This window comes from Lissotriton vulgaris, chromosome 1_1, assembly GCF_964263255.1.
Source record: "Lissotriton vulgaris chromosome 1_1, aLisVul1.2, whole genome shotgun sequence".
Classification (NCBI taxonomy): Eukaryota; Metazoa; Chordata; class Amphibia; order Caudata; family Salamandridae; genus Lissotriton; species Lissotriton vulgaris.
The window spans coordinates 1,351,785,601-1,352,362,316 of NC_141685.1; the positions used below are offsets into that span (position 1 = coordinate 1,351,785,601).

Sequence of the window (576,716 nt, forward strand, 5' to 3'; positions counted from 1 at the left end):
ATAATGTATCAATTTTATTTTACTTCAGTGTGCTGGATGAAACAGCCATCTTCCTAAACTTGGCTAAAGTGGGAGGGGGAAACTCGAGGAGTGAGTCCACTCTGTCAGAAGCAAGACAGAATGTGCCGTGCACACCAGATGACATGAGAAGGGTGAAGGCCAGAATGATGAACGACTGCCAAATGATGTCCAAGCCGTGAGAGCAGAGACACATTCTGCGGATGATGCAAACCATTAATAGAAAATGATAACATTTGTATTGCATGAAAGGGACGTGAGAACGAACTAAGACCCAAACCCTGAGAACTAATATAAACAATTAATTTATTGAATTAAAGGTGAAGTCACAGTCGTGTGACAACGCCACCTCCCAAGCCCACCAATCCCTTTGCGAGTTTGATGGCAGTTTGCAACAATTGTGGGATGGACATGTCAATTTTAGGGTATAATTGGGGTGCCTTTAGGGGTGTGGTTAGAGCTTAGGCTGGCAGGGGAGAAAGAGGGTTGATGCGTTGCTGTCTGTCGGTTTGCAGAGAGGCCAAGCTGTTCCTTGTCCTGTCCTGTTCCTGGATTCTATTTCAGAGAACCCCCACCATTTCCTAATGCAAATGCGGTTGCAAAAAAAAAATAATTAGCTTTTACCACCAACTTCAAAATGGTGGTAAGCCAGTCAACGAGGCGGGGTCCCCAGGAGACCGTTTCCCCTCTGTGATTGGCAACGAAAATATTTTTGGAGAGCAGGTAGTGGTCTCACTGACCACTGCCTGCTCTTAAAATATGAATTTGAAATGTTTCAAAAATGAAACTGAAACGTTTCATTTTTTTTTTTATGCTTCACATTTTCCTTGAAGAACAGGAGGCAGCTCCCTTGCGACCCATTTGGGAATCGCACACAGTGTCTCAGACACTTTTGTACATCAGTGTTTACAACTCACAATTTGTGAGTGGGAAAAATGCAAAATGCAAGTCGCAAACACCGTGAGTCGTACACTTGGGGCCAGATGTAGGTAACTTAGATTTACAGATTCATAAATACCGAATTTTACCGATTCGGTATTCATGAATCGGTAAATCTAATGTAGGTAATTATTCGGTAACAAAAACCGAATCGGTGGGATTCGGTATTTGCCATTGATTCCTATGGGCCTTGAAGCCCATAGGAATCAATGGCAAATACTGATTCGGTAATTACTGAATTGGTAAAAATACTGAATTGTCAAGGGGGATAGGGTGTCCCTTTGACACCCTGTTGCACCCCTGTTTCTGGCTAGTGTGCCATGTGACACACATACTTGCCCTTAGGGCATGTATGTGTGCCACATGGCACAGGTGTACATGCACAATGTGCATGTACACAGGAATTCATTACTTACCATGCAATAACGAATTCTTAGGGGGCTGTGGCACTGTTTGCAGTGCCACCTACATCTGGATTCTGTAAAATAAAGGCCCCCTACATTTCAATACCCAAATACCGGTCAGTTCCGCTATTTGGTCTCCTACATCTGGCCCTTGGTCCCTAATCTCTGTTTGTATCAGAAAACGTATACTGCAACATACACTACGTTAACCATACATCTAGCAACAAAGGTCACTTCATTACGGTGCCGGTCGGCATCCATCATTGGATTCTATGTGAAAAGTTCTTCACTGAACGTTCTATAACTAAAAAGCTATCCATCAATACACTTGTCCTTCATTAGAACTGCAGTTCAGCCTTCAAGATCTGAAGGCTAAGTTTCTCTGAGGTGGTCATGTAACCGTGGAAAGTCAGCCAACCCATTACCTGCACAACTGAGAAGTTTTACCTCGAAGTAAATCTAAAACATCACAATACACATTTATTTGCTGCTCGTTACCATACCTTCGCAATGGTGTGCTAAGTGAAATGTCCATTAGGAAGCCTATTCAAACTAACAACAAAATCTAGAAAGGTTGTCCCAAGGTGAAACCTGAATAAAATGTCCCTTAATTAAATTTGAATAAAAATGCTGCCTGCGATAGGAGCCTAAGGTTCCTTGGTAATACGGAATAATTGTCCATTTGTTAAACATTTAATAAAACGCCTCTAAAATCAATAAATCGTGAATAAAACAACACCTTGCAAATAGAACCCCTTGTTTCTCTAATCCAGAATAAAACTGCCTTTCGAAAAACCTGGATAAAATATTCGTTGATTAATTTCTCTTTAAACTAAAACATGACTGACCGACTAAAAACGTGAAATTTTGTTCAGAAGTACTAAGAGCCGGTAAGGAATACCCGACAGTTAACCAGGCTTGTATGTCACGCAACGAACACTGGTAAATGTCTTTATTAAATGGGTGTAAAACAAATCGTCAGCTAAAACCTGAATAAAACGCCTTACAGATAGTAGCCAACCGTGCCGCTAGCATACCGAAACACAGCACACCGAAACACAGCACTGGCATCGTGATAGAAATAGAAAAGAAAAAAATGCGCATGCGCATCAAAGTCGTCACTCGTTTAGACAATGAGATGTGTAGCCGAAAGTAGGGGTTGAGCAAGGTTACGACTTCTGGGTCTGACAGAGCTATCTAGGGTTGGGCACGCACTATATAGTTGTCCTGTTTATTTTAAATGTATAGATTGTCTTAACCTCGACTCAAGGACATCGAGGCAGTAGAAAATACTTACGAACTGCTTAACGTTAAAGCACTACCCCCCTCCGAATTTGCGGAGCTTCTTTCATCACTTGCATGTTGGTACATGTAGTTTTTCTGCACCAGTTAAAATGCTTATTTGAACGTGATTGAGTAACCAATTAGACTACAGTTCCCGTCAACCTGCCCGAAAGAATCATTACGCCCCCTTAAATTGACATACCTCCCTCGCATAGTACGCCGGGGGATGTAGTTTTTTATTGTCTAGAGTATCATGAGTACGAACGACCATGGGCTGCATACTTAACTACAACTCCCGGTAAGCCCGTGAACACACGTTTCCTTGCGTTGCATCAGCTGTCACTGCATGTTTCTTTTCGGAACCGGTCACCGGTGTAGTTAGGAAGGGAGATAGAGTTGATCATGAAGCTAACGGTGTGCTCCGCGGGATCCCCGCACTGCCTGAAAGTGCTGGCCGCTGCTGAGCGGGGCCGGACCACGGTGGAAGTACACTGGGCGGGCTCTGAAGGTAAGAGGGGGCTCATGTCTGTTGGCTTACTTTCGTTTGGAGGGGCACCACTTACTGCAATAGATCGATCTATCCGGCTGTGTTGTTTCTTACTTACACCCGCCCACTGCCAGTTGACTATTAAGGAGACTCTCGCAAATTGTTACTGGGGCGAACACCCTGAATCAAATGTATGACAAGAAGTGCACCCCCAAAATGTCTGTAGATTATGGATCCCATGAACACCTGTATACATTGAATAATCTTACAATTAGCTGTATTTTAGGGACACCCACGCTCACCTTTGTATGTTTAAGGATGTATTGGATCGATGTATCAGTTTTTTGTGGGTGATCAGCGGAAGGCCAACGTTGGAAAATTCACTAAACCAAATATTTCAGTGGGCTCGTACTCACTTATTCGAATGTTCATTCAAACTACTGTTACGTTGGTTCTTGAGAAAAAAAATGAATTAATAGTACTGTGAACAAAAAATTGGAATATATAAGAATATTAACATGGATAAAAACAATATGTATAATTTACTGCCACCTGAGCCATTTTTTAAAGGGGATGGTACAACAACTGCAAAATGGGAAGAGTGGAAGGAATATTTTCGCAATTCTATATCCATATTTGACGAGGAGGAAGAACCATTAAAACCAGAGGAAAAGGTAAAAATATTGTTACACAGTTTAGGAGCTGGTGGTCAAAAAGTGTACAATAACATTGAAAAGAAAGTCCATGAGGGAGCAGACAGGAATATATTTGAGGATGTTATGGAAGATTTAGATGATCATTATAAGCAAGTAGTGTGTGTTGATGTACAAAGGAAAAACAATTACAGGGAAGATGGAGATAACAATAAGGAAGTGAACATTAGTAAAGTAAAACCAGAGTGTGCCATCAACATAGGTGGAGTAGTAGAAATTGATTTAATCGCCGATTCGGGGTCATGTTGTACTGTGGTTAGCAAAAGTATATGGAAGAGTAAATTAGCAGAAACTTGGGAATGAATTAAAAGAAGCCGACATATCCCTGAAAACATACACTGGTGAAAACATTAACTTAATTGGATGCAGAGAGATGGAATTGAGTTACAAGAAGAGAAATACAAGAAGTAAGATGTATATCTCAGAAGAAGGACCCTCTCTACTAGGGTGGAAAGAGCAAGAAAAATTAAGAGTAACACAAAATCCCAATGTTACGGAACCTATGAGTTGGCTGGCACAAAACAACAGTACACAAAATGCCAGGTTTGAGTTATTAAGTGAGAGAACACCACCATCTAAAGTCAATGTTGGATGGATAAGAGCTGCGTGGAGAAATGAATGGAAAGGAGAAGCTGAAATGGACAAATTCAAACAAAAACAAGATTCTCACATGGGAAAGAATGATGGAAATAATAAAAGTAAAGAATTCGAGGACAAAAACAGTGAGGAGGAAATTGTGGAAAAAAGTGTATTTGTCAATAAGGGAATATGTATGGTCATAGAAACCATAGGTACAGAGGAGGACTTTTGTAATTCTACCTGCCTCAAACATGGGAGAGTGTGGCACGCAAATGCACTGGTTGAGTCCAAGCCAAAGACAAGGGAGAAATATGTTGATGACAGCGACCAGGAAGGGGAAGATGGTCTGAGTCGGGTCGAGTCAAAGTGCGACAACAAAGGAGAGTACTATGACTGGTTATATAATGAAGAGTCAGAGAAAGAGTGTAAGGAGGCACACAAACACTTACAATGCCCACACCCCAAGGTCGTGTTAGGGAAGAACAGGATGCTTATGGAATACAGGAGAGGATACGAGTTCAGCGGCACAGAAGACTCAGCCGCATCCTACTGCGGAATTCACTTGATGAAATTGGAGGAAGGACAGGTCTTTGATGAGGCACGTAATGAACAAGTGGGATTTGTCGAAAATAAAATTACCAGTGGCCCTGGTACAGAGTACAGCATGAGAACTGATGTTAGACCAAACACTGATGATGACGATGAGAAGGAAACCAGTTGTATGAGTAGACGTAGACGCAGTGTGGTCTGGTCCAGGAAATATCCCAAGAAAAAGGATCCTAAAGCTGTTGTCACTCACCGGGATAGAGAAGATGGTATGAGTAAGAAAAGACTAGAGCACAATAGCAAAATGGATTGCTGTGGCTGGTTGAACTATGAGGAGTCAGAGGAAGAGAGTAAGAAGGCACACAAACACGTTCAATGCCCACACCCTGAAGCAAACTTAGGAGCCGATTGGAAGCATATTGGATTAGCTGGGGAGCACGAGTTCAGTGGATCAGATGACTCAGCCGAATCCTCAGGTTAAGTTCATTCGTCCACGTTGGAGGATGGACAGGACTTAGTGTTGGCCTACCTCGTTGACAGCAACACCACCGGTGAATTTGGAACTGGAGACAACCAGAGGTCCGAAGTGGAACTAAACACAGATGATGACAACGAGAAAGTAACCATATACCCGTGTCTACATGGTCGCTTTGTGAACTGACTCATGTAGTACCAGAATCTAGTGTGATTACAGTTACATGTTCCCCTTTTCTCTTTTGTTCCCTTCTTTCCCATAGGAAGGAGATGTGTTACGTTGGTACTTGTTCCCGTTCGCTTTTGTCCCCTGCATGCCCCCCGCATTTGCATGCATGATGTCAGATGGCTGTTGTCCTTTGCCATCTGACAGTTAGTTACAGTTGATGAGGGCAGTTGCAGCTGTCCATGATTTTGAGCTGGTGACCGGAGCGCTTCCTTACTGGTGTGTCGTAATTGACAGGAAATAAAGAAACACCTTCAAGTATACCGTGTGTTTTTCTTACAACTACTCACTTATCCGAATGTTCATTCAAACTCCCTGGCCAATCAGCTGGGGGCTCACGTTTTATATTTGACTTAAGTTCTGATTAGTTAATTCCCTATAACCACAATATTTGATTAAATGAATATTTCAATACCTAACTAGTCGTCACAAATCAACACTCTTTACTCTGGTCGATGGACCTTTAGTTGAGTTAGTTGATGGTGATATTATCAACTATTTAACTAATCCACAGATCTCAGTGAAATAACCACAGACTCTGGGTAAGATTCTAAAGCTTTATCCAAGATTTCAGTCATAAATGTAATGCTCATTTACAGATTCACAGTGCAAGCCCCATCATTCTTAACATGGGAGAGAAAAATTCAGTTAGCAAGGACACACATTAATACCGTACAGAATTCATTCAACAAAATCAAATGCAAAAAGAGTGGATAGCTGTAGAGACAAAGACTATTGGACAGGATCGGGACATATACTTACTAGACTTCTCTATAAATCCGACGCACCAGGGCGCATCCCTCTCTTACACTCTCTCCCTCCTCGATGTTCTTCCGAAATCTTTAAATCTAATCAGACTGTTATTTGGAACGAAATCTTCCCAGTCTGCTCTCTCTTCTTTTCTTATAGCAGCTCTCGCCTCTCTGTCTCTCTCTCGCTCAGCATCGATGTCTACTTAAGTCACTCTAGTTATAGTCTTTATTTCTACATGTCCCACCCTCAAAAGTTGCAAATATTGATGAAATACTGAATATGATTGGACGGGGCCAGGGGAGTTTTCATCACACCATGCTGACATATTCATTTTTATTAATATTGTTATTATCTTGCAAACCCTTCCCCTTTAGCTCATTCCCCACTTTAATTCTCATATATGTATTGTTACAATATTTATTCATATTTAATACAGGCTCCATGGACGACGGATGCACATCTCCTCTTTCCCTCGACTTCTGTCCTTGTTCTTTGGCAGCCATTCAACTTGGTGGTAATTAGGTCACATTGCGAATCCACTGAACATGCGCGGCTCCCATTTCATCCAGTGCCATTTTCTTTTGTTCATGCACGATAGCAGCCCCAAATGAGCACTATCAATAAAGGAATCATATTAATTTCTCAAATATATAGTTCTCACTGTTCACCGCCCACTTCTACTGTATCCCATATTACTATTATTTTCTTGAGCAAAAGCATTAATAATAGTAGCTTTCTTTTTAGTTCAAGCAAGCAGATTTCGGGTATGTGGTACCTCACAACCACATTTTAGTCCTTCTTGCACATGCATGAGAGTTTTTCCCTCTCAAAGCGGGTTAGTTACGTTACTTGGACGTAATTCAGGTTTGCACATGCGCAAAGCATTTTTCTAAGTTAAAGCAGGTTTTAGTTGTGTTGCATTTATTTCATGTTAATTAAACATGCGTAAAGCTTTTCTCCCATGTGTCTGTGACTGGTGTATATTAGTTTTGTCTCATTCTACAGCTTTTAACTGTCAATAAAAGTTAATGAGGGATTTCTCCGAGCAAGTTTCGTTTTCTTGAATCCTTGCTCCATCAGGAGAAAGGCCCAATCGATTTGCTGTCAATATGCATGAGCATTATATGTTTCAAATGTTGTTTTTCTTTAGCAAGGTGCAGTAGTTTGAGTAGCAGCAAACCCCTTTCAATTTGTCATGCTCGCTGTGTGGACCGCGCACACTCAATGTAGCACCACACTTGTTCTTTTATGCCCCTATTCCCTATTTCAGTTCTACAGAAATGTTGATGGCAATACACTTGTGTGTGTTGAGATTTTATTTCCTGCTTCCAACTTTATTTCCTGCTTCCAACTTTAAAGCGTAGCGTAGCATAGGCTGAGCTTGTGATTAAACCCGCACAGACAGTGTTATCTTACGGGATACAGTCATGTAACAAAGATCTGTGAACTTTATTTGCATCGCACGTTAACTACTGTGGTGGCACATAGAGGGCCACTTATTCTCGGCCACTTATACTGGAAGGCATGACAAGGTAGAAGCCTTGAGAGCTACTGCCAAGAGTGCATCTAATTGTTCTCAGAAGAAAATTGCAAAAAACACAGTTGATGGACAGAATGTAGAACAATGTCATACATTCACCCCAGTACAAGGATCTGGGCCTAAATCCATCGTTGTTTTGCACTCCACACCACCCTGGGTTAGACACTGGCTATATGCAAATCAGCTCTGACCCTGTGCCTCATGGGAACAGTCCAGTCCGAACTACCAAGCCATGTCTTTCCCAGACCGGAATCAAGCATCCAAGGACCGGTTTCTGGCTATCAGCCTTGATCGCTTGACTCCAGTGGTGTTGCATATAGCCAGTGTCTAACCCAGGATGGTGTGGAGTGCAAAAAAACGATGGATTTAGGCCCAGATCCTTGTACTGGGGTGAATGTATGACATTGTTCTATATTCTGTCCATCAACTGTGTTTTTTGCAATTTTCACCCCGAGTGTGCTGGGTATACTCAGACGTGAGTTCCAGGCTCTCCACACCACTGGAGTCAAGCTATCCAGGCTGAAGAAGGCTGATAGCCAGAAACCGGTCCTTGGATTCTTGATTCCGGTCTGGGAAAGACATGGCTTGGTAGTTCGGACTGGACTGTTCCCATGAGGCACAAGGTCAGAGCTGATTTGCATATAGCCAGTGTCTAACCCAGGATGGTGTGGAGTGCAAAAAAACGATGGATTTAGGCCCAGATCCTTGTACTGGGGTGAATGTATGACATTGTTCTACATTCTGTCCAACTGTGTTTTTTTCTAATTGTTCTCAGAGCATCTAATATTGTTCAATGAAGATCACTTAGCCCTTCTCATAGAAATGCTGTACATAATCACAAAGGCCTTACCCAGTAACAGGTGACCAATTGTGGTATCTAGGTTGCATGTATCTAGGCAACAAGATAGACCACATGAGTTCTGGAATGGCAGTAAGCTATGAAGGGTGGCAGCTGGAACGGTTGCTGTGAAGGAGGAAGCTGTGTGTGCCTGCTCTCGATAAATCTACTACTACCACTACCCCTCTTGTGGTTTACTTCTACACAAATCGGGTGGGTAACTTAAAGCTGTGATAGTGATTAGAAGTATGGTGCCTCACGCAAGGATGGATATAAGGTAAACAGATACAAATGTAAGCATGTTTATGAAAATGTACATGCTTACCCTTTAGAGCTTGGTCATTGACGAGCCTGGAGGTGCACTTTGAATTCTCATTTAAACCCAGGGGAGTAGGCAATGACTCTGTGCTGAAGTCAGAGGGTTTGGGTCGTCAAAGAAGAAGATATTTGAAGGATTTAAATATAAGGGAATATAAGAGTCTGAGTACAATAGGGAAGGCAATATTGGCTGAACGTGGGTGGAAGAAGTTTTTTGTGTCCCGTTGGGAGAGGTTATTTGGAGCTGGACCAGAAATATTTTTTTAACACAAGGTTGAATAATTCTGGATTTTCCTGATGTTTAGCAATGTCGCAACAACCCTTCCCAAAACACATAACACCAGCACCTTGCAACAGGGCTCATTAAGGCAGATCTCTGAGTGACACTGAACACTGCCCATGTATGCAATGAGCTGGCTATTAAAGAATTCAGCAGCACTTTTTACTAATTACTACACATACTTTTGATGGGTAATAGGCACCTGGGCCAAAGGAGGAACTATCTACGCAATTTGATTGAGTTCACCAATCTCACCCACCAAAAAAACTGTAACTCATTAAAACTAACATACACACCATAGTGGCTACGCAAACGAAACCTTTGTACAGTAATACCCCTACTTCTCAAATGTGCTTCAATGTCATGCTAAGGGCATATTATGTGCTGTACTAGTACTAATTAACAATAACCTAAGTAGTGTTAAGCAATAGGGTGCCAGTTTGGTTAAAGAAGGGCGCAACGTGGAGCACCAGGGGTTGGGCTTCATTTGCTTGAGGAGTATTTATGAAAGTGGAGCAGCCCAGCAGTAAATGGGAGCTGTTGGGCCCTCCGAAAATGTAAAAATAAGTATTTTAAGGACCGCAAGGTTAAGAAGAGCAACAACGGTGTATGTAAAGATGAAAAGAGGTACAAAATGATGTGGGAATAATGATATTTATTCCAAGTGTTCTGTTACAGCCCACTGGTGAGGAATAACTGAGTGCGTCCTTTCACCACCAGCTACGCACTGTTACTTCCCCATAACATTGTACATTCCAATAAAACATCATAACATGAGTGAAACATCATCATGATATACCTACAATTTCATATCTATCTATATCTATCTCTCTCTCTCTCTCTCTATATATATATATATATATATATATATATATATATATATATATATATATAATATATTTTATGTCACAAAAGGAGCGGCACAACCAAATTCTTATTGAAGCCTTTTAATCAGAGCTTCACCCCACCAACGCGTTTCAGCCTCACAGGGCTTTGTTCACGGTCCAACAGGGTGAACAAAGCCCTGTGAGGCTGAAACGCGTTGGTGGTGTGAAGCTCTGATTAAAAGGCTTCAATAAGAATTTGGTTGTGCCGCTCCTTTTGTGACATAAACTCTAAACTGGGTCAGGATCCGACCCCTGAGCTGAGCACACGCTGGTGAGCGCACTCGCTATCTGCAGGATCACTTTGTGGCAAAAAAAAAAAAATAAAAAAAATAATATATATATATATATATATATATATATATATATATATATATATATATATAATCTCCATCCAAACAGGAACCCCATTAAGTGAAAGCCGCAGGAAATTGAATCAGCTCACTCTTTATTTCATCGACAGCTTGCTGGCAGGCCCCCTCGCCCAGGAAGCACTTCACAAAATTCAAGCGCCAAACGCGTTTCGGGAATGTAAGATCCCTTCATCAGCGGTAAAAGTCATAAGAAATGTCAGCACAGTTCATTGCGTACTTTATCTTATTCATACCTGCCTCAGTGGACGTGTCCAGTACTCTGGCTTTATGCTCCATGTAGTTCCAAATTAAATCCCAAGTAGGTGCGCACATTTTTTAAACATTAAAACACATTAAATCCCCAGTGGGTTGAAGCAAAGTCTGAGCGGGCACATGCCTTGCTTTTCAGATGCCGATTTGAGCGTCAAGCAGGTCGCTCCCTGCAAAGCACCAGCTTGCATTCCTTCCAAAGTTCCAAAACTCGAGTGGTCTCAGAACAGACCTGCTACAGCAGTGGGCTTTCTCTCCTGATCGGGCAGGCCGCATAAATCCATCCAAACAAGAAGCCCATTAAGTGAAAGCCACAGGAAATTGAATCAGCTCACTCTTTATTTCATCGACAGCTTGCTGGCAGGCCCCCCTCGCCCAGAAAGCACTTCACAAGATTCAAGCGCCAAACGCGTTTCGGGAATGTACGATCTCTTAATCAGGAACTACATGAACCATAAGGCCAGAGTACTGGACACGCCTACTGAGGCAGGTATGAATAAGATAAAGTGTGTAATGAACTGTGCTGACATTTCTTATGATGACTTTCGCCGCTGATATATATATATATATATATATATATATATATATATATATATATAGAACAGCTGACCGCAAACAAAATTAATTATTGCCAGAAATAAAATAATAGCCATCGTATATCAATTTTTTCCTTAGTAATGCAAGAAATAAAACCATAACAAAACAAATATTTCATCCTTCTTATTACAAGAAATAAAATAACAACAAAACCACTCCTTTACTTTTTACTCTAAAATATAATCTTCTAACTTCAGCAGTTTGACCACCTCTTTTGTCTGAGAAAGCATCGCATCACAGAAAAAGACGCCTCAGGAACAGACACATTTGTGGTCAGCTTTTCCTGTTCAGAAGAGGAAACATTTTCTTGGTGGTCCACATTGTAACTGTACAACCCTGGAAGTGGCACTTCCATGTTAGATTTTTCCTGCTTAACCCCCATTTCACCATTTAACTTGCCCTTCTCATAGACATCATCCAAAAATGAATTGTCCACATCCAACTCTTTGGAAAAAATGATTTCACGGGTTTAAGAACCACCACTGAACTCTTGCTCCACCAACGCCTTTTGTGGAGTAACACTGCACTAATTTCCTGTCACCTTATCAACTTGAACAGGTGCAGAGAAGTTTGATGTGCCCTTGCTCTGGTAAATGGGTTTAGCAATACGCACCCAAACACCTGCACAATAAGTTTAGGTTTGGCTCTATGAACTTCATCATGATGCTGCTTGCCCTCAACTTGTACATCACTGAAGTTATTTCTTTTTCCACAACCTTCTCATAACTCTTGTTAACTCTGGGGCTATCAAAATTTGGGGATAGAAAAGGTACAACATTCTCTCCCCCTCATCTTAAAATAAGGAGGCTCTCCAGTTGCTGAATATGATGAGATATGGTAATTCCACAACGTTTCTTTCAAGAAGTTAAAAACATCCCTTTTATTATCCAGAGCATCCTATATACCATCTTTAATAAATCTGTTTACCCTTTCCACCTGACCATTAGCTTTGGGGCAATATAAACCTCCTCTCTCAGTGCAGATACCACACTTATTAAGGAACTGCACCATTTTAGATGACACAGATTGTACCTTATTATTGGACATTAGCACTTTAGGAAAACCTTCAGTCTGAAAGAACCTTAAAAAAAACTTGATTACTTTATCTGTATTAGGGTTCTCAACGAAAGCATGGTAAATCCACTGCGGAAAGTTGTTTATCAATACTATCAAGAGCCTTTTGTGTCTTCCCAGTACACCATAAGGAACAGAAAAAACGATAAGACACCTTCTCCAAAGGTTTTTATGGACCGTTTTATAAATAAACTGGTTCACAGACCACTTTCCAATGTTTATCAGATTGCACACAAACCATGCAAGCATCTACATACCTTTCAACATTCGCATCCAAGCCGGCCCACCAATTATGCTGTTTCAGCAATTTTGTTTTATACCAGACACACCAGGATGTCTACAATGAGCCAAATCAATGAGTTTGTTTCTGAGGCCCAATGGTGGAACAAACAGATCATACCTAACAAGAATGTCATTTTCTATAATCAACTCACTGGCATCTGAGCATTACTCTGTAGTCCTGGATCAAGATTACTGCTGGGTGGCCACCCATTTACAACATATTGTTTAACTTTTTCCAGCTGTTCATCTTCTTTAGACAATTTATTCTAATCAGACTCTGAAATGGTGTCATTGCTTTTGTTCAGTTCATCTACCACAGCAACTACACACTCGTGCTGATTTAGGACTGTTTCCCCCTCTCATCCTTAAGTGGACACCTTGACAGTCAGCTGTGATATTTTTCCCATAAGAAATATGTTGTATCTGAAAATTAAATTTCTGTAATCTAGCAATAAGTCTTAGTAGTCTAGAAGAGCTTTACCTCACCTCACCCCATCCATCATATACAAAAACGGCTTATGATCAGTGACCAAACCAAGAGGCTTCCTCCACAAAAAGTTCTTAAATTTCTCCACTGCCCAAACACAATTCAATGCCTTTTTCTGTATTGCGCTGTAGTGCTGTTCTGCTCCTCGCACTGCTCTAGATATAAAAGAGATTACCCTTTCCCTACCATCCACCATCTGACTAAACACTGTGCCTAACCCAATAGAACTGATATCGGCATTCACATACAATTTACCATTGTGATCGAAGTTGAGAGCTGGAGCTTTGCACGATTAGTCTTTTCACCTTTTCAAAGGTCTCATCATGTGTTTTGGTCCATTTAAAGTGTACACCTTTCCTCAAAACTTGTCCCAACGGCTCCACAACAACAGCATAGCCTTGTACAAATCTCTCATAATATTCTCAATGTCCTAAAAAAGACCTTGGAGAATCGTGGTCGTATGGTTTGACTGCATTCTTCAACACACTGGCTAAGAGTTCCTTTGGACAAATACCATCACTTGAAATTTTATGCCCTAAATAATCAATTTTGTTTACTAAAAATTTTCACTTTTCCTTACTGACAGTCATGCCTCTGGTTTCCAACCTACCAAGAACAGAATCCAATAACTTGTCATGTTCCTTGCAGGTCTTGGCAAAGATGAGTATGTTATTTTGAAAAGCCTGCACCCCCTTTTAGTCCTGAAAGAACACATCAGCTTCTGAAAAATACTGGCTGCCGAGGCCTGACTGAACGGCATCTTTAAAAACCTGAACCTCACCGTGGATCAATGTAACATCTCCTAAAACAATAGGACAGTTGGTACCTGGACATAACATTACACCCAGTTTTCCTAAATCATACAATCCCACAATATCGGTTCCACTGACCACAGCATAAATTCTTAAATATTTTACACCCTTGAAATTCTAAATTCTCTTCAAAGTAGTCCAACATGCCAATTTCAAAATTTCCAAAGGCTTTTGAATTAACATCTGTTAAGTGAATCTGTCTTTTTCAAATCCCCACGCCCTCACTTCTTTTTAAAGCTAACTTCAGACACAATTGTAATCGTGGATCATGCCACTGCAATAACTTCCTACATAACCACCCAAATGTATACCTCTTCCACAGCAACTGTATTCACGTCAAAACATACATGAGGATCATACAAAGTATGAATCAAACTCTCCATATCATCACTTAGTGAGTTCATACTTATCCCAGTCTTCATACGTCTGTCCACACTCTGGAAGTGCCAAGTTGTATTGCATTTGTTGCATCTTCTTTTCGTTGCAGGACAATCAGCACTCTTAGCGAGATGCATTTTGAATCCACACCTATAACAACTGGGTCTAACCATCTTGACACACTAGACTTAACAGTTCTTTTCCCTATTTAAACTACACACACACACAAGTATTAGTGTTAACCTCCTCTGAAGTTAACACTTAGGTGACTGGATAGATCTCTCTATTCCCTTGGCTATGTCCTGTACCCCAGTCAATGTGGGGTTCTGACACACCAACAACGTTTCCTGGATTTCTTTAGAAACAATTAAAAACGAATTGATCCATTGTGCAAGTATCTACATTTGGACCAAACTCACAATTGGCTGCAAGTACTCTCAGTTCTATTACATATTCTTCCATCAATTCTGCCCCAAATGGCTTCCTTTTATAAAAACTATGCTGCTCGATTACAGATTACATTTGGTTCATAAACAACCTGTTTCTCAAGTCTTGCAACAGCCTCTTTAAATACATCCCAACTGTCCCCTTGACTTAAAGGTGCTGGTATAGGTACAATTAAAAAAAAATCTCAATTGCCGTTGTACCCAGAAAAATGAACAACAAAGCCCCCTTTCTTTCAGAAGAAAACCCTTTGCCATCAATATCAATTACATGTAGGAATAAAGGTGTTTATTCCAAGTGTCCTATTACATCCCACTGGTGAGGAATAAAGGAGCATGCCCTTTCACCACCAGCTGCGCCCTGTTAATGCCCCACGGCATTCTACATTCCAACAATACATCTTAACATGAGTGAGTCATCATCATGACATGCCTGCAATTCCATACAACAGTGTAGTTTGGGAGAAACAGCAGGATGAAGGCTCTGGGAGCTATGGATGATGAATAAAGTACATATGGCGTGACAAAACAGAGCACAGTGTTTACTTGTGGGTAAAGTAGCACACGAGGGAGAGGGCTGAAAAACATGCACTCTAACTAAGTACTTTAAAAAAGGAAAATATGATTGCTTAAATGTAAGTAGTGGAAGGGCTCGGGTCACCTAATCACCAAGCGCCGAGACACCTTTGGGTATTTGCGCGCTTTATAAGTTGTTATAACATAACATTAAAATGATGGTAAAAAGGATATGCCGCAGAGGAGGGACAAACATTAGAAGAAGAGAAGTCATCAAATATGAAACCAGCAAACGATAGTGACATAAAGCCAACCAATGGTAAGCGGTGGGTAGTCTCTAAGTCCACTGTAAGTTTTTGGTATGGTTCACAAGAGGCTTTCGCATACAGACTGCCAAAATAGCTGTATAATAGGTGAGACCTAAAAATCAAAAGCTTTCTCCTTGCTACTAAGAGAGGCAAAGTTTAGGAGCTTAGTAGATTCTTCAGATGCAGAAAGAGGTGGAGGACATTAAGAATAGGGGAGCGGTTTTTGTTTGCAGAGATGAGGAAGTAAGACGTGCTCAAGCTGTTTCCAGGAGTGGAGTATGCAAAAGCCCACTTGCAGTGTAATAAGTAGCTTTAAACAAGATGGTGCATACATTTATTGAACGTAAGTTGTTTAAAAATTCCGGAGTGAAAAAGACTTAAACGCACTATGTGGTTGAGGGGATCAGCAGTTTTTTCTTTAGAACAGAGAGGGCCAAAGTATATTTGTAAAACTAGGAGTAAGTTCTAGAGATGAAGTGACTAAACAGCATAGGATGGCAACTCCAGTTTAAAGAATATTGAGCTAGATATTAAAGGTGGAGAGAAGGGGTCAGAGGGAGTTACTTGGTCATTAGCTGAGTTGAGTATGAGGATGAATTCTGCATGAAATCTTGCAGTGAGGCTTGGTCCAGGTTGTGTGCTCGATGGGATAGCTGGATAGAAGGGTAGTAGTGGGAGTACCAATTAATTAAAAATTGAAGTGTATCCAGTTGCACAGGTTACAGGTACCGCCACTCTTTCACAAGTTTTATTTTAAGAATCAAGTAGTTATGACTTTGGCTGAGGTAAGTGGGTAGTGGACTTTGGAGAAGACGTTGCGCCTGAATCCACAATGCATTAAACGTGCTACATCCTGATGCTCCGCTGGGCCTCAGCTGTGTAGGTGGTCAAGGGTTTTAGTGGTGGCTTTAAGGCTCCAAGTCAAGATGTCTGGCCTCCTGGGCAAATCATTTAAATATGGCTGGTTACACGGTGGAGGACACCAACTCATCACTTCATGTAGTACGCTATTAATCCTTACAGTAGTTTGGTCACATAATTCGCTTTGTGTACCCAATTAATAATTTGAATTCAGGTATTATTTTTCTTATTTGGGATTTGAGAATTCAAAACTAGAGAGGCCAAATTATTCATGGTGTCTTCGGGGAAGGTGGAAGTTCTGGAGGATAGCGAGTGGAGGTAGGCCTTAATGGTGCCGCAGGGTTTAGCAATATCCTCAAGACTCTGGCTGATCCAGCAGAAATTCTAACATTCTCCTTGTATAACACAGCTATGGCTTGCGGAGAGCACAAAAGTGCTCTTCCCCCTGCTTGCTTCTGGTTTGCTGATGAGAGCGCAGGCTTTTTGGAAATGTCCTGAGATTGTGAAGTATTGGACTGCAATCTCGGCTCCTGTTGGGGTATTTTGGAAAGACCCATTGAGCCATAACCACGTATTGCTATTTTAGGACTCCTGGAGGCGCTTGAGGATGAGAGAAGGCGAGCGGGAGCTGTGGGGGAGTGGTCCCTGCTGTAGCTGGGCACCCTGATCGGCAAAAGGGACATTGCTTGGGCTTGGAACACTGCTAACCCACCCTCACTGATGGCACGGCGAGGGGCGAGGGACTGGTGTGCAAAAACGGAGGAGCCCATTTATGTGGACTGAGCCTGCCCCCTAAGCCACAAGGAATTCTGGGACAAGTGTGGGACTATTACGGGCTGGAATGATCATGATGTCATGCAATGTCGGCTTATCAATTGTACTGCACTTGACTGCTTGCACTGTAATATTCGTTGTTCTAACTTATAAAATGAATAAACACTAGTTTATGAAAAAAGTCATTGAAAACTAGCATAAAACATAAACTTCAACTATTGCTATACACAAGGGATTACCTAGAAGTTCTTAAAAAGGTTTCAACAGAGCCTGGGAAGGCTGAAATCCTACTCTGCAGTTTTCAGAGCTCTCTTGCCCTAACAGTCTCAAAACGAGCCCCCCCCCCCAACCCCGGTCATTAACAGTATAACTGTACCTCATATACTCTGATGTGGTCATCTATGGTTACTGGGTAATAAGGCTGAACAAGCTGTTAGTTGTATGATTTATTAGCTCTCTATAAATGAGCTTAAGTGAAGGCATTTCTTATTTCATTCTTTCAGCGTATAATTTGGTTAAGCTGTTGTGTTGGGTGTCTCTATTGTCCACTCCCCAGGATGGTTGACTTTCGTAAAGATGCCTGAATTTCTGAATGTAAATGTTAACCCCTATCTTTTTTTGTCTGTTTTTATCCAACAGAACGTGCAGTGCCTTTTCTGACACAGCCAAGGTTTCCTGCCCTTCAGCTGGAGAGTGGGACAGTTCTCTTTTCTGCAAATGCAATATGCCAGTGAGTTCTGGTGGTGTAGTAAAAAAAAGTGGGCTATGTCTGCTCTCGAGGATAACTGAAAAAACACTACTTCTGGCAAACCAGTTTTCTTGTATTAGAAGGCTAGAAATCCACAATGTCCCATCAGTATCTGCTAGAATAGATTGTTTTTACAAAATCGTGTTTTAACCATCTTTTGATTGCATTGGTGTGTGCTATTGTTTGTTTTTAATTTGTTTTCAGTGAGCCTTGTGAATTGTAGGGTTTTTGTGTAACTGACTTTGTATTACTGCATCGTTGAGTAGAATATAGTCAGAAATCAGAAACGGCAAACATCACAGAAAGGCTAAAATAACAATTGTTGTGTTTTCTATGTTCGCCCTAAGTGGCCAAGGGTATGCCCAGACGTGGGTCCCTTGCTCACTGTGCCACTGGAATTCAGCTAGCCTGGCTAATATGTGGTGATACCCGGAAACTAGTCCTAGGATGCTTGTTTCCGGTCCAGGGAGGATCTGGTCTGGCAGTGTGGGCTGGACTGTTCTCATGAGGAGCAGGGTCAAGACTGATTTGCATATGGCTGGGTCCAACGTGGGGTGGCATGGTGAGCAAATGAACAATGGATTAAACCCAGATGGGTGACTAGGGGTGAGTGGTTGAAAGGTTTCAGCAATCCGTCCATCATCTTGGTGTGTTTGCTATGTTTACCCTTAGTGGCCAAGGAAAGCCCAGACGTGGTGGGTCCCTTGATTGCTGTGCCACTGGATTCAAGCTAGCCTGGCTGATGAGGGGTGATACCCCGAAACCGGCAGTAGGATGCTTGTTACCAGTCCACGGAGGACCTGGCCTGGCACTTTGGGCTGGACTGGTCCCGTGAGGCACAGGGTCAAGACTGATTTGCATGTGGCCGGATCCAAACTGGGGTGGCATGGTGAGCAAAAGAACGATGGGTTCAACCCAGATCTGTGACTGGGGGTGAGTGGTTGAGAAGTTGCAGCACTCAGTCCATCATTTTGTTGTGTAAAATACCAATTCTTCCTTTTTTTCGCAGATTCTTTTTCACATCCCTTGGGGGTGACCTCAACGATTCCAGCAGCCAGTGGCTTGAATGGGAGGCAAGGGAGCTGCAGGTGAGTAGGCAGCTATTTATATTTTTTACCCTCTGTTTATAGTGTTTTTTTCTGCTTCCAATATGGCACTGCTGTTGAGTTCTCTCTGCAGTTGTAAATCGTTGGTGTGAAGTCAAGATAACATTCAACCTTTGAACTCCAGTGTCTACAAAATGATGATCTTGAATTAGGTAGTAGTGGCTCTTATAATTTACAGGGATGGAAAACATAAACAATGTTGTAATTATCAATATGAGTAAAATCAAGTTATCTGATTTGAGGCACGGGGTGTCCAATGCTTTGGCTCATATTGAAATGTCAGGCTTTGCTCTGCATAACAGTATGTGGTGAATGAAACTCTTCACCAGCTGGCAGCCCGCTGTGAAAGCAAGGGTAACCACCACTGCCCACTTTCCATAAAGTTTGCCCATGCTGCCAGAGTTTTTTTTAAATCTAAACGAGAATAGGCTGGAGAGGTTGGCATGAGCCTCCTTTCTCATTTTTTTCATCAAAAGAAACCAAGTTCCCAGAAGGTTAGAATGAGAGATAATTTACGCAAAATAGGATCTCTGCTATGTTGTTCAAGTATACGTAGCTTCATCACAATAACATGCAATATTAATCTTCTGATGACACTATTAATATCCTGCTGTATTGCTTGCTTTCTGACTAAGCCAGAAAGTGAATTGCACCAACACCATTACCAAAGAAGTGTTATTGGTGACTGGACTATTAAATTACCTTTTATAACTGTCTTATCACGGAGGGCAGAACATTTTCGATAAGCTCCATGAAATTCCACCTCCTGAAGAGGAATCTGGTGATGCTGCTGGGTGGAATGTGTTTGTTGAAGCTGACAAAATTGGCTTTACCTTTTTCTGAGGAACCGAGCATTGTTTGGGAAAGATTTAACTTTTACTCACGGAAACAAGCAGCTGGCGAAAGTATTGATCAGTATGTGCTGCTCTTAGGATTTTAAAAAAACCCATTATATTTGATTTAACATAGATCTGCAGTACATTTCTTATAAAGGAGAGATTATTTTGACAAAATCTCATCAAACAATACCATATATAGTGATGTACTGGTTACACAGCTTTGCTCTGAGCCATGGTCTATGACAGGAGGGGTACATATATGGCCTCTATATACATTCCATTTGCGCCACACCTTCCCCCATTTCTTGGGGCATCCTCTATAAATATATGTACCTTTTTCGGCCACCATGATCATGTCCATGCCCCTAAACCACTCTGTTAGGGTTAGGGCTTGCATTGCTCCCCATTTCTGAGCAATATTCTACTTATCATCATCCCCCCCATTGTGGCCCACTGTCTATCTGCGTGGTTGAGGATCGTTGGCTCCCATATGTTTAATAGGTAGCACCTGGGAGCAAGTGGAACTATGTTCTTGCTAACCTCTATGGTAGTATCCATTACTGCTGTCCAGTATGATGTGATCACGGGACACTCCCACTGAGTATGGTAAAAGGTGCCTAATTTCATTGGTGCATACAGTGAGTGTCTGAGGCTCTACCTATCTTGTGCATTGTAACTCTTGTACAGTAGGTCCTATGCAGTATTTTTAGTTCATTGAGACGCATCTTTGAGGAGACCGCTACCTCTCTAGACGATGCAACCGCGCCCTGCCAGTCTGTGTCATCCAAGTCTCCTACCTCTGCCTACCGGATATCCCAGAGTCGTGTTAGGGGGTCCGTCTGATTATTAATAATTTTTCGGTACGTAAGGGAGATCGCCTTCTTGTGTAAGCTGCTCTTAGGATTTTGGCTAGCAGCTGTAAATTTGGGAATGCTAAAGATCAATATCTTGGAGACCAAATTGTTATGAACTGTTATTCTAAGAAGGTTCAGGAAAAACTTTGTGTTGTACTAATCCAACCCTTGATGATACAGTAAAGATTTCTATAGGCATCGAGGGATCTGTAGAATCTTTAAAAGTCTTGTCTGGTGCTTCTGGGTGACTGGAAAACAGGAGTGTAAATGCATAAAAAAATTTACATGATAATCACAAATCTACATTTTACAGACTGCTGTGTGTTATAAGTGCAGTTCTGATAGTCCTATGGCAAATAATCCTAGTTGCCCAGCTATTGGAATAAAATGTAGTACATACAAAAAGGTGGGTCATTTCATGAAGGTATGCAAGAATGGTGCAACTGTTAAAGTCAATTGTGTTCCAAAGGTAGAACAACATTATACGCAGATAGAAGATAAAATGAATACCATGACCATTTTAACTGTATGTACCAATCTGAAAGATGGAAACAAATGGCTGGGTGGATGTGTACCTGGAAATTATGATGTTGCTTTAGTTGCTAGGAAGAATGATCCATATTGCAATATTAAAATAGGAAATGTTGAAATACGAGTTATGGTGAACTCCGTTTTACCTGTTATTATTATGTTATACGATGGTTCTTTCAAGCTACATTAGTGCAATCCCTTACTGATACAAGCATTTTCAATGCAATAGGTCTTGCCAATTGCGAGATTTTAAGCTATTGGCATCGTAAATGATAATGCCTTTTATTTATGTGTTTTTAAAGCAACACATATAAAAAGCTTTGTCATTTATAATGCTCAAACCTTAAGCTCTCACAAATGCAAGAGACTAATTTAATGGTGTCCGCTCCCCTTTCTTTAGAAGCTGCTCGCTGTATTCCAGTTATAGTGAGCAGCGTCTAAAGAAAGGGGCGCAGCCACCATTAAAGTGAGAGCATGTATTGGGCACTTTTGTGTAGTTTCTGCCTATTAGTTGTATTGTATGGTGAAGGATCATGAACAGAATTAGGGAATCTCAGTAATCGGAATTGGGGTACAACTCTTTATAACTGCTCGCTGAATTACCTCTTGAAGGGGTAGTATTTTTGGAATCTCTCGATCAGTAGTAGAATGGTGTAAGTCTCTCAATCAGTAGTACTGGACATAGAGGAGGCGCTTGATCACTTGTTGGGGAGGAGGGGAATCGGCGTTACTGGAACAGGCTATCCTTCACCATTATGGGAAAGCACTTTTGATCAGTAGTATTGCAAGATACTATTTCAGAAAGGATGGGTTGACAAACACCACTGTAGTACAATACAATATGAGTGATATTCCAGTGGAGTCATTAATCGGCTATTAAGAGGTCGGAGCTAGATCTGTTGTATAGCACAGAGTTTCTCCATCGGCAGTACTGAGGAAATGTTCCAGATTACCAGTATTGGAGGGTACTGGATCAGTGGTACTTAAGCACATTTTCACTGAGGTTTGTTTGGAAGCACATGATCAGCAGAACTGGCAAAAGGTTTTAATCTGTGGCATTACTCTTGTTCAGTGGTACTAGAGGCGCTCTCAAATCAGCAACACTGTTGGGTTCACTATATTCAATGGGTTTGAGAATAGCCCCAATGAGACATTTTTGGGTGACTAAATAAGCGGCATTGGGTAGGAGGTTCTCCAACAGCCATATTGAGAGGGTACTTGATCACATGTATTTAGGGGCAATTCACAATGGTTGGTATGGCGAGAGGCTCACCATATTAGGATAATGCTCTTGAACATCCATTCTGATAAGGTCTCTCTAGTAGGTGTAGTGTGAAGAAGCTACCCATCAGCGATACTGCAGAGACTTCTGATCAGTGGTATTGGTAAGCCATTGATCAACAGCAAGGGAGAAAAGGCTTGTCAGCAGTGCTATTGGGTGAGGCGTTTAATCAGTGGTACAGAAAAGAGGCTCTCCATCAATGGTACCGCTGTGAGGTTCTCGGCAAGTGGTAATTGGACAGTGGTTCATGAACCGTAATACTGGAAACATACTCTCAAACAATGGTATTGGTGCGGGTGTTCAATTCGCTGCAGTGGGGGTGTGGAGGTTTACTTTTAGGGGTATTGAGGCACACCTTTCTATGAGCACTAGGGGGCCTCTGAAAACTGTTAGTGTGGGGAGGATTTCCTGATTAAGGGCATTTGGTCAGGCCCTCTGTTAGGACAATTGAGGGTCTTGAAATCAACAGTGCTGAAATGAAAGTAGACTTGTAAAAGCATGTGGAGAGTCTCCATCAGTTATTAGACAAAGCACCCGTTCACTGATAAGCACAGTAGGCACTTGTGGTTTAATGCACAGTAGGCACTTGTGGTTTAATGCACAGTAGGCACTTGTGGTTTAATGCACAGTAGGCACTTGTGGTTTAATGCAGCAGGGCGCTCGGGCAGCATATTGGAACTGGCCGTCCGATAAACATATTAAAGAAGGTCAATGATCTTTGGTATAGGAAAAAAAATATTATTGACCAGCACTATGAGGCTCTCCATCAGGAGTACTGAGAAGGTTTTCAGCAGCGGTATTGGTGAAGTCTCTTGATAAGAGTTATTATGAAACATTTCCAGTCAGTGAGGCTATCCCACAGCTGTAATGAAGAGAAGCTCGTAATGATCAATATGGGGAAGATGATCAATGATCAGTAATAGCTGACTCTCTGTCAGCAGATTTCCTTTTGAGGAGAGTCTTTTAATCAATGGAAGTAGGGAAGGAAGCCTCTCATGCACCGGTTTATAAAGGAGACAAGAAGCAGTGCTGAAAGCTATAAGAAATAGTGGAAGGGTTTCAAGAAGCGTCACCGTTATGGTATGGCAACTGACAATGGTACGGGGACGCCCTTGATCAGTAGTATTGTGATAGGCTCTTGATCAGAGGCTTGAATCCATTTTCAATCACAATAGATGGCCCACGAACCGGAGTCCAAATGGTCACTGTGAATCACGAGTACAGAGATGACTCTTAATTAGAGGGTTGGGAGACCGCTTCTAATTAGCATTTTCTAGCCCAAACTGCCACGATTCCTGCCTGAGCCATGCATGACCAGCTACTGCAGTCACAAGTATTCTGATGTTCTGGCACTTGTAGTCGTAGTTTTCTAACGTGATAAATAAGACTACACGTTCCAGAATGCAAAGGAAAAGAAGCACTGGAGCAGCTAATCAGGTGAAAGCCTGGGAAACTTGGAAAGACTGGCTAGAACAGTTACAAGTAACCTTAAGTGCTTTCAATAAGCACTAGGCGTGGCTAAACACAATTTACCTAACAAACTGTCAACTACTTTACTTGTCCTTTCGAAATCTAAAGTTAGCACAGGTTCAGACAGAAGTGCAATGCCAGAGTCTTGAGCCTCTGTAACAGAGTTGATGGCTAATATGGGTGCTCACTCAGTGGTATGAATGAGTGCAGTAGACAGACCGCTGGCGTGCGCCAAATGTGATGTAGAACAAAGCACAGGTCCTCGGAGCCTAACCAGGCTGACAACTATCTCTGAGCACTTATCCCCGCCGTGTGGAACTCGGGGGTGAAGACGAAGCGCACACTGAAAACCAGATATGCTAAAGTGAAGGTAACTTCAAGGATCTCCACCTCTGCGGTCCCACGAGTCACCAAATCTCAGGCCAGTAGGGCCAACCGCCCTCGACCCTGGGATTTGTAGTCTCCGATGTGGAACCTAAGCACAGACCAGGTGTACATGCATATACCTAAAATTGTAAACGCAGCAGCCATCTTCCCAATGGTTCATAAACAACACAGTGTTCATGAATTAAGACAAAAAGTATAGTTTTTTTATGAACAAATTATTTGCTGTTCACCGTAGGGAAATATTTCCAGTTTCTCTTTTGTGAGTAAAACAATATTGTGTACTATGCTGTGCAGTGGTCGAAATGCTTTAAACGAGGGCCCATGTAACCTTCGGGTCGAGTTCGTTCTATATTAATCTACAAAACACCCGACCTGCAATAGCCAGATGGGAGGAGGTAAGAGAGGCCATCACATGCCGCTGTATTGTGTGATGGCCAACAAAAATGTTCTGAGTGAAATTGTAGGAAAGAGAGCTAAATACACAAAGGAGGGACTTTTACAGAAATGCACCAATAAGAAGCCAGCATTTCTGAATGCCACAGATGGTAACCAATGGCAATTGGTGGCTTTGCCAAACCCCACAGAAGAGCTCGACCTATGAAGCAGACATAAGGGCTATTGCTCATGGAGAGCCTTAGATTGAAGTAATTGGGTTTTTTGAGGATGTCTTGCTATTTTGTGGCAGGGAGTTATTTACCATAATATACGTGGCTGTAAATGGCAGGGACATCATAGGCTGGATTGATCAAGAGAGACTCGGTATTGTTTTACGACCAGGCACAAGCGTTCCAGTCATGTCACTTGAGTACAAGGAATAATGCATTGAGAAAAGTATTTCTAAATATCCCACATTTTTTTCGGATTACCTTGGGATAGTTCAGGGGTTTTCGCACAAAATAATTCTGAAACTTGATGCTATACCTGTAAAGGATAACATGAGGGAAATGTTATTGGAATTTAGGGTCCATTAGAAGTTTGTCTAATATATTAGAACACACAGCTGAGAATGTAAGTTCATGGGAAGGTAGAGAGCTATTTTATTTTGCGTCTCTTTTACAAACTTTAAAAACTAAAGTTCGAAAGCCACAATCAAGAAAGCCAATTCCTAAAATCCCTCCTGACCTTCGTTACCTAAATAAAGAAATAAATAAATTAGGCAGGGCTCAATATCTTTCCTTTATTCCTGAACGTAGGCAGAGAATTTCTCTTCTGAGAAGAAGAAGAAATAGGTTAAAGGTTAGATTAAAACGGGAGAAAGAAGATGCTCTCTGGGTTAAGCTTCATGAGGCATCTAAGAATGGGCAGGTAAAGTCTTTCTGGTCATTAATTGGAGAAGGATGTGGGGTGCGATCCAGACCCTCTCCTATATCCATTAACGAGCAGACATGGGTTGATTTTATACAACAACTATATAATAGCAATGATGAGAAGTTCTGTCCTGATAAACTGCAGGAGGATTCAACCCCATATGACCCTCCTTCTGAATTAGAAATAGTTGCAGCAATCAAAGCTTTACGCTCATCTGGTGCACTAGGCCCAGATGAAATCCCAATTTCCGTGCTAAAATCCTATAGCACGTTATGGGGAAAAATCTTATACCCAGTCTTTAAACTTTGCTTTATTAATGGCACGGTTCCACATTCTTGGAAGGGGAGTTTACTAATCCCGCTCCATAAAAAGGGGGCTAGAGACTTACCTCAAAATTATAGACAAATAGCCCTCTTAGATGCCATAGGCAAAGTTTTTTCTAAATGTTTATTGAATAGTTTAAATGATTGGGTAACGAAATCTGCAATACTCCCGTTGGAACAGACTGGATTTAGGAAACAGCATGGTACTTTGGATAATCTTACTGCTCTTCAAATCCTGGTGGAAAAATATGTTTCAGTTCGTAGAGGGGGTGTATTTGGGGCTTTCATTGACTTCTCTACGGCTTTTGATAAAGTGGATAGGCCCCTGCTGTGGAGTAAGTTAACCAAATTAGAGATACCATCTAGTTTATTAAAATTAGTTATCGCACTACATACAGATACTTGGTGCAGAGTTTTAATGGGTGGCGAGCGAGGACTGTCTAGGGTTATACCCACAGATAATGGTCTGAAACAGGGCTGTCTATTGGCTCCCCTGTTATTCTCCCTATATATCGCCGACCTCCCCAAAGCTATTTTATCAACCAGTAATGGTATTGCTCCACTTTTGGGGAGAGCTCCAATAGCGTGCTTAATGTACGCAGATGACATCTTAATCTTGGACCTCACCCCAAAAGGTTTGAATAACCGCTTACAAGCCCTGTCCTCCTACGCTAAGGCTCACTTTTTAAAAATCAATATCTCAAAGAGTAAAATAATGTGCTTTCAGAGAAAGAGAAATTCCAAATATGAAAATTACTACTGGTCCATTGGGGGTGAAAGATTGGAAGTAGTGAAATCTTATCCCTTCCTTGGTAAGATTGTCATGAACAATCTTAGTGAAAAAGCCCACACGGAGAATAACAACAGAAAAGCCCTTGTTCAAGGGAAGAGTCTTATTTCCCTCTACAAAGCGACTGGCAGAAGGCATTTTTCCATATTGCTCGAGGTTTTCCGAGCAAAAATCCCTGCATCCCTAATCTATGGATTAGAAATAGTGGACATGGCATGCTGGAATTTTTTAGATTCTACTGAAGGAAAAATATTACGCAATTTAACCTCTGTCAGTACCGCAAATTCTACCTCCTCTTTAAGACGAGAATTTGGATTGCGCAGCTCTCGGGCTCAGGCATCTGCAAGTGTGGTGCGTTGGGTCTATAACATTGCAAGAGGAATGCCTGGCACATTGAGATACCTAATAAAAAATGAGTTGTTGGGTTCCTTTAACGCTCATTCCTCCATTGTGAGGAATTTCCGACAGGCTGTTGCGCTACTACAGCTAGACGAACAAAGTCTTTTCACATTATCTGACACCCAACTGAAGTTATCTTTAAAATCTGCCTCTTGGGAGCTGAGCTTTAGAGTTGATAGTGGGACCAGTAAAGCGGTGAGTGGAATGTTCCCTATTGGTAAATTTTGTAAAATAAAAACTCCCCAGCCATACATATGCTGGAATCTTCCTCATGGAATTAGGCGATTTATGCTGCTGTTAAGGTATAATTTGCTCCCGTTAAATTGCCTTCTGTCCAAATGGTATGGTAGTTCAGATATCTGTAATCATTGTAACCTTAATACCCAGGATATGTACCATGTTGTTTTCGTTTGTCCGGCCCTTATGGCATTTAGACGTAAATGGCTAAGACCTATGTGCCTCCAACTGGGCATTCGTACTGCTTATGATTTCATTGAAGCAATGCTTAATCCCCCCCGATGAAATGTTTTGTTTTAAATTATTTTATTTCTTTAAATGCTTTTTAACATTATATTGATTACTTAATACTATGTATATTTTCTTTGCATTTTTTATGGAATTTTGTTGTATGACTTTATGAATTCTTATGTGGATCTCTTTTGAGTTCCGTTATCATAATAAATAAATTTGAAATTTGATAACATGAGGGATGTTTCCTTATCAGTAAAGGCTTATTTAAGGAAACATCTTGATCAGTTGTGCAACGATAAGATCATTAAATCTGTCAATACTACTGAGTGGATTATTGTGATCGTTCTAGCAAAAAAAAAGAATGAGCAGATACATCTGTGTGCTGGTCTACGTTCTCTAAATATGAATATCCTGGTGAATTGCCACCCATTGCCAACAATTAATGATCTGCTATCCACTTTAGAGGAGTCAAATTTTTCAGTAACATTGACCTCAAGGCAGTCTACCACCAGGTACCCCTTACAGCAGAGCAGCAGACCCGTACTTCATTTATTACACCATTCGGGGCCTACAAATATTTACGCTAGCCGTTTGTTTTAACACTAGCAGTAAGCGTGTTCCAAAAGCTAATGTTTACTCTCTTCAAGGACGTACCTGGTGTATTAGCTTTCCAGGATGATATTCTTTCTTTGCCAAAATGGTCCGTGAACATAATTGTATTTTAAACAAAGTACTTCACATTTTAAGCAAACATTATATGACTGTGTCTAAAGACAAATGCAAATATGTCAACAACAGCGTTGAGTATCTTGGCCACTACATAACTGCTGATGGAGTTAAACCCAAGGAAGACCTGGTGAAGGTGGTGAGGGTTGTATCTCCTCTTATTGGTAAAGAGGAGCTAATATCATTTTTAGGATTAAGTGATTATTAGTCTATGCTCGTTAGGGGTTATGCCACACTTATTGGGCCGCTTAAAAGGATGCTTAGAGATCATGTGGGGATCTGTAGAACAAAAAGCATTTAAAGAGATCAAAGAAATATTCACCGGGGTTCCTGCAGTGAAATCATATATAAGCGGTCAGCAGTGCGTACTAACACTTGATGCAAGTGCGGTGGGCTCGGGTACTGTTTTATGCCAGTGTGTTGACAATATGGAAGAAACTATTGCCTTTGCCTCTAGAGTTTTGTGTGAAGTAGAGAGACAATATAGTACCATTAAAAGAGAGGCACTTGCCTGTGCAAGGGCAATTGAGAAATTTAGAACCTGTGTGTGGGGTACACCATTTACACTATGCACAGATCATTGACCCTTAATGTATCTGTTAGGAGATAGAGGTACATTTTCAGCATCTTGAAAGCTGATTAGGTTTTTGTCTATGCTGCAGGAGTATAATTTCCTGGTTAGATACATTCCTTGGAGTACTAATGCTAGAGCGGACTGTTTATCTTGTCCTCCGGTTCAGGAGAATGATGGGTCACTTTGGTGAAAGCTGTTCGGTAAGGAATGTGTGGTGGCTAGCTTAGATGTTGTAGATAGCTGTCTGGGCATAATTTCAGAACCAGAGTGGACCACTACATGTCAGGAAGATTAAATATTAAATAAAGTTAAGCAATTTGTGCAACAAGGATGGGCCCATGTTAAGCATTTAAAAGGAGATTTATATTGCTTTAGTCAGCCATCTGACCAATTTATGGTGGAGACAGACATATTACTACACACTGGATATTTTTTGGTACCTTAATGTTTGGGATTAAGTTATTTATTTAGCGCATAGAGGACACTTGGGATCTACAGCAACGAAGAAAACTCTGAGGTCTTGTTTTTGGTGGCCATACATGATCAAAGATGTGGACAGTTTTGTGGACACATGTGAAGAGTGTATTATGTCAGATAAGCATTGAAAATTAAAAGATAGCCCGCTCATTCCCACCCCTTTGTCTCAAACCTCATGGTCTAAATTAGCACTTGATTTCACTGGACATATCTAAAAGTGTTAAAGTGTTCATAGACAGTGACCTAACAATGGCCACCACAGCTCCTGCGGTGTGGGGGGGCCGAGCGGTGGGGGCTCCCTCCGGCGCAGGGGGGGCCGAGCGGTGGGGGCTCCCTCCGGCACAGAAAGACCCCTGGCATGAGAGCTTCAGACTGAATTGGGAGTGTGGGGGGTGCCCTGCATGTATTTTGCAGGGGGGGCCTTCAGGTTTGGTTACGTCACTACTCATAGACTAATTTTCAGAGTGGATTTACTATGATTTTGTGGCTGAAACTACTACTTTTGTTGTTCAATTCTTGGAAAAGATTTTCACTTTAGACGGTTATCCTGGGGAACTTGCTACAAATAACAGGGTCCAATTGATTTCAGAAAAGATGGAATTATTCTTTAAAAGAAGTGGCATTAAACATTTCAATATTGCATTGTTCTCATCACAAGCTAATGGTGCTGTTGAGAGGGCCAACCGCTTGCTCAAGGAGGGTGTCCAGACTCCACTATATTGTGGTAAAAATGTAGTGGAGTTTGTTCAAAGAAAAGTCTGGAAAATTTGCAGTAAGAGACAATGGAGTAAAGTGGGATGGATAGGAGGAGAGACCTTTCGTCCGAGTTAAGCTGCTTCAGTAACCAAAAGTGTCAGCATAGAGTAAGATAATATGTTACTAGGCGTCCTGTGGTGTGGGTGAAGTCAAATCATTTTTCTTTTGGTATGGCAAATAGTGTTCTCTCTAGTTGCAGCCAAGAGGTCTGTTTCTGTGGTTGCATTCACTTAATCAGTAGACTGATTTGGGCAGCTCAAATATCGCACAGTATATTGGGTAATCCTAGACCTCCTTTTCTTTGGCTCTTATACAGAATAGTCCTCGCCAATGAGGGGGACTTGGTCCTGCAAATAAAATGTAAAAGCAGAGTTTGCAAATCTGTGAAGAAATGTTTTTAGATGTCTAGCAAAAGTGTATACCCACATGTGGAAGGAAGTTAATTTTTATGCTAATAATCATAGCACTCCAGGATAGATCCAGTTTCACCAACCTATGTAGATCTTTGTAAAGTATATCTAACTAAGGGAGCAAGTTGCAGTCATAGAAGGTGGTACTTTGAGGTTTAACCATATTTGCAGATAGTGTAGAGGTCCTGTTTGTTTGAGGACAGCTTGCTGGTTGGAGACATAGTCTCACCTCTTATGTTGGGCTGGCTACTCCCATCCAAGCTGATTTATTATAATTTATAGAAAAGCTCAGTATTGTGGCAAAGGTCTTGAGTACTAGTTTGAGTGCAGCAATGGATTCATCTGGTTTGGTGAGAAAGCACAGGATGTTATTGGTAAAAAGCATGACTTGGAAACTCTGGACCCCCCACTCCAACACCATGGATAAGCGGGTTGTCGAATACCAGTGGGGACAGGGGACAGCCATCTTGTCACTCATGTCAGTTTAAAGTACTGCAAATGTTCCCCTTTGAACTTTTCCAGGCTTTTGGAATAACCTATTTAGCCATGATACGGGAGGTCATGGTGGGTTCAATGGAGATGTTGAAAGAACTTTATGTAACTCGATTCCATTCTATCATATGCCGTCTCCACATTTAGTGAGAGAAGGACCATTAGGGTTTTTTGTTTAATAGCCAGGTTGATTAGGGCTACCAGTAGCTGTCTGATATTGTGGGCGTGCCTGCCAGAGATAAACCCAGTTTGGGAGTGAGGGATTCAGATTGGCCATATCATGTTTATTTAGAGACCTAAGGCTTTTGTAAAGATTTTAATGTTGTTATTTAAGAGAACTTTTGGACAGTGGGATCTGCAACTAAGGTGGTCGTTCCGAGGTTTCAAGAAGACTGTTATTATGGCATCTAACATGGTGTTGGTGATCTGTCAGGTTTCATCTATATAGTTGAACAGATTGGCTAGCGATCCAACCAGGTGAGTTTGGATTGCCTTGTATAATGGCATGGAAAAACCATTGTGTCTCGGAGCTTTAGTTGGTGGCATACTCTTGATTGCAAGGCCTCTTCTTTCGGTGTTAAAAGAACCTCAAATTCTTGAATGAGCTTGGGATCTAACACCGGGGGGAGGGGGCAAAAAGACAAGAAATAATGGTCTTGCTCGTCTAAAAATCTGAAAACTGCTGTTTGATTTCAGAGGTTTTGGTTGCTATCATCTGGGTTGTCTGGAGCTTTTGGATAAAATTACTGGATTGTTGAGCCTGCAGTTTAAAAGCCCGAATGCAATCTGCCTTGTCTCCTTTTTCATAGTATCTTGACCTATGAATTCATTTTTGGGTGGTCTTCTTTCAACGAGTTGCACTAGTTCATCTCTTGCTTTTATAAGAGATCTAAGAGTGCGAGCAGAGCAGTCAGTTTTAGGCTGCAGTTCCATTGTTACAGTTGATTTAGGTTTTTTGGGGGAGATTTTTTAAAAGTAAGTCTTGGCTGGCCTCTGAAAAGTTGTTGTATGTGAAATAGGTTCCCATCTCAAGGCTGCTGTACACATGTCCCTAAGTATGGAAAGGAATACATCTCCTGTATCATTCTCTTGGAAATAATGAAATGTATGACTAATCATTGTTAGGATGTGTTAGACCTGGCACCATTGGCGTGGGTCTCCTTTCCATGTTTTGCTGTTGTCTTCTCTGTTTTTGCTGGTATTAGATGCTCTGGGCGCTGTGCCACTGCTATTCAGTGCCACCGCGTGAATGCTCCCTGTGTAAATATGACTGTGAATTGGTATATCCCTGATTGGCTTATTTGGTTTACCTGTTAGTCCCTAGTAGTGTGGCCTGTGTGTGCCCAGGGCTGGTAACCCAAATGCTGCTGGTGGGCCTGCAGCGCTGGTTAGTGCCACCCACAGAAGCAGCTTGGAAAGTGTACCTCAGACCTGCCACTGCAGTGTCTGTGTGCAGTCCAGAACTGCCATCTTGGCTGTGAAGTACCCACACTTCCCAGCCCCTGAACCTTCCCTTGGCATTATATCAGTCACCCTTATGGTAGGCTGCATTGTATGTGTAAGATAGGACATGGCTTGGTATGTGTAGCATATCATGGTAGTGAATTACACCCCATTTCGTTTTTCACTACTGCAAGGCTACCTGTTCTCCATAGGCTAGAATGGGCAGTTTGAATATTTCATCTTATAGTCCTAACTGACTCCGGGAACATGGTAGAAATTCGAGTTTAGTATGCCTGAACTCAGAATGATAAAATACATATTTTAGCGAAGTTGGTTTTAATATTCTGTGTTTGAAAACACCACTTTTAGAAAGTAGGTATTTTCTTGCCTAAGCCTTCCAGTGTGCTCTGCTGTTATGTGTATTGGTCGTCTGGGTTTAGAGGGGCAAGGCAGGCTGAGTCAGACCTGGGTTGAATAGAGAGATCTGCATTGAGTACTGGGGAGGGGTAGCTCCTTGACCTGAATAGGGCTGTGCCTGGCAAGGTGAATGCTGGCTCAACCTCCTACTGTGCGTCTGATGGCAGACCCCCTCTTTCTGAAAGGAAGGATGCAGCCTGGTAAACAAAGTGCTACAGGCCTGAGCAGAACTGGTTTTGGCTGGGTTCCGTGACCAGTGACTTTTTAGAACAAAGATGTTTTGGGTATAAATATCTGTGCCCAGACCCCTGATATTTGTATTGCTCCTGATGTCAAGAAGAACCTCTGTCTGTTTCACTGAAGGAATCTGCAGGAGAGGACTGTCCTTGTGCTTGTGTGCTATTTCTTGTATTGGCCTGCAGTAGTTCCCCCTGGACTTGGAAGAAGAAAGGAAAAGGACTTTGAGAGAACTTTTATTTTGCTAAAGCAATCACCCAAGGGCTAGAATAGAGCTAGCCTCCTGCTGGAGACATCACCGGCACATCCAACTCCCCCCACCAACCTCCTAATTCCTCCCAGCGAAGATTTCTATCTGAAGGTGAGGCCCCGGTAAGTTCCAGGGCCTCTAGTTCTACTCCAGGGAAGAGAGTACTGAAATCGTTGCTAACGCCCGTTTGCGAGCTGCCGCAGCTGAAGAGCGTAAGAAAAATCACTGCGCTGCTGCCGCCGAACGCTCGCAAACCAAGAATCATCGCATTGCACGCTTGCGAGCCCCAAAGTGCTTGCTAACACCCAAAGGTCATCACATCGTACGTTTGCGGGCTGTCGAGTGCTCGCTAACCCCGGATCATCGCATTGAGATCGTTGCATCATGACATCGCAGTGCGGGCGCCGTGCGTCTGCCATTTTCATCACATCGCACCCGGATCGTCGCTCCCTCGTGGGGTACCATTTCTGCACATCGCAACAGGGTCGCACATGCTACAGGTCCAGCGCATTATCCCCCCTTGTGGCAAGGATTCAACACATTGCTGGCCTAGCGTGAAGAAGTTTGTCACTGTGTCCCGCACGCATCCGCAGACCGGCGCATCATCCTCCCTTGCGGCAAGGATTCAACACATCGCCGGCCTGGCGTGAGGAAAATCATCCCTACAGCGCGTTTGCAACATTTTGTTGGTTTTGCTACAAAATCCAGGTACTTTGTAAGTAAGAGGGTCGCAGAGACCACTGCCTTGAACTGAACTCCTATTTGCACACACTGAACTATTTTTACAGCATTTCAAGAATAACCCTATTTTAACGTTATTGGTCTTGTGTTAAGCCTATATATATATATATATATATATATATATATATATATATATATATATATATATATATATATATATATATATATATATATATATATATATATATATATATACTTATTTTTTATAACTACTTGTGTGGTGTCCCTTTGTAGTGTTCCTTATGTGTGACTGTGTATGATCATAAATGCTTTACACACTGCCTCTGAGATAAGCCTAGCTGCTCGTTCTACGTTACCACAGGGTTGAGGGGGGTGGGGTTATCAAAGGGTGTAGCCCTCTTTCACTGACTTAGGAAGAAGGGTCCCTACTTGAACAGTGGCCAGCCATTGCCAACTAGAGACCTCTATTTCTTATAGGATGGATATATTTGAAAAGGTTATTTCATTTAAGCCCTAGGTATGAGTGGCCAAAGGCCCAGGTAGCAAAAGACCCATTTACTTGGAGACTGGTGCATGTCTGTGTTCATGAGCCTATAGTGGTGGCCAGTGTCTGTTCTTATGCTAGTCTATTTAAGAAAAAAGCCAATTTGGGATTGGATTTTGTGCATAGTTTCTTTTAGGGTGTTGGAGGTGCCAGCCATCGAGGAGGCCCAGCAATTTCCCACCCTTTAGAAGTATACGTGGGGAGCCCTGGGTGTGGTATCTAGGGGTTGATCTGTTCAATTGTTGATCAAGCATCGCATTAAAATAGCCCCTACCAGTGGCCAACAACCCCTATATGAAGACTTCAATGCAGAGAAACTTGGATTGGAAGAAAGTGTTTCTGTTTTGAAGTTGTGAAAAGAGTATCCTCACAATTCTGTAATCACAATGGTGCCTTGTAAGGGCGTCTAGTTGAAAATCTAGATCCTGTCTCAGTAAAATGGACACATCTTCAGATTTATTAAGCGCATGGAATGATATTGTGACGGAACCAGTAAGATCTCACTCACTTTCCTTAGGAGATGCATGTCCTGTAGCAATACAATATTAAAATCTTTGTCGCATAGCCATTTCGTCCATTGTTTAAATGGGGAATTCAAACCTTGGACTTTTAAAATTATCATGTTTAGTCATTCGGATAGTACCTCTACTGGGAGTCAGTAGACTGATTATTTTGTGCCCAGTGGACTGGATTGAATGTTTTTTCCCGTCGTATGTGGAGGCCAACCATATTCATGCATGTACTGAAGTATAGGGACCACCCAACAGCGCCCAACATTGCAATCCCACCGCCACCTCCTAAACTTCACTTCCTCCACAGAATGTCAGAGCAAACCTGTTGATATTAAACAAGAATAAGTATCTCAAAAAACAATTAAAAAAAGCATATCAGAACCAACAGAAAACATGGCTAACAGGCTCTACAGGGTGTCAGCCTATTTCCCTAGTACTGGGTCGCATCCGGGACCCAAAGCCTTAGTTGCCTAAGTTGGGGGTCTATCAGGAGGCCACCTAATACTGTAAGCTAGGCATAACCTTCATCCCTGGGTGGAGGGGGTTATTTAGAGAAAGGCAAAGAGTGGAAAAGAGGGTCTGGTTATCTTTCCTTTGGCCATCACAGGGGAATGTTGTCGGTGACCGCTGTTGTCCCCAAGTGACTGCTCTGTAACATTTAAACAGAACAAAGATTCTGAGAACAAAAGCCCTTGTAAAGTAGTGCAATAATCGTCTTATGAGACTACTTGCTGTTGCCTTCCATCCCGATTTAGTCTCCTTCTGCTCGCAGTTCTATTGGCTTTGGGTATGAGAGGCATCTCCCATGCCGATGCTCCGGAGTGTTGAGTAGCATTGCGTCCTTTCCATTGTCAATGGTAGGATCTGCATTCCCAATATCTTGCGGGCCTCATCTGGATTGCATGCAAAATAGGCATGTCTCTACAGAGTAAAAAAATAGTCTAAAATGACATCCCCATTTACAGGAAACAGACTTTGGCCTGAGGGGCAGATATAACATTGTTGAATGTCTTGCGTTTCAGTAGAGTTGCTGGCGACGAGTTGGTCGATTAGTGCAATTTTAACATTTTTAAACGTTAACAGGCCCTGTTTCACTGGTTCTGTCATTACACGTTCTTTCAGTTTATTTTCTGGTGTTTGAAAAAGGCTAACCTCTTTTAGGCCATCCGTTGGGTCCTGTCACAGAACACAAGGGGATTTCCGAGAGGACACGTGTTGCTTTCTCCTCTCACTGACCGGGCCTCCCTAATAACTAGTTTTAGGATTTATGCGCTAGCGAGACGTTATTATGCTCTTCTGCTCCCAAAAGGTAACTTAAAAAAATATATATATGTTACTAATATTATATTTAATTTACTTCACATGTAATATTTTGACCTATTACAATAAATTACTTATCTAATATAATATCATTTTAAATACCCTTCCCTGAATCCTAAAACACCCTCACTGTCACTCAATGCTACCATTGTCTGAACTCTACAAACTCTTTGCTACCCCTTAACACTACTTTTCTCTGAAGCCTAAGAAGGTCTTACTACTGTTAAATGCTCCCCCTCCGTGAAACCAAAAAACACCCACTACCCTTTAACACTTGCTACCCTTCCCTGAACCCTAAAGCACCTTACTACTTTTTAACTGAGCCTGGGGTTCATCCTGGACTCAGCACTCAATGACCCAGCATGCCAACGCCGTCTCCTCCTGCTTCAACACCCTTAGCAAGATCTACAGATTGATCCCCACTGAAACCAGAAGGAAAGTCACCCAGGCCCTCGTCAGCAGCAGACTGGATACGGCAATGCCCTCTATGCAGGAACCACTGCCATACTCCAGAAAAGACTACCACGCATACAGACGCCTCCGTACCACTCGTCCTCGACATCCCCCGCCGCACCCACATCACAGCTCACCTGTGAGACCTACACTGGCTCCACAAGAGGATCACCTTCACGCTCCTCATCCACGCTCACAAAGAACTCCACGACACCGGACTAGCATACCTTAACAAACGACTCACCTTCAACACCCCGAACAGCCAGCTTCGCTCCACTGACCGTGCCCTCGCCAGCGTTCCACGCTTCCACAGGACGACCACCAGCAGCAGATCATTCTCCTACCTCGCCACCAAGACATGGCACACCCTCCCCACCCATCTGAGACAGACTCTGGACCTTCTGAACTTCAGGAGACGACTCAAGACCTGGCTGTTCTAGCAGTAGCTGCCCCCCCCCCTCCCCTCAGCGCTGTGAGACCCTCACAGGTGATTAGTGCGCTCTACAAGTTTTTGATTGATTTACTCTACCCTTACCTGAATCCTTGCAACCCCCTTAATGTCCCTTTCTGCTATCCATCCCTGAACTCTACAAACTCCTTTGTACCCCTTAATGCTACCCTTCCATTAATCTTTCAGACTCTTTTCCACGCCTTAATGCTATCCATCCCTGAAGCCTGAAACCTTTTGCTACCACTTAACTCTAGTATTACCCTAATACTTCCCCACCTCTTAACCCTATGTTCCCTGAACCCTAAAAAACAGTACTACCCATTTCTACAGCCCTTCCCAGAACCCTACAAACCTTTTACCACTCTTTACCACTACCCTTATCCGAACACAACAAACCAACACCCTTCACATTACGCTCCCTAAAACGCTATAAAATCCATATTATTCCTTAATGCTACCATTCCGTGAACACTACAAACCCCTTTCTGTCCCATTCTGTTTCCCTCCCCTAAACAGTACAAACCCCTTAACGCTCCTCATTTCTTATTCCCAAAAACCCCTTATTACTCCCTAACGGTACCCATCTATGAACCCTAAAGCCCTTACTACTCCATAATGATACCTTTCTCTTAATTCTAAAATCCTCTAACTAGCCCTAATGCTACTTTTCCGTGACCCCAAAAATTCTTTACTACCACTTATTATCGCTGACCTTCCCTGAACCCAAACACCCGATAACACTAGCCTTCCCTGAACCCTACATTGTTTACTACCCTGTAATGCTACACATCCATGAACCATAAAGATTCTTGATACCCCTTAATGCTACCCTTCCCCGAACCCTAGAAACACATTTCTACTTCTTAATGCTACCATTGCCTGAACCCTTAAAACCCCTCACAGCCCCATAACGCCACCCATCCTTGAACCCTAAAACCTCCTTACTACCCATTAATGTTGCTCTTCCTACATCTTACAAACTCCTTACTAACCCTTAATACTCACTCAAGGACTCTGCTTGTTGAAAGTAGTGGGAGCCTAAGGGTGAAATGCTGGGAAGAACTGGGAATCAAATTACTGATTCCCCAGTTAGTTCCTCTTATCTAAGACAATCCTCAAAGCCCCACTTTTGATCCCTGTTATTTCTTTCACCACCTCCCTTCCTGCATTATTCCATGCACCCAGTATTAGGAACTCTGTGAAGAGTTACTGGGCTATACCAGAGACCTTGTCCTAAGCCTCTTAGATGTGTTGAGCAAGATGGAAAAGCTTACTTCCTTATCAGTTAGTTGAACTTTTGTTGTGGTTTATGCACAGTGGATTGCCAAGTGGAAGAAATGAGCGCTGCCCCACTAAGGCAGTCATCTACTGAATGTTGAATGTTTTACTGTTTACCCCAATTCGGTAATACCTTTTTCACAAGTTATCATGACATGACTGCAAATTTAGAGATGTGTTAGCATTGTTTCTGTCTCTTTTTTTCCACAAGTGGTGTACAATTAGCACCCGCTTTTTTGCTTCTTCTTTTTTGGTACTAATTGGCCAGAAATGCAATACTATTCTATTAATGCAAAAATAGTAAAGTGCACTGGAAGCCACTTTCCAAACATTTCACTGGATTTTTCTTTACAGCTTCCCACATATTCTAAATCTAAATGGTGTCCAAAGTAGAACATTTGTAAAAAATACAATACACCGCTAATTGGCATATTACTATTCCAATTCTTTTTTATAGTTATGGCTTGTCTAGCTAGGGTAAACCTCCCTTTTTAGGTCTGGCTTGAGTGTGCTGTTGTCTGCTTGACATATTAGCAATTCTTTAAAATATGTATAGTGTGGCCTTTGGTTTGGCTCCACTCTAAGAAGTATTTCTCTCACACCTCATGTGATCAGCTGAAAATGTATCATTCCACCTTTCAGGAAGTGCTTGCATTAAAATACACAAGGCGTTATTCTAAATCTGAAAAATAAACTCGATTATGAGGTTTTTCACATTTGTTTCTATTTCCACTATATGTATTCTTCTCAGAAACCAATATTTTTTTGCAACTTTTTCCCAGCATTAGCAAACCAACAAGACGGGCTTTAATGTGTTAAGCACATTTGTGCATTAAATGCTTGCAAACAGCATTTATTAATGCTGGTGTTTACATTTCTCAGTACATTAAAGCCAGACATGTTGGCTTTGCCAGTGCTTGTTATTTAATTTCTCAGTCTTGAATTATACAGTCACATTTTGAAAGAATGTTCAAAAGCAGAATGATTGCTTCCATTTGCGGCTGCCTAGGGTAGCACAGTTCTGAGAGATAATGTTAACATTAATTTCGGAGCCAGATGATTTTTCAGAAGACCAGACAAACTGAAAGGAAGCCCCACATTTATTTGGACTCCATCAGAAAGTACACACTGTCAGTAACTCCTTTTTTTAACAAAGAAACGGCATGCTCAAGAATTCTATTATTGCTTCTTCCCTTTCACTATGGAAACAACTAAAATAGCATAACACACATTTTTTTACCTGCTAGATAGCAACATTAAAGTATTGCAAAATGTAAATTTCATTGGAATGCATCATTCTTGCTACATTAACCCAGGCCCCAGACATTCTACCGCCTGCACTGCACTGCCTACAACCATACCACAGCAGTAGCAGGTGGCCGAAAGTTAAGAGGTTTTGGTGTAAAGAACAAAGAATAAAGGAGAAAAAACTATCAGAGGCACATTGGAGAAACCCCCTTATCAAAAGGAAAGTAAGACTCGCTGCAGAAGGCCATCTTCATAGCAGAATCATGGGGCACCGACAAAATTAAAAACAATAAGGGGAACATGGGGCGTTGCAAAAAAAACACAGGGAAACTTGGAAAGGAAGTATTCAGAATAAAAGTGTTGGAGATACTGCTGTGGGACAAACGCCGGCATATAGAGTGCATATGTGCGAGTCCTGCAGTGAAATGTTTACAAATCACATCTTTTAACATTTCAAAAATGCTATGAGTGTAACTGTCCAAATGTGTATGTTGTGTTTAAAATTGTTAGCAATTGACACAATTCATATTTTTTTAGATAATGGAACTGAGGCATAAGGAGATAAAATAATGTACCCACCCTCATTCATTTTGATAACGTGGGGAAACGGAGAATAGTGCCCCAGTCTGCTGGATTAAGTCATGGCTCATGTTGTAAAGGACTCCTGTTGGACTTGGCCCTTTTTCCTGAAATTTTTCGCTTTTCGCTCCCCTAATTCTGGATGTCCCCCCCTCGTAAAAAAGTTGGATAGGCCCTGTGTAGTTGAGCTGCCCTGTGTAATGTTAAAATCAATGCTAAGGTGCAGGTGCTCTCTTCCCCTAACATGGCTGCCACTGACCCCTGCTACTGCAGCGCAGTCTTTGTAGACTCACTCTAGTAGCCAGGAGCTGGCTGGAACCCTTAAACAATGTTGCGATACCAGCCTGCCCATAGCTAGAATGAGGGAAGCTCCTGGAACCTTCTAGAACAGGGGAGGTGACACCAACTGCCACTGCCAACTGTCGCTATATAAGGAAAGGGAGGGAAACTTTCCAGTCAGTTGGGGCATCACTGACCTGGGGGACCCACGCAGGAGACTTAGGCGGTAGGGCCTAGTCAGGGGCCTATGCCACTGGGAGTCACAGGGCTTAGGTGCTGCCTTCCAAGTTGAGTGAGGAACCCTGAACTAGCCCACTGATCTGGCCCGGCGGGAGGGGAACCCAGGGACCATCTACAGTGACCTGCTGAGGATTCCTGTCAGCAGCCCTCAACTCAACCCCCCTTCAAGAAACAAGGAACTATCTACCAAGGGCGCAGGAACCGTCTAGCGCCAAGAAGAAACCTCACTGCTACAGGACTGCTGGGGATCAGCCAGGTACTGGCGCTGTATCCACGTGATCCCTGCTAGACTGTGCCCCCTTGTGCTGCCCTGTCTCATCTCCTTGTTGGCCTGCATAAACTGCTGTTGCCCCCGAGGTGCTGTGTTACCAGCGCTGCTGTCTGAACTGCTGTCTGTGTAATCGCTTGCCCTTCCTAGCGCTGGGGCTTCAAGAACTGCTGTCGCGCATACTAGCTCTGTGCCCCGTAACTATTGTGGACCCTGAGAAGCACTGCACCCGTCAGAGACTACTGTATCCCCCAAGCGCTGTCATTTGAGGATCTGCCGTGCCTGAAGTGCTGATCGGCGAGGGGACTCACCGCCGCTGTCCCGGGTCATCTGTGTGCCCCAGAGTGCTGCGTGGCTAGGCGCTGTGTGGGAGAAGCGCTAGCAGGCCCACTCACTGCTGCAGCCCTTGCCCGTCTTTTCAGGGCACCGAATTGCCGATCGTGGCAGCGGCGCGGCCGAGGCGCGCCCGAGGCCGTCTGACTCCGCCTCGGCCCGGCGCTCCCTCGGAGGTGTTGGCGCCGTCCTCAGTACCCCCCTCGGCGGCCCTCGGAGCCAGGAGAGGGCCGCCGCGAATTCCTGTCAGGCCGCACTAGGCCTGAGGCCGCGATCTCCTTCATCACGTGACGGGGGCGTGTCTTGCCCCGCCCCCGCCAGGGCCGCACTCCCATTGGGCCTGGAGGCCACGCCCCGTAGGCCGTGCTGCCATTGGCGGATGCGGGCGCGCCCTTGCCTCGGCCCAATCTGATTGATCCCCGGCCCCAGGAGCCGTCAGGAGGTCCAGGGACCGTTCCTCGTCGGAGCGGGGCCTCCGCTGCTGCAACGGAGGCCCCGGGCTACCCCCTGCTACCGCCGGACCCGGCCTGAAGACCTGCACTACCGGGAGGGGGCTCCGAGGAGAGCCCGAGCCCCCCCCCCCCCATCTGCCTAGCCTCAATCCGAAGGCCGTGGGAGGCCTACTTGAGGGCCAGAGCCCTCCCCAGCAGCCCAGAACCAAAGCAAGGGCTCCCGGCAGAGCCGAAGAACCCAGGTAAACCCCCCGGGGAGGAGGGCGGAAGGTCACAGGAGGCCCGAGTCCGCCCCTCCCCTGGGGAACACTGTTGTTGGGCCCGTTGGCCCCAATTAGCCATACAGGAACCGGAACTGGGACAGAACAGTAACTAGAAGCTGAGTTATTACAATTGATAGGCCCTGCTGCTTCAGTGATCTTGCCCAGGGCCAGGTGATGATGCGCCACAGAGGCACTTAGGATAACTGCCTTGGGACCGGTGCAACGCAATGTTTTACCTCTGTTGATGCTAGGCCCCTCTCATGAAATGTTTATGCTGGATCAATAGGGGTAATGCCCTGCTTATTCGTGCATAGTTTTGCCTAATGAAAGGTTGTATTCGGGCTTAATGAGATGTTTACTCACTGGCAATGAAATGTTTTACCTATGCCTAATGGGATTGATGAAATGCTTATTCTGGCCACATAAGAGGTTGCCTGATTTTCCCTAAAGTGTTAGGACCCTGAACCTGGGGCTAGTTAAGTTAACCCCTGCCTGGGGTAAGGTTCCAGGCTCATTTAGGCCTACCCATGTCTAACCTGGCTAATGAAATGTTTCACTTCAACTAATTGAATGTTCAACCTTTAATGAAATGTGTAGGCTCCTGTTTAGTGCTGCATCCCCTGAATGCCTACAGGTGAATATTGATGGCTCTACATGAAATGTACTTGAATGACTCTTTAATGAATTCCTTGCAGGGGCGGGCTTCATGAAATGTTTATGGTTTTTTGCTTCAGGGAATGGGTTACCCCCGCCTAATGAAGTGGCTCCTGAATGCCTCTAGATACTCAATTGAGGCATTTAACCCTCTAATGAAATGGAGATGTTTTCTCCTGTTTACTGAGTCTGCATAATGGCCTGGGTTAGCCCTGCCTAGTGTGATGTTCACCCTTGCTTGATGCTTTGATTAGTGCCCAATTAAATGCGCAGGGCTGAGCTATGAAATGTTTGTTCTCACCTGCGAACAGGATTATTCCTAATGTAATGTTCCTCCTTGATTAAGGAGATGTTAACCCTTGTATTGAGCTGTTTTAGAAGTCCCAAGGCCCTCAGTTTATAGACCTCCATTCATAGAAAGTCAACCCCTGATTAGGGGCTGTTATGAAATGCCTACAGTTCTATAACGAAGAGGATGCTTACATGATGGCATGGATATCTCTATTCCCTGAAATATTAGCCTTGTTTAAGTACTAAAACGCCATTCCTAGTTAAATGCACTGGTTATTCAGGCCTAATGAAATGGGGGATTTGCCTGATCATTAATAGAAAGCTCATTCCTGTGCAAGGAAATGGGTATTCCTGCTAAGGAACTGTGTTACTGAGGCATTGCTATCTTTATTATTTATTGCCCTGAGACGGGGCCAGAGCCCCGAGGGACACCTCTGGGGCCGGAGTTTAGTAGAGTTGAATATCAGGTAATGGTAGGCCCTGATGATACACCTTGTTAGCTGATGCAATGTGGGTTTGCCCCATGAAAGGCTTATTGTTGCGAAATGAACTGTTTCTTCCTGTCGGATGGCCAGTTTATTTCTGCTAAGGAGTTTTATGTAATGTTCACCCTTGCTTGGTGAGAAGTTAATTGATTTGCCTACTGAACAGGTTACTTACCTGATGACATGTGGACTCTTGCTACATGAAATGCTCATCCTTGCCTGATGAGCTGGTTGTCCATGCTAATCCTTCAATGAAATGTTTATTGCGACGTGTTAAATTGGATATTGAACTGCTCCCTTTACTCCCCTCTGATGAATTGCTTTGATGAGTAAGTGATACTGTGATTTTTGATTACCCTGAACCTTGATCTTCTATAAAAGCATATTGTTTTAAATCAAACTCACGGGTGTGGTCTGTCATTGCGTGTGCGTTTATTGTCTCAGTGGATGCGTGTGCTGTGTAGTCACTTAACACCTAAGCTTTCGGGTGCCTACCTGCTCGTGCCAGGCTACCCCCGGGGAACTGGTGACCCCAGTTTTTACAACTCCCATTTCCTTTTGTTTTTCAGCCTACTGTGCTTTTGGCTTTACACAGCCATGTGGTTCAGGGGAAGAAGCTACAAGACGTTCTTGGGACCACACGGAAGGTGCTTGCTTATATTGACCATGCTTTGAGCAGAGGGGGTACGGAGTATATTACTGGGGTAAGTTTCTAATAAATGTATCAAACTTAAAAGCAACAGTCATGAGCAGTAATGATTTGTGTAGGGTCCCAACTCGTGGCCATTGGACCAAGCAGGCGGTTACATTTACTCAGTACACTAAAAAACTGAAGCACACTGGGTTCAGTGTTGTGTCCAGTTATTCGAAATTGGCAATAAATAACTTATTGGATGCATGTATTTGGATGGTTGGGCAGGAAATGTTTGTTTTGTTTTTGTTGTCCATGTCTAATTCACTTGAAAGATGTCTTCAGAGCATTGAAACTTCAAATGAAAGGTACGTCATACCCTCTGTCCATTTACAATGTTAGACACTATTATTGATTTATATGTGGTTTGGAATTTCAAAAAGTTTGTTTCCTACACACCTTATCCTTAGACATGTTTTGGGGTAGTTGGGGATTTCACATTCAACTCTGCTTCAACTCTTGAATCAACTACAACATCTATCCCTAGGTGCAACACTGGATTCTTATTTTGAACAGCTATTGATCCTACGTGCCAGAGGTTGGCACCATCATCTCCGTGATGGCCCTGTACTGCTCTGTAAGTGACGGTGTGGAGCTGCAGATAGGCGCCAATCACCTCTCAGCACTTACCTTAGCTCCTTTCTTTCTGGGTTCTTCGGCGCAGATCTAGATCACTGCTCCCTACCTTTTCAGTGGCTCCAAGTTCCATAATTAAACAGTGTGTCATTGAAAATATTGCACCACGATCCCCAATACAGCAAAGATTTTAACCCCTTAAGTGCTGCCTCGATGCATTGGCCGACGGCAGCACTACCTCCCCAGTGCTGCGCACGACCATTGGACGTCCATTCAGCACTAGTTCCAATGGACAGCGCAGCACTGGGGAGGAATGTTTAATAGCATCTATGAGGTTACACCATGCAATGACACTGGAGGAGACAGATGTCGGTTACTGATGTGCATGATGTTTGCCTGTGGTGCCTAGATTATGGTTATTTGTAGGTCATGTGACAATTGCTCCCTGATACACCCAAAGGAGATTAGGGAGTCTGAAGCAAAACTCTACATTCCATAACACAAGAAATGTATGCGCTTGAAGCTGCTATCACCCTACAAGTCGTAGCACACTTACGTTCCAGGTTGTGGAGCTGCTCCCACACCAAGTACCAATGTTGCTCCAAGTCCTCGGGTATGTTCACCAGTGCTATCAAGCGGCATCACTGGATGTGTGCCACAGGTTTCTCCAGCTATGCAAAGGCATCACTAATGGAAATGCCTTTTGATTGCTCCATTCTCTTTGGAGACCAGGCTAGCTTGACTGTAGAGCGTTTTAAGAACAGTTGTGCCACAACCTGCTCTTTAGGGTTACTTTCACTGGCCCTTCAGTTCCGCAAACAATATAGGATATTTAGACTGTAATCTCATGGCCGAGGGCTTCGCTGACTAAAGCAAATGTAGCAGTTGTTGCAGACTACTCAGAGCTCCAGAGAATGTGGGTGGTGGCCAAGGTTGCGGACATCACTAGGTACAACAAGCTTTAACCTCCTCTTCAATCCCAACACTGCTTCCAAGATGCCTTTATTCTAGAAGTTCATAACTTTTCTTCCCTAAATGCCATTCTCATACATTTCTCAGGCACAATCCTGGGTCTCTAATGACGGTTCAGAGGTGTATTGGGTTGCTAGGCCCATGCATCCGCCTGCTTTCTCGAGCCCACTGGCACATGCAGGTCTAGCAATAAAACCTATTTTTCTAATGGGAGCGGCACCTGGGAGCGGTCTGTAAGACATCATCTGATTCTCAAAGGAGACAGCCCAGGAACTTTAGTGGGGGCAGGTAGACACCAACTTGTCACGTGACATGACGTTCTTCCTACCCCAACCAGAGCTCACTGTAGTTACAGATGCATAGTCTCTGGGTTGGGGTTGTCACATGAAAGAGAAGGAGATCATGGGTGTCTAGTCCCAGTCAAACAAAAGCTCCACATCCGTCTTCTGAAGCTTCATGCCATTTACCTGGATCTGTAGCTTTTCTCCAGTCTTTCAGGAAGAGGCCAGTACAGGCCCTGACAGAAAGCACAACAGACATGCAGTACTGTAACAAGCAGGATGGTGTGATGTCTTGGATCTTGTGCAGGAGCCCCTGTGCCTCTGAAGATGGCTCAATTAACATCAGATCTCCCTAGTGGCCAGTCATCTAGCTAGGTCACTCCATGCCAGGACAGAAGAGATCAGCAGATGTCAACTGGCACACTACAAACCGCATCTTCACCAAGAGGATCATTCGGGACATCTTTGCCTAGTGGGTCGTGCCTTGGCTGGATCTTTGTGCCACTGCAGAGTCGCAATTGCTGTGCACTAGAGTGCCTACAAGCAGGATCCCTAGGAGACTCATTTTGTCTGCAGTGGATCGCATGGCTCCTGTTAGAATAATTTGTTTTTCCTTCACCGCATCTTCTTCTGACGAAGGTTCTGACGAAGATTGGGAAAGACTGGGATCAAGTCATTTTGATAGCTTCAGGTTGGGCCAGGAGAGTGTGCTACCACACTGTACATCTTGAGCATTTGCCCTCTGATAATTTTGGCCTCTTTGGAAGGACCTCCTGTCTCACCAACAGGGTAGTGTACTGCTCTTAAATCTCTACTTCTCCATGCATAGAGATTAAGCTGCGATAAGTGAGCAATGTTGACTTTTGTGCTGAAGTAGTGGATATTACTCGCGGCAAGACACCCTTCGGCTAAGTCGATCTGTTTGAAGTGCTGGGTGAAATTTGTGCCTGGTGTGGTAACAACAATTTGATCCTTTGTGGCCCAAGTTATCTAACGTTTTGTCATTGGTTCAGTTTTTGGCCAGCAAGGCTATGTGGTGGGCACTGTTAAAGGTTATATGTCAGCTCTCCCAGCCTTCTTACATGTACAGCTATCTTTGTTCAAATCACCATTCTGATGAGATTCCTACGCTTATATTATTAGACCTTTCCGCAGCTTCTATTATGGTCTTTCGTGCGGTTTTGATTGAGAGGCTTTTCAATATTTTGGCTCACTCGCAGACCTTGGCCTGGCTGATGGACATTCTACACAGCTCTCAAGTGGCATTTACCACCCTTTTTAAATCAAGTGTTTGCAACACGTTTGGGTGCCACAGGGAACTTCTCAGGGTCTCACCTTCTTTAATATTTATGTGGATGTGGCCCCATTGGCAAAGGTTGTTGGGTCTTTCGGTCCGAAGATTCTGTTATATGACGATGACACCTAATTGGTGGTTTTAATCATAGAAAACCAGAAAGCAACAAGTGTCCGGTTCTGTGACTGCCTGCGTGCTGTGACATCTTGGATGAAGCAGAACTGTCTTCAACTTAATGGGGGAAAACTGAAATTGTATTATCAGGCAAAGCCCCCCAGATCTGGTTGGATTATTTATGGCCATGGAACTAGGCAATCTTCCTTGTCCCAAAAAAGTTTTGAAGAATCTTGGTATTCTGCTGGATGTCAAGCGTAATATGGCAAGTCACATTACTGCAATCTGTGGTACATTTATTTTTTAATCTTGTGTGCTCTGAAATGTGTGGTGTTTGGAAACCAACCGAAATTCTGGACCCCATTTCTCCTTAATAATAAATAGCTCTACATAGTAAATCGTGTATTTGGGTGTTAGAGGTAAGAACCTGTTTATTTTTTCTTCATGTATTACATACCTGAAGGTGTGCATGTGTTATACTTTTCTTGTGTATAGTCAAATACTATTTCACTGAATCTGTTGCATTCAAGTATACTGTTTAAGTGTACCATATCACTAAACAATGTGCATTTATTACATCTGTAGTTGTTTTATACAGAGTACGGTCATGTTTTCTGTTGCTGAATAATTTGCACAGTTCAAGAATAGAGTTGATTGATAAACTGATTCACCATCTGTGTTGCAGGACAGGGAGTCGGTTGCTGATATTGTTCTCTGGGGCTCTCTGTACCATCTCCTGAGTGATGCCTCGTCAGTGCCTGGTAAGTTTGACCTTTTTGTTTTAAGCACTGTTGTGAGCAATTGTGTGTGTCTGAGTTGCACCTACTTGCAAAGTTGTTAGTTTACATCGGCAATCTTGCACTTTCATCAGTACGATGCTTTGCTGCTGCATAAGAGAACACAAGCTGGTCAGGCACTGGGTTTATCTGCAGAAGGTGGTCTACGATCACCTTAGCTAGAAAGAGGTGAGAGGCTGGCATCTGTTAGTTTGTGGTTGCTGTAAAAGTAGTGTGCCACTCAGGAACACAGACTTTTTAATATGAAGTACTTTATTGTTGTTTTCTGAACATACGTACTGCTTCAAAACCTCCCTTTTGCCTCTGTAAAACAAGGTCTATTACAATGAATTAATACATTGAGATTTGTGCTTTGCTTTTCCAGGTTAGAGGGTGTGTTATGTAAAATTCCTCCCGAGGCCCTTTTTATGTCATCCACTCACCCTATGTTTTCCAGTGATTTTTGTAGATATTTCTAGGACCCCTATATCGGTTCTCTAGGATGCTACATCTGTCTTGGTCTAATTCCCACCTTGTCTGGCTCAGTGCCTTGCTCGTTCTGTATTGTTGTGCCATATTCCATTATGAAATTGCAAAACTTCTGCATTGTCAACAAGGTGTTAGTTTTTCACATAATTGATGGCTAGTTCCATTTTTCAATTGTGCTATATGGTAACTGTCTCACTGCACAGCACTACTGATAGATTGCAGCCCAATAAACAAGCACAGTGTGTTGGGACAAGAAACCTCTCCCCTGAATGCCCTATTGCATGTTACCTGGTATTCTGACTTTTATTTTGTCCTTGATTTCATGATATCCTAGTGTGTGTGCACATACCAAGACCTGTCCATGTAATGCAATGTCCAGAACCTACTCCATGACTTGGGGGGGCACACAGAGCTTAGTGGGTATTGGACTACTTTCAATGCCAGTGGTGGCAGCGGACCAAGTTTTGTGAATTTAATGTGGCCAGACCCCATTATTGGTATCAGTGAGAGCCCAGACTGCTGACCCGCTTGTGTAAAGTTCCACTGTTATCTGAAATCTAGAAACTTGCTTTAACATCGCACGTGTGCGTATTGAGCATATATGTGTGCAATGAGTGTAGACATGTATCGTATTAACACTGTGTGTTGTTTGTGTATTGGAGACAGTGGAATTCATTTTAGATGCCCCTAGTTGAGCATAGAATCGAGAAAACTGAGTAAACTCTTTAACCCTGTCGAGACCGGGGTAGAGTATGCAAGCAAAAAACAATATCTCAACCGGTAATCCTTTTAGAGGGCAGATACAAAGCGAGCATTAATCCATCGGACAGGAGAAGAAAGGGAGACCACAAGAAGTTTGTAGGAAGAAAGTAAATTCTTATTTGTAAGAAGTTCTATCAGCACTACAATACAATACAATGTATGTATAAGTAACCAAAAAGTGACTGTGCACTTTTCGTACTCGTGACAGTGAACAGTGCAGTGACACAATGAAGTAGAAAACAGCGTGGACGGCGCAAAGGAATATACAATAGAATAGGTAGTCCTCAATACAATGAAGTATATATGCACATATGACCACAGTAATACCTGAAGTTATGTTGAGTGGTCGACGGCGCTTTCGACCTGTTTGATTCCACGTCATCATCAGGACCAGGTTACTTAAATCAATATAGTGCTGTTGTGGTAGTTAAAGATCCAACCAGAAGAAAAATGAAGTGAGAGGGGTCCAAAATTGTCTCCCTGCAGGGGAAAAAGGGAGAGAACAACATCGGGACACGTGGGTCCTTGTTGATTGAATCGTGTTGAGCGCGGTAGCAGAGTCCCGAGGTCGAGTTGTGACGGACCTCGACAGTTGATAATTGTCCGAGGCCAAGAGTTGAAGAGGCGGTCCTCGTGGTAGAAGGAAATTAATTACAGCAGAGGCCAGAACTGGCGAGTGAAGCGCCCGTGTGAGCAGCCAGCAAGTGGTTGAGCATGGCACTAGATGGAGGAGGACATCCAGACAATGGAAGGATATAGTCTGCATATCTGTGGCTGGAGGCTTGAGGCCCAGACATTCAAGTGAAAGAGGATGGAAACTGTGATTCCTGGAAGAATTTCTAATGGGAGTTGTTAGCAAAGAGCTGCTGTTTAGTTTTCTTGAGAATTGCCACTTGGCATATGGTACAGATAAGGGATGCTATTTGGGTTTGTATTCAAGCTGAGAACATTTTTAGGCCGGATGCACCATTTTGTCTGTCTCTGACTGTTGCAAGGCTGATGACAGACATGTGCAGCAATTTCAGCCCCATTGCTGGCTGCTGTAAGAACCATGTCTTTGCACAAAAGCCTTGTCTGAGAAGAAGCCTGCAAATTACATTTGAAAGAGAACAATCTCAAACCAGTTCTGAAGTCTTAAACAGCAGATCCACAGCCCCGGTCTGGAAAATGCATATTAAAGTGGGATCCAATTCACCCTACTGTCAGAACCCCTTTCAGAAGACCACTAGGCAAGCAGGGCCCAGCCATACCAACAAGTACCCCTTCATCGCTTGACGCTCAGTAGCAGTTGAAGGCTTCTTGGGGCAATAAATGCTGGGGGTTGAACACAGGCTCACAACTCCAAACAAACTCAGCAGCAGTAATATATGATTGTCAGGTCTAATGCATGCTTTTATGAGGAAAAAAGAGAATATCTATACTCTAATACAAAGTGAAATATAGTATACACAAGCAATACCAACAGTTCCGTGAGGTAAAAGTTCTTGTGCTCGATAGGCAGGTCCCTGTTTTTCCCGCTCACTAGCAGAAATGGTTATTCCCCATTTACAATAGATGATATTCAAGTAAGCCTTCCACTAGTAGTTAGTCTCAAGAGTCCCACTCTGACTCTTAAAAGTCAAAAGCAGTCCAAAGCCTAAAGTGCTATTTGGCAGAACAAGTTCTCCGGGCCTCCTGGCCCTACGACTACTTTCCCCCCCTTCTACAGTCCAGAATCTCCGGGAGCGCTTAACTTGCAGATGTCGCAGAGCGCTACAGCAGCTACTGTTGGGAGTAGCACTAATGGCTCTGCAGGGGCAACGGCTGGGTGTCAACAGAGCTTCCTCCAGTGAGACGGTAGGTTCCTCTGATCCTTATCACAGTTTGAGGGGATGATTTCAAAGGCTACTGCTCCGGTTCTGATCCTCAGTCTGGGGCTCAAGCTCACACGGGTTACAATGGCAGCCTATGCTTTTGACAGCAGCATCTGAAAGAAACACAAAGTGATAGATTCCTTACCTTAAAATTAGCGTTAGACTGGATCTGGAATGTTTTCGTCAGTAGTACCCCTGCGTGTCAGATGGTGGCGTTGTGAGGCACCGCGTCCGTCGTTGGCGTCGTGGTCACAGAGATGACGTTGCGACAGCTACTTAGAAGCAGCCCTCGTGCGCTTATGTCAGTTCTTTCTTTTTCCGTGCCAGCAAGCGCAGGTCCAGAGAGAGTAGTACCCCAAATAATTTTTTTGACTGTGTTTTTGGGGCTTTTTGTCTCGGTTTTTTCGAGTCGATACACTCCTTGTGTCGTAGGGATGCCCGGTTTCAAGTCTTGCGGGGACCGTCATCGGATGATGTCGGTGACGGAGTCGCACCATGTGTGTCTCTACTGCCTGGGGCGCGATCACGACCCCAAGTCATTCCCTGACTGCCGGGCCATGGCACCAAAGACTTAGCGGGAGCGGTTCCGGGCCATGGCACCAAAGACTTAGCGGGAGCGGTTCCGAAAGTTGTTGGAGGTCAGGCAGTCGATTCCATGCCGCTCAAGGTCCCGGTCCAGTGGTAGATCGAGGGACCGGTCGAGTAGCCATCACCATCGTTCTTATGGATCAAAGTGTTTGCACTCGGGGTCAGGTAAGACGAAGCACAAGAAGTTGAAGAAGCATCATCGCTTAATGTTTTTCCCTCGCCTGTCGCGGCTGAGTGTGTGGGTGGTGCCTCCCCTGGGGCTCCGGCGAGCCTACCGGCCTACCAGCCATTCCCGGGTCTGTCGGCGACTCCGGGCCAGCTGCAGAACTTTCTGTCAGCCATGGTCTGCCTCTTTGGGCCATCGGGCACCGCCGGCGCGCCTTCGGGCCCGCGAGCCCGACTTTGGGTCATCAGCCTTTACTGTCGGCGTCCCCGGGCCGCAGAGCCCCCAAGGAGCCAGGCCTGGATCCCGGACGACGCTGGTTGACCTCGTTACACCTCCTCCGATGTCGACCTCACCCCCCCTCCTTCTGGCACAACCTCCGACGTCGCCCGTGGCACCTGACGACGCCACCCCTGGTCTCAGCCCTGACAAGGACATGGAGCCGGAAAGTCATCGCTCAACGCACATGGGACCTTTTTTACCCCTTTGTCAGTCTCCTTATTTTCAGCCTGGTCATCAGCCTGAGGAGGAAGGGGAGGACTGGGAGGGGTCTGAGGACCCTCTGTCAGCTCAGCGTGAGTATGACCCAGACTGGGCAGAGGAACTGAGGGATGCCAGTGATCTAGACACCTCCCCTGACCTTGGCATGCTCACTCCTACCATGGCTACGGAGGAGGGTGTAAGTTATGCAGTGGTGTTGTGTAGGGCGGCGGAGGCTCGCAACCTCCAACTCCCTACCGTGGACTAACCTCCTGACAGAAGACCTTTAGCCGGCGGCTACCTCTGCGGAGCCACTGCTGCCTTTCAATGAGGCACTTTCTGACGTTCTGACGTTCTTTTGGGCACCTGGTCGAGGCCCAACACAGGGGCTCCTGTGGATAGGAACTTGGCCCGACGCATTCACCCGGCCCCGGGCGACCCCATTTTCCTCTCCCAACATCCCACCCCTGAGAGCTTGGTTGTCCATGCCTCAAAGTCCCAGAGCGCATTCCCTACAGCACCCCCGGACAGGGAATCCAAGAGACTGAAACAATTTGGGACGATGATTTTTTCTTTCGCCAGTTCAGGGCTGCGTTCTGTGAACACTGCATGCCTATTGAGCCGTTACTCCCACTCTGTGTGGGATACAGTGGCGCAAGTGCTGCCACAATGTCCAGAGGAGTCACGGACAGTGATCTCGAAGGCTATTGCTGAGGGGAGAGATCCAGCCAAGTTCACACTACGATGTGGCCTTGACACCGCCGACTCGAGGGCAGAGTGATTTCCACGACGGTGGCGATCCACTGCCACGCCTGGCTGAGGACTACTGGCTTCTTAGGGGATGTCCAGAACACCCTGATGGACATGCCCTTTGATGGCATTCGCCTTTTTGGTAACAAGGCAGATAGTGCGGTTAAGCGTTTTAAAGATTCACGGGCTACGGCCAAGTCCTTTGGCCTGTCGGCCACTCGCTCTCCTCCGCCTTCTGCTTTTTGCTCCTTTCGTGGCAACGGAAGGGGCCCCCAGCACATTCGCTTCAGAGCCACAGGCCGCAGCAGCAGCAGTCTCAGCTCGGACGTGGAAACCACAGAGGCTGTTCAGGGGGCCAGCGGGTGAGTCAGTCTACATCCACTCCAGCCACAAAACCTTCCTCGTCCGATCTTTCAGGCCCATCAAACGCGAGTGGGCGGCAGTATTCGCCATCACCTCCCCCACTGGCGCACCATCACTACGGACAGGTGGGTTTTAGACATAGTCCGGAGGGGCTACTCCCTCCCCTTTGAGACTACCCCTCCAGCCATGCCACTTCAGTACCACCGCATGTCGGCGGATCACGTGGCACTTCTTCAACATGAAGTCGCGCCCCGCTTGGCCAAGGGGGCCATCTAGCACGTTCCTGCATAAGAAGTACGATGTGGTTGTTATTCCCACTACTTTCTGGTGCCCAAGAAGGACAAGGGCTTGCGTCCTATCTTGGACCTTAGGGACATCAATCGCTTCCTCCGGAAGGAGAAGTTCAAGATGCAGACTCCGGCTCAGGTCTTGTCTGCTCTCGACCCTGGAGACTGGATGGTAGTGTTTGACTTGCAGGACACATGTTTCCACATTCCCGTCCTGCCTGCCCACCGGCGTCCGTGCGCGAGGGCGGCGTCTAAGTAGCTGCTGCGACGTCAACTCGACAACCACGATGCCAACAACAGACACGGAGCCACACCACGCCACCTTCTGATACGCAGGGTACTGCTGACGAAAACTTTCTGTATCCAGTCTGACGCCTGGGGGTAATTCTAAGGTAAGGAATCTATCACTACTTATGTTTTCTACAGATATATTGTTACCAAAGGTAAGTAACTTGTTCTTTAGTCAGGCAGCGGTACTTGTGGTTTCTGATGAACATCTCTAGCGGCCATATGTAGCATCATCACCATTTGCGATTTCTAAATAGCGATTTTTAAGGAATCACTATTTAGAAATCGCAAAATGGTATGTATGTAGAAAATCGCTATTTTTTAGCGATTTCCAATTATTCCTTATTTGCAAATTCGCAATTTACGAATTTGCAAATAAGGAATAATTTCCCATTCATTTCTATGGGCCAGGCGGCCCATAGAAATGACTGTGAAATAATCCTCAATTTGCGAATTCGCTATTTGCTAATCGCAATTTGAGAATTTATTTCAAGGGTGCAGGGGTGTCTCAAGGAAAATTACATGTGTGTGCATATGGCGCACATACATGCCCAATGGGCATGTAGGTGCGTCATATGCCACCCTCACAAATGCACAATTGGGCATATTTACAAGAAATCGCAAATTACCACCAACTACAAGTTGGTGGTAATTTGCGATTTCTAAACCTGAATTCGCAATTTTGAAAAGCTTCATACATAGCATTTACCTTAAATGCTTAAGCAAAATAAGGAATCGCAATTTTTTGCGATTCCTTATTTTGCTAATTTTTCATACATTTCAAAATCGGAAAAAAGGCCTTTTGCGATTCGCTAATTCGGCCTTAACGAATCGCAAAAGGCTTGATACATATGGCCCTAGCATATTAGATCACCAGCCTTATGATGTACATGGAGATGGCCCGATCATCTTAGCAATAACTTCCTCTTCACAGTGGCCCTCTTCTGGTAAACGGGGTCGTGACTTCACTCCACACAGGGGCTACGGCTCGATTGGCACTGTAGGTGCTATGGTTGACAACTTAATTCATGACGGCCCCCTCTAGCAAACGGGGTCGCCGAACTGAACCGGCACACATGCGATGACCCGATCGGTGCAGAAGCCGTCTTCTTACAATTCGCTACCGGGATTCACTCTCACACTGGACCTCACTCCCTCAAGCGCTCTCCTCTCCCTCACAGGGCACACTGGTGTTGACAAGCAGGAACTGGTGCGCCTGGGGCTGATACTTTTGGAGTTACCTGGGTGATGTCCACTAACCCAGCTGGGAGACTGGCCAGCTTTAGCCCCCAGCCCTGGTCATAGGAAGAAGTTTTGTAGAGCTTCTACTCGCTCGCACAGCCCAACCAACTGCTTGGCAGTTGACCATTTTGGAGGCCTCGAGCTCCTCTTATGGTCCTTTTCCAGACACCTAGGGCCGTATTATGGAATGATTTTCGCCCGGCACCTACAAATGTGCGCTGTGTCATCTAAGCTGCGCCACTTTGAATGTTTATTTATGCGCCGTATTATGTTGCTGCAGCGCAAAACATATCTATAATAGGAAAACGTTTGTGCGCCCCACGCAGTGGAATGTTGCAGCAAAAAATGCAGTTACACCAGCTCTAGTGCAATATGTGCACCGACGTAAACGCACATAAACACAGAGCGCAAAGTCTGCGCCAACATCGCTGCGCATTACAGACTGATCTTCCAAATGCAACAACTAGCACTGGTACAGACATGTGTAATAATGCCCCAAATGTGATTTAGGGTCTGAGTCTTTGAAGTTGTGTTTGGGGTCAGCTTCCATTTGAAGTGCCTACTCCCCTGCCCTGCCCTTCCCAAAGAAAGCAGTTTGACACAGCAGTGGCGACTTTAAATCTGATAGCCCCACAGCACAGGCCATGGAAGTGACTAGAGGTTCACACCTGGATGTTATGGACTGTGATATGTGGATAAAAAAGTTACCCTAGGGCTTCAGTCCTACTTTATATGATTCTTTTCAGCCCGATCTCCTTCCTCAGATGTGCCCTGGCCCCTTTCTAGTGATTGCTTCCTGAATCAAAGAGCACCCTTTCAAGTGCACTGAAGAGCCTGGCTCTTCATCCTTCAGTATGTGTCCCACTCCAGCAATCCACAAATAGGCCTAGGGATTTCTCTACCTTCACAGGCTCCTCCAGTCAGCCCTGGGTCTCCTAAAATGGAACCCACAGTCCTCCATTTATTGCACCATTCACACAAACACATCACATTCATGCAACCGCATGCACAACATACTAATTTGATGTAGGCCAAGGGTGAGTTCTGCCTACAGCAGGGTAACTTTATGTGAGTGAGCCTGTAGGCCTCACTCCAGTGACGGGTAAAAAGACCTGTTGACTCCTACTGATCTCCACATGGTATGTCCCCACCACCACGCTTGTGCTACTTCTCCCCTGGAAAGGGCGTTGGCCTCTTACCATTCTGAGGTTAGCAATTCGAGTGCCCTTCCCGGTGACGACAAGACCACAATCTGTGAGACAGGCCTATGTCATGGTGCACATGCATTATCTGTGTTTGTCCATAACAACAAAAATCAGCCTCCGGGATACAGGTAACATTGCAGCTGGGCCACTCCGGGCCGGGTGCACGTCAGTCCAACATCTACTTTGCTCATGAACAAAGAAGGTCAAGTCCTTGACCAAGGACGGTAGTGTTCCACAAAGTGCCCAAAGAGTTACTGTGCAACCAGGCCTGATCTCTTCCTGATAGCCAGTTTCTCAAAGGTAAGTAAACATCAACTAAAGTCTTCACTTTCTGCAGAAGGAGCTGAAGATCTTCCTGAAGTATCCTGGCTGTTTGGAGACTCCATCGGCCGGGACGGGTATTACTATGGAGTCCTGCATCTAAGATGTAACAAAGCGTTTCTGCATTTATGACCTACTACGTCTACTAACTGAAGAATACACCTGACATCTTCAATATCACTTCATCAGATGTGGGCTGCAATACTTGTTCTTTATTAAATATATTTAAGAAGAGAGGGTAGCCTTGTCCTGATGAATGCTACTCTCAGCTCATTAAGGGGTTGAATAGTCCGAAACACGTCGACCTCCGCTAGTGAGTACATGTAACAAAATAGTTTTTGCCCATGTAATCTTTCGCTTTTTGATAACCTGGTTTTTGGGCTTTACACTATGGTGGGCCTCACAAATGGTGTCTCACCCACAGTAATCACACAGTAAATGGACTGTACATGTTTAACACCAGTGTCCACCTGTTTAGGCTGCTCCGATGCAGTAAGAGGCGCATGGTGGTTATACTTTCACATGGGGGGCGTGGCTTGGGCGCCGATGGCGATGGTCGCCTGAGAGCTCGGCTCCGGGACTGAGCCCGTGATTATCCTGTAAATCGGAGGCTGCGGGGCACCCCAGCCCCCGCATTCTGCTGATCGGCCCGACGGAGTCCTGCCGGAGCCCCTGGCACGATCTGAACGAGCGGTGACCCGGCGAAAAATCGAAGTTTGTGGAATTGCGGAGTGCGACCCAACATGGCGCCCGGACTTCATTGTCCCCTTGGCCGGATCCATTAGACTGGAGGAACATCACCAGCAGTGGCGCAACCCCTGCTCTGCCGTCTCCCAGTGGTGTGTGGATCTGGACATCGGTCAGATCGGACTCTTTCAACGAGTATTGCACTCGGATAGGCGGATGCCCACGCTATAGTGGATCCCGCACGCGGACGTCTGGAGGTCCCGGCAGTGGCCCCACTCCCTACACCGCACTTGGCTACTCTTTCCTGGCCGACCCACTTCCATGGGAGGCGCAACCCTTTGGCGCCGCAAATCGTCCGGTGGAGTTGGTGACCCTCGCCCCGGGACTTTATCGGCAGTGCGGGCCTCCCCGACCTGGCGACGATTGTCTCCGCCTCCTCCTCGGTGCCCTCAGACGACGTGGTGGTGGCGCGAGCCGAAGCTGAGAAGGTCCAACAGGCCCTGGAGACGGGGATCTCCGGCACTCGACCTGAGGCCCAGCAACCGGGAGAGTCATAGCCGGCGCCTGCACTCGGAGACGCCTGCTCCTGGGCCCGCTCAGAGTGCTCCCGGCGACATGGGGAAACCTAGAGGAGCCAAGGGGGCTACCCCAGCCGCCTCAGACTCGGAGACCCAGGACAAAGAGGAACGTGGGGACCCGGAGAGTTCTGGTGGTGCATCAATGCAACAGCAATTTGACCGCGTCTTAGAGGCGATAGCGACCACGCGCTCGGCCCTCCAGCAGGACATTGCCCAGGTAGCGACGAGCCTAGGTCTCCTTAGAGCGGACCACGGCAAACTTTCGGACCGGGTCAAGGAAGTGGAGAGCTCGGTGAAGACCTTAGAGCCGGCGCAGCGAACCTTGGCTGCGACTATGAAGGATGCCCTATCCCGGATTGCGGCCCTGGAGCAAAGAGCGGAGGATGCGGAAGGCCGTAACAGGAGGAACAACATTCGTGTGGTGGGCCTGCCGGAAAAGATTGAGGATGGCGACATGGTGGCATACTTGGAGGCCTGGCTCCGAGACACGGTGGCCCCGGAGGGCCTATCCTCCTTCTACACCCTGGAGCGTGCCCATAGAGTCCCAGCGAGGCCACCGCAGCAGGGACGTGCCCCGAGACCGGTGGTGGCACGGTTATTGCACTTTAGGGACAGAGACTTCATCCTCAATGCCGCCAGACACAATGGTCCATTCAAAGTGGCGAACAGCCAGGTGAACATCTTCCCGGATTACACCTATGAAACTCAACGCAGACGGTTTTCCTTCCTGGCGGTCAAGCGCGAGCTCAGGAGCGAGGGCATCCAGTACTCGCTCCTATATCCTGCGAGGCTCCGCATAATTGTCGATGACAAAACTCAATTCTTTGATACCCCAGAGGATGTCTGTAACTGGCTTGAACTCTACAGAGCAGGGAAAGATGGCTTCGGCTCCTCATCTCAGCAGGCGGCGGAGCCAGAGCAGAAACGGCGGTCCAAGAGGATTCGGAGTCGCCATGGCCGCTCGGGGGGACCCTCAACTGCAGAGACATCGACGGAGCGGAAGGGAGTGCTGGAGGTGTTATCTGCGCTGTCTGGCTCACGGGACGATGCCATTGAGGAGGAGGCGGACCCTGGTGACGAGGGGGCACCAACGGACTCCGAGGAATCGGTGACTGATAGCGTCCATACGCCGGTGATCACACCGAAATCGGTGGAAGACCTTTTGGATGGACAGGGGTAACGGGGTGAGCTACTTCATTTTGGGAGGGGGCCCGGCGGGGGGGTGGCGGGTGCCGACAATTGATGCTGACTCCCGGGGTGGGGAGGGTGGGGTGCCCTGTTTTTTGCCCCGAGGGTTTTTGGCACCGTTTTGGGCTTGCTTTAGTCCTGGTGGCCTGAGCGTCGAGGGCCCATTGCCTCCGCCCGGCCCGCACCTGGCCCTTAAGGCCTTCCTACGGTGGCGACCGCAGGATTAGTAGGGGATAGTGGGTTGTTGAAGGGTATGGTTTGGATGGGAACTAGATGGTGCTATTTGGGTCCTGTTCTGGGGAGGGAGGATGGGGATTTGGTTCATACTTGGGTTGTTAAGTTTTGGTTGGGGAAAATGGCCGCCATCAGTGCTGGGATGATTGATGTCCTTTCTTTGTTGGGACCCAGATGTGGAGACTTTGCGAGTACGACATGGGACAATGGCTGATGTTGCTAATCTGAAATGTGTTACTTGGAACGTGCGGGGGCTTCATACTATGTCCAGGCGTCACAAAGTCCACGCTTATTTAGTGCGTAGGGGGGTACAAATGGCGCTGCTGCAGGAGACTCATCTGAACAAGGCGGAAGGGGCGGCGCTACAGCGTAGATGGAGGGGGCAGGTCTTTAGCACTTCGTACTCCGCGTATGCCAGAGGGGCGCTGATATGGGTTAGAGCTGGGGTTCCCTTCCAGGTCACGAAAACAGTGATAGATCGAGAGGGGCGTTATGTCGCCATTTCGGGCACTTTGGGAGGGAGAGACCTGAACGTTTGCTGTGTGTACGCTCCTAATGTTGACCAGACTGCCTTCCTTTCCAGGTTATCGGGCTCGTTGGCCCACTTCTTCTCCGGGCCCCTCCTGCTCGGTGGAGATTTCAACTCAGTAGTGGATGTAGACACTGACCGCTCGCATCCACCCCTTCCCGATTCTCCGGTTCGTCGCATGGCTAAGGGTCGTAGGGATTGGCAGACTCACTGGGGTCTAACGGATATCTGGAGGGCGCAACACCCCACAACTAGGGACTATTCCTACTTCTCGAGCCTCCATGAGTTGCACGTTAGACTGGACGGATTTCTTGGCTCGTCCGAACTGGTTTCAGCAGCGGTCCGGTCTGAATATTTGACCAGGACCATGTCAGACCATAACCCCCTCCTGCTGGACCTTCGTTGGTTTCCCGGGGTGCCTGCGGTGCCCACCTGGAAATTACGGCCCGAGATCCTTGAGGACAGTGTTTTCAGGGCGGACCTGGGTGATAAGATCTCAGAGTACTTTGCGTCCAACGGCGGAACCGCGAGCTCGAGAGCGTTAGAGTGGGACGCTTTTAAGGTGGTGGTGAGGGGATACTGTATTTCTAAAAAGGTCGGCATGAGGCGAATTATCCTCGCCGACCTAGATGCAGCGGACCGGAAACTCCGCGAGCTGGAACTACGCCGCCCGGGCACCCTGAATTACAGACATGCGCGGCGGAGGCGGTGGCGGCGGAGGTCGAACGGCTTCGCTGCTTTGACTACAAGGCGTATACGGTTCGGTCCATCGCAGAGGGGGACAGGTCGAGCGCGTTGCTGGCATGGCTAGCCAACCCTACGCGTCAGTCCTCATTGACGACGTCCATGCGCAAGGCAGACGGAACCGAGGTGTACACTCAGCCTGAGATCCTGAGCTGCTACCGGCAATATTACGAACGTTTGTACCGCAGTCGCTCTGCCCGTGACCCTGACCTGCTTGATAACTATCTACGGCCTCTGGAGCTCCGGACAGTGGAGCAGGACGTGGCGAAAGCCCTGGGGTCCGACATAGATCTGGGAGAGATCCGTAGCGCCATTAAAAGGATGGCGAGGAATAAGACCCCGGGCCTAGACGGCCTTCCTGTGGAGTTCTATGCAGCTTATGCTGACCTCCTAGCCCCTAGGTTATTGATAGTATACAGAGAGGCGAAGAGGCTTGGGCGACTCCCGGGCTCGATGTGCGAGGCATTGGTGGTCCCGCTCCTCGAGCCCGGAAGGGACTCATCCGATCCGGGGTCTTACCGTCCCTTATCAATGCTGACGGTTGACTATAAAATACTGAGCAGCATCTTGGCCTCGAGGCTACTGGGGCACATGAGTTCCTTGGTGCATGAGGACCAAGCTGGCTTTATCCCCAGGCGTAACACGACCATGAACATTCGCAGGTTGTTCCGCTTGCTAGGGGAACCGCTTGTGGACGCCCCGTGCCCGGTTGTCTTATCGGTGGACCTAGAGAAGGCTTTTGATAGCCTAGAGTGGGACTACCTTTGCACTGTGCTACGGAGGTTCGGCCTCGGTGAGGGCTTCATCAGATGGACCACGGTTCTGTATGCCTCTGCATCGGCCAGGGTTCGGGCGGGACCGCTGATTTCCTCACCATATCCGGTGGAACGGGGCACGAGGCAGGGATGTTCGTTATCCCCACTTCTCTTTGCGCTGGCGGTGGAGCCACTAGCGCTGCATCTCCGGTCGGGAGCCCATTATACGGGCCTGTGGACTCCTTCGGGCCCGCACTACATTTCGCTATATGCAGACAACCTGCTGCTCTTCCTAGAGGACCCGCTCGCTGCCCTGCATGGAGCTGCGACGGCGCTCACGGAGTTTGGGGAGGTCTCGGGCCTCCGGGTGAATTGGACTAAGACCTGTCTTTTCCCGGTTCGCAGGGGCACCCCTACCCCTGCTCTAAGTAGGGAGATCAGATGAGAACCCGACTGCTTTAAGTACCTGGGGGTGTACGTATATCATGAACCATCTGACCTCCTGGATGGGAACATTGCCCGCGGCACTCGAGCACTTCGAGGCAGTATGGACTTCTGGGCCACGCTACCGCTCTCGGTGGCAGGGCGGATCGCTTTGCTTAAAATGGTGGCGCTTCCCCGGTTGTTATATTATTTCCGGACGCTACCGATCTGGGTCCCACCGGCCACGTTTCGACTATTACGATCAATGATAGTCGGATTCCTTTGGGGCTCGGGCCGCCGGCGGGTGGCCCTCAAGACCCTGATGAGGCCGAAGGATGAGGGTGGGCTGGCGGTGCCGGACTTTGAAAAGTATTATTTAGCGGCGCAGCTCCAGACCCTCACCCAGGAGATCGCCCGGGAATTCCGGGGCCCGGAAGATAGGAGGGGAACGGGTATGGCCAGGCATGTTCTCTCCTTCATAGCGCTGCGACAACGTTTGGCCTTACAGGACTTGTCGCTGGAGGAGCGGACCGTTCGCCTGTGTTGGAACCGAGCTCACGCCCGGGGCCACCTGAGAACACCGTATGCGCCCGAAATACCTTTGGGGATGCTGACGGCTTTGCCCCATGGCGGCGATTGGTCGCGGTTGGCGAACTGGGAGGACGCCGGCTTACAGCTAATAGGTGACCTATACGAGGACGGGGCGCTCTTGCCCTTTCAGGAGCTCATTGATCGCTTCGAGATCCCCCGTGGCGACTTTCTGCTGCACTCGGCCCTTGTCCGAGCGATCCAGGCGCACTGGAAACGCGGGCAGGAGGAACCCCCTTTATCTCCGGTGTGCCAATACGTGATGATGTCTGCGGGCACGGTGAAGGCGGTCACTTGCCTTTACGGCAGACTGATCAATGAGGGGCTGGCTCCCCTCACTACTCTGAGAAACCGTTGGGAGGAGGACATTGGCAAGGAGATCCCGGAGACGACCTGGTCCCAGCTAGTGCGGCGAGCCTGGAAGGGCACACGCCACGCCCGCTTTCAACTGGTCCACTACTACGTGCTCCATAGAGCATATCTGACCCCGGTGAAAATCAGGCGATATTTTGCTACGAATTCGGCGGACTGCCCCAGGTGCCCGGCCCAGGAGGCGGACCTTATCCACATGCTGTGGGCCTGCCCGGGATTGTCATCCTATTGGGTAGAAGTGGGGAAGACCCTGGAGAAGGTGACGGGGAGATCCTTATCATTTGACGCGGCGGTGGGACTCCTGCACTGGTTCCCTCATACCCCCAAGAATAAAATATCTAGCAAGTTCATCGATTTAGGGCTGCTCCTTGCTAAACGAGAGGTGACCAGGAACTGGAAGGCACGAGTTGGTCCGACGGGAAGCCGGTGGCACAGCGAACTGTTGAAGTGGGCGGCGGGGGAGAGCACGCTGAGATACCAGCTAGCTTGGAGGCAGCGTAATGAGAAGGCTCAGGAGGCAGCGCTGGAGTGGGAGACGTTAGTGCAGGCCCTTAGGGATTATTGCGCCCCCAGCGACTCTGACAGTGAGGAAGCAGCTCGCCCCCAGTCCCGATAGATGATTGCACTTTTCAGATATGTTGCTTTCCCCATGGGTCCTTTAGCAGATCCTGTTGCGGTTGTTACCGTGCGCTGATGGCCGGGGTTGGGTGGGGTTTTCTTTGGTTCGTAGTGTTCTTGAGGGTGGGGTTTTTCTTTCTGGGTTTATAGGCTTGTTTGGAAAAGCAGATGACGGACAGTGGATCATCCGGACCAGCTTCGACATCCTTCTGAGCCCCCATTGAATTTCGCCGCCCGACCCTAGGGTTGTGGGCTGAATGGCTGTGTAAGAGACTTACGGCGGGGGGACGTAGGGTTGTGTCTCATTGATTTTGCTTGTGCTATAACGCTGGTCGATTATGTAACGATTTACTGATTCCTGCAATAAAAATATATTAAAAATAAATAAATAAAAAAAAAAAAAAAAAATGGTGGTTATACTTTCACATGTGTGTGCACATTTATGAAGGCTGCACTGGTAAGACTAAAGTAACTGCGCACAGGTAGCCTGGCACAGAGGGGAGTATTCTGGGTTAGATACTGACTTACGTAGACCGTATAATATTAGTGGACACTCATAGGGAAAGTCAGTGTGGTTTACTGTTTTGCCTGCAGCAACACTCTATTATAGACATGGGGGAAATTTGCCTTAGAGTGCAGTTACTCTTGCTTTTGGCTTACTAAGTCCAGCGAGGTATTCAATTGGGGCAACTGTCATATTTCTCCAGCTCAGCTCAGGATCAGAGCCCAGGCCTTTTGTCGCCCTGCTAGTCCAAGTTAATCAAATTGCTTTCCAGCAGCAGGAACTAAGGCCTCCCCGCGCAAAGGGAGCAATTAACAGTGCTTTACTCTCTTCCTAAGTAGGAGGGGGTGTGATAGAAAATCTGTATCCATTAATTTGCTGTCACACCTTACAGTTGGGACAGCACATGCCCAGACCTCTGTAGCCAAAACAGGAGGGGACTCCTCTTTGAAGTTTTGCTGGGATAGACCTTGGCAGTGATGTCAGCGAGGGGTGGAGGTGAGGCCCCGAGATTAAATGTGACCAGTGACTCCAGGAAGGTGCCACCTTGAATTGTCCCAGCATGCTGGCCAGGAGGTTGGCACAGGGGTGGAGAGGTGATATGGCACCCTAGGACTGGCCAGGATGCCTGGTTTCTACAACTTTTCACGCCTATTTAAAAATTCTTGCACTAGGCAAAGAGCGTGCTTTTTGTTTGAGCTGAATACTGGAACTGGGTAACTGCAGCCATAGGCAACTGGAAGGAGGAACCCCCTCATGCCAACCTGGGCTAAGGACTATGCCTACAGTTGACTCCAGGACCAGTAGGTCTCTCTCCAGGGCCTGGGAAGGGGGTCCCCTTTTGCCTCCTAAGGACAAGTCGGGGGAAGAACAGGACTTCTGCACCCAGTAGTAGAGAAGCACCAGACGACAGAAAAAATAGAAAGGCTGATGCAGGGAGCCAGTGGAAACAGCTTTGTGTAAAGTGAGCTATCTCAGGGGCCAAGAAGCCTGAGGAGAGGGCTCCATGTGGATACGGCTCCCCACCAGGAGCAAAGTGAGCCCAAAATCGTGCGTATTGGCTAATGGGGCCCAAGATATGAAAAAAAAAGGATTTGACCTTTGACACCCTCAGCGACAAAATGAAACCCATGGAGCTCCACTGCCAAACTGGTAAAACCCCTGGGGTGGCCGGGGCCTAGGGGTCAACACAAGGTGTCTTTTAAATTAACAGACTCTGGAAGGGGGCGTGTTGGGGGCAAAGAGTGCTGCCAGCAAAGGAGACTGCTGTCGAGGCAGGGGACCCGGAGGTGGGCTCCCTCTGCTGCCCCCAACGAAAGGAGGCATTTGGGCTGTTCGGGAGGGACCGGGAACCCTCACCAAAAGCAATAAACGACAAAACCACGTTGGGCGAGCCTGCGAAACAGCATTTAAAGAATGCGGTCGCTGCCACTAATTAAATGTTCATGCCCCAGAAAGGGATTGTCCCATCAAGCCCAATGTTTTCCACAATGTTATGGTTCCAGGACAGCAGGGGCACTGTCAAGGGTGAGAAAAGAATGTGGCGGGCTGCAGAAGTGTAGCACACATTCTCCCCCCCCCCCCCCCCCCCCCCCCCCCCCCCCCCCCCCCCAAAAAAGAATTTTGATGAAAACACTGACCCCAAGTTAAGAGAGTCAAAGAAATCACCATCACCCTAAGCTGTACCTGCATTTTAAAGCTTCCACAGGCTGGTGATTTAACTGTACAGCTGGGAGTGCAGTGCCCCTTTCGGGTTTGTTTGCAGTTTATGTACCTAAGGTTATTTGAATAAAGACACAGACTCATAGGTTATGTTTAAACAATGTTTTATTTAAAGGTGTTATTGATAATTTTTCATTTAAAGCTGTTATTTCTGACAGTAATAATTATTCCTGTTAGGCTGCATTGCCGTATTAATTATAACGTGCACATGTTTGCAATGCTCCATTACTTATAATGATTGCAGATGGATTATGAAAGTCGGTGATGGAATGAGGTAATTTGACATGTGATTCAGGTTTTTAAGTGTAGCAACACTGACCTGATGTAAAGTGACACCCCCTATATGGTTTTGTTCTATATTGTGTGGGGTGGGGCGGGGGGGGGAGTACTAGGATTTGTGGGGTCATGACACTTTAAGGGCTAAATGTAATGTTGCCAAAGGCATTTCCACCAGCCTTATGTATATTTGTAAATTACTGAGTAGTAAATACTGTGTATGTGTAATAAATGTAATATTCCTTTTCTAAAGAAAAAGCACAGACTGGGCATCGTTTTATTGAGTATTATTATTGCGTACCAGTGGATGGGGTTTACAGGCGCACATAAGCTCCCCTAGTTCGGCCTTGGACTGCTCGGCTTCGCTACCATCAGTGAGTTAAAATGTACAATGGGGTGTTTGGTTCCCAGTAAAGGGGTGAATGTGGACCCATTACTTGTGCAGGCCACACAACTAATGCCATGTTTTCTCATGGTAGAATCATTCCCCACTTTTTTAACCTACCACTAATAACATTCTATAGTGGCATAGCCATTAAATCCCTAAAATATATACCCTCATAAGCTCCCCAATAATTCGGTGGAGAGTAGCTTGCACCTGGATACACTTGATCTATGCCGGGAAGGGCCAGAGTATGAAGCATGCCACCTTTCAGGTTGGTGAGAGCCTTCATCCTGAAGCAGTGAGGCATCTTTACCTGCTGTACCTCTCTCTACAAACGACAAGTAGTCGATTCTATTGTGTTTTTATGATTTAATTAGTAGGTTTTACTGACTTCCTTTTTTTTAACCTTCTGACTCTGACATGTGTGATCATCTTTCTGAAGTGCCAAAACCCTGCCTGCCTACCTGTGGAAAAAGGGAAGCAGTGATGCCTGGTCTTACATAAGGGGGCCTGTCCAGGAGGAGATGCCCAATGTGTTCCCTGTATGAGGAATACCCAGAGAAAGCAGATTATCTTAGATGATCACAGGACAGACCTGTGCCTTTGTGGGGATCCCTTTTGTGTCTTTGTGCTGTTACCATTTGAGCTGCAGTAATCCTTTACCTGCACGAGTACCCCTATACTGTTTGGCAATGTGCTGCAGGGCGAGATACTGGTGCTGCTGTTGCTGCTGAAGAAGAAAGTAGAAGCTATATCACTGCAGCATTTGGAAAGCCCTGAATAGCCCAGAGGCCGCAGCTGCCAGTGAGACACCAGTGTGAGGAATGCGGTCTGGAGACTGCAACTGCTGATTCTGGGTATGTGCCTGCAGCTGGCTGGGAAAGCTGCAGCTGCTGAAGACTGTTGATGCCACATAGATCTGCCTCCCAGATTTCATCCCTGTGAATGTTGTCCTGGGGGAGACTGGACAACAGCCCTCGAAGAGCTGATGTTGCGAGGAGAGTGTGAACTGCATCCTCTGCACAGCCCAAACTACATCAAATACCCAGCAGGTAATGTGGGCCTAAATCAGCAGTTGAAGACGGGGACTGAAATGCACAGGCTAGTCTGCAGCATGCACTTGAGACTTTTTCTGTGGTAGACTTAAAAAGACAATGTACTAAGTTGCTCACTTTGGCCAGTGAGAGTATTAGAGTCCTCAGAACTGGTGCCTAATCCTTACCTAAGCTTGTAGTGTGTTGAGGACTATAGATCTGTGATGATGACCCTAGAAGGAGGGAGAAAGGGATCGGGAAGAACAGGGTAGCACTTCCCCGTTCAAATGCAACCTAAATTGCAACCCTGTATGATGTTCACTTGAGAATATGTAGTATTTATTTCTGCTGTGAAATTAAAGGTTTTTTTTCTTTTTAAATAAAAGATGTGCATTTGGCTGGACATTACATTATTGTTTGTGTTGGTTGAGATTTGAGCTCTTGCCACCTATAATGCCTCCATGTGAAGCCTTTGACTGCTCACTTTTTACCCTGAGAGTTAAGTGTGGAAATGATGGTACTTGGCCCAGTGTATGGAGGCTTAGAATGATGAACCATAAGACACCAGTGGCCAACCATCTCAACCACTAATGTTGGGGCCCTGTAGTCCTCTGTGTCCTTTGGCTGTTCTGAATGGGGTCTTACTTTGAGATACACCCAAGGTTGACAAACAAAGGTAAAAAACAATAGGATGTTGCGGTCTTTCAGAACCTTTAGTATCATCATCCCTTTCTAATTTCGACTGGAAGAGGGTTTCAAAATTTGTTTTGCACCTCAAGCTTTACGCACTCAAAACTGAATTCCTCCTTATAGCTCCACTCTCCCAAAATTCCCCTCCTCAAGGATTGGTTCAAACACCTCACGGCATTCAACGTGCAACCAACAATCATTGACTCAGCTAAATCTGTGGGTATAACCCTTGATGGCAACCTCAACATGCATAAACACATTGCCAACGCAACAAAAGGAGCAAATTTCCAGATTAATATTCTAAGGAAACTTAAACCCTTCCTACCAGAAAACGACTTCAAGACGGCAGTTCAAGCTCTAGTTATTCCCAGGATCGAATAGGGAAGTGTCTCTCTTTGTGGTCTCCCCAAAGCTACAACAGCACCACTAAGAGCCACCATCAACGCGGCAGCCAGGCTCATCACGGGCTCAAAAAAAATGTCCCACATATCCCCTGACCTAAAAGCATTGAACTGGCTACTATGGGAAGCCAGAATTCACCTAAAAATAGCATGCTTGACCCACAAAGCCATTCACCGTAAAGCACCCAGCTATCTCTCTCGGAAAGTGTCTATCTCTGGAGGCAAGAGATCCACAAGAAGTGCAGAAAGCCTATTACTGAAACCACACAGATCTAATAAGGCGAAAACCTACAAACGCTCCTTCTCAGGGATGGCTGGTAGGATTTGGAACGCACTACCCCCAGAAACCAGACTTACCACATCTACTGCACTGTTCAAAAAGGAAGTAAAGGTGATTCTCATGGAAAAATTCACATGAGCTTCACTGAAGGCCGTGACTTATATAGATGCAAACAGACAATCTACATGACACTTAGGCTCTCCCGGCCCGCACCTTTCTCTGTCTCCTATTATGCACAACGTAGGATTCAGTTTTGATCTACCTCTCTCGTTTGTTGTATTTATGCATACCATGTACACACATATTTATATTTTTTATTATGTTGTATAACTCTGTGCTTGATATATATTGGTATTTTGTATTGTGTTGTATAATTTTCACTGCTTGTAAAGCGCTCCGATATCCGCAAGGGTCTGGTTCGCACTCTATAAAACTTTCAAAATCAATAAATAAATAAATTGTAACCATCTGGCCACTAGTAACTTAAGAATAGTTGCAGGAAACAAGGTGAGCACCTCCTTATCTGAGGACTAGAGAGTGCTGTAACTTGCACTTTTAATGGAGAATGTATGCAAAGCAGACTGTTCTACTGTGCCACTTGAAATCTTCCAGTTCCCATCTTTGCTTCGGTTCTGCTTTTAACTTGTAGTCCGTCAATATCGGAAATATGATAGGTTTTTTATTGGTTTTTTTTTGGAGTGGCATTGATTATGCTTTTAACTCTTGTGGCATGTCAGTTCTGGAGCACATTTACACAGTCATCAGTTCTGCAAATAGTTCCAACAGCACTGACCATTCACTAGTGCTTTTCACCTCAAAGATATTTTCGATAATGTCAACCAAGCAGCGACGGTTCCTTTATTAGGGCGTTGGGGGCGTTGCCCCCCATATGTGCCCCCTACTGTCCCCGGATGTAATATAAATGAACGTAGAGTTCTCCAGTTGCAGGCGTGCGTTTGTATTTTGTTTAATCTGCCACGAGTCGGGTGCTTACAGATTAGTGGGCGGGGCTTAGAAATGCAACAAGTTACAAGCTGAACTCCTGGGCGTCACAGACACTTGCATTTAAAAGTCCGCATGTCAGGTTGGCGAACTGCCTTTCTGCGACCAGCCTGACATGTGCATTCAAAGCCCATCACATTCTTTGTATAGAGAGAAGAGGGGGCGTGGGCAGACGCAGCTCCCTGCAATCAGAATGAGCGCTGGGTTCACCTGCTCGATCCAATCCTGGGGCTGCTGTCCAGCGCCAGCAGCGCCAGGATTGGCCAGGACTTGCGGCACTAACGGCAGCTGCACGTATACTCTAATTTTAACATTTTAATCGACCCGCCCTCCCCTATTATTTGGTCAGACCACTTCCTAGTTTACTTTTCTTGGGACATTAATAACATTCATATGCCTAAACCCAAGCCTGAGGAACACCCAAGAAGAATTAATATTCCAAATTTGGTGGAGGCCCTCATGCACACAGCCCCAGAGAAAGCACAAAATCTGGATGAAGTGGTGGATAATTTCTCATCCTGGATAGACTCCTCCATTAGGTCACTTCCAGAGGATAAAGGGAAAAATATCCGTAGGGCCACTCCCACATCCCCCTGGTATACTGAACAACTAAAGATTTTAAAATTAGGATGTAAGGAGCGAGAGCGAGCATGGAGAAGAAATTATTGCCCCATTGCAAAATCAGAACTCCGAGCAGCGCAACATAACTATTATGCGGCGATTAAGAAAGCCAAGGGGGAATTCTATGCCGCTAGAATTCTTAGAGCTAAGAATAATAGCCGAGAAATTTTCTCCATTGTCAAGAGCTTCACAGCCCCGGTGGCCGAGAAGATGTCAGCCCCGATCTCCACTGATTGGTGTGAGCAACTATCCACCTATTTCATTGATAAAATACGAAAAATTCAAGTCCGTCTTAAACCCTTTGATCAGCCACTACCCCTGCAAGCAGATCAACCTCCACTCGACCGATTACCTCCACTTTCACTATGCCAAACATCAGAGGTTAAAGTCGAGATGCTTAAATTTACCCATGTTGAGGAGTTGGATGTGATGGCCATATTAAAAGCTCTGAAGTCGGGGTCCCCAGCAGATCCATGTCCTGCGAGGGTTCTGAGTGGAGTGGCCGAAGTAATAGCCCCTATGGTTACTGCTCTGGTCAATGAGTCGCTAGCTTTAGGAATGGTTCCCTCCCAGTGGAAACAAGCCAAACTCCTCCCTCTGATTAAAAAACCCACTGCAGATCCATTGGTTACATCTAACTACCGGCCCATATCCCTTCTCCCAGCCCTGGCCAAAGTATGTGAGAAGGCGGCATTTCGGCAGCTGGAGAGGTTCGTGGAATCCTCTGGGGCACTCCATCCGGCCCAGTCGGGGTTCCGTACCTCTTTTAGCACCGAGACTGCACTTGTTGAGGTGTCAGAGGCCATCAGGGAGTGCCTGGACGGAGGCGGCAGAGCGGCTCTAATTTTATTGGACCTCTCTGCCGCGTTCGATACGGTGCCTCACCTCCAGCTCCTGACTAGGCTGGAGGAGATAGGCATCTCGGGCACGGTCCTTGAGTGGATCAGGTCTTTCCTGTCTGACCGGTCGCAGCAAATCTGGGTACCCCCCTTTTATTCTTCCAGTCGCAGGGTAGAGACTGGAGTACCACAAGGGTCGACCTTAAGTCCCCTTCTATTTAATGTCTACCTAACTCCTTTGATTCGGCTGGCAGAGAACTTGGGTGCGAAGATAATGGCATACGCCGACGACACCCAACTTCTCTTTACCTGGTACAAGGATAATACTTGTACTTCAGGAGTTCGCCAATGCCTATCCTCTGTATTTGCTTGGCTAGCCAGAGCTTGCCTCAAGTGCAATGAGGATAAATCAGAAATCTTGCTTTACGGCCAATTTCCAACTGATTTTAAAGAGTCCATCTGGCCCAGAGGATCACCCTGCCCTAAGGGAGAGGGTGGGACAGTTAAGAACCTGGGAGTTAAGTTTGGTGCCGATCTGTATTTCCGCGACCAGATCTCTAGATTGGCTGGGATCTGTTTCGGAACTCTGACCACCCTTCGAAGATTTTTCCCCCTTCTCCCCCAAGCGGCCAAAGAACCGGTGGCCAGAGCATTGGTGCTCTCCCGTCTGGACTACTCGAATGCCTTGTACATTGGGACTCCTGACTTCCTGATTAGAAAGCTACAGGTAGTCCAGAATGCGACAGTGAGACTCCTATATAACATCCAGAGGAGGCTCAGTGTTCGTAAGCAATTGAGGGAGCTCCACTGGCTTCCAGTGGCCCAGAGAGTGCGTTTTAAGGCTCTAGTACTCGTATATAAAGCCCTGCATGGACCATGCCCACCCTACCTGGCAAAAAGATTTGCTTTTTACTTACCGACCCGTCAGCTGCGATCTGCCTCCCGAAAGCAGGTGGTCGTTCCCAGATTTAAGAGAATTCGCCTGGGGGGGCAATCTCTGACGGTAAGGGGAGCTCAGTTGTGGAACGCCCTTCCCGATGCTCTAAGACACTCCCCCAACTTGACAAATTTTAAACAACTCTTAAAAACTCACCTTTTTATACATCTTGAATAACATAGTTATTTTCTTCCTGATGACTCTGATTCAGTCTCCTCACCGCGCCAGGACAGTCTCGACTAACAGTGCGCGTTATAAATCGACATATAACATAACATAACATAACGCCATCGTTTCTCCCTCCAGTTTGTTTCTAACTACCCCCACGCCCGTAGCCAGTGCAGGAAAAAGATAGTTGGGCTGGGGTAGAGACAGGCTGTGGGGATTAAAGAAGGGCCAGTAGGCAGACCGAGAGGGCATGCTTTAGACAATTGCGGCCGTTCGCACTTCAAAAAGTATGCAGGGGAAAGATGGAGTCCCGCACTCACTTGTTCTAACTCTATACTCCACTTTGGGCTCCAGCAGCCTCAGATTTAGTTTAAAATGTTAGGGCCAGCACTCTAATAATGGCGTTGGAACTGCTATGATATTTAATCACGCTCCTTTCCTGTGCTGTGTACACAGAAAGGACCTGCAGCGCCCGTAAAGTAGGAGGCAGGAAGAGCAGATGTTGTTAACATATGTGTGAAAGAAAATATGCAATATAAAAGCCTTTGAGTGTCATCTGTAGAGGGCAGCCTTCGGTGTAAAAGGATTTTATTTCAGATCATGTGACAGTCAGGGACATGTAATGTGACAGAATTACACTGTCCGATTTTAACATCTGAACTGTACATTGTGATAGCCTGTTAAGTGGTGTAGAGTGGGCATTTTGTTCTTGTTGCACTCTGTTGAAAGGGTCACATAACTGAAAAAAATGTCACTTTTTTTGTGGAACAACATCTTCTCTGGCCTTTTTAACGAGCTTCCTTGCATTTAAATATAACCCTTGTTAGCATTTTAACAACAACAGAAGTGTGGCAGGAGAAGAACGAGTCAATATCATTGCAATAAATTGGTGCCCGTTTTGTTTTCATTTGCAGAGCTTATATAAATGAGACTCCTAGCTCCAACATTCCCCATGTTTATGATTAATTAAAGGAAATCCTAATTTTCACTGCAGTTTAAGTATGTTTGAAATAACGAGCATATTTATTTGATGAATTTAAAAAATAGAGAAGGTACTTCATTAAGGTTGACAGTTCACTTTTCAGTTGCATACTACTTGGGTATGTGGGTACTAGTGCTAATAAGTTAAAACCTTTTTTATGACAGTGCGACTCGCTCCCTGTGCTTGGTGGCCATAGGTCACTCATTACAACCTTTCACGTCCTACCACTTTCAAATGTCACCAGCCGCCACTGCAACCAAGGCTTTTAATCTCCCAGATCAGAGGAAGAAAGCTGACTGGCTGTGGTAGGATGTTGTGTAGGCCTAGACGAGTCTGTAATTAGTCTGTCATGACCTTGTGTAGAACATGGGCAGCCGGCGATAGGTCACAAGGTGCTCGGTTTCTTCAAACACAGGTTTTCTTTAAGTACTGCTGTAAGTACCTTTTTGTCAATGATGTTGGCATTATGCTGTACGTAATGAAGAAATTAATGATTGCTTGAATGGAGATTGTAAATTGTACAATACTCAACATGAGGCAATATCCTATGTACTATGGGAAGGATAGAATCTGCCGCGTAATGACTGTGTGTCATGGAGCAAGACTGGGGCAAATAAAAAGATGGGCTAGACCAGGTAAATGGCTGGTATACTTCTCAGGATGTAGAAAAATGTATTGGGGGGACATTTGAAACCATTATCATAGCTGCATCAGTGATGCTACTTATTAAAAAAGTTATTATTCTTAATGTATCAGACCTGCAAGAGTGGAGTGGGGTATATCTATGCAGAAGGGGTGGTCCCAGTCTGTCCTTTGTGAATGGGGTTTGAGCCTTGTCTTTATTAAAAGCTATCTTTTGTTTTGTCTTCACTATGACCATGAAGAGGAGTTTGGATCCTTAAAGCAGTGGCTGCAGAAGATGAACCAGCTGGAGCACTGCAGGAACGCAGCAGAATCCCTGCTAAAAAGCCATGGAGTGGCTGGGCTCAAGGCCTACCTGCAGAAGCAGCCGATGCCCATTGTGACCCCTGAGATGGTCACCTCCAATGAGCCAAAGGTAACATGAAAGCCCTGTTCCAAAGCTAGCAGTCCCTACATATTTCATTCCTCAATGGGTGCCCCATCTCAAAAGCCATATATTGCCTAGTTCCAGCATGTGAGGCTATGCAGGCCCCCATGTCAGCAAATGCAGCCTTTCTACTGATATGTTCGATATGTTTCTTTCCAGTGAAGAAAAGCACTCATGACCTTTAAGGTGGAATGTTAAACTTTGATCACTTTTTAAACAGTTCTTCTCACTTATCCCTGCCACAGGGATTTCTCCTCTATGCTGTGATCCTCTCTATTGATTCCTAAAAAACATTTTCTGATCTATTTGTTTTGTTTATTATACTACAAAACGAACACTGAGGAGCAGCAAAGTACTTTCCATAGAACACTTCCATTGTAACACAAGGCACTTAGTATAGGATAGTATAGATATGTAACGACACCTTTCGTTTATATTGTTTTTAGAGGTGTCAGGATTTAAAGGGATTCACATGATTTCGACCAAATGTTGAAACCACGATTGACACCAGGGTCTACTGGTTCAAACTCGCAATCTTACCGACAAGATCACGCCTCTGAAACATAATTTTCACCACGGAAATACAGAGCGCAAAAGTGTATTTAAGCACAGGGTAGATATGATGGAAGCACTAAGTCAGGTCAGTAGGTTGTACTATCACTGAAGAGAGGGGCGTTTGCTTACAGGAAGACTCACCGCCGTGACAGAAACGGCTTAGCCCAGCACCCGGCTGCCATCTCAGCTCCAGCCTGCCGTGAGGTGAACGGCCAGTGAAAAACAACAATTTCCAGGTGCCCCAGTGGCAGAGGCGCACCTGGGACGTCACACACAGCGCCCGGAGACGCCAACAAAGAGCGGAGCGCCGAGCGCTCTGTGGGGGCGTTTGCTAACAGGAAGACTCACTGCCATGACTGGAACGGCTTAGCCCAGCACCCGGCTGCCATCTCAGCTCCAGCCCGCCGTGAGGTGAACGGCCACCGAAAAACCACAATTCCCAGGTGCCCCAGTGGCAGAGGCGCACCTGGGACGTCACACACAGCGCCCGGAGGCGCCAACAAAGAGCGGAGTGCCGAGCGCTCTGTGGGGGCGTTTGCTAACAGGAAGACTCACCGCCGTGATGGGAACGGCTTAGCCTAGCACCCGGCTGCCATCTCCGCTCCAGCCCACCGTGAGGTGAACGGCCAGCGAAAAACCACAATTCCCAGGTGCCCCAGTGGCAGAGGCGCACCTGGGACATCACACACAGCGCCCGGAGGCGCCAACAAAGAGCGTCACCATCGCCCCTCCACTACCTAAGGTACTGTGTCTCTACGATCAATTATAATGGGGAAGAGGAAATCTATGGAGGGTGTTATAGATGTGCCAAGCACCCGGGTAAAAAGGAGAAAATCTAAGGAAGCTACAAAAGTACCCAAACATGCGGGAGAAAACTGTGTCATGTCACGCATCGAAGAACTTATTGAAGATTGTAGCCTCATTCTCACATCCAAGCCACCGTTAGAGAACATTTTGATAGATATGGATGGGGATGATGTAATTGACTCAACGCAGAAGAAAGGCAAACTGGGTGTGACTGTTTCTCCTGGGATGTTTTTGAAGAAAAGGTCTAATCACAATATTGATGAGCATATAGGGGATACCCCAAACGATGGGCCAACCATAATAGATACTGAGGTAGAAAATGTATCCCCCTGCCCGCTTAATCCACTTGTATTGTGCTCAAACAGGTATCTACCTCTTACAGACATTGACTGCTCTGATAAGGAGAATGGGGTTACTTCGACTCAGCAAATACCATCAGACGCTCACCAAGGACAGAGATTGGAAGCTAACCAGTACATACCCATTTCTGAAACTGGGAACGACATTTCTGAACTCTGTAGCCTAGTGAACCGTCTATGTAGCTTTATACATTGCATACAAGATAAAGTTGACATTTTAACTTCTAAAGTCCACAAGGTAATCACTAATGCGAACATTTGCCCCACTTGTAATCCTGTTACAAAGCAGTTGAACACTGGTACTGTGGAGAAGCAAAAAGCAACACCTCAGTGTCCAGTATTGCAGCAACCTAGGGGTAGTAGCCAGACCAAAGCACACATTTTGCTTAGCAAACAAGGTAAAGTTACAGAGGTGTCAGCAAAGCCCCTACCTGTGAATATATCTAAATCTCCTGACAGAGCTAAAAATAATGGGCATGCAAAGCTCGCTGATAGGCCTGCCAATACCCCATTACCACTAGGTACACCCCAAAAATTTATCCCGGCAGATGTCCTTCCCTGCCTCGACCTATACCTCCTGATTTATCCAAAGTATATATGGCGAACGTCCCAAAAATAAGTGTAGGCAAGAACCTGGAAACCAAAGATTCACTGACAAACAAGGCTATCCATTGGATTAGGCACACCAGAGGATGCCGATCAGTGATAAGGGAAGACATCATTAGGGCTTCTAGGCTTTCGCACCCAGGACACGGGGCTGACTGCATAGAACTCACATTTAAAAATGTAAACATTGCACAAAATCTAATAATGCTGGAGTTCAGGTCTTGCTCCCCCGATCATTCAACCATTCAAATTAGATCTTCACCCCACCCAACAGTGGCTGAAAGAAATGGGAACTCAATCACAGGGGGTAGGAGTGGGTGGGTCATCCCTGGAATCAAACGATTGACTAACCCCAGATGATATTAACGTTAAACATTGTGACGATCCATCACTATCCATCCTAACTGCACCACAGAGAACCCACACAGGAACACCCTGTGCTTTACAAGAAATAGGAGTGCATATTAGGGAAGATATCCCATCAAACCCGAACCCTGATGTATCTGTACTCCAGGACATCCACACGAGAAAATCTTGTTTTTTATTAGACACAGGGGTGTTTAACGGGGGAGTTAGTGCACCAAACCTGAACCCTGATGCAAGCTTATTGACACATTTCGATACATTTGGCTCGATTTTGTCAGGGAATATCGCGGGATTGAGTACCAAGGTGCAAAGCCTTGAATGGGCCTTGTTTGTCAGCCAGTTCACTATCTGTATATTCCAAGAAATGTGGCTCCTTGACCCACTGTATCTCCCAGGGTTTTTTAATTTTAGTGTTGCCGCTGTAAAAAGAGACAAGGGACGACCCTCGGGGGGGGGGACTAACTATTTGGGTCAAACAAGATTCTGGGATCATCGTAAAGGAGCTCACCTCCAATCATAAGGATATACAGATTCTCTCCCTTGTACTTAATCAAGCCAAACCTTTATACATTTATAATGTGTATGCCAGGAGCACAGGGGGACGGAAGTCTGACACCCTTGTTGTCCTCGAAGGCCTCATTGAAAAATGTTCCCAACACTCACGGCTGATTATTGCTGGAGATTTTAATGTAAACTTTGAACCATTATCTGGTGGCGATTCTTATTTTGTAGACGATCAAGATAGCCATTGGGGGGTTCCCAAATTAGAACTGGACCCAGTGAAAAGATGGACCGACTTGGTGATCCAAATTAATTCAATGTGTCTGAACCAAGGACTAAGGGCAGCCAATGGTAGGACCCGAAAGACCGGATGGGTGCTGTCACTTTCAAGAGCGGCAACCGAGAAAGTAGAATTGACTATAAATTAGTCCACCTTGAGGTATGGCACCACTTGGTGGATATGATGGTTGTTGACCGCCTTGAGAGTGACCACAACCCCCTATGCATGATCTTTTCCTACTGGGAAGTCCCAGTGACAACAGAGGACCCAAGCAACGGAAGCTCTCAACTCGTTGTATTGGCTAATGACATGCGCCTCTTGAAGTGGGCCAAAGTTGCCCAAAATCAGTCAAACATTGACTTTATTTAAAAAAATTTACAGAAAGCATCTATGGAACTGAGCGCTTGTTCCAATGCCAAACCTTTTACCCCTGAGAGAGAAAGCGCAAGCTAGCTCCATGAACCCCTTTTTTTGCAAATAAAAGGTTTATTTGTTAAATCAAATAATTCTAACAAAAACATGACAGATAAATCTCCAAGATGGTATAATAGAAAATGTTGAAAGGCACGGCTGGAACTAGGTCAAGCCATTAAAAATGGGCCCAGTGCTAGTGTTCGCACTGCCAGGAGCGCGTACAAAACTATTTTCCAAAAATCTAAGCGCGCCTGGGATGTAAAAAGATGGGAGGAGCTTAAGGAGGCAAGTTCTCGCAAAAATTGTAAGCAATTCTGGGTCCTTTTGAGGCTGTGAAGGAAGGCCCGAAAAACTCCAAAATTGGGTAGCCCAGGATGATTGGGTAACTCATTTTAGGCCCCAATACGCTAAAGGGACGGAACTACCTGTAGAACAGAGAGAAGGGATTGTATGTACCCCCTGTACGGAAGATGCGTTTACTATCATGGACATCCAACGCGCATTAGATTCTATCACTTCCGGAAGGGCGCCAGGTATAGATGGTGTCCCAGCTGACATCTTCCTGAACAATAGAGAACTCTGGGGGAAGTACATACTACTACTGGCAAACATGTTAGCCAGCGGTTCCCCAATACCCGAATCCTGGAACGAGGCGGAAATTATCCCCGTCTTCAAAAAGGGCGATAAATCGCTCCCAGGTAATTCTCGCCCGATCAGTCTAATTGATACCATCCAGAAGATCTATGGTAGACTGGTATTAAATAAGGTCCAAGAGTGGGAGCGGGAGATGAACATCCTGTCCCACCTCCAAGGAGGATTTAGAGCCTCCATAAGTACAGTCGATCAAGCCTTACATTTCGCAATGCTCTATTGGAAGGTCGTTCAACTTGGGGGAGGTAGCTTGTATGCTGCCTTCATTGACTTGAGGGCAGCTTTCGACCTTGTACCACGGTCCAACCTTTGGTTTGTCTTGAATGACATGGGCATGCCCCCCACTCTTCTTTCCATGATTATTAAATTACATGAGCATAATTATGCCCAGATAAGATGGGGCTCCCCAGGGCATGTTACTAATCAGTTCCCGGTAGAGAGAAGAGTGCGCCAAGGCTGCGTGTTTAAGTCCTACCCTCTTCTCCCTCTACTTTAACAACGTCTCAAAGACCCTGTTGGAGGCAAATGTTGATGCTCCAATTTTAGCAGGCGCTAAAATACCAATCTTAATGTTTGCCGACGACTGTCTTATTATTTCTAAGACCCCAAGTGGTCTGCAAAAAGCACTTGGGATCTTTGAAACATACTGCACTGACCATGGCCTGGAAATTAACGTCTCAAAATCCAAATTTATGTCTTTTAATCAACACAAGTCATTCAGAGGAAAAGTCCTGATGAATAACCTACCCCTGGAGCAAGTAAAATCGTTTTCATATCTAGGTGTTACCATCCAGCATGACCTACGATGGAACGAACAGGTTGACCTGGCCACCCTTAAGCATAGGCAAATCGCAGGGGCATTGACCCGCGAACATGCAAAGTCCCTGACAAAACCGATGGCACCTGCAGTTAAGGTCTATAATGCAAAGGCCATGAGTGCAGCACTTTATGGGGTTGAGATGTGGGGACACGGGAACCTAAGTAAGCTAACGGCTACTGAAAATAAGTTCCTACGAAATCTTGTTATACTCCCACACAGTACCCCCATGGGCCCGGTTTTACAGGACCTAGGCATAAAACCAATTGAGATTATTGCAAATTTCCGTCCTGTATTGTACTGGAGACGAATATGGGTAACGCCGGAGTTGAAAATATTCGCTATGGGACTCCTGGACATTATTAAAAGTGATGTCTTTCACCGGATAAAATGTCTCTCTGGAATTAGAGCGGTTCTCAGAGAGCTGGGTCTGGCGGAGACATGGGAAGACCCAACCAATGATGTGTTTCCATCAAAAAAGGTCATCAAGGGCTTGTACTGGGAGATATCTTCGAAACTTTTTGGGACCATTCCCCCACTCTCACTAGAAGGGGTGTTTATGGATTCAAGGATGAAACTCGTTTCGAGACATTCTGGGAAGACATAACGAAGCCACTGGACAGAAAACTTTACTTTCAATTGAGAATTGGTAGTATACCTATCAGATCTTTCACATCCAGATGGTCTAATGGTGGAAGTAGCTCTTGTCCATTTTGCCTAGATCTTAAAGAAACAGTTAGCCACTTACTCTTTGTGTGCCCGGCCTACTCTGCCCCGCACAGAGTCTGGCTGCGACCCATGGCTAAGTTATTAGGCACTCAGAGTGGAACCGTGGCTACCAGAATCATCTGTACAAACCCAAGCCCTGTAATGTATATAGCTGTGGCGAAATATTTAGGATGGGCCTGGATTATTAGAAGCAAAAAATGTAAAGGGGTAGGTCTTTGAAAATGCACTTTATACCTGAATACTTGATGTGTCTTAACCTGATTATTTTTATTACTATAATGAATTCCTTGTTTTAAACTTTTGTATAAATTTTAACTCTATTTTTATATAACAAATTCATATATGTAATGCTTTTATGACTATGTCGAATAAAGCTTGTTTGACTGATTGACTGACACTGAAGAGATTTATGTCTAACCTCAAGGTAGAATGTACGAACCTTTCAGTTCTTACCTGCTTTTTTAGGTCTCGGCTAAAAGACGCGCGTAAGCGCGTCTCCGCCGAGATCTTATGTCAGCGAGTAGCAGTCCCAGGAGACAGTCCTGGCCACGCGCATCCTTCCAGGCGATTTGTAACTGGAACGCGCGCTGTGGCCAGGCGCTGTCTCCTGGGAAGCGCAAGCACCACACACGCATGCGCATACACACACACACGCGCCCATGCACGCACGCACATACATACATACAGAGACACCACCCCTGACTCATACACACACGCGCGCACACACACACAAGTGCACCGAGGCCCCCCCCTCCCCCTGCACCGAGCCCCCCCCTCCCCCTGCACCGAGCCCCCCCCTCCCCCGCCGTCACCGTCGCACACATACATACACACACACACACACACACACACACACACACACACACACGAGCACACACACACAAGCATACACACACGTGCACCTACCTTACCTCAGCACGCGGCGCCCAACCTCCTGCTGGCGCGGCCCCGGGGCTCTACACCGCTCACAGGAGCCCCGGGCCGCGAGACGCTACGACTCCGCCTGCCTCCTCTTCCGGTGTGAACGTGGCCCCGCCCCCGTCACAGGCGACCGTGCCTGACTTCCGGGGCGGCCGCGCAAGAAAACTGCAAACAGGTTGGGCTTAAGCAGGGCTTTCACTTATCTGCCCCCACACCAAAAAATTTTTTAAAAATTGCAGCCACAATAATTTATTTTAGACATTTACTAACTATATTAATTCATGGAAAACGTATGGCCTATTGGGAATTTCTCTTTAAAAACTTATCGGGATTTTTTTTCTTTAAAACTCTTGAGCATTTTGCGTCACATTAAAATGCGTTAAGGTATTTCTCCAGCACATTTAATGCTTTTGTCCATGTGAAACAAGGGCTTCTGTGTTTTCCCACGTTCTGCACCACGTGTGCCAGTTACTTTAGGGGTGAATTTAAAACGGCGTTGAGCGTGGGAAAGGCATGGCGAATATTCACATAGCCGTGGTGTTTTCCCACGTTCTGCACCACGTGTGCCAGTTACTTTAGGGGTGAATTTACAACGGCGTTGAGCGTGGGAAAGGCATGGCGAATATTCACATAGCCGTGACCCTTTGTGGCGTGTCCAACACAAGCCCAGGAGAGCGGGATGCAGGCTGCATTTTAACGCTGTCCACTTAAGGCACATACAACCAACCTGTTGTGCGAGTGGCCTTTTATGTTTAAAGTTTGGATTAGATCCGCCCCCGGGCCTGCTGTGCTCGACACCCCACCCATAGTGCCTCAGGACCTCTGCACACTTCAATTTATACTTATTTTAGCGTTTTGCAATCATGCTGAAGTCGAACTCATAGCTACAATGGAAGCATTTGGCCCGACGAAAAAGTACGTCTGCTCTGTGCAGTTTGTATGCAACATGCGCAGTTAATTGAGGGGGTGGGTGGGGGGCGAGGGGAACGGTGGATAAGTGGTGAGTGCAGAGTGGTGAGTGCAGAGTGGTGAGTGCAGAGTGGTGAGTGCAGAGTGGTGAGTGCAGAGTGGTGAGTGCAGAGTGGTGAGTGCAGAGTGGTGAGTGCAGAGTGGTGAGTGCATGAGTGCAGAGTGGTGAGTGCATGAGTGCAGAGTGGTGAGTGCAGAGTGGTGAGTGCAGAGTGGTGAGTGCAGAGTGGTGAGTGCAGAGTGGTGAGTGCAGAGTGCAGAGTGGTGAGTGCAGAGTGCAGAGTGCAGAGTGGTGAGTGCAGAGTGCAGAGTGCAGAGTGGTGAGTGCAGAGTGCAGAGTGGTGAGTGCAGAGTGGTGAGTGCAGAGTGCAGAATGGTGAGTGCAGAATGGTGAGTGCAGAGTGGTGAGTGGTGAGTGCAGAGTGGTGAGTGCAGAGTGGTGAGTGCAGAGTGGTGAGTGCAGAGTGGTGAGTGCAGAGTGGTGAGTGCAGAGTGGTGAGTGCAGAGTGGTGAGTGCAGAGTGGTGAGTGCAGAGTGGTGAGGGCAGAGTGGTGAGGGCAGAGTGGTGAGGGCAGAGTGGTGAGGGCAGAGTGGTGAGGGCAGAGTGGTGAGGGTGTAGAGTAGTGAGTGTGCAGAGCATTGTGTGCTGTTGAGTGCAGAGTGCTGTGTATTGGCAATGTTAATGACAATGCCCATTTATTTTTGATTTAAAGAAAAAAAATGTCATGAGCAATGCCAATAGCTCTACCTTTAATGATGCCGAGACCATTGCATTGCAAATGCTTGTATTTTTCAGAGGTCAAGAGCGTGACCACCATTTAGGCTGGCAATGTCACATGTTATTTAAGTTCCAAGATGAATTGGCATTCTTGATGTCTTTTTTAGAGCTTGTCAATATCACAGCCTCACAAATAAATCGTTGTCGCTCACTTTTGTTGTGTGTCTGAGCAAGAACAGGCTAACTTTCAGGCATCAGTCTTGATAGACACATCATACTTGCAGTACAGGAACCGCTCCTTGGTTCATGTATCCTGAAAGAGATGATGTTGATTGTGGTTGAATATTCTAGTTTTGTTGAGATGGCCAAATTTGTTTTTGGGCATGTACTTTGTACATCACACCACTGTATCTTCACGTTGTTTTGCGCAATGCATGTTTTGAGGCACTTTCACATCCTTATACTTGTGTTATTATTAGTTATGGGATATGTGACTTATGACAATTCCTTTTATTAAGGTAGGATCAAATTTAGAAAAAGGAGAGCCTTTTGTGAAGGATTGTCATACTTGTAATTGAAGTTTTTTAATACCTGATTTTTAATTCTGAATTGCAGCAAAGTCAGTTATGCAACATAGAAACACCTCACTTAACTTGTAACTACAGATTGCCTGGTCTGGTAGCTTTTATCGATTCATATACTCAAATATTCCCTATCAAAGAGCTAGGACTCATCACATTTTACAAATGCAAAACGTGAAAGGCTTTAAATTATTTACTAGCACAATTGCCTCATTGGAAAAATCCAGCCTATCGTGTGAGTGCACTGAACTCCACTCCCAACCATGGGCAACATACATTCGATATTAAGCATGTGTGTGAATTGATCCAGATGAGGTTATAAACCTCCGTGGTAAGGGGAGTGGCCTAGTCTTGTGTTGGCACTAAAGGGCTGTCATCAACCATTTGTAAGACGCACAGGATCTGGCAGTCTCTGTATCCAACTTAACGTTCTGTAAGTATTGTTCACCTAGCGGCTAAAGAGAACTTGTCCTTCGACAGGGCTTACTGTGGGAGCCTCTTTCAAAATGACATCCAGAACTAGATATCAGGTACACCATCTAGTGGTGAGGCTCTCTTTAGCCGCTATGTGAACAATACTTACAGAACGTTAAGTTGGATACAGCGACTGCCAGATCCTGTGTGTTTTACAAATGGTTGACAACAGCCCTTTAGTGTCAACACAAGACTAGTCCACTCCCCTTACTACAGAGGTTTATAACCTCATCTGGATCAGCCACATCAACTGCAGTGGTCATACTGCCACTGCTCACTGCATCTGCTCAGAAGTTGTTAACCGCTACAGATGCTCTCCTCCTGCAGTTATCCCTGACGTTGGCCTCTTTGAGACCTATCTGAATACAATATACAGGAGATTTCCTTCCTGCATAGAACAGGATACATTTTTTGGGGAGGGATTGAGATGGAGTGTATTGATGTCCATTGATGATCTCTGGTGGGGAAGTGCCTCAGTGCCCCGACTCCAACTGCTTTAACTCTGAAGGTCCTTCACGAGTTCAATGAACATGCACAGAGATCCGTCATCTTTATGATCCCAGCCAAGGCCCGTCAGATCTGGTTTGTGGAGCACCTGAATTTCCATCAGCGGAAGGAATCCTGCTCCCTCGCAGGCAACACTTTTTGTTCCCTCCCTAGACTGTCTTTGCTTGAGTGCAAAGTGCTTGAGTTGTTGATCTTTGCTCATCTTAGTCTCTCAGAAAATCCAGTTTTCTCTTGGTTTCCTGGAAATTAATTTCTTGCTCCTAATAAAGAACTAAGCTGTTTCTGTCATTCAACATTAACTAATAGAGTAATGCCCCTTGTTTGTGTGGTGACTAAAATATTTCTTCGGGTACCTCACAATTCTATATTCAAATTGAAAATGCAAGACCTGTTTGACAGCGATATGCTGGGGAGACTTTCTTCACCCTCTAATAAGGTCATCAAACGACATCCGATTGGCTTGTGGTCAGATGATCTTCAAACCTTTTTCTTTATTTTCTTAAACACAAGTCATTTGAATCTTTGATTTTCTGTTACCTAAAACTACTGTCTTGGAAGACGCCGTTTCTAGTTGATACTAATCTTAAATTTATTAGCAAGCTGCGTGCTCTTTGTACTTCTGACCCATTCACCATTTGTCATCAGAGTAATTCCTTCTCTGATCTCATCATTTCTTATCACAAATAGGTAAGTGTACTTCATTTGACTCTCTTCCTGCACTCACATGTTTTTGTAGCCAAAATGTTTTCTGTAATATAGAAGTTTTTTTGTGCCCTTTTTTCTCTGACCAGTTCTTTGTCGTATTTGTCTTGTTGCTACAGGCAGTGTGACCGTCCCTGTATCCAACATTAATTTCCACACTTGTCTGTGCTCATGGCTAAAGGCTTGGTGGCTCCAAAGTTGTTTTCCCGATTATGTGCATATCTAATATCTGTAGGTCGACAAAGTAGTCTGCTTTAGTTGCATCATGCAGGAAATATGCTCTTCATTTTCCTAGAAGCAAACCATAATTCATATAATCAGTCTTTTAAAGTGTGTTTTCTTAGATGTTGGCTTTTAAAAAACTGCCTCACCTCTGGCTTCATTTTCTGTTGTTTCTCTTGCTGTGAAATCTTCCCATTATTAGGGCTAGTAGTCAGATAGGACACAGGAGCAGGTTAATGTTATGTGCAGCTCAGCCATACTACTTTGTAGTATGGCTGAGCTGCCCTTTTAGCAACACCCACACGTGCTTCTGCCATCAGTCTGATCCTTCCATTGAGTTGAAAACTGGTAAACTGGTAAACTGCGAGTCCTTTTGGAGATAGAAGTGGGCTGTTGATGTTTACTTCATGTGTACAATACAAGTGTGTTTGTAGAACTCTTATAAATCGCTTTGAGAAGCAGTTTCTGGTCCCACCAAGAGGTGGCAGGCTACCCTTGGTGGGGAAAGGGGTGAGCTTTTGGGGTTTTTAGTGACTGGCGCCTTTATACCAACAGACGTTATCCTTGTCCTGACAATGTCCTTGAGGCATAGGTTTAGCTGAAAATCTCACAATATCTTTGAAGGCCAATTCACCTATGGTTGATCCCACTCAGAAAATAAAAATTGCAGGAGCAACACGTTTTCATTTGCACTCTCCATTTTATGAGAGAAACTGCCTTTAACACATGAGCTTCATCAAAATTCCCAAACATCTGTTGGGAATGCAGTTAAGCTCTAGCTTTGAACTTGTGGCCCCAGTTACATTCAGTACCTAGGTACATGTATAGAGTTATACATTTATCTGACACAACTAATAATAACCTGATTTATAATGTTTGCACTTGGCGCAGTGCTTCTGCTTTTCCAAAGCTCTACAAATAACATGTGTTAGTACCAACCTCAGAAGGAGGAAAGTTAGTTTCAGCTCATATGTAAATAAGCCCAGATTATTTTGCTACCTATTCAATGTCCTGTATTGTTTTTGTGTTAAAAAGAAATCTACTGACAATCTTTTTCCTCTCTCGGTCTAAACAGGAAGAAGAGCCTTCTGCTCAGTGCGTCCTATCTGATGAGGAGATTGCTAAAGCGACAGAAGTCTGGACGAAGGGCTTGTCTGCATGTCCAAGAATCCGCCAGCGGCACCACCCGATGTAAGTGGCATTGAAGCAAAACCGTAGCCCCGGGGATTGCAAGGCTGGGACACAGGCGAAATAGTGACTTATCTGGGGCTTTGATCATATGGCATTTTAAATGGAAACCCCAATGAGCCTTCTCAGTTTTCTGGCAATAGATCTCTGAAGAAAATTGCCCATTTGACAAAGTAAAAATCCAGTCTGTGTCACTTGGTCCTCTGCTCCACCTTTTAAAGAGGTTTCCCTGAGGAAGGTTGTAGTTATGGGCTGGAGAGCCAACTGTGTTCTTCAAACATCTGGCATATTTATTCTGTGTTCAGTTCAATCTGTCTTGGTTTTAAAACGTGTGCCTTCTATTTTGTTTTTGCCAGAGCCTGTTTGCTTTATGAAATGTTGATTATGTTGTGGAATAAAGTGTGCATATTATATATTGCTCTTATCCTAGTTTTTAGCTACATTTAAGGCAGTTTGCTTGGACATTTTAAAAGGTAATCCAAGACTCCTTTTTTTGTTTTCCTCGAAGGGCATTCTCCTTCTATGCCATAGCACCACACTTACGGCCAGTTGGTCAAGGATCTGAATCGCACCGCATTTCTATCTTCATTTGCATCATTTTGAGTGAGGGCTCTGCTTCCCCTGTGGGTCTCACTCTAGTGTTCAATGAACTGTCCCCTTCAGAACCTATTTTGTGACTGCCAATGAGGGGGTTGGGATTAGTTTGCGTCTATCACGGTCTCATTCTAAATGTAGGCTATTCGTTCTTTCCAAGACCCTTTCTCCTCCTACTTGCAATACCTTGCACCTACCTGTTATGTATTTGTACCACATGTAACCCTCTTTTATGCGTTATTGTGCTGCGGGCTGCCTAATTTGTTAATACCTTTGTATTTGGCCTCGATTTAAGCTAAATCGATCCTTATTTGGATTTTCCTCTAAGGCCCTTCTCCTTACCAGCCATAGCACAATGCTTACTGCCAGTATGTTGAGGGGTCCATTTTCCCAAAACACCATCTGAGTGAGAGGTCTGCTCTACATGTGAGTTTTGCTCTAGTGTTTATTGTACCACACTTTTGAGACCCTATTCAGTAATGGCTGCTGCACGGTCATGCCAAAAGCCAGCATGTTCAGGCCCATTCACTAATAGATGTGATTCCACCCTCTCTGCACTAGGTGGTAAGTATTTTCATTCTTTCATGCATGACCCCCATGAGCTCATTCCTCTTTTATCCCCATTTTCTATACATGCTGATGCTGTTATTATACACTCAAGAACAATAACTTGTACCGCAATGCTCCGCTGCAACAGGTATTCTCTTACTGGTCGCTACCCCTCAATTATGACACAAACATTAAAACCATTGTATTACCTGGAAGTACGCACAGTTTGTTAGCTACCTTTCCAAAAAGCTTAGTAGACCTTTTACAATGCCCCCCCTCTACTTTAATAACATCTACACAGGGATAGTTTCAGAACTGTACTCTAAGCCGAAGAAGAAATAATTACAAGACGTGTAGTCTAGGAAGAGCCAGAAGGCTTACAAAGAAGATAAATGGGCTGATTTGACATCCTTCGAAGACCGAGGCCTGCTGGAGGCGCCTCTAAAGTTCAGTAATGTCAAAATACTGCATGACCGGCACTGGTCTCTGCTTAAACTGCAACAGGCCCATATTACCCCTCATTCCAACTGCTGCCGTTGTAGCCAACTGGTAGTGGATATCCTCCTCATCCTCTGGGCCTTTCCAAGCGTCCCCAGTTAATGGAAGGTATTAAACTACGCCCAGTCATTTATACTCTCTACAGTAGGCATTTCTGCATGGCACAGACTCCCTCAACAGTTTCACTTCCCCTGACTATTGAGATTCATCTGGCTACCTTTATTAAGCCTGGGTTATTAAACCTTTAACCCCCACACATTATCCCTAGTGTGACCAAGTTGTGCAATCCCTCTTTGAAGAAAGAAGCTGTTCTGGAGCAATGGAAACCATGATTATGCCACTTTTTAAAAAAGCCAAATATTTCACCTTCAGTTTCCACTCCTTTCTGGCATCTTTCTCTGCTACCTATTTGCCCCATGTTCTAGAGAAACTGGTCTTTAATCATCTACAATAATTCTTAGAGGCCTGCAATCTTCTCTCTGTCTATTACAACAGGCTTTAGACCTTGCCACAGCACAGAACTAGTGGTGACCATAGTTCTAGGTGAGCAATTATTAGCTGTTGCCAGTGGAGGTATTGGCCTGCTCATCTTACTAGACTTGTCAGCAGCATTTATTTCCTTCAAAGATGCCATACTCAGGTCAAAAATCCAAGAGTTAGGGTGCGACCAACAGTCCTTGAAACAGACTCAATCTTTCCTAATCAGCGCAATCCTATTGGCACTCCTATTTAACATCTGTTGTACTCTTTTGGGATTACTTCTCCAATCAAAAGTAGTCATTTTCTTTTTAGGTCAAGTTTACTCGAACCTATTACTGCTAAACCAGAAAATTCCTAACAGGCGGATTTCAAACAGTTCACAAGAATAGAATCACGTGACAAGCTCCTCATGCACGAGCTTGCCCGAGCCTTCCGCCTGCCAGCAGCATTTCTCCTGCACTCGGCCCACCCCCCCTCCCTCTCCATATGGTGCGCTCTGCCTCAGGCCAGCATCTCTCCTACCCAAATTATTCACTGCATGGCCGGCCGGCACATCAAAGGCTGCTGCTCCCCATGCGTCTCGTTTCACTTTCGCGGCAAACAGCTTGTTTGATTTCGCAGCCACTGCTTGTTGTCATTGTCATAGTTGTTTTTGTGTTTTTTTTAAGTCCAGCAGGATGCCCTTCCTGTAAATTGCGGTTTTAGACTGACTTTGAGATGTTCTTATTATGGAACTTAACTCTTCTGTAAAACTGATCTTTAGCTGTTGAACACTGATTTACAAATTAACACTGCCAATAACGTTGGCCTTTGTAGGACTGCTAGAAGCAACACCCTGTTTCCTTTCTTTACTGACAAATACAAAAATCGTGGCATCAGATCAATATTTTGTCATCCTGCGCAAAAATAACGTAATCTCTCCGTAACTACTTTACTTTCAATAGTTTCTGGTCCATGATGATGTTGAGTCTATTTTACTTAAGGAAGCAGTGTTGGGTAGAGTATTTTCTTACACTTTCTTAAAAAACTAACTGTGAAAGCGCAAAAAAAACAACTTTCGCACAACATTTTTATCTCTGGTACAAATTTGCCAGATTGTTGTGTATACATCTCCCATATGTGCAACTGCATCAAAGCCACATTTGCATCTCCTACCTATGATAACGATCTTTATTTACAAGGAGACAATTTTCTCTGTATTGTGCGATGGCAGACTCGCATTCAAACACATTTAGTAACTATTGCAACGTTTCACACCACTCCAGACTTGGTGGCGGCTACACTTTATCCTGTTTTACAAGCAAGGTGTTAATGCATTTCTGGTGCTGCAGGTACGTCTCACTTAGCTCGTGCTTTGAAAACGTATGCTTTTGCCAGCTAACTCGTTAGCAGCTTTCCTATAGCTGCTTTTAAAATCCCTGTACTTTTTTTCTAGCTCCTCTTGCGGCTTCATTTTGCTCGCCCCATGTCTGCTCCTTCACTTACTGCCACCCTTAACTCCCCCCCCCCCCCCAACAGCCCAACCATGTTTTTCCAGCCGTTGACAGGACTCACAATTGGTCTGAGGGCAGCAGTGCGAACACAGGACACACACTGCCAATACACTAACTTTATTGCTGGCAGGGCTGGCTCTCTAAAGTATTTGCTCGCAGCTTGTGGAATGCCCGGCACCAAAGCCCTTACATACATCTGCGCACACCTCTTTGGCGCTACAAAAACTAACCTGCTGCTGTTTGCGATCGCGTGCATTAGCCCAGCTGTTCCAAATCATCCCTGCACGTATTACTCTGCTCGTTTATATGATACAAAACACTGTCAATACATTAACACTAATGCTAGCAGGGCTGGCTCTTTAAAGTGTTTGCTCGCAGCTTGTTTTTGTTTAAATGTAAATCATTCCATATCAAGCCGTGTGCTTCCAGCCTGCAGGCGGCTGCACCGCTCTGCGACCAGACGTTTGAAGCCCATGTTTTGGGCCAAGCAGTACCCCGTCGCATATAAACACAGCCACGTGTATTGGAAATAGATAAAACAACAGAATGCGTCTTGTGACCCTAGAACTGGATGTACAGACGATTCAAGGGCTTCCAAGGGGTTTATAATCCTGCAGTGCCGGTCTAAATCTAGCTGCTATGAAGTGCAGGTGCATCATTCATGCTGAAGTAACCAGGGCCTTCCACACATTGGACACTGCGCTGCCTCACACACACTGCACTGCCTCACACACACTGCACTGCCTCACACACACTGCACTGCCTCACACACACTGCGCTGCCTCAACACACTGCGCTGCTTTAACACACTGCGCTGCCTCAACACACTGCGCTGCCTCAACACACTGCGCTGCCTCAACACACTGCGCTGCCTCAACACACTGCGCTGCCTCACACACACTGCACTGCCTCACACACACTGCGCTGCCTCACATACACACTGCCCTCCCTCACACACACTGCCCTCCCTCACACACACTGCGCTGCCTCACACACACACTGCGCTGCCTCACACACACACTGCGCTGCCTCACACACACACTGCGCTGCCTCACACACACACTGCGCTGCCTCACACACACACTGCGCTGCCTCACACACACACTGCGCTGCCTCACACACACACTGCGCTGCCTCTCACACACACTGCGCTGCCTCTCACACACACTGCGCTGCCTCTCACACACACTGCGCTGCCTCGCACACACACTGCGCTGCCTCGCACACACACTGCGCTGCCTCACACACACACACACTGCGCTGCCTCACAAACACAGTACGTTGTCACACACTGCTGTGTGTCACTCACACTGTCCTATCACACACACTGCGCTGTTACACACACACTGCCTTGTGACACACACACTGCCTTGTGACACACACACTGCTCTGCCTCACACACACACTGCCCTGCTACACACTGCCCTGCTACACACTGCGCTGCCTCAACACACTGCCCTGCTACACACTGCGCTGCCTCAACACACTGTGCTGCCTCAACACACTGCGCTGCCTCAACACACTGCGCTGCCTCAACACACTGCGCTGCCTCAACACACTGCGCTGCCTCAACACACTGCGCTGCCTCAACACACTGCGCTGCCTCAACACACTGCGCTGCCTCAACCCACTGCGCTGCCTCACACACACACTGCGCTGCCTCACACACACACTGCGCTGCCTCACACACACACTGCGCTGCCTCACACACACACTGCGCTGCCTCTCACACAAACTGTGCTGCCTCTCACACACACTGCGCTGCCTCTCTCACACACTGCGCTGCCTCTCTCACACACTGCGCTGCCTCTCACACACACTGCGCTGCCTCTCACACACACACACTGCGCTGCCTCTCACACACACACTGCGCTGCCTCTGACACACACTGCGCTGCCTCTGACACACACTGCGCTGCCTCTCACACACACTGCGCTGCCTCTCACACACACTGCGCTGCCTCTCTCACACACTGCGCTGCCTCTCACACACTGCGCTGCCTCTCACACACACTGCGCTGCCGCACACAGCGCTGCCTCGCACACACACTGCGCTGCCTCACACACACACACACACACACACACAGCTCTCAATGCAACATACACTCCAAATACCACTCAGTGCCACATAATTATATGCCACATAATTACACTGCACTCACTGCAACATACACTCCAAATACCACTCAGTGCCACATAATTACACGCCGCATAATTACACTGCACTCAATGCAACATACACTCCAAACAATACGACTCAGTGCCACAAAATTACACACCACATATTTACACTGCACTCCATGCAACATACACTCCAAATACTACTGAGTGCCACATAATTACATACCACATAATTACACTGCACTCAATGCAACATTCATTCCAAATCCCACTCAGTGCCACATAAGTACACTCTACTGAATGCAACGCACACTCCACACAATACCACTCAGTGCCACATAATATGCTACATAACTACACTGCACTCAATGCAACATACACTCCAAATACCACTCAGTGCCACATAATTACTCTACTGAATACAACATACACTCCCCATATTACCACTCAGTGCCACATAATTACACCCCATATAATTACTCTTCTCAATGCAACGTAAATACACTCCACATAATACCACTCAGTGCCTATAATTACACACCTCATACTTACACTACTCAATGCAACATAAATACACTCTATCTATCACACTCACTCTATCGCCATCACTCTATCTATCTATCGCCCTCACTCTATCTGTCTATCGCTTCGCCACAGCATCACTCAGCACCACCACAGCATCACTCATGGGAAATACAACTCACTAGGCGCTACCACAGCATCAATGAACGCCACAGCATCACTCGTCGCCACCATAACATCACTCAGCACCACCACAGCATCAATCTGTGCAACCATTCAACAACTGGTTCAAATATGTTCTCTCAATGTTTCAAGCTTTATTACAAATGTCACAAAAAGATGTTAATATTTCACTTCTGTTCTTGGATTTTCGTCACAATAAAATACAATTAACATATTCTTCACAATTTTTTTTTACAAAAGTTTAAGCTACTGCTATTATAAATTACAATAACTTTTATTTCAGTATTAATTATTAAAAACTGTAAAAGCCATTGTTATTTGAAATATCAATACATCTAAGTCACGTAAATACAACACATATTGCATTACAAATGCTATAGGTGTCACATTTGCAACAGTTAAAACTATTGGCATTGTAAATGACAAAGCAATTAAGTTTGCTATTTTCAAAACCAACACATAAATACAAAATGTGTCATTTACAATACCAATAGCTCAAACTTTTCTAATGCGAGACCTATTGCATTGCAAATGCTTGTTTTATACTGACGATACACAAATCAGATTTGGATCTTTCTGGCAACCTACAGACTATATATAACAGGAAATCCTCCCAGCATTACTCGTACTGTGGTGTGCCTCTGGATGGCTGGAGGAACCTGGCTCTTTATATAGTGGTCTTAAAAGAGGTACAGTGTGTAAAGAGTCGAGACAAATCCCAGTTGGTTTACAGAGGCACAAATGACACCCCAAATGCTCTCTCTTGTTGTAGTGTGGGCGAGCAGTTATGCATATTGGAGGGTATTACTAAGCATTTATTGCACACACAAAGACAGTAAATGAGACACTCACACAATGAAGAAATATGACACCAATTTATAAAAATAACACATGCGTATGAATTTAGAAACCATGATCATCGGAATCAGGTAAGTACTTTTCAAAATAGAAATTTGAACTGTTTTCAAAAGTTGACACAGTCCAATTTTTGGGAGTCAATGTTATTTTATGAAGGAAAAACATGTACAGCATTACGGCACTTAACAATGACATACGGAACTGTTCTCCAGGACTTAAATCGCGGGGCAAGGTCCAAGGCAGCAACAACAGCTCACTTCAGGAGGCACTGGGGTGGCGGGGTGCAGAGGTGCCTTACAGCGTTGGGTGCCCTATTCACTTAAGTGGAGATCGGTCAGGTTAGAAAAAGGCTGCAAGTAGGGACTGGGGTGGGAGGGGTGTTCCAGTTGAACCCACGAGGGACTCGAACCTTGAGATGCTTGGGCACATAGGGGCACCGTTGGTTCACTGCTTGGGCTGTGGGACTTGGGTGCAGTGATGTCTTTTGGCTTCGGTTTGCATGCTTGAGACACATATTTGGAGGGGGCCTGCAGAAAGAGCCGGCAGGCAGCAACTGAAGGCAAGTCTAGGCAAACACAAGGGTGGGCTCAGCCTTTGAGGGTCTCAATACCCCTTTGGCACTATCACCACTCTCGGACTCAGGCTGTGGGGTGAGGTGCGGAGGTACTTTGAGGTATCGGGTGGCAGCAGGTGGAGGCTTTTTCTTTGTCTTGTTTTTGCAGAACAGGGGCAAAAAGGACAGCTGGGTCATTCTCGATGGGGGTCTCACTGTCTCTGACATGCAGGTCTGTCTTCCCCAGCGTTGGTGTACGGACTGGACACAACAAACCTTGGTTGCTGCAAGGGGTTCGGTACCCAGGGTATTGGTGCTGTGCCGCTCCGGTTAGTCCTGGAGTCCCACACTTGGCGGGTGGATGAATCTGACCCGTAGGAGCATGGTGACCTCTTCATGGGCAGCTGCAGGGTAGTCCCGGTTAGCGGCAGGACAGTGATCCGGACCTTGCTTCTTTGGTGCCTGCGGCTGCAGGGGAATAGCTCCTCTACTCCAAGGGAGTTTCTCTGGCGATTGACAAAGCACTGCCACCCCTCCAGGTTTTTCAAAGTCTGCTCAGTGGCAGGACGGGTCAGTTTTTTCCTTGATTGTCGGGGAAAGCAGGCAGACTGGCAGGTTTAGCATCAAGTCAGTCGTTGTTCCTCTGTTCACATAACAGCACACTTCTGTGTCCACTTCTTTTCATTGTCTGTCGAAATTTGAAGTCCTGGTATCAGGGGGGCCCCTAAATAATCAATTTAGGGGGTTAAGGGCAGCGAGGGGGTAGTGGCTAATAGGCTACTTACCCAGGGTGTCAGTACACCCCCTGGTTGACCACTTACTTTAGGGAGTGAGCCTCACCCTTTCCCAGAATACCTAATTCCACCACACACAAGATGGTGCAATTCCTAACTGTGTGTTCTCTGCAGGCTGCTCATCCTAGAGGTGTGTCCAGCTTGGCAGTGCAACACGCCTCCTGCATATCCAATTTTTCTTCCTGTCCTGGTGCCAAATGGCCCCAGGGCAGAGGGTGCCGTCTCCCCTGTCTGGGTAAGCCTTGGGTTGCATCTTAAAGGCGACAGATGCCTTTGAAACCTCCTGCCTTGATATACTGAATTACTACCCTTCCTGTAGAAGGAGAAGTAAATACCTCTCTCCAGAGCAGGCATTGTTTCTGGCCTCTGATACCTGAGCTTTCACCTCCCAGGTGTCAGAAACTCGTCTGTGGTGGCAGGCTGGACTGGACAAGTCAGCAGTGTTGGAACTGGGGTAGCCTGGCCTAGGGCAAGACTAACAATTCAGAGGCACAGTGTAAAGGTTGCAGACCACCCAAAAGTAATTCCACGCAATAGCACTCAAAAGGAAAACACCACCAAAAATGTGGGAAAATACGTACTGTTTTATAAAAATAATATCTTTGCTCTGTTCGCCTTTTTTTAATTCACAATTAAATTACACTTCAGTTTGTGTGGAATAAAGCAGGAATACTTTTCAACGCTAGATCATATTAACAATTGGCATTTATACTATAGTCAATTCACATGGACTACTAGCAGACAATTCTTATTCTTTCATAGCTCAATTAGGTAATGACTGTACTCAGCTTACTTTAGAATTTGGCAAGATCAACTCCTAAATCAGACCAGAGCAACACTCTCATTTACATGGAAAACATTTAGATTTTCTACTACTTATTTGAATACAATTGGGTTAGACTCACTTAAATCAGCATTTAATTAAGCCCCAAAAGTAGTTGAATGGGATTATTATATAGTACACTATACTTATAGTACACAGTCACTGAGGGTTTCCTCAAGTTCCTCCCCACTGTAGGCTGCACAACTGTGGAAAAATGACCATTGAATAAGTTATCCTCAAGTTAATCGCCAGCGTCACTCTCCCCCTTTCAGAACTCCTCCTTACTTGTTTATACCAGGCGGTGGTATTCTCGCTGTACCAGAGGATGAGGAAGGGACAGTGGTTAGGACAAAAGAGAGCCACGTGCTGGCGAGTTATACTAGCCTGAGGGGCCCTCAGCTCTCCTCAGTGTGACACCAGCAACTACCGAGGCGGATTTCCCCCAAGCTCTCCAGCCGCTTTTGGGCTTCTCAGATCTCCCTCCCCGCTCGCGCCCGCCTCACTGTATGGCGCTCGGGCAGGGGGAAGAGAAACTCTTGTGTGCAGCTACCGCCGGGGGACTCCCGGCGCTCCTCCTCGCTCTGGCAGGGGACGCGCTGATCCTCTGGTCATGCGCGAGGCGCTCCTACTCGCTCTCACAGGGGACGCGCTGATCTTCTGGTCATGCGCGAGGCGCTCCTACTCGCTCTCACCTTCCGCCTCCTCGGATCCGGCTCCGCCTCACGGAGCCCGGCGGCTCAACGGGGCATGCGCGGAGAGCTAGTGTCTCTCTCACAGAGACCGCGCTGGTCGCGCTGCGCTGCCCTTCTTCTCCGCTCCTCACCTCAGGGCTGGCAGTTGCAGATCTACAGCGACGCCGCTCCCCACGCTGGATTGGGGGGTGGAAGGGCGGAACAGCCCGTTTTCTCCTGGCTCCTCCAGTGCCTTGCTGCTCTCCTCAGTGGCGCTCCACCACAGCAGGTGAGAGATGACGCTCCAGGGGATTATGAAGTAGGGGACAGTCTAGAGCAGAGGTCTTCAAACTTTTTGATGCCGAGACCCCCTTGTAAAACCTTTTTAGGGGTAAGGACCCCCTTCTGACAAAAGTTTCTAGAAACTGGTACTCCTCATGATCTTTTGACAACCATAAATGCGCCTGTTAAACTCATCACATCCATCCATCATTCATCCAACCACACATCCATCCATCCTTTCATCCTTCCATCCATCCATCCTTCATCCATCCACCCTTTCATCTTTCCATCCATACATCCATCCTTTACCCATCCACCCTTCCATCCATCCACCCATCATTCATCCACCCACCTTTTCACACATCCATCCATCCATCCATGCAACCTTTTATCCATCCATACATCCATCCATCCTTTCATCCTCCCATTCATACATCTATCCATCATCCATCCACCCTTTCATCCATCCTCCCATCATTTATCCCCCCACCTTTTCACACATCCATCCATGTATCATTCATCCATGCAATCTTTTATCCATCCATACATCCATTCTTCATCCACCCACCCTTTCATCCATCCATCCACCCATCATTCATCCCCCCACCTTTTCACACATCCATCCATGCATCATTCATCCATGCAACCTTTTATCCATCCATTCGTCCTTTTATCCATCCATCCATCCATCCATCATCCGTCCACCCTTTCATCCTTCCTTCCATCCATCCACCCTTTCATCCATCCATCCACCCTTTCATCCTTACATCCATACATCTATCCTTCACCCATCCAACCTTTCATCCTTACATCCATACATCCATCCTTCATCCATCCACCCTTTCATCCTTCCATCCTTTACCCATCTACCCTTCCATCCATCCACCCATCATTCATCCACCCACCTTTTCACACATCCATCCATCATTCATCCATGCAACCTTTTATCCATACATACATCCATCCATCCACCCATTCATCCTCCCATCCATACATAGATCCATCATCCTTCCACCCTTTCATCTATCCACCCACCCACCCTTTCATCCATCCTCCCATCATTCATCCCCCCACCTTTTCACACATCCATCCATGCATCATTCATCCATGCAATCTTTTATCCATCAATACATCCATCGTTCATCCATCCACCCTTTCAACCATCCATTCACCCATCATTCATCCACCCATCTTTTCACACATCCATCCATCCATCATTCATCCATGCAACCTTTTATCCATCCATACATCCTTCATCCAGCTACCCTTTCATCCTTCCTTCCATCCACCCTTTCATCCATCCACCCTTTCATCATTCATCCACCCACCTTTTCACACATCCATCCATCCTTCCTCTATCCATCCACCCATCATTCATTCACCCACCTTTTCTGTGCCTTTCTCATGGGGGAGGGGGGTCAGTATCTCTGCGTGTTTTTCCTTCTTTCCCGATCATGGGAGGGCATCTCTGTGCCTCCCTGCTGGTGGCGGGGGATGTGTCACGGGACCCACAGCTCCAGGCGCCGCAATATCCATTGACCTCAAAGGGCAGGCTACACTACAGCCTGCTCCCCCAGCCCCCCTCCCCGACTTCCCCCAGCTCGAAACGGCTTCAGGGACACACACAGCCACACCCGAGTACTTGACAAGTCTTTTACTTGTTAATGAGGCTTCGATGTTTTTCACACCTCGGTGTGAATTAGGCCTCGCCATGAGCACCCTCATCAGCCCAAGCCAGGGACAGAATCTGCGACCCCCTTCAAAGGACTCCACGACCCCCCTGGGGGTCGCGCCCCACAGATTGAAGACCTCTGGTCTAGAGCAATTACCAGTCTCTGGACCGAGGCTGAGGATACGGGTACACTTTTTACCAGTCTCTCCAACTGGGCAGAGGACCGCACTCCGCAGGCTGCAGTCTCCTTCTCCTTAATTCTTCCCCTCCCTGATTTAGAAAAGGGGCAAGCTAGGCGCCCAGGGTCTCCAGTAACTTCCCACAGCGGGCCAAGACAAGTAACTAAAAGGGGAGTAGTGGGTTGGACCAAATAGGCAGCTTCCCAGTCCAGGAGGTCAACCCTAAGTCTAACCTTTTCCCACCCTTAGCTACAACCTGTCCTCCAGCTGACTTCCACAGGTAGACAAAATGGCTGCCTCGCATTCCGCCTTATATAGGCTGCCCTTCAGTGGTCCAGAATGGACCAGAAGGTTCTAGAATGCCCTATGCTAGGCTATGGCCAAGTTCTGGGTGTGACAGTTGGGGCAGTTGGTGGCCACCATTTTAGGTGGTGCCAACTTTCCTGTCAGAACAGGCCTCTGGGCCTGTGGTAAAAGATTATGAGGGGGAGAAAGAACACCTATCCCCCTGGTCAACACCTACAAAAAGTCAGTAGACAAAAAATTATCAAGGGTATGAGGGGCAAAAAGGGGACAAAATAAATAATAATTAGGAGGGACTTCGCCAAAAAGCCAGACAGGTCTAACACGCGTCCCCCCCAGCTGAAAGTGGGGAGAACTACCCAACCCCTTGGGAGTCCTCATCACTAAGGCGGAAATACCTGGAGAGACCGTCTGCATTGGCGTGGTCCACTCCAGGCCGATGTTCCACCCGGAAGTCCATTCCCTGTAGGGAGATGGACCACCTCAACAACTTGGGATTTTCCCCCTTCATTTGCATCAGCCAACGAAGGGGTCGGTGGTCAGTCTGAACCAGGAAGTGCGAGCCAAAGAGGTATGGCCGCAGCTTCTTCAGAGCCCACACCACCGCAAAAGCTTCCCTCTCAATGGCACTCCACTTCTGTTCCCGGGGAAGCAGTCTCCTGGATAAGAAGACTACAGGTTGATCCAGGCCCTCTTCATTGAGTTGCGATAACACTGCCCCAATGCCATGTTCTGATGCATCTGTTTGGACAATGAACTCCTTGGAGAAGTCTGGGGCCTTCAGGACCGGTGCTGCACACATTGCCTGTTTCAACTTCTCGAAAGCTTGCTGACAAGCTCCCGTCCAAACTACCCGTCGAGGTTGTTTCTTGGAGGTGAGCTCTGTGAGGGGCGCTACAATAGTGCCATACCCCTTCACAAAGCGACGGTAGTAACCTGTGAGGCCCAGGAAAGCTCGGACCTCAGTCTGTGTCTTGGGGGGTTCCCAGGCCATGATTGCCTCAATCTTCGCCTGCAGGGGCTGCACAGTCCCCCTACCCACCAAGTGTCCAAGGTACACAACCGCCCCCTGCCCAATCTGGCCTTTGCTGGCTTTGATGGTCAATCCAGCTTGTCTCAGGGCCTGGAGAACGGCCTGCAAATGCTGCAGATGGTCCTCCCAACTGCTACTGAAGACAGCAATGTCATCCAAGTAAGCAGCAGAGAAACTCTCCATTCCAGAGAGGACCTGGTTCACCAGCCGCTGAAATGTGGCAGGGGCGTTCTTGAGCCCAAAGGGCATCACACAGAACTGGTAGTGTCCCTCAGGCGTGGAGAAGGCTGACCTTTCCCTTGCTCCATCTGTCAAGGAGATCTGCCAGTACCCTGAAGTGAGGTCAAAGGTACTCAGATATTGGGCAGCTCCTAGCCGGTCAATCAATTCATCCGCCCTAGGGATCGGATGAGCATCAGTCTTAGTTACTGAGTTCAGTCCTCGGTAATCCACACAGAACCTCAGTTCAGGTGTGGTGCCTGGTGGTGCATCTTTTGGCACGAGCACCACCGGACTGGACCAAGGGCTGTTGGAAGGTTCAATTACTCCCAGCTCTAGCATCTTGGCAACTTCTCCATGGATGCTAGCCTTCACCTTGTCAGACAGCCGGTAGGTCTTTGACTTCACTGGTGGGCTGTCTCCTGTGTCCACGTCATGGGTACACAGGTGGGTCCTTCCCGGGACAAGGGAGAACAACGAAGAGTACTGCTCCAGGATCTGGCGGCAGTCCTCCCGTTGCTCAGGAGTTAGAGTAGGAGAGAGAATCACTCCCTCCACTGACCCATCCTTCTTTTGGGACGAAAAGAGATCTGGGAGAGGTTCGCTTTCCGCTTCCTCTTCCCCGTCAGTCACCATCATCAACATGACTTCGGGCCTCTCATGGTGGGGCTTGAGTCGGTTGGCATGCAGCACCCGTAGGGGCTGTCGAGGGGTCTTAAGGTCCACCAGGTATGTGGCCTTACCCTTCTTCTCCAACACCTCAAAGGGGCCTGTCCAGCGATCCTGGAGGGCGCTAAGCTCTCCAGGCTCCATCACCCACACTTTCTGTCCAGGCTCCAATTCCACCTGGTGAGCATTGTGGTCATACCACTCCTTCATGACTGCCTGGCTGGCCTCCAAGTTGTCAGAAGCTTGCTTCCACAACTTTGCCATTTGGCTCCTGAAGGCCAGCATGTAGCTCACCACATCCTGGGGGGGTTTCCTGGGAGACTTCTCCCAACCATCCTTCACCAGGCTGAGAGGACCGCGTACAGGGTGCCCATACAGAAGCTCAAAGGGGCTGAAGCCCACTCCCTTCTGGGGCACTTCCCTGTAGGAAAAGAGTAAACAGGGTAGGAGGACATCCCATTTCCTCCGCAGGCTCTCGGGCAGACTTCTGATCATGCCCTTCAAGGTCTTATTAAACCTCTCAACCAGTCCATTCGACTGGGGGTGATAAGGAGTGGTGAACCGGTAGGTCACTCCACACTCCTTCCACATTGCCCGCATGTAAGCTGACATGAAGTTGGTCCCCCTGTCGGACACAACTTCCTTGGGAAATCCCACTCGGGTAAAGATTCCCATTAGGGCTCTTGCCACTACAGGTGCAGTGACTGTCCTCAGAGGAATTGCCTCTGGGTACCGTGTGGCATGATCCACCAGAACCAGGATAAACCTGTGACCAGCTGTTGTTGGTGGATCCAAAGGCCCTACAATGTCGATGCCTACCCTCTCAAAGGGTGTGCTAACGACTGGAAGTGGTTCCAGGGGAGCTTTTAGCTTCACCCCTGTTTTCCCACTGGCCTGGCAGGTTACACATGTCCTACAGTAAGTGTTGGGACGCCACTTTCATCTGAGGCCAGTAAAAGTGGAGGACAAGCCGTGCAAAGGTCTTGTCCTGACCTAAGTGTCCTGCCAGGGGTTTGGCATGAGCCAATTCCAAAAGAAAGGCTCGGTACTGTTGCGGGACTACCAAGGCCCTTGATGAACCAGGCAAGGGTACCTTGGGTTCACTGTAGAGGAGTCCATCCTCCCAGTAAATGTGGTAATGTCCCGTAACATCACCTGCTGCTTGGGCTTCAGCCTGTCTCCTCAGTCCCTCAAGGGTGGGGCACTCTCTCTGCCCCTTACAGAATTCCTCTCTGGTAGGACCTCCCTCCACATGCCACTCCGCAGGGATGAGCAAATCCTCCAGAGAGTATACTTCCCCCTCCACGGACTCCTGGTCCACCACCGCAGGTGGCCGATCTGTCTCATGGGGTGTGGAAGCCGGAGCAGGCTGTCTCTGTCTCCGGGTCTGTCCCTTCTTAGCAGCGGGTTGGGCCATTGTTCCAGGCTCCAACCCAGGCGAACTCCCTCTCCGGGCAGTCGCAGACCGTGTGCTGACACAGGCCCAGTCAGGTGTACCCAGCATCGCAGAATGCGTCCGGTATTCCACCTCTCTCCAAGTGTTGTGTTCCATGTCATTCCCCAACAGACAATCGACTGGCACGGCAGGGCTTACGGCAACTCGAAGTGAACCTGCAACCCCCTCCCACTCAAAGGGAACCTCAGCCACGGGATAGTGGCCCATTCTGCCGTCAGCCATCGCGGCGGGGTGGAGTACATTAGGAACAACCTGCTCTGGAGACACCAGCTGACTTCTCACCATAGTCATGCTGGCTCCTGTATCTCTCAGAGCCTCCCCTCTTTGGCCATTGATGGTAACCCATTGCCCATACTTTGTAGTATTTGGGGGCACCTGGATCTTTGGCACCATCTCCCGCTCTCCCAGGGACACTAAGGTGACACCCGCCCACTCACCCCCCTTATCTAAGGGCAACTCCTCCCCGAGCGCTACACTAGCTACTCCCGGTGACTTTCCTCCGGTGGGAGGGGGTGGTCTCTTTGGGCATCAGACATCTCCCTTATAATGTCCAACGCCACCGCATTCAAAACAGTGAAGAACCCTGGGCTGCTGGCTTTGGCCAGGATTAGGGTTTCTGGGCGGGTTTGCCCTAGGGGTGAAACCTGCTCCCTTCCCTTGGAAGTTATTTTGGGGACCTTTAGAGAACTCTTTCTTTTTCTCTCCCCCCTCCTTCTTCTGGGGGGCGCCCTGTCCGGCTTTTTGAGATTCCCCTCCAGTCCCCTTGGAGGACACCCGGGTACTTGTCCAGATGTCCGCCTCCTCTGCAAGCTTCCGGGGATTGGTCAGCTTGCTGTCCACCAGGTGTTGGCGCAGCTCGGGAAAACATTTCTCGAGGAGGTGTTCTCTCAAAAATAGATCGTACAGCCCCTCATAATCTTTTACCTCACTGCCCTTGACCCAACCCTCTAAGGCCTTTCTGGCGTAGTCAAGGAAGTCCACCCAGTTCTGAGTACCTAATTTGTGGCTCCCCCTAAACTTCTGTCGGTACCTTTCTGGGGTAAGCCCGAACTTCCTTAACAACGCCAGCTTCATGGTGGGGTAGTTAGTTTGTTCCTCTGGTTCCAGGGCCAGTAAGGTGTCCCGACCAGCAGGAGGCATGTACCTGTACAAACCACCCCCCCAGTGCTTCTCCTGCACCCCATGAACCCTCAGAGAAACCTCATAAGCAGCCAGCCACTTTGCTATATCGTCCCCCTGACTGAAGCTCGCTATCAGGTCTTTTGGTAAATGGGGTTTGGTCTCCCTGGCTGACTCCTTTGGTTCGCTGCCACCATTCCTACTAGGAGAGGACCCCCGTCGCAGACTTTGGAGCTCCAGTTCCTTCAGTCTAAACTCGTGGTCCATCCTCCTCTCCTCTTTCTCCTGCTCCAACTTAGCCAACTCCCACCTTAACTGTCTTTTCTCCCTCCTATCGGTGAGCTCGGCTTCCGTTAGGCTTCCCCCAGAGATGCTACTGCCCCTTCTGGAGTAGGACACTGGTCCTGTGAGTAAGTTTTCCCCTTCAGTGTGGAATAACTCTTCTACCTCCCCCACCTTGTCCTGGTCGGCCTCTTCATCCTCCTCCTTCTTTCCTTGGTTTGCCTCCACCCAAGCCCTAAGACTGGTCTGGAGCTCCCCCTTCCTGGCACCATGTTTGAAAAATACCCCCATTTGTTGGCAGAACATTTTCAATTGTGACACGGAATAGACCTCTAGGTTTTCCACAGCGAACTCCATTGTGAGTCAGGCAAACCTAGATACACACCAGAAATTTCAGAGTTGCAAGGGCAACCTAAAGCCAACTCCACCCACCACCAGGAATAAATTTGGAAAAATCAAAAAGACTAATTGGGAGGGCCGCAAGGAGAAAACTCCTGGTGTAGGTTTGGTGTATTACGTCAAATTACTAGTGAGTAGCTGCAACCAAGTCAGTATCCCACCGCTAGGCACCAATATGTTGGAACTGGGGTAGCCTGGCCTAGGGCAAGACTAACAATTCAGAGGCACAGTGTAAAGGTTGCAGACCACCCAAAAGTAATTCCACGCAATAGCACTCAAAAGGAAAACACCACCAAAAATGTGGGAAAATACATACTGTTTTATAAAAATAATATCTTTGCTCTGTTCGCCTTTTTTTAATTCACAATTAAATTACACTTCAGTTTGTGTGGAATAAAGCAGGAATACTTTTCAACGCTAGATCATATTAACAATTGGCATTTATACTACAGTCAATTCACATGGACTACTAGCAGACAATTCTTATTCTTTCATAGCTCAATTAGGTAATGACTGTACTCAGCTTACTTTAGAATTTGGCAAGATCAACTCCTAAATCAGACCAGAGCAACACTCTCATTTACATGGAAAACATTTAGATTTTCTACTACTTATTTGAATACAATTGGGTTAGACTCACTTAAATCAGCATTTAATTAAGCCCCAAAAGTAGTTGAATGGGATTATTATATAGTACACTATACTTATAGTACACAGTCACTGAGGGTTTCCTCAAGTTCCTCCCCACTGTAGGCTGCACAACTGTGGAAAAATGACCATTGAATAAGTTATCCTCAAGTTAATCGCCTGCGTCACTCTCCCCCTTTCAGAACTCCTCCTTACTTGTTTATACCAGGCGGTGGTATTCTCGCTGTACCAGAGGATGAGGAAGGGACAGTGGTTAGGACAAAAGAGAGCCACGTGCTGGCGAGTTATACTAGCCTGAGGGGCCCTCAGCTCTCCTCAGTGTGACACCAGCAACTACCGAGGCGGATTTCCCCCAAGCTCTCCAGCCGCTTTTGGGCTTCTCAGATCTCCCTCCCCGCTCGCGCCCGCCTCACTGTATGGCGCTCGGGCAGGGGGAAGAGAAACTCTTGTGTGCAGCTACCGCCGGGGGACTCCCGGCGCTCCTCCTCGCTCTGGCAGGGGACGCGCTGATCCTCTGGTCATGCGCGAGGCGCTCCTACTCGCTCTCACAGGGGACGCGCTGATCTTCTGGTCATGCGCGAGGCGCTCCTACTCACTCTCACCTTCCGCCTCCTCGGATCCGGCTCCGCCTCACGGAGCCCGGCGGCTCAACGGGGCATGCGCGGAGAGCTAGTGTCTCTCTCACAGAGACCGCGCTGGTCGCGCTGCGCTGCCCTTCTTCTCCGCTCCTCACCTCAGGGCTGGCAGTTGCAGATCTACAGCGACGCCGCTCCCCACGCTGGATTGGGGGGTGGAAGGGCGGAACAGCCCGTTTTCTCCTGGCTCCTCCAGTGCCTGCTGCTCTCCTCAGTGGCGCTCCACCACAGCAGGTGAGAGATGACGCTCCAGGGGATTATGAAGTAGGGGACAGTCTAGAGCAATTACCAGTCTCTGGACCGAGGCTGAGGATAAGGGTACACTTTTTACCAGTCTCTCCAACTGGGCAGAGGACCGCACTCCGCAGGCTGCAGTCTCCTTCTCCTTAATTCTTCCCCTCCCTGATTTAGAAAAGGGGCAAGCTAGGCGCCCAGGGTCTCCAGTAACTTCCCACAGCGGGGCCAAGACAAGTAACTAAAAGGGGAGTAGTGGGTTGGACCAAATAGGCAGCTTCCCAGTCCAGGAGGTCAACCCTAAGTCTAACCTTTTCCCACCCTTAGCTACAACCTGTCCTCCAGCTGACTTCCACAGGTAGACAAAATGGCTGCCTCGCATTCCGCCTTATATAGGCTGCCCTTCAGTGGTCCAGAATGGACCAGAAGGTTCTAGAATGCCCTATGCTAGGCTATGGCCAAGTTCTGGGTGTGACAGTTGGGGCAGTTGGTGGCCACCATTTTAGGTGGTGCCAACTTTCCTGTCAGAACAGGCCTCTGGGCCTGTGGTAAAAGATTATGAGGGGGAGAAAGAACACCTATCCCCCTGGTCAACACCTACAAAAAGTCAGTAGACAAAAAATTATCAAGGGTATGAGGGGCAAAAAGGGGACAAAATAAATAATAATTAGGAGGGACTTCGCCAAAAAGCCAGACAGGTCTAACAAGCAGGTACACTAGTAGGGTTCAAGGAGAACCTCGAAGGTTCATGTATTAGTAAATCCATCACTGAAATCAGTGTGGGTTTAGTAATATGAGGTGTTTGATACCAAACACCATCGGTTTTAGTAAAACCATTATGTAGCTGGGAAACTCGTTTTGACCAGTGCCAAGTACATACCTTAAGATGGCTTCCCTGCTCACTTGTAATATCGAGCATGCAGGTATGTCCTCACATGTGCTACTTTGCACCCTGCCTTAGGGCTCCAAGGCCTGCTGTAGGGGTAACTAACATATAGTCCACACAGTGTCTTTGGCAGACACACAGGAGTGTGCTATGTCGTGTTTTCAAACATGGTTTACACCATGTCACACAGTCTGAAATGGCAGTCTGTGTGGAATTTGTGTGTGGGTACCTGAAGGGTGGCATATGCTATGCTGCATACCACAGCTCTTTAGTACACCTGCCCTAGGTACCATTTACTAAGGACTTATAGGGGTGCATAGCGCATAGTGGAAAACTTAGACATAACCTTGTTTTAAGGGTGGAGCACTAGCACTGAGATCTGGTTAGCACACCTCAGTGCACTGTCAATTCAGTTGAATAGCAGCATCTAGTAGCTAAAAAAGAGGCTAAAAGTGTGGGTGACAGCTGCAGCAAAAGTCCAGTTTCCTAAACTGGCCACCAACTTTCGAATTCCCACCCCTACAAAAACTGAGCTACTTCTAACAAAAGTGTTATCAACAAATGGTGTCCTTCCAGCTGGCAGACATATTGGGACCCTCCCTTCTAATTCTTTGCAGAGTTGTACGAAACTTTGATATCTACATGAACCCCCAAACTATCATTTGAGCACTCGGGCCCGATGTATATAGACTTCTGTTTGGATTTGATAATAGCACATTTGTGCAATTCACTATTCGGAAACCACTAACGACTAAGTACAACATTGTGCTTTACACTGTTAGCGATTCTCAGTAGGTCGCTATTGATCCACCTCATTAATATTCATGAGGTAGGTTGCAATTTGTGACTTATTAGGAATCGCTAAAAACACAAGGATGGTGGTTCGTTAGGGCCAGCAGACCACCATGTTTGTTTTTGCTTCTGAACAAAGCATTTTTTTTTAAATGCAGCCCTTTTTCATTAAAGGAAAACAAGATGAGGTAAAAGCAAAAATAAAAAGTTTTCTTTTAAATTTTTTAACAGTAGGCAGCTATCTACCACCTAAGTTTGTGAATGTCATCCTCTGCCAGGCACGTCTCTATAAAGTTCAGTTATGCCAGGTGCTGGGACAGATTTGTGGCTTGGTGTGAAGTCCATAATATAGACCCTTACAAGCCAAATTGTTGGGTGTTTTACTGATTGTTTTCTCTTTGGCCTAGCAAAGTCTTGCAGTGGTCACCATTAAAAGGATATTTATTGGCCGTTGTGGCTTTTTTGTGTTTACCTTACCAATCGTCCTTGTTTAATTCTCTAAACTGTTTGTGATGCCACTGAAAATCTTAATTTGGTCCTCTTGAGGCCAATTCACACTTCAGCTACTTGTGGTGTCTCCTACACTTAAAACTGTCATCTCATCGTGAGCTCCAAGCTCTCTTGGTGCAGCTGCCCTAACCACTTTTTTTCCACGAAAAGCTAGTGTTGAAGACCAGGTTGGCCTTGTTGACAAAAGTCTGTGAACCCTTTTCATGTTGGGTCTCCATAACCCTCCCAACATTCTTTGCTACTCCTTTTCCCTCGAAAGAGGAGGAAAGAGTCCATCGGCTATACCCCAAAAGAGCCTTTCGCTTTTACATTGATCACATCAAATACCATCTGGTGGACGAGCAACTTTTTGTGGATTCTCCGGCGCAAAGAAAGGCAGGGCAGTGCTGAAAAGGACTTTGTCAAGGTGGATAGTCCTCTGCGTTAAGATCTGCCACGCATCTGCTAAGAGGAGCCTCCACAAGGAATGAGGACTTACTCCAACAAGTCCAGAGATGCTACCACAGTGTTGGCATGTGGAGTGTTTTTGTTTTTGACACCTGCAAGGCCAGGATGTGGGCGTTACACACTTTCAAAAAGCACTACTGCCTTCACAGGGTTTGACAGGAAGGGTATTTCGCCTCTTCAGTCCTTAAGAATTTTTTGGTCTGAGCCCACTCACTAGAGCTTCCACCTTGGGAGGTACTGCTTTGGTGTCTATTGTAAAGATGATAAATCTGTAGTTTTGAGTGTCCAGTAGAAGAATAAGTTACTTACCTTCGGTAAGATTCTTTCTGGTAGAGACAATCCAACTACAGGTTCCTCACTGACCCCGCCACTCCCACTTACCTGTGCAGTGGAGTGCTCTCTTTTTACTGTCTAAAAAAATTCTGAATAAGAAATCTGCCCTTTTAGTACCAAGAATTGCTTTGTTGTCCACACTAAGGGTGCATAGAATCAAGCAAGAGAAGCGTATGGGTGGTGGTTATATGATGGTCTGCTCCGTCACTTATGAGGTGGAACAAGGTCAGTGCAGAACCACACAGCTCCACAGTGCATTGTATGGGAGCACTGCTGTGAAAACTTCCTGATCCAGTCAGGCACCTGGGGGGATATTCCAAAGGCAAGGAATAGGTATAGTATTCACCAGAAACCGCGTTACCAAAAGTAAGTGACTTGCTCATCATGGTCCGGGGAAAGTCAGGAAGACACGGTTGTGTTGAGACTGCACTGTGAATCCCCAACATCTTTAAGAGGGAGAAAGAGTTCAGTTCTTTTTTCAACAGGAAATGTTTTTCTGGATAAAAATACATACGGCTCAAACAGGGACAGTATAAGTTTGTTTGTTTACTTAAAATGCTATCTGAAAACATGGTATATATGCCCTGCCCCTTCAAATGGCTATACGTTACATTAGTGAGTAGTTGGCCCCTAAAAGATATTGTTTATAAATGTATTCTTAACCTGTTGTTTCTTCTATAAGAAAGACTGGCTCAGTGACAGCTGAGCTATTGATTGTATGTTTTGCACCTGCCCCTTCTTTATGTGGATTCCTCCTGATTTTCTGTTAAATTTTGGTCCTCCCTAGCCTCCCACTGGAGAATGAGAAGAATATCCTTATTACCAGTGCCCTGCCCTATGTGAACAATGTGCCCCATCTCGGCAATATTATTGGCTGTGTCTTAAGCGCTGATGTCTTTGCAAGGTAGGTCTAACCTGACATGCTACTGGCCGCAACTGCACAAGAGCCTGCCTGCCTGCTGGCACAGAATGCTCATTGTGACTGACGGTGGGCACTCATTAATTTGACAAAAGTGTAATTTTTCATGCGTCACCTCTCTTGTGTTCCATTTGACCAGGTACTGCCGCCTGCGCAACTGGAACACCCTATTTGTGTGTGGCACAGATGAGTATGGCACAGCAACAGAGACAAAGGCGATGGAGGAGGGGGTCACACCAAAGGAAATATGCGACAAGTATGCTGCCATCCACACCCAAATCTACAAGTGGTTTGACATTTCCTTTGACTACTTTGGTAGGACCACCACCGCTCAGCAGACAACGTGGGTACCACTAGAATGGTGTGCTCTGTAGCGGGTTAAGGATGTGTAACCACTCCACTGTTGGCATGTGTGCTGGGCAGCTGGTTTGGATCATGAGGATATCACCAGAAATAAGTGTCAGCACAGGCCCACCTGCTTGTAGTTGCAAATCAGTAGGTGTGAGCACAGGCATAACCGAAAATGTTAAGATGTCGAACGTTCATGTAGGTGTCCTCAGAATGTAGTGTGAGAAGAAACCTACTGATGTGTTTAAAGCAAATCATGAGGGTTATGCAAGTATCAAAATGGAGTGAACACAGAATGAGATGTGTTTGAAGACGACAGTGATGAGTCGGGCATACGATTGGTATTCTAAATGAAGCGAAAGCTCATGCAGTAGTAATGTGACCTTAACAAATCATACCAAAATGGTCGAAATACCTAGAAGAGTAAATTAATCAAAAGAACCGATCTAAAGATGTATTTATGAGATTCTGTTCCTTCCCCATCCTTTCTAAAAACACTAGAGGGCAGATATACGAGAAACTCACGCATCTGTACAGATGCATCAATTTGTCAGCGCCTCTATACGAAACCCTTAAGCCACCATGGTTGCACCGTATTTACAATATGGCGCAACCATGGCGCAAGGATTGACAGATGTCAGAAATTCTGACATATCTGTTGACCCAAAAGTGACGCATTGCTGGAGTTGCTCATGAAAGTGATGCAACTACAGTAATGCGCCAAAACAGATACGTGAGTCCCATTTAAAAAGCCTTGCATCATTCCTTGTGCCTGGTTTGAGCAGGCATTAGGTTTTGACGCAGTGAAGGCGGAGAGTGACGCTGTGAAATGTAAATTTCACTGCGTCAGTTCTACATGGCTTTTTATGTGGAAATGCCCACCCTGCATACATTATACCTGATGCATGTATAATGTGACGTAGGGATTTACAACGTGACACATCTCCCTAGATGCGTCACTTTGTGAATTAGCCGCAATGTGGCGCATTGTTTACTCTGCCGCTGCGTCACAAAGTGATGCAACGACGGTGTAAAAGTGTTGCAAGGGGCTTGTAAATCTGCCCCTTGATGCGTGAGGTGGAATGCACCGTGCTGCTTTCTGCTTGCTTTTATATCTTTTTTTTCCTGCACATGCAGCATTGCCCAAGACATTTTCAATCGCCTACTGGAGAGGGGATTCTTGCTGAAGGACACAGTGGAGCAGCTTCGCTGCGAGAAGTGCCAGAAGTTCCTTGCAGACCGTTTTGTGGAGGGGACGTGCCCCTTCTGCAACTATGAGGAGGCCCGGGGGGATCAATGCGACAAGTGCGGGAAGCTGATCAATGCTGTGGAGCTCAAGGTAACATCCTAGAAGCAAGCTAATAGTCAAAATTGCAAATGCCAATGCTCAGGTGCTTTGTAGCTATTCATTGACGATCTGGCAACAAAAGCACTCCACATTGATTTCTCAGTGTTCAGCGTTTTTTAAAATCATTATACAAATTAATCCTGACCTTTATGAAAAGAATCTTTACGCGTTTTTAAAGTTGTGCACGTTCTAAAGAAGCCATTTTATGACGTTTTAAGAATTTGTTTATAGAATTTTTGTAAAAGAAATAATGTACACTTTAAAAAGTGTTCCACAAATTATTAGTTTTTCAAAAGTCTGCATTGTTGAAACGTTTGACACAAGATTCCTGTGGTTTACTTATTGTTGTTTGAGTAAGCATGATGTCATTGGAGATGCATCTGTGCCATGATGGATATTACATAAAGTAAAGCTAGTACGTCGTTATTTGTGCTATAGTTCAGGTGGTTTTCTTAAGGTTGGAAGACAGGGTAGGTTGTGAACAGCAACTTGGAGTCTGAATATCATAGATTTAAATAGTTAAACACTTAACATAAGTGTATATCATACAGTGGATAAATTATAAAATAGATTTTTGACATTGTTCGAAGATAGGAATAATTTTCCAACCGGTTGGATACTATTAAGAGTTCTCTCATTACAAATAAAAATGTTATTGGGGTGTATGTAACAGTTTGTCGTGTGATGCATTTCTTACTACAGAAGCCTCTGTGCAAGGTGTGCAAAGGGTCTCCAGTCATCAGATCGACCAAGCACCTGTTCCTGGACCTGCCAAAGGTACCAAATATTAGTAATTATTTTGTGACTTTGTCTTGTGAAAAATAGTATGTTACCTTAAGGAATTTTGGAAGTGTTATCATTTCTTGAGGATTGAAGAAGTATTCTTACTCCAGCGCTTGGACGCCCCTGGGCAGCAACCGCGCTCAATAAATCTATTTCCATTCCATTCCATTCCATTCCATTCCATATTTGTTTTTAATTTTTGTTTGTTTTATCTGTTTATAAAGGTTTTGTACATAAAGTAAGAAAAAAGACAATATACCATCATAGAACTTATCAGTCAACTCCAGTAAATAAGTAGTCAGGACCAACTTACAAATCAGCAGCTCAGTGGCATGGTTACAGCAGTAGCATTAGGTGTAATGTATAACAACAGGTGGCATACCCCAGCAATCGAAGCCTCCTCCCTCCATCAGAAATACCAGTTAATCTTGTCGCGGTACTATATAACTCAACTATGCAATCACATTTCAAGTACATATGTACTACTTATGGCTTCACTCCACCATGTCACATCAGTCTATTTATATAATCAAACAATCTTATCAAAACGTCGAACATAAGAACACTATCGGAAAGGGAGAATAGGAAGGGAAACAGAAGCCACATAAAGGTAAGCAAAGAGTCACAAATCCCAAACGTTATGAGACAGAACCCTGTTGACTATCATGGGATGCACGCCCTGACTTATGAAAAGAATAACAGTACAGTGTGGGGTGTAAAGGACTCTGTCTGCAAATCACAGCTCAAATCATAGGTCTTACAGGTGCATTACACACTATTAGTCTGGAGTAGGAACATCCATGGGGTCGTCCGGATTCGACAGCCCCTGCAGTGTACACAGCATTGCATTCCATGCAGCGGAAATGGGGAATCTATGCAGTCCCAATGTATCTTCACGTACTAAGGAAACCGCCTCTGCCTTCCCCCAATTCAGCATGAATAGAAACCAAGCAGTCATCGGCGGGGCTCTTCAGCCTTCCACCTGCGCGTAGTTAAGTGTTTAGCCACAATGAAGCCCAGATCCAGAAACCTAGTGGATACTTTGCGCTTCTTGAAAACTCTCCGATGTTGCAAACCTCCCAAGTCTGCGGCACCTCCCTGCCTATGCTAGTAGCCAGTGCCCCAGGTACCTCCTCCCAGTATGTACGCAGACCGGGGCAGGACCAGAGCATATGCAATATGTCGGTATCTGCCAACCTGCAGCACGGATCCTGCCTATGAAAATATCTATTGATTTTTTCGGGGGAGAGATGGGCCCTATGGACAATGTAGAATTGAATCAATCTGGTTTGGGACTCGCCAATACCCCAGACCACTCCTTCTCCGAATAGGGTCTTCCCCGATCTGTCTCCCATTTAACTCGCAACAGTGTTAAGTCCACCAGAGTATGTTCCCTGATCGATTCCGCAAAACACTTCACCAGGTGGCGTCCCGTGCCCATAGACTGCACATATTGCATTAGGAGGTGTGTTGGAGGTTCCTATGCAATGTTCCCCCACCAGCACCACATCGCAGCCATCCAGTAGGCATGATTCAGAAATTGGCTTAGGGGAACCCCGTCTTCATCCGCGATAGTGAGGAACGACTGTAATGCAACCTCTCCATACAAATACCCTAGAGTATTAATACCAACCAGTTCATAAGATCCGAGCCCTGAACCTGTCCCTGCACTGTTGGCATACCCAATAGGGGGCACCACGGGTACGTACAGTGCAACGTGTTTAGTAAGACGCAGCGCCCTGCAAAAACATTTCTGCGCAATCTGAACTAGCAAAGTAAGAGGTTTGTGCGATTTGTTCCAAGGGTGAAATATGGAGAGGATCCTGTCCTGAGAGTACGGGGGTCCCGCTCCGCCGTGTCAGATAGATGCAAGCCCTCCACCCATTTTGCCACCCACAGAATTTGTGACGCCAAGAAATAATGTTCTAAGTTAGGTAGAGCCAGCCCACCCCTCGATCGTGGCAGATAGAACTTTGCCAATGCCCCTCTACACCTTGAATTAGTCCAAATGAAGTCCCTAGCAATCCTCTCCAGGGAGTGAAAAAAGGACACCGGTAGGTAAAGTGGTAGATTAAAGAAGTAATAAAGGAGACGCAACAACATGGCCATTTTAATTAACTCCACTCTACCTATAACCGTAAGGCTAAGCGTCTTCCAAAACTCAATCTGAGACTGAGTGCAGTAACTGCCCTAGTAATGTTACCATCCAGAAGATCCTGATTGTTATGGTAGATGCAGATGCCTAAATATCTGAACGCCACCGGTTGCCATTGCACTACCGTCCCGTCCACCTCTCAATTCGGATCTTCCATACTAGGATGAAAGGGGTATAAGCAAGACTTATCCCAGTTAACACCGAGCCCCGACAGAGACGCAAAGGACCGCCACATGTCTGGGAGGATTGAAGAATTATCATGACGAAGTTTGTTTCATGTGTTACAAGTCATCTTACTAATGGACAACTCTGACTCGCCTTACACATGCAGCATGTGAACCGAGAGCCTCCATAACAATATTTCCAATTCCTATCTTGCTAATAGACATGACCACCTTCTTTTAAAGGGAAAAAGAAGCAACCTATATTTAAATTAGGTATCATGGAACTCCACAGCTGTGTTTTTTTTCACCAGTTTCTTTCAGTGACACTTGGTCAGACTGACTTTGGAACAGAGGCGTTCTGATCCTGCAGTAGGAACCCTGAAAACTAGGTTAGGAATACCCTTTCTCTCCACACACATGCACCTACCAAAATCCACAGCCTTGCCAAATGTCTAGTTGCTTCAGACCAGATACTCTTTGTATTTTGGGACTTCTAGTCTTATTTATTTCATTATTAAACCGCGACTACATATTGCAGAACTCAAAGAAGACGAAAAATATGAACTGGAGCGGCACTTCACACATGACCTTAGAAACATGGCAGCCATGAAACTACATTGCAGAGACACAAGGTAACCCGTAACTAGGTAACCCATAACTATGGAACACCTCTATTCAATCAAACATAGGTGTTAGAGAAGGGTTTCAAGACCTAGTCCATACCAACCATATTATACACAGAACTGCTAGTGAAGCCGTTTACCTGTAATTGGCCTCCTCTGTGGAAACCATTCATGTTAACCAAGTCTTCAGGCACAAAGATATTTTGACACCAGCACTAGGCCCCTCCATGAGGCAAGACATGATCTTTGATCATGCAGCATACCATTTTCACTTAAATATTATGGGGACCAATAGAGCCAGTCCACCTTCCAGCTACCACCTATATAAAAACAGCCAATGAGCAACTGTTAGATAAGGCAGCCTTTCTGATAGTCACTCTCTCTTTGGAAATTAATAATTTCGGAGCACAAAGTACCAGGTTCATCTCACATGGATAGAAGCTCACAAACTCTCCCCAGTTTCCATCAGCAGACGAATCTTGTAACCAAGATGGCCAGGAACATAAGTGGACAACTCTACCTGGAAAATACATAACTTCCATCCTTATAGAGAAATTGTCATCCAGCAGGGCTCACATTGCTATTCCTAGACAACATGTGCCAATAGGCTGTATAAAAGCTTGCATGGCACTACATAGGAACCAATTCATGAACAAACATATTTTACAGTGCACAATTTTTCTTCTGACGGGACACTACTCAGGAAAAATGCAACCATTCCTCATCTCATTTTTTTTAAAGGGCTAGGAATTAATGAAAAATACCAGTGTTATTTTGCACAAATTTACTTCAGTCAAATCTTTTGCTCTTTAAGTTTGTAAGTTGTGGGAAAAACGCACACACTCAGCAGTACTGGAACGGTCAGCACTGCCCAATAAATAGCAGACTTCTTTGTATGTTGTAAACATACTGGCTCCTATAATTGTGTGACATGGTTTCAATAGGCAAAGAAAAGACATGCCTCGCCGTTGCGCAATGTTAATCTGTATCTGTTGCAAGGGACAGGTGGTAGAATTTCGATTGGCAAGACTTGAGCTAGCCAGCTGCAATTTCTACTGCCATGATATGAGCAATTGGAAAGTATTGCGTTTTTAATGTTCTTTATCTTCATTCCTGTTTGTTTATTATCTCCAAAACAAGCTGGAGGAGCGCCTGGAGAGGTGGCTGGATCAGTCATTAGCAGTAGGAGACTGGACATCGAATGCCCGCTTCATCACACGCTCCTGGATCCGTGATGGGCTGAAACCAAGGTGTATCACTCGAGACCTAAAGTGGGGGACTCCTGTGCCTCTTGAAGGCTACACAGATAAGGTGAGTTAACCTTTACCCCTCGGTTCTCAAGGCTGATGGATGGCAGCATTCCTGGCATCCTTAAGTTTAGAATTCTGTGCTATTGAACTAAATCCAACAGTTCTATATTTCTTTTGAAGAAAAAACACAAATATAAATCAAATTGTGGCATTTGTGGCTGTAAATAAACTTGTTGTGCATAATCCTGCTCAGAAGTGTGCATGTTATTTTTCTTTGAAGAAGTCTTTTCAAGTTGCAAGGTATAGTGACCCCACTTAATACTGGTAATGTGCAAGGGCATCGGCTCCATTGTTAGATTGTTTTCTTCCCCTGTTGGGTTCAGACATGTCTCTTTGAGCTTCAGTTCAACGCCATGTGGTGCTCTCGCCGAACCCGCTACGATCCGTTCCTTACAGTAAGAATTTACAATTGTGCGCCCAGTCCCATCTATCGCATACCCGGTTTGAACTTTTCGATGAATCGTCTCGAGGCAAAGCACCCTTCTGCCTTCAACACCATCCTCCAGGTACGAGAATGTCCTAGTTATGGAAAGAACTCCATTTCGCTTTTGTCCTAAGTGCCACTCTTAAGTGCCTGATGACAGACTTCCATACTGCCTGCAATCTCTGTCTGTCTACTGACAATCTCGGGGAGTCCTGCACAGCCTACTATAGGAAAGTGCCCCTATTTGACATGGTCACCCGCCCCTTGTTTTTGCCTGGTATCTGATGCAATTTTGACAGAAAGTACACTGGGTCCCTGCTATCTAGGTCCTCCGTGCCAGATCCCGTTCCCTAAATGGTACAATTGTTCCCCCAATTGGCAATATCTAAAGCACCACCAGTAAATCCCTAGTTAATGGTGCCCCTTGTTAGGGCAAAGAGGCTAAAGAAGGTCCCTAAAGGCTGTAGCACACATTGTGCCACCCTTTGTGACCTCTCAGCACCAACAAGCAAACTAGCATTGCAGACTGCGTTCCCTGTTGCAGAGAATAGTGAAGACACAATATGGCCCACCCCCTGTGTGCCATGCCTGCACACACTGCATGCAGTATAGGTAAGTCACCCCTAAAGCAGGCCTTCTAGCCCTAAGACAAGGTGTACAATACTCCATGTGTGGACATATCTGCACAAGCAGATATGCCCCTGTGTTGTCTAAGTCGAATCTTAGATAATGAACGAAGAAGCCATTTTGAGTACATGTGCTTGACACTGGTGTTTACGAGTTGCCCAACTACACAGTGGCTTCACTGAAACTAGAGATGCTTGGTATCAAACATCTCGTATTAATAAGTCCACACTGATTCCAGTGATGAATTTATTAATACATGCACCCATAGAGCTACTAGTGCTCTAGATGACTAGTGTAGACAGCCTGCCTGACCCCAAGTACACTTTTTTTATAGTAGTGTGGGCGAGCAGTTAGGCATATCAGAGGGTAGTGCTAAGTATTTATTACCCACACAGGCAGTAAATGAGACACACACTCAATAAAGAAATCTGACACCAATTTATAAAAATAACCTGTACTTTTATATAAATTTAGATACCAAGATCATCGGGTAAGTTTAACTTTTCACGTTGAATTTATACAGTTTAAAAAAATTAACAGTGTAATTTCTCGATGTGTAATGTTATCCTATGAAGGAAAAAATTGTATCTCATTCGGGCACGTAGCAGCAACTTACTAGACTGACCTTCAGCACTTAAGGTGAGTATGGGGCAAGGTCCAAGGCAACACAAGCAGGTCACCTCGGGAGACTCTTGGGGCATCCGGGTGCAGAGGTGTGTCACGGTATTGTGTGTCCCATTCACTTCATTGGGAGAAAGGTCTGGTCACAAGGAGGCTGCAGGCAGGGACTGGAGTCTAGTCGGGGGGAGCACACTGGGGGCTCGACCCTTGAGATCCTTGGGCACACAGTTCACCTGTGCTCCACTTCTCCTTGGGCTCATGTGCAGTGTTGTCTTTTGGCGTCAAATCCGATGCTGGCGCGGTCCTGCAGAAAGAGGCTTCGGGTAGCGACTGGATGTCCAGTCTGGGCAAATCCAAGGATGGGCTTTTAGCTCTTGTGGGTCTAGGGACCTTTTTTGCACGGTCACCTCCCTTGGACTCAATTGAGCATGGTTGCATAGGTGCTTTGAGACGTGGGGTGGCAGCAGTCACAGACTCACTCTTGGTTCTTGTTTCTGCTGCAGAAGGGCAAACAGGACAGCAGAGCCACTCTTGATGTGGTCTCACTGTCACTGAAGTCCCTCGACGTGCAGGTCGGTCTTCCTGGGTGTTGGTTTCCAGTCTGGGCACAACAAGCCCTGGCTGCTGCAAGGGGACCAGTACCTTGGGTATTGGTCCTGTGTGGCTCCAGTTGGTCTTAATGGCCTCTCACTCGGTGGTGGGGCAGGCAAATTTGACTTTAGGGAGCACAAGGTCCTCTTCCTGGGGAACTGCTGCTTTAGGCTGGCTGGGGAGTGACAACTCGGTGGATCCCTCCTTGCATCTTTGGTGTCTGCAGGGGAGTAGATCCTCTATGACTTTTTTTGGGTAATAATCAAATGGCTGACACCTGCGAGGCAGCTATGTGGTCTACTCCTGACATTTTCAAAACAATACTGTGTGGTGTGGTAGCTTGCCAACAAGCTAACGTTGGTCAAACTTCGTCACACAATTTCCCAGCTCTTTGCAACATCCTCAGACGAGCCACCGCTACTTAGTGCAATGCTTTACAGTCTATGCACATCATGGGTAGCTACATCTACACATGCCACCAACGAAAAATGTTACTTACCCTGTAATCATCTGTTCGTGACATGTAGTTCTGTAGATTCACATCACGGTCCTGATTTGCATTTTCCTTAGGCTTTTGGTCTGGAGCAGTTCTTTAAACATTAAAATAATGTCAGTAGGTTTCAGTAAATGGAGTGCCTGTAATTGGACCTCTGTGTCTGTCTGGAAATGTCAATGAAGTGTCTTAAACTCTACTTAAAGGATTATGCTTTGCGCTATGTATTTCGAGTAGAAAGTAGCAATAAGGAAGGACATTGATTCGAGGCATGTGAGCTGTACATCACGTGCCGTGCATAGCTCACCATCTGGTGTTGGGGCCAAATGTTTGCACTTTGTTTTTCTTCCAAGAAGACTTTCCAGTCACGAGGTAGGTGACATCTCTTTTAAGTGATAGTGCGCATTGGCATCAACTCTATTTTTAGATTGTTTTTTCCTGCCATCGGGTTCGGATGTGTATTGCTGCGCTGCGGTTCGGCACTATTTCTTGGACCCCTTTGACGCGCAATCCACTACCCTCGACAGTATTGTTATCGATCGTGCTTTCCCATTCTTCGCGTTTCGTCTCAACTCAAGACAACTTCGATCAGAAAACTCGTGGCGGGCCGTAGGGCCTAACCTCGCCGACAGCACTAGCAGTCGATGGAACTGACTCCTTTCAAACTGCCCCAGGTGTCATGCTAAATTTCCACGCACCGACTTGCGCGAAGGGTGCAACCTCTGCCTTTTCCCAGAACACGACGAGAAAGACTGTGACGTGTGCCAATCGTTTCGATTGGAGAAGACCCTTCATGACCGTCGAACTCGACGTCATGAGATGCCAAATCAAAACGGCTCTGCACCGGACATCCTCAGTGAGGATTCCGACACAGAACATCATGCTCAAGGATCCAAGGAAGAAGAACATCATATCTCCCTGTCCGAAGCCAAATCCGACATGAAAGAAGAGGAGCAGGTTACTCTGGCTCAACGTACCGTGAGTAAAGATACCCCCCTTGGCCCCTCAACAAACAAAGAAAAAGGCTCCAGTCCCTCCTCTGCCTTCGGGCTAAGGTCAGAACCGACAAAAAGCCCAACCAACACCTTCTGCACCGAAAGCCAAACTGAAACATCACTTGGTGCCAATCCCATCGGTATAGAAAATTCCACCTGCAGCACCGAAAGCTTCGACGCTAACACCGGCGAGTAAGGACAAGGACACTCCGTCTAAAGAACCTCGGCCCGATGCAACACAGTCGGAACCGAAACAGAAAAAGCCGGTGATACACCCAGAAACAGGACATATCCGTGCCACCCTTCCAAAAAAACAGAAAATAGACCAGCTAGAGCACTACCACATTCCTCTCAAAAGGAAAAGTGTGGGTACTAACCCTTCTCCACCTTACATTCCACCTCCTTCCCTACTGATCCCAACTTACTTATTACACCCACAAATTCACCACTACTATCACCTGACCCACAGGATGATGATGATGATGATGATGATGAGAATGGGGATGGGGATGAGGATCAAGATAGGTCACATGACGCTGACCCCTGGGAGGATTTTCATACTGACCCAAACACAGATAATGACCCTGATCTATATCCGTCCAGACCCTCGCCACCTGATAATAACATTGGATATATTGAGTTACTTAACAGAGCTGCTCAATATCACGGGGTGGAGCTAAATAAGGAGCCATTAGAAGAGGACTTTCTATTTGAGACCCTAAGTTCCAGTCATTAAACCACTCATACACTGCTAATGCTTAAACACATGTTAAAATACGCAGATGGAATTTTCAAAGATCCTGTGAGGGCAAGAATAATCACACCTAGAGTGGGGAAAAAATATAAGCCTGTACCTATTGACCCCACTTATATCAAAGGTCAGTTACCCTTAGACTCTCTTGTGGTTTCCAACGCACGCAAGAGCGCTAACTCGCATACCACAGGTGAGGCCCCCTTCTCCTGACAATGAGTCCAAGCTGATTGATGCCTCGGGCAAAAGAGTAGCTTCCCAAGTGGCGCATTGCTAAGCATTGCTAATCATTGCTAAGAACTCTTCAGCATCGTTAAAGAGCTCTCCAACCCCAGCGCCTGCAACAACGACATCACACCATCGCAAGACCTCTGCGACTCACTCGCCTCATTCTTTCACCGCAAGAACGCCGTCATACACGACAGCTTCGGCGCACAGACCAACTACCCAACCAGCGCACCCAACCGCCACCCTCTGCACCTGGAACCCAGTCCGCACCGATGACACCGCCCGCATGATGAACACCATCAACTCTGGCTCCCCCACCGACCCGTGCCCACACCACATCTTCAACAAAGCTGACTCCATCATCGCACCCCAACTCGGCGACATCATCAACAGCTCCTTCGCATCAGCCACCTTCCCGGAAAACTGGAAGCATGCCGAACTCGGGGCCCTCCTGAAAAAACCCACCGCGGACCCCACGGACCTCAAGAACTTCCGACCCATCTCGCTCCTCCCGTTTCCCGCCAAAGTCATCGAGAAGACCGTCAACCAACAACTCTCCGCCTTCCTCGAGACTAACGGATCACTCGACCCGTCACAGTCCGGTTTCCCAACAAACCACAGCACTGATACTGCCCTCATCGCAGCTACCGATGACATCAGGTCGATGCTCGACAACAGGGAAACCACCGCACTCATTCTCCTGGATCCGCCTCCCCCCGTTCCGCGCGGCTACCGAAGTCATCTGCGGCGTCCCACAAGGATCCTCGCTCAGCCCCACCCTCTTCAACGTCTACATGAGCCCCCTCGCGGCCATCGCACGCAAACACAACCTCAACATCATCTCCTACGCCGACGACACACAGCTGATCCTCTCCCTCACCAGCGACCCGGACACCGCCAGAGCCAGCCTCCAGATAGGAATGAAGGACGTCGTGGAATGGATGATGCTCAGCCTTCTGAAACTGAACTCAGACAAGACGGAAGTCCTCATCCTGGGACCGTCCCCCTTGGCCTGGAACGACTCCTGGTGGCCACCTCCCCTGGGCACCGCCCCCAAACCCACAGACCACGCTTGCAACCTGGGATTCATCCTGGACTCCTCCCTCACTATGACCAAGCAAGTCAGCGCCGTCTCTTCGTCCTGCTTCAACACCCTGCGCATGCTCCGAAAAATCTTCCGATGGATCCCCACCGCAACCAGGAAGACCGTCACCCAGGCCCTCGTCACCAGCCACCTAGACTACGGAAACACCCTCTACGCTGGAACCACAGTCAAGCTCCAGAAACGACTACAGCGCATACAGAACGCCTCGGCAAGACTCATCCTGGACATCCCCCGCCACAGACAAATCTCCGCCCATCTGAAGAATCTGCACTGGCTCCCAGTCAACAAGAGAATCACATTCCGACACCTCACCCACACACACAAGGCTCTCCACGATGCGGGCCCCATGTACCTCAACAACCGCCTCGCCTTCCACACACCAACCCGACCGCTCCGCTCCGCCAGCCTCGCCCTTGCCACCGTCCCACGCATCCGCAAAGCCTTCGCCGGAGGAAGATCCTTCTCCTACCTGGCAACCAAGACCTGGAACTCCCTCCCCACCCACCTCCGGCTGACACAGGACCACCTCGCTTTCAGGAAACAACTCAAGACCTGGCTGTTCGAGCAGTAGCAACCACCCCCACCCCCAGTGCCTTGAGACCCTAACGGGTGAGTATCGCACTCTACAAATTCCTTGATTGATTGATTGATACACAAGCTTTGTTGGCCCGGTATGATAGGGCTCATTACAATGAGCTAAAAAAGCTCATGCAATTTCTCCCTGACAAGCACAAGGCTAGGGCTAATGATCTTTTCCAGGAAGGCAAACTCATCACTAATACTTCCATCAGATGTACACTAGACGCAGCAGACACAGCAGCTCGTGCAGTAAACACTAGTGTACTATTACGCAGGCATGCTTGGTTGAGAATCTCAGGATTCAAGCCTGAAGTGCAAACGTCCATTCTCAATCAACCATTTGATAAAGAACATCTATTTGGCCCAGCAGTTGATACCTCACTGGAGAAAATTAAAAAAGAAATGTGTCCCCTCCAAGAATGTTTAGTACGTCAATGGAACCAGGCTCAAGGTCGGTTATCAGATCTGGTATTGATGGACGGCCGCGCACATTACTCTCTGCAGTGGTGGAATACACAAAACCTTTCAAAAGGGCGGCCCTTCATTGACCCGGTTCCACAGATAGTGCTAACAGCAGACGCATCACTCACTGGTTGGGGGGCTCGTCTCCAGACGCATCAATTCAGGGCGTGTGGAGCCTACAGAAAAAGCAACTTCACATAAATCATCTAGAGCTGCTAGCGATTTTTCTAGCGCTAAAAGTGTTTCAAGTTCATCTGGTAGGCAAAGCTATCCTGATCCATACAGACAACATGACAGCAATGTACTACATACAGAAACAGGGGGGACACACTCACCCCAGCTAGCACAGACCATCTGGACATGGGTCATACATCACAGAATGTTTCTCTTTGCAGAACACCTTCCAGGAGTAAACAATCATATTGCAGAGCTGCTCAGTCGTCAAAGACAACAGATTCACGAATGGGAGCGCCACTCACAAGTTCTCTTCCCATTCTTCCAAATGTGGGGATTTCCAGACATAGATCTGTTTGCCATAAATCTTAACGCAAAATTCCCAAACTTCACATCCAGACATCCACAACCATTGTCCAAGGGCGTTGCACTACGGATGAATTGGTCAGGGATATTTGCCTACGCTTTTCCGCATCTACCACTGATTCCATTAGTGATTCGGAAGCTCAGCCAGGCATCCCTGACATTAATCCTAGTTGCTCCCACATGGGCCTGACAACCTTGGTTCACAACCCTGTTGGAGCTCCCAGTAGTTCTTCATCAAAAACTACACCTCACTCCCAATCTACTCACTCAGAGCCATGGAGAGATAAGACATCCAGATCCCAGCCATCGCAACCTTGCAATCTGTCACCTGAAATCTTAGAGTTTGGCTACCTTAATCTTCCTCCATACTGAATGAACCTTATCAAAGAGGCTAGACGTTCTACCACAAGAGCATACTATGCAGCAAAGTGAAAGTGATTTGTGATATACTGAAATACAATCAAATAGATCCACTGGATGCTTTGCTTCAAAACATCATTTGCTATTTACTACATCTGCAGCGTTCCAATTTAGCGTACTCTTCCATACGCTTACCTCTTGTTGCAATAGCTGCATACCTACAGAACAGACACCATCCGTCGCTTTTTAGATTGCCTGTCATTAAAGCATTTATGGAAGGACTTAAGAGAATCATTCCTCCAAGGCTTCCACCTGCTCCAGTGTAGAATCTCAACATTGTCCTCACAAGGCTAATGGGTCCACCCTTTGAATCATTGCATAGATGTGATATACAATTTCTTGCTTGGAAGGGAGCTTTCCTCATTGCTATCACATCTCTGAGCTATGGGTGAGCTTCAGGCACTAACCATAGAAGAACCATTCTTACAAATACATCACAACAAAGTTGATCTCCGGACCAACGCAAAATTTCTACCAAAGGTCCTTTGTGCTTTTCATATCAACCAATCTGTTGAGTTGCCAGTGTTCTTCCCTCAACGAGATTTTGTGGCAGAACGTGCTTTACACTCTTTAGATGTAAAAAGAGTAATTATTTACTATATAGAAAGAACAACACCTTTCTGTAAAATAAAACCGCTATTTGTCGCTTTTGCTCCACCACTTAAAGGCAACCGAAAATAAAAATCAGGCATTGCAAGGTGGATAGCCAAGTGCATTCATATATGCTATGCAAAAGCAAAAAAAAACTTTAACAATTCCCCCTAGAGCGCACTCCACTCGCTAACTAGGGGCTTCTATGGCATTTTCAGGAAATATACTCATAGATGATATCTGCAAAGCTGCAACATGGTCTACACCTCACACATTCACAAAACACTATTGTGTTGGCAAGATAGCAAGCTAGTGTGGGCCAAGCAGTTTTACGTACACTATTTCAAACCACTGCAACAGCTACAGGTTAGCCACCGCTTTAGTCTATGCACAGCATGTGATCTACAGCTCACATGCCTCGAACAGAAAATGCTACTTACCCAGTATGCATTTGTTCTTGGCATGTAGAGCTGTAGAGTCACATGCACCCACCCGCATCCCTGGGTACCTATACCTGTTGCAGTTACATCTTACTTAGATACATATATACAAAGTCATCTCTTACTAACTCCATTAGCAACTTCTGCGGCAAATAATCTAACAATGGAGTTGATGCCTATGCGCACAATCACCAAAAAGAGGAGTCACCTACCTCGTTACTGGAAAGACTCCTTCGAACAAAACAAAGTGCAAACATCCAGACCCAACACCAGATTGCGAGCCATGCACGGCATGTGACTCTACAGCTGTACATGCCAAGAACAGATGCATACTGGGTAAGTAGCATTTTCATTTTCAAACATGTTTTTTTTCTATATAAGTGGTATTCAGCAACTAATCATCCTTGTTATTGAGTGATATATTCATTCATACTGGCCAGCCCGATGTTTCTCTTGACCTATTGATTGATGCTGAATCGGAAGGTGTATTTTTTTTGTTCTACACACCCCCTGTCATCACTTATTGTTTCCTTACTGTGGCCCTCAGGTGTTCTATGTCTGGTTTGATGCTCCAATTGGCTACCTCTCTATCACCGCAAACTACACAGACCAGTGGGAGAAGTGGTGGAAGAACCCAGAACAGGTCAGTTTCCGTTCTTGAATGCCTTAGTACAGAGGACTTCTTTGTGCTTAAACTTAACAACACAGGTTGTGTTTAGATATCTGCAGCAGGCCCATTATCCGCCTGAGCTCTTTCACTGCATGGTGTTGCTACTAGCACCCCTAATTTCAGATTATGTCTCCATTGATTTCAGGTGCAGCTCTACAATTTCATGGCCAAAGATAATGTTCCGTTCCACAGCGTTGTTTTCCCATGCTCCCTGCTAGGAGCAGAAGATAACTACACCTTGGTTAGTCACCTAATAGCTACTGGTAAGAAAAGTGTTACCTCTTTAATGCAAGATTGCTGAGTCTTGTCTGTAGTGGAGGCCAGACCCAGTTTTCTGTGAAATCTAATGGTTGCTTCTGCTCAATTTTCTGAATACATTTATATAGAAGATGCAAATCTGCAAAACTGGTCTTACATATACGTTGTTCCTTTTTGCAGCATAGGTCTGTTTCCTCCATTTAATGGTAGTTTTCTGTTTATGGGCATCTTCTTCAAAATCCTAACCACCAGGTTATTGCTGAGTATCCTTCCCTAAATAGGAACACTAAACTATGACGTGATTATAACATAATACTTAATTTTCTTCTCCTTTAATCAATACCATCCATACAGAGGCTCCATGGGTTATCTGGCACAACCCATTTAAGTTAATCTGTCCTCCAGCACCTGCTTTCCACCGGTCCAGTCCCCACATTTTTTGGAAGCGACATTAGGAATTAGGACAAGGTTATCAATGTGATGAAGATACCTATGACAGAGAACTGCAATAACAGGTAAAACTGTTATCCAGCATCATGGGATGTTTATCATTCCTATCTGTTATTGTAAGAACATCAAGGCCTCCCCATGAAAGGAGGAGGAAGATCAGAAATTATTGCAGGAGCTAACTGAAAAGTTTAAGGTTTGTCGGCCTTAATCAATAATCTGTTTTGGCAACATAAGCCTCCAGAAAATAAGCACATATTTCCAGGTGGCATCACATGTTTTTGTGATTGGAATGTTTCCTAACAAAACTGCAATTGAGGCAGGGGGTTGTTAATATCAATAATATAAACATATGATGGAAACTACCCGGTTGTTCAGACAAGGGAGTCCTGGGAATGACCCTGGACACAACTAATTGTCTTGCTCACTCAATATATTAAGCTGAATCTATGTATTAGTTAGTCACACCTAGTCCCTCTAGAGATTACTTGAAGGGGACTGGTTTATGCGGAAAAATTCTGAAGTTACTTTAGGAATGCAAGGAGTAAGTCCTACAACCTTGTTTTAATGCAGTTCAATGTATAGCTCTGCCAAAAAACCAAACAAAAAAGTCTGTCTCACCCTCCCATACCCCCTGCTGAAACTGTAGATATCTAAATGCTAATTAATTTTCAGAATCTAGATCTTGAACTTGTAGGAGAGGATGAGGCAGTTGTTGGTATTTTGGGGACTCACCTTAGGAAGATGCCACTCCTCCATCCCATAAAACCCTAATCAAATAGTTCCAGACTACTTTTCAGCAAATCTGATGCTTCTTGCCTTTTTTTGTAATGGCAGGCACTCAATCAGGACTTCAAACCTTTCCAAAAAGAAACCTGCCATGTCTTTCTAAGCGGGCATGCACTTTACGACATAACTCTTTCTTCTGTATTAGGTCCATCTATATACTGTCCCTTTATGGTGGGGCAGTATATGATGTTTCAGAAGTGTAGGTGCTTCCTAACTTGGCATCTGAAACAACCACTTCTGCATGAGGTGAGTCTCTGATGAAGAAATTATCCACAAAAGGGAACCCTGCAATTTCATGTTTGTGGAAAATTGTGTTGCAACCTGGTGTCAAAAATATCTACATCATTGTCATCATGAAGCCTGGCTTTAAAGCCATATTATTCATTTTGTTTTGGCAAGTTCCAGTGTTTGAAAATCACTGAAATCTGAAACTGTGTTCTCAAAATGAGTGTACAGAGTATCTGTGCAGACTTTCTTGTGATGTCCACCAAGAAAGTAATGTAATCTGGTACAGAATTTGATGACCTGGTTTGCTTCACAATGGCAGAAGAGACGAATACCAGTTCTTATGGGCTCCTAGCATATAGAAGAGGGAGACCCCTGATTTAGGTCTCTTCTTGAACTGAGGTCTTTTCTCTGGATGATCTCTGCCTGGTGACAGCAAAGAATATCTTACGTACTTTGGTATTTCATTGGGAGTGTTCCAGGTAACTTTAAGAGGCCGGGGCAGATATCTGGGTTTTGAAATAGATCTCCATTCTAAAAGGGAGGAAGTAAAAGGGCAAACAGTATTCATCTAATAAGGACAACGTTGAGGCAACATTGTATTTCTTCTTTTATCTAAGAGGCCGAAAGCTATGCTTTCTTCCCCAAAATGGCTTTTAGTTTAGTTTTATTGCTGATGCTAACTTGTTGATCACACCTCAAGTGAATAAAGTAAAAAAAAAATGTCCTTACACATCTTGTCTGTCCTCAGCAAATCCTGCCTCTGCTGCTTGTGCCTCAGAGGATGGCACCTGTTGTTGGAGCTGTAATCTGCCAAAAAGACCACAACAGTGGAGTATATTTGGGTTTCATGGGATAGCAATGATGAAATTGCTAGAATCATAAACTACATTCCTTGCCTCTTCCCTAATCTGGGGAGCACCAACCCAATTATTCCACCTCTGATCACATATCCTATAATGTTGGCGAAACAACTGATTCAATTCAAGTCTTTGCACCTTCTGCATAAGGCCTTCGTTGGTTGAAATCCATCCTACCTCACAAAACCGCTGCTGTCTTACTGACCAACCTAAAGTGTGCCACCCAAAACTGTTTCCCCATACAGCTAGCAAGAGGCAAACACTTTGATTGTAGATCAAATAATGCTCAAGGCTAAAACTTCTGGAGTGTACTTCTGCCTTCCTCCCGGGCTGAAAAAAAACTTTACATTTTAGGAAAGGGCAGAAAACCTGTTACACCTGGTAAGCCTTTTTGTTTCATCCACTGATAACTGACTTTGAACAAACCTTATTGCATTTGATTTTAATTTCACCTAATTACTCTTTTATTTATTATCCTACACCCACTTTGTTTTTTTAAATGTTTGTTCATTGTTTGCAGTTAATCAAACCATCACAAACCAACAAAGGGTACAAACGGCAAGCAGAATAGTCCATAACATTGGTGTACATCAAGGTAGTGGGCCACATAGTATTGCATTTGACAAGCAATCATGCTTCTTTTAGGGGTCAGCAACCCGAGTTTTGGTTACAGGAGTAAATCGCTGTCATGGTCCCATGCCAGCCTACAACCACCACAGGTACTGTCTATTCATTTTACCTTGGCCAGGCGCTCACAATATATCAGACCATCATGTTCCAAACTGTTTAAGGCTTGGTCCGTAGGGTTGGAACCGTTGCTTGTAAGTCAGAGCAAGGAGAAGAGGTCCCAGACCGGAGTTCGTGCTCTACAATCCGCCCCTCTAGGCCCAGTCTGGGGCAAGTCACCAGTATAACATCGCACTCGGGCAAGATCAGGATCCTCCATACCCCTCTACTCTCTTCCCTCTGTATTGCTTCCCTCTCACAGTTCACCATTTAACCAACACCAGTCAGCACCTATACACGTTAAAATCTTGGGGCGATTTCCTACTCATGGTCAGTTTTTTGCGAGCAAGAAAGAGTGCCAAGTCTATGAATCTATCTGTCACCTTCGGGGGCTGCGCTATGGGTATGGAGGCCCAGTAAACACAATTGAGGTGTGACCTCAAGGTTCTGCTTGGTAGCACAGCAGGTAACCTGGAGGACAGTGGACCAGTATGACGCCAGCGATGGGCAAGACCAATCCATGTGAAAAAAGCCTGCATTCTTTGCCAGACAATGAGGACACGCCAATGGTGTGCCAGGGAACATAGCATGGTGGTGCCGATGAGTGAGGTATACCCTATGAAGGTACTTGTGCTGTGACGGTTCTGCGATGCCGTGACGCCACCACTCATGTACCCTGTGCAGGTTGTATTTCTCCTGCAGTTCTGCGAAAGGACAGAACTCCCCTCCCCCACAAATAAATCGCCCAAGATAGTGATCCCCAGTTTCATACTGCGTTGAAGTCCTGCCCAACCATCCCAAGCATCGGATAACCAGCAATGGCAGTTCGGAGGAGTAAGGCAATTTAGTTCATTGCAGCCCCCTATCCCAAACAAAGCCTGCTGTTTTAATTAGTATATTTGTATTGAGGACCTGGGATATTGATCTAGGTTTCAGTAAAGTAATGGTTAAGAGATCCTTGGAAGGTAGGCCACACTCGCGGCATCCCACTCCTTCCCACAGGGCAGACCTCCAGCTGGAAACCCACTGCAATTGTGATGCTAGCTAGTAAAGTTTAAAATCTGGCGCTGCCAGTCCACTCTCCTCTACCAGCAAGTGCAGTGTCTTCAGCACCAAGCAGTACAGCAATTTTCTCCAATACAATGTCAGCATGATACTGTCCAATTCTCGTAAGAACTTTTGTGGGATCTCTGGTGGGATGGCAATACTACCATATTTGACATCGCTACTCTTCTGCCCACCGATAGGGAAAGGGAGGTTCACAGGACACAGAGCGTCTCAAGTCTGCTATAGCACAGCGCAGATTGCCCTCACAGAGTAGATCCACAGTACAATATATGGTCACCCCCAAATAGCGAATGGTCACTTTCTCCCACCGTAAGGTCAGGTCCGTCTGTATGGGCCTATTCCCTTCATGACCTTTTTGGAGAGGGTAAACACAGAATTTACTTCAGTTCACCTCTAACCCTGAGAAGCAGCCGAACTCTATCAATGCAGTGACTGCACCTCCCAGATAGGAATCCTCACCTCTCATGTATAGGTGCATGCCATCTGCCTATAAAGAAAGATAGAGGCAATTGATAGAAAGGGATGTGCACAAGATAGTGGACCTCCTGTTCTATTGTTCGAGCAAACTGTTCCAGAGCCAAAGCAAATAATAATGGCGATAGCTGGCAACCTTGCCTGGTACCAGGCTCTATTGCACACACCTCTGAGATGACCGAGCCAGTACGGACCCAAGCCAGCCGGCCTATATATAGAAGTCTCATCCACTTAACAAAGCGTAATCCACAACCCAGACCAAGTAGGGTGGCATATAAGAACTCCCAACTTCAGCGAGTCAAATGCTTGCCGGATATCTAGGGACATGACGAGGGAGTCCGGTGGGAGACGCTCCCGCTGCCCCGGAGGAGTAGCAGCTGACATGTTTTAGGCACAGTGCTAAGAGTAGGGATAAAGCCTGTTTGGTCAGAGTGAATCAGAGAACACATATATGTAGTAGTAACCTGTTCACCTGTAACTTATAGTCTGCGTTAAGCATGCATCAAGAGGGGGCAATACAAGTCCAAGAGAAGTCAGTCTTTGCCTTTTTTAGACAAGGATATGATTGTGGCCTCACGCAATGAGGGTGGGAGCACCCCCGTGTCTGGGAATCATTAAACAGGTTCACCAATTTAGGAATGAGATCTGAGGCATGCATCGCATAATATTCTATAGGGAGGCAATCTAACCCAGGGACTTTACCCTTCTTCATCTCTTTAATCGCGCCGCTGACTTCCTGCTCTGTGATGCCTGTCTCAACTGCACTGTCAAACTCAGGTCCAAGATCACTGGCAAGGAGTCAGCGATGTAGTTAAGCATATCACTGACCCCAGTTCTAGCGAAGTACAAGTCACTATAATAATGGAACATGGTATTTATCTCCTCCTGCAAAAAGCCATCACATCCATTGGCATCTCTCACCTGGAATATGGTATGCCCTCTCACCTCACTCTGCAAAAGCCATGCAGGCACTTTGCCTGACTTGTCTCACTCTGCATGGACCCTAGTCATGTATGCTTTATGATGAAAGAGCCACAGATGGTCTACAAGGGCAAGTAGTTTCTCGTTCCTCTAGTTCGTGTTCCCTACTCTCCGGAGTCCACTCGAAATCCCAGGGAAGAACATTAAGAACTGCCTCCTGCCGCCGTATGTCGGAATGCAGCTGAACTTGTACCCTTATCTTGTTAGAGATACAGAACCCCCAAACCACCACCTTCGTGGCTTCCCATCCCACCTCTGGCGAGGGTGCTGACTTGGCATTTTCAAACCAATAGCTAGAAACCTGCTTGTTCAGAAAGGCTTGATCTTTGAGCATTGTAGGAACCAAGTACCAGATGAGGACCGACCCTCGGCCTGTGGACCATGTGAAAAAATACAGCAAGTGGGAGTGGTCGGAATAAGTCTTCGCTAGGTATTCTGTGGAAACCACCTTACCATACGACACCCCACAACAATAGACTATTGAGTCACACTGCCAGCATGTTAGCCCGAACGGTAGGAGTATTTGTCGGTGTCTAGATTCCACTCTCTCCAGCAATCACAGAGGTCCAGGCAGTCCAGGAGCGGGCAGCCTCCGCCAGTTTATGTACTGGTGCTGTGCACAGAGGAGGGTGTGATCTATGTAAGCCCAGATCGGCAACCCAATTAGTCGCACACTACTATCCTCAGATAAGGTCTTAGAGGTAATAGATGAGCCAGGCTAGTCAAAAAGGTAGGTTGATCCACATTCGGAGCATAAGTATTCAAGAAGGCAACATCTCTACCATCTAACTGGCCTAGCACTAACACATACCAGTCGTGGGGGGGTGTTATTGATTGTTGTAACTGAAAGCGCTCCTCGTGCAAAGGCGAGTAAGTGGTGGCATATAACAGACCCCTCCATCACCTGTGCAAGACCAAGCACTTGGGAACCGTACGGAGAGTCTCCTGCAGGATTGCAATATGTACCCACCTGCACTTCAGGTAATTTAAAACATAGCGTTAAGAGGGAGAGGATAAGCCCTGCACGGTCCATGTGATCTGTCTAATGTGGGTCGCCAAGTGCTCTGGTACAGGCATATTGCCATACAGTGCCCCCAAACAGCCATTCTGCGTCGCTCATTAGAAGCATACACACATTACAGATAATTTGGTGCCATATGAACACAATTAAAAAATAAAATAATACAATAAAAAGCAAAACAACATGCCGAAATCACAACCTTCTGAAACCCCACTTGAACAGCGACATACAACATTCCTGCCCAAACAATGAATAACACAGGGACCAATAAGGAGCCAACTAAATGCCAACAGTGGGGCCAACTAATTCCATAACTGGGTGTAAAACCTGGGGGAAGAAAAACCAGCAATTCCAGAGAGAGAAAGAGAATGGAAATAAGCAGCCCATTGTAGTGGAACAATACGCACAAGCAACCACCACCCCTGCCCAGCTCCCCCAGCCCATGCAGATCAAAAACAGTATAAATCTCAAACAGTAATAATCAAAGAGCCACCAATACCTCACAGCCCAATGAAAATTGCAGTCTACTCAGAGAGGGCCTCCGGTTGTCCATCAGAAAAGGTCTTCTGCCATGCCCAGGATAACCCCCGTAACCTATTCTTCAGACCTGGCACCCGGAGTCGTCTGAGTCCATAGTGTAACTGAAGCGGGTCGATGAGTTGGCCTAACGGCTAGGGTGCTCGACCTCGGACCTGGGGAACTGGGTTCGAGTCTCGGTAATGACGCTAAACCTCCTGTGATTCTGGGCAAATCACTTAATCTCCCCGTGCCTAACAAAAATGTCCTCTGTAACGTTACTGGTGCTATGTAAAGCGCTCTGATACCCGATTCGGGTCAGGTTCGCTCTATATAAAACTCTGCAACAAAAAAGACCCTCTGCAAGGAGTCCTCGGTTACCCCGAGAGATACAGCATTCTCCACTGACCTTGTTTGTTCCAATGCTGCTTGTAGGCCAGTTCATCCCTCTATGGCAGGATCTCTGCCGTCGGGGTCTCGGGGGCTTCTGGCTCTCCGGCAACTCCGGGCGTTCAGTACCTTGATCGTACGACTCCAACCAGTCCCAAGCCGCACCCGGATCCATGAAGAAGTGCACTCAATCCCCTGTCTGGACTCTCAGCCAGGTGGAAAACAGAAGGGAACAATTCAAGCCCAGGTTGCGCAGCTTCTTTACGACTGCAAGAAATTATGCCCTCTGGGTCTGCACCTGGAGAGTAAAGTCAGGGAATAAGGAGGCAGTGGCATTTTCCACCACAAACGGCCCAATGGGCTCATGCCTGCTGCAAAACGTGATCTCTTTCACAGAAGTGAAGGAGGCAAGCTATCACTGGGCAAAGAGGGGTCCCTAGGTGAGGAGGCATATGATGAGCCCATTCCAGGGCATAATGTTTGTATAGGCCCTCCGAGGACACAACTTCCTGGAGCCAATCCTCAAAGTCCAACAAAGAGTCGCCAAAGAGAAATATTCCACAGCGGATCAAACAACCAGCACCTCTATTTTCCAACGTCCCTCAAAGTGTTCGATTTTGTTGTGCTGACAACCTCCAGGACCTGCTGCGTTTCGGTCCCACTGGAATTCCAGATAGAAACTTTGGAGAAGAATGGAGGCAGCACCAAGCACGAAGTAAAACAGGACCAAAGTTGTATCAAAAAATATATTTTTCTTTTTCTTTTTTCATATTTTCAAAGTGCACAGGACAGCCAACGCGTTTCGCTCCCCAACCGGGGGAGCTTCGTCAGGGCAAAGATACTGGTTAGTCTTGATGTGACACAATGAAGTTGACAAGAAAGCTGGCCAATGAAGTGGTAGAGATGCTAATACAAATATTCCAATATTAGGAATAGAGATGTAAGCAAACGTCACGGGCCGTCAGGTTGATAACATCAGTTGTATGAAGGGTAGTATCTCAATTGAATATTAGTATTTAGAGTAGACTGTACGTAGGGCGACGTATGTGCAGTCCTTAGTAAGCTGCTACCACATGTGCTCTAAGCTTCGTCTTGTAGCAATGGCCTGTGACGGATTCGATCGAACCCGTCACGGGCCATTGCTACAAGACGAAGCTTGTCTCACTTCTTCTCCAACAAAGAGTCGCCCTCGACTCGTTCCGGGAGCCCCAATGCAGTGACCCTCTCCAACAGTTTCCTGGAGTCCTCACAGATAAGGCAGAGTTCCACTGCTATGGAATCTATCTTCCGCTCCAGGCATTCCCCAGAGGCATCTATCGCAGCCAGGAGTTTATCAAACTTACTATAAAGGGATGAATTGTCTCCACCACTTGGGCCCTGCTTGATCCCCTCTTGGGAGGCGCTTCTGGGTATATCAAGTTATGCACATGGCGGCCTGTGAAGTGGGTGCGATGCTAATAAAAAAATAATAATGATGATATAAGCAGGCGCCGTGCTTAGACATGAAGCGCCGGCCTGTACATATTTAAGTTAGTGTAGAGTGGCGGGACGGGGATGGGGAGGGAGGGGGGAGGGGGGGAGGATGTAAAAATACATAACAAAACGCAGCTTAAAAAGAACATAAGATGAAGCACGTTGTGCTGCTTTAAAAAAAATACATTAGGGCGTCTGCAGAATTAATCGGCGGCAGCCATTGTTGAAGCGAAGCAAAAACAAAAGATAAAGCATGGCTTGCCGCGCTGCTTCAAAAAAACACAAGCATTTACAGAAGAGCATGTTGTGTGTTCGATAGGAGAGAGAGTAATTTACGAGAATAGTGCTGACAGTCTGTAAATAAAACATATTGAGTCACAGCACATTACAGGGGCAGCCCTCATGGTATGTTACAAAAGGAGAAAAGGCGGTACTAAGGAGGGACTACTAAACCTATTGATCAATCAACAAGCTTTATTTGGTATGGACAACTACCAGAAATAAGTAACAGATTTAAAATACAATTCTAAAAACATTTCGAGCCATAATATTCCATATCAAAATATATGTTGATCAGTTATCAGAGGACAAAGCCTTTTTTTTCATTAATTGCTTTTAAAATATATGACGCAACATAAAAACATATCACAGGATCATTAAGGGCAACAAGTAATTTCATAGCAGCATGGTATGTTCTCACATTATATTTTATAAAAAGTGGTTTCAAGTAATAACTCCTAAAATACAGGTAAAAATTACAAAAGCTCATAAAGTGGGTTGTGCTTTGCTTGGATTGCTCATCACTGGGGCAGGGAGTAGGATCTAGGGGACACATTTTCATTGCGGGGAAAAACGACTAAGTGGTGTACTGTTCCTAGTCTCAATCTAATCAATACAAAGCAGTGCGAAGGCTTAGTCACTAGAGTCAGGAAATCCTGAACTCCCTTCCTAGATTCAATTGTTTGGTAAAATATAAAAGTGGGTGGCTTCCCTACCACTCTGTTGCGGGTCTCTGTTTTATAAGCCAAAAATGAATCCTTGGTCTCCTGATTAGTTATGGTTATCACATGTCCCGGGTTTACATGAATCTGTAACTTAAATAATTTACTATTAAATTTGGATGTATTTTGACCAAGGAATACGTGATTTTCTATCCAAGAGTAGGCCATCCTTAATAATGTTTTTATTTTTAATTGACGAATCAAAGCCACCATTTACAAAGGATAGTAAGAGGAGCCAATTGAAAAGATGGGCAGAAAATGGGCAGAGGTTAAAGTCCATACCTGAATAAAGCATGTCTCGTGGAGACGGAGGAAGCACTGCCTAGACAAGACCTGACTAGAAGACATTTTTATGTTGATTCTTTTTTTCTTATATGGTCGTTCAGTTGTACATAATGTCTTCCTGGTTATATATAAGGTAACAAAAATGCTTACAACCCTTTTTTATTATAACTTTTCAACATGCTGCACTGCAGCCACAATGCTCTACAACATAGCTTAAAGTCATTAGAAAAAAGCTGTTACAGCACACCCTTTGATATCTGTAACAATCAAAGTATATTGTTAGACAAGTACTAAACACAGTCTGAAATCACATGCATTCCTAGACATAGGTTGATGTGGACAATCCAAGGAGACAACGAATGTGTAGAACATATAAATAGTCCAAAAGATGTCATCAGGCGATAATTCTTTCGCTTTTTATTAGTTTTCAAAATTTTCCAGCACACGATTTTGCCAAAACGTGTTTTGTCTTATACTAAGACTTTTTCAAGGCAATATGGGAATGTTGATATGATGCTGTCCAGTGTGGATGATCCCAAGGCCAACGTCCAATAGCGTACTCCAAAATTTCAAGTATTTATACCAAGGCAGTCCTTATGTAAAATCCTGTATCCCTCAGAAAATTTAATACTGTTGCATGGACCCTGCGTCGCGTCCATTAGGTAAACGACATCATAGTGCTCAATGAAACAGGTGGGGTGCAAAACCCTGGTAAGTTTGCGACCCTAGAAGGACTGTCTCGCCACACGAAGAGGCTTGTGATTCTCTCCAAATTAGATGAACAGTGCCACCGTGTTGCAGACTGTCATACCTGTGCTGTTGACAATTAAATGTTGGTGCCGAGCACCGGAAACCACCGGCTCAAATTAAGCACTGCTTGTGTTGCAGGTAAATACATTCTTAAGCCTCCTGTAGGTCAATTAAAGGAACTGATTACTGTGGTTCTTCTTTGGTCTTCCTTTTGTTTGAAAAACATACACAGATGAGAAGTTAGAATCATTCTTATCTATCCTGTGTGCGTATGCATGCAGGGTTTCTTACAATAAAGGTCTATATGCTAGCCCTTTGGGCAATATAATATTAAACATTAAGCTAGCCAATCATCTTTTATATGGAAATGTTAACTTTAAATTGCTTCCATGTCCCCTCTTCTTAAATGTTGGTGCTAAATGAAGTATATTTTCACATCTGTATGTGTGAATGTATTCCTTCTTAAAGATTTGCTGCTTGCAGTGGATGCTTTTATAAAGCTGTGTGTAACTGAAACCTTTCCTCTGTGTCAGAAGACTACATATCTTTTTCGTTATCTAGCCCACACTCCACTTCCAAAGCGTCCATTTTCATTGCGCTATCTCAGTGCTTTGTACGGCGTATACATAATTACTGAAAATTATACAGACCCACCTATAGAAGCAATTAGTCTTACGATTCTGTTGAAGACGTTTTCAGCATCATGTGTACATTCAGCGTTTTTCCTGACTAAAAAGCTACATTGCAGGTGTTGCAGCACACGTTTACCTGCATCTGATGTCCCCACACTTCTGGAAGACTGGCTGTTAGTCAGGCACCAGCCCTGGTAGCACAGCAGTCCTTGGAGTACACTGTGGAGCACGCCCTTTTCTTGGCTGTAGAGAACTAGGGGGTGGGGGTTCAAAGAGGTGGGGTCTCACTTTTGTATACCAAAACCAGATAGGAGATGTTTATTCTCTGCCTGAACCGGTTTATATTGGTTCTCCTTTCATGTGTCCTCTCCAGACTGTTTTCTAAATACGTTTTTTTTGTAAAGTGGTGCTTCGCTCAGTAGGGTAGTCTCCAGCCTGGAACATCCACAACAGAGGCACAAAGAGGGGAGGTTTCTGCATCAGGCTGTATCATCCCAACCTAAGGAGTTATCTGGGGAAGACTAAAAGGCATGCTGCACCTAAATGTTTCCTCACCTAGCACAACGGAGTCTGCAGTCCCACTCCTCACACCTACTATTCACCTAATATAAGTGTTCAGGAAGACTAATCATTAGCTCCTTGCTACGCGAAAGCCCTAAAAGACTATGTAAAGGAGTCACTAGACTATTTTGTAGATTTCCCTACAGCTTCAGGAATGTGATTAATCCACTTCCACTGTGTGGGTACACAATCTCAGCTCCATCTTGTGCCAAGCCAGAAGTATCCAAAATGGATCCCACAGGCCTTCATTACTCTGACTCACTCACGCACACACAATGCATGTGCCACGCAGACTATAGACATTAGCACACATAACATGCACATGGGAGTTTAGCACAAAATCCCAGACCTACTCATGTCATGGGCAGTCCATAGCCTCTCCGCGCACGCTAGATGAGCGTGATGCTAGGGCAAAAAAATCAAAAGCCATGATACCGTTTGGATGAAGTTGAGCACATGGTGCTGGGGGGCATTCCTGTACAGCATACAGGGGACAATCCTGACCCAACACTTACAAAGATGACCTCCGTACATTCTAAGTACGGTGTCCTGTGTAAGAATAAAAGCGGATTCCTCCATCTTGAAAAGTGAAATACAAGGATTTATTTGACGAAACACACAATGTTATCTAATGCTCTTTGAATGAACTAGGAGAGGTTCTGGCATATTTCTTTTGACATCTTTTAGACTTGGCAATTTATTAGCCGTAGTAATATCATTGCTTTATTTAATTTGTGATTCTGTACATAGATCTAAAGTTAGGAGATGGAAGGGATTTACAACAGTTTACTGCTGGGAGTCACAGATCATTATCTAGGGTAATGGAAAGAAAAGGTGAATTCAATCATGGAGGCACTGTTTACAAAACTGTCTGTAACAATTGGTGAATGGCTCTAGTAGAGAAGTCATTGATGGGGGTAATGGTCAACAGCGTTATGTACTTCATTGAAAGCACAGCCCATTGGCTAAGATATGCAATGGCATTGCCAGCTACGGTGAGTTGCAACTTTCTGAGTCAATTATAAGGGAATTCGATTTGTGCTCATTCTAGAACAGTAATTTTATAGCTGTTTTCCATTCACATCAGTGCTGGCAGAGATAAGTAGTTGTATGCTGTTTTTCACACTTCTTTCTTCCTATAGAATATTTGAATTATGAAGATGGAAAGTTCTCAAAGAGCCGTGGCGTGGGTGTCTTTGGAGACATGGCCAAGGATACCGGTATTCCATCCGACATCTGGAGGTTTTACCTACTCTTTATAAGACCTGAGGGGCAAGACAGCGCTTTCTCCTGGAACGACCTACTACTGAAAAACAACTCTGAGCTCCTTAACAACTTGGGAAACTTTGTCAACAGGTATAATCCACCTTCATAATTGTAAGACTTTCTTTGTACTAAGAGTGTCTCCCGTTACCAGTTCAAGGAAATTTGCTGCACCTAAAGGTGAAAATATAGATTGTTTTGGGACCAAAGATGCAATTATGTCTACATCTTTGCCCTACTCCCTTCTTGTATCCCCATGTATTAACACCTCATTGTGGAAGTTGTTGTAACGAAGGAGAGCTTAAAACGAAGAAACAAGTCCACTTTGGTGTTCTTGCCATACCAGTTAAGTGCCACCACCAGCAACAGATCAGGGGGTGTCTTTTAAAATAGTGACTGTGTAAGGTACATGGATCTCAGCTATCCTAGTTAATGTAGAGTCCACTCATGGCACAATATGGCCACTCTCCTTCCAGTAGGAGGGCAATGCCCATCTGGACTGAGAGGTGTGTAATGTAAAATATGAGCTGGAGAGTTTTTTTTTTTAAATACTAGCTAAATTTATTTAGGTATTCAAGTGGCCCTAAAGCACCCATATTTGTTTTGGGCAAATATCTTCTCAAGTACATAGGGTGACCAACATTATCCCTTAGTTGTAGCCTGGCTGACATGCTTCCATGGAAAGAACTGATGCATTGTTCCAGCAGAATGCCCTTCTTAGAGGGACTAGGTCGTTTAAGCACGAACTGAGGCATTAAAAGGTCAATGCTGCTTGGATTTTTGAAAAATGCTTCCAAAATAGGATTATCTTTATGACCTTCTTGAAAGAAGGGATGATGGACAGGATCATGAGCTTGAAGACGTCCCGGAGGTGTGCACCCTGTTTGTACCATTGTGGTTCTTCTGCATGAAAAAAAATAATTTTACATTTCCGGAGCTCCCTGCCTAGAGGCTGCACCTGAGAGGTAGTGACGGGACAGTTTTCAAGCACATTAAACTATACTCCACTTTGACAGTTATGTGTATCATGCATAATGTTTTAAATGGGAGAATACTGGCAGTGAAGAGATTTTGCAGGGCCAGTTGATGGGTTCATCTCTTTGGAGTTTATGGTACTGCCTATCAGCCTTGTTCTGGATCCTTTGAATATTCCAGATCCCTTCTGTAGATCACGTGGGGCCACAGCTACCTTTGTTAAAACGATATTGTTGGCATACTTCTTTATCAGTATGATTCTCACTGCAGTCAAAGTACAAGCATCCACATTACTTGCTTAACCCGTTGACCGCGGCGTGAATTCTACCACGGTGCGGGCGAATTAATGAATGGGCGGGGTTCGGACAGCCCCCGGCCGTCCTCCGCACACGCCCACTGTGACGTCGGACGGTCGGGGGCCGTCCAACGCATGGAACGGGTTAATAATCAAACCATTCAAAGGATAGGTGCAAGTCCCCTTTTTTTAGGTTTGTGAATATGCATTCCACCAGCTAGGATTTTGGTCACAGTATAGGCACTGTTGTGTATCTAAGATCAGTGGGTTGCTAAGGGGTGCCACGGTCGTCATTGGTAAAGGGTTATTAAATGTTTTTAGGTGCCACTTTTCATTGGTTTGACCAGGCAGTCGATAGCTGTATAGGGTCCTTACATGGCTTGATGAGGCTATGATATAAGACCAATAATGTGTGCCTTTTTGCCTTTTCTGATAAGGGGATACCACTGACAAGAAATGTTTCTGAGGTGGAAACCCAAAAACTGCTAAATTAATACAGTACTTTTCAAAGTTATTTTGTGTTGTTGCCTAGACAAGGTGGAAGAAACATCATGCTGTTTGTGTTCTGCTCATTCCTACCAGTATATAGATCACACCTCTGCTGTTGCAGCTGTTGTTGTAGTAACATGTCAACTTTAGCCACAAAATGTATAGTATAGTTGGAAGTGATGCGCTAAAACATAGCCAATGAGCTGTCCACTTTCTCACCAAATTGTCTTTGTTCTAAGAGCAACATTCTGAGAGAGACTTCTAACTGTAGATTCCTCAACTTAGAATGTTTCTCAGGCATCAAACTTGATCCGGAATACTTTGAAGCAGTTCCGCTGCATGGATGTATGACATTACCATGCGTGGTTTTCCTATGCATGTCTTTACTATAGCCTTATAGCCCGCCGTAGAGGGCTATACCGGCTATTAAAGGTCCTCTCCAGCGTTAAAGGCCCCGAGCCGAAGGTGAGGGCCTTTAACAAGGGAGAGGGACTTTAATAGCAATTGGCCCATCTACGAAGGGCTATAAGGCTATTAGAACATTCTGTCACTAGAGGACAGAATGTTCTAACAAAAAAAACAAAGCCTTTTGGGAGCGTGAGGGGATTGGAATCCCCTCAGGTTCCCTGAAGCCTTTGTTCACAGCCAGAGCTGTGAACAAAGAAACATTGTAATGTTGGAGCTCCGGGCTTATACCAGCCATTATAAGCCCGGCGCACTCCATTGTTTTCAATGGAGCTTCCAACGTTCCAATGTTCTAATACGAATTAGAACATTGGAATGTTGGGAGCTCCATTGAAAACAATGGAGTGCGCTCCCTGAAGGCTTTGTTTTATTTGTTAGAACATTCTTCCCTCTAGTGGCAGAATGTTATAATAGCCTTATAACCCTTCGTAGCAGGGCTAAACCGGCTTTTAAAGTCCTGCTGCCTTGTTAAAGTCCCTCGCCTTCGGCTCGGGCCTTTAACACTGCAGCGGGCCTTTAATAGCCAGTATAGCCCACTACGGCTCTGGCCAAAAGAACATTCTGCTGATCATAGTGCTTTTTTTCTTCCTTTTTTGGGGGAGGGGGGGTGGGTGAGCAGCAATTAGCCACTCTGTAACTTATTTTCTCATGTGTCCTATTTGGGAGTAGGTTTCAAAAGGGAAGAGGCTCCAAATATTCTTAAAAATCCCCAGCTCCACAATGTGCATACGTTAGTAAGGCCGGCCTGCCTGACCAAAATAGTATTTTTGGCAAACATATATCTGATTAAATATTTTAAATGGTAACAACACTTATCTGCAATATTTAAATAAGACTAGACATATTTAACGTTGCCAAGTTAATAAAATAATTCAGAACATTCTGAAGGGGGGCAGATTTTTTTCCATCACTGGGGGGGGGGAGTGTAACAGCATTAAAAAGTTTGAACACCACTGCTCTGTGGTGATTGAACGTTGTAAACAGTACCATGACACTGCTACCCACTGTACAGTTCGTATATTTGGGTGTGAACATTTTTTTATACCATATATTTCTTCCCTACAGTTTTATTAATAAAAATGTAACATACTAATTACATTAATACTCTGTATTTAGAAATAATACTAGAGTATCAACACACCCAAAGAAGTAATAATGTAAAAACGTAATGATAGGAAAGTGTTTTTTAATATTTTTTGAAGGATGACAGGAGTGCTATATTATTGCCATGTGATTCCTTGAAATGTGGTTTGAGCTCTGCACCACTGGATTCAAGCCAGCCTGGCTGATGAGGGCAAATACCCCGAAACCGGCCCCAGGATGCTTGTTTCTGGTCCAGGGAGGACCTTGCTTGGCAGTTTGGGCTGGACTGTTCCCATGAAGAGCAGGGTCAAGACTGATTTGCATATGGCTGGGTCCAAAATGGGGTGACATGGTGAGCAAAAAAATGATGGATTAAACTCGCATCTTTCTGAGCGGGGTGAGTGTTTTCATTTTTAAGCATTTCTTCCATCATTTGTTGTTTTTGCTCCGGAGCCCAGATTGAGCTCTCCTCTCAGCGCACATTCCCATTTCCAACTCCCTGGCTTGAGGTTGCCATGCACGTGGCAAATCAAGAAAAAGAAAGTTGTTTTTATTTATTTTCAGTCGCTGGATTGCGTGCACTTTTCCTGAAATCTGTTCTGGACCTTCATGTTGTATAGAGTTGGAATTGAAGCTCTGCTTCTACCGCTGCGATCAAGTGGCTGTGATTATGGCTAATAGCAATTACTGGATTTGTGTAGTAAAATCTTACGATGTAGTAACATGCGTAGTAACGATAATTACAGAGTAAAAATGCAAGCTAATTGCTGTTCGTAGTAAAAATATTGTGGTAAAAGCCTGCATGCCAGGAGGTGGCACCTGCGACTCCCTGCCAGATGTGATATGTTCAGGCCTGTATAGGCCTCAACCCTGCACGCTGACATCAGTTCCTCTGTTTTAGCGCCAACAGACGTGGATATTGAGCTACCCCTGATATCCCGCCGCTATTTTTCAAAAAACATTTTTGCCGGTGTGCAAGAGCCATGTCCCCCAGCAGTTCAGCAGGTTTAAGCCTTGTGGGGAATATCACAGACAGATGTCTGTAACTGATCCCCCATGTAGTCTTTATGTGGTGCCTGGGATTGTCCCATGACATCGCGACCTGCAGCAATTGCAACCAGATGCACATGAATGCCATCCGGGAGCATGAAGCAAAGTTGTTCAACTCCTGACCTTGAAAGACCCCACTGCAGTCGATTTCACAGGGAATACTGTCCTGCTCCAGATGCCACTCCCACAACAAGTCTCTGTTGAGATCAGTCTTCGTGTAAGTCCAAGAAGAAGTAGAAGCAGGACTCTACCCCCCGTTGTTCCTCTTTAAGTCCCCAGAGAAGGGCAAGGAGTCATCATCACGCTTTCAGGACCCGATCCCACAGCCATTCCAAGCCTTGAGAAATCTACTCGCCCACTTCCTATGGCAAGTCAGGTTTGACCAGGGTGAGCTATTTTTAGGGCCTACTTGTCTTTCTTCTGAGCTGACCAGTAACCGCTGTTCTATTCACTCACAAAGTGAATGAGCAAAAAAGATGCCTTTAAATCACAGTCCGAGACAGAGGTCATTAGTCAGTTTGTCTTCCTACATTTACTTTTTTTCCTCTGACTGTGAAGTTAGAGGATTTTGTAAAGTGAACTGTGTGGCAATCGTCCTGTGCCAAGTGTGTGAAATGAAAGAATGTAAGATGCCAGCTTTTTTTCTAATACAACATTGAAATAGCTAATAAGTGAACTGTACTGCCATTTTAAAATAGATTTCAGTAATTACGAAGGCTCATTTTTTAATTTCTGTGTGGTGAAAAAAAGATGTAGGTTAAAAACAAATCAGAACACTGTACTTAGTGATGTGTAAATGATAAATATTTTTTGCTGAAACCCAGTTGCCAAACAATGTTTGTACACTATATACTTTTATCAGTAAAACTGCATGTTTGTGATATTTTAAATGGAAAATCCGCTGTCTGTAAATTACAGAGTACTACCACATCATACTTTAGTAATATATTTATTAAGTTCGTTTTTAAACATGAATTAAGAAATATTTCTGCCCCGCCTTGATGACAATGCTATTAGTAAGCAAGAGGCAAGTCAGTGGTGTACCCTATATGTGAACTTCTTTCTTATTATACATAGAGCAAATGTTTAGTCCAAAAAATAAAAATTAAACTACTTTTTGTGTACAGCAGAAATGCTGAACTCACATATTGGAACGTGCTCTTATTTCTGATGATGAAGAAAAAGGTGGCTCCATAAAATATATTTACCTAGGACCACATAATTTGAGACCAGTTTATGGTTCAAGTACATAACAGTTCGGTTAGGTCGAGTACATTATTCAAGTTATTAGACCGGCAGGCCTAGTAACATTTTAACGATTTTTCGAGGCCTGTGTTCTTCAGAGCATGCCACTTCGCCCCTCTGGATCCAGCTCCTGGCTCTGTACCAACTCCAGTACCAAACCGGTGTCCGGTGCCACACCCTACACTAGTGTAAGAAGAACAGGAGAGGACCCATAAACCACGTTGGGATGGGTGTATCGAGTAAACAAAAACAGTTCCCAACAGGTATCATGTAAAGGCAATTAAATAATGTATGCAATCTGCATTACAAAAAAGGGAAGCAAGGAGTCACTGTAGTTTTTTGAAAAAGGCAGTATTATTCACCAATGTACATAGGGAAAGGTCTTTCACATGGCAATACAGTTAAACAGCACTGTACAGAACAGATCATGTGACAACCCAGTGGCACTTGGTGCAAGGTGCTATATACAATTAGTGACAGTGAAGGTGCAAGTGCTAAAGTGAACAGCGTAATCGACGCATGAACATAAGTATATACATCAATTAATGGCTCAACAGAAACAAGTTGTAATCACTTTAAAGTACAATTGTAGTTTAAACAGGAGCACAAAACGTGATATGCGTCATGTAATTTATGCTGTGGTGTCGACGGCGTTTCGATCCCCACTATTTGGAATCGTCACCAGGACAGGGTTGTCCATAGAATCAGTGCTGTGGGCGAGAAAGGGGTAATTAGGAGTGGGCAAGGCAGGGCGAAGGGGAGGGTGGGGGGGAAGGGGGATGGGAGGGGGGGTGGGGGGCGGGGCAAGGGCGAGGGATGAGTGATCTAAGTTTAAGGAAATACAGGAGCAGATAACTCCAGCATTTACTACTAGCAGCCCCTCATTAGAAGAGACCCATGTGCCGTCTGCCGCCCTGATCCATACAGGTACGCCCACACACTGCACACTGTGTGCGATTGCCATATGGTATAACGTAACGGATTGCCTCGTTACCGGCTCTTTCTGACCCCTGCTACTTTCCCTCGCAGGCGCCGCATATCCCGCCCGCTGACCAGATTGAATCTACTATCAGGTAACTTCACTTAATCCGAGATCCGCTTCTCGAGCCCTTCTCTTCATTAACCACATGGCTGCTGGGCGTTTCCCCCCCCCCTGTGCTGGAAAATGCCATTTTAGTGGCACCATGACGAGCTCAGCTCGTCATCAGCACACGACACCCGTGGGTGATGACGAGCTGAGCTCGTCATCAGCATCGAAAGGGTTAAGATCTGGGTCTGATCCCCGCCCCCCTCCTTCTGTTCCCCTGCAGCCGTCGACTCCTGAGCGACCGCTTGGACCGCAGCTACCCACACGTCCTCGCCTGGGTGCTACTGTAAGTCTTTACCTTTCTTCCCCCCCCCTTGCTTCCATTGCCCTCGCCTCTTCTTTGCGCCATCACTTACCTTTCACCAACTCACCTGGCCATATCTCCTCATCACGACACATACCCTAGTCACTCCTAATTAACACCCCTACCTTGCCACTTCTAGCCAATCACTGCTCCTGTATTTCCTTAAACTTAGATCACTCATCCCTCGCCTCGCCCTACATCAATCGTACCCCAGACCACTGAGTGGACAGTTAGCCCTTCATCTGATTTAGCGGAGCCAATAAACGCAAGGCAGTGCAGAAAAGGACCATCTCATACTAGAATGCGCTCTGCATTAAGATTCACTACATTTTGGCTTAAAAGCTGCCTTTGGAATGCTTAATTGCTCATTTCAGAAGATCCAAGGATGCTTTTGTTGCTTTGACATGTAGAGTGCCTGTCCTATACATTTGCCAGGGGCTATGTAAGCATCTTTCCATACATTAAGGAAGCACTATGGTCTGGTCAGTCAGGTCTGTTGAAATGGGCATTTTGCCTGCTCAATCCTGCAAAACCTTTTTATTTGAGCCAGTTCACAGACCCACCACCTAGGAGCTATTGCTTATCTAGTGGAAGTGAGGAATATGCAGTTAGAAGTCACGATCAGAAGATCAAGTTACTTACCTTCTGTAACACTTTTTCTGATAGAGAGACTCGCAGATTCCCCCACTGATCTTCCCAGCCTCCCTGTTCTATGACCTGGACCCGTTCACCTAAAAAGATACCAATCTAGGGAATCTGCATACTGGTCACAACCATGTCTATGGGTGCTGGGCAGTCAAGAACACAACTGATAACAGCACCAGAGCAAGGCCAACTTTGGCTGTGGTGCACTAGCAACAATCTTTGTTGGTGCCCACCAGTGACCTTCTTCCTCATGTACTTCCTTGCTACCATCCTCCAACAGTGGCCCTACTCTCTCTCCATAGACCCTCTCTCATATGTATTTCATTGTTTTTATAATCCTACTCCTACCAGTGTAGGGTGTCGGAGCACTTTTACATCACAACCACACATTATACAGAGATAATGAATAATACATGTGTAAATCACTGATTAGGATATGCTACAAAAGTGTGAGGACTACAAGGAATAGGAACCCCATGCCATTCATATTGTTAGACAGTGTATTTTAAGGGTGCTTTAAAACGTGACACAGTGGATGGGGTTGGCTTTACTAATAAGAATATATTTCTACCCAAACAAACCCTTTTTAGCAACATTATGATAATAAAAGATTGGAGAAAACCACATAATGTTCTAATCTATACCTTACAGTTTGCATGCAGCTCTATAGATTACAGTTAATAGCTCATTGTGCAGTATTAGGATTGCAACTAACAAAAGGTTCTCTGTGACAAAAGCAGTAACCCACTGACCTATCTACAAAAATAAAATTCTGTGATCTGCATGATAGATGTTCTTTACAGCAGGCTGTTGGAACTGGGGGTCTCTAGTTGGCAATAGTTTGCACCTTTGTCCAAATAGGGACCCTTGCTTCTAGTCAGGGTAAGGGGGTCACACTCCTAAATAACCCCTGCTCAACCCTGTGGTAGCTTGGCACAAGCAGGAAGGCTTATCTCAGAGGCAGTGTGTAAAGCATTTGTGAACACATACAGTAAAACACAGGTTTTTTAAAAGTAAATATTCTTTATATAGACTTAACCCAAGACCCAAACGACAAAAATCCACAGTACAGTATTGGAAAAATGACTTTAAATGGTAGAAATAGCTTAATTCAAAGTTTATGGTAAATGAGACCCGTTTCTCACAAAGTAACTTTGGATGCGTAACAGAAGATAAACAAAAGGTTCGCAGGGAGACAGATGCATTGGTTCCTTGCTTTGGGGGAGGCGATGCGTCTGTTCCTCAGTGCTTGCGCAAAGTAGGCGATGCGTCTGTTCCTTACCGGATAGGAGGTGATGCGTCTACCTCGGATTGCGTTTTGGTTACGATGCGACAAGATGGCGCCTAGATGCGATGCGACGATCCGGTGCGATGCGACAGGATAGCGGCTTTGATGCGGTGAGACGACTTGAAGGTGATGCGGGCCCGCTCGCCAGCCGTGTGGCTACTCCGGAACTTCTAAGCCGCGACAGGCCCTGCGACACGCTTCTCCGGTGATGCGACGACGACCCTTGCGGTGGCAACACTCTTCTCCGGTGATGCGACGACAGACAGCTGCGAAGGAGACCCGCTTCTCCAGTGATGCGACGGCAACAGCTGTGGCGGTGACACGCTTCTTCTCATTGCGTCGCGCTTCCAGCTCCCAATAATACGCAGGCTTCTGCAGACAGAATTCTCAGCAAGGAAATTCAGGGGGGAGCTGGTGGTGAAGTCTTGTATTCCTGAGACTTCAGCAGGAGGCAAGCACACTTTAAGCCCTTGGAGATTCTTCTTCAAGATGATGAAAGTTAATTAAAAGTTCCTTCTCCTTTCCTTGGCAAATAAGTAACCACTGCAGGCCAACCCCAGAAAATAGCACAATGGCACAAGGGTAGTCAATTCCTTCAGCTTCCTTGGTTCCTCTCTTTGGCAAAGGTTTGTCTTGATTCCCAGAAGTGTTCCAAAATCTTGGGGTCTGGGACCCAATATTTATACTACTAATTCCTTTCTCCTCTGAAGGCAGAGATTGTCTGTACCTGGCCAAAACCAGTTCTGTCCTCACTGGTGCAGTTTCCTGGCAGGAGGTGGAGTCAGCATTGTTGAAAGCAGACCTGGCCTACGTAGCTATAAGGAAATATACTCCCCCTACTCTCTTTTCAGCCATGGTCCTTTTCAGCCCATCCCTGACTCATCAGACTACTGGAGCCCAAGCCCTCCTGTCACTCACAAACCAGACATGCAGTACACAACCTAGCAGAGGCAGGCTGCATGGTTGGGTAAGAAAATACCCTATTTCTGGAAGTGGTATTTTCAAACACAGAATGTAAAAATCACCTTCACTAAAAAATGTATTTTACCATTCTGAGTAAAGGCATACTACATTTGTTTTTCTACCACGTTCCCTGGGTTAGTTAGGATTATAAGATGTTCTAATCAAACTGCCCATTCTGGCCTATGGTGACAGGTAGCCTTGCAATAGTGAAAAACGAAATTGGCTGTAATTCACTATCAGGGCATGCCACACACACCAGGGCACGTCCTACCTTTTACCTGCAATGCACCCTGCACTTGGGCCTACCTTAGGGGTGGCTAACATGTAGAAAAGGGAAGGTTTAGGGACTGGTATGTGGATGCACTTAACAAGTCGACATGGCAGTACTAGACTGCACACAGGCTCTGCAATGGCAGGCCTGAGACACACTTTACAAGCTGTTTCTGTGGGTGGCACAATCAGTGCTGCAAGCCCACTAGCAGCATTTGATCTACAGGCCCTGGGCACACATAGTGCACTGTACTAGGGTCTGACAAGTAAATCAAATAAGTCAATCATGGAGTCACTAATCCCTACAACAATCTACAATAGGGATCACTTGCACTGTGGCATGTAAACCAGCAAAAACATATAAAAAACAGAGGTGACAACAGCGAAAAATGGAAGGGAGACTCATGCCAATGGTACCAGGTCTAACACAGGCATATTAACCCTCTGTGCTACTTTATTAAAAGTCAAAACTACCACCAGACAAAAGTCCGATCTCTCTCTCTCTCTCTCACGCAGGTACATTAATCAACAGAGTTCTCTTGACATGTTTATTATTACCTAAATTGCTGGACACACAAGGAACTTTGCAGGAGTTGCTTTTAAACCTATTAGATATTTCAAAACACAGCGCCCTAGCTCAACACCCACTTTTTGGGTTTTCATTGAGCTTACACGTAATATCTGGAAATCATGTGTAAATGAAGGTCAATGTACCCTGTTGTTAAGATGTATGCTTTAACATTTCTGACTAAAACCATATGAAGTCCCTTTTGATGAATGTTTGGCATGGACTGGGAAGAAGAGTACTGTTGTCACTTAGAAAATCAAATGAGTACTATTAACTTTGCCTGTTAAACGTCCTTTGGTACATTGCTTTCACCTTTAATCCCCCATTACTAGCGGATGGAAATCTCCATCTGGCTGGGTGCTCTTGAGAACCCGATAGCCTAACGTTTGCATTGGTTGAGTGCTGAGTGAATAATCCGCCTTTATATTGCACCAGTCAATCTGTCACGTTTTTCAGGCTGCAGAGTAAAACCAATGTATTTCCTGGGAAGTTTTAAATGGGGTTCCAGTCATCTTAGTACACTGTATTCAACACAAGGCACTCTTACAGTAGAACATGTTAATTGCAGGTATTTTCCTGTGACTAAATAAAATTAGGTGGGACAAACAGCAGAGCAAAGGAAGGAAGGAGGGCAGAGTGGAAGGCAGAAGATGCTAGCAGGGTGTGGAAGGATGGCTGGGCAATGGAAAGCTGGAATGGGGTAAAGAACAGTACAGGAACCTGAAAGATGCCAGAGAGGGACGTAATCACAGACACACTGAATAGTAGAAACAGAGTCCTGGCAGGTCAGTAAGTGTACCGCGATGGCAATGTAGAGACACTCTAGTGGAAGCAGGAAATACAACATGCATAGGGACCTTGTACTGCAAGCCAATGAGAGGTCAAAGGGTCTCTTCATCGCACTGCTACATTAATTTACATAGCAAACACATGCTCTAAAACACATACACTAGTATGTATATCCCCTTTCCTTGATATACATAATGTTTTTAAATGACTTAGAACCATTGGTGAAGAAAGACAACACTTGTAATTCTGGTATTCTGGCAGGTAAGCCCATGGTTTTCTGACGTATAAATACATTCACTGACATGATTCAATTGGAAAACCATTTTGATGTTAAAAAAAGATCAGAAATTGGGACATTGTTAAGAATAGGGTCAAGATTAGGGCTAGAGTTGATGTCAGGCTTAGGTGTATAATTGAGTTTTAACCTTTTCAATAAACATAGATTCACTCATATGTGTGCAACTCTGGGTCTGATTACTGCATCTCAGACCCCCGGATATTCGGAGTCTATTTATTTACATTTGCCCCTTTTAATGTAAGTGACCAGCTATGAAGAGCAGTAGTAGTTTCTGTGCCCAAATTAGTAACTGTCAGTAAAATAACAGTTCTGCTTAATGTCCGGATCATATTAAATACTTGATCTCGTTCCACTCAGAGCCGGCATGTTCGTCCACAAGTTTTTTGAAGGCTGTGTGCCAGCAATGGAGCTGAATGCCGACGACAAGATGTTGCTGGCGCAAGTCACACAGGAGCTGCGGCAGTACAACCAGCTGCTGGAAAAAGTCCGGTGAGTTTTGTGAATGAGGCACTGCAGAAGCCACATTTTTCGAAGGATGGAATGTTGATGGAACACAGAGGTTCTTCCACTTCACAAGTGCACTAAACTAGTATGTGGAATGTATGCCTCACCCAGGCTATTACTGCATGTTTGTAGGATCCATGTACAGGGCAAGAAAAGAAAAGCATTATCTGGGATCTCACGCTTGTGTCTCTAGCGTGTTGGAAAGTGGGGTGGTGTGTGGTATGTGGTGTGTGGTATGTGGTGTCTGCATAGTTCATGTTGCATGGTTACTGATGATATAGGATGTCTGTAGATTTCTGACAGTTGGGAGCCAGTAAGTGAAAGCATTTACTGGAATGTACTGCTTCTTCAGACAAGGAATATTATCCCATATCTTATTTTTACTAATGAAACTTGCTGTGCCAGCGGCTGTGTTGCTCAATTTCACTTATGTGGTGTTTCTGTATGTCTGCGTGTGTATGTTTATGTGTTGTGTATTTTCATTATTTTCAATTTCACAGTGAGGATTACTTTTTTGCATCCTAAACAATTGATATTCTTAAAAATGTGCAAGTGGCGGGCCTCGAGGGTTCCTGTGGGTGGGGCCCCGCTTATTTTTTCATGACAGGGGGATGCCTGGGACAAGGATCATATCCGCTCCTTTCAGGACCTCCGGTCTGAATTCCAACTGCATAAAGCACAATTCTTTCGGTACCTACAGCTCCGGCACGCCTTATCCAATTATCACAATGGCTTTGAGGATGTTCTGGAGTATAATCTACTGGAAGAGTGGATACTTAAGGGTGTCCTGGAGAAAGGGGGCATCTCACAAATGCACAGAACCTTTTTTGTACACTCCCTACTGGGCCGCTTGAGAACATGCTGGGAGGAATGGGTGGACCTACTGGATATGATGGACAGGCAGGATGCCTGTATGGTGCCTGAGTGTTGGTGAACTCGTCTTGACTTCGGCTTATCCAGTTCAAGTATCTTCACTAAGTATACCTTACACCTCTCTGGCTCTAGAGGGCCCAGAAGTCTCCCTCCCCTATGTGTGTAAGGTGCCTTGGCCTTGGGAAGACTTATTCAATACAGTGTGGGCCTGCCCTGTTGCACAATGGTACTGGTCACGAATATTCCTGATCCTGTCTAGGTGGTGGGACTCCATGTGGAGACCAGTTCCAGAATCGCTTTGTTGGGTATTCTGTAAGATTTGGGGAACCTCGTGTTGATGCTGGTGGGACTGGGCATGTTGCTGGCTAAGTGGGACATAGCCTAACACTGGATCTCCTTCAGCATCCTGCCCTTGCTGGTAAAGATGTATGGTATGGACGGATGTGCAAAACTAACAATATATACTGCTTGCTTGTGTCTACGCAAATATAACAAGGTCTGGCACTAATGGTGTGCTTTTTACAGTTAGGAGGGAGCAGGAGGACCCAAGTAGTGGAGGGTGTAGTCAGTGTATAGCACACTTCTGAGATTGACTGGGTGGGTGAGTTGCTGTGTGACACCTTGCTTTCGATGTGTTTGTTTTCTGAGAACCATGTTGCATTGGAAATCAATAAAAGGTTTCTTATTAAAAAAAAAAAAAAGAAATGTGCACATATGGTTGCCTTTCTGAAGTAGTAAGGTAACGGTTCACCCAACAGTGTAGAATGTTTTCACTTTTACTACAGCTGTCGATGATCTGCAGTGATGCAAGCAATCTAATACTGATGTAAGAGTGGCTTCATATTCTCTTCGTTTAAGTGAGGTCTTGCATTTATTCTTCATTAACTTTCCTCTACCATTTCAGCATCCGGGACGCATTAAGATGTATTTTGAACATTTCCCGTCATGGCAACCAGTACATACAAATAAACGAGCCTTGGAAACGAATTAAGGGATCTGAAGATGACCGGTAAGAAATATCCTCTGACTATGCCGCAGCATTCCTTAGATGTTGTCACACAGTCCTTTTTGAGGCATAGTTCATGCTGTTCAAGTCAAGCACTGGCTGCAGCTGTTATACATGTGCCATGGGTAGAAAAGAAGTTACCTTGAAACACAGTGAGGGATGGATGAACCAGGACATAAACATTCCACGTGACTCCAAAAAGTTTCTTAAACCATACAGCTAAAGTTGGTTTTTTTTTTTACTGTGGTCCTAAATGGAATTGGAACATTTCTTGTTAAATTAGACATTGCAAAGTTATAAAATCCTATATAAGCAAAGCCTTGTGACTTGTTTTAATTTCCCATCATGTTCCAGTATTTATTGTGACATATTGTTTTCCCCTATGTGGTCTCACAGGAGCCATGGAGAAGAAAAAGAAAGAGAACTAACACTATATGCTAAATCCTTGTAGGTTAACTGGTCTAGGAAAGCCATGTAGAAAGGAAAGGATGATCAGCAGACGATGCCTTATTATAAGAACTGGTATATTGTTTTAGACAATTACCACGTTTTCTGCTGTTGAAATGCATCACTAACGTGTTTTTCTCATTGGCAGGAAGCGTGCAGGTACTGTCACTGGTGTGGCAGTCAACATAGCTGCTCTGATCTCTGTCATGCTGCATCCTTACATGCCTGAAGTGAGTTCCTCCATCCAGAGTCAGCTGCAGGCCCCAACTGACTTGGCCCTACCAACCAGCGAGTTTGTGTGTACCTTGCCTACTGGACACCGCATTGGCACAGTAAGTTGGGGAAGCCAAACACAACGTACACGCTGTCACCCCCCCCCTCCCCTCCTGAGACAGAAACATTGTGCTACCGAAATATTGTGGCCAAAGTATCAAGAAGTTACGTGTGTAAATGTAGATGTATTATTCTTAACTCCACAGCTACGTAAATGAAGATATTTATATCATCAAGCACATATATGTAGAGTTAACTAAAGTAAACCTGTACTTACCTTGACAATATTTTGGTTCTTAATATTTTTCCACAATGTATTGGGGTTGATATTAAGGTGGAATACTGGATAGTGTGGGCTGAGGATGTATGTCATGAGTTAAAGGGGCTGACATTTAATTGGCCATTTGGAATTGTAGCAGGGTTTCCGTTCTCCCACAGAACTGTGCACAGAGATCTAGAACCTGGGTGAGTTAGGGTGACCCAAAACTCACCTTAGTTTCAGAAATCCCCTTACCAAGCTAGCTACAGTGTCTCATCGGTAGTAATAACTTCCCAATGACTTAGACAATCCAGAACATGAACTTAGGGTACCTCAGGTATCGTGGAACACATGAACACTCTTTCGTTATATAATCATTACAAACCGAAACTGGGAGGCAAAGAACACACGTGCAAGTTTGAAATGTTTATTTTTCAATGCAAAGTTCTCAAACGCAGTATCTTATATAATATCAACATACATATTATAAAAATCAGAGTTAGCAGCATAGTCACTAATCCATAGTAAGCAAAAGGTGATAGCATGTTATGATGCAAAAATCTATAGAATTCTGTATCACCTATATTTCGCGCACCCTATTTAGCATATTATATTATATCTAAGAAGGTCTCATTTGGGTTCTAGCAGGGCGGGCCCATACCTCTAATGGTCAGTAGGAGCAGATCACATCAACAGCTACCAGCTCTCTGCATGCGAAGCATCAAGTGTGTTGATTCATTCCCTGTAACTCTATCTTAAACCCGAGTAGAGCCCAATGTTGGCAGTAACCTTATTTGTGTTATGTCTAATGTGGTGCGAGGATCAGGCCTTCAGCAACCTTGTGTTAGGTTATTCTTAGAGGGTGCAGTTCTCAGTGTGCAGACATTTGTACCAAGTGTACCAAGCACGACTGATATCAGAGCAATAACATATTATTCTCAAATAAATCACATCTTTCGTCTAGGTTGAAAGCTATAATAACAATTAGGTGTCGTGTGCAAACTGAAGCCGAAGGAAAATATGGTGTTTAAACATTTAATAAACTCATGCTAACTTAACACAATATATAGAAACGCAGTAACCATATGACACCCCCCCAATGATCCGAGGACGGTCAAAAAAGGAAAAATTAAGCCAATACTATAAGAAAGGCAAAACATGAAAGCAGAGTTCAATAATATTGAGCCAAGCTAAATGTATGTAAATGTATATAAAAATCAATAATAAAAAATATGTATGAATGCCTATAGTGGCCACACAAATAAATAAATATATATATATATATATATATAACTTGAACTTGAGGCCATTTATAAAATCATAGGCCCAGAACATATCAAAGTCCAATGTTCGTAATAGAAAAGGCACCATTCAGAATTACTAAAAAGTCACGTGCCATTATAGTGAAAGTCTCCAAAGCCACTCATGGGTGGATAGAATATGCAAAATAGGTAGCCACAGCTTCCAACATGAAATCACTGTCATCATCCGAAAACAGTTCAGCCATCCAATTAAACAATGGGAAAGAACATACGTGCTCCTCCAGCACCGAATCCTCTAGCAACATCCGAGCACAACTCAGTGGGTTCTCGAGAACGCTATGTGCCAGAAAGTCATGCGCCGCTGCGAATATGTCCCACTGACCCATTAGTCCATGCATCGCTGCCAAGGCCATAACCCTTTAGCCAGAACAAACCAACTCGTGAGCAACTACGGGGCTCATCAGCTGATCAAAATCGACGTCAGGAGAAGTCGGTAAGCAGAGACACAAATCAATGGCCCAGTCGAAATCACAGCTCAGGCAATGAAACACAGGCTGGACACATGTGAAATAGGAAAATCGAAACGATAATCCAAAAGCCGTGCTTAAAGTCGCAAGCGGCAAGGAGCCATAGTAATCAAGCATCCGGTTGCGAAACAGCATCAGTAGGGGCTGAGCGTTTTCTTGCGCAGGATGAGCATCCATGTTTTATAAAGCAAAATATCACCAGCACGCCTGCAGCCAAAGCCAGCAAAAAAGGGAATCCGCCAAACAAGCTTGCGAATATAGAATGAAAAAACGCAGGGATAATACCAAATACTTTTTTAAACGTAGTCACGAGACCACTGCTAACCAATTTAAAAAAATGTGCTAGGCCAGTCGTGGAGGAGGCATTAAAGATTTGATGAACCAGCTCGCAGAAATGAAACGGCAAATCAGTATTTAAAAGCGCCTGCACCTCTGTGCGTGTGTTAGCTATGTGAAGGACATAAGTTTCACGGGCCGAGCTCAGGGCCACTTCTTTTTGAGACAATAGGGCTCTTATTCGGCTCAAACCATTGAACTCCGCTCTCAAGGTTGGTATTCTTGGCCAAATGGAAACATCTAAATTCCCATGCGTGGGTGGATATAACACGTTCTTGCAACACACCACACGTTCTGATACAGTAACCACATATGCGATACCGACCATTAACCCACAACACAGTTCGTTGTTCAAAAGTAAATAACTACCGTTAGACAATAAAGTGAATGTGGGAACTATTGCAGGAACCGGTGTGCCTTTTAAAACTCAGGCTAAATTTCGTCTGTCCTGATTACAAGAACCATGTAATTGGATGTGCCTGCATATCAGTGAACGGTCAGGCGACTGTGTGTCATGTAGGAAAGCACTTCCCAGTGGTTCATATCGCCCTATAGCAATATATCTCATACAATTTGTAAATTTATACAGAGCAAATGGTAAAGTAATAATACAATGGATAAGCCATGTAGCAGCAGCCGCCTCAGCCACAGAGAAGGGCAAAGATTCTAACTTCTCAATGTGTAACATAGAAAATGATGCATCTCGCATGGAAAGCATCCGCTGCTTGTCAGTCAAATTAAATGGGGCAAATAGTGATGAGACGTTCATATAACTCCAAGGCACTCGACCAGCCTTCAGAGTCTGTAGTGTCCAGGCAAACTGCATAACAGAACGCAATTGATTTTGACCATGATATAATACGGACACTTCATCATGCACAATGTCAACAACAGAAGAAACAATATTGTTTAATGTGTAAATTCGGGAAGAAAGCGTGTTAATACTGCTTGGTCAATTGCCCTTAGCAGCCTCAATTTGAGACACTTTCCAAATTTCATTGTAAAGAGCATAAATCCACCGTTTAGATCTACCCTTAGCTGGGCCTTTTATAAAATCATTCAAATCCACATTTTCAGTTAACTGAGACAGATGTAGTTTAACTGCAGCTAACGTGGAATGTTGTAACCAATTCTGACACAGTTTCCCTACAGAGTAAGTGGTGACAGTATAATCAGTTTCAAAACGGGGATCTGGTCGCACTTGTGTGAACCCTTCAGCCAACCCCGGAAATCGACGTTGGCAAGAATCAGAACTCTTTTGCCATAACACCCAACCTTTTGGATCCAAGCTGGATACATTAAAGGACGAATTGTGTATTAGAGACTGTATCTCATGAATAGACAAATCAGAAAAATTACCCCATCCTGAATATTCTTCTAATTCGGGGATTATTGGTGTATTTAATTTTTTAGAAGTAGCCAATCCAAAGCATGTTGTCTGGGAAATAGTAGAATGTAGAAACATGTGATTTGGGATGAGACATGCACGGTGCAAAGCCTCAGTGCCTTGTACCTGCCAATCTTTGGTACCCCAAACCGATTTAAGGTCAATAATTCCCTTCCAGATCTCGTAGCCATCTAAAGCCAATTTGTCTAGAAAGGACTTCGAATACAGCAACTTTGTATCGGTAAGTCTAACTTTGGACATGGATTTTTCTGTCATTCTGAAATAAAAGGACTCAGGATTTGATTGATTGAAATCTGTAAAATAACTGTATTTTTTCAGAAATGTACTGGAGCTTCCAATTATAGGAGCTGGGCAATGTTCCCATTGCGTGTAATTCACAGCAACCCTCCTGGAATTTGTCTTATGGAGAAAATGATTACCATAATGTTGGAAGCAAAATAAATCACCATAATTAATAGAATCTAAATATAAGTCTTCAACATCAAAAGCTGCATAGTATTTCAAATCAGAAAATAATGCTTCTACGGCCTGAATATCCCAATCATCAGAACGTATATTTTGTTTAATCACATCTCCCATGTTTACTCTAAGCACATTCGGAACATTAATCACTTCAGTGGGCCCATGTATTTGAAATCTAACCGCATCCCACACAATCCTATCAAGGACAGGCCAAGCAGTAATGTTAACTGTATTCAAGTTTCGTTTCAGTCTGTGCGCTGAATGTGAAGAGGAAAGAGGGGTCAATGTTCCATTAAGGTACCGAATTCCTGTTCTTTCTTTAACGTAGTGACCATCGATCAGGCGGAAAAAATAAAACACAAAACCAATTGACATAAAAAGGTAAAATTAAAATAGGATCAACCAAATGTATGTCCAAGGGGGAATTAAAAAATGTTTTTTAAACAACGTGGCATATTTTGCAATAGTTGAGGGTTTCTTTGAAAGTTCCGAAACAGAGTCAAAAGAGAATCTGGACTGGTCGGCCAAACGAGTCTGCAAATCAGGCATCGATAAATCCGCAGGATAGGTGTAGTTCAGCTCATCAATGTTAGTAACAGGAATAGTATTTAATAAAGGACTGGATATGGCAGGCATCTCGAGGGACACCTCCTGTTCTGCACCAGATGTAATAGCCAGCACAGAATGCCTCACCATGGAAGGACAGGATACAGCCGGTGTCATGCTATGAAGAATCGGCCACCCTGTGTGTCTTGACATTGTCAATAGAAATAAATCTGTTTTCCTTACGACCTGGAAGTGGTGGTAAAATGACTGTTCTTGTGCCCTTTACTCCAAGAACTCGAACCGGTGCACGATATGAGGGACCAAACTCTTTCTTGTTATCGATCTTCTCTCGAACCAGTTCTCCAACTTGGGGTAGCCAGCCAACTACCGGGATCTGCAACGCATCATCCGATGTGGAGGGCAAATGTTCCTTTGCTAGACTGTCTCTGGTCTTTTGTAGATCCTGTAAAACATTGCAATGTTCATCTACGTCAAAGGCCGAGGCCTGGGCCTTGCAGTCTAAACCATCGAGGTCAGGGACGTACATCTTGATACCAAAGAGCATTTCGTACGGGGTCCGCCCACCCAGAGACCTTCTAGGGAGATTATTAAGCGCACGCTGCACGCCATTGAGGTGGGCTAACCAGTTTCTGCCAGTGCCTATAACTCGGGCTGTCAAAGATTGCTTTAAGTCACGGTTCATTCGTTCCACTACACTATTACCCTCGGGTCTGTACGGACTTGAAAACTTGACTTGGACCCCCAACGAAACCATAGCATCCTTATACGCCTTAGAGGCGAAAGCCGGACCCTGATCCGAATGGAAGGTACCACAGGCAAAAATCCCTATAAAGACACGCAAATCCTTGATGACAGTCCGTGAATCAGCGCTCCGATGTGGCCATACCCACACAAAGCGTGTGCATGAATCAACTGCTACCAAGATGTACTTGTATGCAGTATCAAAAGAAAAGGGACCGCAGTGATCCAAATAAACGCATCCAAGTGGTTTATTAGAGATGTACAACTGTGTCTGAGGCGGACGCGCAGCAGTCAAAGGTTTAATCTGCTGGCAAATGTCACATTGAAGGACATAATCGCGCGTCTGTTTGTACAGTCCCCGCCACCAGAACCTTTGTTGTAGCTGAGTTACAGTGGCTGAGACGCCCGCATGCGCAGACGCCACACCTTCATGAGCCGCTGTAATCAAAGCAGCCCTGCGATCCGTGTTGGGAACTAGCCGTTCGCCAACATCAGGAATTTTCACATAAGGAACCTTATCGGGACTTAAGTGGTATGTGTACTTAGAAGGGAACCCCGCAGGATATTTACCACCCTTCTCGGTCGCAGCAACAGCTGCCAAGATGTCATCATCTATTTTGCTTTTGGACCTCGTGACTGCTGCAACTAAGTATTTTGATACCGCTGACTTCGCTGCTTCATCCGCAAGCGAATTGCCAACAGCGTGGACCCCCACGCGCTGATGACCGAGAGTATGAATCACAAACACGAGTGGCAACTTCTCTTTAAGTTCCGCCACTCGGACCCAGATCATTTTATGTTTTATTGTGCTACCTTTGGAATCACGAAACTCATTCTGAATCCAAAAGAACAAGTTTTCATTGTAAGACTGGACACAGTAGTAAGAGTCACTTATGATCAAAGTCGTCACACTAGGATCTGCGTACTCCAATGCAAGCATCAGAGCACGAAGCTCTGCTAATTGTGCGGTGCAGTCTCCAAGCGTCTGCGTGTGCACGACACTGGACTTGAACTCCTCGTTCACCATGGCACCGACCACAATAGCGCAAGCGGAAACGTAGGCATGTTTAGAGCCATGCGCAACCTGCGCCGAACCATCAGTGTAAATGATGCAATGGAAATCCTCCAACGGCCGCATTGCTAAAGGAGCAGGATGGGACGTCAAGGATGCAGCCCATTGAATCCACCGAGGGTGCAAAGCTTTGGAATTAGGTACACTGGCTTTCGTAACCGCCTCTAAGGCAGGACATGGGGTAACAACCAACATGCGATTTCCTTGTGACAGGGCACGTTCCTTAAGAATTGCCATCTGCACAGCCGTTAAAACTTTCTCCACAGTGGAAAAACGCAATTCAGCCGAAGTGTACAAGTGTGACTTGTAAGCAATAGGTACTGTATTTCCTTCATTAAAAGTCAGGTACGTGAAACCCACCGCCCCAGGGATAATTCTTATCACCAGGTTGGTTTGGTTATCACGAGTCTGTAAGTATTCAGAAGCGAGCAAATCAGCCTGCAAAGACTGCAGAGCGGCTGAATGCTCAGGCAGCCAGCATGATTTGGAAAAAGATGGTTGTATCAAAGCATATAAAGGCTTAATACGCTGAGCATATTCCGGAATGTAAGTCCTCCCGAAATTCAAGAAGCCCAGTAGAGATTGTAATTTTTTCAGTGTTGTCGGAGAGCGCAACTGTGCGCACTTCTCCAGGAAGTGTGGTGCTAAACCCGTTCCCTCGTTGTTAAGCTCGTAGCCCAGAAACAACACTGTGTACTCTGCAATGTGCGACTTTGCAAAGTTAATTTTGTAACCAATGTCTGCAAAGTTACAAATTATGCTATTTACTCGACACAGATGCTCCCAAAGGTCGTCGTCTGTGAGATAAATGTCATCCACATACGACCAAGCAACTGGGTCGATGCCCTCCAGAAGAGAGACAATGCGGGCGGAGAATACCCCAGGACTATTCTTATAGCCCATTGGGAGACGCCAAAACATTTTTTGCACACCGCCGCATGTAAAACTGGTCCATTGGGAACTTAGACCATCTAATCTATGTGCATAAAAACCATTGGAAATGTCAAGCGTGGTTTTGAACCGTTTACGCTCAAGACTATTCACTAAAGCAGAGCCATGAGTATTCTGTACTGCGCAGTTCCGGCAATGCGAGTTTAAATGCCTATAATCCAAAACCAAACCATATGAGCCGTCCGGCTTGTTTACAGTAAAAAGGGGGTTATTCATCGGTGACACACACGTTTCAATTACACCTTGATATTCCAATTGTTCAAGGATAGCCGCGACTGAAGCTTTGGCTTCACGCCGTATGGGATATTGAGGTTGAGGCTGCGGCTGAGACCGTAAAGGAATCTCGTGGCTTGGAGACAATTTATCCCAGCCACACTGATTGCGGTACACAGCCGGCGCAAGCGCCAGAGCCCACACTTCTGCAAAATGCAGCGCTTCCACTCTCGATACAGTGTGCGCGAAACTGGGGAGGATCACCTCCTCCCCTCGCGGAGCTGCGAGAACAAAAGGTGGGGGCCAGTCAGCCTCCGAAAGCAAAATGTCATACGTAGACGAGAGATTTTCCCAAAATACCCCTTTTACAGTTCGCTGCATGTCACCTTCAATTAACAGGACAATTTCAAACAGACGTTCAGGGGGAGCAACATGCGTATCAGCTGTTTCAATTACAACATAAGTGTCAGTCGCTGTCACCTTCAACAGTGGACGGAGGGCCTCTCTCACTATGGTAATCTCTGTCGCGCTGTCCAGCAAGGTCAGAGCCCACGTCAGATTCCGAAGCCGCGTTCTCACTATCTGGGGCATATCGATGCGCTGTCAGGGCGGCGACTTTCTTCGTGGCAAACTGTGGTCTCTTGGGCGTAGCGCCTTCCTGCTGCTCTTCACCGTTACGCGGGCGGGGCTGACCACGTCCTTGCTGGCCACCCCGGCCCCTGCCGCCCCCTCCACCACCGGTTGACGAAGCCGATGAGTCCTGAAAGGAACGAGGAGAGCGTTGGTCAGAAGCCTGAAACCTCTCAGGCGATTTAATCATCGCGCGGTCGCGCAAATCATAAACACGATCCGACTGCGCAGGCAACGGAGACGCAGGAGCAGAAACCTGTGTTTGTTGTTGTTGTTGCTTACCCTGATTCTGTTTTTTAGGCCAATTTTGTTTCTTGGACTTCGGTTGAACACCAGTTTCAGAAGACTGACCCTGGGGCTGCTTTTTCTCCTTATCAGGAAAAGCCTTAAGCCCCTTCGCATTGCGGCCAACCGTTTTATAAGCAGCCACAATAATCCTTGCCAACCGACGGGGTCTCTCGGCCTCGGGAACTAACGCCAATGCGTTAGCAACCTGAAAGTTCACTGCATCCCCCTTGACATTCGCAAGGATCAGATCGCAAACTACATCAAAGGTGCCACACAGGCGCATACCCAATTCAACCGCCGACTCCGGTACGTGTTCATCCTGAACACGTTTAAGGAATGCACCCAGATTGGTCACAGACGGGGTGCCATAGCACCTCGAATAGACCGCTGCAAAAGTCTTACCCCAGGTCTCACAGTCAACAAGTTCAGGTGCCAAATCTTTCGGTAAACTTAGTGTAAGAATCCTGTGTTTATCACCAGGACTCGTGTTGGGACACACAGCTTCCAGCTGGCCGAATTTCTCAGCAAGCCAGAACGGAAAATCATCCTTGTCCTGGGGCTTTTTGCCCATCACGGAATTCACCATGACACTATTGATTTTCAAACCAGCCTGTTCTGCACGAAGCTGTGCACCCCTAGGGGCTACGTCCTGAACATTACGGCTAGTGTAATGAACAAGCGCTCTAATCACTGCCACTGCGACTTCATGAAGCCGCCGCAGATCAGCCACGTTACAAGTGGCGCGATTAGGGTGAGGAGTGAATCCAGCCAAAGCGGGCCAAGGTGTGCCCGGAATGGACAAAGGATCTAACCTCGGAGCGGTTAAAGCGTGTGGTAGGGCGCCACCAGACCAAACTCCATGCTGCCAAGCATCAATAGGAACTTCCAGTGCCCTGTACGGAGCATACGCAACCGGTACAGCTGAAGCAGTGTATGAATGGAACACTCCAGAATTAGCGTCCACCGCCGGAAATGTCACCCACGAATAAAACAGTTCGTACGGGTAAGCATGTTCCGCACTCACCACCAGAACCACAGCCAAGCCGTCCACAGGGACATTATAAGCCCTCAAATGGTCACGCACGGGAATGCGACTATGCTGCGGGATGTCCACGGCTTGTGCCATGTCAGCACAGGAAAGTGAAAAAACAAAGATTACTTTGTAGCACAACTGGGTAGTAATTCAAGGAAACCGTTTTTAGATAGATTCAAGCTTGAAAAAGACCTATTTCAAAAATAGGTAGGTTTTTCCGACACTGCCGTTTTCCGGAAACGGGAATGAAGGGGTTAAGGTTTGAATGATATACTACTCGAGTGTCATGATATAAGGCCAACAACGTATGGGCGCCATGTAGCAGGGTTTCCGTTCTCCCACAGAACTGTGCACAGAGATCTAGAACCTGGGTGAGTTAGGGTGACCCAAAACTCACCTTAGTTTCAGAAATCCCCTTACCAAGCTAGCTACAGTGTCTCATCGGTAGTAATAACTTCCCAATGACTTAGACAATCCAGAACATGAACTTAGGGTACCTCAGGTATCGTGGAACACATGAACACTCTTTCGTTATATAATCATTACAAACCGAAACTGGGAGGCAAAGAACACACGTGCAAGTTTGAAATGTTTTTATTTTTCAATGCAAAGTTCTCAAACGCAGTATCTTATATAATATCAACATACATATTATAAAAATCAGAGTTAGCAGCATAGTCACTAATCCATAGTAAGCAAAAGGTGATAGCATGTTATGATGCAAAAATCTATAGAATTCTGTATCACCTATATTTCGCGCACCCTATTTAGCATATTATATTATATCTAAGAAGGTCTCATTTGGGTTCTAGCAGGGCGGGCCCATACCTCTAATGGTCAGTAGGAGCAGATCACATCAACAGCTACCAGCTCTCTGCATGCGAAGCATCAAGTGTGTTGATTCATTCCCTGTAACTCTATCTTAAACCCGAGCAGAGCCCAATGTTGGCAGCAACATTATTTGTGTTATGTCTAATGTGGTGCGAGGATCAGGCCTTCAGCAACCTTGTGTTAGGTTATTCTTAGAGGGTGCAGTTCTCAGTGTGCAGACATTTGTACCAAGTGTACCAAGCACGACTGATATCAGAGCAATAACATATTATTCTCAAATAAATCACATCTTTCATCTAGGTTGAAAGCTACAATAACAATTAGGTGTCGTGTGCAAACTGAAGCCGAAGGAAAATATGGTGTTTAAACATTTAATAAACTCATGCTAACTTAACACAATATATAGAAACGCAGTAACCATATGACAGAATGTTGTAATGAGTTACTGCAACCACATTTTAGAAAAGTGTCACTGTGCAGTACACTGAGACTAGGATATTAAGACATCTTGGCAAGTAACCTGTCTTGTCATGGAATAAAAAAATGACCTGTCCTGTTTCAAGTAATCGAGTGTATTGTTCGTCCCATATCGAGACCACATCTGTAGAACCCACAATGATTCTCTTTAATGTTCGATTTGATCTATGCATGTAAGAACATCCTGACATTTCTCCTGCAGGTCAGCCCACTTTTCCAAAAGCTGGAAAATGACCAGATTGAAGATCTTCGAAAGCGTTTTGGAGGAGGCCAGGTAGGGTCGCGATGAGACCACTTCTTGGCATTTAATTAAGCTTCGAAAAAACACAAAAGATCTTGAAATCATGTGTAAATGAATGTCAATATACCCTGTTGTTAAGATATATGCTTTAACATTGCTGACTAAAACCATATGAAGTCCCTTTTGATGAATGTTTGTCAAGTACTTGGAAGAAGAGTACTGTTGTCCCTTAGAAAATCAAATGGGGACTATTAGCTTTGCCTGTTAAACGTAAAATGGCACATTGCTTTCACTTTAATCCCCCATTACTAGTAAATGGAAACTCCATCTGGCTGGGTGCTCATGAGAACACGATAGCCTAACGTTTGCATTGGTTGAGTGCTGAGTGAATAATCTGCCTTTATATTACACCAGTCCATCTGTCACTTTTTCAGACTGCAGAGTAAAACCAATCTAATTCTTGGGGAGTTTTAAATGGGGTTCCAGTCATCTTAGCACACTGTATTGAAGCACATGGCACTCTTACGTTAGAACACGTTAATTGCAGGTCGTTTTCTGTGACTAAACAAAATTAGTTGGGACAAACAGCAGAGCAAGGCAAGGAAGGAGGGCAGAGTGGAAGGCAGAAGATGCTAGCAGGGTGTGGAAGGATGGCTGGGCTATGGAAAGCTGGAATGGGGCAAAGAACAGTACAGGAACCTGAAAGATGCCAGAGAGGGACATAATCACAGACACACCGAATAGTAGGAACAGAGCCCTGGCAGGTCAGTAGGTGTTCCGTGATGGCAATGTGGAGACACTCTAGTGGAAGCAGGAAATACAACATGCATAGGGACATTGTACTACAAGCCTATGAGAGGGCAAAGGGTCTCCTCGTCGTACTGCTGCATTAATTTACATAGCAAACACATGTTCTAAAACACATAAACTAGTATGTATATCTCCTTTCTTTGACATACATATTGCTTTTAAATGACTTAGAACCATTGGTGAAGCCAAAGACAACACTTGTAATTCTGGTATTCTAGCTTCTAAGCCCATGGGTTTCTGACATAAATACATTCCCTGGCCAGATTCAATTGGGAAACCATTTTGATAATTTAAAAAAGAGCAGAAATTAGTATATTGTTAAGAATAGGGTCAAGATTTGGGTTAGAGTCTATGCCAGGATTAGGTGTATAATTGGGTTTTTACCTTTTCACTCTTGGGGTATTTGTGTAAGCCTCTGCCGGAAAACTGCCCACAGTTGGCCTAAGCTCACTTAGAAATCCTTTCCACGGTTAGCAACAGCTGGCGTCCTACGATTTATATATATGAATCCGAGCTCATTTTTAATTTCTGTAAAATCTGATGAATATATCAGGCCCCAGGACGTGCAAAAGAGGTAAAGTATTTCTAAATAAACAATGGGGATACATATTTTAAACCTTCATTGCATATTCAAGGTCGAAGTTTCAATAAAAAGCCATATTGTTTGTCAAAGAAAAATTCTTGGGATGCATGGCTTTCAACGGATTATCAATTTCAAGGTAGACTATAACAAAATATTATTTATTGCTTTGAAATCTGTTTTAATGAACTAAATGTCTCAAAACTTCTGAGCTGCATATCTAAATAGATACTTAATTAATCTTTTCCAAATATGGAGTGACTAACAACAAAACGTCAGTTGCTAAAAATGAAATATAAACATGTTGTCAAAGTGCCAAGAAACCTCTTGTTTCTTTGTACAGGAGTACTAGAACACCTTTGCGCTCCTCTGGAACGTCTGGCTTTTTTTAACCACGGGAATTACATTTTTGGTTAAGAAAACAACTATAAACATCTTTGTTTCAAGCTGTTGAGGTTTCTCTCAAAAGCTGGCATGTCAGAATTCTTGTCTCTCCTACAAACTTTCTTTTTTTCCTTTTTTTGCGTTTAGCCTGAGGACAGCTTGAAAATTCAGGTAAACTATCTTCTCGCTTGGCTGCCAGTTCATTGCTTATCACAGATCTAAAGCTGAGGCTCCAGATAAGGACAGTGTAACTGCATTTTATTTCTTAAAATAATACCAAATTGCCCCAAAAAATGCTGTTTTAACGCCCACAAAAATAAATGCAGAGTAACATTTACACAAGAGCCTGAGCTTCACAACCAACCACCCTGTTTCACTGATACGTTCAGAGCCTGTGGGTGCTCTGGCATTTCGTCTTATGAGGACTTTTAAGCTCACAACATTTTATTATCAGGACTTTTTAAAAAAGTGTGAAGCATAACAAAAATGCTTTAAAGTTTATTTTTTATTTTCCTAAACATACTCTCCCCCTGGAATGAGAGCTTCTTCTGTGTTTTTTTAACTCCAAATAAATTAGTTTTTTTCATAATCACTAAAAGTATGAAGTAAAATGCCCCTACTATAGTATCTTATCTGGAGCCCTTACAACTGGTCATCATGAGCTTTTTCGGAGTCTTACTCCAGCTCTTCTGTGCCCATCAGGTGGAATAGGTAAGATCAAAATTAGCCATAGGTTTAATATTTTTTTTTTAAAGAGGACCAAGGACTTAATGAGGTTGAAAAATCTACATTTAAACAAATGTGCATGAACAAAGTACCATTTTGTGTGTACTTATTAATACTAGAGCAACATAGCCATTAGCCACACTTTTACAGTTTTGGTCTGTACCCTGATCACTTTGTTCACAAATGGGGAAGAAATAAATGATGAATGTAGAATAATGTGGGAAACTAATATATGCATCATGGCATGGTCTGGGAAGTAGCCAAATTCTAGCATTCAAGTTCCTTTTCACATTAATGCACTTATTTGCTGCTACCAGGGGGTCGGGTAAATGACAGGTGCTGCATGCAGCATGTTGTGTGTGCTTGTCAATCATTAAATCGTCATTTACCGTGAGTTTTTGAGAACCAGGGCAATTGAAATACTAGGTCTTTTACAGGATTTGCTATTTTTTTGTGTGTTGCCACTTTTGACAAAAGTGCCTCCTTCTGTGTAAAACTGAAGTCACTTTTTATTTTTTAGGATAGCTAGTTATTATCATATTGATTGTATTTTTACCAAACGTTTGCAAAATGAGCTTTCTAATGTTTCACTGGCTTATTTATTTCGTGATAACCCCATCAACCATTCACATATGCCAAACATACAAGATAATTTTTGAGCTCATTCATAAAAAGTTAAAGTTGAAATAAAAATAAAATACAATCTATGTGCTATCAATTTTATTTTCAGAATAATTGCTTTCTTACAAATCGTGCCTGAAATAGAAATCTAGAGCGTCCAAATACAAAAGTCACCTGTTTCTGCTTAAATAATTCTTGAGTGCATCATAATGCTGTCTAGTGTCCAGATTCCAGCAAACAGGTACAGTAATTCAAGGTTGCTATAAGCTGGGTAAAAAATAGAGAAATGGTCTTGCGTCTCTGAGTAACTTTTTCATTGAGGGCATAAATTGCTTCCGTAGATATTTAAAGACCATTTTGAAATTGATGTATAAACTGAGCCGGACTCAGCTCTGCAAGGTTTGCTTTCCCACCCATGGATAGCATGAGTGGACTTAGTTCTATGCACCAACACTTGAATGTGAAAGACAGGTTTTTGTAGCCCCGCAGAACTCCACCCAATACATAGCTGAAATGGCATCAATGCTTTGTGTTACTATAAGTCCCCAAACGGGAATCCAGGGACACCGTGTTGATCAGAAACTAACTTTTTTGTTCTCTTCAATCACACATAATGCGCACAACATGCTCTAAGAAAAATACATTTTAACTAAAAAACATATTTATTTCAACAAGTGCTCCCTGTTGCTCAACACATCTAAAATAATCACACGGAATATGATTAAAACTGCACAAATGGCTCGATTATCAGCTTTCAGTATAAAGTGTGATACAGCGGTAGCATCTCTGGAAGGCAAGATCGTCTTCTGGTCTGGCAGTATATTGCTTGTGATAATCTGGGGCAAAGGACCTCGCCTGACAGGTGGTCAAGTGGCAGGCCTTTTATACTGTATCTTATCTGAGATGGAATTTGCAATGTCTCATTAACCCCTTGATCGCGGTGTAAATTCTGCCGCAGTGCTGGGAAATTAATGAGTGGGCGTGTTTCGGGCGGCCCCCGGCCGCCCTCCGCACACGCCCACTGTGACGTGGGACTGTCGGGGGGCCGTCCGACTCACCCAAAGGGTTAAGGATTATTTGATTTAACCAATAAGTATCAAGATTCTTGTTTAAGGTACATTCCTTTAAGCATTTAAGGTACATGTATGACAATTCAGGTTACACTGTTTTCACTGTTCTTTGTTTGACCTCGATATTGAGATAACAAGGCAGTTGTTCCAGACTGATGTTACATCAGGTGTTTTGTTGATGTCTATATCTACATTTTTGCAGTTCTCAGAAAGATGAGGACAGACGACATCTGCGTCAAAGACAGACATGTTAAATCTGTATAAAATGTAGGTGGTTGCGCCTTATCTTTATGTCATAGTAAAACTTTTTAAAGGCAGTATTCCCAACCTGAATTGTATATATAGTTTGTTTTGCTCCATTGGGCATGATATTGTCCATGCAAGACTCCTACTTTAAGGTGCATTTCGAATTCAGGAAATGTTCAATAATTCCCCCACTCTTGGCTTCTGCTTTCCACTTGTTTATCACACATAACCAATATTTCTGTTTCACTATGCCACTAGCAATGCGACGAACGGAACCAGGATTTTGACACAAATCTTTGAGGCTCAAAGAATAAAAACAGGTTTTACCACATAGACACCAAGGTGTGACATAAGATATATCAAGATCTGCCAACTCCTTGTGTACTGAATGTTGCGTTAGATCGCTCTTTCCCTCCCCTAGCCAATGCGCCGGCGAGTGGAGCGTCGAAGGCACTCACAGACTGGGCAACGCAGTGGGACTTACATGATGTCTGGCGCAATCGCAACCCTAGTACGAGAATCTATTCGTATTATTCGGGTGCCCACGCACTACATGTCCGACTAGACCGGTTTATGCTATCGAGTGATTTACTTCCCCATGTCACAGACACTGGCTATTTGGGTCGCACTCACTCTGACCATAACCCTCACACCCTAGACTTTGCCTGGGAACGTCCCCACCTACTGGTGCCTACATGGCGACTCCAGCCAGATGTCTTATTAGATGCCCCATATAGGGAGGCGCTTTCGAACCACATTTTGCAGTATTTTGAGGACAATAACGGCACTGCATCAGCGCCGCAAGTTGAGTGGGATGCGTTTAAGGTAGTCACACGAGGCAACTGCCTGGGCATGCAGGCGGGGATGCGGCGACAGGTAGAGAGGGACTTGACAAAAGTGGAATCCGCCTTGCTAGCTAGAGAGCGAGAGGCGGCTGAAGGAGATGATACGAGGTTAGTGACAGCCCGAGAACAGCACACTCGTCTTCTAGACAGACTAAAGAACCTGAATTATGCTGCCCACTCAGCGCGCACGCATCACGCTGGAGATAAACCGGGCAAACTATTATCTTGGCTGATACGGCGAGACACCCAAACTGCGCCCGTACTATCAATCTGTACTGCACAGGGCAACATAGTGTATACGCAGAGGGCTATACACAAGGCCTTCACCCACCACTACGAGGGCCTTTATCGCTCTCGACTGCAGGTCACTGAGGATGACATCTCAGAATACTTGTCAACGTTACCCCTACCAACAGTTACCCATGCGCAGCTGGAGGAACTTGGTGCACCACTCACGGCGGAGGAGATTCGAACAGTCATCTTTTCCCTCTCCAATGGCAAGACCCCAGGACCAGATGGACTACCTGCGGAGTTCTATAAGGCCTACTCTATCATTCTCATACCGAGCTATTGCGGATACATAGGGCAGCATTTGAAGACTCTGCTCTCCCGCCAACCCTGAACGAGGCAAATGTAATATCTCTCTTGAAGCCGGGCAGAGATGGACTCAATATGGGTTCGTACAGGCCAATTGCCCTCCTCAACATGGACTATAAGATCCTGATGTCTGCGCTAGCCCAGAGGTTAGCGCCCCTGGTACCGACTCTGGTACACGCTGACCAGAACTGCTTTGTACTAACCCGCAGTACGTCTTATAACATCAGACGCCTGTTGAGAGTGCAAAGCCTAGCCACGTCTCAGGTGGCCTCACTCGGGGTGTTTAGTTCTCGATCTAGAGAAAGCGTTCGACTCTGTGGAATGGCCCTACCTGATGCAGGTGCTGAAGAAGTTTAGCTTGGGTGAGACCTACCTTCAGATGGTGGAACTCCTCTACCAAGAACCTGTGGTACGGATTTGCACGGGCAGACTCCTATCGGACCTGGTCCGAGTCCGCAGAGGCACCAGACAGAGATGTCCCCTCTCCCCCTTAATTTTTTCTCTCATAATGGAGCCCTTGGCAGCACAGCTCCGTGTTTCAGGCGCAGAATGGGGTATCCCTTTGGCGGACGGGCTACATTCAGTGTCGTTATATGCAGATGATTTACTGATCTACATTAGAGACCTGACTTGTTTCCCACGTGTGCTCACTTCCATATTCAGCAGCTTCGAGGAAGTGTCAGGACTCCGAGTTAATTGGGCAAAGTCAGGAGTGTATTCTTTTGCTGCAGGTACGCCAGAAAGCTACATCATAGTAATGGGCGAGAGACTTGTCTGGTATCCAACCGTCTTCCGCTATCTAGGGCTTCATGTTTGTCGTGACCCTGCGGACCTACTGGAGGGTAACCTCACGAGGGCGATCTCGTCACTCGCGGCACAGGTGACTTTTTGGAACTCCCTTCCGCTAAACGACCCAAGTCGGATTACTCTTACAAAAATGATAGCGCTGCCTAAGCTGTTGTACTTTGATGCCAATCTTCCGGTGTATGTCCCGGCCCGAACCTTCCGAGAACTGGAGACTCTGACCAGGCGACTAATCTGGAATACGGGGAGACCCAGAGTCGCATTAAAGACGCTATGCGCTGCAACAATAAATGGGGGATTATCTATCCCTAACCAGGAGCTTTATTACCTGGCAGCACAACTACAATGGGTTGCCTACTGGTTGAGTGGAAGGAATTTGAGTGATACAGCCTCGGGCGACACCGCCATGACGGTTGCGCAGATACACGCGCTGTTTCACCCCTTAGCTAGGGTACGCTGCCCAGATCACCTGCACCTTGCGGTGGCGAAGAAGTGCTACACGAGAACTCTAAAGCTTACAAGCTCTTACAAACCGTATGCCCCTAATCTGCCATTGTTGGGGACACCTTGGGAGGGGGGCATGCTCACAGAGACAGCACTAGGCAGCTGTACGAACGCTGATTTAGAGAGCTTGGGAGACCTGTATGCAGAGGGTACTCTACTCTCGTTTGAAACCCCGGCAGCCAACTCTGAACTGCCTCCCGGACAATTTCTAACACATGCACCACTTATCCGTCTACTAACACAAGCCTGGGGTGACCTAACAGAGGAGCTACCAGCTCACCTACTGATACAGTACTTGCACGTGAAGGGAAACGGCTCCCACATAGTGCACTGGCTTGCCCAAGCACTGCACACACACGCACTTTTCTTCACAGCGCCTGCGAGACAAATGGTCAGTAGATAGAGGCCGCGCCTGGACTGATAAAGAATGGGCGTTGGTACTGGCCGGGGCGATAAATGTTCCGCGCAACTCCTGTTTTAATATCATACAATACTATATTGTACATCGCGCGTACTTGTCCCCGGATAAAATCAACCGATATTGTGGACTTGACTAAACAGCATGTCCCAGATGCGGACTTGTAGATGCGCAACTCCTACACATGCTCTGGATGTGCCCTCTTCTAAATGATTACTGGAAATCCGTGTTGGCCTCTCTGGCGGCAGCGACAGAGGGTAGTTTGCCACACACATGGGAAACTTGCCTGTTGGGCTTATTTAAGCGGACGACACGGACAAAAGCCCAGACTAGGTTTTGGGACCTGGGACTGATAACTGCGAAACGCCTCATAACCAAGCGCTGGAAGAATAGTGCACCCCCACAAGCGATACACTGGCGCAACTCCTTTGACAATTGGGCAAGGGCGGAGAGTGTAGCCTTGCACAGGGAGGAGACGGCGGGACTACGCAAGTACCCCATAGCGCAAGACTGGGACAACGCCCTGCCTTGCATATCATCAAGTGTGCCTGCAGAGGGGTGTTATTTAGATTCTACTACCCTATTGGAAGCTGACCTGACTGTGCCTCCTTCCCCCCCCCCTCCTGTCTCATCCCCTCTGCCTTCGTGTCTCTCTCCCCTGTTGGCCCCGGATTAAGTGCCCCCCCCCCCCCCCTCACCCCCCGCGCACGCGTGGTGTCTGCTGCTTGACGTATTTAGACGGGCTTAGGGCCAGACCCTATGCTAGGCCACTTAGGGCCTACTATCATCTACTCTCGCAATGAGCTTTTATGGTTGCGCCCCTCAAAAAGATCTACTTGCACGTATATGTATAGCGGAGCTGAACCCTTTTCACACTGCGGTATTTGCTGTTCATCCGAGCAATCTACGGTAAGGAATCCCCTACGAATGGCTTTATTGAATTGCAGATCTCTTCCGAAGCATTCACTTGAAATTAATCTCCTCATACAAGATCACACTCTAGATATCCTGTTTGTAACGGATACATGGCTTACATCTGGCTCAGAGGTGGATATTGTAAGAGCCCTCCCCCCTGGATTTTTAATCTATTCTCAGGATAGGACCATAGGTCGGGGAGGGGGTATTGCCATTCTTTATAGGGATTCCTTGGTGTGTAGGGCTCAGAATGGTGGGGTGCTGGACTGTGAGAGTTGTAAGTTTTCTTTGCAAATCTCACCTACGGTGGCGGTGTCCAGGATTTTGGTGTATCGTCCTCCAGGAGGCATTGGGAATTTTGTTAATTCCTTGATGGAAACCGTTACGGTTTTGGCCTCCTCGACTGCCAATTTCATTATGTTGGGAGATTTTAATCTTCATTTTGATGACACGGCGGACCGGCTGGGGGTTGATCTTCAATGCGATCTAAAGGCATATGAGGTGGATCTTATTAACTCAGGGGCTACTCATAACAAGGGCTACTTGCTTGACCCGATTTTCACCAACGTTGCCGCTGTGAAAGCTTTACCTCCCTTTCCACTTCCGTGGATGGATCACCTGTTGATTCCCTTTACCTGGCAAACAGAGGTTGCTAGTACTCCCTCTCTGTGTCTGCACCTCCGAAAGACCCTGGTCAAGGCTGTCGGTTGAAAATTTGTCTCTGAAACTTGAAGGTTCCTGTCCCCCCCTGTTTCGGACCCTGTATTGGCAGACACAAATTTTAGTAGATGGTTGACCAGTGCTCTCAACTCTGTCCTCCCAGATCTGCAGCAAAGAGAGAGAAGAGAACAAGCTCTGCTCCCTGGTATACGCCGGAGCTAAGAACCCTTAGAAGGGGCTGTAAAAAACTTGAACGTGCCTGGAGGAAGGACTGGGAGGAGACCAGCAAGGCTAAATATCGCTCGGCGATAAGGGCATATAAACTTGATCTTTGGGGGCCAAAGCCCAGTTCTTTGAGGAGAGAATTAAGAACGCTTCAAACTCCTCCAGAGAAACCTTTCTAGTGGTTAAGGAACTGTTGAGGGTCCCTGAGCCGCCCGCAGCTAACTATAATTTAGAAGAAAAATGCAAAGATCTAGCAGACTATTTTCATACAAAAATAGTAAATATCTTAAGCACCCTGCCCCAGATGAACCAGAGAGCAGAGTCTAGCAGTACATTGGTGAGATCCCCTGTTAATTTAGAAGTTTTTGGACCAGTATCTGTTGATGAGGTCCTTAAAGCTCTGGCCACCATTAAGAGTGGTTCTCCTCGTGATTTAGTGCCCATGAGGATTTTGAAACAGGTAGGCTCCACCATTGCTAAACCTATAACCGAACTGATCAATGCCTCTTTGGTGTCTGGCTTAGTTCCACCGAACTGGAAGGGAGCTGTAGTAAAAGCTCTTTTGAAAAAGCCCAATTTAGATCCTCTTGACATGGCGAACTATAGGCCTATTTCTTTGCTCCCTGGGCTCAGTAAAATCACGGAAAGGTTGGTGAATTTCCATCTATCTAATTTCCTTGAGTCCAATGGCCTATTGAGAAGTTCGCAAACGGGCTTCCGGCCAGGTCAGGGCACTGACACCGCCCTACTAGCAGTCGTTGAAGAAGCTAGAAGCATTTTGGATTCAGGGGGATCAGTGGCAGTGATCCTCCTGGACCTCAGTGCAGCTTTTGACACTGTGAATCATCAAGTGCTACTTCAACGGCTGTCCGATATCGGGGTTCGTATTATTCGGGTGCCCACGCACTACATGTCCGACTAGACCGGTTTATGCTATCGAGTGATTTACTTCCCCATGTCACAGACACTGGCTATTTGGGTCGCACTCACTCTGACCATAACCCTCACACCCTAGACTTTGCCTGGGAACGTCCCCACCTACCGGTGCCTACATGGCGACTCCAGCCAGATGTCTTATTAGATGCCCAGTGTTGTGTTTAATACCCCTCACACACCAACAGGCCCCTTGGTGTCATGCTTCATCATCGGGGTCTTCGCACCCCGCTAGAGGGATGCGGCGTGCTACGACCAGCGACTGCGCGGGAGCACTAGAGTGGTTGACTATGTGTGGTGTGTGTTATGTGCTTGTGCTGGGGTATAAGGGAGAATGTGAGTGAAGGGTGTGGTGAGGATTAAAAAGACACCTGGCCAGTAGGTTTGTGAGAAAAAATGTTATTCGAAAACTCTGGCTGGTGCTATTAAAAAGGTGCAAGGCGAGGTTAGTAGTCTTGATTATGGACTCTACCTCTGGTGTGCGTCAACATGTTTCGGAACTCAGTGTTCCTTCTTCAGGACGGGTGCACAACTTCCCAACCCTACTCACGTGTTTTTTAATAAAAAATGTTGTTTTCTAAACTTTAGAAAAAAGTGAAAATGATTTACAGTGAGAAACTAGGCTATGGTGTGCCTACAGCGGTTTGTCCGGATCATGCAGTTGCATGTCCTGAAAAAAAGAAAAAAGTTTTTGAGTTTGGTTACCGCTCGGGAATGGCTCAAACAAGTGCAGTCACTTGGAGCCCCAAACGGTCAAATAAACCTGTAAAAGAAACACATACACAAAAATACATACAAGACACACTTTCGGTTACTAATAGTTCTGAATTCATACTCATTTAGACTGTCATGTTTTGCCTCACGAGCATGTCCAGAACGCCAGGGTAGGTAGGTGGACTCCTAATCTGTAAAAGGTTTGAAAAGAAGGATTTAGTCCTTTCCTCACTATTCTCAGTATGTTCAGTGGGTTTCGTTGTAAAGGAAGTTTTTTACTCATACTCACAAAGTCCGCCAAAGTAGGCCTCTTTCCTCCCTGCAATACTCCGCTGGTAATGCTTAGCGTGCAGGGTTGTGGTATATATGGGGCCTATGGCGCTCTATGATTCGTTAATTAACGGATGTGATTTTTAAGACCATATATGGGACATCCGCCTCTGTGCCTATCATGATCATTGACCTGTTGGAAGGAGTACCATGTGTCGATCTGAGCATGTAAAATGGGTTAGTGACTCACTTACTTAAAGCGCATGCGCATGTTAGGTTGTCTTGATGGGTTTAACTGCTATGCGCATGAGTGAAAGGTTGCGTGTGATTGGGTACACTACTCCGCTGTTTACATAGATCTGGCACGGTTCATGATCTGGACACACAGTATGTAACCTGTGAGTATTTTCAAAAAACCACTTGTACTTGATAAAGTGGTGGGTGAAGGTGTGAGCCTGGCTACCATTATTTTGCGGATTCGGAAGATAAGTTCTGTTGCTTCTCCGTTGTTCTATCCGGACAATTGACCCCAAGGAATGTCATCATTCAGGCCGTCCCGATGGGTGCCCAAACGGAAAACCCAGCGCTGTTCTTTTTGAAGTAGGCCAGTTTCAGAGGGCAAGTGTTCAATTACGGTCCAGTGTAGATCGTTGACACAGTGTTGTTTGTCTAAAAAGTGAGATGCCATTTTTGTAGTTGTTTTTTTGCATCGGATGTTACTTTTGTGTTCTCCAATTCTTACTTTCACTGGTCGGGATGTCATGCCTATGTATTCAAGGCCACAGGGGCAGGTGATCATATAGACAACATTTTTTGTGTTGCAGTTCGAGAATTGTCTTTGCTCCCATGTTGTGCCATTTCTGAAGTGTATTTCTTTGCTTTTGCGTGTCAGGTGGCAGCTGTTGCACTGTTTTTTGTGTATGTGTTTCTTTTACAGGTTTATTTGACCGTTTGGGGCTCCAAGTGACTGCACTTGTTTGAGCCATTCCCGAGTGGTAACCAAACTCAAAAACTTTTTTCTTTTTTTCAGGACATGCAACTGCATGATCCGGACCAACCGCTGTAGGCACACCATAGCCTAGTTTCTCACTGTAAATAATTTTCACTTTTTTCTAAAGTTTAGAAAACAACATTTTTTATTAAAAAACACGTGAGTAGGGTTGGGAAGTTGTGCACCCGTCCTGAAGAAGGAACACTGAGTTCCGAAACATGTTGACGCACACCAGAGGTAGAGCCCATAATCAAGACTACTAACCTCGCCTTGCACCTTTTTAATAGCACCAGCCAGAGTTTTCGAATAAAAATTTTTCTCACAAACCTACTGGCCAGGTGTCTTTTTAATCCTCACCACACCCTTCACTCACATTCTCCCTTATACCCCAGCACAAGCACATAACACACACCACACATAGTCAACCACTCTAGTGCTCCCGCGCAGTCGCTGGTCGTAGCACGCCGCATCCCTCTAGCGGGGTGCGAAGACCCCGATGATGAAGCATGACACCAAGGGGCCTGTTGGTGTGTGAGGGGTATTAAACACAACACTGGGTGTCCCCCACTTCCTGAGGTGTACACCCCGAGTAGGATTCTTCTTGTTTAATTATCAGTGCCCGTGGAGTGAGAATCCTATCTCTATACTCTACCTCCCTCTGTTGATATTTGTTGTCTTATTAGATGCCCCATATAGGGAGGCGCTTTCGAACCACATTTTGCAGTATTTTGAGGACAATAACGGCACTGCATCAGCGCCGCAAGTTGAGTGGGATGCGTTTAAGGTAGTCACACGAGGCAACTCCCTGGGCATGCAGGCGGGGATGCGGCGACAGGTAGAGAGGGACTTGACAAAAGTGGAATCCGCCTTGCTAGCTAGAGAGCGAGAGGCGGCTGAAGGAGACGATACGAGGTTAGTGACAGCCCGAGAACAGCACACTCGTCTTCTAGACAGACTAAAGAACCTGAATTATGCTGCCCACTCGGCGCGCACGCATCACGCTGGAGATAAACCGGGCAAACTATTATCTTGGCTGATACGGCGAGACACCCAAACTGCGCCCGTACTGTCAATCTGTACTGCACAGGGCAACATAGTGTATACGCAGAGGGCTATACACAAGGCCTTCACCCACCACTACGAGGGCCTTTATCGCTCTCGACTGCAGGTCACTGAGGATGACATCTCAGAATACTTGTCAACGTTACCCCTACCAACAGTTACCCATGCGCAGCTGGAGGAACTTGGTGCACCACTCACGGCGGAGGAGATTCGAACAGTCATCTTTTCCCTCTCCAATGGCAAGACCCCAGGACCAGATGGACTACCTGCGGAGTTCTATAAGGCCTACTCTATCATTCTCATACCGAGCTATTGCGGATATATAGGGCAGCGTTTGAAGACTCTGCTCTCCCGCCAACCCTGAACGAGGCAAATGTAATATCTCTCTTGAAGCCGGGCAGAGATGGACTCAATATGGGTTCGTACAGGCCAATTGCCCTCCTCAACATGGACTATAAGATCCTGATGTCTGCGCTAGCCCAGAGGTTAGCGCCCCTGGTACCGACTCTGGTACACGCTGACCAGAACTGCTTTGTACTAACCCGCAGTACGTCTTATAACATCAGACGCCTGTTGAGAGTGCAAAGCCTAGCCACGTCTCAGGTGGCCTCACTCGGGGTGTTTAGTTCTCGATCTAGAGAAAGCGTTCGACTCTGTGGAATGGCCCTACCTGATGCAGGTGCTGAAGAAGTTTAGCTTGGGTGAGACCTACCTTCAGATGGTGGAACTCCTCTACCAAGAACCTGTGGTACGGATTTGCACGGGCAGACTCCTATCGGACCTGGTCCGAGTCCGCAGAGGCACCAGACAGAGATGTCCCCTCTCCCCCTTAATTTTTGCTCTCATAATGGAGCCCTTGGCAGCACAGCTCCGTGTTTCAGGCGCAGAATGGGGTATCCCTTTGGCGGACGGGCTACATTCAGTGTCGTTATATGCAGATGATTTACTGATCTACATTAGAGACCTGACTTGTTTCCCACGTGTGCTCACTTCCATATTCAGCAGCTTCGAGGAAGTGTCAGGACTCCGAGTTAATTGGGCAAAGTCAGGAGTGTATTCTTTTGCTGCAGGTACGCCAGAAAGCTACATCATAGTAATGGGCGAGAGACTTGTCTGGTATCCAACCGTCTTCCGCTATCTAGGGCTTCATGTTTGTCTCACGAGGGCGATCTCGTCACTCGCGGCACAGGTGACTTTTTGGAACTCCCTTCCGCTAAACGTCCCAAGTCGGATTACTCTTACAAAAATGATAGCGCTGCCTAAGCTGTTGTACTTTGATGCCAATCTTCCGGTGTATGTCCCGGCCCGAACCTTCCGAGAACTGGAGACTCTGACCAGGCGACTAATCTGGAATACGGGGAGACCCAGAGTCGCATTAAAGACGCTATGCGCTGCAACAATAAATGGGGGATTATCTATCCCTAACCAGGAGCTTTATTACCTGGCAGCACAACTACAATGGGTTGCCTACTGGTTGAGTGGAAGGAATTTGAGTGATACAGCCTCGGGCGACACCGCCATGACGGTTGCGCAGATACACGCGTTGTTTCACCCCTTAGCTAGGGTACGCTGCCCAGATCACCTGCACCTTGCGGTGGCGAAGAAGTGCTACACGAGAACTCTAAAGCTTACAAGCTCTTACAAACCGTATGCCCCTAATCTGCCATTGTTGGGGACACCTTGGGAGGGGGGCATGCTCACAGAGACAGCACTAGGCAGCTGTACGAACGCTGATTTAGAGAGCTTGGGAGACCTGTATGCAGAGGGTACTCTACTCTCGTTTGAAACCCCGGCAGCCAACTCTGAACTGCCTCCCGGACAATTTCTAACACATGCACCACTTATCCGTCTACTAACACAAGCCTGGGGTGACCTAACAGAGGAGCTACCAGCTCACCTACTGATACAGTACTTGCACGTGAAGGGAAACAGCTCCCACATAGTGCACTGGCTTGCCCAAGCACTGCACACACACGCACTTTTCTTCACAGCGCCTGCGAGACAAATGGTCAGTAGATAGAGGCCGCGCCTGGACTGATAAAGAATGGGCGTTGGTACTGGCCGGGGCGATAAATGTTCCGCGCAACTCCTGTTTTAATATCATACAATACTATATTGTACATCGCGCGTACTTGTCCCCGGATAAAATCAACCGATATTTTGGACTTGACTAAACAGCATGTCCCAGATGCGGACTTGTAGATGCGCAACTCCTACACATGCTCTGGATGTGCCCTCTTCTAAATGATTACTGGAAATCCGTGTCGGCCTCTCTGGCGGCAGCGACAGAGGGTAGTTTGCCACACACATGGGAAACTTGCCTGTTGGGCTTATTTAAGCGGACGACACGGACAAAAGCCCAGACTAGGTTTTGGGACCTGGGACTGATAACTGCGAAACGCCTCATAACCAAGCGCTGGAAGAATAGTGCACCCCCACAAGCGATACACTGGCGCAACTCCTTTGACAATTGGGCAAGGGCGGAGAGTGTAGCCTTGCACAGGGAGGAGACGGCGGGACTACGCAAGTACCCCATAGCGCAAGTCTGGGACAACGCCCTGCCTTGCATATCATCAAGTGTGCCTGCAGAGGGGTGTTATTTAGATTCTACTACCCTATTGGAAGCTGACCTGACTGTGCCTCCTTCCCCCCCCCCCCTCCTGTCTCATCCCCTCTGCCTTCGTGTCTCTCTCCCCTGTTGGCCCCGGATTGAGTGCCCCCTCCCCCCTCACCCCCCCGCGCACGCGTGGTGTCTGCTGCTTGACGTATTTAGACGGGCTTAGGGCCAGACCCTATGCTAGGCCACTTAGGGCCTACTATCATCTACTCTCGCAATGAGCTTTTATGGTTGCGCCCCTCAAAAAGATCTACTTGCACGTATATGTATAGCGGAGTTGAACCCTTTTCACACTGCGGTATTTGCTGTTCATCCGAGCAATCTACGGTAAGGAATCCCCTACGAATGGCTTTATTGAATTGCAGATCTCTTCCGAAGCATTCACTTGAAATTAATCTCCTCATACAAGATCACACTCTAGATATCCTGTTTGTAACGGATACATGGCTTACATCTGGCTCAGAGGTGGATATTGTAAGAGCCCTCCCCCCTGGATTTTTAATCTATTCTCAGGATAGGACCGTAGGTCGGGGAGGGGGTATTGCCATTCTTTATAGGGATTCCTTGGTGTGTAGGGCTCAGAATGGTGGGGTGCTGGACTGTGAGAGTTGTAAGTTTTCTTTGCAAATCTCACCTACGGTGGCGGTGTCCAGGATTTTGGTGTATCGTCCTCCAGGAGGCATTGGGAATTTTGTTAATTCCTTGATGGAAACCGTTACGGTTTTGGCCTCCTCGACTGCCAATTTCATTATGTTGGGAGATTTTAATCTTCATTTTGATGACACGGCGGACCGGCTGGGGGTTGATCTTCAATGCGATCTAAAGGCATATGAGGTGGATCTTATTAACTCAGGGGCTACTCATAACAAGGGCTACTTGCTTGACCCGATTTTCACCAACGTTGCCGCTGTGAAAGCTTTACCTCCCTTTCCACTTCCGTGGATGGATCACCTGTTGATTCCCTTTACCTGGCAAACAGAGGTTGCTAGTACTCCCTCTCTGTGTCTGCACCTCCGAAAGACCCTGGTCAAGGCTGTCGGTTGAAAATTTGTCTCTGAAACTTGAAGGTTCCTGTCCCCCCCTGTTTCGGACCCTGTATTGGCAGATGCAAATTTTAGTAGATGGTTGACCAGTGCTCTCAACTCTGTCCTCCCAGATCTGCAGCAAAGAGAGAGAAGAGAACAAGCTCTGCTCCCTGGTATACGCCGGAGCTAAGAACCCTTAGAAGGGGCTGTAAAAAACTTGAACGTGCCTGGAGGAAGGACTGGGAGGAGACCAGCAAGGCTAAATATCGCTCGGCGATAAGGGCATATAAACTTGCTCTTCGTGCGCCAAAGCCCAGTTCTTTGAGGAGAGAATTAAGAACGCTTCAAACTCCTCCAGAGAAACCTTTCTAGTGGTTAAGGAACTGTTGAGGGTCCCTGAGCCGCCTGCAGCTAACTATAATTTAGAAGAAAAATGCAAAGATCTAGCAGACTATTTTCATACAAAAATAGTAAATATCTTAAGCACCCTGCCCCAGATGAACCAGAGAGCAGAGTCTAGCAGTACATTGGTGAGATCCCCTGTTAATTTAGAAGTTTTTGGACCAGTATCTGTTGATGAGGTCCTTAAAGCTCTGGCCACCATTAAGAGTGGTTCTCCTCGTGCTTTAGTGCCCATGAGGATTTTGAAACAGGTAGGCTCCACCATTGCTAAACCTATAACCGAACTGATCAATGCCTCTTTGGTGTCTGGCTTAGTTCCACCGAACTGGAAGGGAGCTGTAGTAAAAGCTCTTTTGAAAAAGCCCAATTTAGATCCTCTTGACATGGCGAACTATAGGCCTATTTCTTTGCTCCCTGGGCTCAGTAAAATCACGGAAAGGTTGGTGAATTTCCATCTATCTAATTTCCTTGAGTCCAATGGCCTATTGAGAAGTTCGCAAACGGGCTTCCGGCCAGGTCAGGGCACTGACACCGCCCTACTAGCAGTCGTTGAAGAAGCTAGAAGCATTTTGGATTCAGGAGGATCAGTGGCAGTGATCCTCCTGGACCTCAGTGCAGCTTTTGACACTGTGAATCATCAAGTGCTACTTCAACGGCTGTCCGATATCGGGGTGACGGGGATTGCATTGAAATGGCTCCGGTCATTTCTTAGCGACCGGACCTATCAGGTATGGAAAGGCAGCGCACGCTCGGCATCAATCCACCTCCAATGTGGGGTACCACAGGGCTCTTCCTTGAGCCCCACGTTGTTCAGTGTGTATATGGCCCCCTTGGAGGATGTGGTTGCTCCGTTTGACATCAAATTCGTGAGCTATGCCTGTCTCAGGCCACTGAAAGCCCAGATATGCTGTACTCTTGCCTGTCCAAAGTCCACACCTGGATGGGTGAGTCAGCATTAAAGCTGAATGGTTCGAATACCGAAATTACGCTGTTAGGGCATAAAGGTTCCTCACTTCCCTCGACTATCTGGCCTAGCTGTCTGGGATCTCTCCCGAATCCCAAGGAGGAGATCAAGAGTCTCGGATATGGTTGGAGCAAGATCTCTCCTTCAGGACCCAGGCTAAAAAAATGGCAGAAGTCTGTTTCGGTCTTCTCCGGTCCGTGCGTAAAGTTCTGCCTCTCCTTCCACCGCTATCTAGGAAGCTACTGATTCAGGGGCTGATTATATCAAGACTAGATTATAGCAATGCTATCTATCTTGGTGCCCCTGAACTTACGTTCAATAAATTACAACAAATTCAAAATGCTGCAGCACAGCTACTTAAAAACACTCCTATGTCACGGTCGTCCAAACCCGCACTGAGGGCACTGCATTGGTTGCCGGTGCGTGAAAGGGTGAAATTCAAATCCCTCTGTCTTTCGCACAAAATCTTGCAGGGTACAGGCCCTCCCGTCCTGAAGAGTTTAGTTACACCCTATAGGGCTAGCCGGACCCTACGCTCCAACCAAAAACACCTGCTTAAGACCCCTAAAGTTAAAAAGGCACATACAGGGGGAAGAAGATTCTCTGTGAATTTTGCTGTACTCTGGAATGCACTCCCCTAAGTCTGCGCTCTGAGACTTGTCTCCTTCGTTTTCGCAAACACTTGAAAGCACATCTTTTCGTTAACTGCTGACCCTGATGTGATGTGATGTGATGGTTACCTTTTTGTTTCTGGAACAAGCGCAGGGATGCTCCAGGGTATCTATGCGCTATATAAGACTGCAATAATAATAATTTGACGACCCCCACAGCTCACACGGTACCACGCGAGCCCGCCCCGGACTACTCCATCTGAACCATCCACACATCGTTTTGATCTCACCCAGTCATTAGCCCCTACAATCCCAGGTTGTTCTTCATAGTTTCTTGTTTCCAACAAAAGATTTGAATATGTACTGCATTGCTGATACGCTTGATTTTGCTTTGAACCATAGATATGACATTGCAGATGTCCCAACCTAACCATACCACTGGCGGAAGACGAGGAAACAATCGGTTTATCCTGGGAACTGTTGTTGTTGATTTATGACTTTTTCCTTCAATCATTACACAACCATAGATCCTGACCGTGTCAAACAGTTTGCACAATCTTGCTTTATTGTCACGTCCCTTAAATATATTCACTAATGCAACTGTACAACAGATACGACATGTAATGTTTCTCCTGTGTCATGACAACGTTATTTGCTCATATATGTGTACATGCCGAAATAAAAGAAAATGCAATAAAAGATATTCAAACAAAAAAATATCTGCCAACTCCTGTAAAGATTTTCCATAGGGCAGTAATTCACCCACAGACCAACTATACAGCCAGTAGAGTAGTAGTATCGAGTTAACTCCATGGGCCACCTTTTTGAGAGCAAAATTTAGATTTAGGGGGTCACTCTTTGAGAGAATAAATGATGGGCTTAAGTTATTCTCAGACTTTTTTAATGGTCTAACATTACCCTACCCCCAAATTACAGCACCATTGAGTGCTGCTCCAAGACCCTTAACACGACGACAATGCACAATGGAAGGTGACACAGACCTTTATAGGGTAGGTATAAGCATTCTAGTTACTATGGCTGCTTTTTGCTTTAATCTCATCTGGCTTTTCGTAATTTGAGGTGTCCAGGAGAGTGAGTTGGCAAGCTTCATCCTGAAACAGTCAAAATTCCTCACCTTATTTAATACAGTCTCTCCTACCATTAGACCACCCCATAATGTTCGATGAGGTTTACAGGTCACACACTTGTTTATTGAATTTATTCTGAGGCTGCACTAGGAGCTGAAAATTGAGAACTGACGTCAGCGCGCATGAGTGGCGCCTAAGTACTCTCCGTGACGTCATCTCGGCGCTTACTACGCCAGTGACGGGTGCAGAGCTGCAGGACGCCACCTACTGACACGCAAGGGTACTGCTAAGCATAACTTTCCGGATCCTGTCTGATGCCTGGGGAGGGAAACATCATTTACTACGAAGGCATCACCACGCATAACGTTTACCACGGTACACTTACCAGGCAAACGTTTTTTCAACTCGGGTGCCTTCCACGACCGTCTTTACCACGTTCTGCGTGGGTTGGGGGAAGACGTGGTATTCCTTCCAGTCGTTCTGTGTGGGGTTGGGGGGTTGGGGGGGGTTTGGGGGGCTGGGGGGGGTCTCCCCCCCAAAAATAACAAGCAGGTTACTTAAAAAAAAAACGCACATTATTTTTGAAGAAAAAGGAAAGAGCCTCCCCCAAAGACGTGCCGTGTACGTCAAAAAAGCAGTCCTTTTTTTATTTTGGTAGACTTGTTTTGACGCTTGTTTCCATGGTGGATGGAAGTAAGGGCTGCTGGTGAAAGACGTGCAGGTAAGACGTTTCTACGCGTAGTAAAATCCTACGTTGTAAATTCCAGCGTGGTAAAGCCACTTGCGATGTAAAATTTGCGTGGTAAAGCCATGCGTGGTAATTGAAAGCGTGGTATAATCATATATTCGCCTGGGGATATTCTTTGGTAAGGAATCTATCACTAACTAATGTCTGTTACAGATATATCGTTACACAAGTAGTAACTTGTGCGTATAGGCATGAGGCGTAATATGAACCTACATTCCACTAGCATTATTTAATCTACCATGGGCTACAATGTGTCAAAATGACAGAATATGGTTTCTATTAATTGCCTCAAGCATGTCTTGCTAGTTTCTCTCATCCGCTTTTATCAAGTGTTTCTTTGTATACACTTGACGCCCCTATTATTTGGTCTCTAGATTGTCCCCTAACTGCTGTTAGTAGCTTCAGCTTTGCCCACCTGCATTCCTTGAAAAACCATGGAGTATGTTTCTTTTTTATGTACACAGGATCATATTTCTCAACAAAAAAGTTCAGAATTGAATTAAACAACAATAGGTGAATTACTGCTATTGGTATTTCATTGAACGTGACATAAAATGCAGGCCAGAGGTGCAGGTCCGACATAACTTAAGCTAACGTGCTCTAGCCAATACCCTCCTAAACATATATGCCCCCTAACTGTCGGAATAACTATGCTCATTAAAAACTCGTCCCCATTGCAAGGCCAGAGCCATTAATTGTATACCTACAGCAGTCAAACTTTCAGGGAGAGCTGCCTCCAATATGGTGACACCCTACTCCTCATCCTCATGCTCTCTAAAGGTATGCAAACTATGGAGAGGCTCATATTTCTCATTGAAGTCCTCCACCAAAAGTAAGGGAAGTGGTCCATTTCAAATCCAGAGAGTCTAACAATAAGGGTAGGGGACTAGTAGTCATTAGTCTGTACACTGCAGTTATAAATAATAATTAATAAAATTGACAAGAATATGGAACCTGAGTGTGAAGTTATAAGCAGCCCCAGTAAGTTTAGAGAGCACATATCCAGTTGTTTGATCTTGTATCTTTGCAAAATCCTTATCCCAGTCAGGAGAATGCAAGACGATCTACCTGTACCGGAAGGTGTAGCTCCAATACTGTAAATTATATAACCAGATCTGGAACACTTTAAAGCAGGTCCTCATTCTGAGCAGAAACGAACTCTTGCAGGTAGCAAGCACTCTGAGACATTTCCTTTACAGTTTAGAGGGCTACAGCCCACCCATAGCTTACCATTGGTTAGCTGCAGTATTGCTCTTATTTTCTTCTTTTCGTCACAGCATGTGTGTGTCATGCCGTCGCTGGAGTTTGTCCCTCCCGTGGAGCAAGGGCAAGTTCTCTTCCAGGGGATCCTCATCAATAGTCATAAGCATTAGAATATTCCCGCCTATGTGCGGGACCCCGGAAACACTATATTAAATGTGCCCCTCATATAAATACACATAGCAGCCAAATCACATTAGAGCTGAAATATGCTGTGAAGAATTTCCACCATACATGAATAATAAGCATTAGAAACAGGAGAAAACAACACCAAAGGCTGTTTAGGAATTGTTTTAATGCTCAGAAAGCAGTAGAAATTCTCAGAACTCACTGGAAGCATAGGAAGCTCCCAGGCTGCATTGCAAACACACAGTCTAACCAGACTGAAAAGCTAACCTGTAGCTAAATAACAAAAAACTGACACTGTGCCTTTAAGGCACTCATGACCCCTGAATCCCATCATGCCTCAGGAGTGGCAGTTAGGTCAGTTGTTCTTTCCGGCTCCTTCAGTGAAGGACCCTGGTTTCACAGCTCCACTAATTTTCTGATTTTTTGCAGAAAAATTGCTTCTTTTTGACAACTTTTACTCTTACTTCGACGTCTTACACCTGGTCAAGTAAGATACTGCTTGTTTTGAGCAGTTTAGAGGGCATTTTACTTCGAAAATGCCTTCTCTGTTTGATAAATGTCCTTCTTGTAACAGCAAGAAGGCCAAGACAGACAGCCACGAGGTCTGTATCGTTTGCCTGCCTGATGACCATGATCCAGACACCTGTCCACATTGTGAGAACCTGTCAGGAAGGACTCTCAAGGACAGGGAGAGAATTCGGATTTATGGCCTGGCCCACAGAGCTTCTAGAGGGAGATCTCCAGTGAAGAAGGGCTCCAAGAAGGCCCATTCGTCTTCAAAGAAGAAGTCTTCACACCCTTCTACCTCAGCGTCAGGCTCGGCGCTGAGAAAAGATCCACAAGAGGGACTTTCCTCTGGGAAGCTGCCGTCGACGGCGGGCTCGCCGTCGGGAGGAAGGCCAGGTACGTCGTCGGCGTCGAGGAAGGCTACTCCGCCGCCGTCAACCGGGCGACGGTCGGCGTCGAGATCCACTACCCCTCCGCCGTCGTCAACCAGGCGACGACCGGCGTCGAGGGACATCACCTCGCCGTCGTCAACCAGGCGACGATCGGCGTCGAGAAGGGTGACTCCTCCGCCGTCGACAGGTGCTCGTCGATCGGCGTCGAGGACGCGGTCTCCGTCGGTGCAGCAGCAGCGCTCGGTGTCGAGGGTGCCCAATACCCCTCCGCCGTCGTCGCACAGGCATCCGACGTCGAGGCATGGCTCTACGTCGGCGACTGACCATCGCCGTTCAACGTCGAGGCAAAAAGCTCCGTCGACGGCAGGGCGAGACCGTTCGACGTCAAGAGAGAAGCCTCCGTCGGCGACAGGACATCGTCGCTCGACGTCGAGGCTGAGGTCCCCGTCGACGACCGGACACCACCGTTCGACGTCGAGGCAGAAGGCTCCGTCGGCGGTTGCTCATCGCCGCTCGACGTCGAGAGACTACGAACATTCTCAAGGACATTCGAGGTCGAGATTGTTTGATTCCCCCAACTCCTCGGAAGCGGTCGGCTGCGAGAAGTGAGCGCTCGACGTCGAGGCACTCGGATACGATCATGGTGACAGAATCTGCTTCTCACCATTCATCTTATCGGTCCTCGGGCTCCTCTACTGCGCATTCAAGATCCAGGAGCCCTGTGCACAGGACTCCTGAACGTCGTCCAGATCCTTCTGCGGGGCGCATCAGGCTGTTGCCGAGATGGTACAGGTCCTTGGACCATTGGAGAGACGATGGGCCTACCAGGCGTATGCAGGAATATGCCAGCCCACGCCACAGGTCAGCTCTCCAGACCTGGTGGAGGAGATGGACAAGCGTAGCCCTCCCAGGCGCTCAACGCCTGTGAATCTACCCACCAAAGCGCCAAGGAGGTCCCGTTCGCCTACAAGGGAAGTTAGGCGGGATGGTCGGGGACGATCTAGATCACCTACAAAGGATCCTAGACTGGATGGTCGGAAGACCTCTGTCCCTCCCCGGGGCAGATCTCCTGTGCGGTCGCCGACCAGATCCCCCAGGGCGTCCCGATCCCCTAGAAGAGACCATCGTCCAAGAGATCGGGTCAGGTCTCGCTCTCCTAGACGGGAGGAGCGTTCCAGGAAGTCGAGGGAGCGGGGACGCAGTTCTCACCATCGACGTAGACGTACCCCGTCTACCTCTTCCACTTCATCTACCAGATCGTCAAAGAGGGACTACTCTCCGACTTTGACGGACAGTCCAACGTCCAGGTCCTCCCCTGTGGATGATATTGGCACGTACCTGGACGTTCTGCAGAGAGGTACGCTTAAACTGAACATCGAAATGTCTGTCCCTCAAGTGACGACGACGGTCATTTTCGAAACCTTGCACAAAAGGGCCATCTCCAGACCTCTGCTGCCCTTGGTTCCGGGGATTATGGACCCTGTCAAGGAAGTTTTCCTAACCCCAGCGACAATCAGAGCAGTGCCAGCACGCATTACAAAGAAGTACAAACCGGCGGCTTCTGACCCGGTGTTTGTGAAGTCTGACCCTCCGGCGGACTCTGTCATCGTGGCAGCGGCGAGAAAGACACATGCGGTGGCTGGTTCATCTTCAGTCCCGCCAGATAAGGACAGCAAGACCCAAGACTCCTGGGGTCGGAAGGTTTGCAACTCTGCTGCTTCCACTCTTAAAGTCGCCAGTGCAGCTGCGCTCCTGGGTCGGTATGACAGAGCCTTATGGGACTCAATGGAGAGATTCAAAGCCAAGCTGCCGAAAGAAGACCAGCAGGACTTTGAGGAAACTGTTACGGAGGGGTGTCTGGTGGCTAACCAGATGATCAGCACGGCCGCGGATGGGGCGGTGCTTTCGGCCCATTCCTATTCCCATGGAGTTTGTGCCAGAAGATCGGCCTGGTTGCGCCTTACAGGGCTGAAGCCGGATGCCCAGCATCGGATTCTGAATCTCCCCTTTTCGGGTTCCGCCCTCTTCGGGGAACACGCGGACGAAGAGATGACCCGAATGAAGACTGAGCTGGACACGGTGAAAGCGGTGGGCTTGGAGAAGAAGAAGGAGTTCAAGCGCCGCTTCAAGTCCAACAAGGGGAGAGGGGCCCAACAGAGGGTTCAAACCCCTCAGTGGTCGCAGAACAAAGCTCAGGGAAAACCCCAGTTTCGTGGTAAGCCCAGCCGGGGCAGAGGGGGCCACCAGCAGTCCTCCAACGCCCCGAGAGGAGGAAAGGCCTGAACAGTGGCTTCCTCTGACACCGTTGCCCACTCCAGTGGGAGGAAGTGCATCACAACACCTGGAAGAGTGGGTCAGCATCACAAGAGATCAGTGGGTGCTGAATATACTGCGAAATGGTTACAGGATACGTTTCCGTGCTCTTCCAAAGAGTATCCCTCCGAAGAGCTCTTGCCCTCACCAACTGAGCTTGCTCCGACGAGAGGTGACGATCCTGCTGCAGAAAAGAGTGATAGAAGAAGTTCCTCGCGCTCTAAGAGGCAAAGGAGTTTACTCCAGATATTTCCTCGTCCCCAAAAAAGATCAGGAGGACAAGTTCAGACCCATACTCGACCTACGACTCCTAAACAAGGTTATCGTCAAGGAAAAGTTCCGCATGTTGGCGCTTCACCAAATATGTCCTCATCTACAAGCCGGAGATTGGATGTGTTCGGTGGATCTACAAGATGCGTACTTTCACATCCCGATTGCGCAGCAACATCGAAAGTACCTGAGGTTTGTCGTGGGGCACAAACACTACCAGTACAAGGTGTTACCCTTCGGTCTCAAGTCCGCACCACGAGTCTTCACCAAATGCATGGCGGTGGTGGCGGCTTTTCTTCACAAGAAGGGTCTCTTCGTTTACCCATATCTGGACGACTGGCTCCTGAAGGGTCCATCCCCGGTACGGGTAACACAAGATCTGCATCTGTGCCTGCAACAGCTTCACAGGCTCGGCCTCCATGTGAACCTGGAGAAGTCAGTCCTGCGGCCTACGCAATCCATCCACTACCTAGGCTCCGTTCTGGACACAAGCGTGGGAAGAGCGTTTCCTTCGGTGGAGAGACTTTCTTCCATGAACCTGAAGTGCGGGATTCTGCTGGAGTCTCGTCCTCCAACAGCACGACAGGTGGCGTCTCTGCTGGGTTCCATGGCGTCCTGCATTTTTCTCATCCCACACGCCAGGCTGAGAATGCATCCTCTGCAACAGGCCCTGGAGGATCAATGGGACCAGGCAACAGGTCGTTGGGAGGACCATAGCCATCTTTCCCAGGCGAAAAAAGAGTCAGTCAGATGGTGGACTCGGAGACACAATGTGATGGTGGGAGTGCCGTTTCATCAACCCATTCCGTCCCTATCTATAGTGACAGATGCCTCCCTGCACGGCTGGGGAGCACACATGGGTCCGCTTCAGATTCAGGGCCGGTGGTCTGCGCAGGAGCAGACATACCACATCAACATGCTGGAACTCAGAGCGGTATTCCTGGCTCTCAAAGCTTTCCTGCCAGCGATCACATCCAACTCAGTCCTAGTTCAGACGGACAATACGACAACCATGTTCTATCTGAACAAACAAGGAGGCACAAAATCTCGCCCACTGTCTCGAGAGGCTCAGACAATATGGCATTGGCTCCTCGCTCGAGGTCTCACAGTGGTGGCGGTGCATCTTCCGGGCGAGTTGAACGTCAAAGCAGATGCACTCAGCAGGCACTTCGAAGATCAGCCAGACTGGGTGCTAAACGACGAAGTAGTAGAAGAGCTTTTTCGTTGCTGGGGACGTCCGTCCATAGACTTGTTTGCAGACGACGAAAACACCAAGTGTCACGCCTTCGCGTCCAGGTTCCACAGACCAGGGACGCAGGGGAACGCTCTTCTGTTGGATTGGGCAGGGATGTTCGCGTACGCGTTTCCTCCCCTGGCTCTGATCCCGAGAGTGGTGTCCAAGCTCCTCAGGACGAACATGGAGTTGATCCTGATTGCTCCAGACTGGCCTCGGCAGTGGTGGTATCCGGACCTTCTACATCTGTCTGTGTGTCCACACAAACGACTCCCTTGCAGACCAGACCTGTTGAGCAAAATGAACGGGAGGATAATGCATCCCAACCTCCCATCATTGAACCTAACAGCATGGCTCCTGAGGTCCTGCAATACAGACATTTGAACCTGCCTCCAGACTGCATGAGCATTTTGAGGGAGGCTAAGAGGCCGTCCACGAGGGCATCCTATGCCTTCAAGTGGAAAAGGTTTTACTTGTGGTGTAAGGATCATCATTTGGATTCTATTAAAGGGCAGGAGGACGTCATCTTACCTGAACGACTAGTCGCCTGTGTGACTGTTGGAATATAGCCAGGTGTATCCCTTCCCCCGGGTGAAGAGATAACCCTATTCACTAGAACAAAAAGAAACGTGTTCCTGAAATGTGTAACGTAACTGATTCTATGTAAACTGCTGTGATAACATGTAACGGAACTGATGCTATGTAAAGCGCTCTGATAACCTAATCGGTTCAAGTTTGCGCTATAGAAAACTCTAAAAATAAATAAATAAATAAATACCTCCTTTCCCTCGCAACGGCTGGTTTGAAGTACGCTTCCATTAGAGTACATTTGTCAGCTATTGTGGCCTATAGGAAGTCCCCTGACTAGGTGTCTTTCTTTCAAGTTCCGGTGGTCAAGGATTTCCTTCAGGGTTTGAAGAAAGTGTATCCCCCTGTGCGCAATCCTTCTCCTCCGTGGGAATTAAACCTGGTTCTATCTCGGTTAATGTCTCCACCTTTCGAGCCCATCCACAAGGCTTCCTTACAACAGCTCTCTTGGAAGGCAGCCTTTTTGGTGGCAATTACCTCTGCACGCAGGGTCAGTGAGATACAGGCGCTCTGTGCAAAGGAACCTTATACGGTATTCCACCATAACAGGGTAGTTCTAAGGGCTCACCCTTCTTTCTTGCCTAAGGTCATCTCTGATTTTCATATAAATCAGTCTATTTCCCTCCCTTCCTTTTTTCCAAATCCGACGACCCCAGCTGAGCGGTCACTTCACTCCTTAGATCTTAGAAGAGTGCTGAAGTTTTATTTGGAAAAGACTAAAGGGATTAGGAAAACGGACCAACTGTTTGTGAACTATGGTGCAATGAGAACTGGCTTTCCAGCAGCGAAGAGGTCCATTTCCAGGTGGATTGTCTCTTGCATTAAGTTGGCCTATCAACTGGCAGGAAAACCTTTGTTGATGTCTCCAAAAGCGCATTCCACTAGAGGGAAGGCGGCTACAGTGGCTTTCTTGCATGACGTTCCCATGTCAGAAATATGCAAGGCCGCGACCTGGAAATCAGTGCATACCTTTACGAGGCATTACTGCCTCGACTCTGATTCCAGGACTGACACTCAAGTAGGGCAAGCCTCCTTGAGGAATCTGTTTGGGTAGTCTGTTTTGTCTACTCAAGCTTATTGATGAGATTTCTGTCTTATCTTTCCTTTGTCCGCAGAGATGAGGAGAGGCTCGCTATTCTATTCTAATGCTTATGACTATTGATGAGGATCCCCTGGAAGAGAAGGATTAGTTACTTACCTGTAATCCTAGTTCTCTTCCAGGGGTATCCTCATCAAAGTCATAAGCAACCCTCCCGCCTCCCCGGGCAACGGATACTCGTTCATAAGGAGATATTGTTGACCTATGTGTTATTGGGTTTGGTTTTCAGTCTCCGAAAAGAACAACTGACCTAACTGCCACTCCTGAGGCATGATGGGATTCAGGGGGTCATGAGTGCCTCAAAGGCACAGTGTCAGTTTTTTGTTATTTAGCTACAGGTTAGCTTTTCAGTCTGGTTAGACTGTGTGTTTGCAATGCAGCCTGGGAGCTTCCTATGCTTCCAGTGAGTTCTGAGAATTTCTACTGCTTTCTGAGCATTAAAACAATTCCTAAACAAACTTTGGTGTTGTTTTCTCCTGTTTCTAATGCTTATTATTCATGTATGGTGGAAATTCTTCACAGCATATTTCAGCTCTAATGTGATTTGGCTGCTATTGCTTGTTTTTTATATATATATTATTTATATATATATATATATGTGTATTTATATGTGGGGCACATATAATATAGTGTTTCCGGGGTCCCGCACATAGGCGGGAATATTCTAATGCTTATGACTTTGATGAGGATACCCCTGGAAGAGAACTAGGATTACAGGTAAGTAACTAATCCTTCTTGTGTCCTTCCACTGCTCCCATTTTTTTAGCTACTTTTTTTTTGTTTTCAAGCACTCCATACGAGTGCTTGTGTTTTCAGACCAGTCTGTTACTTCTCCCTCCTCACCACCCCCAAACCCCCATTTCATCTCTCTCCACCCCATCCCTATTTCATCTTGCCCCACCTTGCCTCGGGTCAGTTTTTTTCTCCCCCCTTTTTGTTGTTTTCTACTTTCATGTGGGTCTGACTCTCCCACTCATTTTATTGGCCTTTGCGTGTGTCTTTCATTAAAGACACCACCCAAATGGCCAAAGGCGGGTATATGTCCCACCTCTTCTTCAAAGGTTCACTCCCACTGCGTTTTGCTCTCTGGAGCGAGCAGCGGCGTGCAGGGTGCAGCTGCATTCCTTGTCGTGTTGTGGATCAGGTTACTAATTGATCACACTTTATGCCGCTCTCGTTTTTTTTCATTTATTTTATTTACTTCATAGCTGAGCCTGTCGCCCGCACTCCCCTAGACTCTGCCCACTTTTCATCTAGCATTACTCGGAGTTTATAAGGTTCCGTGCGCTAATTCTACACGAGATTGTAGAGGTCTCACGCACCGAGCACCTACCCATCCATCACAGGACGACAAAGCGCTGTTCTGCTGTTTACACCAAAGACAGAGATCTATGCAGCCTGGCTATGAGTTCTTTCTTTGATGATAAACACCGCAGCTGAACTGTGTTTCTGTACCTTCCAAAATCAGTAAATTCAAAGGAGGGTCGTGCTGTCGCCAGGTGTCCGCCTCACCAATATCCGGGAAAAGGGGGGTGTTAAGTGAAGCCTTATCGGCAGTAGCCCTCTTCTGCCTCGCTGGGCAAGTCCATTACTGCTGCTAGTTTTAATGGCTTTGCTCCCGTCTTTGCTTCTGTCTTTCCAAAGCAAAAGCAGATTTTTCTTTAAACATGGGCCTGCCCGTCACTGCTTCTGCCTTCCAACGCCAATGCTGCGTTTATAAACCTCATGGTAGAGCCGGATTTAGTCAAAGGGATAATGCATATCCCGTCTCCTAAGTAATTACTTTTTCCCCGTAGGCATACTCCGTTTTATTTTTGTCGTCATTTTTACAGAGGCATTGTATTTATTTCTAATAATATTTGTTTGTGTGTGGCTGCGCTGCCTTAATGTAATCAGGGGCACTCACTTCGCAAACACGCGATGTTCACATTTTACAGTGTACACTGCCCGCGTTCTGTGATCTCTAGAAAACCAACTGATCGGCTTGGCTGAGCTCTGTCAAGACTTATAACAGGCAAGCAGCGGGTGTTTCAGGTAGGTGGATGCACTACAGAGCTGTGTAATGTAATGTAATGTATAGGCATTTATATAGCGCACTACTTACCCGGAGGGTCCCAAGGCGCTTCGACCGCTGCGAAACCCTTCCTGGCTTCCCTGAGAGATGGTCCCTTAATGGGTATCTCCAGGGTGAGACTAGGCATCCCCGGCGGTCTGGTGGGGCCGTTAGTGAAGATGAGGCAAGCTAATGCCCAGAGTTGCCGAGTGTGATCGCTGATCAGAGTGGGCACCGAGGCGAGAGAATTATCGAGTCCGCTGACCCTGGTCCAGAAACCTGCCGCGCCGGGAATCGAACCCTGGTCCCGGGCCGTCCTCTGCTCTCGGGTCTGCCGCCTCTAACCAGTGTGCTGCGTCTTTCCTGCTACCCTCCCACCACCCTCCGACACAGGTGCAGCCTCCGCAGAAACTTATTAAAGGTGAGCAGCTGGTGTTAAATTTAGGTGGCTGTACTACGGAGTGTGGTGACGTTTAAAAAGAAAAAAAAGTTGATTTGCTCCTGATTTTGATTTTACACTCTAGGATCAAAGGCGGGCTCAGCAGAAACGTGGTGAGCAGCGGGTGTTTAATGTAGGTGGCTGCACTACGGAGCTCAATGTGGTGACTTGAAAAAAAAATGTTTGCTTTGATCTCGTCGTTGCTTCCGCCCTCCAACACAAATGCAGGCTCCTCAAAAACTTGTGAAAGGCAAGCAGTGGGTGTTTAATAGAGGTTGCTGCATTTGGGAGATGAATAAGGAGACTTTTTTTTTTAATGGCTTTGCTCCCATCTTTGCTTACGCCCTCTGAGTAGATGTTGCAGCACTAGGATAATGTGCTGAATGGCTAAATACTTCTATGGTCCCAAAGGCGAGACTTATTTGCTATGCCAATTAGGGCTGGGCGTAGTTTGCGAAGTAGAGCTTCGCAAAGCTACGCAAAAGTGCACTTCGCACTACACAAGCTACGCGTAGCACTACGCGAACTGCGTAGTAGCATGTTCGCACTGTGCAAGATGCCGTTTTCAATGATTGCACAGTGTGGACAAGCATCCGGCACTGTGCAATCATTAAAAACGCCATCTTGCACAGTGCGACCTGTAGTGTTCTGCCGCTAGAGGAGATTTTTACTCGAGCTGCAGCTTTCTTAACGTGGACTGGTAGTTTCTCGTCGCGAGCATACGCGACCACTCGCAGCGAGAAACCAGACCTCCCCACGTTGAGAATCTCGCAGGAAGGTTTATTTTCCACGCTCGCGGTCGGCAACTTGATGTTGCTGATCGCGAACAAGGAAAAATTCTTGCCAGGATGTCATTTTGCTACATCGCGGTCGCCAACTTGACGTTGAGGACCGCGAGCAGGCAAAAAATGACCGCTGCACTACACTACGCGTGTTCGCACTGTGCTACGTGCAGTTCGCGTAGTGCAAAGTTGCACAAACTATGCGAGCGTAGCGTAGTGCTTTGCCCAGGCCTAATCCAATGTTTGTATTTCATTCAGCCAACTCGACAAACTAAATGTCAAGTAAGAGTGCTGCATGTTTTCTTTCTTTTTCTCAGCAGAGCACCAGGCTTCGCTCATCATGGGATGTGTCCATGTAGTGCCCATTGTGCCATAGTGTGTACTTTGCGTGGAACAAGGCTGGGGGGTGATAACGCCAGTGGCAGCTGAATTGATTTTTCAATGCAGTGCCTTTTAGCCTTTAATCATGGTGGGTGGGGACTTGCTAGTTAGACCCTGGTCAAATCAAATGAGTTCCCTAGTGGCTGTGCATAGTCTAACATGTTTGTATAGTGTTTGTGTCTGCTCTCCTTTGGTGTGTGCAAAGATGGGCAGCACGCACTACCTAGTCTACTAGTTGTTATTGCATACAGTACAAAATTGGTGGTTGCCTGCAAAGGTTATGGTCATGCTGGCTCCCAGGTCCCTGGGGGTGCCGCTCACAGAACCCATTGCAGTTCTGCAACATTAATCGTGTGTGATTTATTGCTGCGGTACACATTCAGCTCAGAGCTCTCTCTTCCACGACACTGTTCAAAGTAGGCTCTGCTTCTAGCGAGCTATGCTCACTTCAGTAGCGGCTGCTACCGAACGCATGCGTGGGAGGGTCAGGGGGGCTGCGACGGCCAGATGGGAGGGAATAAAAATAACAAAAATAGCTAGATGGGGGAGGAGCTTCGCCGGCGATCAAGATGGCCGCGTGAGCTCGGAGCTCCGAAGACCTCCCGGTCCTCCGCAATAATCCTGCTATCTATCCTGTCCCACGATAGTGGGAATCGACTGCTGAGTGGGTCCTGATGCGGCGCCCGCTTTCGGAATGAAAATCGGACACTCCTGGACTTAGTTAGCTCGACGAAACCCGGAGGCTCCTTCCGCGTCATTGTACACCATTGAGGGGTACAGCGGTGCTTCCGCACGAGCGCCTCTTTGTCTGAGCTTAGTCCCACCGATGAGCAACTCTGATATCTGCATGCCCTGCTACTCGGCCTAAGTACCGGACCCTGGTTCTACCATCGTGTGTGTGGCGCGCCTACCAAGAGGCTCCTTACCCCTGCTGGCCGCCTGACCCGAGGGTACCAACATGGCGGGCAGGGGAGACCTGGACAGAGGCAAGTCCCAGCGGGTCAACAGAAAACCGTCCCAGTCCCAGTCTACTATCCCGGAACGCTTTTCCCAGTCAAGAAGCTCGCCGGTGCAGGCGGGCCGTACTAATGACTCGAAACGGGATGGATCACCGGACGATTCTGCCATAACGCTTCGGGACGTTCTGGGCGCGATCACGGGAGTACAGACGGAGATGCATGCACTCCGGGAGGAACTGTCCAGCAAGGTCGACTCCCTGAAGATCGAGATGAACCTCATCAGGACTGACCTCGGGAAAACCAACGACCGGGTGAAGTCGTTGGATCTCAAGACGACTAGCCTGGTCACTGATGTGTCTGATATCCAGACGGAGGTACGTGACCTGAAATTGGCGAACGGAATGCTGGCGCGCCGACTGGACGAGTTTGAAGGCCGCGTGCGGCGCCAGAACGTCCGTATTACTGGGGTACCGGAGAAGGCCGAAGAGGACTCGGCTGAACTTTTCGTGGAGGATCTGGTGCTTAAGAACTTGGCGCCGGGGGGCCTGAGTAAGTTCTTCTCGGTGGAACGGGCACACAGGATACCGGGGGGACCACCCAAGTCTGGCGCTTTCCCTCGCCCCATCATCGCACGGCTCTTTAACTTTAGGGACAGAGACGCTATCCTGCAGGCATCAAGAGCTGCGGGTCCTTTGCGATTCCAGAACTCCGACGTGAACTTTTTTCCGGATTTCACTCCGGTTGTGCAGAAAAAGCGTCAGAGCTTTACCGGGGTGAAACGAAGACTGAGAGAAATGGGCCTGCGGTACTCCATGCTCTACCCTGCCAAGCTCCGCATCGAGCGGGACCACCGGACCCTGTTTTTTTACTTTCCGGACGACGTGGGGCACTGGCTGGATACCCTGCCACAGGAGCGACGCGAACCGGCTGACCAGACGGAGGAGTCCACCGAGGGCGCGGAAGCGCAGGAATGAATATTTATTGTTTGACTTTCTGTGAGCTGGGTAGCCGTATGGGACTTTCACTTCAGACACTGCTGCTATGGTTTGACTCGTTTTGTCAATAATATGGGGGATGACGGGGGGTGATAGGATGTCTCCTTTCTCCTCTGTGGGCTTTCTGTAGGTTAGTTAAGGGGCGACAGGCACACTGCTAGTTGGGGTGGATTTTAGTCTTATGCAGGGGTGCAGGGTGGTGGGTAGTTGGGGTGTGTTTTTTCAACTTCTTTTCTTGTCTTATTCTTTGTCCTGGCTGAGGTCTTATCGCTCTGCTATGTTACTGCTGTGGGCGCCATTGCGGGCACGGGTGGGGGGGAGGGGGCGGAACGTCCCTGATGACGGGGGGTAGAACTCTTAACTTGTTAAGCTGGAATGTAAACGGGTTGGGGGACCGTATTAAAAGGGGTGTGGTGTTGCAAATGCTCAAACGCTGTTCGCCAGATGTGGTTTTCCTGCAGGAGACCCACCTAGTGGGGCACACTTGTAAAGCCTTGACTAGACGTGGTTTCAAAATGGTGGCACACTCGGGGTTCTCCTCAGGATCACGAGGGGTGGGCATCATGGTGCGCATGTCCCTCCCGCTGGAGGTGGAGTCGGTGCTTGCGGATGAGAGAGGCAGATATGTTGCTGTGGTGGGCAAATGGGAGGGCCGCACGCTAGTTTTAGTTTCGGTTTATGTTCCCCCGGGGCTACAAGAGACTACTTTCAGGGACCTAGCTGGCGCCATTTTGGGTCTCCCTGAGGGGCTGCTGATTGTGGGTGGTGACTTTAATTCTGTCGTTTCCGGGGACCTGAACCGCTTCCCATCCAGAGATCTGCGTCCTTCCCAGTCCTGGCTGTCTGATTTCCTAGATTCCATGGGGATGGTTGATTGCTGGCGTCTGTTGCACCCCTCCCAGAGACAGTACACGTTCCTCTCCGGCGCCCATGGTAGCCTTTCCAGACTAGACTACGTCCTCACCCCGGCTGCCCAGGCGCAGTCCGTGTCCACTGCGCGTCTCCTGGCTAGGGGCATTTCGGATCACTCCCCAGTTTGGGTCTCCTTTGACTTTCGCATCCCCGTGTCCTCGCGGGTGGCTCCCATCAACCCTTGGTACTTTCGCGACCCGAAGACCAGGTCGCTCCTGGCTAAGGCTATGGATCGGTACTTCGTCGAGAATACAGGTTCAGTTGACTCGTCCGTTTCCCTTTGGGAGGCCTTCAAAACTGTACTTCGCGGCGAGGCCTTCTCCTTGATTGCGGAGGTCCGCCGTCGGCGGGACGAGGACGTAGTTCGACTGGAATCTGACATTGCTGCATTAAACTCCCAGCTGGAGCTGGGCCCGTCTCCCGAGCTACTCCACGCTCTCTCCCTCAAACAGTCTGAGCTCCGGGCGACCGCCACTGACGCGGCGAAAGCCCTGAGCAGGGAGCAGCACGGCAGAATCTATGACGCGGGTGACAAGGCTGGCAAGCTCCTGGCGTGGCTAGATAGAAGGGAACTCGCGTCTCGTGTGGTCCCGGAGCTGACCAGTGCGGAAGGCCTATCCCTCACGGACCCGGCGGCTATAGTTGGGTCCTTCGCGGACTACTTTGGGGAGGTTTACGCCTCGGCGGACCCCCTCCCGGAGTCTGCGTCGGCATCCTTCTTGGAGAACATTGAGCTTCCCTGTCTCTCGGACCTCGAGCGCGACGACATGGATCGGGACCTAACGGTGGATGAGACGGCCTTGGCTATTAAATCATTACGCTCGGGCAAAGCGCCGGGGCCAAACGGCATCCCGGTTGAGCTCTACAAACTCAGGGCCGACGCACTTGCGGCACCTCTGTTGAACATGTTCCTTGAGGCCCGCGCGGTGGGAGAACTCCCCCCCGACCAGCGGCTGGCCACCATTGTGGTGATACATAAGGAGGGGAAGCCTCGCGATCTTTGTCGATCCTACCGACCCATCTCCCTCTTAAACGCCGAACCCAAGATTCTGGCCAAACTATTGGCTAATCGGTTGGTGGGAGTGATCTCGGACCTGGTGCACCCGGACCAGTCCGGCTTCATCCCGCATCGGAATACGGCGCTCAATCTGAGACGGCTTCACACAGTAATGGCGCGTGTCCATCTGCTCCGTGAACCCACTGTCCTCGCCTCCCTCGACGCCACTATGGCATTTGACTCGTTGGAGTGGAACTACCTGTGGGCAGTTCTGGCCAAGTTGGGGTTTGGACCCGCTTTCATCGGCTGGGTCCGGCTGCTGTACTCCGCTCCACTGGCCAATGTGACGGTCAATGGTCGGTTGTCTGCCTCCTTCGCGCTACACAGGGGCACTAGGCAAGGTTGCCCGCTTTCCCCGCTCCTATTTGCCCTAGCACTTGAGCCACTGGCGGCCTGGATCAGAACGCACCCCGATATCTCTGGGATACCGTGGTCCCCGGGTTTCGAGGACCGGATATCGCTCTATGCGGACGACATCCTTCTGTATCTCTCCTCTCCATGCCACTCGCTCATAATGGCCTTTGAACTCTTGGGAACCTTCGGGACCCACTCGGGCCTGGTAATCAATTGCTCTAAATCCTCGTTATATGTACTGTCCGGAGACACGCCGCGCCTCCCCCGTGGGTGCTCAATTCAGGTGGCCCAGCAGGGCTTTCGGTATTTGGGCATCTACGTGTCGCGAGACTCCCGAGCCCGGTACTCGCGCAACCTCCTCCCGCCGTTGGAGCGATTGCGCCGGGACGTCGAAGGCTGGAAGAAGTTGCCGATTTCCCTGATGGGTAGAGCCGCACTTTTTAAGATGATGGCGTTGCCTCGCTTCTTGTATGCCCTGCAGAATACACAGGATCCCGTACCGGCAAAATACTTTACGGATATCGAATCACTGCAGCGGGCGTTACTGTGGGATGGTAGGCCGAGAATCTCGTTGGCTAAGTTGACTATACCAAGTTATGATGGGGGCATTGCCCTGCCTGACGTGAGGCGCTACTATTGGGCGTCCCAGCTGGCGGCAATTAATCATGGCCTCTACGGCCCGGCGGTCAACCCGGGCTACGCTATGGATCGGTGGCTAGTGGGAGATGGGAATTACTACAGAGCGTTGTACTCCGGATCTCTGGATCGGAAACTGACAGGTCCCACTATGACGATGGTGCGTATATGGCGCACAATTACTAAAACTCTGGGCTGGCATAATAAGGTTACTATGGCCACTCCGCTGTTTGATTCGGATATACTGGGGAAGCTGTGGCATACTAAGGGCTTCGACAGGTGGGACACCATTGGGATTTCCAAGGTTGGGGACATGGTAGCCAGAGGACGGGTCAAGTCGTTTGAGGTGCTGCAGTCTGAATACCAACTGGCGGCGACGGAATACTTCCGACACGCCCAGCTTAGTCATGCCCTCTCTCCCTATGTAGCGGAAGGGGAGTCTATCCCTGAATCATCCCCCCTGGAAGATCGGGTGCTGGACGGCCATATGCCGGACAGCGCTATCTCTCTAACGTATAAAAAACTCATTAATGTAAGAGTGGATTTGCTGGTGCGACTGAGAGAGCTGTGGGTGCATGACGGTATAGAGGTGGATGACGAAGAGTGGCAATCGGCGATCTCCTCCCCTAGGGAGGTGGCCATATCGGCACGGCTCCGCCTGGTGCAGCTGAAGATACTGCACAGAGTGTATGTCACCGGCCCCAGACTTCTACGTATGGGGCTTTCTATGGATGGCGTGTGCCGGCGGGGGTGTGGTATGCTTGGGACCTTCCTGCACATCATATGGGAGTGTCCGGATGTGGCCCGCTATTGGAAGCGTGTGCATGAGGTTATGGAAGAAGTGACTGGTGTGGCCCTGCCGGCAGAGGCCCGGAGATGCCTCCTCAACATCTGGGGCCCGACCGATTACAATGTTGCACAGACCCGTTGGATCACCCTGGGCAATATGGTGGCTAAGAGAGACATCGCCCAGAAATGGGGTGCGCCTGCTCCTCCCTCGCTCAGCCTATGGGAAACTAATATGGACTGGTGCATGCTGCGTGAAAAGACGGTGTATGTAGCCAGGGGTAAACCTAAAATGTGGAGATCTGTTTGGGGTGCCTGGAACTCTTATAGAGGTGATATTTGCGACCCCCCCCCGTTGACCTTGATCCCGAGATCCAGCTTTCCCCGTAGTGCCCCCTACCTGTGGTTCCAGATTGTCTATCCTGCGGTACTACTTCCCACATGCCTCATTGTTGCCATTATCAGTGTGTTACCTTGGGTGTGCAGCCCCCGACCTCCTACCGCCACGCAAGTCCGCTGTATCTGTATTGTCCTCAGCCTACCCTCTCTTCCCTTCTTTTTCTCCCGTGCTTATTGCACACTTCTTTTTCTTGGCCTTCTGGGCCCCTTTACCTTATGGTTTACTTGTTTCAGAGTTTGATGTTATTTAAAAATTAAACCTGATTGCTCCTGCTTCTGGTATGGTACATGACCTATCCTGTTGCCTTAATGCTGCCTGGCCTCCGGGATGTATGGCTGAATAGCGGTGTACTTTTTCGTAAAATAAAGGTTTTCCAAAAAAAAAAAAAAAAAAAAAAATAGCTAGATGCAGCCGGCCGCTGCCTTTCCTTCGTTGACTTCTCCAGTGGCAGCAGGAAGCACACTGTCTCCCAGTCTCCCCTGACCAATCACAACGCTTCCTTACAGCAGCGTTGTCATTGGTCTGAGCGCTGTAGTTCTGCGCTCTGACAGGGACAGTTAGGCTGGGCATGATCTTCACCCAGACTGTAATGCAGCCTTGGGTGGAGAACATGCAAAGTGCGCATGACATTTAAGACGGCCCAAAACGGCTGGACAAAATGTTGTGCGCACTTAGGAAGTCCCTCCCCCATACCCTAAACTACCCAGCCCAGCCCTGCCGCCCACAACCAACTAAGCCAGAATGCTTAAATAAGAAGATAATAACATTATTATCTTTTTATTTTTTAATTGCTCAGTGAGCATTGGGGCACGACACTCCTACGCCTTAGCGGAGGAGCCGCCACTGACTCATTTAAGTTAAGATTTTGGGTACGTACTTTGTTAAGGTCCCAGTGCACATCTCTCCATCATCTCCGACGTCGCCCTCATTCCACTACCAAAGGATACTGAGAAATGAGAAAAACGCTCATAGAGCCTGTCTTGTCTCCCTGTGAAGCCATAACTGTCCACACCTGGTGGCGTAACACTCAATGATGGGGACGCCCCACAGAATTTCAGGAGGGGCCCCCTCAGTCTTGCGTATCTCACAGATGGTATTTGGCCTTAGGCTGAATAGGCCCCTCGTGAAGGGCTGATGTATGTTCCTAATGCCACACCTTTGCTTTACCTGCCCAACTCTAATAAATACACCTGAAGAATATGCTTTTATGATTGTATGTTCATTTTACTTTGAGACATCTCTCTGTACGCGTCACATCAGGGTGAATTAACTGTACAGGTGATGGACTTTGCAGAGTTCCCCTGTAGCCCTGCTGAGTCACATGCTCTTTTTCAGTACGTTACAGAACTGTATACGGGGCAGAAATATATTCAGTGATTATTAAATTAACATTTTTAACAGTCATTGAATCACTTACTTCTCCCAAGAAGAATGAAACCACCATAGGGGGAAATAATAATTTCTTCTCCCGGCCCATGCCTTGATTTACAACCCAGAAACCCAGCCCTTATTCACACCAACACATTCTACTTTTTTGGTTTTACATGTAAGCTTGCCAGAGGTGTTTGCTGGTGCTACAGGAGGCTGTTGACAACTGTAAAAAACGTTTTGCAATTTCTATTTCCATCTTTGAGGTGATGCTGTGGTAATCATTTGAAAACAAGACCCCCAGGGTGATTTCATATACAAATGAGGGTTCACATAACCTGCAGAGTTCCCTGTGGGGGTCGTGACAGGATGGTGGAGAGATGTCCAGGTGGGAGATAATCAGTTGTCAAACTGAAAACAAGCATTGGAAAAGCCAATATGTTGTAAAGCAGCATGGGTAAAAGTTATTTTTTTTTAAATCTTATCCTTGCTTCTTTTTTACCTTCCAGCATCACGGCAGGTTGTTTTTATAACTTTTAGAGCATTTTTTAAGTTACTTTTAGTCATGCTGCACAGCTGCCACGCTGCTCTACAACATCGCTAAAAGACATTGGTAAAAGCCAATAGTTATCCTATTGGCTTTGCCAATGTTTGTTTAACTATCTCAGTAGATAGCCAAACATGGACAAACCTGTCTGAGCTGAACTCAAAAGGGGACAGTCAGACACAAAGTAGTAGTCCGCCTGCCCTCTGAATAGGAACTGCCAGTGTGTGGGTTCCGCACTCCTTGGAGTTCATGAAAAGAACTTACTGACAAACTTGTGATGGGTTGCTGACGGCGTCTTAGGCCATCGTAGCCATTAAGCTACCATATACCCCTGCAAATAGCTGAAAGCCTCAAGAAGAGATAGCATGGCAATGATCAACCTGATAGAGCATCATCCCTTCACCGAAGATACTGATTTACTTTGTACACTCGATGTTGAATCGTTGTATACGAATATCCCCCAGATCAGCGCTATGCTAATCATTCAAAAAAATACTTGACTCCAGACCACGTCCACACTTGGTACTTACCATATTCATTCTCCAATTACTGGAACTTTGTCTGACTAGGAACTTCTTTGTTTTCGAAAACCAGTATTACCAACAGGTTAAGGGAACTTCTATGGGGGCTATTTTTTACCCCAATCTGGCAATACTGTTTATGGACTATCTAGAAACCAATACCATTCTCTCTCCTTCCAACCCTTTTTCTCCTGCAATAGTTATATGGAGAAGATAAATGGATGATATATTCCACATTTGGCGCAACAATCTAGACAGTCTCAATCAATTCCTCCATTGGCTGAACAATAATTGCTCTGGTCTTACATTTACCATCACAAGCAATACATTATCTATTGCTTTTTTAGATCTGACCATTTATCATTCAGAAAGGAGCCTACGTACTAAGCTGTACCGCAAGCCTACAGAGCGCAACACTCTGCTAAGTTACAGTAGCAACCATCCTAGGGCCCTTAGGGACTCACTACCATATTCACAATTCCTAAGAATTAGACGCAATTGGTTTGCGAAAGAGGACTATTTAAGTGAAGCAACCACTTTATCATTCAAACTGAGAGACCGCGGTTACCCCGAAAGATTGATACGCAATGCTCTGAAAAGAGCGTGGTATTGGCCCAGGGAGGTTCTACTTAGTCCGAAACCTAAAAATCAAACTGCAAAAATTGCATGTGTGACCACTTTCTCCCCCATTTCCAACTCCTTACGGAAATCCATACTCAAACATTGGCCAATTCCTTCACTTGGCTGTCAACTTTGTCTCTTTCTCACACTTCATTTATCTTTCGCCCGTATTACCCACCACCAAGTTACCACCATGTGCATGGTTCAAATCTGTATTCTGTGACAACAAAGCTGTTTGATATTTTTCCTTCGCTTATTTTAAATACGTTTTCCTTGCCTTTTTTTCCCCCATTCCTCCACCGGCTTGCATTGAATATTCAGGCATATAATAATAGTCCTGATGATCCCACTATTTGTGTGTTGGGGATCGAAACGCCGTCGACCAGTAACATAGTTACACACAAGCTTACCAATGTGTTTCATCCGTGTGTTAACTATGTATGGATAGCTTAGATATGCTGTATTACTGATTACTATCATCCCTTCTTTTGCTTTTGCCTGATAAAACCCTCCTTTTTTCTGTTTACTTTCTTTTGTATTTGTATTTGTCTTCTAAGTATTGGATACAGGAGTATCCCACTGTATTTTTGTGCCTACAGGATTCTTTTATACTTTACATTGATTAAATACTGTGTCCGGCTGGACACTTTTTTGCTTTATAGTACACATTGTGGTCTATACTTCATTGTATTGTGGTTATCAAATGCGTTAAGGACCATTGTTGTTTCATAAATTGCTACCCAAGGTCCTTAACTACCTAGAGGGTTCCCTTGTCTAAATATACAACAGTGAATTGGTTACCTAGGTTTGTAACATATTAACACGGTGCATATTGTAATGGACCAGCGTAGCTTGTAGATGGTATCTTCATACATTCACATACTTCTGAATATACTGAATAATAAAGTTACTTCCATGTATAATATCCCGATTGGGGGTTCTCGTAGATTCACGTGTTTGGAAGGATCAAGTCGGTTGGGCTAGCCGAAAGGGGCCCAACGCATGATTTATTTTCCAATTCAGCTTGCTAACTAATGGTTGTGCATGAAGGGGTAGCACACTAACCTGAAACTATACATTATACACTCTTCTAGTCTCGAGGGCTACAGTTGTCAAGCTCCCTGGAGCTCAACAGCCGACAAGAGCGCGTCATGCCAGTCAGAAGTGGCTTGGATTGGGCAAACTCCCAGCAATTTATGTAAATCTAAAGATCGTAGTTTCGAACAGTGGCCTTTCTCTATTGAAATAACACCTGCATAGTAGTGTGCTGTCCTTGTTGGGGCCAATGGCCATACAATATAGAGCAACGAATCTGAAAATAAATACATGCCGCTTGTTTGCGGGGCGTGCTTATGGCCTGAGGACTCCCTGTGCGGAAAGACTAACACTCGCTCTCTCGTTGCACATTCTAGGCCAAGCCGGAACCGAAGGCGGAGGCAGTGACGCCCGCGGCCCCTCCTGCAGGAGGACCTGCAGCTAAGAGCGCGGATCCCCAGAGGGCCAAGGAGCTGACGGAGGCTGTGATGAAACAGGTGAGGTGCGAGCGAAGACCTTATTCTCACGAGGCACTACGGTAAATGTAAGACACCAGTCGGGATGTGGCTCTGTTGGTAAACACCCCCTCCCGTCTGCAGGTGTATCCTAGCCTGCACAGTCATGGTTCCTGACAATCACACGGTCGATGGTTATTCGAACCGGTGGAGAAGGATCTTGGGTGAATAGCAGCTAGGGGCATCCGCCTAGAGAATAGTCTGAAAGTAAAAAAAAAAAAATCCTGCACCTCTTCACACCTATCCGAGCCTTGAATTCTCTGTGTGTTATATAAGAGCTTGAGAAACGTTGTCCGTGTGTAGATTGGTAAATTGAGAAAATGCCTGAGCACCCTTCGCCTGCAGATTACAGGCTCCAGTAAAGTGAGATCACTCAGAAGGTTCAGAGTCAACTGCAGACATCTGTGTGTAACCTGCAGGTCACGGGTCCCAAAGCCAGGCAGTTTGATGAGTTAATGCACCTACGGGCCGTGAAACGGACGAAAGACACCTGACGGTTACAGGCCTCATCCCCACTGAGGTAGCTCAGGATGTTCAGGGATCTGTGTGTAACCGGCAGGCCACAGATTCTAGTGCCAGTGAGATAGTCTTGTGTGCTAATGCACATGAGGCACACAAACAGAGGGAAGAGAGGAGAGAAACCTCCACCCGGAGTTGTTTTTATTTCTGGTTAGGTACTTGGTACAGTGTGACCCTAACACTAAGAAGCGACGAAAAGCTATAGAGATGTGCACTGCACTGTTAGTGTCCACATTACACATTTCTTTGTTACACACATTTACAATTTTAGGTGCTCAAAGAAACATTTATTTTCTCACACGTGACAGGCTGAAAACTGGGGGGACCACCCAATTGGCACGTTCCACTGTTGAAATGAGTACATTTGAACAACACAATAAGAGATTTTTCTTGAATTGGGAGGCAGAAGCCTACAGGCAATTATGTTATCTTTCTCTCCCACTCCACTCAAGTTTATTTATTTTTATTTGCTTTTGTACTCAACTGAGGACCACAAATATTTTGAGCATAACGTTCAGTTTTACACCATTTAAAATTTTTAAAGTTAAAAATGGTTTTAAAAATGTATAAAATTTATGACATACAAATTCATTTGGGGGAAATTTGCATAAAATGATCAGTTCCTTTGCTGAGTTAATTTTACATTTGACGTATATAGATTGCAAAAACTTTTTCCTTGCCATTACCACTTTTGTATTTGGGCATACAAACATTAAATGCTCTAAATCCTGCTCTCCGCCATTACACAAGTTACATATCGAGCTTTCCTTTAAGTACCATTTAAATGTTACGGTTTTGACTGGTAATATGCCAAACCGGAGCAGAACGATCGCTCTTCTGACGCCATGATTTAGATTAAAAGCGATATACTGCTGAGGTTTCTGAAATGTTATTAATTCAATAAAATTCTTATATACATTTAGTTTAGAGCAATGCGAGAGGTCTAGTTCAAAGCTAAATCTTGAAGTGTAATGTTTTAAAAAGAGCTTCAACTGGGCTGGTGACCAAGCTAGCAGCAAATCGGTGTTAGTCTCTGCTAGCTTAAAAGCTATTGACATGTTGCTAGAAAATACAGGTTTAGAAGAGTCTCGGTCAAAGGTCTCAGTTTTGAACAGGGATCTGAGAGTTCCTTCCTCCGCATGTAGGAGATTGTACGCCCACCTGATGATATTAGCGATTCCTCGAGAGTAAGAGCTGGTTAATGAAAGCTCGAGGCGTAGAGCTTGTACTGGGACAGCCTGAGACAGCTTCATTAATCTCCGTAGTATTTTCCCTTCTTTTAGGTCTAGGAAGCTCCATTGATTTATAGGAATATATTCCAGGGCATATGATAGTACTGGTGGTATCTTGACACTGTACACCTTAAGCAGGGAAGAGAAGTGCCTGTGTCCCGAGGCTGCATATAACCTTAAAACAGCTCCCACATGTATATCAGATTTCCTGATCAAGTTCACAATCTGTGGGCGATTTTGTAGGGTGTTGGAGAAAATTCTGCCTAGATAGGTATATTCCTTCACCTCTTCCACCTTTTCTCCCCCAAGGGTTCAACAATATTTCGAGCTCTTTTTCCTCCCCGAAAACGAGACTATTTTTGTTTTAGTAATGTTAGGGATTAAGTAGTTTTCCTCCGTATATTTATGCAGTGCCTGAAGATTGTTTTGTAGACCAAATGGGGTTAGGTCTACTATGATAATATCATCTGCATCTCCCACTCCACTCTCCCGCTAAAGGAATACTTACCTTCCATTAATGGCAGAGTGGGTACAGCACGGAAATCTTCTCGATTGTAACAAGTTTTCTATCCCCCCATGCTGAACAACCTTCAGTTCCCTCTTCCGCCCAATGGTGTGAGGCTCTGTCTTCTTTTTTTATTGACAAAATCGTGGGGATCCAGGACAGCCTGTGCGTCATTTGCCAGGATCAGAGTAACCAGGAAATGCATCCCTCTGGTCCCTGCTCCCCTATTCCTCCTGTTTTTAATGTTTTTTCAAATCCTACTGTGGCAGCCACTTTAGCTGTCCTCAAATCTATGAAATCTGGCTCCCCCACCGACCCTTGTCCGGCCCGTATCTTAGGGGATGTTGCGGAAGTGGTTTGTTCCGAGGTCGCAGAGATTATTGGTCTTTCGTTCAGGACGGCTACAGTCCCCGACTGCTGGAAACAGGCCAAACTCCTGCCGCTTCTCAAAAAATCAGGACTAAACTCAGATATCCCAGCCAACTACCGCCCCATTTCTTTGCTACCAGCGTTGGCCAAAGTTACGGAGAGTGAGCACGTCTGAGCATACCCTGCCACACTTATGGCAGGGTATGCTCAGACTGGGTGTGAATGTTTGATTGATTCAGATACTCCGTCCATTACCACCCCCTTTTGTACCGCTTTTGGCCGCCATAAGTGTGGCAGGGTATGCTCAGACGTGAGTCCCTTGCTCACTTTGCCACTGGATTCAAGCAAGCCGGGCTGAAGACGGCTGTAATGCCAGAAACCGGTCCTCGGAAGCTTGTTTCCGGTCCATGGAAGGCATGGCTTGGCAGTTCGGGCTGGACTGTTACCATGAGGCACAGGGTCAGACTGATTTGCATATAGCCATATCTGAACTGGGGTGGCAGAGTGGGCTAAAGAACGGTGATGGATTAAACCCAGATCTTTTGACTGGGTGTGAGTGTTTGATTGGTTCAGATGCTCCGTCCATTACCACCCCCTTTTGTACCGCTTTTGGCCGCCATAAGTGTGGCAGGGTATGCTCAGACGTGAGTCCCTTGCTCACTTTGCCACTGGATTCAAGCAAGCCGGGCTGAAGACGGCTGGAATGCCAGAAACCGGTCCTCGGAAGCTTGTTTCCGGTCCAGGGAAGGCATGGCTTGGCAGTTCGGGCTGGACTGTTCCCATGAGGCACAGGGTCAGACTGATTTGCATATAGCCATGTCTGAACTGGGATGGCAGAGTGGGCTAAAGAACGGTGATGGATTAAACCCAGATCTTTTGACTGGGTGTGAGTGTTTGATTGGTTCAGATGCTCCATCCATTGCCACCCCCTTTTGTACCACAAAGCAAAATGTAAGCCTGTACTATGCACGCTTATGTAGTGTACAGTTCGTATTTTGCTCACAATTAGAAAACAGAGAATCCATCCCAAGCAACTAAAATAAAAATTAGATGTGCGCGCCCCATACATACTTGCGCAACCTCTCTTCACCATGTATATGAACATGGAGGGGAAAAAGAAACAAAGTTTTACGGGAAGAATTAAGACCGGATATATAGAATAGTTTAGGTGCGATGAGAGGGAACCTTGGCTCTATGATCTAAGAGCTTCAAACTGATATTGACTCAGTTGGACCAAGAGTATTCTACTTGGAAACCAAAATGGATTAGCTGGAGGCCTGCCCGATGCAGGATTCTCGAGATCCCCAGGCCGCTGATCAATATCTGCAAAATGTCCTAGTTAAGCTTTAGGATCTTGACAACCGCTCTTGCAGGGAGAATCTTTGTGTGTGTAGCTTGAGAAAAGAAATTGCGGATCACTTACTAAAAGAGGACCATAGTAAATTGAGTCACAGAGCATACCTATAGCATTTCACTCTTCGGCCACTGCTAAGGAACATGGAGTTGCCCTTCTCTTTATGTGTATCCTACCATTTTTAGTCAGTGACATTAAATCGGATAAGGAGGGCTGCTATCTCATTTACGTGGTACTCTGCATAGTCATCAAACTACTCTGGCTACTTTTAATAGCCCTGACACTGCCCAGGATGCATATCTCCTACACTTCTTATAGAAACTGGCAGGGTTAGCAAATCGAGGGATTATTCTAACGGAACACTTTAACATGGTTTGGGACCCTAACAAAAACAGACAGAGAGGTTGGGCAACTGAGCCGCACAGGTACCTTCTTAATGAACTTACAGACAACACTTGCTGAACTGAATTTGAGGGATACATGGAGAGAACTGCACAACATGAACACAGACTACACCTATTACTGTCCTGTCTATCAGGCCCACTCTGAATAGACCGTGTTAGTTAGCAAAGCCCCCTTAGCCAAGCTGCGTTCTAAAGACTTTACCACAATTGTGGTTTCCGGACCGAGTCCCAGTAACTACCCAACTAGAAATGGGAGCCGATAAACAGCATCCAGGTTGGCAGCTTCATCCCTCATTACTGAGAGATCCCTTGGTGCATGATGAACTCAATCACCAAATAGATGAACACCTCACGCTGAATGTGGGAGGCGAGGTCTTGGAGGATATGGTCTTGGATGCCTTTAAAGTCGTGGTCACAGGCACGTTGATGGCTAATCACCTTCCGCATTTGGAGGTCCAACAGCTAGAAAAAGAGGATGGTAATTTTGAAAGCGAACAATTGTGTCACCCCTCCTTACAGATTACACAGAAGCTAGTTGCAGCCTGGGACCAACTTCACGTACTGTATACAACCAAGATGAACTCTCCCTGTTGCACTTGGAAAAAAGGGTTTTTTTTCACAAAAGATCAGGTAGCCACCCAATTGGCTAGAGTTCTGTGGGGCAAATAGCAAAAAGACTACATAAAGGAAATGTATCCACCTACTGATGAGGTGAATATTAACGATACAGACAAATTTAGCCTGTCTTATTCTAACTTGTATACGGGGAGGCTAGTTCCCTGTACAAACAACTCGCCTATTTACGTCCGGTCCACCTTCCTAGAGTAACACAAATTCAGTAGGAAGGATTGGAAAAACTGATACAGATGGACGTACTGGCAGAAATTAAAACACTAAAGCTTAAATCCCCGGGCCAAGACTTTTGCTCAGAAATTAGCACCTTTTTAACTGCCAATTAAGTAACAACAACTTCTGACAGGGAGGTGATTATATCACTCCTCCCTAAAACTGGTAATTATTCTAGACTGTATATCTCATATCACCCTTCTGCGCTTTTTAATATTGACGCTAAATTATATACGAAAAATCTGGCCTCCCACAACAATGACGTTTTTCCTCAGGGCAACAAAAACACAACAGTACTAGGGTGGTAAACCACCTGGTTCAAAAGGCCATGCTCTAAAAGATGCCCATGATTCCCCTGTCTTGTGATGCGGAAAAGGCTTTTGACCAAGAGGATTGGTCTTTATTATGTCCTACTCTATTGCAGATGACTTTGGTCCACTCTTCTTGAGGATGTTTTTTTCAAACTACTCGAATCATACAGCTAGAGTAGCCTTCAATGGCCTTACCTTGTTCACATGTGGTCTACAAAGAGGAACAGGGCAGAGGTGCCCCATTTGCCCCTCCTGTTCACCCTGTTTATGGAGCCCTTGGCATAGTAGATGCGGCAATCAGAGGAGGACACAGGCATTAAATTAGTCTCCCAGAACTATAAGATTTTTGTATACGCTGATGATAGGTTGCTTACTTTGGATTCCCTCCCAGAAATATTGACCCCTCCCCTTTAAACCTTTTAAATGGGAATCAGGCTATACAATTAACTATGAGCCATTCAAAGTCCTGACCTAACTCTCCCAGGAAATTAAGTGGAGGTCTTGGAATGTATGCTTCCATTTCCCCGGTCCAAGAAGTATGCTTACTTTGGGGACCCCGCAGCCAGCCCTCCCAGAAATTCTGACCCCCCCCCCCTTTAAACCTTTCAAATGGGTATCAGGCTATAAAATTAACTATGAGCTATTCAAAGTCCTGAACCTAACCCTCCCATGAAATGAAGTGGAGGTCTGGGATTGTATGCTCCCATTTCCCTGGTCCAATCAGTATATTAAATACCTGGGTGTTCGGATAACTAGAGATCCCAAAAATGTATTTGAGACTAACTATCCCCCATTAATAGGTACAACAGAACGGGAACTGGAGACTTGGGGGCAGTTGATTACTTCCTTGACTGGCAGTATTAACACTGTTACACAAAGACAAACACTCAACCCTGACAAAACAGCAAGTCGAAGAGTGTTTTCATGCATCCCTTTCTACTGGGTCCAAAGACAATGCCACTCTAAGAATTTGTCTGAGGGTACCAACTTGACTGTCGAAGACAATCGAGCTTGAAATGGGAAAGACGGTCAGTTGGCTTTGAAGAAAAAACAGCAAGGGAATACAACTTAACCAACATTGAGAAGTAAAAAGGGCACTCAAAGTAGAGATTGAAAATGCCCATAAAGGAAAAAAATATTTTGTTAAAACTATTACTTCACGCGAATGACCAAACCGCTTTGTGATAAAGAAACCAAGAGAGGAGACAAAACATTCAAAATGGAAAGATAAAAGTAGCATACCAGACATCTCAGAGCCGGAGCATGAACCAGAAGAGGCAAATGGAGAGAAACTGTCACTTATACACCAGGATGCAGATAAAGGGACGCTCTGCGTGATATTCAGGAGGAAGAAGCTTTATGAGAATATGTCAATGCAGATTCTACACAGGCGAAGGTAGACTACTACCTTCCAGATCATCCCCTTCAGATGACATTTCAGTGCAGGTGTTTCTTTTAGGGTACAGATTGAGATACATGGAGAAACATGTAAGAAGTTAGAAGGCCTCTACATCAGGAAAAACAATATTTATTCATGTTAACACGCATATTACAGCACGGGAGAGAGGTTTTAAGCACACCACCTTTCCCTAGAGGACTCGTAGCAAGAAAGAGGGTGCAATTCCCAGCTACACGAAGGCCACCATCAGACGAGGATCATAAGAGGTTGGAGGCTATTAGTTAGAAAATAGGGAGAGTGGCTGGCACTGAGTGGTGCACAGGGTATACAACCGTTTCAACGCAACTTTTACAACGCATACGTTTTCAACGCACACCATTACAACGCAGGATCCTTTACAACGAATGCCTTTACAACGCAAGACATTACATAGCAGATGCTATTACAACGCATGCCATTACAACGTAAGTATAGGTAAGTATATCATTTTATTTAAACAAAATAAATTAAATTAATTAATTTAAGTAATTTTATATATATAGTTTTGGGTTATGGGGTACAGGGGTATTAGGGTTCAGGGCTGGGTTTGCGTTATGGGGTACAGGGGTATTTTTAGGGTTCAGGTTTGGGTTATGGGGTACAGGGGTATTTTTAGGGTTCAGGGCTGGGTTTGGGTTATGGGGTACAGGGGTATTTTTAGGGTTCAGGGCTGGGTTTGGGTTATGGGGTACAGGGGTATTTTTAGCGTTCAGGGCTGGGTTTAGGTTATGGGGTACAGGGGTATTTTTAGGGTTCAGGGCTGGGTTTGGGTTATGGGGTACAGGGGTATTTTTAGGGTTCAGGGCTGGGTTTGGGTTATGGGGTGCAGGGGTATTTTTAGGGTTCAGGGCTGGGTTTGGGTTTTACACTAACTGGATTTTGTATATTATTTTTAAACACCTACACTATTTAAAAAAAATCTATAAATATATTTACAAATATCTTAATAAAAAATTAATTAAAAAAAATAAAATTAAGTAAATATTTATTAATTACATTTGTTAAAAAAAATAATATACTTACCTAGACTTACGTTGTAATGGCATGTGTTGTAATAGCATCTGCTATGTAATGTCATGCGTTGTAAAGGCTTTCGTTGTAAAGGATCCTGCGTTGTAAAAAATGTGTTGTAATGGTGTGCGTTGAATAAGTATGCGTTGTAACGTCATACATCCGGTGCATAGTAGTAATAGTAGTAGTTTATTGATTCATTATTTAAAATCATTACAAAGAGTAAATGGACATTTCAATTTCAACAGTTCATTAAAATTGCTTTTTAAATAGAGGTAAACATTCAAATTATACACTCTTACAATGTAAAAACTGTTTTAAATGAAACAAGTTCATATGTTTAAAAGATTAACGGAGAATATAGTCAATATGACGATTGATATTGTATCATTCTAATTTTTTCCATGCAATTATTAAAAATTTAGTAAAAGCAGAATTAATGGATACATCATCTGGGCAAAGACACTGAAGTAATGCTTGTCTGCAGGTCCTTATCGCTCTTTCTTTAAATAGACTTTTTAATAGAGTTAGTCTTTTGTTTTTTAGTTCTGGACAGAGGCACAGAAGATGTATAATGTTTTCCTCTCCGGCTTTGCACAACCAACACAATATGTTGTTTTTAGGTATTTTCCAAGGTAGTGCATGGGATTCTCCTGGCAATATTCCGAATCGTGCTTTCATGAATATATTTTTGTTTTTCCACGACCAAGCTGTGTCCAAATACTGCTGAGGCCTCTTTTTTTGTAGCCGTTTATTATGAGTGGTGCATAGCTAATTCTACTTAATAGATATGCCCACCAACAATGAATGCAAATGAAGATTTAATAAAAAAAATCTTTTAGAAGGACCCAAAAGAGGTTGAAAGAAATATTAGAAGAGGGAGGAACCACTGCCAACTAATCCCTGAGATTAGTATTGCACACAACTGACTTTGAAAACATCAATGGTGTACTGGGTAGGCATGGATTGTTAAAAAATGTCTGAGTTGAAACCTGAAGTACAATAGAATATTATTGATATACCTTTTTGGGGCAATCGTAAAATTGGAGCAGAAGTTGCTCAGTCTCTGAAAAATAGGAACAAGTTTCTGAAAGCCCAGCTATTTGTCCTCAAGGCCTCCCTGGTTGACACAGGCACTCTGTCAAATTAATTTGCAAATATGCTTTTATCCTTAATGAACGATTCAAATGTGCATTTATTTCATGTATAACACATCCATTTCGTTTGTGTGCACAAATACAATATTATTGTATGCAAGCAGGAATTCACATTCAGGATTAAAGTGAATAGAACAGCATCGGGCAAATCAGTTTGAAAGGAAAACGTTTCTCTTCTGGGCAGAGCTGTGAGAATTCAAAGTGGAAAACGTCTATTAGAGTATCAGCATCACTTTAACATATGGCCACTTTGTGCGATCAACAGTGTTTGGGGCCCATTTGTGGTGGAGACTGTTCTAGCGCCGATAAGATCTCTGCAGACTCCAGAGCAGCCAGCCGCTTTGTTTCCGCATTGTCACTTTCATGTGCACAACACGTGCTGTAGGCTTTCAACCTATGTGTCACTTCCTTTTACAACCAGGGGCACGTGAAAGGGGCGTGTCTTTCCGTTCTTATCTATGTTTTTATTTTAATTTGCAAGCCTTACACTTAAATTAAGGGGACAACTTGAAGAAAACAAGCCTGACTATGCTGCTGGGCATCTCTGCCTACTATATTATAATTTATATTATTTGTACGAAAGGCTGTGTGACCACTGGCTGTAATGGGAAGCAGAGTAAACAAAACATGAACATTAATTAACACTGCACCCAACGTAAACAAATACAAGAGGAATTTCGAGTGATTCTGAAGAAATGGTTGGGACCATTTCCACCACCTTTTTTTCTCCCAGGAAGTAAACATGAAATAAATAACCTGATTATGAAGGTTTGTGGTGTGGGTGAAAATCCTAAATAAAAAAAAATCCTGCATTAAACAGTGAACAACCTTGGAGTCGCTGTGTGCGCTTAACTGCGCTTGCAATAAACAGGAAGAGGTGAGCAATACAGGGGTAATTGTCTTGCCTGTGATGCACCAAAAAGTTTATTAATTTAATGTATTCATTCCAATGACCACAACTTCCTTTTTGTGCAATCACACATTCATTTATTTATTTAGATCATTTCTCTTTCACAAGAAGCCGCTTAACTCACTTCCGAGCGCTGAATTTAAAGGGCAAGAAATAAACCATTGAAAGAAAACGAAAATGAAAACATGAGAGGCATTCGAATACCACAGGGACAACACAGACCAAACGTTCTTCGGTCGCTCCAAACAAATTTAAGAAAACAAATGTTCTTTTCTCACAGCCACTTTATTATTCCATTATCATCCCAGCTGAATTAAGTCAATCGCGCTTAAACACTCACGTTCCCAGTGCAAGCATATCCGCAAAGTGTAACAGAATGAGCCCTGGGCCTCTTGAAACCCCCGAGCTGGCTCTTAGCAAGAGCTGTAGTCACTGCGCTGCTGCTTGGCTCGCACTTTACCAGATGGACCTGTAGATTTCATCAACGTGATTGACATCAACAGTAGCCAGTCACTCTCCTCAGCCAATGGGTTCGACAGTAATGTGATAGAGCGTTAGGTGGGAGCTGGCGGGCTCAGGCAGTGACAAAAAGAGACACAAAAACAGGGTCTGCACAGGAGAGAGAGACTGGCAAATCATATTTATTTACCTTACGGACAAAGCATGGCATGACCTGTCTAAGAGGAGGACGTGGCGTTACTATCATGGCTGCTGACTTCAGAACTGGGGAACCAGGTTCCAGTCCCAGCATCGGCTCAACATCATGTGATCTTGGGCACATCACCTAATCTTCATGTGCTTAGTAAATGGATGTGATCTTGTGTAACGCAACTGGTGCTCACATTAGGTACACACAGATACAGCAGTGTGGAGCGGAGGTTGGGCAGAAGCACTCTGGGATTTAAAGCAACATGCGCTGGGGTGGGGAGGAGGGGTCCTAGAGAAGCATACACAGAAGACAAGTGTATAAAACCTGCACTCTCGCGGAGCGCTTGAAGAAAAAAAAAGAGAATAAAGTGTCTGAAAAGCAAGCACTCAAAGAAGAGCAAATGGTGGGGGCCTGAGGCAGTGGAGTGGGAGAGGTGAGGGGGAGTCACTGGGAGATTAAGGGACAGAAGGCAAGCGGCTGTGAAGTGCAGGCGGGGGCGGGGAGCAGAGCCTTTGAAGAGCCAGAGTGAGTGAAGTGAATAATTAGGGGAGGAGAACTGGCAGGCTGATAGGCAGAAGGCTCAGGCAAGCTCGTGCACGAGGCGTGCACTTCCCAAAATCCTCTGGGGAGAGCCCTTGGCCTTAAGAAATGGTTTGGCTGCATTAGGGCTCTTTTACTATTCCTGCGGAATAGGAAAGGGACGAGCCCTAAAGGAAAAGAAAACAGCCAAAGAAATGGGAGCAATGCATACAGGTAAAGGCAAATTTAAAAGGGAGGCTCTCCAGGAAGAAGAGGCTAAGGTTACCAGCCATACACATCAGTTTCACAGACAAAAAAATGGGGCTGGGGAACGAACTTTTTACTCTATCACATTGGCAATAGTACGATAAAATCTAACACACTTTGTGTGATAGAGAAACAGCTCAAGAGGATCTACCACAGCTATAAAAACATGAATTTATTATGCAGAATACTCAACATACGAGTAGGGGGCAGAATATTGGACTTTTTCATCAACTGAGTTTGTAACAGATACGTGGGGGCTAAACCTAAGCAGATCCTGTTACTTTATAGAGTTCACATAAACGCCACCAAGAATCGTGTCAAAATCACAATAAGTATAAAAAAGAGCAAATACACATTTTTTAGCAAGAGATACAAAAATTGCTCTAAAAAAGCGCAATAGAAAATGTTCCACTCTGGTGAAAGGCGAGTATAATCGGTATACAGTTTGATGCTGAATCTTACCTCGCTAACATTGTGAGCACTCATAAATCTGTTGTTTGTGACTAGATTAATCAAAACACAAAGGTTCCAAATAAAACCCCTTCTAGAGGTCATGCCACTGTTGAAAAACTCTTTAGCAGTGACAGATCTTACAGACCCCCTTCTTTCATATTCCCATGAATCCGGCACACTGGAAGTATCTCAGGTTTGTTATGATGGGGAAATATTGCCAGTTCAAAATCTTACCATTTGGCATAAGGTCCGCACCAGGAGTGTATATGAAAACACTGGCAGTGGTATTTGCACACCTGAGACAGTAAATTATTCATGTGTATTTTTATCTGGACGATTTTCTGGTAAAGGTGAACTCATTCCAGCAATGTCAACAGAACGTACTGGTGGTTCTGTTGTGTGACTTGAGAGTTAGTCAATTAGATGAAACTCTAGCCTCTTGCCAGAAAAGAGACTTTTGTGGGACTGAATTAGACACGGTGATGGCGATGGTCTACCCAACATTGGAAGGGTGAAGGCATTTGGAGGAGCACATTCTCATTTACCAGATGTCTCAATCTCTGACATTAAGGGTAGGTTTGACGTTGCATAATGGCTTTGTGCAGCCACTGTATTCCAAATGCAAGTTTACATACAAGACCAATACGGGAGTGGTTGAGCTATCATGCAAGGGGACTGAAATAATCTATTTTTTGTAACAAATAAGATTGAACAAAAAAAATGCACCAGCTCCACAAGCCATTTTAAGCTATGTATCACATGTATGATAAAGTGGACGCATGGAAGTGCTCAAAATAAGGGTTGTCGGTTCCCACACGAAGGGATAAAACAGACTCTATCTAGCACACTTAGCAACTGTCCTACTCATAAGCTTCTCAAAGTCAAATTCTCAACTGGAGTGCACAGTTCTCAAAAGTCAAAACAACTGCAATGTTTTACCTTAACAAATAGGGGGCACAATCTTTTACCCATTATCAAAACTAACCTGGCACATTAGGGATGGGCAGTTGCAAGGAACATCACACAATAGTCTCCTGTCATGTTCCTACCGTAGAAAAAGAGTTGGAATTAAAGCAGTCACGTTTGGATTTGCTTTTCCTACATTGGGACACACCATACATACATTTTGCCGCAACTGTGTAAAATAGGAATTGCCAAATCTTTGACTCCAGGCAACACCGTCCTATGTCGGAGGGAAATAAACGGGTGCAGAAGATTCACTTGTGCTTTTCCCCCATACCACTGATTTCAACAATGCGAGAAAGTCTACATTTCATACAAATCATTCATCCTAGTGATGCTGAAGTGGCCTTCATAAATATGGCATTCACATCAAATGCAGAATGTGCGAGGCAAGATTCCAAAGCACAATGACACTCTAACATTCCAATAGGGGAAGTTTTTTCACCCAAATCTAAAGGATCTGCAATTAGTTGCTTGGCTACTGACGTAGAAGAAAACAGTCATCTGGACACCCCTGAAAAATTAAGTATTATAAAAGAAGCCCGAAAACCATATTTTAGATAGTGTTGTGCATTGAAATGGACAAGCTTACAAGTAATAAGCTGAAACAATGATTAGAAGATGAATCTACGATATGAGGCACTTGACACACCTATTAGATTGCAAGCTTAGCTATGCCTGTTTAAGAGATCAAATTACTAGCTGTTGCAGCTACTAATAGGAGTATAAATAGACAACAAATGTTTTCCATATCAGTGATCATACATTTCCTAGAGGGGGCTAAAAGGTTATTTCTGTAGTAGGGGATCTCTGTGTATAGTCATAATCTAGTAAATAGTCCCGCCCATGTGCGTGGACCCCGGAGCAATCAAAAATAATCTCTTAAGGTGTCGAAAAATGCAGCACCGCACAGACACTTAAGAGAGAATTAAAGACAGATAATGCACCCTATAAAACCAGGCTACACTGTCCAGTACTTCAACTAGAAATTCCACCAAAAATCCACAAACAGCAAAGTCTGTCCAGATTTCCCTTGCCTCAGCAGCAAAACCCCTCTGGAATGATAGAGAGGAAGACCTGGACAGACAAGCCCCATAGGCTGCCATTATGTGGCTCAGAACAGGATACTGTGCCTTTAAGAGAACTTTCCAGAACTTCACAGTATCCCAGAATGCACTGCAGGTCCCTTTTACTTTCAGTTCTTTTTTCCGGCTCCTGCTAACAGGACCCTGGAGCATCGAGCTCTCCCTTTTTCAAGGGTTTATTGGAATTTTGTGCACTTTTGGTGTTTTAAAAGTGTTTCATTTTGTGTGCTTGGTGTTTTTCTTCACTTCTGTGTATTTGTTCAGGCTTTTTAGGGCTCTAAAATGCCTGCTCTCTTCGACAAGTGCCCAGAATGTGGAAGTAAGAAGTCCAAGTCGGATCCACACGACATCTGCATCCTCTGTCCCCCTGCTGCACATGCCCCTGAAGAATGTGACATCTGCCAGACCTTTTCAGCAAGGACCCTGAGGGAAAGGCTGAAAAGCAGGCTTCAAGACCTAGAGGAGAGACGACTGCAGGCTGCAGGTGGGTCTGGGCAGGCTGGGAAGGCTCCCTCTGCCCCTGCTGAGGCCTCTGGGGGGCTCCCCAGAGGCAGGAAGCCCAGCAAAAGGTCCCGGTCTCCGTCGGCATCGATTGCATCGACGACGACGTCGAGAGGGATGATGACGGTGTGTTCCCCATCTCCCCGGGGCTCCGGGTCGAGACGGCGTGAAGGATCGACGTCGAAGGGCCTGGGTAGGCCACCGTCGAGATCACCGTCGACGGATTCGTCGACGTCAGCGTTGAATAAAGAGCGGCAGGCATCGGCGCTCGCCGTCGAGGCGATACCGCCGGTCGCCATCGAGAAGACGGTCGGCGTCGAGGGGATCCTCGACGTCGAGGACCTCGAGAAAGTGGTCGGCGTCGAAAAGGAGTCGACGCTCGTCGTCGAGGACTGAACGTTCGACATCGCGGAGGTGGCGTTCGGCGTCGAGGAAGAAGCGCTCGGCGGAGGCGGTGTTCGACGCCGGAGTCGCGGGGGCGACGATCGACGCCGGAGAAGCGACGCTCGACATCGAGAAGAAAGAGATTAGCGTCTCGGAGACTTTCCAACTCTCCTAAGCGGCGCAGAAGGAGTTCTGGCGCCAGCAGTCACGCTGGATCTGGGGGAGGACGCTGGAGACGGCGATCACCGACTGGAGGGGCTGGTTCGCAGTCCCCTCCCCCGAAGAAGTCACCGGGCTCGGTGTACTCGGTGGTTTATACACCACCTCGGCCGAAGATGGCGAATAAGGTCATCAGTGCTGCAGCCGATTCTTCCCTCCTGGTGGCGTATGGTTACTGCCATGGAGTTAACCAGCGAAGACACGCCTGGCTCCGCCTCACGTCGCTGAAGCCTGACTCAAAACAAAGGGTTGCCAATTTACCATTCTCTGGCGAAACCCTGTTTGGAAAACATGCAGATGACAAAATGGCCCGCATGAAGGCGGAGGCCGAAACGCTCACGGCTGTGGGTCTGGAAAAGCCCAAGGATACCAAGAAATCTTACCGCCCGTTCCAGAGACGGTTCGGTGGACAGGGCAGAGGGCGTGGCCAGACTTCGGGACAGCAGCAGCAACAAAAGCTGCAGTTCCGAAGACCGTTCCAGAAGCGCCAGAAAGGCAGAGGCGGCCAACAGTCAGCAGCAGCGACCAAAGGCCCGGCCGGGTCTAGGCCCTGAGCGATTAATTCCCCTGCATCTGTTACCCACTCCGGTGGGGGGAAGTGTTCAACTTTTTCTGGCAGAGTGGAGAAAAATTACTCAGGACAAGTGGGTGCTGAATATTGTTTGCAATGGATACAGGCTTCGGTTCACCAGCCCGCCTCCATCAATTCCTCCGGTCAGCGCGCAGTGTCAGCTGAGCGAGCGCCAGGCGGAGGCCGATATCCTGATAAGGAAAAGGGCGATAGAAGTCTTACCTCTGTCTCAAAGAGGAAGAGGTCTGTACTCCCATTTCTTCCTGGTTCGCAAGAAGGACAAGAACGAGTTCAGGCCCATTCTGGATTTGCGTCAGGCAAACAAGTGGATTCGCAGAGAGAAGTTTCGCATGCTGTCATTGCATCAGATTTATCCTCAGTCGCAACAGGGAGACTAGCCATGTGCTATAGACCTACAAGATGCGTACTTCCATGTGCCCATTGCACACAAACACAGGAAGTTCCTGCGATTCTAAATCTGCGCCAATCATTATCAGTACACAGTACTGCCATTCGGACTGAAGTCTGTGCCAAGAACATTCTCGAAGTGCATGGCAGTGGTAGCAGCACACCTCAGGAAGAACAAGGCGTTTGTCTACCCGTACCTGGACGATTGGTTGATCAAAGCCTCCTCCTTCTCGGAAGCTCAAGCACACTTCCAGAAGATGTGCGTTCTCTTGAACAAGCTGGGGTTGCACATCAACATGTCCAAGTCTGTCCCGACTCCGGTCCAGTGCATTCAGTACTTGGGAGCCTTCATCAATACGCTGTCAGCAAGCGTGTCTCCTTCAGAGGAGCGACGATTATCACTCCTTTGGAAGGCTCAGGCTCTTATGACCACTCCATCTACAACAGTGAGGACGGTGTCTTCTCTACTGGGATCGATGGCCTCTTGTATCTTCCTAACGCCACACGCACGACTGCACATGAGACCGTTGCAGGAGTGCTTGAAGGATCAGTGGGATCAGAGGAAAGGGTCTTGGGATGACAAGATACGACTGTCTCTGCATGCTCTTCAGTCTCTGAAGTGGTGGTGTTCAGCAGAGAATCTCCTCAGAGGGGTTCCCTTCCACAAGGACATTCCCACTTAGACTATCGTGACGGATGCTTCTCTCCACGGTTGGGGGGCGCACTCCGGAGACTTACAGATTCAAGGAACGTGGTCCCCAATGGAGTCCACGAATCACATCAATTTCCTGGAACTCAGAGCTGTTCACTTGGCACTGAAGGCCTTTCATCCGTCCTTCCAGACCAACTCTCTGCTTGTACAGACGGACAATACGACCACGATGTATTACCTCAACAAGCAGGGGGGCTCGAGATCACGCACTCTGTTGCAGGAGACGCAGGCGATCTGGCACTGGCTTGTGGCCAGAGGTCTGACAATAACGGCTACCCATCTGCCAGGTGTACAGAATGTTCAGGCGGACACATGAGCAGACTGATTCAGGAAAACCACGAATGGGTCATAAACGACGAAGTACTAGGAGAAGTCTTCGCAAGGTGGGGGACTCCAGACCTAGATCTGTTCGCCACCGCCGAAAACCGCAAATGCCGAGACTTCGCCTCCAGGTACTACCAGCAAGGGACGCTGGGGAATGCGCTATGGATCAACTGGTCGAACAGCTTTCTGTATGCTTTTCCACCCATTCCCCTGATTCCGGGGGTGCTCATCAAGCCGTCCCAGTCCAGGGCGTGGATGATCCTGATTGCCCCGGAATGGCCCAGGCAGTGGTGGTTCACGGACCTGCTTCACCGGTCTCTCCTTCCGCACATACGGCTGCGTGCAGGCCGGACCTTCTCACGAAGTTCGGGGGCAGATGTTGCACCCCAACCTCTCGTCTTTGAGTTTGGCGGCATGGCTCCTGAGATAGTGCAATATGGCCATTTGAATCTACCCGAAGATTGCATGGACATACTGAAGGAGGCTAAGCGACCTTCCACTCGGACTTCCTATGCTTACAAGTGGAAGAGGTTCTGTATCTGGTACAAGTCCAAGAACTATGACCTGACGACGTGCAAGGAAGATGTCATCCTTCCTTACCTTCTACAATTGGCGCAGTCTGGCCTTAATGTTCATTCCATTAAGGTTCATCTCGCTGCATTGACTGCCTACAGGAAATGCCCTTCACAGACTTCCTTCTTCCAGATCCCTGTGATCAAAGATTTTTTGGAAGGCTTGAAGAAAGTATTCCCTCCTGTCCGGCTTCCTTCGCCTTCATGGGAATTGAATGTGGTGCTGTCCAGATTGATGAAGGAGCCTTTTGAACCTATTCATAAGGCTTCGTTGCAGCACCTGTCCTGGAAGGCGGCGTTCCTCATGGCCATTACATCGGCCCGCAGGGTCAGTGAAATTCAGGCGTTGTGTTGCCAAGAACCTTATACTGTATTTCATGCTGCTAAGGTTGTTATGCGTACTCACCCTAAATTTCTTCCCAAAGTTATTTCTGATTTTCATGTCAACCAGACCATAACTTTGCCTATGTTTTTTCAGAATCCTTCATCTCCAGCGGAAAGGTCTTTACATTCCCTGGATGTTAGGAGGGTGTTGAAATTTTATCTGGATAAGACCAAAGATATTCGTAGGTCAGACCAATTGTTTATCAATTATGGATCAGTCAGGACGGGTCTTGCTACCTTTAAACAATCCATTTCTAGGTGGATTGTGTCCTGCATACAGCTGTGTTACCAAAAAGCTAATAGGACCTTAGAGGGTAAACCTAAGGCTCATTCCACCAGGGGCAAAGCTGCCACCACTGCTTTGCTCCGTAATGTTCCAATTCCAGAAATCTGCAAGGCGGCCACTTGGAAGTCGGTCCATACCTTTGCTAAGCATCAGTGGCGTCACTAGGGTTGGTGTCACCCGGTGCGGGGAACTCATGTGGTGTCACCCCCCTCACGACTTACCGCATGGACCTCCTCCGCAGGAAAAGTTTAGTGATTTGCCCAGAATCACAGGCTGATGAGCTGTGGCCGGGATCCGAACCTAGTTTGCAGCTCCAAAGTGGGCAGCTCTAGCCGCTAGCCGCAGGTAGCCCACCCAAGCTTGAATCTGAGACCATCAGATCTCTGCAGTAGGAGCATTAACCCGGAGTGCTTTCTTACATCAATGGATAGAAGTGACTGAGGTGGACGGTGGCCCAGAGCAGATGGAGTGCCAAATTTGCGTTCTCTGGGTATACACCCCCCTCCCAGCTGAATCAATGTCCACAAGGGGTCGCTCTTTACCACCGCCGAACCCAGTGCCCTCGGCCTGTCGTGCAGTGCCTGTGACTCACACTGACCGTCAGTGAGAGACAGTAATTCACTCTCTGCACCCTCCTGACTTCCTCTGACCTTCCACCAGTACGACCAATCAATCTATTAGGAGACAAAAATACGCCGGTGCACAACTGGTGTCCACAAAGTGCACAGAGAGGACAACTTGGCAGCTCTACCTATATGTCTAAACGCCCGGATAATGGAGGCGCTGGGATTTACTGCAACAGACTCACCTACCACAGATGGCTACCAGATCATAGCAGGGGCCATTACACCCCACAAGGTAGAAGCTTAATGCCATGCTCGCCGGGTCACACTGCACTTGTCTCCCATGACAAGGGCGCACGGGCCCCTGCTCCTGGCTACATCACTATTGAGGGGTCTTGTGATCTCAGCAGCGTCTCGCTGCATCCCTTCCACACCACAGTTTGGGAGTTTAGAAAGAACAAAGCTGGCCAGAAGGGCTAGCACACCTGAGGGGAGGGCGGTGGCTGGTAGCTGGCAAAGTCTTACTCAAACTCGAATGCCTTCGCAGAATTTGGAGCCCGCATGTGACTTTTTTGTTGGGAGATTGCAGGGCGGAGGCTCTCAGGGGGACATGATTTTAAATAAATACCTTTGTATTAACAGATTGGTTTAGGGGCTTTGAAGTGGTAAATGTCTTCTTGTTGGAAAACCCAATGAGTGGACTATTTCTGGCAATCGCTTGGAGCCTATCAGTACTTTAGGGTCCTTATAGGAAAACTGATGCAGCGCAGTGATATTTAACAAACCTAAACTCAGTAACAACTACTGGGAGATTCCGTTGTGCAACTGGCACAAATGGAAGGTACCGAGGCCCATCGATTTTCACTCATGACCCATCTTGGCCCTCCGTTCACGTTGAGATGGCACAGAGGTGGCATATGCAATGCATATGATGTCACTCTACCCTTCCCTGTGAAGGGAACCGAAAGTGCATCATATTTCCGTGGCAGAACCCGTGACTTCCTGAAACACCTACTTATGGTAGGGGGGGCATTACCTGTACGGGGCAGACCAGCCAGAAGGGCTGGTCTGACAGGTCGGTGGGTGAGACGTTTTTGACTGTTACTAGGATAGTTTTTCTTTACATTTCTCTGACAATAAGACACAGATTGCCTGAAACAAGCACAAATCCATGCACTCCACCTATACAGCATGTTCTTTATAAATACAAAACTACCCCGATTTGCAGAACGGATCCAATTTGTTTTTATTTATCTCTTTCGCTAATGAGGACCACTTTCATTTTTCATTTTTGTGCCAGCTTCTACTTTCTGGTCCAGTTCGACGCTGGTCCCAGTAAGTGGATAGGGCACAATTAGGCAGGGGGTCTATGACAGGACTGTATTTCACAGCCGAGTTGCTCCACAAAAAGTAGCACAATGCCGGTGGCATGTTTTGGGCCTCTGTGATTCCCGTACCGACATCTGTACCTGACAGTTCGAGGATCCACCATTTGGGTTTCCGTGGTTCGGTGACGTCGACCCGTGGGTTTCTCTCTTGCAGAACAACGATTGTTGTTGTCTTCTGAAATTACCAGATCTGCATGCCAGCAAGTTGCACTCAGCTTTAAAAATGTCTGTGTTTGCCAAGTTCCTTTGAGGAGCGCCAGGAAATTTAGTTGAAAAAATGCAAAAGGCAAAACTACCTGTTTCACAATGCCAAGCAAGAAATCGATGTAAATAAAAAATTGCAAACCTTCTTCTTTTAACAGGATGCACGTGCTTTAACACACAGCTAATTTGTAAGAGTAAAACCACGCCATCTTTTCTTCTCTTTAATGTTCCCGTCGCTCACAACCTGACTTCACGGATGCATGCTTACATAACTTGTACCCTCTTAAAGAGACTGAAGCTTGGGGAATAGGACAGTAACAAAGCAATGTCTTCTCTTTATGCGTCTTTACGTCCATCGCGCGCGGCGCAAGCCCCTACAGGAGCTCCGTAACCTTAACCAGATTGGTGTCACCCCATGATGGGTGTCACCCGGTGCGGTCCGCACCCCCCGCACCCCCCTAGTGACGCCACTGCTAAGCATTACTGCCTGGACACTGATGCCAGGGCAGACGCTCAGGTTGGGCAGGCTTCGCTGCGAAATCTGTTCGCACAATAGTGGTGTTAATTCTTGTTCTCCACCGCCGCTTTGGTGTGGGGATAGGCTTGCCATTCTATTCACTAGATTATGACTATACACAGAGATCCCCTACTACAGAAGGAGTAGTTTCTGTCCTGTAACTCCAGTTCTGTAGTAGGGGTATCTCTGTTGTAGTCATAAGCGCCCGCCCTCCTCCCCGGTGGAGAGCGAGATATTCATGTAAGGAATGCTACAGGTCTGGCGTGTTACGCCTTCAAAAAGAACTGAAAGTAAAAGGGACCTGCAGTGCATTCTGGGATACTGTGAAGTTCTGGAAAGTTCTCTTAAAGGCACAGTATCCTGTTCTGAGCCACATAATGGCAGCCTATGGGGCTTGTCTGTCCAGGTCTTCCTCTCTATCATTCCAGAGGGGTTTTGCTGCTGAGGCAAGGGAAATCTGGACAGACTTTGCTGTTTGTGGATTTTTGGTGGAATTTCTAGTTGAAGTACTGGACAGTGTAGCCTGGTTTTATAGGCTGCATTATCTGTCTTTAATTCTCTCTTAAGTGTCTGTGCAGTGCTGCATTTTTCGACACCTTGAGAGATTATTTTTGATTGCTCCGGGGTCCAAGCACATAGGCGGGACTATTCACTAGATTATGACTATAATAGAGATACCCCTACTACAGAACTGGAGTAACAGGACAGAAACTACTCTATCCTCCACATGCGGTTCCCCTACAGCAACAGAATTTGAATATAATGTGAGCATCATTTAAGGGACCAACTTTTGAATTGATGCATCAACCACCTTTAAAACATTTAATTTCATATCAGCATTCTTAATTGCCATTACCTAGTTATTAATGGCAAGCAAAATACAAGTGTTTATGGTTCAAGAACCATATTTCACTATTTTAAATGGCAAGGTCATTATGTGATAGCACCCAAAATGTATAACGAAAGTGATTTTGCCTTGTTATGGTAATCAGCCAATACAGTTACCATCCTTTTTTTCAAAAGCTAAAAAATGCTGCAGATAAAGCATTACATATGTTGGATGTAAAAAGAGATGTAATATATTTTGCACACGAGCCAAAGGATATCGGAAAGCTTAAGCAATTTTTTGTAGCGCATGTACTACAGGCATTGGGTACAGCAATGACTAAAGGGACTATTGCCCAGTGGGTAGTTCAAACTGTACAGATATACTTTGATTTAGCGAGTAAATCTACTGCTGTAGGTCAAGAGGGCACCTGAGTTGAGAAAAAGGGAGCAACATTGTCCTTTATGTCTAATGTATCTTTGAGACATATGAATAACAGTGTCAAGGTCAGCCAAATGCATATTCGTAAAAAAACACGAAATACTTGTTTAGATACAGAAGCAGTGGTAATACAGTTGGTGCTAAGGTATTTATTTAGTAATCACTCCCGCTTCACACTGCCCTCCAAAGGGAAATTGCACCACTAATTAATCACTGCACAGCGTGAGCTCTTGCCGAGCTTTACACTGTGAACAAAACCTGTAAGAAAGTTTTTTGCATCTTTAAGCTGTTCTAGATTCATGTGACCTCTCCGCCTCCTGAACGAATGAGGAGAATACAGCACAGAGGACAAAAAAAATCTAAAATGGAGGTTACATTAACAGGCATTGTCAGCTTATAGTTCATGTCATAGTGAATCATATGTACTCTGCCTATGTGGAAGTATAATTAGAAAACGTTTGTAAGTGAATACTTCCAGACCCAACCATTAGGTGGTCAAATAATGCACCGCATGTGATTCTAGAAGAGCTTCACGCTGCAAAACCATTCTTACAGGTAAGTGACCAACAGGCACATGCATCAATATTGCATTTTGCGATTCCTTAATTGCGAAAAATAAGGAATCGCAATTAAGGAATTGCAAACTGCAATGCATCAAGAAATCGCTATAAAAATAGCGATTTCTTAAAATTCCTTAATTGCGATTCTCTAATTGAGAACCGCACTTAAGGAATACTTCCCCATCCATTCCTATGGGCCTAGAGGCCCATAGGAATGAATGGAAAGACATTCTTAATTTGCAATTCAACATTAGAAATTTGCAAATTAGGAATGCAAATTTAAGGGTGCAGTGGTGTCCAAAGGACACCCTGTCGAACCCCTGAAATCTGCTTAGAAGTACATTTTGTACACTCACGTGCCCCAAGGGCATGTGTGTTTGTAAAATGGAACTTTGAAAAATGCACTTTAGTGCATTTTTCAAAGTTTTTCCAAATTACCATGAAGGTCAACTTCATGGTAATTTGCTCCTCTTATTTGCGAATTCGCAAATTTTCAGAGTTTGATGCATTGAAATGCAATCGCAATTTAAGAAATCGCAATTTTGCGATTTCTTAAATTGTGAAAATTACCTAATGTTAATGCATCCCAAAAATGGAAATTGCATTTGCAAACGGCCGAATTTTGCGATTTGCACCGTTTGCTAATGCAATTTCCTTTGATGCATGTGGCTGCAAGTTCTTCTTTAGCACTCCTGGAAGTTGTGGATTTTATTGTTGTGTGTTTTAAAATTTAAGTGTGTACGCCCTGACTGTGCAAATAGGTTTTGAAAGTGCATCTTTAACTGTAGATGTAAACCAATGAATGGCTGGGGATTCCATAACAACTAAAGTACTGGGCGACTTTGTAAATGTGTATTGCAACACTTGACTGCACCGCTCACACACAAATATGGTCAAATATTTTTAAACCTTAATTGACTTTATTTTCTTAGAGCTATTTTTAGGTCACACAATTAATATTAAGTTCAAATCATGCTTTATTTAAGATGCACTGTGTATTCAAGTGAGCCAAAGAGGTGAGGTGGTCAGGGCATATCAAGGATTCAGGAGTGTGGTTCCAATTCTAGTTTATCCTCTTGACCACCTTTAAGGTTCACCACTGTACACTAACTAGATAGTATTTTGAAGTGCCATCTATGTAAACTCCACATATTTTCTTTTCTTTTTGCAATATTTAGGGGATCCTGGTGCGGGAGCTGAAAACTCAAAAAGCTGAAAAGTCGTTGGTCGATGTGGAAGTGTCAAAACTCCTGGAGCTGAAAAAGGACCTGTTGTTGGCAGAGGGAAAGACCCCTGATCCTCCTGCACAGAAGGGGAAGAAGAGAAAATGAAAAGGGGAAACAACGTGGCAACTTCTTTAAACTACTTGACATCTAGTGGCAGCTTAAGCCAGAATCTGTTCCTTTAAAAAATACCAAACCTCTGCTAAGCCAGTTCATTTTCTCAGGACTGCAGAGGGTGAGCTGTGAGCACCATCATTAGTACATTTTCCATTAAATGCTGCTATTTTCTATAAAAAAAGGTTCATTGTGAGTTTTTGGTCGGTGGTGTTGAAGTTTCTGGTTGCAGAGTATCCTGCCCACAATGATGTTGTTTCTTAAACGTCCATGTATTGTAAGGTGTTTGTGAAATGCACACTGTGAACCAGTTCTCCTAGGTTTCTGTACCTATTTGAGGAGGCCTATCATGGAGTGGTAAAAAGTCCTTGAGTCATAATGATGATGCATAGCCAGACTATAGGTTTAAGCAGCATGACCATGGTTGTACGTTTCTGCATTGGAGTCAACTGACCTTAAACATAATCCACAATTCAAGTGGTACTGGGTCACTAATAAGCTTCAGCCATGGCAAATAATCCCTGTGCTGTTTCAAAAGCATACGCTTAGATAAACACAAGGTTTTTTCCCCAATCAAATGCCTGTTGGTCAGCATAGGGATGCTTAGCATTACTGTACCTTTCTATTTTGTACCCATTGTAAAATGTTTGTTAGGGAACAAAGCAGCTAGGTTTCCTTCTCCAGTTGATGGCATCAATGTGGATGGAGTTCACTAGGCATTAGCCAAAGAGGGCAGTGCTTAGACTGAATCATCCCTTCTGTATCAGGAGATCCTGTGATGAAGTTAGTGGTGACTAAGGGTCTGGTCATTGCTGTCTGCCATGGGGAACCAGAGATTCTACAACTCAGTCATTTTTTTTTTATTGGAACACATGTAGCCAGTTCCCAGCAAGAGTACTGAAAAGATTGGGGGCTCTTACCTCAGAAGCTACCATTAATGGTAAAGATTTTTTCAGTGGTGAGCAGGCACCCACCCCTAAAAACTAGCTTCACCAGTTCCTGTGAAAACTGGTGTAGGTTTAGAACAAATCCGTTCTCTTCATAACCATAGTCCCATAATACAGAGTTTCTCAGAGCGCCAATTTTGATCAGAAATCTAGTGTCTAAATGTAAGGAGCAATAATGACCTTTGAGGTCAAATCTCACCCTCAGATGGTGCTTCAAAAGTTAAACACTACTATATAGACAAATACCAGCAGATTCTTTTTTCACTTACCCGTTGATAAATGTTTTTGTCTTTTTCTGAAGTAAAGCACTTACAAGGGTGTTAATTATTGTGTTCTAATGAATCTGTTTCTAACCCTCTCCATTCACATAAGTAAGTATTGATTTATTTCCTTTGTTACTGTTACCTAGTCAAGTCCCTAAAGACAGTGATTTGGTTAAAAAAATGCACCAGTTCTTTGGCCCTGGGACTCCAGTGATCAATAACAGTACCCCACATAATAATGCCCAGTGACCACTGGATGCCCTAGGAAAATGCGTCACAGGGGTGGTTTGGACTGGGAAGTAGCAAGCTGACTTTAAACAGTAACATCACACGCCATCAAAGCCACTTCTGCCATTTTTTGTGAGTTTGCTTGAACCAGCCACAGACATTTTTCTTGCTACCACAAAGTTGGCTTCTCTTTGGGGAATTCAAAAATATACAGCATCAGTGCGAAACGTAGTCTAGTGGAGTGTACAGTCTGAAAAGACTAAGGTGATCTGTTGTCCACATGCAAGAGATATGCATCAGTTCTTCACACTACTGTGTTGCCTGATTAAAGAGAGGAAGCACTTAGATGCTGTAAGCCTGAATTGTAGGTAGCAATTTCCCCTACTCCTTTCAGTAAACTAGTGTCTATTAGGCCGATAGAATAGTGTTGTCTAGGAGTGTGATGAAATTCACGGACTGTCCTCTTTAGAAGAAAAGACTAGACTTGCATAACATTGTTAATCTGGTGTCTTGCTTCAGACAAGGTCATTAGTTACATGGCTAAAATTTCACCCCCCAAACCCTACAGTTGCAAAACATAATCTCTTTCTGATAAATGTCCTGGTTACAACTGTCTAACCTCAACCAGATTTGCAACACCCAATATTAATTTTCTGATAGATACATCTGCCAGTGGATTCCTCACCTTGTGAATATCCCCTGCGCAGCAGCCAATCGGAAACTTTTGTAGCTCTCCACACCGGCGAGGTCATGGACGACGTCACAGAGGGTACGACTCCGCTCGCGACCCCGCTGACGTCACTGGATCCATAATAGGGCCCCGTCGGCGTGATGACGTCAGTTCCCTTTTTTCCACGCTGTCGACGCCAACGGTTTTTTGGGACTCTCCGTAGTTACATTGTAGTTTCTAGTGTTCTCGTCTATTCTTCTTGTTTCCTTTCTAAAATGTCAGGAAGAAAGTCCGGTTTTAAGCCCTGTATAGAGTGCGGGAAGCAAATGTCTATTACTGACCCGCATCAGGACTGTGTTTGGTGCTTATCTTCCGATCACGACGTCGAAGAATGTGCGTGCTGTAGGAAGATGAACCCGAAGGCATTGAAGGAAAGGGAGGCGAAATTATTTATGGCCAAGATGAAGAAAAAAGAGAAGAAGGCGAGTAAAAGAAAATCAAGATCGAGGTCGAGGTCTCGATCCGAATCCAGGTCGGGTTCGAAGTCGGCTTCGGGGCATTCGAAGTCGAGGAAGCATAAGAAGAAGAAGCATTCTTCAAGGCGCCACTCTGATAAAGAATCGGCGCCAAAGTCATCTTCTCCTCAGCGTCGCAGAGATAATGTCGTTCAATTGCCTTCGAATCCAGCTTCACCAGTGAAGGTTGTGACTCCCGAAGTTGAGGTCTCTCGATCTCCGACGCCGGCTCCCTCGGATTCGGTTCACTCTCCAGATCTTGTTGAGGTTGAGCCAGAGCATGAGGATCAGGAGCAGCCTGAGGAGGTTCCTTTATCGGCGCCGGCTGGCCCGACTCCAGGAGCACCAGCTTCAGGGACGACGCCGTGCATCTATCCTCCATTCCCGGCTCCAGGTCAGGATCCATCACATTACCTTAACGCAATGTATGGCGTCTTTGCGAGGGCAATGTACCCATCTGGTGCACCTGCGGGTCCCATGGGTCCTTTTGCATTTAATTTGGGTGTTCCCCAAACCTATGCCCAGGCTCCGTTTATGCCCTTTATGCCAGCGACGCCGTCTTGGAACTTTCCGGCGCCGAGAGCCCCGACGCCGTATCCAGATTCTCCGGCGCCGTCTGGTCGTCCTCGATTGGAATCTGTGGCGCCGTCGGATCCGCGTTCGACGCCGATCCCGAGGCCGACGGAGTCTGTCGTGGAGCCATCGACTCCAGCCCCCAGGATCCCCCAGGAGGGAAGCCCAGAGAGCTGTAAACGAGGAACGCTATAGGCAAGAGATGTAGGAAGGTGAACTTCCTGAATCAGAGGACTATTTTGCGGCGTTAAAGGACGCAAGTGGCCTTGATGTCTCACCTAAGTGAGATTTTTCTCCTGGGCCGGATGCTCCCTCTAAGGATGCAGCTCCCTATCATATGGTGGTGAGAAAAGCTGCGGAATTGTTGGACATTACTCTGCCTTCTATGGAGTTTAAATCGAATCTTCTGACTGAGGTGTTGCATTCTCCCTCATCTGTGTTTGAACGTCTATTACCATTTAATGAGGCAATTTTGGAACCTGTGTTGGAGGTTTGGAAGAAGCCTTTGTCTGCTCCTGCGGTCTCCAGGACAGTGGCACGGAGGTATAGGGTGGCACCTGAAGATCCTGAGTTTTTATCAGCTCATCCTTCACCTGAGAGCCTAGTAGTGCAGGTGGCCTGTTCAAAGAAATCTTCAGGGGCTTTTCCTCAGGTTCCGGCTGACAGGGATTCAAAGCGCATTGACCAGTCTGCCAAAAAGGTATTCTCTTCTGCAAGCATGGCGCTAAAATCCAAAAATGCTACCTGCTTGATGGGAAGATATATCCATGCCTTGATGGATTCTTCTAAGCAGTTGCTGCCAAAACTGTCTGATGAAGATAGAAAAATTTTCAGGAAGTTTTGGATGACACCCAGGCTGCTGCTCGTCAAGTTATTCAGAGCGGCCTAGATACGGCAGACTCAGTGGCAAGGATAATGGGCTCTGCAGTAGCTAAGAGAAGGGCGGCATGGTTGAAGTCCTCAGACTTTTCTGCCGATGTGCAAGCTACTCTGTTAGACTTACCATTTGATGGCATGCGACTCTTTGGTAAGAAGGCGGATGCCGCTCTTGAGAGATTCAAAGATTGTAAGGCCACAGCAAGATCACTTGGCTTACAAACTCAATCTAGAGGATCTTTCAGAAGGTATAGAGGATTTGGAAAGTCGTCCTTTCGTCCGCAAGGACAGCCTCGACAACAGCAACAACAGAACACGCTGTACAAGTCCTATAGGGGAAAAGGCAGAGGTCGTCAGCCCTCCTCCTCCTCCTCTTCTTCTACCTCACCCCCTATCACCGCAGCAAAGCAGCCCTAGATTCCCCATTCTCATTCATATTGGTCCTGTGGGGGGTCGGCTTACCCATTTTCTGCAGGATTGGGAATCGGTCACTACAGACCAATGGGTTCTCAATCTTGTGGCAAATGGGTATGCTCTTCCCTTTCGGGAATTTCCTCCAAATTACCCTCCTTGCCAAGGGGCTTGCTCAGAAAAACATCTCCGTCTCCTACAGGAGGAAGTTCTGACCTTGTTAAAGAAAGGTGCGATAGACGTGGTTCCAGAGCAAGAGAGGGGTCAGAGATGCTACTCCCGGTATTTCCTGATTCCCAAGAAGGATGGCAGGTTGCGTCCAATCCTGGATCTCAGGATCTTGAACATTTATCTGAAACAAGAAAAATTCAAGATGCTCACCCTTGCGCAGGTTCTTCAAGCGCTGTTGGAAGAAGACTGGATGTGTCGCTCAACTTGCAGGACGCGTATTTTCATATTCCGATCCTGGAGTCGCACAAGAAGTATTGCCGCAGGGATTCCGTGCTCAGACAGAACTGTGCATAGAGGCTTGGAACCTCAGTGAATTAGGGTGTGCCAAAACTCACCTTAGTACCCAAAAATCCCCTACCAGACTAGCTACAGTGTCTCATTGGTTATCACAAACTCCCAATGCTTTAGACAAACCAGAACATGGACTTCGTACACCTCCGGTAACGTGGAACACAAGAACACTCTTTTGATTTTCAATCATTTCAATCCAGAACAAGGTGTAAAAGAGGACATGTGCATATTTGAAATGTTTATTTACTAATGCAGTGTTCTCAAACGCAGTATCTTAGCTAATACAAGCAAACATATTATAAGAAACAAAGTAATCGCCATAGTCACTAGTCCATAGAACACAAACGGTGCAAGCATAGTATTATTCTAAAATGAATAGGGTTTAACAAAACCTAATTCTCACCCTCCCTAGCTACTATATTATATTATATCTAAGAAGGTCTCTTTGGGTTTTATCAGAGCAGCCCCATACCTCAAGATCCTAGTGGTAAGGGATCACATCATCAGCAACCAGCTCTTCTGCATGCGAAGCACCATCAAGTGTGTTTTTATGCTCTTGTGCAAAGCAATATAAAAAGTGCCAAAAGCCAGAACTTGGCTGCAGCTGCATGTATGTTATGTCTAGGAACGTGCGAAGATCAGTGCTCACAACAACTACTGTGTCGAGATATCCTTGAAGGTTTCAGCACTCACTGTACAGACACAGCTCACCAAGCAAGGCTGATATCAGTGTAACAACATATTATTCTCGTATGAATCGAAAACATTCTACTAGGCTCAAAGCTAAAGCAGCAGCTTATGTGTTGTGTGCAAAAGCAGCAGAAAGGTAAAATGGCGTTTAAACTCCTAACAAGCTCATGCTAGCTTAACACAGCATACAGGCTCTATATATCTATATATCACCCTCCCTTGATCCGAGCACGTATCAGATAAGATAAGATAAGGGACTCAATTGTTGAAATTGGAGTTCAATAAAACGTTCAGTTCGAAATTAAGTAAGTGAGGAAAAAAATAATTTAGCCACTCAAAAATCCAAAATTTCACCAGCATGACATTGTAATGTCCAATGTTAGTAAAGCCAATAGGTCTGAATTAAAAAGAATATCCATCATAACTCGACAACAAATTTTTTTTGTGAGGGAGAAAAAAATCATGACATGAAAGGCCTCAATAAGAGTCAGCCTAAAACGGAGTATGCGAAATAAGCAGCAACTGTCCAAAAGGAAGTCACTGTTATCATCCGAAAATAACTCAGCCATCCAATTTAATAAAGAGAAAGAACATACATGCTCTTCAATTACCGAAGCCTCTAGTACCATCAGAGGACAGCTCAGTGGGTTCTCATTGAAGCTGTGTGCCAAGAAATCTTGCGCCGCTGCGAATATATTCCAACGACCCAGAACTCCATACATCGCTGCAAAGGCCATAATTCCTCCGTCAAAACAAAGCAATTCATGAGTAACTAAGGGACTCATGAGATGATCATAATCCACATCAGGAGACGCCAAATTGCAGAGACACAAATCCAGGGCCCAAATGAAATCACAGCTCAGGCAATGAAACACAGGCTGGACACAGGTGAAATAGGAAAATCGAAACGATAATCCATACAATGCACTTAAGGTGGCAAGGGGCAGCGCACCATAGTATTCAAGCATCCTGTTGCGAAACAGTGTTAACTGCTCCCGCTCGTTTGCGTACACAGGACGGGCATCCATTCTGAATTAAACAAAACCGCAACAAAAAGCCAGCAGCCAGCGCCAGTATCACTGGAAATCCACCAAATAGGCTGGAGAAGATCGAATGGAAGAAAGCAGGAATGACTCCAAATATCTTTTGGAAAGAGGTCACTAGACCACTGCTCACTACTTTAAAAAAATGAGCCAGCCCCGAAGTGGAGGATGCGTTAAAGATTGTATGGATTAGCTCACCAAAATGTAAAGGAAGGTCAGTATTTAATAAGGCATGCAGGTGTTAGCTACGTGAAGGACGAATGTTTCGCGAGCAGATGTCAGGGCAACTTCTTTTTGTGACAATAAGGCTCTTATTCTGTTCATCTTATTGAACTCAGACTTCAAGGCCAGAATTCTCGGCCAGATGGAAACATCCAGGTTCCCATGCGGGGGTGGATACAGCACATTTTTACAGCAAACCACATGCTCACTGACTGTTCCAACATAAGCTATGCCTTTCAATAACCCACAACCATCCTCATTATTCAAAAGTAAATAACTCCCGTTTGCTAACAAAGTGAAAGTCGGGACTATAGCAGGCACTGGTGTACCTTTCAAAATGCATGCCAAATTTGGGCGGTCTTGGTTGCAGGAACCATGCAATTGGATGTGTCTACACATTAATGAGTGATCTGGTGTTTCTGTACACTCATTTCCTTTCAGATAAACCTCTTTCCCGTCCCTAAGACACCTATAAGTGAAAGGGAGTGACCAGGCTTCATGTAAGTAGGAGGTGCCGAGCCGTTTGTACCTGCCAATGGCAAAATACTTCATGCAATTTGTAAACTGAAAAAGTGCAAAAGGCAAAGTTATTAACCCGTGGATAAGCCACGTTGCAGCTGTGGCCTCTGCCACCGAAAAAGGCAAAGACTCTAAGCGTTCAATGTGTAACATGGAAAAAGAAGCATCTCGCATTGAAAGTAAACGTTGTTTTTCAGTTAAATTAAAAGGTGCAAACAGAGACGTGACATTAATGTAATTCCAAGGCACTTTTCCATTTTTTAGTGTCTGCAGGGTCCACGCAAACTGCATAACAGAACACAATTGATTTTGACCATGGTACAAAACAGACACTTCATCCTGTACTATATCAACAACAGATGAGACTATATTATCCAATGTATAAATTCGGGAGGAAAGGGTATTAATGCTATTATTCACAACCGCAAGCACTTTTTCCAAATTAGCCTGATCAATAGCCCTAAGGCGGGTAGCCGCTTCAATCTGTGATGTTTTCCAGAGTTCATTATAAACGGCATAGATCCATCTTTTAGATCTACCTTTAGCCGGGCCCTTTATGAAATCATTTAAGTCAACCTCGTTAGTCAGCTTAGACAAATGTAATTTTACTGACTCCAATGTAGAGTGTTTGAGCCAATTCTGACATAATTTGCCTACTGAATAAATGGTTACAGAATGGTCACTCTCAAAACAGGGATCTACTCTGACCTGAGTAAAACCCTCAGCCAGGCCCAAAAAACGATGTTGGCACGGATCTGCACTTCTGTGCCACATCAACCAACCCTTGGGATCCAAACTGGATATGTTAAAGGATGAATTTAGCAAAAGGGTCTGCAACTCTCTAATTGAAAATTTAGTTGAATTTTCCCAACCCGAATATTCTTCCAAATCAGGGAAGGAAGGAGTATTTAATTTTTTAGAAGTAGCCAATCCAAAGCATGTTGTCTGTGAGATGCTAGAATTCAAAAACAACATATGATTTGGGATGAGACATGCACGGTGCAAAGCCTCAGTGCCTTGTACCTGCCAATTCTTAGAACCCCAAACTGATTTAAGGTCAATGGTTTCCTTCCACAACTCGTAGCCACCGACAGCTAGCCGGTCTAGAAAGGACTTCGAATACAATAACTTAGTATCGGTAAGTCTAACCTTGGACATGGATTTGTCTGTCATTTTAAAATAAAAAGAAGCGGGATTGGACTGATCAAAGTCAGTAAAATATGTGTACTTTTTCAAAAAAGTGTTTGAGCTGCCTCTTAAAGGAACTGGGCAATGTTCCCATTGGGTGTAATTCACAGTAACTCTCCTAGAAGTAGACTTATGCAGGAAGTGATTGCTGAAATGTTGGAAGCAAAACAAATCACCATAATTAGCAGATTCTAAATATAAATCTTCAGCATCAAAGGCAGCATAATACTTATAATCAGCAAACAAAGCCTCTACGGCCTGAACATCCCAATCATCAGAACGTATGTTTTGTTGAACCACATCCCCCATGTTAACTCTAAGCACATTAGGAACAATAATAACTTCAGTCGGACCATGGATTTGAAATTTAACTGCATCCCAGACTATTCCATCCAGGACCGGCCATGCAGTGATGTTAACAAAGGCCAAGTCTCTTTTCAATCTGTGGGCTGAATGTGAAGAGGAGAGGGGAGCCAATGTTCCATTTAGATGACTAATGCATGTTCTCTCTTCGACATAATGTCCATTTATAAATTGAAAAAAATAAACACAAAACCAATTGACATAAAAAGATAGAGAGCAAAAAGCCCCAGCCAAATGTAAGTCCAAGGGGGTATTAAAAAATGTTTTTTAAACAATTTTGCGTAGCCTCTTCGACTTGTGGGCTTCTCCGACGTATGTAAAACAGTGTCAAATGAAAATCTGGATTCTGTGGCTAAACGAGTTTGCAAATCAGGCATCAATTAGTCAGTTGGATAGGTGTAGTCTGTATCATTAAGGCAAGTACCAGGCAAAGCACTCAATAAAGGACTGGAAACTGCAGGCATCTCGAGGGCCACCTCCGGTGCATGATCTGAAGCAGTGGCCAAAACCGAATTTCTCACTATTGAAGGACATGAGTCTGCCAGTGTCATGCTAAGAAGAATCAGCCACTCTGTGTATTTTGACATTGTCAATGGAGATATACCTGTTCTCTTTACGACCTGGAAGTGGTGGTAAAATGACTGTTCTTGTGCACTTCACTCCAAGCACGGTATGAGGGACCAAATTCCTTTTTGTCATCGATCTTCTCCCGAACCAGTTCTCCAACTTGGGGTAGCCAGCCAACTGCCGGGATCTGCAACGCATCATCCGAGGTGGAGGGCAAGTATTCCTTTGCAAGACGGTCTCTGGTCTCTTGTAGAGTCTGTAAAACATTGCAATGTTCATCTGCGTCAAAGGAGACAGCTGAACCGACCGCGTCTAGACGGTCAAGGTCCGGGACATACATCTTGATACCAAAGAGCATTTCGTATGGGGTCCGCCCACCCAGAGACCTTCTAGGGAGATTATTATGGGCACGCTGCACGCCATTGAGATGGGCCAGCCAATTTCTGCCAGTGCCTATAACTCGAGCTGTCAAAGATTGCTTTAAGTCACGGTTCATTCGTTCCACAACACTATTACCCTCAGGTCGGTATGGAGACGAAAACTTGACTTGGACCGCCATCGAAGTCATGGCATCCCTATACGCCTTAGAGGCAAAAGCAAGACCCTGATCTGAATAGAAGGTACCAAAGGCAAAAATCCCTACGAAGACACGCAAATCCCTGATGACAGATGAGGCCAGACCCAAACAAAGCGTGTGCATGAATCAACTGCTACTAAGATGTACTTATACGCAGTATCAGAAGAAAAAGGACCGCAGTGGTCTAAATAAACACAACCAAATGGCTTATTAGAAATGAACAACTGTGTTTGGGGCGGACGCGTAGCAGTTGAAGGCTTAATCTGCTGGCAAATGTCACATTGAAGGGCATAGTCACGCGTCTGTTTGTACAGTGATTTGACCTTGATCTTTGAAGCACAGCAAGTGTCACACAATAAATACAGTATTTAAACACACTTTTATTGATCATTTTGACTATCACGACCCACCAGAAATTGCAACCCACCCTCTCTTATGGTTTCCAGTTGGCCCCTCCGTCGCTGCCCGCATTGGAGAACCTGTTGAGATCCCCATCTCCCTGAAAACTCATTACACGGTTGTACACAACCATGCACAATACTACCCCATTGGTGAAACCTAGGTCACTGCAAAACTGGAACAGCGAACTCCCAGTGGGAATTCTGCTGTGGGCAGCTTACAGAACTCTCTCCAAATATAAGCTCAGACCAGTGCTTTAAATGGGCCGGTACTCACCGGTACTGAGTACCGGCACTTCCGAATTTTCTAGCTGTCAGTACCGGCACTTTTTTTTAGTCAAGGTTGAGTACTGGTACCCTGACAGATGGCATGGCAGGATAAAGTTTGGTATCGCCTCCAATCCGGGACAAATGCCGCGCTGCTTTTGGATCTCGCAGTCACACGGAGCCCCTAACAGAGCCTTTTGCAGAGATGCTGCTAACTTTCAGTAGTGCCCATTAGAATTTCCCCACACTGCAGGGGCTGGGGAGGGCTTGCTTAATGCCGTGATTAACAGTGCAGGGTCTGCCTGTTGATTGGGCGTGAAATGACCATTATGCTGAAAGTGCTTTAGCCCACCCCCCTCCCCTCGCCCCCCTCTGTTAGGTGTGTAAAATAGCCTGGCCTGGGGCTGCTGGTCAGTAAGCCAGTCCATCTTTCCCAAAGCCGATTTCCTTATGTTTTTTTTTTTTTAGCACAGGAACTGCTTTCCTTTGTGTGGCCGAATTTACATGATAACAGTGAGGAATCCCTAGATGTGAAGGCAGCCCTGCCCAAAGAGCAATAAATAGCAGGGAACGCTGCAACACTCGAGAAATGAGCTCCCGTGACACCCGAGATGGAAGGGGGAGGGAGGATTGTTAAAAAGTAAGTTAACAGCTTAAGTTCAAATTGCCTTTTTTTCATAAAACAATACCAGATATTGGTTTAGTTTTGAAATCTGCTGTATTTCTTGAAGTAATTGGTTTAGCTATTGATGAACCACATGCCTGAAATTCAGTTTAAAACACTGCCCTGCAGAATTTACAGGGCGCGGCGGAGCGTGCACGCACACAGTCACGCACACAGTCACACACACATGCACACACACATGCACACGCATACAAGCGCGCACACACACACACACTTTCACAGCTTGGAAATTGTTTTGTACGTTTGAAGTGAATAAATGATTTATGCTTTTATTTACTGGAAAAATATTTAAAAATACATGCCTCAACAGTAAGCGTGCTCTATCAACACAAACAATGAAATATAGGACAGCAAATTACAGGACAGGTGGCAAATTTAGGGTATGGGTACATCATGGAGGGGAAAAGAGGAGGCAATTGGGGAAAAAACTGACAAAATGTAAGAGACTTGTGGCGAAAGTAAGTGAGAGGTGGCAGTAAGAGGGCAGAACCAGGGAGAGAAGGGTAGAGGCTGGGTAGAAATGAGAGGTTAATCGTGAATGGAGAGTAGATGTGGATGTAAAGACACTGAACCAGAAAGGGACAGGAAGAGCCAGGCGGTGGGGAAAAGGGCTGGGGCAGTGCTTTAAATGGGCCGGTACTGGCACTTCTTATTCTTATCACTGTTAATACCGGCCCTTCGCCATTGCCTAGGGAAGTACCAGTACTCATGAAATGTAAACTCATTGGCTGCTAGTGCTGGTGGGCACCAGGCTGTCCGAGAAGAAGCTGTCTCTGACAGCCAAGGCGCTTCTGTAGTCCTTAGCTCAGTCGCTTTTGTGTACGTCTGCTTATTTCTTTGTGTGTGTGCACACTTGAGGATATATAGCATTGTCCCAAACAACAACAAAGAACGGTATGACATTAAGAAGTTGCAAATATTACAAAACAAGGGCATTTTTTTACATATTATCCTGTTTGCCTTTCATTTTGTGTAATGATTTAATCTGTTTTGTTAACAGAAATGCATTTCTTTTGATATGTGTTGCAAATGGTATAAAAGTCATTATGTATCATCATATCTTGGCCTTAGCCACGCCCATAGCCCCGCCCACTTGCCACACCTCTAGATAATTTTAATGAGTACCTGCACTTCTTTTTCCCCAATTAAAGCACTGGCTCAGACTAATTCATTTTAAATATCTACATAGATTTTATAGAACACTTGCGAGTCTTTATTGTATGGGCCTCAAAGTCGATAAATGCTGCTGGCGCTGTAGATGCACCTCGCTTCTTTTTTACATGTAGCATGGGATTGCCCAAAAATCGTTGAATTCTGGTCACATATATTCATCTCAGTGAATCAAATTCTAGGCATGGCAAATGCCCCGTCCCCTACATTAGGCCTGTTAGGATATGTCAAGGACACCCGCCTAAATTACGTAAACTACATGCACTTCTTTTATTATTTGTCAAAAGACAAGTCGCGGTCCACAGGGGCAGAAGACAGGTCCCCTCCATTAAGGGGTGGCTTGCAGTTGTTACGTACGATCACACGCAGCTAAGCACATTTTGGGAGCTTATGCCCTCCACCTCTGTGCTGTGAAATATATGGGAACCATTCCTGACATGGGCGCAGCAACAACAAGAAGATACGGAGGGGGCACATACTGATGAGGCTCAGACTGAGACACTACAGTGCTAGGATGTAGACTGTCATCTGCTATTGAATCTATCCATCCTTCACAAACCCCCTGAGCTTGTGGAATTTATAGACTAAGTCGGTGATGCATTGGACCCTCTATGTTGTATTTTATAATGTGGATTTGATCTGTTCATTTATTTCTGCGGATGCTCACAGTTTTGTGTATGTACGACAAATAAGTCTTTCTCTTTTGTCATTGTATGAGGGAGAAGCGTGGCTCAATGGTCAGACCCTGATGCAGAGGTCTGGCCCGGGACCAGGGTTCAATTCCCGCCTCGGCGGCTCTTGGGCTCAATTTCCCCGGACCTGATCATTCTCGCCTCGGTGCCTATTCTAATCATGGGTCCCACTCTGCAACTCTGGGCAATAGCTTGCTTAATCTCCACAACGGCCCCAACACGCTAGGATGCCTGGCTTCACCTTGGGGGTGCCCAGGAGTGGTCACTTCACAGGGAAAGGCCAGGAAGGGTTCCTCAGCGGTATTCGTACAAGCGCCGAGATGCCTCATGGTGATTCGTGCGCTATACAAGTACCATTACATTACAGGGCGAGTGGGGTGGCACTATTACGGATGTGTTGTGTGTTGTATAGATTGTGACTAATTTCAATCCTGCACTGCGTTGATACTATGCTGGCCTGTTATGTCGTAACGTGTCATTTTTTATTTGAAATACCAATAAATAACTAAAAAATAAAAAAAGTGCTCATTGATTTAAATTAAAAGGCCATAAAATAAGTTATCAGGTGCTTCATACGTGAATCATGGACTTGGCTGTGCAGGAAATGTTATGGTGTCAATGCGTGTCCAAAAACATAATAGGGCAAGCTTTTTAGGGTAGTAGTAGGACATGACAGAACTCGACCTTCCGTATAACTGTGTAAAACTGTTTGTTTCAATGGCAATGCTTGACTGTAGCAGGACTTGCTAATCTTGGCTTGACTGTCTTCCAATTGTTCAGGGGGCGGTGCTCGACTGCAGCATCCTTTGCAGCTGCCACGTCTCTGTCAGTCTCCAGGTGACATCTGGAAGAGATGTGGCCACTGCTATGCGGATTCTGCCAAAGTGACTTTCATTTTAATAGCCCCCGGTATCAAAACTATGAACAAAAGTTACTTACCTGTAAACTGTGGATCTCCAGTATTGGTGTCTTTCATAGATTCACATGCTTGAATAATTCCCCGTTGCCGAAGTGGGAGTCCCACAGTACATAAAATAGTAGTAAGAAACATATATATATATATATATATATATATATATATATATATATATACATATGTACATACATATATATATGAAAGCAATGTTCCTGTTCCGTCAATGAGTGACGGAAACACACCAGGTGCGGACCTCCAGACCAACCTCATCACTGCAGCGAAAGATTCTTTCAAAAAGAAGATGCAAATCCTCAAATAGGTGGCAGAGTGAAGTTTTTATTTAAATTGAAGGACAAATGTCCATCCGAAAAACGCGTTTCACTCCTCTAGGGAGCTTGATCATATACCACGCTCAGAAAGTTGGACCATTTGGAATCTCATTAAAGCAAGTTCTTTTCAGTTTAAAAGCGGAATCATCAGCTAATGAATTGATTCAAGGCAAAAAATAATAACCCTTATGCAAAGCAAAAAAGAATTCTGACATAGTGCCCTAATAAACATTTGCGTTACAAATAAATATACATTTTGACAAGTGTCCATAATGAAATATATGTGAACAATTCATATTGTTATTTCCGCAATAAATGATGTTGCAATATTTATGCCAAAGTTATATCAAGTATGCATATAAATAGTTTGGTGCTTTTATACGTTTTAAAGATTATCGGTTGTCAATAAAGTGCTCCAAAAGTGCAGTTTCATAACAAACATAAATCATCATAATTGTAACCCACAAAAGATATGATAAAAATATGTATAGAACACAGCCGAGTAAACAATCATGACAGCCTTACATAGTCCTGTAATGATATGTAGAAATTGTTAAAGGTGTTATTGCAGATAAATTTCTACCTGAAAAGATAGGTTCTTTGGTTATCATCCGATGACCAAATTGATATTATGCAGTCTAGTAAATAAAAAGGGGGGGATACCCAAACATCATATATGCTACCTGAACGGATTAGTTGTATAAATTGACTTTACAGAAAGTTGTTTAAATCTTCTGTCAAATTCAGACCATTTGGAGCCTTGGTATCTAAAGATAAAATAAAGTGCGATTCTTTTTGCCTGAGTAATTTGTCCCGATTACCACCCCGTTCGGGCTGAGGTACCGAACACAAAACAGTATATTCAAAGTCTTTCAGCAGTTTGTTATGTACTGACCGAAAGTGCCTTGCCACGGGATAATTTTCATCGCTGTTGACAATAGCTCTTATATGCTGCAAGATGCGCTTATGCACTGGGAGTTTTGTGCTCCCTATGTATTCGAGATTGCAGGTGCACTTTAATTTGTAAACTACAAATTCTGACCTACAAGTTAAATGTTCTCGAATAGGCACAGGAACCTCACTAAAAGCTGTCATATAGTGGGTACTGTTTTTTGCAAATGTGCTTGCGCGACAGGAAGTGCGCTCACTGGTTAGAGGAGGCAGACCTGGAAGCAGAGGTCAGCCCGGGACCAGGGTTCAATTCCCCTCCTCGGCGGGTCTTGGGCTCAAAACATTTCACGGACTCGACAATTCTCGCTCCGGTGCCTACTCGATTCACGGGTTCACACTCTGCGACTCTGGGCAATAGCTTGCTTAATCTCTACAACGGCCCCTTGCGGTGGGATGCCTGGCTTTCACCTTGTGGATACCCTGCAGGGGTTATCTCACAGGGAATACCAGGACGGGTTCCCTAAGCAAGCGCTTAGATACCGGGTCGGTGATTTGCGCTATATAAATACATGTACATTTACATTTACACTTAAAGAACCCCGTTTTGTGATACCACGTTTTTTGGGGGGAAACCTCAGGTGATGGTCTGTTTAATGCATCGCGCATTGAAGGCGCCCTCCTGAATGTTATATTAGGTGTGTTAGGTAGTATAGGGCCTAGAATGACATCGGTTAATACTATTGGCCATATATAGATGTATAAATATACATATTAAGAAATAAAACCTTAAAGTACCATAGAACAATATTGGCCCATAGAAAGCATTGAGGGAGAGTTCACTTTAGTAACATATCCTAGCCATTATAATAGTCCACATTCAAGCCAATCAGGCTGTAGCACCCTCTAGAACCTTCTCCTCAGAAGCTCAAGCCCTCAGATTTTCATAGCACAAGAGTGACCAAGAGTGCATGAGGAGAAGAGAGCCTCTGAGGGGAGGAAGGGTGAGTCGCATGTGAATCTATGAAAGACACCAATACTGGAGAACCACAGTTTACAGGTAAGTAACTTTTGTTCTTCTCCAGTATTAGGGTGTCTTTCATAGATTCACATGCTTGAATAAGACTAGAAAGCAGTAAGCAAACATAAATAGAGTCATAAAAGGCAAGAAAGAAAAAATGCAATCATATCAATACACAGATTAACATTGCATATTTGCTCAAGAAAACCTTTTATGGCAGGAGGCGGAAAGCAACAGAGGCTCACCTTCATTTGAAGAGCTTTCGTAGCACCGCTTGACCCACAGCAGCGTCTGCAGCGGTAGCTGTCTCCAGACAGTAGTGCCTCGTGAACGTGTGCCTGCTGGACCATGTTGCCGCCCTGCAGATCTGATGTAGAGGCACTCCAGCAAACAGGGCGGTAGAGGATGCAACTGCTCTCGTCTAGTGTGCTCGCACCGGAGAAGAAAGAGGCTTGCCAGCTCGTTGATGGCAGAAGGATATTGCAGAAGAAATCCAACGAGTGATGGTCTGTTTAGTGACCGGATGCCCCTTCCGCATCCACCCATAGGCCACAAAGAGTTTGTCGGACCTTCGAAAGACAGCAGTGCATTGGATGTAGAATTTGAGGCATCGCTTCACGTCAAGGGAATGAAGAGTACGCTGAGCTGGAGACTGAGGGTTAGGGAAAAAAGTCTTGAGCATGACCGGTTTGTTAAGGTGGAAGTCAGATGGAACCTTTGGTATAAACTTAGGGTTTGTACTAGTACAGCAGCTTCCTTTGAGAATTGAAGAAAAGGCGGCTGAATGGTGAAAGCTTGGATGTCGCTCACTCGCCTGGAGGATGTAAGTGCAAGGAGGAGGGAAACCTTCCAAGTAAGGAATTTCAAATCCGCTGAGTGTATTGGTTCGAATGGAGGCTTGAGAAGCTGGGCTAAGACAAGATTCAGACGCCAAGCAGGTAGTGGATGCCGGATAGGTGGAAACATCAAGAACAGACCCTTAAAGAACTGGCGAATGATCCGAGAGGAGAACAGAGTGTGGAACCATCATGGCGAAAGCGTGAAAGTGCGGCCAGGAAAATTTTGAGAGTGGAATGTGAAAGTCTGGACTTTGCCAAAAAGAGAAAAAAGGGCAGGATTTGCTCAGGCGTGGCGTGCATAGGATCAATGTTTTCCGAGTGGCACCAAACACAAAACCGTTTCCATTTCAATTTATAGGTTTTAATGGTGGAAGGAGCACGTGCATGAGCGAGGACCTCTCTGCAGTCAGGAGCAATATTTAGATGAGCGACCTCATGGTGCTCAGGTTCCAAGCGTGAAGCTGGAGAGATGCCGGCTCTGGATGGCAGATCTGTCCGTGGTTCATGGTGAGAAGTTGAGGCAGGGGCAAAGAGGGATCTGATCGCTCTGGGAAAGAAGAAGAAGATCCGTAAACCATGGGCGACGTGGCCACCTGGGCGCAATCAACAGGATGCGACATGGTTGTGCTCTCATTCTCTGCAGGAGACGAGGAACAAGAGGGATCGGCGGAAAAGTGTATGCAAATTCTTTCAACCAGTTGATCGAAAATGCATTCCCGCTCGATCCTCTGTGGGGATGCCAACTTGCGTAGCGTAGGCACTTGCGATTGAGTGGTGTCGCAAACAGATCCAGGTCCGGGTGGCCCCACATGCGGAAGACATAGTCGAGAGTTGGCTGATGGAGTTCCCACTCGTGGTTGACTTGGCAGATCTGCTGAGAGAGTCTGCAAGGGCATTGGAGATGCCCGGTACGTGAACTGCAGTCAAATGGACTTGATGCTGTATTGCCCATTCCCAAATCTGCTGTGCTTGTCTGGAGAGCAGAAGAGATTTCGTACCCCCTTGCTTGTTGAGGTAGTGCATACTGGTGGTGTTGTCTGTACGCACAAACAGATACTCTCCTTCCACCAGCAGACTGAAGGACTTCAGGGCAAAAAAGATGGCCAAGAGCTCCAGGCGATTGATGTGCCACCTGCGTTGGTCCGCAGTCCACTTGCCGCTGACTGACAACCCTCTGAGGTGTGCGCCCCAACCCTCTAAGGAAGTGTCCATTGAAAGGGTAAGCGTGGGGGCGGTCTCCTGAAACATGCGCCCAGTCGCGATGTTGGGAGGGTGAGACCACCACGTCAACGCTCCCTGAAGACGAGGTGTCAGCGAGACTTTGTCGTTGAATGTGCCTGATACTTGTTGCCATTGTTTGTCCAATTCTTCCTGGATTACTCTCATGTGTAACCTGAAGTTGGGGATCAATGGTATGCAGGACGACGTCATGCCCAGAAAGGATTTCAATATTCAGACAGAAGTAGACTTTTTTGAGCGTAGAAGAGCCACCAGTTTGGAAATGCAGGCTTGGCGCTCCAGGAAACAAACACCTTTGTTAGGTTTGTGTCTATTAATGCTCCCAGAAAAACTCTTTGCTGTGCCGGAAGGAACTGGGATTTCTCGTAGTTGATGGAAAGATCCAAATTCTTGAAGACTGACAGGCAAGTCTGAGTGTGTTGTTGTGCTGAGAGAAAGGTTGGGGCCTTTATCAGGCAGTCGTCTAAGTAGGGGTAGATTTGGATGTATGACGGTACAACGCGTACCGTCACAACGCATTCCTTTACCACGCATCCCTTACAACGCAAGTCGTTACCACGACTTGTGTTGGGGGTGCGGATTTCGAATAGTATAATTTACTATTCTAACACCAGTCCCCGTGGAACCTAGGGAAGGTGTTGGGATAGTAAATTTACTATTTTTAATCCTTTAGCGCCCTCCAGCGCAAGTCGTGGTAACGACTTGCGTTGTAAGGGATGCGTGCTAAAGGTACTGCGTTGTAAAAACTTCGTGGTAAACGATGTTTACCGGTAAATTTGTATGCCCTGTAGGCGTAAATAAGCCGCTACCGAAGCCATGATCTTTGTGAAGACCCTCGGAGCGGAACGAAGGCCAAAAGGCAGGACCTTGAATTGGAAGTGTTTCGTCCCTACCGTGAAACGCAGGTACTTTCTGTGTCTGTGGTGGATTGGCACATGAAAGTAGGCATCTTGGAGGTCGATTGTGGAGAGGAACTCCTCTGGATTCAGGAACTGTAAGATTTCCAGCAAAGTCAGCATTCAAAACGTTTGGGACTTGATGTACTTGTTGAAGGCTCGGAGGTCTAATATCGGGCGCCACTCTCCCGATATCTTTTTGATGAGAAAAAATCGGGAGTAAAAGCCCCTCCCTTGTTGTAATCGAGGAACCACTTTGACTGCTCCTTTTTGTATCATGACTGCAACTTGTGCAAACAGTTCCTTCAAGTGTGCGGGAGGGGGACCAATAGGTGGGAAACTTGAGAAATTCTAGGGCGTGGCCTCTTGAAATCAAATCCAAGACCCAACGATCTGAAGTTATTTGTGACCAATTGTAAAAGTTTCGGGAGATTCGACCTCCAATCTGCAGAGCAGGAAAAGAATTGGTGTTTAGAAGAAGTTACCTCCTCTGTAGGAGGATTTTCTCCTGTATGGTCTGGATTCAGTCTGTCGAGACTGAGGCTGGTTGTTGTAACGCTGCCTGTTGTCGCCGTAAGAGCGGTACTGGGAGGAGCCTCAAAAATTGGAGGATGTGCCCCTGCCATGTGCCCCATGAAATGGCCGCTTCCGGTACTGGAGAGATCCTAGGGCGCGAGCAGTGTCCTTATCCTTTTTGATGGACTCCAAGGCGTCGTCCACATGCTTGAAAAAGAGGGACTCTCCATCGAAGGGCAAGTCAAGTACTTTTGCTTGCACCTCTGGCCGAAAAGATGTAGCCTTAAGCCAGCCCTGCCTTCTTAAGACTGCAGCGACTGACAGTAGTCTGAATCCTGTTGAGGAAATATCAATGGCGCAGTCTATAATTTCCGAGGAAGTTCTTTCACCCTCTTGCAGGATCTTTTGTGCCTCTGCCCTGGAGGATTCAGGAATCAGGTTGACTAAAGCAGCGATTTCCAACCACATTTGCCAGTCGTAACGGCCGAGGATGGCCAAAGAATTTGCCGCCCTTACAGTTGTCGCAGCCATCGTGGAGAATTTTTTGCCGATTGTGTCTAGGCGTCGACCTTCCTGGTCCGGCTGTGATGTTAAAGGAGAAGCCGGATTACGAGATCTCTTTTGGGCAGCATGCGAAATGAGAGAGTCAGGCTTTGGTTGAGAAACAAGGTGAATCTGCAGGTGCCTTATACTTTTTGTCAATGCATGGGAGTACGGCCGGAACTGAATTTGGCCGTTCCATGAGTTTGAGTCCTTCCTTCCATATGAAATCAATGATTGGAATTGTATGCATTTGTTTCATAGGCTGATCTTTAAAATCGTAAAGGAAACAGTCCATCTGCCTGATGACCATAGGCAAGTGGAAACGCTTCGCAGCTCTCGCCATCAAAAGGTGAAAACCCCCAATGTCCACTGGAGGAGATGCCAGAGGAGAAGCAGGAGGAGGAGACGGAGTCTGAGCCTGGTAATTGTCCCAATCCGCTTGGGCAGCATCGTCATCCTGGTCCGTATCGTTATGATGGTCAGCATCATCAGTATCAGGTTTCTGTGGAACTGGTGACCGGGCCGGTGCGACCTGAGCGGACGCCTGTATGGAAGGAGGTGTAGGAGAGGCCTGCGGAGAAGGTGGGAAGCGACGATTATAATCATCCAGCATGTGTTGAAGATTGTAGATTAAAGACATTGGCAACTGTGCCATAGGAACATCGTGGGCATCATCACGTGTATCATCTGGAACTGACATGTGTGACTCCCGTTCATCATCATCATCATAGTCTTGGCATTTGATATGTATCTCCGACGGGCTACTGGCAGCACGAAAGGTGTCATCTGCATATGATTCATCGGAAACGTCCTCGTCTTAAGCCCAAATAATTGAGCCAGCAGGCCTGAGCGAGGTTGTAAAGGGCTCAAAACCAGCGGAGCTGGACGCTTAACAGTAGTAGCCGTCACCACTGTGAAGGTGGTTGCTGTCACCAATGAATACTGAGCCGTCGTCGACGAGCTCGTCGTCATTGAGGGCTTCGTCGAAGATGCGCCCTGTGCTGACGATGATGTCTTGGTTTCCGTCGACGAAGCCAAGGTCTTCGTCGACGAGGACACTGGCGTAGACGAAGATGGTGCTACCGTTGACTAAATCTTCAGCGTCAACGGAATCATCGTCGACGAAGCTGTCGTCGACAAGGTGCTGGCCATCGAAGAGACCACCTTCGACGGAAGAGGCTGCGTCGACGAGACGTGACGCGTCGACGAAGTCTTTGTTGAATAATGACACTTAGGGAGGTTCGTCGACAAAACGGATTTCTTCGCCCTCGACGAGATCTTCACAATGGACGAGATAGGCCGGACCTCCTTGACCATCGTCGATTACGTAGTTGTCGTCGACGACATAGTGCTGGTCGTCGTTGAAGTTGGGATAACGTCAACGGATCTCGTCGTCGTCGACGGGCTCGTCGACGAGCTGGCACTCATTTTTGAGGACGAGGGCACAGACTGGATCTGCGACGCCAGAGAACTAGGTCCCGCAGGCGTAGAGGCCGGCAGATCTCGTGGGGAGACTGACTTCGAAGCGTCCACCAGCTTCTTCTTCTTAAGAAAAGGAGAAGGAATGTCAGTCTCAGACCCACACTTCAGAGAGGTCTTAGATTGGCGAGAAGACACACTCTCTATATCAGACACAGGGTTGTCTGACGTCTTCAACCTCTGTAGCCACAGAAGGAGACGGGCCTCTCAATCTTTTAGGGTCTTAGAAGAAAATGTCCTGCAAAATTTGCAACTCCTCACCTCATGGTCCGGGTACAAGCAGTAGATGCATTTTTTATGAGGGTCCTCAGAGAAAAGACGAAGTTTCCCAGAGGCAGAACAGGGCCTGAATAAAGACATTTTTGTAGATGACATGTTTGAGAAGTTCTGAAGGTTTGAAGTTGAAGAAAACTGAGCAGAGCTCAGGGAGACTTCCTTCACACGATGTGCGGTAGAAAATCTGAGGGCTTGAGCTTCTGAGGAGAAGGTTCTAGAGGGTGCTACAGCCTGATTGGCTGGAATGTGGACTATTATAATGACTAGGATATGTTACTTAAGTGAACTCTCTCTTAATGCTTTCTATGGGCCAATATTGTTTTATGGTACTTTAAGGTTTTATTTCGTAATATGTATATTTTTATATCTATATCTACTATATCTATATATATATATATATATATATATATATATATATATCCATATATATATATCCATATATCCAGTTTCCACTCTCTACGCCAGTGGTTCCCAAACTTTTGACTCCTGAGGACCCCCATTGAGTCACCACTGGAAGCCGGGGACCCCCAAGCAATTTGTATGAGTTAAATTTCAAATATTAAAAAAGTAATTAAAAAAAATACACAGGTGTGCACACAAAACAAATACTCAAGATACTAACGATTTTGGAGCCAGATTTACGACCATTTCATTTAGAGCCTCGCAATTGACAACACATTGCAAGTGGCAAATTGCGAGTTGCTAAATGAAATGTACAACAGTGTGTTTAACACTTTTTGGGATTCCCAATGGGGTCGCAAATTGCGAGGTTCCTTAATATTAATGAGCCTCTCGCAATTTGCGAGCCCGTTGGGAATGCCTGCCCTCCCAGGTGTGGTGGCCTGCTGGGCTGTGCTGGCCACCATATCTGGGACTGCTTTTAAACAATGCAGTTAAAAAAAAAATGCAGCCCGCTCACCATGCATTTAAAAAAAAAAAAGTAAATGAAACGTTTTCGTTTCATTTCTAAGGGTAGGCAGAGGTCCCTGGGACCAATGCCTGCCCTTAAAAAATTTTGCATGCATTTGCAAAGGGGAAGGGGTCCCCTGGGGACCCCTTCCCATTTGTGAATGCATTACCATCTACTTGAAGTAGGTGGTAATTACGAGAGGGAATGCCCCTTCCAAATAGCAAGTTGCAAAACCTATTTAGCGAGTCGCAAACAAATTTCGACTCGCGAAATAGGCAATGTACATGCATGCGCAAATGGGTTCGCGAACCCGTTCGCGCATTTAAAAACTGATCTGGCCCTTAGTATTTTATATTGAAGTAATAGCCCCTCTGTTACATGTATTTCATTTGTTTTATAGCACCTCTCATACCATTGTAGGATGTCAGAGCACTTTACATCACACAAATATAGACATTGAATCATACATGTAAATCAGTGTGTATATAAAATGTTCAAAGAGTGCTTGGTCTGGAAAAGCAAAAACTCAGAATTCAGAACATAACACAGTGGCTAGCGCTGACTTTAACATTAAAAATTTATTTCTACCCAAATAAATCTTTTTAGCAGCATCAGGATAATGACTAACTGGGAAAAAACATAAGTTACTAACCATGCAGTTTTCAAGCAGCTCTTTGATGACAGTTTATAGGTTCCTCTGCTACATTATGATTGTCACTTATGAAGTGCACAGTAACAAAAGAATCTCTGTGACAAAAGCAGTAACCAGGAACCTATGCACATAAAATACTGCTTTTTAAAATGCATGTTACATGTTCTTTGCAGTAGGCACATTATCCCTCTGTGCTACATTAGTCAAAGCTGCCACTGAACAAAACTCTCCTCACTGCTCCAGCAGGTACATTAATCACTGGTATGTATTTATTCATTTATAATCTTGACACTTTTATTGTTGCTGGAAAGCTGCTAATTATACAAGAAACGTTTCTGTGCTTTTAAAACTGTTGCCTGCGGACCCCCTGGGAATGTGTCACGGACCCCTGGGGGTCCGCGGACCCCAGTTTGGGAAACACTGCTCTACGCAATTTGCCTTGCGCCAAAGAAAGACGAGAGAGACAGACTCTTTGATCATTCAGCAGCCGCTGGTAACTTTATTTGATTTTTTAACTGTGTCCATATATATATATATATATATGTTTCTTACTACTATTTTATGTACCGTGGGACTCCCACTTCGACAACGGGGTATTATTGAAGCATGTGAATCTATGAAATACACCCTAATACTGGATAATTGTCAGTACCGCGAGGACCCTTCATTTCCCCACGATATCCTTTGTTCTGGCTTCAAAAATTCCCAAGAAATTTTACCCCCCTGATTTAAAAATGTGTGAATTCTGGGTAAGTGCGGGATGAATACCTAGTGATCTGTATAGAGAAAACCCAGAAACTTGGGGGGCATACATAAATCTGCTCTCTAATAATATTCTAGCTGGCATTGACATCCCCCACTCTTGGAAGCTGGCTGAAATTGTTACAATTTTTAAGAAGGTTGATCGTGCACTTCCAGCCAACTATAGGTCTATCAGCCTGACAGACAGCCTCCAGAAAATACTTTGTAAATAGGTGCTTGAACATCTCCAGGACTGAATTTGTGAAGAGAATATTATATCTGATTGGTAGGCTGGTTTTAGAGCCAACGTGAGCATGATAGATCAGATTTTTCGATTTGTTTGTATTTATTGGAAGGAAGTGATTATCAACAAGGGCAACTTATATGAGTTTGTTGATCTCCGAACAGCCTTTGATATGGTTCCAAGAGACAAGTTATGGGGAATTTTAGAAGAAATGGGAGTTTTGGCTCTCCTCTTGAATATCTTGGTGAGGTTACATGAAGAGATTTTGGCCCAGGTGAGGTCGGGGAGAGGATGGGTTGCTGACGAATCAGTCCATATTGACAAAGGGGTAAGGCAGGGGTACTTATTAGAGCCCACACTGTTCACTCTATATATAAATGGTGTCACTGAGTTTTTGAACAGGGATGGGTGTGATACACTGAAAATAAGAGGGCGGAGGGCCGCAGCACTCCTCTTTGCAGATGACACATTGCTGATTACCAAATTGCCCAAGGGCCTGCAGTAGCTGCTGAACGATTTTCAGGCATTTTGTCTGGAGCCGGGCTTGGAGCTTAACAGCTCCAAGACCAAATGTAGGAGTTTTTCCTCTCGATCACAATTCAGTGCAGGAGACAGATGTTTGTGGGTGATATCCCTCAAAAGTAGTGGCTGAGTTTGACTAGGTATGAAACTCACAAGAAATCCATGCTGATCTCTACAAGTGGAAAGGGCACAGCTGTGCTGTCCTTGGTACAACAGATGGCAAATATAACAAAAATGCACAGAAAAACTATGGGGCATATTCTCAAGGATATATCGCCGAGTTTTCAGCACTTTATCGCAGCAAAAGTTGCTATATATTTATCGCCCCATTCACAAGCAGGTGCTAACAGCCCATATCACCAGTTTACCTGCAATACCAGTCGCAAAAAACATCGCCACAGATGACCCCGGCAACTATCTCTAATGAGATGCAGAGTAGGCTTTCCCGTGCAAAAAGCTGCGACAACACCACTCCGCAACATTCTCAATGACCAGCCAGATTAGGGATAAGAACACAAAACAGGCAATAAGGCACGTTAGCAGGAGGAAATTAACCACCCCCAGACCCGCCACCCCTCTCCTCGGACACCCCCCCCCCCCCCCACACACACAGAGGCAGCACAGACAAAGACAGCGGACCTTCAGGAAACGCACCAGCCTCACAGACTTAACACCAGAGAATGCTCACTACAGGCTCAAAAGGACAACCATCCTTCGCATCCGGAACATCATTGCCCACAGTACAGACACCGCGGATAACCAACATCCCACCACAGACAAAGCTGCTGGCTGTGCTGCACCTGTTGGCCTCTGGTACCTTCCAACCAACAACCGCCAGAGTCGGAGGAGTCTCACAGCCAGGCCTATCAAGTTCCTCACACCTGTCCTGGATGCCATCATCAGCTTGGTGCCCCAGTACCAATACTTCCCCCACACTGCGCAGGAACAGCTGGAGATCAAGCAAGGCTTCTACACCATAGCTGGCTTCCCGCACGTGTTGGGGGCAATTGTGTGCACACATGTCCTACTTGTGTCCCCTGCCGACACTGCACACAATTACCACAACAGAAAGCACACGCATTCCATCAACGTGCAGGCAGTAGTGGACCACCGAGGACTCTTCACCAAAGTCGTTGCCAACTACCCAGGCAGTGTGCATGATTCCTACATCTTCCGACAGTCCATCATCAACCAGCGCTTCCAGAATGGCACCTACGGCAATGCACTGCTCGTTGGTAAGTACCAAATGAACACACCACACACCCCCAACTCCACAATCATGCAAAGTACAACTATGGGAATGCACACGTTACGAACTGACATACAACATGCCCACACAACAGACATGACAGCACAACTTACTGTGGTAACCTGGACCAGCCATGTACATATGCAATCAACGGCATGGCACCTCAGCCACACAATAGAAGACCGTGGGGAGAGATGGGAACCAGGTATGTACGAAGGAGGCAAGTGACCCATGAATGAGAAGGTACACAATGCCAAGTGTGGCGTGGATGTGCTGGACAGACTGCAGAATGCAGACCACACACATATCCATGTCGACATACACCGCTGGTGTATGGAGTGTAGTGGACAGTGGACGCAACCCTGTCACCCCAGCCAGTGGGGAAGACAGCGGAAATGTAGATTGTATCATCCCCCCCTGTAAGCCTGAGCGGAGTGGACTGGCCTGGCGTACGCCAGGCTAGCATAGGGGTGTGAATAAAAAGCACGTAGCTCAGGGCGTGGTTCTCTTCCGGAATGCCCAACGTGTCTGCCGGGGCGGCGCCTCTCACCCCGCCACAAGTCCGACACCATTGCCTGCGATCCTGTGCGCCTGCTGCACCTCGGGCCGCAGGTCCCCAAACCCGTCTTGCCCACCCCTGGCACCCAGGCCTTACTGCTCACCTACAGACACCGCGTGTGTCATGGAGGGCCCACCACATGCCGGTGCAAGCTCCAAGCCCGAGGCCCGCAACCTTAGCAGCCTACTCAAACCATCACGGCCTCCGCTAACAAGGCCCGCAGTACTCCTGTCTCGTTGACATACCGGCATATACAGCTGACAAGTTGGTCACACGTTTGGAACTGAGTCTTGATTACACAATGGCAGAGTACATGTTTATGGCTCATTTTATGCCACTATACTCCCTTCGATGTGGTGCCACCAACTCTGTGCATAGCATTCCAACCACACGTGTCTGTGAGCCCTTGCTGAGTTCCGCCTCTGGCCTACACTGCGGTCATGTAGGTCACACATTTGGCACTAAGTGTTGAATTCGTCATGGCAGAGTCCATCTCACAGTACGCAAGGAGAGGAGTAAGAGGAAGATACGGTTCTGTCTGGAGGGAAAAAGGATCTCCGTTACGGAAGTGATCGATTTGGGTGTTCTCGGAGTAACTTCTCCCGTTGAGTATGGAGGAGCCGGCTTGGGATACTTGGAGCACTATATAGTAGTGGAGGAAATGCCTTGCGCCTCCGCAGCTATTGCCCTCACCTATGGCGCTCACTCAAACCTTTGTGTCAACCAGTTAGTTCTAGATGGCAATGAGGCCCAGAAAGAGAAATACTTGCTCAAGCTGATCAATGGAGAACATGTTGGTGCTCTTGCAATGAGCAAAGCAAATGTTGGCTCAAACGTTGTTTCCATGAGATTGAAGGCAGAAAAGAAAATGTGATTATTAGGTTTCAAATGGCAACAAATTCTGGATTACCAATGGGCTTGGATTACCAATGGGCTGGAAGCTTATGTTCTGACTGTTTATGCCAAAACAGACAATAATCCTGAACAGCCAGCTCGTGGAATTTCTGCATTCATTGTTGAAAAGTCGGTCTTTTCTTATTGACTCTTTTAAAATACCCGTTTTAATCACCCTAAGGGAGGCCCCGTCGGTGGAGACCTAGCTTTTTGGCCGATGCCCGGTGGAGCAACTTCATAGCTAAAGAGGAGATGGGCCGTGGACTACCCCTTCGGCCGTCACCTACCCAGCCGGACATTGAGCAGACCTCACTTTGTCTCTCTGTCGTATTCTTCCTCCTACTCCTTTACTCCACCCACTTTCTCCCTTACGATTCATTTATCCCTCCTCTTTGCTCTTTGATTGTTTTCCTATTTAGACCTTGCTATTTGGCTGATGCCTGGTGGAGCTACCTGATAGCTATAGAGGAGATGGGCTGTGGACTTCCCCCCTCAGCCGTCACCTACCCAGCCGGACTTTGGGCAGACTCTTCTTCGTCTCTCCATCCTATCTCCCTCCCACCCCTCCTCTCCACCCACCTTACCCTTCTAAGCTCCATTTTTTTTCGTCTTCTAAGCTCTTTAAATATTTTTCTAGTAACTGATGTAACTTGTTAACTGATGTAATTTTGTGGAACCTTATGTAAAGCGCTTTGATACCTCTGGGTCTAGTCAGCGCTATATAAAACTCAAATACATAAATAGATAGAAATAAACCAACACTAACTCTGTGCATCACAAGCCGACAACACGTGGTTGTGGGCCACCGCTGACCGCTGCCTCCGGCACACACTGTGGTCGAGTAGGTCACACAATTGGAACAGAGTCTTGATCTCTTCATGGCATAGTTCATATCATTGTACAGGCCTCATCGCAGTCTGCATCCCCTTCCAGCTCTGGTGGCACTAACTCTGTGCCACGGAAGTCATGGGCACTGTGTGGTTGAACTTTGGTGGCGGCTGAATCTATGGCCTGGGGGTTGTCTCCATCATCTTGGAGCTGATACTGACATGGTGGTAAACAGGAGACTGTAGCAATCAACTCCTCCATGTTGTCTGTTTCTGCTTGCTTCCGCCCTCTGCATCATGCCTTGGAGGACAGCTTCCACTGTCCCCTTAACACTCCGCAACATTCTCCTTGAACATCAACGAGGACCCACTCAGCTCTAGTGGCCCTACCTCAGTGCATCGCAAGTCACCGTCCCATGGTGGTGTGCCTGTGCTGGCCACAGTTCATCCGGGGGCGCTAACTCTGTGCAGCTCAAGTCATGGGCCCTTGCTATTTGAACTTTGAACTTCTGATTGTCTGATCACTATTGTAGTTGTTGCCGGAACCAACCAACCCCAGAGGGGTGGCTTACACTACCCAACACCCATTAAGAACAGGAGTGACTGAACATGTGACCCTGGCAATAAACGGTGCCTGGTGCACGTGTCCGTAGTCAGTTCCACAAATCGTCTGTGTGTCCGTGTAGTCATTATGTATGCATCACGGCCCCGGGCCATACCACATTACAATGTGCTGTGTACAGAGTGTGCAACCTTGTCACCTTAGGCAGTGGGGTGAACCTGGGACATGTAGCTGTGTCGTAGCCCCCTGTGAGCGTAAGCGGAATGGACCGGCGTACGGCAATACAACGTAGGGGTGTGGGAATTCAACACGTGGCTCTGGGCGTTGTTCAGTTTAGGCGGTGCCAGGGAAGTATCTAATGCTTGTGTATCTATTGTAGTGTCGGTGCCACCCGTCACGCTACATTCAATGTTGCCATGTAGCATGCCCCGGAGTGCGGGCTCGGAAGAGGGGTGAATTAGGGAGCGCAAGCCCACTCGTTGTTCATACATGCCAACTGTTGTGTGGCACTATTGCCTCAACCGTATGGCGAGTTCAGCCAGGCATGAACTCTACATCTATATCCGCCCTGTCCTTACCATAGGCCTACACACACGTGGCCACCCACCTTCAGCGCACAACATCACTGTGTCCTTGTCAGGCTTGTGGACATGCTCAGACAGGCATGACAAGTTTGTGTCGTAGGGGTGCAAGTGATGCAACCGCGCTGTGCATGCTAGTGAATAGGCTCGGAAGGAGGAAGGAGCAGCAGTGAGGCTACGTAATACACATTGAGGCGGCTCATTTGCAACAAGCAGTACATGTCATACAGGAATCACTGAATCACACATATCACACACCAATGTACCAGTGAGCCTGCCAACACATCATGCAGAATGAAGTATTGATTCATGTCTCTCTGCACTGTCACAGGTGATCAAGGATATGCACTCTGCGCTTGTATGATGACACTCCTCCGAGCCCCGAACACACAGGCCCAGAGGCAGTCAAATGTGGCCCACAAACACCCCAGGGGCATTGTGGAACGCACCTTTGGCGTGTTGAAGTCACCAGAGGCAGTACAATGCGGCCCACAAACGCACCAGGGGCATCGTGGAACGCACATTTGACGTGTTAAAGTCACGTTTCAGGTGCCTGGACATCACAGGTGGAAGGCTCCTGTACAGCCCAGACATCTTGTGCAAGATGATCGCTGCATGTTGTGTGTTGCACAATATATGTATACGCAGCAATGCCCCATGGATACAAGTGCCAGATGCACCAGACGATGATGAGGAAGATGAGGCAGGTGAACCACACCCACTGCAGCCGGAGCAGGTATAGCCCGTAGGAACACCGTCATTGACAATTTATTCACATGAGCACGTCACATTGTGACAGTCCTTAGCAGTCATGGGACAGTACAAAATTACCACAGGCACAGCATGTGCAAATAAATGCATTCCAAGACACATTCCCTGAGTGCAAGTCACCCCTCTGTACAAGCACATCACTCAGACAGGTGTGAGTGTGACATGTAGTGCTAGCAATTTTATGATTTGTTAATGCATGGGGGGTGTATCACCTCTGTGCAGAGAGGCTGTTTAGGGTGTCACTAATTCGACCTGCCAGTTCTGTGTGTCACAGTTAGGGGCCGATTATGATGGCGGACGGACCTGAGTCCGTCCGCCACCATAGAGTAGGAGGGAACCTCCGCATGGCCTGCGGAGTTTCCTCCTGTGCAATTAGGATGTGACCGCCATCCTGTCGGTCACATCCTCTATTTTTACCATTGCGGCGGGTGCGGCTTCAAGCGGCATCCGCCGCAATGGTAAAAATGCATACATTGCATTTGTATGCAGAAAGCGGCAGGCACTGTGCGGTGCCTGCCGATTTCTGCATACAAATGCAGGGGGGTACCATAGGTACCCCCCATGTGCACCCCCCACCCCTCTTCACCAAGGGGGCCCGCAACGGGCCCCCGCAGTGAAGTTACACATGCTTTTCCACGGCGGAAAAGCCGCCGCGGAAAAACATGTTTCACAGCCCATCCTAATCTGGCTGACGGTGTCTGAGAGACACCGTCACCGTATTAGAGCTTTTCCGCCACGGTTGTAAGCCAACCGCGGCGGAAAAGCTGCGGACGGAAACCAGGACCCACCAGCCATCCTAATGTGGCGGTGGGTCTTTGGTGGGTCCGCAGAGGATTTTCCGCATCCTCCGAGCCGGCGGTGGCTTCCGCCGGCCCGGAGGATGCGGAAAATCCTCCATCCTAATAGGCCCCTTAGTACGGAATCCCACTCTTCGGCGTTTCACATGTGTCCCAAATCATTCCATTTTGGCTGTCATTTGTGACCTACAAGTAACAACAGGGTTCCTTTTGGGGTCAGATATGTACCACCATGATGCAGGGATGCACCTTATGACTCGAGGACCACAACATGGGCAACATGTACGTACGTGGGGGTCACTGCCCCTACATTATGTCCATGCTTTCATTATTGATTGGTCATAGACAGAACATGTCTGTGTGAATGAGGCGTTGATTGGCCCTCTGCAATGTGATGGGGAGATGCGGTTTCACAGTGTGTTCCATGTATGTTTCCGTATTGGCGCAGTTTACATGCAGACTGTATGTCAATGTGCATTGTGTCTGTTTGTGAGGAGATGCCTATTTGATGCGGGACAATGGTCATTTGTTCTACGTCACGGGTGTGGGATTGTGCTTGTACATTGTCATCTCGCCGTTTTTTACCTCAGCTTTTCTGGCGCATTTTCCTGCATGGCGCGTGGGGATTGTAGGCCTGTCGCTGGTTATCGCGGAGTTTTGTATAGCGATTGCTCTCATCGCAACTTTTTTTGCGTTTGTGTTTCGCATTTTTGCGGCGTCGTGCTGACTTTATTGCGGACATTTGACGCGTTAACATGAGCCTATCGCATGGTGCCGCTGTGTTGAGAATACAACTTTAACAAAAGTTATTTTCTCACGATGGACTGCGAGGTGAAGAGTTGGGTTAAGCTAATTTTGCAGAAATTATCACACGTTCTTGAGAATATCCCCCTATATCTTGAAGGGTGTATCCCACGTTAGAGATTTACAATGTTAAGGCTCTAGGGGCGGTCTTAAATAGTGCAGAGATACGGGGCTGCACAAAACCTATTAATTTGTAAGTAATAGAATATACATTTCTTAGATCATTACTAAATCTTCCAATGAGTACCCCACTGACTCCACTCTACCTAGGATTGGAGCAGAAACAAATTACTCATAAAGTTGAGCTCACACTGCTTATGTTTTGGCATCCATTATGGTCTACAACAGCCCTAGTCTTATAGGGTTGGTCTCCGTGACCTAATGTTGCCAAAATATGCAAACGAGATTTTGTGGCTTTGCACTGTAAAGGCCCTTTTACAGAGGCTAAGCCTTGTCAGATATTGACTCTTGGGAGACTTTGTGCCTATTCCAAAAGCCAGTCTCAAAGCTGTTTATTGGGGTAGTGTTTTGTAAAGGATCACCGTCTGCTGCTTTTATTGATTTTAAACCGACCCCGTTGTATGAGAATGCTATTGATGAAAGTGTCCCCCCACTAGCAAGAAAGCTACAGTTCAGGCATGGATTCCTACCTGTAAATACTTTTAAAAGGAAGTAGCACAAAGAAATGGATATGGTGAATTAGTAATGTACCAAGTGCGGAGGAGTCACTTCAGCATGTTGTATTCTTTTGTCCTTTGTACCGACAGTCTTGAGTTAAGTGGATAGTTCCACTTTGCAGAAACCTGGGTATTAGGAAGCACCATGAGGCGCTCAGAATACTGCAGAAAGACTCAAATCGTATTGATGTATTCTGTATTGCCTAATTCTTAAGGGCAATGTGAATCAGACGTGCCAAGTGTTCACTTGGCAGTCTTTAAAATGCCACTTTTGCCAGGGTTTCTTTATATTGTATCGTGCTACTTTGATACCTTGCAGTTGGCTGATGTATTTTAGTACCTACCGAAGATCTTTAATGTATTTTATATTTCGTTTTTATAACAAAACTATTTAAATGGTGCATTTTTGTGGTAATTTTAAATGAAAATTTATTTTTTGCTGCCATCAAATGGACAGACAAAAGAGTTGTACTATTTGTGTTTGTAAGTGTACTGTTTTGTGTAATACTTTTTTGATCTAAAGTGATCAAAATAAAGTTTTTTTAACTGAACTGAGGGGCATATCATCAACAACTAGCGATAGTTATCGCTAAATGAGCTTAGTGATATTTTTTTTAACTCAGCGCATCGCCGGATTTTATTGCAGCGATAACGTGCTATTAGCAACGTTGATCTCGAATGCAATAAAATATCCAGCGATAGCGGCTCAATGCATGAATATCGCTGGAAATCCAGCGATATTCAGGCATTGACGCCAATAGGGTCTTAACCTGAATATCCAACTCCCATTGGATATAAAGGTTAAGAAATGGTCTGAGCAGGCGTTTTTGGCGATATTCGCGCTTGGGGCAAATTTTATTATCGCTGTGCCTGCGTTGATAATAGGCGATAGCGATTATTATGTGTTAAATGAATTTATTACGCGCTCAGCTACTCGTGAGTGTCCCGGCGCGGAACCAAAGGGAATAGCAGAGGGCTTCACATAAACAGATGCGTCTTCAGTTTTTTCTTGGATACGCTGAGGTCCTAGATGGAGCGCAGGCCCAGAGGAAGGGCATTCCAAGCAACTGCAGCTTTGACTGAGAAGGAACAGCCCCCTATCCTCTTACGCTTAAAATGCGGGATCTGGGCCAGAAGTAAGGATGAGGAGCGCAGAGAGCGCGTAGGAGCATAGAAAGAAACGCGCTTCTGTAGATAGAGAGGGCCATGCCTGTGAAGCGCACGGTGTGCCATGACCAATATCTTGAATTTCACCCTGGCAGCCAGGGGCAGCCAATGATACAATCGTAGCTGAAGATGAACACTATCACTGGATGACAGATCCGATAAAAGTCTGGCTGCAGTGTTCTGTACCACCTGAAGCCTCCTCAGCGGGTAGCCAGGGATACAGGCGAAAAGGACATTCGCGTAAACTAGCTGCGACAGGATCAATGTGCAAGTAATTGTTTGCCTTGCGGCCGGTGGCAGGAGAGGAAAAAAACATCTGAAAGATTTCAATAAGGCGAGATAGCCACTGACCAGCTTCTTAATATGGTCCGCGAAAGAGATCTTCGTCGAACCAGTCCCCAAGATTTTTTGCTGGCTGCCCAGTAGAGGTGGGACATGGGAACTCAGGTGGCCAGAACTGTTCCCTAAAATTTACAGGGAATGTACCAAAGAGTAAGAGCTCTGATTTCCCCTCATTACATTTAAGTTGAGCCTCTGCCATCCACTTAAAAATAGATGACAGGCAGTGTTGGGCCCGGAACACAGAATCTTCCCCCTTTGCCCAGGCGAAAAGCAACTGGGTGTCATCCAAATATAGCACAGGAGTCATATAGATATTAAATAGCAGGGGACTAAGAGAAGAGCCCTGCGGGACACCCTTTGTGACTGACTGCGAAGCGGAGGAACACGGAGGAATCCATACCTGCTCTGACCGCCCCCTCAAAAAAGAGCGGAGCCATCCCCACACAACACCCGATATCCTGGCCAAGCGTGACATGAGCAAAGAGTGAGGGACCGTATCGAACGTGGCTGAGAGGTCAAGCAAAATGAGTGCCGCCCTCCCACCTGTGTCCAAACAGTCCCGTATGGCCTCTGCCACCTCGACCAATACTGTTTCCGTGCTGTGTGACTGCCGGAACCCAGATTGTGCTAGGTGAAGCAGACCCTCCTTTTCCACATAGTCAGTGAGCTGTTTATTAACGGCCTTCTCGAAAACCTTAGCCAGAGCAGGAAGAAGAAAAATAGGCCGATAATTCACTGGGCAGCGAGGATCAGGAGACTGCTTTTTCAAAAGAGGCAGAATTTTTGCCTTCTTTTAAGCCTCAGGGCCCACCGCTGTCTGGAGGGAAAGATTGATAATGGTATTCACTTCCTCGATAACAACCTCAGCCGAAGATGCCAATAGCCTCGCAGGATAGGGGTCTGCAGGTGATCCTGATTTTAAACTTTTCAGCAATTTCAGGCAATCCAAAGAATCAATGGTCTTAAATTCCGACAATGAGTGTCCCCCATTACCAACTGGATACTGCAAAGTGGTGTCCAAGTGGCTACTGCAAGGTGTAAAAGTAGATTGAATGGCCAAGATCTTATCTCTGAAGAAGCCAGAGAGCATATTGCACCAGGAGGGCGAAGATGGCATTACACTACCTTGGGCCGCAGGGGACATAAAACTCTGGACAATTGCATAGATTTCTCTTGAGTTATTATTGGCAGCTTCGCTACGGGCTGAATAGAATTGCCCTTTAGCCAGCTTAATAGTGGCATAATATATCTTTTGCTTATCCCTAAGCTTGCTCTTAGCAGCTGAGCAGTAGCCACTCTTCCTCCATGCCTGTTCCAGAGTTTTACAGTCATGCTTCAGGTCTTTGAGGGACGCGTTGAACCAAGGCTTAGATGGCGAATCTCTAGCCCGTCTAACAGAGCGGGGAAGAGCCACCGATGCAGCGGTAGTAGAGATCCAGCCAGAGAACCCTGCTACCTGGTCCTCGAGCTCTCCAGCCAACCTGGGTCTGGAAGCAGCCAGGGCCGACTTGAACTCTACGGGATCAATCCTGCCCAAGGCTGAATTATAGCTCGAAATGGCTAAAGGCTCCGCCTTGGAATCCTCCCAGGAAAAATAGGTAATAAAATGGTCCAACCAAGTAACTGGACAAGGTTCATCTACCTGAATTGGAAAGTTAGTGCAAATAGTATCAAGAACATGCCCCGCTTGATGAGTGGGAAGGCTAACCTGCTGCTCAAGGAGAGTGAGTTATAAACCTTCAAGCAGGTCTTGTGTTATCTTGTTACCCGCCTGATCCAAATGTATGTTCAGGTCTCCTAGGACCATATAATGGGCAAATCGAACCGCTTTAGTAGTAACTTCATCCCCCCAGGCCTGGAGAAACTGACCTGCTGGACCAAGGGGCCTATAAATCAATGAGCCGCCCAGGGTGAAATGTGCTGAGAGCCGGACACTGAAATCAATAGCTTCGCAACCGACCCACGAAGTGGCCTCTTCCATCAACCTGTTAGCGACTGCTTTCAGTCGCTAACAGGTTGGGTACGACCCGGCGATTCGGAGGATGTGCATTTATACGATCCAATTCTATAAACAGGCTTGAAAGATAGATATTAAAGAATAAGGGGGCAAGATTGCACCCTTGTTTCAAACCGATAGTGGTATGTAAATGTAAATGTATTTGAGCTTATATAGCGCACAGCTACCCACAAAGGGTTTCCCGGCGCTTGCTTAGGGAACCCATCCTGGTATTCCCCTGTGAGATAACCCCTGCAGGGTATCCACAAGGTGAAAGCCAGGCATCCCGCCGCGAGGGGCCGTTGTGGAGATTAAGCAAGCTATTGCCCAGAGTCGCAGAGTGTGAACCCATGAGTCGAGAAGGCACCGGAGCGAGAATTATCGAGTCCGTGGAATTTTTGAGCCCAAGACCCGCCGAGGCGGGGAATTGAACCCTGGTCCAGGGCCAATCTCAGCTTCCGGGTCTGCCGCCTCTAACCCCTTAGCCACACTTCTCCTTAATGTTTTGAGAACGCTTGGTGCCATCACCCAATTTCACACGTAGCCAGGTAATAAGATCTCGATGAACCCTATCAAATGCTGCCTTAAAATCGATAAAACAGGCATAAAGTGTTAATTTTGCAATAAAAGCCTTTCTGATGCAGAGTGTCAAAGTTTCATGATTAGCTGACGTTGCCTGGCCAGTACAGAATCCTCTTTGGTTCCATGGAATAAGTGCCAAATTGTCCCCTTTATTGCAAATCTTGCATCACTAAAGTTGAAAAGTACTTAGAGTCAATGTCGAGCATGACTATTAATCGATAATTTAATGGGTCACATGTCATCCCCTTTAAAAATTTGGTAGATTATAGATCCGCGCCAAGAGTCAGGGACTAACTGGTGGAGGTTGACCGCACTAAAGAGAAGACAAAAACCTTTACCCATACCTCAAGATAGGCTTCAAACAGAGCAGAGGGAAGTCCATTCGGACCGGGGGCACCGTCGATTATGCTCTTTCTGATATTTTCTATTGGTTTTGATTCCAGTTTGGCTGTCTCTTGTTGCCTGTTGTTGGGGGTGGGGGACCCATCATGGGCTTCGACGTGGCCAACGATGTGCCCCAAAGTAGCAACCTTCCTCGTTAAATTATTTTTTTATCACCACCCTTCAAATCAAGCTAGTTTACCAAGCGGGTCTGGATCAGTGGGCTACTACAACTTTGGCAAGTTCCTTCAGCTATAATTGCCAATGGGTTTTCTAACCATATTCAGTGATGTTTATGCAGGTGTTGAATCCAGGACTCCTTACTTTAGTTTGCGCTATAGACTGCGGTATGATCCTCATTTAATCCATGGATTATTTTCCCCAAAAATCTTTTATCTCTGGAGTTACATTGGTGGAGTATTTTTCCCCAGATATCGTCAAGAGTGCCGTTTCTTTGCCAGCCACACTGCCCTCTTATACTCTTGGTGGACTCTCCTTACTTTGTCTTGTTATACCTTAACCAGATGGTTGTGTGATTGATTCTCTGTTTGGCAGTTGATTTGAGGTGAGAGGGTAACGTAAGGTAATACTTTATTGTACAGTTAATTAAAACCATTATAAACCATCATCAATGTAAACTGTTTCCTGTTTAAAGACAGACATAACAAATTACGATAATGCTGTGAGGTGGGAAGGGATTTTCTCATTGCCATACTTTATTATCAGGATCTTACAGTACTGTTCCAGTCACTGCATGCACTAGACTGTTTGATTGGATGTTCACATAGTAATGTCATATAATCTGTTAACATTTCTGCCGTTGTACTTGCCAGCGCTGCTGCTTCATGTTTTTGGAGTTTGAATCGGAGATTAAAATATTGGCTGGAGAGTGAAAGACCGGCTGAAGATTTACTGCTGTTATCTGTGGGTCATGGTCCGTATCCTCCTGCAATTTTATAATCTGCTATACAAAGAGCCAGTGAGGCAGCTGTAATATCTATTACCAGTGGTGAACCTTTTCAACAAGTGCATCCGAGCCAGGGGTTTGTCCCTTGTAAATCTCCCATTTAGTAGATGTAAGCCTGAGGCTATTAGCCACAAAGCGCGCCGTGTGCCCAGAGAGTCGCATCATCTTGATAAAGGACTCTCGGATATTCCATATTGCATCTTGTGGTGAGAGATTATCATCATATTCTTGCAGATTGGAAAGGTGAGTTAAATGCCCCATAAATTATTATGACTTGTGTATTGTAGGCTGATCTCAAATTGTATGGGGTCATTTCCAAGATCGAAATCGCTTCCACCTTTAACTTGTGTTCTGGGTTGAGATTAGCATTCAGTATTATTTAAGGATGTTTAACCTGTTGAGCCTAGCCGTCAATTTTAACTGCCTAGAGCCAGTTCTCTGGATAGGGAATTGATGTGACCTAAGGATGTAGTGGCATATTCACAAGCCCCTATCCCCACCACAACAACACTTTCATTGAGGGCGGTAAGAGCCTCGCCTTATTCACAAGGCAGTGTTAAGCCACTTAACGTGGTTTAACGCTGCCTTGTGAATAAAGCACCCTTTAACGATGTATTTAGTGTGACAGGGGAGGGTAAAGGATGTTGCAGTGGGTGTTCCACCGCAACATCCATTGATTTTCACGCTGCCCCTATTCACAAGGGCAGCGTAAATAGGAGGCAGCGCCAAAATTATGACCAGGAAAATACTGCTCTTAAACCGGCGAACGAGGAGAAATGCTTTATTTCTCCTCGTTTTTGCTTTTGCCATGTGTGCTACATTAGGCAGCACACATGGATAAAGCAAATTGCCATGCTTTGTGTACGTACAGGAAGGTGTCCCTGTATTTACATAAACAAACCTTTTTTTAAAAATGCCATTCTGTCACTTTCATGTGAGCTGCAAAAAAGCAGCACACATGAAAGTGAGAGAATTGCATTTAGGATTGTTTATTTGCAGGAAGGGATACCTTCCTACACATAAACAATCTTCCCCTGCACACAGACACCCTTGCACTCTGATGCAACGGGTGCCTGCGTTGGCGCTAAGTTGTTAAACTTAGCGCCATCGCATGGGGGAATGCAAGCTGCACCATACCCTTGTGGATATGGTGCAGCCTTGCGTTTCCGAAGTGGCGGAGAGAGGTGTTAAGCCAAGAAGGCTAATGCCTCTCTCTGCCACTTCCTTGTGAATATCCCCATTCGTTGCAACAAGATGTATATTGCTAAACCTCCTTTTGCTGCTTAATCTGGCTGCAGTCTTCAAAAGTTCCATATACCCCCCTCCAGGGGCACCAAATATTAAGCCCATGTCTCTTGTAACAGTATGACTTGGAACTGCCTAAGACACTCTACCACTACCTGGTTAATGACCTAGTTATGTATTCCAGGTATATTTTATGAGCAGAAGAATAAAGATGCCATTGGTACATTTTTGTCAGTTAGCTGATTCCTAGTGACATGCGATTGGGCTATGTGCCCCATTCAGGATTCCCTCTTTTCTGGCAATATAAAGGGAAGACAAGACAATCAGCTTTTACTAGTACGCTGGCATGCTTCTGGGTTCCAATGGGCAGTCTTTAAGACTGTCTGAGTTTGAACCCATGGGGTGGAACTTGACATGATGATGGGGTTTATAATAATGGAAAAAGGGATACGAGACAGCTGCTTTTTTCCAGTCTGCGTGTCACAATCAATTGTTCTCCTTGGTAATATGCACTCCAGTATGGCAAAAGTAATTTGATCCAGTAAAGGCCACCTGTTTATTTAGTTACATTCTCATTGCTGCACGGTGAGAATGTAACTACATAAACAGTGACAGGTTGTTCAAAATTTGGCCTGTCTTGGTACACTCGTCTGCCGGGTTTCTAGAGATTTATACTCCTGGAAAGAATATAGCCATTGATGAATCCTTGGATCCTTTACAAAGAGCAGCTACTGTTCAAGCAGCACATTTATTTATTTATAAAGTTTAATATATACCGCAAACTTGTTTCCGAAGGATATCAGAGCGCTTTACAATTTGAGGCAAAGGTAACAAATCAGAACATTAGTCCAACATGGGTAATCTAATGGGCATTGAATCAACTAGAACAAACATAATAGAACAAACATCACAGCTCAATATAACCGGAGTACAGAAGAGTACCAAACACAGGCAGAAGGGCAAGTGAGGCATAATTTTTATCGGGAGACCTGTGGGAACGCTGCGAGCAAAAGAGCTCACTATGGCATCAAGTTGTACATGCTGTGTGAGCCCTCTACTGGATATCTTTACAGCTTGAGTGTATACAGGAAAGTATTCCACTCTAAACCCTGTAGGTTGCCCTCCCACATTAAGAGTCACAGGAAAGAATGCATGGTAGCTTGTCCAGCCACTCCTTCACAAACGTTATAACCTTTATATGGACAATTTCTATAGGGGAATAGAGCTATTCAGTGAGCTGTATAAAGCCAACACTGTGGCATGAAGTACAGTTCATTGTCACTGCAAAGGATTCCTGCAGGAGCTTGTTTGTAAGAAGCTTCAGAAAATTTTGAGTACTGCATTGCATTCCAACGAACTACTCGCAGTCAAGATCTGGGATAGACATGATATGTACATGATCACAATTCATGATGAGAGCATTTCCCCGGTCACGGTTTGTGGTCAGATGTTCAAAAGTCCACCTCTATACTAAATTACAACTACATGGGCGGGGTGGATAAGAGCGACCAGGTTCTTCAGCCATATAATGAGTCGTAAAACTTGCACTTGGTGCAGAAACGGATGGTTTACCCACCTGATCCAGATGTCAACATACAAGTATGGACGACTCAGGTTTTCCTCGACTTTCAGTTGTCAGTCATTGAAAGTCTTTCTGCTACAAAGGCAGCAGCCCCACTTTATATGCTCTGGCAGCATGGCACAGCTGGATAGTTTACACATTACTGATTGAATTCCTGGAACAACCTAAAAGACTTGACCATTTTGTTGTCCTCATCTGCTTTCAGCAGGTAAAGAGGCAGGAGAGTTGTTTTTACTGTTGCCAGTGCCCATCTCATCCAGCCCTGTGTTTTCCTACTTGTTTTACGGTGTACGACACATAAGTGAAGTATTGGGAAACTGACTGAAGTGGAGCTGCCGTTAGGTAACATTGCAATGGCTGTGCATGGATACCTACCTTTCGTGGGCCATTGCTTCACTACACAAGCATGCTTATTAGTCAAATAAATGTGGAAATATACCATGTTACGACTCCATTTATTTTTAAAACATAAAAAAGGATAAATACCAATAAAATAGACAAAAAATTGAACATTGATAAATACGGATGGAAATGTACAACAAAAACAAAACAATACCACAAAGCTGGGAGCCAGAGTTATAATACAAGTTACTAATCGAGTTTTCACACCTTCAAAGCAAATGTAGAAGTGCTGGGGGCGTGGCTAGCGGCTAAGCATGGCGGCAGCATAGCCGTGAGGCTCCGTGAGTGAGGCGACTTCCCCGCGAAATTCCGCATACTAATCCGCTTATTTACACCTCTAACCGGAGGAACCTGGGTCCAGGACCGAGCGGAAGCCTCCCGGCGAAACCCCGGGTAAAATCGAATGCCGGTATGAGAAGCGGTGAACTCCGTCAAGTTGGGGCCTAAAGCGAAACTGCATCTCCGAGCTCCAGTACCAGCAGAGGCCGAGCGGAAGTTCAGGTGACACGGCAAGTGAAGACCGGAAGTGCGCCCGGCCCGAATTCTCCCCAGCTCCCCCCCCCCCCCCCCGAGCGTCTTCCAACTCCTAACGGCGCCACATCGGGGCGGACAGACGGGCAGCAATAACGTAGGAGTGCTGACGACGCACTGGCTGGTCACGAAGTAAGTCTATTGCCCCCCTGACACTGCAAAATAAGGCAGGGGAGGTGAAAGCACAACGCCCGAACCGAGACGGCGAGGCCACCACACGTTACCGACCAAGTCCCCGGAGGCGGGGGACAAACAGCAGGTGATCATTGCGCCCCCCCCCCCCCACCCCCTTCTCGGGCAGCGACCAGGAGCAATCGTGGCGCAGCACCCTTCGGAAGCGCGACTTTGCCCTCCCCCACCACAAGTGCAGACAAGACTCCGAAACAAAACAGCGATAGTAGGGGAGTGGGGCAGAAGGGCTCGAGCAGACAAAACGGAGCTCAGGGCACAGAGACACACTGAAAACCGGCAAGCCCACACAATGGTCGGAAGGGGTTAAACCTAGACACACGGGCAATGGGCTGCATTGACAACATTGCATAGCAACGTAGCCCCAGGTCAGCACCAGAGTGGATTGTAGCTACAGCCAGGCAAAAGAAAAAGCGGGGGCGGACGGGACCTCCTGCTCCGGCCACCAACAACAATCTACCCCCAGCTGGCGGACCGGAACCCACTGGCGTGGAAGGGACGGGGAGGAAACACCGCTGCGACACGGCCTGGACCCACGCTAGTGGAGGCGCCCACCAGACAACAGACCGCATGTACAACAGCCGGTGGGTGCATCTGGAAGAACTATGGCAGACAAAGGCCAGAGGGGCAACGTATCACAGTCGAAATTAGAAAAATTCGCCTTTGATAGGCAGGCCCATTCCCAGTCGGAGCCTCGAACATTCACGGGGAAGACGCCGGAGGGCGAAGGAGCCAAGAAAGCAACGCTTGAGGACGTAATGAAGGCGTTGGCGCAAGTGCAGGCGACTGTGGGATCCACAGCCACAGAAGTCTCCCTGCTCCGGGCGGACTTCCAAAAGATGGGCGAAAGAGTGAAACAGGTTGAAGAGGTCGCAAAATCCCTAGTGGAGGATGTATCGGATCTACAAATAGCGATGGAGCGTGTAACAGCGGAGAATAAGACACTAAAAGAGAAGCTGGATGATCAGGAAGGGCGCTCCAGACGGAACAACGTAAGAATCATTGGGGTTCCGGAATCGGAAGGCACCAGAGCCATGGACTTTTATGTGGAGGACCTGATCAAGACACAGCTCAAACCGAAGGGGCTATCACAATTCTTCTCCGTAGAGCGAGCGCACCGAGTCCCCGGGGGCAAACCAAAACCTGGAGCCCCCCAAGACCAATACTGGCAAGACTATTTAACTTTCGTGACCGCGATGTGATCCTACAAGCGGCAAGAGTAGCCATGCCAATACAGATTCAAAACTCCACGCTTGCATTCTTCCCAGACTACACTGCCGAGGTGTCGCGCCGGAGGAGGACCTTCCTCGAAATCAAGTAGGAGCTGAGAGCCAAGGAATTGCCGTACTCAATGCTGTTTCCAGCGCGGCTCAGAGTTGTAGCGGACAGCAAGGTTTGGTTCTTCGACACACCAGACTCGGCCCGGGACTGGCTGGAAGGTTGGAGACAAGCGGGAATGCCCCGCCGCTCCCAGAGGAATAATCAGACTCAGCGAGGCGACAGTCAACCAAGATCACAGGCTTCCGGAAGGGATGACTCGGCCCGGTCACCTACACTGGAACACCTTAACGATGAAAACGGAGTGGAAGAATGAACTCCCACAACAAGTGCAAAAGGAACATTAATGGGACCTTCTCGGAGAGACCAGGCTTGGACACTGACCAGGGTGAAACTGGAGAGGGCAGGGGATGCACCTGCTCCGGGGAACACTTCACCCCAGCAAGCAAGTAACTGTTCATGGGATGGGTAAAGCACTCTGCTGAGTTGGGGGGGTGGGCAGTTTTAGGTCTGTTAAGCAGGGAGGAGGGTGGCAGGGGGGGGCTTGTTTAGTAGATCGGTGCGAAACGCACGTTTACAATGGACAAATGGTTAATCACACCAGAAAAAGGGGAGCGGGAGGGTTTTGATTTTGACAGTTTCGGCTCAAACTTGGTACTCGATGCTACACCATGTCACACACACTCAATGTAGATCCACAGATAACAAGAGGTACATGTCTCCTCAACTTGAGGCTACAGCCAGACAAGATCCTGTGGCCACAGGATGGTTCACCATACCTACACAACAGTCACTGATGACGTGATGCACGCCAGGACGGTACCCCCCCCTTCGGATTCTCACATGGAATGTTAGAGGGACGGGAGACAAAATAAAGAGGGGACTGGTCTTGCAGGCGATCAAACGTCAAGCCCCCGCACTGATATTACTGCAGGAAACACATCTCACAGGGACAGCATGTCGGGCTCTAGACAGATGGGGCTACAAAATGGCGGCACATGCAGAGTTTACGGCAGGGTCCCGAGGGACAGGTATAGTAGTGAAAAACTCTTCCCCTTTCATTGTGCTACAACACAAGACGGACGACCAGGGCTGCTTCGCGGCGGTCCATGGGCAATGGGAGGGTGGGCTCTGGAATATAGTGTCTGTCTATATTCCTCCAGCGCTCCACTCCATAGCGCTGTCAGCGCTGGGGGAATTCCTACTGAATCTCCCAATAGGAAATACGATTATAGGAGGAGACTTTAATGCCATCATGGACCCTACACTAAACACACTTCCCATCAGAACACGCGCATCGGGCTCCACAGCCCTCCCGGTTTCGTGGAAGCAATGTGGCTGAGAGACATATGGAGTCATGTCCATCCCGCAGAGAAACAGTACACATATCACTCTCAGGTACATAATAGTCTGTCCCGTATAGACTATTTTTGGCTCCTTGGAGGTGGAATAAATAACATAGACACCATAACTATACTGCCGAGAGGAATCTCAGACCACTCTCCTGTGTTGCTATCCCTTACCACCAAAGAGAAGAAACGCGCGAGAATTTATCCCATGTATCCCAACTATCTTATGATACCCCAGATGAAAAAAGACCTCAAAGCAGCAACCAAATACTACTTCACAAAAACACAACGTCAATGTCCTCCCCCTCGATTCTGTGGGAGGCATATAAAACAGTCTTGCGGGGAAGGGTGATCGCAGCAGTGACGGGACATAAACGTGCATACCAGCAAGAGCTCGCAGAGCTTGAGCTAGCACTCCAAGAAGCTAACATGACACATACGACCAATCCCACGATGGACTCTGCACATGCACTGAAACTACGCCAACAGCAATATGTGCACACCTCAAATCGAAAGTCAGAGACAACATCGCTAGCACCGCACACAGGATATATGACATAGGAGATAAGGCAGGGAAAATGCTGGCATGGTTAGACAGGAGGCGAGTTGGAGGTAGAAACATACAGCATCTATACTACCAAGAGAGGCAGCTACAAACACACCCAGAAGATATAGTGCACACTTTGGCGGTACATTTCCAGAAAGCGTACACCCCAGAAAGGGAAGTCACAGCACAGGCGGCACTAGAGTCCCTTAACTACGTGGAAATCCCCACGCTTCCGCCAGAGGCAATGCAAGAACTTGAGACAGATCTGACGAAAGAAGAAATACAAGGTGCAATCCAAGCGCTCAATTCCGGGAAAGCACTAGGCCCCAACGGGATACCCATTGAATGGTACAAAAGCATTTCAGAGTCCCTTAGTGAACCTCTACTGGCAATGTACCTTGACAGCCTGGAAAGGACAGAACTCCCATTAGAACAACGCACTGCAACAATCATAGCCATACCAAAACCCCTGGCAGAATGCTCCACGTATCGCCCCATATCCCTACTTAACGTAGAAGCAAAGATTTTAGCGAAACTGCTGGCTAAAAGACTATTGAACCATTTGCAAATGCTGATACACCCGGACCAATCGGGATTCATGCCTCTTCGGAGTACGGCTCTCAATCTTAGACGGGTACATGAGGCGGTGGCCCGAGCCCACTCCCTGCCGGAAGCGGCGGTGATCCTCTCCCTAGATGCCAAAATGGCGTTTGATCTGGTGGAATGGAAATACCTCTTTGCAGTTCTGACCCGAATGGGCTTTGGCCCTAAGTTTATTTCTTGGATCAGACTACTCACAAACCAGTTGCTCAGGTAATTGCAAATGGTCACATCTCGCACACTTTCCCGCTAGCGCGGGAAACCTGACAGGGCTGCCCCGGTCACCCTTGCTCTTTGCCTTAGTACTGGAACCATTGGCAATAATAATTAGAACAACACCTTTGTTGAAAGGGATAGAATGGATGGAAGGCTGGGAAGACCGAGTGTCACTATATGCCGATGACATGCTTATCTACTTAACGAAGCCCGAAAACAGCATCCCGGTGCTTTTAGCAATATGCGACGCGCATGAAAAGACGCCAGGGTACACACTAAACCTGGCAAAGTCAGTGATTTATGTGCTGAAAGGTCCAGAACCGGGGCTCACGCCGGACTGCCCTCTTGCACTAACATCGGACTCCTTTAAATATCTGGGTATCTATGTCACAGACAACCCCTCTGACTTCTTCGACAAAAACCTAAAGCCCCCTTTGGAACGTCTCCGAACAGACGTCAAGCACTGGGCAACACTGCCGCTGACCCTCCTGGGACGCGCAGCACTATATAAAATGATGGCGATGCCAAGATATTTATACACCCTGGAGAACACACCACATATGGTCCCACTGCGTTACTTTAGGCAAATAAGAGCACTAGTGTCCAACTTGCTGTGGACTAATGGCCCGGCACGCATCGCACATGACAAACTGACAAAGAGCTGGTACGAGGGGGGCATCGCCTTACCGGATATACACTTATACTATTGGGCAGCGCAACTCAAAATTGTAAACCAGTGGATACACACACCAAGGAATGACCCTGCATATAAAGCTGATTGGATACAGCTGGGAACGGATAGTATGCTATTACCGCTGTACAATAAACAACAGGTTTCACGACTGGTAGGGCCCACAAAACACACGACCACTATATGGCATGTAGCGCAGGCGAAGCTGGGTTGGAAGGGGAAAATTACCAAATTAACCCCTCTATGGGACACGAAAGCCCTGGGACACGAGACACAGTAAGGGATTCACACAATGGGATAACATCGGTATCTCCACGGTTGGAGACCTGTGGGAAAAAGACACAGTAATCCCATTCGCGAAACTACAACAGCAATATGGACTAGGCCCGACTGAAACATACAGGTACATTCAAATCAGGCACGCGCTCTTACAAGCAATACCGTTAGGTACAGAACTGCCAGACTCCTCACCACTAGAAGTTAGGTTACTCACCGATTACATGCAGCAAAGAGCTACATCACTTACTTACAGGATGTTGATTAACAACCTGAGAGACCCCACAGTAGCGTTGCGGAACAAATGGGTGGAAGACGGAGGAAATATTGAGGATACAGAATGGAACGAAGCGCTAGCCTCCCCAAAAGGAGTGGGCATATCAGCGAAGTTTAGACTGGTACAGCTCAAAATCCTACACCGCATGTACTACACTCGAAGCATGCTCCACAAGATACATAGAGCAACTCACCCCTTCTGTCTCCGTGGATGCGGAGAAGAGGGTACACTATACCACACGCTTTGGGAGTGTCCCCGTATAGCAGAATTTTGGCAGCAGGTCATGCGTACAATCTCCCAAACATTGCAGATCTCCCTCATCCCTGAACCACGCAAATGCCTATTGAACATTTGGGAGCCAAATGACTTAAATAGATATGGACTTAAGTGGGCCACGTTAGCAATCATGGTAGCAAAAAGAGACATTGCACAAAAATGGGGAGCCTCAGACATACCTACCGAATCCATGTGGAGTAGGAACATGGATTTATTGATGTTTATGGAGAGAGCAGTATATGTGCTCAGGGCTTGCCCCCGTAAGTGGAACAGAGTATGGTCAGATTGGAATAAATACAGAGCAGAGCTGTGTGAACCTCTTCCGGAAGAGGAAGACTTGAGCTCTGATGAGGAGGCGAATATATAATGGGTGCAGCATGGAAACACCTCATTTAAAGGACTTAAGAGATTACAAGGGAATACGACAGACTGGTCAATATTATAGAGTGCGTGAATACATTGAGCAGGGGGGATACAAGCATGGCAATGGACGTTGAGTGCAGAGAACAATCTGAGCCATAGTTTTGAGTTAAATTCACATAAAAATATGAAAACGATAAGACCTCCTAACGAGACAACACGATCTGGAGGATGATGAATGGGTTGTAACCTTAAGAATACGCCGCCGGACCCCTGGGTTGCCGGAATTATGGCTGTGTACGGTTGAACAGTTTGAAAATGGAATGCATTTGTGGCGGCCGGCCCAAGGGGTTGTAGGCCCGAGTATGTAACGATGTCCTCTGTAAGTACTTTTAATAAAGGTCTATGGAGAAAGAAAAAAAAAAGTAGAAGTGCTGTGAATGAGTCCCACATGACACTTGTTTGGCTTTTTGTTTTAGTGAACTTGGGCAGTATTCCCCAGCATGTTTGTCTTAGTTTCAAGGGAAGGCATTCTCGGACTCCCCTGACTTGCAACATAAACTGGAAGGAGATGGATTTCATACTGTGAGTGCGCTGGATGCACATGAAAAAAGAGCTTTCTTGAGCTTTAAGTAGCTAGCAATGGAAGGTGTTCGTATAGGTTCACTTGAGAAGTATTTGGGATAAGTGAGGACTTTGAGGAGGACAGAGACAGCACTTTTCAAACTCCTGAAACACATTCAAAGTCTTACATAGCATTGATCCCGCATACCTCAAACTTCAGAAACCTTTACGACACCTTAACTCAGCATAGGCAGCACCACTTTGACTAGGGGCACTATGACAGGGCTGCCATGTCTGTCAGTGAGAATGTGGTCTTTGGGGATGTATTAACATGTGTGCATATGAATGGGATATGGGTGACTGCGCCTGTGTCGTATGTACTTGTGTCACAGGACATACCTTTCGCCATATGTGGCACAGTTACATGTATAACAAACCAACCCCCATTTTTTTTTTTACATAAAAGAAATTCAAAATGCAGAAAACTTTTCAAAGTATGGACCATTTTTCTACACTTTAAATTGCTCCAACTTAAAACAATTGCTGTATTTTTCAGTTATACTTATGGCACAGTGCCCACTGGCCACGGGGAGCAGCAGGCCTGCTGTTTGTAAATACAACACACTGAAATGGGACAAAATTTAAATGAAAAGTAAACGTAATCATTAAGGCAACTTTTCATTTTAATTGTATCCCATTTAAAAGCATTCAGAAACATAATTTTGTTCTCACACTCTAATAGTGAGTTGACAAGGACTTTTGTTTAAAGAATGTAATACCTCAGTGCTTCAGTTCTTCACCTGTGCCCTAGCCTGGGTCAAAAAATCTGACACGGCGCTGCTTATTATCAGGTCCTGCTATCTGGACCCGGATGAGGATAATGTCAAATAAACACAGCCTTCCCTTAACTTTAAAAGGACAATGTGACCCTGCGCTTATTGAAAAATGAACCCAAGGCTATGAGCTACTCTGAAGGTGTCTGGGAGCTCGCAAACTATTGGTTGGAGACACCTGCTCTACACATATGCACCATCTCTAAAATTAATGCATTCCGCACAAAGCTGAACACTTGGCTCTTCGACTAAGTTACTCCATGGATCAGCCCCGACTGCTATTCCGTTGGCGACAGGATACCCTCTCAGGTGATAGGATTATTTTGAAAAAAGCACTAACATCACAGAGAACTCTGCACCAACGCTAAACATATGGGTAACAGGTTTGTCCGGCTTGGCATGTTCATCCTCCGTCAGAACGTAGTAAAAGTTCAGTTTACTGGATGACAAGTGCATTACAGTAAGTGGACATGATAGATGCTACGTTCTCACCGACTACTCTGTGTCTAAAAAGGAGTGTTCTTTTTCTTTAGGTAACTTGGGCAGTATTCCCTGGCATGTTTGCCTTAGTTTCAAAGGTAGACATGCTCACTCCGTTCAAGCAATGTAAGCCTCGGACAGCATTCTCTAAAACCCCCAACTTGCATCCACTATCTGGAAGTAGTTGGATTTACCACACTAAGTGTGTTAAAGACGCATGTATGGTCTTCCAGAGGCTCGTGTGGCTGTCATGGGAGCTATCATTTAAGATTCACTAGGCATACATTCTGTAATATTCAGAATGGGGGTGGTTACTTGACAGGTCGTAAAAATGTAGTAAACTGTTTTTTCATTTGTGAAGGTTGTGGATGCACAACTGTTAACATGTCTGGACATAAATGGGAATTCTTTCTAATGATCTCCCGAGGGGGTACTTTCTATTTCATGCGGCCCTTACAGCAGCTATTAGAAGGCACTGGTGGGAGGAATTGTGGAACCTAATACGTCTCTTGCTTGTCAATACATAGGGATGTCAGCGGGAACTATTAAAGCAGTGACTTGTCTCTACCAGAGGATTGCCCAGGAGTTGCGCCAACCTCTGACAGCGCTGCAACTTAAATGGGAGGCAGACTTGGGGTCACCCATTGCGGAGAAACCGTGGGGGGGGGGGGTGTTGAGAGAGCATGGAAAAGCACTCTGAATGCACGCTTTCCGCTGATCCAATTCTATGTTTTACATAGGGCGTACTTAACCCCCAGAAAGATTAATGACTATTTTGGGGCATAATCAGAGTGACCCTGTTGTACTCTAGAAGGGGCAGGATTTCTTCATATGTTCTGGGACTGCCCACAATTGGAGGACTACTGGATAGGGGCGACAACTACCTTGACAACTGTGATGGAGAGGGAGATAGCATGACACCAGTGGTTTGTTTACTTCTTTGGTTTCCGCATACTGCCAAGACCAAGGTCACTAGCAAATTCATTGATCTCGGGCTGGTCCTGGCCAAAAGGGAACTTACTACCCATTGGAAAGCACAAACAGGGTCTTCTCTTATGCGCTGGCACAGGGAGTTTGAGAAGTGGGCAGAGTGAATGGAACTGCAACCTATGCTTGGCTAAGCGCAATGAGAGCGAGAAATCAATGGAAAAAGCCAGAGCGTGAGCGGCGCTCATGGAACTGGTTAAGCACCCAATTGACGATGGAGAAGGAGTGCCAGGTAGAGGGGCAAAGGTTGAATGAAGTAGTGGACACTTGACAGAGGTAGAACAAGATGAGTCCGGAGAAGGCCTGGCAATGAATTTGTCTAGTGGTACCGGACCTCATTAGAATGCAGTCGATGAAGCAGGATTCATGGTGTGGGTTGCAGGGGGGTGGCCCTGCCATATGTGCATTTTATTGAATCAACGGCATGCCTGGAGGGGTGTTTGTGGTGGAAGGATTGTGTTTGATGACTGGGGGGGGGGCGGTCTTTAGACGTTCTTATTTGAAGCTTGCTATTGGGCTGTACCAGATGCAGAGAAGTGCTGACCTGCATGTCGTACCGGCCACCAGGAGGGAGGAGGGGCCAGTAGATCATCCATAGGGGCTCTTTGATGGGAAGTCTGTTGCGACTGGCTCTGAGAGGACATCAGGAATACTACCGACTGCATTTGCAATGTATTTTGTCTTCCTGTTTCTCTGAATTGACAATGAAACTGTTCAGCTGCCTCTTTTTGAAAATCAATAAAAATCTGTTTAAAAAAATGTAAATGGGGATTTTTCCGGTGGCATGTGAATGTGATGGGCCCTTGCATGGCAGCAGTATGTTGATGTGAGTGCCTTAATCTGTTGGACTAGACCCATGTCCAGCGGTATGAAATTAGTGAGTGCAGTGCGTAAACGGACCATAAAGTGGATGGTGCCTCGATGCAGCTTTACGACTTATCTTCAGAAGTCTTGATTTCAATATTCAGATACTTTGATAAGTATTTGTGCTTTGAATCTAGCATTTCTGCAGGTGATTAAACCAAACAGTGTAATTGATGGGTGGGGGGTGATGATAACCAGATTTATATCTGTGGTCGTAAGTACACTGTCACAATGGCAACAGAGCATCCGTACCATGAAGATAATGGTCTGGCTACCGGCTATATATGTTGACGGAACATCGGTGTAACCGTGGCAAAGACTATTCTATCTGTGGCATGGTTGTACCCCTCCAGGCCCAGACTGAGCATTGGCCAGCTCCGCCTTACCTCTGTGTCTGAACCATCTCATTTAGTTTGTAGAATCACAGGAGGAGAAATTGCCCGGCGCTAGCTCTCAGTACCCGGTTTTCCTTTCAGGGAATGTTCCATACCGTATGTGGCACGTAATTTGGTTTATATTTTGTTATATGTTTTGTGGATTTATAATAGTATGGCTGCCTGGGTGAGTGATTTGCTATTACTCTGTTTTCTATCTTGATTTGGGGCTACGTACTATTATCATAGATGTGTTCTTGTATGCTCTTGTGACATGCTAACAGTAACTCCCTTACCTTGCTTAACTAATACCTGGGAAGACTTACACATAGAACTATTTGCATTTGTACTTTTCTCTCAAGTATTTTTTTCTCATATATATATATATATATATATATACATATATATATATATACACACATTTTTGTAGTTGAAGGAAACTAGTGGATGAAGCATTGGGTCACGAAAAATTGTGGGAACCCTTTATAATGAGATTGGAAATAAATCTCTCTGTAACTAATTCTATTTCAGGTACTTCCTATCAATTGATTACAAAATCTTATACGGATTGATTTAGGAGAACCATATGGAGTATAGGTAATATTGGGCAAACTGCTCAGATTATCGGAGTAAGAAATTCATTTAATTTTGGATTGTGCCAATATATATATGGGGACCATTGGACATCTGCCATGTATAAAGTGTATTGGGGGGTCAACAAGCCGTGGTCATAACTCAGGTTGATAATTTTTAATATGCAATTTAATGTGTAAACAATTCTGCTTACCAGGGATTGTTTCTATACAAAATCTTATTTGAAAGTATGTAAATACAAGAGATATAATTTTCACCAGATTACATTTAAATTTGTCCTGATATAATGAATTTGTAGAATTATGTATTGTGTTCTACTATGGGATTATTTGTACACCTTGTTTGGGTCTAAGGCAATTGCTTTTCTGTTGTCCTCCCCATATGTCTCTTATACATATTAAAATAATTTTTTGTGATGTCTAAACAAGCGTTGTATATGAAACAAACCCTTCTGGATCATTACATATGTAACTATAGTTGCCATTAGTGGAGTGTCTTTCTTATCAACAACCCTAAAGAAGCAATAATTTCTCGAACCACGTGTTGGCTTAGCTGTTTATCACTCCATGTTGATGAAGATGTATACCCTAGTATTTGATGGTTCCCGACACCAATATTATACAAACTGAAGACAAATTGTTTCAAGCGTCCATAAGAAGGGCATGCAATAAAAAGGATTTATATGGCCATTCAAGACTCAACGTGTGGTTTTCTCAGTCCATCTAATTTAAATGTGCAGACATACAAGTCAGATTTTACTGCCTGTCACCAGCTGGAAAAACATGGTGGTAAGGGGCAGCGATAGAAGCCTAATGCCCCCTTTGCCATGGAGAATAACTCCTAGGGCGAGAGCGGCATTTTATTCCCCTAAAAGAAAATAATGCTTCAAGATTTTGTTTGTAAAAGAAAAAAAATGTATAGACTGCTCTGTCATGTTGATGGAGTAGTGCGTCAAACGTAAAAAGGCACTAACCAGACCAACCATTTGGAAAACTCCGGTCGATGTTTTTGAATTGACCGCCAGATTTGTGGAAATTTCTAAATTTGCTAGTTGGAATTTCAGACGTTAAGTTCTGCGCCAGGGCGACTGAGTCTTCTTTATCACCAAAAATTTAAAGATGGCCCTTACTAAGAACTCCTAGTTTTAAAAAAAATCCCCAATGTGGGTAGCTCTAGATTTTGGGCCCAGGCTCAGCCAACATCTAGGCAAACCTGCACATTTTTTAAAACTAGGCAACCAGGAGAGTCCATTGCTTGTGTGGCTCTCACTAGGTAATTTAACCCAGAAGCCCTTGCAAAGGTCAAATTTTGGTAAGAAACACACATTTTCTGTGACTGAAAGACGTGGAATCTGTGGGTAGCCACAGGTTTCCTACTATCATGAGTTCTGACGCATCTCCTGATAACGGTTTCCCACTTGAGTGGGTGGCCGAAGAGAAAATGGCACAAAAAGCACTAAATCACTATGTTGAGAGATAAGCAATATGTGAAGGTACTGTATTTGGGGCCGTGCTGTGGTACCATTCATGCAAACCTACTAACCACAGTCTTTTTTAAAAAGACAACCAAGGTAGTCCGAGGACGGGTGCTTTCCTTCTGTGGATCCCACAAGGCTTTCTTACCCACAATGCCCTGCAAACATCAAAGTCTGACTGAAATCACATTTTCCTTCCACTTCTGGGATGGAAACTTTTGGAATTTGCAGGAATCGATAAAATTCCTACCACGCTGCATTACCCCACTTGTGCTGATAAAAAAGCTGCCCCTCGTGTGGCTGGGCCTAGGGTCTGCTACAGGAACAGGCCAAACCAAGGTCAATGGGAGCCCTCACCGGGGAACTAACTCCCACTGACCTTGGTTTGATCAGTGTGTCACGGGCACTAGGCCTAGCCACACAAGTGAGGTACCATTTTTATTGAGAGACTTTGGGGAATGCCAAGTGGAAGGACTTTTGTAGCTCCCTGCAGATTCCAGAACGGTCCTCCACAGAAATGTGAGGAAAATGTGTTTTTTAGGTTTGAGATTTGCAAGGGATTCTGGGTCACAAACCCTGGTGAGAGCCATACAAATCAGCCCACCCTGGAAACACCTAGGTGTCTAGTTTTAAAAAATGTACAGGTTGGCTAGGTTTCCCAAGGTGCCAGCTGAGCTAGGTTCTAAATATAACCTACAGCTACTCACATCCCAAAAAAAGGGTCCATTATTGGTGGAAAAATGTGATGGGCCAAAACACAACATAAGCATATTTCCTGTCGCAGGCCCTAAGGCTTACCCACACATGTGAGAAAGCATCTTAGACTTGGGGGAATGCCGGGTGGAAGGAAGTTGGTGGCTTCCCCCAGATTCCAGATCTTTCCATCACAGAAATATGAGGAACATTTGTTTTTTTAAAGTCAAAGTTGGAGTTTTGCAAAAGATTCTAGGTAAAAGAAAAACCTCTTGAGACACACTTTACCCCACCATGGTTAGCCCTAGGTGTCTAGCTTTAAAAAATGCACAGGTTTGCTAGGTTTCCCCTAGGTGCTGGCTGAGGTAGGGTCCATAATCTAGAGCTATCACAATGGAAAAAAGGGTAAGTTTTCAGTGAGAAAATGTGATGTGCTCATGTTGTGTTTTGGCCCATTTCCTGTTGAAGGCACCATCCTACCCACACAGGTGAGGTACCATATTTATCAGAAGAACTGATGAGCACAGAGTAATAGAACACTTGTTATTACCTATTGAATTTTGCTGCATTTGTGCCTTTCAAATGTAAGCCAGTGCATAAGAATTAGACATTGTGAAAGATCCTTTAAATCATACGCCAGTATAGGTACCCACAAATTCAGAGATGTACAAAGACCGTTGCTTCTAAACACCATATCTTGTGCTGATATCAGAAATAAATAGGCTTCCTTGATGCCCATTTTTCATTCTGCCTATATCACTATATGAATTGGTGTATACTCAATGAAAATCCATTGTACAGTGCAGCTTAAATTGTTGGCTCTAGGTACCTTGGGTTCTTGCAAAACCTACTATATATATATATATATACATATATATATACACACATATATATATATACATATACATACATACACACACACGCCTCCAGAACGGTCTAGAGGACGTAATGGTATATAGCTTTTGTAAATTGATCATAGTGACAAAAAGTTAGATGAAAATATCACAAATTGACTTTTTTCCTACTAATTTCCAATATTAATTTATGTCAACATTTATTTTCTTTGGTAAATCCTTGAGGGAAGTACACATATGGCCACTTGCTGAATTTGGAATTTTGACTTTGTTCTTCTCTATAGATACCTATAGCTCTCCTGAATCACCCATGGTTTTCATACTGGTTTCAACCACACATTGGAAGTAGGTTGAGAGCACACAAATATAGGAAAAAAGGGCTACGTCTTTGAAACGTGACAAACAAAATTCGTTTTTCGATTCAGCGCTGCATGTTCCTGGAAGATGGTAACTTTAGTACAACAATACGTTCATTGGTGCCATGGGGGTGGGGAGACAAACACTCCTATGGAGCACTTTTTTGCTATTTTTCTCCAAAAACTCAAATTGTAGCTATAGTTTGTCTATTTTCTTAGTCCCGTCCACAGAAATGCACAAACCCTGGGTACCTATAGAATCCCCAGGATGTTGGAAAAAAGGATGCAAACTTGGCATGGATAGCTTATGTGGGGAAAAATATAGCCTTACGTGCAAAGTACTCCAAATAGCCAAAAAAAGGCTCCGCACTGGTGGGAAAAAGGCTGAGCAGCTAAGGGATAAAAAAAAGTTTGTAGCAGCCTGAAATATAACACAGGGGAAGGGGCTGATGCCTTGACAAATAGCCATCAAAAAAGTGTTGGCAGAAGGAGTGTCTCATAAAGGAGTTAAAGAAAGTTTTACTACGTGGCATGTAAATGTTCCTCTTCCGTAAGAGGAGACAGAAGAAAAGATGTTCGACATAATATGAAACATTGAGGAAACTGTTTGGTGGACTTACTGCTGTCAAGATGGTATCAGAGTGTAACCGAACAGTACATATATAGGAGTTGTATCGGTTTTCCAGTTTGACTTTAAAGCCAAACTATTCATGCATTGTACGATTTCACTCATTTGGTGTCATAATGGTCATGAGACTCCTGGTCCGTGTCCCAAGGTGACAGACTTAGTCAGTACCCTTCCTTCTCTTTGCCAGATTTTAAGAGTATCCCTTCAAAACATTGCGTTCCTGTTTTAACGCCTCTGGACACTTGTACAAAGAGTGCAGAAATAGTAGCACATGCACCGTATGAGGAGCTTGCACTCTCCAGAAATGCTTTCAACCATCTCCCACAATCCATTACGATTGCTCGTTAGAGGTGCTTCAGTTGAGAGTGAAAGCTGAAATATACTTAGTTACATGTATCTCGCTACCCTATGTTATTGATAAAGTGACTGACTATAGTAATACACTTAGCACTAACTTGAAAAGCGCATTACATTTACCAGAAAGGAACTGCACAATTAAGCTTCCTACTGAAAAGTCCGTCTGATAAATCCACCACCGCCCTTTCAAGAACAATAGATTCCAGATGCCAAGATTAACACGGATGTGTAGATCATTGATCTTTGCAATTACACTTACATAGCACGCTTCCTTATCCCACTGAGACACTGGAACACATTATTGGATGGGTAGCACACTACACCATGAGGAGTGCTTAGATGGAAGAGTGTTATACTTACAATCAGACCTATGTAAGAAATGTGTCGTGAGTGACAACTGCATCTCGATCCTGTCTTAGTAGTGATGAAGCACGGATATGATCGTTTTGGAATGTTTAGATTACTGACTGCTACGACTTGCTCTGCAGGTCCTCTATGAAACATTTGGCAATTACCAAGCCTGCAACCCATATCATGTGCTGATAATTAAGAAATCCAGTGTGCATTTATTTTACGTACGAGGTCATCGCTGGCTTGACACCTTAAATAATGTAACTCTTGGACTTAATAGAAAGCATTGGTAGATATTTTTAATTTGAATATCAAATATAAATAACTGACACAATAAGTCAAAGTACATACAAACATGCGAAAGAATATGAAAAGTTAAATACTAAAAACGTCATAGTAAACACCACTAGGGTCAAGGAAAACCGCAGTAAACAAGTGTTTGTTCGCCCACTTTCATTGGGCAAACACTGTACATTAGCGCAGAAAAAAAAACAGGGCAAGTGAGGTTTCCCACTGTAATGATTTAACATCTCAGACCGCAGTTGCCAGCCCCCACAATGTACAAGATGTACGTTTACTAGTTTAGGCCCTTATAACGTAATACTTATTAAATTTCGTGGATACCAGGTGAATAATTTGGTCACTCTTTTGAAACGTCACTTCAACCAGTCTAAAAGTTAAACTCGCGGTGATGCAACTCTCCTTCCTGTTCATTTGTTCAACATCAGTGAGACGGTTAAGTCCCAGACGGCTCAGTTCAACACGAGATACCGTGTAACTGTCCTGTCGATAGGGAACGAGCGATTGCAAGCATGGCGTGTGATGACATTCTTGCAAGCATGGCCTCTCCGGGGGGAATGCTGCTGAAGGCATGCATCTCCTCAGAGCATTGCTTCATTTTTTGAAAGGGCACATGTGACGCCGACTCTTGCACATCTCACAAAGATGCAATACAAATCAGCATCTGCCGCCAGACAAAGGGATCCGAGAATGTGTATTCATATGATGACTTTCACATAGTTTGTCTATTACCACGTTAGATTGATTAGGCCTGATTACTGAGGTATCAAAATAAACCGAACCTAAAAAGGGAAAGAAAAACTGCACTTCACAGCATATCCGTTTTTATTTAAAGACCCATATCTTGGATTTACCCCGTGAAAAGTCTCCAAAATCCTGCACTCAAAGGGGGTTGCAGTTATGCAAACGGTTATGGCTATTAAACTCCATAGTAATCATTTTATTGGCCTTAGTGTGGATGAACGGCTTAATCGAGCTGCTAGGAATCGAACATGTAACCATTGTATCAAACACAGATTATTGTAGAGGATGCATTAGTCCTCCAAGCCATCAGACCTGTACCCAACCATAAAGGGTAGTTAACATGGCCTGCCCATTCTGAAACAAACAGCACTAACCTGGGGAGTACTTTAAAAAAAAAAAAATTGTAGCGTCCATCATTCATGGTTCCGCACACCAAGAATACATACTGTCAGAATCCCCCTCGAACTGAATATTATTTCAAAAGTTACACATACCTTGACCACAAATATTTTAACCAAGTAAACAAAAAATGCTGCCCTAACAAAATCCATGTAAAACAAGACCGATTTACATATTTAGAGTTCACATTGTCCTTCATCTTTTTTCTTTACTACTTTCTCTTTATTCCTTTTTCAGATTTACCATTCTGTCAATTAGGGCTTTCCTTGTCTTCTCAACTTCTGCGCTCAATCGCTCAATCTCCACTTTCAGGCGTTCATTCTCTGCTAAGAGTTCAGACACTTTCTTGTCTCCTTCTTGCTCTTTCTCTTTCAGTCTTTTTCCTCCTCTCGGTTGTCCACCACGCTTCCTCTTCACTCCACTAGGAGAACTAGTAGACTCTTCATCCTCTGTGTGATTAATGCTGCCAGAATCGGACTCTGGGACAACAGGCACCTGCTCGTCACTTCCCGGACTGTCTAAAGTTGCACAAAAACTCGGTTCACGGTCCTGGATCAGAAACTCAAGGAGGCTGTCCGAGAAATCACCTTCCAAACCCAAACTCTGACACGGTTCATTGTCGAAATCTGCAGGGCAGCATGTCGTCACAGGCTCAGAGTTCCACAGCAATGAAGCATCAAGTGGGTCCCATACCTTCAACTCATTCTGGATGGATGACAAAACACAAGTAAAACATAGATCACAAAACACCCAGCCCCATTTCAGTAGTAACATGAAAGAAAAAAAACCTTTGGTTGGTAGTTTCCTAGTGGGCAGTAACAGGCAAGATTGAGAAGCCAAAGGGTGGCCAACTATTCAGCATTCACCCTTGTTCAATGCATAGAACAAGACTCGTTTTGAGGCCTCGATCAGGACTTTGTAGACCACATTGAACACAACTAAATTTGCATGTCTTGGCACAATCCAAATGCTATAAAGCTCTGATTGGAAAGAACTCACTGTCCCACATACATCTCCGACAAAACAAGAATACAGGAGTACAAGGTTTACTGATATTTGGGCCAATCAGCTATCGACTGAGGTAGACACTGAAGCATGGAAACAATTCCTGCTGAAGCTGATGGTGTGGCTGAGTACACTATTACCTCTGAACTGCTGTGTTTGGTATCAATGTTTTCCTTTTACATGAATGTCAGTCAGCTTTGTTGGCTTGGAATTGAGACTTTTTTCATGTTACTGATCTCCTAAGACTTGGTCTGTTGTCTCACTCTTTGGGGTCTGAGGGTTTAATCACTAACCAGGTTCCGTAATTAGTTCAAGGTCGCCCTGGCAAGGGATCATTGCAAAATGTGCGTCCACGTGGGACCCTTGAAACAAACTTCTCAAAATCCTCCTGTGACCAGACTGTTGGTAAATAGCTTTCTATTAAACATTTGAAAAATGTAGCCAACTATGAAATTATGTACAAATGTATAATCTTAAAAGTCCAGTTTGCTGTTCTTTATTGGTCTGAGAAGACCTCGTGCACTTTGTAAATGCTTCATTTTTTTACATTTCTAGTTGTATTTATCCATACTCCTTTTGAAATCATTGTATTATTTATCCAGGTATTTCAGGTTCAGTGGAAAAATGAAGTATCAAATAGTATATTTCTATTTAGGAAACAGATAACTGAACTCACGTGGGTGCTGGTTGAATGTTAACACTAAAAGCAGCCTTACATAGTACTAGACAATTTAAGAACAAGCATTATAGCACGCTTACATGTGCAGCTATTTGAATAAAAGGTCGTATCTTGCCTATATTCAATTCCCTATGCTGTCAATATGCACAGCTATTGCCCTGGAGCACATGACCAATATTAATTCTAAATACCTACTTGCTGTATATTTCCACTTTTACAAAAGACTACAAACATGTCAACATTGTGTTTGTCTACATTTATGAATAAAAATCACTTAAATGTATACGTGGAAGCCGTAATCGAAGCAGTCTTGAATGTACAGTTCTTTTAAAGTTACTGCACAATAACTTCATTAAGTAGAAGTCTTTACACAATGTCTACATTTTTTCTGGCAGTGGTTTGTGTATATTGAGTATTTTATTTTACCAATCCGATGTAGATGTTAACTCCAATATATTAACTGTGAGGATGCATTGATAAATTAGTAATTGTTTCAAACTAGTACCCCTATTCTGCACACAGCTGTACTCCATAAAACCGTCCTTGGTAGTAGTACGTTATTCCAAGATCTTCACACTAGATCTTGTAATATCACCAGAGCTGGAAATCCCACCCTCCCCACCCACATGTCTCAATATGGGTTTTACTGGTAACATTAACTATAAAAAATCCTGGGCCATTGTACAGTTAGGAGGGAAGGGTTCAACCAAACCACTTGGCGCAAGTCTCAGTTTTGCCTCCATCAAACATGTAGGAAAGTATTTTCGTTCTCACAAGTAAACTTTCAAAGCCCAGGAGTTGCACTCATTTTTCAAAAGACTAGTGACAGTGCCAACGTGGGTGTGGAGCTACAGACAGTCCTGCATGGCTGTAACTGTTACAAGTCTGTTCCGATTGGTCACACTTGCCTTGGAAGAATAAGACAACACGTTCAGCAACAGACAACAGATTCAGTCCACAATAAAACTGTTTAATGGAACCTGCTGACAAGTGAATTCAGAATTCTGCTTTACTAAGAATTGAAGTATTGTGTTAATTTTGCTGTCATAACCACTTCCACAGCAACAGTGCCTGCTGCCACACTACTGATGCTTCATATTGCTTTAGGTAATAGTTGTATTACCCAGGTGGCGGAAATCATTTCATCACGTCAGGATTCACACCTGTGATATAGAAGTCACAGGTATTTAAGTAACCACTACACTGTCCGACTCTCCTCTGTACAGCTTAGCAAGTCAAAAACTCAGGAGAGGCTGGCTGACTAATTGAGAGGTTTTCGTTGCATATAATGATTCTGGAAAAAGTAGACATTCTCCACTGACTTTATAACTGTTACTTGTAGCAGCTTATCTTTGTTGGAGTTTTAGGAACAGACTCAGTGATATGTCTTATGGCCATGTGCCACATACATCTACAAGAGTTGAACTATGATGCATCATTTGGCTCACATTAGATCCATTAATATACATAGAGTACACAAAACAAAATAAAATCTCAAATGCAGATGCAATTTGTGGCGTGGAGTGCCTGTCTGTGCCACTCTGTGCGTTCACTGTTTGTCTAAAGTGCCTTTGTGTACCTGAAAATGAAGTCACTCACTTGCTTGGTCAATGCTTGTTCTAATAGCGTTTGATCCTGGAATGTGCCCGTTTCTAAATATTTCACCAGGAAGGGGACCAAGGCACGAGGATTCGAACATATCTGCAAGAATCACACAGACGGTGTGGACTGCAGGTCTAGAACTCGGTTGAATAGTATTGCTTTACAGCATATGGCTGTAATGTCCGAATAAATGCAGTACACTGGGGGTGATGTGCGTGTGACCCTCAACCAAAGGCTAGTGAGATAAGTGGCAACACCCTCAAGGCCTCACCTGTTGTGTTCCCACAGGCTGACTGCCCTTGACATCTGAGAGCAGTACATCGTGGAGGTCCTCATACCAGGCCTCCAGCTCCCAGCCGGACAGTGTGCCGGGTGCTGGAGCACAGGAGGAAAGCGGCAGGGACTCTGCCGTCATTTCTGGGCCTCTGCCAGGCGGGCTCGCTGAAAAAAAACATTGTTGCAATCACTAAACACTTTACGAACACTTTCTACGCATGCATTCTTTAGATATGGGTTTGTAGTTTGTACTAGAAGGTTTTGAATAAGAAAGCACCTCACTAATTTAAAAGCGGGTTTCGAGTCTATATGTGGTATTTGCACTGAGGTGCTGAAGCCCAACCGCATCAGCCCTAGGTCAGGCAGCAATTGCTAGAACAATTTTGTACCTACGGAGAACATTCCTTCATTTCAGCAGTGTGTCCACTGCACTGCTCAAGCCCTGCATGTCATGACTGAACCGCCCCATCTCCCCTCTAACCCAATAACTTTCATTGGGTCATCAAGGTTAGGTTATAAAGTTATGTTGGTATCTCTTCTGTTTCTAATGTCCCCTTGGCACTAAGTGGAGCTAATGTGATAGGCTGAGCCACGACAAAGAATGCTCTCACAGGAGATAGGGATATGTGAGCCTCAACACATCTGTGTTTTGGATGTGTCAAATAAATTGTGATGTATGTGTTTTTTTCTACACTTGCTACATTTTACACGGGTAGACAGACCCGTTAACTCATTCCATGTTCTGCCAGACTCCTGTACTGCCAAAGTTGGTGGTGGGTTAAGAGAGCAGAGGTTCTGCACAACAAGGGGTTAGCCTATGACCCATCAGCAACCAGCGTCTGTGCTCAGTGATTAGGGGTGCATGTTGAGCCAGAGGCCTTGTCGTTGGGGTGTGGCAAAGTCATATCTGACATATGTGGTGCTGTGTTGACTGTGGATCTCAAAGTAAGGCATCGGATTTTCTCTCTGGTAGTTAAATTAAAGCCACCGAATTCCTAGTCAGGCTTTAACCCACTCCTCACTAAACCAGTGTTGGGGGCTGGCTACAGGTCAGGTACTCATACTGTCCTTTGTATGACCATGGGCCATGCCTCCTAGTGCTGCTCAGTTTGTAGTACAATAACTGGACTGCTATGGTGGGAGGTGGTCGTTTGGTTGCACTGTGACCCCTGGCAGAGGTAGCTACACATGGAAATGACAGTTAACTAAAAACACCACACAAAGGATGGAACTGAAAGTGTTTTATTGCTGGATTTTCGAAATCGGTTTCATTTAACAGGCTAAATTGAGTGTTGGAAAGTACTTTGGACACCGTGGGGGATATGTACAAGGAAGTGGAGGAGAGAGACTTAAGCCTTCCTGGCTTAACACCTCTCTCCTCTACTTCTGAAACGCAAGGCTGTACCATATTTACAAGAATGTGGTGCAGCCTTGTGTTTCCCCCTGCGATTGAAGGCAGTCACCCTTGCAGAGTGCAAGGGTGTCTGCGTGCAGGGGAGGATTGGTCATGTGTAGGAAGGTGTCCCTTCCTGCACAAACAATCCTAGAAATGTCATTCTACCACTTTCATGAGTGCTGCTTCATGCAGCACACATGAAAGTAACAAAATGGCTTTTTTAAGTTAGCTTATGTACAGGAACTGACAACTGACATAAAAAATGACATTTTGCTTTTTCCATGTGTGCTGCACACATGGAAAAAGCAAAAACGAGGAAAAATAATGTATTTCTCCTCGTTTCGCGTTTTTACCTGGTCTTAATTTTGGCAATGCCTCCTATATACGCCACCCTTGTACATAGGGGGCAGCATTAAAATGAATGTGTTTTGGTGAAACGCCGACCCCAGCACCCATTGTCCACCCCTCTCATGCGAACCATAGCGTTATGTACAAAGCAGCGTTAAGCTACGTAAGTGGCTTGACTCTGCATTGTACATAAGGCGCAGGCCTCATCGCCACCACCACGTCACTATTGGTGACGTTGTGGTGGTGTTAGGGGCTTGTACATATGCCCCAGTGTCTCTTTGGGTCAGGAGCTAAGCCTGTAAAATCTATGGCTGGGTTAGACTAATACTTCTTTGAAGGCAGGTTTGTGTACTATAAATACCACAATCCACATAAGTGCAACATAATACGAACCATTTAAACATGGCCATAAACCAATTAAGAGGACTAGTGCAAGGAAGTCGCGTGTAGAGTACTGATGTGCAAAGCCCTGCAGAGTTTTCTTAAGCTAGCAGTTGCTAGTCACAATGTGGTCAGATAATCTCGTCACAAAAGGCCAGACAACTCAGGACTAAACAGGCAGCTCATTCGCTGCTGCTGGTATCAACTGAATGAGATTGTGGAGCAAGTATTATTTTTACCTGATCAGGTGTGGTGATGAATGAAGATAGTCTTTCTCTTCCAACACTGAGAAAGAAAAAAGGAAGACAATTAAAACCTTATGAATGACAAACATACTAATCTAGTCTACTCAACGACGAAACAAGAAACTACCGTTCTAATCCTGGTTGACCCATTTGGCCTCATATGTGATCCTGGCAAAATAACTCATCAGCTTTATGCCCTGTTTTTTCTTACCTGCCAAAATTGTGATGGGAGCCTGATGTGCTCTGTAACAAACTGCTTCCTCTTTCTTTGCAGGTATAAAAAAACATGCCCCATTAGTACTTAACCCTCGTAAGTGAACACTAAAAATCCAGACCTGGCTGGAAAGCATCCTTATAAGTCACTGGGGCAACAGGGTGGTGATAGGGTATTTATTTTGCAACTTTAATTTTACAGCTTGATAAAATTATCGATTTGTTGGTCTTAAAAGCTTGCAAATAAATTATGTTAAGCTGATTAAAAAGAATTGATTGGTTACTTTCTATGGCTATATGTGCTTTATATTCGGATTGGCTAACCAACAACACGTAGCCTGAACTTCAATAAGGAGCTACTAGATATCTTGTATGCGTTTGAGCTGTACCGACTGTAGTCATCAGTGCTTTCAGAATAGGAGGAAGAACTGAAACGGGAGCAGAAGGAAGGAGTTTTCAATCCAATATGCGCATCGTAAATCTTGAGAGAACTATCCTAGTCTACTGCAGTTTGATTTCTGTTCAAGGATGGGTTTATCTTACAATATTTGGGGTGACTAGCCTTGGTACAGCTAGGCTCCTCTGGTTGTGAAGGGATTGAATTAATTATTGAGATAGTCTTTGGGGTAAAAACTCGACTTAAAGCACTTTAAACTTTTAATGTTATTTCTATTGTGTGGATTTAGTTTATTTGTAGGCTAACATATGATGGCCACTTATGGTCTGATAACCTATTTATTATAGCGATGGTGATTGGGTAGAACTTTACTTAAGCATGTTGATCTTCTCTTTTAACTATGTTGATCTATGAGTGGTATTAGTATACATGTGGATTCATGTAGGATGTTTGCTGCTAACTCATCCACTGCGTTTTCAAATCCAAGATCGGCGTATCTCCTGACAGTGCTATAACCAGGGCTTTAAGTAGGCCAGGTTCTACCGGAGCTCATCACGGACAGTTCTAAAAAGCAGGTGCTGAGACAGGTCCCTATGGGGCTCTCTATTTTTGCCCTCAGCATCACGATGAAAAAAAATTCTCATTTCTGAAGCAGTACCACTCTTCACTGGCTTTGAGGTAACTTCCCAAAGAGAAGTTTTCTAGTTCTTTCAGTCTCATTTCAAAACTGAAGCCTTTTCAATGTTCTATATAACGAAGCCATAGTTGTTGCTCATTTATATCTTAGGCAATAAAACCACTGACAAAGCCCATAATGCTGACATTTTGTAGGTGTATTTTTACTTGGCGTATTATATATATCTGGATGCACTGACAAAAGCAGCAAAATACTACTCGGGTAGGAACTATGCTAAGCATAGATGTTTAGCTTAGGTGTTTAAGCCAAGCCCCTTGGAGAGAACCCCCCGCCCCCCTACCCTCAGTTTTTACGTCCCACTTAAAACCCTGCCTATAACAGATACATTCCTAACAGGGTTGGAAGAATAAAGTAGAGGAGAAATCTCTACGTTTCGATTTAAAGCCCACGTTTAACAAGTCTGGACTTTGTTTCAATAACTCGTACCAGCGTTTTATCGTCCATTTGAAAAACCTGATTATAAAACCTGCCGGCGGAGTATTCTAGTAAAAATAAGTTGTATAGGAGTTAAGACCGCAGTTAGGGAATACGTTACAATAACATTCATTTTCCTTTACCAAGCATAACTCAAGAGTGGCCCAATTCATTTTGCTATATGGAGCAGCTACCGTCCCCAGCACTGGCCTCTTATCCCCGAGCCACCACCCTTCCTCCAGATGCCACTGGCACAACTCCAGCCGCTCCGCCCGCATCATGACATTCCCAGCTGGCGTCTATCAGCTGAAATTCACCACAGATTGAGATGGCGCCCACAAGGAAATCACGAGGCGCGCCTCATAGGCCTTCAGTAGGAAGAGACGCTTTACTTTTATTAGGGAAAATAATGGAGTTCGACGATGGTAGCAAAATATAAACGGACAATCTTACCTACAACTTTAATCTTAGTCATTTAAAATGTTTTAGCTTTTGGCCAGATGTTACACAACGTACTGTTCGCATTCAACCTTCCCTAGACAATGTACTTTGCGTTGTCCACAATGAAAAAACCTTTTCGGTGCTTGAAGTGATTTTTTTTCACTAATGCAATTGTGCCCCTTTTAAGGAGTACATCACGAGTCCTCCATTGAAGAAATAACAGTAATGCTACACGCGTTCGTGTTTGGTTTCAAGGAGAAGCAGTGGCCGTCTCCCTATAAAGCCAGGGCAGCAATACAGTGCAAACGGGAGACAATTACACCGGAGGAAAGGGAAGCAAGAATACGATCGACACTGCTCTGCTCAAGGAGCGGTTATCAGTGGGAATATGTTTAACATTTCTGAAATGCCAGGCTCATACCCGGTCCAACATTCCTCAGGGCAGTAGGGGAGGAGTGGGTTAGTCCATGAAGTATTGTTCTCATTCTCATTATATTCTACACAACTGCCTCTAAATAACGACCGAAATACTAACTAACTACACCCCACTTTTTCCCACAGCCAAATGTTTTTTGTCCATTAAGATGTGGAACTGAAATCTAAGAACCTATTTAGGTATGAACATTCACTAAAGAGTATGGAATGTAAAGAGCGGTCAGAGCTGTAGGGAAACCGATTAAAAAATAAATGCATTGAAAAACAGAACAAAGTCACCGCTACGCGGTTGAACCCCGTTCAAACTACGTACATTTATCCTCGGAGGATGCGAGTACTCTAAATGGCAGTATTTGCAGAGAAAAGTAGGCAAGTCTAAATGAGCAATTGATCATTAAAATTCAGGATTGGATACCGGAAAGAATTGAGTGATATAAATGTAGATCAATTGAATGACGATACATAGAAATTAAATCCTACCACCACAGGTCACGTAACCACCATTCTGAAACCCTACAATAAATAATTATTATTTGATAGTATTTTTCTTTTCCATTAAATAAGTTTAATAGCCACTAATATTATACACACCATTTTCTAAGTAGGTTACAATGTAGCTTTGTCCGTACGGTTTTTGCTGGGCGCAATATCTGCATTTGTTTCAATTAGCATGAAAGGAAATAAATTGGTTTCCATCTGTATGTATTCAAAAAACCAACAAAAATGCAAGCTTCACAAATGACATTGGTTGCCAAATACTATTTGCCAGTATGACTGGGTTCACATTTCTAGCAACAATTCTGTTTTCAGATGCAAGCACATTCTGTACAAAATCTGCCTCGGTTTAGATGAAGGATCAGAGCAGAAACCAACATTATGTGCGTAGAAACAAACATTTCTGGATGAATGAGCGACTCGTGTCCAAAACAAAAAGGTGCACCTGATTACCGGTAATCCAATACTATAAAGGTGTCTGACCTTCCAGATCATGAACATAAGGTGACGAATCTGAATAATTGATCTTAACTTACAGGTTTGGATCTTATGCAGCCCAGCAGTGAAACCTGCTCCGGGATAACATAGCTGCAGTGCAAACAAAATACTCAAACCCAACCAGATCATTGATTTGACTCAACTGGTACTTCTCAACACCTTGAATAAAAGGATTTAAAAAAACGTCTACATAGAGTTGCTATAAGCAGGCCTCAATCTCACGAAAGTTTTAAGGATACGGCCTTATTTCGTTTTGGAACAAAGAACTGGAGTCAAAGCCTCCTGAAGCACCCACAAATGGCAATGAGGAACAGGCTTGGATTGGTTTCAGAAAAACAACGATCACCAACCCACTATAAGCTCAGATCATACAAATCACATAAGTACCATCAAATGAAAGGAGATTTAAAGCTGTCTTGTAAGAAGAGACAGCCCAAGGAACGTGATTCCGAACAACCATGCTCAGCGAACGTTGAAAAGATTTAGAAAAAGGCAAACCTGTTCTTTGAATAAAAGTTAAACCAAGATATCTCGGTGGTGAGAGTACTGCACGCCACGTGCCTCTTTTTACCACACCATGCCACATTAATGAAATGTCTGAAACGCCAACTCGGTTTCAAAATGGTCTAACCCAACTCCCCCACTCCAGTGCGTTATATATTGACTCCATAATGTATATGGTGTACATTCACTCCCCTCCCCCTTTTTTTATAGTGCGTTGATGCAGCACGAGCAATGTGGGGCTTGAAAAACAAAATGCAAATACCAAACTTTAGCACATATGCGATCTCATAACCTGCTTAAAAAGAAAGGAAAATGACTAAACGTATTTGGCCCCTAACAATAACCATAAACCATAATAAGGAATGCAAAGAAAAAAAGAAAAAGACTATACAGGTAGAGGGAACGACAAGTAGATCTAAATCTAGGGGAATAAATGTAGCCCAACCCAGGGGAATGGAAAGAATACGAAAAAAGGTAGGGTAATGAATGGTTTATGTCAGGAAGAGGACGAAGTGTCAACTGGGCTCACGCAGGTCCCTTCAGGCCAGTGGACAACCACATAGCCTACGTTTATACGACCAGGCTCTAGTCGCAGGAGACAGGTATGTGGCCCTCCCCCAACACTCGGACAGGTCCCAAAAGAAATACCAAGTATATGATCAGACCCTGCCCACATGGGAAGGTCACAGTACCCCAACCCCGCATCATCGTGCATCCTCTGACCTTTCTCTTTCTAGACACAGCCTTGTGACACTGGTAGAAACGGTGGACGCGGCGGGGGTCCGAGCGGGTTGCTGTACTAGGCTGGGCGAGGGGTCGCGAGCTCATGATAACCATCGTTTTTCGTCTTCAGCTGTAGACTGAAGGGGCAAGAGCAGACAAGCCGGTCTTTATATCACCTCGGTGAGGGGGCGGACTAAATAAAGCACCACCAGAGTAAAAGGACGCTTATGCCCACGCCCCGGTGACGTAACTACAGCCTCACGCACACAAACAGGATAGCCATTTTGTAACGGCATCGATTCTGAGAAAGGAAACAGCCAATAAAACATCTGTTGAAAATTACCGAAATTGCATTAATATATAAAAATTATTAAATTATTATTTTTTCATATGTATTATACTCCGAATTTACAAGTATTCCTATTTTATAATTTAAGTCACGGTACAACAGTGACTCTTTGTCACCTTTTTACGTCAAAACAATTCCATCATTATAATGTTAATATACAATGGCACTTGATGGTGGGTGATTTTACACAGAGTGCTGGCCCGGAGACCATTTTCGATGTACTTCTTTAGTTTCAATAACCAAGCACTCGGTGCAACCTACCATTGCCATATATGGGTGATAGCTTCGTCATCTAACTCCGCCCACTTGGGGGATTGCGCTATATAATAAACAGTAACCATTGTCTGTCTTGCTTGGACTAGATGTTGAGTCGGTAGCATGCTAGGTTGACAGTGCAGAGGTGGTGACGTTGGAAACGTCTGGTTGGGCGCTGAAGGGTAGTTTGCCCTGAAGTGTCCAAATAATGGTCACGAGTTCTGACGCAGCCCATGTTAGTCTGACTCACCGGCAGAGGGTGATGCAATAGCTGGCAAGGTCCTGCCGGGGATTTCCAGTCAAACATGCCTACCCCTTTTGTGAGGACACGCCCATAAGGCGACTCCCATGCTCGCTGCTTGTTCTCTTTCTCCGCTGTTTTTTACCCATACGGATATTGATTATGAAACATGCTTGACCTGGACGCTTAACCAAAAAATAACGCGCGCTAACCATTAAATACCATAACTGCCATATCACGAGAATTTGGACAACTATACTGAAATGTAGTGAATTGTAATTATTTATTACTGAATGGATAGAATAATCCCGATAACGAATCTTCTGAAACATCCAATACACGGCTTCTCAAAATGTGTCGTGGCCAATGGCTCAGATTATGTTTTGTGATGTTCGCAATAATAAAATGCAAATAACTTAAATATATCTCAAGTATTTATTTTAATTAACGAGTTTATGGGAGGAACAGGGGAACAGCTGTCAGGAGTAATTACGGAAATGACAAAAGCCAGTAGCTGGGTGTTGACATCACATAAATAGAGGTGCAACATTCCAATGCACGTCACAAGAGACAACCAATAACAATGAAGCGCTATGTGACCGATAAATAAACTAGACCTGCAATATCTCCCTTTCTTTAAACAAACAAAAGGTTAATGCAATTCATAGTCCCTAAAAGACTCAGGTAACTTGGATATTCTGCCATATCTGGTGCAGATACCTTCCCACCCTCCATGACAATCTGTGATATCACTATCTACTGTATTTGGTGTGGTGAGATCCTGTTTAGGTGCAACATCAGAGTTCTCTTGTTTACCATCAACATTGTCATTATACAACTCGCTCTCTGTGTCAGTTAAGGTATCTCTGCCTGACATTGTATCTCATTGTCCATGCTGCATTCACATGGAGGGCCATGGACATTTTCATTATGTACAGTTACATCTAGATCTTCTTCACCTATGTATGTTTCCAGCCATGAAAATTCATTCTCAAATAAAGCTTTGTCTTCTCTTCAATTTTATGGCATCACTCTTGTTGCGCCACCCAAGATATCTAAGACAAATGGCACTATCAGAAACTTCAACAATTTCTTCTGGGTTAAAATATTTAGATTCTCCTTTTAGCTGACCGTTAGGTTTTTTGATATGTGCCCACTCTCCCCTGCAGAATTCTTTGGTAACAGCCCTATGTACCTTGTCATGAAATCCTTTGGCTTTCGATTGGCAATCAACTATATTCTTTCTGACCTGAAGTTGATCATCGTTGATGGTCACCGTGCTAGGTAAGTAATTCTCAAAACAAGTAATCTTTGGAACGGTCTCATTGTCACATCTTCTCCCTCTCATTAAGAAAATAGGAGAAAAAACAGTAACACTGTTGGGAGTGGTGTTGTACGCAAATACTCTTTCTTGAATTAATTTTTTCACCAGAAGTCTTGAAGCCAAGGCTAGCTGGACACCGTCCTTAAGAAACTGATTTACTCTTTCAATTTGACCATTTGACATAGGTGAGTACAACGGAGTCTTCTCCTGACGAATGCCGTGTCGGTTTAAAAAGTCAGTCATTTTGTTAGAAGTTAGTTGCTTCCCATTATCAGATACAAGTATGCGTGGGATTCCTTCAATGGTAAAGCATGTATCCAAAAAATCAATGACAGAGTCCAAGACAATAGTATGTACAAATTTTTGATATATCCACTTACTGTAGTAGTCACTAACAGCAATTAGGAATTTTGCACCCTGCTCAAGAATCTGAAAAGGGCCGGCCATATCAATGGCAATCTTGTACCAAGACGAATTGGGAATAGATACAAGTTGCATATCCTGCACTCGCGGTTTCCAATGTTTATCTGATCTAATACAGATATCACATTTGTCCACATACAAGTTTACATCAAAATCCATTTGGGGCCATCAATATTGTTCTTTCAATCTTTTCTTTGTCATATTGGATCCTAAATGAGAATTGTGTGCCGTAGCAATTAACTGATTCCTCAGCTTAGACGGGGGAACAAGTAAATCTCCTCTCATAAGGAACCCTTTAACAATGCTTAATTCATCAGACACTTATAAAAATACTTTAAGGTCAGAAGATAGGTTGTGAACAGGAGGCCAAGTAGTAGACATATAGCATTTAACCTTTGTCAAAACAGGATCCGTTTCCATAGCCTTCATCCAATCATTCTCTAACATTAAATTACGTGAACCTTGCAAACTTTCTATAATAGACACAACACATTCTGTTTCATCCTCACTTGGGGATTCTGAATTTTCAGTGGGTAACCTAGAAAGAAAATCAGCTCTGATATTGTCCTTACCTGAAATATGTCTGATGGAGAAATTGCATTCTTGCAACTTAGCAAGTAACCTCACTAACCTGGCTGAAGCTTTCCCATTTCCTCTACCATACCCATCAAACATGAAAGTGAGAGGTTTATGATCGGTAATTAGTTCGAAATTCTTTCCCCATAAATACATTTTTAGTTTATCCACTGCCCAAACACATGCAAGGGCTTCCCTCTCGGTAGTGCTGTAATTTTTTTCAGCATTGGTCAAACTACGTGAAATGAAAGCCACAGTGTGCACATGCTTATCAACCTTCTGAGTAAATACAGCACCTATGCCCACTGAGCTAGCATCAACAGTAATTATGTTGGAACCTTTAGTGTCAAAAGGTTTTAAGGTGGGAGCATTCAAAATATTTGTATTGATTTCTGAAAACGAATGGTCATGTTGAACATCCCATACAAATTGTTGTCCTTTGCGTAATAGTGATCCTAAGGGTACAACCATATTGGAATCTAGAATAATACTCGCTGAGCTCTAAAAACAATCTCAGAGAGTCTTTGTCTTCTGGTTTGGGAGCGTCAGAAATAGTCTTCACTAAATTCAACTTAGGTTTGATACCCTCATGACTAAGAATATGACCCAAATATTCTAATTCCGTCTTAAGAAATTCACACTTGTCCTTAGAAAAAGTAATCGGTTTCTTCTGCAACTTACCAAGTACAGGATCCAAAATAGCATTGTGTTCAACAATAGTATTTGCATGAATGAGGATGTCATCCTGGAATTTCTGGACACCGACCATACCACCAAACATATTTTCCATAAGTTTTTGGAAGACACTAGCAGAAGATGCTAGGCCAAAAGGTATACATATGTACCTGAAAGCACCTAGAGGAGTGATGAATGTGGTTAATTCCTTTGATTCATCATCCAGTTTGACTTGGTGGTACGCTGACTTGAGATCAATGAGCGAAAAATATTTAGAACTTGCAGTGGCAGCCAAAATTTCCTGAACCTTAGGTAGTGGGAAACAATCCACTAATATGCTTTTGTTCAACGATCTCAAATCAGCACACAAACGGAATTCACCAATTTTCTTTTTAATTAATACAATACCTGAAATCCATTCAGCTGAATCAGCTGGTCTATTACCTCTTCCTTGATGAGTTTGTCCAATAATATTTACAATTCATCTTTAACAGAAAAAGGCAGAGACCTGACTTTATGTCTAACTGGCATGGCATCTTTTTTAAGTATTATTTTATGGACGAAGCCCTTGACAAATCCTATACGATCCTCAAATAGAGATGCGTACTTACTTAAAATAGAAGAAATACCTTCATTGTTGCATGTAATCGAAGAAATATCAATACTTGATACAAAACCTTCATCAAGTATAATAGGGTCGTCTGCCCCAGGCTTTAATATTATTTTTAACTTGGCTTGATCCCTCCAACCAACAATGTCTCTACCACGCTCGGCTACATACATTTTGGTTTTCACACACTTTCCTTTGATGTTTAAAATTTCTTCAAAGAAACCAAACATGTTGATATCAAATTCACCAAAAGCCTTGGGTTTCAGACGATAATAAATCGACATGTGGCCAGTGTTGTAAATATTTTTTGTCTGAAATAATAGTTATTGGCGAACCGGAGTCAGCCATAACGTGAAGTTGAACTTCACCAACATGAGCCATACCTAAAGGACCTTTGACATTTTTATATTCATCTTCAATAGCTAACACTATGTTCGAACACATGCTCTCATCAAGTTCTTCCACATTACTCACTTTGGTTGGTATGAATCGTTTCTGGCCAAATGTACCGCAAACACCCGCAAAATGCCCTACCTTCTGGCATCTTGTGCATTTCTTTCCAATTGCTGGACAACCCAAAGAATCAGCTTTGTGATTTCGAGAACCACATCTAAAACACACAAATTGAGATGTATTAACATTTAAATTTGCTTTGAACTTATTGCTTGAATAAGTTTATTTTTTCTTTTTATCATTAACTAAACACACATTGGAACCTGAACCCGAAGACTTTGACAATTCTTTGGAACCCTCTAGTGATCGCTCTATGCCTTTAGCGATATCAATTGCTTCAGAAAGAGTAGGTCTCTTGCAAGCTATCAAACGTTCTTAAATTTTACGTTCATAACAGTGGAAAACAAATTGATCTCGTATATACTCATCAACCCTATCTTGGTAATCACATTTAGTAGCCAATACTCTTAAACTGGCTATGTATTCCTCGACATTCTCATTTTCGGTTAGCTTTCTCATAACAAACCGGTGTCTACCAACCATAATATTTTCCTCCTCATCGAACTGCTTCTCTAGTCTTTTGACCACTTCTTGAAACTCATCAAGAGGAATAAATTGGACAGGGGTAGATTCATATTCAGGCAAACTGTCGAAAATGTCCTGGCCAGCAACACCTAAAAGTCCAAAAAGAATAGCTTTCTTTCGCTCTGGTTCAAATTTCTTACCATTTATAGCAACTAAGTAATTTTCAAATGCTCTGTACCAATTACGCCACTTCATGACTGGTTTACCAGGTTCATTGAGGAACGCAGCTGGTGCACTGAAATTAGATTCACTGGCCATAAGTTTTTGTTTGAAGTCCGAAGTTTCTTTCTTAATATAATACTCAATGATGAATCACCTGCAGGAACTATGCTTATTTTAAATTAGAACAACAATTGACTGCAATTATATATCTATACTTGCAAATTAATTGCAAACAAGTGTGTACTTCTGATGTGTTACACTTAATAGAAAATTAAATTTTCAATTTGACAAAAATATACTGTTGAATAAGAATAATATAATTTCACAATGTTCCTAGGAATATAACTTGAACAACTAATCGGAAATTGCAATACCAAAACTTAACACGTATTTGTTTGCCATTAATAGAAATACTTTGTTTGCAAATACGAAACTTTACATAAATTTGTTTGCAAGTAATAAAAATTGTCAAATTTCTTTTGACATAAAAACGGATCGAAAAGCTCCGTAATTTTCACTTATGCGATTTACAGTTTTAAAACTTCCGCTTGAACAACAATTCAGAAATGAAAATACCTTGCCGTCTTTTTTCCGGACTAGTACTGCTGTGCTGTTCCGATAAATGACACTGAAAACAAAACAAAATGGCGTCGCGTAACCTACGTCGACGACGCTATGACGTATGTGTGTCAAATCACCGGTTGCTGCACAGCTGAGAAGAGTGAAGGAATACAGTTCAACTGACGTAACTGTCAAGGGCAACTGTAGAACTGTAACTGCTCTCCCTCACTGAAATCCAGTCATGCACTGTGAAAATAGACATGTATAAAGAACTTTACGATGGTGTCAGACTCTGTAAAGACTGAAAAGTATTCGTAACTTGCCTGAAAATGCTCTTGACTGAATTGACAGTTACGATCGCCGCTCTCGGTACAATTCTTCCGAATACCACAGCACGACGTAAGAAGAAAAGTTTCCAATGTAAATTCGGTAGCTCCAAAAAATAACGAAGAATGAAATTAATGATAAGCAAGCATTACTTATAAAAAACTGAAATATAAGCACTTGCCTTGAAGTCTTGAATAAGATGCTCCAAATAATATCTCTTCCACAAGCCCGTCACGGAAAAGTCGTATCCCGAACTCGTCGCCAAATTTGTTGTGATATTCGCAATAATAAAATGCAAATAACTTAAAAATATCTCAAGTATTTATTTCAATTAACAAGCTTGTGGGAGGAACGGGGGAACAGCTGTCAGGAGTAAGTACGGAAGGTCAAAAGCCAGTAGCTGGGTGTTGACGTCACATAAATAGAGGTGCAACATTCCAATGCACGTCACAAGAGACAATCAATAACAATGAAGCGCTATGTGACCGATAAATAAACTAGACCTGCAACATTATGTTTCTTAATCTTTACTGCTAATTTTCAGCAGCCAATCAAAAACTGTAAAACACCACCTTGATGAGTGCAAGGCGCTTAACTCCTCTTTCTTTGTTGCTGGCCAGGAGCGGTTCCTCTTTTAGGGCGTAAAGGTTTATTTGGCTCCTATTTATGCCCCATTCAACAGTATTAAATGTAAATAAAGGATGACTTATTTGTCTGGCCACGGCAGTCAGCTTTGCTCAGCTGCTGGCCAGTTGCTGTAAGTTCCTTAGGAGGGCAGTGCATACCGTGGTAGGGCTTAAACATAATTGACAACAGACGCACTGATACGCTCACTAAACATGCTGAGGTTCACCTCGGTCTTGTAAGTGTGCATCTCGTGTTTGATGACTGCCTTTCTGCGGCTTTACTGACATTTGCACTAGACGCCTTTCACCACCTCAGAAAGTCTGGGGGTAACACAGCCGCAGCACCCTGGTCTTCTAATGGGTACTGAGTTCCCCTGCCTGAGCCAAACCTGGAACTGCTCCCATGCTGTGCTGGTAACATTACAAGGGAGCCGCGCTGGCATTGGCTGAACAGACCCAGTTAGGAAAGGGGGGCCACTTGGCCCCCTGCACGTATGGGGGGGTGCCGGCCCCATCCTTCCCCTACGCTCCATCGGTGGTGGGGCATGCCCCTCCGCCGCATCTTGATGACGTGGCGGGCACGCCACACCACCGATTGGTGATGCTCCCTCGTTGACCGGGAGGCAATCTAATTGCTTCCGGGTCAAAGGGGGGGAGCCAGAGGGGCAGACCAGTTGTAACTGGTCTGCCCCTGGATGGGTCAAAAGGCCGGGGGAGCGCAGGAGGCTCCCTCTTATTCTGGCGCTCCCCAGGCTTGCCCCTCGCCTCAGCCGAGGCGCGGTATTAATCTTTCCTTTTATTTCAGTTTCAGAGTGGTTTGTCCAGGAGAGCGCCGGCAGCAGCAATCCTTTGCACCGCATGCGCAGCCCGAGGCTAGAAGCAGAGCGACCAGTGAGGAGAGCGGGAGCCGGCCGCCAGCACCCATTTTTAACAGCCCAACCCGAGTTTGAGGCACGACTCAGGCCGGAGGTTAGTGATTGCGTCTGGTGATCGGTAAGAGCGGGCGCGCGACGCAAGGAGGGGACGAGGTGGCTGAGCAGTTAGGCCGATGGACTACTCATCCCTTTGTAGGCTGGACCCGTGGGTTTGAATCTTACCTCGTCGGTAAATATCAAATTTAGCTCAGCCCGAGTGGTGCACTGTGGGGGCAATTTCATTCTGCAAGGAGTAACGGCCTGCCGAATAGATCGGCTCGGAGAGGCTGGGTCCGCTTCGAAGAGGGAGCGTGAACCGGACGTGCAGAGCTGAGGGGCTGATTTTGAAGGCGAAGCAGGGTCGGGCATGGTTAGTACGTGGATGGGAGACCCCATAGAAAGATAAAGTGATCGTTTTGGTGTCATCAGGACTTTAAGTGGAAGCTTGTTCAATATTATATGCAAACCATAGTTGCTGCTTATTTATTTGATACAACTTTAATTGGAAGCTTTTTCAATATAATATGCAAACCATAGTTGCTGCTTTTTTATCTTATATAACCAACAACCAACAATGAACCACACAGCTACACACGCCAGCGAGGTTAATTGTAACAACACAGTGCATGGGTAGGTGTTAATAATAACAGCCTGGGTGCAAGTTGGTGTGGGATAACGCAGGTTGTCGGTGGCACTGTTTTTTTAATGAGCACAGTTTTTGATAAAAATTGAGGGTGCTGGATGGAATTGTTATGGGGAACCTAGTAATAAGCACGAGTCTTTTATGGATAATGTGTTCTAGGCTGGCGTTGTTGCACTGATGCTCGTGTAAAGCGGCTTGGATACAGCTGTTAAGATTGGCAATTTTCTTCTCAGACGTGGCGGTGCCATATGCTAATTGTCTTTTCCTCATAGGACCTCATCGAGGGAGACACTGCGGGCTGAGCCAAAGGAGAGTGGCGCGGTGGACAACACTATCCGAGGACACAGGCAGGCCTGCATTTCACTGCTTCTGTTGGGCCGCCGGGCTAGATTGCGCTCGCCCAACACCCAGGCTGGCTGGTGTGTCACGGTCACAGTTGCGTGGTGCTTACGGCCAGTCTGTGTACCTCCAACTGGGTAAAAGCCAGGCAAGCCCTGGTGGGTGCAGGAACACATCGTGCTCATAGGGTTGGCATAAGTGTAGGTGGTTTACCTGTTGCAAGGTAAAAAGAGGATGGCCAGAGGACGTGGAGCTAAGCGTTCCCACATGGAGCATATGCTGCAGGGCATGATGCGCAAGATGACAGCAATGGACAGGAGATGGGGGAAAGTGGACCAGATAGGCAAGAGCGTGGCAGAGCTCAGAAGTGGGTTTGATGAACAGGCGGGGCCATCTGGGAGACCCAAGTGAATAATAGTGCACCCTCAGCCCAGGGGGAATTGAATGCTCTGCCCAAGCGGGTCAGGGCCAAGAGAGGTAGCGGTCGGGGCCACAGGGAGAGGGGGGGGCCTCCTGGGGTGGTCCCTGAGGGAGGGCTTACACCGCCGGTGGCTCCTATGCCTGCTCCGATAATCCCGATAAGTTTACCGGTAACACCGGCTCCGGCCTCACCGGCACCAGGACCAAGCATAGTGCCGCAGGTGGTCTCAGCGGTAGTCCCGGTGGTACCTGTGTTTAACCCGGCACCTATTCCGTTACCGGGCATGGGATCCGCCATAACAGTTTCAGCACCTCCAGTGGTTGGTCAGGTACCTCCAGAGCTTGCAGCGCAGATAGCGGCTGTACTCTTTGGCTAGGGATAGGTGGGATGTTACCTTCTTCAGTGGGCGCCAAGGAGGTGGAAGAGGACCCCTCGGCGTAGGCCCAAAAAATGGTAGCAAGGATCATGGTTGCTCAGGGTGGCGGGGGGGGGGGGGTCAAGCGCACCTATTACTCCGCAAGCAACATGTCCGGGCAGCGACTCTGGAAAAGACAAGATTGTTGAGCCAACGCGAGCCGCAGAAAGTGGTAAGGAGGTGGCATTACCTGTACTAGGGGAAGGTACAATACCCTCCAGGAGGGAAAATCTTGCACAACATGTAACACAAGAAGTGAAGGATTTGATCTGGGCGGGCAAATATGTCAATATGTTTTCTTTGCTAGTTGATAACAGGGAAATGGAGTATGCTAGGAAACAGAAAGACTGGATGTTGCCTTGGAGAAACGGCAAGATTCAGGGTGGAGGAGACATTGATCAACTGGATTAGAGCCTTTTCTGTGTTTATGGCGATTACAGCCAAGCGTTTCCCTAATTTGCAGGCAGAGATGGCATGTTACCAGAGTAGTATCACAACTTTCAGTGAGAAATATGGAGGGGATGGGTGGAAGGAGTACAACACGACTTTCAGGAAGGCTAAAGAGTTTGGCCACACACTATCCTGGGATAGGGTGGATTCCATTCCATGGTATGGCCAGTTTACGGCCGGGCAACCAGGGAGTGCGGGGCCAAGTTGGAACAAAAGCTATCCCTCCAAACCCCCGCAGCCCTTTCGGCCACCACAGGGGGGTGGAACGGCAACTAAGACGGGGAGCAGTGGTGGTCAAAAAGGGGTGTGCTGGGATTTTAACAAGCGTTCATGCACCAAGGCACAAGGCACTTGTAAGTTCAGGCACGCATGTTCCATTTGTAACCAACCTTCCCACACAGAAACAGCCTGCCGCACTAAAAGTAATGCCTCTTGAAACAGTAAAAGAAAGAAACATGATTAGGGGGGGAGGCCGGCTGGGAGCTCATTAACCCATTGACGTTCGGCTATGACTCCTTGGCTGAACAGGTACCCAGACCATGCCTCTGCGAGGACGTTGCAAGAGAGGTTTTTGCAGGGCTTTAAGATCCCAGCGGTGGGATATACCGGAACACCAGAATGTAGGAATAAACTGTCAGTTAGGCACAACCCAGATGTGGTGGTGACAAAAATTGCTAAAGAGCTGCGCCTGGGCAGGATAGCGGGTCCTTTTAATGACATCCCTGTACTTAACTTTGTTTGCTCGCCCCTTGGCGTGGTGCCAAAGAAGGAGGAGGGCGAGTACAGGCTCATTCATAACCTGTCAGCACCTAGGGGTGCATCATTTAATGACGCTATAACTAAAGAAATTTGTAGTGTTAAGTATGCGTCTTTTGACCAGGCAGTGGATATGTTGAGGTCTCTCGGACATGGAGCCTTGCTGGCCAAGTCAGACATTAAATCTGCTTTTCGGTTACTGCCGGTGCATCCCCTAGACCAGCATCTGCTAGGCTTCTCTTTTCAAGGAAAATTCTATATGGATATGTGTATGCCCATGGGTTGTGCTGTTTCATGCGCCTACTTTGAGAAATGTAGTTCCTTTCTGGAATGGGTTTTTAGGCGAACAACAGGACACCACCATCTCATTCATTACCTGGATGACTTTCTCTTTCTTGGGTCGGCGGGCTCATAGAAGTGTGCATTGGCATTGCAGGAATTTTGCGTGCTCATGCTAGCTTTTGGGGTCCTGCTGGCACCTGGAAAGACTGTTGGTCCGACAAACCACGTTGGAATTTTTAGGGATAGAATTGGACTCAGTGGAAGGTTGTTTCAGGTTACCCAAGGACAAACTCACAAAATTTAGAGCAGCTCTCCAGCAATGTCTGGTTAAAGAAAAAGTGACGCTACAGCAGCTACAGCAGACTGTGGGCCAGTTGAATTTCGCACTAAGAGTGATACCCATGGCACGCCCCTTCTCCCGCTCAATCTCGCAGGCCATGACGGGCCTGCGGGAGAAACACCATTGCACTAGATTGCCGGCCGAGGTCCGCCAGGACATGCGTATTTGGATCGCATTTCTGGAGGGCTTCAACGGCAGAGTAGTGTGGTGCGGTCCCCCCACTACGTCTGCAGAGTTAGGTCTATGGACTGATGCTGCGGGCAGTGTGGGGTTTGGCGCCATACTTGGAAACAAGTGGGTTGGCCCAACGGTGGCCGGTTTGGTGGGATGAGAGCGGCCTGACAGCTAACATCGGTTTCTTGGAGCTATTTCCAATCTGGGTTGCATTAACAGTTTGGCCTGATCAGTTGTGTAATCAATCTGTAATCTTCTGGTCAGATAACATGACTGTAGTTGAATGTATCAACCAGCAGGCAGCACAGTGTAAGTTTAAACTCCACCTACTGAAGGAAATTGTGCTGGTTTGCATGAAACTGAATGTACAGTTTAGGGCCAAACATGTCTCAGGGGTGTTGAATAACGCAGCTGACGCACTCTCTCGCTTTAAGATGCAGGTATTCAGGGAACATCTACCATCCGCAGAGGTGACACCTGCACACTTCCCAGCAACATTCTGGCAAATTGGTGCCCCCAGCTACAGAACCTCGTGGCAGCTAGCCTAGCGCCAAGGACCAGAACAGCTTACGAAGGGGCGTTTTTGCCTTATTGCTCCTTTTTGGGACAGGACTGGGCAGAAAAATGGGATCAGGAGGGGAATTTCACGCAGTACCTAGATACACTACATAAGGAGGGGCGCGCAGCAGCGACAGCTAGCAGACACATGGCGGCCTTTTCATTCTTTGCACAACTTATGGGGGCCGAAGATCCCACGAATAGTTTTATCGTGCCGAAGGCACTGAAGGGGTGGTGGTTACTGCAAGCAACCACCACATATTCCAGACAACCGATAGGTTTAGAACGGCTGGCATCATTATTGAATGCCTTGTCTGACACCTGTAGTTCATCAGGGGAGTTACTCTTGTTCAGAGCCGCCTTTACATTGGCCTTTTATGGGGCATTGCGGGCAGGTGAACTGGTGGCTAGCAGCAAGCAGGACATGCTAGGGTCTTCGGCTGGAACACACAAAAATACAAATTACCATACGTAAATCAAAAACTGATCAGGAGGCCCGGGGGATGGGCTGGTACTCCACCAGGCACGGACTAATCCTTGCTGCCCAGTGTTCCACGTAGAGGCCTTTATCAAACAGCGAGCATGTGCAACGGAGGGAGCATTGTTAATGCATGCAGACGGTACCCCACTGACCAGGTTTCAATTCCAAAGAGTATTGGCAATGAGAATGGACAGGGCTGGTTTAAATCCAAAAGATTTTGGGGCGCATTCCTTCAGGATAGGGGCGGCCACTGAAGCGACTGCTAGAGGGTTGCTTGCGAACAGTGTGAAAAGGATTGGGAGATGGTCTTCCAACTGTTACAAGCGTTATGTGTGGCTGCACATGTTGTGAGGTGACAAGTAAGTTACGCTGACGCCTGTCTTGTTGTTTGCTTGTATTTTAGTTTCTCGAGCCTGTCCCGCAGGGCGGAAACTGTTGCTGGATCACCAACAGCTAGTATCTTCATCACGGTGAACCCAGAAACATAGGAAGGAAACATAAGTGGTATGGGTGGTTGGTCACTCATTTGTGAAGCTCGTTAAATCTGTTTTCTTTTCACGTAACTATAGACAGAGGGAGGAACAGGGAGGTTTCAAGGTTTCCTTTCATGGTAGGGGGTTGTCTGCCTCAGTCAGTTTAGGTTTTTTTTTACAGAATTGCTCGATAGACACACCCGGTCGCCCACATTGGTTATCTTACATCTGGGTGGCAACGATCTTGTAAAATTGGGCAGGAGGGTCCTGATGGAAGAGATAATCGCAGAAGTAAACTGGTAAGCTAAAACACGCCAAGGCTGCACCATAGTGTGGTCTCAGATGATTCCTAGGCTCAAATAGAGGGGGGGGGAGCACTCTGTCAGGGCGTTGCATCACTCAGTAAAGAGGACCAACAACAAGATAGAGAAATTATTTTGGTCACCTCAACTGCAGAATATACCACATGGGTGCATCTGGGGGGAACAGTTCTTCTTACAAGACGGGGTCCACTTGACTAGGGCAGGCAACAAACTTTTCCTGGAGAATATTTTGGCATGGCTGGGAGGGTTCTAAGAAGGCATGACCTTTCAGAGGATGAGGATAGGGGGGGCCAGATAGTCAGGCAACTATGCTGGCCTGTGGCGGTAAGGTCATGATCGGTGAGCAGTCAATTGAAGGTCCTAAGGGGGCGGCACCATTCTCAAATGGGGTCGCCCAGGGGGAGGGGCAAGTCATCTCTTCTAGAACTCCAGGGGCGGTACATCCGCTTGGTTGGATGGGTGCGGGGGAGGGGGAGTCACGCTTTCTTTGGGCTGGTTAGCCTCACCGCACGTGCACTATGACATCATTAAATGGCGCAGAGTGCAAGGGCCCCCCTTTTGGTTAATGGAGTTCATGGAGCGTACGGGGGTAACCGGGAGGGGGGGAAGTACCCTCTCTGTAAACGGGCCCTCTGCGCATGCGCACTCATACGTGAGGGCGTAGCTGGCTAATAAAGATTTGACACTGGTTAGCGACCTTTCTGTAGGCCCAAAAGTAGGATATGCAGAAAAAGTCATAAGTATGATGTTAGATTCCGTTAGGACACATGCTGTATTAGACATTTGTTAAGATTAGCCCTTTGATACCTGTCTACATTGCTTGTAATCTAATGTCAGATTTTTCGGCATAAATGCTTGTGTAAATATTGTTTATTTCAAATTTTCAATTTGTTTTCATGTTATAATAAATACGGCTGGGGGGTCGCGAGACCCCCCGCCTTCCAAAGAAACTCCTCTCATGTCCAATTGCTTTAATTGTTTTATTGTGGGGGTACACAGGACAGGGAGGGGGATGGGCGGTAGTCCCTGACCATAAGATGTGGGAGCTTCAGGTTGACCTAGCTTTATCATGAAGCCATGCAGTGATTGACCCTTTTATGCCCTTGCTCTCTCAGTTTCTCTTCTTGTGCATTGCCACCTGTCAGTATTGCACATGAGGAAGGAGTGGAAATGAGAGGTTTTCTCTTCATCCAATCTCTTCACTTCGCACTATGTGAATGTACAGGGACCAGCCAAAACAAAAGGCATCAGCTGCACTCGTAGCCGCCATCGGAAAAGATGGGTTTAAAAAATACACAAGTGGTAAAAAATAGATAAGTGTTGGAAAGTGCCCTTTTTGCATGGTTACCCCCTACTTTTTGCCTGACACTTGATGCACTTTGACTTGATGTGCCCTGGGTCCATGCCAATCAGTTTCCCAGGGCCTGTGTTCTTTTCCAAAACTGTACCTTTGTATCCACCATTGGCACATCTCCCTTGTATAAGGTACCATGAGTACCAAGGGCAATGCAACCAAGGAAGGCCTCTAAGGGCTGCAGGACCTATTGTGCCACCCTTAGAGACCCTATATTTTTGAGAGCAAGAGCGACACATACGTCCTTGTGAGATGGGTTAGCAATTTAAGCTTAAAAAACAATGTTCACAGGAACTCATTTATGAAGACAATATATTAGCTAGATATTACTTGCTCAGATTTAATCATTTGAAAAAAATGCAATTTCTGACCTTTTTATAGATCACAGAATACTATCTTAGTATATTTCAACAAACTCATTAAAATTCCAAGAGGAAGCCCAACACAACTTCATTAAATTGATGCTTACTTCAGCCGAAGTAAGATGAATTTATTCTGCAGTTACAATCTTAACTACAGCTGTATTTCCTTATACAAAAACTAACTGGACAAATGGCAATAACTGCATATCTACAGGTGATTTGTGAGCCCCTGTGAAGTGACCGTAACCTATCTAAGTGAGCACTAAGTGAAAGACAGGGAAAAGGCAGGGAACAGGTTATTGGTAATATCAAAAGGATGAGCATGTACACAATGAAAAAATAAACAATACGGCTCTCTCTTTTGTTAGTGTCGACAACGGTTCAACCCTCTCTTGATACGGGGTCTCTTCAGGACAGCGTTTCTGGGGACAGTGTTGCATCTAGTATCTCCTTGAGAGAGGAAATCAGCCCCACAGAGAGGTCCGAGAAGGTGTTATTGAATTTGCCCCTGAATCACTACCACTACCATTACCGAATCAGACCGGGTTTCTATCCTTAACCCGTGCTACAGCACTATCCGTGGTAGGAATAGACATAACAGTGAGTGTACAACTATCATCCCACTCTCAAGGTGCAGGATCAAATGCATACCTGTATTACTAAAGGCTACATTCCTTGATTACAGATTTTACTAATCATTTGGTTCCGGCATTGTCCCATCCTTCATCTGACATCATTCTAAAACGTCAAGGAGATACTAGATGCAACATTGTCCACAGAAAGCTGTCCTGAAGAGACCCTGTATCAAGAGAGGGTCGAAACGTCGTCGACACTAACAAAAGAGAGAGCCTTATTGTTTATTTTTTCATTGTGAACATGCTCACCCTTTTGATATTACCAAAAACCTGTTCCCTGTCTTTTTCACAGTTTTTCACTTAGTGCTCACTTAGATAGGTTATGGTCACTTCACTGGGGCTCACAAATCACCTGTTGATATAAACCCTTAGAGACCCTGCACCTTAACACCCCCACTCTGCCATTGCAGGCTGCATGTTTTGGTGCAGAGAAAAGTGAAGTGTTGACATTCCACACACCCCTGTGTGCCATGCCTGCATCCTAGGTATTTCACCCCTCTAATAGGGTGCACTAGACCACAGGTGAGGGTATAGTTGCATTAGCACCGTACCCCCTACAGTGTCTAAGTCCATTCTTAGACATTGTAAGTACAGTAAAGCCAAAAAAAAAGAGTATATGATCTGGGAGTTAGTCATCGTGATCTCCACAGCTCCATAATGGCTTTACCAAAACCTGGGAAGTTTGGTAGCAAACGTCTTAGCACATTAAACCCACACTGATGCCAGTGTGGGTTTTAATGATAAATGCACTCAGAGAGCATCTTAGAGATGCCCCCTAAAAAAGAACCATACCTGGTCCCTGAATGGCTACCCACCATTTGCCACCAACAGACAGGTTTCTGGAGCTCTGGGTAGTGGGCCTTCTCTCTTTGGGTCCAGAAACAAAGCCCATCCTGGGCAGAGGTGTCCTGCCTCCCTCCCCAGGATGGACTGGGTCCACGAAGGGTGAGCTTCACAAGTCTGTCACCTTTGTTAGCTGACCCATTCTTTTGCTGTTCCCAGCAACTGGCTCCCACCGGTTCTGACCCTCACTATGGGAAGGTGAATCAGCAGGAAAACCAAGTTGGGAAGAGAAGTGTGCCCATCTTTGCCAACCCTACCCCTTAATTGGGGGAGGCGAGGTGAAGCACACATCTCAATCTAAAAGAGAATAATGCACTCAAGCACGCACAGTCCAGTTTGCACAGGTACATCTCTTCTTGTTAAGGTTCTGTTGTAATGATCAATTCCAGTCCACATAAGTCAAATTCTTCCACATCGTTTTTTTACTTAAAGGCAAATTTTCATACAGTATTGTCCAACAAACACAGCAGCTGACACATGTTTTTTCCTCCTGGTCTTTTTCAAGGCTATGTAGACAAGGCCATAATGTTCTTACAATCTCTCCAATACTGGTGTATACAAGGTGTAGGAGTGATTCTGTCTATCTGGAGCATCTGAATAATGGTTGTCCCACTAGTGGACAAACCTTAGAATAATTGCCCAACTTGTGTTTGCTCCAGTATCCTGGGGGTAAAGTGGAGTGACCCTGATGAGCCCATCGTTCAACAGTTCCAGGGGCCGTACCAATCATGAAGATGAGGGGACACAGCCAATCAGAGAGGGGCTCATGCCTCCCTCTCACTATAGGGTGGCATAATAGGGGGGGTATTCACTCCAAGGAAGAAACCTATTGCTCCGGACCAGCACACCCCAGTAACACCCCTTAATTTAGTATTTAGGTGTGACCCCGAACCTTGCCTCCTCAGATTCAAGAGGGAGAAAGAAGAAGGCAGAAGAGCCTTGCTGAACGAGGAAGGAGAGGTCACCAACTACTTTGGCCCCAGCCCTACCGGCATGTCCCGACTTCGACCTCCAACTAGCGTGTCCTGCAGCAGTCCAGAACCCAGAAGACTTGCTCTGCCTTCACCAAAAAGGCTCGGTCTCCTATGAGCACTGGATTTTCTCAACCAAAGACTCCAAGACAGACCGCAGACTCAGCCGGATCTGCGATTCTGCACCACTCTGCAAGAAACGCCCATGACCCGATTTCGAGTGGCTCAACACCACAAGGAGGCCTCCACAGTGATCCTGATCTGGGATCCGGTGATCCCCGACCTTGCTCAATCTTCTACCCGATGCCTGAGGCCTCAACTGAGGGGTTTCTTAGACCGGAGCTGGTGAGAAAACCCAATGCCTAAAGACACCCCTGCACCCGACACCCCTCGGCCTTGGGTGGCCCAACCGCTGGTGTCCAAGCATCTCCCATCAACCCAACTTACCTCTCCTGCTGGAGGTCTCCCTCAAGAAACCTTTTTGTCCAAGCCTGCAGTCTTTCTTCCGAACCAGGGATCTCCATGGGAATCAACAGGGCTCCCGACGTCTCCTTGGCAACCTGCATCTGGCCGCCCGGGCCGCTTTTGGTGCAACTCCTGTGCTGACTGTTTGCCCCTGTAATGCTGATCTTAACCTCAGGAGCTTTCTCTCACAACTGAGTCACCTGCTTTTGAGCAGCCCCTAACTGAAGGGCCCCTGTCCCTATTGGCTAACATTGGGCCTCAGCACTCTGCATCCGGCCGCCCTAGTGCAGCTGGTGATGCAACTCGAGTGCCACCTTGAATCTTGGGGAACCTTGGTTCTAACCCTAGGCACCCAGCATTGTAAGTCGTTTACTTACCTGCAAACCAATAAACACTCTTTTTCTCCAAAGGAACCCATTTTGTGTTTTTTCCTTTGAAATATTCTGTGTCAGCCTGATTTCGGCATGAAACAAAAGTAACTGTACTTTGAAAATGAAATTGGCTTACTTACCTCGTTATTGTAGGACCCACAGTGTGATATCTAGGCATATCAACTTGAGTAGTCAATGTAACTAAAAAGTAACCCAAAAGTAATCCAAAGTATTCTTAAAGTATTCTGAACTGTTTTAAAAGCAAATACAAACCTGTAACAATACCAATTGTATCCACAATTGCATTTCTGTGTATTTGAAAGTATATTTTACCTACCTGTGCCAATTCCCGCTTGGTCTAGAAATTATTGGTCGGATTCTGTCTCTGAGTGTGTGCCATCGTTTCTTGCCTGAGTGAATACAATAAATGCTTAAAACGCCCTCTCATAAGCCTAACTGCTCAACCACACTACCACAAATAGAGCTGTTAGTGATTATCTAATTTAGCCTCTGCTATACATGTGGGAATCCACTGGACTCTGTACACACTGTACCTTACTTTGGTATTTTATATACAGAGCCAGCTTCCTACAACACGTCTAAGTCTATTCGGTCAGTTGTGAGTGTTTTTAACTTTAGAAGTGTTTATCAAAGTTTGCGTCACTTCAAAGTGTTTAGGACACATGACTGCATGGCATTGGCTAATGATTTCGACCCATAGCTCATATCGGTCTCCACCTTGCCTCAAAAATAAATGCAGATTAAATCCCCCGTTTACAAGTGTCATCCAAAGTCAATAGGTAATGCTTTTTCTTGCCTCAAAAATAAATGCAAATTAAGTCTGGCGTTTACGAGTGTGATCCGAAGTCAATAGGGAAAGCGTTCTTTTTTTCTTTCAAAGCGATAAGTTTGAAAAATGTGTGACTCCATTGAAGTCACTTGGGCATTTTGTTCATCAGGGGGTGAACCAAAATAAAAAATGAGTAGCTCACTGGCCCATAACAATGCAGGTGAGTTGATCTGACCTGTGTTCTACTCTAAATTGCCCAATGAGAAAACGCTGTGCTGCTCCTAAAGGCCGCGTTGCCAGTAATGTTTGAGGAATTTGATATACCCATGCACATTTGGTTCACCTAAGCCATTTATTTCTTTTTACATTTTAAATGTTTTCTAGGGCAGTAAACCACCAACCATGGTGTGTGTGTGTGTGGCCCTCCGGCGGACCAAACAGCATACATCATGTAATGTGGCAAAGCCTGAAACTGGCAGGGGGCATGGCTGCGACTCTGTTATGCACTAGTGAAATAATTGGCAACCTGCAGGGTTGGGTTACTCATACGCTGCGTACACAGTGCAGCATGTGAAACCGAGAAGTAAACTACCACAAGCAGGGGCAGAAGGATTATAGCAAGCTCATTCGGGACAGCCCATGCTGTAAAACTGAGTGGTATAAAAAGTGACTGTTTTTAGGTCTCGTCTAGGCAGCTCTTGTGCTGTCTCTACGAGGCATGCTATATCTAGGATATGGGATTGAAAAAACACCCATCTTTTTCATTGGTTCCTGTTCCTTGTTGAAGGGAAAATCTATTAATAAAATAAGACAAAACAATTTTACACAATAATATTGTTTTAATCAATCCATCAATTGGGAAAATCAGCCTGTCCCAAAAAGAGACAAAGTCTGAAGTTTAAAGTTCTAGCTTACAGGCAGTAGTATATATACTGCAAAAGCCACAAAAAAGACACGGGTTCCGAATTCCTACATGACGCAAATAGCAAGCTGGGAAGATAAGATAATGCCAAAACATGTTTAGCAGAAACCCCCTCTTTTGGGTTAGTTCTCAGAATAAGGGTGAGATAACATGGAAACACATTTTTGTTTTTCTGTATAGCAGGTGATTATCTCTTGTTTTACATCAATGGGCCCAATCCAGCCAATCTGACTTTAACAGATTCTCAATAGGCTTGCGCTAAGGCAGAATCCACAATTGTTTACACCCCGTGCTCAGTGCTCCATGGCAGTGCAAAAACAGTTTCTACTGTCGGCCTCTCGTTGTTTAACAGATAGAAATATGGTGACTTTTTCTGTTATGTCTATACTAACTATTGATATCCTGTCAAGTTTGAGTCTGCAAAGAAATACAATCTATTTATGTGCTTCAGCACAACTAAATTGACCATTCAAATTTTACGTGTGTTTCCAAAAACTAATGTGCACTATGACTTATGTATTTCTGCAGAACCAACAGTTATCTCTTTAAGCACATCCATGTATTAGCCTATGCCAGTTCACTACTGACCTGAAATGTGTGTATTGGTGTTTGGGAATTTATGCTTGTGTGCATGAGTCTATAAAATGTATTCTTAATATTTGTATACATCATGCTGCCCTTTATAAATGCTGGCTTTTCATTGGTGAATACACTTAGTAGTCCCTCCTTTTAGAATGTGTATCTTGCCATGAGGGCTGCCCCTCTTTCTTATGTTTGTGCTGCTCAGGTTATTTATAAAGACAGAGAACCCTTTTTTAGTTGGCCTGTCTCTTTGCTCATTAACTGTTCTGTTTACTTGTGCAATGAGACTGTGGTAGCATCATTTGCCTGTTTTTCTAGGCACCCGCCCCATAAGCACGGTGCTGCGTGAGTAATCAATCAGACGTGACTCAAACAGATTATTTTAAATAATTATGTAAATGCTCTGCAAGTCTGCAGCTCACTGCTGAATCTCATGCCATCACAATGGAGTGGGTGGTTAGTTTATGCAGGGCTTCTCGGTCCCTTCTGAAGTGGATAGATGGAAGTCGGCTGGCCTTTGGTATGAGCGATAGTGGTGAAAATACTGTGAGGCTGAGACAGGATGACATGAGGAGTAATTGTACATCACACCCCCTTTGTATTCAATGGTTTGTGGAAGTAATGACATGCGAGGGAGTCTGCTTCAGATGGTATGAACGAAGGGATATCCAAATGTACTGTGGCATATCCATTGATCCTGTAAGCGCATTGCTGCCTGAGTAATTATCAACAAATAAAATAATCTGTTAGGTAATGGGCATTATAATCGAAAAAGGCTTTTATGAAGTTCTGTGGTTATACTGAAAAAGCAGCTACCTACATCATTATCATACGAAATCTCTTTATTGATGTCATAACTACATTTTCTCAATTGCTTTATTAACCTTCTTGGTTTCTCAAATTTGCTTGAAACTGCACCATTTGCCCACTCTTTTTTCAAAAGTTTCCCATGGGGAGAACCCCCTTTATGATGGTTGGGCTCACTCGCTATGCTCACTTTCCACAGGGCACTTATTCCGAACTTTAAGGCCACACCACTTAAATGTGACGAGCTGGCACTGGTTGCTGCAGCAACAACAACAGTTGATGGACAGAATGCAGAACAATGTCATACATTCACCCCAGTACTGAGATCTGGGCCTAAATCCATCGTTTTTTTGCTCACCATGCCATTCCAGTTTGAACCTAGCCGTATGCAAATCAGTCTTGACCCTGTGCCCCATCTGAACAGTCCAGCCCGAACTGCCAAGCCAGGTCCTCCCTGGACTGGAAACAAGCATCCTAGGACCGGTTTTGGGCTTTCAGCCCTCATCAGCCAGGATAGCATGATTCCATTGGCATGGAGAGCACGGGACTCACGTCTGAGCATACCCGTCCCACTCGGGGTGACAAATGCAAAAACAACAGTTGATGGACAGAATGCAGGACAATGTCATACATTCACATTCACCCCAGTACTGGTTGCTGCAGCCTCGGACAAATCGACTTTCTATTTTCTTGTTACTGTATCATTTCATCTATGCATGATTAACTCTATTGTCAATATTTTTACTGCCAGTGTTGTACTTGATGGATGTGATGCTTGAGAAGTAATTTGGTTATTTTGAGTCAAGTGTTTCTCTTTCCCCGCTCGGACTCTTGCATTGTGCTAGAGGTGGCTCACTCTCCCTTTGAGAGTGGGTTCCCATAGTCCTGTTTCTATCACAATGACCTGCAGTCGCTTAAATACAACCGCAGGTTCCTGAAGCTTCCTGACAGAGACCACACTTACATCTGAGAGGGCACAGCTGACTCGCAGCTAGTTATAATACAAGCCGCCTTTGGTGAGCAGGAGTGCTCGACCTATTTACTTTATGCTGACAGGCCCAAGCCTTATGGCGATGATTTTCTGCCTATTTATAATTTTGAATCTTTCAGATATGCCCTTCACTGCAGAGACCAGTAAGGCTTGTATGATGTTTAGACAAAGGGCTGCCGTGAGGAGCTGGGAAGTGGAGGCTGCTGAACCTCTTCAGCGTGGCACCTTTTTTCGTGGCATTGGGGCTGCTCCCCCTTGATTGTACCTGGTACACCCCCCCACCCACCCATGATGAGGAGGAATACTATAGGGGAAGAAATAGCCGAGGCACTAGACAACTCCACAGCGCAATCAGTTAAAATAGCATTGGCCATTGCCCTGCAACCCTTTAGGAGACCACTGCATACGATTGCAGAGCATGTTTCTTGCTGCACCTCCTGTCACTCATGGCCTGCCTGACCTCCTTCTGCCCTTCAGAAGATCAACTACAAAAAGACATGGGCAAATGTCCCCACTCTGAAGCCTTCGCTAAACTACGTCCTTCATGATGGTGCATGGGTACAGCACTAACCCAGAGTTTGAGTGACTGGTGACCACTTCTGTGACCATCACTGAGAGTCCTGATGATAAATCGGATATTTTCGATCCATCTAGGTCACCCCCACCTGTTGCTGATCCCCCACGGAAGAAACGTAAGGCAGAGATACCCCACACCCTGTCACATAAATGCCCAATCTGTGACCTGTTGCCCTTTGACCTCAATGAAATATTTAATTCCTGGCCCGCTGAATAGCTACCGCTCCCATAGGTGGTGTACTACATGCAGAGTCCTCTTAGCAAAGGTTGTGATAAGGACTTGCAAACCAGAGTACATTCGGAATATCTCTATCCAGCTGTTGAGGACAAAGTGACTGAGACTCCCATGGTCGACCTGACTATGAGTACGTTCCTGAAAAAGGTGTCCAAGGACCCTAAAAAGGCTATAGACAGGGCCTGAAAGTCATGCTAAGACCACCTATTGGCATTCACTGCGAACTGTCAGTGGATGCCAAAGACTCAGGAATTCCTATTGACCGGTCATCCTCGTTGGAAGGGCCCAACGAGCCATATGCCAGCTGGGCGATGGAAACTGTGCGGTCTCACTGAATTGAGAAAGTCTATTTTGATGGGAATAGAACCAAAGCTATCAAAATTAGCCTCCACGGAGGGGTGGCCCATTGCCAATGGTATTTTGTTCGCTGACCCTTTTGTTATTGATCTCTGGCAGTTTGTCGGTACTTTTACTGCCCTAGATAAAGGCCATTCATCAATGAGGAAAGTGTTCCAGAATAGGTTTTTTGCCAGGTCATGCATAATTGGGTTAGGTCATCTGCCCAGTCCTTCTTTCAAGGCTCCAAACAAGCCTTCGGCAGCCATGTCGAGGAGGCTGGTAAGACGCAGGCAGAGGTAACTTATTTCCCACATTATTATGCTACCAGCGAGGCAGATTCAACAGGGGTAGGTTGAGAGCTGGAAATTACAGCGTATACCAAGCTTTTAAAACAGCTGAGGTCGATCCCTCCTTCAGAGGTTTCCTTGGTGGGGGTCATATCAGATTGTTTGTTCACCAATTGGTCGCCAAATCACTCAAGATTCTTGGGTTCTTCAGATAGTGCAGGGGTACCATATATAATTCTATAGGTCTCCCAGTCAGAAAACATCACCAAGACAACTATATTTTTCCCTTCCAGAGAGGTCCTTTATGAATGACAAGATTTCTTTAATATTTGCTGCACAAAGGCACTATCCTTCCCTTTTTCCTTCACCTAAGGGGTTTTTGTAGCACAGTATTCTTGGTTCCTAAATGGAGAGATGGTCACAAATTGCTTCTAAACGTGAACAAATTCAGTGGTTGGGCTCTCAATTGTCATTTCAAGATAGAGGCCATACATCTTCTTAGAGACATGAGCAGAGAGAACGATTGGATGGTCTGTCTAGATTTGAAGGACACCAATTTAACGGTTCCTATATTTCCTCCCCACAGGCATTTCCTTCGGTTTCAGAGGTGCAACCAGTGCTATAGTAGTGGGCTCTGCATTTTTGATCAGTCCTCAACTCCTTGGTGTCTCACCAAGCTGATGAGACCAGAAGTAGAGACCCTAAGAGTTCGGGTGTGTGCCTCATAATCTACCAAGAAGATCTTCTTCTAGCACAGGACCAGTCCCTCTTCCTGCTCCATCTGTCCTGAATGATCACTCTACTTCAGCAGTTGGGGGTTCTCCTCAACAGGAAGAAGTCTATGTTGACCCCATCTCAGCCTGTGGAATTCCTGTGGTTAAGTATCGATTTACTTATGGTGCAGTTATTGTTGCCACCCCAGAAAATTTGTGATGTCATGTGTGATTTGAGAAGACTCCCATCCAGGGACTGGATATCTTTGAGAGACATGGGCAGAGTGTAACACCTTTTTGGCCTTGCCCATTCATGCCAGTTTACAGGATTCGCTTAACTAAAGAGTACTGTAGCACTTAAAGATGAAGAATTTTCAGAAACAACTGTCCTACGAGGACACTGTTCTCTTGTCTCAAAAGATCAGGGACGAGATGTCATGGTGATTGTAACATATGGAGGCTAGGAACAGCAGGCGTATTTGTCTCCCGCCCATAAGTGATTATCAACCCAGATAGCATCAGTTAGTGCAGGGGTGCCAGATGCAATCCAATCTCCACTGGAGGACTGTCAGATACCCCAGTTGCTGAACAAAGAGTTTCTAACATGTGATACCTGTTCTTCCACACTCCCAGATGCTCAACCAAGCAAGTTATAAACATCACTCATTCTGGAGGAATACCAAGGGGAATGAGACAAAATAAGAAAATTGCCTACTGCTGACTGTTTGACAGCTTCACTGTATCACTCTTCAGATTTGTCTGTCGTCTGCCTCTCAGTGTGCAAGTTCCTGAACAACAACAAGAACATATATTTAGTTAGAAAAAAAAAACCTTTACAACTTTTGATTTACAGTTTCAATCATTTACTATATCTTTCTCAATCTAGACTCAAAATACCTGTTCCTTTGCATGAGAATCTTTAAAAACATTAGTTTTTTTCGCTTCTAGGTTTTTCATCCCTAGAATTAAACTAGTCTCTGGATTTGGTACAAGCTGCATGGTTTCCTTAATGTCTATTTTTGGTTAGTGCAGATTCCGCAATTCACGGAATAATAATTAAGTACCTCGTAAATAATCAAGTATCTTCAATTTTTGCCTAACCAAGTTCTTTCACTGATAATCATGATTCCTTTGTCACAAATTCCTGACTTGCATGCGCGCATGAAAGAGGTACACATTAAATGTACTTAGTCTTCTCTTGTATCACCTGCAGATCATCGAGAACTCTCTCTAGGAAGCGCAACGTTCACAGAGGAAGCCGCTTTCCTGGATGCGCAGGCAAGCTTGGTCAGCGGGAGACACACAGGTGAGTGATGTCTTCACTGGAACTCAGATTGCCTAGCAAAGGACGTAGTCCAAGGGAGTGGTATTACCCTCAGGAAAACAAAGAGAGCAATGCCACCATCACACGACTGTTTTCAGAACCATCTGGCTTGTTCCAGAACATTCTGGATTGGTTCAGGTGGATTGCCATGTGCCTCCAATCTCTATGTACTGGCTTCTTACAGAACCTTCTGGCTTGTCCCAGATAGACTGCATTGTACTTTCAAAGTCTATTTATAAGCGACTAGCAGCCCGTCCCGGCGTTGCCCGGGAGCAATCATGGCTTAGGGCCCCCGCCCACCCTGACGTAGTGCAGTGTTATGGCTGTATGTTTACTTTTGGACGCTTTTGTAACCTGCACACGTTTCTTTTTCCGTGGCTCGCTCACCGCTCCTCACTGCCCACGTCACTTTTTCTGACCTGCACACGTTTCTGTCACTTTTTCCTCCTGTAATGGGCTGTTTGCTACCCGCTCCACGTTTCTTTTTCCGTGGCTCACTCACCGCTCCTCCCCGCCGCCGCTGGCGCCCTGCACACGTATCTTAACCGGCACACGTTTCTTTTTCCATGGCTCGCTCACCGCTCCTCACGTTACTTTTTTTGACCTGCACACGTTTCTGTCACTTTTTCCTCCTGAAATGGGCTGTTTGCTTCCCGCTCCACTTATCTGCACACGTTTCTTTTTCCTGCGGCTCGCTCATCGCTCCTCTCTGCCTCCGCTTTCGCCCTACCTCATCCGCCGCTCAGCGCTCCTCCCCGCCGCCGCTCCTCACTGCCTGCCCTCCGATCGCCGCTCATGTCCGCTGCTCCCCGCGCTGATCGTCACTGCTCCTCCCCGCGCTCAGGAGCGTAGCTAGAGCTTGTGGCACCCGGGGCTAACCCTCAGATTGCCGCCCCTTGAAGGGGGGGGCTGGGGAAAAAGGATGGTGAGCACTTGAAAGACACGTAGTATTGCTGCTAATAGTTACCTCGATCATGCAAGTTACATGCACATACATGACACGGTCAAAGGCTACACAGTTGAATACACCGGTGACTGGCAGTACAAAAGAGAGAACACAGACTGCATGATCTATCTGGGGACTCAGAAAAACCACATGTGACATGCGTGGGTGGAGTGAGGTAGTGTCTGCACCTGAGCGGTAATATACCCCAGGCTGTGCTCACATACATTCATGGCTGTACGGTCACTGTCACATATTCTGTGTAAACTAATCAAAGCTGCGCGCTCGCTCCTCACTCTCAGTGTGGCAGATAGCAACGAGTGTGTGTTGCCACTGCCCTTTATCAAGATCACTGGAAATGTGGCAATTTCTGCGGCGGGCCGTGGACGCATGTGGCACACTGACGCCAAATTACTGAGCACACATAGGGTCCTCAGTGGATATATTTCAGTCCTTTGAGTGTTTATTTATAAAGGTTTCTGTGACATTATGGAACATTCAGCAGAATCGTCAAAATATCCATCTTTAATCGTTTGGCTGTACTTAGTAGATTTTGCGTCATGAGGCGGAGGATTATGCGGAAAGGGTCTCCTTGGGAACAGTTAGGAGAGCCCAAGGTGTGCCACACATTTATTGACATGCACTGCCTTGTTAGGATACGGGTAATAAGTACAATTCGGTCATACTGAACCCCTTGAGGCTGGCAGCGACCTCTCGCCAAAGGATGCCCCCTTCGCCCTCCTGATACCCAAGGGCTGCAGGTTGGCAGAGAGGAGCCATGAGGTGGACACCTAGATGCCAGCAGTATAGCAACATTGAGTCATGAACTGCTGCATGGTGATTTCACTGTGCCAGCGTCACACACTCTTCAAAGTGGCATGGAAGGTGCCTTAAGGGTCATCTCTCCAATCCCATGCGTGAAGGGCTTCTGAGAGTCTTACTGTTTCTGGTGGGGTAGGGGCATGGCAAGGGGAGGTAGTAGGCCTAGAGGTGTAGGGGTGAGATAATGGGAATCAGTAAAAATAGCTTCCTGCACAGAGCAGTCAAAATTAAGATTATAGTCAGTGTTCACTGCCAGAGATTAGGTAAAGAAAAAAGTCCCTCTCCAATTTTAATATATAAAAGAAACATAATTAAATACACTTTCTTCAAAATGAGGTAACAGTGTGGTTTACCAAGCAGCCACAATGCACTTTTCCTGTTAGCGAAATAAAGCTGAATATCTTTAATGCACATAACAAACAGTACACGCTGCACGAGGAGAATTTAAGAGCATGTTTCATTTACAGATGAGCATGATGCTCGCAAGTACACATGGTACACAGTAGGAAGGGAACATGTTGCTTGTGTGTAGAAATGGACCATACATACTAGTGCAGTTACATCTTTTAATTGATTTAATTTAATTACTTTCTTGCACGATGCAAAGCAATTAAGGTCATAAATTGACATTTTATTACAGCAACTTAAACATTCTCTAGATTTGCGGCTAAAATGGCCCCCAAAAGTCTGCCCCAAAACCTTTTTCCCAGATACTGAAACTTTTTTTGTCTACATGAATTTCAACCGTGTCCTACAGAGCAGGGTCCGTGTGTCTCCAACACCTGCACAATTCACCTTTTGAGGAGGTCGTTGGCAGTCCCAAAGTCATGTTCTGTGTTGATATAAGCCACGAAGAGCTGGCGGTACCATTTATAGAGGGTGTTTTGAAGATGAAGCCACTGCGTTTATGGTTTGCAACACGGGCGAAACCAAAGGCAATACTGGTTTATCGCTAGAAGGGCCTCGCAAGTCAGTGGCTAAACTCTTTAAGGAGCTCTTTTAATAATATTGGATCTGAGAGAATTGTTTTACCAATTCATAACTTTTAAATAAATTGTCCAGAGACATTTAAAAAAAACATTTGAGACAAATGTGCGGCGGGCACGATGGAAGATACACTCCAGTAAGTCGACAGCCATGTCACATGATATTATATTGACTCTGTGTGTTATCGAGCCTTACATTAAGTACATCATTACCAGTCCTCCGTGCAGCCCAATTGAGAGAGTGCTGCTGGCTCTGATCTTCTTACAAATGCTCTCTCAGAGGGTAGAGTGTCTGCATGGAGGCTGCTAGTCACAGGCGCTATCCCCTGTGCTCCCAAAGTCCCGGTCGGAGCGAGGAGGACGTCACTAACACGGCGGGAGTGGGACTTGGGCCGCGCTGCACTGCAGCCTGCACTCCTGACCTGCGGTAACTGCAGCAGGCTGCACTGGCAGGCACAGTGCAAACGCAGGACTCAATTAAATTGCCAAAAGTAAGTCCCGCGTTTGTGTGCACTGTGCATGCAGCGGCAGCCTGCAGTTACCAAAGCAGGTCACGTCAGACTCAGAACTTCTAAAGGCTGCCGCGGCTGCAACGGGCCTCCAGACAGTGCCGTGCAGCCGCGGCCGCCTTAAAAAAGGTGCCGCCTGGGTCGGACCGCCCCCACGCCCTCCCCAGCTACGCCACTGCCCGCGCTGATCTCCGCCTCTCCTTGCGCTCGTGTACGCCGCTCCTCCTGATGTCAGGACGCATGTCTCGGCCGGCCGGCGCTACGTTGAAGGAACTACTTTTTTTAAAAGTTTTATTTTTTATATAACGTATTTATTTGTAAATTATATAGCCTATGTCCATCTGCACACCCTGAGGATTACAACGATGTATCAGGTGTGTGGATTGGCGCTGTGGTTCCCGAGTGTACCTGGCTCAAAGGTTTGTGTTCTCTCTTTATAATAGTAGTATAGATTAGTTGACAACCTTTTTTCCTTTTACCAACAGTTTTAAATTATCTTTGTTCGTTTTAATACTTGTGAATCGCCCGAGCCTTCAACGCTTTGGGGACCATCTTCCTGTACCCAAAAAGATCATTCTGGTTCTGTGAAACACCTGACTCTGTAAACGGGGTGGCCATGACAGTTGTCTCCTTAATAGCTGCAGTCTCTGTGGGTGACCTAGCTTGGTGGTATTGTGCCTGTGGAAGTTGCAAGGTAATTGTGCTTCATGGAGATGACTAGCTGGTTCCCAAGGCCTTTCCTCTGCACTGAACCATTCCCAGTCAATTAAGTAGTAAACTTGACCTTGTATTTTCTTAGAATCAGGTATATGTTTGATTTCATATTCTACCTCACCATCTACTTCAATGGGAGTTGGGGTAGATTCTAGACACATTTTGGATGGTAGGTTTTGAGTAATAAAACATGGAATACGGGATGCACCCGAACTGATCAGGGAAGTTCAAATTTAACAGCCACTGGGTTAGTTATCCTCATGATAGGGTATGATCCTATGAATTTTGGTTTTAGTTTTCTATTGCCTTTTAACATCAAATGTTTTATGGATAACCAAACTCTGTTACCAATTTGATACTGAGGTTCTGTGAAACACTTTTTTAATCAGCATAAAGATTACTTCTGCATTATGCTTACTCAAGGCGTTCTTTAGCAGATTTTGGAAATGGACTGCAAGGTTATGTGATGCTCCTGCGCTGAGGGGTGATTGGAGGTTGCTGGCCATTCAAATTGAAAAATGTTGGGATGATAACCTTTTGTGCAATAAAAAGGGGAATAGCCTATGGTAACGTGTTCTGAATTATTATAAACAAATTAGGCTATACACACATGTCTGCTCCAATCTTCAGTATGAATGATTGCTAAACACTTAAGATAATGTTCTAACATGTTATTTAAGTGTTTTGTTTTACCAATAGTTTCTGGGTGAAAGCTAGTAAATAAGCTAAATCTATTTTTATTACTGAACATAACTTTTGCCAAAAAAGGGAAATTAATTGAGTGCCTCGATCAGTTATAACCACACTAGGAATGGCATGTAATCGCATTATATTTTGTGAATAAATGTGTGCTAATTCAATTGCAGTAGTTAATTTAGTCAAATGTTCCATCTTGGTTAGGTGATCCACCACTACTAGAATGACCATGTTTCCTTGACAGTAGGCTACGGGCTAGGTGGAATGGGGCGCAGAAGCCCTGCTATTTTTTTCTGCTCTGCCTTACAATGAACGCAAAGTGCACAAGTTGTAATATGTTTCTTAATATCGGGATTTAGTGTGGGCAACCAAAAATATTGTTGAGCAGTAACTTGTCAAGAACTCTCCTCTCTGTTCCAGCGTTAACACTATTCCCTCTACTTATCCCTGCAAAAGAAAGCAATTGGCCAAGTACCCGCGTTGGCGGCGTTTGAGGCTCAGCTGGAGGGCTTCCTTGGAATCCATTTTACATGGATTGCGATGTTCCCGTCATTTGCCTAAGATTCCGTTTGTGCGCACTTTCAAGCGAGGTGCGTGGTCTAATTGTTCTGCTCGTGACACTTCGGTGTCTCCAACGCTCGTGTGTGAGCCCCGTTCAGCGCACTTCAACTGTAAAGCCACAGCTGACAGTTGAAATTTCCTCAGTGCTCCCATTATAAGGAAAATCTGAAGAGAATTCGAGTTTCCCTGTTCCTGTGTTTCAGGGAAGTAAATGATGCTATTTTAGTATTTCTTGTTGGAATTTTAATGACAGTGGTAATTCTTTTCAACAGCGCTTTTCAGACAAGAAAGCAGTTGAATATAGTTTGGTTCACGTCGTGGGAATATCATTCATCACAGCATCTTCTGTAGAAGTGTTTGTCATGGGAGAGCCTTGAGTCTTGGAGGAGTTTAGAGTCAGAGCTTCTGTGAAGGGAAGCAGGCTCATATTTCATTTCAAGTGAGAGTGTGTTTTCCTTGTTAAGCCATCGAGCAGGTAACTGAGAACCAAGTGAATGCAGCTTGAGAATAACAGACTATTCTTCACAGTTTGAGGAGTTTGGGGACTGATAAAAAACTTACTAAAAACATTTTTTTAATGACTTAGAAGTAAATCATCAACATAAGGAAGAATGAAAATATAGTTTTGATATAGATGTTTTTCAACCTTGGCCATTCGCATTATCATTTATGGGAATAAATATCTCCATGGCGAAAAAACTTTTATAAATGTCTGAGCTTATATCTTTCATCACAGTGAAAGAACCTTAAACCTATTTACAAAAATACTATTCAAAAAAGAAAAAGAGACTGAAGTTCTTACAGTTTATCAAATTGCAATCCACTGACAAAACTAAATAGAGAGGGGCAGTTCTCAGATTAACACAGGTAATAGATATAGGAGTAAATAATTATTTTATGAGCTTAAGGATAGAGTAGGGAGGAGTAATTCATTATGCTTATTATCTTGTAGGTGTTGCAAGACGAAATCCAGAAGAAGACCAGTTTCCTGAGGCAGTCTCTCTTGTTTTGTAATTCCACTTCCCCTTTCCTCCAGTCTGGAGTCAGATTCAGTGACTATTTGCTGACGCTGGCTATGGTCGGAGGGAGTTGGTGAATGAATATCTGCTCGGAAGGAGATCGCCAACCGTGATCTGACAGATTGAAGTGCCATAGAAACAATAAGTCTCTTAATTGAGGCTTCAGATCTCCTTTTGAGCAGTATGGCTGAGGGTATAGATTTAAAGACCTTGGCTGCCATCTTAGAAGGTATGCAATCCCAGTTAAATAAGGCTTTAGAAGAAAATACATTTCTGAGGGAGAAAGTTAGAAGGGTGAGTCAAGAATCAGTTCAAACTAGACAGAAGTTTAATGAATTAGCAGCTTCAGCAGCTTCAGGTCCAGCTGTTAGGAGTACCCAAGGTTTGTCTAGTAGCCTATCTCCATCTGATGTTTCAACTCAGGTTATCCATGCTATCTCACCCATTATCCCTTTGGCGCCACCAGAGACGTTTAATGGAGACCCACAAAAAGCTCAGATATTCCTTACTCAGTGTTCGTTACACTTTTTGTGCTGACCTGTAATTTTTGAAGAAGATCAATCAAAAGTGGCATTCATGCTGTCGTATCTGAATGGAGACTCTGCTGCCTGGTCAATGTCGTTGGTCACCCGAAATGATCCAGTGCTATATGATTTTGACAGTTTTAACATTGAATTTCTGTGAATTTCTGACCGTAGTTCTGCTTCTCAAGCAACAGACAACGAGTTACTAGAGCTCAAACAAGGCAACAAGGATTTGGTGGGATATTTGGCTCACTTAAATAAATTAATTGTGGAGTCAAATTGGCCAGAGGAAAAAAGAGCAGCAATTTTATATAGAGGCTTGAGAGATGAGCTGAAGGATGCAATGGCACAGATCCTTAAGAGACCTACTGAGATCACTGAGTTAATTGATTTGGTTTTACAAATTGATCATTGCTTGAGTGAGAGACGCAATGAGAAGAAACGGGATTTTCGACCTCTGCCGCCTCGATTTGACCATGCTAAGATAGATGGTCACAAATCTGCTGAGCACCTTTCCCCTGAAGAGCCCATGCAAATTGGATCTATTATAGGGCCGTTAACTAAAGAAGAGAAAGAGATACGAAGAACTAGTCAACTATGTTTGTATTATGGCCTTGCAGGACATTTTGTTAAGGATTGCCCCAAAAAAGGAAATCGTCTCAGCATGGAAAAGGCCGGCTTCACCTGTAGACGGAGTTGCACAGGTGGAAGCAAATTTGAAGTCAGCTCCAGTCTCACAGCAAGTGGCAAATCCCTTACAGTCATCAGCACCTCATTTGGTAGTCACCTTCACAGCAACATTTCAAGATAAAATTGTAAAAGGGGTTCCTGTAATGATTGATTCGGGCACTACAGGGAACTTCTGCGACATAAAATATGCACAATGAATTGGAATAAAGTTTGTTGAGAAAGAAATCTTGGAAGCAGTCAGAGCAGTGGATGGGACAAATCTATCCTCTGGACCCATCACCCACGAAACTGAATTGATCGAATTGTCTGGTCTTAATAGACACACTGAACTGATAGCATTTAAATTGATTGACACACCTCAGTTTCAGCTTATATTGGGGCTTTTATGGCTGACTGAGCACAATCCTTGTATAGATTGGTGCAAGAGAACAGTGATAATGAATTCTTCTTACAGTAAGGAGAATTGTTTTTGAGAACACCCAAAGCCTTTGGAAGAATCTTCAGCTAGAAGATTAGCAAGTCATCCAGTCCAAATTTGTTCCTTGGAAACAAAGGTGATTCCGTTGGAATATAAGGATTTGTCTTCTGTATTTGATATAAGAAAAGCTGAGAAGCTTCCTCCTCATCGCCTGTACGACTCAAGATCAAGATTGAACCAGGAGCGGTTATCCTTGTAGTTGTATTTATGCATTGACTGAAGCTGAGAATCAATATTTGAAAACTTATTTGGATCAACATCTGGCAAATGGATTTATTCGTCCTTCCAAATCCCCAGTTTCCTCCCCTTTATTTTTCATTCCTAAGAAGTATGGAGATCTTCGATCTTGTATCAATTATCGAGCACTAAATCAAGTGACAATAAAAAATCGATATCCCCTTCCTTTAATTTCCATTCTACTGGATCAGGTAAAAACGCTAAGGTTTATAACAAATTGGATCTCCATGGGGTGTATCATTTGATCTGAATCGCCCCCGGAGACGAGTGGAAGACAGCGTTTCGAACCCGTATGGCCTATTCGCATATCAGGTGATGCCATGCGGTTTGTGTAATGCCCCTGCAGCATTTCAACACGCCGTGAATGATGTCCTTCGGGAATTTTTGGATAGAATCGCTGTCGTCTACATAGATGACATCTTGATCTTCTCTGACAATGTTGAAGAACATGTGATCCACTTGAGATCCATTTTGTCCAGATTACTTGAAAACCATTTATATGTGAAATTGGAGAAATGCGCATTTCATGTTCAAAAGGTTGAATTTCTAGGCTTTGTATTGTCCACAGAAGGTGTTACTATGGGTCTAACTAAGGTCAAGGCAGTGCAAGATTGGCCATCTCCAAAAAATATTAAAGAAATCCAGAACTTCACCGGATTTTTGAACTTTTACAGAAGGTTTATTCCTGATTTCTCTCTCAAGGTGAGTCCCATCACTTGATTACTCAAGAAAGGAGTGAAGTTTGTTTGGGATGAAGAAGCAGAAAGAGCCTTTCAATTTTTGAAGAAGTCGTTTACTCAGGCCTCTATTCTATTGCATCCTAGAACTGAAGAACCATTTTAGGTTGAAAAAGATGCTTCAGATGTTGCACTAGGTGGAATTTTGTCTAAACGACACAAAGACACAGGTCAGCATCATCCTGTTGCGTATTAATCAAGAAAGGTGTCTCCCCCAAAAAGTAATTACTCAATCGCTGATAAAGAGTTGTTGGCAGTCAAATGCACCTTTTTGGAATGGCGTCATTACCGGTTGGGAGCTAAACACAAGATTACTGTAGTTACAGATCATCGAAATCTACAGTTCCTCAAGTCAGCTCGCACATTAACAGCTAGACAAATACATTGGTCATTGTTTTTTTGCAGATTTTGATTTTGTAATTACCTTTAGACCAGAGTGAATAATGTCAAGGCTGATGCTCTCTCCAGGATAAATTCAGATTTTTCTGAAACAAACCAGAAAGGCAGTTTATAATTCCTGAGGAGAGGTTTGTTCTTGCTACCCTCAGTACCGACCTTTCAATTGAATTCAAGAGAGCTTTGACAACTGAAGAAATGACTCAGTGGCCTAAGGAACAATCTGAGAGAAAAATTTGCAGAGGTCTTCCATATCAAGGTGACTGTTTGTAGTTACCCACCAAAGACCTTCAGGAAAAAGCATTAAAGTCTTGTCACGATGGGTTATTAGCTGGACATAAAGGAATACAAAAGAGCATGGAGTTGGTAGAGAGAAATTTTTGGTGGCCGAATATAAGGTCGCAGATACGACAGTATGTATCCACTTGTGAGAGATGTCTGAGAGGGAAATCTGATTGTTTGGCTCCACAAGGGTTGTTAATGCCTAAGCCTAGCCCACCGCATCCTTGGAACACAGTATCCATGGATTTAATTGTTGACCTTCCTCCTAGTCAAGGTTACAACACAATTTTAGTCATGGTGGATACATTTTCTAAAATGGCACATTTTGTCCCACTAAAAAGTATTCCAACAGCATCTCTATTGGCACAATTGTTCACACACCACATTGTAAAATTGCATGGAATTCCGAAGGTTTTGGTTTCAGATCATGGCTCACAGTTTGTTTCCCACTTCTGGAAGGCATTCACGAAGAGTTTAGGGATTGTAGCTCGCTACTCCACAGGTTTTCATTGAGAAACTGATGGTCAGACAGAGAGGGTCAATCAAGACCTTTGATCTGCCCAAATGGAAGCGGTAAATAAAAAATAAAAATAAATAAGGAAGTCTTAAAGGATCCAGAAAGACTTGATGTCTATGCCTGGCCCCAAGAGGGCCGAAACCCAGGACATCACTGGTTGAAGGTTTGCAGCATCCACAAAGCTTTTTCGTGCCCCCGCTCACTGGGTCACTCGAATGGATGAAGGCCCCCCCCCCCCAGACCTGCCCAAAAGGAAGCCCAAAAAGGAGCCTGATCACGGTCCGGACTGGCACGGAGTCGATGCCCGACTTTAAGATGGCCGACACTATTCCTTCTCGGCAAAATAGAGAGTGGCATTTAACTCTCTGTTAGGATCCCCATGCAGTCTAAGGTCAGACTCAAGACGCTAAAGACTACCCTCCGTCAGCTCCAACGATGCTGGTGACTCCTGGTCCACTCTAAGGTACCAGACCTGTTTCAAGACGCTCTCTCTTCTCCCCTCAGCAACAATCACACTGATTTTTCTGTCAAATCTATGCCCTAGAACATTTATCTCTCCCATTCGTGTCGACTCAGCCCTCCGACCACCTCCAATTGGGACAAATAGATCCCACTGACCCTCACTTCCTCCTCCATTAAGCAGCAACTATTCTTCCAGCCTAACCGATAGGCTCCCTCACTTATAAGGTCTACCGCCATATCACCCCAGATCAGGGTAACCGGAACTCCACCAACTCCTTTTGCGACAACTATTTCCCGCAGCCTCCTCTTTCTCCCATCGCTACGCAATGGCCTCTCGCCCAAGGGAGTCCCACGGCTTGCAGAGAGGTCCCTTGCGTGCCTGCCAAACACTGGTCGTGTTCAGTTGCCTATAGTCGTCACTCCCAGACCAAGGGTGTCTCGCCTCTCTAACAGCAGCTCGGCAACCCCCGTCTATTTAGTACGCAACAATGTCATGGGGCACTCCAACCTCCATCGACCCATTCATGCCGAGCCATATGAAACCGCAGGGCGTGAATGCCTTCGCTATTAGCTTCCCCCAGCCTCTCTCCAAAAGCAAGAAAAAACTTCAAACATAATCTAATCAGACAGCATCCAGAAACGCTATTTGGGGACACTTACCACTGCACCTCCAAAGGGCAGGTAAAGATGGATCTCATCTTCCACACCGATAGACCTGAGAACTGGAACACCACATTAAGAATGCAACTTCACATATCCAAAACGACGACCACCTCACATAGCTGTAAACTGACGACCTCTCTCCCCAACCAGGCTATTAAAAACGGGAACACATCAGTGACCATTTATTCAAATGGCACAGTTTTGATACAGGCTAACAACGAGAACCTAGAGGCCTTCAAATTCCTCTTCTCTGCTCTTCATTCCGCCCTGCTTCACTCTCTTTGACCTGCTCCTCCCCAAACCCCTTCTCTGGTCAACATGCCCCATCAGGCAAAGCAAATACCTATTCCCACTTCCCTGATGAGATCCTTCAGCTGCCCCCTAGAAGCTCCTCCCACTCTTCCACCCCATGAATCATGACCTTCAATCTTTCGAGGTAGATCAGGCCCCACCACCCCACCACCCCCTCAAACTCATCTTCATCATCACACCACCATCCCACGGGCTCGGTCTACTGACCCCTCTACTACTCCTGCAGAATCATTGAGGCAGAGCCCACGTTCAGAGCCCCACTGAATGTCGCTAACAGAGACAGCTGGGACGACCGACTTACCATTAGGCCTCACAACTCGACCCTGCTCCCCACCCCGAGAGATGCCCCTACCCAAAACTGCATGCCCCTAGCCCTGGAGAATATGGCGCTCCGGCTGACCCTATTGGAAAGTCAGCTAGAAATAATATTCAGGGTCCTTGATGAAATCCTAACCAACCTAGGCAAGGCTCAAAAGCCTCAGCAATCACAACCCAGGCCCTCTTCTCATACTGACTCTATCCTTCTAAAGCCACATCTCAGACCCTCATCCGCCCTCGAGAACCGGCTGCAGAGACCCACCAGGGTCGACGCTGAGATCTCGTTTCAGTCTCTCATAAGAATCAAAGCCCCCGCATGTGGGGTACAGAATCCTCCTAGTAAGGATGCTGAGATCCAGTCACAAAGACCTTCCAGAACTAAAGCAGCAATGTCCGCTGAAGAAGCATTAGACCTAGCCTCCACCTATGACTCTCCTCTCTCAGCTTCCCAGAATTCCAATATTCAAGTGATCACAGGTTTCAGAAGAGACCTCCCTCTGCAAAAATCACAAGACCCCGCCCTCCCTCTCCTCAATACCAAGTGCCCCATCAGGAGAGTATCCGAGCAATAAGAAATTATCCACCAACTGCATGCTCAATAATTGTAGATCAGCCCCCAAACTCGCAACTGAATTAGCAAAAGCCATCCTCTCTCAGGATTTAGATATTGCGTTCATCACAGAGACATGGCTGAACAAGATCTCCCCTCCCTGTTTTGATATGCTGGTGCCCCCAGGTTTCTCCATCATCAACAAAGATAGAAAAGACCAACGAGGTGGAGGTGTAGCCATCGTCCATAAGGATGACATAGACATCACTGTATGGACTCCTGCAAGTATAGCTCCTTTGAATGTCTTACTGTCAACATCAAAACTAAGGATAACAGCGCCTAAGGTTGGTCACCTTTTCTATCACCCACCAGGTAACACCCCCACATTTGGGGAACACTTATCTGACTTGATTGCCCACTGCGCTCTCAAAGACACTAACTACATAATCTTGGGTGATCTCAACCTACACTGGAACTAAACCAACAACACACTAATTCAATCTCTCAATAATCTCCTCTGTGACAATAACCTTTCCCAACACTGCTCGGAAGAAACTCATAGCAAAGGAGCAACCTTGGATGCCATCATTGCCCATCAGGACGCAATCATGATTGACAACATTCCTCCAGTGGACTGGTCGGATCACCACATGATCCTATTCCACATCAACAAAAGAGTTCTATCCCTGCCTCCTGTTCAAGACCCCCCCAATGGTCCAGAAATCTCACCCAGATCCCCCTGGATGTCATGGAAGAAAGGCTAAAGTTCCTCCTACCCAGTGGCAAAATTATCTCCACAAATGATCTCACCTTGCTATATAACATGAATATGGTAACCCTGCTGGATCAACTAGCACCCCTGAAATTTAGAAAAAACTGAGCCATTCCGTCCAGATCTTGGTTCGACTCTGACATCAGTGAAGAAAGGAGACTACTAAGAGCCTCAGAAAGACGCTGGAGGAGCATGCCCACTACCTTCCACCGCGATCAACTCAGAACTTTAGGGAAGAAATACAACAGCCATATCAAGAACCAAAAATCTGTATATTTCTGCTCTGCACTAGACTGCGCAAAAAACAGACCCAAGGAGTTCTTCAAGATCATCAGACAACAAACCTCCAAACCAGATACATCATTGGGGCAGGCTTCCAAAGAACGGTGCAACAACTTCACCACCTTCAATGACAAGATTTCCAAGATCGAGCGTTCTCTGGTCAACAACTGCTCTTCTCCTCCCCTTAGCAGCCCAGTTGGGTTGCTTAGTTGCGCTCCCACTCCCAACTCTAAATCCTGGTCACTCTTCTAGCCCATTCCAGAAGAAGAGATAGCCAAACGTATCTCCACCTCTAAACCTTCATCTCACACCCTAGACCCTCTCCCTGCTTAACTCACCAAAAAATGTAAACTCTCCCTAGCTCCACTCAGGTGTAGGATTATAAACAGCTCCCTAAAAACCGGAATCGTTCCAGATTGTCTGAAAGTGGGACAAGTAACCCCGCTGCTGAAAAAAACAGGCCTGGACATAAATTACCTAAACAACTTCAGACTTATCTCCAACCTTCCTCTTCTCTCCAAATTCCTAGAAAGATGTGTATTCCAACAACTAACTCAACACCTGGACAAAACCAACCTCCTCGACTCCCATCAGTCGGGATTCAGAAAGGGTGAAGGACAGAAACCGCATTCCTCAACATAATTGATGATATACACAAATCTCTGGACTCAGACCAATGCTGCCTCCTCATTCTCCTAGACCTAACGGCAGCATTCGACACAGTTGACCACAAACTTCTCCTCAAAGCTCTTGAAGAAAGGGCTGGTCTAGACGAGTTGGTCCTCAAATGGTTCTCCTCATTCCTACACAACTGCTCCCAGAGAATCAAAATCAGAAGCTTTGAATTCGACCTTCAGCCAGTCATGAGGGAAGTCCTCCAAGGATCAGTGCTCACCCCTCTCCTCTTCAGCATTTACATGGAACCCCTCGCCACCCTACTCAGAAAAGCTAACATCCCCTTTCACCTTGATGCTGATGATAACCAAATCTACTTGGAAATCTCCTCTGCTAAAGACATCCAAAGACTCAATGAAACACTAAGGGAAGTGCAACGTTGGCTGTCAAGCAACCACTTAAAACTGAACCCGGACAGAACCGAACTACTCCTCATCTCGAACAAAGAAGAGAACCCACAAATGGTCGAGTGGCTAAAAGAGATCGATGCCCTCAACGGGAACCTCACCCTGGTTGACTCTGTTAAATCAGTAGGCATCACACAAGACTCAAAACTGGACATGACCAAGCACATTAAGATTTCGGCTAAGAGTGCCTTCCTTAACCTGAAGCTACTTAACAAAATAAAACCTTTCATTCTACCCAAAGATCTCAAACAAGCCACTCAAGCATTGATGCTGTCAAGACTGGACTATGGAAACGAAGTCCTCTCGGGAATAGCAAAAACACACCTTGCTCCGCTGAAAACAACTCTCAATGCGGCTGCCAGAATGGAATAAAGAAATTTGACCATATCTCTCCTGCACCCAAAGAACTCAATTGGCTACCAATAGAAATGCGGGCAAACTTCAGAACGGCCTGCCTCACCCACAAAGCCCTCCACACAGGCAAACCCGAATATCTGGCGACCAAGCTCAAAAAAGCAGGTCAGAACAGGATGCTCAGAAGCTCTAATACCTTGCTTCTTATCCCGCTAAAACCACGAAAATAAAAACCGTGGCCAGATCCTTCGCTGGAAATGAGCCCAAAATATGGAACTCGATCCCCCCCACATTAGAACTATTCCCTCCTTTGCTAAATTCAAAAGTCAGCTCAAAATCCCTTTCCTCGCTCGATCCCTAGCAATTAGATAGGAACAGTCGGAGTGCTGAAAATGACACTGAACCTCTCTCAGTTGTGGGCTGACAAGTCCTTGGAACAGAACTCTTCAACATCTTCTTTACTATGACTCTCATCTGGATTGTTTCACTTTATTGCAATATGTTCTGCTCTCTTTTGCTCGCTTTATAGTAATATGTTCTGCTCTCGTTTGTTCTGCTCTGTAACTGTTGTGAAGCGCTCCGATACCCTCCGGTCAGGCTAGTGCTATACAAAACTTTGTAAATAAAATAAATAAAAAATCAGAAGAATGGTTGGTCAGAGTTAGTGTGGGCTGCAGAGTTTGCCTATAATAACTCCAAGCATTCTTCAACAGGATTCTCACGTTTTTATTTAAACTATGGTAGGCATCCAGGTTTAATAATTGATAGAGAGGAGGGTGCAGTTCCTGCAGTGAAGGAGTTTGTAAAAGCAATTCAGAACTCATTAACTCAAGCTAAAGAAAATATTGTCAAAGCTATAGAATTCCTATAAATCTCAGGCAGATAAGAGAAGGCGAGTCAGTCCAGTTTAAGTCAGGAGATAAGGTGTGGTTGTCCACTATAAACCTCAGACTAAAAGAAAACTGCAAATTCCAACCTCGGTTTATTGGTCCCTTTAGAGTTGATAAGATGCTAAATCCAGTGACTGTTAAAATTCACGTGCCCACTTATCTCAAAGTACATCCGGTATTCCATGTTTCCTTACTTAAGAGAAGCCCACCTCTCATGAGAATTTGCTCACCACCTAAGCCAATTCTGCTCGATTCAGTAGAGGAATTTGATGTTCACAAGATTTTAGACTCAACTCTGAGAAAGGGCAAATTGTATTGTTTGGTCGACTGGAAAAACTTTGGTCCTGAAGAAAGGTCTTGAGAACCTCATACTAACGTTCATGCTCAAAAACTAATTCGAGACTTTCACAAGGCTAATCCAACTAAGCCAAGGCTGAAGGAACGCCTTTTGTAGGGGAGTACTGTCAAGAACTCTCCTCTCTGTTCCAGCGTTAACACTATTCCCTCTACTTATCCCTGCAAAAGAAAGCAATTGGCCAAGTACCCGCGTTGACGGCATTTGGGGCTCAGCTGGAGGGCATCCTTGCGATCCATTTTACATGGATTGCGATGTTCCCATAATTTGCCTAAGATTCAGTTTGTGCGCACTTTCAAGCGAGGTGCGCGGTCCAGTTGTTCTGCTCGAGACACTCCGGTATCTCCAACGCTCGTGTGCGAGCTCCTTTCAGCGCACTTCAACTGTAAAGCCACAGCTGACAGCTGAAATGTCCTCAGCGCTCCTGTTTTGAGGAAAATTTGAAGAGAATTCAAGTCTACCTGTTCCTATGTTTCAGGGAAGTAAATAAGGCTATTTTAGTATTTCTTGTTGGAACTTTAATGACAGTGGTAATTCTTTTCAACAGCGCTTTTCAGTCAAGGAAGCAGTTGAATATAGTTTGGTTCACATCGTGGGAACATCATTCATCATAGCATCTTCTGTAGAAGTGTTTGTCATGGGACAGCCTTGAGTCTTGGAGGATTTTAGATTCAGAGCTTCTGCGAAGAGAAGCCGGCTCATATTTCATTTCAAGTGAGAGTGTATTTTCCTTGTTAAGCCATCGAGCAAGTAACGGAGTACCAAGTGGATGCAGCTCGAGAATAACAGACTATTTTTCACAGTTTGAGGAGTTTGGAGACTGATAAAAAACTTACTACAAAACATTTTTTGAATGACTTAGAAGAAAATCGTCAACATAAGGAAGACTCAAAATATAGTTTTGATATAGATGTTTTACACCTTGCCAATTCGCATTATCATTCATGGGTATGAATATCTGCATGGCGAAAAAACTTTTATAAATGTCTGAACTTATATCATTGATCACAGTGAAAGAACCTTAAACTTCTTTACAAAAATACTATTCAAAAAGGAAAAAGAGACTGAAGTTCTTACAGTTGATCAAAGTGCAATCCACTGACAAAACTAAATAGAGAGTGGTAGTTCTCAGATTAACACAGGTAATAGATATAGGAGTAAATCATTATATTATGTGCTTAAGGATAGAGTAGGGAGTAGTAATTCTTTGTGCTTATTATCTTGTAGGTGTTGCAAAACGAAATCCAGAAGAAGACCAGTGTCCTGAGGCAGTCTCTCTTGTTTTGTCATTCCACTTCCCCTTTCCCCCAGTCTGGAGTCAGATTCAGTGACTATTTGCTGGCTACAGTCAGAAGGAGTTGGTGAATAGACATCTGCTCGGAAGGAGATCGCCAACCGTGATCTGACATAGCTATACATTTCGGTCTAGAGTCCAGCATGACTCCCCATGTCAGAATCATGTATCTAGGTTAAAACGTGACTTTGCAAATCATGATTTTGACCAAGGAGATTACCTTGATGATATAGTAGCCCATCTCTCTCGTCTATGACTGAATCTACATTTAACCATGTCTCCTCATTATTATTCCCTATGCACTTGTTTAGCTTGGTTAAAAAGTCATGTGTATTGTCTAGGAGCATCACCTTATAACAAACCATTCCTAGCTTCGGGAGAATTAATGCTGGTTCATGAATTGGATCTTGTCTGTTTTCTACTTAAGCGACATGAGACCTTGAAAGGGCATCAGCCTACCCATTCTGAGGACATGGACTGTATCTTATGACAAAGTCAAAATCTAAGAAAAATAAGAACCATTAAAGCTGCTGAGGAGGAAGGGCCCTGGCTGATTTTTAAAAATTGTAAATTCCAGCAGTTGGAATACATTTCAGTGGTTTTATCGCCAACAACTCTTTGCCTGTGATACTATAGTTGAATTCATATGTGGTAAATTTTCAGGAATAATAGGCCATCTTATACATCTGACTGGTATCCAGATGACGCTGTGAGAGAACCCCTCCCATTGCGTAAAATGAAGCATCTGCTTCAAGTATGAAAGCGAGGTTAACATGCTGATGCTTCAATCTAGGGGTTTAAATGAATTGTTTCAGAGTTTGAAATGCTTGTTCCGATTTTTCCTCTCCATGTAAATGTAGCTCCTTTTCTCAAGTGGTGAAGGATGTTTTGAATGATGGCTGAAAAGTTTTTGAAACGCCTTTAAAAATTGGCAATTCCTAGAAAGCTCTGAAGAGCCTTTACATTTAATGGAGACATCTATTGAGCTATAGCAGACACCTCTTTTTCATTCATTCTTATGTTTTCAGGATGTAAGAACTCAATTTCCTTGATGTGAAATTGGCACTTTTCAAGGTTTGCGAACCGTAGATATTCCCTCAATGAACTCATGATGGACTTCACATGACCAATATGTTCTTGAATGGTATCTGAGTATATTAAAATGTTGTAATATAGACCATACAAAATACATCTAAGTATTCTTGAAGTGCATGACCTGATAATCAAACAGGCCAAATTTGGTCCTGAACGTGATCTTTCATTCATCGCCCTGTCAAACTCTGACAAGATGATAAGTGCCCCCGAAATCCAACTTGGTAAAAATTGTTGCTCCTTTCAACTGATCCAGCAACACCGGTATTAGAGGTAAAGGATACCTATTTTTACTGTCACCAGATATATTAAATTATAGTCTATACACGTGTGTAACTCTCCTACCTTCTTGGGCACAAAGAAGAGAGGAGAGGATGATGGCGACTGAGAGAGTCATCTAGGCACTCTTGCAAATATTGAGTCTCTGGCTTAGTAAGAGCATTGATCCTGCTGCATGGAATTGCTTCGCCAGGGACTAGATCGATCTGACAAACATACGCTCGATGTAGGAGCAACTGAATGCCTTTTTGTTTATCAAACACTTCCTGATAATCTTTATACCATTCCGAAAGAGTATTAATGCAACAAATCGGAGATTCGGTACTTCTGTAAGTTAGGTATTTGGCCCATTTCTCTTGATTTGAATCTTGAAGTGCTGACTCTTTTACACAATGTTTCTTAGAAAAAAATCTGATTTCATTAGTACTGACCATGCAGCCCACTAAACTGAGGGGTCTTGGAGGGTTAGCCGAGGCATTCCCGATATGAGCCTAAACTGTGGTGCATTAGTTAGATCAAATCTAATGTGTTCAAAATGATCCTTACCTATCTTCCATAATTACTGGACACCTATGATACCGAAATGGTCCCGATGTGAAAGCAGTTCCATCCACTGCTTTTGCTGGCTCTGGCATATCTTTCCTGATACTAGGAATTCACAACATCCTGGAAAATTTCTGATCTATAAAATTCCTACTGGCCCAGAACCTAACAAATGCAAAAACAACAGTGGGTGGACAGAATGCAGAACAATGTAATAAATTCACCCCAGTAGAGAGGTCTGGACCTAAATCCATCGTTTTTGTGCTCACCATGCCATTCCAGTTTGAACCCAGCCATATGCAAATCAGTCTTGACCCTGTGCCCCACGGGAACAGTCCAGCCCGAACTGCCAAGCCAGATCTTCCCTGGACTGGAAACAAGCATCCTAAGACCAATTTCGGGCTTTCAGCCCTCATCAGCCAGGATAGCTTGATTCCAGTGGCATGGAGAGGACGGGGCTCAAGTCTGAGCATACCCGTCCCACTCGGGGTGACAAATGCAAAAACAACAGTGGATGGACAGAATGCAGAACAATGTCATACATTAACCCCAGTACAGAGATCTGGGCCTAAATCCATAGTTTGTTTTCTCACCATGCCATTCCAGTTTGAACCCAGCCATATGGAAATCAGTCTTGACCCTGTGCCCCATGGGAACAGTCCAGCCCGAACTGCCAAGCCAGGTCCTCCCTGGACTGGAAACAAGCATCCTAGGACCGGTTTTGGGCTTTCAGCCCTCATCAGCCAGGATAGCTTGATTCCAATGGCATGGAGAGCACGGGACTCATGTCCGAGCATACCCGTCCCACTTGGGGTGACAAATGCAAAAACAACAGTGGATTGACAGAATGCAGAACAATGTCATACATTCACCCCAGTACAGAGATCTGGGCCTAAATCTATCGTTTTTTTGCTCACCGTGCCATTCCAGTTTGAACCCAGCCATATGCAAATCAGTTTTGCCCTGTGCCCCTTGGGAACATTCCAGCCCGAACTGCCAAGCCAGGTCCTCCCTGGACTGGAATCAAGCATCCTAGGACCGGTTTCGGGCTTTCAGCCCTCATCAGCCAGGATAGCTTGATTCCAGTGGCATGGAGAGCACGGGACTCAAGTCTGAGCATACCCGTCCCACTCGGGGTGACAAATGCAAAAACAACAGTGGATGGACAGAATGCAGAACAATGTCATACATTCACCCCAGTACAGAGATCTGGACCTAAATCCATCGTTTTTTTGCTCACCATGCCATTCCAGTTTGAACCCAGCCATATACAAATCAGTCTTGACCCTGTGGCCCATGGGAACAGAGCAAATTCAAGTTAAAAAAAATGTTCAAGTTCAAAATTTGTATAGCGCACTACTCACCCAGAGGGTCTCAAGGCGCTTGAGGGAGGAGGTTACTTTACTTATTGAATATCCAAGTTTTTAGTTGCTTTCTGAAGCAGAGGTGGTTCTGTGTAAGGCGGAGGTGGGTGGGGAGAGAATTCCAAGTCTTGGCCGCTAAGAAGGAGAAGGATCTACCCCCCATGGTTGATCTATGGATGTGCGGAATTGCGGCAAGGGCTTGATTGGACGATCGTAGTTGTCGGGTGGGGGTGTAAAAGGACAGGCGCGTGTTGAGGCATTCGGGTCCTAGGTCGTAGAGGGATTTGTGTGCATGGATGAGGAGATGGAATGTTATTCTCTTGTTGACGGGGAGCCAGTGGAGGTCTCTCAGGTGACCGGAAATGTGATCTTGGCGGGGGATGTCTAGTATGAGTCTGGCTGAGGCGTTTTGGATGCGTTGGAGTTTTTCTGTAGTTTATCTGTGGTTCCGGCGTATAGGGTGTTTCCGTAATCCAGTCGGCTTGTGACCAGTGCGTGGGTGACTGTTTTTCTTGTTTCGGTGCGGATCCAACGGAAGATTTTTTTGAGCATGCGTAGGATGTTGAAGCATGATGATGAGACGGCGTTGACTTGTCTGGTCATCGAGAGGGAGGAGTCCAGGATGAAGCCCAGGTTACGTGCGTGGTCTGTTGGTGTGGGTGCGGTTCCCAGGGCCGGTGGCCACCATGAGTCGTCCCATGCAGAGGGGGATGATCCTAAGATGAGGATTTCCGTTTTGTCCGAGTTCAGTTTTAAACGGCTGTTCTTCATCCACTCTGCTACATCTTTCATTCCTTCGTGTAAGTTGGTGTTATGGCTGGATTTTCTGATTAGATGGGATCAGCCCCTAGGGGCCCCTCCAACCCAGCCAGAACGTAATCACATCCCTCCTCAGGACCATCTATCCAGGCACCTGGGTACCTACCTGAGGATGGGGAACTCGCAATATACAAGCTCATATTATTAAAAACACCACTAAATCTATAGGGATACTAAGAATACTCACTGATTACTAGGGATATCCATACCCTACACCACACTTATATTCACATCAGTTGGTCTCGCGGCCACCCCGACCCAGACCGGTCTACCCTAGGGCAGATATGACACACAATCCGGTGCGTCTACACATGGGCCTGCAGAACCCAATGCTCTCTTTTCCAAACGGTTCGCAATCCAGCAAACCTACACGCCAGTCTCCCACCTGACGCTCTCACTTACGCAAGCCACAATCCTGTGGGTATACACGCTGGTGATCCAACCCAGCGTTCTCACTAACGCTGCATATCAACGACGACCACATTCCTATGAACACCTTCAGTTATATGTTGGGAAGTCTCTCTCCCTATTCACTAAGGGCTTGCTACTACAATATTAGGAGTTAGCCAATTAATATAATGTACCTCTTATTCTTGGCATCATAGGTCCACTCGCTCCCTATTTATGTGATCACCACTTACCTGATTGGGGTTACTCATCCATTCATAAAAAATAGTAACCACCTAGGAGATACATTTACCTGGATTGAACAAGAATATAAGACACATGCCAGTCTGCTACAAACTGGGGGTTTTATTAGAACAATATTAAAGTACACAGATCTGTAACTGACAAAGACTATAGATAGAACACACCGCTGAAAGAGAAAAGGTTAGCAATACAATAGCTTAGGGAATAAGAACAAGATTAAAGTGTAAGTGTAAGTGTAACTAGTTCAGACTACCTCACCTATTAGAAGGAAGATTTCTCTCTCTGCCTCTGGTGGGATTAGGGCTCTCTCTGTCTCTCCCTCCTTCACCACATCACCACGCCTCTGGTTCAGTTGCTCCAGCTGACAGCCTTCTTTGATGCCCTCTGCACTGCTCTCTCTCTCCTCATCTTCAGCAATCGTCTGCCTTCTTTCTCCATTCAAGAACTGTACTCTATTCTGCAGCTCCAGCAGATATTCTCTCTCTCTCTCCAAGCTGTTCTGAGCTCCAAGCTGTTCTGAGCTCCAAGCTGTTCTGCACACAAGCTGGAATGAACACCACGCTGAACTGAACTCCAAGCTGAACTGAACTACTCCTCCTCTCCTGTAGCTCACTAATATGGAAGCTTGTCCTTTCATGGAAAGTTACGGCCAGTAACCTGCCGCCCACCAAATTCTTGTACCTCCCCGTACCAAGGACACGTTCCCAGCTGGCCAGCCTGAAGTTGTGTCTTCGGAGTGGAGAAAAATACATTCCTTCGATAAGGGCCAGCCTGAGCCGGTTCTCTCCAAGCGAACAACAGCTTTAACTATAAACTTTACCCTTACCCTGAAAAGCCTCTCAGCTTCATCAAGATGGAGTCCCTCTAGCTCTAGGCCCGTAGGCCTGAAAGGGATGAAATGCCCCTTAGCTCTGCCAGAATACCTACATAAACCATACCAATGTGTCAAGTATGTCAAAGCCAATAGGCAATAGACAGGTTAAAGTCAAGAATAAAGGATCTATCATCATATTAAACAGCTATCCTCTTCTAGGTCTGGAAGAAAGGGCTTAAAAGGGCCAACACAGGCTAAGAATACCTATACTAGATGTGAGCAAGACTAAGGTCTATATCACTGCTAAATAGAGCCAAAAACTCTGCCATAACATTCCACCCTTAGATCCTTATCTTGCGAACATCAATAAACAACAACATCCATATAAACAAACATCAACACAATCTATCAACAAATCAAAAACTAAAAAACTCTCTAAAAAGAACGACAACTTAAGGAAATTCTACCTGAAACTCAATTGTAGGGAATACAAACCTAACAACCAACTGAAAACAAATCAAAGCACCCTTGACTTGAATGCTAAAACATATCTGAGATTGGATCTGATAACAACAGAAACTAACCAAAGCATCCTCAAACTAAATGTGCCTCAACTTCTAGTGATAACTGGTGAAGTCTAGTGATGTAGGGACTTATGTGTTGAATGAAAACAGCAAGGGGCCTAAATGGGGCCTACCTACTTCGGACAACTTAAGAACTAGATGTGTTTCAACTTCTAATGGGAAAACAACAAAGGGCCTAAATGAGGCCTACCTACTATGGTCAACTTAAGCTAATGATGACTCATGAAATCTAATGGTGTAGGGACTTAAATGTGTAATAAAAACAACAATGGGCCTAAATGAGGCCTACCTACTATGGTCAACTTAAGGTAACATTTTGGTGAAATCTGAGAAATAGACATGACAAATCATTTTCAAGGTCTGGGCAAACATTAATACATAATCATACTAAAAGACACACCTCCCAGGACAACCTAAAGTCTAGGGTAACCACCCTTTGATCAATCAAGGTGAAAATGTAATAACAGTAAAAGACAACCCCATTTCTACAAGATAGCTGGTGTATATATATATCACTTAGTTTCTTCACACTGTGGAACACATGTGTGCACCACCATTCAAAAAAAGTCCTTCATTGGCAAAAACTGTTTTGAAGAAAACAGGAAAACTATAATAGGTGACATGTTTGTTGTTTCTTTTTAAAAGTGGGGCCTGCTCATAGTGATTGCAAAGAAAAAACATGGGAATAATGCAGGCCAAGGAATTACGTAACCAAATCCTTTTGCGAATCTATCACAAATTAAAAAAGTGTCTTGATATATTTTTTCAAAAAAAAAAAAAATTATAAGTCCAATGTCAATTTTGGGACATCAGTGTAGGTCACCACCCGGCATCTTCGGTATCCGGACACTTCCTCCGATGCGGCCATCCACCACCCTTCCGGATTGGTCTGGTCTGGTTCCATCTTCCAAAAATAATAAACTAACATAAAAACATGAAAGTAAAAAACTAAAATAATAAAGGAAGTGGGGGGGGGGGGGGCGACTCACGCACCAACACCACAACCCAGCAATCCTAGGACAAGAAAACAAGTATCATTAATCTTGCATGATAACATTTTCTATTTAAAAAGCACCCCGGGTGCCTTCCATTATTGAAAAGAAAATATCCTGATTAATTAAAAACATTCAAAATCTAATTTTTAAGGATATGTAGCAGGGCCTAACATACCCTAATCCTGTCTGAGACAGCCCCTCCCTTCAGAGCAGGAGCCAGGCTACAGTATGAAGTAATTTGAATCACTGCCAAATGATGATCTCACAGCAGGAGCAGGGCGCTGCAAGCCTCCAATTCCCTGATCAGAGAAGGCCGCCTAAGCCTACTGTATCTAACTAACTCCAAGGGCCAAGAGTGTACAAGAATCCCTTATCAGCAGGCAATGAAGCTGCCCGCGCTGACAGCCAGGAAGAGCGAGTTCACCCCACCCTTACATAAACATGCCGTCCGCGGAACAAAATTGTATTATAGCCAATCAAAACAGGACAGGCTGCAGTCGAAGCCTGCAGAGGAAAAAAAAAAAACCCCGTCTTCACAAACCAGCTGGTCTGCCAATGTCGACAAACAAATTCCTTGTAAGCTTGTTCCCAGGCCTGATTGCTCTAACTAACGAAAGCTAGCATTTAAAAAAAAAACAATTCTATTACAATGTACTGCTACTTAAAAGCTCCACTTTCTAAAAAGACTTTTGTCTAACTAATTCAGCTAAAGGCAAGACATTAAAATATGGGCATTGATTTAGTAAGGGGCAACTCAGTTCTGCACACAAGATTATACAGTCTGCAAAAAAAAAAAACGAATTAACATGGACCATTGTCAGCTGTTGAAAGAGAAATAATTTTAAAACAACATAAAATGCAGACACATTTCACCATTGTGTTTAGTTCAACCAGGGGCATCATGTAATTTTGCATTACAGCGTAATTGAACATGCAAGCTATTTAATCCAACCTAATAAAAGGGCCACATTCATACATTAATAAACAGCCAATTATTTTCTAACTGAGTTGGTTAACTTACCAATGCCGGTTTTGCTGCATACAGTCACACAAAAAAAAAAAAGGTTCAATTTGCATTTGGGAAAATAATAATAAGAACACACACATTTTTTTTTCAAAAGCACACGGTTGCCTTTCACTAATTAAAAGCACATGTTACCATGCACTGTCGGGCAAGATTGATTATTCTCAACCTGTGATCACTACAAAGCATCGGCCAACACATTCCTTTCTAGATGGAAAACCCTCAAAGAAATAATTAATGAAAACAGCCCCGTAGCGTGCACTCTAACTGGGCCATCTTTTTAACATTTCACTCATTTTAAATCATGCATTCAAAAATAATTCTCCACACGTCAGTGGATGCATATTAAGAAGCGTATTTAAAAGAACACAGCTCTCTCCGTGCAAACCCTTATCTCAATCCGACTGGTTGATTTATAACCTAGCGACCCCTACGATCCAGACACATGAAATCATCAATTCCAAGGCAAACCCACACAAATTCGTAGACGCATTTCAAAAAGAATGTGAAATAAACAGAACCCTTCGCAAAGCACAAGATGTTACCTCTCCGTCAAGAAGCTGACAAAGCACGTAGGCAGACCCAGGAATCAAAAGTCAAAATCAAACCATCAATCCTTAAAATAATACACTGACTTTTATAGTCAGTTCAGATAACCATGCAAGGTAAAACAGCATGTTTAAAAATACAGACTGCCATCTCAATTCAAGATATTAACCCTTTGGCAGCTCAAGCACAATCATTCCCCAATGTCCATGGATACCTGGGAAAGTCATGAGCACATCTCTTCACGTTTACAGATAACACGTACACACATTTTCAAAACGTTATCCCCAAGCACCCGAGAGAGATCCAGCTCTCTCCTGCCTAACGTAATGATAACATGCCCTGTCCAAACCATTACCACATGGCGCTATTCACAAGCCATATTTACAAGACAAACTCTTCACAAACAATATATCCAAGGCGCAATGCACAAGGAACACAGCAGATCAACATGAGAACATGCACCTCACAAGCCACATTAACATGGCGCTATTCACAAGTCATATTTACAAGACAAGCTTTTCACAAACAATATATCCAAGGCGCAATGCACAAGGAACACAACAGATCAACATGAGAACATGCACCTCACAAGCCACAATAACATGGCGCTATTCACAAGCCATATTTACAAGGAGCTATATGCAAAGAACTCCACAAATCATATTACAATGAACACATTTCACATTGCACAGCATAAGCAGATGCAGCAAGCAATTTAATGGGCAATTTAAAAGCATTTTTTACACACATTTATACAATAGGACCATTACAAAGATGTAACTGGCTCCCTCATGTAATGCCATCCTTCCACCCTGACAGTTTAAACACCAAGATGAAAACCATTCCTTCCACCCTGAATAAGCCAAATGCCATGATGTAATGCAATCTCCTCACGCTGCAACTGTTCAAGCCCATAGGTCACACAGGCTACATAAACTGCAACATTACGCCAGATGGAACCGGCGCTCAGGGCACTCCCTCAGAACACATGGGAAACTCTCTAAGCACATGGCCAGGACACACAGGATAGGTAAGCAGTTCGTGACGCCAGATGTTATGGCTGGATTTTCTGATTAGATGGGATCAGCCCCTAGGGGCCCCTCCAACCCAGCCAGAACGTAATCACATCCCTCCTCAGGACCATCTATCCAGGCACCTGGGTACCTACCTGAGGATGGGGAACTCGCAATATACAAGCTCATATTATTAAAAACACCACTAAATCTATAGGGATACTAAGAATACTCACTGATTACTAGGGATATCCATACCCTACACCACACTTATATTCACATCAGTTGGTCTCGCGGCCACCCCGACCCAGACCGGTCTACCCTAGGGCAGATATGACACACAATCCGGTGCGTCTACACATGGGCCTGCAGAACCCAATGCTCTCTTTTCCAAACGGTTCGCAATCCGGCAAACCTACACGCCAGTCTCCCACCTGACGCTCTCACTTACGCAAGCCACAATCCTGTGGGTATACACGCTGGTGATCCAATCCAGCGTTCTCACTAACGCCGCATATCAACGACGACCACATTCCTATGAACACCTTCAGTTATATGTTGGGAAGTCTCTCTCCCTATTCACTAAGGGCTTGCTACTACAATATTAGGAGTTAGCCAATTAATATAATGTACCTCTTATTCTTGGCATCATAGGTCCACTCGCTCCCTATTTATGTGATCACCACTTACCTGATTGGGGTTACTCATCCATTCATAAAAAATAGTAACCACCTAGGAGATACATTTACCTGGATTGAACAAGAATATAAGACACATGCCAGTCTGCTACAAACTGGGGGTTTTATTAGAACAATATTAAAGTACACAGATCTGTAACTGACAAAGACTATAGATAGAACACACCGCTGAAAGAGAAAAGGTTAGCAATACAATAGCTTAGGGAATAAGAACAAGATTAAAGTGTAAGTGTAAGTGTAACTAGTTCAGACTACCTCACCTATTAGAAGGAAGATTTCTCTCTCTGCCTCTGGTGGGATTAGGGCTCTCTCTGTCTCTCCCTCCTTCACCACATCACCACGCCTCTGGTTCAGTTGCTCCAGCTGACAGCCTTCTTTGATGCCCTCTGCACTGCTCTCTCTCCCCTCATCTTCAGCAATCGTCTGCCTTCTTTCTCCATTCAAGAACTGCACTCTATTCTGCAGCTCCAGCAGATATTCTCTCTCTCTCTCCAAGCTGTTCTGAGCTCCAAGCTGTTCTGAGCTCCAAGCTGTTCTGCACACAAGCTGGAATGAACACCACGCTAAACTGAACTCCAAGCTGAACTGAACTACTCCTCCTCTCCTGTAGCTCACTAATATGGAAGCTTGTCCTTTCATGGAAAGTTACGGCCAGTAACCTGCCGCCCACCAAATTCTTGTACCTCCCCGTACCAAGGACACGTTCCCAGCTGGCCAGCCTGAAGTTGTGTCTTCGGAGTGGAGAAAAATACATTCCTTCGATAAGGGCCAGCCTGAGCCGGTTCTCTCCAAGCGAACAACAGCTTTAACTATAAACTTTACCCTTACCCTGAAAAGCCTCTCAGCTTCATCAAGATGGAGTCCCTCTAGCTCTAGGCCCGTAGGCCTGAAAGGGATGAAATGCCCCTTAGCTCTGCCAGAATACCTACATAAACCATACCAATGTGTCAAGTATGTCAAAGCCAATAGGCAATAGACAGGTTAAAGTCAAGAATAAAGGATCTATCATCATATTAAACAGCTATCCTCTTCTAGGTCTGGAAGAAAGGGCTTAAAAGGGCCAACACAGGCTAAGAATACCTATACTAGATGTGAGCAAGACTAAGGTCTATATCACTGCTAAATAGAGCCACAAACTCTGCCATAACAGTTGGTTTTGGCGGTGTTTGGGTCTTTGGTGAGGGAGAGGATCAGCTGGGTGTCGTCTGCGTAGGAGATGATGTTGAGGTTGTGTTGGCGCGCGATGGATGCGAGGGGACTCATGTATACGTTGAAGAGGGTGGGACTGAGTGATGATCCTTGTGGTACGCCGCAGATGACTTCGGTGGCCTCTGATCTAAAAGGGGGGAGGCGGACTCTCTGGGTTCTTCCGGCGAGGAACGAGATGATCCAGTCCAATGCTTTCCCTTGTATTCCGATGTTGCTGAGACGTTGTAAGAGGGTGCTATGACAGACTGTGTCGAAGGCTGCGGAGAGGTCAAGTAGGATGAGGGCAACTGTTTCTCCGTTGTCCAGTAGTGTTCGAATGTCGTCTGTTGCTGCGATGAGGGCGGTTTCGGTGCTGTGTTTGGCTCGGAAGCCGGACTGTGAGGGGTCAAGGGATTTGTTGGATTCGAGGATGGCGGCGAGCTGATTGTTGACGGCTTTCTCAATGACTTTGGCAGGGAATGGGAGGAGCGAGATGGGGCGGTAGTTCTTAAGTTCAGTGGGGTCTGCTGTGGATTTCTTCAGAAGGGCGCTGAGTTTGGCATGTTTCCAGCTTTCCGGGAAGGTAGCGAAGGTGAGGGAGCAGTTGATGACGTCTCGGAGATGGGGTGCGATGATGGAGTCTGCTTTGTTGAAGATTTGGTGGGGACATGGGTCGGTTGGCGATCCTGAGTGGATGGAGTTCATCAGGCGGATAGTGTCTTCAGTGGTGATTGGGTTCCAGGCGCAAAGGTTGTTAGGGGGGGGTTTTGGTTCGGAGGTGGGTGGAGCGGACTGGTCTAAGGAATGATTTTCAAAGCTGTTATGTATGTCGGCGATTTTGTTGTGGAAGAATGAGGCCTGGGAGTCGCAGAGGTCTTGGGAGGGAGTGATGTCGTTGGTGCCAGCGGTGGGGTTGGTAAATTCTTTGACGATGTTGAATAGTTCCTTGCTGTTGTGGGCGTTGTTGTCAAGTCGATCCTTGAATGCTGATTTCTTGGTGGATCGGATCAGTTGGTGGTATTTGCGGGTGGCGATCTTGAAGGTGGTCAGGTTGTCAGTGGTTGGGTTTTTTCTCCAGGTTTTCTCGAGGATGCGACAGAACTTCTTGGATTTCTTAAGGTCATCGTTGAACCAGGGGGCTTTTTTGCTACCTTGCTTGATTTGATGGTTTTTCAAGGGTGCTAGTTCGTCGGCGCTGTGGGTGATCCATTGTGTGAGGTTGGTGGCTGCTTGGTTTGGGTCCAATGAATTGGTAGGAGGGTTTTGGTGGAGCGATGTGAAGAGCTGGTCGGTGGTAATTTTGTTCCAGTTTCTTCGGGGAACTGGATGTGGGAGGTTGTGGGTTGTGGTCGTTTTGTAGTTGAAGTGAACGCAGCTGTGGTCCGTCCAATGGAGAGCTGTGGTGTGGTTGAAGGAGATGTGCTTGCTGGAGGTGAAGATTGGGTCGAGTGTGTGTCCGGCATAGTGGGAGGGGGTATCAACAAGTTGTTTGAGTCCGAGGTTGGCCAGGTTGTCCAACAGGGTGGTGGTGTTGCTGTTGTTTTTCTTTTCCAGGTGGAAGTTGAGGTCTCCCAGTAGAATGTAGTCCTCGGAGGGGAGGGCGTGTGGGCTGATGAAGTCAGTGATGTCTTCGCTGAATTGTGTGCGTGGTCCTGGTGGCCTGTAGATGAGGGTGCCTCTGAGTGTGGTCTTGGGGTCGGTGTGGATCTGGAAGTGAAGGTGTTCGGCGTTAGCGAGGTTGTCGTCGGAGCTGGTCGTGACGCGGATGGTGTTCTTATGGACGATGGCGATGCCTCCTCCTGTGTGGTTGGTGCGGTCCATGATGAACTTGTAGCCATCCAGGATGGCTATGGCGATGTCAGGAGCTGATGAGGCGTTCATCCAGGTTTCTGTAAGGAAGGCGACGTCCGGCGATGTAGAGTCGAGTAGGTTCCAAAGGTCAATGGCGTGTCTGTGGACCGAACGGGTGTTGAGTAGGTTGCATTTCAGGTGGTTAGTGTTGGAGCTCTGTTTGGAGGTAGTGGATTTGGTGTGGGTCCTGATGCTGTCGTACTTGCAGGAGCGGCAGGTGAAGGGTCCATGGATGTGTCCTGGGGCAGCTTGGTAGCAGTTTGGGAATCGGCCAGGGTTAAGTGCTGAGAGGGTAGCGGCGTAAAACTGCCAAGCCAGATCCTCCCTGTACTGGAAACAAGCATCCTAGGACCGGTTTCTGGCTTTCAGCCCTCATCAGCCAGGATAGCTTGATTACAGTGGCATGGAGAGCACAGGACTCACGTCTGAGCATACCCGTCCCACTCGGGGTGACAATTGCAAAAACAACAGTAGATGGACAGAATGCAGAACAATGTCATACATTCACCCCAGTACAGAGATCTGGGCCAAAATCCTTCGTTTTTTTGCACGCCATTCCAGTTTGAACCCAGCCATATGCAAATCAGTCTTGACCCTGTGCCCCATGGGAACAGTCCAGCCTGAAATGCCAAGCCAGGTCCTCCCTGGACTAGAAACAAGCATTGTGAGAAGTTGGCCTGATATATGATGCTCACTAGTTCTAGTGATCACCTTGTATCAGTCCAAACAACCCTTATGGTGATTGGTTGTAAGTCAACCTTATAGACCAGCTATCCTAGTAGCGTGGACAAAAGCAGTCTTTAGGCTAAACTCTGAATGGCATGTGAAGCCAGCTGTTTTACCACATATAACCTTTGAATACCAAATGAAAAGGACACCACACAGGTTGTTATGAAAATAAACAGTTATTTATTAACTAACATACACCTCTGAACTCTTTATGAGGTCAGAGGGCTAAGCACATGACAAACTCCTAGGAAAAATACGTTTAAGTTGCACGAATTACAATGGTGCCCTAGGGGCACGACAGACCATATACTAAGTAAGTGGAATGTAAAAGTCAAGTAAAGGAATGGAGCTGTCCAGAGGTTGTAGGATCGCTGGGACCACGCTATACTAACTTGAGGTAGGTAATAGGAGGCCCACGGAGCGCGTGTGCAGAGTGTGAACTCACACGCGAGATGCGTACAAACGTCTATGGACAGTACAGTTTAAAGAAAAGGTGAGAACGGACGTTCCTGACTAGATAGGACAAAAACGGCAATGGAACTGGACACTAGGAGAGTCAAGCTACCCTTGAGCACCGAAATGCTCGTGTTACCTCACCCACAGGCTGCGTGTGCATAGGTACGAAGTTGTGTCGGGTTTCCGCGTCGAAGTCTATGGAGCCTTGAAGAAAGATGCTGCAGGCGACCAGGAGGAAGATGTCCGATGCAATCCAAGGGTGGATTGGTGAAGAGAAGAACCTGAAAGCAGAGGGGACAATGTTCAAAGTCACTAGCCAGTGACTGGAGTGGAACCAGGAGTGGAACCAGATGTCGTTGTCCCGATCAGGTGAAGGTGGACGCTTGTCTCTGCAGCCACGTGGACTAGGCGGTGTCTTCGATGACCAGGATGGAGGCACGAGCTGTCCCACGCAGGCTCTCGCTGTCGGCGGTGTCGTCTCCGGATTCGGGTTCAACAGGCCTTGGCAAAGGCAACCCACGCGGTGAGGGGAAACGGCGTCGGGAGTGGACCAGGAGGATCCGGGGTGCTCCTCTTTTGGAAGGGAGCAAGGGCCGGTCTGGAGCAACCAGACCAGCAGCAAAGTTGTCGGAGTTCGTCGTCTAGGAGGTCACTAGCCAGCCGGCAGGTGACCAGACAACGCGTCGAGCAGCAAACAGGCAGAAGGGCCCCACGCAGATCTCGTGGATGCTGGAGGGCTGGTCTTCGGTGCAGGAGCTGCTCGGGGTCGGGGCTTCTCAGTCCCCAAAGCACTTGGACAAGGATGCCTCTGAAGTTGTGCTGGAGCGAAGTGTTGCTTCTTTCAAGATGGCCGGTCCCACGTGTCTCGTCGTACCCACGGGTCTCAGCTCTGCTGCAGATGTGGGTTGAGGTCGGAGAGGTCTGGGAATCCGGGTCTCGTCGGGCTCTGAAGTCTGGATCCCTGCAGGAAGACGACAAAGGGAAGCCGCTGGACGCTGATTGTGCCTGCTGGTGCAGGGTGGACACTCCTTGCCCACAAGGAAGATTTCTTCTGCCTTCTGTGGAGCAGAACGTCGAAGTCCAGAGTTTCTTCTTGTGAAGTTGATCAGGATAATCTAATTTGGAATGGGACCAGCTCCTACCTTTATTCAGCTAAAGGGGGCTGCACTACGACTAGGTACCTCCTCTGGGTGGGACCAGGAAGGGGGGTGGTTACACCCCCTTTCCTTTGTCCGGTCTTGCGCCAGCTCTGGGGCTGGAGCGCCCCAGGAACTGGTTTAGACCGGCATATGCACAGGGACACCTCGTGTGCCCCAGGCATGTCTCATTCTTTTCAGCCCTGGCCTACCTAATACACAAAATCCTGTCTGGGGTGGTGCTAGCACCTCCCAAGGCAGGAAACCCTTTGTCCGAGCCTCCCTCGCTGGAAGGACTCCCAGCAGCAGGAGGTCAGACTTGTGTCTGTGGTGGCAGCATCCATTTTGTGATGCTGAGGCTCGAGTTAACTTTAACCGGGGTTCACAGTTACATACATGTCGTGTCCCTCTAGAAGGGTGGAATGCTACCCCCGTCGCCAGAATAGGCGAGGGGGTAGTATTCCAATTCGTATGACACCTTACTCGACATGTTTTGATAATGCTATACCAAAGTTAGCATTTGACCGCGAGGTTCATAATGCACTTAAGAGTATATGGTATAGCGTTATCATGGAACAGCTATTAGGACTTGGTTCCGCAAGCTGCAAACGGGCTCAGCTCATGCCAGAGCACCATCTCACATAATTCCAAGCACTCTGTCTTCAGGATTGATAAGGCCTGCCATAGGGGTGACTGATAGGAATATATGTGTCCATTTTAGGGTTAGATATAGGGATACTATATCTAAAGCAAAGGATGTTTACACCACCTTGCCCCAGCTGTTGTGCAGCCAGTTGTGTCTGTTTAGATGGCCAGCCAGGGGTGGCATAATACATGCTTCAGCCCCTGGTAGGCCCTGGGTACACTTAGGCCCTGGATACCTAAGGTATGCTGTACAGGGACTGATAAGGTGCCCCAGTACCAATTGGTAAATGCACCTAAGGTACATGCTTGTCAATTTAGAGAGAGAACAGCTAGGCTGTGGGTCTGATTAGCAGGCCCACAGCCAGGGAAAGTCGTAAACCAGTGAAGCAAAAAGCAAAAATCGGGGGTGACCATAGGATTGCAGACCCCACTCTCCTACATAACCCCCCCCCCCCAAACCTAGGGACATTAAACTAACCTTGACCAGGTGAGTCTTCTTGTTCTAAGTGGAAGTACCTGGAGAGACCATCTGCATTGCCATGGTCATTCCCTGGTCTGTGCTCCACTGTAAAGTCCATCCCCTGTAGGGAAATGGACCACCTAAGAAGTTTGGGGTTTTCACCCTTCATCTGATTTAGCCATAAGAGGGGCTTATGGTCGGTCTGAATCTTGAAGTGAGTACCAAACAAGTATGGCCTCAACTTCTTCAGGGCCCAAACCACAGCAAAGGCCTCCCTCTCAATAGCTGACCAATGTTTCTCTCTAGGGGTCAGCCTTCTACTTATAAAAGCAATGGGCTGGTCATGACCATCAATATTCAGTTGAGATAGAACAGCTCCCACACCCAACTCATGGCCTGCTTTAGGTCATCAAATGCCTTCTGACAGGTAGCTGTCCACTGAACTTTCTTTGGCATTTTCTTACGTGTCAGGTCATTAAGTGGAGTCACAATGGTTCCATAATTTCTGACAAATTTCCTATAGTAACCAGACAGGCCCAAGAATGCTCTGACCTGTGTCTGGGTGGTTGGAGGAGCCCAGTCCTTTATGGCCTGTATCTTGCTCTCCAAAGGTTGAACTTGGCCTCCACCTACAAGGTGGCCCAAGTATACAACTTGACTCTGCCCTATCTGGCACTTGGTAGCCTTGATAGTGAGGCCTGCCTTTTGCAGGGCCTCCAAAACTTTCCTCAGGTGGATCAAGTGATCCTCGCAGGTGGAGCTAAAGACAGCAATATCATCTAGATATGCTGCACAGAAGTCATCCAGCCCAGAGAGAACTTGGTTCACCAACCTTTGAAAAGTGGCAGGTGCATTTTTCAAACCAAAGGGCATCACCACAAACTGGTAATGACCTCCTGGGGTAGAAAATGCTGTTTTGGCCTTGGCATCCTCAGCTAACCTGATTTGCCAATAACCAGCTGTCAGGTCAAATGTACTCAAGAATTTGGCAGAAGCCAATTTATCTATGAGTTCATCTGCTCTTGGTATTGGATGGGCATCTGTCTTAGTGACAGCATTGAGACCCCTGTAGTCTACACAAAACCTCATCTCTCTCTTACCATCCTGGGTGTGAGGTTTAGGCACTAGAACTACAGGACTAGCCCAAGGGCTCTCTGAGGGTTCAATGACTCCCAATTCCACCATTTTCTGTACTTCTTGTTTTATGCAGTCCCTGACGTGGTCAGGTTGCCTGTAGATTTTACTCTTTATAGGCAGACTGTCACCAGTGTCCACCTCATGGGTGCACCAGTTTGTCTGACTGGGTGTCAGAGAGAACATTTGTCTGAAGGATTGAAGAACCTGTTTATAATCCTCTTGTTGATGCTCAGAGAGGCTGTCAGAAAAGATTACACCATCTACTGACCCATCATCAGGGTTCTGAGTGAGCAGGTCTGGGAGAGGGTCACTCTCTTCCTCTTGTCCCTCATCTGTAGCCATGAGCAAGCCCATGTCTTCCCTGTTGACAAATGCCTTGAGCCTGTTTACATGAAGTACTCTGTGAGGGCTCCTGGGAGTTCCAAGGTCTACCAGATAGGTGACCTCTCCCTTCTGTTTAATGATAGTATGGGGTCCAGACCATTTGTCTTGGAGAGCTGCTGGGGCCACTGGCTCCAACACCCACACCTTCTGTCCAGGCTGGTAAACAGTAAGGACAGCCTTTTGGTCATGCCAAGCTTTTTGCAGTTCTTGGCTGGCCTCAAGGTTTTTAGATGCCTTTTCCATGTACTCTGCCATCCTGGAGCGGAGACCAAGTACATAGTCTACTATGTCCTGCTTAGGCTTTTTGAGAGGTCTCTCCCATCCTTTCTTCACAAGACACAGGGGTCCTCTTACAGGATGCCCAAATAGAAGTTCAAAAGGGCTGTAGCCAACCCCCTTCTGTGGGACCTCTCTGTAAGCAAACAAAAGGCAGGGTAAAAGGATGTCCCATCTTCGCCTAAACGTTTCTGGTAACCCTTTTATCATCCCTTTGAGGGTCTTGTTGAATCTCTCAACAAGCCCATTGCACTGTGGGTGATAGGGGGTGGTGAATTTGTAATTGACACCACACTCCTTCCACATTACAGTCAAGTATCCTGACATAAAGTTTGCACCCCTGTCAGAGACAACCTCCTTAGGAAACCCCGCTCTAGTAAAAACTGAGAGCAGGGCCTTGGCCACAACAGGAGCTGTAGTGGTCCTAAGGGGAACGGCTTCTGGATACCTGGTGGCATGATCCACTACCACCAGTATAAATCTGTGCCCAGATGCTGTTGGGGGGTCCATTGGTCCAACAATGTCAATCCCCACTCTTTCAAAGGGTACCCCCACCACAGGTAGTGGTATAAGGGGGGCCTTTGTTGTGCCACCTGATTTGCCACTGGCTTGACAGGTGACACATGAGCGACAAAACTCTTTGGTGTCCTCAGACATATGAGGCCAGTGAAAGTGAGGGACAAGCCTGTCCCAAGTAAGTATGGGCGTAAAATCCGTTCCGCTCGCGGATTTTGCGGATTTTCGGTAAATTTGCAATCCGTGAGATTTGCGAATTTCCCGCGAAATCCGCAAATTCGCACCCAGCGGATTTTTTTTTTCTTGGTGATACAATTTTGCGGCGCGCAGCGTTTACTTACCGTCATTCAGCGTTTGCCGAGTTGTTTTTCTTGATATTTTGCGAGTGCTGCGCCATTTTGGATCTTGCTGCGGGATCCCGCGAGAATTTGGCGAGCGCGATTACGTAATCGCGGCTTGCCAACTTGCACAGCGAGAGTTTGTCAACGCGAGTACGCCGTGATCACGTATCGCGGGACTTCGTAATTGCGAGCTTGGAGATGCGGCGCGCAGCAACAATATCGCACTCGCGAAAATATAAAATTTGCAATTCTGCACAAGAAATCCACCAGCAAGCAGCATAAACCTTCTGGAAATGATGATTTTTATCTGAATAACTCCTCAGGTTGACATTTGCCTGCACTTTTTTTGCGAGGAGTCCATTTTGGGGAGGGGGGGGTGGGAGGAAGGAAGTGCCCTACAGTGTCCGCCTACCTCGCCGCCCTCCGCTCTCCCTTCCCGCCACCGCCGCTTTCCCCGCCCCTTTTTCTCTTCTGTACCCTCCCCGCTCCTGCCTCCCAGCTGCTCCGCCCACCCGCGCACTTCGCCTTAAATGGCGACCGTGCGAACGCGCAGCGGTCACGCGCAGCGGGCGCGCCGATTGTGCGCCGAAGGCGCGCCAAAGGTAAGCCCGTCTGCGCCCGTCCGCGACCAGATCGCGACCAGCGCCAGGACCCCTGGCCCACGAAGACCCCGACCGACCCGCCTGTCGTACTCCTCCGCCACCCTCATCGCACTCAACACCGGCCGACTCCCAGAATGCCACCAAGCCACTCCACGACGCACCCACGGACCTTTCAGCTGCCACGCCTGCAAATTCACCTGCATCCGGACCTGCCCCGCACCAGCACCCGCCAAGCCGAACACCAGCAGCACCCACCTCAAGTGCATCCTGCTCAACACCCGCTCTGTCCACAGACACGCCATCGAACTCTGGAACCTTCTAGACGCCACAGCCCCTGACGTTGCCTTCCTCACGGAGACCTGGATGAACGCCTCTTCAGCTCCCGACATCGCCATCGCTATCCCAGAGGGCTACAAGATCGTCCGGAGGGACCGCAACGCCAACCAGATGGGAGGAGGCATCGCCATCATCCACAGGAACACCATCCGTCTCACGACCAGCACCGACAACACCCTGACCAGCGCCGAACACCTGCATTTCCAGATCCACACCAACCCGAACACCACCCTCAGAGGCACCCTGATCTACCGACCCCCAGGACCACGCACACAATTCAGCGAGGACATCGCCGACTTCGTCAGCCCGCATGCCCTCCCCTCCGCTGACTACATCCTCCTGGGGGACCTCAACTTCCATCTGGAGAACAACAACGACCGCAACACCAGCACCCTGCTCGACAACCTCGCCAATCTTGGACTCAAGCAACTGGTGTCCACCCCCACCCACCTCGCCGGACACACACTCGACGCAGTCTTCTCTTCCAGCACAGACATCGACTTCAGCCACGCCACAGAGCTTCAATGGACGGACCACAGCTGCGTCCACTTCACCTTCAAGAGAACGACGACCCACCACCACCAGCAACAGGCCGCCCGCAGAAGCTGGAACAAGATCACAGCAGACCAGCTCGCCACCTCCCTGAGCCAGCACCCTCCTGCCAGCTCAGCGAACCCCAGCCAGGCCGCCGACAACCTCACGAAGTGGATCAGCATCTGCGCGGACGAGCTCGCCCCGCTGAGGACCCCGCCCAGCAGACCCGGCAGCAAGAAAGCCCCGTGGTTCACCGACGAACTCAAGAGCTCCAAGAAGAACTGCCGAGCCCTCGAGAAAGTCTGGAGAAGGGAACCTACACCGGACAACAGGACCTCCTTCAAGCTTGCCACCCGGAAGCACCACCAGCTGATCCGCGCCGCCAAGAAAACAGCATTCAAGGACAGGTTGGACAACAACGCACACAACTGCAAGGAACTCTTCAACATCGTGAAAGAGCTTTCCAACCCCAGCGCAGGAAACAACGACATCACCCCATCGCAAGACCTCTGCAACTCCCTCGCTTCATACTTCCACAACAAGATCGCGGACATACACAACAGCTTCAACAACCAACCAACGCACACCATGACCGAACAACCACCCCCCACCACCACCCTCCACGCCTGGACCCCGATCAGCACCGAAGACACCATCCGCACGATGAACTCCATCCACTCCCGATCACCGACCGACCCCTGCCCTCACCACGTCTTCAACAAGGCCGACGCTGTCATCGCACCCCACCTGCGAGACATCATCAACACATCCTTCGACACCGCCACCTTCCCTGAGAGTTGGAAGCACGCCGAACTCAGCGCTCTACTCAAGAAACCATCAGCGGACCCCACCGAACTCAAGAACTACCGCCCCATCTCGCTCCTCCCGTTTCCAGCCAAAGTCATCGAGAAGACCGTCAACAAGCAGATGGCCGCCTTCCTCGAGACGAATGGATCCCTCGACCCCTCACAGTCCGGCTTCCGAGCCAATCACAGCACCGAGACCGCCCTCATCGCCGCCACCGATGACATCCGAGCCCTGATGGACAATGGAGAAAGAGCGGCCCTCATCCTCCTAGACCTCTCCGCGGCATTCGACACTGTCTGCCACCGCACCCTAGTACAGCGCCTCAGCAACATCGGAATCCAGGACAAGGCGCTGGAATGGATCATCTCCTTCCTCGACGGAAGAACACAGAGAGTCCGCCTACCACCGTACAAGTCAGAGGCCTCCGAAGTCATCTGCGGCGTCCCTCAAGGATCATCTCTGAGCCCCACCCTCTTCAACGTCTACATGAGCCCCCTTGCGGCCATCGCACGCAAACACAACCTCAGCATAATCTCCTACGCTGACGACACCCAGCTGATCCTCTCCTTGACCGGCGACCCCGCCTCCGCCAGAGCCAACCTGCACGAAGGGATGAAAGAGGTAGCCGAGTGGATGACGACCAGCCGCCTGAAACTGAACTCTGACAAGACGGAGGTCCTCATCCTCGGCTCTTCACCCTCCGCCTGGGACGACTCCTGGTGGCCTCCCGCCCTGGGCACCGCACCCAAACCGACAGACCATGCACGCAACCTGGGCTTCATCCTGGACTCCTCCCTCTCCATGACCAGGCAAGTCAACAACGTCTCCTCGGCGTGCTTCAACATCCTACGCATGCTACGGAAGATCTTCTGGTGGATCCCCACCGAGACCAGGAAGACCGTCACCCAGGCCCTCGTCACCAGCCGACTGGACTACGGCAACGCCCTCTACGCCGGTACCACCGCCAAGCTCCAGAAGGGACTCCAGCGGATCCAGAACGCCTCAGCCAGACTCATCCTCGACATCCCACGAACCAGCCACATCTCCGGACATCTGAGAGACCTTCACTGGCTCCCAGTCAACAAAAGAATCACCTTCCGCCTCCTCACCCACGCACACAAAGCCCTACACGACCAAGGCCCGAGCTACCTCAACAGCCGGATCAACTTCTACGCTCCCAAACGCCACCTCCGATCAGCCAACCACGCCCTCACCGCCGTCCCCCGCATCCGAAGAGCGACTACAGGAGGAAGGTCCTTCTCCTACCTGGCCGCCAAGACCTGGAACTCCCTCCCGACCGACCTGCGCCTGACCCAAGACCACCTCTCCTTCAGGAAGAAGCTGAAGACCTGGCTGTTCGAGCAGTAGCGGCACCCCCCGGCGCCTTGAGACCCTACGGGTATGTAGCGCGCTCTATAAGTGTCATTGATTGATTGATTGACAGTCTTCAACTTCCTGTTCCTGTCCAGCAGGCTCCTCCCAGTGCTTTGTCCATCTCCTGGTCACTTTTCATTTGGATCTGGAGCTGGAAGAATTACTTTTTGTGGATGCTGCTGGATATTTGGATTTGAGGCCTTTTTGACTTTCTTTGGATCACTTATGGATTAGAAATTTCACAAGTAAGTTTGTTTGGGGCATTACAGTTGCTGCAACTACAATTTTGGAATTTTCGATTTTTGGGCTGTTTTGGGGCCTTTTGCCCAGGGGTACTCAGTGGTGGGTGCACTGAGTCTTTCTGTGGGGTGTTTTGAATTTAAACATCATGGAGGGGCTGGATGGCTTGGGATTGTGCTGATTTTTCTGTGATTTTAGTTTTTTTGGCCTGTTGTGGCCTTTTCACCCTGGGTAGTGAGTGGTGCATGGGCCTAGTCTTTCTGTGGGTTGTCTTGAATTTAAACATCATGGAGGGGCTGGATGGCATGGGATTGTGCTGATTTTTCTGTGATTTTCGTTTTTTTGGCCTGTTGTGGACAGGCCATGTGGTTGGGGGCCATTTTGAGTGCTGCTACAGGCCCTGGCCATGTGCTGTGATGGAGGGGGCCATTTTGAATGCAGGCAGTGTTCTCAGGCCTGCACCCATTTTGCCTAGCTTTCATCCATTATGCCCAGGGGTAGTGAGTGGTGCATGGGCCTAGTCTTTCTGTGGGTTGTCTTGAATTTAAACATCATGGAGGGGCTGGATGGCACGGGAATGTGCTGATTTTTCTGTGATTTTCGTTTTTTTGGCCTGTTGTGGACAGGCCATGTGGCTGGGGCCCATTTTGAGTGCTGCTACAGGCCCTGGCGATGTGCTGTGATGGAGGGGGCCATTTTGAATGCAGGCAGTGTTCTCAGGCCTGCACCCATTTTGCCTAGATTTCATCCATTATGCCCAGGGGTAGTGAGTGGTGCATGGGCCTAGTCTTTCTGTGGGGTGTTTTGAATTTAAACATCATGGAGGGGCTGGATGGCTTGGGATTGTGCTGATTTTTCTGTGATTTTCGTTTTTTTGGCCTGTTGTGGCATTTTCACCCTGGGTAGTGAGTGGTGCATGGGCCTAGTCTTTCTGTGGGTTGTCTTGAATTTAAACATCATGGAGGGGCTGGATGGCATGGGATTGTGCTGATTTTTCTGTGATTTTCGTTTTTGTGGCCTGTTGTGGACAGGCCATGTGGTTGGGGGCCATTTTGAGTGCTGCTACAGGCCCTGGCGATGTGCTGTGATGGAGGGGGCCATTTTGAATGCAGGCAGTGTTCTCAGGCCTGCACCCATTTTGCCTAGATTTCATCCATTATGCCCAGGGGTAGTGAGTGGTGCATGGGCCTAGTCTTTCTGTGGGGTGTTTTGAATTTAAACATCATGGAGGGGCTGGATGGCTTGGGATTGTGCTGATTTTTCTGTGATTTTCGTTTTTTTGGCCTGTTGTGGCATTTTCACCCTGGGTAGTGAGTGGTGCATGGGCCTAGTCTTTCTGTGGGTTGTCTTGAATTTAAACATCATGGAGGGGCTGGATGGCATGGGATTTTGCTGATTTTTCTGTGATTTTCTTTTTTTTGGCCTGTTGTGGACAGGCCATGTGGTTGGGGGCCATTTTGAGTGCTGCTACAGGCCCTGGCCATGTGCTGTGATGGAGGGGGCCATTTTGAATGCAGGCAGTGTTCTCAGGCCTGCACCCATTTTGCCTAGCTTTCATCCATTATGCCCAGGGGTAGTGAGTGGTGAATGGGCCTAGTCTTTCTTTGGGTTGTCTTGAATTTAAACATCATGGAGGGGCTGGATGGCATGGGATTGTGCTGATTGTTCTGTGATTTTCGTTTTTTGGCTGTTGTGGACAGGCCATGTGGTTGGGGGCCATTTTGAGTGCTGCTACAGGCCCTGGCCATGTGCTGTGATGGAGGGGGACATTTTGAATGCAGGCAGTGTTCTCAGGCCTCCACCCATTTTGCCTAGCTTTCATCCATTATGCCCAGGGGTAGTGAGTGGTGCATGGGCCTAGTCTTTCTGTGGGTTGTCTTGAATTTAAACATCATAGAGGGGCTGGATGGCATGGGATTGCGCTGATTTTTCTGTGATTTTCGTTTTTTTGGCCTGTTGTGGACAGGCCATGTGGTTGGGGGCCATTTTGAGTGATGCTACAGGCCCTGGCCATGTGCTGTGATAGAGGGGGCCATTTTGAATGCAGGCAGTGTTCTCAGGCCTGCACCCATTTTGCCTAGATTTCATCCATTATGCCCAGGGGTAGTGAGTGGTGCATGGGCCTAGTCTTTCTGTGGGGTGTTTTGAATTTAAACATCATAGAGGGGCTGGATGGCTTGGGATTGTGCTGATTTTTCGGTGATTTTCGTTTTTTTGGCCTGTTGTGGCCTTTTCACCCTGGGTAGTGAGTGGTGCATGGGCCTAGTCTTTCTGTGGGTTGTCTTGAATTTAAACATCATGGAGGGGCTGGATGGCATGGGATTGTGCTGATTTTTCTGTGATTTTCGTTTTTTTGGCCTGTTGTGGACAGGCCATGTGGTTGGGGGCCATTTTGAGTGCTGCCATAGGCCCTGGCCATGTGCTGTGATGGAGGGGGCCATTTTGAATGCAGGCAGTGTTCTCAGGCCTGCACCCATTTTGCCTAGCTTTCATCCATTATGCCCAGGGGTAGTGAGTGGTGCATGGGCCTAGTCTTTCTGTGGGTTGTCTTGAATTTAAACATCATGGAGGGGCTGGATGGCATGGGATTGTGCTGATTTTTCTGTGATTTTCGTTTTTGTGGCCTGTTGTGGACAGGCCATGTGGTTGAGGGCCATTTTGAGTGCTGCTACAGGCCCTGGCGATGTGCTGTGATGGAGGGGGCCATTTTGAATGCAGGCAGTGTTCTCAGGCCTGCACCCATTTTGCCTAGATTTCATCCATTATGCCCAGGGGTAGTGAGTGGTGCATGGGCCTAGTCTTTCTGTGGGGTGTTTTGAATTTAAACATCATGGAGGGGCTGGATGGCTTGGGATTGTGCTGATTTTTCTGTGATTTTCGTTTTTTTGGCCTGTTGTGGCATTTTCACCCTGGGCAGTGAGTGGTGCATGGGCCTAGTCTTTCTGTGGGTTGTCTTGAATTTAAACATCATGGAGGGGCTGGATGGCATGGGATTTTGCTGATTTTTCTGTGATTTTCGTTTTTTTGGCCTGTTGTGGACAGGCCATGTGGTTGGGGGCCATTTTGAGTGCTGCTACAGGCCCTGGCCATGTGCTGTGATGGAGGGGGCCATTTTGAATGCAGGCAATGTTCTCAGGCCTGCACCCATTTTGCCTAGCTTTCATCCATTATGCCCAGGGGTAGTGAGTGGTGAATGGGCCTAGTCTTTCTTTGGGTTGTCTTGAATTTAAACATCATGGAGGGGCTGGATGGCATGGGATTGTGCTGATTGTTCTGTGATTTTCGTTTTTTTGGCTGTTGTGGACAGGCCATGTGGTTGGGGGACATTTTTAGTGCTGCTACAGGCCCTGACCATGTGCTGTGATGGAGGGGGCCATTTTGAATGCAGGCAGTGTTCTCAGGCCTGCACCCATTTTGCCTAGCTTTCATCCATTATGCCCAGGGGTAGTGAGTGGTGCATGGGCCTAGTCTTTCTGTGGGTTGTCTTGAATTTAAACATCATGGAGGGGCTGGATGGCATGGGATTGCGCTGATTTTTCTGTGGTTTTCGTTTTTTTGGCCTGTTGTGGACAGGCCATGTGGTTGGGGGGCATTTTGAGTGCTGCTACAGGCCCTGGCCATGTGCTGTGATGGAGGGGGCCATTTTGAATGCAGGCAGTGTTCTCAGGCCTGCACCCATTTTGCCTAGATTTCATCCATTATGCCCAGGGGTAGTGAGTGGTGCATGGGCCTAGTCTTTCTGTGGGGTGTTTTGAATTTAAACATCATAGAGGGGCTGGATGGCTTGGGATTGTGCTGATTTTTCTGTGATTTTCGTTTTTTTGGCCTGTTGTGGCCTTTTCACCCTGGGTAGTGAGTGGTGCATGGGCCTAGTCTTTCTGTGGGTTGTCTTGAATTTAAACATCATGGAGGGGCTGGATGGCATGGGATTGTGCTGATTTTTCTGTGATTTTCGTTTTTTTTGGCCTGTTGTGGACAGGCCATGTGGTTGGGGGCCATTTTGAGTGCTGCTACAGGCCCTGGCCATGTGCTGTGATGGAGGGGGCCATTTTGAATGCAGGCAGTGTTCTCAGGCCTGCACCCATTTTGCCTAGATTTCATCCATTATGCCCAGGGGTAGTGAGTGGTGCATGGGCCTAGTCTTTCTGTGGGGTGTTTTGAATTTAAACATCATCGAGGGGCTGGATGGCTTGGGAGTGTGCTGATTTTTCTGTGATTTTCGTTTTTTTTGCCTGTTTTGGCCTTTTCACCCTGGGTAGTGAGTGGTGCATGGGCCTAGTCTTTCTGTGGGTTGTCTTGAATTTAAACATCATGGAGGGGCTGGATGGCATGGGATTGTGCTGATTTTTCTGTGATTTTCGTTTTTTTGGCCTGTTGTGGACAGGCCATGTGGTTGGGGGCCATTTTAAGTGCTGCTACAGGCCCTGGCCATGTGCTGTGATGGAGGGGGCCATTTTGAATGCAGACAGTGTTCTCAGGCCTGCACCCATTTTTCCTAGCTTTCATCCATTATGCCCAGGGGTAGTGAGTGGTGCATGGGCCTAGTCTTTCTGTGGGTTGTCTTGACTTAAAACATCATGGAGGGGCTGGATGGCATGGGATTGTGCTGATTTTTCTGTGATTTTCGTTTTTTTGGCCTGTTGTGGACAGGCCATGTGGTTGGGAGCCATTTTGAGTGCTGCTACAGGCCCTGGCCATGTGCTGTGATGGAGGGGGCCATTTTGAATGCAGGCAGTGTTCTCGGGCCTGCACCCCTTTTGCCTAGCTTTCATCCATTATGCCCAGGGGTAGTGAGTGGTGCATGTGCCTAGTCTTTCTGTGGGTTGTCTTGAATTTAAACATCATGGAGGGGCTGGATGGCATGGGATTGTGCTGATTTTTCTGTGATTTTCGTTTTTTTGGCCTGTTGTGGACAGGCCATGTGGTTGGGGGCCATTTTGAGTGCTGCTACAGGCCCTGGCCATGTGCTGTGATGGAGGGGGCCATTTTGAATGCAGGCAGTGTTCTCGGGCCTGCACGCATTTTGCCTAGCTTTCATCCATTATGCCCAGGGGTAGTGAGTGGTGCATGTGCCTAGTCTTTCTGTGGGTTGTCTTGAATTTAAACATCATGGAGGGGCTGGATGGCATGGGATTGTGCTGATTTTTCTGTGATTTTCGTTTTTTTGGCCTGTTGTGGACAGGCCATGTGGTTGGGGGCCATTTTGAGTGCTGCTACAGGCCCTGGGCATGTGCTGTGATGGAGGGGGCCATTTTGAATGCAGGCAGCGTTCTCAGGCCTGCACCCATTTTGCCTAGCTTTCATCCATTATGCCCAGGGGTAGTGAGTGGTGCATGGGCCTATTCTTTCTGTGGGTTTTCTTGAATTTAAACATCATGGAGGGGCTGGATGGCATGGGATTGTGCTGATTTTTCTGTGATTTTCGTTTTTTTGGCCTGTTGTGGACAGGCCATGTGGTTGGGGGCCATTTTAAGTGCTGCTACAGGCCCTGGCCATGTGCTGTGATGGAGGGGGCCATTTTGAATGCAGACAGTGTTCTCGGGCCTGCACCCCTTTTGCCTAGCTTTCATCCATTATGCCCAGGGGTAGTGAGTGGTGCATGTGCCTAGTCTTTCTGTGGGTTGTCTTGAATTTAAACATCATGGAGGGGCTGGATGGCATGGGATTGTGCTGATTTTTCTGTGATTTTCGTTTTTTTGGCCTGTTGTGGACAGGCCATGTGGTTGGGGGCCATTTTGAGTGCTGCTACAGGCCCTGGCCATGTGCTGTGATGGAGGGGGCCATTTTGAATGCAGGCAGTGTTCTCGGGCCTGCACGCATTTTGCCTAGCTTTCATCCATTATGCCCAGGGGTAGTGAGTGGTGCATGTGCCTAGTCTTTCTGTGGGTTGTCTTGAATTTAAACATCATGGAGGGGCTGGATGGCATGGGATTGTGCTGATTTTTCTGTGATTTTCGTTTTTTTGGCCTGTTGTGGACAGGCCATGTGGTTGGGGGCCATTTTGAGTGCTGCTACAGGCCCTGGGCATGTGCTGTGATGGAGGGGGCCATTTTGAATGCAGGCAGCGTTCTCAGGCCTGCACCCATTTTGCCTAGCTTTCATCCATTATGCCCAGGGGTAGTGAGTGGTGCATGGGCCTATTCTTTCTGTGGGTTTTCTTGAATTTAAACATCATGGAGGGGCTGGATGGCATGGGATTGTGCTGATTTTTCTGTGATTTTCGTTTTTTTGGCCTGTTGTGGACAGGCCATGTGGTTGGGGGCCATTTTAAGTGCTGCTACAGGCCCTGGCCATGTGCTGTGATGGAGGGGGCCATTTTGAATGCAGACAGTGTTCTCAGGCCTGCACCCATTTTTCCTAGCTTTCATCCATTATGCCCAGGGGTAGTGAGTGGTGCATGGGCCTAGTCTTTCTGTGGGTTGTCTTGACTTAAAACATCATGGAGGGGCTGGATGGCATGGGATTGTGCTGATTTTTCTGTGATTTTCGTTTTTTTGGCCTGTTGTGGACAGGCCATGTGGTTGGGAGCCATTTTGAGTGCTGCTACAGGCCCTGGCCATGTGCTGTGATGGAGGGGGCCATTTTGAATGCAGGCAGTGTTCTCGGGCCTGCACCCCTTTTGCCTAGCTTTCATCCATTATGCCCAGGGGTAGTGAGTGGTGCATGTGCCTAGTCTTTCTGTGGGTTGTCTTGAATTTAAACATCATGGAGGGGCTGGATGGCATGGGATTGTGCTGATTTTTCTGTGATTTTCGTTTTTTTGGCCTGTTGTGGACAGGCCATGTGGTTGGGGGCCATTTTGAGTGCTGCTACAGGCCCTGGCCATGTGCTGTGATGGAGGGGGCCATTTTGAATGCAGGCAGTGTTCTCGGGCCTGCACGCATTTTGCCTAGCTTTCATCCATTATGCCCAGGGGTAGTGAGTGGTGCATGTGCCTAGTCTTTCTGTGGGTTGTCTTGAATTTAAACATCATGGAGGGGCTGGATGGCATGGGATTGTGCTGATTTTTCTGTGATTTTCGTTTTTTTGGCCTGTTGTGGACAGGCCATGTGGTTGGGGGCCATTTTGAGTGCTGCTACAGGCCCTGGGCATGTGCTGTGATGGAGGGGGCCATTTTGAATGCAGGCAGCGTTCTCAGGCCTGCACCCATTTTGCCTAGCTTTCATCCATTATGCCCAGGGGTAGTGAGTGGTGCATGGGCCTATTCTTTCTGTGGGTTTTCTTGAATTTAAACATCATGGAGGGGCTGGATGGCATGGGATTGTGCTGATTTTTCTGTGATTTTCGTTTTTTTTGGCCTGTTGTGGACAGGCCATGTGGTTGGGGGCCATTTTGAGTGCTGCTACAGGCCCTGGCCATGTGCTGTGATGGAGGGGGCCATTTTGAATGCAGGCAGTGTTCTCAGGCCTGCACCCATTTTGCCTAGATTTCATCCATTATGCCCAGGGGTAGTGAGTGGTGCATGGGCCTAGTCTTTCTGTGGGGTGTTTTGAATTTAAACATCATCGAGGGGCTGGATGGCTTGGGAGTGTGCTGATTTTTCTGTGATTTTCGTTTTTTTTGCCTGTTTTGGCCTTTTCACCCTGGGTAGTGAGTGGTGCATGGGCCTAGTCTTTCTGTGGGTTGTCTTGAATTTAAACATCATGGAGGGGCTGGATGGCATGGGATTGTGCTGATTTTTCTGTGATTTTCGTTTTTTTGGCCTGTTGTGGACAGGCCATGTGGTTGGGGGCCATTTTAAGTGCTGCTACAGGCCCTGGCCATGTGCTGTGATGGAGGGGGCCATTTTGAATGCAGACAGTGTTCTCAGGCCTGCACCCATTTTTCCTAGCTTTCATCCATTATGCCCAGGGGTAGTGAGTGGTGCATGGGCCTAGTCTTTCTGTGGGTTGTCTTGACTTAAAACATCATGGAGGGGCTGGATGGCATGGGATTGTGCTGATTTTTCTGTGATTTTCGTTTTTTTGGCCTGTTGTGGACAGGCCATGTGGTTGGGAGCCATTTTGAGTGCTGCTACAGGCCCTGGCCATGTGCTGTGATGGAGGGGGCCATTTTGAATGCAGGCAGTGTTCTCGGGCCTGCACCCCTTTTGCCTAGCTTTCATCCATTATGCCCAGGGGTAGTGAGTGGTGCATGTGCCTAGTCTTTCTGTGGGTTGTCTTGAATTTAAACATCATGGAGGGGCTGGATGGCATGGGATTGTGCTGATTTTTCTGTGATTTTCGTTTTTTTGGCCTGTTGTGGACAGGCCATGTGGTTGGGGGCCATTTTGAGTGCTGCTACAGGCCCTGGCCATGTGCTGTGATGGAGGGGGCCATTTTGAATGCAGGCAGTGTTCTCGGGCCTGCACGCATTTTGCCTAGCTTTCATCCATTATGCCCAGGGGTAGTGAGTGGTGCATGTGCCTAGTCTTTCTGTGGGTTGTCTTGAATTTAAACATCATGGAGGGGCTGGATGGCATGGGATTGTGCTGATTTTTCTGTGATTTTCGTTTTTTTGGCCTGTTGTGGACAGGCCATGTGGTTGGGGGCCATTTTGAGTGCTGCTACAGGCCCTGGCCATGTGCTGTGATGGAGGGGGCCATTTTGAATGCAGGCAGCGTTCTCAGGCCTGCACCCATTTTGCCTAGCTTTCATCCATTATGCCCAGGGGTAGTGAGTGGTGCATGGGCCTATTCTTTCTGTGGGTTTTCTTGAATTTAAACATCATGGAGGGGCTGGATGGCATGGGATTGTGCTGATTTTTCTGTGATTTTCGTTTTTTTGGCCTGTTGTGGACAGGCCATGTGGTTGGGGGCCATTTTGAGTGCTGCTACAGGCCCTGGCCATGTGCTGTGATGGAGGGGGCCATTTTGAATGCAGGCAGTGTTCTCAGGCCTGCACCCATTTTGCCTAGCTTTCATCCATTATGCCCAGGGGTAGTGGGTGGTGCATGGGCCTAGTCTTTCTGTGGGTTGTCTTGAATTTAAACATCATGGAGGGGCTGGATGGCATGGGATTGTGCTGATTTTTCTGTGATTTTCGTTTTTTGGCCTGTTGTGGCCTTTTCACCAGGGGGTAGTGAGTGGTGCATGTGCCTAGTCTTTCTGTGGGTTGTCTTGAATTTAAGCATCATGGAGGGCATGGGATTGTGCTGATTTTTCTGTTTTTTTCTCGATTTTTTGGGGGTGTATAACTGAACTGATGTTCCTCTGTCTTCCATTGCTTTTAGGTGCACAAGACTCAAGAGAACCACCAGTGCCAGGAAGAAGTCCTGCAGCGGTGTGTGTGTGCAGCATAACGTCACGCGACGTCACGTCTGGCCTCAGACAACTCTACAATTCGTGCAACTGCGGCCTGCGGCCTGCTGTCTGACCTGCTCTGAAGAAGATGGCCCCAAAAAAAGGTCTCCGTAGCTCCTCTAGCAAGAAAGCTGCTAGTAAGGAGCAGAAGAAGCAAGTTACCAAGGAGGCTGGTGTGCCGGCCGCCGCGTTTTTTGGGAGCAAAAAAAAAAAGTACGCCTGCAGCAGCAGCAGGATCTGCTGAGGACCAAGCTGGGAGCAGCACCCCCGCTCCATTGGGTTCAGTGCCTCCACCACCACGCCAACTTAAGTCAAAGCCCTTGAGTGCTTCAGAGGCAGTCAGTGTACTTCTTCAATCACCATCGACCAGTGATGTTGACTCATCGCAAGAAAGTAGCAGCAATGTCCCTGAATCAACACAGGTTGTTGTAACTCATCTGACAAGTGGTGAACAACCACAGCCGCAACAACAACACCATGTGCAAGTACAAGCCCAAGTACATGTGGAAGGAGAGGCAGCGCAAGGAGATGCGCAAGCAGAGGCGCATGGAGGGTCACAAGTGCCCACAATAGTTGTTCCTCCCGAAGTAGGGGCACATCAGGAAATTGACAATCAAACCGAGGTATCATTTGAGGAAGCCACTCCTCCTGATGATCATTCATTGTCTTCCACATCCCTAGCAAGGAAAAGATCAAGGGGGGTGTCTACATCTTCTTCAAGCCCACCTCCTTCTGATGATCCCATTCTGGATGAAGATTGGGAACCATCATCACGGCAGTCTGAGAGTGAGGCACACCATGATCTGACAAAGATGCCTAAGCGTAAAAGGAAGGTCGTCGAAAAACTCATAGCTATGGAGTGTGATGAGGCTCAACAAGAAGTGACGGATACTGCTGCTGATGAAGCCTCTCACGATGGGGGCGTGGCTTGGACGCCGATCGGGATGGCGGCGTGAGCTCGCAGCTCCGCGCGGAATCCCGCTAATTCTCCTGTTTTCGGAACCCTAGGCGACCCGGAGACAACGCTCCTGTCCTCTGAAGTGTAAGGGGACAGCTGGGCACAATCAGAGAGTCGCTGGGGGACTGCTGGCCCCGAGAAGATCGTGTTGAGGAGGCGGCCGAGGTGTTGCCGAGGGTGCGAAGAAAATGGCGGCGAGGAGGTCGGACGGCCCCGAACTTTAGCCCTGAGCCAAGTTGTCGCCGACTGGCAAGAGATCCTGCAATCGGCTGATTGAGGCACTAGGATCGGCGGTGCTGTGTCCTGGGACCAGGGGACGCTGACTTGATTCGCCCGGAGCTTGGGGACCCTCGTTGGCCACCGCCCTAAGACTCATCCTTCCCCCCTCAGGCTTCCAAGGGGGGCGGCGGAACGGAGCTCGTCTAACTGGTCATTGCTCCTGAGAGCGTCGGTGGGGACATTGCACGGCCCGGTGCCCGGAGACTGGCACGGAACTACGGGCGCCAGCGCAAAACGGGCTCCTGGACCTGTGACGCAGCACCCTAGGATGGCGGCGATCGGAGGGCCGGTGGCCGAGAGACGAGCTGAGGGGGACTCGGCGACATCAACTCGGCTGGGCGAGAGTCCCTCCCCGGAGCTCGACCAAGAACAGCGGCTGAACCGGCGTTTGGATGCCATACTTGATGCGATCACCTCAACTAAGGAAGCGTTGCATCAAGACATTGCCCAAGTGGCCACGGGCCTGGGGCTGCTACGTGCGGATCATGCGAAGCTAGCGGACAGGGTCAAGGACCATGACCAACTGTTGCTGGACCTGAAGCCCTCGGTGGTGACCGCAGAGCATAGGATCACGGACATATTGGCCCGGCTGGACTCGCTGGAGCGGAGGGCGGAGGATGCCGAAGGCCGCAATAGACGGAACAACGTGCGGGTCGTAGGCCTGCCGGAACGGATTGAGGGGGAGGATGCGGTGGCCTATATGGAGAACTGGTTCCGCACTGTGGTAGCGCCGGAGGGGCTTACTCCTTTTTTCACTCTGGAGCGGGCTCACCGGGTACCTGCCCGCCCGCCGGGGCTTGGCCGCCCCCCCCCGACCGATGGTGGTGCGGCTCCTCCATTACAAGGACCGGGATCTCCTCATCCAGCGGGCCAGGATGTCGGGCCCGTATGAGGTGGAGAACAGTAAGGTCCAGAAGAACAGGGCATCGTTCCTAGCGGTGAAGAAGGAGCTCAGGGAGGAAGGCATCCAGTACTCCTTGCTCTACCCGGCTAAGCTGCGGATCATTATGGATGGCTCTACGCACTTTTTTCAGACTCCGGATGAAGTTTGGCAATGGCTGGAGTCGTATAGAGCGGGGACGGACAGATCGCATAAAAGTAGGCGAGACCAACCCAAGCAGCCCCGGGTAAGGCAATCACAACGCATCAGATCCCGCAACAGGCGCCAGCGGGAGAAACGGGAGGCTCAAATGGCGGCGGAGAAGAGGGATGCGCTCGCAGCGACGGCGGCCATTACAGGGTCGCAACAGAACAGTGAACGGGCAGAAACGGACTCGGGAGGGGAAGGAAGCAGGACAGGAGAGGAACTCTCAGAGGCGGAAAGTTCGAAGGGGCCGATAGTGACCCCACAGACATCGGATAGTATCTTCTGCGGCTGAGATTGAATTGGGACTAGATCGAGACTTCATGGTAGGGTGGTATCCTGTTGATGGAGGGCGGGATGCCGGGTGGGGGAGCTGTAAGCTTCGGAGGGGATGAAGGCGCGGGGCGCGGGCTCCGCTTGCTGGGGTCGGCGGTGAATCACCCCCCTTGGGCCCTTAAGGCCGACTGTGGTGGAGACCACAGGGTAAGTGTGCGAGGCGTTGGTTCAAGGTTTGGATGGGGGCGGACATTGGGTTCGTGTGCTCTGTCCTGGGGAGAGGGGTTTGGGAAGTTTTTCTGTTTTGGGTATGTTGGGGGGGGGCAACTGCATTGGGGGGGCTATGAACCATCGTTATTTGAATCGGACTGTACGAAGCTGGAATGGGGACATTACCTAATTTGAAATGCCTGACGTGGAATGTCCGGGGGCTGCGAACTATGGTGAAACGTCACAAAGTCCATGCCTATCTAGTACGCAGGGGGGTTCAGATTGCTATGCTCCAGGAGACTCATCTCACTAAAAAAGAGTGCGCTGCCCTGCAGAAAAGATGGCGGGGCCAGGTGTTCGGCACCACTTACTCAGCGTATGCCAGGGGGGTGTTGATCTGGGTGAGGGCGGGGATACCCTTTCAAGTGCTGAATCAAGTAGTGGATCCGGATGGCCGGTTTGTGGCGGTGGAGGGGAGGTTGTATGGACGGGATGTGGTTTTCTGCTGTGTATATGCACCGAATACTGATCAAGCTCGATACTTTGATAGCCTCTCGGGGTCCTTGGCCTCTTTCCTGGCGGGCCCGATAGTGTTAGGGGGGGGCTTCAATTCGATCACGGATGTGGCTCTGGATAGGTCCCATCCCCCCCTGGTGGACTCCCCGGTGCGCAGGTTGGCTGCGCACAGGAAGGACTGGCAGGATAGATGGGGGTTGCTAGATGTCTGGAGGGAGCGGCACAGGGGAGCCAGGGATTATTCCTTTTATTCTGCTCTCCATGATCTGCATGTCAGGATTGATTCGGTGCTCTGCGGTGGATCCCTAGCCCCATTGATTTCCCATGCGGAGTACCTGGCTAGGACTATTTCTGATCATAACCCCCTATTGGTACACATTCAGTGGCAGAGAGAGCGCTCAGTGATACCAACATGGCGGCTTCGGCCGGAGACGCTTGAGGATTCTGTGTTCAGTGACGCGGTTCGGCAAGGCATTGATAGCTATTTCGGAGTGAATGAGGGCACGGCCACGAGTAGGTCCACTGAATGGGATGCGATGAAAGTGGTGGTGAGAGGGGTGTGTTTGGGTAGGTTTTCGAATGCTCGCATGACTGTGTTGAACGACCTCACGAAAGCGGAAGAAACTTTGAGGGACTTGGAGCGCCGCAGGCCGGCTAGGCCAGATTTACAGACCCAGTTATTGGAAGCGAAGGAAGTGGTTGCCACCGAGACGGAACGTTTGAGGTGCTATGACTACAGGCATTATATCATCAGGGCACATGCAGAAAGGGACAAGGTGGGTACCCTTTTGGCCAGACTAGCTAACCCGGAACTTAGGGGCTGCCCGATCCTCAGCATTGGTAGTGCGCAGGGAGACGTGGTGTACTCCCAGGCAGCGGTATTGGAACGTTTTAGGGGGTGTTACGAGGAATTGTACCAGAGTCAGTTGGGAGTGGAGGTTCAGGACATTGCGGAATACTTGGGGGAGAGGCAGCTTCCGGTCCTGGACGAGGAGGACGCGAAGGAGCTGGGTAGCCCGATCACGCTCACAGAAATACGAGTGGCCATCAAACATATGGCCCGCAACAAAACGCCCGGGGTGGACGGACTGCCGATTGAATTTTATCAACAGTATGTGGATAGCTTGGCTCCCAGGCTGCTGGTGGTGTATACGGAAGCTTTCGAGGCTGGGGTACTGCCTGGGTCCATGCGGGAGGCCTTGATTGTACCGCTCCTAAAACCTGGCAGGGATGCCGCGGATGTGAGGTCTTATCGCCCGCTATCCATGCTGACGGTAGATTATAAGATTCTGAGCCGAATCCTAGCCACCAGGCTGGCCCCACATATGACGGGCCTGGTACACAGGGACCAGGCCGGTTTTATACCCACAAGGAGCACGGCGCTGAATATCCGCCGCCTAGTGGGGATAATGGATACCATCTTGGACGGGGAGGGAGCTCCGGCGGTCCTGTCCGTAGACATCGAGAATGCCTTTGATAGTTTGGAATGGTCTTTTCTGGATGGAGTGTTAGAGAGGTTTGGCATGGGCGAGGGGTTCCGTAGGTGGACGAGGGTCTTGTATACCTCGGCGACGGTGAGAGTGCGTTTGGGCGGCCTGGTGTCTGCGGCGTACCCGGTGGGCAGGGGCACACGACAGGGTTGTTCTCTGTCCCCCTTATTGTTTGCTCTGGCGATGGAACCCTTGGCGGTCCATGCGAGGTCAGGTGACAGGTACGCGGGGATAGCCAGTGGCGGGCAGTGGCATTACATATCGCTATATGCGGACGACTTGCTCCTGTACCTCGCTGACACCTCGCGGGCATTGGTCGGAGCGATGGATCTACTGTCTGAGTTCGGCCGGCTGTCGGGCCTTAAGGTCAATTGGGCGAAGACTTGTGTGTTCCCGCTGCGAGCGGGATCGCCAGACACTGGCGGCGACTTGGGCGTGGTGTGGGAGCCCTCTTGCTTCACCTATCTGGGTGTTCGCATCTACCACGCGACTGCGGACTTATTGGAGGGCAACATTGGTCGCTGTGTCCGGGCACTGAGGGGCAGCTTGTCTTTCTGGTCGACCCTCCCGCTGACGGTTCTGGGTAGGATTGCACTTTTGAAAATGGTGGCGCTCCCCCGCTTCCTCTATTATTTCCGAACGCTGCCTGTCTGGATTCCCCAGGGGATCTTTAGAGACCTGAGGTCCATGATTATTGGCTTCCTATGGGGGCATGGCCGCCGTAGAGTGGCCCTGAGCACGCTACTTCGCCCCAAGCTAGAAGGGGGCATGGCTGTGCCCGACTTCGAGCTGTATTATCTAGCGGCGCAGTTGCAGGTCCTTACACAGAACGTAGCTAGGGTGTTTCGGGGTCCAGAGGAGGATCAGGACCGGGGGATTCAACGCCACGTGCTGTCCTATATCATCATGCAACAGAGGCTCGAGTTGCGGGCCCTCACCATGGAGGAGCGGACGCTCCGGCTGTGCTGGCAGAGGAGCCTTCGGAGAGCGAAGGCGTCGCGGCCTTATGCACCGGAGATCCCGATTGGAATGCTGACGGCCTTGCCGCATGGGGGTGACTGGTCCCCGTTGCTGGATTGGGAAGAGGCGGGACTGCAGGTAGTAGGCGACTTATACATAGACGGGGCTTTGGCGCCGTTCGAAGCGCTCCGGGACCAGTTCGGGCTGCCCGATGGGGGGTTCCTCCTACACGCGGCAGTGGTGGCTGCCATGCAGAAGCACTGGAAAGGGGGGCTCATGGAACCAACAACGACTATGGCGTGCCAATATGTGGTGATGGCAGCAGGTACGTTCAAAGCTGTGACGTGCCTCCATAATAGGATGCTGAACGAGGGACTGGAACCGCTCCGAGGGCTCAAGGCTAAATGGGAGGAGAGCGTGGGCCGGCCTATACCGGATACGGCATGGGGCCACATCCTGCGGCGCACGTGGAAGGGCACGAGAAATGCGCGCTTTCAGCAAGTACATTTCTATGTGCTTCATAGGGCTTATTTAACTCCTGAGAAATTACAGCGGTACTTCCAGGTACCGGATGCCCGATGCCCACGGTGTTCGTCTCTGGGAGCGGACATGGACCATTTGTTTTGGGGGTGCTCACACTTGGGGACCTATTGGGCGGAGGTAGGGGAACTCCTGAACGAAGTTACTGACAGAGAGGTGGAATTCGATATGGCGGCGTGCCTGCTGCTCTGGTTCCCGCATACCAAACACACCAAGGTGACGAGCAAATTCATCGACCTGGGTCTGATATTGGCGCAGAGGGAAATAACGTGGCATTGGAAGTCCAGGGGGGGACCCTCACTGCGTAGATGGAAGAATGTATTGCTGCGGTGGTCTGACTGCGAGAGTGTGCTCCGGATGAAGCAGGCTGTCAAGATGGGGAATGAGAAGGCATTGGATGCGGCGCGTGCATGGGAGTTAGTGGTACAGGCTTTGCGTGACTCATTGGTAGAGGATGAGGATGGTGAGAACTAAGCCGGTGGACACCGCGGGGCGAACACAAGAGTATTATACCCCGCACTGTAGTGGATCCATTTAGCTCGACAGGACGAGGCATACACCTTAGCAGTTGCCAGGGGAGGGGGGGTTTTGGGGGGTCTGGTTAATGGGAGTTTGGGGTGGGCCGGAAGCCATTAGATGGTGGCCCGCTAGGGCACCTTGGATCTACTAGGATGGTGGGTACTGTGTGGAGTGTGGAATGGCTGGGGGGAGCGGCCGGGCGTGACAGTCCCATAGCGCCTAGGGCAGGTCCCGACGAGGGCGGTACCCCTGATTATAACTGGGATGGCTGACGGGAGTGAATTTGTGGGTGGGGGGGTAAAAGCAGATACGCAAAACGACATTTCAACCATGGTCCCTATGGGACGTGCACCGTGATGTTTTCCTATTGAATGAAGTAATATGCCGCCCGGCCTCCGGGATGCGGGCTGAATGGCTGTGTACGATCTGGACTTCTTATTGAATGGGGGGGATGTCACGAGTGAACTGGCTAATTCACTGTATCCTGTGGTTTATAACTCTGCAATAAAAATATATTTAAAAAAATAAAAAATGAAGCCTCTCACGATGACGACGAGCCAGTCATCATAAAGGTCACTGCAGCTCAAGCGGGCATGCAGCAAAGAGACATTTTGACCCTATCCCGAGAAGCTGCTGAGCGTGATGATGATGTCGACGAGGAGGCAATGGAAATGGAAACACAACAATCATTAGATTTGGAGTTAACTAGTACACCAACACCTACCGCTTCCATATTTCTTCCTCGCAAGAAGGGACCTCCATCCACCTCGACCTCAATTAGTGGTGGTGAAAGTGCAAAACGTACTGAAGTTTGGCAATCCACATCCTCCACTTCATCTGGCATTAGCAGCAGGACCACCACCACCAGTATCGCCGCCTCCTCCGGCCCCCAAAGACATTTCAAGTCTCCAGTTTGGGACTTCTTTAGTGTTTGCCCAAAAAAGGAAAACGTAGCCATTTGTAGCATTTGTAAGCTTCGAGTTAGTCGTGGTAAGTTTGGTACCAACTATGGTACCGGAGGCCAGAGAGGTCATCTTAGGAGTACGCACGCTGTCCAATGGTTTGCGCACCTAGAGGCGATCAAGGAAGCCCGAATTGCACGTAATGAAAACGTTGATTTTTCATCTGATGATGACGAGGAGGAAGAAGACGATTCAAACACTTCACTTACACCCAGTACCCCTGTCAGCAGCACACCCCATGTGAGCCACACTAAGAGTGTGGGAGAGAGTGAGACACCAATGCGAAAAAGTTCATCAGCGAGCGTAACTGGGTCGAAGATATCATCATCATCATCCCGTAAATCCTTGGTCCAGGGCAACATTAAAAAGATGTTGTTTACAGAAGCGCAATATGAATGCAACCACCCACTGACGCGTCTGTATAACACTAAGCTGGCTAAAATGCTAGCTCTGGACCTTCTCCCTTTTTCTTTTGTAGAAGGGGTTGGTTTTCTAGAATTAGTGGCAGCGCTCTGCCCTAAATGGAAGGTTCCTAGCCGGTTCTATTTTGCCCGAGTTGCGGTTCCAGCACTACATGAAGAGGTTCTGGAGGTGATTGGGGCAGCTTTGCCGAAGAGTGCTGTTCACACTATACATCTGACAACAGACATGTGGACCAGTGGCGCAGGCGCTGATTACATGTGCATCACTGCACACTGGGTCTCTTTTTCAGGGGCTAAAGCAAAGCTAAACGCAGGTGTTGACCCGGACATTGTTTTTAAAGCTGCTCGGAAACATGCAACACTAGCCATGTTTGGTTTGGAGAAACGTCACACAGCACAAAACATTTTGGATGTCTTTAACACAAAGGTCCTTAACTGGCTGTCCCCAAAAAAACGCCAGGTTGGTTATGTTTCCACGGACAATGGCGCCAATATAGTTAAGGCCATGCAGCTGGGTGACTATTTCAGAGTGCCGTGTTTGGCGCACTGTATAAACCTGGTTGTCAAAAAATTCTTGGGTGATAAAGACAGTGCAGCGTACAGAGTAGTGGACACCTGCCGAAAAATGTGCAACCATTTCAGCCATTCTTTTAAGGCCCGGAAGCATCTGAGGAGCCTGCTATATGAACGTCAAATGCCAGTGAAAGCACTCATCCAGGAGGTGGTAACACGTTGGAACTCTACCTTCTACATGCTTGAGCGTCTGTATGAGCAGTATACAGTACTCGATCACTATTTCTTAACACAGGGTACAGCTCAGAAGGAGGACCTGAGGATGGGTGCGGCGCAATGGAACATAGTTAAAAGCCTGACACGCATGCTTCGTCCTTTTGAGTTCTTCACGCGTGCAGTCAGCAAGGAGGACTGTAATTTGGGAAAAGCTATCCCATTGTTGTACATGCTGGAGCACCAACTGAAGGAGGTGTGTTCTGTGTTTGAAAAAGATGAAGAAAACCAAGACCCTTTTGTTCTGGCTGAGAAATTATTAGAGCACCTACAAGGTGATGAACGTCTTAAAATGATCCACTCAAACCAGCATTACATTTGTGCTACTATTCTGGATCCACGCTACAAAAAGGCGCTGGCAGGCCAAGCATTCTTTCCTTTTGCTGATGAAGATGTTACAAAGTACAAACAGTGGATAGTCTCCTCAGCCAAGAGGTTTGAAAGAGAACGGCAGCAAATTGAAGGAAAAGGCAGTACATCAGCATCAGCAGGCCATCCCCAGTCACAACAATCCACTTCTGCACCTGTGGCTGCGGCACAAGTGACCTCTCAGCCGTTAAAGAGACCGGCAACCGGATCATCTGCACCACCAGACACAACAGTAACATTGGAGGCTGAAGAGGATTGGCTAGCTCGGCTTGGGTTTGGTTCTCAAAAGGTCACAGCAACAGCTAAGCAAAGTGGAGGAACCTTGGAGGAGAACCTTGAGTCGATGGTGAAGGACTATCTGAATGACTCAACAGAGGTCTATGTTAATGCTGACCCATTGGCGTATTATATTTACAACAAGGGGTGGTGAGGGACAGAGTCTCTGAATTAAGCAGAAAGCTCTCACCCAGTCAAGAGATCAGGGCTAGATCCAACACCGTTTTTTAGCTCACTGCACCATCCCAGTTTCAGAACCTGGCTGTATGCAAATTAGTCTGTTCCTGTCCCAGTGCATGATGGGAACAGGGCAAACCAAACTACAAAAGCCAATTCTTACACTGGGAAGGAAACAAGCTCCCGGGGACCGGTTTCTGGCATTACAGCCGTCTTCGGCCCGGTTTGCTTGAATCCTGATGGTGCAATGAGCAAGGGTCTCACATCTGAGAATACCCTTCCACGCTTAGGGTGGACAAAAATATTTCTCACTGCTCCATCAGGATTCAAGCAAGCCGGGCCGAAGAGGCTGAAATGCCAGAAACCGGTCCCCGGTAGCTTGTCTCCTTTCTGGTAAAGAATTGGCTTGGTAGTTTAGTCTGCCCTGTTCCCATGATGCACTGGGCCAGGGACAGACTGATTTGCATATAGCCAGGTTCTGAGCTGGGATGGGGCAGTGAGATAAATAACGGTGATGGATCAAGCCCTGATCTTTGGACTGGGTAAGAGTGGTCTGCTCAATTCAGACACTCTGTTCATCACCACCCCCTTTTGTAAATCGATTTTGGCCACTATAGGTGTGGCAGGGTATACTCAGACATGAGTCCCTTTCTCACTGCTCCATCAGGATTCAAGCAAGCCGGGCCGAAGAGGCTGAAATGCCAGAAACCGGTCCCCGGTAGCTTGTCTCCTTTCTGGTAAAGAATTGGCTTGGTAGTTTAGTCTGCCCTGTTCCCATGATGCACTGGGCCAGGGACAGACTGATTTGCATATAGCCAGGTTCTGAGCTGGGATGGGGCAGTGAGATAAATAACGGTGATGGATCAAGCCCTGATCTTTGGACTGGGTAAGAGTGGTCTGCTCAATTCAGACACTCTGTTCATCACCACCCCCTTTTGTAAATCGATTTTGGCCACTATAGGTGTGGCAGGGTATACTCAGACATGAGTCCCTTTCTCACTGCTCCATCAGGATTCAAGCAAGCCGGGCCGAAGAGGCTGAAATGCCAGAAACCGGTCCCCGGTAGCTTGTCTCCTTTCTGGTAAAGAATTGGCTTGGTAGTTTAGTCTGCCCTGTTCCCATGATGCACTGGGCCAGGGACAGACTGATTGCATATAGCCAGGTTCTGAGCTGGGATGGGGCAGTGAGATAAATAACGGTGATGGATCAAGCCCTGATCTTTGGACTGGGTAAGAGTGGTCTGCTCAATTCAGACACTCTGTTCATCACCACCCCCTTTTGTAAATCGATTTTGGCCACTATAGGTGTGGCAGGGTATACTCAGACATGAGTCCCTTTCTCACTGCTCCATCAGGATTCAAGCAAGCCGGGCCGAAGAGGCTGAAATGCCAGAAACCGGTCCCCGGTAGCTTGTCTCCTTTCTGGTAAAGAATTGGCTTGGTAGTTTAGTCTGCCCTGTTCCCATGATGCACTGGGCCAGGGACAGACTGATTTGCATATAGCCAGGTTCTGAGCTGGGATGGGGCAGTGAGATAAATAACGGTGATGAATCAAGCCCTGATCTTTGGACTGGGTAAGAGTGGTCTGCTCAATTCAGACACTCTGTTCATCACCACCCCCTTTTGTAAATCGATTTTGGCCACTATAGGTGTGGCAGGGTATACTCAGATATGAGTCCCTTTCTCACTGCTCCATCAGGATTCAAGCAAGCCGGGCCGAAGAGGCTGAAATGCCAGAAACCGGTCCCCGGTAGCTTGTCTCCTTTCTGGTAAAGAATTGGCTTGGTAGTTTAGTCTGCCCTGTTCCCATGATGCACTGGGCCAGGGACAGACTGATTTGCATATAGCCAGGTTCTGAGCTGGGATGGGGCAGTGAGATAAATAACGGTGATGGATCAAGCCCTGATCTTTGGACTGGGTAAGAGTGGTCTGCTCAATTCAGACACTCTGTTCATCACCACCCCCTTTTGTAAATCGATTTTGGCCACTATAGGTGTGGCAGGGTATACTCAGACATGAGTCCCTTTCTCACTGCTTCATCAGGATTCAAGCAAGCCGGGCCGAAGAGGCTGAAATGCCAGAAACCGGTCCCCGGTAGCTTGTCTCCTTTCTGGTAAAGAATTGGCTTGGTAGTTTAGTCTGCCCTGTTCCCATGATGCACTGGGCCAGGGACAGACTGATTTGCATATAGCCAGGTTCTGAGCTGGGATGGGGCAGTGAGATAAATAACGGTGATGGATCAAGCCCTGATCTTTGGACTGGGTAAGAGTGGTCTGCTCAATTCAGACACTCTGTTCATCACCACCCCCTTTTGTAAATCCATTGGCGTATTGGCATGGGAAAAAAGAATTGTGGCCACAGCTCACCAACCTGGCTTTAAACTACTTGTCTTGCCCACTCGCAAGGTGTCTTCTGAACGTGTTTTCAGTGCTGCTGGTGGCATTGTAACTTCCAAACGGAGCCGCCTCTCGCCCAAAAATGTGGAGAGGTTAACAATGATCAAGATGAATCAGCACCTCATACCACCAGATTTCAGAGTACGAGAAAGCGTGCCGGATGAAGACGAGGTGGACAGCAACATAGATGAGGGAATTTCTTCTCTGCCAGGTGACACTGAGCTCACCCTGCCTGAATTCGCAGAGTATGATGACGAAGCCTTATTCTTATTCATGGACCGTGATACCGGATCAATAACTTTCTTTTTCGTCCTTATTAACTTTTATTCCTGTGTGTCTGTCTTTATTTGTTGTGCACAGTTAATATAATTCAAACTTTAATCAGATAATCACAAAAACAAGCCCATCTGCAGAACTGTCTTCACTTGTTTGCTAATTGATTTGAAGGTGCCGCAGTCTGCATTCCTCAGGTTCACAAGTTCAGAAGAACATGCTCCTCTATCCTCCTCCTCCAGACTCCTATTTCCATCAAAGCAGAGGGCTGGTTTACGCCCAATGAAGAAAGACTCAGCACTTGTGGGGGTGTTGTTCTACCTCTTTGCAAGTGAGTTGACGGCTCTGGGGCCATTGCTGGGAAGCTCTAATACCGGATAAAAGTGGTTTGGACCAAATCCGAGGCGGAAATTTTTTGGTGTTTTTGCTGACTTGCTTGCCTTTGAGGTGCTCTTTGAGGGGGTTCCGGCTGTTTGTGGGTGAGTTTCGGGGGTCTGGGAGCACTGCTGGGACACTCTAATCTTGATTGCATTTGCTTTTCAGGAAATCCGTGGTGGTAAACCGGACCTATGGCCTAGCTACACAGCGCGTTTGGACCGAAGGCCGAGAAATATTGTAAGTATGAGATTTTGCTTTTGGCCTGTTTGGGGGTGTTATGCTTTTTGGCGGGTGGGTTGGCGGGTCTTGGGGCATTCCTGGGAAGGTCTAATACTGGATAGAAGTGGTTGGGACAAAATCCACGCCGATTTTTTTTTGGCTATTTCTGACATTTTGCTCAATGTAGCTTTTTCGGGGGCCTGTTTGGGGGGCTTCCTGGTGTTTGTGGGTGGGTTTCGGGGTCTGGGAGCACTGCTGGGACACTCTAATCTTGATTGCACTTGCTTTTCAGGAAATCCGTGTTGGTAAACCGGACTTATGGCCTAGCTACACAGCGCGTTTGGACCGAAGGCCGAGAAATATTGTAAGTATGAGATTTTGCTTTTGGCCTGTTTGGGGGTGTTATGCTTTTTGGCGGGTGGGTTGGCGGGTCTTGGGGCATTCCTGGGAAGGTCTAATACCGGATAGAAGTGGTTGGGACAAAATCCACGCCGATTTTGTTTTGGCTATTTCTGACATTTTGCTCAATGTAGCTTTTTCGGGGGCCTGTTTGGGGGGCTTCCTGGTGTTTGTGGGTGGGTTTCGGGGTCTGGGAGCACTGCTGGGACACTCTAATCTTGATTGCATTTGCTTTTCAGGAAATCCGTGTTGGTAAGCCGGACTTATGGCCTAGCTACACAGCGTGTTTGGACCGAAGGCCGAGAAATATTGTAAGTATGAGATTTTGCTTTTGGCCTGTTTGGGGGTGTTATGCTTTTTGGCGGGTGAGTTGGCGGGTCTTGGGGCATTCCTGGGAAGGTCTAAAACCGGATAGAAGTGGTTGGGACAAAATCCACGCCGATTTTTTTTTCTCGCTATTTCTGACATTTTGCTCAATGTAGCGTTTTCGGGGGCCTGTTTGGGGGGCTTCCTAATGTTTGTGGGTGGGTTTCGGGGTCTGGAAGCACTGCTGGCTATGGATACTTTACTTTGCAAGAGGTTTGAAGCAAATCCATGGTGGCAGAGGGGAGTTAGGGCCTAGCTGCAGAGCGCGCGCGGAGTGATTTGGGAAATTTGCCAAAAAATGACTAAGTGCCCATTTTTGTACTTTTGCTCTTTGGCTGTTTGGGGGTCTTCTACTCGTTTTCTCCTGGGTTGACGGCTCTGGGGCCATTGCTGGGAAGCTCTAATACCGGATAAAAGTGGTTTGGACCAAATCCACGCTGATTTTTTTTTTGCTATTTCTGACATTTTGCTCAATGTAGTGTTTTTGGGGGCCTGTTTGGGGGGCTTCCTGGTGTTTGTGGGTGGGTTTCGGGGTCTGGGAGCACTGCTGGGACACTCTAATCTTGATTGCATTTGCTTTTCAGGAAATCCGTGGTGGTAAACCAGACCTATGGCCTAGCTACACAGCGCGTTTGGACCGAAGGCCGAGAAATATTGTAAGTATGAGATTTTGCTTTTGGCCTGTTTGGGGGTGTTATGCTTTTTGGCGGGTGGGTTGGCGGGTCTTGGGGCATTCCTGGGAAGGTCTAATACTGGATAGAAGTGGTTGGGACAAAATCCACGCCGATTTTTTTTGGGCTATTTCTGACATTTTGCTCAATGTAACGATTTCGGGGGCCTGTTTGGGGGGCTTCCTGGTGTTTGTGGGTGGGTTTCGGGGTCTGGGAGCACTGCTGGCTATGGATAATTTACTTTGCAAGAGGTTTGAAGCAAATCCATGGTGGCAGAGGGGAGTTAGGGCCTAGCTGCAGAGCGCGCGCGGAGTGATTTGGGAAATTTGCCAAAAAATGACTGTCCCCATTTTTGTACTTTTGCTCTTTGGCTGTTTGGGGGTCTTCTACTCGTTTTCTCCTGGGTTGACGGCTCTGGGGCCATTGCTGGGAAGCCCTAATACCGGATAAAAGTGGTTTGGACCAAATCCACGCTGATTTTTTTTGTTGCTATTTCTGACATTTTGCTCAATGTAGCGTTTTCGGGGGCCTGTTTGGGGGGCTTCCTGGTGTTTGTGGGTGGGTTTCGAGGTCTGGGAGCACTGCTGGCTATGGATACTTTACTTTGCAAGAAGTTTGAAGCAAATCCATGGTGGCAGAGGGGAGTTAGGGCCTAGCTGCAGAGCGCACGCGGAGTGATTTGGGAAATTTGCCAAAAAATGACTAAGTCCCCATTTTTGTACTTTTGCTCTTTGGCTGTTTGGGGGTCTTTTACTTGTTTTCTCCTGGGTTGACGGCTCTGGGGCCATTGCTGGGAAGCTCTAATACCGGATAAAAGTGGTTTGGACCAAATCCGAGGCAGAATTTTTTTTGTGTTTTTGCTGACTTGCTTGCCTTTGAGGTGATCTTAGGGGGGGTTCTGTCTGTTTGTGGGTGAGTTTCGGGGTCTGTGAGCACTGCTGGGACACTCTAATCTTGATTGCATTTGCTTTTCAGGAAATCCGTGGTGGCAAACCGGACTTATGGCCTAGCTACACAGCGCGTTTGGACCGAAGGCCGAGAAATATTGTAAGTAGGAGATGTTGCTTTTGGCCTGTTTGGGGGTGTTATGCTTTTTGGCGGGTGGGTTGGCGGGTCTTGGGGCATTCCTGGGAAGGTCTAATACCGGGTAAAAGTGGCTGGGACAAAATCCACGCCGAAAAGCCTTTTGGCACTTTTTGTAACTTAGGGTTTGTTAGGGTTAGCCCTAGCAGCAGGATTGCATGTGTTTCGGGGTGTTCTAGATTTTTGCAACTGAGTTCTGGGGTCTTAGAGCACTTGTTCGAATGTGTAATTTTGGTTGCAAGTCATTTGAAGAAAATCCATGGTGGGAAAGGGGGGATTTGGCATAGTTAAAGAAAGCCTTTGCCACTGTTCTTAACTTAGGGTTCGTTAGGGTTAGCAGTATTTCTATTGCATGTGTTTGGGTGGGGGGGTTTTCGAGTCTTGGAGCGATGCTGGCTATGGATACTTTTGCTTGGTTGCTTGCAAGTGGTTTGAATGCAATCCACGGTGGGTAAGGGGGTATTTGGGCCTACTTTTACTTTCAAAGACGTTTTGTCACCAGTTTTCTGCTAGGCCTCGTTTTTTGCGATTTGATTGGGGGTCTTCTACATTTTTGCGACTGGCTTTAGTAAGGGTCTGGGTGGGAGCACTGCTGGGAAGATCTAATTTTGTTCTAAAACACAGTTTACAGTACACCTAGCTTGAGGGGAAAGATCCGCTACATTAATTTGCCCATACTTATTTATCCTTCAAAAGGTGACTCAGACAGAGTATGCACTTTCAAAAATATTGTACTGTCTACTAGGAAAATCAAAGTGTGACTTTTTGCACTCCACAGCTGTAACGACCGGATTTTCCGCTTAGATGGAATCAGCCCCTAGGGGCCCCTCTAACCCAGCCGGAACGTAATCACCTCCCCCCTTAGAACGTATTTACAATGGGTATGGACATATATGTATGTACATCTCGTACCTAAGGATGGGGAAATAGCAATAAACATGCATAGGTTTTCTACAATATCCTATTTATACCAACTAGTCTCGCGGCCACTTAGGCCCAGACTAATCTACCCTAGGGCAGATCTGATTATATACCCTTACACACTGATTACTATCAGTGCTCACTCGACACACAATCCGGCGTGTCTACACACATGGGTCTGCAGCCCCAGTGCTCTCATTTACACACGGTTCACAATCTGGCGAACCTAAACACCGTGTCCCCCCGGTGCTCTCATTTACACACGGTTCACAATCCGGCGAACCTAAACACCGTGTCCCCCCGGTGCTCTCATTAACGCCGTGTACTAACGACGATCACTTTCCTATGAATACTTAGGAAGGAAATCTCTCACTTGTCTACTCGGGATAAAACTACAATAATAGAAATCAGTACGACTTTCCGAATTGATATATATATGTACCTTCTGCTCTTGGCATCAAACGTTCCCTTCCTCCCTCATTGTTCATTCATTCCTTACCTGATCGGGAATCACATCCGTTCATGCAAACAATGTCTGACTAGAAGGTGCGGTTACCTTGATTGAACAAGAATACAAGGCACATGTCGGTTCACTAAGAACTGGGGTATTTATTTGCAATAAACATAAACACAATACTATGCAATGTATATTCTGCAAAGAAAAGGCAAAAGGTTAGAATGCACGCTCAATATGGGAAAGGGCGGAGGTCACCTGGTTAATATGAAGTCGGGGCTCGGTAGTCATCTAGGTTCCCTTCTCGTCTCTGTGTCTTGGCTCGTCTCTGGGTCACACCTCAGCCGTCACAAGTACACGTCTGCACCGCTAGGCTCAACCTCCTCTGCTTCCCTCCAAGTCACCGGAACCTTGCTGGCTATTAGCTACCGTCTCTCTCTCTCTCTCTGTTTCTGTGCGCTCCGCGCTATTTCTCCTTCAGTCTTTCTCAGAGAGTCTCGGTCTTTGAATATTTCTCGGACTTCAAAATGGCGACTGTCCGCCTCGGAAATAATTAATAGCATAGATGCTAACGGCTAGCTGCCGCCTACGAACTAACTGACTCATCGCCTAACACTTTCGCTAATATCAAAACCTGTCCCTTCATGGAAAGTTACGGCCAGTAACCTGCCGCCCACCAAATTCTTGTACCTCCCCGTACCAAGGACACGTTCCCAGCCGGCCGGCCTGAAGTTGTGTCTTCGGAGTGGAGAAAAATACAGTCTTTCGATAAGGGCCAGCCTGAACCGGTTCTCTCCAAGCGAACAACACCTTGAAACTAAAACATTACACTTGACCTAGAAAACCTCTCCAGCTACCGGGCAGAAGACAAGATGGAGTCTGTCCCGTTTAAGGCCTACAAGGCCCAAAATACGCATAACTCCATGGAAGATATACTAACACTCTTGCAAAAGGATGGATCATCACTAATACTTATATATCTATCCCTTAGCTTAAGTTCATAAACCCTGATCTAAAGAAAAGGATACGAAAATGTACTACTGTGCCTCATGGATAGGTCCTACTTATAGTCCTGATCCCTATACTATAAGGGTGATAGGCTGGAGTCATTCTCCATCATCCTCCCTCTAAAAAGGGCCGGAAAAAGTCGGTTATTACATTTCACCCTTGACTCCAGTCTATTATCCATATTCTACATAGAACCAACATCAGTAGAAGAATAATAAGAAACAAAATTAACTGATCTATGTCTCCCGCTAATTCTACAATATTGGAGTAGAGAAGGGATGCACTGAATAAAGCAGCAAATAGCCACTAAAACACAAACAGAAATCATAATACCCCCTAGAATCTGTCGTAAAGAATGTAAGTCAGGTAACCAATTAAAGAGCCAGTCAAACCAGCCCTGATCAATATGTTGTCTAACCTCTGCAGTCAAATCGTGGAGTTTGTCAATATGGGCTTGGATCGATTTAGAATGGTCAGACAAATTAAAACAGCAAAGACCTTCAAAGTCAGAACAGTCATGTCCATGTTTTAACAAAAGATAATCAATCGCAGCGCGATTTTGCAAAATGGCTCGGCGTTCACCCTGGGCATCTAATAATAGGTCAGATAATACAGTAGACGTTTGATTAATAGATTTAACCATCCAGCAGGCCATCTTGCCAATTGTTTTGGCGTTATAAACGGCTAACGCCGGGACACCAATGATAGAAATAGCTAAACTAAGATATTCAGATTTGGAATAGAGGTGTACGGACGAATCACAATCTTCATGTAACATCATAGAGTCACGTACTACACGGGAATGAGAACCAGGGTGCAATGAAAACATTAATAAGCTTAATCTAGTGATAGCACATGGACCTCCAGAAATATTAGCGGGAATATAGGGCCAGGAGGTATTCCCGCAGGAGAACAGCCATCCAGCAGGCAATAACATTGCACGATAATGACTAGGAGTAACCAATAAACGTTTACATGTCATATTGTTCTTGACAGAAATGCATGAACTTGGAAGTCTTTGTAAACACAACAATCGTTGATGAGCTGAAAAAGAAGTGGCAGCCTGCAATTTTAATTTAAGACATTCTGTGATGGCCTTGGGATCACATGTTAGAATGAAGCATAAATCACCCTGCGAAATATTATAGGTTGTGATATGGGAATGGATTGGGGAAATCGATTCAGACAAGACCGTACACAAAGGACAAAATTCGTGAGCCAAAAAATCGCCCAGAATAATATTTGGTCGGGCACTGGAAATATTGAAAATATGTCGTAAAGTCTCAGTAGAAGCAGGGACGGCAACCAAACAGGTCGCCAGAATGTCAGTCACAGACCTCATGGGAGTGAGGCAAAAATGTGGAGAGTTAGTAACTCTTTTCGCAAGAGTAATCCAAAAATTGGACGAGGAGTCCCACGCAGCGAAGGAACGAGGAATTCGGGTTCTCCAATCAACCGAAGTCGGTGGGTTCTCTCCTCTCCCGGCGTAGCAGACCAAAAGGAGTCCAACGCCGGCACATCCTGCAGCAGCAGTCCAGAGAATGATCTGAAAGAATACAAACACAGGCCTTAATCATTCTCGTAAGTAACATTTGTCAGCTGGGACAGCTTCCCAGCTATCTTTCCCTGGCTTCATCACCAAAATGGTGTTGTCATGACCGGTCGCAATAACTTCAGCCTGTTCAGGGGGATGTTTAGGCGATTGCACCCATATCTTAGCACCGGGGTTATCGGAGGAGCCGAAGCCCTTTTGGCCACGTGTCGTTAGCAAAGTCGGGGCAGTGCCTTTCTTAATCTCACCACAGAAGACAGGCATAATCAACAATTGAGCAACACGGTCAGACTTTTTAAATGATAAATCAACCTCACTGCTATTAAGCAGGAGGACCTTAATCTCTCCCTGATAATCGCTGTCAATCACTCCTCCAAGAACTTGAATACCTTTCAAGGCAAGGCCCGATCTAGGGGCAATCAGTCCAAAGCTACCGGCTGGTATACAGACACCAATGCCAGTTTCAACAATGATTCGATCTCTACCTTTCAGGACAATGTCGTTCATAGCATGCAGGTCCAAGCCTGCAGAACCTGGGGTTGCTCTGCATGGAGCCAAAGCTCCGGGGGTAATTTCCCAATACATAACAGTACTAACAAGGGTATTCGGTTTTGCATCAACAGTTGGAGGAAACAAACGCATTAAAGGAGATCCAGCATGCAACAAGGGACGATTGTTCAAAATCAATAATGCCTGGAGTAAAAAGTCCCTCCAGTGTTTGTAATGTTCATCCGTTAACTTTCGTAATTGATCCTTTAGCAAACCATTCATTCTCTCAATCAATCCCGAAGCCTGTGGATAATATGGAATATGAAACACCCATTCAATGTTATTTTCCACACAGAATTCCTGCACCAATCTTCCACGGAAGTGGGATGCGTTATCAGATTGAATTTGAAATGGAACACCATAATATAAAATGAGTAGTTCCAATGTTTTAATGGTATTGATTTGGGTAGCATTTTTACAAGGGAAAGCGACCAGAAGGCCACTATAGGTATCAACAGCGGTACAAATATACTGACAATTTCTGCTCATAGGGAGCGGGCTGATATAATCAATTTGCCAAATTTGAGCGGGCAACTTTCCTCGATGTAAATGGCCTTGAACAATATGAGGCACTTCTCTCTTTCTAGAATGCTGGCAAATGGGACAATGCAGAATGACATCTTTAATCAAATTTAAAGGAATATGAATTCCTCGGTCAGTAGCCCACCTGCTGAAGTAATTCGGGGTTCCCAAGGCCTACACGCTCCGGAGATACCCACTTACACTCAAGAACTGTTGGCACGGAAACTGTAAAAGGCAAAGAACAAGTTTATTAAGACCCCATGGGGTGGTGGTACACTCAAACAGCACCCTTCGGTAATGCAAGAGGTATCACACCGAACATCGGTGTGACCCCGTTTATATACAGTTTGGGGCAATAAAAAGATAGGCGGCACAAGTTAAAACACATTTTTAGGGACATATATGGTCATGTTTTGGAATACTGCCAGCTCATTGGAGGGGGCACAACTCCGCTGGTCAGTTTGGTGCACATTCCTGAAGGTTTACGGGTCAGTGGGGACTGCGCATGCGTGGCTTGACCAGTACTAAAAATAGCCTGTTGCTGGGCAGACAAGAGTGGTCAGTGGAACGGACAACGGACTAAAGGGCACGCCGGCCACGAGGCCGCTCATGGTCTAAGATGGCCGCCACAACATTCAAAATGGCGTTATCGTATATAGCCAAGTTAAGGAGGACAACGTGTAGGTTCAGCTAATCGCTAATGCGGCCGGGCCAATTTACGACAGACGACCCTTTTAGCGTTTAGCTGAATCTACCTCATAATGAACATAATCAGGATGTTCGTCCTCGATGTCTATTAACATAATTTGTGTCACCTCTTTGTGCAGCATCATTTTGTCATGGGCAAGAGCTCGCCTTGATGGTAAACAAGCTGATAAACACATCGAACATAAGGCTGGGCCACATTGAATACATAGACATATAAAAAACATTGCTCCCACAAGTATACAAAGAATTGTCAACAGTTTCCAGCCCCAAGTTGCAATCATAGACCAGAACCATCCCGAAAGTGTCCAAGTTCCATTGTCCGGGTGTATTTCAGCAGCTATTTTATGAAGCTTGGAAATAGCATCATACACAGATGGAGAATTGTCCGGAACATATACGCAACAGCTGCTTCCGATAATTCTACACGCCCCCCCACGATCAGCCAAAACAACGTCCAATACCATTCGATTTTGGAGGGTGACAATTCTGGAAATCTGTAGTTCCTCGGTAATATTCCCCAGAGCAATAGCAGTGTCATTCGCAACAGCCTCGACAACACGTGTCAGTCGTCTGATTTTCCGGCTGTTCAGTGCGGCCCCCACAAAGGAGAATAGTCCCAGATTAAAATCCACATACTGTTGTAATGCAGTGTCCGTTTGGTCAATGTCCTCCAGGGCAACAGTTCGTTTAACCCTATTCAAAACGAAATCATGATACAATGTATAATCGTTGTGGTACATCGGGGGAGCAATGAATACAGGGGGTAACACAAACGATACGTAGCACGTGCCCAACCACCCCACTGGAAGCTGATGGTATCCCTTCGTTCCACAAATAAAGTATGTATTTCGTGATGCAACAAATGAAATGCCATTCGGGCTATCAAACGTGAGAGTAATGTTACATTCGCTTTTTCCCACTGCAATCGAGCCCTTATTTCTGATACATAAATCGGCTTTTGTAGCAATGACATTTATGACATGAGCACTAGATACATTAACGTTCCGCTGATTGCTGTATACACGTGGGGCAGATACATTGTCAGGCCTATACTCCTCCCATTCGAAACGAGTACCCTCAGCCCGGGGAAACCCATCCTTGTCATGGGAACATACTCTATTCAAACGGAAAAGCACCCCCCCTTTAGTTGGCCATCTCAGAGTAAAAAGGAGGGTGTACCAGGCGTTGCATGACCCATTATGTGAAAACGGGAGTGGAATAAGTGGGGTGCCCCCTCTCTTCTGGTGCCCAGGCAACATCCCGCACACCCAGCAATTCGAGGTATTGGTCATGTTATGTGTGTGGTGAAGGATCTGAATGAAGCTGTTATTTAAGTACGTCTGGCGATGGCGCTCTTCATGGAAAGGCAGTGTAAAATGAAAATGTTCAGACGGTGCCGGGGTAGTCGGCAGCAAATGTTCACGTACAGGCACCACAAGTTCGACTACCCAGGCTATAACAGCTATCACCACAATAGTCAAAACAAAGAGAAAGGCACCCAATATTTTCTTATCACGAGATGCCGTTGATGCCATAGTTCAAGAATGTTCGTGCAACGTCTCAGATGGCACAAATTGTTCACAAATTGTTCACAACGTCTCAGATACACGTACGTGTATACCTAAAAAAGAAAAAATGCGGTGCTGAACTCCGAGGTAGCCGTTGTTTTCTTCTCCGGGCCAAGACGGGTGTCGCTACTCTGGCAGAACTGATCCCCCCCCCTTGGAATTCCCGGTTTCCGTTTCACAAACCTGGAGCGGTAACCAACCAGTCATTAAAAAAAGGAGCAAAAAAAAAATCTTCTTATCGTGGACGCAAGTCGTAGCGCTCTCTTCCGGTGGCAGATTGGTCCGGGAAGGCTCCCTCCACTTCGGCCAACGTCACAGCTGGGCTCTTCTCTTTCTCCAAGATCTCCTTATAATCAGTCAACACAGCAGGAGTCACCAGATCCGGAGAGACACGGCGACAATGTGTCGAATGCACCCACCGCTTCCTGTTTGTCACTCGTACTGCGGTACGGGTCGCAAGGAGGACCTGCTCGGGGCCCTTCCACCTGGGCTCTAGACTGCTTGCTCTCTCAAACGAGCGGACCATTACATGGTCACCAGGACGAAGATCATGGCCCTCTCCAGTAGAGTTGTCAGGGAGCGCTTCTCGAATGAATAGAGAGCAAATCATTTGTTAATCGTGCCAAATAATCATTCATCATAACACAAGGCACATCATGTATTAATCGCGGCTTGGGCACCCCCCAGATATTCATAGGGCGGCCAAACACCACCTCATAGGGCGTAAGGCCAGTTCGTGAGTGGGGTACTGATCTAAGAGATAGTAGCGCTAGCGGCAAAGCATCTGGCCACTTCAACGATGTAGACGCCACAATTTCGGCCAGCTTAAGCTTCAACGTGGCATTGTACCGCTCGACCAAACCTGCTGACTGAGGGTGGAATACAGCGTGGAACTTCTGCTGAATCCCTAACCCCTTCAGTACGTATTCCACAATCTTTCCAACAAAATGGGGCCCATTATCGCTCCACAAAAATTTGCAAACTCCAAAGCGAGGAAAGAATTCCTTAAGCAACACCTTAGCCGTTGTCAAAGCCGTATTGTCTTTCGTGGGGTAGGCCTCAACCCATTTGCTAAAAGCACATGCCACCACTAGGACGTACTTCAGGTTATTGCAGCGCTCGAGTTGGATGTAATCCATTTGAAGCTCCTCAAACGGTGCAGAAGGTGGAACGAACCCTCCTTTCGGAGTATGAGTCCCCTTTCCAGGATTGTGTTGCAAACATACCAGGCAGGTCTGCACTACTCTCTTTGAAGTATTAGCAATCTCGGGATGTTCCCAAACTCGTGTTAAAAGCCGAGTGATTGCAAGAGCTCCGACATGAGCCAGTCCATGTGTCATCTGGACCATCGCCTGTAAGTAAGCCGCAGGCAATTTCCACTTCTCCATGTCTTTGCTTCTCCAACAACCCTCGTCATCTAGTACCCCATCTGCTGCCCAAGCCGCAAGTTCAGATTCTGTGGCTGATTTTTGAATATCCCGTATTTCTGCTCTAGCATCACTCCATCGCTCAGCCTGTGATTGTACCACGTACATGGGGGAGCTAGTTCGGGACATAGCCGTTTGCCTTGCTATGCTGTCTGCAAAGGCATTTCCTTGACCCACTTTATCCGTAATCTTTTTATGGGCACTGCACTTCACTATCGCTACTTTCTTAGGGCAAAGCAACGCATTTAGGAGATCACGCACTAGCTCTCCGTGCATAATGTGCTCTCCGTGTGATGTCAGAAACCCGCGTTCCCTCCAAAGCAGCCCGAAGTCATGGGCCACTCCAAAGGCATACCGGCTGTCCGTGTATATGTTCACACATAATCCGGCACTCAATTCACAGGCTCTTGTTAAAGCTATCAGCTCTGCTGCCTGAGCCGATTTTTGTGGTATCCTAGCTGTTTCTACCACTGTCTTAAGCGTCGTGATCGCATATGCTGCGGAGGTCGTACCATCTGGCAGCCTTAAACACGATCCATCAACCCACAGTTCCCCATCCACATCTGGAAGTGGCACATCCTGTAAATCGACACGACCCTTTGTCTGTTCCTCGGTCAGGAAAACACAGTCATGATGTTTTTCTTCCTGACCCTCCTCGGCCGGATAGGGCAATAAAGTGGCGGGGTTCAAAGTAGCGCATCTTTTCAGTGTAATATGTGGCGCTAAGAGTGTTAGCTCATATCCTGTTAGCCGTGCACTCGTAAGGTATTGAGTCTTTGTTTGGTTTAACAGGGCATCTACTGCGTGAGGGACTAACACCAACAATTTGTGTGATAACACTATGGCCTCACTCTGCCGTATGGCTACTGCTGTTGCTGCTACCGCTCGAAAACACCCAGGCAACCCTCGTGCTACAGGATCCAAAATGGCAGAGAAGTATGCACATGGTCTCTGCTTATCCCCGTGTAATTGCACTAACACTGACAACGCGCACCCATCATTCTCGTGCACGTACAATGTGAAAAGTTTCGTGTAGTCTGGTGTACCTAACACGGGTGCGGAACAAAGGGCCTGCCTCAACTGCTCAAAAGCTCTCTGACATTCATCTGTCCACTCAAGAGGCATCGGTGTAGCTTTGGACAGTAATGCTAGCAAGGGTTTTATGATATGTGAAAAACCCATGATCCATTGTCTACAAAAGGACGTTAACCCTATGAAGGCACGCACATCTCTCTGCGTGCGGGGGACTGGTGTGTCTAAAATTGCTTGAATTCGATCAGATGTTAATGCACGCCCCTCCTTAGACAACAGATGACCGAGGTAGGTCACCTGGGGTCTGCAATATTGGAGCTTTTTCTTGGAAACCTTGTGATTGTGCTGTGCCAAAAAGGAAAGCAACGCAAGCGTACTCTGTTCACATTGCACATAGGAGTCAGCAGCAAGCAGGAGGTCATCCACGTACTGGATGAGCGCAACGCCAGACTGCAATTTAAAGGAATCTAGTTGCCGTTTCAAAGCCTGGCTGTAGATGCTAGGGCTTTCAGTATATCCCTGGGGAACACGACAAAATCTCTACGATTTATTATTGAGTGTAAAACCAAACAGATATCTGCTATCAGGGTGAACAGGGATGGAAAAGAACGCATTCTTTAAGTCAATAACGCTAAAGGTGGTGGCCGTCGGTGGAACCAAGGTAAGCAAGGTCGTGATATCAGACACCACCGGGTATTGAGGAATGACAATTTTGTTTATCTCACGCAAATCAATAATAAATCGATAGATCTTGCCATCTGAGTCTCTCTTAAGAATCGGTAGAATAGGGCTGTTACAAACATTATAAGGGACCTCCTCCACCACCCCTGCAGAAATCAAATCCTGCACAATATGCGTCAATGCAATTTCACCTTCCCTCGAAATCTTATACTGTGGCACTCGTGGTAGAGGGGCCCCCTCCTTAACAGTAATGTGTATTGGTGGAATACGCATCTCTCCCACATCCGTATCTGAGGTCGCCCACAACGTGTGCGGTAGAGAGGCCAAAGCAGGGATGTCTAAAATGGCATAAAATCTGTCAGGGTCAGGGTAATTGTCATTCAGAATAACCCGCACTCCCTCTGGAGCGCAACGTATTGTCGCTCGAAAATATTTAAGCAAATCAATGCCCAGGATATTGTCTGGGGTATGGGGAGATAACAAAAATTGGCCAAAACTAAAGTATTTGTCAATGCATAGTGCAAGGGGCTTGGACAATGGGCTGGGGGAGGGTGTGCCATCAAACCCTACACACGTAATCATTTCGCCAGACAGGGGAGCCCTCGGAACCAAGTTTTTCGACAGAGCGCTACGAGTAGCCCCTGTGTCGACTAGAAATTGATCAGTAGAACCCAAAATACCCGCTGTTACATATGGACCTTGCTGATCTACCGGCACTTCAACTGATTCCTTACCCCATCCTACGCAATCCTATGCATGCACATAATCCTGGTGTTCCACATTCTCTCCTTCCGAAATCTGATATTGATTCCGTCTATCAAACGTATTTCGTTCGTCCTGGCCACGGCCCCTCTCCTCAACCTGTCTACGATCACCTCCGCCACCTCTCGTTCCAGTATAACCTCCTCTTGACCTTCCACTTCCTCGACCACGCTGACTACGCTGTTCGCGAAGTACCGGACAATCTTCAGCCCAATGCCCAAACTCCTTACAATACGCACACTGATCCTCCGCTATGTCCGTACGACCATACGATGCGTTTCCTCCACCTCGTCTACCTCTATCATTCCCTCTACCCTGTGTTCCCCGAACCTGCGCCAACATCACCTTCGTTTTCAATTCCTTCGCCTTTTTCTCTACACTTTCTTTAGCCTCCACTTCCTGCCGCTCATAATACTGAGCCATAGTTAACAAGGACGCAGGGGTCGCCGTGGCCCAGGAACTTTCACTCGACTTCAATCGCTTTGCAATCTCTGGTAAGAGATTAGCCACATACTTATCTACAAACAAATGCCGACCCGTATCGTCAGTTAAAGATTGACCACTGTAATCATGAAACGCCTCCTCGAAGCGTGTAAAGAAATCTGAGACCGTTTCATCGGGTTTCTGCTTACACGACGTTAACATGGTCCAATCAATCTTTTTGGAGGGAACAAGCGTTTTTAATTTATTCAAGATAGCTGCCGGAAGGTCTAGAATTAGCTGACAAGGCTTACATGCTGGTTCTCTATCCAGATCTGCAGCATTTATTTCTTTCCATGTTCCCCCCAATATCGTTTCATCATTATTTTTACGAATTTGCCTCCACATATCAGGTGGTAAAATTAGCCCAAAAAACAAATCTATATCCACAAGAGTCATCACACAAGACGATATAGCCCCCTCCACCCCCTCATAAAATGCCGCCGGATTCTTCCGAAGATCAGGTAAAGAATTTTTCAATGCCATGACATCTGCTCTATTCCATGGCGTGTATACCCAATTATACACAAAATACCCTTTTGCATCCTTCGACAATTTATCATCATCCGTACCTTCCCCTTTAGGTGGAACATACAAAGGCGCGGCTTCACGCATAGGCATAACATGCAACGCAGAACTCTTATCTGAACCACGGAGAGAACACTCTTTAGCCCGCCCGTTATTCTCCAATTCGGACTCCTTTTGCCTCCGTTTCCGTTCCTCCCGCAATTGGGTTGTCTCATCCCGCAGCTTGATCAATTGCTTGAACAGGTCGTCAACATCTGAAAGATCAAAATCACCTTTAGCCAAATTCTCACGATACACTGACAACACTTTAGGCTCTAACGTATCAGAAATTTCACGATATGCGTTTACAACTTCATCCGCCAGACTGGACAGAAAATACATTAATTCAAGATCCGACCACCCTTTCTTTTCTGTTAACAACTGCTCCTGAGTAACACAATGCTTATTCACTTTACGAGCCCAACTGCGTAAATGAGCGGACCTCTCCGCAGTAAACCTGAGAGCCGATACCCCCTTCTGGCTCAACTGATCCTGTCCATCATCCTCGGAATCCGCAGCCGGAGCCGTCGGCGAAACGTACGGAGGCGGTGACCGATCTAACAAAGAAAAATCATCAATTTCATTATTAAGGACAGGATAAAGTGGTCGGCGAATAGGAAATTGACCAGTCGTTTGCAATTTACGTTCCCGTTCCTTCCTTTCTTTCTTCTCCTGAGCCTCCTTTTCCTCAAGCTGTAAAGCCTTATCCCGAGCAGCCTTACGTTGCTCTTTGTCCGCCAAGGCAACCTCACGCTTCATTCGCTCACGCGCCGCTTTCTCCCACATTCGCCCACACTGCTAGTGGCTCTCTCTCCAAAATGTCCCGCTTTCTGGTGGGCCCATTTCGCCAATCCCGCCAAATCAGAATCTTGCATGTTCACCACTGCCTCAGAAATTTTAGACTTTTCATCTGCAATATTATGAAAGAATTTGTCAAGGGAATCTATCACGGTGTGAGCATCTACGTGAAAGATTGTCACAGTACTCTGTGGGAGCAATTCCCAAATTTCTTGCCATAGTTCTTTTCCCCACAGTTCTTTTGAATGCAATTCCCAATTATGAGAATGCCATGTTGGTAACCATACCGCCAGTCCATTAGCAGTGGACCAGGAATCAGTGAAAATATGACATGTGCCAGGTAGTTCCTGCTTCAAAACTTGGTAAACCGCATACAATTCAGCATATTGACTACTTTTTCCATCACCAGTTGTACTCAATAATTTCTGCGTAATCGGATTATAGGACACTGCTTTCCAATGTCGTTTCTCACCAATGAACCTCGCTGAACCATCCGTAAACCACACATGTTTTCTATCCTCCGCGGACAGATCATCAAATAATTTACCCCACTTGACAGGAGATTCCTGTACTACAGGTACAGAACAATCACTTCCAGTTTCATTCGATGGTGCCTGCGCCACTCGCTCATGCAACACTGCCACACCTTTCGGACCCACACGTGCCCTGTCCTGAATGTACCATTTCCATTTAATCACACTCGCCTCTTGAGCATGTCCAATCCGATGGGATTTTGGAGAACTCAAAACCCACTGCATGATAGGAATTTCAGGTCTCAAAATCACAGCATGACCTAAGGTCAATTGCTCGGTATCCACCAGAGCCCAGTAACATGCAAGCAACTGTTTTTCAAAAGGTGTATAACGCTCACCAGCTTCAGGTAACTTTTTAGTCCTAATGGCACTTTTTGTCTGCCCTGCTTTTGCCATAGACTCCAATTGGCATACGGACCTTCCACAGACACATTCAGATCCACATCACCCTCGCCCACAGGCCACAAATCCAAGGCGTACTGAATGGCTTCTTTCGCCAAATTAAATGCATTCTGTTGTAGTTCACCCCATTCAAACACATTCTTTTTACGAGTGACTCGATATAAGGGAGCCAAAATCTGACTCAAATGGGGAATATGCTGACGCCAAAAACCAAACAAACCAATGAAACTCTGAGCCTCTTTTCTATTCCTTGGAACCGCAAAATCTAAAATTTTCCGCTTCACCTGTGGGATCACTTCTCTGTGACCTTCATGCCAATTAATTCCTAAAAATTTAACATTTTGGGATGGGCCTTGTAATTTATCAGGATTGATTTCCCAACCTTTTGCTCGTAAACAGCCAAGAATCTGATCTAAATGGGATTGGACCTGATCTTGCGTCTCACCTTGGATCAAAATGTCATCAATATAATGACAAACTTGTATTTGTGGATGTACGGGCACCTCAGACAAGTGTTCCGCCACCAGCCGGTGACAGATCGTAGGACTATGCACATAGCCTTGAGGAAGACTCCTAAACGTCATTTGACGTCCATTCCAGGTAAAACTGAATTGTTCCTGACACTCGGGGGAAATTGGAATCGAAAAGAAAGCATTAGCAATATCAATGGACGCATACCATGTACCTGGATGCTTCTGAATTCTCTGAATCAAAGTAACAATGTCTGGTACAGCAACAGTCAAACGAGGTGTATGTTTGTTCAATTCTCGATAATCAACAGTCATGCGCCAAGAATTATCACTCTTGCGCACGGGCCAAACGGGATTATTCCAAGCAGAAGTAACCGGAGTTATAACTCTTGCATCAACCAAATCCTGAATTGTGGCACTGATCTCTTCGTGGCCACCTGGGATACGATATTGTTTTTGAGAAACTACTTTCGTAGCTCGAGGAATTTTAATGGGGGGCATTCGTAAACGGCCAACCCATACGGGTCTGGACGAAATGTAATGCTTGGTTCCAAATTGATAACAACCATCATCCAAATGCAAAGTCATTCCTTTCAAAATATCAATTCCAATTATATACTCCAAAAGTGGTACGACTAACACAGAATATTCTTTACGGGGAATCCTACCAATTTTCATCTCAACTGTAGTTTGCACTGCGGGGGTCTCTTTTCCACCTAAACCAGTAATTGTGAAGAATTGTCCTTTAAATTTCTTTGCTTTACCATGAATTAAAGTGGCCTCCGCTCCTGTATCCACTAATGCTCGGGCCCTTTGGATATTACGATGTTTCCAAAAAATCTCAATATCTACATAGGGTCTGTTATCTCTGTGAGCCCACCTTCGTACTGGAGCTTGACCTATTTCCTAGTCATTTTTACTGTGTTCCGCTAACCAGGACAAATCAGGATAAATACTCTCATGTTTCTTGGGTATCAAAATGTCCTGTTCATATCCATCTCCATTACGAAATGGATTTTTGTCATTTACATCGTACTGTGAATTACGATCAGCAAGCCTGTGACGATCCTCCCTTCTCCTCAGCTCAGGGGAATAATCTCTCTCCTCTCTATATCGGTTAGAAACACGATCATCTCTCCCCCTTTCTTTTTCCCCCTCTCTCTCCCTCTCTCTGTCACGACGAGGGGACACATCACGATCAAAACGCCGGTCACCACGGCGATCAGAATCCACACGGCGCCTCTCATCACCACTGTCATCAAAACCACGGCCACAATCATTCTTTCGCACACGACGGGCACCCTCCTTCCGATCCAAACCACGCTTACGGAATATGTCCCACAAGCGATTATTAGGCTCGCCGTCAATGTCCTCCCTCTTCACACCATCAGCCAAAAGTGCAAGAAACATATCGCGTCTAGAGAACTTATACTCCCCAGCAGTACGACCCTCAGGTCGAGATGGTCTCTCAGGTTTAAACCATTCACCCAACTCACCAAGCTGACGAACAGATTCAAGCACCGTAGACAGAGGATTGCCAGTCTGATTAATCAATAAAGTCATCATAACCTGCTTGTAAGCAACAGGGGAAGAACGGATAATGCGATTGCGTACAGAAGATGTTAAAAGACCGTCCAACAACCTGTCAGAAGTACTGAGAAAAATCGCGGTCTTCATCACTTCCTCCTTCAGACGTTGCGACGCATCACGCAAAGTGTACCACGGCTTGTCATTGACAGGCCAATCAGATTCAGTAGGATATTTATGGTTACAGCCATCAGACGCAAGCTGGAGCAAACTAATCTGACCAGCACCATTATAGTTTCGAAAATGATCTTGAATGGTAGAGTCGGAACTCAAAGAGCAAAACCGTAAACAATCAACAGCATCGAGCATGATACCGGCAGCGCACAGTTCATAAAGGCGCACCATCCACGTAAGCAAAGCCTCGCCGGGCCGTTGACGAAAGCGTTGTAAAATATCACTAACCTCCTGTTGAGTAAAATCTTCAATACTATCCAGGGCAACACCACCCGGATTACCAGGAGCTTGTTGTAATTTGCGACGAAATACAGGATGAGCAGAAACCTCCGGCAGAGCTCCCGAAGAAGCCCCGTCCTTAGATTTAGAAGAACAGTCAGGATGAGACACGTCATCGGAACGGGAAGAGCGACCACGGTTGCTAGACATGTCATCTTTGTCACAAGAAGCTGATTTACAGACACGTCCGGAGCGAGAAGACTCGCGCTTGTCACCCTCCTCAGCCGAGGAGTCAGAAGCATTAGAATCCCAGATATTACCATCCCACTCGTCAGGGTTCCAATCCAGTCCGGCTTTCGCCACGACCAGACGCACTTTCCGTGTAGAGACACGACCACGACGGTGTTTGTATTTATACCTCGCAATGCGAACTGCAGCCCTTTCGGCTATAGTTTGATAAGTCTCAAGTTTGTCGGCAAGCAATTTATTTTGACACCGCAACAGAGTATGCGCATTCTGCAATTCAACAGCCTGTCCTTCCATATCCACACACTGCTTTCGCAGCTGAACAAACCTCTCATGAAGAATCCGGTATGCATGCAGCACAATCCAACCCCTGCGTCCCAAAATAGGAAGCTCATCACCCTTCACTACTGGAGCTTTTTGCAAGCAAGAAACCACATCAGCAGGCTCCGCCTGCTCCAAACAAGAAGTCCAATTCTCGCTTAAACCAGTAGAATCGGCCCACTCACGGGCCAAAGCCTCGTAAGGCGTAGATTCCCAGGCGGGAATCTGAATAGGCAATTTGAAAACAGAGCCTGATTTTTTCGAAAACATTTCGACACACAAAAATTATATACACAATTATTAACAAAGAAAAACACGTACGAGCCGAGCGCAAACCAACAAGATAAAAACAATACAGTGCACACAGGCTTCGTAAACAGTTCGTGACGCCAGATGTAACTACCGGATTTTCCGCTTAGATGGAATCAGCCCCTAGGGGCCCCTCTAACCCAGCCGGAACGTAATCACCTCCCCCCTTAGAACGTATTTACAATGGGTATGGACATATATGTATGTACATCTCGTACCTAAGGATGGGGAAATAGCAATAAACATGCATAGGTTTTCTACAATATCCTATTTATACCAACTAGTCTCGCGGCCACTTAGGCCCAGACTAATCTACCCTAGGGCAGATCTGATTATATACCCTTACACACTGATTACTATCAGTGCTCACTCGACACACAATCCGGCGTGTCTACACACATGGGTCTGCAGCCCCAGTGCTCTCATTTACACACGGTTCACAATCTGGCGAACCTAAACACCGTGTCCCCCCGGTGCTCTCATTTACACACGGTTCACAATCCGGCGAACCTAAACACCGTGTCCCCCCAGTGCTCTCATTAACGCCGTGTACTAACTATGATCACTTTCCTATGAATACTTAGGAAGGAAATCTCTCACTTGTCTACTCGGGATAAAACTACAATAATAGAATTCAGTACGACTTTCCGAATTGATATATATATGTACCTTCTGCTCTTGGCATCAAACGTTCCCTTCCTCCCTCATTGTTCATTCATTCCTTACCTGATCGGGAATCACATCCGTTCATGCAAACAATGTCTGACTAGAAGGTGCGGTTACCTTGATTGAACAAGAATACAAGGCACATGTCGGTTCACTAAGAACTGGGGTATTTATTTGCAATGAACATAAACACAATACTATGCAATGTATATTCTGCAAAGAAAAGGCAAAAGGTTAGAATGCACGCTCAATATGGGAAAGGGCGGAGGTCACCTGGTTAATATGAAGTCGGAGCTCGGTAGTCATCTAGGTTCCCTTCTCGTCTCTGTGTCTTGGCTTGTCTCGGGGTCACACCTCAGCCGTCACAAGTACACGTCTGCACCGCTAGGCTCAACCTCCTCTGCTTCCCTCCAAGTCACCGGAACCTTGCTCGCTATTAGCTACCGTCTCTCTCTCTCTCTGTTTCTGTGCGCTCCGCGCTATTTCTCCTTCAGTCTTTCTCAGAGAGTCTCGGTCTTAGAATATTTCTCGGACTTCAAAATGGCGACTGCCCACCTCGGAAATAATTAATAGCATAGATGCTAACGGCTAGCTGCCGCCTACGAACTAACTGACTCATCGACTAACACTTTCGCTAATATCAAAACCTGTCCCTTCATGGAAAGTTACGGCCAGTAACCTGCCGCCCACCAAATTCTTGTACCTCCCCGTACCAAGGACACGTTCCCAGCCGGCCGGCCTGAAGTTGTGTCTTCGGAGTGGAGAAAAATATAGTCTTTCGATAAGGGCCAGCCTGAACCGGTTCTCTCCAAGCGAACAACACCTTGAAACTAAAACATTACACTTGACCTAGAAAACCTCTCCAGCTACCGGGCAGAAGCCAAGATGGAGTCTGTCCCGTTTAAGGCCTACAAGGCCCAAAATACGCATAACTCCATGGAAGATATACTAACACTCTTGCAAAAGGATGGATCATCACTAATACTTATATATCTATCCCCTAGCTTAAGTTCATAAACCCTGATCTAAAGAAAAGGATACGAAAATGTACTACTGTGCCTCATGGATAGGTCCTACTTATAGTCCTGATCCCTATACTATAAGGGTGATAGGCTGGAGTCATTCTCCATCATCCTTCCTCTAAAAAGGGCCGGAAAAAGTCGGTTATTACAACAGCCTACATACCTTATATTTATTTATCAGTGGTGTTGTAATATTATATCACTTCCTGTTTTTCGTTGAATAATTACAGGCCGGGTTTCAGTCTGTGCAATGGGGAAAAAAGGATGGAGTCAGGCTTCACATTAGCGAGCCGCAATTCAGCATCCGCCAGGCAGGCAGTGGACAGGGTGTCTTCTGGTCACCAACATTGATGGACGAAGCGTCAGATGGAATGGAGGAGTGCCGCTAATAAGAGGAATTTTTTTCTGCATGCAACTTACTTACCAAATTCAACAGGACAACTACAACAACATACAGATACAGTATCCATTGTGTTTTTCTATGACTGTGACTGCATTTCTTGGATCTGTCTCTGCTTCTAAATTGATCCCTTAACACATCACTTAGTCCACTCCACTATCGCATCTGCACCACACATAGTCATTTGTAAGTGCTCCTACGTAATTCGCAAGTCGCAGCACGCCCCAGCCCGTAGAGGACTGGGATGGCCCCAATGATGAAGCATGTCATCAAGGGGCAACCCTGGTGAGTGAGGGGACACCTAGAAAAAGAGCAATTTCTCCTTTTCTATCTACTACACCTTCCAGACCAACCCCATTGAGTGTTGTGAATGGATTTATAGTGACCAGCAAGGCTCTCAGGTATCTGGCAACAGAGACCTTAAGTTGAATGTAGTTATCAATAATTCCACACACGCCCTGTACTGTCGCATTCTTTCTTCCACAGTTGTCGAAAGTACTACTTACTTTTCACTGACATGCATGCAGTAGTGCATGCACTTTCAAAGATTGATGGATAGGTTTGTACCCAAAGATTTGTTTATGTTCAATTGTTTGTCCATGCTGTGCTTTTTTTACAGGGTGTCTTCTGGTGGTGACCAACATCGATGGACGAAGCGTCAGCTGCAATGGAGGAGTGCCGCTAATAAGAGGAATTTTTTTCTGCATGCAACTTACTTACCAAATTCAACAGGACAACTACAACAACATACAGATACAGTATCCATTGTGTTTTTCTATGACTGTGACTGCATTTCTTGGATCTCTCTCTGCTTCTAAATTGATCCTTTAACACGTCACTTAGTCCACTCCACTATCACATCTGCACCACACATAGTCATTTGTAAGTGCTCCTACGTAATTCGCAAGTTGCAGCACGCCCCAGCCCGTAGAGGACTGGGATGGCCCCAATGATGAATCATGTCACCAAGGGGCAACCCTGGTGAGTGAGGGGACACCTAGAAAAAGAGCAATTTCTCCTTTTCTATCTACTATACCTTCCAGACCAACCCCATTGAGTGTTGTGAATGGATTTATAGTGACCAGCAAGGCTCTCAGGTATCTGGCAACAGAGACCTTATCTTGAATATAGTTATCAATATTTCCACACACGCCCTGTACTGTCGCATTCTTTCTTCCACAGTTGTCGAAAGTACTACTTACTTGTCACTGACATGCATGCAGTAGTGCATGCACTTTCAAAGATTGATGGATAGGTTTGTACCCAAAGATTTGTTTATGTTCACAATTGTTTGTCCATGCTGTGCTATTTTTTCTTGTCTCCCAAAACCTTTCCCAAAAACCCCCGTACCCATCCATTTTTCAAACCCTAACCCTCTTCCCCCGGGCTGTGTGGTTTTGATTGATGTGTGACTAAATTACAGCAATAAATCCACACACTTGCTGGGGAGGATAAGGTGATACCAACAGGCTGGTGAAGAAATCCGAGGATATATTCTTACTCTGCTTGACAAAGACCCATGGCTAATGTCAAAGAACTTCAACCGAATTAGTAGTTATACTTTACCATTTGTTAGGCTACAATGTGGCACTGTTCTAGTGTACTGTCACCTGCTATATTCTCTATTGTACCGTTGTATTGCTCAGGAGGACAAACCAGATTTCATTTTCTTTTTTTTCATAGGCATGCAACTGCCACTGTGTCACACCACTAGTACCACCGCTATGAGGACATTTTATCCGCCCAGGATTGCCAACCTTATTCGCTGTTTCCCGTGGAGCCAGCCCTGGGCCTAGCCCTACTTGCAAACAGAAATTACAGGTAAGATAGGCGTTTGGTTGGAGGTAGTATAATGGAGTATTAGGAGAGACGAGAGATTGACGGTAGTACTACTAAAGTCCTAGGACTATTCAGGAAAACAAACTTACTGTTAAACCCCCACCCACCAGACTCAAAAGCAGTAAAAAACAGGTATGGTCAGATAAAGTTTCAAAAAGTATATTTTTATAGCCCTAACAAAATAATCTCCCGCAAGACCCTCCCTAACCCCAACGATTGTCCTTCAAAAGTCCCCAAAAAACCCAACTCCCAATTCCCACCCCCCAAAAGTCTCTAAAAAAGGGGCAAGGGAGACTATGGCAGGGTGCTGTTGGCTTTAGCAGCCAGGGCATCATGCTCCTTGCGGAGGGTGGCAAGTTCGAAGCGGAGGCCCTCCACCAAGTTCTTATAGTTCAGGACCTCCTGCTCCAGGTAGGACAGTCTGAGGGATAAGCGGCGCTGGTGTGCCTTGCAAATCCTGTGGGGGGCAGCTGCTGTCTTTGCTGCTCGGCGTTGGCGTTTGGCTTTGGTAGCCCGGCTCCGTACCGCTGGAGCACTGCGCTGGCTGGCAGCCCGCACGGAGGAGGATGCAGCTGTCCCCGTGGACGTTGTTGTTGTACCAGACTGCGTCTCCTCCTCCTCCAGGGCCACCAGCCGCCGATATTCAGCGACAGTGGCATCCAGCCTCCGTTGCCGGGCCATTCGAGCCAGCTCCTTCCTCCTTGATGGTGTCTTGGATTTGGAAGGAGCAACTACATGAAGAAAGAAAGACATAGTCTGTAACCAATGCTCCTTAAGATTAACACAAAATGATTGATCAGAAAGTTGTCACAGTACAAGTAGCAAATTGAAAGCACAGTACATAACTATTGAGGACAGTATCTATGTAACCTCCGACTTCTTCATCCTTGCTCTAACATTAGTGGGAGTTTAAGGAACAAATTCTACAAGCACTATGGACTTCCATTACAGTCGACTATGACAGTACACCAGTCTTATTCTTCTTCTTCTCTCTTGTTTAGGAAAATTGGTACGTTATCTTATGCAAGCCGGCATAATGCCAGCTCAGTGAACTTGCACCCGAGAAAAACAGACGCACACCATGGTGAGTGAGACAGACTTGCGTTACTGTACCGGTCCAGTACATGCAGGTGGTGAAGCTCTTACTTTTCTATTACGGGTGGCACTGAGAATACTCTGTTAAAAGGGCTACTGCTTAATTAATTTAGCTTTCACCCTACAGTGCAAATGAGTATTAGAAAAGGAAAATAAAGAAGCTAAATAATCTGATTATCTATCACTTCACATGGGATGTATTTGATGACATATGGGATGACTTTAGGTGCTTTGCTTATTATTGAGTGAACAGTGATACCCCCACACATGAATGACGTACTACTACTAAACTAAAGTTATTAAGAGAGGTAGGGAGTGTCCACCGTAATAACCGGATATATGCTGTGCTTGCAGTTGCAATACAAACTACTGCTACTATTCATGGTAGTATTTGGACAAAATTACAACTTCTTTTCCTTGCCTTTCCTACACTGGAACGGACGTGCGGGTGCGGTGTTACATGCTCTTCAAAGTAACACTTAGTTCATCCAGTGACCGTCTACTCTCTCTAGATACACATATGCTATCTAAGAGTCAGATAGTACCATGAATGATCCAGGCATCCATCCATTCAAAGTATATGCACACATACAGTTTCTGTTTCACCCACCCAGGCTGTTCTCCTTACACCCATCCTTGCTTCATCATTCACCCAGCCATGCACCATACCATATTCTTTCCTTCCCAGCCACCTCGGGGACCAAGCAAACACATATCATTCTTCTTTGCCAGTCATCATTACATTTCTCGTCCTTCCACACTTACTTATACCCTTCTTTCGCTTTTCGTTCATCCCTTCCATCAAGTTCACCTCAGATCTGATTGGGATTCTTCTCGCCAAAAACTTCACAGCTAAGTCGAAGTACATTTAGAGGAGGCTACTACCTGGTTTATTTATAATACACCCGTGCAGAAAGCACACTCTGCAGTCTTCAATCTCAAATGAGTAAGGAATGTATAGCTTACCTCTGCCCGCCACCACCGTGTCATCCCCCACAGATTTGTCCGGCACTTCCACCGCCTCCTCCCCAGAGTTGTCCTCGTCCAATGCCACCACCACCTCGACGCTGGCCCCGCCTCCAGATGTTCCACCTACAAAGTACATTTAATAATGTTAGAATACACCACTCACTACTATATAATATTTGGTCTAGGAGGAAGAAAGAAATGTGAAAAAAACAGTATACAATTTAATAATTTGTGACTGTCTACTGTAAAGTAAAAATGTCCCTTTTTCCAGGGAAGGCTGTTGTCTTGCTGCACTTTTTGGCACAACTGATGAATGCTTGCTTTTTATTTTTAACACGCACCACTTTTTCTCCTAACAGACAGAAGCTTGACTTCTAAGAACACGAGCAGGATCAAGTTCAAACCAGGTGAGAGCTCGGCTCGACCACAAGAAATGTGTCCAATTAATCGTCAGCACTAAGCACTTTTCCATTTCCAGCTAAACGTTTACTTTTATGACAAACTTGATTTCAATAAATGTGTTTACTTTTAATAAAGCTTTAAACTCAAATAGACTCTGTGGTTTTTGGTCCTCCAGACTAGAGTGGATGAGCTAAAGGTTTTGGAATTTTTGCAAGCATAAGTCCGTGCCTCTGCCATCGGTGACTTTGGGAGCTAAATGACTCTGCCACACTATCTAGTCGGTAAGGAGATTGGGGGTTCAACTACACAGTCTGTTATCACTGAGGTATGTGGAAAGTCTAACAGCACCTATTATAATTGATAAGCTAAGCAATGCATTATTTAGTGTCCATAATTCTGTTTGTGCAGATTTGTCCCTGCAACAGTAGTAGAATGGATTGTCCTCCTATCCAAACCAAAAGTAAAGTAGTATCTTATTCTTTCTTGGTGGTCATTCACCTTTTTATTGTTGGCAATTGTCAAAGCATAAACATTTAGAATACTTGAAAAGACATTATGGACAATCCCAGAGGACTGCACTCAGTGCATAGAGCTATTGCTGACTAGAATGGGAGTCCAATGGAAATGCCAAATGTGCAATCTTAGTTAGCTACACAGACAGACTAATAAGAATAATCTAGTAATACCACACAGAGTCATAGTCGAGGCAGGATAAGAATTTAGATCCTGTCTACAAGAAGATCAAAGACGATTTAGAAAAAATCGAATGAGGAACGCTAGGAAAAAATAAGTACTCTATATTAAAATTAAAACTTACTGGGGCCAGCAAAGGAGCCCTCGCCTGCCCGGTCCTGGCCTGCATCGTCAACAGCACCCTCCTCCTCCTCCTGTGTCCTCCTCTTGCCCCTGGGGGAAGCTGATGTACAACATGAAAGAAAGAAAAACAGAAAACATGGATGATATTTGTCAACCAAATCAAACATTTCAAAAGAACTAACAAAATATTTTTGCGAAATAGCAAATAGACAACTACTCCACGGGATATATTATTGACCAATCTCATGTGGTCGACTACGTTATTACTTTAGTATTGCTTGATTTGCGGACCGTCGAATTGGAAATTACCTTATGTAACTCACTAAACAAAGTACTAAAAAGGTTTGCCTAGGATTGGCAGGCAGCAGTCCGCAGCACGCGAAGTGACAGCCAAAGTCCATCGTGATTGAAGATCAGCGACAACACTAAAGTTTCCTACTACATTAACTAGTCATTAAAATACTCAAACTATCAATCCACCACCACTATTTCTTCTTATCGCCATGTGTACAAAGGAAGGACTGGACTTGAGTCTGTAGGGGCTGATTTAGAAGCAAGCCCCTAGCTGCTCATTTGCTCCATTGTTGCGTGACTTTTGTGACGCAGCGGCAGCACAAAAGAGGCGCAATGGTGCGGCGTATATTAACAACGTGACGCATATGGGAGATGCATCACATTGTAAAGCCCTGCGCCAATAGGGGGTGTTCCGGCGCAAGGGAGGGCGTTCCTACGCAGGAACGCATCCTAAAAGTGGCTGAGGGAAATCTACAAGATTTCAATCAGTCACTTTGAGGACAATGATGCGTGACTCAAACCCTGCGCCTGCTTGAAGCAGGCGTACGGCTTGACGCAGCATTGGGGAGATAGGGCACCCCAGAGCATTGATGGAGCTGCACCATCGTTGCGACGCAACTCCAGCAATGCGCCGCCTTTACGGCACAGATGCGTAACGCTTTGGTGATGTTTTGGGCCCATGGTGAGCCGCATTGTAAATACGGCGCACCATGGGTGATGGTGGCGTGACGCACAATTACTGGCGCATCCCTGCTACTCTGCAGGGATGCGCCGGTAATTAAAAATCTGAACCTTAGTGTGTAGCATTACGCAGTTCTTTAAACTACACTCATACATAATTTCACAGGCCAATGAAATGAACACAAAATCTAAAACAAATAAGCATAGTAGCAACACTACTGAGAAGAAGGAGAGCAGTGTACCTGAAATGCACAGAAGATTTTGAAATATAATTTACCTACAATGTAATGAGCAGCATTATTGCTCTTGGTAAAAAACAAAAATTTGCAATATAATAACACAGCAGGAGAAAACATAGTAGTAAAGAAATAGCTACTACTACTCACCAAGCCCGGGGATCTCAAGGCCAAGGAGGTCGAGCAGATCTCGCTCACGGGTCAGGACATCCGTCCAGCGGTGGGTGGCCTGGTTGTAGGTGCGCCAGACCCGAGAGTGGTGGTAAATGGCCTGGCACACCTTCTCCCACCGCTTCCGGCGCTCCCAGACCCCGTACCCGGCACTGATCTTGCCGCCTCCCATGATGGTCCTGGGGAGGCGGCGCTGAACATAAAAAATGAGTTGGCCCACCTCCTCCGGGCTAAAGATCTCCCTGGGTACGACCTCCTCCCCCCTCAAACGCCCGCACGGGAGCCGGACACGGGGTGCGGGACCATTCCCCTTCTCGGGATGCTTCCCGGCTCCCTTCACCATGGTCTGGGCGGAAAGGAATAAAGAAAATAGAATAGGGAAGAGAAGAAAAGAAAAGAGTTTAAAAAAGTAGTTTAAAATTAACCAAAAGTAGCAGTAAACACAAAAATATAGGGCTAGAAAAATAGAGGGATAGATAATAAGTAAAATAGATCAAAAAAAACTTCAAACAAGCAAAGGATGGCAGAGATTTAGAGAGGATACAAAGACCATGCCCAGAACCATAGCAATGAATGAGAAACAAGATGGCCGCGCCCGTTCACGACCGCGCGGGTAAGTTCGCGCGAGATTTTCCTTGCGAACACTCGCGAAACTGTACTGGCGAGCCGCACACTTTGCGAGATTACACTTCGCGCCCGGAAACGGAAATACGTCAGGCAAACAAGATGGCCGCGCCCTTGAACGACCGCGAGGGTAACTTCGCGCCTTGCGCTACGAGCGGTTCGCAAAAACGCACAAAACCTTGCGAACTAACACGCCGCAAAAAAACAAATTGCATATTCGCACAAATTCGCGGCTTCCGAATCCGACCTCGCGAGTGTTCGCGCCCCGCAAATCCCACGAAATTGCAGTAAAACGAGTTTTGCAAAACTGAAAGCACTCGGCAGGTGCAAGAGTTCAAACTCATCATTAGTAACAATTCCCTGTAGTGCTTCCTGACTGGGGCCCCTCCAGAATTCAGTTGCTAGTTGCAACAATTGTATGACCCTGCTCTGACCCTCACAGCAGGCTCATAGTATAGCTACAAGTAGGCCACAAAGGTCCTGGAAAAAAAATGCACTGCAACAGAAAGCAAATTACAGATAAGGAAGCAGGTGCCAGACTGGAATTTTAAAACAGTGACACATTAATAAACTAACCCCAAATTAATTCATGTCAGTTGAAGCAGGGCTGGTGTGCTTGCTTTTCCCCCCCATAATCTACAGTGATGATGAACCAGAGGGTGGCATTGATGTAACAGAGGGTGGCAGTGGTGAAACAGAGGGTGCTGGGAACCTGTGATTATGAACCAGACGTAGAAACAACATAATCGCGACCGTTGCGAGCCGAAATGTAAGTTCGCAATTGCGAACTGGTACAAAACCCTCGCGAACTGGCAGAAATCCTTGCGAACACACACAAAAAAAAAATCCGCAAATTCGCGAGAATTCGCGGATTTTGCGGATTGCAAGTTCGCAAATCCGCAAAATTCGCGAACGCGAGATTCGCAAAATTCACCCATACTTAGTCCCAAGTCTTGTTCTGGCCTAAGTGACCTGCAAGAGGAATTTCATGGGCCATGGTGAGAAGGAAACCTCTCAGAGACAAGGGGATGACCAGCCTCCTGGTAGCACCAGGCTTGGGGTCTCTTGCCTCAGAGTAAAGGAGTCCATCATCCCAGTACACTTTATGGGCACCTGTGGCATTCCCTGCAGCCTCAGCAGCAGCCTGCTGTCTGAGGGGTTCAAGAGATGAGCAGCCTAATTTTGCTTGTCTGAAGTCTGCTCTGGAAGGTCCCCCTGTGCCAAGAAACTCAACCTGTTCAGGCTCAAGTTCTTCTAGGACAGTTCCTTCTGGCGTCTTTGGGTCAGTCTCCTGTGAGAGCTGATCCTCACCTTGAGGCAAGGGGGAAGGCACTGCCTTAACCCTACTGTTCGTACTCTTGGGTAGTGTCTGGTCCATTGTTCCAGGATCCAGCACTAGTTCAGCTGGGCATTTCTTAGCCTGTGACCTAGTCACAGCAAGGACATGTGCTGACAAACCTAACATTTCCACATGAGTCCTATACTCCACATCTGACCATAGGGAGGATTCCAAATCATTGCCCAAAAGACAGTCCACTGGGAGGTCTGAACTAACAATAACCCTTTTGAGGCCATTTACCCCTCCCCAGGAGAAATTAACAAGTGCCATACTATGGCTGGTAGTGACATTGCTAGCATTGGTCACTAGGTAGCCTGAACCTAGTATTACCTGTCCAGGGTCCACAAATGCTGGTGTCACCATAGTGACACTGGCACAGGTGTCCCTGTAGGCCTGAGCCATCTTTCCATTGATCAAAGGTGTCTGCCTGTACTTGCCCAGGGTACTGGGACTTATTGTAGGGGTCAAATCCATGTCCCCAGTACAAACAAGAACAGCCTGGGTAGGTACTCTGACTAGGTCAGAGCCTGCCTCAGATACCAATGTCAACCCCACTATAGCCTTAGGGGGAACACTACCACTACTAACTGAACTAGGGGTTGCAGGTGCCTTAGGGGCAGTAGTGGTAGGAGCTGGGACTTTCTTGGTGCACTCACTAAACCAGTGAGTATTACTTTTACAGTATTGGCACCATGGTTTCTTCTGACCATTATTCTTCTTCTTTTGGGAATTCTGGGACCCACCCTCCTTGGATTTTCGGGGCCCTGTTGGAGACTTCTGGTCATTTTGCTTGTTCTCATTACCCTTCTGGTCTGCTTTCTTCTGGCCACCACCCTGGTTCTGGTTCTGCTGCTTGACCCTTGTCCTGACCCATCTGTCTGCCTTCTTTCCCAATTCTTGGGGAGAGGTCAGATCTGAGTCAATAAGGTGCTGATGCAACAACTGATTTTGACAATTACTTAAGATTTGTTCTCTCATAATTAGATTATACAATCCTGTGTAATCAGTAACTTTACTTCCCAGTAACCAGCCTTCAAAAGCCTTAGTGGCACAATCAACAAAGTCAGCCCAATCCTGAGACTGAATTTTCTGGGTGTCTCTGAACAGCAACCTGTACTGCTCAGTTGTTAAGCCAAACCCATCAATCAGTGTATTCTTCAGGACTTGGTAATTGTTAGCATCCTCAGCTCTAGTAGTGAGGAGCTTATCTCTACCTTTACCTTCAAAGGAGAGCCACAGTATAGCTGCCAACTGACTTTGGGGGATGCACTGGACAGTGCAGGCCCTCTCCAAAGCAGCCATCCATTTGTGGATGTCATCCCCTTGTTTAAAGGGGGGCACTATTTTACTCAGGTGTCTAGTATCAAAACTCCTGTCTTTATCTCTAATGATAATGCTGCCACCAGTGGGGTCTGCCCCACTCAATTTCTGCTCTCTGGCAAAGGCAAGTCTTTCTTTGGCAAGGGCAAGTTCTTCCCTCTCAATCCTCAGATTGACTTCCCTCATCTTAGCTTCATGCTCTCTTCTCTGAGGGGATGTCATCCCTCTTTGAGAAGATGCCTGAGAGACATGGGTATGAACAGATCTGTTAGAGCCTCTGGAGTGAGACCTAACTCGTCTATTCCCAAGGTTAAGCCTGCCTGAGGATAGGCTTGGGGGTCCCCCAGTTCCATTCTCATGTATGCTTAAGTTGGCCCTGGTGAGCCTTCTGACTACTACTGGACCTTTGTCTGCCTCATCCCCAGATAATTCCTCTTCCTCTTCCTCCTCTTCACTTTCTGCTCCATGGAGGTTAAGGTCAGGATCACCCAGGGTTCCCTCTAAGGGGGGCATGCTCCCATCGGGATTAGAGGGGCCTGTGTTAGAAGCCCTTCTGGCATCATATGTCTCTAAGAGACCTATCAGAAAAGGAGTGGTAGGGTTAGAACCCTGTTTTAGTTTCCTGGAGGTACACAATTGTCTCATCTCCTGGAAGCTAAGGGCTGCATATCTGGAAGTGACCTGTGGAGGGTCATCAACCACAAAGGGAGCCTCTGTGTTCCCTCCTGTGGTAGACATGCTTTTCTAGTGAGGTGTAAGTGGTGCACTTACCTACACTATGGGTTTACCTACTGATCCCTTGCTAAGAGTTGTAGTCAGGGTGTGCTACTCCCTTTCTACTACAACAGCTGGTTCAGTAGAACTCAGAGTATTTCTAAGCTTGTTATATGTACCTATGGTACCTTATGTGATCTTTCAAATGATATCTCAGATTATATTTGGTAAAAACAACAGCAAGCTCAAATCCCAACCGCTGCACACCAATGTGAGAAGTTGGCCTGATATATGATGCTCACTAGTTCCAGTGATCACCTTGTATCAGTCCAAACAACCCTTATGGTGATTGGTTGTAAGTCAACCTTATAGACCAGCTATCCTAGTAGCGTGGACAAAAGCAGTCTTTAGGCTAAACTCTGAATGGCATGTGAAGCCAGCTGTTTTACCACATATAACCTTTGAATACCAAATGAAAAGGACACCACACAGGTTGTTATGAAAATAAACAGTTATTTATTAACTAACATACACCTCTGAACTCTTTATGAGGTCAGAGGGCTAAGCACATGACAAACTCTTAGGAAAAATACGTTTAAGTTGCACGAATTACAATGGTGCCCTAGGGGCACGACAGACCATATACTAAGTAAGTGGAATGTGAAAGTCAAGTAAAGGAATGGAGGTGTCCAGAGGTTATAGGATCGCTGGGACCATGCTATACTTAATTAATATTAATTGTGTGCTTATATAGCGCTGGAATCACTCCCGAAGGGGTACCTCCGCGCTTTGACCGCTGCGAAACCCTTCCTGGCTTCCCTGAGAGATGGTCCCTTAATGGGTATCTCCAGGGTGAGACCAGGCATCCCCGGCGGTCTGGTGGGGCTGTTAGTGAAGATGAGGCAAGCTAGTGCCCAGAGTTGCCGAGTGTGATCGCTGATCAGAGTGGGCACCGAGGCGAGAGAATTATCGAGTCCGCTGACCCTGGTCCAGAAACCTGCCGCGTCGGGAATCGAACCCTGGTCCCGGGCCGTCCTCTGCTCTCGGGTCTGCCGCCTCTAACCAGTGAGCCACACTACTAACTTGAGGTAGGTAATAGGAGGCCCACGGAGCACGTGTGCAGAGTGTGAACTCACACGCGAGATGCGTACAAATGTCTATGGACAGTACAGTTTAAAGAAAAGGTGAGTACGGAAGTTCCTGACTAGATAGGACAAAAACGACAATGGAACTGGACACTAGGAGCGTCAAGCTACCCTTGAGCACCGAAATGCTCGTGTTACCTCACCCACAGGCTGTGGGTGCATAGGTGCGAAGTCGTGTCGGGTTTCCACGTCGAAGTCTATGGAGCCTTGAAGAAAGATGCTGCAGGCGACCAGGAGGAAGATGTCCGATGCAATCCAAGGGTGGATTGGTGAAGAGAAGAACCTGAAAGCAGAGGGGATAATGTTCAAAGTCACTAGCCAGTGACTGGAGTGGAACCAGGAGTGGAACCAGATGTCGTCGTTGCGATCAGGTGAAGGTGGACGCTTGTCTCTGCAGCCACGTGGACCAGGCGGTTTCTTCGATGACCAGGATGGAGGCATGAGCTGTCCCACGCAGGCTCTCGCTGTCGGCGGTGTCGTCTCCGGATTCGGGTTCAACAGGCCTTGGCAAAGGCAACCCACGCGGTGAGGGGAAACGGCGCCTGGAGTGGACCAGGAGGGTCCGGGGTGCTCCTCTTTTGGAAGGGAGCAAGGGCCGGTCTGGAGCAACCAGACCAGCAGCAAAGTTGTCGGAGTTTGTCGTCTAGGAGGTCACTAGCCAGCCGGCAGATGACCAGACAACGAGTCGAGCAGCAAACAGGCAGAAGGGCCCCACGCAGATCTCGTGGATGCTGGAGGGCTGGTCTTCGGTGCAGGAGCTGCTCGGGGTCGGGGCTTCTCAGTCCCCAAAGCACTTGGACGAGGATGCCTCTGAAGTCGTGCTGGAGCGAAGTGTTGCTTCTTTCAAGATGGCCGGTCCCACGTGTCTCGTCGCACCCACGGGTCTCAGCTCTGCTGCAGATGTGGGTTGAGGTCGGAGAGGTCTGGGAATCTGGGTCTTGTCGGGCTCTGAAGTCTGGATCCTTGCAGGAAGACGACAAAGGGAAGCTGCTGGACGCTGATGGTGCCTGCTGGTGCAGGGTGGACACTCCTTGCCCACAAGGGAGATTTCTTCTGCCTTCTGTGGAGCAGAACGTCGAAGTCCAGAGTTTCTTCTTGTGAAGTTGATCAGGATAATCTAATTTGGAATGGGACCAGCTCCTACCTTTATTCAGCTAAAGGGGGCTGCACTACGACTAGGTCCCACCTCTGGGTGGGACCAGGAAGGGGGGTGGTTACACCCCCTTTCCTTTGTCCGGTCTTGCGCCAGCTCTGGGGCTGGAGCGCCCCAGGAACTGGTTTAGACCGGCATATGCACAGGGACACCTTGTGTGCCCCAGGCATGTCTCATCCCTTTCAGCCCTGGCCTACCTAATACACAAAATCCTGTCTGGGGTGGTGCTAGCACCTCCCAAGGCAGGAAACCCTTTGTCCGAGCCTCCCTCGCTGGAAGGACTCCCAGCAGCAGGAGGTCAGACTTGTGTCTGTGGTGGCAGCATCCATTTTGTGATGCTGAGGCTCGAGTTAACTTTAACCGGGGTTCACAGTTACATACATGTTGTGTCCCTCTAGAAGGGTGGAATGCTACCCCGTCGCCAGAATTGGTATTCGAATTCGTATGACACCTTACTCGACATGTTTTGATAATGCTATACCAAAGTTAGCATTTGACCGCGAGGTTCATAATGCACTTAAGAGTATATGGTATAGCGTTATCATGGAACAGCTATTAGGACTTGGTTCAGCAAGCTGCAAACGGGCTCAGCTCATGCCAGAGCACCATCTCACATAATTCCAAGCACTCTGCCTTCAGGATTGATAAGGCCTGCCATAGGGGTGACTGATAGGAATATATGTGTCCATTTTAGGGTCAGATATAGGGATACTATATCTAAAGCAAAGGGTGTTTACAGCTGTCGTGCAGCCAGTTGTGTCTGCTTAGATGGCCAGCCAGGGGTGGCATAATACATGCTTCAGCCCCTGGTAGGCCCTGGGTACACCTAGGCCCTGGATATCTATGGTATGCTGTACAGGGACTGATAATGTGGCCCAGTACCAATTGGTAAATGCACCTAAGGTACATGCTTGTCAATTTAGAGAGAGAACAGCTAGGCTGTGGGTCTGATTAGCAGGCCCACAGCCAGGGAAAGTCGTAAACCAGTGAAGCAAAAAGCAAAAATCGGGGGTGACCATAGGATTGCAGACCCCACTCTCCTACAAGCATCCTAGGACCGGTTTCAGGCTTTCAGCCCTCATCAGCCAGGTTAGCTTGATTCCAGTGGCATGGAGAGCACGGGACTCACGTCTGAGCATACCCGTCCAACTTGGAGTGACAAATGCAAAAACAACAGTGGATGGACAGAATGCAGAACAATGTCATACATTCACCCCAGTACAGAGATCTGGGCCTAAATCCATCGTTTTTTTGCTCACCATGCCATTCCAGTTTGAACCCAGCCATATGCAATTCAGTCTTGACCCTGTGCCCCATGGGAACAGTCCAGCCTGAACTGCCAAGCTAGGTACTCCCTGGACGGGAAACAAGCATTCTAGGACCAGTTTCAGGCGTTCAGCCCTCATCAGCCAGGATGGCTTGAGTCCAGTTGCATGGAGAGCACGGGACTCACGTCTGAGCATACCCGTCCCACTCGGAGTGACAAATGCAGAAACAACAGTGGATGGACAGAATGCAGAACAATGTCATTCATTCACCCCAGTACGGAGATCTGGGCCTAAATCCATAGTTTTTTTGCTCACCATGCCATTCCAGTTTGAACCCAGCCATATGCAATTCAGTCTTGACCCTGTGACCCATGGGAACAGTCCAGCCTGAACTGCCAAGCCAATTGTTCCCTGGATTGGAAACAAGCATCCTAGGACCGGTTTCAGGCTTTCAGCCCTCATCAGCCAGGATAGCTTGATTCCAGTGGCATGGAGAGCACGGGACTCACGTCTGAGCATACCCGTCCTACTCGGGGTGACAAATGCAAAAACAACAGTGGATGGACAGAATGCAGAACAATGTCATACATTCACCCTAGTACAGAGATCTGGGACAAAATCTATTGTTTCTTTGCTCACCATGCCATTCCAGTTTGAACCCAGTCATGGGCAAATCAGTTGTGACTGTGTGCCCCATGGGAACAGTCCAGCCCGAACTGCCAGGCCAGGTCCTCCCTGGACTGGAAACAAGCATCCTAGGACCGGTTACGGGCTTTCAGCCATCATCTGCCAGGATAGCTTGATTCCAGTGGCATGGAGAGCACAGGACTCACGTCTGAGCATACCCGTCCCACTCAGGGTGACAAATGCAAAAACAAAAGTGGATGTACAGAATGCAGAACAATGTCATACATTCACCCCAGTACAGAGATCTGGGCCTAAATCCATCAGGTTTTTTTTCTCACCATGCCATTCCAGTTTGAACCCAGCCATATGAAAATCAGTCTTGACCCTGTGCCCCATGGGAACAGTCTAGCCCGAACTGCCAAGCCAGGTGCTCCCTGGACTGGAAACAAGCATCGTAGGTACGGTTTCGGGCTTTCAGCCCATATCAGCCAGGATAGCTTGATTCCAGTGGCATGGAGAGCACGGGACTCACGTCTGACCATACCTGTCCCACTCGGGGTGACAAATGCGAAAACAACAGTGGATAGACAAAATGCAGAACAATGTCATACATTCACACCAGTACAGAGATCTGGGTCTAAATCCATTGTTGTTTTACTCACCATACCATTCCAGTTTGAACCCAGCCATATGCAAATCAGTCTTGACCCTATGCCCCACGGGAACAGTCCAGCCCGAACTGCCAAGCCAGGTCTTCCCTGGACTGGAAACAAGCATCCTAAGACCAGTTTCGGGCTTTCAGCCCTCATCAGCCAGGATAGCTTGATTCCAGTGGCATGGAGAGGACGGGGCTCAAGTCTGAGCATACACGTCCCACTCGGGGTGACAAATGCAAAAACAACAGTGGATGGACAGAATGCAGAACAATGTCATACATTCACCCCAGTACAGAGATCTGGGCCTAAATCCATCGTTTTTTTGCTCACCATGCCATTCCAGTTTGAACTCAGCCATATGCAAATCAGTCTTGACCCTGTGCCCCATGGGAACAGTCCAGCCCGAACTGCCAAGCCAGGTCCTCCCTGGACTGGAAACAAGCATCCTAGGACCGGTTTCAGGCTTTCAGCCCTCATCAGCCAGGATAGCTTGATTCCAGTGGCATGGAGAGCACGGAACTCACGTCTGAGCATACCCGTCCCACTTGGAGTGACAAATGCAAAAACAACAGTGGATGGACAGAATGCAGAACAATGTCATACATTCACCCCATTACAGAGATCTTGGCCTAAATCCATTGTTTTTTTGCTCACCATGCCATTCCAGTTTGAACCCAGCCATATGCAATTCAATCTTGACCCTGTGCCCCATGGGAACAGTCCCACCCGAACTGCCAAGCCAGGTCCTCCCTGGACTGGAAACAAGCATTTTAGGAGCAGTTTCGGGCGTTCAGCCCTCATCAGCCAGGATAGCTTGAGTCCAGTTGCATGGAGAGCATGGGACTCACGTCTGAGCATTCCCGTCCCACTCGGGGTGACAAATGCAGAAACACCAGTGGATGGACAGAATGCAGAACAATGTAATTCATTCACCCCAGTACAGAGATCTGGGCCTAAATCCATCATTTTTTTGCTCACCATGCCATTCCAGTTTGAACCCAGCCATATGCAATTCAGTCTTGACCCTGTGCCCCATGGGAACAGTCAACCCCAAACTGCCAAGCCAGTTGTTCCCTGGACTGGAAACAAGCATCCTAGGACCGGTTTCAGGCTTTCAGCCCTCATCAGCCAGGATAGCTGGATTCCAGTGGCATGGAGAGCACGGGACTCACGTCTGAGCATACCCGTCCTACTCGGGGTGAAAAATGCAAAAACAACAGTGGATGGGCAAAATGCAGAACAATGTCATACATTCACCCTAGTACAGAGATCTGGGCCAAAATCTAATGTTTCTTTGCTCACCATGCCATTCCAGTTTGAACCCAGTCATGTGCAAATCAGTTGTGACCGTGTGCCCCATGGAAACAGTCCAGCCCGAACTGCCAAGCCAGGTCCTCACTGGAGTGGAAACAAGCATCCTAGGACCGGTTACGGGCTTTCAGCCCTCATCTGCCAGGATAGCTTGATTCCAGTGGATTGGAGAGCACGGGACTCACGTCTGAGCATACCCGTCCCACTTGAGGTGACAAGTGCAAAAACAACAGTGGATGGACTGAATGCAGAACAATGTCATACATTCACCCCAGTACAGAGATCTGGGCCTAAATCCATTGTTGTTTTGCTCACCATACCATTCCAGTTTCAAGCCAGCCATATTCAAATCAGTCTTGACCCTGTGCCCTATGGGAACAGTGCAGCCCCAACTGCCAAGCCAGGTTCTCCCTGGATTGGAAACAAGCATCCTAGGACCTATTTCGGGCTTTCAGCCCTCATCAGCCAGGATAGCTTGATTCCAGTGGCATGAAGAGCACGGGACTCACGTCTGAGCATACCCGTCCCACTCAGGGTGACAAATGCAAAAACAAAAGTGGATGTACAGAATGCAGAACAATGTCATACATTCACCCCAGTACAGAGATCTGGGCCTAAATCCATCAGTTTTTTTTGCTCACCATGCCATTCCAGTTTGAACCCAGCCATATGCAAATCAGTCTTGACTCTGTGCCCCATGGGAACAGTCTAGCCCAAACTGAAAAAGCCAGGTGCTCCCTGGACTGGAAACAAGCATCCTAGGACCGGTTTCGGGCTTTCAGCCCATATCAGCCAGGATAGCTTGATTCCAGTGGCATGGAGAGGACGGGGCTCAAGTCTGAGCATACACGTCCCACTCGGGGTGACAAATGCAAAAACAACAGTGGATGGACAGAATGCAGAACAATGTCATACATTCACCCCAGTACAGAGATCTTGGCCTAAATCCTTCGTTTTTTTGCTCACCATGCCATTCCAGTTTGAACCCAGCCATATGCAAATCAGTCTTGACCCTGTGCCCCATGGGAACAGTCCAGCCCGAGCTGCCAAGCCAGGTCCTCCCAGGACTTGAAACAAGCATCCTAGGACCGGTTTTGGGCTTTCAGCCCTCATCAGCCAGGATAGCTTGATTGCAATGGCATGGAGAGCACGGGACTCACGTCTGAGCATACCCGTCCCACTTGGGGTGACAAATGCAAAAACAACAGTGGATGGACAGAATGCAGAACAATGTCATACATTCACCCCGGTACAGAGATCGGGACCTAAATCCATCGTTTTTTGCTCACCATGCCATCCCAGTTTCAACCCAGCCATATACAAATCAGTCTTGACCCAGTGCCCCATGGGAACAGTCCAGCCCGAACTGCCAAGCCAGGTCCTCCCTGGACTGGAAACAAGCATCCTACGACCGGTTTCTGGCTTTCAGCCCTCATCAGCCAGTATAGCTTGAGTCCAGTGCCATGGAGAGGACGGGGCTCAAGTCTGAGCATACCCGTCCCACTCGGGGTGACGATTGCAAAAACAACAGTAGATGGACAGAATGCAGAACAATGTCATACATTCACCCCAGTACAGAGATCTGGGCCAAAATCCATTGTTTATTTGCACACCATGCCTTTCCAGTTTGAACCCAGCCATATGCAAATCAGTCTTGACCCTGTGTCCCATGGGAACAGTCCAGCCTGAACTGCCAAGCCAGGTTCTCCCTGGACTGAAAACAAGCATCCTAGGACCGGTTTCAGGCTTTCAGCCCTCATCAGCCAGGATAGCTTGAGTCCAGTTGCATGGAGAGCACGGGACTCACGTCTGAGCATACTCGTCCCACTCGGGGTGACAAATGCAAAAACAACAGTGGATGGACAGAATGCAGAACAATGTCATACATTTGCCGCAGTACAGAGATCTGGGCCTAAATCCATCGTTTTTTTGCTCACCATGCCATTCCAGTTTGAACCCAGCCATATGCAATTCAGTCTTGACCCTGTGCCCCATGGGAACAGTCCAGCCCAAACTGCCAAGCCAGGTCCTCCCTGAACTGGAAACAAGCATTCTAGGACCAGTTTCGGGCGTTCAGCCCCCATCAGCCAGGATAGCTTGAGTCCAGTTGCATGGAAAGCACGGGACTCACGTCTGAGCATACCCGTCCCACTCGGGGTGACAAATGCAGAAACAACAGTGGATGGACAGAATGCAGAACAATGTCATTCAATCACCCCAGTACGGAGATATGGGCCTAAATCCATAGTTTTTTTGCTCACCATGCCATTCCAGTTTGAACCCAGCCATATGCAAATCAGTCTTGACCCTGTGACCCATGGGAACATTCCAGCCCGAACTGCCAAGCCAGTTGTTCCCTGGACTGGAATCAAGCATCCTAGGACCGGTTTCTGGCTTTCAGCCCTCATCAGCCAGGATAGCTTGATTCCAGTGGCTCGGAGAGCACGGGACTCACGTCTGAGCATACCCGTCCCACTCGGGGTGACAAATGCAGAAACAACAGTGGATGGACAGAATGCAGAACAATGTCATTCATTCACCCCAGTACGGAGATCTGGGCCTAAATCCATAGTTTTTTTGCTCACCATGCCATTCCAGTTTGAACCCAGCCATATGCAATTCAGTCTTGACCCTGTGACCCATGGGAACAGTCCAGCCTGAACTGCCAAGCCAATTGTTCCCTGGATTGGAAACAAGCATCCTAGGACCGGTTTCAGGCTTTCAGCCCTCATCAGCCAGGATAGCTTGATTCCAGTGGCATGGAGAGCACGGGACTCACGTCTGAGCATACCCGTCCTACTCGGGGTGACAAATGCAAAAACAACAGTGGATGGACAGAATGCAGAACAATGTCATACATTCACCCTAGTACAGAGATCTGGGACAAAATCTATTGTTTCTTTAATCACCATGCCATTCCAGTTTGAACCCAGTCATGGGCAAATCAGTTGTGACTGTGTGCCCCATGGGAACAGTCCAGCCCGAACTGCCAGGCCAGGTCCTCCCTGGACTGGAAACAAGCATCCTAGGACCGGTTACGGGCTTTCAGCCATCATCTGCCAGGATAGCTTGATTCCAGTGGCATGGAGAGCACAGGACTCACGTCTGAGCATACCCGTCCCACTCAGGGTGACAAATGCAAAAACAAAAGTGGATGTACAGAATGCAGAACAATGTCATACATTCACCCCAGTACAGAGATCTGGGCCTAAATCCATCAGGTTTTTTTTCTCACCATGCCATTCCAGTTTGAACCCAGCCATATGAAAATCAGTCTTGACCCTGTGCCCCATGGGAACAGTCTAGCCCGAACTGCCAAGCCAGGTGCTCCCTGGACTGGAAACAAGCATCGTAGGTACGGTTTCGGGCTTTCAGCCCATATCAGCCAGGATAGCTTGATTCCAGTGGCATGGAGAGCACGGGACTCACGTCTGACCATACCTGTCCCACTCGGGGTGACAAATGCGAAAACAACAGTGGATAGACAAAATGCAGAACAATGTCATACATTCACACCAGTACAGAGATCTGGGTCTAAATCCATTGTTGTTTTACTCACCATACCATTCCAGTTTGAACCCAGCCATATGCAAATCAGTCTTGACCCTATGCCCCACGGGAACAGTCCAGCCCGAACTGCCAAGCCAGGTCTTCCCTGGACTGGAAACAAGCATCCTAAGACCAGTTTCGGGCTTTCAGCCCTCATCAGCCAGGATAGCTTGATTCCAGTGGCATGGAGAGGACGGGGCTCAAGTCTGAGCATACACGTCCCACTCGGGGTGACAAATGCAAAAACAACAGTGGATGGACAGAATGCAGAACAATGTCATACATTCACCCCAGTACAGAGATCTGGGCCTAAATCCATCGTTTTTTTGCTCACCATGCCATTCCAGTTTGAACTCAGCCATATGCAAATCAGTCTTGACCCTGTGCCCCATGGGAACAGTCCAGCCCGAACTGCCAAGCCAGGTCCTCCCTGGACTGGAAACAAGCATCCTAGGACCGGTTTCAGGCTTTCAGCCCTCATCAGCCAGGATAGCTTGATTCCAGTGGCATGGAGAGCACGGAACTCACGTCTGAGCATACCCGTCCCACTTGGAGTGACAAATGCAAAAACAACAGTGGATGGACAGAATGCAGAACAATGTCATACATTCACCCCATTACAGAGATCTTGGCCTAAATCCATTGTTTTTTTGCTCACCATGCCATTCCAGTTTGAACCCAGCCATATGCAATTCAATCTTGACCCTGTGCCCCATGGGAACAGTCCCACCCGAACTGCCAAGCCAGGTCCTCCCTGGACTGGAAACAAGCATTTTAGGAGCAGTTTCGGGCGTTCAGCCCTCATCAGCCAGGATAGCTTGAGTCCAGTTGCATGGAGAGCATGGGACTCACGTCTGAGCATTCCCGTCCCACTCGGGGTGACAAATGCAGAAACACCAGTGGATGGACAGAATGCAGAACAATGTAATTCATTCACCCCAGTACAGAGATCTGGGCCTAAATCCATCATTTTTTTGCTAACCATGCCATTCCAGTTTGAACCCAGCCATATGCAATTCAGTCTTGACCCTGTGCCCCATGGGAACAGTCAACCCCAAACTGCCAAGCCAGTTGTTCCCTGGACTGGAAACAAGCATCCTAGGACCGGTTTCAGGCTTTCAGCCCTCATCAGCCAGGATAGCTGGATTCCAGTGGCATGGAGAGCACGGGACTCACGTCTGAGCATACCCGTCCTACTCGGGGTGAAAAATGCAAAAACAACAGTGGATGGGCAAAATGCAGAACAATGTCATACATTCACCCTAGTACAGAGATCTGGGCCAAAATCTAATGTTTCTTTGCTCACCATGCCATTCCAGTTTGAACCCAGTCATGTGCAAATCAGTTGTGACCGTGTGCCCCATGGAAACAGTCCAGCCCGAACTGCCAAGCCAGGTCCTCACTGGACTGGAAACAAGCATCCTAGGACCGGTTACGGGCTTTCAGCCCTCATCTGCCAGGATAGCTTGATTCCAGTGGATTGGAGAGCACGGGACTCACGTCTGAGCATACCCGTCCCACTTGAGGTGACAAGTGCAAAAACAACAGTGGATGGACTGAATGCAGAACAATGTCATACATTCACCCCAGTACAGAGATCTGGGCCTAAATCCATTGTTGTTTTGCTCACCATACCATTCCAGTTTCAAGCCAGCCATATTCAAATCAGTCTTGACCCTGTGCCCTATGGGAACAGTGCAGCCCCAACTGCCAAGCCAGGTTCTCCCTGGATTGGAAACAAGCATCCTAGGACCTATTTCGGGCTTTCAGCCCTCATCAGCCAGGATAGCTTGATTCCAGTGGCATGAAGAGCACGGGACTCACGTCTGAGCATACCCGTCCCACTCAGGGTGACAAATGCAAAAACAAAAGTGGATGTACAGAATGCAGAACAATGTCATACATTCACCCCAGTACAGAGATCTGGGCCTAAATCCATCAGTTTTTTTTGCTCACCATGCCATTCCAGTTTGAACCCAGCCATATGCAAATCAGTCTTGACTCTGTGCCCCATGGGAACAGTCTAGCCCAAACTGAAAAAGCCAGGTGCTCCCTGGACTGGAAACAAGCATCCTAGGACCGGTTTCGGGCTTTCAGCCCATATCAGCCAGGATAGCTTGATTCCAGTGGCATGGAGAGGACGGGGCTCAAGTCTGAGCATACACGTCCCACTCGGGGTGACAAATGCAAAAACAACAGTGGATGGACAGAATGCAGAACAATGTCATACATTCACCCCAGTACAGAGATCTTGGCCTAAATCCTTCGTTTTTTTGCTCACCATGCCATTCCAGTTTGAACCCAGCCATATGCAAATCAGTCTTGACCCTGTGCCCCATGGGAACAGTCCAGCCCGAACTGCCAAGCCAGGTCCTCCCAGGACTTGAAACAAGCATCCTAGGACCGGTTTTGGGCTTTCAGCCCTCATCAGCCAGGATAGCTTGATTGCAATGGCATGGAGAGCACGGGACTCACGTCTGAGCATACCCGTCCCACTTGGGGTGACAAATGCAAAAACAACAGTGGATGGACAGAATGCAGAACAATGTCATACATTCACCCCGGTACAGAGATCGGGACCTAAATCCATCGTTTTTTGCTCACCATGCCATCCCAGTTTCAACCCAGCCATATACAAATCAGTCTTGACCCAGTGCCCCATGGGAACAGTCCAGCCCGAACTGCCAAGCCAGGTCCTCCCTGGACTGGAAACAAGCATCCTACGACCGGTTTCTGGCTTTCAGCCCTCATCAGCCAGTATAGCTTGAGTCCAGTGCCATGGAGAGCACAGGACTCATGTCTGAGCATACCCGTCCCACTCGGGGTGACGATTGCAAAAACAACAGTAGATGGACAGAATGCAGAACAATGTCATACATTCACCCCAGTACAGAGATCTGGGCCAAAATCCATTGTTTATTTGCACACCATGCCTTTCCAGTTTGAACCCAGCCATATGCAAATCAGTCTTGACCCTGTGTCCCATGGGAACAGTCCAGCCTGAACTGCCAAGCCAGGTTCTCCCTGGACTGGAAACAAGCATCCTAGGACCGGTTTCAGGCTTTCAGCCCTCATCAGCCAGGATAGCTTGAGTCCAGTTGCATGGAGAGCACGGGACTCACGTCTGAGCATACTCGTCCCACTCGGGGTGACAAATGCAAAAACAACAGTGGATGGACAGAATGCAGAACAATGTCATACATTTGCCGCAGTACAGAGATCTGGGCCTAAATCCATCGTTTTTTTGCTCACCATGCCATTCCAGTTTGAACCCAGCCATATGCAATTCAGTCTTGACCCTGTGCCCCATGGGAACAGTCCAGCCCAAACTGCCAAGCCAGGTCCTCCCTGAACTGGAAACAAGCATTCTAGGACCAGTTTCGGGCGTTCAGCCCCCATCAGCCAGGATAGCTTGAGTCCAGTTGCATGGAAAGCACGGGACTCACGTCTGAGCATACCCGTCCCACTCGGGGTGACAAATGCAGAAACAACAGTGGATGGACAGAATGCAGAACAATGTCATTCAATCACCCCAGTACGGAGATATGGGCCTAAATCCATAGTTTTTTTGCTCACCATGCCATTCCAGTTTGAACCCAGCCATATGCAAATCAGTCTTGACCCTGTGACCCATGGGAACATTCCAGCCCGAACTGCCAAGCCAGTTGTTCCCTGGACTGGAATCAAGCATCCTAGGACCGGTTTCTGGCTTTCAGCCCTCATCAGCCAGGATAGCTTGATTCCAGTGGCTCGGAGAGCACGGGACTCACGTCTGAGCATACCCGTCCCACTCGGGGTGACAAATGCAGAAACAACAGTGGATGGACAGAATGCAGAACAATGTCATTCAATCACCCCAGTACGGAGATATGGGCCTAAATCCATAGTTTTTTTGCTCACCATGCCATTCCAGTTTGAACCCAGCCATATGTAATTCAGTCTTGACCCTGTGCCCCATGGGTACAGTCCAGCCCAACCTGCCAAGCCAGGTCCTCCCTGGACTGGAAACAAGCATTCTAGGACCAGTTTCGGGCGTTCAGCCCCCATCAGCCAGGATAGCTTGAGTCCAGTTGCATGGAGAGCACGGGACTCACGTCTGAGCATACTCGTCCCACTCGGGGTGACAAATGCAAAAACAACAGTGGATGGACAGAATGCAGAACAATGTCATACATTCACCCCAGTACAGAGATCTGGACCTAAATCCATCGTTTTTTGCTCACCATGCCATTCCAGTTTCAACCCAGCCATATACAAATCAGGCTTGACCCTGTGCCCCATGGGAACAGTCCAGCCCGAACTGCCAAGCCAGGTCCTCCCTGGACTGGAAACAAGCATCCTAGGACCGGTTTCTGGCTTTCAGCCCTCATCAGCCAGGATAGCTTGATTCCAGTGGCATGGAGAGCACAGGACTCACGTCTGAGCATACCCGTCCCACTCGGGGTGACAAATGCAGAAACAACAGTGGATGGACAGAATGCAGAACAATGTCATTCAATCACCCCAGTACGGAGATATGGGCCTAAATCCATAGTTTTTTTGCTCACCATGCCATTCCAGTTTGAACCCAGCCATATGTAATTCAGTCTTGACCCTGTGCCCCATGGGAACAGTCCAGCCTGAACTGCCAAGCCAGGTCCTCCCTGGACTGGAAACAAGCATCCTAGGACCGGTTTCAGGCTTTCAGCCCTCATCAGCCAGGATAGCTTCATTCCAGTGGCATGGAGAGCACAGGACTCACGTCTGAGCATACCCGTCCCACTTGGAGTGACAAATGCAAGAACAACAGTGGATGGACAGAATGCAGAAAAATGTCATACATTCGCCCCAGTACAGAAATCTGGGCCTAAATCCATCGTTTTTTTGCTCACCATGCCATTTCAGTTGGAACCCAGCCATATGCAATTCAGTCTTGACCCTGTGCCCCATGGGAACAGTCTAGCCCGAACTGCCAAGCCAGGTGCTCCCTGGACTGGAAACAATCATCCTAGGGCCGGTTTTGGGCTTTCAGCCCTCATCAGCCAGTGTAGCTTGATTCCAGTCGCATGGAGAGCATGGGACTCACGTCTGAGCATACCCGTCCAACTTGGGGTGACAAATGCAAAAACAACAGTAGATGGACAGAATGCAGAACAATGTCATACATTCACCCTAGTATAGAGATCTGGGCCTAAATCCATCGTTTTTTTGCTCACCATGCCATTCCAGTTCGAACCCAGCCATATGCGAATCAGTCTTGACCCTGTGTCCCATGGGAACATTCCAGCCTGAACTGCCAAGCCAGGTCCTCCCTGGACTGGAAACAAGCATCCTAGGACTGGTTTCGGGCTTTCAGCCCATATCAGCCAGGATAGCTTGATTCCAGTGGCATGGAGAGCACAGGACTCACGTCTGAGCGTACCCGTCCCACTCGGGGTGACGATTTCAAAACCAACAGTAGATGGACAGAATGCAGAACAATGTCATACATTCACCCCAGTACAGAGATCTGGGCCAAAATCCATCGTTTTTTTGCACACCATGCCTTTCCAGTTTGAACCCAGCCATATGCAAATCAGTCTTGACCCTGTGCCCCATGGGAACAGTCCAGTCTGAACTGCCAAGCCAGGTCCTCCCTGGACTGGAAACAAGCATCCTAGGACCGGTTTCAGGCTTTTAGCCCTCATCAGCTAGGATAGCTTGATTCCAGTGGCATGGAGAGCACGGGACTCACGTCTGAGCATACCCGTCCCACTTGGAGTGACAAATGCAAAAACAACAGTGGATGGACAGAATGCAGAACAATGTCATACATTCGCCCCAGTACAGAGATCCGGGCCTAAATCCATCGTTTTTTTGCTCACCATGCCATTCCAGTTTGAACCCAGCCATATGCAATTCAGTCTTGACCCTGTGCCCCATGGGAACAGTCCAGCCCAAACTGCCAAGCCAGTTGTTCCCTGGACTGGAAACAAGCATCCTAGGACAGGTTTCAGGCTTTCAGCCCTCATCAGCCAGGATAGCTTGATTCCAGTGGCATGGAGAGCACGGGACTCACGTCTAAGCGTACCCGTCCTACTCGGGGTGACAAATGCAAAAACAACAGTGGATAGACAGAATGCAGAACAATGTCATACATTCACCCTAGTACAGAGATCTGGGCCAAAATCTATTGTTTCTTTGCTCACCATGCCATTCCAGTTTGAACCCAGTCATGTGCAAATCAGTTGTGACCGTGTGCCCCATGGGAACAGTCCAGCCCGAACTGCCAAGCCAGGTCCTCCCTGGACTGGAAACAAGCATCATAGGACCGGTTACGGGCTTTCAGCCCTCATCTGCCAGGATAGCTTGATTCCAGTGGCATGGAGAGCACGGGACTCATGTCTGAGCATACCCGTCCCACTTGGGGTGACTGTGAGAAGTTGGCCTGGTATATGATGCTCACTAGTTCTAGTGATCACCCTGTACCATGCCAAGCAACCCTTATGATGATCGGTTGTAAGTCAACCTTATAGACCAGTTATCCTAGTGGTAACGTGGACAAAGCAGTCTTAGGCTAAACTCTGAAAGGCATGTGAAGCCAGCTGTATTACCATACACAACCCCCTTGAATACCAGATGAAAGGACGCCACACAGATATATATTGAAAATATATATATATATTTATTAACTACAAATATCCCCTGAACTCTTTATTAGCACAGAAGCACAAGCGTTAAACAAAACACAGTTTAAAATACACAAAAGTTGCACAATATGGTTGAGCCCTAGGGGCCACCTAAACCATATACTAAGAAAGTGGTATAAGAGATACCAATCTAAAAGGAAACAGGCCTAGGGCCTTGGGAATCGCTGGAGCTGTTCGGGACTAGCAGTGACTAAGTCGGGAAAGGCCCGCGGGACTCGGGTGCAGTGTTTAAAGTGCACACACTCACCAATACAAAGTCAATGGTGCGTAAAAGTTAGAAAGTTAGTTAGTTAGGAACCTTCCGAGTGACCTAGAAAGCTGAAACTTGAGACACAGGCCCTAGAGGTGTGTACTAGTGTGGGAACACCGGCGTTGCTGAGTTACCTCACCCACAGGAAGCGATTGCATAGGGTCGAAGTAGTGTCGGGTTTCGTCACGCTGGTCGATGATGCTTGGAGCTGAAGATGCTGCAGGCGGCTCGAGGTGAAGAGTTCCGGTGGATCCAAGGGTGGATCTGAAGATGTGAAGACCTGAAAGCAGAGGGGACAATGTTCAAATTCACTAGCCAGTGACTACTGTGGAACCAGATTGGAACCAGGCGATGTCGGGTGCAAACAGGCATTGATTTGTAGCTTCTCTCTGCAGCCACGTGGACACCGGGGGTCTAGGACGTCCAGGAGTCGGTCACGAGCTGTCCCACGCAGGCTTCTTGCTGTTGGCGCTGTCAGCAACTTGATTGGAGCAAACAGGCCTTGGCGAATGCAAGCCACGCATTAATCAAAAAAGGCTTACCACTCGGACCAGCAAGGGCAGAGCGGGTGCTCCCTTTTACAGGAGCGAGGTCAAGTCTGGAGCAACCAGACCCGCAGTGTAGTTTGTCGGTTTTGTCACCAAGATGGCCGCTGACCACGTGGCTAGTGGCCGGGATGGCGCGTCGAGTGGCACAATGCAAAAGGGCCCCACGCAGATCGTGGAGATGCTGGGGGGCTGAGCTTCGGTGCAAGGGCTGCTCGGTGGTGGGGGTTCTCAGTCCCCAAAGCACAGCATCGAGGATACCTCTGATGCTGCGCAGTCAGCTTTTTGGGTGTCTTCCAAGAGGTCCGGTCCCACGTCTCTCGGTGCCTCCACGGGTCCCTTCTTTGCAGGGACTGTGGTTCGGGCTGTGAGAAGTCTGGGAGTCTGGGTCTTGTCAGGCTCTGGGCTCGGGCTCCGGCGGGAGGCGGCGGCAAAGCAGACGTCGATTCGCTGGTTGGTACCTGTGTTCACAGGGTGGCCACTCCTAGGCCACAAGGGAGATGCTCTTCAGTCTTCAGTGCAGCAGAATGTCGAAGTCCAGTTGTCTTCTTAGTTTCAAGTTGATTCAGGATGATCTGAGGTGCTCTGGCACTGCTCCCACTCTTATTCCCAATCTGAGGGGTGGATCACCTGCTAGGTCCCTCCTCTGGGTGGGACGAGGAAGGGGGGCGGTTACACCGGGAGGTCCCTAACTACTTTTAAGGGGGATCCCTCAGGAGTTTTTAAAGTTTTCACCTCACTAGGGCTACTAGTTTCGGTGCCCCTAATCTGTGGATAGGGGTGCTTGATTTGACAGGGGGCCTTTTGGGGCTCACTGTCCTTCTTGTCCTCTGCAGCCCTGGGGTGAGTAAGGCAAGGTAGAGAGGGGCAGATTACCTGCTCCAGACTGGGTCCCACCTGAGAAGGGTCCACTGCCATCAGGGGCTTTGTCAGGCTAGGCCTAACAACCTCTGGGACAGTTCCTTCATCAGGGGTAAGATCAGTTCCCTGAGGAGGCTGATCCTTTCCTAATGTCTGGTGAGGGGGAGATTTCTCTTCCTCCTCCATGCTCTCAGTTTGGGTGGAGTGATCCATCATTTCAGGCTTCACTACCCATGTATCAGTTTGAGTATGGGCTGTGGCCATCACAGCCCCACCAACCTTTTCAGGAGGAGACTCAGTTTGGGTATGGGCTGTTACCAGTACAGCCCTGCTACTCTTTTCAGGAGGGAAGTTAGCTAAAGATGGGGCTGAGGTTTTCTCAGCCCTCCCAACCTTTTCAGGAAGGACATCTTGGATTGGTGCTGTAGCCATCACAGCGCCACTAACCTTTCCATGGAGATTTACCATTCTAGAATGGGTTTGCTGTTCAACCTCAGCCCAGGCTGAGATTTCCAAATCATTACCCAGCAGGCAATCTACAGGCAAGTTTGCTGACACTGCCACTCTCTTTGGGCCAGTGACACCTCCCCAGCTAAGATTGACTACTGCCATGGGATGATTGGTTTCTATGCCATCAATGTTTGTCACCTGATATCTGGCATCAGGTAAAAGTTGCCTTGAGGGGACTAGACATTTAGCCACCATGGTGATGCTAGCCCCTGTGTCTCTGAAGGCCTCAACTTTCAAGCCATTGATGAGGGGCTCCTGTCTATACTTGCTCAAAGTGTTTGGGCAAGCAGTGAAATTGGCAAACCCCATGCCAGTCTCATAGACAAGAGTATCTGAGGTGGGGGACCTGGTTAGGCCAGAATCCACCTGAGCTCCAAAAGTAAACCCACCCAGATTCCTGGGTGTGCTCCCACGTCCTGGGGGATTACTGCTGACAGTAACAGGATAGGTTGGAGCTGGTTTTGGAGGTATATTCTCTTTATTGCCATTTTTGGGACAACAGCTGTCTGTTTTGTAATGCCCAACCTGTTTACAGGTATGACAATAAGGCTTTTTCTGGGTTGAAGAAGTGTCTTGGGACCCACCCCATTCTTGGAGTTTTGGGGCCCTGGGGAAGTCTTTTCCTTACTTTTATCCCCATCCTTCTCTTGAGGCTTGGTAGTCTCTTTCTTTTGGTCACCACCCTGGTTCTTAGGCCTGATCCTGGTTCTGATACATTTGTCTGCCCTCCTACCCAATTCTTGTGGGGAGGTCAGATCAGAGTCAACAAGGTGCTGATGTAGAAGCTGATTTTGACAATTACTTAAGATTTGCTCTCTCATAATTAAATTATACAATCCTGTATAGTCAGTAACCTTACTTCCCAGCAACCAGCCCTCCAGAGCCTTAGTGGCACATTCAACAAATTCAGACCAGTCCTGAGTCTGTGTCTTCTGGGTGTCTCTGAACATTAACCTGTACTGTTCAGTGGTTAAGCCTAACCCATCAATCAGAGCACTCTTCAGGACCATGTAGTTTCTAGAATCCCCATCACTAATTGTGAGGAGTCTGTCTCGGCCTCTACCTTCAAAGGAGAGCCACAAGATTGCTGCCCACTGCTCCTGAGGGATCTGCTGTACCTTGCAGGCTCTCTCAAGTGCAGTCATCCATTTGTGGATATCATCCCCAGCTTTGTAGGAGGGCACAATCTTACTCAGGTTTCTTGTATCAAAAGACCTGTCTTTATCCTTAGGGATAGTGCTGCCACCAGTGGATCCTAATCCACTCTCTTTAGGCTGTCTTGCTCTAGCAAGTTTCTCTTGGGCCAGGGCAACTTCTAATTCTTTTCTCTGGATCCTAAGCTCAGCCTCTCTCATTTTGGCCTCATGTTCCCTTCTCTGAGGGCTAGTCATCTCCCTTCTGGAGTGACCATGAGAACCTCTAGAAGCCTGGGAGGTATTGGATTCACCTGAGTGATTCCTCCTCCTCCTATGCCCCTGGTTAAGTCCACTTGGGCGTCTGGGCAAGGTCAGCCTTGCTTCAGTCCCAAATACACTTAAGTTAGCCTGGTTAAGCCTACTGACTAGCACCTGGCTATTTCTACCATCATCTGAATCACTGCTCCCCCCTTCTGTCTCTTCTTCCTCTTCCTCCTCTGGATCTACCTGAGGAGCTCCAGTGATTTAGACATCCTCATCTACCAGGACTATAGGGACAGGGGCATCAGCATTGTCATCCTCAGAAGGAGAGCCTCCTTCAGCATTCCCTGTGGGGTCTGCTTTAGAGGTCTTTAGAGTCTCAGACTGATCCAAGATCTCTCTAAGGTGGTCTGTAGTAGGGGAAGGCCCTGTCTTCAGACCCCTTAAGGCACAAAGCTACCTTAATTCCTTAAAGGAAAAGATAGCAAATTTGGATGGTGCCCTTGGAGGGTCACTCTCAACAGGAGTAAGTCCACTGGACCCCTCTGCTCCAGACATTGCTCTAGTGTGGTGGATGTGTTGCAATCTACCTACACTGGTTTTTACCTACTAAACCTATCTAGTAGTTGTAGTCAGGGTGTGCTACTCCCTATCCTCTACAACAACTAAGTTCAGTAGAACTTTATGTATACTAGTCTTGTTTTATATGTACCTAACAGGTACCTGTATGATCTTTCAAATGATAATCTCAAAGATTGTAATGGTAAAACAACAGCAAGCTCAGATCCCAATCCGCTGCTCACCAATGTGAGAAGTTGGCCTGGTATATGATGCTCACTAGTTCTAGTGATCACCCTGTACCATGCCAAGCAACCCTTATGATGATCGGTTGTAAGTCAACCTTATAGACCAGTTATCCTAGTGGTAACGTGGACAAAGCAGTCTTAGGCTAAACTCTGAAAGGCATGTGAAGCCAGCTGTATTACCATACACAACCCCCTTGAATACCAGATGAAAGGACACCACACAGATATATATTGAAAATATATATATATATTTATTAACTACAAATATCCCCTGAACTCTTTATGAGCACAGTAGCACAGGCATTAAACAAAACACAGTTTAAAATACACAAAAGTTGCACAATATGGATGAGCCCTAGGGGCCACCTAAACCATATACTAAGAAAGTGGTATAAGAGATACCAATCTAAAAGGAAACAGGCCTAGGGCCTTGGGAATCGCTGGAGCTGTTCGGGACAAGCAGTGACTAAGTCGGGAAAGGCCCGCGGGACTCGGGTGCAGTGTTTAAAGTGCACACACTCACCTATACAAAGTCTATGGTGCGTAAAAATTAGAAAGTTAGTTAGTTAGGAACCTTCCGAGTGACCTAGAAAGCTGAAACTTGAGAGACAGGCCCTAGAGGTGTGTACCAGTGTGGGAACACCGGCGTTGCGGAGTTACCTCACCCACAGGAAGCGGGTGCATAGGGTCGAAGTAGTGTCGGGTTTCGTCACGCTGGTCAATGGTGCTTGGAGCTGAAGATGCTGCAGGCGGCTCGAGGTGAAGAGTTCCGGTGGATCCAAGGGTGGATCTGAAGATGTGAAGACCCGAAAGCAGAGGGGACAATGTTCAAAGTCACTAGCCAGTGACTACCGTGGAACCAGATTGGAACCAGGCGATGTCGGGTGCAAACAGGCGTTGAGGTGTAGCTTCTCTCTGCAGCCACGTGGACACCGGGGGTTGAGGGCATCCAGGAGTCGGTTACGAGCTGTCACACGCAGGCTTCTCGCTGTTGGCGGTATCGCCAACTTGATTGGAGCAAACAGGCCTTGGCTAATGCAAGCCACGCAGGATCCAAAAAAGGCTTACCACTCGGACCAGCAAGGTCAGAGCGGGTGCTCCCTTTTACAGGAGCAAGGGCAAGTCTGGAGCAACCAGACCCCCAGTGTAGTTTGTCGGTTTCGTTGCCAAGATGGCCGCTGACCACGTGGCTAGTGGCCGGGATGGCGCGTCTAGTGGCACAATGCAAAAAGGCCCCACGCAGATCGTGGAGATGCTGGGGGGCTCAGCTTCGGTGCAAGGGCTGCTTGGTGGTGGGGGTTCTCAGTCCCCAAAGCACAGCATCGAGGATGCCTCTGATGCTGCGCAGTCAGCTTTTCGGGTGTCTTCCAAGAGGTCCGGTCCCACGTTTCTCGGTGCCTCCACGGGTCCCTTCTTTGCAGGGACTGTGGATTGGGCTGTGAGAAGTCTGGGAGTCTGGGTCTTGTCAGGCTCTGGACTCGGGCTCCAGCGGGAGGCGGCGGCAAAGCAGACATTGATTCGCTGGTTGGTACCTGTGTTCACAGGGTGGCCACTCCTAGGCCACAAGGGAGATGCTCTTTAGTCTTCTGTGCAGCAGAATGTTGAAGTCCAGTAGTCTTCTTAGTTTCAAGTTGATTCAGGATGATCTGAGGTGCTCTGGCACTGCTCCCACTCTTATTCCCTATCTGAGGGGTGGATCACCTGCTAGGTCCCTCCTCTGGGTGGGACAAGGAAGGGGGGCGGTTACACCCCCTTTCCTTTGTCCAGCTCCTCGCCAGGCCTGGGTCTGGAAAGTCCCAGGACCGGTTTGGACTGGCTTATGCACGTTGACACCTTGTGTGCCCCGGGCATGTCTCAATCTATTCAGCCCTGTCCTACCCAATACACAAAATCCTGTCTAGGGTGGTGCTCGCACCTCACAAGGCAGGAAAACCTTTGTCCAAGCCTCCCTCGCTGGAAGGACTCCCAGCAGCAGGAGGTCAGACTTGTGTCTGTGGTGGCAGCATCCATTTTGTGATGCTGAGGCTCTGGTTAACTTTAACCGGGGTTAAGGCTACACACATGTCGTGTCCCTCTAGAAGGGTGGAATGCTATCCCCGTCGACAGAACTGTCGAGGGGATAGTATTCCAAATCGTATGACACCTTACTCGACATGTTTTGATAAAGCCAAACCAAAGTTAGCATATAACCGCGAGGATTATAATGCACTTAAGAGTATATGGTATGGCAGTATCCCGGAACAGCTAAGGGAATGGTTCCCAACAGCTGCAGACAGGCTCAGCTCATGCTAGAGCACCATCTCACATATTTCCAAGCACTTTGCCTCCAGGATTGATGAGGCCTTCCATAGGAGTGGCTGATAGGAACATATGTGTCCAGCTAAGGTTAGATATAGGGATACTATATCTAAGTAAGAGGTGATTACACCAACTTACCCCAGCTGAGTGATCAGCCAGTTGTGTCAAATGTGGAGGCCAGGCCAGGGGTGGCACAATACATGCTGCAGCCCCTGGCAGGCCTTGGAAACACCTATGCCCTGGGTACCTAGGGTACACTGTTACAGGGGCCAATAAGGGGAACCAGTTCCAATTGTGTATGCACCTAAGGTACATGGAGTCCATTTTAAGGAGAGAGCAATCAGCCTGGGGCCCTGAATAGCAGGATCCCAGGCCAACTATGTCAAAAAACCAGCTAAACACCAGGCAAAAAGTTTGGGGGTAACCATAGTCAGATGTCCACCTTCCTACAGTGACAAGTGCAAAAACAACAGTGGATGGACTGAATGCAGAACAATGTCATACATTCACCCCAGTACAGAGATCTGGGCCTAAATCCATTGTTGTTTTGCTCACCATACCATTCCAGTTTCAACCCAGCCATATTCAAATCAGTCTTGACCCTGTGCCCTATGGGAACAGTCCAGCCCGAACTGCCAAGCCAGGTCCTCCCTGGACTGGAAACAAGCATCCTAGGACCGGTTTTGGGCTTTCAGCCCTCATCAGCCAGGATAGCTTGATTCCAGTGGCATGAAGAACACAGGACTCACGTCTGAGCATACCCGTCCCACTCAGGGTGACAAATGCAAAAACAAAAGTGGATGTACAGAATGCTGAACAATGTCATACATTCACCCCAGTACAGAGATCTGGGCCTAAATCCATCAGTTTTTTTTGCTCACCATGCCATTCCAGTTTGAACCCAGCCATATGCAAATCAGTCTTGACCCTGTGCCCCATGGCAACAGTCTAGCCCGAACTGCCAAGCCAGGTGCTCCCTGGACTGGAAACAAGCATCCTAGGGCCGGTTTTGGGCTTTCAGCCCTCATCAGCCAGTGTAGCTTGATTCCAGTGGCATGGAGAGAATGGGACTCACGTCTGAGCTTACCCGTCCAACTTGGGGTGACAAATGCAAAAACAACAGTGGATGGACAGAATGCAGAACAATGCCATACATTCACCCTAGTACAGAGATCTGGGCCTAAATCCATTGTTTTTTTGCTCACCATGCCATTCCAGTTCGAACCCAGCCATATGCAAATCAGTCTTGACCCTGTGTCCCATGGGAACATTCCAGCCTGAACTGCCAAGCCAGGTCCTCCCTGGAAACAAGCATCCTAGGACCGGTTTTGGGCTTTCAGCCCATATCAGCCAGGATAGCTTGATTCCAGTGGCATGGAGAGCACGGGACTCACGTCTGAGCATACCCGTCCCACTTGGGGTGACAAATGCAAAAACAACAGTGGATAGACAGAATGCAGAACAATGTCATACATTCACCCCAGTACAGAGATCTGGGCCTAAATCCATTGTTGTTTTGTTCACCATACCATTCCAGTTTGAACCCAGCCATATGCAAATCAGTCTGGACCCTGTGCCCTATGGGAACAGTGCAGCCTGAACTGCCAAGCCAGGTTCTCCCTGGATTGAAAACAAGCATCCTAGGACCGGATTCGGGCTTTCAGCCCTCATCAGCCAGTATAGCTTGATTCCAGTGGCATGGAGAGCACAGGACTCACGTCTGAGCATACCCGTCCCACTCGGGGTGACAAATGCAAAAACAATAGTGGATTGATAGAATGCAGAACAAGGTCATACATTCACCCCAGTACAGAGATCGGGACCTAAATCCATCGTTTCTTGCTCACCATGCCATTCCAGTTTGAACCCAGCCATATGCAAATCAGTCTTGACCCTGTGCCCCATGGAAACAGTCCAGCCCGAACTACCAAGCCAGAACCTAACAAAGCAGAAATCTCTAGTCCCTCGCCACTTTGTAACTGAACTTGGATGCTAATGTTCCAATGAGTTGCAGACCTTTGTTGGGTATTGGCCAACACCACAGAGGTCTCACTTAAGGCTACTCTCAAATAAGGGACCTTAATCTTATTCAAGATAACTAGTTTCTGAATCCTCCTAGATATTAGAACCAGTTAGCACCACTGCCTGATTTTTACTTTGTTACTTTAGTTTTTGCGCGACAATCCATTATAAAATGCCCTCCTTTCCCACAGTACATACACAATTGTAGTCTTTTTCTCTTTTCTCACTCTTCTGTGGTCAAAGGACCTTGGGGCATATTATCAAGGGGGTTTATCTCCGCTTTTTTGGCTTTAAAAGCCAAGAAAGCGGAGATAAAATTATCTCCCTATTACCTAGCTCTCGCTAACACCAGTTAGCGACAGCTAGTAGGAGATAGCGACCATCTTGGGCCCCACTTTGCATGTCAGTGATATTTATCACTAATGACATGCAAAGTGGGCGTGCCAAGATGTTAGCGACTGAAAACAGTCGCTAACATCGCTATCTCCTATTACCAACTTTTGGAGATATTCGAGCTAAGCGCGAATATCTCCAAAAGCTAACACCTGCCCTGAGCAGTTCTTAGCCATGTTATCCAATGGGAGGTGGATAACATGGCTAAGAGCAGTAGCTCGGTAATGCATGAATATCGCTGACTTTTCAGTGATATTCATGCATTGCGGCGATTTTTATCGCATTTGCGATAAACCTTGGTAATACCAAGGTTTATTTGCGGTAAAAATTGCCGCAGCTCAGCTGTAAATTTTTGTCTCTAACCAAGCAATAGCGATAATTATCGCTATTGCTTGGTAATATGCCCCCTTGTATTCAAATAATTTGCATTGGTTCTACACAATTTGAGCTTTTGCTCCATTCATCTATTACAGGTTTGTTCGTCGTAACACAGTTACCTTACAGTCTGATCAAAGCCTATCTCCTTTTCATTCTAACAATCTGTGATCAAATTGTACAGTTAACTCTATCAACTCCTCACAATTCTCTAGAAGATTCACGACTTGAGCCAACACATCTTTCAGTCCACTCCTTAGTCCTTGACAGAAAAAGAAAACTCTCTTCCTAATTGGCTACTCGGTCTCAGCTACCAATCTGTTACATGCTTTAGAGTGATGAACTCTCTGTCTAAGGAGAGAATAAGGATTTTCCTATCAAACAGTTTTTCATTTCTTCACAGAATTTAGTAAAATTATATAGAATAGGGTCATCTCCTTCAACTATAGGAACTGTCTAACTAGTGACATTTCCTCCCAAATACGATAACACAAAAACTCTCTTCTGAAATTGAATTTGGAACCCACCTGATGCTGTAGGGAGTACTCTCCCCGATCTAATAATAACACTATTCTGCAAGAAGAACTCTGAGATATGAAAACGATTAGAGTTTAAATTATTATCTGAGAAACAATTGACTTCTGGAATTGGCTCATATGCTTTCGAAGAGAATTAGCTTTATGCCCTGAAGAAGTAATTTGGGTGACTGTGCCCCATGACGAAACACGTGTTGGCATTGGTTTTTGCTCTATTGGCTACATTCTGTATGAACTTTATGGACTATGAAGATTGAGACTATGATGAAGAACATTTGATGCATGAAGAGAAAATAAAATAAAAAGAACTGATCTAATGAACTCTGAAATAGCATTAATTTGATTTGGTTCATCTTTTCTCTTAAGGAAATATAAGAAACTGTTTGTTTGTGCTCGGGGACAACCCATCTTTTTTTTACAAAAACTCTCTTTGTCTGTTCATCAGGCAACACCGTTGGTTTACAAAAAAAGTGAAACCATACATTGATTAATAAAAATCCTAAATTTCTTTGGCTCCCCATATAAACATTTTGGGGGAGGGTCTAATGGGACTGGAAGTGGTTGAAGAACATGAATAGAATTGGTAGTAATCTGTGCATGAGAGGGAGAAGCAGATTGAGATGCTGCGTCCCGAATTCCATCCCTTGAAGGAGAAGAAGTAGTTGTGTGATTAGACGATGTTCTAGAATCTACCAGGGTAGGTGGCAGAGTCCAATGTTTCATAGCTACTCCAGCTCTCCCACTGAAGAAATATAAACCTCTTCTAGGGGTTCACTGATACACCTGGTTCTTTTTAACCAACAAAGAAGAAATTGGCACAGAAGCTGTAATATAAAAATAACACATTCATTAAGCCTCAGATGAGGGAGATTGCGTCACATAGTACCCTCAGGCCACTGTAGGAGGCATTTTAAGGAGTACAGAGAACAGGGGCCTTATATATACATAGGTTACATTACTTAGCATAAAACCAAGGGGAGGTCCTGGCACATACCAGCATTCAAAATGACTAATATGGGTATACAAAATTTGCTTGCTCAACAAAGTGGTAAGAAAGACATTTCTCCTTACATCAGCAAGAATAGCCTGACAGTTCTATACTAGGAGCAGGTGCATTCTACTAGCTAGGCCTTTCTGAGCATGTGCAAGGCTCTGGAAGAGGGAGAAAGCACATGGCAAGCACATGGCTAACTAAGATGGCTGCCAAGTACAAAATGGCTTTCAGCTCATGCTAACAGATTCCTGCAATCTTTAACAGATAGTCCTTTTAGCATGAGCTAAATACATTCCTATGATCTAGTAGATAATAGAAAATATTTTGCCCATGTATTCTCATAAATGTATCAATATCCTAATTCATTGCTAGGTGGGCACTTTTCATTCTAAACATTTAATTAACTCCTTGGACACTCATGACGAGCTCAGCTCGTCATGGTGTACACCACCATACACTCATGACGAGCTGAGCTCGTCATGAACAATGGGAAAATCAAATGATCAGCAAGGGAGGAAAATAACGCTAGCATCGATGTGGTTAAGCGGGTATATATAAGGTATAAGCAGTAGTAAAAAGGGAACAGAGCATTGGGTCATGATTAATATACAGATAGCAGGAGAGAGTAATGACTATTATCACAAATGGAATTATCAATATTTTTCCAGCCCTAAGCAAAAAGCAATTCCTAGAACCATATAGTCCAATTCTATGTAAAAAAACATTTTCAGGGCTCCTATGCATTTCAGTGACCATCCATTTCAATTTCAGAATAGCCAACAGCACATATCTAATAAAACCTTTTCAATAGACTTTTCCAGTGTTCCTTTTATGAGGGCTAGAGTGTCAAGTAATATATTCAAAGAAAGGGCAAAATAATATTGCTAACAAAAAGAAGTCTTTGGGAAATTGAAGCCGCTGTGCAACCAGCCAGAGGGGAGTCTTCTCCCTGTGTCTGTTTGAGTCTCACAGGCAGGCTCTTGTTGTTCCCACGGTGGAGCTGCACAACTCGCAAATCAGGAATCACGGCCCAGTTTGAGAAGGAAAAGTCTTTCAACGATTCTGTCCAGTGTCTCAGGCAGTGCACCAGTTTTCTTCACTTCAATCTAACAGGCACCAGAGACACAGCACCTGTACCCTAAACTCAAGTCCTTCCCTAACTCCTGTATTGTTCTGATGGCGCACTGCTCTTTCGTTGGAGCCACACATTATCTAGTATGCCCAGGCACTCTTGATCAACAAACAAAGGTGCAAATAGAGTCCTGTCCTCCTCAGTAGATTCCTGTCTCCCATCAAGACCACTCCCTTGGATAGCCGCTTCTCTGATGAGGTCCACGTCGGGCGCCATTTGAAGAAATATAAACCTCTTATAGGGGTTCACTGATACACCTGGGTCTTTTTAACCAACAAAGAATAAATTGGCACAGAAACTGTAATATAAAAATAACACATTCATTAACCTCAGAGGAGGGAGATTGCATCGCACAGTACCCTCAGCCACTGTAGGGGGCAATCTAAGGAGTACAGAGAACAGGGGCCTTATATATGCATAGGTTACATTAGTCAGCAAAAAACCAAGGGGAGGTCCCGGCACATACCAGCATGCAAAATGACTAATAAGGGTATACAAAATGTACTTGCTCAACAAAGTGGGAGGAGAGACATTTCTCCTTACATCAGCAAGAATAGCCTGACAGTTCTATACAGATCCCCCATGATATAGCAGCATGGATTAGCAAATTTAGCAGCACAAATATGGAAATTTAGCGGCACAAATATGGAAATTTAGCATCATTTTTGCGTCACTTTATTGTACTCAATCATTCATTCTCAGCCTTAATTCAATGGAAACTGTTTTAGCAGAGTATTCCGCTTTGTAATAGGCAACCTGGGATATGGAACAGAGGAAGCAGCCCATAGGTGCAGGCTGTTATCCCTTGGAAATGCAATCCTCCATTTGCTTTAGTACAGGTTCTGAGAAGCCCATAAAAGATGGGCTGGTAGCATCTCATGGGAAATGGTATTCCAGAACCTACCTTAGTGAAATTACATTTTTGCCTAAGATCACACAATTTCAGCATGGAAGCCACGATTTTATCCAGATTTTCTGGTTTACCTCTGTGGTGCGGTGAGAGGCCCCCGGGCAGTGAGAGTCAGTGCCCCCTTTGTGGTGGGGCCAGGGACCCTGTTGTGCGGTGAGAGGACCCCGGGCAGTGACAGTCAGTGCCTCCTTTGGTGTGGGACCAGGGGCCCTGGTATGCGTGAGAGGCCCCCTGACAGCCCTTGCTGTGCAACCTTTGTGATTCCGGCTTGCAGGGTTTACTGATCTGTAACTGTTTGTCTTTGAAGATCATTGCATCCCCACGGGCTCGCGCCCGTTTTACTACCTCCGCCCTTCATGAAGCAACAAGGTAGGATTTGTGGCAGGAATATTTCACCTCTATTGATTTCCATGAATTCTCTTGCCATAAACACTCAGTGCTACCCTCCGTAGATACTCAAAAAGTTGAGAGGTATAGAAAAGTTGAGAGGTAACCAATGTCATGGACGGATCTGAAGGCTTGATGGGATAATTCATTCTACTCCAGTAATTTGGGTTTATCTCATGGTTGTAGGTCTCACCCTTCCGAGGTCAATAAAATGTGTGCCACTACTAAACATAGTATTTGTCAATGATGACAAGAGGCCTCCATGGTGGTGACTATACTCTCTCCCAGTACATTTGCTGTTATAGTGCCCTGTTTTGAGTGGCACATACCAATCTCAAGTATACTTGGGAAGGTGGGGAAAGCATTCTACATTCTTTGCAAACGTTTACACGTGCCTGCTAACCACTATTTTTGAAAAACAATTTCAAAGCCTATCTTATGTGCATTCACGGATAATTAAATACATGCATTCCAGTTCATTCCTGCGTTTAGATGTAGAACGGCTCCCACCCACCCGTATGATTTGCTTCAGTTGGAATTAAAACTGTCTCTCTCACTTTATTAAGTGTGACGTTTGACCTCAGAAATCCGGTTGGTGGGTTACGGAATTTCCTAATAATGTAACCTTCCTCCGACGTTATTGAAATGTCCCAGGAAGACTACACCACTGCACATGATTCTGAGGAGATTTTCAATTGGTCCCTCCCCTATATACTGACCTTTACCAATCTAAGTCTGACCTCAGGCAGGCACACATCACTTTCGATTTTGTAAAAATCGCTGCATTTTTACAAAAGTGCCAATTTCACGGACACTTTTGTAAAAATCACGGAATTTTTACAAAAGTGCTGATTTTGCGGCAAATCGCAAAATCCTGGAGGGTCTGTCTATACTAGGAGCAGGTGCATTCTACTAGCTAGGCCTTTCTGAGCATGTGCAAGGCTCTGGAAGAGGGAGAAAGCACATGGCAAGCACGTGGCTAACTTAGATGGCTTCCAAGTACAAAATGGCTTTCATCTCATGCTAACAGATTCCTGCAATCTTTAACACCACTACCAGTCTCATGTTTACTCTGACAGAACAAATCTGGCACTTCTCTCCAAATTGTCCCTAACTCCTTTCTTAAATCCTGACTTTCTGCCCAAGAGGCGTGTACTTCTTGTTGCAAACTGGTGATTGTTTTTTACCTTCCCCAGGAACAGTGACGTTAAGTAGTGAAAAGCGGGAAGCAGATTAAATGAATTCGGCTTTCACGATTGGAGGAAAGTGTGAGAGGACTAGTTTGAATTGCGAGTGTGGGGAGGAGCAAAGAGCTTAGAGGCTTGTGATCCGTTATGGTCAGGGAGAAAAGCGGTTTGAAATCAGCTACGAGCATTTATGAAAAATGAGCAGGTATGTAGGATAGATTAAAACTTGGGTAGGGTACAGTGTAAGGTTTGAAGTGCTTAAGGTTGGGGTTCTATTTCATTCAGCTATTGGAAGAGGCGTAGACGCTCAGAGGGTTCTAATAATTCATGCAGGTAGCACTGGGTGGTGAAGTTTTTATGCAGCACCGTGGTTAGAATGGCAGGTTTTACAACGAGGATGGATGTGGGGGAGGTCACAGCGGGCAGTAAAAACTTGATGAGGTTGTGACACCATGAAGGTGAATTTTCTGTTTCAGTGAACTTTCAGGAGTTAGAGGGGGTGTTTTATTCACAGTATGTTGTTAAGCTACAGACCACTTATTTACAGCAAACACTTTTGTATGAACATTGTGGTATTAGATCATGGACTATTAGGGGTTTATTTTAATCTTAACAGCTACCCCTGAGGAAGAGCTAAAATATTAGCCCAAAATGCACAGGGACGTTTTATATCTCCAGCTGCTTAACATAATTTTAAGTCCCTCGTGGTGTGGTAAGAGGCCCGGATCGGCACAACCGCCTCATTTGAAAACAATTGGGACTTTGTACAGTCTTATTGTGAAAGAGAAATGTGATAATTTTTTTGATTACATGGAATAAACAACAAGTTTGGAATACACAAAGTTTGCAAAGACAGTTTTTGAGCTGTGCGATTGGAAGGCAGGACTGTGACTCTGCAATGTTTTCTTTTAACAAAGATAGCTGCCAAGCACAAAATGGCTTTCAGCTTATGCTAAAAGATTCCTGCAATCTTTAACACCACTACCAGTCTCATTTTTACTCTGACAGAACAAATCTGGCACTTCTCTCCGAATTGTCCTTAACTCCTTTCTTAAAACCTGACTTCCCGCCCAGGAGGAGTGTACTTCTTGTTGCAAACTGGTGATGGTTTCCAAAATAGTAGTTAAAACTCAGTTGGTGTCCATCACTGAGGCCGGGAACATCAATGTGGGCTAGGCAATCTGCCAGATACAACAATTACTGAACAGAGACTGACTAACCTGTGATAATTGGCCCAGCAGGAGCGAAGCACGATGTTAGTCCTTTCACACCCCCTGAGGTTCAACAAAGCAAGCTGTACACAGCAGTCATTCTGGCGGAACCAAGGGAGATGGGGGAAAGGGGACAAAATAAGAAAATAGCCAATCACTGACTGAATGACAGCTTCCTTGTCTCACCCATCACGCTGGTCTATCATCTGCTTTTCAGTGTGCGAGTGCCTGAACAACAACAAGAACAAATATTTCATTTTTTCAAAACAAAAAAATCCTTTACAGCTTTTGATTTAAAGTTTCATTAATTCGAGTTGTCTTTCTTAATCTAGACTCAATACACCTGTTAATTCACTTGAGAATCCTTTAAAACATTAGTTCTTTCTCTGTGTTGTCCGTGGCAGCCATGGGACTAATTTCACCAGATTGGCACCACACAGAGATTGTGGTCTTTCTCAAGATGGGGCGCCCAGCAGATGACCCCTCATCGTACTGCCTGATCTCCCCCGTGAACCTAAAGTTTAAGATTTTAGGCAATGTTTTGGCAACTACACTAATCACTCACATTTCGTATTTGGCCATCTCGACCAATCCGGGTTCATACCCCAGAGGGCTACCCGCCACAATATATGAAGAGCATAAACTGTGTTGGCAATGGCAGACGGTTTGAGGGAGCCAGCAATTCTTCTGTTAGCCAAAATAGATAAGGCATTTGATTCTGTAAACTGGACATATTTGTTTCTTCTCCTGCAGCACCTCAACTTTAGTTCACAGTTCATCTTCTATGTCTGCCTGCTATATACAGATTTGACGGCATCAGTGTGGGTAGCGGGGGCTAGGTCAGGTATCCTCCCCATAAAGTGGGGGAAATGACAGGGTTATCCCCTGTCTCCCCTGTGGTTTGCCCTTGCCATGAAGCCCCTAGCGGTTTGGTTGAGGATGGATGCGCAGGTGCAGGGCTTCGAGTGGGGCTGCGAGTAGTCAGACAGGATCGCATTATATGCTGATGACATTTTATTCTTCATCACAACGCCGGATATGACAGGACCAAGGCTTGTGCAAATAATGCACATGCTTGGGGATACCTCAGGCCTCTGCCTAAACAAATCCACAATATACACTGTGGGTCCCGGCCCACATTGACTTGATTGGGCAGCAAGTATATGAGCGGCCACTGATGGACTCCAATACTTAGGTGTTTATATTTCCCCGGTGGCAACTATCACATAAAACACCAATTTCAAACCATTAGTCGCTCGTCTGAAAAATAATGTAAAGATTTGGAGGGGCTCCCGCTGTCCTTGACAGGACAGTCTCCAATCTTCAGGATAATTTCTACCAACTGCAAAATTACCTGTTTCACATCTATCTCCATCCTCAATGCCTTTTTATGGGTTGAAGGTATTCCCCATGTGGCCTTCTGCAAATGTTTTCAATCAACGTACTGTGGGGGAATTGCAGCGACAGATGTCGAGTCATATTACCAGCGGCCCACCTCCTGGTTATAAATGATTGGTGGTATGATACACAGGGACACCTCATGTACACTCTTGGCAGAATGGTATTGGGGGCAATTTCATTGTAAGTATATTTATATGGGGAGTGGGGTGGGAGTGTTACCTTTCCCCTGGCGACAAAAGTAGTCCTGGATTTGGGGAGGTCAACCCTTCGATGACTGAAATGGTGGGGCAGATTGACAGAACAAAAGCCACTATGGTGTGGAGCCATGCTCCCACAAGTGGCTGCGTTAGAGGGATTCTGGAAATGGGATCTTAAGGGATCTCCACACTAGGGAATGTCATGCAAGGCATAGTCCAAAAGTCCTACCAGACACTCCAGACTGAGTTACAGCTACATCACAGCCAATTCCACAAGTTCCTACATATCCTCCATGCACTGGCCCCACACATACGGAAATTGCCTGTCCTTCTAGAATTTAATCCCTTAGAAGGCAAATTTCTCAGGGGGGACTTGGGTGACTATAAAATTGCCAAAGTCTACCAGACCCTAATCTCTAACCAACCGATACCTTTGGAGCCTTATGTGCTGTATGTGGGTGCATTGGAGAATGAAGACTAAAATGAGATCCTAGGTTCTCCAAGAGGCGCGGCTATAGTGGCAAGGCTCGGTCTGATTTGATTTACGTACCTTCACAGGGTCTACTGAAGGCGTAACTAGTTATGGCATATGGGGGTGATTACCTACCCTGTGTGTCTCCACCACAGCATAGAGGGAGGCACATTATTCTGCATGGTGTGGAGCATCCTAGAGTTAGGTGGGTTTTGGCGTGGGTGGTTGCATATTTGAGCAGAGTCCTATCCCAGCACATCTCATGTAGCCTGCGGTCTGCGCTTCTACATATTATGGATGAAGTTGATGGGAATAAATATAAAATCTCTCTACTAGTTCTAGGACTGATGCTTGCTGTAACATAACTTAACATATATAGCCAAGGAGTGGAAGGCAGTGGGCCCTCCATCATTATCGGTATGGAAGAAGGGAATGGACCATTGCACGGGAATGGAGATTGCAGTGTATAAAGCTAGGGGTTGCCCCCAAAAACACCCAAAGATATGGAAGAGGTGGGTGGACTATAGAGGAATTGAATTAGCGCTAGTCCATCAGATTTACCAACTCCTGGAACCAACTCCTGGAAGATGAAATTAAGACATTTCACGGCTGAAAAGAGACCGTATCACACTGAACTACAGACTGTTATGGATTATACAGTCGAGATGTTTTCCTTTTCCTTTTTTTTGTATTTCCTTTTGCATGTGGATGGGGGCTTGGAGAGAACAGCAGGGCTTTTGTAACATATGTCTAAAATATTTTTGTTGCACTTTTTTTTTTATTTTTGCGTTGTTTCATCCGTGTTGGAATCTCTACATATACCTCAAAAAAATATATTAAAAAAAGATTAGTTCTTTCTCTTTGAGTTGTTTCTTCACTAGAATACAACTAGTCTGTGGATTTGGCACATGCTGCGTGGTTTCCTTAATGTCTCTCTCTGGTTAGCGCAGATTGCACGATTCACTGAATAATAAATAAGTACCTTGTAAATGATCAAGTATCTTGCATTTTTGTCAATTAGTAACTATCACTTATTGGATATATGGCGGCACCGCAACCCTGATGGTCGGGTTTACTCCTGTTATACTCCGGCAGCCAATACATACAGCAGACTGGACTTCTGCTTCATACAGGAAACGGCGGCCGTGCGGATTCTGGAGACGCAGTACTTGGCCAGATATCTGTCCGATCACTCCCCCCTGAGGCAGCCTACTCTTTGGGCCGCCCGCGCTCCTAAATTCCGTTGTGGAGACTTACTACTGAGGCTTTGACAGACCCGGTTTATAAAGAGGCGATTGCGGCTGGGTTGGAAGGTTATTTTGAGCAAAATTGGAACACTGTGAGCTCCAGGGCGTTTGAGTGGGACGCAATGAAAGTGGTATTGAGGGGGATATGTATATCCACCGAGGTGGGGGTGCGGAGGGTGTTTGAACGGGACCTAAAACAGCAGGAGGAAAGTTTAAAGACTCTAGAGACAGACCTTCCCACAGATCTGGAGGGGCCGGCCAAATGGACAGCGCAGCGACCAAAGATAGGGAAGCTATTGGAGTCATTGGGCAAGTACAAAAGGGTCATGAGCAGGCATCAGTGGTACATTGAGGGTGACAAAGCAGGGCGCCTACTGGCGCGTTTGATTAGGGTTGAGACACAACCTCTCCCGATATTGGCCCTACAGACCGATGGGGGCCGACTGGTTTACACTCAGCATGAAATTAATAGTGTTCACCGCGCATCTCCAAAAAATATATTCTGAGGCCGAGTCCAACGTCGCCCGCAGGCTTTGGAAGCCTACCTTACTGAGATTGAGCTACCTTGCCTTGACCCGGATAGTCAGGAATCCCTGGGGGAGCCTTTAAGGAGGGAGGAGGTAAGAGCGGCGATTGCTCATCTGAAAACAGCTAGGTCCCCTGGAATCGATGGCATGGCAGCGGAGCTGTATAAAGAGTTTGGGGAGTCCTGATCCCTAGGCTCCTGGACATTGTTAACGAGGCCGGTGAGTCAGGCATTTTACCTGCCTCCATGCGTGAAGCACTGATAGTGATGATCCCAAAGCCGGGAAAGGACCCCTTATTACCCGTCTCTTATAGACCAATCTCAATGCTTAATGTCGACCTTAAGATCATTAGTCAAGTCCTGGCCAACAGATTACTCCCCTACCTTAAGCAACTGGTCCATGATGACCAGTCCGGTTTTATCCCAGGACGGAACGTACTGCGGAATATCCGCCGTCTTGCCCATGTCATGCAATCACTAGAGGGCAGGGCTGAACAGAATACTCAGGCGTTCGACTCGCTCAGGTGGGAATATCTGTGGCGGGTGCTCCTAAAAATGGGGATCGGTGAAGGGTTTGTGAATTGGGTGAGACTTGTCGACACTCAGCCGGTGGGGAGGGTACGCACGGGATGCTATGTCTCAGATGCACTACCGATAGCCTGGGGACGCAACAGGGGTGTCTGCTCTTCCCCTTGCTGTTCGCCCTGGCAATGGAGCCACTGGCGTGCCACCTCCGTAGGGTCCTCCAGACGCAGGGTATCCAAATTGGGGCCCAGGAACATATAGTATCACTGTATGCGGATGATGCTCTGGTGTATTTAGGGAGCCAACCCACTCGCTTCCGCTACTACTGGCAACTTTGGGTCAGTTTGCCGAGGCCTCAGGACTTCATGTCAATAACACCAAATCGCAACTATATCCGGTTGGGCCGGAGGCTGAGAGGGGCGGGGTTCCACTTCCAGAGATGGGGCTTCCGTGGGTGTTAGATGCATTACGCTACCTCCGGATCTGGAATCTGGATCAGTAGGGACAGAGAAGTTTTTTACCAACACAATATCGGGAGGATACTTAAGGGTCTTCTCAGCAGTATTGACTTCTGGAACACACTCAGGCTCTCGTTGATGGGGAAGATTGCCTTGATTAAAATAGTGGTGTTGCCTTGCTGTCTCTTCACAATGCAGGGCTCATTCTTTGAACTCCCGCACCAGGTCTTTCGGGACCTTGATGCCATGCTGGTTCAATAATTGTGGAATGGTAAACGGTGTCGGGTGAGCCTAGAAGTAATGAAACATACCTGGGGTAGAGGCGGGTTAGAAATCCCTGACCTTGAACTTTATTATTTTGCGTCCCAATTACTGCACGCAGTGGCCTGGCTCGATACGGACTCATCGTGGAAATGGTCTTTCCTGGCAGACACATATGGGGATCAACAGCTGGGTGCGGTTCTTTGGCATACGAAGGGGCGGCGTGTCCAGTGCCCTCCATTGGGCCGACTACTGGCTGCCATCTGGCCTAGGGTGGTTAGACGGCTTATACGAGTACGACCATTTGACCCAGAAGCAGATTTTTGGCTGATGCCGCCTTTCGCGCTCATTGACAGGGTCATGTCTACCGACAAGTGGAAGGCGGGAGGCTGTCTTATGTTGGCCGACTTTTATCCTGAACAATGGTTCATAACATACCAAGAAGCAGTAGACTCTTTTGAGCTGGGACCGGGACAATTCTTGCAATATGACAAAATAGCGGAAACGGCACAACATATATGGCCTACATTCCCGGACGCCCCTGAACACACAACCTCTACTCACAATGATAGCTATGGCGGGAGGGCGGAAACTGGTTACTCATCTGTACAGGGCGTTGCGGGAGGAAAGAAATGGCGCACTGCTCAAAATAGAAAATAGATGGCCGGAAGTGAGCCTTCAAGAGATTACACAACGAGACTGGGAAAGAATTCATGGGGGTGTACGCAAAGTGGCAGTTTCCAAAAGATTTAAGCAGATACACAACAACATGGTCCACATGACTTACCTCTCACCTAAACGCCTCCATGTCATAGATAGCTCGAGAGATCCAAGGTGCCCCAGATGCCACTATGCACAGGCAGATTTCCCAGATATGGTTTGATCGTGCCCAATGATACAGATATACTGGACCTATCCTAGAGGACTTGCATAGAATAACGGGATGAAGAGTTGCCCTAGAGATACGTACATGTCTCCTTGGACTGATTCCCCGGGACCCGGAACGTTAAACCAGCAGGAAGTTCCTGATGTTGGGACTTGTTACAGCCAGGCGACGAATAGCAATTCACTGGCTGACACAGAATGGGCCGCTGGTAACGAACTGGAAAGCGGACTTGAAGGAATGGGCCATAGCGGAGATGGGGCACATACGTAGTACTAGGAGGGATGCCAAACTCCCGTCAGTATTACAGGCATGGGGGCTAATGGTCCAGTAGATAGGGAGGAGCTCCCCGGATTCCACACATACAGTGTCATCTGAAGTTAGTCACGTAGGGACCGCATCCCCAGGCGGGGGGAGGAACGGGAGAATACCCCTGATTGAAATGTTGTTAGAGAATCCTTTGGGTGGGTGGGCCCGGTAGGGGGGGGGGGATGACGTTGGGAGGGTGGGGGGAGTCAGTTAAAAGTTCATACGGTTAATGCTGACAATGTTTGTGCTAATTGTTGGTTCGGTATAAGCTTCAAAGGCAACTCAAATTGGACTACCTGCTGCTGTACAGGGTTTGTAAGGCTTACTGTTTGGAGTTGTCTGTAAAGTATCACTGTACTATCATATGAAGTGAACCTTGAAAACCGCAATAAAGAAATAAAAAAAAAAATTCTTGCATTTTTGTCCACCAAGTTCTTTTACTGATGCTCAATCATGATCCCTTTGTCTCACGTTCCTGACTTTCATGCGCACATGAAGGAGGTAAATATTAAATGTAGTTAGCTTTCTCTTGTCTCTTATCTCTTGCAGATCGTCAAGAACTTTCTCCAAGAAGCACAAGGTTCACAGAGAAAGAAGATTTCTTGGATGCCCAGGTAAGCTGGGTCAGCAGGAGAAACAAGGGAGATGTCTTCACTAGAACTCTGATTGCCTAGCAAAGGGTGTGGTCCAATGGAGTGTTATTTACACCCTCCTGCAATCAAGCACGGCTTCCACCATCCCATGGCTGTTTTCAGAACCTTCTGGCTTGTTCCAGATGGACTGCCATGTGCTGTCAATGTCTATTTACTGGCTTGTTCCAGAACCTTCTGGATTTTTCCAGATATATTGCAATGTACTTTCAAAGTCTATTTATAAGCAATTAATTGATAACCTTGTATTCTTTTACCAACAGTTAAAAATGCTGTTTGTTTGTTACAGTTCTATTACATTTTAATACGTGTTCTTTCCCCCTGCCTTCAAAGCTTTATGACCCATCTTTTTGCCCCTCCACAAATGGACCTAAAAAGATCAACCCCCTGGGATGTTCCATGAAACACCTGACTCTGTACACTAGGTGGCCATGGCAATGGCATTGGTCAGAGAAAGAGTTGGGCTTTCACATCAACGCCTAGGTGCTGTTGGTGGCTCGCTTGCATCAAAACCTTGTCCCTCTGTAAGTCGAGCTGTTGTATCCTTCTTAGAATGTTTTATCGGTCTGTTTCATCAACAAGTTAGGGAGCACAAAGTCAAGGTTGCTGGCGGAGATTGTCATGGATTTATGGCACTATTGCCTTCAACACAAGATTTCAATAGTGGCGGAATGTATGGCTAGTCAATCCAATGTGACAGCAAACTGGATTCCAGGATTTTGTGGGGTGTTAGCGATTGGAAATTTCAACCTTGGCTTTTTCAATATCTAAAGGATAGCTGGGGCCCCTGCCAGATAAAACTCTTAGCCTCTCATCTCAACAGGCAGGTCCCTCGATTTTTTAGTTAGAGGCCTAAAGTCTAGCTCTTGCAACAGACACATTCTTTCAAAACTGAGCAAGGTTTTTTGTATGCTTTACTGCCTTTTATGATGATCCAGAGGGTAGTCGCTCAGGTGAGGAGACAGAATGGGAGCTGAATCTTGTGACTTCAATCTGGAGAGCCTATTCTTGAATTCTGAGCCTGATGGAAATGTCTTGGGATCTTCTGATTTATCTTCCTTCCTTTACAGAAGTTCTCACAAACCTGGTGGGGGACCTTCATCCTCTAGCTCTGGAGGGGTCTCTGAATCTCATGGCGAGTTTCAGTGGTTGTTGGTGAGTGCCTGGCTTCTCTTTTTTTTATTGGATAAATCACAGATAAAACAGATAGAACATTTACCATACATCAAATAAGAAATTCATAGGCGGAAGAGTCATATAAGAATTTAAAAACTGATCTTAACCCCATCTATTTCATATTGAGCATTATAATCTTCAACATAAAATAATCCCACAACTCAGCAAACTTCAGAGAGGACCCCAACCTTAAAGGATATAATTTTTTCACATTCTTTAGCCCTTCATATTTTAATTTCCAATTGCTCAACAGAGGGTATAAGCGAAGAACGCCAATTTTACCAAATTAAAGAGCGTGGAACCAAGGGTATTACATACACTCTTTTGTGATTTCTTGAGTTTGTTTCCCAATGCTGAGAAAAACCCAGTAAAATGAATTGAGGATCTGCGGGAAATGCAAGACCTAAATGAGTTATGATTGCTGCTCGTTCATCTCCTGAGGCTGAAGCTGGGAGGCATTGTCCCTGATAGCGCTTTTTAAAAAATAACTTTTATCTTGTTTCTGTTTATTGATCCTTTGTGTCCGTTCCCTCCCCCCCTTATCTCCCAGCGCTTACGGATTTTATCGTGGAGCTTTTCACATTTTTAAAACACACGTTGCTGTGTCACGGACCTCGCAGAATTTGCACTCTGCTCCGCTGATAACAATTTATTACCCATTCTCACGCACCCAGGGCGGTTCTCGGCCGATCTAAGGGCTGAGGCTCCCGGGCGGCGCAAATCGGCAGCGGCCATATTTGGTTGGGCACTCTTGGTTCGGCGCTCTAGTTGCCAGTATTAAAACAACTGGTTATGACTCCGCTCAGCGGACGCGATCAGCGGTCGCGCCGCATTCGTGCCGGAGTCGAGCCAGAGTCCAGCCCGTCTGCGCCCGTCAGCGACAAGGAGGCGCCAGGGGCCCGGCATGCTGCCTCAGGTGAACCCTTATATTCTTCATCTGCCCTGCGAGCACTGAAACCCTCTAAGCTGTCCTGCCATTACTCCTTCACTCCTGAAACTCTTGCAAACGCCTATGTATGCGGTTGTAATGATACAGCTATCATGTATAAATCCCTGGATACGGCTAACTGTTGCCCTCCTCCCACGAGGGTACCTCCGTCGCCTACCGCTGTCTACGCAGGTCTCCTTCTGAATTCCCGCTCACTGGTCAAAAATAACATCTCCTTTAGGGATCTCATCTCAGAGAGAAAGCCCACATGGGCTTTCATCACCGAAACATGGGCCACGGATTCGTCCGAACCGGACCTGTTAAATGCTATTTCCGAGAGGTACTCGCTGGCCACGATGGATAGAGTGGGTCGAGTGGGAGGAGGCTTAGGGATATTGTACCACAGCTCCATAAAATGCCGGACTGTCCATCTGTCCTCCCCGTTCGAACGCCTTCAGGCAATGCATTTTACCCTCAATCCCTCCCCCACGATCTTCTTTACTGGAATACTGGTCTACAGACCCCCTGGTCCTAGGTCTGTGTTCTGTTTAGAACTCCTCAAGATCTTAGAGCCCTATATTGATGGACCCAGTTTAACCATCTTAGGATATTTTAATTTCCATCTGGAAAATCACAATTCCCCTGACACGGCCCATCTGTTGGACTCCTTATCCTCCTATGGCCTGCCGTTGCTTGTGACTGGGCCTACCCATTCAGCTGGGCACGCCCTGGATGGAGTTTTCAGCAATGATTCCCGCCTCCAAACTGGTACCCCCTTCCCCTTGTCGTGGTCGGACCATCTTGTTGTTCCCTGTGATTTCTCCTTCTCTTCTCCTACCGGCCTTCGGTATGATCACACCAAGTGGGTATTGAAAAGGAACTTTGGGGATATTACCAACGACTCCCTTACTCCTTATCTGGCCATACTCAAACCTCGATCTACCGGGGATGTTCACACTGCGGCTCTTGACCTTTCCAATACCTTGACGGAGGCTGTCAACTCGCTTGCCCCAGCCCGGCAACACTATTCTGCCAGGAAATGGCCTTCGGCCCCCTGGTACTCTGAATCCCTTAGGACTCTCAGACAAGGATGTAGGAGGCAGTAAAGGCTCTGGAGGACACACCTGGACCCCATAGAGAAGGATAAACATAAAATCCTTCTCAAAGGCTATAAAGCTGCGGTTCTCATAGAAAAACAGGCCCACTACTCCAAACTTACGTCCTCGCTCAAATCTCCTAGTGATTTGTTTAAGATAGTTGATAACATTTCCCTTATTCAGACACCTGACCCCATAACAGCCTCCCAAGTAATGTGTGACCAGATCTCCACATTCTTCCATGAGAAGATCTCGGACATCTACACAGACCTGGAAATCCTTAATTCCAGTTCCCCACTTGCCACCTCTCTGACCTCTATTTCGGAAGTCCAAGTTCCTGCCCCTTCCCATTCCCTCTCCCTGTTCCCTCCCATCACTTCAATACATCTCAGCACGCTTCTGGACAAGCTAAAGTCCGTGTCACCGTTAGACCCATGCCCCTTAAAGGTCCTTAAAGATTGCAGACAGACTATTCTGTTCCCTTTGATGGAGGTTATGAATCTAGCCATTTCAGAGGGGATTTATCCCCTCCCCTGGAAACTGGCCACTGTCAAGCCTCTATTGAAAAAACCTACCCTGGACCCTGGGATATTAAAGAACTTTCGTCCCATTTCTCTTCTCCCTGCCCCTGCTAAACTCCTGGAGGCTCATCTCAACTCCCATCTGCGTGCCTTCCTTGACAGCACCAACTCCCTCGATCCTTCACAGCACGGTTTCCGTAGGACTCACAGCACTGAGTCGGCGCTCACAGTGGTTGTCGACAGCATCCGTTCTAAGGTCGACACCGGTCAGACCACCTTACTGGTGTTACTTGACATTACGGCGGCTTTCGACACCCTGTCCCCTGCCATTCTGGTTAGCCGACTCAGCGAGCTGGGAGTCAAGGGTGCTGCACTCAGCCTCCTAACATCCTTTCTCGACCAACGGAAGCAAAGGGTTAAGCTAGGCGAGTATATGTCACCCACTAAGGCTGTGAGGTGTTGGGTCCCTCAGGGCTCCTCACTGAGCCCGACGCTTTTTAACGTCTATGTTGCCCCACTCGCCAGGCTTATAAGATCCTTTGGGCTAGAAGTTCTTTCCTACGCCGATGACACGCAGATTATGGCCTCCATATCTCAATCTGTGAGCATAACTGCTCTTAACTTTAAAAATTGCATGGAGGCGGTCGCCGGATGGATGGTTAACAACTTCCTCAAGCTGAATGGGGAGAAAACGGAGGTCCTCATTTTTGGGGGCAAAAGTGAGATCTGGTCTATGGACTGGTGGCCTTCTGTCCTAGGTGCCTGCCCCTTGCCGTCCCTATTTGCCCACAACCTTGGGGTCATTCTGGACACTACTCTCTCGCTAGACAAGCAGGTTAGCAGGACTGTGTCCACCTGTTGCAATGCTCTGAGGAACTTAAGAAAGATCATTCATTATCTTTCCCCTGAGGCACGCAAACAGGTTGTAATGGCGCTCATTGCCTCCAGACTGGACTATTGCAATGCACTATACTTTGCCATTAGCAATGGTCTGGTCCAGCACCTCCAGACTGTGCAGAATGCGGCTGCCCGGTTTGTTGTGGGTGCCCCCAAACGCTCCTCGGGCACGGCCATCAGAAAAAACCTGCACTGGCTCCCCATGCAGGCGAGGATTAATTTTAAGGCCTTATGCCTTACACACCGTGCCCTCAATGAGTCCGGACCGGAGGCTATTCGCGCTCTGGTGGCCTATTACACCCCTGGTAGAGCACTACCCTCTTCCAGTAAAAGCCTTCTAGTTGTCCATCGTATAGCTAAGGTCAGATGGGGCGGAAGGTCCTTTCGCTTCCTTGCACCCAGACTCTGGAATACGCTCCCCAACAACCTCAAGGTGATCTCTTCCCACACTCTGTTCCGTAAAGCACTCAAGACCTGGTTATTTCAAGAAGCCTATCTCTAATTCTTCCTTAGGTGATTTTTGAGCTTTCCTTTGACCATCGTCAGCGCCTTGATGCCTACGGGTTTAGTTGCGCTATCTACAAATTTAATTTAATAATAATAATAATAATAATAATAATAATAATAATAATAATAATAATAATAATAATAATAATAATCCTGTAAATAGAGAAGTCCTGCCAAAATTCCTTTATTTCGTGCATGAAAAACACAATATAGGTCCAATTAACTAAACCTTCTTGCACACATCTAAAACACGCACTTAGAGTTTGAGTGCCTGGCTTCCCGTGACAGGCTTCATCCATTCAGTCTTGGTCCTCAGGTACCCATAAGCAATATGCTTCAGGCTGAGGCAGATGGATATGTTGGTGTGATACACAATGTGTGGAGCTAGGAGGGCCAACTTGTATTTTTTAAACAGATCAGTGAATAACGTCCGATCTACTTTCACAGTGGGGCATTTGCCGCTTAATCGTAAGCCAGTGAACAAGCACCATTTGGTATGAATGAAACTTTATTGCATAGATATATTAAAATACCAGTTACAATCATAAAACAATAAAATCAGTGTAAATACTAATAAAATAGAAAATAAAAGTCATGAACATAAAGAAATAAATTACCCAAAATGGCGATATGCAAAGTCTCAAAATGTTATAAACTTCCAAATGAACTGCATATCATTAGTAGAGTCAAATACACTTTATTCGATTATTTTAAAATTATAAAAGTATGCTATATATTCACTTTTGACCATAATAAACACAACATTTTTTTTAAAAAGTTGATTATAAAAAGTTATTAAAAACAGGGATTCAATATATACACATATTCGGTGGTGATCAGGGTAACTATACAACGAGATTATTTACAATTACATGATCTTTAGGACCACTGCGAATAGTGCAGATCGTTCAAAAATTCTCAAAATTTATCCATTGAAATTACTACAGTTCTATTTACAGTTCTATTTACAATCATTTTACATCCATTTTACAACCAGGGGAAGTGTGCAAACCTTGCGAGATTCATAAAAATAGTTTTTTGCTAAAGGTCAGGTGTTTACAGAACTAGAAGCCTAGAAATATTTCGGTCAATCGTCAATTCCCATAATGTAAGGCAAGAGATGTCCGTGGTCTATTTTGCCTAGACCGAATTGACATTGTCAGGAAATTGGCTACCCCATACATTACTAGCGGTGATTCCATAAGCTGCAGGAACAATAAAGCCGGTTTAACTTGCATAAACTCTTGATCTTTCAGTATTGGCTTGATAAACTTCTCCCTGCCACTCTTAAAAAAGGGACAAAAGAACACAAAATGCAATAAATCCTGGTCAGAAAAATCGTCACATTTGCAGGGAGCATTTTCATGAGGCTTACACTACTTATCATATTCACCCAGCAGAAAGTGAGCTTGGTTAAAGCGAAATTTTGTAAGGAGCCACCGATGATATGGTTTATTTACTATTGTTAGGTATGATTGAATAGATAACGATGTAATCATCATGTAGTGAGACCTTACAGTTGGCTTCATTATTTCGCTTGACTCTCTTTCCGCTTCCCTTTTCTTTATAAAGTGGGTCTTGACCCATCTAATGTCTTCTCTTATTAGACCTTCAGGTTTTGTATATAGATCAGGGCGGCCCAGATATACTGCTGTTGTTTTAATATATGTTAGCCACCCGATCGCAGCCACATTGTCCCGACCCATACAATCCCTAATGATTTTAGGATTTAAAGTTAAATCTGGATTAAGCCATGTTTTAATCCATGACAAAAGTGGGGCCAAGGACAGCATGTCTTCAATATGCCCCATCCCCAATTCCATATGAATTGCGAAAGCTGGAGTAGATTGGGGAAGGCCCATAAGGGATCGCAAGAATATATTCTCCTCTTTTTGTATATGAGCCATGTTTTTAAAACCCCATATCGAGGCCCCATACCTGGCAATGGCCAGGGTTTTGGCTCTATAGATGGACAGTATGGCCTCGGCCGGTTTGCCACCCAGTCTTTTTGCGAAACCCAGAGTAGGGGCCGCCGATCTCTTTACTGTGGCTGCTTTGCTCAAAATTTGTGGTGCCCACGTCCCTCTCTCATCAAACACCACTCCTAGGTAGGTGAATACTTTGACTTTTGAAAGCACAGAGCCATTGCAGGTAAGGGTTTTAAAACTATTCTTGCGTTTGCCCACTGCCATTACATGAGATTTCTCTATATTTACTAATAAATCCAGGTCTTGCATGAAGGCCCCAAAGGCATTTAATAGATGTTGGAAGCCATTTGGGGTTCTCGATAACAGTACCGTATCATCGGCATATAATAGGACCGGCATCAGGGAGCCACCCATACGGGGTACATCAGTAGAGGCCGCTTCCAGGGACTTTCCTAATGAATTAATGTATAGAGAGAAAAGCATGGGGGACAAGATGCACCCTTGGCGCACCCCCCTTCCAGATTTAAAAAATGCGGTACAGTTTCCCTCTTGTGACATGCGAATAGTCGCCCTCAGATCACTATGGAGTTGCGCCAAAAAATTCACAAGTGCTCGGTCCAGTCCCCTTTCAAGGAGTATTGTCCACAGCTTTGACCTATTGACTAGGTCAAAGGCTGTGGACAAGTCCATGAATGCCAGGTACATCATCCCCTTTGATGCTACTGTATATTTGCTAAGTGTGAGGTGTAAATTTAGGCATTGATCTTCTGTACCTCTGCCAGATCGAAAACCATACTGAGCCTCACACAGATTATCTTTATTAGTGGGCCAGGCTGAGATTCTTTCTAGGATAACCTTACCTAGGATTTTAAAAGATAATCTAACAAAGATATGGGCCTATAGCATCTTGGGTCCCCCCTTTGACCCTTCTTAAATATTGGGATTATAATGGATTGTGACCAGGTTGTTGGGGCTCTTGTCTTATCTATACTAACTACATTAAAGACATTAGTGAGGACCACTGACCACATGCCCGAGTTTGCTTTAAACATGTCAGCTGATACGCCATCTGGGCCAGGGGCCTTCTGGCCCGCCGTGTACTCAATTGCCTTCTGTACCTCCTTTATAGAGAATCTAGGTCGGATGTCCTGCCTATCTAACACAATTGGATCTATGGGGCCTAGGTCAAGATTACTGGCATAGATTTTTTGAAAATTATCCAACCAGTCCTGTTCGGGGATATTTACCTCTAGTGGCGCATTTTCTTTCCCATTAAATAAGGGGGTATTAACAATAGTTCAGAATTTAGCGCTATCCCTCAGAGTAGCCTTCTCATGCAAGTCATCCCATGCCTGCCTTTTTATTTCGTTTTTTCTCCTTAGAATATTCAAATTATATTTTTTCCTAAGCCTGGCCACCTCTAGTCTATCTCAGGGTATCTTTTTCAAAGCTTTATGTAATTCTCTATGGGATTTGGAGCATTCATTGTCAAACCACCCCTTTACCTTTTCCACCCTGTTTTTCGATTTGCATTTTAAATCATCCGCTACTTGGCGGCAGATGGTTTCGAATGATAAAATTATATTCCACTCAAATTTAAGTGGTTCCCTACAGATGTTAATTTCTTTACCCACTTTTAGGTTTAGGGAATAAAAGAAATCCTCTGGGATGATTTTGCTCCATTTAACCCGTCTCCCCTGGTCCCTAGCAATTAAGTCTGTAAATATTTATTTTTTGGTTTCTTTATTAAATAAAAACAGGTTGTTGTTATCTACTTCTAACACAACAGGATTATGATCGCTGAATGTAGTATGAATAGCATTGTAAAAAATAACATTGTGTAACATACCCGGAGAGATAAAAATATAATCAATAATAGTGTTGCTGTCCCTAGCACTGTAAGTTGGGACCCTCTCATTATTATCGAAGAACTCTGGTTCAGATAAGTCATTCTCTAGAAGTTCTTCTAGGGCAGACCCCTTTACAGAATGTTCAAAGTGTGAAAGTGGCAGCATATCTATATTTGCAATGTCTCTTAACTGGCAGTTATGTTGACATATGTGTATGTTAAAATCCCCCATCAGGGTAAAATATACAAAAGTGGTTTTACCCTCTTTATAATTACACATAAACTCTGTGAAAGAGTTAATGTTTTCATTTTCAGCAGTACTTTGTATGGCATTATAAAAGTTAATATAAACACATTTAGATTTGTTAGACATTGTAACTTCCAAAACTAGGTAGTTTTGGGATGGTGTGTTTAATACTTTTACAGTACCCCTAATGTTAACTGATATTAAAAACAGCAACCCTCCTTTATTTCGACCTGAGCTCGATGTCTGGGCAGCTAAAAAGTAAGATGTATATCCATCTAACCAAAAATCACAATCCCTATCCCACGTTTCCTGTAGGGCCACCACATCATATTCTTTTAACAAATCCAGCCATCTTGTATCACCCCTTTTAGAGCGTAGGCCTGCGATGTTCCAGCTCATCATTTTCACAGTATTAACCTTTTCATCTCTAGTAGGCAGAGTGGGTTGTAACTGGTTAAGGGTACTACCACAGGGAGTCAGTCAATCGTTTTCCTCTAGATTTGATAGGGCAGAAAACCTATTAGTTAAAACCAGACTACTCCTTACTTTGCTTCCATGATTATCAGAGGTTTTTGGTAACATGCCTGTTATTTGCGTGGCCCAGGAGCTAGGGCAAGGGGTATGACTGGGGGTAGCATAGCGAGTAACCCTACCTGGTGGCAACTTATGTGGTACAGGTCGTGGGTAGAAAAAACCTAAGGGTACCGCTCTGATTCTGTCTTCTTTTACCTCAGTAGCATCCCAGAATAAACGCGAAGCCTCATGGGGTCTATTAACGTTAACAATCATACAATCACCAGCAAATTTCTTGTCTGTATACCCCACCCAGTCAACCCGTCTGCCCGTCTGGATACACTCTGAAATATTAATTGGGCCTGTACAATTCGCGTCACACCAAGTCTTGATATTGTCCAACTGTGTACCATTTGACTCAAATTCACCCGGTTTTAATACAGGTACATTCACCAAAACAGCAACAAAAGGTGTAGCTTCCGGGGGAAGGTGTACTGGTGGTCTGGGACGCTGTCTCCTAAACCCTAATGGGTTAGGCTCATCTAATAGGGGTGCCATAGGCTTAACCTGGGGAAGACAGGTTGTGCTTGTCAACTGTGCCCTAGATGTTATACTATTATCCTTTTGCCTATTTGCACAACCCTTGAGATCTTGTGGCGGTACAGTTGGGATCGAAGGGCCTGATGGTACAATATTCCCCAGCTCCATAGGGGATTGGGGTTGCTTATGTTGGTTAGTAGGTGACCGTGATGTTGTTTTTGTTGCAGGTACCCGGGGTTCTTTCTCATTTAATGTTATATAGTCATTAATCCTTTCGCATTTTCCCAGTATTTCAGCTACGCATTCCTTGAGTGTATCTATTATATCAGTGGAGATTTGTATAAGTACCCCTTCGAGCTTATCCACAAGCACTTTTTCCACCATGTCCTTGATTGAGGATTCAAAGTCACTCAATGGATTACGAGTTTTTTTGCGAAAATGTGAGCCTTGTGCTTTCGATTTATAGAGTATCCGTTTGGTGCGCTTGGCAGCGTGGGGTGCGGTCTCCTGAGTGCAGTTATGTATGTCTTGTTTACTGTTCTCTTGATCCTCTTGTCCCGAAGTATTAGCTATATCTTGTTGCCCAATATCGATTACTTTTTCAATGAGTATAACAGGTTGCAGGGGGATAGGAAGTCTGTTTACTGTAGGGGATAATTGGCTATCCAAAATTATCGGATCCAAGCCCAATTAACGTTCTTTATCAGCAGTTTCTTGGTTCAGTTTACCCACTGCGGTGGTAAGATATGTCATAATACTAGCCGAACCAGTAGCTTTTCGTGCAACTTTGGCTTTGACTGTGCCCCCATTAGTAGATGTTTGCAGTTTGCGCTTACCCATTTCCGTGGTGCAGATCAAAGGGGGGGGGGGGGCCCGTCCCGTCCCGTCCCTCGTCGTCCCCGGACGGCCACAGACGGCCCGCCCGGCGCCGCCCGCGCGCGTCCCGCAACTCGGGAGGAGCTCCGTCTCTAAATACGCCTCCGTGCGCGGGAAATTGGTGCAGCTGTGGGCGTCCTGTCCTCCAGCAAGGAATGCTGGGAAGTGTTGTTCCTTACTCGCTCCCCCTCTCGGCGGCCGCGATGTCAGCTGCGGCGGCGGGGGAGAGCGGTAGGGTGCTGGCGCGGTGCTCGCGGTGATCGCGATTCTGCTGGGCTGCCTGGAGAAATGCTTACAGCCTCTATGTGAGTCCCCCGCTCCTCTGCAGCAGCGCCGTCTCTAAATGCGCCTCCGTGCGCGGGAAATTGGTGCAGCTGTGGGCGTCCTGTCCTCCAGCAAGGAATGCTGGGAAGTGTAGTTCCTTACTCGCTCCCCCCTCTCGGCGGCCGCGATGTCAGCTGCGGCGGCGGGGGAGAGCGGTAGGGTGCTCGCTGTGATCGCGATTCTGCTGGGCTTGGCTGGCATGGTGCTCCCACCACACATCAGCGATATATCAAGATTCCTATTTGTCAAAGAACAAAAATGTATATTCAGATTGAGGAGTGACAGCTGTGGGTTGAATGATGACATTCCCTGGACCATGATATGAATGGGGCATGCTAAATAATACACCGGACAACCCCATTGGCTGATTATTTTCTGCCCTCACCTTTGGGCTGCACACGTATGCGCAACAGGTCTCCGTAATGCCGTACATTTCTGTGTATATTAGGCTTATTGTTATTATTTTTTGACATACAATAATACACTATTTTAGAACTGTACATTTTGCATTAAATGACTAACACCATGACATGAGGTTACTCTTAGTGGTATCAGACAATGTAGAGGGCGCTTATCAGTAACATATGACTCATGATCTCTTTTGTTCTGACAACATAGCAGTCTTGTGGGATCTAGTACTTCTAGTCCTGTGTACTTCCATATACTTGGGCTATTGGCCCCTGTTTTGCTCTCTTGTCATCTGTATGCCGATATATGGAACACCCACAACGGGTATAGTTGGTATCATAACTAGTGCATATAACTTAGCTCACTGGCTCTCTGGGCGTAATGGACTGTTGGTACCCTTGGGCACTTCTGGTGTTCATTTAGTGTCACCTCTTCGCCTTAATGCTTAGACTCCGACATTGGCGATAGCCCGGGTTATCCTGTTGCTCAGGATGCTTAGCCGCGCGCATGTCCACTGATTCAGACACTGGCGCGGTTGACTTGCCGGTATAGTGTTGCTGGGCGAGTACATGCGTACTTATTGTTTGTCTGTTAGGTGTATAGCGGCTGAGTCTGGCGCATGCGCACATAACAGGGCTCTGCGGACGTACACGGGAGGCTGATCTATAGCTATCGGCTTCCAGTCACGCAGACGTGGCGCGAATGCGTCTCCATCCGGATTGCCAATTACGCAGCAATTAACCAATTGGGGAACATATAAAAGCGACACGGGGCCCACCTACCGTCACCTCCACTTCCTCTCGGATGCCGGAGAGAGGTACCGACGGATAGGTGAGTCCCGTGTCTGTCCCCCTGTTACTTTGTTTAGATTCTCTTTTTTTCCCCTTGAGCTTTAATCTTTGCTTTGGCTTATTACATAAGTTCACCTGTGTTAGTAGCCTGTTTCTAAGGAGGAAAGATAGAACATTACATGTAGTTAACAACAACAGAGAGTCTCCAATCTCATGGAGACATGCTCTCTTAAGCCAGTAAGGGTCTCCACCTATGGTTTGAGATGAATTGAGGTGTCTCTTTTTAAGAGAAAAGCAGGTTTTACTTGTGTGCACGTATAGATTTAACAGATGTGGTAGTAGCACTATGGAATTATTATGCAGGGTGACTACATTTTTCCTTTCTGTTTGTGCATACATAGAGCGGGGCCTCACATACCAGAGCGGATGCCGGTAGTGGTGAGGTCTTCACCCACAGAAGGCTGGGTGAGTACATGATATAAGCAACATTTTTTATCTTGTTCTTATGCCCCTGCGTAAATGTAGTAGGAGTGCTAAGAGATGTATATCATTAAGAATACATAGGGCTTAGTCCTTAGACAGGAGCAAGATTAATTGACTCCTGTAGTGTTTAGAGTGTGTTCTGGGCGATGGGACAGGTTTATAGTTTAATGACGAGTAGTTTGATAATTTTCTCCTTTTTTCTAGGTGAGAATTTGTGGTCTACTTCGCAAGGACACATTGGGGCTCCAAGGTCCTGGTAGTAAGACTTTTTAAATTTTTGATCACACCATCACACATTTATTATTTATCACAAATCACTTCTTGGTCCTTTGCAGTAGCATTCAATCCTATTAGGTCCTGATGAAAGCCGGATAGTAGATCCTCATGGCAGAAACATGTTGACCTTCCTGCACCACGCAACGGGGTAGCCATAAATTCATAACTACCTTGCGTGCTTGTTTTAACCATTGACACTGGAACAACCCCTATTAAACATATTTTTGCTCCATTGCTCAATTTTTATTATTCACTTCCTTATTGCACTGCACCACATCAGCACCACCTTTGAGAAACCATTGGCTGGAGTACACCATTGGTATCCACCTCCGTACCATCAGCAGATGGTCAGGGCGATGGTTGGATCCTTTTACTAATCTCATGTGACGACACTCCACCATTAAGGGTGGCCTGATGAGAATTTTTCAAGCCTTGGTTATAACTCAAAAGGTAGAGCTGTATGACCTGTCTCGCCCTAGTTTCCACTCTGTGACACCACTTTTTAGACCCTAGTGTCCTTCTTCTTGTTGTTTGGCTTTAGTAGGGGATTGGGACACATCGGTCTTTAAATATTCCCCTCTTTTTGACCCTCACTTAATGTCGTTTTTTGGTTTTATTCAAAATAACACACATATAATTACAGGTGCCTGTTTAATGTTTTGTACACTAGCAATTTAAAAGCTGTGATGTTATCACCATCAGAACAACCTGATCTAAATACAGTTTGATTAATAGGGATATGTTTGCTGTTAAAAACCCAATCCTACAGGTGAGATTATAAAAGGTTGGCAAAAAGCTTCTCTTCGGCATCCAATAGGGCAATAAAACGATCATTCTTGGGTTCTTTCTTCAAGCCTTTCTTATAAATTGGATGTATTAAAGTGCCTTTTCAGGATAGCGGAATTTGACCAGACTATTAAATAAACAAAAACAATTTGATTAGTCTCCATGCCCAAAGATTCGGTCGGCTTTTAATAGGTCGATGGGAACTTTGGTAAGTAAGATTATGAGAGGCATTAATTAGGTTGGCCAATTCCATTCAATCTCAGTATTCACATTTGTAGGATGTGACCATTGGGTTGAGATTCCTTCAGCATTGTCCAGATAATTCAGAACTTTCAAGAAAGCAGCTGTCAGTCAAATTAACCCTGCTCCTCGCTTGATTTCATGTAAATGAATATCGGTTGTTAGAGCCTTGGACCTCACAAGTAGAGTATTTTCAGCTGAAGGGGAATCTTTTTTGTAGATTGTTGTACGTACAAAGACTTCTCTAAATGTATTGCTTATCAAAGTTTTCCTAATAACCCAAATAGTTGTGCATTGTGCAAGGTCTAAAGGCCCATGTGGTTTCAACAAGTCAATTTAGGCAACATTCTAAGAGTCGGTTGTTGATTGTCTTCCAGAAACCTTTTGCCTGGTCATGTCGGCCACTCTGCGTGGATGAGTCAGGTGGCTTATGGCAGAAGCCAGTACCGCATTTGGGGCACACTCGGTCAGGGATGCAATGGTGTCCAAAATTTTTATATTAGGGTTTCCATTGGAGGATATTATGAGGGCTGCTGATTGGTCCTCTGACTCTATATTTAAAAAGTTTATTATAAACCTATTGTTAAAGTGGTATGAGTGGTGGCGGATAAGCTTTAAACAAGCATAATATTATCCTCCAGTCCTGACATAGAATATTTGTGACTGAAAGTGCACTAGGTTCCTGCTAACCAGGCCCAAGTGCCAGTGCTCGTTCCCTTTAACAAGGTAAATGTCTGATTGTAACCTAATTGGCAAGGACTTTAGCACACATGTAAGTCCCTAGTAAATGGTACCCCTGGTACCTAGGGCATGGATACTAAAGAGGGCCCCAAGTACTGCAGCATGTATTATGCCACCCTGAGGGATCCACACCCAGAGAGCATTCAGACTGCCATTGCAAGATGCGTAAAACTGTGCAAACCATTCTGAAAACACGACATAGCACACTTCCTGTGTGCCATGACAAGGTACACTGCATGTACTATATGCAAGTCACCCCTACAGCAGTCCTTAGAGCCCCAATACAGGGTGCATTATATTATATGCAGGGCACATCTGCATGAGCAGATATGTCCCTGTGAAGTCTAATTCCATTGCTAGATATTTATTTATTTATTTTATTTATGTTCTTGTATAGCGCAAGAATCGACCCCTTACGAGGTATCTCCGCGCTTTGCTCGCAGGATGGAGTAGTTGCTATAGAACAGAGAATGAGGATGAACACTGATGTTTAGGAGTATTTAGTCTTCCTGGAATAATACAGTTTTTAGTTTCTTCCTGAAAGAGAAGTGATTGTCGGTTTGTCTGAGGTCAGCTGGGAGGTTGTTCCAGAGCTTGGGCCCTACCCAAGAGAATGCTCTGCCCCCTTGTCTGGTTTTTTTAACAAGAGGGGTTTTGAGTAGCAGTTGATTGCTTGACCGCAAGGCTCTGTCAGGTTTATAGACAGGTAGCTTTTGGACCAGGTAGTCAGGACCTTTCCCGAACAAGCACTTGTGGACAAGGCAGCAGATCTTGAATTTGGTGCGTTGTCTTATTGGCAGCCAGTGCAGTTCACGCAGCAGGGGTTTAGAGGGAGTTCTGGGAGGGGCATTCAGAACCAGTCTTGCTGCAGTGTTTTGGACTACTTGGAGGCGATTTATGGCACTCTCATTTGCTTGAATAAGGAGTCCATTACAGTAATCAATTTTACTGATCACCATAGTCTGCACTAGGGTCTTTCTATAGCTGTCCGAAAGGTAGGGGAAGACTCTTCTTAGTAGGCCGATGGTGTGAAAGCAAGACCCAGCAACTGCATTCACGTGTTCCTTCATGGTAAGGTCCCGATCCAGTTTCACCCCTAGATTTTTTACTGTAAGTTTAGGGGTGGGTACTGGTCCCAAGTCAAGGGGCCACCAGTCGGGGGACCACAGTAAGGATGCTTTCCCAAAAAGCATTAGCTCCGTTTTTCCAACGTTGCATTGGAGGCGGTTGACAGCCATCCAATTAGAGATGGCCCTCATTCCTTCTGCAAAGTTGTCCCTGACGTTGGAGTTGAAGGAATGGAAAGGATAGAGGAGCTGGGTGTCGTCAGCGTAAGATACCGGGGTGAATCCATATTTTCTCACAATCTCAGCGAGGGGGGCCACGTACACATTGAACAATGTGGGGCTTAGGCATGAGCCCTGTGGCACCCCCTTCGTGAGCACCCTGGAAGCAGAGCGGTATGGTCCCAGGCTGACGGATTGTGAGCGCCCGGACAGAAAACTCTCCAGCCAAGAGAGGGCTTGACCTCCTATGCCCACACCCTGTAGACGGCTCGTGAGGATCTTATGGGACACCGTATCAAATGCGGCCGACAGGTCTAACAGCACCAGAATCATTGAGCCTCCTCTATCCTGTGACATCTTGATGTTATCGGTCACAGTGAGGAGAGCAGATTCGGTGCTGTAGTTGGGCCTGAACCCAGATTGGGAGTGGTCCAGGCCCCCTGTCGCCTCAATGAACCTGGACAAGTGGATGTTAACATGTTTTTCGGCCAATTTACTCAGGAGGGGCAGCAGGGAGATGGGACGGAGGTTGGAGAGTTCTGTCCATGGGGAGGTGGTATTTTTACGAATAGGATTCACCACTGCCTCTTTCCATTGTTGGGGAAGTTTGCCTTCTGTATAGGAGAGGTTCAGGACTCTCTGAATAGAGGGACTGAGGTAGGTGGAGAGCATGTTCATCACTCTGGGGGGAAGAAGGTCAAGAGGGGACCCTGTTTTCGTGGTGTTTAATAAGGATTTTATCTCATCCTTAGAAATTTCCGGAATCTTAATGAAAGTTTCAGTATTGGTTTGTGGACAGGGAGCGTGAAGCGTTTCTGTGTTGTTGGGGTGTTTGGCCAATATTTTTTTATAAATGATATCAATTTTTTCCTCGAAAAATAGGGATATTTTGTTGCACAGATCCTGCGAAAAAGTGTCAAGACTTTCGCAGGCTGTGGGGTTGGTGAAACTTCTTAGGATTTTATAAAGTTCTCTGGTAGAGTTGTCTGCTCCGTCAATTTGGGCCTGTAAGCTAGTTTTCCGAGCCTTTTTTATGTTGTTGTAATAGGAGGAGGCAGCTTGCTGATAGAGCTCTTTACTTTCGCTGGAGTGGTTCTTCCTCCATTGTTTCTCAAGCTTTCTACACTTTTGTTTCTCAGTTTTTAGGGCTTCAGTGTACCAGATTTCTTTTTTGTTATTGGTGGTTGGTAGTTTAACCAGTTTTTGAGGAGCTAAGAGGTTTATTGTATCGAGGAGGGAATCATTAAGTTTGGCCAGAGCCAGATCAGGGGTATCAGAGTCGGAAAAGGTAGGAGTTTTCCATGTTTTTACAAATGTTTCCGGGGATATCTTGTGCCAAGGTCTGCGTTTAATACTCCCGGAAGCAGAAGGTTCGGAAGGTTTATTGAGTTGCATGAGGGAAAACTCCAGCATGCTATGGTCAGTCCAATATACTGATTTGGGGGGAAGACAGTGAATTGAGGGATCATTGGTAAAGATGAGGTCTAAGGTGTGGCATGCTCTATGGGTGGGACCACTATTTCGAAGGTGTAGGCCAAGTAAAGCTAGGTCCTCCAACAGGAGTTTGGCATCAGGGTCCTCTGGTGTGTCTACATGGATATTAAAATCACCAAGTAGGATGAAATGCTCATTGGCTTTCATATGAGGGGCCAAAATTTCAGTGAGTGCCAGGGTGAAACTGGAGTCAGTTCCTGGGGGGCGGTAAATTAAAGCGCCTTTCCAGTGATGTTTGTTACTGGTGTTTATTTTAAAAATCATAATTTCCATAGAAGGAAGGAGAGCTTGTTCCAATATGGAGATATGGAAACTGTCTTTGTGTATTATGGCAGTGCCGCCACCTGTTTTTATCGGGCGGTCTTGCCTCAGGATTTTATATCCTGTGGGGATTCCTGTCATAACCGAAGGAATAGTGTGGGGTTTTAGCCAGGTTTCCGTTAGGAAACATATTTCCGGTTGGAGGCAGCTAATGGTATCCCAAATTTCAATGCTGTGGCGTGGAAGGGATCGGACATTCAGCAAGAAGCTTTTCCAGCCTTTATGGGTGGCTTTAGAGGTAGGAGCGTGCTCTGGTAACAGTGTGCTACAAGTGGTGTGAAAACCACACTTATCACACGTGAATGGTCCTTCTGGGTAGGGCCAGCCACTATTTAAACACAGGTTAAGATCATGTGGGTGAAGCGAGTGTAGAAAGTCAGAGGAGTACCTGATATGGGAGTCTGTAGAGGAGACCAGGACGGGGGAGGGGTGGGAGGACATGAGAGCAGGGTGGATGGCCCCTGGTCCCGTCCAGTCGCGGACGGGCCGGCGTAGCTTCGGCTCCACTGCGCGCGATCGCTGCGCGCTCAGAGGAAGGCGAGGGCTAAGTAGCCCCTAGAGCCCCAGCTGCTAGAGCGCTAACCGCCCAGCAGTGTGGGAACAGGAAGTGGTGTCCTCCCTCTAGCTTCCGCGTGAGGGCGAATCAGAAGCGTGTCCTCTGCTGGCTTGCACCAATCAGCAGGGTGTTGAAGTGGTGAGTGAGGGAAATGCGGAAATTTTAAAAAGGTTCCGTTTTTAGAACAAGTACATAAAACAATTTAAATGTTTCTAAACAACAGAGAAACAAGCGCAGGCTCAGCGCTATAGCCTGGGCGAGCAAGCGGTTGCAAGGTACTGCCACTACCTCTTAGATATTGCAAGTGATCAGGCAGCCACATTAAGGACATATACTGGGAACTGGTTATTACGAGTTAACCAGCTACATGATAGGTTCACTGAAACCAATGGTGTTTGATATCAAACACCTTGTCTTAATAAATCTTTACTGATGCCAGTACTAGATTCATTATGACATACTCCCAGAGGGCACCTTAGAGGTGCCCGCTGAAGACCTACTAGTCCTCTAGTGTGTTGACTGACAGGTATCTCCCAGCCTGCCATCACAGAGGAGTTTGTAATCCCTTGTAGGTGAGAGCCCGTGCTCTAAGGACAAAAACAATGCCTTCTCTGGCGGATGGTGATCACACCTCCTCCAGCAGGATGGCTAGTGAATTAGCATGTCAATGTCAGAGGCTTCAAAGCCTCTGCTGCCTTTGAAATGCGGCAATGGCTTTCGCTCAGAAATGGGGATGTCACCCCCTGCCCTTGGGCCCATCTGGCACCAGAGCAGGAGGGAAATCAGATAGTCAGTAGGTGGGGAGCACTTTCAGGCTAGGAACACACCTACCATTTTGAGTTTGGAGAAACTAGGAACTTTTGGTCAGGATTATGCCCACTCTCCACACGAACACCGGAAAATCAGATTTGTCTATCTGGGAACAGAAGAAGGAGAAAGAAGAGCCGAATATGTGAGAACAGAGGTCCTGCACTGAAATTGGCACCAAACCCTGCCAGGCTGCATGCACCGCAACACTCACAAGGACCAACTCATCCAGAAGCTGAAGACCCTCCCCAAACGCTTAGAGGATTGTCCAGCACTTCAACAACCAAGCAGCATCTTACTTGGGGTGGAGGTTCCACTCGCTTGCATCTGCAGGCACTAACCACACTTGTCTGGTACTCCATTTTGCTGGCCACTGGGTCCACCAAGGTGGCATCTCGCCAGGAGGAGGTCACCATGGCTTTTGGAGGTCAACAATATTTCTCGTGGAGTTTTGTGACGCTAAATCCTCCAGGAGCCTCACAGCACCAATACCCTGTGTACTGAAGCATTTACCACAACCAAGGCTTGTTGAGCGTCCAGCCCGAACGCCAACAAAGCCAAAGCAAACCTGCTGATGAGGAACTTCAGGATCAATGAGGCTTATCCCAAGAGTTGCCCTGCTGCTTTGTTTTCTTCCCAACTCCGAGGTCACCCAAGTAAAGTAAGAGACTCCAACGCAAGCGACCCGCCGGACAAAACACCTCTGCACCCCAGCCCCATATCCCGAGTTCACATAAACCAACGGTGTCCCCATCCCCAGAGACCCTCAATAGCAGAGCCCCTCTTCGGGTTCTACTGGACTTGTCCCCAAGTCACCCCAAGCCGCCTTTCTTTTACATTGACTTTAACGTTTAGCGCTAAAGGCTACCAACGCAACCAGCACCCCTGCATCCAGACTAACCAGACCATGTAAAACCCAACTGCTGATGGTTTCTTGGACCTTGTCCCCTAAGCACTTTAAGTCCCAGAAGGCACCCTCAAGAAAAGCTCACAAGTATATGTATACAGTGTATGTTTCTCCCATAGGATAACATTACCGCATTCGAGGCTCATGCCTCAAAAAACATTAACTGAGCATTTTACAGTTTTACAGTAACAATCCTATCTCTGAAATCAAATGCCTGATTCCAATGATCTTGGTGTCTAAAATTATATAAAAATCTGTGTTATTTTTCTAAATTGGTCTCGGATTTCTTTTTGAGTGTGTGTCTCATTTATTGACTCTGGGTGTGCAACAAGTGCTCAACACTCTCCTCTGATAAGCCTTAACTGCTCCACCCCACTACAACAAATAAAGTACTTGGGATTATAAAAGTAAGCCCCGGTAAAACAATAAGGATCGTATGGACTTTTTGCATGGTGCACCACTACATTCACCGGGGCTCAGCTACTCCTATACTTAGCGCCAAGAAACCAATTTGTGCGCTCTAGAAATAATTTAACATAACATAACATATACTGATACACTACATATAAAGCCAGCATCCTACAGTTGTTACACCAATGTCAAAATGTTTTTGGGTGAATGTGAGGAAGCGGACTTTTTGCAGGTTTAACCAGACTTTTTGCCCTCATTTTTTACTACTAGGTACTCATGTAATAATTCTGAAATGCCATGAGCCCAGCTAAGAAGGATTCAGTGCATGTGCTCTGACCCTTAAAATAGTGTATGTTTAATTCACTTGCTCCAACTTACTTGTAAGTCCCTAGTATAAGGTACCCTGGGTATCCAGGGCCTATAAGTTAGAGAGTCCCCCAGGGATTGCAGCACTTGTTCTGCCACTCTGCGTGAGAAGTTAAAACATGGCTCCCAGTTTGCTACTGCAGCAGCGAAGATACAAATATATTACTGGGCTACCCAACTAGTAGTCCTGAATGATTGATTACATGGAGGATGCGAGGACCCAACCTTCCAACAGAAGTGACCAACATGAGGTGGGCCCTTATCGTGGATATAGTCTGTTGGTCCCTGATCCCACGATCCCTTCCGGACCGGACTAGGATGGTACTCTTGGTTTCCTGGGCGGTGCTTTGCTAGACAGGCTGGGAAGGGAAGATCATCCTAGAGACCCACCTTTGGCGGTACCATAGATTATGATAAGGGAAAGAATTAAAAGACTTTGCCAAATGGAACCTAATAGGGAATTCCAACCTGGGAGATGTTTGGCAGGGGGCCGGTACAAGGGTTTTTTAAAGATCTGCAGGTAGATTTTAGGCTTCACCGGTTGCAATTCTATAAGTACCCACAGCTCAAACAGGCACTGGGCTCCTACAGGATGTCTCTCAAGGGGGTCCCAAAATTTTGCCCTCAAAAGCCCACATACTGATGGAGTCCCTGGAATAAGGGGGAATTTTGGGTGTCTATAAATCTCTTGTTCACCGAACCTCCTTACTGCACTGAAAACTAAATGGGAGCATGGGTGGGCCCAATGGAGGACTGTGAGTGGAAAGAAGCTTGATGGCCCCCAGGAACTAGCTATGACTGATTAACAGAAATACTTACATGTAACTTACTTGACGCTGGTGCGAATGTGTAGAGTATCCCGACATCTGACCACTGTGTGCATCCTGATGCACTGAACTGATAGTGGACTTCTTTCACATGATTTGGACCTGCCATGTAATTGAGAAGTACCTGGCAGCTGTATTCCACTCACTTGCTTAAATACTGGAGTGGCCCATCAATCTCTCTCCACATATAGCCCTCCTGGGATAACTTGAAGATGTGTGTGGGACTAAGGGAGAGCAGTCACTGGTGGGACTTGGCACTCACATAGCTAAAAGGAATATGGTACAGGCCAGGAACTCTCCCAACCACCCTGCAATGAAGGTGTGGCACAAGGAGATGAACTGGTGCATGCAGATGAAAGAACCAAATTACATCTCAAGAAGATGCCCCCCTCCCCCCACAAACATAAGAATATTTAGGGCTAATGGTGAGCTCACTATAGACTGGAATAATTTGTGAGCTGCTGGTACCTGAATGGCTGCTAATACAGTTGTATATGACTGTGTGTGTTGTGTATGGTTCTATTGGTTGTTTATCAACATGAATAACATTTTGGTTATAAAAGAACTGTGGTCCTCTCGAAGAAGCTATGTCCACGATGTTCCTGTCTTTGTAACATTCAAGGTCCTTTGCTCAAGCCTTTCCCATTTGTAGTAAGGCTTAGAGGTCCATTGTTGACAATTGCTAAATTAGCATGAGCTTCGTTGCCATGAACCTGCTTTTGTGCACGACACTGCGAGCATCTATTTCGCAATACTTATCTGTGCCCCCTTTACACATGAGAACTGTCGTCTTTGCAGGTTCTTTGCTGTGCTCTGAGGTTTAGTCTGCACATGATGTTCAAGGTTAAACAAAAATGCTCCTTATTATTCTGTTCTGATCTGTCCCTCGCACCTAGACATAACAGGCTTCACACAGCTGCACCTCTGGAAATCGTGTACTTTAATATTGCAAACACAAGCTGTTTTAGCACACACGGAGAGGCACCTTTCCAGAGAGAAGACACGTGTTTTTCCTGCACTGTGAACATTGCATCTAGGCCGTGAGGTATGGGGGTCTGCTGACAAAGCCCAGAGGTCTTCTGTTTTATAATAAACTATTTCTTGTCACAGGGAAGGTGGTTAGGTCATTCCGTCCTTTTCCATTGTTTTCTATAACATGACTTCCCTGTTTGTGTTCTGTGGAATTGTAACAATGCTGACTATATTGTGTTTATGCATTCTGCTGCTAGTATTCGCCCGTGTTCTGCACCATAGAGTGAGTTAGTTGAAATAAACATTTTAAAATATACTGCGTCTCTGATTACTCGCATTGTCAACAAGTATAAGTGGCTGAGCGAAAGAGTGTCTGGCTCCCGTGCTTCCCAAGATAGGGTTACGTGTTCTGGGTTGTCTAATCATTGGTAGCTTCGCTGTAGACGGAGAACGAATGAGACACTCTAGTTCCTCGGTAAGGGATTACAAACAATAACCAACAATAACCATTGACAAAAACACTAACCTTGTGTTCATGAGCAGCATACTGCCAAGCATAAAGTGCTTCAACACTTCATCATAGGTAATACGCATCATATGAATGTAATTACAATACAATATAAAATATAACCCTTATGACCTTCACTAATTCTAATAACTTAATACTCCGCAATAGTCCCCTTAATTGTAGTTCATACAGACTGCATAATAATGAAATGAGGTAAAATGACCAAAGTCCATCCCATTATATTTTTCCACTCTCTTACTCCGACCTATGCTTTATCAAGCCCATAAATGCTTAACAAAATATCTCAGAATGGGCATTCCAGTGCAGTAACCGGCCATGTGCACTATGATCATAAGAAATACCATAAATGGGCCTGCAGACCTTGTTGAGGGTTTTTGAAACTAAATATCACATTCCTCATTTTCATACATTTTATATTCACTACAGTTCCTTGTAAGCCTCAAAATGTTATCAAATAATATGTTATCTTTTTGGGGGGGAGTGAGGGTGTTTGGGTGCCCCGCAATGTAATGAATAACAGTCTTGGTAGCTTTTGGCTTCCTAAACGGGTAGCACTGGATCATGTTACTACTGATGTAAATTCCCATACCTAAAAATCTTTTTCTTACTAGGTGCCAAGGAGAGTTTAACATTAGGTATGTTAGTATTGAAAAGGTTGTGATAGAATTCTAGCCCTGGCACAGGCACAGCCCAAATCAGCAGTATGCTGTCTATGACATGCACCCATAGTTGGACCGATTTGAGACCAAAAAATAGAGACACGTTCCAGCCATTCTTTCTCTCATATTATCTCATGAAGAGGTTGACATAAGAGGGTGAATAACTGGCCCCCATGATGGAGCATCTTTGTTGCAGTTATAGATGTTTTTGATAAACAGGAAACGTTTGTTAATGGATCTGAAAATCATCTCAACATGAAGTAGTTCACTAGCTGACAGAGTAGAGAAAAATTGCTTTAAATCATAGATACCTTTCTGATGATCTCTGATTGTATAAAGGTTTTCACACCCATTGTTACCATTATAAAGCTGATTTCCTATACAGCATTATATAATCTATTCATCTCATACCTTGAGACCTTCACATGTGACTTTAATTCTAATACTTTTTGGTGCCAAGTAGGTATCTATATATTGTGATACTCTCTAATTGAGATAGTTCCTGAGATGATAGATGTACAAGGGGGATTCTTTCCACCCTTATATACCTTTGGCAGTGAAAATATAACTGGAATATTAGGTGTTTTCACATCCAGATATACATATTCCTCATAATTAAGTACATTAAGCAATAACCATTTTTCTAATATTCTGTGTAGCTTCAGGTTTGCACTTTTCAAAGTATACATTTTGGTTGTCTCTATGGCCTACTCAAATTCTAGATCTAGAGGTTTATATTAGTGGTAACATGATGCAGTGGTAACCAGTAAGAAAACCACCACCTAGCAATAATGTTCATCACTACAGTTCCGGAAACCCAAAAAAACAAAAAGATAACATACCCTTTGTTGAAACTTTGAAGCTTAGAAGGATCTGCAGTGATGTAACGTGTATGAAAAGGAGGAGAGTGATATGATGTATCGGTTCATTAAAAGAAGGTACTCCAAAAGATCTTGAGGAAGTCAAGAACAGAACTCATAAAATATAGAGAGCGGACCTCCTAAAGGGGTAACCAACGATAAGAAAATGTTATGAAGATAAAATTAAAGTGATAACTGAATTCAACTTGGTGAACAACTCTATTTTTTAAAGCTCCAAATAAATTGAAATATTTAGAAATCTGATAAGGAAGTTTATTGTAGGGCATCCAGAACTTTCATGCAGGAGGGCAGAGCCATTACAGGGCCTGATGAGTACTAATGACACTGATTTGATAATACTGTTTCAAATTATACCCATTTACCTACTTGCTCTAGGGACTGGTAAAAGTGTAATGGATGGATATGTTGCAAGTATGTACCAAATGGAATGAGTGGGTTTACGTATGGTAAAACACGAAGTGTATATCAAATTCTCATTAACTGCAAGTCTATACTGTGCATTTGTTCACATGCCTATGTAGATTCCCTTTATTAGGATGCTTAAAACCAGATGGCAAGTGTACATAGGAGCGATTAAGAATGCTGATAGCGAATACCCAGTGGCACATCATTTCAATTTGGAACACAATAAAGATCAGCTGAAAGATATAAGAATGAGAGGTGTTGATTACATATCCTGAGGATAAAGGTGGGGAGAGGGATGCCTGGTGGATAGAAAGGCCAGACACAGTCAAACACTGGTTGAATTAGGAACGTCAGTATTGGCATTTAGTTTAGTGAACAAATGTACTTCCCCTCTGTATATAATTGTGCTCTGTCTTATGGGTCAGCCGTACTGGTGGTGAATTATCTTTTGGAATATATTCCAACAGATATATCATGTTGTTGTGGAATGATTATACAGGTTAGTACATTGCGAGACTTGAACTATATGCAGTGATATAGGGATGGTTTAAAGGGAGGAATTGGAATAATAATTTAATGAAAACAGAATGATACATTCTCTATCTAGCTGTTTTAGTGTGTTGTTGTAGTTAGATAAATTGATTAAACCGTAGACTGTGTTATTTCTCAATATAAAATACTGGTAGATTCATGCTTCATAGAAATCTGAATTAATTTTATTCATCATGTTTGTTTTGTTACGCGTTGCAGCATGCAAAGTTTGTAGAAATACATAGCACACAGCGGTGTGATTATGTATATTGGTATTAATATGAAGGGTGCATGTATCTTATTGGGTGAACACTATAATGTATTGCTTACATGTATGGAGTCTGTCTAAATTCTACTTATTTTTAACTCCTCTCACTGCTCCTTATATGAAGGTAAAGTTATGAATAGTTATAGCACATTTTGACATGATGATGGGTGTTGGTGCCAAGATGTGGGGAGTTCAAGTCCAGCTGGACACACAGTTTAATGGATTGAGTCTAAAACTTGGAACTAAAGCAGTTGCAAAATTTGGTATTGTGTACAAAAAAATGTTGTTGTTGCCTGGTATACATTATGAGTACAAATAAAGTGTATGTTGCACTGTAGCTTTATTTCTTTGATATAAATTGAGATGATAATATCTCTTCCGATTGATGTATCAGTTGTTACATTGAAAGAAGAACCAGAAAACCATGTGGTGCAAGGCTATAAATATCAGTGCTGACATGTTGGGAATTTGAACCTCAAATGATGTTTAATATGAAGAGGAGATCTTTTTTCACTGAGAGCCAAAGTATAACTGTATGTTTTTAGTTTGGCATGTATTTTGTAATCAATGAACAGTGGATCAAATAATAATTTTAGATATTTCTTTTAATTAGATTTTTAAACCCTCCTTTTTTAAACAAATGAGATTCATGTGGTTGCCTATTGTTGGAAATTGGAGACCGAATGGCATAATTGGCAGGTTGCTCTTGGTTCACACTGTAATGCTTTTTTAATCTACCCAACACAAGTAGGGCACACCCTGCTTAATATCATCACACAGCACTGTGGTAACCAGTCAAATATCAAACTCAACAAAATTCCCCTTGGGCATTAGCATAATCTGTTCCTGATTTAAACACTCAATTATCATTTTCTATTACAAAATTCTAACTTCAAAAAGAGAGCGACACACAATTTACAATAGCTTCTTATTTTAATTTATATGTAGTAAAGGTGGGAGTAAAATACAAATACCAGATGTATATCCCCCATAGGGTGAAGTGAACAAACCCCATCACATCTTCCTTCTAAAAGACATAAACACAGAACATATAGACAAAATTAAAAACAAACAACAAAGGAAGCAAGCCAAGGGGATAAGCTGTAAAGGAGGTGACGTCCCCGTGATATTTCAAAATAAAAATCCAATCTCTTCCTAAATCCCAACTCCGTATTGTCTTGTAGAGCTCATACTCTGTCGTCATTTTGATCCCCCTTTAGTAGTTTTTAAGGACCATCCTCAAGGCTTGATAAAACTCCAATAGTCACAGGGTTCTACAATTCATTACACTTTCACAAGTTAATCTACGCTCTACATTAATATCCTCCCACAATGGTGATACCACATGGAAAATACAAACTACTCTAGCTCATTTAGCTCTATACAACACAGTCTGCTGGTATTTAGTATGATCACAAAATGAATTTCGTATATAAAACATTTTCTAATCATCACGTTGCATTAGTTAAATAATATATGTTTACTATTAGTACAGTTTTTGAATGTTCTGAACATTGGATGTCATACAACTCAATCAGTATGGCATCAAGCAAAAATGATTCAGAATACCATTGATAAACATTTGGTAGGGTCAATAGCTTCTAAATTAATAAATAATCCTTCTGCATAATAACAAAACTTTTATACATATTGTTGCACATAACAGATAACGGATGAGGTTTTAATTTCCATGTTGTGATCGCTTTAAGAGTACAGCAGCAAAGAGCTTGAGACTCAACTCCCATTTTATTGTCTCCAGCAGGTGAATCTCAGAGCATGCTGTTTTTCATTGAGCAAAGTATTATGTAACTTTGAGATTCATATTTACTTACATGAGTGTTTTTTTTTTTTCTGTATAGTGTGTTTTCCCATGTGATGAGTGGACTGAAGAGAAAGGCTATTTAGATGTTGCACTTTTCTGAAAATATGTTTTCAGCTGTTATAGGATTTGGGTTTATTCACAGTGGTCATCCCAGTTGCTGGCTCTATTACATATGCCATTTGGAATCTTTTTTGGGAGGGAGACATTGTAATCTTTATGTAATTGTTCCTGTTGGTTTGTTTGTGAAAAATATCTCTTGGATTTTTGACTTCCAGTGAGTTAATTAATCTCTTCAAAATGCTGCAATGTTATAATGTAGAAGATGGTGATTTAGATTGGCCAGTAACTTATTGTATGTGTAACTTTTTGGGTCAGTTTCCCCCTTTTTTAGGTCTCGCTGAGCATCGCATGCGCTGCTCTGCAAGACATTTAGTAGAGCGCTTTTAAAAGTGCTACCCCAGGCTTCTACTGGCATAGCTCTTGCGGTGACGAGCGCAGCCGCCAGCTTTCCGCGCCAAAGGCGGCACGCACTCTTACAGCGCCACTCGCTCTGCCCCACCACAGAGCACACGATCGCGATCGCTTTCACAGCTGCCTTACTTTTACGGCCACGCGGCCAATGCCTGTTCTGCTTTTTTGTTTGTTCTGGGTTTATTATGCTATTTCTTATTCTGGATTTAACTGTGTGGACATTGTCTATTTCCTCCCTTCGCTTGGTTGAATTGGTTCGCGTGTTTATTTTTTCTCCTTGCCAGCCTGGATTGGATTACTTATTAAACTATAGCCGCATATTTCCTTTGGAATGAACCATTCCCTTGGCTGCTACCAAGCACAGAGCAGGGGTGACATCAGGACCACTGTTGCCTCTTTATGCTGACTGACCTGACCTGATCTGGTCAGAGTTTTGGTAAAGTGCTCTCTTAAGACTACAACAACAACCTTCTTATTGCCTAGGAGGGGACCAGAATCCGTGCATCTGAGCTGCAGGGCAACAGTGCTTCTGCAATAACTAATTTATAATCTGAAAAGACAAAGATATTCACTGTCTCTGAAAATCTGCTGAATTGTGGAAAATCTGCTATGCTCACGCTGTTTTGTCCCCCTCCCCCACCACAGATCGCGTCACTCTGCTGGCCTCCACTCCCCGCTTCTCTACACTCTATCTTTCTTACCCCACAACCCCGGCTCGCCTTCCTCGCTTTCTGGGACAAAGAGACACAGAAACCTATTGTTTTCACATGTTGAAGCTGCAGTACTACATGGTTACATGTTGTTTTGCTTATATTTGTTTTATAGAGTGCCGCATGCTGCTGCATGGCAAGTGCAATGTCAATAGTGCATCAAATTGAATACACACAAAATACTACAGAATCACTACACCGATGTGTCTATTTTTCCGGCATTTACTAGTACATCCAAAAAGATAATTCTCATTTTTAAATCAGTTCATACAAAAGTTTGTAATTTTCGGTACAATAAATATATTAATGCCACGGCGGTGAAAATAGACGTGGTCAAACAAAGCATGTTATTTGGAGCTAATAAAAATATGTTTAAGCACTTAGTTCTGCTATGATTCTAGTATAAGATATTAAACTTTACAAATCTCAGTTTATTGGTCACAGATTCCAAGTTACAGTTACTCTACAGAGGAAACCCGCTGGGTCATGGCCACAAAGTCTTTTTTAATGGGGATGCTTTTTACTATACTGTTTTAACCAGTGCTTACTTTTTTAAATAAAAATAATAAGTGCCTGGGCCCTCGTCAAGACACCACTGTTGCTTGCACCACACACTGCCCTTCCCAGCGTCACCAATAATGGTACCAACAACATGCTTATCGGACTTCTTACCCCCCTCACGCAAGTACTTTTTCGGGGTTGGGATTGAGGACTTTGCTAAGTTGGGGAGGCGGGCAGTTCTGAGTCCGTCGGGCAGGGAGGCAGGGGGTGGGGGGATTAATCCAGGGAAAGATCTAGGGGGTTTAAAGTTTATGGTTTTAGTTTGTAATGGCATTGTCAGGCCGGCTATGTATCCATTGGCTGTTATACGTGCACATCACACGGACGAATTAGTGTCTCCACTCCTTCAATACCGTACACATGGCGACACCAACCCCAGCTGAATGCGCGTCTGAACTGCCCAATAGTGCCCCAGTGACCCCCCTAATGCTGATTACCTGGAACGTACATGGCTTGGGGGATAAGATAAAGAGGGGCCTGGTACTGCAGGCCCTCAAGTGTCAGGCCCCAACACTGGCACTCTTACAGGAAACGCACCTCACTGGCACCGCATGTAAGGCTCTAGACAGGTGGGAATACAAGATGGTGGTGCATTCTGAGTTCTCATCTGGCTCCAGGGGGTCGGCATATTGATACGGAAAAATGCCTTCTTCATAATACATCACACGAAAAGGGATGATCATGGGAGGTTTGCAGCCCTGCATGGTCAATGGGAGGGCAAGCCTGTAAATGTGGCGTTGGTCTATATCCCCCGGCTCTACATGCAGTGGCATTACCAGCCCTTGGTGATCTTATCATTGGGGGCGATTTTAATGCCACAATGGAAAGTAACCTGGACGGACACCCAGTGAGGACTCACACACCAGGCACCTCTCGCCTGCAGGGTTTCACAGAGGCACTTGGGCTTATTGATGTATGGAGACACGCCACCATGCAACACGACAATACACCTTTCACTCAAATGCACACAATAGCCTATCCAGAATAGATTCTTTCCTGACCTCCGCAAATAGCCTGCAGAGTGTGGACGACATAATTATAAAACCAAGAGGCATCTCAGATCACTCGCCAATTCTGTTGACCTTCTCGCTCCATCATGAGGCCAGTAGACGGCTCTACCCTATACGTCGGGCTACCTACAGGTCCCAAAAATACGAAAATAGCTCAGCAAAACCACAAAGTAGTCTTTTGAGGAAAACACCCCATCTGTTAGCTCCCCCACTAATCTATGGGAAGCTTATAAGACCGTACTAAGGGGACAAGTAATAGTCACGATTGTGGGGCACAAACGAGAGAAGCAGCGAGAACTGTTAGATTTGGAATTAGAACTGCATGAAGCCGAGACACGCTACGTGGCAGACCCCACACCAACATCTTCACATACAGTGCGCCTTAAGCAACAACAATAAAGGGACCATTTAAAAGAAGTGGTCTCCACACAGCTCCTGTCCACCAGACACAGGGTATATGATGTGAGGGATAAGGCTGGGAAACTCCTCGCCTGGCTATATAGGCGGGAACAGGGAACTAAGGGAATAGCACAAATACGGACGGCGGAAGAGTGGCTAACAATAGACCCATGAGAAATAATACATACAATGGCAGGGCATTTCTGGACAATTTACACACCTACATCACACATTACAGAGGATGAAGCTGCAATCACCATTAAAGATATAGTTATGCCCAAGCTAACCCCAGAGGCTGCCCTGGAACTGGAGACCGACCTCACGGAGGAGGAACTGCAAACTGCGATTCGATCACTGCAGTCGGGCAAAGCAATGGGACCGAATGGGGTCCCGATCCAATTGTATAAGCATATGACAGGCATTGTTACTCTGCACCTATTGTGAATGTACATGGACAGCTTAAATAGGGGAGAATTGCCGCTCGACCAGCGATTGGCCACAATAGTGGCAATCCCAAAACCTGGGAAACCTCCGACTGACTGCACCTCATATTGCCCAATTTCACTACTCAATGCAGAGGATAGAATACTTGCTAAGCTACTGGCCAGCAGGCTAACACCTCACCTCCCACATCTAATTCACTAAGACCAATCCTTTGTGCCGGACAGAAACACTGCGTTAAATCTCAGACGCCTGCATTTGGTACTAGCTAGGATCCCAGCCCTACAGGGGCCGACGGTAGTGATCTCCCTGGACGCAAAGATGGCCTTCGATATGGCTGAATGGAATTTCCTCTTCGTGGTCCTTCACCATTTCGGTTTTGGACCTAAGTTCTGCGCATGGATCCGCCTCTTATATACCGGACCCTTGGCGTGCGTGACGGCCAACAGTCATCTCTCTGATAACATTTCACTAGCTAGAGGGACATGCCAGGGGTGCCCCCTATCGCCGATACTTTTTGCATTGGCATTGGAACCCCTGGCGGCATGGATTAGGGGAGAACCACTGATGAGAGGCATTCAATGGGCGGACGGGTGGGAAGACCGTATCTCACTCTACGCAGATGACATTTTGGTGTACTTGACCAATCCTGAGAATTTCCTGCAAGTCCTCCTTAAGATCTGTGATAGTTTCGGAAAGGTATCAGGATACACCATCAACTGGTCCAAATCCATTATGTATGTATTATGTGGCCCACACCACGTCTTCTGGTAGATTGCACACTTCTTGTTGCGCAGGACTCGTTTAAATATCTTGGCATTCATGTCACACCTAATCCTACGGTCTTTTTTTCCAAAAATGTGGCACCCCCACTGGAGCGTTTGGAGAGAGGCGTGACACATTGGGAATCACTCCCCTTAACATTGCTGGGGAAGGCGGCATTGTTTAAAATGATGGCCTCGCCTCGATTTTTATACGTCCTTGAGAACACGCCACTTCCATTGCCTCAGAAATATTTTAAGCAAATAGCGGCTCAGGTTTCCACGCTACTATGGGGCAATAAACCAGCACGAATTGCACAGGCAAAGCTACACAGGGGGTGGTACGATGGAGGAATGGCGCTCTCTAATATCCAATTGTATTATTGGGCGGCGCATCTCAAAGTTATTAATCAATGGATACACGCCTCCCAGGGTAATCCAGCATATCAGGCAGACAGGTTCCAACTAGGTACAGGGAAGGTACTGGCGGCTCACTACAACAAAGGCCAGACTTCAAAGCTAATTGGTCCCACAAAACACACAGTCATGATATGGCACACAGCGCAGACACGGTTGGGATGGAAGGGAGTCATTACACGGCTCGCCCCGCTTTGGGATACTAAACGACTTGGGCACCTGAGAAATAGCAAGGGCTTTGACCAATGGAACAACATAGGCATCTCTACGGTGGGCGACCTATGGGACAAAGGGACGGTAATCCTGTTTGCACAACTCAGGCAGCAATATGACCTTGCACCCTCCGAAGCTTTTCGTTATGCACAGATTAGACACTCACTATTATCGGTGCTACCACCGGACACTGAAGTACCTGAGGCCTCCGTGTTAGAGGACATGCTTCTCACAGAATACATGAAAAAGCGAGCCACATCCTTCACATATCGTAAACTGATTAATAACTTACCGGACCCGTCTGTCGCCCTCCGAGAGAAATGGGTAACAGACGTGGGGGAGTTGGACGATACAGAGTGGCAGGAGGCATTATCCTCCCCCAAAGAGGTGGGCATACCCTCACGGCTTAGGTTGGTACAGCTAAAAATACTACACCGCACATATCATACCAAGTACAATCTATATAAAATGGGCAGAGCGCAGGATCCATATTGTCTGCGAAGGTGTGGGGAGGAGGGTTCCTTCTTTCACACATTGTGGGACTGCCCCAAGATAGCCGACTATTGGAAAAAGATCTTGAGAACAGTGTCACAGATGGTGGGTATATCACTGGTCCCAGAACCACGCAGATGCCTGCTAAATATGTGGGAACCCAATGATCTAACGCGCCCTGCGCAAACGTGGGCCACTATGGGCTTAATGTTGGCTAAACGCAATATAGCGCAGAAATGGGGAGCGGTGGAGGGACCATCACTGGCGAATTGGTGTAAGGACATGGACATGGCTATGCTGGCTGAAAAAACAGTATTCATAAATCGGAGATGCCCCCGGAAATGGAGCAAAATATGGGGACCATGGAACAAATATCGGGGGGATGTTTGCGAGCCGCCACCAGAGTGGGAAGATGACAGTTCTGAAGATGAGGAATAATGTAACTATGGGGAATGGTTTTACAAGATGGTCCGATGTTTTTGGCCGCAATCAACTAAATTTGTACAGGTGTTGAAAGTGCATTGTTATGGTGGTTATATATACTCAATGTAACATATGATATTGTTCAACCTGACTTTATTGCCAAAGTTGTTGATGAAAATAAAAACAGATTAAAAAAAAAAAAAAATAATGGTACCAACAGAACTACTACCTATCTTAAGTGAATAAAACACTTAACCTCCGTGCACTGTTGCTGAAGTGGTTCAAACACTAGAACAACACTTGAATTTATACAGTCTCAAAAAATGAAAAAACAAACTGATCGTCTGATTGCTACGTGTATTTTTCAAATTTCACAAATAGATGTATATTTAAACACATTTCTTACGAAAAGCCTGAACAAACATTTACAAAATCAAAGAAATATACAATCTCGAAAATCCAACATTCTTGTATGCTTCAGGGAAGAATTTTCTCGGTGCCCAATGCATTTCGAGCTCTAGGAGCTCTTCCTCAGGGGCCTGAAAACTAAACATGTACATGAATTTAATTTAAGCCTTTACACAATATTCAGGACATTCACAAAATTCACACAGTTCAGAGCTTTACTTCTTGATTTGTCATATGTCGTGAAAGTTATAAGAAAAATAGAAAGAAACCCCCTCTCCGCACCACTGTATTGTGCTCAACGTGATGAATCACTACTCCTATACTCACTTTCCGAGTGAATGAATCTTCAAAACCCTCCTGTTTGCAAAAAAGAACCTGTTTCAACTCAACCGTCCTTGAAAGCTTTACTCCATTTACCCTAAAAACACTGTTTATGAAAAGCCTTCTGAGCAATCTTACCTTACTACGAATTAGACGAAGACTCACTGTTCCCTGTTTCATAAAACCCGATTTCGGATTGGTCCTGTTTCCTGAAAATTGGTAGGGATAACGTGTTCACCAAACTCGCTTTCAATAAACGCCAGTAAAACGCTTTAGCTCCCTCAGAGAGCACCCTTCGCTCCCAATTATCGCTATATCAGCCCATGATCGTTCGTACCTGCTACTCAAGTCTCTCCTTAACAGAACTACTAACCATCATACTGTTATAAATGTGACTATTCCATGCTATTTAAAAAAATATGTATTTCTTGGCATTTTCAGTTTGATACAACAGTGATCAAAACACCGGCAAAGAATGGCATGTATGTCAACTTACAGGACAGTAAAAATCACAATAAACAACAGAGAAAAAGAAAATCACAGTAAGATAGCATTTATTGATACAGCAACAGCAAACTCAACCAGCATTGAGTGTGGCTGTTTCCTCTGGAGTGTAAGGCGTGAGGAATCCGTGTGGAATATATATATATATATATATATATATTTATGGAACTGACAAGCGAATAAAATATTCATCACCGCAAAATCTGGTCCGTGCTTTGTGTTCCTGCGCATGCTGAGGAAGAGTTGCAGCGCGCAGGAGACTTTGGTCGTCAATGTATATATATATATATATATATATATATATATATATTAACACCACACCAAACTTCACCATCAAAGAAGGCGCTGACTCCGTGTATCTCAGTTCAAGGGTGTTTATTTCTTACATCAACTTCTGCTCAGACGCGTTTCGGCGGTTACTCCCGCCTTGCTCACTAACATCTGACCAGAACAAGTTGCGCTTTATATACATGTTACAAATTCACATGAGTCATAATTAACATCACTAATTGGCATTGGTTTGTTGCCATGGTGACTGTTGGTTACACCCACAAGATTACGTGACCACTCGCATGTTTTTGACATTTTTTGGCGGGTTTAGCTAATTGCCAAATGTCACGTTCATTAACATATTTATTTAAACATTACCATCATGTTTATCGAAATACTCGAGTTTTCTAGTATATCTTAATTCTGTTCATGTCAGCACAAATCATTTTTACCAAATTACATTGCTGATCACGGTATTATACAGATTGCAGTTCCCAATTGTCAAAATACCACACATTACACCCTACGAGTTAACCTACGTCATTCAGGTTCGGGCGTATCCGAGGAAGGGTGTGTTATACTCGTGATTGTGATTGGTTATGCGGAGTGGGTTCATACAAAGAGGCTCAGTTTCACCGGTAATCGGTTTGCTGGCCTAGTGGCAGAGACAGAACATGTTGCTGTACTGACGCTCTGTCCTCGTGCAGTCGGTAAGCTGGAACTCTGTTTGTTTTAGTGAGTCTCCCAAGACATTCTAATGACCGTCATTTCTTAACCAAATTGGAGAGGACAGTGCCGCGCTAGTGCGCATTTACTCTCATGTTGAGTTATAGAAACCCTCGTATGGTATAAGATACACGGGGAACCAAGTAAACAGATTTGGTGGTTAATAACTTTTCTGGGTGTAATTAGACTACATGTGACAGATAGTGCAAACTACTTATAGTGATCGCGCAATCTGGTATACGATGTTGTTGGGTACTTGGGAAAGTCGAGGTAGGCTGTTCTAGATGTGGACATTTAGGGCTTCATCAGCATTAAGCCTTGCGGGGATTTTAGAATTCAGCAGAATGCATTTATTGATACAGCAACAGCAAACTCAACCAGCATTGGCATAGCAAATAGGTCTCGCCTTTGGGACCTTGTAAGTGTTTAGCCATGCAACAGTTAATATTTTTGCAGTAAGAATATTGTGCTGCATAACTAAACACTTATAAGGTCCCAAAGGCAAGACCTATTGGCTATGCCAATGCTTGTTTTCTCTATCTTACTGTAAGAGTTATTTTTGAACAATAAGTTGTTGTTGGTTGTCAAATGTGTCCCACGCTTAGTATAAAGATAAATGTAAGTATGATATGAAATTGAATATATACAAAGATTGTAAGATCGAAAAAGCATCAGTTTCGTTTGTTTAAATAAACAAATACCTATAACCATTCCCGCGTTGGTGTGGCTGTTTCCTCTGGAGTGTAAGGCGTGAGGAATCCGTGTGGAATATATATATATATATTTATGGAACTGACAAGCGAATAAAATATTCATCACCGCAAAATCTGGTCCGTGCTTTGTGTTCCTGCGCATGCTGAGGAAGAGTTGCAGCGCGCAGGAGACTTTGGTCGTCAATATATATATATATATATATATATATATATATATATATATATATATATACCTACTGGCTATCGCCAGTAGGTATATATAGTTAGGATTAATTCTCTATGGGACTTTTGAAAATTCTATGTCTAATAACTTTGGCGTTTGTGGACGGAATCGGCTGAAATTTTCAGGAAAATGGCACATTTTGTTTCTGAGCAGCCCTTGAAAATTTGGGGGGGTTTTGTCAAGGGGGGGCCGAGAAAAAAGGGGGGTCCCAAAACGCGTTTTTCCCATGTTAATTTCCATAGGGCGGTTGGCCTCACTTTTAGCTCGAACGGCTGAATGGATTTCCACGAAACTTGGCAAAATTGTAGGGACTGTTAGCCCGATGTGCCTTTGCTAGGTCTCAATATATGTGCTTCAGTGGATTTTGAGAAATTAACGTTTAAATCAAGATATATATCTGTAACAGCGCTCCGGGCAGCGATCCGGTTAGCGAACTTTTCGCGTATCGGAACTTTGCGATGCGAAGCTGATTGGCCCTCCGGTGTCTGTCAACATTCTAAACAGTCCGGAGCGGCCGCCATCTTATCTCTCGGTAGGATCGAGAGAGAAGAAGAGGTGAAAAACGAAGGGGGAATTTAATGAAAGGGGGCAAGGTATACCTCTCTTGACCCCCTAGGAATGATGTTGGGGTTATTAAAGGGTCTCGTGGGGAAAATAAAAAAATATATATTTTTCACGGTAGAAGCGCTTCCCGAGCCGCGAACTGGGCCGCAAACTGGTAGCGAAACGGGAATTCGCCATTTTGTGTTTTGTTTTAATTAAATTACTAGGTATAAGGGGGTGCGGGAGACGTATCCTGACCCCTTATGTTTTCTGAATATGTTGATACATGTCTTCCAGCGGCTGTGCGTGAGCTTTTTTTTTTTTTGCTGCGTGACGTCTGTTAACGTTCGATTCGATGGAAATCAGGAAGTGTTGACCACCATTTTGTCACTGCAAGTAAATATTTTGTTATAAATGAATCCTTATTGATAAACATTGTCTGCGCCATCTTGCCTTTTTGTCCAATGCCACAATTTTGTCGTGCACGGCAGCCATTTTAGATGCCTTGACCAGACCCACTCTCTGCACGCCGTCGATTCTCAGCACGGCTCCCCACCCTCGCAAGCATCTCCCCCACGCACTGGTCACCCCCGCTCTCTCTCTCATGCATGGGCCGTATACTTCCCCCCATCTGCGCTGCTCTTCCCTGAGAATCACACCCTGTGCCCGCCCGACACCTCCCTTTCACCCTATTCACTACCGCACCCTCTGACACTCCTCTTCCTCTGTGTCCGATTGTCCAGGCCGGACCCAGGCTATCACCTAGCCCTGCGGATGTAGTTTATGGCCCGAGCTGTAGAGAATCCAGACATACCAATCCTCCCGATTCAGGCGTGAGACTACTGATTTCAGTGCTAGTCTTCCGCCTCCCGATTCCTGCAAGGAAAAACCCGGGGGCATATTACCAACAACTAGCGATAATTTTTGTCTCTAACTTGTTTAGAGACAAAAATTATCGCCGCACATCGGCGAATTTTATCGCAGATAAACCTTGCTATTAGCAAGGTTTATCGCAAATGCGATAAAAACGGCCGCAATGCATGAATATCGCTGAAAAGTCAGCGATATTCATGCATTATCCAGCAAATGCTCTTAGCCATGTTATCCACCTTCCATTGGATAACATGGCTAAAAACTGCTCTGTGCGTGAGCTTTTTTTTTTTTTTTGCTGCGTGACGTCTGTTAACGTTCGATTCGATGGAAATCAGGAAGTGTTGACCACCATTTTGTCACTGCGAGTAAATATTTTGTTATAAATGAATCCTTATTGATAAACATTGTCTGCGCCATCTTCCCTTTTTGTCCAATGCCACAATTTTGTCGTGCACGGCAGCCATTTTAGATGCCTTGACCAGACCCACTCTCTGCACGCCGTCGATTCTCAGCACGGCTCCCCACCCTCGCAAGCATCTCCCCCACGCACTGGTCACCCCCGCTCTCTCTCTCATGCATCGGCCATATACTTCCCCCCATCTGCGCTGCTCTTCCCTGAGAATCACACTCTGTGCCCGCCCGACACCTCCCTTTCACCCTATTCACTACCGCACCCTCTGACACTCCTCTTCCTCTGTGTCCGATTGTCCAGGCCGGACCCAGGCTATCACCTAGCCCTGCAGATGTAGTTTATGGCCCCAGCTGTAGAGAATCCAGACATGCCAACCCTCCCGATTCAGGCGTGAGACTACTGATTTCAGTGCTAGTCTTCCGCCTCCCGATTCCTGCAAGGAAAAATCCGGGGGCATATTACCAACAACTAGCGATAATTTTTGTCTCTAACTTGTTTAGAGACAAAAATTATCGCCGCACATCGGCGAATTTTATCGCAGATAAACCTTGCTATTAGCAAGGTTTATCGCAAATGCGATAAAAAACGGCCGCAATGCATGAATATGGCTGAAAAGTCAGCGATATTCATGCATTATCCAGCAAATGTTCTTAGCCATGTTATCCACCTTCCATTGGATAACATGGCTAAAAACTGCTCAGGGCAGGTGTTAGCTTTTGGAGATATTCGCGCTTAGCGCGAATATCTCCAAAAGTTGGTAATAGGAGATAGCGATGGTTAGGGACTGTTTCCAGTCGCTAACATCTTGGCACGCCCACTTTGCATGTCATTAGTGATAAATATCACTGACATGCAAAGCGGGGCCCAAGATGGTCGCTATCTCCTTTTAGCTGTCACTAACTGGTGTTAGCGACAGCTTGGTAATAGGGAGATAATTTTATCTCCTTTTTTTTGGCTTTTAAAGCCAAAAAAGCGGAAATAAACCCCCTTGATAATATGCCCCACGATTCCTCGGGGGTTTCAGCTGACAGGGTTTGGTATTGTGTTACGTGCTAATTCTTCCAGGAAACGTCAGAGGGTCGATGCAGGGGTTCTAGAAGGGGTGATAAACCATTTAAGCCTCATGAACAAGCGCATGGTCTTTTAAAGATTTGTGAAGTACTCGGGGCGGCGGTGTGTGTGTGCCCTCTTTCAGGAGCGGGCGGGGGGGCACTGCCAGCAACTTGCCAGGCCAGGCAGTGTTCAACACGTGCATCACCCTTTCTCTGCCTGCTATTGCGCTCCATGCTTCGGAAAGGTAAGAAAAAGAACGTGGATTTGAGTTTGAAATGTCCGATCCTGTAGCAGTACACTTGCAAAGCCCACACATGACAATAACCCGATTCAAGGCCCCATTCACCCGATTTTTAAAAAAAATATAGTACTCCAAGAAAGTTGGATTATAAAACTTTATTAACTTTTAAATATAACGAACGCAACAAAAACTGTAAATATATTTAAACATTTTTTGATAAAAAAAAACAACAATGGTCAGAAGCTGTCTTTTGTGCGAATAGTCCCAAGGCAGCACAACGTGCTGAGTTGTGGAAGGCACCCAGGTGAAGAACCATCCCTTCTTTAAACCCCATGGTGACCAACTATAGTTTCAATGAGTGCTATGTCCCAGGTTTTACATAAAGTAGTGTTTACCTAGAGTGGTGCTGTGTAGGACACTCTGAATGGAAATTAACTAGAACTATAACGATAACAACAACAACAACAATAATATAACTTTTATGCCTAAATTACGCAAACATTTAGCTAATCTGCTAAAGGGGGGAGTCGCCATTTCTTTACAATAATCAATAATGAAAAATCAACATCAATAGGGTTGTCCGTATTCCCGATGCAGCACTATAGTGCAACATACACAGCACCTGGGGTGTCAAGAGTGAACAGGTCCTAGCTGCTTAACCAATGACTGACAAATGCTATATTAAACACTTACTATGTATAATACTTGCGTTCACAATAGTTTTACTTTACAAAACAGAACAAAAGATGTCCCCTGTAAGTAAACCCATATTAGCTGTTTCAGTTATTGAACATCCTAAGGTTTTATGACATGGGGAACAGTGGTGATATCCTGGGCGGGTGATGGAACTGGGATTGTTAATGGGAAAACATCTACAAACAAAACTATTGGTGAATTATACTTCTCCGGAAACTATAACGATAACAACAACAACAACAATAATATAACTTTTATGCCCAAATTACGCAAAGATTTAGCTAATCTGCTAAAGGGGGGAGTAGCCATTTCTTTTGATAATTTATTTATCCATCCGTAGCCTCTCTAATCTCCATTACAATATGTTTCTTGCTGTCGCTAGCTGATGAAAAAACTAAAGTGATAACTTCCTCATCCTTATTTTGTCTTTCTTTGTTCCTTAAGATGTTATCTGTGTCAACCTCTTCCGAGAATGCTGATGCGTTAGGGATTTCCTTGTGTTTCTTAATAGCATTGGTGTCTGCACACTTCTTTGTCAATTCTGTGAACATGATAACTGCTTCATAAACAGACGATATCTTTGTTTAGTCATTAGTGTTAAGTGTGTCTGAAACTACAGTGCCCTTTTGTTTTTCTTTCTTCAGGCTCTATAGAGTTTTGTGTGTTGTTCTTTTGAGCGACAATTATTCCAGAGGTTTCAGGTTCACTTGTTTTGTCCTGCAGTGAGTTAACAGCTTTAGAGACTTCATGTTTATTTGCTATGTCCTGCTGTGCGTCAACTGCTTCAGAGACGTCAGCCTCATTTGTTATGTTTGACTAGATCCTGGACCTGCCCGGCCGCGCCCAAAATGGCGCCGGTGTAAATGGGACTCGTAACTGCTTGTTGTGTACTGGTTGCCCAACCTTGATATCACGAGATACGTATGCAGTTTTGAAGCACATGGCGGAGGCTCGTCTGCTGTAGTGGGGCGCCCCTTTATCGTTTCAGTCGCCATTCCGCCCGCTTTTGCTACACTGTGCCTTTTCCGCCATTCAGCTGTTTACCGCCCGCTCTTACGGCTACAGCGTCTCGCTCACCATGTAGTTGAGTTGCTCCCACTCTTGCGGTGCAGCGATAGGCGGCTGCCACAGGACTCTTAAAATGGCGGCAGGCTCTTCGGATTTGGGCCTGGTCCAGTAAAATGGCCCTGGGACACCTTGGAACTCGGACGCTTGTCTGCCAGGGCTTGGGTTCCATTCTCGAAAGCGTCCCCTCAGCCTTGAAGATTGTACAAAAGTCTTGGGGGCCCTCGACTCCCGCAGGCTTCCGGTGGGGAGCGGCTGCCATGATTGCTTGCGGAATGGCCACGACGGAGCTACGAGATGGTGGTGCTCTCATGGTGACGCCAGCTTCAGTCTGAAACATCCAGAAACAAGGTGGGGCTTTCATCGTTTGGGAAAAAAAATGTTTTAATCCAATGAAAAGTGTTATTTTTAGGTCACATGACCTAGTCTTACATCATTAGGAAAACAAAAGTAAAATGAACCAATGAAAAGTTTTATTAACAAGTCACATGACCTGTTATGCTTACGTTACGCGCTGCGCGGCGCGCTATGGATCGTTTCCGGGAAGCTGCGCCTTGCGCACCGGAGCACTTCCGGGTGCGCTAACGCGGCGCGTCATATGACGCATTACGCGACAACGCAGGTCCAGAATATAGTCAAAATGTCTCCACCAACCAGCGGTCGGAATACAACCGCTTTCAGCAGTCCAAAAAGTTCGGTTAAATCTTAAGAGCGGGAGCAACTCAACTACATGGTGAGCGAGACGCTGTAGTCGCAAGAGCGGGCGGTAAACAGCTGAATGGCGGAAGAGGCACAGAGTAACAAAAGCGGGCGGAATGGCAACTAAAACGGTAAAGGGGCGCCCCACTACAGCGTGTCTTCAGGTCAAACGGATTGTGGGACAAGGTCCAGAATGGAAGAGTCATCAAAAGGGAAAAAATTCCGCCGGACCCCGGGAGCCGGCCGCCTATGTCGGGGGCGATCTCAGGCCACATCAGGGCAACACGACTTGGGGAGGGGGCAGGAGCCAAGCGCCCCCTCTCAGTCCGCGCCATCTCACCGCCCCTCGGGGGCCTCCGTCAAGCGGTTTAGGGAGGCACCGTATCACATTGTTTTCCAATGCAGTCAGGTCCACAAACGGACCCTACTTACTTTGAATAGTGAAGCTGCAGCAGGTGCAAATAAGGTTTAAACAGTGTTACAAGCGCTGCTTAGAACTCTGAAGTATGGCACTCAACATGCAGGACTTATGCCATTTGTGTAAGGCAGTGACATCGAAGCAACTCAGGGACAAAAAGCATGAACGAACATTCACGTATGAAAATCTTATTTGGGGAAGGGGCAGGATCCAAACGCCCCCTCCCAGTTCGCGCCACTACACCGTATGTGGAAAATCTGAAGCCATCGTTCTACAAACTCTCAACGCTTGCTATCAGTGCATGAGTTTCATGCTCGATCGATTGAGCTAGCCGGATCGGGCAATAAAAAGTATAAAATAGTTATGTAAATAGTTATTTAATAAAATGTTTTACCCTGTTTCTTTGCTGGTGTGTTGTCTATATTTATAATATTTGCATAGGGTTTGTCGTTATTTTGGGCGGGGTGGGTGGCGGAGTCGAGCTGTCTTGCAGCCCTCATGGTGTGGAGCTCAGTTCATCTCACTAGTTTCGTATTTCTCATGAAGGGTTGTTCCTAATGTTTCTATTTTAGCGAGGTCAAAAAGAGATCGAATTAGTGGTCTACTGATTTTGCTCGATTACTTTTATTTTTTTTGCACGATTTTTCACTATCTGCAAAGACTAAACAGAGTATTGCGACTTTGTGCTTGTTTGTAAATAGAGAATGATCCAAAGAGAACCAATTTTAAAACAGTAAATGCTTGGATAACAATCAATCAAATGGAGAGACAAGCAGGTACGACGGATTACAACGGGGGTAAAGGTCTGCGTTAACTACCGTTCACTATCTGCAAAGAGAGAGTACTACTAAGAGAAAAGAAGGGAGGGGGGGGCAGCGTTCAAAGCACATCAGCGTGCATAAACACGAAAACGTTCTTACCTATCACGTACTTCACATTTGACAGCTTTTGATATTTGCTATTAAAAAACCATTGAAATTCACAGAAAAAACCATAGGTTATAGTCCATATATAGTTAGGAATTTGCATTTACAAAACCTTGAAAATTCAATGAAAAAACCATTGGTTATAGAACATATATAGTTAGGAATTTGCATTTACAAAACCTTATTTTACTCGCATAAAACCATTGAAATTCCATATATAGTTAGATGCGCTAACTATATATCGTGCACCCGCAATCCACTGCTGATGATGTCACATATTACATCATTCATGACATGGTCAGTGACATCACTGATGACATCACTGATAACAACTCAAATGACATCACTGATGACATCTCAAATGACATCACTGATGACATCACTGATGACAACTCAAATGACATCACTGACAACATCACAGATGACATCATTCATGTGTTAATACGATGAACCTCTACAGACTCTGATATATCCTTAGATACACTCAGTGAAAACAGACACTCACAGATTGTCACTCATCCATGGAGTTACTCATACACCTAGACAGTCATGCAAAGAATCAATCACACCTCCAATTCCTCAACTATACAGTTATACACACCTTACTTATTGAAACATATTCTAACACATATTTACTCTCTTATACAATCACTGATACAAGTTTTCAATGATCCATGCAGCCACTCACACATTCACTGGCTCTTAAACACAGTAATTTATATATGTCAACTCTCGCATGTACTGTGTTTTACATATGTACTTACTTTGACATGTAGCATTGAGATATCCAATCACTCACCAATACACTCATGCACACAGTCAACCACCCATACAGCTGTTTCCACATGCAGTTTTGAACCCATACATCTAGTGAATCAGCTGTTCACACATCTATGCACAGAGTCACACACCTCCCAGCCACTCACACACATACTCAGTCTCCCATACAAATACTTGAGCAACCAATCAATAACCCATATAGTTACTCATATAGCTACTGATCAACACATGCAGCAGTTTACAGAACAACAGATATAATGATGCACAAATTAATACAGTTTAATCACTAACCCATGCACTCAGTGAGACACATTTAATCACTCCCTCATACAATCAGTCATGCACCTACTAAATCCTTCATCCAGACATTTATACATCCACTCATTCTTCAATATGTAAGACATATTTTAAATTTACAGAAACATACAGTCACTGGATGTTGTCAACAGTGATGTCATCAGTGATGTCACTGACCATGTCATGAATGATGTAATATGTGACATCATCAGCAGTGGATTGCGGGTGCGCGATATATAGTTAGCGCATCTAACTATATATGGAATTTCAATGGTTTTATGCGAGTAAAATAAGGTTTTGTAAATGCAAATTCCTAACTATATATGTTCTATAACCAATGGTTTTTTCATTGAATATATATATATATATATATATTCACTGAAAAAAACATAGGTTTCACACTCGTTATAGCTAGGAATTAGCATTTAAAAAACTTTTGAAATTCACTGAAAAAACCATAGGTTTACACTGACGAAGGCGGCAACGCCGAAACGCGTCTGTAAACTGACTCGATCTGCAGAAGAGTTGAAAATAAAATACTTGGTGAACCTACGCTACATTGGCTCTGAGTGCTCTTAATTCTTGAAAATCCCGAGGACTGGGGATTTCCGCGTTGTCTATATACTACGCATTCCACCGTGCGGCAAGAGGCACCCGTGGACGAGTGGAGCGGCGGTGGGTGGAACCTGTGTGCCATAAAATTGGATTACCGACTGGCCCTCCGGGAAGGCGTGCAAGAAGCACAGCTTGGGAAATTGAGCGTTACATCGTGACACGAACCTGGGAAGGACGACCGATCGCGAGGGAACCCGCCGATTGGTGAAATCCGGAACGGGTGAGTGAACGACGCTGACATTTCTTTTTTGTCAAACAACCCGGCAGACCACGTACAGCCTCAGCGAGAGGACAAGCCAAGTATACAGACAATTAGTTCTTCTGCAGCAGGAAATGTTCACAGATAGCGAAAGGGAAAAAGCGGCAGACACACTGTTTATTCCCCAAACTGGGGCAAGAAAAAAAGACATTCCCTCACAGAGAGCGGAGGCACCCGACACTCTCACAAAACTTTTCTCAACATTAGAGAAAACCTATGAGCGAGAGATTCGCAAGTGGTGGGAGGCCACCAGCTTGCAAAAGTATTTGGAAGTTGAGAGAGTCTTAAGGGGACTAAGGATCCTTTTAGTCCCATCATATGAAAAACCCAACAACGATCTATTGCGAGAATGGTCAGAATTCATGACCGATGTCATGCAAGGGATGCTTAAACTCTTAGTGAAGCACGCATGGAATGATAGGACGAGACTACAAGAGGAAATTAAGGATATCGAGGCAAAGATCAGCGGCGATAAAGATACAAAGAAATGCGAGGAGCTGCGCGACTTGATGAAAAAACGGTTAATTGAGTATGAAAACACTATCAAATTGAGAAAGCAATCCAAATTCATCCGTGATGAAAAAGATTATGCGAATGGGAGGATCTTAACATTCGCGCGAAAATATGATGCTCCTAGAAAAACGCTTCAACAAGAGAAATTAAGAAACAGGACTCCAGCGAGCACTGAAGAGTCGGAAATCTCAGAGGACGAATCAGCAAGGGCTAAGAGCACAGGAGCATCCAGAGGTGCAGGGGGTGGTGACGATCATACTGTAGCCGAAACAGTTACCCCAGAGTCCGATCCTTTTTTCGAGGAGTACGAGGTGATAAGAGGACTCAGACAGCGACCCGCTGCAACTACACACCCACCAAGAACCCCAAGAGGAAAATGAGGAGGGGCAAGCGGGGGCGCACAAGGAAGATCTACCCCTGTAGTGACGAGGAGCACCCGAGGGAAAAATTGGAAATGAATATAACAATGCCCAAAGAAAACACCATAATAAATCTATCGGATCGAAAATTAACATCAAAGGAGGAAGAATTATTACAACTTGGATTAACTTTCTGCCCAACTCCGGCATTTGATTATACGCAGACAAGGATAGATCTGTTTAGTTTTATTAGAAAAATGAAGCTACAGAAGATACACACTCTGAACCCAAAGGTGGATGGGAGAATGACAACGGAAGAGATTGATCCAATGGTGACAATAACTGGGAAAGATTTACAAGCCATTGCTGTGGCACAGACTATGATTGGAGCAAGTCACTCTCAGGATTGGGAGATGCAACCCACACAAACATTAGAGGACTGTGGAATAATACAGCAAGGCTGCAAAAGTGAAATGACAATCAAATCTAAAATCAATCCGAGGACACCACATGATGGAATCGACACATTCCAAGAGATAGTTATTGAAGAACTGAAAGGTTTACAGGCCGAAAGATTCAATTGGAAAAGAAAGAACCTAACTAAGGAAGAATGGGCTGTGATACAAAATCTCAAAGAGGATGAAAACATTATTTTCAAACCAAGTGATAAAGGTGGGAATATTGTTATTTTGAAACGCAGCCAATATGAGGATGAGGCACTTTCCCAACTGAACAAAAAAGAACACTACATTGAGATTAAAAGAGAAAAACACACAGATAGTATCAAGGCGTTTAATGACTTAATTGGGAAATGGAAGGACAATGGAATACTGGATTATAAAGATTGGAACAACTTAAAATGTGAATTCCCTCAAATTGCCACATTCTATCACCTGCCTAAGGTGCATAAGAGTAAAAGCTGGCCTCCTGGCAGACCTATTGTGTCTGCAAAAGACAGTCTATTGGAAAGAACTTCGAGCTATATCGATAGCTTCATTGCCCCATTCGTCAAAGATCTAAGCTCGTATCTGAAGGACACAAAAGACTTTTTAAGGATTATACAGGATGTCAAATGGGAAGAGGACATGGTCCTAATAACATTGGACATTGCCAGCTTGTATACTTCCATTCGACATGAGGATGGTCTGTTGGCAATGAAAATCTTCCTGGACAATAGACCTATCAAATTTCGAAGCCACAACAATATGTTGTTAGAGCTAACAGACTTCTGTTTGCGAAATAACATTTTTTTGTTTGCAGGGAAACTGTACCTACAACTCCAGGGGACCGCGATGGGCACGTGCTTCGCCCCCAGCTACGCGAACCTTTTCGTGGGCTGGTGGGAGAAGCACATGGCCTGGGCGGGGGGCAATGACAGGTGGATGAACAACATCATCCTGTGGACTCGCTACATCGATGACCTCTTTTTGGTGTGGCGTGGACCACAGAGCGAAGCTGAGGAATACATTGCAGAATTAAATAGAAACAGCTTGAACCTTAGTTTCACAAGCAACATCAGCAAAAGTGAGGTGTTCTACCTGGACCTTCGGGTCTATGTAGAAAATGACTCAATACAAACCGCGGTTTATAGAAAACCAACCGCGGGTAACACCATACTTCACTCACGCAGCTATCACCCCCGCAATGTCATAAATAACATTCCCCTGGGAGAGTTCTTGCGAATAAAAAGCAACTGCTCAACTGCACAGGAGTTTCTAAAAGCGAAGGAACAGTCGAAAGAAAGATTCTCACAGAGAGGATATGGGAGGGGGATCTTGGACAGAGCAGAAATGAGAAGTGAATTAGTGGGGAGGAAAGACCTGCTTACTAACAAACCCAGATCCCCGGATTCAAAGATCAGATTAATCACTGATTATTCAGAAAAATCTCCTGAAATTTTCAATATAATGCGAAAAAATTGGAAAATTCTGAAATCAGATCCTGTAATCGGCAAGTCTCTATCCGATTACCCTCTCATCACATATAGAAAGGGAAATTCTTTCAAAGATCACTTAGTGAACAGTCACTATGACAAGAAGAAAAAGAAAAAGGTCACTGTTTCAGGCTTCTTTCCTTGTATGAAGTGCAAGGCCTGTAGGAATTCGACAAAAGTCAAAGAATACTCAATCCCAGGCATGAAAACTAAGAGCAAGATAACTACACTGCTAAATTGCAATTCTGACTACACAGTGTACTGTCTGATGTGTCCCTGTGGACAGAAATACATAGGGAGCACAATAAAACCGACCAAACTTAGGGTCCTTGAACATATGAGGGCTATCACCTCAAAGGATCCAAGCTACCCTGTAGCTCGTCATTTCGAGCAGAAACATAACAGCAACAGTAACCTGTTGACATATTTCATTCTAGATCAATTAGTCAGAACAGAGAGAGGGGGTAACTGGGTAAAAAAACTGAGAACCCTAGAGTCGAGATTCATCATCCAGTTACAGACCAAGACCCCGGGTGGGATGAACAACGAGGAAGAAATGTGGACCCACATCTAGTAAACCACATCTGAAATCTGATCCCACTTCACCGTACACTGTTTTCTTAGGAACCTGGAGTAATTAATAAGCACATACTCAGCAATGTCTGCCCCCCTACTCGACACATCCTTTTTGAATGAAAACTATATTATGCATGTGGTGAATCAAAAGGACATCTCCATGAAATTAACTGTTATAACACATAATATGAAGAACCTTATGCCCATTCAGGGCTTGATTGTATCCAATGGTAAATAATGTCGAGTGTTCAATTGCGAACCACATAAACTGTGAACTTTCCTTGAGAACTCATGAAAAAATGGTAATGAGTCTCATGCTCCTGGCACTACTGACTTAGGCGCCATCATATGTTAATATGCATTTCGGGACACCGGTGAATGAGAATGATTGAAATTCTGTATAATAATGGCAGCTTGATTTACTGCATAAATGACACATATTGAACCACACATCGGTATGTAATGCAATGTGAATGATGATTAGTATTTACTTTCAAACCGTTATAAGATGGCCGCCATGAATGCAATTATGAAATCATTATTTCTGTGCCTTTCTTTATGTTGATATGTATTACGTTGGTAACATGTGACACATGGTCACCTAGGTTACATTTAAATAATGGTAAAAACAAACGTCAGTTTACACTGACGAAGGCGGCAACGCCGAAACGCGTCTGTAAACTGACTCAATCTGCAGAAGAGTTTTGAAAATAAAATACTTGGCGAACCTACACTACATTGGCTCTGAGTGCTCTTAATTCTTGAAAATCCCGAGGACTGGGGATTTCCGCGTTGTCTATATATATATATATATATATTTATATATATATATATATATATATATATATATCTATATATATATATATATATATATATATATATATATATATATATATTCACTGAAAAAACCATAGGTTTCACACCAGTTATAGTTAGCTGGAAATTTTACTGATATAAAACCATTGAAATTCCCACGTTATAGTTAGTCGGACTCACTATAACTTGCGCGTGCAATGCACTGCTGATGACATCACATATTAAATCACTCATGACATGGTCAGTGACATCACTCATGACATCACTGATGACACCGTCCTTGTGACAGAGTGACTGACCTCCTTTCACTGTAAAGTAACCCTTGAAACACATATTCAAAAATAGAAACTAACATTTTCAAAAAAGTGGAGATACCTATACCAGTTACAACAACCAATTCAGTAATTCCACCATTTATATACACATCCACTCATTCATCAACAGTTCTATATAGTCAGTCATACATATACTCACTCATCATATGTAGTGAGACACCTATACATCCGTTAACACACCAACAGTCTTCCAAAAGTTGCTCACACACATACTCACACATGAAAATAAACTATTGAACATCCATTTTTTTGCATATACAGCTATACACACACTACCACCTTACTTCTAAAGAAACTTACACATACTTACTCTCTTAAAAAATCACTTATAGAAACACATACTTATTAAAACAAGAATTCTTTCAATCTCTCACTCTCATATATACTCACTTATATACATCAATACTCACATATACTAGATTAAAACATATGTAGTTACTGATAAAGACACTAGTAAGACAGTCATTCACTTACTAACACATACATATACACACTCATTCACCCATACAGTGCGGCACATATGCTGTCTTCAAAACACATACAAACAGTGAGTCAGTCATTTATGCATCTATGTGCTAAGTAACACTCCCACCAAATCATACAGACACTTATACTGATACTAAAAAAAACATCTAATAACCCATATACACACATATGTAGCTACTCACCAACCCATGCAGCCACTTATACACAAAGTGAAACACTGATACATATATTTAAATATTTAAACATTACTCACTAATATATGTATTCACTAAGATACACTTAATAAGCCAGTTATTCAATATTTTTTTTTTTTTTAAAACCATCCATTTAGACACTTATTTAAACATTTATTCTCCCATCGACCTTTACATATACATATATAAAACATATTTATTTTTCAGAAAGACACACATTCACTGGATGGTGTCATCAGTGATGTCATGAGTGATGTCACTGACCATGTCATGAGTGATGTAATATGTGATGTCATCAGCAGTGCATTGCACGCGCAAGTTATAGTGAGTCCGACTAACTATAACGTGGGAATTTCAATGGTTTTATATCAGTAAAATTTCCAGCTAACTATAACTGGTGTGAAACCTATGGTTTTTTCAGTGAATTTAATAGGTTTTTTAAATGCTAATTCCTAACTATAACTGGTGTGAAACCTATGGTTTTGTCAGTGAATTTCATAGGTTTTTTAAATGCTAATTCCTTTCTATATCGAGTTTCTAACCATTTTTTTTTTACAATTTGCTGTTTTTTTGTAAGTATTCATTTTTTTTTCTATAATTTTTTTTTTTTGCGCTCTGGGTGCGCGCTCAGGGAAGCTTTCAGCTAAGCTCTCCGGTAAGCTTTCCGGTGAGCTCTCCTGAAAGCGCACCCAGAGCGCTACTGTCGTTCGTGAAAAAAAATATGAATGAAAAGTTAATAATAATGCAAAACATTTCGTACCATACAAATAAAATCAGTTTTTTTTATAAGGAAAATGATTATGCATTTCTGTAAAAGTTTGATGACGTCACTTCGGCGCGCAACGTAAGTGCCCTCGGAAGCGCCTACGTTCGCGCCGCGTAAAAGCACCCAGAAGCGCCTCCGATCGCGCCACGTTTGCGCCCCGGAAGCGCCTACGATCGCGCTGCGTAAACGCACCCGGAAGTGCTCCGGAGCGCGCAGCGTAAACGCGTCGGGTCATGTGACCCTAAAATAACACTTTTCATTGGTTGCTAACAGTTTTTTTTACAATGAATGAAATCCCCACCCATTTCCTTCACTTCTTCTTTCACTTTTGTGACTGAAAGACCTGTTTTTTGCACCTGGATCTTTTGTGAATTACCATGGCTGCCAGAGAATCCAGCAGTGAGGATGAACCTGAGTTCATCAATGAAGAGCCTCCTACCCCAAAGGTGAAGGAACATTTCATATGGAAATTTTTTAAGATTCCAGCTGACCAGAAGAAGGTGAATGCACCAAAAGTGGAGTGCAGGATCTGCAAACAGGTCCTGTCACGGGGTGACCCCAAAAAAAGTACTCTTTTGGGAACTTTACGATGATCCGACATGTGGAGAGGAGGCACCCCCAGAATTTTGCCCGGGAAAGTGTCAGGGCTCTGGCACAAGAGGTTCCCAGAGATGGGGCCTCTACATCAACCGGAGGAGCAACTTCTTCTGGGAGAGGGCAATCGCAGGAGCAGGTGCCAAACATACAACCTGCTTTTAACCATGGTGTCCTCAGATGCAGATACTGCAATCAACTGCTTACCTTTGGAGAACAAAGTGTCCAGCTCATGGTTCGAGCATTAGAAAACCATTGCTGCCCTTTCCACCCCTAATTTTTTTTGTTCTTTTTGCTCCTGTTGAGCAGTTTCCATTCCCTGTTTTTGTTCCTGTTCAGTTAAAAGAAGAAAACCAAAAGTTCTTTTCAGAACTACCTCCAATTCTCATCAAAGAGCTATATTCTTAAAAAAATGAAGAGTAAGTGAAATATAGTGCATTGATAATTGAAAGGAGAATGAGTAAGAAAGAACAGAAAGGTATGAGAGGAAAAAAGAAGTGAAGTAGGAGGAATGAAAGAAGGTGAGTGTTAGAAAAGAAAGTTATGAGAAGAAGAGTGAATATGGGGAATGTTGATATTCAATGAAAATGTTGAAAAAGAACAGGAGTGTTGAAGGATAAGAAAAGATGCATTGCTGGAGTTGAAGGTAGAAGGCTTCATTTATGAAGCCATGCGTCACTTTAACGCCACCAAAGCATCACTTTTTGTGACACAACATTCCAATAAAAAATGCACCTTATTTATTCATATTTACAAAGTGGCGTTTCTTGGTAAATACATCACTTTGTAAACCCCTGTGCCACATTATTCCTACCTCAGGTGTAATGTATGCAAAAGGGACGTATTGACGCAAGAAACGGTCGTAGAGGTGACACAGTGAATAAACTGGAGGCCTCATTTCTGAAAAGTGACGCATCGCTACGTGAAAACAGCGATGCGTCACTTTTCTGGACGCACTCCTTATGACATTCCAGATATGTCATATTTAATATATGACTAATCAATTCGCAAGGAGTTACAGATATGTCAGTATTTCTGACGTATCTGTAAACACAAAAGTAACGCATTGCTGGAGTGCGTCACAAAAGTGACGCAACTCCAGTAATGTGTCCTTTCACATGGAAAAAGCACCATGTGAAAGGTCTGCTGTGAAGCAGGCGCAAGATTTTGACGCAACAGCATCCTAAAAGTGACGCAGTGAAATCTCAAAGATTTCACTGCGTCGTTATTACCAAGCTTTTTGCGGGGAAACACCCCCTCTGCATGCATTATACCTGACGCTATTTTTAAAAAGTGACGCATCTAGGTACATGGGTCACTTTTTAAAACTCTGCGCCACATTATATCTGCGTCAGGTATAATGTATGCAGAGGGGGCAATCCCCCGCAAAAAGCTTGGTAATAACGACGTACTGAAATCTATGAGATTTCTCTGCGTCACTTTTAGGATGCTGTTGCGTCAAAATCTTGCGCCTGCCTCGCGTCACTTTCATGTTTGCAGATATGTCAGAAATACTGACGTATCTGTAACTCCTTGCAACATGATTCGTCATACATTAAATATGACACATCTGGAATGTCATAAGGAGTGCGCACAGAAAAGTGACGCATCGCACCAGCAGTGTAAAAAAATGTGCCTCGTTGCACTATATTTAAAGGACGCAACAGCATCCTAAAAGTGACGCAGTGAAATCTCAAAGATTTCACTGCGTCGCTATTACAAAGCTTTTTGCGGGGGAACACCCCCTCTGCATGCATTATACCTCACGCAGATATAATGTGGCGCTTGATTTTAAAAAGTGACCCATCTACCTAGATACGTCACTTTTTAAATATAACGCAACGAGGCGCATTTTTTTACACCACTGGTGCGATGCGTCACTTTTCTGTGCGCACTCCTTATGACATTCCAAGTAACGCATTGCTGGAGTGCGTCACAAAAGTGACGCAACTCCAGTAATGTGTCCTTTCACATGGAAAAAGCACCATGTGAAAGGTCTGCTGTGAAGCAGGCGCAAGATTTTGACGCAACAGCATCCTAAAAGTGACGCAGTGAAATCTCAAAGATTTCACTGCGTCGTTATTACCAAGCTTTTTGCGGGGGAACACCCCCTCTGCATGCATTATACCTGACGCTATTTTTAAAAAGTGACGCATCTAGGTACATGGGTCACTTTTTAAAACTCTGCGCCACATTATATCTGCGTCAGGTATAATGTATGCAGAGGGGGCAATCCCCCGCAAAAAGCTTGGTAATAACGACGTACTGAAATCTATGAGATTTCTCTGCGTCACTTTTAGGATGCTGTTGCGTCAAAATCTTGCGCCTGCCTCGCGTCACTTTCATGTTTACAGATATGTCAGAAATACTGACGTATCTGTAACTCCTTGCAAAATGATTCGTCATACATTAAATATGACACATCTGGAATGTCATAAGGAGTGCGCACAGAAAAGTGACGCATCGCACCAGCAGTGTAAAAAAATGTGCCTCGTTGCACTATATTTAAAGGACGCAACAGCATCCTAAAAGTGACGCAGTGAAATCTCAAAGATTTCACTGCGTCGCTATTACAAAGCTTTTTGCGGGGGAACACCCCCTCTGCATGCATTATACCTCACGCAGATATAATGTGGCGCTTGATTTTAAAAAGTGACCCATCTACCTAGATACGTCACTTTTTAAATATAACGCAACGAGGCGCATTTTTTTACACCACTGGTGCGATGCGTCACTTTTCTGTGCGCACTCCTTATGACATTCCAAGTAACGCATTGCTGGAGTGCGTCACAAAAGTGACGCAACTCCAGTAATGTGTCCTTTCACATGGAAAAAGCACCATGTGAAAGGTCTGCTGTGAAGCAGGCGCAAGATTTTGACGCAACAGCATCCTAAAAGTGACGCAGTGAAATCTCAAAGATTTCACTGCGTCGTTATTACCAAGCTTTTTGCGGGGGAACACCCCCTCTGCATGCATTATACCTGACGCTATTTTTAAAAAGTGACGCATCTAGGTACATGGGTCACTTTTTAAAACTCTGCGCCACATTATATCTGCGTCAGGTATAATGTATGCAGAGGGGGCAATCCCCCGCAAAAAGCTTGGTAATAACGACGTACTGAAATCTATGAGATTTCTCTGCGTCACTTTTAGGATGCTGTTGCGTCAAAATCTTGCGCCTGCCTCGCGTCACTTTCATGTTTACAGATATGTCAGAAATACTGACGTATCTGTAACTCCTTGCAACATGATTCGTCATACATTAAATATGACACATCTGGAATGTCATAAGGAGTGCGCACAGAAAAGTGACGCATCGCACCAGCAGTGTAAAAAAATGTGCCTCGTTGCACTATATTTAAAGGACGCAACAGCATCCTAAAAGTGACGCAGTGAAATCTCAAAGATTTCACTGCGTCGCTATTACAAAGCTTTTTGCGGGGGAACACCCCCTCTGCATGCATTATACCTCACGCAGATATAATGTGGCGCTTGATTTTAAAAAGTGACCCATCTACCTAGATACGTCACTTTTTAAATATAACGCAACGAGGCACATTTTTTTACACCACTGGTGCGATGCGTCACTTTTCTGTGCGCACTCCTTATGACATTCCAAGTAACGCATTGCTGGAGTGCGTCACAAAAGTGACGCAACTCCAGTAATGTGTCCTTTCACATGGAAAAAGCACCATGTGAAAGGTCTGCTGTGAAGCAGGCGCAAGATTTTGACGCAACAGCATCCTAAAAGTGACGCAGTGAAATCTCAAAGATTTCACTGCGTCGTTATTACCAAGCTTTTTGCGGGGGAACACCCCCTCTGCATGCATTATACCTGACGCTATTTTTAAAAAGTGACGCATCTAGGTACATGGGTCACTTTTTAAAACTCTGCGCCACATTATATCTGCGTCAGGTATAATGTATGCAGAGGGGGCAATCCCCCGCAAAAAGCTTGGTAATAACGACGTACTGAAATCTATGAGATTTCTCTGCGTCACTTTTAGGATGCTGTTGCGTCAAAATCTTGCGCCTGCCTCGCGTCACTTTCATGTTTACAGATATGTCAGAAATACTGACGTATCTGTAACTCCTTGCAACATGATTCGTCATACATTAAATATGACACATCTGGAATGTCATAAGGAGTGCGCACAGAAAAGTGACGCATCGCACCAGCAGTGTAAAAAAATGTGCCTCGTTGCACTATATTTAAAGGACGCAACAGCATCCTAAAAGTGACGCAGTGAAATCTCAAAGATTTCACTGCGTCGCTATTACAAAGCTTTTTGCGGGGGAACACCCCCTCTGCATGCATTATACCTCACGCAGATATAATGTGGCGCTTGATTTTAAAAAGTGACCCATCTACCTAGATACGTCACTTTTTAAATATAACGCAACGAGGCGCATTTTTTTACACCACTGGTGCGATGCTTCACTTTTCTGTGCGCACTCCTTATGACATTCCAAGTAACGCATTGCTGGAGTGCGTCACAAAAGTGACGCAACTCCAGTAATGTGTCCTTTCACATGGAAAAAGCACCATGTGAAAGGTCTGCTGTGAAGCAGGCGCAAGATTTTGACGCAACAGCATCCTAAAAGTGACGCAGTGAAATCTCAAAGATTTCACTGCGTCGTTATTACCAAGCTTTTGCGGGGGAACACCCCCTCTGCATGCATTATACCTGACGCTATTTTTAAAAAGTGACGCATCTAGGTACATGGGTCACTTTTTAAAACTCTGCGCCACATTATATCTGCGTCAGGTATAATGTATGCAGAGGGGGCAATCCCCCGCAAAAAGCTTGGTAATAACGACGTACTGAAATCTATGAGATTTCTCTGCGTCACTTTTAGGATGCTGTTGCGTCAAAATCTTGCGCCTGCCTCGCGTCACTTTCATGTTTACAGATATGTCAGAAATACTGACGTATCTGTAACTCCTTGCAACATGATTCGTCATACATTAAATATGACACATCTGGAATGTCATAAGGAGTGCGCACAGAAAAGTGACGCATCGCACCAGCAGTGTAAAAAAATGTGCCTCGTTGCACTATATTTAAAGGACGCAACAGCATCCTAAAAGTGACGCAGTGAAATCTCAAAGATTTCACTGCGTCGCTATTACAAAGCTTTTTGCGGGGGAACACCCCCTCTGCATGCATTATACCTCACGCAGATATAATGTGGCGCTTGATTTTAAAAAGTGACCCATCTACCTAGATACGTCACTTTTTAAATATAACGCAACGAGGCGCATTTTTTTACACCACTGGTGCGATGCGTCACTTTTCTGTGCGCACTCCTTATGACATTCCAAGTAACGCATTGCTGGAGTGCGTCACAAAAGTGACGCAACTCCAGTAATGTGTCCTTTCACATGGAAAAAGCACCATGTGAAAGGTCTTGCGTCAGTCTAACACCTGCTGTAAAGCAGGCGCAAGATTTTGACGCAACAGCATCCTAAAAGTGACGCAGTGAAATCTCAAAGATTTCACTGCGTCGCTATTACAAAGCTTTTTGCGGGGGAACACCCCCTCTGCATGCATTATACCTGACGCTATTTTTAAAAAGTGACGCATCTAGGTACATGGGTCACTTTTTAAAACTCTGCGCCACATTATATCTGCGTCAGGTATAATGTATGCAGAGGGGGCATTCCCCCGCAAAAAGCTTGGTAATAACGACGTACTGAAATCTATGAGATTTCTCTGCGTCACTTTTAGGATGCTGTTGCGTCAAAATCTTGCGCCTGCCTCGCGTCACTTTTATGTTTACAGATATGTCAGAAATACTGACGTATCTGTAACTCCTTGCAACATGATTCGTCATACATTAAATATGACACATCTGGAATGTCATAAGGAGTGCGCACTGAAAAGTGACGCATCGCACCAGCAGTGTAAAAAAATGTGCCTCGTTGCACTATATTTAAAAAGTGACGCATCTAGATAGATGCGTCACTTTTTAAATATAGCGTAACAATGCGCATTTTTTTACACCGCTGGTGCGTCACAAAAATTGACGCACAGGCGGCGCAAAACTGGCAGCGCAAGGCCTTCATAAATATGGTCCTGGATTTTCCCCGTGCTTCGCTTCCCGGTGCGCGTACCATGCGCTTCCCCCGCGCAAAACGAAAAAAAAAAAAAAAATGTAATGCCCCGCAGGACCCTATTTTAGCCCCCACATCAAACCTAGGGGGTCAGAGGGGGTCTACTCTTCCCCCTTATGGTCATTTGCCCCTTTTTTTTTCAAACCCCTTGTGTCTCGCTTTTACCGAGACACAAGATGGCGGCCGCTCCAGACTGTTTAGAATGTTTACAGACACCCAAGAGCCAATCAGCTTTCTGCGCACAAGTCGCGTGTCGCGCCAGGAGCGCACTCCGGTGCGCGCACCGGAGAGCGCCTATAGATATATATATTTTTTTGAACCTAAATCACTCAAAATCCACTGCAGCACACATCTTGAGACATAGCAAAGGCACATCGGGCTACCAGTCCCTTCAATTTTGCCAAGTTTGGTGGAAATCCATTCAGCCGTTCGGGCTAAAAGTGAAATCGACCGCCCTATGTAAATTAACATGGGGAAAACGCGTTTTGGGACCCCCCTTTTATCTCGGCCCCCGCTTGACGTATCCCCCCCAAACTTTCAAGGAAGGACCGGAGCTTGACGAGGCCATTTTCAGGAAATTTTCAGGCAGATTCGTCAACCGGTGCCAAAGTTATTCCAAATAGAATTTTGAGATTTAACATTGAAAAAAATCCTAACTATAACTACCTACTGGCGACCGCCAGTAGGTAATATATATATATATATATATATATATATATATATATATATATATATATATACCAACAACGAAGTTCGCTCTTACGGAGGGTGATGACTGGGAGCATGCATGCATCAAGGTATTCCCAGCCGTGGGCTTTTTATACAAACTTGTATGTAACTGATTTTATTGGAATGTGATTTCAACATCCAGAAAACAAATAGACGTGTTGCTAATCTGGCCTGTAAAATTCGAGTTTAGGTTGTTTTCATTCATTTGCTGAATAAACTGGAGAGCACCTTCCTCTGTGCCCTTCCAAATTATCAGCAAATCATCAATGTTCCTGTCCAACCTTATTATACGGGAAGATATTATTTCACCATGAGTGGGCCTGAGGACTTGTTCCTCCCACAGTCCCATGTGCAGACAGGCATAGCTGGGGGAGAAACAAGTGACTGTTTTCTCAATAGGTCACCCGTATCCTGAATGAAGGAAGGAAGTCCCCTTACATGTTCCTGTAAATAGAAATCAACATATTTGCATGCATTTTCCATGAGACTGTTACAGGCTGATATTATTGGCCTTCCAGTTGGGTTGACCTTGTCTTTGTGTATTTTTGGGATAAAATACACCATTGACATCATAGGGTGATCATTCTTGAGGAACTTGAATTTGTCGTTCGTTAGCAACCCTACGTTTTCCATGCCCGGAGACTGGTGTAGAAGGTATTCCACGAGGCCTTGACAGTTAACATAGTACTGTGCCTGTAGCAGCCCCTATCATTAGGTTGTTTCATTGCCTCATTCATGTACATCTCCAGTGGCCACAGCAACACGTTGCCGCCTTTATCTGATTGGCAGATGATTACATTATCATTGGCTTGCAGTTTCTACATCAACAGATAGTATACGTTATTTTGGCTAGTGTATTGTTTTTTGATCCCTGCATGTTGTTTATAAAGTGATTTCAATTCCTGTGATACTTTGTCATTGAAAACATTTATATTGTCCCCTAACATGATAGGACAAAAGGTTGATTTGGGCTTGAAATGAGTCACTGCAGCACCCCGAATAAATATAGATCTTGATTATCTGCTGGCTTAGCACTATCATTTTCGTGCTGCAATTGTTGGAGACCACATAATAATCCCACATCACCAGCTGTTAATATTGAGGGGCTAGTGATTACATTGGTTGGTGCATCATTTTGTTTAGCCTTGGATGGACCTTGCAGCAAATGAAATTTACGTAGTTTGAGTTTGCGCACAAATTTGTACATGTCAATACAGGTTTGGGCATAGTTAAAATCACTTTTAGGACTGAAAGATAATCCAAGAGACAACATATGCAGTTCACTTTCCGTTAGACATATTTGTCAAATTAATAACAGTTTGTGAGTCACTATTGTTACCTGGCAATTCTATCTGCGCTTCCATTGTTTTTTCGGTTTTCTGTTGGTTTGCTTTCCGTTTATGGCTGCATTGTCATCTCTCCCATTGCTTCTTGTTCCGTTATTGCTGGTGTTTGTACTGGGCACATGGGAACGCAGTGTCTGCCTTCTGTCCTGGCGCAGGCAATCGAATTCCTTGGCCAGGGAGAATTTTTTAAACCCCAAATGTTGTACACTCATTTGTTCGTTGTCGGATTCTCTGTCAATTGCTGAGCTGAGATCAGAGGCTGATGTGGCAACTGGAACATTAGTGCTTGCATCCAATGGTAGTGGAGGAGGAGGATCCACCTTTTTTAACGCTTTTGCGTTGTCATATTTTTTAGACAAGGTGAAGACTTGGCCATGTTCGTAGTCCAACTTATCTAGCTGGAACTTAAGTGCCTTACTTTTTTTGATAACCTCCTCCTCACGCTGCAAACGTGTCATCATATCCTCTCGATATTTGTTGGTCACAGCCGTGACTTCTAATTTCTCAATATCTGCATTTAGGGCATCTCTGGTAGGTAGGAGCCTGATGGAGGTGGAATGGTAGAAGGCTCTGGATAACCCAAAGAAAACTTCCAGAAATGCCAACTTCAAATTTACACAACTTAACATACTACATATGACCTTTCTCACACTACATAGGCTCAATATCATGTACGGGTGGTTGATCAGCAGTGCCCGATGATACTGTATATAATATCAAAAGTTGAGACTACCGTTTTGAAACAGAGAGGTATCATGAGGGTCGTAGTACATGAATATGATCACCACAGAGAGTTTGAGACTATCCTAGCAGTGTCTGCTGTTAGATGTTGGATGTTTAATAGCTAATAAAGTTGTGCCAAAACTTTATTGTTATCGTAACATGCGCAAAGTATGCATCATTTGGTGAACACTAAGGGGCTGATTCTGATGCGGGTTGGAAATGCTTCCCAACCGAATCGGGTTGGAAATGATTTCCGACCCACTCGGATCGGGAGAGTCCGACCGACCAAGTACGATGCATCCGGATGCTTCCAGATACGATTTGGTTGGACTCCCATTGACTTCAATGGGAGCACATGTTTCTAACCGCATCATAATTGGGCACAGGGTCGCTCCCGATCCTATTTGGAAGGAGCAAATGCCATTAGGAAGCCTTCCTAACCGCACCAGAATCAGGCCCTGGGTAGGAATGCTTTCCAACCCGCATCAGAATCGGGCCCTTAGTGTTAATATTTTACAATCTCACTTGCCTTTGGTTGCAAAAATCTGTGAAAATATATTGAAACATTTTAACGAATTTATTGACATAATAAGAACACAATTAAGTGATAAATGGTAAACTCAATGTAACCCGGAAGTCTGTTTGCAGTGTCTACGAAAGACAATGTCACATGGTTTATTTAAGTTTTTTGAACTACAACAATGCATACTCGTGAGCAAGGAGTGTTGGCTCCGAAACGCGTAGAGTTGTTGTGCCACCATTAAAAGAACATCTTTGCAAAAAAAAGCTGAGTCTGCTGCATGCTGTTTTATTGATATTTCCAGCATCTTTTGAGAGTATGTATATGTAAATGTATATATATATATATTCACAGAAAAAACCATAGGTTATAGTCCATATATAGTTAGGAATTTGCATTTACAAAACCTTGAAAATTCAATGAAAAAACCATTGGTTATAGAACATATATAGTTAGCAATTTGCATTTACAAAACCTTATTTTACTCGCATAAAACCATTGAAATTCCATATATAGTTAGATGCGCTAACTATATATCGCGCACCCGCAATCCACTGCTGATGATGTCACATATTACATCATTCATGACATGGTTAGTGACATCACTGATGACATCACTGATGACATCTCAAATGACATCACTGATGACATCACTGATGACAACATCCAGTGACTGTTTGTTTCTGTAAAGTTAAAATATGTCTTACATATTGAAGAATGAGTGGATGTATAAGTGTCTGGATGAAGGATTTAGTAGGTGCATGACTGACTGTATGAGTGAGTGATTAAATGTGTCTCACTGAGTGCATGGGTTAGTGACTAAACTGTTTTAATTTGTGCATCATTATATCTGTTGTTCTACAAACTGCTGCATATGTTGATCAGTAGCTATATGAGTAACTATATGGGTTATTGATTGGTTGCCCAAGTATTTGTATGGGAAACTGAGTGTGTGTGTATGGGTGGCTGGGAGGTGTGTGACTCTGTACATAGATGTGTGAGTAGTTGATTCACTATATGTATGGGTTCAAAAGTGCATGTGGAAACAGCTGTATGGGCGGTTGACTGTGCATGAGTGTATTAGTGAGTGAATGGATATCTCAGTGCTACATGTCAAAGTAAGTACATATGTAAAACACAGTACATGTGAGAGTTGACATATATAAATAACTGTGCATAAGAGCCAGTGAATGTGTGAGTGGCTGTATGGAACATTGTGAACATGTATCAGGGATTGTATAAGAGAGTAAAGTAAATATGTGTTAGTATATGTTTGAATAAGTAAGGTGTGTATAACTGTATAGTTGAGAAAATGGAGGTGTGATTGATTTTTTGCATAACTGACTAGGTGTGTGAGTAACTCCATGGATGAGTGACAGTCTGTGACTGTCTGTTTACACTGATTGTATCTAAGGTTATATTAGAGTCTGAAGAGGTTCATGGTATTATCACATGAATGATATCATCAGTGATGTGATCAGTCATGTCAAATGAGATGTTATCAGTGATTTTATCAGTGATGTCATTTGAGATGTCATCAGTGATGTCATCAGTGATGTCACTAACCATGTCATGAATGATGTAATATGTGACATCATCAGCAGTGGATTGCGGGTGTGCGATATATAGTTAGCGCATCTAACTATATATGGAATTTCAATGGTTTTATGCGAGTAAAATAAGGTTTTGTAAATGCAAATTGCTAACTATATATGTTCTATAACCAATGGTTTTTTCATTGAATTTTCAAGGTTTTGTAAATGGAAATTCCTAACTATATATGGACTATAACCTATGGTTTTTTCTGTGAATTTCAATGGTTTTTTAATAGCAAATATCAAAAGCTGTCAAATGTCAAGTACGTGATAGGTAAAAACGTTTTCGTGTTTATGCACGCTCATGTGCTTTGAACGCTTCCCCCCCCCACTCCCCTCTTTTCTCTTAGTAGTACTCTCTCTTTGCAGATAGTGAAGGGTAGTTAACGCAGACCTTTACCCCCGTTGTAATCCGTCGTACCTGCTTGTCTCTCCATTTGATTGATTGTTATCCAAGCATTTACTGTTTTAGAATTGGTTCTCTTTGGATCATTCTCTATTTACAAACAAGCACAAAGTCGCAATACTCTGTTTAGTCTTTGCAGATAGTGAAAAATCGTGTAAAAAAATAAAAGTAATCGTGCAAAATCAGTAGACCACTAATTGGATCTCTTTTTGACCTCGCTAAAATACAAACATTAGGAACAACCCTTCATGAGAAATACGAAAATAGTGAAATGAACTGAGCTCCACACCATGAGGGCTGCAAGACAGCTCGGCTCCGTCACCCACCCCGCCCAAAATAACGACAAACCCTATGCAAATATTATAAATATAGTCAACACACCAGCAAAGAAACAGGGTAAAACATTTTATTAAATAACTTTTTACATAACGATCGAGCATGAAACTCATGCACTGATAGCAAGCGTTGAGAGTTTGTAGAACGATGGCTTCAGATTTTCTACATACGGTGTAGTGGCGCGAACTGGGAGGGGGCGTTTGGATCCTGCCCCTTCCCCAAATAAGATTTTCATACGTGAGTGTTCGTTCATGCTTTTGGTCCCTGAGTTGCTTCGATGTCACTGCCTTACACAAATGGCATAAGTTCTGGATGTTGAGTGCCATACTTCAGAGTTCTAAGCAGCGCTTGTAACACTGTCTAAACCTTATTTGCACCTGCTGCAGCTTCACTATTCAAAGTAAGTGGGGTCCGTTTGTGGACCTGACTGCATTGGAAAACAATGTGATACGGTGCCTCCCTAAACCGCTTGACGGAGGCCCCCGAGGGGCGGTGAGATGGCGCAGACTGGGAGGGGGCGCTTGGCTCCTGCCCCCTCCCCAAGTCGTGTTGCCCTGGTGTGGCCTGAGATCGCCCCCAACATAGGCGGCCGGCTCCCGGGGTCCGGCGGAATTTTTTGCCTTTTGATGACTCTTCCATTCTGGACCTTGTCCCACAATCCGTTTGACCTGAAGACACGCTGTAGTGGGGCGCCCCTTTACCGTTTTAGTTGCCATTCCGCCCGCTTTTGGTACTCTGTGCCTCTTCCGCCATTCAGCTGTTTACCGCCCGCTCTTGCGACTACAGCGTCTCGCTCACCATGTAGTTGAGTTGCTCCCGGTCTTAAGATTAAACAGAACTTTTTGGACTGCTGAAAGCGGTTGTATTCCGACCGCTGGTTGGTGAAGACATTTTGACTATATTCTGGACCTGCGTTGTCGCGTAATGCGTCATATGACCCGCCGCGTTAGCGCACCCGGAAGTGCTCCGGTGCGCAAGGCGCAGCTTCCCGGAAACGATCCAGAGCGCGCCGCGCAGCGCGTAACGTAAGCATAACAGGTCATGTGACTTGTTAATAAAACTTTTCATTGGTTCATTTTACTTTTGTTTTCCTAATGATGTAAGACTAGGTCATGTGACCTAAAAATAACACTTTTCATTGGTTTAGAACATTTTTTTTCCCAAACGATGAAAGCCCCACCTTGTTTCTGGATGTTTCAGACTGAAGCTGGCGTCACCATGAGAGCACCACCATCTCGTAGCTCCGTCGTGGCCATTCCGCAAGCAATCATGGCAGCCGCTCCCCACCGGAAGCCTGCGGGAGTCGAGGGCCCCCAAGACTTTTGTACAATCTTCAAGGCTGAGGGGACGCTTTCGAGAATGGGACCCAAGCCCTGGCAGACAAGCGTCCGAGTTCCAAGGTGTCCCAGGGCCATTTTACTGGACCAGGCCCAAATCCGAAGAGCCGGCCGCCATTTTAAGAGTCCTGTGGCAGCCGCCTATCGCTGCACCGCAAGAGTGGGAGCAACTCAACTACATGGTGAGCGAGACGCTGTAGCCGTAAGAGCGGGCGGTAAACAGCTGAATGGCGGAAAAGGCACAGTGTAGCAAAAGCGGGCGGAATGGCGACTGAAACGATAAAGGGGCGCCCCACTACAGCAGACGAGCCTCCGCCATGTGCTTCAAAACTGCATACGTATCTCGTGATATCAAGGTTGGGCAACCAGTACACAACAAGCAGTTACGAGTCCCATTTACACCGGCGCCATTTTGGGCGCGGCCGGGCAGGTCCAGGATCTAGTCAAACATAACAAATGAGGCTGAAGTCTCTGAAGCAGTTGACGCACAGCAGGACATAGCAAATAAACATGAAGTCTCTAAAGCTGTTAACTCACTGCAGGACAAAACAAGTGAACCTGAAACCTCTGGAATAATTGTCGCTCAAAAGAACAACACACAAAACTCTGTAGAGCCTGAAGAAAGAAAAACAGAAGGGCACTGTAGTTTCAGACACACTTAACACTAATGACTAAACAAAGATATCGTCTGTCTATGAAGCAGCTGTCATGTTCACAGAATTGACAAAGAAGTGTGCAGACACCAATGCTATTAAGAAACACAAGGAAATCCCTAACGCATCAGCATTCTCGGAAGAGGTTGACACAGATGACATCTTAAGGAGCAAAGAAACACATTGTAATGGAGATTAGAGAGGCTACGGATGGGTGGCCCAGGATATCACCACTGTTCCCCATGTCATAAAACCTTAGGATGTTCAATAACTGAAACAGCTAATATGGGTTTACTTACAGGGGACATCTTTTGTTCTGTTTTGTAAAGTAAAACTATTGTGAACGCAAGTATTATACATAGTAAGTGTTTAATATAGCATTTGTCAGTCATTGGTTAAGCAGCTAGAACCTGTTCACTCTTGACACCCCAGGTGCTGTGTATGTTGCACTATAGTGCTGCATCGGGAATACGGACAACCCTATTGATGTTGATTTTTCATTATTGATTATTGTAAAGAAATGGCGACTCCCCCTTTAGCAGATTAGCTAAATGTTTGCGTAATTTGGGCATAAAAGTTATATTATTGTTGCTGTTGTTGTTATCGTTATAGTTCTGGTTAATTTCCATTCAGAGTGTCCTACACAGCACCACTCTAGGTAAACACTACTTTATGTAAAACCTGGGACATAGCACTCATTGAAACTATAGTTGGTCACCATGGGGTTTAAAGAAGGGATGGTTCTTCACCTGGGTGCCTTCCACAACTCAGCACGTTGTGCTGCCTTGGGACTATTCGCACAAAAGACAGCTTCTGACCATTGTTGTTTTTTTTTATCAAAAAATGTTTAAATATATTTACAGTTTTTGTTGCGTTCGTTATATTTAAAAGTTAATAAAGTTTTATAATCCAACTTTCTTGGAGTACTATATTTTTTTAAAAAATCGGGTGAATGGGGCCTTGAATCGGGTTATTGTCATGTGTGGGCTTTGCAAGTGTACTGCTACAGAATCGGACATTTCAAACTCAAATGCATGTTCTTTTTCTTACCTTTCCGAAGCATGGAGCGCAATAGCAGGCAGAGAAAGGGTGATGCACGTGTTGAACACTGCCTGGCCTGGCAAGTTGCTAGCAGTGCCCCCCCGCCCGCTCCTGAATGAGGGCTCACACACACCGCCGCCCCGAGTACTTCACAAATCTTTAAAAGACCATGCGCTTGTTCATGAGGCTTAAATGGTTTATCACCCCTTCTAGAACCCCTACATCGACCCTCTGACGTTTCCTGGAAGAATTAGCACGTAACACAATACCAAGCCCTGTCAGCTGAAACCCCCGAGGAATCGTGGGGCATATTATCAAGGGGGTTTATTTCCGCTTTTTTGGCTTTAAAAGCCAAAAAAAAGGAGATAAAATTATCTCCCTATTACCAAGCTGTCGCTAACACCAGTTAGTGACAGCTAAAAGGAGATAGCGACCATCTTGGGCCCCGCTTTGCATGTCAGTGATATTTATCACTAATGACATGCAAAGTGGGCGTGCCAAGATGTTAGCGACTGGAAACAGTCCCTAACCATCGCTATCTCCTATTACCAACTTTTGGAGATATTTGCGCTAAGCGCGAATATCTCCAAAAGCTAACACCTGCCCTGAGCAGTTTTTAGCCATGTTATCCAATGGAAGGTGGATAACATGGCTAAGAGCATTTGCTGGATAATGCATGAATATCGCTGACTTTTCAGCGATATTCATGCATTGCGGCCGTTTTTTATCGCATTTGCGATAAACCTTGCTAATAGCAAGGTTTATCTGCGATAAAATTCGCCAATGTGCGGCGATAATTTTTGTCTCTAAACAAGTTAGAGACAAAAATTATCGCTAGTTGTTGGTAATATGCCCCCGGGTTTTTCCTTGCAGGAATCGGGAGGCGGAAGACTAGCACTGAAATCAGTAGTCTCACGCCTGAATCGGGAGGATTGGTATGTCTGGCTTCTCTACAGCTGGGGCCATAAACTACATCCGCAGGGCTAGGTGATAGCCTGGGTCCGGCCTGGACAATCGGACACAGAGGAAGAGGAGTGTCAGAGGGTGCGGTAGTGAATAGGGTTAAAGGAAGGTGTCGGGCGGGCACAGGGTGTGATTCTCAGGGAAGAGCAGCGCAGATGGGGGGAAGTATATGGCCCATGCATGAGAGAGAGAGCGGGGGTGACCAGTGCGTGGGGGAGATGCTTGCGAGGGTGGGGAGCTGTGCTGAGAATCGACGGCGTGCAGAGAGTGGGTCTGGTCAAGGCATCTAAAATGGCTGCCGTGCACAACAAAATTGTGGCATTGGACAAAAAGGCAAAATGGCGCAGACAATGTTTAACAATAAGGATTCATTTATAACAAAATATTTACTCGCAGTGACAAAATGGTGGTCAACACTTCCTGATTTCCATCGAATCGAACGTTAACAGACGTCACGCAGCAAAAAAAAAAAAAAAAAGCTCACGCACAGCCGCTGGAAGACATGTATCAACATATATGAGCCTCCTCAGCCACCCTCAGAAAACATAAGGGGTCAGGATACGTCTCCCGCACCCCCTTATACCTAGTAATTTAATTAAAACAAAACACAAAATGGCGAATTCCCGTTTCGCTACCAGTTTGCGGCCCAGTTCGCGGCCCGGGAAGCGCTTCTACCGTGAAAAATATATATTTTTTTTATTTTCCCCACGGGACCCTTTAATAACCCCAACATCATTCCTAGAGGGTCAAGAGAGGTATACCTTGCCCCCTTTCATTAAATTCCCCCTTCGTTTTTCACCTTTTTTTCTCTCTCGATCCTACCGAGAGATAAGATGGCGGCCGCTCCGGACTGTTTAGAATGTTGACAGACACCGGAGAGCCAATCAGCTTTCTGCGCGCAAAGTTCCGTTTCGCGAAAAGTAAGCGGACCGGAGCGCAGCCCGGAGCGCTGTTACAGATATATATCTTGTTTTGAACGTTAATTTCTCAAAATCCACTGGAGCACATATATTGAGACCTAGCAAAGGCACATTGGGCTAACAGTCCCTACAATTTTGCCAAGTTTCGTGCAAATCCATTCAGCCGTTCGAGCTAAAAGTGAGGCCAAAGGCCCTATGGAAATTAACATGGGAAAAATGCGTTTTGGGACCCCCCTTTTTTCTCGGCCCCCCCTTGACGAAACCCCCCCAAATTTTCGGGGGCTGCTCAGAAACAAAATGTGCCATTTTCCTGAAAATTTCAGCCAATTCCGTCCACAAACGCCAAAGTTATTAGACATAGAATTTTCAAAAGTTCCATAGACAAATAATCCTAACTATATATACCTACTGGCGAGACGCCAGTAGGTAATATATATATATATATATATATATATATATATATATATATATATATATATATATATATATATATATAGACACAATCACGCAAGGTTTTGTATTATGCGGAAGGTTTATTAATGACTTAGACGCTATGGACATTGCCAAAGTTTTTTTAAAATAGCTTTTTTATTAGCATTTTACTTATTGTACAATTACATCAGGATGACCAGGTCGCGTATGATAAATAAATGTAATGCATGCAATGAAGGCGAGAAATGATAGCGAAGGAGAGCAAATTAAAAACAAGGCGTTTTCGAATAGTTTGCAGATTAATGTTATGCTCCATCCTTCAAAGTCATGCCTGTTAACTACGATTTACAACACAGTGCCTTGCTTAGAATCAAACTATTTGAGGAGCACATAAGATATGCTAATGTCTTATCATTCTTTACAGTATAATCTGCTTAACCTTTTTCTTTTTTTTTTTTAATAAACATAGAAAATCATTAACAACAGCTTCCTCCTGGGGTCAAGTTCTGCGTAAATTATCTTTGTTTATATTCTCCGACAGCTAGGATTCAACATAGGGTCGGAGGGTCAAAGTGGTAGGGGTGTCCTAGAGCATCTAATCCTACTACATGTGGCATCATGTGTCTCTATTTTTCCTTTCCTATTAATTTTGAGTTTAGATCTCAAATCCTCTACCTCACGGGGGGAGGGGGGTGGTATTGGGTGGGGTGAACTACCCTGTCCTCATTCGTCGGGGAGTGTCCGCTAGTGTTCTTGCTTTTCCCCGACCTTCGGGCCTCCCACCCTCGCACCACCTTTGCCCAGGATTCCGCCAGTGGCCTGCGCCTTTCACTTGTTTTATCTTCACGTGCCAAAGCCCTTTCCTCAGCCCTGACCCGTGCCGGTATGTCTCTCTCCCATTCAGTCACTGTGGGGCCCACTGGTACTTGACATCGCAGGGCAATGTACCACTTGGCCAAGATGATAGCAAGGTCATGAACTTATGCCCTACTTTTTTAGCTTTCGGCCTCGTGTACAAGCCCAGTAGACAAACCTCTGCTCTGCACAGCAAGGATCGTGCCAAAATCTTGTTTAAGATCTCAATAACTTTCAGCCAGTAGTCCTGCACAACCGGGCATTCCCAAATCATGTGTGCAAAGCTGGCATCTATCGCTTTGCACCTAGGGCACTGCTAATCAACCACACCGTATATGATATTGAGCCTATGTGGAGTGAGAAAGGTCATATGTAGTATGTTAAATTGTGTAAATTTGAAGTTGGCATTTCTGGAAGTTTTCTTCAGAGCCTTCTTTCATTCAACCTCCGTCAGGCTCCTACCTACCAGGGCTTCCCATTTCTCCTGTAAGCGGGCCAAGGGCTGTTCCCTCAAGGGGATTTTGTGACATACAACCATTTTACCAGATCCCTCGCTGACCCAAGTGTCACTATTGCTTGTAGGGCTGCCTTTGTGTTAGTTCGTGAGAGTCTCCTCCACATATTGCGATAAAAGTTCCCCGCATGATGTGGTAATTTAGGAACTGCCCAGGTGATAAGTCATGGTACTCCAGGAAGTCCGTCAGGGGGAACAATTCCCCATCGTGGTAGCTATCCCAAACTGTTGTCACTCCCACCTCTGTCCAATCCCTCAGTTGGCCCTGTGTGAAGGGGGAGCTGTTTTCTACCCGTGGTAACCCTATCAGTGGTAAGTCTGGGCCATACAAGGGGGTCCCTCCTGCACGTCTAGTACATCTGTCTCAACATTTGAAGGCCACTTGTAGCAAAACTCCTGCGTTTTTACTTGGTGCTTTGGGTTTAAGATTCTAGCTAAGAGATTCTCATGGGGGAGCTGTCCCTGTAATCCCAGTGTCTCAAAACCTCTCCAATCCAACCATTGGGCCAGCAACTGGAGCTGTACTGCTAAGTAGTAGGCTTCAAAATCTGGTGCTTCCAGGCCCCACGCTGTCATAGGTCATTGTAAAACTGTCAGGGATACCATATTAAACCCCCCATCCCAGACCCGATCCCTGAGCAATGTGTCCATGTCCCTAAACCATCTCCGAAGGATCACCACCGGGAGATTAACGAAGTAATATAACAACCTCGGGAGAATAACCATCTTGGAGAGCGTTATCCTGGTAATCAATGGAAGTTTGAGGGAGCGCCAGAATGACACATTTGTCTTTAATGTGTGGAACGCTCAACCAAGACTCCCCTCCAGAAGGTCAGTCTACTTGCTTAAGGAATACCTGTATACCTAACTATCTAAAGGAGCTCTGGGTCCAAGTAGGTCCCAATGGAAGGTCCTTAGGCCTGACCAGAGTGGGCCTCAGTGGGAACATATGGGTCTTTTGAACACTGACCTGAAGCCCAGACAGTCCCGCAAATTCCTCCAAAATGTTAATGGCTTAAAATATGCCCCAGACGCCGTCCCTGATATATAATAATGTCATCCGCATATAATGAGATTATATGCGTCTTCCCATCTAGAATTAGTCGGTGTCTCAACCCTTCTTGTCTGAAACATTCCGCAAGTGGTTCAATCGCTAGAGCGAAAAGCAGGGCGTGACAGTGGGCAGCCCTGCTTAGTCCCTCTATGTATGGTATATGGATTGGGAACCACTACGCCCGCACAAACCTTGGCCGAGGGGTCCCCATAAAGTAGGCGGATTCATCGCAACCATCAGTTCCCTAATCTCATGCTCTTCATAACTTACAGCAAGAAGTCCCGACGTAAGGAATCAAATGCCTTTTCCAGGTCGACTGCCATCACCACTGCATCTGGATAAGCCGAAAGATCCTGATGGACTAGGACATGATATAGCCTTCTCAGGATACCCGATGTCGATCTAGTCGGGAGTAACCCATTCTGATCCACATGGACCAAGTGGGTCATATGAGGGGGTAGCCTCGTGGTTAAGACCTTGTTTAGCAGTTTGAAGTCTAATCTCAACATAGATAATGGGTGATAATCTGCCGTGCCCGCTAGGTCTAACTTAGTTTTATGTAGTGGGACCACTATTGCTGCTCGTGTAGAAGTCAGTAGTTTGCCCACCTGCAGCGAGGCAGCATACAGTTTTTCAAGTTGGCGGGTCATTATTGTTGCGTAGGTGGAATAAAACTCTGCCAGGAGGCCATCTGGCCCCAGGGTCTTCCTTCTGGCCATCCCTTTGATTGCCAGGCCGATTTCCTGTGTAGAGATCGCAGTCCCCAAACACTTCCTTGTATCCTGGTCTACTCCTTATAACCCCAAGCCCTCCAAATAAGTCACCATCAGTTCTTCAGGCACCCCCCTGGGCTTCCCATACAGGGTTTCATAGTACTCTCTAAATGTATCGTTAATGATTTTTGGTTAGTAGGCCATTTGTTCGTCCGCTGTCCGAATGCAGGGGATCGGGGAGCCCCTTCCCTCCAGTTGATTCTGCCATGCTAGTAATTTTTCTGTCTTCCCCCCTTCCACATGCTGTCTTTCCTGATTTGTTCGAAAGTCCAGAAGCCTTAGTAGGCGTTCACAAGCTTCATTATATTTACTCCTGGTGTCCGACAACTGTCTCCAGGCCTCATCATCCACGCTAAGCCCCTTGTATAGAGCATGAATTTGAGATTCCAGCGTCTGGAGTTCTCAGTTGATCTCTCAATGTGCTCCCACTGTCTGCCACATACATTGGCCTCTCACTACCACCTTAAAGGCATCCCACTCTACTCTGGCCTCGTTTAATTCAAAATAAGTCAAAATGGAGGTGGACAACTGCTGTCTAAAGCATTCATCCCCCAGTAGGTTGGGGTCAAGTTTCCATCCCGGTATTGAAGCTCTCTCTGGTGTTGGGGAGAAACTCAGAAGTAAAGGACTGTGGCCCGAGATGGTTCGCCCCAAATATTCCGCCCCTGTTATTGCTGACGAAAGTTGCATTGAGCATAGAAACTTGTCTAGTCTGGTGTGCAGACCATATAATGGGGAATAAAAGGAGTATTCCTGCTGTTGGCTGTTTTGTAGTCTCCACACATCTAGGAGATTCCACCAGGTCATCCAGTCTCAAATTTCTTTTGATGTCGCAGCTGCTGCTGTACCACGTAGTGGGGGATAGACCTGTCCATGTCTATGTCAGCTACACAGTTATAATTCCCATCCAGGATCAAGTCACCTGCTGCCACTTCCAAAAAGGGCCTGGAAAACATTGCCAAATGTTTATTGATGGTATTTTACATCACGTTTGCTTGATGCCATACTGATTGAGGTGTGTGACATCCAATAAGTGGTACATTCAAAAATGCACTATTGGTAAAAAGCTATAGTGTACATAATGCAATGTGAATGCTAGGAACTGTTTTATTGAAGAAAATATATTTAAGGGAGGTGATGAAAAGTTGTCAAATATGTATTACATTTATTTTGTGATTTTACTAAATATCAGCAGACTGTTGTACACAGCTAAATGAGATATAGTAGCTTGTTTGTATTTTCAATCTGGTATCACCTTTTGGGAGAAAAGTAATGGAGAGAGCATAGATTAGATTGTGAATATGTATTCTATTCCAGTACCCTATTACTTTTGGATCTTCATCAAGTCCTGAGGATGATACCTAAAAATGACTGAAGGAGGACCAAAATATCGACAAAGTATTAGCTCTACATGGCGACACTGAGTTGGGATGAATGAAGATATTGGATTCTCAGTTTGAAATGGGTTCACCTCCTTCACAGCTTATCCCCCCTTGGCTCATAGGTTTGCTTACTTTGTTGTTTGTTTATAATTTTGCCTAGATGTGTGGTGTTATTGGTTTTTAGAAGGAAGATGTGATGGGTTCGATCACTTCACCCTATGAGGAGATATATATATATATATATATATATATATATATATATATATATATATATATATATATATATATATATATATATATATATATATATATATATATCCTACTGGCAGTCTCCAGTAGGTAGTTATAGTAAGGATTGTTTTCTATAGGAAATCCACAACATTCTATTGGGAATAACTTTGGCGCCGGTTGAGGAATCTGCCTGTAATTTTCCTTAAATTTGCCTCGCCGCGCTCCGCTCCTTCCCTGAAGGTTTGGGGGTGATTCATCAAGTGGGGGGCGAGATAAAAGGGGGGTCCCAAAACGTGTTTTCCCCATGTTAATTTCCATAGGGCGGTTGGACTCACTTTTAGCCCGAACAGCTCAATGGATTTCCACAAAACTTGGCAAAATTGTCGGGACTGGTAGCCCGATGTGCCTTTGCTATGTCTCACGATATGTGCTCCAGTGGATTTTGAGTAATTTAGGTTCAAAAATATATATATATCTGGGCGGAGCCTAACCACACATCTGATCTGATTGGCTGTCAGCACTTCATCCAAGAAGTGTTGGCAGCCATCTTGGGACCAATATACATGCTAGCACCTCATTAAAAAGCATTGTAGTTAATAGAGGGTTTTAGGACTTTAGTTACATTATAAATTATTTGTTGGTGGTACCATACTCATTTTAGGAATTATGGTGTGTTCTAAGGTGATGTTACTATGTGAAAAAGCCTTCTGCTGTGATATCATGAATCATGTTTGAAAGAAAACTAATATATCATGATTTTCCCACAGTGGTTTGGAAGGGGATCTATAAGCTTAACTGAAAGCATATTTTCTGTAAATTCACATTATCTTTCTCAGTCATGTGAGAATGAAGTCTGACATTCTCAGTAAAACATGTACATCCAACAAGGACAGAGACTGTCAGTTGATTCCTTTGTGTTCTACTGCAGCCTCCTAGAGTGTTCTAAAGAACAACTAGAGCGCTAACAGTCCTACTTATTACAAAGGTATAGCACACCTGAAGCCATCGTGATGGGAATAAAGTGGTAACTCTTAAAACATTTAATTTAAAAAGGAACAAAATGAGGGGGTATATTATGCCATAGAAAGTATTATTAGTGCTGCAGAAAGAAAAATTATGGCACATTTTGAGTGACTTCTCAAATCCTCTTCTATTTCATTAAAAAATTCTGACAAGCAGTCTCCCAAGATGGCCACCAGAGACAAAAGAGCCCAAATGTAGCCCAAATATCACCCAGATGTAGCCCAAGTATAGCCCAATGACAGAATGTCCCAGAGTGTTCTAAAGAACAACTAGAGCGCTAACAGTCCTACTTATTACAAAGGTATGGCCCACCTGAAGCCATCTTGATTGGAATAAAGTGGTAACTCTTAAAACATTTAATTTAAAAAGGAACAAAATGAGGGGGTATATTTTGCCATAGAAAGTATGATTAGTGCTTCAGAAAGAAAAGTTAGGGCACATTTTGAGTGACTTCTCAAATCCTCTTCAATTTCATAAAAAAATTCTGACATACAGTCTCCCAACATGGCCACCAGAGACAAAAGAGCCTAAATGTAGACCAAATATCACCCAGATGTAGCCCAAGTATAGCCCAATGACAGAATGTTCCAGAGTGTTCTAAAGAACAACTAGAGCGCTAACAGTCTTACTTATGACAAAAGTATGGCACACCAGAAGCCATCTTGATTGGAATGAAGTGGTAAGTCTGAAAACATGTAATTTAAAAAGGAACAAAATGAGGGGGTTCATTTTGCCATAGAAAGTATGATTAGTGCTTCAGAAAGAAAAATTAGGGACCATTTTGAGTGACTTCTCAAATCCTCTTCTATTTCATTAAAAGTATTCTGACATGCAGACTGAAACATGCACTTTGAATACCAGCAGCAGACTTCCCTGGTGAGCAGTAGCTTTACTACAGTGATCTAATGAGCAACTAGAGTGCTAACATTCAGAATTTATGGCAAATGTGTGACACATCTGAATGGCTTCTTGATGGAACCAAAGTAAACAAGCATTGAAAATGCAATAGATCTCGCCCTCGTTTAAATTAAAGCCATTCTGTTTGTAATGAGGTGGCTTTTTAGCTTTGCTTTTATTAGTGTTTTTTAAACTTTCAGGTAAATAACATGCATCTGTATGCATATATGTATATGTACGCATGCATTTATATTTGTATTTATATAGATATACAGATTATATATGTTTATATATGTATGTATATATATATATATATATATATATACATACACATACATATATATAAATGCATATGCATATATATGCATATATATGTGTATATGTGTGCGTGTAGAGAGAGGTAGAGAGGTAGAGGTGTAGAGGTAGAGAGGTAGAGGTAGAGAGGTAGCGGTAGAGAGGTAGAGACTAGTAGAGAGAGAAGTAGAGAGAGGTAGAGAGGTAGAGAGTAGAGAGTGAGTAATAGAGAGTAGAGAGTAAGTAGTAGAGAGTAGTAGAGAGCAGTAGAGAGAGTAGCAGAGAGTGAGTAGTAGAGAGTAGTAGAGTGAATAGTACAGTGAGTAGTAGAGAGTAGTAGAGAGTAGTAGAGAGTAATAGTAGAGTGAGTAGTAGAGAGCAGTAGAGAGTGAGTAGTAGAGAGTAGTAAAGAGTGAGTAGTAGAGAGTGAGTAGTAGAGAGTGAGTAGCAGAGAGAGAGAATAGTAGAGAGTAGTATAGAGTGAGTAGTAGAGTGAGTAGTAGAGACTAGTAGAGAGAGAGTAGTAGAGAGTGAGTAGTAGAGTGAGTAGTAGAGAGTGAGTAGTAGAGAGAGAGTAGTAGAGAGTGAGTAGTAGAGAGTGAGAAGTAGAGAGTGAGTAGTAGAGAGTAGTAAAGAGTGAGTAGTAGAGAGAGAGTAGTAGAGAGTGAGTAGTAGAGAGTAGTAGATAGTGAGTAGTAGGGAGTGAGTAGTACAGAGAGAGTAGTAGAGAGTAGTAGAGTAGTAGAGAATGAGTAGTAGAGAGTGAGTATTTGAGAGTAGTGGAGTAGGAGAGAGTAAGTAGTAGAGAGTAGTGGAGTATATTCCAAAGTATGGCACAGCACCACTTGCACAATAAGTCCAATCAAATTATTTCACTTAGAGTCCTTATTGAAGCGCTGAATCTTGGTGTATATTCAAATGCTTTTATTTTCCTTAAGTTTATGTACCACAGAACTTCTTCAGGGCATTCTTATTTCATTCAAGTTATGTCGGTATCCTGTTGTCATATAACTAGATATTTCTTCCAAATGTTAGACGAGACGTAAGTCCATTCTTGTTCAAAGTGACTAGGTATCAATTTTACCCACACAATTCGGGCAGACTTGAGTAATTTATAGCATCCTCAAAGTCAGTCTTTCAAAAATTCCAAAGTATAGGACATGATAATCCAAATCCAAATGTTTCTCAAGAAAAGTCATTTTCAATCGTTCGGAATATCGGTGTTTGGGCAGATATGACCCAGGGACCCCCAGTATGCAAGGGGAATTAGTCCCCCCTCTGCAAACGTGCCAGTGGCCTGCGTTGCCGAGAGGTGTAAAAAGGGACATTGCCTCATTACACCTCTGTGCAATGCAGCCCCCTGGCGCATACTGGAGGTTCCAGGTGGGCTAGTTGGCCCCCAGGGCCCCCAGTATGCAAGGGGAATTAGTTCCCCCTCTGCCAACGCGGCAGGGGGCTGCGTTGCAGAGAGGTGTAACAAGGGGCAGAGCCTCATTACACCTCTGCAATGCAGCCCCCTGGCGCATACTGGAGGTTCCAGGTGGGCTAGTTGGCCCCCAGGGGCCCCCAGTATACAAGGGGAATTAGTTCCCCCTCTTCAAACATGCACGGGGGCTGCGTTGCAGAGAGGTGTAAAAAGGGGCGTGGCTTCATTACACCTCTCTGCAATGCAGTCCCCTGGCGCATACTAGAGGCTCCTGGTGGGCTAGTTGGCCCCCAGGGCCCCCAGTATGCAAGGGGAATTAGTTCCCCCTCTGCCAAAGCGGCAGGGGGCTGCGTTGCAGAGAGGTGTAACAAGGGGCAGAGCCTCATTACACCTCTGCAATGCAGCCCCCTGGCGCATACTGGAGGTTCCAGGTGGGCTAGTTGGCCCCCAGGGGCCCCCAGTATACAAGGGGAATTAGTTCCCCCTCTTCAAACATGCACGGGGGCTGCGTTGCAGAGAGGTGTAAAAAGGGGCGTGGCTTCATTACACCTCTCTGCAATGCAGTCCCCTGGCGCATACTGGAGATTCCTGGTGGGCTTTCAGGTCTTATATAGTTAGGAATTAGCATTTAAAAAACCTATGAAATTCACTGAAAAAACCATAGGTTTCACACCAGTTATAGTTGGGAATTAGCATTTAAAAAACCTATTAAATTCACTGAAAAAACCATAGGTTTGACACCAGTTATAGTTAGCTGGAAATTTCACTGACATAAAACCATTGAAATTCCCACGTTATAGTTAGTTGAACTCACTATAACTTGCGCGCCTGCAATGCACTGCTGATGACGTCACATATTACATCACTCATGACATGGTCAGTGACATCACTCATGACATCACTGATGACACCATCCTTGTGACAGAGTGACAGACCTCCTTTCAGTGTAATGTAACCCTTGAAACACATATTCAAAAATAGAAACTAAAATTTTCAAAAAAATCGAGATACCCATACCAGTTACAACAACCAATTCAGTAATACCACCATCTATATACACATCCACTCATTCACCAACAGTTCTATATAGTCACTCATACATATATTCACTCATCATATGTAGTGAAACACCTATACATCCTGTTACACACCAACAGTCATCCAAAAGTTACTCACACACATAATCACACATGCAAATAAGCTATTGAACATCCATTTATTTGCATATACAGCTATACACACACTACCACCTTACTTCTAAGGAAACTTACACATACTTACTCTCTTAAACAATCACTTATAGAAACACATACTTATTTAAACAAGAACTCTTTCAATCTCTCACTCTCACATATACTCACTTATATACATCAATACTCACATATACTAGATTAAAACATATGTAGTTACTGATAAAGACACTAGTGAGACAGTCATTCACTCACTAACACACACATATACACACTCATCCACCCATACAGTCCTGCACATATGCTGTCTTCAAAACACATACAAACAGGGAGTCAGTCATTGATGCATCTATGTGCTAAGTAACACCCCCATCAAACCATAAAGACACTCATACTGATACTAAAAAAAACATCTAATAACCCATATACACACACATGTAGCTACTCACCAACCCATGCAGCCACTTATACACAAAGTGAAACACTGATGCAAACATTTAAATATTTAAACAATACTCGCTAATATATGTATTCACTAAGATACACTTAATAAGCCAGTTAGCCAATACATTTTTTTTAATAAAAACATCCATAAAGACACTTATTTAAACATTTATTCTTCCATCGACCTTTACATATACATATATAAAACATATTTATTTTTCAGAAAGACACACATTCACTGGATGGTGTCATCAGTGATGTCATGAGTGATGTCACTGACCATGTCATGAGTGATGTAATATGTGACGTCATCAGCAGTGCATTGCAGGCGCGCAAGTTATAGTGAGTCCAACTAACTATAACGTGGGAATTTCAATGGTTTTATGTCAGTAAAATTTCCAGCTAACTATAACTGGTGTCAAACCTATGGTTTTTTCAGTGAATATATATATATATATTCACTGAAAAAAACATAGATTTCACCCATGTTATAGTTAGCTGGACATTTCTGTCATACAAAACCATTGAAATTCCCCCGTTATAGTTAGTTCAGCTAACTATAACTTGCGCTCCCGCAATGCACTGCTGATGACGTCACATATTACATCATCCATGACATGGTCAGTGACATCACTCATTTCATCACTGATGACATCTCAAATGACATCACTGATGACCTCACTGATGACATCATCCAGTGAATGTGTGTCTTTCTGAAAAATACATATTTTTTATCTTCTTTCTTTATTCTTTATTTCGGTAAAATGTTCACCATAAAAGACATTATAACATTTCTTAAAACAATTCAAATAAAATTTATACTTTTCAAGTTCATACAGTCCGTTACGAGGAATTTCATAGTGCAAATATCACATTTTTATACATTATAGTGACTGAACAGCCTTAATACATTTTCTCCTCAGAGACCACACTGCACCTAGGTATTTAGCTAATGAAAAAACAATGTGGTCCGACAGGTCTATTTTGAGAACTCTAAAGGCGGCCAGACACTCCCCAAATCCCAAGTTTCTGCATAGAGGGACGATCCATTTCTTATGTATCTCATGATATACTGGGCAGAAAAAAATTATATGGAGCTCGGACTCGTTGGCCAGTTTGCAAGCTGGGCATTCACTAGTTGCTTCTTCACTCCACTTACTTGTAAATACTCGGAGTGGGAGGGACCCGTGTCTCCATTGTAAGTAGAGTTTCCTAAGTAAGGAAGGATATAAGTTGTCTAGCACTGGCTCAAAACTATAGGTGTCCTTAGTGCGTAGAAATGTCTCCGTTAATGTCCCATGGTTTTGTCGACGGTGCAGTGCCATTAGTTTGCTATCGTGATATACCTTTGCCAATGTCTTTTTGGGGAAAAGTGGACAGGTAGATAGAGGGTCGGACCACAATTTCAGAAGACTCAAACCCTACAGCTCGGTTTTGATAAATTTCAGCCATTTGATTTCCCCCGCATTGGGCATAGCGAGCATCTCCTGAAGTCCTTGTCTATAGCTGATCAGTTCCGGAGTTGACCATAACCTACGCCATTAAGCCAGCGGTCGAAAAGCCAGTTCTTCGTCAAGGGGTCGCATTCCAAGGTCTATCCTTAGAGGGACAAGAGGCGTGCTGGTGGGAAGTGCTACAACCCTCCAAATAATCTTGTTCTCCTCTTTCAGCAGGTCTTGAGAGGCTGCATGGCCCCAGAGCTCACACCCATACATGGCAGCCCCCCTTGCCTGGGCCCTATAGATCTGCAGAGGTGGGCCAACAGGCCGAATAGATGACTTGTTATTACACAGGAGCTTCATGGTGCCGCCCGAATACTGTATCAGTTTAAGGAGTGCTTTCTCTTGATGGGTGCACCAGGACATTCTCTCATTTAAGATAATTCCAAGGTACTCAAAAGTTCTCACCCTTTCAAGTCTGCCTTGTCCGATATTGGGGGTAGAGCGGAGTTTTCGGGGGGGATTAAACACCATAAATTTGGTCTTTAAGGTGTTAATTTCTAGACCGTGTTCCCCACAGAAATCCACAAAGCCATCGAGTACTCGCTGGATACCCATCGCAGACTTTGATAGCAGTAGAGTGTCGTCGGCGAACATGATCGCCGGCACTCTGGTGCCCGCCAGCTTGGGAGCATCGGAGTTCCGGTAAGGGATAACCCCGTTGACGTAGAGGCAAAACAGGGTCGGTGCAAGCACACAACCCTGCCTTACCCCCCTGTCAACGGGGAACCTATTCGACAAGGCTCCCTCCTTGCCACACCTTACCTGTGCAAAGTTAGCAGTATGGAGATGAATAATCATCTCCAACAAACCCTTAGGGACCCCCAGTTTGGCTAGCACCTCCCAAAGCTTTTTACGAGGGACCAGGTCGAAGGCCGCCCTCAGGTCCACGAATACAGTGTAGAGGCTGCCACCCCCCAACTGTACCGTTTTCCAATAAATGAGGGCGAGCCGAAAAACCTGATCTATAGTTGAAACCTTCTCTTTAAAGCCTGCTTGGAGGGGACTCAGAATGTCGTGGTGTTCCATCATCCATTCTAACAGACGATCCAACAATAGCCTGGCGAATAGCTTTTGTGGGACGTCTATCAGGCTTATTGGCCTATAATTGACCGGGAGCAGAGGAGAACCTTTTGTGAAAATAGGGACTATCTCTGCCCCCAGCCAAGTTGGGGGGATCATCATGCCATTCAGAATCGCATTGAACAACACCCTAAGGTACGGAGCCCAGATTTTAACTTCGTGTTTGTATAGGTCACCTGGGAGCCTATCGAGGCCTGGCGCCTTTTCAGCCACCAGCCCCATGATCGCCATGGTAACTTCTTCCAGAGTGAATCCCTCCATGGGAGCTACACTTTCATTGTGTTGGTCCATTATGGGTTCTGATGGAGTCACCAGTTGGACCGGGTTATGTGGTCTATACAAAGTTTTAAAGTGATCCTCCCAAACAGCGGGTGCTATATTTGCTTCAACTGCAGCTAGGGGTTCAGCTGAGCCGTGCTTAACAATTTGCCAAAATTTTTGGCTGTCTCGTGTTGTGAGGGCAGCTGTCATTTCGGACCAGTTTTCCTCGTCCCACTCTATTTTGGCGTTGCGTAAGATGGACTTATAGGCTAGCCGCTTTTCCCTGATCTTACTTGGACTTTCCCTTAATTTAAGGGACTCCAATAGGGCAGCCTTTGCTCTCCTGCAAGAAGCATTGAACCACGAGGCTCTTTTCTTCTTAGGTTTCTTCGTCCTAGCCACCGGGTTCAATATCTCTACCAGGTTAGAGCATAGCTCAGAGTGGATAACCCCAAGCACAGAGAACTCAGCAGGGGTGTCTTGGATCGTAGTGGGGACCTCGGCTTCTTCTAGAGCAAGAGGTTTAGTAGCAATAACTAGCTGCGGGGTGAGGACCTCAACCTTTTCTAGCGCAAGGACCACTGACGCATACAGCCTTTGGATGCTAATTGGGTTCTCTAGGAGTTTCAACCATTTGATTCTGCGTCTGTTACTAGTTACGACTAAGGCAGCTGAGGGTGCTGAATTTTCTTCTACCATACCCATAGACAGTCCCTGGACCGCAAGTCTCAGTGAGAGTACATTGTGGTCGCTATCGGTCCTAGCGACTATCCTAAAGTCCCTCACTTTAGCCCAGTCCTTCGCTGAGACCAAGAAGTAGTCTATTCGTGACTCGTAGCCTGGTCTATTGAAGGTGTATTTTGGTGGAATATCTCCTTCAATTCGACCATTGCAAGCCCTCAGCGAGTGGCAGAGCGTTACAGAAGTTATTTGAGTGGCGAGAGGTGACCAAGCCTTTACGGGGGGGCCCACCAAGGTGAGAATCTCCCAAAGATCGTCCTCTTCGCTTGTAAAACCCGCTAGATGATCCGGGAGGGGCTCATATTGGGTGTTGAAATCTCCCCCCACAATAAGTGTGGAGCATAGGCTGGCGGAATCAAGGAACAGTGCTAGATCCTCAATTGTTCTCGAGGTACCTGCTATCCCTACCGCTCTTGAATATACATTAATCAATGCTATACTTGCACCACATGCCCATTCCAAAACAACGCACTGAAAGTCCGCTGAGTTGGTTTCGCGGATTGTTGCCCTACAGCCAAGATGAGAGCCCACTCAGATCAAAAGGCCCCCAGATGGACGTCCCTTCCCGCCCCAATTTGCCAGAATTTCAAAGGAAGCATATCCTGTGTGAGACTGTTTTTCCCTGGTCCATGTTTCTTGGAACAGGCATATATCATATCCTCCTATTAGTTTCTCCCACTCGGGGGAATCTGATTTATTGGCCAACCCAGCGACGTTCCAAGAAAGTATGGCAAGTAAGCCGGGAGTCACCAACTTATCAGTGTCGTTAGTTACCTGAGTACACCTGCTTGCCCTATGCTGGCCTTGCTGATAAAGAGACGATCCCTCCTTTACCATTGAGTATGTTTTAGGCGTCACCTCGTCAAGGGGACTATCCTTAGTGCTTTGATCTATTTTAGCTTTACCTATGTAAGTGTTTTTAGCATTAAATGGCTCAGTTATTGGGGTTGTTGTAGTGTTTATAGTGGCTGCAGAGTGTTCAGAAGCAAGGCCATCTTTATGCCTATTTTCGTCTGCAGTTTGATTACAATCTCCAAATTGGAGTTGTAGAGGTGGAGAAGCAGGTCGGCCCAGGGAATAGGTAAAACGGCGGGCTGAGTCTACCAGTAACAGTGTGTTAGTAGACCTGTATGGAAATCAGTCCACTTCCTCGAGGCACCCAAATCTGTTGTGAACAGGAGCTCCTGTCCACCCACTATGTGTATTTGGCCAGTGATTGTGAAACCCGCCCTACACACCTTGTCTCTCCGGGATCCAGCTCCAATTCCCTCCTGTGTTAGAATGTGGGCATGGAGGGTAGAAATAGGTTAGGGGTCTGGATGCTATAGGCGAGTTTGCACTGTTGTTGTTTCAGGAGTGAATATAGTGTGCAGTATTGGGATTTTCAAATGAAACAATTACACATTCGCCTATAGTAGACTTATGCGAGGTGCCTATCCAAGGTACCCGACGCACCATGAGGATTTCACTTCTCAGGTGATTGGGTATTGGCCTGTTGACGTTAAGCCAGTGTATTACTTTGTTTTTTAATGACCCTTAGTCTTCCTGCTGATGATATGATAGTTCCGGCACCCCTGTTAACACAACTACATATGGTCTTACATCAGGGGGAAGATCGATGTAGCCCCTGTAGCGATTTGTGTTAGATTTTACTCTCTGTGTTGTGGGGTGGAGATTATTGTGCTCAATGGCCCTCGGGGTAGCTGTGACTGTCGAAGCTGGAGCAGGATGAGCCGCCTGCTGGTTTGCGTCCACCGTTACCCTGTTAGTAGAAATACCTGTGGCGCCCTTATGCCGAGGTTTTGGGATGGGTTTAGCTTTCGAGACTTCTGAAAGGGTGACAACAGGTAGTGATGTGGCAACAGATAGTGGTGGTGAGTTGTTAGTAGTGGCCGGTCGACAAGTTAGTTTGTTATCAGATATACTAAGGGTGGCTAAGTTTAGGATACTTTTTTCAGTCTCAAGCAACTGGGTTTCTATTCGCGATAATCTAGCTTCAAGGGGGGTTAAAAGTTTTTTTAGTGTTTCCCATACAATTGTCAGGAATTCCACATCCTTCCCTTTTATGGTACAAAGTGGAACCCCACCATTCTCGCTTTCTATGACAAGATTATCTGGATCGAATCTGCCCACCAGTTTTGCGGGGCTGGATTCTGTTTCTGGATCAGAGGGGCAAATATTTCTCATTGAAGGGGTTTTAAGAGGTATCTCGGTTAATGCCTGAATGGGTAACTGGGCCTTTGCTACCTTGGCCTTTTTCCTTGAATAGGCAGAAGTATGATTGCGCTTTCTTTTGTGATTTGGGCCCTTTTGTGTGGTGTGGCAATTCCCCCCGGTCATTCCCATAGATTTGGCAGTTGGTACCTTCTTCAGAGGGGCCCCCTCACCTGTTGCATCGAACCCAACCTCCCCGCCTAATGAAAGACTTAAAGTGGCGGGGCATTCATGTAGGGACCCCGCCTTGGATGTGGGTGGCGTGGTTACTAGTGGCTGGTGGATATCGGCCTGTGTCACAATCAGTGTGGGAATTGGACCAGTTGTGCGGTCAGGTGTTTTGACGAAGGCAAAGTGCCCTAGGGAGGATTTTTTATCCATGGCCATTTCCTGGGATAACCTTCTCGCTGCATCTAGTTCAGTAGAAACCCTGTGCTGCATTTTGTTGATCTCCTTATCTATGGCAATATTTGTTCTGGTAATAAAATCGTCTAATGTTCCATTTTTCAGCTTGCCCTTCGCTGCCCTGCTTCTGTACTCACGGGTTGACATAATGCTTTCTCTACAGCGGGCTCAACAACCGGTGAGGCTAAGGGGTGAAGTTGGAACCAAGGGGTGTGGCCCAGTCCAGTCTCTCCCGGTCTCGAACGGCCTCACACGGCCCGCTCTTTGCCCGGTCTTCGCCCGCGCGCGTCCCGCGATACGCGTCACGCGGCTCGTTAATGTGATAGTAAAGAGGGGCGTGGCACCCTGGGGGCGGGAGGCGGGGTGGAGTGGGAAGAGTCCCAGGTGCAGCTCCAGGAACGCCGCTTGCACTCCTGGGACTCGCAGTCCCACCCCGTAGCAGCGCCGGTAGTTCGTGCCCCAAACAGCCAACAAAGTCCAGAGATGCAGGGAAATCCAAGTACAGGTCAGCCTCTATGTGCGCGACTTCGAGCGGCTCCCGCGAAGCTGGGGCCGCGAGTTGTAGTTTTGAACACCCTGGGGGCGGGAGGCGGGGTGGAGTGGGAAGAGTCCCAGGTGCGGCTCCAGGAACGCCGCTTGCACTCCTGGGACTCGCAGTCCCACCCCGTAGCAGCGCCGGTAGTTCGTGCCCCAAACAGCCAACAAAGTCCAGAGATGCAGGGAAATCCAAGTACAGGTCAGCCTCTATGTGCGCGACTTCGGCGGCTCCCGCGAAGCGGGGGCCGCGAGTCGTAGTTTTGAACACCCTGGGGGCGGGAGGCGGGGTGGAGTGGGAAGAGTCCCAGGTGCGGCTCCAGGAACGCCGCTTGCACTCCTGGGACTCGCAGTCCCACCCCGTAGCAGCGCCGGTAGTTCGTGCCCCAAACAGCCAACAAAGTCCAGAGATGCAGGGAAATCCAAGTAAGGTCAGCCTCTATGTGCGCGACTTCGAGCGGCACCCACCACAATTATACACTTTTTACTTTCAAATTGCACCAATGTCGCACCTAAGAGCTATTCCGATTACGCCCAGCCCCACGGCTCCCTGCCCCACCGACTCCTGTAGATTGTGCGTGCACACTGGTCCTACAATCTGTAAAAAACTCCAAGGTCACTGTGCGAAAACCTACAAAAGACCACTTGAGCAAGACCCTGAAAAGGCACTCACAAAGGACTGACCATCGGGTTCACGTTATTTTTTATATATGTATATCTAAAGGTTGATGGAAGAATAAATGGGTAAATAAGTGTCTAAATGGGTGTTTTTTTTGTAAAATTGATTGTATAACTGACTTATTAAGTATACCTTAGTGAATACATGTATTAGCGAGTAATGTTTAAATATGTAAATATCTGTATCAGTGTCTCACTTTGTATATAAGTGGCTGCATGGGTTGGTGAGTAGCTACATAAGTGTCTGTATGGGTTATTAGTTGGTTTTTTGAGTATCAGAGTAAGTGTCTGTATGGTTCGGTGGGGGCATTACTTAGCGCACAGATGTATGAATGACTGACTCACTGTTTGTATGTGTTTTGAAGACAGAATGTGTGCAGGACTGTATGGTTGGATGAGTGTGTGTATGGGTGTGTTAGTGAGTGAATGACAGTCTCAATAGTATCTTTATGAGTAACTACATATGTTTTAAACTAGTATATGTGAGTATTGATGTATATAAGTGAGTATATGTGAGAGTGAGAGATTGGAGGAGTTCCTGTATAAATAAGTATGTGTTTCTATAAGTGATTGTTTAAGAGAGTAAGTATGTGTACGTTTCTGTAGAAGTAAGTGTAGTGGTGTGTGTATAGCTGTACATGCAAATAAATGGATGTTTGATAGTTTATTTGCATGTGTGAGTAACTCTATGGATGAGTATCGGTGTGTGGATGTATAGGTGTATGAGTACATAAGATGAGTGAGTACATGTATGAGTGACTATATAGAACTGTTGGTGAATGAGTGGATGTGTATGTAGATGTTGGAATTACCTAATAGGTTGTTGTAACTGGTATTGGTAGCTCCATTTATAAAAAAAATTGTAGTTTCTATTTTTGAATGTGTGTATCAAAGGTTATATTAGGGTAAGAGGAGGTATGCCACTCTTTCACAAGGATGATGTCATCAGTGAGGTCATCAGTGATGTCATTTGAGATGTCATCAGTGATGTGATGAGTGATGTCACTGACCATGTCATGAGTGATGTAATATGTGACGTCATCAGCAGTGCATTGCGGGCGCGCAAGTTATAGTTAGCTAAACTAAATATAACGGGGGAATTTCAATGTTTTTGTATGAGAGAAATGTCCAGCTAACTATAACATGGGTGAAACCTATGTTTTTTTCAGTGAATTTCTAAGGGTTTTTAAATGCTAATTCCTAACTATAAGGTGGCTGAAACCTATGGTTTTTTCAGTGAATTTCTAAGGTTTTTTAAATGCTAATTATTAACTATAACGTGCCTGAAACCTATGGTTTTTTCAGTGAATATATATATGCACTAAAAAACTAAACACCCACTTCCTTTACAAAGAAATGGAAAGTCGTTTTTTTTTGGGGGGGGGGCGCTAGAGGGCGGGCGGTCAGCATGGCCGCACTCCTGTGAGGCTCCTGCTTCCTGGGGAAAATATCTGTCAATTATCCTTAGCAAACGTACTGCAAAATAGGCTGAAAACTCGGCAATACCAAACAGAAGTGTCCCTACCGTCCCGGTAGAAAAATCGGACTGATCGGATGACTACCGGCGGGGAACTGAGCGTCGGAAGCTGTGACCGTGTTGCGCTGGAGACCGGAAGTGTGCTGCAGACCGGCTACTGAGGTTGGGAAACACCGAGGCCCTCTGAGGGACGTCAGAGCCGAGCGGACTGTGCGCTACAACGGAATCGGAGCGGTGCACCAGAGTGCCTTGCATAGGTGGCCCCTGCCCACACAAAGGATTGTACCGGTGAGAGGGGACCCGACTGGAAATTATAGGCAGAGGAGAGCGGAGGCCGGGCGAGAGACGCGGTGAGTGTGCTGATAGCACTGTACTCGCCAGCGGGCGCCGGGAGAGGCGGGAGGGGCCGTGAACTGCACGCAACGGCCCGGAGGCAAGAAGCCCTACGGATCGCGAGCCTTGTGATTGCTCAGTTGCGGCTCTGAAAAGTGACGCGCCTGAGGGGGCTCGACTGCACCTCCCCCCCGTCGCTTTACAGCGGCAAGAGAGGAGAAACGCGCAGAACCCAAGCGGCGTGGTAATGGAGGCGGCATATATCAATGGTACATCGGAGAGCCACACGTGGTAAGAGATTGGTGCATCTTCATGCGGGGCATTGACACACGGCAGTGTTGCAGAACCTGAAGAGGTGACATAGTGAAATTCCCCCCCCGCGCACAAGACAGCAATCCTGCAGGCATTTACTCATGAGAGAGGGGCTAGGGAGCCTGTGGTATGCTGGAGTAGGTGGGAACAGACAGCGATTCTCGCTATTCTGCAGATTTGCCATCCGCCATTGACTACAGCATGAGGGTGCTTTTTTATCCGCAGCAGGTGGGCAGCCATAGGATGACCATAGCAGATTGAAGTGACTGAATGGTACTGTGCAGCAATACCGTCCTGAAGCCCTGAATGCCTCTGCGATCAGTTAGGAAATACCACAGGGACGAGGCAGGGTGACGCGACCCCTCCCCTACTTAGTGCTGAACACGTGGTGGAGGAAAGCGCAGATGGACAGCTGGTGAGAGGTCTCCCGGGGGTATCATAACACGAGAAAGAACGTAAAATACCCCCATTTGACACACTTGTGACGACCTTCCCTAGGTCCACACGCCTCTTACACCATGGGCGGGCCGGATGCCAGGCAGCCAAAATTGACTTTTGATGCCACGAAGAAGGGTACGAAACCTACGCAGGAAGATCAAAACCAAGAACATGTTGCTCACACCAGTGGGTCTAATTCCCCGCAAGCATCGGACATAAATAATATCCTACAGGAGATTAGGCAGGGTTTCGCAACAGTTGTTGACAAAGTGGACAGGATGTCGTCCAGAATGGACGCAATAGCGCACAAATTAGATGGGCATGAAGACCGTATCAAGGAGACGGAGCGGAGGATATCTGAGACCGAAGACATCACAGCTCAGCACACTACGAAACTAGCTAGGGTGGATGCGTTGCTCCGTACCATAGCAGCCAAGAATGAGTACTTGGAAGTGCGCCGTCGGCGCAATAATATCCCCGTATTAGGGATTCCGGAATTGACAAATATTGGGCGAATGGAGGAGTATATAGAGAAAATGTTACTAACAGCTATTGGACAAGAGGCCTTCTCTTCCCAATTCATCGTAGAAAGGGCTCACAGATCACTGGGGCCGAGACCGACGCCTGGTAACCCACCGCGGCCCATCATCGCGAGATTAATAAACTATTGGGACAGGGATGTAGCACTCCGAGCAGCGCGAAACAAGCAGACACTGAACTATGACGGGAATTCCTTCTCAATATACCCAGACTTTACACCGCTTGTGCAGGAGGAAAGGCGTAAATTCCTAGACGTGAAAAGGAAACTGAGAGCTGCACAAATTGATTATGCACTCCTGTATCCTGCGAAACTTAGGGTGATGCATCAAGGGAAACAGAGTTTCTTCACGAAGCCGTAGCAAGTAGAGGAATTTCTAAGAACGGTGAAGCGAGCGCACAGAGGAGGAAATAACCAGGAGGCATTGCAGCGAGTGATCGCGAGAACAATGATGACCATGTGGAATAACTGCTCTATCGGGATGTATATTGTAAGACTTACATTGGACTAATGCGGGCTGGTGCCCCAAATGTACTGCTATGACTGCCGGGAGGTGAGATCTTTCCAATTAACACATTTGCATATCTGTTAAAAAGTTCCCAGGCTTTGCTCCCCCCCGTGCCTGGGCACCATCGAGGTGAGGCTGGAGGGGAGTGAAGGTACTGTGTAGCTATCTAGTTGTGCACCCCCTAAGGGTATGCCCCCATTGACGACTATGTTCCAGTGGGTATTTTGTTTTTTTATGGGGTGATGGGGAGGGGGGTGGGATCGGAACTCTGCCAAGTTTGGGTTGCTTCAGTGGGTGGAGGGAGGAGGGTTGTTGAGTTTTTTGCGATGGAAGCATGTTTGGAGATGGATGGAGAGGAGTAAATGGAAAGTACTCATGGTGGTCATATTGTCTAACTGTTTAAACATTACAGGTAGTTGTGCACTTGATGTGAGGTGCGCGCGGAGGTGCCGCTCCAAGACCTTCGGCAACATAGTGAAAACAAGACCTGGAGGTATACACCGGTATGGTGAGAATTGTGGCAGGGATAGATGTCTTAAGCACACATGCAGGATGTAGCTGCGAATAACCTGAATATACTTACATGGAATGTGAGGGGATTGGGTGATCCACAAAAAAGGCGCCACGTATTATCATACCTGGATAGACATCGGACCCATGTAGCATTCCTATAGGAAACGCACTTTACTCCGCACACAGCCAACACGTTTGCTAGTAGGTGGGCTACACATAGAATATTTTCCTCATACTCATCGTATGCCAGGGGAACGGCGATACTGATTAAAAAGCATACACCCCTCACACTTGTAGGAACACGGTGTGACACACAGGGAAGATATTGTGTGGCTTGGGGGAGATTGGGACATGATTCAATTACTCTTGCGTGCTGTTACGGACCGAATATTGATGACCCCCGATTCTTTACTGAAGTGTGGGCCCATATCCTAGACGTAGGGTCCAAGCATATCATATGGGGGGGTGACTTCAATGTTTCCCACCACCCGGATATGGACAGGTCCCATCCCGCCCGCATCACTACACTAAGGCACGTACAGAGCTCCCCACTACACTCACGGAGTTTAGATTGGTAGACGCCTGGAGACATTTCCACCCCCTGGGTAGGGAAGGTACTCATTTTACTGCGCACGCAGCGTCCTGGGCGCGGCTGGATTATGTATTCCTATCTGAGGGACTGTGTCCTGCGATCGGGGGGGTAAAACACCTGGCTAGGACTTATTTGTTCCATGCACCTGTGCGCCATGCTTTCTCCTCGGCGGACTTTGGACCGCCTCGGAATAGTTGGAGGCTATAACCCACCATACTACTTGACACTGTATTCCAAGAGGAACTAAGGGAGGAGATACAGGATTTCTTTCCACGTAACAAAGAGTCAGTGGATGAGGTTGCAACAATATGGGAAGCGTTTAAAGTCACAATAAGGGTTATCGTATAGCTAAGGGGGCTGGAGTACTTAAAGACATCATGAACACATTAAACACCCTGGAGACAGTGCTCAAAGCGCTGGAGCCATCACTAGCCCGCGCACCGGCTAGCAAAATACAGGCGCAGATCAGAGAAAAGCTCTCAGACTATACAGATAATGCCAGCAGGGAAGCAAAGTTTCGGGGGCATTTCTGGACTGCCCGGAAGTATGGTGAGGGAGATAGGCCGGGTAAAGCACTGGCGGAAACCATTAGACGGAATAGAGTCTCTAATGTAGTGATTGAGCTGGATGGGCAGATATATAGAGACACTGCCAATATACTGAATGCCTTTACAGCACATTACACTAAATTGTATACCACCACACGGACGAGAGTATTGGATTTAGACGAGTATCTAGGGGATGTTGCTTTGGGGTGGCTGAGCGATGCACAAAGGCAGTTCTTGGGGGCCCCGTTTGAACTAGATGAGGTGCGAGATGCGATCATGCATATGCAATCCGGGAAGGCCACGGGGACCGACGGAATCCCCGTGGAGTTTTATAAAACCTACATAGATTTGATGGCCCCCATACTGCGTGAGGTGTATGAAGATGCGATGGAGGTAGGCCACCTCTCCCCTTCTATGAGAGAGGCCCTCGTTATCTCCCTCCTGAAACCCGGCAAGCCCCCGCAGCAGTGTGATTCATATAGGCCGCTGTCGCTACTTAACTGCGACGTGAAAATACTAGCCAAAATCATTGCTACGTGCCTGGGGCTTCTTATGGAAACCTTAATTCTGCCCGACCAATCGGGTTTTGTACCGGGGAGGGCGACATCCCATAATCTTCGTACTTTATTCACGATCATGAATAATGTCTCACCGGAACTGTCGTTGGTGGCAATTTTTTTAGATTCCACAAAGGCTTTTCATTCCATTGAATGGGATTACGTGTTTGGGGTGATGAGACGCATGGGATTTCCCCCTATTTTCCTTTCATGGATTAAATTGTTATATCATGCACCGATGGCTAAGGTACATGTCAACGGGGGAACTTCCACAGGGTTCTCGGTTACCAGAGGAACGAGACAGGGATGCCCACTATCGCCTTTACTCTTTGCGATAGCAGTGGAGCCTCTAGCGGCCAAATTAAGACAACACCATAAAGAGAAGACACTGCGCTGCAACTTGAGACAGATATTGATATCACTGTTTGCGGATGATATTACGTTATATATCCGAGACCCACAGCAGAACTTGAACCCTATCCTAAGAGAATTTATCGTCTTTGGGAAGTTGTCGGCGTCCAAATCAACTGAAGCAAGTCTTGTCTCTTCCCACTTACCAATGCCACAACTAGATTTCCACAGGATTTCCCGATAGCGTGGTGTGATGATGAGCTACAATACCTAGGAATTCAAGTTACCAGAGATAGGGAAACATTGATGCGCATTAATTAGGGAACTACTATGGTCTGTATATCGGATAAGATAACACGCTGGATTTCTCTCCCCCTATCCATGGCAGGACGGGCGTCCCTGATTAAAATGGTAATCCTACCTCAACTGCTTTACTTATTCTTAAACATACCGTATCACCGGGGATCATATTTTTTTCAGCAACTAAGGCTGAACTAACGAGAATGGTGTGGGGACGCAAGCGACCGCGACTCCAATGGAGTCTCCTAATCAGACCCTATTCCCAAGGGGGGTTTGGCATCCCAGACTTTGAACTATATTATTATAGTGCACAGGCGCATTATGCTTACTTCTGGGTACATCAGCCACAATACATGCCACAATTAGCTGCGGACCACTGGCTTGCTTTGCCGGTTCCTATTGCTGGAGCACTGTATATACCACTTCCTCATAGGGACAAAACACAGACAACGGTAACATGTACATCTGCTGCATGGGCACGCTTAGGTAAGATGTTGGATGCACCTATGCTTTACTCACCACTCTTGCCTCTGGTGTACCACCCATCTATGCCCCTCCTACAGGAGGTACTTTTTCACAAATTTTTAGAACACTCAGATTAGGAATTGGGGGGACCTATATCATGAAGGGAGATTTCGTACACTGGAACACATATTTCAACACACTCAACAGACACCGATGGACACCTTTTTGTACATACGCCTCAGACAAGGGATGCGCTCTATTACCCCAGACTTTCCCAATGAACCCTCAGCTCTTATGCCACTACAAATGATGCTGCAGGGGACATCGGCCAAACGACTAGTATCAATGATTTACAAGACAGTACATGTACAGAGGGAAGAGCCTCCAGCGCCAGCGAGAACTAAATGGGACTGTGAATTAAGCACGGCACTTACGGACAGACAGTGGGAGTACTGCTCACAGCTGACTGGAAGAGTCTCAGCAAACAGTAGATTTAGGATGATTCATTATAAGTTTCTTCACCGACTGTACTACACGCTGGTTCGTAAGCATAGGTACAAACTCAGAGACACAGACACGTGTGACCGCTGCCATGCCCCAAAGGCTGATTTCCTACACCTTGCCTGGGAATGCACGGCAGTGCAGGCATATTGGATGCAGGTCTTCACGGCACTGTCTGAAATGGTTAATGTTCAGTTGGAGCCCTCACCAGTGCTTGCGGTGTTGGGGTATGTGGAACCACTACCAGCGGTACACCGCAAATGAACATAAGCTACTTACCTGTAAACTGTGGTTCTCCAGTATTGGTGTCTTTCATAGATTCACATGCTTGAATATTCCCCGTCGTCGAAGTGGGAGTCCCACGGTACATAGAATAGCAGTAATATATGCATATATACATGAAAATTACCATAATTACATATATACATACATATAATGCAGTAAAATATCTAAAGTTTAAAAGTACCATAGAAAAGAATAGGCCCATAGAAAGCCTAAGGGAGAACTCACTTTAGTAATTTATCAGTATCATTATGTATTGGTCCACATTCTAGCCAATCAGGCTGTAGCTCCCTCTAGAACCTTCTTCTCAGAAGCCCAAGTCCTCAGATTTTCGTAGCACAAAGTAACCAAAAGTGCCTGAGGAGAAGGGAGCCTCTGAGGGGAGGAAGGGAGGGTCGCATGTGAATCTATGAAAGACACCAATACTGGAGAACCACGGTTTACAGGTAAGTAACGTATGTTCTTCTCCAGTATTAGGGGTGTCTTTCATAGATTCACATGCTTGAATAAGAGTAGAAAGCAGTAAATCATCATATAGGTCATAAAGGTCGCATAAAACTCCAAGCATACAAGAACATATCCTTTAATATGTAATATATCAAAATTTAAGAGAAAATACCTTTATGACTGGAGGCGGGTAGCAACAGAGGCTCCCCTTTATGGGAAAAGATTCCGCAGCACCGCTTGTCCCACTGCCGTATCTGCGGCGTCTGTTGATTGCAGACAATAGTGCTTCGTAAAAGTATGGCTGCTCGACCACGTAGCAGCTATGCAAATGTGCCGTAGAGGTACCCCCGCAAAGAGGGCAGTAGAAGTTGACACAGCTCTAGTTGAATGAGCTCGTACTGGAGCAGGAAGGGGCTTGCCAGCCCGTTGATGACAATAAGTAATGGTAGAAGAAATCTACCTAGTAATAGTCTGTTTGGTAACAGGTTGTCCTTTGCAGATCGGGCCATAGGCCACGAATAGTTGGTCTGATTTCCTGAATGGTGTAGTACGCTGAATGTAAAACTTGAGACAGCGTTTCACATCCAATGAATGCAATGAACGTTCAGCAGGAGTTTGTGGATCAGGAAAGAAAGTCTTTAGAATGACAGGTTCATTGAGATGGAAATCACTTGGAACTTTCGGAATAAATCTTGGATTAGTACGTAGCGTAACAGCCTCATTGGAGAACTGGAGAAAAGGAGGCTGAATTGTGAATGCCTGGATGTCACTAACATGCCTAGATGATGTCAAGGCGAGCAGCAGAGCAACTTTCCACGTGAGGAATTTTAAGCCTGCTGAGTGGATGGGCTCGAAAGGAGGTAGGAGGAGTTGAGACAAAACCAGATTTAGGCGCCAAGCAGGTGGAGGGCGACAAATGGGTGGAAACAACCGGAAGAGGCCTTTGAAAAACTGTTGGATGACTCTAGAGGAATACAGTGATGTGGAACCATCATGACGGAAGCGGGAAAGTGCTGCCATAAACACCTTAAGAGTGGAGTGAGAAAGTCCTGACTTTGCAAGGGATAGGAAAAAAGGCAGGATCTGTTCCGGTTTGGCATTGGATCCAAGGCTTTGGTGTGGCACCAGACACAGAAACGCTTCCACTTCAGCTGATAGGTTTTAATGGTGGATGGAGCGCGAGCGTGCGTCAACACTTCTCTGCAATCTGCGTCGATGGTTAGACGTGCAAATTCATTATGTTCAGGTTCCAGGCATGGAGCTGGAGGTATGCCGGATCTGGGTGGTAAATCTGCCCTTGCTTCATCGTGAGGAGGTGAGGCAGAGGATGAAGCGATATTGGCTCGTTCTGGGAAAACAAAAGAAGGTCCGAGAACCATGGGCATCGCGGCCACTTGGGTGCGATCAGGATGACATGACAGGGTTGAAGCTTTATCCTGTGCAACAGGCGCGGAATCAGAGGAAGCGGAAGGAAAGCGTCGATGAATTTGTTCGACCAGTTGATCGAAAATGCATTCCGGCTCGACTCTCTGTGGGGATGACGACTTGCAAAGCGTTGGCATTTCCTGTTGGCGGCAGTCGCCAAGAGATCCATCTGCGGCTGGCCCCACTGATGGAAAATGAACTCTAGAGTTGGTTGGTTGAGGTCCCACTCGTGATTGTCCGAGAGAGATCTGCTGAGTGAGTCCGCCAGAACATTGGAAACACCCGGCACATGGATGGCTGTAAGATGAACTTGATGATGAATCCCCCAGTCCCATATCTCCTGTGCTTGTCAGGAAAGCAGAAGGGACCTCGTGCCGCCCTGCTTGTTTAGGTAGTGCATGCTGGTGGTGTTGTCTGTTCTGACCAGCAGAGATTGGCCCCGCACTATCCTCTGGAAAGATTTCAGGGCAAGGAAGATCGCAAGAAGCTCTAGGCGGTTTATATGCCAAGTGCGCTGGATTGCAGTCCACTTCCCTTTTACCGACATTCCAGGGACGCATCGGTTGTGAGCGTCAGAGTCGGAGTTGCGTCTTGAAAAGACCGACCCATGGATATGTTCGGAGGGTGAGACCACCACTCCAGTGCCACCTGAATGCGGGGCGTGAGAAGGATCCTGTCGTTGAACGACCCTGAAATCTGCTTCCACTGCTTGTCTAGTTCCTCTTGTACGACCCTCATATGTAGCCTGCAGTAGGGAATCAATTGTATGCACAAGGAAGGCATGCCCAGGAATGATTTCAACATCCGGACTGAAACGTACAGCTTTGACTGCAGGAATCGTACCATCTTGAGCATGCGGTCCTGTCTTTCCTGGGAGACGAAAACCTTTGCCAGCCGAGAATCTAGTGAGGCTCCTAGAAAATCTCGCAGCTGAGACGGGCGAAAGTGTGACTTCTGGTAATTGATGGAAAGGCCCAAGTTTTGAAAGAGAGAGATGCAAACCTGATTGTGCTGATTTGCTAGCTAGAGGTTCGGGGCCTTTATAAGACAGTCATCCAGGTATGGATAAAATTGAATGCTTTGTAGGTGCAGAAAAGCAGCTACCGGGGCCATGATCTTGGTAAAGACCCTCGGTGCTGAGCGTAGGCCAAACGGCAGAACTCTGAATTGAAAGTGTAGGTGTCCGACTCTAAAACAGAGATACTTTCTGTGCCTGGGGTGAATCGGCACGTGAAAGTATGCGCCCTGGAGGTCGATCGTGGAGAAGAACTCTCCGGGATTGAGATAATAAAAAATTTGAAGCAAGGTCAACATTTGAAATGTTTTTGACGTGATGAATTTGTTCAGGGCCGTAAATCCAAAATGGGGCGCCACTCTCCCGACTTCATCTTGACTAAAAAGAAGCGGGAGTAAAACCCCTTGCCTTGCTGCCCTTGCGGTACCACCTCGATAGCACCTTTTCTGATCATTAATTTGACTTGAGCCAATAGTTCTTCGAAATGGGGAGGGGGCGGACCAGTAGGATGGTAATTGGGAGGAAATTTTGTAAATTCCAGGGTATGTCCTTTTGAAATCACATCTAGGACCCATTGATCGGAGGTGATGTTGGACCAATTCAAGATGTAGTTGGAGATTCGTCCTCCAATTTTTACAGTCGGTGGAAGGTTGACGCTGGGACTGTCACTGTTTCTTTGCATTTGAACCACCTCTGTATGTGGTTTTCCTCTGGTGTGGTCTGGAGGAGGTCTGTCGATTTTGGGACTGGTAAGTATTCCTTTGACGGTTTTCATTGTAAGAGCGATATTGGTTTGATCCATGAAAAGTGGAAGAATTGCCGCCTCTACCACGTGTTCCTTGAAATGGCCGTTTTCTATATTGGAGGGTTGCTAAAGCCTTGGCCGTATCCGTATCCTTTTTTATTGATTCGAGGACATCGTCAACATGTTTGCCGAAGAGCGAATCACCGTCATATGGTAGATCGAGTACTCTAGCCTGAACCTCCGGGCGAAATGCTATTGATTTTAACCAGCCTTGACGCCTCAAAACAGCAGCCCCAGCCAATTGCCTGAACCCCGTAGAGGAGATATCAAGGGCGCAGTCAATGATCTCTGTAGAGACCACATTTGGCAGTCATACCGCCCAAGAATATCCAAGGAATTAGCCGCCCTTACAGTCGTGGCTGCCATGGTGGTAAACTTTTTCCCTATGGAGTCCAGCTTGCGGCCTTCCTGATCAGGGGGAGATGTGAGAGGTGTGGCAGGATTGCAGGACCTTTTTGGAGCTGCCTGAGTGATGACGGAATTTGCCTTAGGCTGTGACACTAGGAATGCCGGAGAATCTGCTGGCGCTTTATACTTTTTATCAAGCCTTGGTAAGACAGCCGGGATCGAATTTGGTCGCTCAATCAATTTGAGACCTTTCTCCCAGATATGGTTTATTATCGGAATAGTGTGAGCTTGCCTTTGAGGTAAGTCTTTGAAATCGTAAAGAAAACAATTAGTCTGTTGGACTTCTAAAGTGAGGTGAAACCTCTTAGCAGCGCGGACCATTAAGTTATAAAAACTACCAATGTCCACAGGAGGCGAAGCTAATGGTGACGTTGGTGGGGTTGAAGGTGTTTGAGCACTGTAATCGTCCCACTCTTGAAGGCCATTATAATCATCATCATTCTGATCTGTGTTGTGAGGGTCTTGATCCTCATTATACGTATCCTGCTGGGTACGCACTGGTGACCTGGGTGGAACTGGTGCAGGAATTTGAGGCTGTGGAGGAGGTTGCGGCACTGGAGAAACAGGCCTAGATGGTGGGAATCTGCGATTATAATCGTCTTGCATGTGCTGCAGATTCATTACCAAAGACAGTGTTATCTGCGTCGTCTGTTCCGCCATAGGTGCCTCTGAAGTGTCTACAGGAAATAGATCTGCCCCATCTTCGACGTTCTCTTCCTCCTCTTCATCATAATCTTGGCACTTGATGTGTAGCTCGGATGGACTAGACGCTTGTCTAAAGACATTCTCCACCTCTGAATCATCATTGGAGTCCTCCTCCGCAGACTGAAACAATTGGTCAGGAAGAGTAGAACCACTCTTTATAGGACTCAACTGTATAAGAGGCACCCTTTTAAGCGTGGAAGCAGTGACCACTGTGAAGGTGGTAGCCGTGGCTAAAGGATGGTGCAACGTGGACGAGCCCGTCGACGTGGTGGTGGACGATCCAAAAGCAGGTTGAGGCGTCTGCGCCGTGTCCACGGACAAAGAATCCGTAACTGTAGACGGATGTGATTTAGCCTTCGTCGACGAAGATTTTTTAGCCGTCGACGAGGGTAGAGCCTTGCTCGTCGACGAAGATGGTCCCGTCGACGAAGGTTGGGCCATCGACGGGGTGGCAACCGTCGCCGAAGTCGTCCGTCGACGGTGTTGCAGTCGTCGACGAAGTTGTCGTCGACGATGAGGGTCCCGTCGACGGACGGCGGCCCGTCGACGATGCTGTAATCTTGGTCAACGACGAGGAGCGCGTCGACGAATGACCCGTCGACGGTGGCTTCTTCGTCGACGGTGTTGATTTGACAGTCGTCAACGAGATCTTTAAGAGAGAGGTAATGGGTCTCACCTCATGGGTCGCCGTCGACGAGGTGAAAGTCGTCGTCGTAGTTCTCGAAGACAATGAACATGTCGTCGTCGACGTGGAGACAGCATCCACGGATTTTGTCGTTGTCGATGTCGTCGACGGACGCGTCGACGAGCCCGTCGATGAGCCAGTGCCTGTTTTTGAGGATGATGGCATGTCTTTGGACAGTGACGCCAGAGAGCCAGGCCCCGTAGGCGTAATTGGAGGTAAATCCTGTGGGGAGACATCCTTAGAGATTTCCACAAGTCTACTTTTCTTGAGAAAAGGAGAAGGCATCTCCGTCTCCGACCCACGCTTCTGAGAGGTCTTTGACTGTAAAGAAGAGACACTCTCAACCTCCGAGACCACAGTGTCAGTTGTCTTCAACTTCTGTAGCCACAGAAGGAGACGGGCCTCTCTGTCTCTTAAAGTTTTAGGTGGAAAAGTACGGCAGTACTTACAGTTCTTCACTTCATGGTCCGGGTAGAGACAGTAAATACATTTAATGTGTGGATCTTCATGAAAGAGACGCAATTTTCCACATGATGGACATGGTTTGAACAAAGATTTCCTTGAGGAAGACATCTGAGAAGAAAAACAACTATGTAAGAAGATAAACTGAGCAGAGCTCAGGGAGACTCCCTTCACACGACGTGCGGTAGAAAATCTGAGGACTTGGGCTTCTGAGGAGAAAGTTCTAGAGGGAGCTACAGCCTGATTGGGTAGAATGTGGACCAATACATAATGATACTGATATGTTACTAAAGTGAGTTCTCCCTTAGGCTTTCTATGGGCCTGTTCTGTTCTATGGTACTTTTAAACTTTAGATATTTTACTGCATTATATGTATGTATATATGTAATTATGGTAATTTTCATGTATATATGCATAAATTACTGCTATTCTATGTACCGTGGGACTCCCACTTCGACGACAGGGAATATTCAAGCATGTGAATCTATGAAAATCACCCCTAATACTGGAGAATTGTAGCCCTTTTATTAGCTAAAAGGAGAGTGGCATATAGATGGGGCAGAGGAAGGGCGGCCATGTTTAAGGTATGTCTTGGCGACTTAATTTATTGTCAGGAACAACTGTCGATCTATGCAGAACTATTACCAGTGACATCCAGGCCCAGGGATATTTGGGCTCCTCTACAATTTTATTTGTTGAATCACCGTCAAGCAGACAGGTAGATACATGTTAAGGTGTAAGTTGGTGAGTCTCACGAGTGGAGAGTTATTCACAGCCCCCTAATACATGACTGGCGTACCCTGCGAAACACTGCGACTGAGTATTCCGGATTGCCTTGTTAATGCCTGAACTCTGTATTGTGTGAATCTGCCTGACTGCTGGCTGTGTGGATATGACTGCACCTTCTGTATATCAACATTAACTGTATGATCCTACCACAAAGTGTAAACTGTAATTTGAACAGATGATGTTATAGTACTACCTGTGATCCATTATTGTAACAAGATCTTAATTTATATGTGACACATGTGACTATCTGTGTACCAGAATGTTGATTCTTTGTTGAAAATATCAATAAACAGAATTAAAAAAAAAAAAGGAAATGGAAAGTTTGCATCTCTGCGACCTCTCTAATTTTTCACCTTAGTCATCTTCCACTCAATCAACACAACAACCACAAATACACACACCTACTTGCTACCATTCTTGCCTAAGCTTATAAATTATTCTTCTTTAATTAAAATTCAAAGTGCAGGCCTTTTAATCAGCCTTCTTGGTAACTACTACCCGTGAATAGCAGTGGGTAATTTGCACACTTCTGTCCTTTCTTGCGTCTTTTCTACCACACACTGTGGCAGGTTTACAAGCCCCTTGCGCCACTTTTGCATAATTTTTCCCACAACCTTGTAAATCTGCCCAACTGTGTGTACTTTATGCACTAGCTTTCTTCCTTTGTTGTTGTACTAGTTTCTCTTGCTCCCACTGCGGAATCCAACACCCTATCCTAACCTGAAAATCCAAAGATCCACTTCACTGCCAATGCAGTTTGTAGTTTGCGTCTCTCCAACCTTTCTTATTTTTCACGTTTTTCATCTTCCACTCAATCTACACATCATCCACACATACACACATCTAATTGCTGCATTCCTTAGCTGTGATTATCAACTATTCTTCTATTTTTTATTCATATTCAAAGTGCAAGCGCTTTATCAAGCCTTTTTGTTGTAACTACTGTTCTAGGAATTTTGCTCATACACAGAACTGTGCATAAAGACTTAGGACCTCCGTGAATTACGGTGTACCAAAACCCACCTTACTACACAAAGCCCCTACCAAACTAGCAATCAGTGACTCATTGGTTCTTCGCCCTAGAGCAAAAACATCAATGACTAGTCAACCCAGAACATGCGACTTAGATTACATGAAGTAAAGTGGATAACAAAAACACTCTTTCAATTTACTCTTACACCAGTCAAAAACAAGTTGTAAATAAAGACATGTGCAACTTTGAAATGTTTATTTCTAACGCCATAGTCTCATTCACAGTACCTTAGAAAATCAAACCAAACATTATCAGAAACAAAGCTGTCAGCATTGCTACTATTCTATGAAATACAAACGGAAAAAGAATCCTAAAATGCTAAAGGTAAACAAATTTAAAATATACCTACATTTCACCCTCCCTACCTAGCAGATTAGTTTATAACTACAGAAAGTCTCATAGGATTACATGGGCAGACCCATACCTCTGGTACTCAGCAGTAGTGGATCACATTCAGTGCTCCACAAACTGTCAAGATACGAATGTTCTCCAACTGTGTGTAACTTTGCCTCCACAATGGATTATGAAATGCACAAGTATCAGAGGTGGCCACAGCTCCATATGTATTATGGGTCGAACGTGCGAGGATCATTCTGAATAACAGACACGGTATTCAAGATAAATTTCAAAAGAGAGGGTACCCCACTGTCACCAGGGAACAGGGTGCAAGGACACAAAGTCAAAAGGAAATCCCTGGGATAGGTTTGTTGGGCTGTGATGTCTATACCCTTGCAGTTGCACTATAGTGTCTAGTTTACAGACTACTATAGATCACTGTCTGGCAGGAAAGGATTAACATAATGATTTCCACAGAGAAAATGTTTGTTAACAATCTAGTACTTTATTAAAACAAAGAATATTTTACAATAAAAAAAGCATACATTTAAAATTTCAAAGGATCTTTCCCTGAAACGTAAAAAGTTAATAAAATATGAACAGACAACACAGTGGTAAAGCATATAAGTTCATACATAACACATTCTATATCATACACAATGAAAGATACCAAAATCAACAGCAAAGCAAACAGACCCCCTTTAAAACAGTGGTACTTAAATATTTTCACCACAATTGATTATCAGATCCACTGGCCTAACGTTACATGTGCGATCTTACACAAGTGCGACAAAATTGCATGTACATCCCGTGTGCGAGAGCGGTTCAAACGAGGCAGAAGCACGGTGCCACAAGCATTAAGAACGTATCCAGTTCCTGCAAGGCCCCCAGTCAATATATGCCCGTTTGAAGTGGGTTTTAAAACGATTTCAGATACATGGTTTGAAAACAAGAAGAATAATACCAGACAAACAGGAAGATAAAAGAACCCCATATGAGGAGTCTTTCAAAAGACAAAAGATACATGTTCCTAATAAAGAAAAAGACCAGGCAAACTTTGAGATAATAGATCCCCGAAGAAGGAGTCTTAAAGAAGATAAAAAGGCCAAACCAGCCAGACCAAAAAAACTTTTTTAACTTACTGTCCTGGAACGACGCCATTGGCGCCCAGTCACTATCTGTTGCTATAGGATTCAAGGAACCATCCTTCCTCCATCCTAAGGGAGAGCGAAGTCCTGCTTGTACAGGGAAAACCCCAACTAAGAAGTCCTGAAGAAGGTGCCACCATAATAAGTGGATAGCACCGAAACGCGTCGACGCAGTTGTATACGAGAGAATCCACTTAAGCCTAAACACACACGGGATGTACATGCAATTTTGTCGCACTTGTGTAAGATCGCACATGTAACGTTAGGCCAGTGGATCTGATAATCAATTGTGGTGAAAATATTTAAGTACCACTGTTTTAAAGGGGGTCTGTTTGCTTTGCTGTTGATTTTGGTATCTTTCATTGTGTATGATATAGAATGTGTTATGTATGAACTTATATGCTTTACCACTGTGTTGTCTGTTCATATTTTATTAACTTTTTACGTTTCAGGGAAAGATCCTTTGAAATTTTAAATGTATGCTTTTTTTATTGTAAAATATTCTTTGTTTTAATAAAGTACTAGATTGTTAACAAACATTTTCTCTGTGGAAATCATTATGTTAATCCTTTCCTGCCAGACAGTGATCTATAGTAGTCTGTAAACTAGACACTATAGTGCAACTGCAAGGGTATAGACATCACAGCCCAACAAACCTATCCCAGGGATTTCCTTTTGACAGTATTCAAGATAACCTTGATGTTCCATGCTCTCACTATACACACAAAACTAGCGAGGCAGTTTCCAAATCTAGCATACCAAATTATTCTCATATAAAGCAAAATACTCAGCCTTTTCTAAACAATATCACAAGTATGTGTCGCGTGCAAAGCAGAGCAGGAAAGCAAAAATAGCGTGTAAGCTTCTAATAAACCCATGCTAACTTAACAGGGTGTGAGTGCAACGCTCAGCACCACGGCACCCTTTTTTTTTTTTTAAATGTTTTTATTATTTTTGCTCATAACATCAGTGAGACAATCAGCTTGTACATAGTCATAGGTTATAATAAGTTTCACTCGATCTTGACACAAATCCTCATCCTCCCCTATCTCTCCCAAGCTGTTCATATTATAAGTCACATTTTCCCCTCCCCACCCAACCCCCCTAGTCCTCTCCTGATTCCTCTTCAGAACTATCACCCTCTGGGTCAGGTATTGGTTGGCAAATATTTCCCCTATAAATGTCCCAGGCTGCCCATATTTTGTCCACTTCCGGGGGCACCTCCAATTTACGTAGACAGTCCTCTCAGTTAGCATATTGACATCCATGTCCCTACACCAAGCCTCCAACGATGGCAATTCGGCGGCCACCCATTTCTGCGCTATGTTCCACTTAGCCACCATGAGGCCCAATGTCACCCCAAGGCACCCTTTCTTGATCAAAGCACGTGATATAAACGGGGGCGAATTAGGAACGCAGAGTCCAAGCCTAAAAAGCAGAGTCAAGTTCACATTTCCAAAAAAAAGTTATTCGCTCTTTGATAGAAAGCAGTAACTAAATAATAAAGGATACTTAGAAAATCCAAAGAGTCTTAATCCAACAGTGTGTAAGCACAGTATGTAGCAACAGCCTCCAACAGGAAGTCATTGTTCTCATCTGAAAACATTTTAGCCATCCAATTCAATAGTGGGAATGAACATACAAGTTCCTCAACGACCAGAGCCTCTATCACCATCGGAGGAAAACTCGGGTCATCTTCAATGTAACTGTGTGCCAAGAACTCAAGCGCAGCTGCCAAAACATTCCAAAGTCCCATTATCCATGTGTCACTGCTAAGGCCATAATCCCGCCGCCAGAACAGAGCACGTTATGAACCATTAAGGGGCTCATCAGCTGGTCATAATCCGCGTTAAGAGACGCCGTACTGCAGAGACACAAATCCATGGCCCCGTCGAAATCACAGCTTAGGCAATGGAACACAGGTTGAACGCATGTGAAAAAGGAAAATCGAAACGATAATCCATAAACTGCATTCAATGTAGCCAAAGGCAGCGCTCCATAATAACTAATCATTCGGTTGCGAAGCAGCAACAGCCGGGAAATATTATCGTCTGCTGCAGGATGTGCATCCATATTTATGTAAACAAATTAATAAAAGCACACCGGCAACTAATGCGAGTATTAAGCGCAATCCATCAAAGATGCTGGAAAAAATCGAATGAAAAAATCCCAAAATGACACCAAATATACTTTCTACAGAAGTCACAAGGCCACTGCTTCTAACTTTAAAAAAGTAAGGTAACCCCGTAGTCAAGGACACATTAAAGATACTCTAAATTAACTCCCCAAAATTCAAGAGCACATCTGTTTTTTAATAAAGCATGCACTTCTGTGCAGGTGTTTGCTACATGAAGGACAAATGTTTCTGTACCAGATATAAGAGCGACCTCTTTTTGAGACAATAGCTCTCTTATACGACTCATTTGGTTGACTCTGCTTTCAAGGTCGAAATCGACAGCCAGATGGAAACATCCAGCTTCCCATGCAGAGGAGTTAACACAACTTTTTTTTAATCAAACCACACGCTCAGTTACCGTAATCATGTAAGCGATGCCTGCTAACATTGTACAACAATCTCCATTATTTCAAAGTAAATAACTCCAGTTTCCAGTAAACTGAACGTTGTTTTGGTAGCAGGTGTTGGACTACCTTTCAAAACTCAGTCCAAATTAGGCGCATCTTGTATACAAGAGTCATGCAATTGTATGTGTCTACAAATTAAGGAGTGATATGGTACTATTGTGCAATCCTCGCCATTCACATAGACTTCTTTTCCCTCCCTCAGACACCTATATGTAAATAGATATAACAAAGCTTCATGCAGATAACCGCTCCCTAAACATCCATATCTGCCTATAGCATAGTATTTCATGCAAACCTCAAACTTAACCAAGTTAAAAAATAACGTTATGATACTGTGGATAAGCCACACACCTGAATTGGATCTCCAATGAGTGACCACTTCTAACCATTCTCATAGCGCGCCCTGTGCTCTGATTTGACAGTGAGAGAGTGATCACACCATAGTTTGTACTGCTAATCATTCTCAGCATACGATACGAATACCCTTTGACGTTACACGTCGTATCAAAGCCTCCGTGTGACATCATGTACAGCAAATGTTTTTATTTGTTTAAAAACATATATTCATGTATTTAATGAACATACTAACAGAAGACTTAATCTAGGATAATTATGGAATAATTTTTTTTTAAGTTTTAAAAATCCTATATTACTTCTATATTGTATGAGTGCAACTGCGTGCCCCTCCGCCTGGTACCCTAGACTCCACCACGCCCAGACCCGGTTCATAAGCACGCGTGATCGTCACCACAAAACCATTAACACGCATATCGCTTTTTCACACATGCTTTTACAACTAGTATGCATTTACCACACATGATAAATGCATAATCTTAATAATGTTTTTTGTTGACCAACACGTGTTGTAATGCCTGTGCCTTACGTCCTTCAAATTAGTTTCTAGGTATACGTGTGATAAGATCGGAGGCCAAGGACAAACACCGTGGTATCTGTGGCACAAAATCTCATCGATCACAGAGAAAATATGCGGAGGGTAAAATGGTAACAGGTATAATAAAAATAACGGAGGAAAACTACTAAAATGGCGGTTGGATGGAGTATGTAATCAACATTTGGCGCCTCAACACTACATTTCAAATAAATATACATACAATATGTTTGTTAATAAATTACAAAAGTATAGCACTGGATGACACACATGACCTGGCAAAAGAAAGCGGCAAATTTAATACCTAAAATCAGGAGAGGTTTGCTTGGCGTACTTGAAGAAAAAGAAAAAAAAGTGCACTTGCAAACAAGGCTGCGCAAGCGTAGAGAGTACAACTGATGCAGGGAAAAAAACAGAAAGTTTTACATACTGTCATAGAAATATAGATCTAAAAATTGCCCCTGTAATTTGCCCCCCCGGGATCTAATAAGCAAAACGGACGTCTAGTTTTTTTTCACCTTTTTCCACCGCGTACAAGTACTGCACGAGTACCCCGTCATTTTTTATTTTTTTTTAAATAAAAATTGAGCCTAAAGATCCATGTACCACCCCCCTGACCAAGACTATAGGGTCAGAATGTTTCTACCCTGCCCCCTTTCCTTATTTCTCAACTTTGTTTTACTGTTTTCTTGTGACTCGGCTCTCACGACAAACAAGATGGCTGCCAACATTTCCTGTTTTGGAGTATTGACAACCAATCAGCATGCAGCTCTTGCTCGTAATTGTACGTATTTCCATACGCGTACGCCTCGATTTTCCTTTAAAAAAATAAAAATAAAAAATAGAGCCTAAACATCCATGTACGACCCCCTGAGCAAGCCTAGAGGGTCAAAATGTTTCTAGCATACCGCCTTCCCTTATTTCTCAACTTTGCTTTACTGTTTTCTTGTGACTCGGTTCTAGCGAGTCACAAGATGGCCGCCAACACTTCCTGGTTTCGAGTGTTGACAGACAGTTCACAGCCAATCAGCATGCAGCTCGCGCTCGTAATTGAACAGATTTCCGTACGCGTGCTGAACATCGTCTCTAGATATCGCTATGATTTTACTTGCAATTTTCTCAGAAACTACTGAACGGATTTACACTATTTAACAAAAAGCACAATCTGCGAACAGAACTCTACCTCAAATTTCGTGTAATTCCGTACAGCCGTTCGGGCTGTAGCCCTGGCTAAAGGTCCCTATGTAAAATTGCATGGGGGAAAACACATTTTGGGACCCCCTTTTTTCTCTGCCCCCACTTGACAAATTACCCCCAAACTTTCAGGGAAGGAGCGGAACCAAGCAGGCCATTTTCTTGGAGAAATTCACGAAGATTCGTCCACCAGCGCCAAAGTTATTCCAACTAGAATGTTGTGGATTTCCTATGGAAAGTAGGTCCTAACTATAACTACCTACTGGCGACCGCCAGTAGGATATATATATATATATATATATATATATATATATATATATATATATATATATATATATATATATAAAAATATATATATATATCCATACTAATATAATAAAGAGAGAGCCCAAACCTTTGACGCGGGTAATCTTAGGAACCACAGCACCAATCACAACACCCAATACAGCGTTGGAAAGGGCAGTTGCAGCAGAAGGACATAGGCTATGCAGATGCCCACCATATACATTTAAAAGGTAAAAAACCCCGTGCCAGCAACGTAGTCCCTTGTGGGCGTGTCTGCGTTGTGCTATGGGCGTGTGCTGGGGGCGTGACAAATGCTGGGGGTGTGTGGTACGTTCCGCCCTTCATGCCATGTCTCATATTGTGTGCTAATCCCATCATGCTCCCTTTAAATACCCCTGCACCCCATAATCATAACCCACCCTTACTCCTTAAAATACCCCAAAACCCTTAAACACTAACACATCTTAACCCTATAAATATACCCTGTACCACAAAACCCAAACCTACCCCTGAACCCTAAAAATACCCCTGTTCCTCAAAACCCAAACCTAGCCCTGAATCCTAAAATACCCCTGTACCCCAAAACCCAAACCTAGCCCTGAACCCTAAAAATAACCCTGTACCCCAAAACCCAAACCTACCCCTGAACCCTAAAATACCCCTGTACCCCAAAACCCAAACCTAGCCCTGAACCCTAAAAATACCCCTGTACCCCAAAACCCAAACCTAGCCCTGAACCCTTAAAATACCCCTGTACCCCAAAACCCAAACCTACCCCTGAACCCTAAAAATTCCCTATACCCCAAAACCCAAACCTAGCCCTGAACCCTAAAAATACCCCTGTACCCCAAAACCAATACCTATCCCTAAGCCCTAAAACTACCCCTGTACCTGATAACCCAAAACTATATCTGAACCATTAAAATACCCAAACACCCCAAAACATATACCTCAGTACCCCAAAACATATACCCCTATACCCAAACATTACAAAAAAAGACATGCTTTTACCATTCATGCATTTACAACGAATTTCGTTGTAAAGGTATACATGGTAAAAGCATATAAAATGTAATGCCATGCGTTATAATGGCATTGTGGAGTCATGGTACTTTCGTAATGAAAATATGCGGAGTGATGGTATGCGGAAAGAAAGTTGCGGAATAATGGGTGTATACCCTCCCCGGTAAGTACATTGGTAGCACGGCGGGCCAACATCTCCAGCAACATACTCATATTTTTTCACCACCCATTTGAAAAATGCACAGGTCTCTCTCATTGATGGCCAGCACCGACATACACTTTTCGACCCACCTCCCGCCACAAGTTCTAGAATTGCGAACTTTAGAGCTGGGGAGCTACGTTCAAATCTCGGCATCAGCTCAACATCCTGTGATTCCAGGCAAATCGCTTTGTCTCCCCGTGCCTACCACAAATGGATGTGTTCTTCTGTAATGTAAATTGTGCTCATGCCATGTTGTAGAGTTTGCGCTATATAATATTCCATGGAAAAATAAAGTAAGGAAACTCGAGTTCACACACTACTGAACGCGCACTCTTAAGTGCATCAGCAGTGCACTGTCAATCGGAGCGTTTCACAGGCCTGTCACAGATAACAAATGCTATCTAAACAAAATCCTACAAAACAATATACTACTGGCCGGCAGCAATTCATACCCGGACAACGTCGGGACGGGCTGCTAGTGTATATATATATATATATATATATATATATATATATATATATATATATATATATATATATATATATATGTATATTCCACCACTTGTGCTCCTGCTACCTCGCCAGCTATCAATCCTCAGCCAACTTTCAAGCAAGAACACGGAAGACCCAAAGTGCTGGTGAGTTTTTATTTTGTAGTACACCACGCTAGGATTATATATATATATGCAGCTCAAGGTTTCCACCAGATTTGCCCACCCGTCTGTGACCGACCTGCAGGGGACTGAGCGAAATATATATATATATATATATATATATATATATATATATATATATATATTACCTACTGGCGGTCGCCAGTAGGTATATATAGTTAGGATTTTTTCCCTATGGGATTTTTGAAAATTCTATGTCTAATAACTTTGGCGTTTGTGGACGGAATCAGCTGAAATTTTCAGGAAAATGGCACATTTTGTTTCTGAGCAACCCCTGAAAATTTGGGGGGTGTTCGTCAAGGGGGGGCCGAGAAAAAAGGGGGGTCCCAAAACGTGTTTTTCCCATGTTAATTTCCATAGGGCGGTTGGCCTCACTTTTAGCCCGAACGGCTGAATGGATTTCCACGAAACTTGGCAAAATTGTAGGGACTGTTAGCCCGATGTGCCTTTGCT

At 45.8% G+C, this 576,716-nt stretch overlaps 2 protein-coding genes across 3 annotated transcripts; one reads left to right on the forward strand and one right to left on the reverse strand.

Annotated features, from left to right (window-relative positions):
* Positions 1-2,962: 2,962 nt before the first annotated feature.
* MARS1 (methionyl-tRNA synthetase 1) lies at positions 2,963-234,280 on the forward strand. Of its 2 annotated transcripts, XM_086966626.1 has the most exons (22): positions 2,973-3,153; positions 18,078-18,168; positions 19,196-19,274; positions 44,650-44,784; positions 48,694-48,769; positions 75,015-75,187; positions 87,454-87,569; positions 110,590-110,706; positions 110,861-111,064; positions 112,207-112,408; positions 113,120-113,194; positions 117,283-117,453; positions 126,867-126,962; positions 127,135-127,252; positions 140,589-140,802; positions 152,881-153,012; positions 154,805-154,909; positions 155,502-155,685; positions 166,886-166,957; positions 168,846-168,869; positions 209,770-209,889; positions 233,938-234,280. In XM_086966626.1, the coding sequence occupies exons 1-22, from the start codon at positions 3,048-3,050 to the stop codon at positions 234,088-234,090; spliced, it is 2,763 nt and encodes a 920-aa protein (XP_086822752.1). In that variant the 5' UTR covers positions 2,973-3,047; the 3' UTR covers positions 234,091-234,280. The 2 variants fall into 2 exon arrangements, with proteins under 2 accessions (XP_086822759.1, XP_086822752.1); XM_086966633.1 differs by lacking the exon at positions 168,846-168,869 and having other exon boundaries at positions 2,963-3,153.
* A 57,876-nt stretch (positions 234,281-292,156) lies between these two features.
* DDIT3 (DNA damage inducible transcript 3) lies at positions 292,157-304,213 on the reverse strand. Its single transcript, XM_086966641.1, has 4 exons — positions 304,070-304,213; positions 299,247-299,292; positions 296,878-297,047; positions 292,157-294,025 (listed from the first exon to the last, which is right to left on the reverse strand). Exons 3-4 carry the CDS (start codon positions 297,019-297,021, stop codon positions 293,543-293,545), a joined length of 627 nt encoding a protein of 208 aa, XP_086822767.1. The 5' UTR covers positions 297,022-297,047; positions 299,247-299,292; positions 304,070-304,213; the 3' UTR covers positions 292,157-293,542.
* Between the last annotated feature and the right edge of the window lie 272,503 nt (positions 304,214-576,716).

Coding starts and splice junctions, on each gene's coding strand:
- MARS1 (XM_086966626.1), top strand. CDS start 3,048: ATGAAGCTAACGGTGTGCTCCGCGGGATCCCCGCACTGCCTGAAAGTG. Junction 18,169..19,195: donor TCTGCAAATGCAATATGCCA/GTGAGTTCTGGT, acceptor TTTTTTTCGCAG/ATTCTTTTTCACATCCCTTG. Junction 75,188..87,453: donor TCACCTCCAATGAGCCAAAG/GTAACATGAAAG, acceptor CGGTCTAAACAG/GAAGAAGAGCCTTCTGCTCA.
- DDIT3 (XM_086966641.1), bottom strand. CDS start 297,021: ATGACGGCAGAGTCCCTGCCGCTTTCCTCCTGTGCTCCAGCACCCGGC. Junction 294,026..296,877: donor AGCCTGTGGGAACACAACAG/GTGAGGCCTTGA, acceptor TCATCCATCCAG/AATGAGTTGAAGGTATGGGA.